This window comes from Chelmon rostratus, chromosome 8 (assembly GCF_017976325.1).
Source record: "Chelmon rostratus isolate fCheRos1 chromosome 8, fCheRos1.pri, whole genome shotgun sequence".
Lineage (NCBI taxonomy): Eukaryota > Metazoa > Chordata > Actinopteri > Chaetodontiformes > Chaetodontidae > Chelmon > Chelmon rostratus.
This window is the reverse complement of record NC_055665.1, coordinates 15,724,503-16,223,734: the sequence shown is the minus strand read 5'-3', so window position 1 is coordinate 16,223,734 and position 499,232 is coordinate 15,724,503. Positions and strand designations below refer to the sequence as shown.

The 499,232-nt window shown below is 42.5% G+C and overlaps 23 protein-coding genes and 1 pseudogene across 32 annotated transcripts; 6 read left to right on the top strand and 18 right to left on the bottom strand.

Moving 5' to 3' along the window:
• Positions 1 to 4,093: 4,093 nt before the first annotated feature.
• Positions 4,094 to 6,905, top strand: stmn1b (stathmin 1b). Its single transcript, XM_041943306.1, has 5 exons — positions 4,094 to 4,182; positions 5,191 to 5,233; positions 5,917 to 6,089; positions 6,219 to 6,410; positions 6,497 to 6,905. Exons 2-5 carry the CDS (start codon positions 5,218 to 5,220, stop codon positions 6,554 to 6,556), a joined length of 441 nt encoding a protein of 146 aa, XP_041799240.1. The 5' UTR covers positions 4,094 to 4,182; positions 5,191 to 5,217; the 3' UTR covers positions 6,557 to 6,905.
• A 3,370-nt stretch (positions 6,906 to 10,275) lies between these two features.
• On the top strand, positions 10,276 to 16,634 carry paqr7b (progestin and adipoQ receptor family member VII, b). Its single transcript, XM_041943304.1, has 2 exons — positions 10,276 to 10,405; positions 12,723 to 16,634. Exon 2 carries the CDS (start codon positions 12,729 to 12,731, stop codon positions 13,785 to 13,787), a length of 1,059 nt encoding a protein of 352 aa, XP_041799238.1. The 5' UTR covers positions 10,276 to 10,405; positions 12,723 to 12,728; the 3' UTR covers positions 13,788 to 16,634.
• A 136,556-nt stretch (positions 16,635 to 153,190) lies between these two features.
• ptprub (protein tyrosine phosphatase receptor type Ub) lies at positions 153,191 to 305,063 on the bottom strand. 2 transcript variants are annotated; one of them, XM_041943280.1, is made up of 30 exons: positions 304,891 to 305,063; positions 259,691 to 259,822; positions 225,386 to 225,657; positions 216,772 to 216,853; positions 214,152 to 214,267; positions 210,779 to 210,953; positions 207,599 to 207,892; positions 200,964 to 201,281; positions 198,827 to 198,936; positions 194,942 to 195,143; positions 193,292 to 193,394; positions 192,930 to 193,203; positions 187,320 to 187,356; positions 183,779 to 183,917; positions 182,791 to 182,814; positions 182,357 to 182,511; positions 181,509 to 181,696; positions 175,490 to 175,562; positions 175,312 to 175,388; positions 171,646 to 171,682; positions 170,649 to 170,746; positions 167,671 to 167,787; positions 166,650 to 166,804; positions 166,032 to 166,167; positions 165,170 to 165,319; positions 163,147 to 163,461; positions 159,998 to 160,123; positions 157,932 to 158,089; positions 156,034 to 156,169; positions 153,191 to 155,919 (listed from the first exon to the last, which is right to left on the bottom strand). In XM_041943280.1, the coding sequence occupies exons 1-30, from the start codon at positions 304,958 to 304,960 to the stop codon at positions 155,857 to 155,859; spliced, it is 4,332 nt and encodes a 1,443-aa protein (XP_041799214.1). In that variant the 5' UTR covers positions 304,961 to 305,063; the 3' UTR covers positions 153,191 to 155,856. The 2 variants fall into 2 exon arrangements, with proteins under 2 accessions (XP_041799214.1, XP_041799215.1); XM_041943281.1 differs by lacking the exon at positions 182,791 to 182,814.
• Positions 305,064 to 307,489: 2,426 nt separating this feature from the next.
• Positions 307,490 to 316,495, bottom strand: LOC121610959 (glucocorticoid modulatory element-binding protein 1-like). The gene is made up of 10 exons (XM_041943307.1): positions 316,405 to 316,495; positions 315,134 to 315,275; positions 314,708 to 314,766; positions 313,706 to 313,827; positions 313,470 to 313,573; positions 312,699 to 312,883; positions 312,204 to 312,353; positions 309,536 to 309,673; positions 309,231 to 309,347; positions 307,490 to 309,146 (listed from the first exon to the last, which is right to left on the bottom strand). The coding sequence occupies exons 2-10, from the start codon at positions 315,256 to 315,258 to the stop codon at positions 308,614 to 308,616; spliced, it is 1,533 nt and encodes a 510-aa protein (XP_041799241.1). The 5' UTR covers positions 315,259 to 315,275; positions 316,405 to 316,495; the 3' UTR covers positions 307,490 to 308,613.
• Positions 316,496 to 317,245: 750 nt separating this feature from the next.
• On the top strand, positions 317,246 to 329,379 carry si:dkey-34d22.1 (discoidin, CUB and LCCL domain-containing protein 1). Of its 2 annotated transcripts, none has more exons than XM_041943291.1 (15): positions 317,246 to 317,399; positions 320,767 to 320,988; positions 321,668 to 321,805; positions 322,913 to 322,964; positions 323,054 to 323,126; positions 323,238 to 323,371; positions 323,498 to 323,535; positions 323,868 to 324,059; positions 324,196 to 324,308; positions 324,434 to 324,608; positions 324,699 to 324,791; positions 324,996 to 325,089; positions 325,596 to 325,633; positions 325,720 to 325,827; positions 327,476 to 329,379. In XM_041943291.1, exons 1-15 carry the CDS (start codon positions 317,297 to 317,299, stop codon positions 327,877 to 327,879), a joined length of 1,977 nt encoding a protein of 658 aa, XP_041799225.1. In that variant the 5' UTR covers positions 317,246 to 317,296; the 3' UTR covers positions 327,880 to 329,379. The 2 variants fall into 2 exon arrangements, with proteins under 2 accessions (XP_041799225.1, XP_041799224.1); XM_041943290.1 differs by having other exon boundaries at positions 325,717 to 325,827.
• si:ch211-79k12.2 (uncharacterized protein LOC568844 homolog) lies at positions 328,215 to 331,895 on the bottom strand. 2 transcript variants are annotated; one of them, XM_041943293.1, is made up of 3 exons: positions 331,706 to 331,895; positions 331,308 to 331,594; positions 328,215 to 331,222 (listed from the first exon to the last, which is right to left on the bottom strand). In XM_041943293.1, the coding sequence occupies exons 2-3, from the start codon at positions 331,552 to 331,554 to the stop codon at positions 329,682 to 329,684; spliced, it is 1,788 nt and encodes a 595-aa protein (XP_041799227.1). In that variant the 5' UTR covers positions 331,555 to 331,594; positions 331,706 to 331,895; the 3' UTR covers positions 328,215 to 329,681. The 2 variants fall into 2 exon arrangements, with proteins under 2 accessions (XP_041799227.1, XP_041799226.1); XM_041943292.1 differs by having other exon boundaries at positions 331,308 to 331,572.
• A 1,219-nt stretch (positions 331,896 to 333,114) lies between these two features.
• Positions 333,115 to 338,065, bottom strand: wu:fe05a04 (zinc finger protein 689). 2 transcript variants are annotated; one of them, XM_041942919.1, is made up of 4 exons: positions 337,836 to 338,065; positions 337,122 to 337,750; positions 335,899 to 336,860; positions 333,115 to 334,871 (listed from the first exon to the last, which is right to left on the bottom strand). In XM_041942919.1, exons 2-4 carry the CDS (start codon positions 337,699 to 337,701, stop codon positions 334,101 to 334,103), a joined length of 2,313 nt encoding a protein of 770 aa, XP_041798853.1. In that variant the 5' UTR covers positions 337,702 to 337,750; positions 337,836 to 338,065; the 3' UTR covers positions 333,115 to 334,100. The 2 variants fall into 2 exon arrangements, with proteins under 2 accessions (XP_041798853.1, XP_041798852.1); XM_041942918.1 differs by having other exon boundaries at positions 337,122 to 337,710.
• A 3,397-nt stretch (positions 338,066 to 341,462) lies between these two features.
• Positions 341,463 to 346,092, bottom strand: znf576.2 (zinc finger protein 576, tandem duplicate 2). 2 transcript variants are annotated; one of them, XM_041942963.1, is made up of 5 exons: positions 346,045 to 346,092; positions 344,698 to 344,886; positions 344,479 to 344,594; positions 343,387 to 343,530; positions 341,463 to 343,274 (listed from the first exon to the last, which is right to left on the bottom strand). In XM_041942963.1, exons 2-5 carry the CDS (start codon positions 344,840 to 344,842, stop codon positions 342,429 to 342,431), a joined length of 1,251 nt encoding a protein of 416 aa, XP_041798897.1. In that variant the 5' UTR covers positions 344,843 to 344,886; positions 346,045 to 346,092; the 3' UTR covers positions 341,463 to 342,428. The 2 variants fall into 2 exon arrangements, with proteins under 2 accessions (XP_041798897.1, XP_041798896.1); XM_041942962.1 differs by lacking the exon at positions 346,045 to 346,092 and adding an exon at positions 345,632 to 345,702.
• Positions 346,093 to 346,557: 465 nt separating this feature from the next.
• Positions 346,558 to 357,963, bottom strand: LOC121611073. The gene is made up of 10 exons (XM_041943457.1): positions 357,855 to 357,963; positions 356,826 to 357,354; positions 355,222 to 355,734; positions 350,384 to 354,015; positions 350,025 to 350,295; positions 349,318 to 349,515; positions 349,137 to 349,229; positions 348,835 to 349,018; positions 348,386 to 348,593; positions 346,558 to 348,285 (listed from the first exon to the last, which is right to left on the bottom strand). Exons 2-10 carry the CDS (start codon positions 357,307 to 357,309, stop codon positions 347,002 to 347,004), a joined length of 6,867 nt encoding a protein of 2,288 aa, XP_041799391.1. The 5' UTR covers positions 357,310 to 357,354; positions 357,855 to 357,963; the 3' UTR covers positions 346,558 to 347,001.
• Positions 357,927 to 369,698, bottom strand: si:ch211-261d7.6 (zinc finger protein 30). The gene is made up of 6 exons (XM_041942360.1): positions 369,341 to 369,698; positions 365,551 to 367,119; positions 364,826 to 364,895; positions 363,298 to 363,473; positions 360,410 to 360,601; positions 357,927 to 358,102 (listed from the first exon to the last, which is right to left on the bottom strand). The coding sequence occupies exons 1-6, from the start codon at positions 369,453 to 369,455 to the stop codon at positions 357,927 to 357,929; spliced, it is 2,298 nt and encodes a 765-aa protein (XP_041798294.1). The 5' UTR covers positions 369,456 to 369,698.
• A 527-nt stretch (positions 369,699 to 370,225) lies between these two features.
• Positions 370,226 to 373,334, bottom strand: LOC121611059. The gene is made up of 2 exons (XM_041943438.1): positions 372,129 to 373,334; positions 370,226 to 371,963 (listed from the first exon to the last, which is right to left on the bottom strand). Exons 1-2 carry the CDS (start codon positions 373,317 to 373,319, stop codon positions 371,763 to 371,765), a joined length of 1,392 nt encoding a protein of 463 aa, XP_041799372.1. The 5' UTR covers positions 373,320 to 373,334; the 3' UTR covers positions 370,226 to 371,762.
• Positions 373,331 to 376,076, bottom strand: zgc:66448 (uncharacterized protein LOC327401 homolog). The gene is made up of 3 exons (XM_041942359.1): positions 375,648 to 376,076; positions 373,385 to 375,343; positions 373,331 to 373,338 (listed from the first exon to the last, which is right to left on the bottom strand). The coding sequence occupies exons 1-3, from the start codon at positions 376,036 to 376,038 to the stop codon at positions 373,331 to 373,333; spliced, it is 2,358 nt and encodes a 785-aa protein (XP_041798293.1). The 5' UTR covers positions 376,039 to 376,076.
• A 274-nt stretch (positions 376,077 to 376,350) lies between these two features.
• On the bottom strand, positions 376,351 to 380,248 carry si:ch211-261d7.3 (zinc finger protein 853). 2 transcript variants are annotated; one of them, XM_041942990.1, is made up of 4 exons: positions 380,180 to 380,247; positions 379,150 to 379,897; positions 378,296 to 378,721; positions 376,351 to 378,207 (listed from the first exon to the last, which is right to left on the bottom strand). In XM_041942990.1, the coding sequence occupies exons 2-4, from the start codon at positions 379,403 to 379,405 to the stop codon at positions 377,264 to 377,266; spliced, it is 1,626 nt and encodes a 541-aa protein (XP_041798924.1). In that variant the 5' UTR covers positions 379,406 to 379,897; positions 380,180 to 380,247; the 3' UTR covers positions 376,351 to 377,263. The 2 variants fall into 2 exon arrangements, with proteins under 2 accessions (XP_041798924.1, XP_041798923.1); XM_041942989.1 differs by having other exon boundaries at positions 379,150 to 380,248.
• An 883-nt stretch (positions 380,249 to 381,131) lies between these two features.
• On the top strand, positions 381,132 to 382,348 carry LOC121610322 (trypsin-3-like). The gene is given in 5 exon segments (XM_041942358.1): positions 381,132 to 381,144; positions 381,847 to 381,876; positions 381,965 to 382,098; positions 382,198 to 382,275; positions 382,277 to 382,348. Coding segments are annotated over 5 exon segments (327 nt in total).
• Positions 382,349 to 382,718: 370 nt separating this feature from the next.
• si:dkeyp-84f3.9 (zinc finger protein 184) lies at positions 382,719 to 389,971 on the bottom strand. Of its 2 annotated transcripts, none has more exons than XM_041942611.1 (2): positions 389,721 to 389,971; positions 382,719 to 387,616 (listed from the first exon to the last, which is right to left on the bottom strand). In XM_041942611.1, the coding sequence occupies exon 2, from the start codon at positions 387,557 to 387,559 to the stop codon at positions 384,074 to 384,076; it is 3,486 nt and encodes a 1,161-aa protein (XP_041798545.1). In that variant the 5' UTR covers positions 387,560 to 387,616; positions 389,721 to 389,971; the 3' UTR covers positions 382,719 to 384,073. The 2 variants fall into 2 exon arrangements, with proteins under 2 accessions (XP_041798545.1, XP_041798544.1); XM_041942610.1 differs by lacking the exon at positions 389,721 to 389,971 and adding an exon at positions 388,284 to 388,405.
• Positions 389,972 to 391,164: 1,193 nt separating this feature from the next.
• On the bottom strand, positions 391,165 to 394,005 carry LOC121610859. 2 transcript variants are annotated; one of them, XM_041943163.1, is made up of 2 exons: positions 393,849 to 394,005; positions 391,165 to 393,331 (listed from the first exon to the last, which is right to left on the bottom strand). In XM_041943163.1, exon 2 carries the CDS (start codon positions 393,268 to 393,270, stop codon positions 391,669 to 391,671), a length of 1,602 nt encoding a protein of 533 aa, XP_041799097.1. In that variant the 5' UTR covers positions 393,271 to 393,331; positions 393,849 to 394,005; the 3' UTR covers positions 391,165 to 391,668. The 2 variants fall into 2 exon arrangements, with proteins under 2 accessions (XP_041799097.1, XP_041799099.1); XM_041943165.1 differs by having other exon boundaries at positions 391,165 to 393,328.
• A 1,610-nt stretch (positions 394,006 to 395,615) lies between these two features.
• Positions 395,616 to 405,340, bottom strand: im:7147486 (zinc finger protein 865). The gene is made up of 2 exons (XM_041942810.1): positions 405,144 to 405,340; positions 395,616 to 399,679 (listed from the first exon to the last, which is right to left on the bottom strand). Exon 2 carries the CDS (start codon positions 399,624 to 399,626, stop codon positions 396,648 to 396,650), a length of 2,979 nt encoding a protein of 992 aa, XP_041798744.1. The 5' UTR covers positions 399,627 to 399,679; positions 405,144 to 405,340; the 3' UTR covers positions 395,616 to 396,647.
• A 3,692-nt stretch (positions 405,341 to 409,032) lies between these two features.
• Positions 409,033 to 440,243, bottom strand: znf1035 (zinc finger protein 1035). 2 transcript variants are annotated; one of them, XM_041942491.1, is made up of 4 exons: positions 439,721 to 440,243; positions 425,879 to 425,934; positions 418,100 to 418,163; positions 409,033 to 418,002 (listed from the first exon to the last, which is right to left on the bottom strand). In XM_041942491.1, exon 4 carries the CDS (start codon positions 417,957 to 417,959, stop codon positions 409,572 to 409,574), a length of 8,388 nt encoding a protein of 2,795 aa, XP_041798425.1. In that variant the 5' UTR covers positions 417,960 to 418,002; positions 418,100 to 418,163; positions 425,879 to 425,934; positions 439,721 to 440,243; the 3' UTR covers positions 409,033 to 409,571. The 2 variants fall into 2 exon arrangements, with proteins under 2 accessions (XP_041798425.1, XP_041798426.1); XM_041942492.1 differs by lacking the exon at positions 425,879 to 425,934.
• Positions 440,244 to 451,043: 10,800 nt separating this feature from the next.
• Positions 451,044 to 459,835, bottom strand: si:dkeyp-84f3.5 (uncharacterized protein LOC334144 homolog). The gene is made up of 2 exons (XM_041943065.1): positions 459,703 to 459,835; positions 451,044 to 453,707 (listed from the first exon to the last, which is right to left on the bottom strand). The coding sequence occupies exon 2, from the start codon at positions 453,537 to 453,539 to the stop codon at positions 451,611 to 451,613; it is 1,929 nt and encodes a 642-aa protein (XP_041798999.1). The 5' UTR covers positions 453,540 to 453,707; positions 459,703 to 459,835; the 3' UTR covers positions 451,044 to 451,610.
• Positions 459,836 to 465,082: 5,247 nt separating this feature from the next.
• On the bottom strand, positions 465,083 to 468,658 carry LOC121610746 (chemokine-like receptor 1). Its single transcript, XM_041943000.1, has 2 exons — positions 468,602 to 468,658; positions 465,083 to 467,402 (listed from the first exon to the last, which is right to left on the bottom strand). Exon 2 carries the CDS (start codon positions 467,386 to 467,388, stop codon positions 466,273 to 466,275), a length of 1,116 nt encoding a protein of 371 aa, XP_041798934.1. The 5' UTR covers positions 467,389 to 467,402; positions 468,602 to 468,658; the 3' UTR covers positions 465,083 to 466,272.
• Positions 468,659 to 477,644: 8,986 nt separating this feature from the next.
• Positions 477,645 to 480,505, bottom strand: LOC121610861 (chemokine-like receptor 1). Its single transcript, XM_041943166.1, has 2 exons — positions 480,483 to 480,505; positions 477,645 to 479,119 (listed from the first exon to the last, which is right to left on the bottom strand). Exon 2 carries the CDS (start codon positions 479,103 to 479,105, stop codon positions 477,996 to 477,998), a length of 1,110 nt encoding a protein of 369 aa, XP_041799100.1. The 5' UTR covers positions 479,106 to 479,119; positions 480,483 to 480,505; the 3' UTR covers positions 477,645 to 477,995.
• Positions 480,506 to 482,083: 1,578 nt separating this feature from the next.
• On the bottom strand, positions 482,084 to 485,521 carry fpr1 (formyl peptide receptor 1). Its single transcript, XM_041942558.1, has 2 exons — positions 485,346 to 485,521; positions 482,084 to 484,718 (listed from the first exon to the last, which is right to left on the bottom strand). Exon 2 carries the CDS (start codon positions 484,705 to 484,707, stop codon positions 483,565 to 483,567), a length of 1,143 nt encoding a protein of 380 aa, XP_041798492.1. The 5' UTR covers positions 484,708 to 484,718; positions 485,346 to 485,521; the 3' UTR covers positions 482,084 to 483,564.
• Positions 485,522 to 491,339: 5,818 nt separating this feature from the next.
• Positions 491,340 to 492,571, top strand: LOC121610321 (annotated as a pseudogene).
• Positions 492,572 to 496,514: 3,943 nt separating this feature from the next.
• Positions 496,515 to 498,591, top strand: has1 (hyaluronan synthase 1). Its single transcript, XM_041942930.1, has 4 exons — positions 496,515 to 497,210; positions 497,323 to 497,548; positions 497,696 to 497,828; positions 497,916 to 498,591. The coding sequence occupies exons 1-4, from the start codon at positions 496,515 to 496,517 to the stop codon at positions 498,589 to 498,591; spliced, it is 1,731 nt and encodes a 576-aa protein (XP_041798864.1).
• Positions 498,592 to 499,232: the final 641 nt, after the last annotated feature.

Genomic DNA, 499,232 nt, shown 5'->3' with positions numbered 1-499,232 from the left:
GGTGGAGCAGCTGCACAGCAGGGGGCCGACAGAGATTGGGTAATTAATAGCCCCATTAATATCTAACCCGGAACAAGGCACATTTCAATGCCAAATGCTCAATTAATTCTCTAATAAGCAGGAGAATTCAGAACTAGTAGGGTAACTAAAATGAATCAGCTTGGACATTTCTCAATTAACAGAGCACTGTAACAGAAATAATGCTAACATTTTACTGAGTTTATAGCTGACATTAAACCCACAAGGCATATGGCCATGAAACACAAAGTGGCCACTGCAACATGAGTGGATTTTGCAATTCATTAATATATGCAATGCACGATGTAGGCTACACAGGAATCATATTGCTTTGCACAGATCCCATCTGTTGCAATGAGGATAACTGGTACATGGTATTTGTCCAGGAAATCCATGCTACACACAGCTGAACAGTTCTGGAAAGGAAAAGTATAACAAAACTCTTCAAAAATCTTTTTACTGCAACCAAAGTCCAACTTTGAATCAGTGGTTATGCAGAAACCTAAGTTTTATAATGCACTGCCATTAAAATGACCAAAAGGCTTTATGGAATCTATAACTTTGTCATCCACATTGGTCACTATGTGTGTGGCTTGTCATTTTTAGACTTTTAGATAGTTAGTTGCTACATGTTCTGTGGATTACAGTTATATAGTAGTTATAGTGAATTTTGAATTTTTGTCAGGTTGATTCCTCAATCTAACACTAGGTAGCAGCATTTGACCACCATTATAGATTACTGCCACTGTTATGAGCAACTATAAACCATATGTCATATTTCAACAGCTTAACAGACAATAATAATTCTACAGTGAAAGACAGACCTTGGGGTGATTTAGAGCAAAGTTTAGAGCATTTACCCCCATAAACTATTCACTACATGTGCCTGCACAGGAGACTGATGGGTATCTAACAGGCAATATCGAACTGTAGATACAGGCAACATTTTGAAATCCCTTATAGAGTCAACCCATTCGTGCCATTCTTAACTATTTGTTTAGGTTGAATGACAACAAGCGGGCTGTTTGCAGGGCTGATATTAATGTAGAAAGAATGTCAATGAATGCATCCATTGCTTTTTTGTTGAAATCTCTACAAAGATCTAGGCCTGTGCTGAGGCAGGTGTGTGTATTCGGCTCCTTTCAAGCTGCTGACATCTGCATTCGGGTCAGAGATAGCCAAAAAAAACATGACGGGAATGAAACATAAGCACCGGCTGACGACGGCTGTGGCTCTTGTAGCTCTAAATGACTAGTCTGCATCGCAGCCTGCATCTGATATCCTAAAGTTCTATGAAAAAAATTTAAAAATAGGATATATTTCATGTATCACTTCTACACAACACATGCAGCCAAATATTCTCTTTATACTTGCACTAAAAAACAGGGACAGGGTACATGTTTGGAGGCTCAGGATGACATTAGAAATTTTGAAGTGTAATTCAAACTAGGGACCTTCTGGTAGTAAGGAAAGACCACATACTGTAATTATCCTGATATTGGGTAGAACTCCAGGATATAAGTTTTAATATTAAGACATGGTGTATATTTCTGATTACAGTCTGATTACCTCAAGAAGAAAATTGTTTTTCAGCTGTTTAGATCTCGCTGCAATAAAAACCTTCCTGATTTGGGATCAGCTATGGGAAACACAATGCAACAATGCAACTTATTGATTGATCTGGTACTGTAGTCTAAGGTAGCAAGGGAAAAAAATGACTAATTTGTAAGCAATTCATGAATCTAATTATGTATATCATCCCTTTACACCAAGTCTGCATAAGCTTGGGTAAAATGAAAACTTAATATGGATGCTTGCTACGGGACAGGTACCAATATGATGCTGAACCTGAAGGGCTGCACTCTCTCAGAAAATACTCCTTATCAGCATCTTTTAATTCCGTATTAAATGTAAATAAGTTTGCATGCTCTGTGGACAGCAGCATCATGAAAAAACATAAAAATCACAAGCACCCTCAGTTCCTCAGTTGATGATACAAGGGATGCTTATAAATGTACAGTGCGTTTTTAGCCACTCACCCCTGTGAGTCTCCTACAATCACCTCTTTCTTCTGGCACTGACGGGCTCACTTGGCTGACAGCCGATGTTTGCTTCTCTATTTTATGTGGATGCAGCAGCCAGGATTGTAATTTCACTCTCAACCATCACCACTCTTTCATCACTCACTCCAAGGACGTTCTTGTAGTTTTCCCTTGAAGAAAGAGCTGCAAAGAAAGAAAAATATCACAAAGAAAAAATATTCTTGTTTGGCTTTTTGAGGACATTTCTGTTGGATGGTGGAAAGGTGAAATGCAAATACATGCCACAGTAAATCTAGAGAACTCTTTGCATCTAGGCTGGAAAAAGTGATTTAAATCAAGTGATTAATCTACTATAGTCTATCTTAAATTCACCTCATATAGGGCACAATATGAAGGACATTAAGGGAGATAATAGTTTGTTGGCAGGCTCAGAGGGTGTCTGAAAAGCTGGTTGCAGATAGGTATATTTCATACATTTTTTCATCCCAGTTTAATGACTCATGAACTTTAATATACTTTTGGGCAGTGATAAAAATTTCAGCTACCAATCGCAGAAAATAGGTGTCAGTGTCAGGCAAAAATTTGAATGGACCACAACCCGTTATTCCATAATGAACTACAACATTTGATTTCACGGTATTGCATCCCTGAGGCAGAGGTATTGACCAGGTTTTGGTTTTGTGAGTAATGAAAGCGATAAGGAAGGAGGAACACAGTGATGCAGAGTGCGTTACAGAAACTCCATACATCATCTGGCCTTCTTTAATGGCTCAGAAAATATAGTCAATACTGTTTTATCGCCTTGATATTTCATGACTAAGGGAAATAGATCTCTGCAGTTTACTCACCCCAACATAAGTAATGCCACTAAGTAATATATGTATAATAGTGTGCATTCTTTGTCTGTGAATGACTCACACACTTATACACTTTTGAATAGTTATGCACAAGTGCAATAATGTGCCTTGTTTTATGTATTCTGTGTTTTTACTTATTTGTCATATCTTCTTATCTTTTTTTTTAACCGATGCTTCTTACTATTGCATTATCCCCTTTGCTGCTATTACACTGGGAATTTCCCTGCTGTGGCATTAATGAAGGACCTTATTTTATCTTGTATAGGAGATGTATAGGAGAAATACAGACACTGTACATAAATACAGCAGCGCTAGTCCACACTGTCTAATGCATTTGGCCACAAGTTCTCATTTACATCGCACATTATATCCTCTCTACACTGGGAAAATAATCTTTTCACACGTCCAATCCATCCCTAGTAATCTTCTGCAAAAATGTGCAGACATCCAGCATTCACTGTGGCCAAGAGGGCATCGGATCATGTGGCTTGTGCACACCTCTATGAGAAAAAGAATTCCTCTATGGGGGTTATGATGGAGTCTGGACTCCGTAGTTGGCTCCGTCCATGTTTACTGAGAAAAATTCTTCCAAAGATTTGCCCTTTTACAGTATATATGGCATAAAAGTGCTAAGCATAATCACATGGGAAGGTGTCCTGCAGTCACATTGTCGTATGTTATGGTATATTATACATTTAGCAGTTTTTACAACAGTATAGAAGTGCAAACGAGAGTGTGAGTACAGCACAGAGTGAGAAAACAGCTCATGAAATTTGAAAGTTGTGGTCATTGAATGCATTTTGTGTGAAAGCGATGAAGAGTGACAGTGAATGCAGCCCACACTGACATCTGTTGTGCTGTGTTTAGAGATTCTGGAAAAGTGACGTTAGTACTGGAGAGTTGCGAGTGTTACCAGCTGCAAAGAAAACTTTAATCATGTGCTATCGGAGCACATATCCATAAACACATATGCGGATGATTTAATGGACAGTTACACAACGCTTGGTAGACGCAGTCAGACTTGTTTTGCCTCACGTCCCTCAGGCTGTGCCAGCTCCATGTCTGTTACTTATCCCGCTGGCGCTTCTACCTTCGATACTTCCTGTGATTGGTTGGGTTTGGGCCAATGACTGCTAACAACACTGCTGACGTTTCCATCAATACACGTTGGCGCGAAGCTGCAGACGTTGGCGGTCGGAGAGGAGAGAAGAAGAAGAAGAAGAAGAAGAGGAGGAGGTCTGCTTTTTAGGCTGAAGCTCTTGACGGTGAGAACAATGGGTTTATGCAAATGTTTAACCAGGCTTTCAGACTCAAAACTACTGCTGATAGAGTTCAAGGTCGATTGTGGCACTTTTTTTGCAGGTTGAAGAAGTCTGTTCAGCATCACTGGAGTCAAGTGCAGTTAGTAGTTAACGGACTTTATCGTTACGTTATGGCCGCTGCTCTTTTAGCGGTACTTACAAAAATTTTACAAATCAAAAAGCTTTTTAAAATCCATTCAAAAACTAACGTTGTCACAGGAATACTTTTTCCTGACATCTTACCATGTACTATAAGTCAATAAATTAAATTAATTTCCACGAAATTTGGCCGACTGTGCTTTGTTTTGAGTCGATATTATGTAACTTAATCATGAGCATGAAAATGCACCATAGTAAGTTTAATGAGCTAACTTTTATGGTCGAGTCTAACTAAGTGTAACGTTTTGTGTGCAGCGGGCACTCAGTAACATCACCATTTACCTAACTGGTTACTAACTCATGTTGTACACACCCTATCACTGTGTGGTTGTTATTAACGATGTAGCCTGCCTGACATGTGCTGACATGTTGCAGCTGGTAACCGATTGTGTAACCATGTAAATTTCTAACAGTATAATGTGCAATTATACAGCCCCCACTGCTGTGTTATTTATGTTGAGAAGATGAATTATTGCATCCACATGAGAGACCAGTTACAACATTAAACAACATAAGCACACATATTTAGTTAATGCAGGGATAAGGCTATCCGCTCATCTTAATGTGCCCAAAACAGTGTGTGTTTTTAACCTACATGCCAAAACAGGAGGGAAAATGAGAAAACTGTTTTTGAAAAGGCGTGCTCGCATGCATGACCGATATGCTATCAAAACATGAGCTGTCACTGTGGACTTGCTGCAAAAACAGCACTGCATTCTTTCATATGTGGACAGTTCATTTGAAGCTTATCCACTTTGTACAATTAGAAATGTATTGCTCGATTATGATTAGTTTTTTCTTGTTTTCTTCTAGAATCAGAAAGGCAACATTTCTGTTGAAATGGAAGGCTGTGGAGGTAGGTGTAAACTATGCAAATAGTTGTGTGCATGAGTGGTCTTGGCATGCAATAGTACATTTTAGAAAAAGTTAAATTAAAACCTGATGCAATGCATTTAAAATTCTAATGTAAAGCTTCAGAGTGAAACAAACACAAAGAAATTAGCGTGTATAACAACTAAGCCATGACCGCCTCTCGCTAGTGTGAAGCAAAGTTGATGTGTCCTGAATACCTCTGAAACAGTATGACCCGAACGTGTTATTTAGCTGTGTCCTTTGATGTGGTTGGTACAGCAAGTTGCAAAAGTGATCTGTGAAGCAGTACTCCTGCCCAAACTTTCTTTTTGTTTTGTCCTATCTTGTCTTCACGTCCTCTTCATTGCTTCAGTCAAATGCTGCTACACAGCAGGGATTATTGATCTCTTCTGACCTCTCTGACAAAGCAGTGACCCCTAAAGGTTAGCAGGAGGCCAGCTCAACCCCCTTTAATTATCCTCAGTCAGACGAGTCTCAATGGAATCATTTATTAACAGTTTTGATTATCAGTTCATTGTTTGTCATTCATCAAGTAAAACTGGCTGATATTGAGTTAAAATATTGCAGCATTGTGACTTTTACCTCTGACCTCACACCATCACACACCATGCCACAACTCGGCCATCACACTTACCAGCCAGTGCTAATAAATGTCCTGTTTTACAGATATCCAGGTGAGGGAGCTGAACAAGCGTGCCTCAGGTCAATCATTTGAGGTCATCCTGAGCCCCTCAACCTCAGATGGCAAGGGCAACTTTGTGTTGTCCCCTCTGAGGAAAAAGGAAACATCACTGGACGACATTCAGAAGAAACAGAAAGCTGCAGAAGAGAGACGCAAGGTATTGTTGGAAATAACAAAACTGCCATCAGATATGATCAATTTTATTGCTTCAATTAGGCTAGCACATGGGTTTAGGATTCAGATTCTGTTAAGTTACTGCAAAAGTTCTCTCTTGACATTTTGCCAGAGCCAGGGGGCTGAAGTGCTGAAACACTTTGCTGAGAAACGGGAGCACGAGAAGGAGGTCATCCAGAAGGCCATAGAGGAGAGCTGCAACTTTATCAAGATGACACAAGAGAAAATCAATCAAAAGATGGAGGCAAACAAAGAGAACCGCACTGCAAGGATGACAGCTTTCAAAGAGAAACTGAAGGAGAAGGTAAGCTCCTAATGAAATGGTCACCCATCTTCATGTATAATGTTGACATAATAAAAAACTGCACTCTTGTGATTAAACACTTCCAGGACAAGAAGATTAAAGAAGTGAAGAAGAACAAGGAGGCAAATAAAGAAAGGGAGATTTAATTTGTTTATGGTCTGGAAACAGTCTTCACATCTCCAAAGAGAAGCTTTACTTTTTTAGCTGACACTTCCATGGTATTGTTTGTTGTGTTAGTTCTGTTTATGCTATTAAATGAAAGGGGACTATTCATTGTTAGATTGGGTGTATATAGTCTGATTAAGTTTGATATTGGCAGCTGATTACACTGAAGTTTTGTGGTAAGAGCTATATTTTTCCATTAAGTGGCATTGTAGTGAATTGGTCTTTATACTTCATACTGTTGAAATGCATCATATAATAGTGTTTGATACTGTTTTAAGTTTGAATATACTGTAAGATACCAAGGTTTGACCATTAAAGTCTGTATCCACAATTTAATCTTTGTCTGTATTGATATATTTACGCCTCATGAATGTTGAAGATGAAGTAATTGTAGTTCTGCACCATGCGATGAAGATTGCCATAACTGAAACTGAAGGCAGCATACTGAGTACTCCTGGCGTATACTACCATATGCTAATACTTTGACACCGCTGACATCTAGTGGCAGTTAGGTCATATTAGTGATTTTAATAGTTTTGTAATTCTTAAAAGTAGTGACTCCCAAGGGGGACCAAGATAAATCTCAGGGGTCACCAAATTAAGGAGAGAGGGTGGAAAAAAATCTGTTACAGAAAATGTTTATTTCTAACTCGTCCTTTTTTGGTCTTGTGAAATTAAACTTGTACCTCTTCAGGCCAGATGTGAGAAGGAAAAATTTACCAAACACATACAACAGCTTTTTCACTACTTTGCTTACCTTCCATGTCGATCCTCGTTTAAGGAAGTAGTTTTGAAGTGATGAGGGTATTAAAGATGCAGAAGAGAGGGCAGAGAGCAGGAAAAAGGTGAGGCCTAATACATCATTCATGGATTAATATCTTTCCTCAGCATGTATCCATCAGTTCATTGTTTACACCTGCTTATTCCTATTGTTTCTGTGTCAAATACGCTATTTTCCCAACAAGGTTTGGTTGAAAAGCAAGGAAATGCCAAGCTATTACTGTGGTAACACATTTACACCTATGGCCAATTTACAGTGTCAGATTCAACTGATCAGCATGTCTTTGGACTGCAGGGACACAAATATGCTCTAATGAGCCCAGGGAAGTGTTAGTGGACTGGCTGTGGATCTCATACTCGCGAACAGTGATATCATGCAAGCTAAATGGGCCCAGCACTGACTGTTACAAGTTGTCAGAATTATTATGTTGTCGCATATTCTTGTAGTAAGCATGGGTTTGGAGAGACATTCAAAATCACCACACTTGGAGATACACGGTTTTCACTGGACAGGAGGGGCATGAGAAATTGTAATCTGAAAAGAAACAAGTAACTAAAGCTGTGAGAAAATTGTAATGGAGTAAAAAGTGCAATATTTGCACTTACAGTGCAGTTTGTAGTACAAGTACTCCTAATATATACTGAAGTACAGTACTTGAGTAAATGTTAGTTACACTCCACTACTGTCTTTCAGACAGACCTACATGCAACATGATCGGCACAGTTTTGTGTAGTGAGAAATCTCGTCAGCATTTTGGGTTTGTTTAGGTCGCCTGGATCCTGCAGAGGCTTGCAGGCAGCGTCAAGTGTCACCCATGCTGGAAATGTCACTCAGTGCCAAGTGTCATCTGTTCATTGTGGAGTTCAGAGCAGCTGTGTGTATCTACTCAACCTGAGAGCATGCAGCTGTGGGACTGCGGGGGAGCCCTTATGTGTATGCGCTTGCTGATGTTAGTATACGTTGATTGTTTTTTCGTCAGCTGGATTGTTCATTACTAGTATCTATTCATGTGTTTATTTTTTTGTTTTGTCAGTTAATTTCCATGTTTTTGTGCCTGAGGAAAATGAGGTGGTTCATCTCAAGGAGTTTTTCCTCAAATTAAAATTATAAATAAATAAATGTAGAGTTTAAAGTATGTATTTGTGACTCGTGACATTTAACATATTTTTTGTTTTTATTCTCTAAATCGGATATCAGGGAATTTTAGATTGCATCATGACAAAAACACTGATAATTGAAGTAAGGCTCATGAAGTGCAGTGTAAAATTCTAGAGAATATTTGCACATGAATACGAAGTGACACAGCTGCATTCACGGATTAACTGTTTTGTTCAGCTTGAATAAGAATTCTTGCTTAAATCCAACAAATGACAACAACAGAAATGCTGTTTTGAGACATCGCACCTAAAACATACCCATGCTATACATCATAATCCCCCTCACTCATGTTTAGATTGTTTCTTGGTGATTTAACACTTTGCACTCACAGAAACGAAGTCAAGTGTAACTTGTAGAAATGTACACATAGCTGGTTGTGTTTGGGGTGACTCTTTATTGCTATGCACAAACACATACAAAGACACACAGTGCTGCACAATCCCATCTTTGTCATGTGCTGGGAGGAAAATGCTGGATTCATCAGCCCAGAAAGCTGCTTGTCCCACAGCACAGTGTTGCTCGACTGGCAGCACAGGGCACAAAGGCTGGCTCCACTCCAGCACCCCTTTCTCAGCCCGTTCTGGAGTTTTGCAACCTTGCTCATGATCGTGACTTTTCCTGGCTTAACACAGTATTATCAGCATCAATTTCATCTGCTACTAATCCGTACTGTGAATCACATTCTGAGCTTCTGTTGACATTTTTCGCTCATGTTCTTGGAAGTCGACCTTATTTTAAGACACAGATCATTCTAGAGAGGATAAACAGGAGGCTAAAACATATTCAGTGTTCTTGTAGAAACACCCTGAATCCATCTCTGCTGGGAACATACACTATAAGACGGTTTGAATCAGGACACAATACAGATCTGTCAGAAACACTGAGTCCAACAAAGGGAACTTTGTAACTGAATGAGAGGCACAGACCATAAAATGAATTTCATCACACTAGTCAAGCAGAGAAATTGCTTGTTTTGATAACCAAATGAGATCCAGTCTGGCTATCGCTGTAATTTGGAAGCCACATGCTGACAAAGGAATGGCGTCCACTTTAGGACCGTATCATCATTCTTCAAATACTAGCACGGCTACAAAAGCATGGAGTACAATCTCGCCCTTATTTGAGTGCAGGACCTTGAAATTTGCATGACTCAGCGTCCATTTCATGGGACAGGGTTTACATCCCAGTTAGCCCTCATGGACGAAGGGAACATGATCCATGTTAAAGACGTTTGTGAAATGCACAGTAATTTTTTTTTCTTAACGTTTTCATGCAGTCTAACGGACACACCTGTGGAATGCAGTATTCTAACTAAATAAATAAATATGCAATGTATAAATATTTATTCTATACTTATTATTCAAGAAAAAGCAGTATATAAAGTAAACTCCTATGAGTTAAAGATAGGCTTGTCATTAATATAGTTGTGTGTGACAAAATAACACATGATTTCTGAATTTTTTTTAATGAGGCGACGACTAGCAAGACGTTAAGACACAGGCAAAGCAGTTTGATAAGCAGGAGGTCAGCCAACAGGTCCTTATCAGAGAGAAATGCCTCATGTGAGCTATACAGTCATGACAGTGGAAGAATTTCCGTGGAGAGTGGGTGGGCTGATCGACCAGCCGGCAGCTGTCATTGGTCAAAACATTCTCTGCGGGCGCACGCACGAGCAGTGCCGTGTTTTCTGATTGGCCAGAACACCCGCCTGTCAAACTGCCGCGCATCCTCCCGGCAGCTGCGCTGTGAGAGCCGCCGCCAAGCGCTGATCCCGTCACGGCCATCCTTTCTCCGTTCACCCCTTCAAACAATGTTATCTATATTCTGCGCGGCTCTAAATCACTCATCTACCGCTAAACGTAAGGCTTTGGATTGATTCTACCATCTACAGGTATGTCCATTTTTATTAATTTCTTCTCGAAAATTCCTGCTGTTTTTTTTGTTTTTTTTCGCGGTATAACGTTATAGCGGCAGAGCGTGAAATGCGTTCGGATGCGGCTCGAACGCGAAAGTCCTGTCATTTTTTATGAATGTGCAGCGGTATTTCCTGTAATGGAGCAGCAAACAGCGCACAGCACAGGTCTGGGATGCGCTCGGAGAGCTGAAGCGAGCCTCGAGGCTCGGTGAAAGGGCGCATGCAAATTGATTTCGGACACCGGATCTCAAATTTTAAACGTGCCGATCAGGTGCAGGTTTGCTTGTGGGAATTCACCGCAACAGGCCCCGCGCAGGCCCGTGTTTGATATATACACTTTGAAAAAGCACTCTTGGTTATAGCAGAGCGTTTTTCCTCTGCTTATTAATATTTTAGAGGCTTGTAACCCTCGCTGGAAGCTGAGGGTGTGGACGTCGGATGGGGTTATGTTACGTAATCCCTTCCCATTCATCACTCCACGCCTTTCCTCCTGAACCTCGGCCTGCGTTCATCCCACACAGCCTGGCCACTGTGAAGCCGCTGTCTCTGCTCTCTGCCTTCCCCACACCTCTGGCAAGGAAAAGCGCACGAACCCACAAAGATCTGGAGTGGGAACATAAAATCAATGATGGGTTTAACTGATTTCAACCCTGGTCTAAGTATTTGTAGAGGGCGCTCATATTAGATCCAGCCCAGAAGACAGAATCAGTACAGCGGGTCTAGTTCAGCTTGCTGTGTTTCAATTTAAGTCCAGTTCTTACTGTTGCAACGAACAGAAAACACAGCTTGCTGCAAAGCAAAGAAGTGTCTTATTATTTATATTTATTTAAATGTAAGTCCAAGAACTAGTTTTGCTGGATTTGATGAGGGAGAGCCAATCAAGCAGAGTATCTTCTTCCTATCAAACATGCAGAGAGCAGGCCAAATGACAAGCAAATGTTCAATTTGTTTATTTATTTATTCCCAGCATTTGTCTGATGCTAATTCTGAGCCCTGTTGGAGACGTGTAGTGCGACACACAGTGCGTGTGACATGCTTTCGAAGCGAAAGTCTGGCCTTTTGTCATGTGTCTTCTACCATTTATATTTTGACACCTGTACCTGTAAGATCTCTGGGGGTATTAGACAAATGTCCGATTATTTTAGCATTTAGAATTTCTTTTCTTTTTTTTTCTTTTTTTGGTAGTATTACCTTGTTGTCGAAACAGCTTCCACTATCTTTTGTTTTAAAAACCATGTCATCCCACCAAGCCACCTCTTCAACAGACACTGTGGGAAATATTGATTCTGCGTCGAGTTCGACACTTTTCAGGATGTAATTTCCTGTTGAGAACAAGTGCCTCATTGGCAGAATTTATGACTTTAAGGACAGCTGAGGTCAGAGCCATAATGCACCTGAGGTCTTGCGGTTTGCGGCAGTCCTTCAAAGTGATGCATCGCGTTGTAGAGCAGATTAAAGGCTTGGGAATGCATTCAGAGACGCCAGTCAGGTGGTCTGCTCTCATCAACCTCCATTCAAGCTGCATCAGGCAACTGTTTTCAGCAATAAACCCACTGAACACTAGGTTTTTCTTAGGAGTCGGAGGAGACCAAAACCGAGCTAAAAGGAGAGTTACATTTATCAGGTGGCCAAAAACACGACTCCTGGTGAATGTTATTTTTCTCTGTGTTTGCTGAATATATATACTAAACTACTTGCCCCCAAGTAACCAATAAACAAACAAATAAATTAATTAATTAATTATTGCAGCTTTAAGGAAAAATGTTAATGAAAATGTCATTGATCATTTTTCCCATGTGTTATTTTTCATTTGCCAAATGTTTCAATTTACCTTGATTGAGCATTGCAGCTAATTATGATATTAATGATAATGATTATTTGCATGATCAGTTAATTACTTTTGGATCAATCAGTTGGTCTAGAAATGACAACAATGACAATCCCTTTTTTTGTAATCCCTGGGTGACATCATCAAATTGCCTGTTTTGTTTTAACAACTTTACAAGACAAAATGTATTCAATTTACAAACCTTTTTGCTTGATCAGTAACTTGAATGACCCATTGATTTTCCACGTTGATTATTTTCCTGTTCATTAACCAAACGATACTACTTCTTCATTGTGTGGTAGTATTGCAGGAACACACACACACACACAGTACAATCTATACATGTATTTATGCACGCACAGATGCACACACACAGACCTGGAGACGACAGTAGCTCAAAGCCAGACAGATATTGACTAACTGTCTGTTGGTCTCATTCTCTCTGCCCTCCTTTCTGGCCTCCAGTTTGCCATGGCGACGGTGGTGATGGAGCAGATCGGTCGCCTGTTCATCAACGCGCAGCAGCTGCGTCAGATCCCTCAGCTCCTGGAGTCGGCCTTCCCCACGCTGCCTTGCACCGTGAAGGTGTCTGATGTTCCCTGGGTGTTCCGCGAGCGCCACATCCTCACCGGCTACAGACAGCCGGACCAAAGCTGGCGCTACTACTTCCTCACCCTCTTCCAAAGGCACAATGAGACCCTCAATGTGTGGACTCATCTGCTGGCTGCCTTCATCATCTTGGTGAAGTGGCAGGAGATCTCAGAGACGGTGGATTTTTTGCGAGACCCTCATGCCCAGCCCCTCTTCATCGTCCTCCTGGCAGCCTTCACCTACCTCTCCTTCAGCGCTCTCGCTCACCTCCTCTCTGCCAAGTCCGAGCTCTCCTACTACACCTTCTACTTCCTCGACTACGTGGGGGTCGCCGTCTACCAGTATGGCAGCGCCCTGGCCCACTACTACTACGCCATAGAGAAAGAGTGGCACACGAAAGTGCAAGGGCTCTTCCTCCCCGCTGCAGCATTCTTGGCCTGGCTTACTTGCTTCGGCTGCTGCTATGGCAAATATGCGAGTCCCGAGCTGCCCAAGTTAGCCCACAAGCTCTTCCAAGTGGTGCCCTCAGCCTTGGCTTACTGTTTAGACATAAGCCCCGTGGTTCACCGCATCTACAGCTGCTACCAGGAAGGCTGCTCCGACCCTGTTGTGGCGTACCACTTCTACCACGTGCTCTTTTTCTTAATCGGCGCCTATTTCTTCTGCTGCCCTCACCCAGAGAGTTTGTTCCCTGGGAAGTGTGACTTCATCGGGCAGGGCCACCAGCTCTTTCACGTGTTCGTGGTGGTGTGCACCCTGACGCAGGTGGAAGCGCTGCGAACAGACTTCACGGAGCGCCGGCCCTTCTACGAGCGTCTCCACGGCGACCTTGCACACGACGCCGTTGCACTCTTCATCTTCACTGCCTGCTGCAGCGCCCTCACCGCTTTTTATGTGCGCCAGCGTGTACGTGCCTCTCTACACGAGAAGGAGGAGTAAGATTTGAAACGAGTAAAAAAAAAAAGAAAAAGAGACGAGTGTAATTTATTTTCCACTGTAGTGACCATTAATTATATTAAAGTCATTGTTTTTTCTCATTGAACATTATTCGTTTGTGACGGTGACTTATGGTTATTTCTTCTATATGTGATCTGCCAAACTACAGTGGGCAAAAAAAAAGAAAAAGCGATGAAGGGTTTTTATGACTTACAATGAGGAAGGGGAATTTTATGACTGATCTGTAGCAGTACAGGTAGTATTTAAACACTGAAACAAGTCCTTGCATCTTTGTTCCGCTCTTTTATTTGTCTGCAAGGTTGTTTTTAGTCATAGTTTGAAGAAATGTGGTTTTACTTTCACCGTGCAAAAATATACTGTCTGTCAAGGTGTGCAGAAGAGTTACGAGACAAGTTTCTTAAGATGCCTTTTAGTCAATTGTGTTTAGAATAATCTGACTGTATAATCAAATTGTAGCATTTCAAATCAAGCAAGCATTTATTTTTACAATTTATGCTCCCATAACACTTTGTGCATCGCAGTCAGATACCAATTCCAGCCCAATTGGATTTGGATTGGCTTTCCGACACTTCATGTTTTTTTCCTTTGGATTCTGCCCCTCTCGTCAGGGATCAAAGCAGAGACTTATTTCTCAATTTATCAAAGCGCTGACACTGTGCCACACAAATGTTTGAGCATATTCTGCGAAAGTTGGGAACCCAATTTAAAAACCAAATATTGTGCCTCCTTTTCTTTTTACAAAAAAGGAGATTTTTTTCTTTGGGTGATGCCATTCTGTCGGATTATGTTAAAAATGAGGCTGGCACTCAGTATTGGTTAAAGGATAGATGGAAGATTACTGATGTCTCTTTGTTGTCGTGACAATGTTAGCTGTTTTTTATTCAAAGGGCTGGAACTTCAGCTTTGCCTTCTCACATCCCATGATGTCAGTGCTTTTGCGCGCATTGTTTTCATTGTCGACTGATCAGACTGGAATCACAAAAGCCGTGTCAGACTGGTGTTCTGCTTTTGGTATGTTTCTGTTTTTGTATGATGAATATGTATGTGCCTCTACGCATGTCTTTTGGTATATACTGTGGATATTAAGTGTGTGAATGTCTATGAAAGCTTAGCCTTGCACTCCTTTCTTACCCTGTAAATAAGCCGTATTTCTCTAGAGAGTCATTTGCATCCCATTTTCTCTCCCCCCAGTAGTGCTCAGAACTGAATGCATCTTTTTTTCTGGTGGAATACAGCTCGTTCCTATTTTGCTGCATCCTTTCCGATTGCGTATTGCGTTCAGTGTCCTCCTGCCTATCAGACTTTAATGGCCATGAATACATCATTTCACACTGCTGCACTCTTACACTGAAGAGTCCCTTTGTTTCGTTTTTTCTCTTTTGTCTGATGACTTTTGTTATAAAAAATATCTCACAGATATGGCTCACTGATAATGTTGCTTAGATTTTTATCTCACGAAATCTTAAATGTCAGAAATGATATTCATTAGAGCACTCTCTGTTCATGATGGTGTTTAATGTGCCAATGAATCTGTTATTGCTTCAGCGATGGTACTAATGAAAGATGAGTTCAGAGACCGAGTGTCAGAACTGACAAGTTGATTTTAAATGTCTTGACCTGACTGCAAACATGTGACTGGTGAGATTTTATCCCCTAAATATGAACCTTCTGACTGTTGACTTTGGCATTACTGACCTGGTCTCATCGTGCACTGCCTGAATCAACACTGTATATACTGTAGCTGACAACACTGGCTATGTTTACATGCATGGAGATATCTGCTGTTAATGTGGTTATTCTGGTTTTGTGTTGACTCTTGGAAATGTCATAATTCTGAAAAACATGGGGGAAACCTGTACTCTGTCTCGGAGAAACCTGTGCAAGACACCTCCCGTGCTGTGTACGATTATACACCAATCAGCCGCAACATTAAACCCGCCTGCCTAATGTTGTGTGGCTCTCCCTCGAGCCGCCAAGGCAGCTCTGACCCATCGAGGCATGGACACTGGGTCTCTGGGGGTGTCCTGTGGTGTGTGTGATGCCAGGACGTTGGCGGTGGGTTCTTTGGGTCCTCTGCATAGTGGGTTGGGGCCTCCGTTGGACGTGTTCTGGCTCATCCCAACAGATCAGATCAAGATCTGGTGATGCAATCGGGGAAGGCTGTTGACATGAGAGGGTGTAATCAGGCAGCGTTTTGGTGGGTTATGGGTGTCAAAGTAACATCCACGTGAATGCCAGACATTGTAATGAGATGATCAATGTTATTCCCTTCCCCTGTCAGTGGTTTTTATGTTGTGGCTGATTAGTGTAAATTGGTTGGCAACAAGGTTGAGGCTCTCATGCCCAAGACTAGTTTTGTACATGTAGTGTAACAAAAAGGCTTCACTCTAGGCTAATGATATCCATTTGGCAAGTGAAGCCTACAGTGTAAGCCTCTCACCAGCCCTGCCTGTGACATGAGTTTATTGTCCTGACCATCAAAAAGGACCCAAACTGTTCCTACTGGGATTATAATTTCTTCCCCATGTGATAGAGGTAGCCCAGCTCTTAGTTCAAACAGGGAGGGAGCAGCTGGAAAGTGACCACAAATGAAGATGTTGCAACATCGACACTAAAGACATGCAACCTGAATAAGATCTTTACTGGAATATAGCCAGCACTCTTTACTGCATAGGTGAATCTGTGTGTAAACGTAGCCTCTGATGCCACCCAAGGTTTCCCTTTATCCCTTTATGAAGCAGGGTGAGAGGGACCAGAATGTCTCCTGCCTCTGAAAAAATATGTGTGACTGACTGTACTAATATTCTGTGGTATTTAAGAAAATAAAGTGTTACAGTAACTCCAACTTCTCCTGTTTATTGTTCACAGGTCAGGGAGCACAGAGGAGCACAGGAGGGTCATAATGATTTGAATGTTATGAGCAACTCAAAACCTAATGTGAAATTTAACCAGTGCTGCATGTTGAAGTTGAATTCATCAGCACAGCGTGGAAACCATCTCTCCGAGTTCATGTGGTTTGAATTCGCCACTTTGAAATTTCCGAAAAAACACATTTAAGTCTTTTCTACGTGGCGATTTTTGGATCAAGAAAAAGAACGAGCACACAACTTGAACATTCAGTCTCCTGAAAATAGGAAAGTGAGCCTGAGTGGAATCGATCGGACCTCTGCCCTGTGTGGTTGTGTTCGTGTCAGTCATACGGTCCAAGAAAGAGAAAATCAGATGAACAACTAGAAACTCTGAGCTGTAAATCTCCCTCTATAAGAAGTAAAAAACATTATTTAATTGCAAAAGCTGAAATGAAATTTGACAGAGGTGAATTCAAACCACAGGAATTCAGATCAGGTGCACAAATAAAATATTCCAGTGCTATAAAGTCAGATCTTTACCTCCATAGAACACATTAATGTAAATGTTTCAAATCAATCATTTTGACTACATTTATTAATTTAGGTCTGTACAACACTGGCAAATTAAGTAAAATGAATTTAAAATATTAGTAACCTTGGTGTTAAGTGCATGCCATTGTAAATGTAAAAGTTTTATTTGCAGACAAAGGGAGTATGACTAGATACGAGACTGGCTTATGTCTAAGTGGAGACTGGCCCTTCTATACTTTACAGACAGTAAAACTGTTCTGAATGCAGATATTTGTTAAACCACCACCTCATCAGTATTGTTATAAGGGAAATATGCAAAAGGCAATTAATTTTATTCTCAAACCTGACTCAGTGCAGAGGAATGGCCCTGCGCAGCAGGTTATGAGGTGGTAAATGTAAATAATAAACAATAAAGACATGCCCACTCTAAAATCTAGCTCCTTCTCAGACCAGCCTCAATTATATCATCAGTTAATGCTGCAGCGCCACCAGAGGGCAGCCTTGCTGTTTGGTTGGCCAGTAAAGTTTGATAGTAATAGTGAAGCTACAGCATATTAGGAGGATTGACTCATTTTAGGAAAAACTCAGCCTGAAGAGGTGCTTTGAGGTAAAAGGGCAACTAATCATGGCAGTGTTGTTAATCACAATAACCCTCAATAATGAAGGTTGAATGAATCGCGTATAGACAAAGACTCTTCTGGTAAAAGCATGGCCTCCTGATGTTCATAATAGAACAGTTTATAATATCCTGTAACTAAAAGGACTTCAGATGGCTGCTAAGTTCAACAATGCCTTGTTCCTTGTAATGAGTATAAATCAGTAATTGAATTACAGTGGATAAGCAAATACTAATGCTAAATTTGATGGCTCAAACGCTTCAAAGGTTTATCAAAAAGACTGTGATGCTGTTGGCCTGTTTACTGCTGCAAGTTGATAAATGTGCCATTTTGTTCTTCCCACTCTTGGGTCACAAAGGCAAAAATGCGAAACAGATGGCTTCTCTCCTCTGTACCGTACACATGAGTCAAATGCAGATAAGCACGCAATTATTTTCTTCTTGGACAAATAACTCTAAAAGGTACTAAGCAAGGAAAAAAAAGGTTCGTCATTTGGAGTCCTTCTCTCAAAGACTCTAAGATTTACTTCATCCCCCAAAGCCCATGTTTACAAGAACTAATCTTTTCTATCCATTAGGGGGCACAAACGATCTGCATATCTCCCCCAATATATGTTGCGTTATTGATCTATCACAGCACTTTAAAATGAACTTGCGGGTCAATCAAGGCAGTTTGTTTAGAAGTGCATTTTATTGATAGCGATACCCCGCTGCTGTAACTTATCAGAATATTCATTATAAGCCATCTGCAGCCTCGATTGCTAAACAACATACTGTGTGCCGTTTCCTTTGTTGAATTAAAGCGCCATTGAAAATGAACAAAAGTTAAGAATTGCTGTAAACATTTGCTTAATAGACGAAGGACAATATTACATGATTAAATATAATGTTATTCATGCAGCTGCTCCTCTGGGAGCAGCCGTCGCGGCGGCATTTTGCCAAGCTGCAGCCTTGTGGGTGGCACATATGGTTAATGTATGCACATGTATGCTTGTTCTGTATGCGTTGATGGGGGGGCTCGGGTGTTAAGACTTGTTTTTGTTTACTCGTGTCTTGTTTTTATTCCCCCTTCCTACATCAGTCTAAATAGGTGGAAGTTTGTGTGGGTTTGCATAGCATCGTGCCTTTTGTTGATAGTTGTCAGGAGCTTTGCTTATGATGATTAAGCTGGCTCGTACACTGTGCATTCATATAAGGTAACTGTCTCATCAAGCTAAGCCTTCTGTCTCTCACCTACCTACCTACCTACACACACAAACACATACATATCATTTAGAGCCTGAGTGGAAATTCATACGCTGCGCTAATTAGAACATCTTTAAAGTACATTTTCCTGTGATGGAGGAGAATAATTGAAATTTAAGGCAGAAATGGGCTCCTGATGTATCTACCGTGGATGTGATTAATTCGCAGTGTTACACACTCAGACGGTCTTAAATCAAACGGCAGAGATAGTGATAATTGCCTTACAGCCTGCTTCCTGTCCTCTAACTATCAATTGCTTCCCCAGACTCCATCAATTTTCATATGTCTGTTTCTGGAGCAGCTCACCGTCCCTCTCCTCCCGGCTTCACTCGTCTCCTCTCCCTATGTCTTGATTCCTCTCTCCGCCAGTTGCTCCAATGCCACTGCTCCTCTCCATCCCATTTTAAACGCTTCATTTGCTTTGTATGATTTGTATCAAGGTTGCCGAGGTAATATTGGGTGGCCTTGGTCTCCTATCGTGTTTTGTAATTAAAGGTTTGACTTGCTAGAGGGAACGGCTTTGTTCAGAGTTATTAAACCACCTTCTCTTTTTGCCAGGTGACAGACAGCCAACTTCTTTTTCCATCTCTCTTTTTTGATGAACCTCTTCTGTGCTGCCAGGTATTTTGTTCCCACATCCTTTGTTATTGTGGCATTTTCATATGGTCTCTGGCTTTTCGTTATTATGCGATGAAAAGCTGTGGGAAAATCACTGTTTTATGAGGGATGCAATCATATGAGGAACTGAACAAAGCATTATCAGACTGGAAATTAGAAATTAATCAAAATGGAAAAAGGAATATTTGTCCTGCTGTCCCTGTAATGTACTCATAACCAATAACGGTACATATTCAATGCATGTTAAAGTAGAACAGCAGGACAGTCCAATTTTTCTTCCTCATTTGCAAGTGTGTTGAAAAGAGTTTGAAATGTTAATTTGCTCCTTTAGGTCTAAAATGTTGAATTGGTACACAGCTCATTTGCTTCCTTCAAAGAGTTTGATGAGAAGGTCGATACCGCTGTCATATCTGTTCATTACATAAGCAGCCCAGTATCACAAAGCCAATCCCGAAGCATGTAATAGACCCGCTGATCCACTAGAGGATAGCATGCTAGTTCCTAGGCGTGAAAAGTGCACGTATGAATAAAGGTGCAGTTCCAGCAGGGGGCGATAATGATATAAAGAGCGACAAACTCCTTGTGTGGCGGAGGACATGGTGGATGGATGAGTCAAACACAGGACTTTCACCCAACTGGCACTCATGTCCTGCATGGAACCAAAAGTCAGTGTTCACTTTTTGGTCTTACTTAATGTACTTAGTTTATATCACATACGTAACGCCACATACATATGAAACATGTTAACTTATATATCTGAATTGTTTTATCCCAAACTATCTTACATCTTATTTTCAGGACAAGGTGAGTCAAAATGTGACACTGACACACAAGGCCGGCAGCTGTATTGCACACTTTTTTGTGATACTAATTTGAAATATGAAGCTGAAGCCAGATGGTTAGTTTAGCTTAGCTTATCTTAGCATAAAGACTGGAAATAGAGGAAACAGCTTGCCTGGTCCTTCCACCAACCACCACCTCACAAAATAACACATTATATATTGTTTGTTTGATCTAAAAGTGAGCCGTAAAAATAATAACCTGTAAGAAATCACTGTCTGTGGCAAAGAGCTAGCTTAGCAACATAACCCTGTGTAAAACCACAACATGTCATACTTAAACATAACATGGAGTGCTTGTAGGTGGATTTTTAAACCTTTGGACTGAGCTAGTTTAGCTGTTTGCCCCTGTCTCCACTCTTTGTGCTAAGCTAAGCTAACCCTTTCCCAGCTCCAGTTTTATTTTTAACAGTACGAGCTTGGTATTGATCTTCTCATCTAACTCTCAGCAAGAAAGCAAATGAGAGCATTTCCCAAAAAGTCAAACTATTCCTTGTAATCTACACAAGAACAACAAGAGATTTTTCAGAACCCTCGTGGCTCCAGCGTCACTGCAGCATCTTCACAGATTTGCACTTCTAAGAAATGAAACAAAACTTTGATCGTGCCGAGTTTTTCAATGTCAATACTTGAGTTCAAATTGGAAAATTAGGCCCATTGTGCACACTTTGTTCAACTAACACACAACACTTTACATGTTATGTTCCATGCCATTGTTTTCCAGAGGCTCATTTAGCAACTCAAATGGGTATTGTATTTCGTACTTCACACAAATCCCACAGTCGCAGTGTTTCTCATCAGTCATTATACTGTGTGTTGTTGCGCAGACTGCAGCAGACACATGAATGCCTGAAGAAATAGAAGCATAAAATATAGATAATGTGGTGGATTAAGAAGACTGTTGAGGCATCTTAATTTTGGGCCCCTGGCCGATCAATGGTTGTCTTAGAATTAATATGATCCTTGTGAAGTTACGCAGTTAGTGTGTCACTGGCTTTGTACAGACAATAATGAGCCTAATGTTAATGCAGCTCATAAAGTTGCATGAGAGAGCGTCTTCATAATCTCCCAAACATTGCATTGTCCTCGCTGGCATTGATATATACTGTAGCGCTTGTTCTACGGCACTGTCAGAATTTACCACAAACCTAATAGATTCAGTCTGTTCTAAAAGAGACACTTCTTGCCTCCTCTTCATCTTCGCAGGTGCCTCAATGCTACTTGCTTCACCAATCAGCTCGCCCACTGATCGGGCCTATTCATCATGAGCTGGTTGAGGAGATACTGGAGGCTGGCGGAGGTGAGGAGGAAGCACGTATGCCCTATCTGAAGGTCTCTCTCTCTCTTGCCAAAGCTCACGTTAGCTGGAGCCGCTCAAGGATAATGAATTCCCTCCTCGTGCCCCTTAACCTCCCTGTATACATCAGGGTTACAGACTCCCAACACATTATTCACAGATAACCAGAAAGTGGGAAACTTTAAGAAGCCTGGACATTGTGTTTTTCTCACAGCAGGCTTACGCCAGTGCAGCTTAGGGGGGCAGATAGACTTGTTTTGTGGGTGTATTGTTTGAATGACCTTTTGCTCACTTGCAGTTGAGACATGACAGCCAATACTCCATGCTTCTGCGGCACAATTTCTTCACTGTGACCTAAACCTTTGGATTTCTTTGTAATCTGATTTTGGCTATAGTGCTAACGGTGCAGTACTTTTGCTGTGCACTAAGTCTCGAGTTTAGTGTGTTCATCCAGGAAAAGTAACCAAACAGAGTATACTAGCTCCATTTTTGAGTGTGTCAGTGTAGCTATTCTCCCACAATGCAATGCGCAAAGGAAGTAGAGGAGCTGCTCTCAACAGGAATGTGAGATTCTCAGAAATATTTGCCTTCTTACAGAGTTGAATGAGATTGATAAGATTGATAACACGCTCATGTCTGTATGGCAAATATGCAATGAGTTAGCTTATCTTAGCATAAAGGCTGGAAACAGTCAAGTCCGCCTCTGTCCAAAGATGACAAAATCCAACTACCAGCAACTCTAAAATGCACGAATTAACACTAGTGTAAAATAGTCGGGCACATATACACCCGCAAAACCACAATTTGTTGTTTTTACACTACACACTGTGTTACCTTTCCAGAGAGTCCAGCGAGCTCTTTCCCCCTGCTTCCAGTCATTATGCTAAGATAATCCTAGTGTCATATTTACTGCACAGACGTGAGAGTGGTATTAATCTTCTCACCTAACTCAGCAGGGGATGCGTATTTCCCAAAATATGAAACTATTCCTTTATAGCTGATTGTAACTTTTTAAACTCTTGGTAAAACATTTTGGTTTCTTCTTGCAAAGGTTTCTGGGAGCAAAATGCAAAAGTTGTGGTCTCGCTGAATGGTGTATTGTATCATTTCCTGTTAGTATAAAACAGTGAGAAACACTGATTTCTTGCATCCTAACTAACAGTGTATAGGCTACTATGAAGATGATATTGCACACACTGTGTGCATCTTGTAAGTAGTATGGAACTGGGACGGAGGATTTGCATTATCTATATGGCTCATTTAAAGTTTGAATAAATTATAGTATTGATGGTTATGTGCTTGTCAAAAATGTCAAGGCCCTGATCCTCTTAGCCCGTGTGTCTTTTCCTTCATTCTCTTTGTGCCTCACAGGAGAATCTTTATGTTCCAATTCTGAAAATCCATCACCTGGTGAAGAGTCCCCTCCTCCTCCTCTGCCACAGTATGAGTTTTCTCAAAAGACTCCAGATGGCTCGGATCCTTTTGTCGAGGCGTATATATATGCTTCCTCTGCTCATCTCGTGTTCGTTGATACACACCATTCAATTACCCATGCACCTGCAGCCCTTGCTTCAGTTTTCTGACGGATGCGTTTGAACAAGCTTTTCATGCTTGTTGCTATAGGAAATGAGTTTCTTTACGATCAGTTTCTTTACAATATTCTATATTGGAAAGAGTTGTTTTATGGTGGAGTGGTTAAAATGACTTCCTTCTCCGAGTGAATGATGAAAGTCTTGAGCAAGACTGAACAATGCTTGTACTGTAGATACTCTGAGTTATCTATTTGTGTTGTAACTCTGAATGTAATTCTTGGATTAGGCAATTGGATGGGCTCAATTATTGTTGCGACTTTTTCAGGGATTACATCCACACTAAGGATTAGTAGAGAAATTGTTAAATTGAATTTTGGGGAGGTACAGGGATGATAGAGGGAAATGGTGCAATATGGTATATTGGCTCAGCGTTGCTGAATAGACTTGCTCTTCTTCAAAGAGCAGAAGACCTGAGAGCCTCTTGAAACTGGCAACCCTCTCTGATCCCTTTTCTACAGTCTAAACCGGCTTATTCAGCAACAGTTGAGCATCCGGTGGGGTGCTGATTTTGTGTGAGACGCCGCAGCAATATAGTGCATAGTGGATGCACCAAGTAAAGCGAATAAAACTAATCGCCATTTCTTCAACAATAAATAGTGAGATTTCTTAAAGAAATGATCGTACTCTAATCCTTTAACACACCACACATCCGCTCCTCTACTGGAGTCACCCACGTAATTAAAACACACGGGCTGTTTTTGATTTCATTGAATGAATCCGTAAAGTTTTGAGGATATATTGCTTTGTTGGACCACCAGATTGCTTTAAAGGTCGTTGCAGCTGCACTCATCAATAGCTTTATAATAATAATGGATAAAATTAGGTGAAATGTACAATATTGAAGCGGCTTCAAACTGCTACTATATCTATGGATGTGCACTGTCATTAAAAGAAATTGATGCTTATATTTACTTCCCTTTATTTAGGTTTCTTTTGTATGCTCCACTGTATATCTTGCTGTTATTTACAGTCGGTGGAAACTCTACATATGCTGGCAACCCGCAGGCGGATCAGTGGGTGGTTGGAGGTTAATTTACAAACACTTCGGTGTGATTACCTATCACTGAACTGTGCTTGTTTATTTCTGTAAAATTTCAATCACTGTGATATAAAGCCATTACTTGTGTCAAGATCTTAAGCTACGGAAGCCCTGAGAGGCAAATGAGAAAAAAAAGATTCTGGTCTTTAGAGCATGTGACCAGTCGCAAACATGGGCAAGTTTACTGGCAGCAGAACGGCATATTTTACAAACGAAGAGCAAACTGTGATATTAGACAAATACGAAGAAGTTCAAAACCTAATCCAGGCTTAATGCAGCACAGTTGCAGCTGCCAAATGCAGGAAGGACAGCTGGCAAAAAAGCACAGACTGTGTGAATGCATATGTTAATGGGCTTATAATATCATCGCCCCATCATTAGGCCAGCAAGAGATCTGACTATAATTACTTTTGTGTATTTCATAAATGAATGTGTTGCTTAGATGTTCTCGAATGGCGTGCATGACAATTTCACAAACTCCGGTGGTGTCAGTCTGACTTGGGAGCAAATGAAAAATCAATATGAAGACATAATTCAAAGATGTAAGTGAGATTACTTTTTAAAACAAGTTCAAGGCTTTAGCGCTTCAATCAGTCTCTGTTATAGGATGATACAAAAGCCATACCTCTCATATGTAAAATCATCAGGGAGAGGGCTTTGCCGGCAACTGAATGACGCCATTTTCCGAGAGAACTGATCGGTCAGTAGGTGGTGCTTCTATACGTGTCGATCTGTTATCTTGAACATAACCTGCTCTGAACGTAAGAAGTGAACCACCGTCATAACCCTGAAAACCCGGGGTTAAACCTGAAGTGACCTCGTTAACCCCAAATCCTTTTTTTCGAAGTCGAAGTACAGGCCTCGATCGGGAAAAACACACGCTCAGTCAACTGTGGCTCACTAGGCAGTGTATGTGTTGAAGTAGCCTTGGGCAAGACATCGTGCCATCGGATTGAGTATGTGATGAATCATCATATCAGTGTATGTGTGTGAATGGGTGAATGCAGACTTGTAAAAGCGTTTTGAGCAGCTATCAGACTAGAAAAGTATATAAATACAGTCCATTTACCGCTTTGAACAAGGGCTGGTGCACTTCAGCCTCTCGTGGCTGAAATATTACAACATTATTTAGAAAAATTGCACTGACCTTTTTTTTTTTTAACCTTCGCACAGGAGAGAAAGCTATTTAGATCAGATTCCTTTTTCTCACTTGCCTGTCAGGGCTTCTGTATTAATCAGTATCAGAGAGCAAAACGTTGTCTCCCTGAAATAAACATGAACAGTCACTGATGGGGAAACGTCGGAGCCACAGGTTGTGTTGTGGACCGATCCATATTGGTCTCTTAATCAGAGCATTGTAATGGCTGAAAAAAACAAAACAAAACAACAAAACCCGTCTTTGTTAACTGGCCCACAATTATGGAAACCTCCAAAGCCCCTGTGTACATGTAAGACATCCTTTTCGTCTGGGTTGGGAGCATTAACGAAAGGACTGTGACGATGTTTGAAAAAGAAGAGAACCCTCATGCCCATCACTCTGAAACAATACTTATAATGTGATGAGTGTATCTTGACAAAATCTAAATAGAAGTGTCTGAGGGAAAACAAGGAATGGGTGGAGGCAGTCGCTGCGGTTTGGAGCTCCCGGCTCTGTGAATCGACACAGGCTGATAGATGGTGCTCGGGCTGACAGCGCCGGCACAGTAACTAAATCACAGAGAGGAGGGGCAGGGCTGATAAAAACTCTGGGACTGTCACACTGTTTCTGATTAAGGTTCTTTTTCTGCTTCTCCATTGTGAGAGAGCAGTACTTTTTGGTTTGAGAGCGTTTTTAGAGATGCTGCAGGGAGGCGAAGAACTTCCTTCTCATCCCAATTAACCTGCGCACAGTTCTGTAGGAGCAGGGCAGAGGCAGGCATGATGTGCATTTAATGTGTTTCCCATACATCTGCGTGAGCCTTGATTTTGTGCTTAGTGTTTGAGCCTGAATTTGCATAGATATAAAGAAACATTAATGGTTTTGGGTAGTTATTATTTTCTACAGACATGACCACCTACTCGTGAGCTTGTCCTGCTGAGGGGCTAATTACCAATTAGACATGTTAAAATATGCCAAAAATATGCATTTATATGTCTTTTTGGGGCTGTGAAAAACAAAATATTGTATAATTGCTGATGCATAAGCATAATAAGGTCTGGCTGCATTCCATGCATTCTTGCTGTCAATTTGAAGATTAGTTATGGTGCTATTTAGAATTTATTTCAGCACTTTCACGTCCAAATAAATCAGGCTTTACATTTTATGAAAGATTGATGATATGCTCACTTCAAATAAATGCCTGCTATGAAGATAACAGTCGTTTGCATTTTGGTGGAAACTCAAGAACCCTCTAAAGGACGATGCCCTTGAAAGGGACCACAATGTGTTTCAAGCTGTGTGAAGAGCAGCTCTTTGTGGTTTAACGAAGCGCACACCCACACGCGCTCGTGAATCATCTCCCTCTGATACTGTTGACAGCTGGCTCAACAACTTATATGGAGCAGCAAATAAGTAAACTCACGGCCGTGAAAGCAGACTTGACAGCAACATATTTTAGTTAACGTAGCTGTTTTTTTTTAATATCTTCAAATTTTGTTTTCACAACTCTTTAGTTATAGTTAAGGACAGCTCACAGGTTTATTTAGGTGTATTCTTAGGCGTGCAATCAAATGTAATGTGATAAATCCTAAATGTACAAAACAAAGTAAAAGTTGTTGCAGAATTTTCTTGAGGAAAAGTGAAACAAAAAGCATTTTTGATGATCCATATGGTACACTGGGAGACAATCTTCAGTGAAATGATATTCCAATTTCATTTCATTTGCAGCAAATAAAAAATGTACTCCTATCCTCCTGTGAAATAACACGACAAACCTGAAACTGAGCAACAAAGATGCCAGTTCTGAATGCTCTTATGTTAAATTCACAGCCGGTGGTGCACACTGTGCATCACGATGAAGCTTCTTCAGGCAGTTTCCTACAAAACTGAAGCGCCCCAGAATCAAAGAACAACTTCAGAGTGACTTAACCAATCAGGCCTCTCTTTCTGAAGCCAGCTTGTCATCCATGCAGTCTGAGTCTGTGCTCGCATAACAAACCACATTATAGAGGTACATGAAAACTGCACTGGGGTTATAGGATGACTTTGACAGAGACCAAACACTGTAACTGCAACTCATCTTTTATGGTTCAATTTTCTTTAAAGGGGCAAACTACTGGTTTTGCATGTCGAGATCAGTTTCCTCGTCAGTCCTGCTCGGCCTGTGAAAACAGCTGTGAAATCTCTACTGTGCCTCTGAAGGGGTCTTTTTCATCTGGCGATTGACAAAACCTGGATGATGTCATGGCGGTGTCATCACAGTTATGTCAGCTTGGATTTACAGCTAACAACGACTAACAAAAAGCCCGTGTCACAATCCGGAGGTTTCTATCAAGTTGCATAATGGCAAGTTTGTGATGCAGTGCCTTTGGGGCTTGACCCGAGCTGAAATTCAGGATGAGTCAATATCTGACAGTCTGTTGTTTTGGCTTGTTTGGCTTGTTTCTTGTGATTGAAAGTGCAAAGCTCATAACATAAACAACGGTCTTTGTCAATAGTACATCTGTGGATGAAACGTGGACATTGCAAAATATTTCTAATTTGGTGTAGTTCAGCTCATACTGTGCCCATCACACCGATGGCCACTGCCCAAAAAACTCAAGCGATAAAACACATCGGCACAGATGGGAGTGCAGTTGGAAGACGTATACAGAGTGAATATAAACATATTAAAGCCAAGTGAATGAGAGGAAGAACAGATGCTGTATTAATTTACTCGCTGTTAATCCAATGCTCAGCGGCATGCCACACACTTCTTCCCCTCGGCGTGAAGGTCTGCTGACATAGAATTGGTATTCTTCTGCAGGCACAACTTTCTGGGGTAAATATTTATAGAGGGTACTGGCATGAGGTGATAAGGAGTGGGGGTCCATTCATGATAACACAGGGGAATTTAAACAGAATATTTAATCAAGCAGTAGTTGGTATCTCTGGGACAATAACATTTCAAAGCTGTTAAAGGCCTACCTTAAAGCATTTTGGCAAAGGTCAAGGAGGATTTCTACAAGCTTTTATCCGCCCTGGAGCAGTGTGCTATTTAGTGGTTGTTTTCACAGGGCTGTAATAATCATAGACAAAACATGGCGTATTTGTTGTCCCAGAATACAGTGCAGTGTGGGCTGCCAGCTGAATAAAAAAGCTATCTGAATGCACACAACGTGCAAAATAAAATCCAAACTTGCAGCTGCATATTCCGATACGGATATATGACAGACAGGGCTGTAAATTAGGTTTACTGTAACCTCTGAATGGCCGCTTCCTTTTTGCTTTAAAACAACAAACACTTGCTTTTTTTAACCCTACGTGACAACCACTGCGAGGATAAACATCACGATCAGCATCGATCTATACTGCAGTGGTTTCAACACGGCAGCATATAATCCATCCTCCACTAACCGCTCAACATGGAAATCGCTGTTCGCTGCCATGTCAGTACAGTTTTCATTTTACATCTGTCAAGTCTGTGCAAGGTGTGACAGAAAACACAGAGCTGAGGTGTGAAGGTGCAACAGGAATCAATATGCAAATGAGATAACAAACCCCCAAACATTCAAGATTGAATTAGCCTGGAATTAACAGTATCGCTTCTACCGTAAGAGTGAAGTGTGAAACTGATTTAAAGGTATCGTAACCTCCCAGAGTCACTGAATTCCACTTCTGTCAAATGCTAAGATGGCAGCTACTGAGATCCAAGATCATTACATGAGCAAAGGTATTGATCTTGGTTTTTAGCTTCATTTTGTATTTCACTCACTTGCGCTCTTCGCATCCTTTGGGACATGAGGTGTCAATACTGTTCCTCCACCTATTGCGGTTTTGGTTTAAAGTAACTTCCTGCTTAAAACAATCAACACTGACTATTGGCTTCACACGGGAATCAAACCCTGCCCTCCGGTGTGAAAGTTCTCATCCTTTACACCGTCATTACGGCCCGCTGCCGGTGCTCCGCCTTCATACACCTGTACTTTTCCCTCCTTGGTGACACAAAAACTTGACACTGACATGCCATCCCGTTGTGGTTTGTCAGTCACATGCTTTGGTGTAACACTGGGCTGGAAAACCCAGCGCTGTCAAATCTGTCGCCTGTTAGAATGACTGTGAATGCGAAGAAATGTGTGGACTTTATTGTTAGGATCTACAAAAGCGGTGGAGCTGATTGAGGACAACAAGAAAGAGTTTAATTAACCAGGAAAATGTTGAGTGTGAGACAGTATGAGCTTTAAAATCTTTTCAAAGGAGATGCTTGGCAGCAACGACCCGACTGTGACAGATGGCTGAGGGAGGTAAGGGAACAGAGGAGAGCAACAGATCAGACCTGACTTGGGATTGAAGGATTGGAGGAAGAGAGTTTCTGGAACTCAGGATGAAAAATGGGCGATAAGAGGAGGGATTGCAGGATTGACTCCAAACATGAATCATATAACTTTAATGACAGTTTGGAGCGTCGTGACACGCGCAAGTCTTTCTAGTGGTTTCAGCGAGTCTCCACAAGCATGAGTCATTTCATTAAGATGCTCTTAGTGAAGTACATTGTTATGCATTTAGTTCTCATGTTGAGCCTTGTGATGAGCAGAGTTTGTTGCTTCAAATCTTGAACCCAGGTCATTCTTATTTGCATGCAATTAATAATTGCTCGAGTTGTGCAAAGAACATGGCTGCTTGATGTTGCGTAGGTTTACAGAGAGCTCACCACAAATATGATGGGTAGACCCGGCAACGCAGAGCCTTTTCACCAACTTAATTAACCCTGATCATGCTTGTTTTGTGTTCTGCTCTGTATAAATGGCATTGCTTGGGAGATTTCTGCAAGTACAAATGAATTTGTGAAAGCGTCATGATGTGTGGAGGCATAGTAATGCATAGTTATTAGTGTGAAGGCCAAAATGCTGCAGAGGTAGACGAAAAATGTAAAAGCATTCCACTTTGACAGTCACGCTTGCATAGATAGAAGAACCTCGATGGTGTTTTTTATCATCAAAGTGCGGAATGATACTTTGTTGACTGCGAGGTTTGAAACGTGTTGTAACAGCATGAAGTTCTGTGATTTAAAATGATTCTCCCCCCACTGATTTCCAAGTCTGGGGGAGCGTTCTCTCTCGTTCTTGGCATGGTGCTCTTGACCCACAAGCCAGGCTTAATGAGTTTACTGGTTCATCTGTTTTTCAACATTCCACACTTAACACCATCTGTTGTGCTCAAGTACAACCCACCCGCAAGTCCAAGCCTCGCCACCTGATTCCTGAGCCGTGCCACTCTGCTCCACCATCCTCTTATCCGCTCTCTCCTCCTGAGGGAGTCTGTGTTTTTAGACTCCAGGTTGGGGGAGAGGAGGTGTCCAATCTCTCTGGTGCGTTGGGTATTCAATCTTGTCTTTTTTTTCCCTCTGCCTCTCTGATGATCTCTGCAGCTTCCCCGAGCTTTATCTTTCAGATAGGAGCAACTATCTGCATCATCTTCCTCCCTCTGTAAATTGTTTTTTCCACACCTCCGCTGACTTGCTGTAAGCCATCAGTATGATTTAGTGAGTGATGCCTCGGTGATCTCTGTAGTGAATCAAAAGGAGGCTAACAAGGAGGGCAGCAATCTGAATACGTTGTTTTCTTGACTAAAATATGAGGTGCTGTTCTAGTTTTGAGACAAAATAAGGAAGAAAAGACAAAAGGAAGCAGGAAAGGTGCTGTTTACTTCCAGCAAGTTCGAAAATGCACACTATCAAAGAGCATAAGCATAAGCATGTAATATGAAAATCACAAGTATATTTATACATCAGTAAAGACTTGACAGTTAAACTGGACCATATGATGCAGTCTTGATGCACAACATCAAAGAATTTCTAATGGCTTGTAAATTACGGAGCCATTTACTGTATAGTTGTTGCTTTGGTTTATTCTTGTCATTTTAATCATATTATGAACTACCTTTTCATGTCCTGCAGAGCACAGGGCATGTCTAAACTCATTCATCTGAATGAGAGTGCAGTATTTCTTTTTTCTTTTCCTTCATTCACAGCTCTGTTTGCCACTCTCTCTAGTAATTACTGAAAATGATTTGATGAATGTGCATTCAAGAGGATGGTTTAGTTGTTTGTGCCTGCATGGATGCATTACGAGGTGAAAAACACAGCCTGCGCTAACCTCCCCTCACCTCTGCTCCGCAACAGGGCAGCTCTGCACCTGCGGTCCACTCCAATTTAAGTCCAACTGTATAAAAGTCTGCTTTGGTGCGAGCTGAAATAGGCGGCGCAGAGGAGAGATCTTTGAGGATGCACTGGCTTTGATGTGCATGCAGATATTTTTGTTTGAACACCTCCTACAGCTCATGAAATGTAGGAAGGCGGCAATATCAACATAGGAGTTCTGTTATTTGATTAATGCAATAACATGCTGTCCAAGCTAAAGTTATCATATGAATTTATCATGAGACAAGTGCCAGAGGTTGAAAAATTAATACTGGATCTCTTAAAGACACAATCCACATGCAAACAAAAGTATAGCCTCAGCACCATCATTCAAAACAGAGACAAAGACAAAGACAGACAAAGACTGGAACCTGCTATCACTCACTCAGTGATTGACAGGTCTTTGTTACAGGAACTAGACAACATCGAAATCTATTATTAATGCTAGAGAGAGATTACAGGCCCAGAGAGGTTTTGGGTGGGATTGGGTTGCTTTTTTGGGGGGAGGTCAGGAGTTGTGGTTTGTGGTTTTACTGTAAATGAAATGTCCGAAAAAATTGTGCAACAGATTTCAATGAAATCTGGTGCACACATTTATGTACGTCGCAGAATGAATTGTAATAAGGTTGTTGATCTTCTGAGGTCAGGTCAAATTTTTAATTTATTCCATAACTGATGACGGTGCCATCACCCTCAGCTGTGCTTTGTGCTTGGTGCAAATTAGTAAATGCCAGCATGCTAACATGCTAAGCTAAGATGGGGAACATGGTAAACATTATTACCTGCTAAACATGAGCCTGCTGGCATTACAGCAGCATTACTTGCACTGCATTGAGTTGTTTCACAGTGCAATTCAGATGTTCCACAGAACTAAAGGTGTGACTTGTTTTTCTATTCACATTTACCTCATGCTGGAGTGCGGTCACGTACACCTGCCTTTGAATAGTTCAGAACAGCGTGGTGTCCGCTCTTTCCTGTTAAATGCCACTGATGTTACACTGAGACTAACTTTGCTTCTCCCTGTTTTTATACTTCTCTTTCAAGGCCCTCATTTTGTTCTGTAATTACTCCTGAAACCAACTGGCACACATTAGCATAATTTCCTTGCAAAGCATTTATGTGTCTCTTGTTAGCATCGTGCAGCACTGCCGTAGCAATGCAGAGGTCATCTCTTTCTCTCAAGTGGTCTGTGTCTCCTATAGTCTGAGCTAGACTCAAGTCTGCGTTGTTTCAAGGTCCACTTCATTTTGACGATTTCAAGAATAAGTCTGGTTCTGTTTTATTAGTTAGACTTAAAGTTCCAGTATCCTTTAGTCCTTCTTGCAGCCAATAAATTCAGTTTCATTCCATCTAAGATTTAAGACAAAGAGTAGCACAATGGAGATCTGGACATTGACTGTACCTTTGCCACTTTTGCACAGTTGCAAAGTAAATATAACCTCTGACGTATTATTTTTGAAAACCAGTTCTGCGTGATTGTCTTAAATAATTCCTACTTGTAAAAAACCTTTCTGTACGACTTGCTGCCAATAGAGGATTCTCCTTCTTCAGCTTCAGACTGAAATGGGAATATAACGTGGTGCAACTCTTTGTCATGACATATGGTAGGAAGGGCTTCAACAGAAACACACAACCTCTGAACACACTGTTTAATGCAAGTCAAAATACTACACAGACGCCACTATTCTAAAGTAAAACTGCACAAAATCTGTCCGGCTGTTTCTCCCATATGTCATCGATGCCCGTTCTCAGAAGCCATAGTTTTTTCATGTGTGCTAAAATCCAGCCCCTATGGTCTGGTGTTTTTGATATTGCCTTTAAAGTCATTACCTCTAATCCAGAACCAGATTCTTTATTTATCATGCTGGGCTCATTTTAAATGAATGGTGAACGATTTCTTTCCTATTCCCTCATTAGAGCTAAACACCCCTCTCCAACAGCTCACGTATTGGAGGATGACTGCTGGGCCAACACTAAAATGTGACTGGAAGATTTAATTAACAGTTTGCATTTAGAGAAAATGCTTTTAAAAAAATAGATTTGATAGAATTTGGCAACTTCTCATGAAGGACCTTGCAGCTTGAAATTACAGCTTGAACATCTGCATTTTAAACTTTTGTAATATTTCACAGAATCATACAAAGACTGTTGGTGGGTGAAGGCATGCAGGGACTGTGGGTGAATGGAGGTGGCAGGGTGGGATTATCTTGTTGTTGTAGTTATTTTTACTGTTTTTCACTAACTAGCTGAATGTCCTTTGGCCTCGTAATGGTCAAACCGAGCAACATCTGAACCATTATTATCGCTATAAGATGAACGAAACTGCTCAATGATAAAATGTTATAAAAAGTAATAATGGGAGTAAATGAGCTGGAAGTGTTTCTTAAACCACATTGCATCATGTGCCTCAGTTCGTTTAGCTGATCTCAATATTTTACTACAGAAGAAGTAGTAATTACATGAGAAGAGGATGTGAACCAGTTTTGGTTCAAATAGGGTGGCCCATTATATGCAAATCTGTCCACATGACTTCTGGAATGAGGACAATGGAAACTTGCTGGCTTAGAAGCATATGGGACACATTGTGACCGACTTATTGAGTCTGTCTCAGGCCAAAAGGGGGAAAAATAGAAAAGAAGCCGAAGCAAACAAGAAAGAGAGATATTTGTGATTGACAGGAACTCAAAGGCTGAAGCCGTGCCTGTCAAGCCTGGTCTCAAGGCCGCTCCAGTTTCTTTATGCCACTTGTGAACACTTTTATCACAAAATTTGAGTGCAGTTACCTTGAGCTAATGTGGTTATTTCAACAATACTGAAATCATTTTGAAATCTTTCCAGCTCTATCAGCATCTCTGAGTTCCACAGATTTCACTTCATAAAAGCCAGCTGGTATGTCGGTTCAAAATGCTATTAAATGTTGACAAATGCTCCCGATAACAGGCGGCAAAGGTTTCGTTTCTTTTTAATATAAACCAGGAGTGGAGTCAGGTGGCGGGTCAGACACAAATCACTGTAGCACTACTTATTACAGACAGTGAGGAAAGCAATTTCAGCTCAGGTGGTGAGAGAAGAAGGACTGAGTGACTTAAAAAAGATGAGGGACGGGGAAGAAGGCCGTGTGTTGAGGAAACTGGGGCGAAAATGGAAGGCAGCGAAACCTGCGAGGCAGATTCAGAGAAATGTTGAGAGATGGTTTGATACGTCATAGAAACAGAAGCAAAGTGGCATGGCGCCAAGTATAATGTACATTGATAATGTCATAAGTAGTGGATTGAGCCAGCGTGAAGTCACCCAGTGGTTTGTGGACTACTGTTTTGAAGCCTGGAGTTTGGCATTATGACCATCGGCATCTTGGTTTTATGAAGTCAGAAGAGACCATATCTGGACATGAGGGTGGAGCAGAGGAGGACACACATTGCTACACCTCTGTCCTGACTGAATCTGACTGAGAACCCGAGGACACGCTGTGGTAGCGGCTTGTCAATCACAAGGCAGCGCCGCTCTAAAACATACCCTGCTTCATCATCTATTTTGCTCTAAAAAGGACCATCATTTCCCAAATGAACATCATGACTTGAAACCAGCGACTGAGACCAGAAACTCAAGACCCGAGGTCTTCATCCACTGTTTATACTGTCTGTGGTGGTTGGGGACATCATCTTTTTACTGGACGAGTGTGAGTATGAGACAGGCGGGCTTGGTTTACAACTCCATGATGGCAGGTATCCATCTGACTGAAGCGTCCGAATCACCAAAACCCTGCCAGCTCCAGGAAGGCTGTTTTTTAGCCAACGTCATTGTAGGGGGAAGGAAAGTGGGGAAATGATTTTTTCCTCTGTAGAGTATCAAACAAAATTGCCACTTATTTTCCAATTTTCAGTAATTTCCTGTGTGGCAGGATGCTCGGTTAAAATAATTAAGCTATTCACATTGTGTTCAAGAAAAAGTTTCATTTCCAAGGAGTGGGCACAGATGCAGAGCCAGCTGGCAGGGACTAAATGTGCACAGACTCTACTGAAGGTAGAAAAACCAAAGAGGAGCTGAAAAAAAAAAAAACTTTCCACAGTACACCGTACTCCAGACTAACAGCAGTCACTCACACCTCAGTGACTCACTGAAAAAACACAACACAGTCCAGGGCACATACACCTCCATTAGCAGGTGTTTACTTTTATAAAACCATATGTGAGATTCGTCTTAAGTGGTTAAGCTTTCTTTGAGCCATAATGGCAGTGCATCGGCTGATGGAATGCTAAGACGTCTTTGTATGTGGCATTTGAACAGATTAAAAGCCAAAACAAATGCGACCTTTTGAGAGTGCTTTTAAGTATTAGAGTCAAACAAGTTGAAGTCTGCCAGGCCTTTTTTCACACTTAGCTCTCTGGTTCTTACGCTGTCACCGAGGGCTCGTCTTGTTTACTGCGTTTGATGAATCCTACTTGTGGCACTGTCCTCCAGGGCCATGCAAATTCAGACTGTGCTTTTCACACATCAGGCGCACTTAATAAACGCGGTCAAGTTCTTAGGTTTCCATTGAACCATATTTTCAGTAACAGCCTAGGCTGTTGGCCTGCTCTCCTGGTTGCACACATATCTATAACTATTTAAATGGATTGCCATGAAATCTTCTTGACATTCACGGTTCCCAGAGGATGACTCCTGCTAAGCTTTGTGATCCAAACTTTTCCTCCATCACCACCACGTGGATCCCTTTGTATGTGTTTTTGCAAAATCTCCAAAACTATGATGGATTGCCATGAAAGTTTGTGCAAACATTCATGGGATGAACTGCACTTTGGTAAACCATTGACTTTCATTATTCTGGTCAACCAATGCGTTCAAATACCTTTGAAATTAGTTAAACTTCCATCAGCATTCAAACGGCATGCCAACAAGCTACAGTGGTAAATATTAGGTAAACGTCAGCATGTTAGCATTTAGCTCAAAGCTATGCGAAAGCACAGCCGCTATACTTACCTCTATAATTTGCTGTGAAACTTTATACAAGACATTTATAAAGTTGTCTTTGTATTGTGGAGAAGACAAAGGGTTGAGTACAGTCCCCATTCAACTCTCTGTTCTCATCAGAAAGCTCTCATTATGACGATGGGGTTGCAGTGCAGAAGAGGATACTTTCTTGTAAATTACTGTGGAAAGGAAGTTGACATTAACTCATACTGCGCTCTCTGTTGCATCATTCAGCCGCTAAAAGCTGACTGTTCTTGCCAGCATTTATCTTGTTAGACGTGGCTTCAGCATAGTGGTGCTTTGAAGGAGACAGAGTGGTATGAAATGTTCCATTTAAGGGCGGCTGTCCCTTTCCTCCTCAAAAGTCTAATTACCTCAAAATAAACAGCTTCCCGTTCCACAGGTCCCTGTTGCTGGGGTGAGCTCGGTAAATAGCATTTTGTTGAGCACTCCAACTCCTGGAATCCACTGTGTTTGGTCATAAAAAAGACACAAGGTTAACGTTTTGTATTTTCAAAACACGCTTGTTTGGATGAAAAGTAGCCAGAGGAAAATGAAATATTGTCATCTATTCATAGAGGTAAAAAGACTTTTTCTTTGTTTAATCAGGGTGTCAGTCTTTGCAAAAACACAGACTATATGTCAAGACTTCTAAAGAGTCTCAGGAAAGATAATGCAAAGCAAATCACTTTTTACATTTGTGACAGCTAGTACCAGACAGCAGATGCAGGGTATTAAAAGGATAATTTTACGCTCCAGATGGTCTTTGCTAAATCTTTCACTAAATGTTTTTAAACCTGCTACCTCCACTTGCACCATCCACACATCAAAGTTGTTAATTTATGTTGACAGTGTAACAAAACATTAGTTCCTCGATTAAGTTTGCATTTGGACTTATCACGATCGTGTGTGTGAACGGTAACCCAACAAGATCCGTCAAGTGTTTTCTGGCACGCACCACAGCAATGATAGAAAATTACATTAGCCATGACTTAATTTTGGCTCAAAAGAACGTGCGGTGTTTTGATTTTTTTAACACACACATCAGCACACACACGTGCATGTGACCCAGCACTAGCTGATGAAGCAGAGACGATATTTGCATGTCTAAGATGAATGTAGATTTAAAAGAATTGCGTGCGCTGCAGAATCTGTATCCGATCCAGCTGTTGAGTGCAGGTAATCCAATAATACCTGCACACATTCCTTCTCAACGAGTCCTATTTCATGTGGAAAACCTCAACTCCGCAGATTGTACATCAGCAAACTTCCACACGAACATTTTTATAAGTCTGGGGTCTGACTCTGGTCTGCATTTGCATAATGAAATCCTTTGTTTGTTATAAACTTGCACGCACATCTCACCAAGGACCATTAAACAAGCACAAAGTAGTTAAAAATATGTGGACGCTATGGTGCGGAATATAAATTAAAAAAATGCAAATGTGGCTCAATCCTGAGATCTGGTCCTCGACGGAACAATATGACACCAGCCGACAGGTAGCGTGCGCTTGAGCTATGTGGCACCTCTCCACAGCGCCGGGAGGGGAGCAGAGGACCCAGAGGAACAGAGCCAAGCAAGATGCGGATGATGACACTTGATTTCCTTTCGTGAACGACACTCAGGTGGATGTTGAAGAGTGTGTGTTGGGAGGCGTGGGAGATGCGGGGAGGAGGGGGCAGCGTTAACGCGTGGCACATCGGATCAGCGCCACAGCGCCATCAGGAGCTTCCTGCGCGGCGCTTTCTGAGCAGCCACTTGTGAACTTGTTGTGAACACGGACAAACAGGCGAAATTAAAGGTCAGGTCAGTGAGGACTTGCCTGTTCACTCACCATACATATTTATGTGTGTGTTCATGCACTTCCACACGCAGACCAGGATTTAGTTTATCCTCTTCCTCACCGTTTGCGATGCGCGTGTCACCTCCCTGCTCTGCCCAGTTATTGTGAACCAGAAGTATGGCGCCATAAATCAGTAACTGTATTTGCTATCAGAAGAGTCTTATAGAGGGCGATAAGCCTGAATTTGTGGTAGAATTATCTTTCCCCAGCTACACGGTGATGTACTGTTGTTTCTAGGCAAGTTGCCAAGACAACGTGACGGGAGTTGAAGTGTGAGGCCAGCTTACATAACCGCAAATCTGTGTCTGAGCTGTGTCAATACCATGTTGTAACCCCAGCAGCAAGACATGAGCCAAAAAATTAACTAACGTTCATTTCATCTCTCCCCTGCACCGTTATGGCTGTCTCACTTCAGAGTGATGAGTTTTACTGAAGAGACTTGACTGAATTTCTACAGAGGAAGACCAAAATGCTGCAGGTTTGACTCGCTACATGTTGTGAAATGTACAAGTTTTATTGTTCATTGTTTGCCTACTGCAGGAAATAAACAACTGGGTTAAAAAGTGAGCCTGTTTTGGCTGATCTGTTTGAAATCTCCTAGAAATCCTGTTTACATACAACTAATTAGGAACAGCACATAGCTTTGGAAGGAAACTTAATGCTGACCTTAATTTTGTATTAGCATAATGAGGAAATGCTGTCACCTGGCATGATTAAACTTGGTTACATTCAGGCACTGACAACACTTGGTTTAATGTTAGGGAAAGATCGCGGTCTGTTTCAATACAGAAGAAGTCAGCAGTCTCTCCCTGACATTCACCAAAGGGCTTTTGTTGCCTGAGCCTAACCACAGTCTGGATGCAAACCAGTCACAGTCCTGCACTTTCCCTGCGACTCCAGCACAGAACCCACAATAGAGTTTCATTCACTCAAACAAACGTTGACTGTGAACATAATCCAGGCAGCGATCTCGTTTGTCAGCACAATGTAATTATGAATGCAAATTAGTTGTATATAAATGTGGTTTTCTGTTTTCTTGTTTTATCATTTGGGCTTCCAGGACAGTATAGTTGATCCAGCTCCTTGTGTGGTATTGCATAGGTCTGTCACTTATCATGATAACAGCTCATTGTTAGTGGAAACTGCGAATTTATATGTTTTGGTGTCGATATTTTCATATTGTTAGCTTATGTGTAGAGACTTCGTCAGATTTGTCTTGGTTACTGTGCATGTGCAGATAATTAGATAACTCATAAGATGAAAAGAGAAAAAATGAACTTTTTCGACAGTGCACTACAACTTTGGTTCAAAATCTTCAAATATTCTTTGCTGAAAGGATCTCAGGGAATTCACACTTCTGGATGAAAACTGAATGAATGAATTTGGACAATCTTCATATGCTGTCATACCCAGATGACTTGATGACTTGCCTTTCTTTGGACTTCTGAATTGTCAACAACTAGAAACCCACTTAGTTGAATTTACCAGTCAGGTAGAAGGCAGAGGGTCATTTAGATTTTGGAGATAGAATCCTGCAGTTTCTCTTTCTCTGCCGGCACAGAGAGCAGCTGAGCACCATGAATTCAGTTGCAGTGAAGGATGGGTTGAAATCGTATGTTGCTTGTGGGTCGTGTGTGTAGATCGTGTTTCATACACAATCTAGGAACTTGGGTGATCTCAGACAGACATATTTATTGATCTTATTGATCAGTGTATGATGATTATTCATAATAGATTTTGAGGGCCGTGGAGGTTATGGGAACCTGGGGCAAATAGCAAAACAGGAGGGAGATGGCCTTGAAATACAGGAGAGACCCAGAAAAAAGAAAGTGTTGGCCGTTATGCTAACAGGTTAAATCAGTGTGAATCCATTCGGGCAGGGCGGTCAGATTATCTCTGTACTCTTAGTAGCCGACAGCCTGAACAACACTAATAGTCTGCACAGCCATGCTAATGTATGTGAGGCTGTGCTTAGGCACAGCGGTGCTTGGAGCTAAATGCTAATGTCATCATGCTCACAGGCTCAGAATGACATGACAACAGTTTTACAGGCCCTAAACCCAAATACAGTATTGGGCAAATTAAAATTTTGACCTGATGATAGCGCTGGATCCAGAGGGGGACACAAACGTTTTTACCAGATTTCAATGCTTCCAATCGATGTTGAGGTAGTTCACTCAAAAACAGCCTCATGGCAGCGCTAGAGGAAAAGTCAATGGAAATCCATCACATGCTTGTAGAGATCATTTGAGTGTGTCTGACCAACATTAGCACAGAGGCCGGCAGTGAGCACGTGATGTCCTGACCCCTCTTTTCCCCATGTTGTCAGTCCACACCTCCTCGGTCCAGCTCATGTCCAGTTTCTCATCCTGTAAATGAATGAACACAGCTGAGTCTGGACCCGATGTGGTCTGCCATGCTGTGCCACGCGTTTGTGAAGGCTTGTACGTTTTTTCCAACAGCTCTATGCACTCCTCACTGCACTTCACTGCATCTGTTGCTCTGCTGATGTTCAGGTATGTGGTCCGCTGGGTGAACTAAGCGTTGCCTTAGTGTGTTGCCAAGTTCGTAAAATACCAGAATGTTGTGGTTTGCACAAATCCTCTGGTACTTTTCAAAGACAGCAGCCACATAAGGGATGTTTGGGTTTCAACAAAGGCCCGCTCAGGGTAACCACAGGTTCTCAAAGCCTGTTGGAAGTGCGGCTGTTCCCTGGTGTTAGCCTCAGTGTTTGTTGATATTTCCTATGCTCGGTTGTGCAAGGTTCAAACTCCGGCCAGAATCAAACAGGACAAACTGGTTTGTGTTGATGGGCTTTTTGCACACCTCACTTCAAGGCTCCCTCCTTCTTGAGGAGAGATGGCGCAGTCCATGAATGCCAATTTTTTATTAAGGAAATCCACCTTTGTGAAAATGCTGTTATCGCCCACTGTGTTGAAATGTTTTGTGAACGCCACCAGCTTGCAGGTTTTGAATTTTTAGACCCAGGTACTAGCCACGTAACTGGACCAGTGGCATCCCCCACCTCAGTGGATCCAGTGCCTTTCACTGCACATCACATCACAGGCCGATACAGCTGTCTCGTCTGTATTTGTTTCAAATGTCACAGCCTCCACTGTTTTGTCTGAAGGCACAACTCCTTCATCTCATCTGCCACCACTTTAATTATATGGACATGGTGGACAAAATCACAGAACTGTCGATGTGGTTTCAGCTGGAGGTGATACGTGTAGCTGAATGAATGAATGGCACTGACAGTGTGTTGGAGCAGAGACTGTACACTTTTTGGAAATATGATGTCTGCTGTCTGTCGGAACTCACAGGAATTATCATCAGAGTTTTTAAATGTGTTATTGTCAGGAAAATTACTGCTCACCTCTCTATCGGTGGTCTCTTCCCTTGTCTACTATCAAGCTGGTAGTTTGAGCTGGTTTATATCTCTGTTTTGGAGTTGTTTGGCCTCTGTGTCAGCGTGGTTGTTAAAGGGAGGTTGTTAATGTTGTATTTTACTTGATTTTATGGGTTATATATGTTTTATTTTTTTAACTTTCTTTTATTATTCATCTAATGTTATACATTCTCTGTATTCTATTTTCAGCCTCATTTTTTAAGTTTTACTATTATTATCAATGATTTGATTCTCCTGTCTTATTTTACGTCAATTCTGATATTCTGTTTTTATGCATCTTTATCAAATTTTTTATCTTATTTTGCATTTATTTTCCACACGTTTTTATGTTCATTCTGCACACTACTATTATACTATTCTACACCTTTTTATGTGAAGGACTTGATGTATGTAATTTCTTTGTTTTAAAGCAAATAAAGCTAATTATCATTATTATTATTACTGTCTGACTCCTGCGGCTGTGATCAGTTCCTTTTCAGTAGTAACTTATTAAAGGTGCTTAAACCACAGGGATTTCTCATTTCAGACCTTCCACACTGTACAGGACATCCAGACAAACATTCATTTCCTCTATGAGCACTGACCTGTGACAGTGACAACATGCTCAATCAAGGGCAAAGAGCAGGAGAAAATTCAGAGTCTGCTATAATTCTGCTAAAACTCATCTCATCTGGGGAAAATCCTCAAGGTAAAGTACTTTTAGTTCACATTTGGATCATTTCTACAATACAAAACACACATGTTGTGTTTAATATGATAACACCGATTCTCCACAGCAAGGCTCATGTGTGGTAAAGCCAGAAGATCAGAGGAGGAATTCAAATTTTATTTCCAAAGGGATTTTCACTGTGCAAATGCAACTCCTTCAACATCCCCCCTTCACATTGTCATCTCCCCTCAAGCCCGACGAATCTGTTTCAAAATCCTCCCAAACATTGGACTCACAGTCCCCGGCACCGTTGCCATGGAGGCCACCTCAATATCAAGTTTCCCTCCTTCTAATATGGTTACAGGCCTTATGAACAGTGCATTTCATTATGGCCCCCAAACCAGATTAAAGCTGTTTTGCCCGGGAACAACTGAGGGGCTAAACCAGCTGTCAGAGTTTATTAGAGGGCGGGGCTGGTGGAAGAGATTTGGCTTTGGATGTTCTGAGATGAAACTATTCTTTATTGGACATCATGTCTATCCAGTGTTTGCGAGCAGGGCCACATATATTTTCATGAAATTACGCTGGCTGGTGTCCCTTCGCTGCTGAATATTAGCGCTTTATTTTTAGTTCGGCCCTGCCTGTGCTCCTGCTTCATATGAGCCAGCAACATCATGTTTCTTTCAGTAAAAGTGGAATAACAGCAGATTTATAACCAGCAACCTCTAACATTTATTGGCTATTATCACCAGCGTGAACCATGGCGAACCCTCTCTCCTGTCTTGCCCTCGTCAGGCTCCGCGTCCTCCCCTTGCTCCTGCTCCTTGTCTCTGTGGAGCTGTGCCTTCGCTAACGCTAACAAACATAAAGCTCACAGAAACAAAAGCTTAACTGTCAAACACTGCCAAAACGAGCTCCCACACACCAAACAATGTCTGAGGACTGTGTGTGCTGCACACTGCTGTATGGCCAAATATGCTATGCGAAGGGCTGGCATTCCAGTGGGCGGGTGGAGTACAATTTACCAGTAGGCGGCTCTTATGGAATTCAAATGCTTCATACCTCGAAGATTAAAGAGGGAGCTGATAATTCCAGTTTAGAGAGAGACGTTCAGATTAAGCCTCTCTCTCTGTCTCTCCCCCTGTGGCTCTTTGCATTTTAGTGGGCGCTGGAGCCTGCAGAAAAACACAGGGTGAAGGGAACTCAGCTGCAGCTAACAGGACGAGGTGTGAAATTCACAGTGGAAGACTTCTTGCATGTGAAAAAAACCCAAAACTTAATCATCACCCTCTGTTGCTCTTACTTTTCGGTTTGTAACACCTCGGCTGAAGGAGTCTGGGACAGGTTCTGCCTCTTTGCCGTAGTGGTTCTCATTTGATATTCCTTAGTCTGCAGAGAATTGCTAATCAATAAGCCTATCAAGCCGCTCATCTTTCAAGGTCGTGGGCAAGTAAGACAGACTGTGTTTCATACATTTCGTCCTACATTTTTCATCACTGTGATTTTAACATTCTTAAATTTTCAGAAGGTGAAGTTCGCTGGGCGCACTGTGCCATAGATAATCTGTATTCCTGCAGCACCGCGGACTGCCTGTGTAGATAGTTATCAAACATTTTGATACTTGTGAGTGAGACACTAAAACCCGACAAATGAACCAGGGTCATCTATATTTTATTCAGATTTTAATGACTCGTGAGCTGAGGGATCCTCCTCTGAACGTTTTGATGAATATTCCATGTCAGCGGATACATAATTTTTTCCCCAGAAATGACTTTACCGTTGCTCCACACGAGGGGAAAAAAAAAACGTATATCTCGCTGTTCTCCAAATTGTGGCTGAGCAATATCACCTGCTGAGATAGCTTGCACACCAGGGGGATTTTTGGTGAGAAATAGATTGATGTGAAGAGGTGTGGAGTTGCAAAGCACATGCAAAAGCCTTGCTGTTTTGAGTTCCCTCTTTTATCAAGCAGCAGGGGGAGCTAGTAGGCCAGAAACTGAGCTGGGAAGTTGGTTTCCTGTGAACTCGGAGCAGCGGCTGAGGGTTTTCTCCTCAGATGTGGTGCATGAGCTCTCAGCAACTCAAACACAGCTCTCCTTTTCTGCTGCTAAGTGTGCACAGTGCGCATTAAATACTTAAATTCCACCACATTCTCTCTTTTGCTCTGACAGGAAGGTGCGAGCAGGAGCGACTTGCCAGTGTGCCCACCTCTCTGTACACTCACCAAAATCTGTGTCACACTTTTAAATACTGCTTGCTCTCCATTGCATAAGGAATAACCCAAATAATAGGCCACTGTTCTGCCGTTTCTGTCACAGAGCTGGGAATTCAGCAGCTGCACTATGTAGCTGAACAGTCCATTTCAGAGCGATCTCAAAAATAAGCCACCATCTGGAAGTATGAAAAACATTCGACACTTTGCCAGAAAAGATAAACACCTGACTCAAAAATAGGTGCTTTGCATAATCTATTGTTGTGCTTGTCTTTCAACAGGTTAGTGCTGTACCTCTCATTAAATGCTGTAAAAGTGCCACAGTACTAATGCACCTCTTTTGACAAGGTTTGATTCTCCTCCTTTTTTTGCCATCTTCCTTTCACAGTTTTGTCTAGATCTCAGGTGCAAAGAGATGTGTTGCTGAAACTTTGCTGTCGGTCTCTGGATGTATTTCACGCTGTTCTTCGCACGTTCAAGTGTCTGACTTTATCGTTCTTTTGTCTCTCTCAAAGAGCTTTTCTTGGGAACTTGACTGACTATAAATTATGTGTAACCTAATGTGTTTTTAATGTTTAGGGCAATCTGAGCCTTTTAAAAAATATTCTAAAGGAGTCTTCAGGGGAGCTTTGTATGCCGTTATTGAAAGTTGATCAAATGTGGCGAGTTCAGTGAAAGGTTTTGGTTTACAGAGTGCCTCTTCTTATGTTAATTGGTCCCTGTGAAGGTATCCTTTTAAAGAAACATTGGATCAATGTCAAATAGTTAGTAAAGAACAGCTAATGCATTGTAAATTTTATAGCCCATTACCACTGATGGACGCTGCACAGAAGGCCTGAAACTCAAATATCAGGAATCATTAAAAAGGAACAGTTTGGGTTGTAAATTTGAACTACAGAGACCACCGATTAATACTTTATACCAGGCAGTGGAAGAGGTATTTAGTTGCTTTACTTAAGTAAAAGGAGCTATGTCACAGTACAGCAAATGCTCTACTGTTTTTACAGGTGCTGTTACAAAGGAAAGTGCCACATTTAAAGGAAGTAAGGGTATGATTTGTCGACCGCGGCTCATAAACACGATATTTAAAGTTGGCTGCTCCTCTTGTGATGCTCGTGATCTGGCACCTGGTTGCTACGTGTTTATAGAGTCCCACCCTCAGACCCTGTGCACTGTTATTGGCTGGGGGCTACACACCCACTGTTCAAAGAGTAATGCTTAGAAACTTCCTGCGCACAGCAAAATAAGAAAATACAGGCGGAGGGCAGGGTTCCTGCAGATACAGACACCGCCACACATCTGGGTCATAAATGATGCTTGAGAGGGCTCACATATGAATGACTCTATACATTTTTTTTTAAGGAAAATACTATCCATTATGTCATTTATATATCACAGAGTAAACAAGTATTATGAAAAAATGTGTAACATGGAAATCCTTAAATGAGGTATACATAAATCAGAATTGCACTTAATTACATACTTGAGTAAATGTACTTAATTACGTTCCACTTCGGTTTATACCTGTAGCCCAGTGACATTTGATATCAGAGAATATCTTGAAGGGGTTCAATTAAACTTAAACATTTGCACTACTATGCAGTTCGAGGACTCACAAAAGGGTTTTTAGTCTCTAAAAGCTCCAGAAAGGTTGGCTTGTGCGTTTCCCATAATGCAACGCAAAAGTATTACTCATTAGCCCCCCTGCCTCCTAAATGTTTACTTTTTTAGAGTCACCTACTTGCCTTACCATAGAAGTCACAGGCAAAGACTCGTGATGATGCACAGTGTAAAGAAGCCCATAAATCAGCATAAAGGTTTAACGAAAGGAAGCATGAACTTATGATCCGGTCACTTTTTTCAGTGTGTGGTTGGGTGTATAGTATTATCATCAGTTTGTTTTTGTTGTGACGTTTGAAATCACATTGTGTGAATGCACTCTGTGTTTTGGCCATCTGGATCCTAAGCACCACCATGCTCCTTAGTGGCTTTGGTTTCCTTAGCTGAACTATCCCTGAACAGCTATCGACACCCGAGAATGGCAGCTTTATGAGCCAGGAAGTTTGTTCCTTTCTTCTCATGGAGGTAAAGAGAAAAGAATAGATATCATTATGAGATGTGCTTCATTAAAAAGAGGGCTAATGGCTGCTCTTTAACGCAGAGCCCAGGCTGCCTCTGCAGACATCAGTGCTCTACACTGATTGCCACTGCAGCCCCTGCATCACTTAACTTCACATTAAATCTTTGCATGCTATCATCTCTCCCTCTCTCTCTCTGTCCCTCTTTCTGTCCCTCTCTCTTTCTGTCCCTCTCTCTCTCTCTCTCTGCCCCTCTCCCTCTGCCCCTTTCTCTCTGTCCCTCTCTCCATCTGTCCCTCTTTCTCTGTCCCTCTCTCTCTGTCCCTCTCCCTCTGTCCCTCTCTCTCTCTCTCTCTCTCTCTCTGCCCCTCTCCCTCTGCCCCTCTCTCTCTCTGTCCCTCTCTCTCTCTCTCTGTCCCTCTCTCTCTGTCTCTGCATTTGTCTTTCTCTCCTTTCGGCGTCAATGCTCTGCTGCCTCTTCTGTGTTGCCCTGTCCTCCTTCCAGGTCTCCACGGTTGAGGGGAGGTCACGTGGCTCATCTCCTATCTGGCGACACCTGCAGCTGCTCAAAGTCCACCGGGATCCATTCTCTTCACTTCTGTTTTCTAATCTCTGAATATCTGCATTTTTGAAAACGTATATTTGTTGAGATTACTTGCTGATCTTCTTTGTGTGGCCTGTCCCCTTCCACGTCTTCATGGTGGTGCTCAGTTGTCCTCCTGGAGCCACGTTCTTCCCATATCTTATAATATCTATGTATAGCAGAAATTTTATCATTGTAATCTTAAGATTTATAACATCTATTGCATGTCTGTCCATCCTGATAGAGGCATCTCTCCTCTGTGACTCCTCCTGAGGTTTCTTCCATAATCTTCCCCTTTTTAAAAGGATTTAATGGGGGTTGAGGTTTTCCTTACCCAAATCAAGGGTCTGAGGACAGAGGGTGTCATGTGCTGTACAGACTGTAAAGCCCCTGAGGCAAGTTGTGATTTGTGATTTTGGGTTACAGAAAAACATTTGACTGGACCTCACTTGGAAATTGGCCTGTGCTCTGTCTGCTTTGAGCAAAGGCAGGAAGGAAAAGCCAGTCAGCAGATTAACGATGGCAAAAGGACCTGTTCTCTTCTCCTTCCTTGGTGAGAAAGACATTTTAACGTCTGGAGGATGGAGGGTGAGCTCACGGAAGCTTTTGTGGAGGGAATGGAGAAGGCAAAAGGGAAGGAATTACTTTAATCTGGAAACCTCATGACTTCATGATTTCTGCAGGTTGCTCTTTCTCTCCTTGCCATTACAGTCGAACATTCCTATATATATCAGTAAGAATCACCTACATTATGTCATTAAATTAGGTTTTATACCGATATTTATGTGACAAATTCCTATCTCCCCCCATAAATAGTACTACTGAGTGCAACAGCATATGTCACTGTAGATTGCATACATAAAACTTCCATTTTGAGGCAACAGGCTCGTAAAATGCTAATATGCCCCGAATTTTAACTCCAGCTCAGGCTCAAATCAAACTTCTTAACTGAGGGCAACAAAATGAGAAATGAGCCTTGGAATCAATTTAAAGACTTCTCAGCCACAATGAAGTTAATGCATAACTTATTCTTTGAAAAGATGGCAATATTTATTCTGGGAAATTCTCCACAGGGCCCGGCCGTTATTCATGCACCGACAGAACAAAGGGAAAGGAATAGCGAGTCAGTTTTCTCAGCCATGATTATTTTCTCACACACCTTGGGGAAGATTTGACAGGAATGGAGCTCGCTCGATGATGGCACCTAAATCCTTCCAGACACTATTGTCTGTCTCATTCACTCAGATAGTCATGGTCTCAATATTGCTTAGTGTTTTTCAGTTTTTATCAGGCGCTGGAACGCTGCTCTGTTCACTGTGTATGTCATATTGGTTCCAGCACCAAACACATGTATTTCAGTTAAGTCAAAAATGAGGAGATATGAGACTGCATTTTCCTGATCAAATCTCTTACGAGGAAGGAATTGGGTTTTGAAAAATGAACAACCAAGTCTAGAAATTCATGGCCGCAAGCGCATACTGCGAACAGATCTCAGGACGTACTTTCTTTCTGAGGGTTAACATTCTGCTTAAAGCGGACCCAGCGATCTGTCTGAATGCCCTTGAGCATGACAGCAGGCATAACAAACCCCTCTATCACACAGTGGTGTTTGGTTTATGCCCAATGTAAAAGACAGAGGAGTTATTGCCGCGCACACCCCCTGTATTGACTTGTGGCCTCCCACTGGGAGATGCTGGGGAACCAGTGTTCAGCCACTTGTCCGGTGAATATAAATGTCAAAGACGTCACTGAAACAAGGCCAGACAGCAAACGTTTGGAAATGGGAAAGAAAGGAGGAAGAAGAGCTGCAACATATTAATCAAGTGTCATTGTGACGAATCTCCAGCCTGTCCTCACCAGAAAAATGGCCTTGTTGTATGTTGTTGTGGGAGTCTCGACCTATTCACTCATTTAGGTATGAGGACCTGTTGCCTACTTCTTAAAAGCAGGTGGAGAACGTAATTATGTTGAACTTGTCACCAGCAGCTTGGGAGATCATCACCATTGCTTGTTCCTGCTTCACCTAGCTTCCCTGCTGTTCACCTCCCCAACCCTCTTTCTTACCAGCAAATGAAGCTGAAGCTAAGTGGTTCATAAAAAGCCAAACTGTGCTGCACTCTTTGCGTATCTGTCCAAGTGTTTTGATATTGATGATCATAATTTTTTATTATTTTATTTTATTTTTTTAATTTAATTTATAATTATAATTAATTTTTCATAAGTTGTTTTTAATTCGTATTGATGGTTTTGTTTACAGTCTCTAGACAGTTGATATAGGTGTCCCACATGGATCAACATTAGGCCTGCTGCTCTTTGACCTATACATAAATCATTTTTCTTTCAATTGAACATTTTTATACTGATGGTAACATCTAGCATGCCATCAACTCTTCCACCAGATTACTGTCTGCGTTTGACAACCTCCAGGCATCTTTAATTAATACAAAGTGTTTTTTTAAACTCCAACAAATGTGTGCATGTGTTCATGTGTGACGACTGCTTAATAAGACTTGACATAATGTGTCTTGTTGGGATATTCTACTGTATGCAGTCTATGTATTTTTTTTTTCTCTTGTAAAAGAGATCTTGATCTCAATGGAACTTTTGATTAAATTAAGCTAAAAATGACAACTCATATATTTAAAATCCATCTTAATGATATTAATAACTTCAATTCAAATTTCAATTTTAAAATTAATAATATTAATAATATTTGATACAAAATGTTACCAAAAAAGTTTCCTTTAAAGGTTCTCAAGGTGGCAGCAGCAGAATAAAAAAAAACTGTCCACTTTGTCTATCACCTGTTGTTGAAATTTGTCTGCCATGGCTCACAGAGAATGAGACACAGAATGCAAACTAAAATACACACATTTTGTTAAGATATATACTCAGAGATTTTGGTTCGTGTTACAACGATGAAGGTGGCAGCATGAGGGTGAAATAGCTCAAATGCAACACTGTGATACATCACTGCCAAAGTGTCGTGAACATAGGAGGCCAGAGAGTGAACGAGGTCTGTATCCAGGGTGACAGTGCAGTAATGAGCTTTACTGCCCACTGTAGGATGTAACACTTGCTAAAGCCCAGGTCACTGTGTGATTTCAGCATCAAGAAAAAGCTCAGCTGTCATAGGATTTGTGGAGCCTGAGTTGCTTTCATGTAGTCCACAATGATGTTGACATAAGGAAACACATGCAGACACCCACACAGCTGTGGGTACACGAGCGATATGAAACTGTCTGCGACCGTATATAAACACACAGAGAGGCAAAGAGAGAGAGGAACAGAAAAGAGGAATGGGCAGAGATGCTGGGGAGAGAGAGTGAGGAAGATATGGAGGGGCACTGCCTGTGGCCATCCCTTTTTCTGTTTGCAGTGCAGCTGAACAGTCTATCCATGCAATTCTTTTCACATTATTCCACCAATTGTTATCAAGCATGTCCTTGGGCAACACACTGGGTTGGTTAACTACCCAATATAGGGCACAGTATATACACGGACAGTACAATGCTTTTGCTTTAACAATGCTGCAACAATGAATATGCTAACAGCTCCCTTTCTGGAAACAACAAAAAAAACCCTTGTTCAACTGAAAAAGCAATTCCTCAGGATGTCTCTCGTGTGAACGGCCTGGTCTTTGCTATTATCTGCCCTCTGGCAGAAAAAGCATTTATTTCTAACCTGCTTCTCCAGCTAACATGTCCACAGTTTCTGCACCTCCTGACCTTACTGTACCAACAGGAACGTTAATATCACTTTGTGTCACTTCATTACAATATGCCATTATTTAACATCAGGACTGCAAATTCTTTGTGTTCCTTCTGCTTCGGGCTGAAGATTAAAGCGCTAATGACCACTCCCCGCTCTCATTAGAAAGCTCGTCCAGATACACTTTTCATGTGAGCCTGTCACACACTCAGACTCGCCTGTCAGCCAAATGAAGATAGAGGGACCCTGAGAAAGGCTGAGCTGTTTTGCTCCAGTGTTTGGGTTGTTTTCTTGCATATGCACACTGTTGTGATTTTCTCCATCATTCATTTCATTCCTCACAAATCTGAGCATGTGTGATTGTGTGCGTGTGTGTGTGTGTGTGTGTGTGTGTGTGTGTGTGTGTGTGTGTGTGTCTGCTGGCAAGTGTGTGAATTGGTGCATTTCTCTTGGATAATCAGCTGCACTGAGAGGCCACGTTGCAAATAATTGGTGACTTGACCTTTTAACAGCTATATCCTCTTGGCCAGGATTTATAAAAATAAGCTCACACTTTTCATTTTAATAGGGAAATGGTTACAGTATATGGCAATGAAGCCACTACAGTATTTGTATGATCTGTGTCTGTACTCAGCGCTGCTAATGATAAATAAGAACAGACAAAACTGCAAAAGTACAGTCACATTAAATATGTGGACACTGCAGTTTTGTTGCAAAAATTCTTTCCTTTTCTTCGGTTTTGATGGCTTTAGCCTCCAATCAGGCTGCCCTGCAGCGCTAAGCACCACAAACTCTAAAACAAACATCCCTCAGAGGCGTCAGCTGTGCAGGTTTTCAGATCAGAGCTTTACAGCTGGTGACTCTGCAAGTGCTGAGTTACGCTGTCCAACTGTATTCTCTTCTTGTGTTTGTGCATACAAAGGAAAACATGTGTATTTATGGCATCTCCTCTGACACGGTTTTTAATAATTCATTGATTGCCATATGAAAATTATTCCGTGGAAACCGCTCTTCTCAACAGGAGGAACGATTTGAAAGATGAAGCTGCTACAGGCATTTTAAGACGAACAACAATTTCAGTGCAAGAACAATATGCAGAGGTGTTAAAATATTCAGCATAGCCCGCAAACAGTTTTTGGCTCTCCCTGGGTTATTGTGCACTGAAATATGCAGCTGATATTGGCAAAGGGGCAACTGCACAATGCTAACTCTAAGTACTTGGATGTAATGTTGTTGCATGACAACCACTACTGTGCATTGATATATTTTTTATAGAACATTTATAGATGGGGGACAGAGAGTATATCACATATTCCCACAAACTTTCCAACACAAGAGGGTGTTTCAGTTCTCTATTTTTCTTTGCTCGGTTTTGTAATGAATCACAATTCAGAGACCTCTGCCTTGAATCAATACAAAGCGCCACGCCAGCACTATCTCTACCTTATTACAATATGGTTAAAGTCATTGGAAATGAGTTCGCAGCAAGCGTCCCACTAGTTCTTTAAAAATGCATAGGCTTAAGAGGGAATGGTGTGCTGCAGTATCAATCAAGCTCAACCAAGTGAGTAAAAGGACAGAGAGGATAGGAAAATTTGACGCTTGACAGTTTCCACAGACGGTGCTTTCTGAATACTCTGTGCCTCGCTTTCTTTCTTAGATGTAGACCCACTGTCACTTCTGTATGGGGGTAGATTGGTGGTAATGGTCGGTGGTTGGCAAGGTCATTATTTAATGCTATCAGACCAGCGTATTCTGTCTCAGTTCGACCGAGTGCGAGCTGAAATGTACTTCAGCATATGTTGAAATGGAAATTAATGCTTCTGACTCGATTAAGGGCATTGAGAAGTTACAGCAGGGTAGGTGTTCTCCTTTTCCTTCATGTATGAAAGGAATTCAAATTCAGCTATATCTGTTTGCGAGGGAAAAAAAGGTTGTGGGCTTTTCAACACAGGTTTCAGGGGTTTTTTTTCACGCTGTCAGTACACTTTACTTGGCCAGTGGCTGAGACAGCACAGCTACTCATGATGAAAGCAAAATCCCTGGTGGATTCATGTCAGTGATGTGAAAACACTCAAATGTGCATCCTGTGTTATCTGCGTTACCAGCTGACACCAAAATATGGTCATGTATCCCTTCAGAATCAGGCTTTGAATCTGAGAAAAAAACTGAAATCAAAATGCTTATACGCATCTACACCTCTTGAGACTCGGAGACTACAAACATGTGGATGACTTGAATGAATTCAGAGCCTTTCAGGACAGAGCAACAGATGAAAATATTCACGTTTGATCGTTTGATCCAGTTGGGTTATTTCAAGAGTGCACCCAGTAGGTTTGCACATAATCACTAGTGGAGTTGAAACAGCATGATGATAGTAGGAAGTAGCTCTGAGAATAGTAAAGCAAAAGAGAACTGAAATGATACTCAAAAGTTGGTTTATTGTGCAATAAACCCTTTCGGTTCAAATTTCCATTCACAAAGTGAATGTGTCTGCAGTGATGTACGCTGTGCACGTGTTTTTCAAAATGTTTTATTCAGCAAACTGTTGTTTGTCTTCTCTGAAACATAAAAACCCACAGGGAGGTCTAGAAGTACAAGGTTCATTCATAGCCTTGTCGGCCAGTCCAGACTGATACATCTCAACGATGACGGGATGGATTTCCATTAAATGTTATACAGACACTTGTGTTCCTCAGAGGAATCCTAATGAAGACCAGCAGGTTGACAGTTTTGGGTTTGAGTGAACTGTTTCACCTACTATTGAAAAGACTGACATGAGATTGACATGAAGAGACGTTCATGTTCCCCTCAGGATGAATCATAATAACTTTGATGAGCCCTTCACTTTTCGCTCAGCACCAATGACTTTGCTCTATGACCAAACACCTGCAAAACTAATGACATTCCCATCAACCTCAGCTATACTTTGTGTTTAGTGCTTTAGTGTTGTTAGCTGTGTAAACACAGAAACAGAATGTAATCATTTGCAAATGAACTTTACTGACAACAGTTTTCTGACATGTTCCTGAGTCCATGTAGTAACATCCTGTATACAATTATGTGTTCACAAAGTGGCCCACCCATTACTGCAGTTTTTATTCAACTTCCAGGTATAAGGCCGGAGAAATCTGTCTCACTTACTGATTAATTCAGCTTGGATTCGCACTCTGAATAATCTTGACATTTTCCTAAAGGTTAGAGCAGTGAAGCCCTAACCGGGCGTTAAAGACTTTCTGCCCACTAACGTCCATCTGCCCTGCAAAAGACATCCAGGAATATGACCAAAATAAAAAAAATAAATAAATAAAAGAAAAGAAAAAAAAATAAAAAGGTCTCACAGAAAAGAAAGGCCCATTAGAAATTCATTTTTATTCACCCTTCCTCCTCAGCTTCCCCTCTCTTCTGCAACCACAGCATATATTCAGGGTAGATGTATTTTGATATGCAAAGCTACACAGCTAATGTCACATGTAAAGACAGAATTTAATATAACAATGAATAATGACTTGGTGATTTAATGACTGAGGTGGGAGACAGATTGTAATCGGAATCGCTCGAAGCAAGAACATGCTTATATCGCCACCTGGATGGCGGGATCTTGAGCAAGATAACTGGTAACGAGCATAACACCTGTCAGCACCTCGCTGAATCACTTATGCAGATGTTGCAAAATCCATACACTTGCAGTCATTTCTCTGACATTTGTTGTATAATTTTTACAGCGTGTGGATGATGTCAGTATGTTGGGCAACGCTTGACCGTAATCATCTGTAAAAGGTTGACTGCGCTCATATTTCTCCCTCTTTTCCAGCGATATCATGCTTCTTGCCTCCACTTTGACTCCACACAGCCGTGCAGTGCAGCCGCGCTCATCCTCGCCGAGGCCACTCATACTGAGTCACTTAACATTCATCGAGCTAATGGCGTATGCACAGAGAGAGAGCGCCTCGGTATGAATGCCGTGGTATCTGGCTGGACAGTGATTTCAACTTCAAGCACCACATTAACACAATGACTGTTAAGCAGAGAACAAGACTTGTTTTTCTCTACTTGTTTTTTCTACTATCTGTTTTGGATTATGAGGATGTTACACGTGGAAAAGCTGCTGCTGTTGCTCCACATTCCTTTAATCAGAAGTCAGTGAGGTGCTTACAGTGCAGGAAAAACCTGCAAAAGGCCTTGAACATTTACTCTGCTGTCACCACAGCTGTTCAAAGGCCTTATTTCAGATCCTGTTTTAACTGGCTGTAAATGTTTTAACTATAGTATTTTATCTTTTTATTAATCTTTTTTATGTATTTGTTTTATTTTACTTCATACTTTAGTGTATCTATTTTATTATTTACTCCATGACATTTTAACTTTTAGCTTTCATTCATTATTGCTTTTATTGTTAGTTTTTTTTTTTTTTTTTAACATGTATTGCTTTACATCTGGACACCATTGTAAATAAGGATACCTCCTTAATGCTCTTTTGGGGTAAAATAAAGACTGATAGATCCATCCTTGGCCCTGAACTTGACACAATTTCCCAGGCACGAGAGTCAGGACTCAAAATGTACGACACAGACAGGATCGGAGTAAGAGGCTTCAGGCCGGTTTAATAACAAAAGATACTTTGTACAAAAGGAAGAACAAAAGGCGCACGGCTCAAAAAATACAAATAATGACGCTAAGGATTTTAAGGTTCTCAAAAAGGCAAGGCAAAACAAAACTCTCTCAAGGATAACACACTGGCAATGACTAGACACTGGACTGACATGAGACACAAGGCACACAACAATCTGGCACAGGACAAGGGGAGACGCCAACTATATATACACATGAGGTAACAAGGAACAGGTGGAGACAATCAGGGCGGGGCAGATAATCAGACAGGCGGGAAAAAACACCAAGAAGTCAGGGTCTGAAACGAGAGGCGAGTTAGGGTTTCACAATAAAACAGAAAGTGCAAGACCAGACTAGACGCTAGTGAAACAAACAGCTTAACAGACACGACATAAGATATGAAGAAGGTGTTCAGGGGCACCTGGATAGGCAAGATAGAGTGTTACTGGTTCAGTATCCAAACATAATATCTGGTTGTTTTGGGGATGTATTTTGGCAATAATTGTGCATCAGAATAAATTCAAGTATTTTCAGTTTGCATGTGTTTGATGTTATGATTACAGGCATCAGACTTAAAGACATGAACGCCCATGTCAATAGGGGCCAGAACAAAAAGTGCAACATCTGATAAGTACAGATAATAACAAAATAAAAAGGCATTATCGATGTAACAAAGTTACAAAGAGCCCCATAATCAAGAGAAACAAAAGATGACTTTAATCAGCACAGCAGAAGAACAATGGCTCAGTACAGTCACAATGAATGCTGAAATCACAAATTAAGTAGAAGAAAAATAAATGGGTTAAACAGATGGACTGATTAACAAATTATACTGATGGAATAAAAACAGAGACGAGGATGAACTCAATGAAATATCTACGAAAGAAGAGGAAAAGACTAAAATAAATAGGCCAGACTGATAACTGGGTATGTGTTAAATATATGCCGAATAAATATTTATAGCTACTCCATTCTATTTTTTTCTCTGTGTCAAACTTTGATTCAAGAGCCCTTTTCCCAGAAACTCAGAATGAGAAGGCAAAACAACACAAACCCAAAATAAATGCAAGTTCCACCCTCTAACAGGGAAATCACATTGTGAACTATTCCTCTGAGCAGACAAACTGAGGTGGTTTGATAAGTCTGACATGATAGCTCTTCTATATAGTTCTGAGCTGAAAGGAAGGGTTTGAAACATAGACGAGCAACAATCTAAACTACAGTAATATAATACATTCAGAAACCTGCCTTTCATTTCTTATCAGCACAACTCTACCAACCAAAACAGCCTTTCAGTTTCCCCCCACTATTCCTACTCTCAGGTTATATTGAATTTCCTCTAAAGTGCAAGCGGCAATTCATGTTCTCTAGGAGTGAATAGTAGTAACGGAAATAGCTGTATTGAGAAATGTTCTCTTTCGCAAAGTAGGTTTCGTTTTGTGAAGCAAAGTTCGGCTCATATTTAGGATTCAGTTCTCTGTGCCCCAGTGAGACGACTAAGTATTGTTCCAAATCACTTTTATTTGTCAGTTTCAGGTGTGTGTGAGTGAGGCAGGCACCTCGAAACTTCACTTTCATTCACCTGAAACCCATTTGATGACTGCTGTGCAGCCAAGCAGCCTATTCATAGTTCCCTCTGCACTGGCCTCTAGTGGTGGGATCAGACAACTTGCTGCTTGCGTGTTCACACACACACATGCACACACACAGGATAACTTGTGGTGTGTGTTTCTGCTTAACAACCATGAGAAACAGCTCACAGGTAGAGACAAGCTGTGACTCCTAATGCACCGAGCAAAGTTAAAACTCTTGAATAATTTGGCAGTTGAGCGTCACTAACATCTGTCTGGCTCGTTTAAGGAAGCAGCAGGAAAAGAAGGGAGGACTTTATGTCAGAAGCTCTCCCAAAACAGTAAAAATAATGTCAAATGTGGGAATTGTGACAAACAAATACTCATCATCATGAGAGTAATTTGTCCAGTGTGTAGGATTAAGCGGGATCTATTAGCAGAAATGGAATATAACATTCATAATTATGCTTTCATAATACAGAGGGAGCGGGTCCTCTTCCTCAGAGTCCGCCATGTTGCACTGCCATGGCTCTACAGATGCCCAGAACAGACAAACCAAATGGCTCTTGGCAGCACCTTTCATGTTTTCAGTGCCCACCATAGACTCTCTGTGTTTTGTATTGTTTTTATTTTCAGCTTTGAATATCTCAGAGCAGAAAGAATGACTATTATCAGTGCATTTTTGGGAATGAATGCTCACAGAAGGAACTATCATTTTATATAGTTATAGTTTGCACATTATATAGTTTTTGGACAATATTGGCTGAACTGTTATTTGAAATGGCATCATCTGCTTTGATTTTGAAACCTCACATAGACCACGCATGTGACTGACAACATGCTTTTCAACATGCTGATGCACTGCCAGTCTTCCATGCCTCCCAGTGTAAAACACTGTCATTGGATAACAGGGCCTTGATACTTACATCATAAAACCATTAGTTTTCAGCACATTCCTGTAATCATATGTGACACATAACTGTCTGTGGGGCCTGTTTACTTGCAGGCTGCATGCTGCCAACAGGAAATATTCACACTGTTATGGTGCCTTGAGATAGAGAGGAGTGTGTGCATGTGTGTGTGTGTGCGTGTGTGTGTGTGTGTGTGTGTGTGTGTGTGTGTGATAGAGGGAGAGAGAGAGAGGGTGACAGGAGAGCATGAATGGCTATGAGGAATATATTGACAGTGAGTGCTAAAGACAGTGGTCCATCTGTATCACTCTGGCACAGCAATCCTCCATGCTAGTATGGTACAGAACTTGACCTCCATTGAGTCTGTGTGATTGGGCTTTTAATTCAGCCGCCCACCGGCGGTCAGACCGAACAGTAACAGGAACAAATGACCAACCACAAAATGAAACCTCATCTCCTTGCTACACTTAGACAGTGTCTGCTTTTACACTCCACTGTGGTGGACAGTCTGTCTTCCATAAAGAGACGTGCAGGGTGAGATGTACATGAAGGGTTGCATTAATACTCTAGTTCCATGTTAGGTTTATTTTATAATAAATGTCATGTTAACATTTGAAGACAATTTTATTTAAGATATCTAAACATTTATACAGTGTATCAGAGAGCATAGTCTTAAGCAACATCTGTGACATATCAGCTCATTACTCTCATTGCACCTGAACTAATCATCGCAACAGGTATAAAATGGGAAATACGCTTATTTGCCTTCTTAGATGAGTAGTTAATACAACCCTTTTGTCTTTACAGTAAATATGAAGCTGGAACCAGGAGACTGTTCGCTTGGTACAGCATAAAGACTGGAGGCAAGAGGAAGCAGTGAGCCTGGCTTTGTCAAAGGGTTAAACCTCTTACCCTTCCTGTAAAATTAGCCTAAAATGCCAACCCAAGGCATAACCAAAGTAAACTGAAAGCTTTTCCTCCCATTTGGACTACATACATGGTTTTGGTCTCTTTTGAAAGGTGGGCCTTATAAGATTGAAAACACAATGGGACCACAGCATGAATGCTAACAATATCACAGAAAATTGTTTTTCTAACGTTATGTCCAGGCGTTCTCCAAAAAAAAGGCCATTTATTATATTTATTTATATTTAGGCTATTTATATTTAAGCCATCTACATTCAAACTGTCAGTATATCCACTCCTATCTAGGCGATATATGTTTACACTGAGGTCATTTACTACGTTTATCATTTCAAACTTGTGTAATATCCCTAATTGCACCGATTTCCTTGATTTGGCTGTAGATGACCCACTGAAAGGGCAGATCCTCGTTTTTGTAATTTCATTGGCTAAAGGAAAGGGCAGTCATCTGCACAACCAGTCCTAGCTGGCTAAAGAACAAGGCCCTTCCTTGAGATGTCAATCAGAAGGTCAGAATGTGGCAGCCATCTTGAGACATGTCATCTTCGCATGCATGCTTGCTGGAGTTATAACAGAGAATATTATGAATATTGGCACGTCTGCCAGCTAATTTGACATGATGAAACAGCTGTCTATGGATTACTATGATGTATAGGACTAAATATTTTACTGGACTGGATCATCTGGACCATATGTGATCGGCTGTCGGATTACTATGAGACTCCATTGGTGAGTTGCCTCAACTTTACAATCGGTTGCTTGTTGTTGGTGTTGATTGTACCTGCTGTTGTGCATCTTGAAAAGGTTTGCATCAACTGAACCACAAGAATCTTAGCTTTACAATGATATAAGGCATGAGTACAAACTTCAGCGTGGTGTTTGTGTCAACAGATGGGCAGACCACCAAACAAGACGAGCTGTAGAGTGTTACAAATCTGCCCAGCACCTCTAAAACTCTGTTTCTTCTTGGGCTATTTCTTCACCTGGACTGATCACAGTGACGTTCTGGAGTCTCTTAGATGGACCCAGACAAGCCATGTCCCCACACCTGGTTGAGCTTGCCGGCTGCTAGCACAGAGCCATGACAGTGGTAGTGACCTTCTAATCTAACTGTCTGAGAAAGTATATAGAAGTATTTCCCAAAATGTTGAACTATTCTTTTAATACACATTTTAAGATGTCTTAAAATGTGCACAGTGCTGTACAGAATGAGAAAATCTGCAGCCTACAACACAGGCAACAAAAGTCAAGCTTCCTCTATCACAGGAACCAAACGACTGAGTATTCAGCGCTGACAGAGAACGACAGCTGACAGACAGATACAACATGTGCTACTTATAGTGTGTACATTTGCCATATGGATTGTGCTAACTTGGCATGTACACTGTGTATTTTTCTTTCTCCATGGCAGGTGGTTGCATTGGCAGAAGCAGAGCAGTAATGCCAACGCCATATTCATAAAATGCTACATTTCTCACCTTCCCTTCATTAGCACATTGCTGTAGTTGCAGACCCAAAAAGCACATTTATCCTTCATGTTGACAGCCAACCAAACTGCTAGATATTCGATAACAGTAATTATTACACCCCGAATGTCAGCGAGGAAAATTCATGCGGCTTTGGATGAATAAATAGCATAATCGTCGGGTTTTAAAACAGCTTGGAGTCTATAGTAAAAGCTGGAGACATATCCTTGACAGGGGACATATTATAGGTCTACACATCCATAATCTCCTTTCATATTTTTGTGCAGCTCCTCCCTTCTCTTACCTGAAACCAACAAATTAGCTGATAAGTGTAGCGACACTGTGGAGCTACGGATTCTGGCAGAATGACAGCATTAGCAGCTGTCGTTATCTTCAAGTTCAATAAAGCATTGACAAGAGGTTGTCCATGAGTTATCTAGGGAGAGGCAGCAGAGCACAACAGGGGACATCGAGGATGACAATGTTCATCCCAGGTTTTCATTAAGATCTCTGCAGAAAAGCTACGCTTTGCATGGAATATAAGCTGCCTCCCTCTTGTCCTATCATGTACTGAAGCGTAAACCTCCCACTGCTTTTAAATTAACTTTGTATTCCCTCTTTCACTGTTGAAGCAAGGCTTTCATATCATCCCACCTGGCATGCCGTTAACTCCTTCAGCTGATAAATGCAATTCACAGCTTCCAGTCCTCCTAATTCAGCAATGCTGCGCGAGCTACGCCAAGTGAATAAATTAGATTCAGTTTCACAAAGTAGCGCAGAGGAAGAGAAACTTGAGAGCAAAGGGTTGTGAAACAGACTTCCATCAGCGCTCATCTCATCATTTCTAAAAGATCCGAGTAGCACAGAAATTTCCATTATCGGGCTGTCTTTGTTTTTTAAATGGCTGTTGTGACAGGTAGACTTTCTAACAGACCTCTTGATGATACAAAGCTATTGTTTTATCTGCGTGACTCATACGTCGGTGCTCGTCTCGTCTGCTGTACTCAGAAGGAATCCCGACACGATTTAAGAAATAACTAAGCTTGGATAACAACGAAGGCTGGAACAAATCATCGCATCATATGAATGAGTACAAATCAAAGAGATAAGAAACCCTTTACATCAAGCAATCAAAGACGTAGAATGCAATTGCTTTAAATTAGATGCCATGTTTAATGTCCAACAATGTCAATCTCCTGAGCACAGTACGGATAGAAAAATGAATCCTTGTGATCCTGAGAAGGCATCTGAAGGTGTGAGCTTCTTTTACTGCCTGCCATCGGTCTGCATCCCCGGGACTCGCTGGCTCATTCAATGCTGATCTGTATGACACCGCAGTAATGGAAGATATTCATCTACAGTGTGTGATTCTCTATTAAATGTCATTTTCAATTAAAAGTGTGCCACTGACTATCACGACTCCCTCTTCTCATTTATGTTCTCATCCTTCTGCGTTTTCATCACTTCAAGGCAGAGGATGATTTCTGTCTATTAACACTTAACGTGCAAACTATTAGGAGGCTTTTATATTAAAGCCTCCTGCTTATTGAGGTGAAGGAGGGATGGCTCTTTATGCTCCGTCATTTGTTCAGCTGGGAAAGTCCTCTGTCACTGATAATTAGGCCTCAGAGAGCCGTATAAAGACCTGCAAAAGGGGATGATGGAGCAGATTGGCAGGTCCTCTCAAAGTGTTTGTGTGACACCAGAGGGATACGTGTGTGTGTGTGTGCGCGCACGTCAGATGCAGACAGACAGACTGGCAGACAGGAAAAGCGGGATGAGAGGAAGCCATTATCCAATATGATTCTCCATTTTTCTTCCGCCAGCCTTCTGTCCGTATTCCACTCCAGTGAATATCCCACTGATAAAACAATTAGACTGAGAGACAAAACACTGGTTTCGAAGGCATTACTCATGCTTGGCAGTAACATATTTGCCACTGTTCCACTGCATATTTCATATAGACAAAGTCTTTAATTATGTACTTACACAGTTCGCATGAAGCATTTATATAAAGTTGCACAGAACTGAGCTGATAGTACTGTATCTACACATAATGACAGTGGCTGAAACGTCGGCAGAAGTAAGTTATGTGAGGAATTCAATGTAAACCTCTCTCTCTCAGCGTGATTGCTCTGGTCAGTGGAAACCTATCAGTCTTGCAGAGCTGCGCATTCGGGCCCATTTCCTCCAAATGACAGCAGCTAGAGGCTCCTCCATGCAGACCGGCCCCTCATGACACAGGATGTGATGCGAGACTCTTGTTGCATTAGTGGACAGGTCTTATTTGTCTTGGAAAAGGGCATCAGAAATGGCCGAGCCAGTGATACGTCCAGACTCATTTTCCCCGCTGGATGTCCTCTCACTTGTCAGCTGGAGATATGGCAAGCATCGGATCGCCATGAGCATTATACCTACAGCTGCTGTTGTCTAAAGATGCCTACTGTAAAATACAAGAACATTAAGATTCAAACCAAAGCTACATCTAAGTGGCTTAATAATATTTGAATGGTTAAAGGCATAATTTGAGAAAGCAGTAATACTCTCTTCATATTTTGAAGAGCTCAAACTGTAATTATGAACCGTTTTATGATCCAGACAAACACTCTCCTGTAAAAAAAAAAAGCAATTATCTCACTGCATAACTGCCATATATTAACATATAAGGAGGGAAATGAAAGGAAGCGCTATGCAGGGGAAAACCAGTGTGAGGCCAATAGTTTACGATCTTCATCACAACAGCTCTGAAGTGCATGTAAACAGGCTGCTGTGGGAGCACAATAGGAAACGATGGAAAAGTAATTTTCATCTTCTGTCCCTTCCACCAGGAGTGCCACCGCAGCTCTGAGTGCCCCCTGGCGCATCGATTCAAAGATGAAGGGGAGCCTCAGCAGCAGCGTGATCCTAAACGAGATGACACAGGACTCTGTGGCTGATTCTTTGGACAGGTGCATGCTGGGTGATTTATGTGTGCGTCCTCTCGCAGGTCCCCAGGAGCAAATATTGACTGTTTATTTCTCCAAGCTCAAGGCAACAGGGAGGCAGCAATTTCTTTATTTTTGGACCTTAGATAAATTGAACCCCGCAAGATGCAAACGCACCTGACAGGCGGCAATTTTTTTTAACCTACCCACCCCCCACCTCTGAAAATGGAGAGGAAAAAACAGCAACTTAATAGCGAGCATTATTGATTTGTCATTCCTCTTCCCAGGCAACTATACACAACAGGGACATTTCAATTACATAGAGGCTTTCCGATTGCTTCTCCATTCAAGCCCCCACCAGAACAGGCTACCTGCTGGGGATCAATAATGGACACCCGCCAATATTCCTGTATGTCATAGTGCACGTTCATGTTCCACCTATAGGTTAGGTGACACAGAAGTAAGGGATCCAACCACCCCAGTTCAATATTTTTCTGAATATTAGTGACGTACATGTGCATTAAATTCAAGTTCTGTGTGGCAACAAGTTTGACACAAGGTCACGATGAAGGTTAAGACAAGACGACATTTTTGCCATCAGCGCTGTAATAGAAGAGACGTGTAAAATGACACTTAATTGAAAATATATCCTTAAACTGTATATATATATATATATATATATATATATATATATTTATGTATATACTCAAGAATGCAGCATGCTGAGTGCACCATGTTCAATCCGGAGGGTCCTGTTTTTCCCTCTTTAATTTGCCCTTTACTGGGAAATGGACTGCACAGGTTTTTCTCAGTAAACTCCGCTCCTGGGGGAAATTGTGTTTAGCGTTATCGGTGGGAGATACACGGGCTCAGTCAGCCAGAACAAACAATTATTGCACAGAGGGCACAGCCAGGGTGTCCTGATGGAACCGGCCAACATGCTTATATTACTGAATCCAAAAGTAATAGAATGAGGATTATACGTTATTGAATAATGAGGATCACAGAGAGCTGCTCCTCATTCGATATTGTGCATTCATATTTCATTCTTTCGTTCTCTTTCTCGCCCGTGTGTGTGTGTGTGTGTGTGTGTGTGCGCCATCTTTTCTTTGTGCTCCAACATCTATTACCTCCCAGTGGCAGAAACACTGTACGGTAAGTAAAGAGAAGTGAAATCCTCCACCTCCTCTGGCTCTGAGAACATGTGCATCTTACCTGCTGCACTGAGGTGAATGAGATAGACACAAACTGTGGAGGCATTGAAAAAGAAAAGCAGTGTGCATTGTTTATTCAGTGGTCTGATAGCCTTTGATTTAGCAAATAGCCACATTATGTTATTTTGTTACTCATCTGCTCGGGAACAAGAGGCTCACAAGCATGATGGAGGAAAATGCGTCAAATTACACTTGTCAGTTTTTCTTTTCTCAATAAAACTGTTTTCTTGGCAACAAAGCTTGATTTTTTTTCTTCTATGCAGCTTTTTTTTTTAGTCAACACTCCTCTTGTTAATCAACAGAGAAGCAATAGACTAAATTATGCTTTTGATTACGAATATTCTTTGGTCTAGTCCATGTAGACAAGGCAGTGTGCTGAAACACTGCATCCACTCTGGTGTTTTTGTTGTTTCATAATTAACCAGGAGTGCTCATTAGAAAGCAGGGGGTCCTCAGGGGACTGACATGGGTCCTCTCTCAAGGCCAAACAGGTAAAACTTGATGTGTTAGCCTTGATGTATCGTGACAAAAAAAACATGACGTGTCAAATTCTATTTTCTGTGCTTTAAAGCCCTGGAAAGCTGTTGTCTGTGCTGAAATAATCATTGTCAGCCTCCATGAGGACAGTAGTCAGTGTGTTTTTAGTGAGGAAGTGCAGATTACAGAGGATTTGTGTGACATGTTGATGCCTGAGTATATTTTTACTGGAGTGAGTCACTCTATGAATTAAAGTTTGGATGTCCTCCTTTACAAATTACATTTATATGCTGCTAATTTGCTTTGGTGGCTCAGTTATTTTTGATAAAAACCTGAATTTTGCTCATCATATAAGAAGTGGCTCCTCAGTCACAACTGCAGGACTGAGTTTTATGGACATCATTACAATGATTTGGATTTTTCTATCATCGCAAATAATTAGTTACTTCATTTAATTTAGGTTAAGAAGGTTTCACTTTCTCATAGCAACTGCTGTAGTGGATGCTGATTTGTCTTTGAATATGAAAAATAAAGCCCAGAACAAGGTGACATCGTGGCTTCACGACTGTCGCTCGCTGTCAGGAAGCACCTTAACACCTCCTCCTGTGTAGCGTGGCCTTCATTAGCGAATGGAGAACATGGGCAAGTATGTTTGAATAAAAAAACTTTTGCATATTCATACAAAATGTTTTTATGTTATTATTACAACCTTTTTATATTAACTGTTGGTCTTACACCTGCTTACATCTGCATTGTTCTGTGTATAATGTGTCATAAGCCATTCATTCACATGCACAAATAGCACAACAACTGTACGTCTTCAGCTGCTCCAGCTTGTAGCATTGTGGCTACTGGCACTCACTAAAAGCTTTTTGTGCATTTTACGCTCCATCGTAGAATCCAGTTGAGTATATTTCAACTATTAAAAGCCTTTAATGGTAACTTGCTAATATAACACTCCCATTTAACCCCATCCTCAGCACTGACACTTACCAAGAGACATTAAATGTTCAGCAGCCTTGTTTACGTCCTGCTTTTATTGAGCAATTTTATTCTTTATTGTATTTTATTGTATTTTGTTGTGTGTATGTGTTGTATGTTCTGTAACTGTGATTTTAAGTGCTCCATAAATAAAGTCTACCCTCTGACTTGCTTCTGATTTTATATTTAACTTTAAATTCACTTTCATGCCAGAACAGCGACACCAAAGACAACACATCAACAGAGTGTTTGGAAAGCTTTCTATTTTCCAGGAAACAGGCCTATTTGAAGGAGGAGGATGCTGACTTAACAGATACGTGCAGCCAACCACTGCGGGGAGATCACTCACAGAAATACAAGAAAGTGACAGATACCATCTGGCCTGCAGAGAACTGTGCACAGACACAACGTCCAGCAGAGTGTTTACCTGCTTTCTGTCCTCGTCTTCCTCCTCATCCCGTCCTATCAACTTCAACCGCCTGAGGAGGCTACATCAAGAACCTGCATGAATCCTGAGACTACGTCTAGTGTTCAGCCAATGTTAGAAGGGCACAGACATACAAATACACACACACAGAGACACACAGAGCACCTGTGAGTGACAACATCCCTCTTGACTGTCTCTCATCCACCTGACACTTGCTGAATTGTTGCCTTTTCTCTTATTTCTGTTGGTGAATCTTCAGTCCTTAATTGAGTCTGACTGTGCTTTCAGTTTGATCAACCTGAGACAAACATTGATTCACTGATGCAACACCAGCCAATACACTACAATGACAGCATGAGGTTTCTAACTGAAATCATGGCATCCCAGGAATGTATCACTCGTGTTGTTTTGGTGGTTCGAGTCATTTTTCTTGGCCTTTCAGATATAACTTGTGAAGTGCAGAGAATAAAAGATTTTCATTTAAATAAATGTTTGCTAAGTCACTACCTGTCGCCAAATGAGCATGGTGTTGATTAATCCTACGGCACACTGACTTGCAGTATTTATATATTTTGCAGTTTGACAAACTGGATGTTGACCTCAACATTTCCAGAAAAACTGCTGAAGTTACTGCTAATGCAAACCGAACATTTCATTTCATTTAAGTGGCAAAATACAAGTTGGCTTTTATTATGAAGTCACAGGAAATGCAGTGTGTTGGTCAGTAAGCTTTGCACTGAGGGCTATCGTTCATCAAAAATGCTACAAAACAACACAATGGTCATTTTCTGCTTTTTTTTTGTTGACAGTGAATCAGTTTGAAATATTGCAGGCAGTAATGGAACAAGAAGGAGCTGTTAGATGACGAGCTGCAGGCTGCACACCCCCAACTTCTCAGAGAGGTAACAAACCCCAGCAGCCTGGACTGCAGTTGTGACAACTGCAGGTATTTTTTAGCAGGGAAAAAGGACCAGATTTTAGTGGAACAAGACCAAACACTGATCATTTCCAGTATTCAGCTGCCATAAGGCAGTGGCCTCCAACCTGTGGGTCAGCACACCTGAAAAAGGTCACAAAATATACCTCAGGGGTCCTGAGATGATTAATGGGATGCCAAATTTTGTTTGTATTCTGGTAGACCAAATAATATTCCTTTCCATGCTTTTCTAATGTCTGCTATATTTTGAGAAATACTGAGCAGGTTTGGAAAAAGTGAAAAGCTCTGAGGAAGGAAAATCACTGATAGATTAATGCAAACTGTATTTAATGTACAAAAAGGTTCACAAGCAGGCATTTCTTTCTGTTAAGGGGACACAAGTGAAAAAAGTTCATCAAACATCTAAATTTCAAAATACATTTGCATCATACAAAGTATAAATGCAGCTTAGTGGAAGTTCAGTCAGGAAGACTAGCTCCTTGTACATGCACTCCAAGTCACCCTGCACAGTTTCCCGCTATCTCTAAGCTCCACCAACTCATTCATGTCCTCGTCCAATCAGTCAGTCCAAGCGACAAGATCACCTCTCGCCAATCATCTGTAAGCAGAAGCACCAAATCCGTAGGAGCGCTTCCTATGAAAATCTGCTTCCTGCCAGTGTCTAAGCGCCAAGGTCTAATTCCTATGCTCACAATAAATCTCAACACATCCCAATCTCGAACACAAACCACCACCCGTGACTTTTTATGCATTTTGTTTATTGTTTAAGAAGTAATAAAGTAGCTTTAGCATTCCCATGAAATTGTCTTACAAATGCTTTCCTGCCTGTAATGGCACCAAACTGAATATCCAAACATTTTACCAACCTTGACAAAGTTTGTTTTTTCACAGTGTTCTGTTTTCTAAATCCCACATGCGCACTTACAACTCATCACAAGGACAAGCCTTGGCTCGATCACCGCTCCTCAAAACTATGAGGACAGTTTCCGTGCCGTCAGAGTAAATAATACAGCAAGGTTATTTCGCAAGACACAGCGTTGTCCCATCGAATTAGAAGATGAAAAATAGAGAATTTTAGTAGCAAGAGGAGACAACCACCACAACAGGTGAAGCGCTGTAGTCATGGTCAAACTTCGGGGTTCATGTTTTTTAAAGTATTTAAAGTTTTTGTCTCCTGGTGGCTTCCTCTGAGTCAAGGGGAGCTGAAGTAGATAAGCCTAATGACTCCCGCACTTCAAAGCAGGCCCATTTAAATATTAAATTAATACCACATCATTAATTTTAAAAAGTGAGAAACTGAATGGGCAGAGTTTTCAGCAGCAGATGTTATAGATGACAGTGAATGCAATGCCACAGACAGAGAGGCACAAACACAGAAAGAGAGGGAAAGAGGGAGAGAGAGAGAGGGAGAGGGTAGGAAAAACATAAACACGATAAACACTAATTAGCTACTCTAATTGAAGTGCACTCTTAAAGTAATTACTAGGCAGAGGAAGCAGTATTTACATTCATAAATAATCCTGACAGCATGGGGAGCCACTGCAGGGGAGAGTCCCTCGTCTTTCCTTTGGGCCTGGGGAAGGTGGGCTTCACACTCTATAAATCTGTCAGTCATCAACAATATCAGAGTTTACTGCTAATGGCTCTGAACAACAGTTTATTTGTACGCATTAAATCAGTGATCAGCTGCCTCGAAAAAAGCGAATGCAGTGGGTCTTTAAAAGAAGCTTCATCCTGCAGTACACAAGCAGTTATCGGAAAATGGATCAATAGTCTCGAACGCATCCTCGGAGAAAATCATATCCTTGTGGAAAAATCTCTTCATCACAGAGTAACTGGAACCGCATCCTCGTGTGAGTCTCAGGGCGAAAAGGCCGCGGTCAGCATCAGAGGCTGCTTCCCACTCTGGCTTCTTGCTTGTGTCTTATTACTTTTTAATAAAATAAACCTCTGTGGTCACAGTTCAGTGGCCCAACAGGCGGGGGAAATGTGTTCAACACATGTTCCTGTCTCCTTCTAATGAGCCCGCTCACTGACACAGCATAATAACAACAGCCCCAAAGAAGAAGAAAGGAGAAAGGTAAGGACTTTTTTTTTTTTTAGTGTTTTGTCCTCTGCAGACTATTTGTCTTTAATGGCACACATGTAAAGACAAAGCAAGATTGAACAAGCAAAGGCTAAATCAGATATCAGCCATGCAGAGGTGGAGGAGTTAACATTCCTGTCTGGTACTGCACACAATGACAGCACCTCGCAACACAGGCAGACAGGGTGGTACACACACACGCACACACATACACGCACACACACACACACACTACTACAGCAAACATGATTTCACATATGCAATGTCCAGTTTGGATGGAACTGATTACTGCTGATTGCTGGAAAAGCCAGCGATGACACATCAGTCAACTGGCAGCACAGAGTCTTCGTCTCACACATCTTCCTGTCAGTTAGTCGGCCCACCAGGACCCCGTGGATCTCACAATGCTCCCGGCCTAAAGGAATATCACTTCATGTGCCACACACAGCGGAGAGATGGATTCTTTGACTTTAGCATTGTTATTTATTAAGGTGACAGGTGGCAGAGGGGACCTGGATAGATCTGGCCACTGGCTGACACACAGTATCAAGAAATATGGCTGTGTTGTTGGTGGTGACCTTTTCAGGGTTGTTTACTATTTGTTCACAAAGAGAATCAAATTAGGAAGATTTATTCCACAGTTTTTTTTTTCAGAAGAGGAACTGCTTCAGCTGTGTTTTGCTACTGTAACCTGAAACACACAAACACTGTCCTTTCATAACAGTATGACAAATCAGATGCAGTATCGTGACTTATTCAGTTGAATAGAGTCCCGTATTTTGTTTATGCCACTAGCAGATATACAGCAAGTTGTGAAAAATGCTAAGAGTCATGCTAGCAGCTCTTTGAGGCCGCACTTAGTTACAGCAGTGCTTTGAGCTAAATGCCAATGTCAGCATCATGACTGTTACATGAGCACAATGACAATGCTAACATGTTGAAGTTTAGCAGGTGTAATGTTAACTTGCTCACCACTGATGAAGAAAATTACATTTTTCAAAATTTGTAAATGTTTTTGAGCATTTTTCAAGTCAACTGAGCAGCCACAGTCCTTCTCTGACGTACTGTTGGCTCCTGGCACACATGAAAATAATGAAATAATTCACTCACATGGCTCTTTTTACACTTTTCAAAGTTTATCAAAGAGCAATTTCAGCTTATACATTGTGTACAGGAAAAAGTCTTTCTACAGTAACGAGTGTGGCAACTATGTCAAACTCACTTGCTTAGTTTAGTGTGTCAGCTACCCTTTACTAATTAGCACTAGCTCAGGTAAGGCTGATGGGAGAGTCATTAGTTTTGCAGGTATTTGCTCATAAGCCAATGAAAGAAACAGGAGTGTCTGTACCAGATTTAATGGCAGTTCCTCCAGAAGTTGCTGAGATATTTCAGTGTGTACCAAAGCCTTGAACCGACAGTCCAAAATCAACATGCATGCAGTTCATGTCGTGTCGACTTCAGTAAAACCCTGAAGAAAGCGATGAAAAAGCTTCACTGTGCCTCTTCCAAAGCACTGCTTGTACTTTTCCCCCCTTCTCCCCTACTTCTTTTAGGTTTCATTGTCTCCATGTTAATTGGCACTTTAGTGGCATGATCTTCATAATTTCTTAAGAGACTGTGGATGCACTGACATACATATTAATGAACTGGTTCTCAGGTTGAAAAAAAGTTGCAGATTATTTATTTAACCGATTCACAAACTGTGGCTGTCGGCCCCTCTCAGTTAATTTGTGTCTGTGCCCTGTCCCTTATACGTATGACCAAATTAAATTGTCTAATTTGAATTGTTCTCGTGGCTCCGGCTAACAGCACATTGTCTCCTCTGTGGGGTTGGCCTACAGGAAATAGCCCTCTATTAAGCTGTCACTTATCAGCCAGTAAGAACTGCAGGGGGTGGAAAGTTTTTTAATCAAAAAAAAAAAAAAAAAGAAATAAAAAAAGCATGCTCACACAGAGCACAAGCACATAGAAGACGTGCTATTAAACATCCCGGCTGTTCTCATGCTGAGAATTGTAAAACAACAGTTGATTTATAGATTTTCTCAGTCCCCTTCAGTCATTGAGAAAAGACAAGCTGTGGATGACCTCAACGAAAAAACAGAACATTTTTAGTGTAAAGTTGCTTTAATTTTGAAGTGAACATCAGTCAACAAACTGAAGAGGTAGCATTTTCCTTTAATTTTCAAAGAAGCCACTGCAGGCTTCTCACCGATCTGGGTTCATATTTAACAAATTACTTAAGTCTTCAAATGGTTTTAATTAGCTCCTTCAGACTGAATAGCCAAACAAAAGGCAGCAATACAAAAAGAATCAAGTGCAAAGGATGTCTAAGCCCTGTAAGGATGAGCTGAGATAATGATCGCAGTATTAAGGGATTCTTCAGATGTCTGAGGAGGGAATGAATCTGACTCAGTGACAACTTGAAATCTAAAGCTATGCTTTGGTGTGTAGAAAACCCCCATGGGAGTGAAAAGAGTATTAACCTGCAGTCAGGTACTGACAGATTGAGACCTATATGCACATTATATCTATATACTGAGGCTTCGTTAAGCACAGAGGAAAGAGGGAGCAATTCTCAGGCTACTAACAGTGATTTGGGTGCTCATACTAAAAGTTTTATGAAGCATGAATTTCATTTTCTAATCTATTTGATTTATTACCCCCTGTGGATCTCTGTGAATATGTGCACTGTGTGCTAGTGTTTGTTTTTACCACACCGGCTATTTTAGGTTTTTAGGTTGATTAAGAGGATCCTCTTTTCCTTCCAGGGAGCCATTGGTTTCGCTTCATTTCAACAGGAGACTGTAATCAAGCTGGACCTTGTTTGAGACAGAGCCTCCCTGTGCTTTACGAGCGTCACACTGATGTGATGGACGTATTGTTCTGTGTTCACACAAGCTCTGGCTCAAAGTTCAGTTCACACAGATCAAGTTCACAGTTAACGTTCATTTCTTCTGTTATTTTGTTTGTTTTTAAATGAGCTGCAATGGATGCAGATCTCCCACAATGTAGCCTAGTAAAACTCTCTACTTGTTGGGGAACAACCGGTCCTTTACAGATGCTCTCGGTCTGAGTTGGGTGGAGGAACTTTGCTGCTCTTAGCTCAGTCTTACTCTTTGTTAATGATTTCTTGTGATCATCATTCACTCGCAGACATTTCCCAAGACTGCTCGGATGCTCCAGCTTGATGTGTCGTTTCAGATTCGTTGCAGATGTGGCTGCCGTTGTGACTTGTTTGTAAGACCCGGCTGGCTTAGATATTTTCCAATGGAATCTGTACTGGTTTGTTCATAAAACTCCAATTGCATTGGCCTTGCCAAACACAGTGCCTAGGAGTTCATTAGTTGCAAAAGGATGCTTTCAATTCAGGGTTCACCAAAAACATGAGCATATTCAATGAAGGTTTGGTGGTTTAGTTGTGATGACAGGAGAAGTGACTGTTCGTCCAAACACTACAATGGCGGCTCCTAAAGACGTTAACGTCGATGCTTTGGCATCAGTTATATCAGAGCTGGAGACAAGTAAAGAACAGCACTGAGGCCTGAGGCCGATAGAAAAGATGTTTTTGCTCTTCCTCTGACCGCCTTCGGCAGGAGTCTCACTACAACATGATATGGTTTGTTTGGTTTGATTGGTCGAAGATAGTCTGTGAAGGGCTGTGAAGACAGATGGTTCATCCAATCACCTGCCAAGTATTTTTTGAAAGTGCCTTCCCTTTTCCGAAGTTTCCATGCACAACTACGCAGATGGTTCTGTGTAACAAGCACATCTGGCACAGTAAATGTGTTTCAGTAAATGTGTCAAAAGGACATATGCTGACGTGACAAAAGCCTCTAGTGACCATAGTAATCATAACAGGAGCAGAGAAGGAAGTCAGGAGTGGTTATGGAGTGGATAGGTAAACACTGGACTTTCAGAGGACTGCTGTCTTCTGTCGTCGGTCTCCCAACTGTACCAAAGTACTCATTTTAACCCAAACCACAATCTTTCCCTAAACCTAACCAAGTCGTTTTGTGCCTAAACCTGACCAAACCTTAATCATAGCGTTGGAACATCAGAAACACCACAGTGGTTTGAAACACTTTTGGACGGACAGATGAATGATGTCGTCCTGTCGACCGGGCGTAAGATCAGAAAACGCTTCTCTGTGTCGTAGAGGCCGTGGACAAACGTCACATTTTGAAGTTTAGCTTGGAGGACTGCTGTTGACCGTGTAAAGGCAGTCACACTGCCATTCCATTGCAGGAATATTCTTATGTCTATCACTCACTTCTACTGAAGCGCACATGATGGGGATGAATTCATGCTGTGTTCAATCGGATGCGATGAATTAATTTTGATACATACACACATACATACATACATTCTGATTCAGCAAAACCTTTGTCCAGGATTCAATAAGACAGTCTGTACAGACAGACTGCTACACAGGAGATCTTTTATATTTTCTTTCTTGTGGATGTGTCATACACAGCTAATCAAAACAAATAAAGGAGAAAATAGAATAATAGTGAGAACACAATATTTTCTGCCATCATGCAGCCTCTAATGAGGCACTCGTTTATAGATCTCAACATCTGACAACTTAAATATAACAAAGGACAGAAATGATACAGGTCTTCCAGTGAGAAAAATTCTTTTTTCTTTTCATTTTAATGCAATTTGCTGTCCCAATCAGAGGAAGCACACTCAAAACAAAAGTGAATACTTCACTCAGAGGAGAAAAGAAAAAGCAGATTTGAATCAATGTGCTCCCCTGACGAGACAGCAGCTCTGAGTGACTGTGTTTCATTACAAAAATTCTCTTTCTCATACTTTTGGCCGTCATTCCTCAGTCAGTTAACATTTTATTCACCAGCCTCATTGCTGATTTATGGGGATGGAGCAACTCCCCAGCCTCTCACCAGGAGGAGCAGAAACATGAGAGATCAGTCAGAATTGAAAACTAAGGGAGTGCATTGAATTTACAACTCAAACTGTCCATTTCGAACCGCCGTTTGCCATTTTTAGAGCGACATGTATTTGCTTGTTCGCCGATGACTGATGCTGTGCTGCAGTTCAGTCAGAAGACACGAGAAATGATTTATGAAGTGAATACCGAATATGCAGAGTTGATATTTGGCATTTAGTCTCTGACCTCATCACTCACCCCCAAATCCACTAGAATCAGCACTGAGGAGATTTGAAACTAAGAATAATGAAACTTATTCTTCTATACAGACAACAGGTAAGCAGGATTTTCTGACAACAAGGTACCTCCAACCACTGCAGGGACTGTAAATGTATGACTCAAAACCCAGCATGCACCTGGTTTGCAACAATGGGCTTACATATGGAGCAGATAAATATTTGACTTAATCATATTTTGCACAGCTTGGAACAATAATACAATATCGTCTTCTGAAATATGTGTAGATAAGCAGCAGTTGACCATCACGACATAGATTCACTCTAAGTTTAACGTTGAGGGCAGCAGCATAAACCATAGAAGGGGAGCACATTAGTTTAAGTGTAGTTAATACAAAGAAAAGTAATACAAGCAGACTCATAAACACAAAGTTATGTAGAGAAAAAGCCAAGTTGAGTCTTTATTGAGGTCTGGTACTCCTGCAGTTTAAGTGGAGAAGGTGGATTCGGCCAAAATCAGAGCAACAGAGGCAGATATACCCGAAGTGTGAATGAAGGAAAACCCTCAAGCCTATACTTCCCATAATGTCTTTCTTTAGATTAACCCTGTCTGATAAATGGCCACGTCTTTCAAACCCTACGCCACCACCTTGTAATGTAGCATCTGAGCAGTTTTTGGCACAAACTGAATTATTCCATAATGTCCCGGAAATTCGAAATCAATCATCTCGTTCATAATACTCAAACATGAGAGTTCATGTGTGACAAAGACAGTCAAAGTCCACTTTCAGCCGCATCTGCTCATGAGAGCTAATCAATGTGTTAAACTGAGATTAAAACATACATTTCGTATTGATATTTCACAACAATGTAAATCAATACCAGTTTAATCAGAATTACTGCCTTGCGGCTGTAGACCTCCATCAAGCATTCAAGTTGCATTTACATCTACATCTGTTCAGACTCAATTAATATATGTATTGAAGACTTTGAAGGATTTTAATCAAAAGTATTAGTACATTTTTTGTAGTGAAACCGCAGTTATGAGTACATTAACACGTATGATCTCAGTGAATAATAAGTCCAGACAGAAACATGTTGTCTTCACCACCATGTTTACAGGAGCACAGAGGACTGACAGAGACCTTCATCACATGGTGCAACGACAACCACCAAAAGCTCATCATCAGCCACCGCCAGTGAGCTTGTGGTGGACTACAGTGATGGTGACACGGTGACCTTTATCATAAAGGTTTCTACTTAAGTAGAGTAACGAAGTATTTGTACTTCGTTACTTGACACCTCTGCCTTTATGCGACCAAATTTTAATGAATCAAAATCTTCATCCTGGAGTGAATGTTTGTGCAAAATGTGAAGAAATTTCCTCAAGCCACCGCTGAGATACTGCCTTTACGAGAATGGGACAGACGGACTGGACAGACGGACGGACTGGACGGACAGCCTGACAACGCCTCTGGCCATGGCTGTCGCTGGAGGGGAGGCTTGAAAATGGGGCGTAAAAAAAAAAAGTCGACCATTACAAAAAAGTCATTCATAAGCCAAAACATCACCCACGAGCAGATCTGTGGGAGAAAAACAAAACAGCCTGCAGCTTCAGCAGCCTTATACTGTACACACAGAGCGGTCCCAGCAAAGGGAGCCAACCCTCACTGACGGGATGCGCTGCATATATCACACAGGGATACTGTGTATTGTACGGGGCCATTGCTTTATTAAATATCTCATTACTTTACTGGATTCTAGACTGATTTGAAGTTTTTGGCCCTACTAAAGCTGCTTCTGTGCCTATTTATGTTATTGTGAGCCGTTCTGTGCCTTTGGTGCCTTATTGTAACGTGTCATCATTAGGATTTGATCACTTTGTGAAGCTGCAGCTCAGTTTCTGCATAACACACCACCTTGTAATCACTCATTTAGGTTCATTTCAATTCAAATAAAGAATTAAAAGAAATTTACACAGGAGCAGTGAGTCATTGTTTAGCGGCAAACACAGACAATTAACTGAACAAGTTGTGATACTCTGAGTGTGTTTCTGCATGTAATAAAAACTTGTGAAAGCACAGACACTTTTAATTAATTTGGCAACAAGCAATCAAATGACGGGAAATGAAATTAAAGGTAACAATCCTTTATATGAGAGGCAGGTGGGCTCGCCATAAACACACTTGCAGTTATATTATAAAAATAGGTGATTTCTTGTACAATGGCCACGAGAGAAGGAAGAGTATATGACTGCAAGACTCAAAAAAGGTTAGGGGCTCAGAAGAACATGCAAACATACAGCAATGAAAGACTCAAAAGAAACAATTCCATAAATTAATAAGAGCAGGTGTGCAAACCAGTGTTAAGAAATATTCGACACTGTGGCAACTTGTGACTTTGAAAATGTAATATTTTTGATGACAGTTACTCCAGTTACTGCCTTTGTGCCTTGTGAAATACAAACTCAAATGTGCAGAAAATGTTACATCTGGAAATGTCAAATGTCAAAATGTGAAAAATGCTGTGAAAGAAATAACAAAAACTCTCGCAGCTCGATAACTCTGGATTTCTTCTGAGCGGTTTATGATCGCAGAGGTACTTCCTCGCTTGTCACTGTCAAACATGGCCAGATTTATTCATCAATGCAAATAACTGAAGCTCGAAACTGAACTGTTCCCTCTGCACACACCGAGCTGGGAAATACAGCTTAATCTTCTCCAAGGCTGTAGTGTATCCCACCAGTCATCTTAGCCCCCATGCAGGGCATGTGATTGAACTCTCCTGGGCGCATGTGAGGTGCAAGAAGCATGGAGCGCCAAGGTCCAGAAGCCACCCTGCGGCCTCCAGACAGGCAGGGCGCAGGTTAATGAAAACATCAAACAACTCCCCGTGGAGCCCAGATGAATAGAAAGCTGTCACGACGATCGCGGCCCCCTCAGGACCAGGCCTAAGAAATGATCCAAACAAACAGTAATCTGCTAGGCTGTTCAAGTAAACACAAACAGCACATTTGTAGAGGACATACAGTACAACACACTTCATCTTCTTTATGCTCTCACACGTAATGGAGATCTGCCTAATGAAATTATTCCCCACCAAGCTTTGAAAGATAAAAGGTTACTTTCTCCCATAGAGGCAGAAATGTTTGGTGGGCTTTTCAGCAAATGTTCAAAAAATAAATATCTTCTTATTCTGACTTTTCAGGCCATTATTTTCAGTCTCTTTTTCAAGTGACTGCATTTCTATAAAAGCTCCAATAGCCAAAATGAAAGAAACTATATCTGCATTTTTTTCCTTTGCTTTAATATTGATACAGAATGTCATACATGCCGTTAGAGTATATTGCATAACATATTTTAGCAAGTGTAATCCCATGAATAAAACCTATTTAATGTCCTCCCACCATATCTGTCCTACTTAATGTAAGTGTATTGTTAAAGCACGCAGCCACAGTCATTCGCACTGTTTGTACAGTGCATGTGCAGAAATGAACATTATGTAAAGTGCTGTATACAGTATGCTTCATGATGAGGAGTGCTGTGTGTGAAGTAGTTTTACAGTCTGATAACCTCACAGCACAACTACTTCTTGATAAGTCAACTCACGAATAAAAGGAAAATTAAAAAACAGCCGGCCTTTCACTCCAAGCATTACTTTTTTAAATTTAAAACCACGTTGCAATTAGAAAAAAGTTTAAATTCCAAAATTTCTTTAGCACAAACATTGCACTTTTTTTTCTTGCTCTGTATGTAAAACATGTGATGCTTCCTATGTTGTATTTGATTTAATAATCCTCCACCAGAGCAACACAAAAGCTTGTTTTTATGGTGATCATGCAATCATGTGAGCAGGGGCGGCACTTCTTGGAACGACCAGTTATACAGGATGCAATGGACTTGATCTCTAAAACCGCAGTACAGTACATACTGTGCATTTCATCATAAAACCACTCAGAACAGCGACAGATTATGTGCAGCATGTTCTACCTACCGAGTTCAAGGACATGAGGCCTGTAATCGAAGCAGCATTTAAAGCATTTTTCAAAGATCGCCTTGCTGACACATCCCTACCATATAAAACATTCAACGCAACATCACATTTTGACATATAACAGCAGGAAAATCACAGGTGTAAATAATAAAGTTAATGGTGGCTGCATTCCACTTAGCTGCTTTGTCTCAGGGTCCTGGTGTTGTGCATGGGGGCTCACTGCCATGAATAGAACAGAGCCATCATTAATGGTGTTAGATTCAAGATTCAAGATTCAAGATTCAAGAGTCTTTATTGTCATTGCACATGTCAATGAAATTTTCATTGCAACCCCCATGTTAGATGGTAAGAAAGATAAGGCTAGAAAGAGTGAATAAAATTAAGATAACTACAATAAAATAAAATAAACCAACATGCAATAAAAAAAATATTCGTGAAGCAATTAAAAATATAACAGAATGAAAATATACTTAGGCAATAAAATATACTAAACAATAAACAATAAAATATGGAAGTGAAATGTGCAAACAGAATAAAATATACAAGCAGAATAAAATATAAAATATACACAGTGAAATGTTCCGACAGAATAAAATATGCCAATGAAACTGAAATGTGCTGATATACTAAAATGTATATAATTATAGTATATGTGTGTACATAAAAGTCAAGTACACAGAAGGTGCAGGTGGAGGTAGAGGTGTAGGTGTAGGTGTAAAGTGCGGTGTGCAGTGTTCACAGTTCACACAGTCTCTCACTGCAGTGAGGGGCTGCCGGGGGTGACAGCTCTAACAGCTCTGGGGAAGAAGCTGTCCCTCAGTCTGTTAGTGGTGGTGCGGATGTTCCTGTACCGCTTTCCTGATGGAAGCGGTACAAACAGTCTGTGGCCCGGGTGGCTGGGGTCCGTGGCGATGGATCTCGCCCTCTTTCTGACCCGACCTTCATATATAGAGTCTAGGTCAGGGAGGGGGCAGCCCACGATGCCCTGTGCAGTTTTAACCACCCGTGCCAGTTGTTTCCTCTCCTGTGCCGTGCAGCTGCCATACCACACTGTCACACTGAGGCAGAGGATGCTTTCAATTGTGGCCCTGTAGAAGTTAACGGGCAACCGAGAGGAGAGTCCAGCCCGTTTCAGCTTCCTGAGGAAGAAGAGCCTTTGTTGTGCCTTCTTCACCAGGCGGGAGGTGTTCATGGACCAGGAGAGGTCAGATGTGATGTGGAGGCCCAGGAACCTGATGTTGTCCACACGCTCCACCACTTCTCCGTCCATGAGGAGGGGGGCGTGATCCGTCTTCCTGGACCTCCTGAAATCCACAATGACCTCCTTGGTTTTTCCTGTGTTCAGCACCAGGTTGTTGGCTGAACACCACTGGGTGAGCTGGTGTATCTCCTCTCTGTAGTGGGTCTCGTTGTTATCTGAGATGAGACCCACTACTGTAGTGTTGTCCGCAAACTTCACGACTGTGTTGGTGGGGTGGATGGCAGCACAGTCGTGAGTAAACAGGGTGAAGAGGGCTGGGCTGAGCACACAACCCTGTGGCGTGCCCGTGCTGAGGACCAGAGGGGATGATGTGATGTTCCCTATTCTCACCACCTGAGGCCTGTTGGTGAGAAAGTCTCTGATCCAGTGGCACAGAGACGCAGGCAGACCCACCGTGTGTAGCTTCAGCGCCAGCTTGTCTGGGATGACGGTGTTAAAAGCTGAGCTAAAGTCTACAAATAGCATCCTGACGTAGGTGTTGGGCTGCTGCAGGTGGGTCAGGGCTGTGTGCAGGGTGATGGAGACAGCATCCTCTGTGGACCGATTCCCTCTGTAAGCAAACTGAAGGCTGTCTAGGTCCGAGGGGATGAAGTCTCTGATGTACCTGAGAATAATCCGCTCAAAGCACTTCATGATTACCGGGGTCAGTGCAACAGGCCGGTAGTCATTCAGGCAGGTGATGGATGTCTTCTTCGGTACCGGAATGATGGTGGAGGACTTGAGGCACTCAGGAACCGTGGACAGCTGCAGGGACAGGTTGAAAATGTCCAGGAACACTCCTGCTAGCTGGTCAGCGCATGTCCTCAAAGTCTTGCCTGACACCTTATCCGGTCCTGCAGCTCTGCGGGTGTTGATCCTCCTCAGGGTGGATGACACCTGGTGCTGCTGCAGGACGAGGGGCTGGTGCTGCTCCTCCAGCCGGGGTAGGTGTGTGACTTCTCTGCTGCCTGATGTGTCGAAGCGGGCAAAGAAGCTGTTCAAGGTGTCAGGCAGGGCGGGGTCGTGGCTGGTGAGCTGTGTGTTCGGCTTGTAGTCCGTTATGGTTCTGATGCCTCTCCACATGCTCTGTGGGTTGTTGTTCTTGAAGTGATCTTCAATTTTGTTTTTGTACTGGAGCTTGGCCTGCTTGATTCCTTTCTTCAGCTCTGCTCGAGCCCTGCTATAAGCCAGCCTGTCTCCAGATCTGTAGGCAGTATCCCGGGCTTTCAGCAGGGACCGCACTGTGTTGTCCAGCCATGGTTTCTGGTTGGGAAACACTGTGATGGTCTTAACAGGGAGGACAGCATCAGTGCAGAACTGAACATAAGACAATACAGATGATGTGTACTCCTCAAGGTCTGCCTCTTCTCTGAACACAGTCCAGTCTGTCAGTTCGAAGCAGTCCTGAAGTGCAGAGGAGGCCTCCTCAGTCCATATCTGTACTGTCCTGGTGGTCGGCTTTGTTCTGCAGGCCAGAGGCTTGTAGGCAGGAATGAGTTTCACGGAGATGTGGTCTGACATGCCCAGGTGAGGAGCTGCTACAGCCTTGTAAGCAGCAGGGATGTTGCAGTAAACTTGATCCAAAATGTTACTGTCTCTGGTAGGAAACTTTATGTACTTATGAAATTTGGGAAACACCGCCTTCAGTTCAACGTGATTAAAGTCCCCCGCCAACACTGTCTGAAAAAAGCTAACTTCCTGATCCATCTTTGTAGGTTTTTCTTTTTTCTTTTTTCTTTCCTTTTTCTTTGGTTTTGGTTTTACCACATAATGTAACTCTAAAAAGGAGTTCACATAATTTTTTCCCTCTTACTCTTTTTTTTACCGTCCTGCACTGTTTGAGGGAGACAAGGTCACTTTGCAAGATGTGACAGATTCTGTAGAAGCACAGAAACAGCCATCATTGCAGTGGGCAGACATTATTAAAGCATGGATTATCACTTTCACCTTGTGGCTGTACCTTGGGGGCAATTTCCCACTGCCCTTTGTGGTTACTGGTCACTCTAGATTGTATCATTTCATTCAACTAAGTGGAAGTCAATCTGGTACGCTCACTTCAGAGCGTACCAGATTGACACAGCCTCACTTCAGACCCCTTAGCTGCAGAGGAATGGGGAGTTACGTGAGCACAGACATCAGTCTGTAACGCATAAATCAACCCCGCAACACTCTCGCAAGACACCTTGCTTTTTCTTAATTATTCCCATTAGCAGCTGAATCGTCTGAAGCATGTATCACTGTCCTCAGAATCGACTCAGCAGATTGACCAGGATGTGAGGAGTGACTGCTAATAGCAGGTGGAGAGTGCTATCGGCCTTATTGCAGAGGAGAAAAACAAATGGGCTAATATTTATCCATGTCTAACAAGGACCTGAGCATTAAGTCTGTAATTCTTGAAATTAACAGTAGAATAAAGCATAAAAGGGTTATCAATAAACTTGTTGACACCTTCTAGAGACCTCCTCTACTTGCGAACAGAGAGCGTTAGTGAATACAAACAAACCAGACACATCAGAATTTGTTTTATGGAGAGGACAAGAGGTGCATGACATCTCTTTCTCCCTCCACTGGTCAATGATCTTACTCATGTGGAGCACAGCGATCAATAGGAACACACAAGCCTCAGTTTCCAGTGGTGCAAAACTGACTGTGAGATTTATTAGGTTAATTAGCTGGAAGAACAACAACGACAAAAAAAAACAACAACAATAAAAGATGCAATCCCTCTATCCTCATCCTCCTTCTCCCTTTCACATCCTCTCTTCATTACATCAAAGGCTTAATAATTGCCTGCAAGCTTTCTGTGTGGAGAATACAAATAAACGTTGGATAATGACGATAGGAGATAGGAAAGCATGGCCAGAGTCTACCTCCTTAAGAACAGACAAAAGGCCTCATTTTGGTTGTTTATTTAATAGAATGATTATGATAAAAATCAAGTGTTTATAGCACCAGTAACTTCATTGTGCTGATAGCAGCGTTGGCCTGCGAATAGAGATGACTGGAGCAGTTTTTGTGACTGGCCAATTAGATAACGCTTATTACTTACAGTGTACAGATCAAGTGCTGAACTGATTCACTTGGAATTATATTCTGTCCTGGATTCAAAGACTCATTGAATCCTCATCAACTCATCAAACTGAGCAAACTCCACCTTAACGTTAATGAAGGCTGTAAGATGAGGTTAAAGCTCTGGAAAGTAAGTGGACCTTGGCGTAAAAATCTTTTTTAGTGTGTCGCGTGATCTACCAACCAGCTCGCTCATAGTTTGCCACAGCTAAGAGCTCTTTATAGTATTCTGTCGCGTTACGGAGCAATGTTTGTACGTGAGCCATGTTTTGTTTGTATCGTGCATGCATGACGTATGTGCAAGTGCACAAAGCTGCCAATGGTTTAAGCATTTCAACATGCTTATCAGAGCATTTTGAATCATTCTTGAAATCTCATGTGCACAGAGATATTTTGTTGAACAAAGGCTCTCTCTCTCTCTCTCTCTCTCTCTCTGTGTGTGTGTGTGTGTGTGTGTGTGTGTGTGTGTGAAATGTTTTTCAGGGAAAAATATCAGTTTTAAAAAATATCTGTATAGATGTAGACAAGTCACAGTTTACATTCTGTCTCTGTCCAACAAGAAACATTAGTTTCTTTTCCACCCAGACCTGAAAAACCTCATGTTGGTCAATATTGAGGGAAAAACTGTTACATTTGGAGGACTTGTTGCACTCAGCATACAAATTAAAGCTTGTTCAATCAATCAACCTTAGCAACGCTCGCATTTAAACTGAATTTGTCTGATGGTGTTTGTTTAGTTCCTTGGTAAACAGGAGCTTCACAGCCAGTATTCCAGGCTGGTTTTGATCAGCCTGACTGCAGTGGCACACATCTCTACGCCATGACAGGCCTCTCTAGAGGAGTGTTTGCATCTCTTATAGCACCAAGGTGACTCCTGCTGTGTGCTGCTATGCTGAATGCAACCCTGTGATAAGATAAGAGAGGGGCATAGAGTTACTGCCCCAGAGATGCAAGCTAAAGAGGCAGGAGCTTAGTAAGCAGTGCTCTTAGGTCCTATCTAATGCCTGTGTGAGAACTTACAGTGGTGTCAGTGTAGTCATAGATTTGAGATCGTTTGCTCTGGTTTATCTGACAATTACATTGAAAACAGCTGCACACTGTAATGTCAATCAACACTGTAGGTTTGCTTGGAAAACCTACATTTTAGAGTTTTTACAGCTTTCTGTACAGAAATGCGCTCAAAAAATGTTAAATGAATTAACATGTGGAGATATTTGTTATATATACTGTACACTCACTGATTTGATTCAAGGTTATTGTAGACAACAACATGATTTTCAAAGCTGTCTGTGGTGGGGGTTTATTTATTGCTAAGTGCTGCTGGGTTATAAATTGCACATACGAGGAATACATTTGAGACACATGTCTAATTCTTTTCATTGTCAAGCTGAAGGACAGTAAGGGACTGTATGAAAATGACTTCCTCTGGAACCTCCCTGAGCATTAAAGAATATAGCTATTTCAATATTCTTTCAACCATTACCCATTCATGTGTTGCAGCAGTAGGTACTAAGTGTTCTGTTATATTGTCTGTCTATATTGTTGTCTGTGCTGGAAGTCACTTTGACATCTGCTCCTTGTAAGACTTCCACCCAACAGCTGACTATTCGACACTGTGCATCATTGTAGAACGAATAGAAAACTGTCCATTCTGCATAATGTAGTATAAAATGCAATAGTATGTAGGGAAACTGTAAAGTGGGCACAAGAACTGGACACATGCAGGCACAGAAATAAAATATGTGGGGTGAGGGAAAAAAAATACTCTCTCCAAAACCCTTCAGCCAAAAGAGAAATTGCAATCCCCTCCCTGTATTCTGACCCTTACTCCCACAGTAATAATTTTCCTGCAGTCCCTTTACGTGCCTGGCAAAGTGCTAACAAACAAGTGCAAGAAGTAGTTCTGTTGTGTAATCAACTATATTTGTGTCCAAGTACATCAACTATTGCTTTTGTTTTGCAAAGTGCAACTCAGTAATTCAATAAACTCTTTTCACACATTGTATTTGGGACAGGGATGGTGTGGTTTTCTGAGGCTTGGTGTGATACTGGTGATGTAACACACAAAGACTGAGGAGATGTTCTGTATTAAAGATGGCTTGTTGCTCACTAATTTGGTACATTACGAGGAAATCACTGCTTCAAACCACAAATCTGAGAGAGGCAATAACCCAGTTTAATCCATGAACATTACATCAAGAGCGCAGGAAGGTTTAATGTTTCATCTTCTCTCTTCACCTCCCACTGTTTTGACTTTTCTCCTGCTAAATTTACAAGAGGAGGTTGAAAGGCCAAAAGCGAGAGGGAGTGTGCTGTTGCCATTCCTTTACAGAAGCATGCTAATGCTCAGAAAACAGAGCTTGTTTCATCTACAGGTCCCCCCAGATGCCCCTGAAATCAAAGCTCACTCAGACCGCTGTCACCGCACTGAAGGGCAGCACTTCTCACTGGAAAGCTGATTTCGTGGCTGCTGTGTCTGGAAGTCATTTATAGCAGCACGGCAGGAGGTGATTGGTGCAATGGCTGCTCTCGGACAGAACACGTTAGCCTTTGCCAGACAGCGAGAGCGTTGCTCAAAATTGCCAGCAGCATAGCAGAACTGTGTCAGAGGGTATGGTGCAGTCAATAAGCCATCAGTCTTACCAGAACATCCTTTTTAGGATGAAACATTCTGTTCTCGTCGTGCAAATTGCGTTTGAGGCGCACAATTTGTACAAGTTGGCGTCAAGGGTTGGGTTGGTCTGTGTAAGGGTAGATTTGTATTAGCATAACAGACTGCTCTGACAGCCTGTTATTAATTAAATTAATTAATTGAAAAGCAGGGCACCCAGGTGCTTCAGTGTAATTTGATCATGTTTGAACAGTTTGTTGAAACCTGCCATTTAACCCTGAGGATTGCGTGGCCAGTGTGCAGCCGCTCTTTTAACCATTTACTCTCCCAACAAAACAGCTGAAATAAAAGGGCACCAGCAAAAACATGTGTAATCTTGCAGCTGTTTGTCAGTCAAGCTTATGTCTCTCACTGTAAGTCAAATTACTGCGTTGTAATGCTCAAAACAAGCTGCCTCTTTTGTCATAGGGTGTAAAACGTGGTGCTGTAATAAGAAGTAGGAGTTATCCCAGACATCTCAGATGCAGTTTTAAGATACCGTGGGAGTACGATACATCTCCCCACTGCATTCTGCCGGCTTCAACGTTGAAATGACAAGCCCATGTAAGCCGCTTTTACAGGTATAAGCAAGGTGACATATTTGTTAGTGTTAGCTCCAGAGGGGCTCTGCATCAGTCACGAGGGATGACATGTTTACTTTTTCCTTCGTCATTCTGGCAGAGGAGTGTTTTGAAAGCAAAGCGACCTGGAGAGGAAACTGTGCTGACAAGCTTTATTTAAGGTCAACTCATAGTCTGACATCTTTTTATATCAGTCTCACAGTGTTCCCACCTGTTCAGACTTTAGCATCGAGTTGGATGGCAATCTACTTTTTCGGCATCACTCATCAGACGTTTTTGGGTGGCTGGCTTGCGGCACAAATTACTGTGCTCCCAATTTGTGGCGTCTGTTCCTTATTGCCAGAAAATGTAGAGCGCACGTCACTTGACAGATATACAAGATGCACTCATGCAAAGCACTAATAATCCCAGTGTCAGAAAGCAGCACTTGCAGCATGGTTAGGTGGTGCTGATTACATAAACAAATAGATTCAATGGGACTTCAAACATAAGCAACACAAAGTCAACATTCACCCTACATAATGAAAGATTACGCAGTTCGTGCTTCAGAAAAATACTTGAATGTTTCATAATGACAAGCCTTTTGAGCTGTTATTGGATTTTATGTAGAAGGTTCACCGTGTCAAAAAAAAAAGCTACCTATGTTTATCTCCTCTCGGTGAACAAGCACCATGAAAGAAAACTTTCCAACCTCTTGATGTCGAGATTCTGTTTATGTAATGCGGTGGGTGAATAATTCCTACAGTCATAAACCTTTTATTTACACAAACAAGTCAGACTCAGATAGCTGCACAGCTGCAAAGCCTGTGCAAATCAGCCTGTTGAATATTGGAACATTACATTTTCTTCTGCCTCATAGCTGACTTTTTGCACAGTTGCTGCTACAAAATGACGCCGTTGTGCACCAAGAATTAAATGAGCTGTTCTTACCTGCTTTATCTGTGTTAGATATTTCTCATGTGCACAGTTAGAGGAACTCTGTGCATTCACAAGACACAAGGGTCAGCAGCACATGGCACATTCTCTTTGAGCAGCATAAACGACGCTTCAGCAGCTTGTTAAAGCTCACATACGTGCACGCCACCGTGCCACAAGCACAGAAACACACAGCCACTCGGCTCAAATTCATCTTCGACTCGATCGAATGTTACAACACAAGTTTCAAATCAGAGATCAAAACAAGTCTGTCACTGACTTCATTCACATGAAGGGTTGTGTTAATGCATTATATAGCCCGGTGCTTCAATCTACCGTGCTTTTAGTGATTCTTCTCAGTTTCTCTCGTTAATTATTGATCTGAGCAGTGTTTGGAGGCGTGAATAATTAACACGCCTGTGTTGTGGCTGTCAGAAGGCCAGCGATCACAGCAAAATGTCAAAACAATATTGAGGGAAGTCGTGAATTATGCAGCGTTGCAATCACACTCATTTCGGTGTCGTCTGACCAGTTCCTGCTGTATGAGTAAAGAGCTGCAGGCAAATGCGTCACACAACACATCACAGGACATGCAGTCACATCACATAATATAACACAACACGACAATAGACTTATAGTATTATTATGCATGATAAGTAACATATCAAAACAAACTTCAGTTTGTCTTATATGATTTGAAAAAGGGTGGAATAAAAGTAAAATGATTCACTGTTTCAAACTCGCTCTCACTGCTGCTGTATGTGACACAGCCCCTCTGTGATATGTACGTATATGTGCTTTCTCTATGCAAGTCTGCTCAGACACAGAAAAAATATGAAATATACAAGATATTTGTCATTTTATCACAATGCACTTGCCAACAAGAGAAATTCGCCCCATGTATTGACAAGCAGGTCTCAGTTTGACCACATTCCCATCAGCCTAACAGAGTTTATCCTGGACAAATGCTGCTAATACATTATTAGACTCAGTTAGGATAATAATGATCCACGACACAATCATGGTCTCAGACATTAAGCAGGTTTTATACTTAAGAACTTGAATACTGAGTCCGGCCTGGTCAAATGAAGTTTACTTAGGCTGCATTCTTGCGGATTACAATATCAGCAAGAGCTCTGTATCTTTGCTCATTAGTGCGCTGATCCAGATTTACATAAATAAGAATATTTCAAACCAAACAGCTTGAATGGGATGGCTGTCAGACACTTTGTGAGTGTCTGTCATTGCTATTCGCTAACTTTGCTGAAATCTCTTAATTTGAAATATGTTCTTGTTCTGCACAGTTTGCTTCAAGACATGTTTCAAAATAATTTGCTGTGTGCAGACTTTAAGAAAGCTCAAGGCATTACTAACTGATCTGAGTACAGAGGGAAACAATATTCCACATGCTGCCGTGTAATTAATGGATTTTCTTATAGCAGCATAAGTAGGTAAATGAAGTAGAGTGGCAGTGTCTTTGTAACAGCATGAAGGAAAGTTCATTTTTATCAATATGTCCTGACTGGAGCTGATTTAAGGAGCTAAACAGAAAGTGAATGTGTCTAAATGTGTAAATCTGATTTTTTATATGAACACATCAGCGTCTCTGTGCCTACTGACTGCAGCCAGCAGCACTGACAGAGCGCCTTCATCTCACAGACAACATTTCATTTGTTTTAGTTTAGTTTTAATCTCATTCTAAAAATAAATAAACTGACACTAGTTTGACTGACATTCCCTTTAGCTATTCTATTGAAATGACCCACCTGTTCGACTGACAGTTTGACTGTCAGTCAACCTCATACCAGCACCCCATCAGTCAAACACCAGTTTGACTGATTTAGTGCACAAAAAAAAAAAAAAAAACACGATTTAGGAAAATAAATTGAAATTGAGATATCTGTTTTTGCAAATGAACCCTTGTTCCACTTTCATAGTCCTAGATTAAAAAGTGTGTTTGTTTATTACCATTCATTGTGATTGAACGTCTAACTAAAACTTTGTTACTTTGTCTTGTTTGTCTCTCGGTAAAGAATAAATGAGTTTGGGAGCCTAAAATCAGTTTATCTGTAATCTAAACTGTGCACCAGCTCTTCCAGCATTGGTTGATGCATCATGAGTAATCCTTGTTGCCTACACCAAATCAAGTAAACAGACCTACAGTTTGCGTAACTGGTGTGTTAGAGGGCACTTCTTGGCATTTACTTTTTCCCACAACCTCCGTCCTGTGCTGTGCGTGCCTGTCTTCTGCAGGACTCCTGAGTAGGCCGTGCACAGAAGTACGCTAACAATGCTGTATGTCAGATCAGATGTCTTTCTTAGATTTCTGTAAGAAGCCTAACAGCACCAACATTAGGCTACGTGGTCTTTTGGGACTGTTATTGCAGCAATGTTGTTCTTCATGTGGGAGGAATAGATGATTTTTACTTCATATTGCATGAATCACTAGTTGTGTCCTCACACTCAGAGAAATTAGTTTTCCCAGAATGTGTTAAATGGGTTAATTGACAGTTTCCCTCCTCCTGTAATAATCATTGCTACACCTGTCGTGCTGTCTGTTCAGGTACGGCACAGAGTAAACGGTTGATAAGGATAATGATGGCAGATTGACAGGCTTTTGTTTTGTCATTCGCTGCAATAGCTGTTACTGGTGGATTTTATCGGCTAGTTAATTAAGCTAAAATTAGCTCCATGAGTTGGTTGAAACTGTCTCCAGTGGTGGACTTTTTAATGTTTGAAGCTCTCGTAACAGGGGCTTATTATGTCCTCGATGGACACATGACATAACATCATACTTTAAGACAGTAGCCAAAGCTGCAAACCGTTTTTAGCAAACTAACCACCATCTGAAATAATGTTAGCTGGGGTTGCTCCCCTAAATCCAGCAAACAGCAGAATAGAGCTGCTAGCGTTAGCATAACAGCATCAAGGACACACTGCTAGCTAATGCTCCTTGGCCTTGAAAGAAACACTCGGTTACCACTGTAGGCGGTTAGCTAGTTAGCCACACAAGCTAACATTTAGCTAGCATTAGAGTAGCGAAAAGTTTGTGCCCTTGCATTTGTGATTGGACTGTCGCAGTTCTGGGGAGGGTTGCCTTAGTGACTAGTTAGACTGCTGAATTTTATATACAGCAGGCTAATGCTGTAAATGTGTTTCTATTATTACTTTGTTTATGAGCTACCATGTCTTTTCTGTATTTGAATGCCAGTTTTCTCTCAGGAGAAGCTGCTTGAGGAAAAAAAGAGCGAGAGGAGCTTTATGTCCAGCATGTAAACGGCATTGCCCATGGATGTATAGGAAGAGGAATGAACACATGGTTCCCAGCAGTTTGCCAGTGTGAGGCCTGCCGGTCGTTGGCTACACAGATGTCTGAGCGAGGGGAGGGGGAACGAGGCAAAGAGCCCATCAGCCCAACCACCTAACTTGACACATTGACATATGGACTGCCTGTCAATTGCAATTATTAATTTGATATTTCCCAGCCACGGGAGCGTGGCACAACATGCTGCCCAGAGTCAGTATAATCAAATTACCGGAGCATAAGTAATGGCTGGCCATACACCACTGCTTCCCCTGACTCAACTTTTAATTCTGCCATGCTGGCTCTGTGGGAAAAATACGGATATATTTGAATTGATAACTGCAGACTGTCCTCCAGAAGGGTGTATTTGCTTGCTCAGTGGGGTGGACACGCACAGTGTTTCGGGTGCAGTAAGCATTGCTTTAGGGATGGATTCTGCAGTTGAGTCAAGTTTAGGGTAAGAATGAGCTCCCTAAATGGGTCCACTTAATTTTCTGGCCTTCTAATATCCAGGTATAACTTATATGTGCTTTTCTATGACACCCTGCACAACCTAAAGTGAAGAACGAGGAACATAATTGTAGCAGCATGTTCAAAACACATTTAGAGGATTTTTTTTTTTACCAATTATTAATGATGGATACTTGAAATTAAAAAAAGAATGGCTACAGAAGAATGAAACAGGCCAATAGACTGAAAATACACAAAACAAGTATTAAACTGGTCTGTTGACCTTCACCTGCCTCACCCATTATCACTAGAAATTGCTTCAATACTGGACAATTCAGTGCAGGAAGCAGTGTGGCAAAGCGTGAGGATGTGGAGGTTTTGCCGGTGGACGGGCATGTAGCACATCCAGCTTTCATGCAGGAGACTGGAGTTTGCATCCTGTTATAGACTAACGTTGCCATATTTAATGTTAATTACATTCTGTTTTCTTATTGACTGTAGCCACAGTCTTCCCGCGCCTGTAACCAAGTGTTCTGGTTGCCTAATTCTAATGCAAGACATTAAAGTGTTGATTTTAGTAGCCTTCCAGGGCAATGGGTTACCATCGTATCGTCCTGTAATTACTCAGACAACCTGAATTAATTGCTGTTCCAAATCAAAAACAATCCTCTCCAACCCCTTTCGGTAAATACAGACAAGGTGTTCACCGCACTTATTGATCAGCATCCCATTGCTGGAATTTGGACGGTGATCATTACGTAAACGAGTCAGTGCAGGTGTTTCAGAAATCTCTTCACGGGACATCACCTTAGCTCTCACATGTGAGACTTGTTCCGCTAGATTAATCCCAATCAATATTAATTAATGCTAATCGATGCAGTGCAATCTTTTTTGCCCTCGGAGGAGTGGACCAAACTAATGAAATTAATGAAGTGCAGTGTTTGAGACTTTGGCCGTCAGCCTCCGGTGTTGTGCAACATCTGCTTACAGTACAGCACTAACAGTACAGTACACAGCTGTGCCTTGGGGTGGCTTCTTTGTTCTGATTTATGGTTGTGCTTCCCCTTCGAGGGTACATTCTCCTGACTAGAGGACAAATATTTATTGTATTACATTATGCCATATGCTTTTTGATGGTATTCAAATAAAGCTCAACAAGAAAGAACAGCAATCAGGGCCAACAGATTAGCAGGGGACTACACCAAACACGCTATGCAGCTTTGCGAGCTGCTAATGCACATTTGACTGCCAAGGACATTACATGCAGTCTGTCCTCAAGGGAAAACTCCCCCTTAAAAGTCTTGCCTGCCTAGAATTTCATTTTCCTGCAATAAGGTTTATCAATAATTTGTTCAAGCATGCCTTGCTCTGCAAATGGAGTGATGATTACTTGTGCAGACTTCTAATTGCCTTGTAAATGAAAGCAGAATTACCAATACATCAAGCCGGAGCCAATGAACTGTTTGTTTGCTCAAAACCACTGAGTCAGACAGCCCAAATAGTGAGAACTGTTCTGGAAAGGTCTAACTGCAAGGTTGTGTCAAAGAAATCATATTTGGCAGAGGCAGTGACTGGATCAAAACAGTTCAATATCAGTTCTTGTCTTTTCTTGTCAGCGCAGTTTCTTTAGATCAGGAAAAGATCAGTGTCGGCTTGAGATATTTTCATCAGTGGCTCACAGCACATGAAGCCGGTTACATTATTTCTAACATATTGTTTGCCTGTGAGTGTGAATCGCACCCTGACAAGGTGCTAGACCCTCTTCACAGCTCGCTCCGGTTCATAGCGCTTGACAGTAGCATCTGTTGCCATGTGTGGTGCAGTATCCTATACATCCACCCTCTCTGTGAGCAGATTCTTCTCTTCTCTTACAATATATGTTAAAACTATCACTTGAAACTACCTCTTCCTATTCCTGCTATTATCAGTACAGGAATATATAGACAGGTAGATAGATAGATAGAGCTGATAAGGATGTTTGCATGTAAAATGAAAGTAATCACAGATTTTAAGTTAGGATACATAGAGCGTTTTCAACAAGTAAGACGACTTTAACAATTTTAAGAGATACAGGCAATCTGTGTAGTGTCACAAATAATAGGGTGATCTCTTCTTTTAGTCAAATTCTAACAGACTCATAGTTCAGGCAGGTGTCGGCCCTTTGGCATCACTCCGAGTCAGGGAACTTTGTTTTTGAAGTGGTGACATGAAATATTTTTTATTTGTTTTCCATTGTGTGCTTTTACTATATTTCTCTTTCATTTGAATGTTCTACATTTACACAATGCAATAGCAAAGTTCAAGAAAGTATTCAACAAATTTCAGATTTTCCATGAAACTGTGTAATATAAATATAGTCAGACTTTTAATGTAGAGTAACTGGTAGCTAAGCTCACTACATTTTCCAAGTAGCTTGCCCAATACCGGTAAACTGGGTTGTCTGATTGAGAATATGAGCTCTTTATATATGGTACTAATCACAAAACAAGTTGTTCACACAGCCACCACAGTTGTGACACCTGAAAAGTTGAAAATCAGGCATGTCATGTATCGTTACCAAACTTCTTCATTTTGCCCCAGAAACACACAGATTCACACACAAAGCATACAGTCCGAATGTAAACAACAACATCAAATGAAGTGTTGTTAAGTAGTTTTAATTGTACAGCGTGCCTGCAATGTTATGAAGAGTAAGAACAATAAATGAGATATTAAAAATTCATTGTTTATCTTCATGCTTCTCATGGACCAAGTAGCAACGATGATATGACTATTATGCAAAAACAGCACTGACCCTCATCTCTTTCTACAGCTGGTGAACGAGTGAATGAGCGGCAGAGCGAGTGCAGAACAACAGTCTCCTCCGTCTGGTTTTGGAAATCCCTGCACAATCAGTGGAGGCAAGTAGGATTCAAGCTTTCATCCGAACAGCTATGAAGACAACACTGCCTCCCAGGTTCCTGGCAAGCCCAAATCCATGTGACATTTTACCGCATTTCAACGCCTCCCACTCAAAATAAACAATAAGAATAAACAGGAATGTAAGCTCCCTTAACATATTCTGTATGAACTGGAGTCAGTTTGTATAGACAGTCTTGAACAAATAGCTTTGCTCCAGCTGGACGGCTTTCTTAAATTTTACTGAAGTCATTCCTGTTCCTTTCTTTTATCAGTAGGATTTGTAGTGTTACGTGTGAAATATCCATGCAGAACGCTGCAGATAAGGGAAGTAATGTGCTCAAGTGTATCTGCAATTCATTATCCTGCTTTGATTCATCCATCTTAGTCAGAGAAACCCCAATTTCCTGTCTCACAAGCACCTGGTAAGGGGGTGTCTCTTTAATGGAGGTGACATTCGTCGTGAGCTGCTGTGATTGATTAAACTGACGAGCTCCTCATCGAACTGCGTTCCTGACCCACGCGGGCTTCAGTCTGGGTGTGGTTTCTTCCTCCTCTGCTTCCGAGAGGTGAAATGCTGCACCTGCACCATCTGCTGCGCCGAGTCAGGTCCTCCGCACATGTGTAAGGGTTGAATTATTGAGATGGGGACACGCTGTTCTCTAGACGCTGGTGCCTGATGATAGTGTGCGGCGTTAGCTCGGGTTGTTTACAACCAAATCAACAAGGCCCGGACACAAATAAAATGTGCAGCGCTGCTGTTTTTCGATCATGCTCTTGCGTTTAAAATGCAGCTTTACAGCACTTCATAATAGCTTTTATAGATAGATGTTGAAATAAAAAGTGTATATTTTCCATCTGATATCTGAAGTATCGATAGCATAAATGTCTTTTTTAACTGTAAAAGGCTTCACTTCTAAGACTTAGAGTTTCCCTTTGGAGTCCCTGTGAACCTTTTCTCATATAATTAAGTAATCTCCTTGTTCCTGCTGATTTCATTCAACCATTTACACCGTTTGAACAACAGGGATGCTGTTTCACGTGGATGTTTGGGCCCAGGGGGGCCGACAGGAACAGGAGAGTGGAGGACTCTGTACTGCGACAGTTAAACACCTTTGGGAAATTTTGTCAGACAAGGGGACAGCAAAAAAGGTCACGATTCCTGTAATTGTTTGTACCAGCTACTTCAAACAGTGAGTGGTTGCAGGCAGTGCCTCCGCGGCGAGCGTTATCATAGCATCTGCTGCCGGGAAAGCAGAGTTTTGGAGAGATGCGTTCGCTCTTCTCCTTTCTGATTCCATGAATTGAATGTCAGTATTCGTTTTCATTCGGCTTTGATACAGGCTTTGGAGCAATTACTGAGACTGGTTAGAAAAAATAAATAAATCTGAGGAGGAACACATACCGCTGAACTTCAAACAGAGCTATATCAACAACTTGATGATTTAACTCCAGGGAGAAAATTGGCAGTATAGCAGAGTGTATGTGGCACTATGGGCAGTACAGTATATTTTTCTACAGTATCTGCTGCAACCCACATCTTTACTGTGCTTACTGTGACATATGGTAATTCTAGCTTGTGATTTGTCTCTGTTGGCAGGAACTGCGTTAGGAGCGCAACTTGCATTGTGTGTGACAAGCTTCTATATATAGAGGAAGATAATAGATAGCTCTGGAGTGGCTCAGATGAGATCAGTGAAGTAGGAACTCAGCGAAAAAAAAATCCTTGTTTCGCTCAGTATGTAAAATGGGTGGTAAATGGACTGAACTTACATGGTGCTTTTCTACCTTAATGTACAAAAGCGCTTTACAATGTGCCTCCCCTTCATCCATTCACTGTCACACACCAGGCGATAGAGCTGCTTCAGCCACAGCCGCCTGGTGCACTGTGTGTACCTGCAGGAGGGGCATGTTTGATTCATCAAGCCTGCAAAATCAATGGTAACCTGCTAGAGTTGCCGCTCATCACATCAATGCAATAAAAGCACTGAACCTCATCAGACTCAGACATGAACAACATAAATGTAAGGAAGATAGAATGGTAGGAATGGAGGAACACAAGGGAAAACTATTACAGTATAAATATCACAAAATAAAAAAAACTGATTATTGCACCAAGAAAATCTTCTACATAAAATATTATAACTTCTGCTGATCTTCCAGGGCTTAAGCACATTGCATATGTATAGGCTGGGCTGATCAATTGCACATGCCTGGACAAAAGCACTGCGCAGTATATCACTCTGCACAAACTGAGTAACTTTGCTTCTTTGAGCGACGCACTCCACAGGCATGATGACTTATACAAGAAGGGTTGAGTGTCTTCAGAGCATTTATCGCTCAAAAAAAGAAAAGCTCCACTAACGAGGTGCTTCTTGTCATTGTTTTGATTCAGTCCGAGTGAAAGAACAGTGAAAATCGAGACGAAATCTGATCATGTCTTTCTACAGCTCTCTATTGTGGTTATTACCATTGTTTGTTGCTGCGCAGAGACAGGCCGTAGAAGAAAAACCAGTTATCCCAGCTAAAGGGGAATGATGAGGCGAAGATAATCACCATCCATTGATTTTACTGACACGATCCAGTGCAACTAAGCCAGGGTAGAAAGGAAAATCAATGCAAAAAACCTGTCATACATGTGGTAAAAGTTTTCTACTTTGCAGTCGATCATAGCTGAGAGGGAAAGCTTAAAAGTGAATTAAAATATTGTGTCTGTTTTGTGCGTTAATAAACATCGATTGAACGAACAGTAGAATTACATTTCTCCAATAATACACAAGTAGCCCCAAAGCAAGCAATGTTTTCCAGTTACTGCTGTGCTGTGTGTGTTTCCCTTTTGAAAACCAAGTGCCTTTGTATCCTCCCAGCTCGGTAGACTGCGCAGATCGTCTCCGGGAGTGGAGGCAAAGGGCAACGCGTGAAGATGAATCACTGTTGAAAGAGCAGGCCGTCGCTGACGTCAAAGAGACGCCAGCTGCTGCACAAAGTTGTCAGTTCCAAACCAGTAGAGCTGTGGGGTCCAGCCCAGTGTTTGTGCCACACAACTCCTTTGAATGCAGGGGATCCTGCTCTGCTTTTATCTTAACTCCACATGCCTGATGAGCTCAAGTTAATTGTTGCCATAGAAACAGTGATAAGATGAAAAGGCTACTCTTAAAAAGTGTTTCTAATTATTTTTTATATCAGTCTGTCTCTTCTTTGCAAAGTTTTTAACATAACAATGTGCAAATATGTGTGACGGGATATAATTTAAGTTTTTTTTTTCTAATTCTTTTAATTTTCTAATTAGTGTGAGATTCAATGTTTGGGCATAAATCCTTCCCACCACTCAGTAGGACGAGGTAAACTCCGGGCTTTCATTCTTCTCTCCGCGCAGCTGCTGGAAGAGCTTGATCAAACAAGAAAAGATATTTTAAACACTTAAAGTCTTACTGTGGCATTTTCAAATATCCCAGCAAATTACCCTAAGATGATGCTTAATGGCGGATGATCCTTTGAAGTGGAACAAAAGATGAGCCACTGATCCATGTCAGAGCCACAGCCACAAAAACACAGGAGTGTAGAAATGCTTTCTTTTTGTTTGGATATTGCTACTGGCAGTTTAATGGCATTCCCTTCAAAATTACATTTGTTGTCAGATGACAGTCTTAAAAACATTGTAACCACCATAGGAAGCAACAAGGTTTATGTGGTTTTTGTGGCCTACTAATCTAATCTCTAGGCAAGTAAGACAAGGATAGAGCAAACATTACGCAGTGAACTCTGCTGCTCTCATCCTTTCACAGCTTCTTACCCTTGCTGGTTATTTGTGTTCACCCAATTCTTCCTTAATTCCAATAAATGCACACTGCAGTAATGAGGCAAAGTCAGAGCTCCCCTGTTTCCTTTCATTTGCTGAGAGATCACAAAGCCAAAGCATCACACAGGGGTTTCCAGTGCCCTCCCAGCTGACCATGGCTAAATGGTGTTTTTGCTCTGCTGAACACTAATCCTTCTGTCAGATAAGGCCCATTATAGCAGGGGTGTAGCCAGCCCGGTTCAGTTTGAACAGACATTGAACCCATCTGTAGCAGGCGGCACAGTCCTGCAGGGGGGACGGCGGCTCAATGGCGCTGTCGCGCTTCTGCGTTTCTAATAACGCAGCATGTCTTTGTTGCAGCACAGTGGCTCCTTCTCGCACTCAATATTCAAAGGCAAGGATGTACTCATTAAGGAACCTCACTGTCAGAACAAAAACTGCTCAAAAAGTAGCTCTCGAGCAGCTGCTGTTGCTCCACTCCTGTCTGATAGGATATGCGAGGCAGAATCAGATTCAGTCACTCTTTATTATTTGACTCAGAGCGATGTGAAGCTGCTCATATTTCACGATGGACAGACAGAAATCAGGAGATGGAGTTTGTAATGCATCAGCCGTGTTAGGCTGCTCCGACAGCGCACGGGCCATTATATGAGCTGTTATCCTCTACATCTGTACATTAGATTTTATTGCAAAATGAAGCTTGCTCTCATGAAACTCATTTGAAAGTCGGCAGATCTATCATCAGCTCTCCCAGACCCAGACAGCTGCATGGAAATGAGGAGCCAAACAGATGCACTTTATGTTGCGCGAGAGCACGCGGGCATTGTTATTTTTCTCCCTCCAAAAATGAGGAGCCGCGGCTGGACGCTCGCAGCCTCGGGGGATGGAAATTTCACTTAGAAATGGCTCATATATTGAAGCCCACAATAATTGGTATTCTTTGTTGCGTATTTTAACGACATACATCAGCCATTTCAGCGTCACGGTCGGCAATAGAGCGTGTGCGCTGCCGTTAGATGGATATTTTGTTAATAAAACCTCCCAACCCCTAAATCCTCAGAAAGAAAACAACAAATTTGACTGTTTTTATTGCATTGTACTTAATGGAAAAGCAACTTGCTCCTTGTGAGTTTGTTTCTTTGTGTGTGAAAAGGTTGTAGACTCATCCATTAGTGGCTGTTTACCATTTGTTCCCCTGCAACGCCTACATTTCACCCAGTAGCACACTGACCACCTGGGGCGGTGTGGGGGCACGAGCATCAGCAGAGAATGTGGATTTCCTTTCCTCCTGCTGCCATTGTGTCTCCTCCGCAGCTGCAGAGGCCCTATTAATGTCATCAAGGGTCTATTCTGTTGATCTTTCAAAGAGGCAACATCTTTCACATAAAGCGTGGGGGAATCTTGAGAGTATAATCTCAAGGGAGTAGGGTGGGAGATTGCAGCGAGCTCTCGGGATGACTCCTCTGCCTGCTTCCTCTCAACATCACACAAATGCTCATGCAGCTCCTCTGCCCCTCCTATCGCCTGCATGCCAGCACTTCTATTTTGGTATGTTTGTGCTCCGTACTGTCTGATGTGGATGTCACTATGCGAAGCAAACGCTCATGCTAATGAGGTTTTGACGAGGTAAATGTAAATCTATTAATCAGTCTATTTCTTTACATAGGAGGAGAAAAGTGAAGGCAGAGCCATTTTATTTACATTCTGTGCATTATAGACTGGAGTAGCTGGAGATACGGCTGTCTTTTGTTATGCTTCGAGGGTTGTCTAGGATACCTTCTATACCTTGTCTGCTTTTGAAGAGAGTTTTTATTTGAGTGTCTGCTTTTACGATTCAATTTCCTAGTTTTTAGTTCCCACTTTCCTTTCTTTGGTCAGGCTGTCTCCATCTTGATAAAAGATGGTAGACTGTGAAAACACCAGGGACAAAGACAGAGAGAAGTCTGGAACAGCAGCTATTCTTCTACCCCGATGAAGTCTGACATGTTGTACATTCTTGGGATATTATAAAATATTAACCAAACCAACTGGTTTATCACTTATTTCTGCAGGAAATTATTATTTATTCATCTTAACTGACATTTTCATGATAGAATCTAATAATAGAAAATATTTTAGCAAATAATATTGAGACAGGTATGTCTGTAAATGCAGAACATCTGTAAGCAGCTGTTAGCAGCTGACATGTCTGCAATGGTGGAATGTAATTAAGCCAGCAGTATATAAAGCAGATCAAATTAGCTCAACCTTCTACAACAGTAAAATGCAACACACACATGAATGCAGCAGTAATTTTTAACTCAAAAACATCATATCTAACAGTAAAACTCTGAGATGAAGCATTTTACTGCAGGATGAGTACACTTACTTTTGATACTTTGCTTACATACATTTGGAATGCAGGCCTTTTACTTGTAGTGGAGTATTTTACTTACATAAGTAAAGCATCTGAATGCTTCCTCCAACACTGCCTGCTGCTGCTTACATATTTGGGCAGTTTCACTTTTAACAAAGACGAGGCTTTCAGGGTCAGGACTTAAGCGTTTGGATCAGCACCTTGCCTCCCCTTCTGTTTCTGTCTCCTTTCCCCTGTGTGTGTTGTCTGTCTCTCCCTGTCTGTGTGTCACGCAGGTCATACCGACAGGTTTGGCTTCACCTGCCCTGCTTACCTGCCTGCCTGACTCTTGTGCTTTCCGCCTGCTTCAGGTTCTGTTCAAACAAGGATAAAAAAGAAAGAAATAACTATATATCAATCTCACTGTGATCACTTTAGCACAGCTATGCAGAGAAATGCAAAACAGACAAACCTGCCATGCCTTCTTAGAATTGCTGAGTTATGATTGGATAGTCTCTGGTCGAGAGGCGGGCTTCGTGAGCGGTTAGTTGAGCTCTTCATTTGGTGCAGCTTGTTTTTTTTTTCACTGTGTTTGACCTTTAATGAGAAGATTTACATTAATAGTCATTTCTGCAACCAAAGAAACCATGTGCCCGGGGTGAATATTTTAATAAACATGTCCTTTTTAAATGTCGACAGATACAGATACAATCAAAGAATCAAAGGCGCTTTCATTTAACTTTATCTGCTGCCCCCCTACAAGCAGCTTTCTCCTTGGCAAAGAACAGGATGTCAACTTTGGATAATCCATTCAAGTTATCTCTCCTCCTTTTGGGAAAAAAAGGCAACAGCTTAATCTTTTTTCACTGAGTTATAGAGTTTAAGTTACGAGAACATGTTTAATAAGTTACCTAAAATTATACCAACCGATAGCATCTGCTTAAGTTCTGAGCTCAGTTTCAAAAGATGATTCCACCAGGATCATATTTATTGACTCTCTTGTCTATTAACAAGCAAAATACAGAGAGCAGCGACACACACATTCATCATCAGGATCATTTTCAGGCTACAGTATTAACCAATTACCAAGATTACTACAAATTGAGTGTTAACTGTTCTTTACAGGCAATTAAATTCTGAATTGCACTGATTGATGTGTATTAAAGCTAAAGAGTTATATTTATACAAAAGTCGCTGAATTGTAGGCATCAATCAAGTGCTGCACAGTGTAGAAAGTAGAAATGAAACATCAATGAAATTTTGTGATTCATGAGGAATTAGAAAAGAAAAAAATTGCGAATTATCAGCCTTCTACAGCACATCCTCGTAGTTTTTGAGGTTTGATTTTAAACCATTTGGAGGCCGTAGTGCTGAAGTCTGATGCAGATTTGTGCAGTTCACATCAGGGCTTTGACAGAGACATAAAAACATGAGGCAGCCTGAATATTTAAAGAAACAGAAAGCATGCTCATTACTTCAATTGATTTTGTTGAAAATGTTCCTCTCACTTGATAAGAATTTAAAGCACAATTAGCATCAATCATTGTGTCAAGCTGGGACCGTCCACACCGTGCACAAGCAGAGTACAGCTGCAAATTTATATTTTACTCTCGTTATCTTCAAATCATGATTGAAGTATCTCATTATCTCCACGGCAAATATTTTCGCTCATGATCGTGGTTTAAGGGTCTCATTTATGTGATCACATTAAACGGTTTTCGTAGGATCACGGCTTAATTAGGCGACTGATTGAGGTTGCATTTTCTGTCCATGTCATACATGTCTTCAATAAAATCTGATGTGTCATGGTATCTCCTGCAGACTGTGTGTACACCATGAGGGTTAACATGGGTGGCCCAGAAGGTCTGGGATCCCAGTCCTTCTGCAGTTTGCATGCTCTGACCGTGTCTGCATGGTTTCATCCAGTGTGAGCTGGAATAGGCTTCAGCCCCCTTTGACCCCATCATTTATTGATTTTCCAAGCAAATAATAGATAATACATGACAAGCTATAAATCACATTTTAAATAAGAAACAAGAAACAAAACAGAGTGAAACAAAAACATCATCAATGAAATTAAAAAGCTGTACAGTTATGTATGGCAAATACACTTACATTATGCAGTGTCTGCAGCTATAAACATCCATACACATAGATTACACAGTAATAAAAGACAAAGGAAACAATTAACTTAAGGAACTAAACATACAGAATATATAATTGGAGTTTGTTAAGCGTAAAACCGGCAGATGACCCTTTAGTGGAGATCCATTTTCTTCCAATCATACTGGGTGGAGCAGGAGATTTCCATCTGACAAGGACCAATCGTCTGGCTAAAAGAGTTTCAAAAGCTATCAAGCTGTTCACATTATTATTCATCCTGGTATGAGGATGACTCAGAATAAAGCAGTAATTGCAGATGGTTTGACAGATACTTCCAACCACCGCTTGTGTAATGAGAGAATTGATTTGTGACACTGTTGAACACGATGAGTCACTATTTCACAGCAGGAAGTGTGACGTGATGGCAACAAGTGATGGTTGGGCTCAGATTGTCTGCATAATCACAATGTCGCGTGGAGGATCTTTAGCTGCTACATCTTAACGAGGGAATTCAAATAAATCATGATTACAAAACAAAGCTTGATGAATGTGAAAAAGATGCATTTGTTAGTTTTGATCTCAATAAACAGGTGAGAAATTAAGCTAATTTTTAAACTTAATTGTTTTCATCAGGGGTTCAGTTGGAATATGAACAACTCTGATACAACACAATACTTACATTCACTATCATGGGTCAAGGGTCCCTGTCCAGCTCTGAAATTCAGGTTTCATCATATTACCTTTTCTCACTGTGGCAAAAAGATATGCAGGCAGTAATATTTCACCCTTATTTCATACAAAAAATACACTGTGGAAGAGAAGAAGACCTCATATGATACAGTTCATTGCCTTTTGTAGTTCAATATATACACTGTATATGCCTCACAGACTCTCAGAATGTTTCCCCCCTTCAAATATTGCATATTGCCTATTAGTCGACGATATTTGAAATTGAGTTGGGTATAAAGGATTATTCTAACTTCGGAGACGCAACGCTCTGTGATATTTTGGGTAACCTGTTTCGCTGAATATAATCTCTTATCTGTGATTGTGAAATTATTCAGCGGAAGGGGATTATGAAGTTTAATCTAAACAGGGATTTTCATGTGAAATAAATTATTTTTCCGCTTTAGTTCATCAATATAAAATCATCTGAGAGAGGATTTTGCCACCTCTGAGCGAGACAGGTATGAATGTTGATCTTCAGCATCCCTTCACAACACAACAGAGAGCCATCACGTCTGTTTCTCTGCTGGTATTACTGTGATTATTTCCTGCTCTGTTGCTTTCGTCAGCTGCGCGCTAAGCTTAATCAGTCAAAGTGAAGAGGAATCCATTTCTGTGAAAGCTACACACAAGCGCTCATTTGGTTTATTATGTGGTAAGACTGAAGCTTTCATTGGACTGGTTTTTTTTTTTTATGTCTTCCTCGACAATGAGTGAACGACATATTCATAACACAGTCTCTATTATGTTGCTTGATAACTAATAGCAGAAATTATGCACACTTCATCCAGGAATGAAATTATGTGTCCATCATGTGAATGTGTAATGGTGTTAAATAATTTAGAGGCAGTAATAGCAGAATGTGAAATGTTCCGAAGATGATTGATCTGTTTTATAGCCTTTAACAGCACATGTAACAACACATCACCTCTATTTTTTTTTAGATAAGAGTGAACTTTTATAAAGCCTATACAGCCCATAATACTCATGCTACTCTGAAGATAAATAATTTGGACGTCCTGTCAAGCGAAAGTGTTTGGTTTAATGTTTTAATCACTGAATAAATTTGCTTTACTGCAACCTAGAACCAATAACAAGAGTTTATGAAACTTTTATATCAGAAATTATTATCTGAATTTCTGATTTAGCTGCACATGTTATACCACAATGCCGGAGGTCAAAATCAATGTCGTCCTCTATTATTCCATCACTGTTATATTTTTCTCAGTACTGAGAAACAATCTATCCAGTCCTCGATCCACCGTCCCAGCGCGTCATAAATCATGAATGTATCGTGAGTTGTTGATGCTGTTAAACTCCTGCTGGTCAAATACTCATCAGAGCTGCATGGCTGCTGTTCATATCTACAGCTGACAGCCACAGGTTTGTTTCCAGATCTGGCTGAGTTTGAAACCATGTCTTCCATGGGGAACAGTGAGGTTTCCCCACAGCTGTGTACACCATGTCCCCCGAGGAGCATCACAGTGGATCTTTATGATGCTGAAAGATAACCTTCGTGTATCTGGGTGGTACGCGAGAGGACTACGCTTCAGACTGTCCTGGGCTGTATCTCCCGATCATGGCTTCCAGTATCAGATAACCGGGCTGCTCAAAACTCCCAGCAGAGACAGATTTTTGCTAAAGTCACCTGGTCTGGACTTATCTGAGATGGGCCTGAGAATTTCTGGCCTTAATCTAAAGCTCGAATCAGCACGGCTGCATAATCTCAGAGCCATTCTCAACGCAGAGTCAAAGAAACGTTTCTAAAGAGGCCCTGGAGGAGACTCAGCAGGTGAAAATCCTGCTCCTGAGAGGAGGGCGTGGAATCTGATTCAGCAGTGTAAGACTGAAAGATACGTGCTGCATATTGAACTCTTCCAAGAATGGTAGATATTGAGAGGCAAGAGAAAGGCAAGAGAAGGGGTGTAATTTGACCGAGATGAGAAAGGGGCTGAGTTTTAGACCAAACTCTTTTTGAAGTAGACATCCTGTGATCTCTATCCGGATTTTCTCTATAATCCTGTCTTTCAATTTAGTGCCTCAATCCCGTGTTCGGTGAGGTAAACAACCTGGACAGCCACAATTTCCTCTCTGTGGCTTGTTACAACCTCCCATCACACAGACGGACGCAGGGGAAACTTGATATGATCTGCATAGAAATGTCACCAAACGCAGTCAATGCTGGAAACTACCTATATGAAACTACGTCCAGCAGCTGGTTAGCTCAGCTCGGCACAAAGCCTGCAAACAGTGAGCGACAGCCAGCCCAGCTCTGTCCAACAGGAACAAAATCAGCCTACCAGCACCTCTAAAGCTCACTAATCTACATTTTATATCTCATTTAATCTGTACAAAAACATCTTAAAGCAACGCATTGTGTTTTTATGCAGGTTTATGTGACAGACTATACCTGAAGTTTTGTTGCTGTTGTTGTGGGGTTGCCTGACAACCAGCAGAGCAAACCCTAATTTGCACTGATGAACAAGATGTAACATCTCCATTAGTGAGCTTCAGAGGCAAGAAAGCAAAATAAGCTAATTTCCCAACTCCCAAACTCTTCCATTAATACAGAAAATGTCAGCAGTGACTTGAATTGTGACACAGGACACGTTTACTGTACTGCAATCTTTTCCTATCCAAAGATCCAAAGAACATACACGAGACTCAGGATGCAAAAGCAGTCTGCCACAACAATACGCCTCAACCTAGTACATGCGGTATAAAAACGTATCACTTTGTGCACTAAAACCTTGTACACGTTGTTCTTTGTGCCACATTCGTCCGTCGCCCCCTGCTGGTACTGCAGAACTCTGTGAGACAAAATGTGACACTTACACAAGATCCTCTAGTGGATCGGCGGGTCTGTTACCTGTTTTGGCGTCATACTGGGCTGGAATAACAGTCGCATTAATTACATTTCCTTTAACCCTGGACTGTGTTGACACTGGCATTACTTCCTTATTGTTTTCAGGTCCCACAGGCCCCTCTGCTGTGTGTGTCAAAATAATAACAGTAATTGTTAAATCAACCAATCTTTTTTTTTTTAAACATGTTTTTCTGTTCTCCTTACTTTATTAAAATCACAGAGAGCCCCCTGTGGTTGAGTACAATATTTGGTTAAATACATATGTGGACTTCTGAAACATGTGTGTGTGTGTGTGTGTGTGTGTGTGTGTGTGTGTGTGTGTGTGTGTGTGTGTGTGTGTGCTAAGGTGATCCAGGTCTGCACACTCACTTTCTAACTTGTGTGCACGCTGGAAGAGCTAAGCACTGTGGGAAAGGCTCGGCGAGCAGGAGGACACTGAGTTTTCTGTCAGTATGAATTACAGCCAAAGTGGTTGTAACGTACAGAAGCCCAGCTCATTGTGGACACCCACCTCAGTATGTGGGTTTCTTCACAGCCTCAGAAATGGACGTCTCGTGCCAGCCTGTTTACCGCTGATAATTAATTACAAATAATCTCTTTAGCAATAGCACGTGAATTAAATAGCGCTGGGATGCCTGAGGGTCCGCCGGCGTTACGACAGCAACACGTTACTGATGAGAAGGGGAACATGAGGACAGCAGCATCAAAGCAGCCTGTCACATTCATCAGCCTCCGCTGTTTGCCTTCTTCTAAAGTGTTGTAAAGTCGTATTGGCTTTCAGTAACAACCTCCCCAACTGCAGGCTGGTCTCTCTAAAGAGACCTCAGATGATCCTCCTGGAACTGTGGCTTGGCAACACCTTTGTAATGAAAAATAACAGGGGATTCAAATCACTCACATCTATTCAGCTTTAGCTGCAACCATCTTTCTTTCTTTCTTTCTTTCTTTCTTTCTTTTTTTTTTTTTTTGCTCTCCTCATGCCATTTCCTCTGGAGTGAATGAAAGCTTTGCGGGTTTCAGCCAGGCATTCAGACTGAAGTAAATTGCAGGTGATGGTGGTTTTCTGCAGAAGAGGACTGTATTAAATGCATCAGGATTTGGCACTTGGAGTATGTGCCATTCCATTTCTTGATTTTTAACCAACGGTTACCTTGATATGTGAGCTTTTTCCCATGTTATTTTAGCAAAGTTTTTGTAGATATCTTTTGTCTGCAGTATTATTCAAACACTTACATATAAGTATATGTGCATTCCTACCATATGATTTGTTACTACAGCTGAATAAAGACCCATGACGCCTAACCATAATAGGTAACCATAATGCAACTCTCATTGTTTAGTGTGGTATCAGATTTAACAAAGCTCTGAGAGTAAACTTCTGGATTTTTTTTGTGATTTTTTTTTTTTTAAGCTGAGGCAGAGATGAAGCAGAGGTCATTATGGCCCTTTGTACTATTGTTGAAGTAAAAATGGAAAAGGACTAAACATTAGAGAAGACATATAATTACATAAAAAGAAATTCTGCCATATTCATTACTGTTGTTCAAAGAGAATATGGCTCACCAGTCTAAACATTTCTTTCCTTTTCAATCTATTAAGCTTTTGTTTTGTTCATTTACCTGATTTGTTAAATGTTGCATGAAGGTGATTGACCAGGGGGACGTTTTTATGTATGTGAACTTCACCTTCAGTTCAGATGCCCACATTTGGTCGAGATTGACTGTGAAGCGATTAAAAGTGAGTGGCGGAAACGACAAAAGGGAGAGGAACACAGGTGAGTTTTGTTCCAGGTCGACGATTAATAGTGAATGAGAAAAAGAAAATTGATGACAGGCCACGGAGAGATTGCTGAAATGGACAGGAACTTATAAAGAAAGAGGGGAAGCTACAAATTACACTGGAAGAAATGAGACAGGTTTTATTAAATTAATTTGGACGGGAATAGTATGCGGAGGTTCTGTGACAGCTGATGAGCCTGCTGCTATAGATAGCGGCTGGGTGTGAATCTGGTCTGCAGCGAAGCAGCAGTCCTCCATCTCTCTCTCTCTCTCTCTTTCTCCTCCACAGGCAGACCTTAACACTGGCATTAAGCTGCTGTCAGCTCACACTCACACATATCAGGAACATTCTCAGAGGTCAAACACCAGGCTGTATTGCCTGTCAGATACCGAGGGACCATCACTGTGACAGGAGGAGGGAGAAGAGCAGGTTATCTGCAGAGGGATCTGACAACTAAATACCATACGACAAAGTCAAGAACAATCAATCCATGTATGAGGATATATTTTGTTCTTTCATTATCTGTGGATGTTTGAAGAAGAATGCATGACTGGTTCTGAATCTGTCCATCAGAAGATGATTATATCTGTACATTTTTGGAGAATAATAATATTTTGCACATTGCAAGCTATCTGCTGATCGAGTGGCATGCTGAAAATCTCCAGCTGACAAAGCCACATTTACCTGTATGCATTTAGCCCATTATAATTGACGTGTCAGTCAAATAACTGCAATTTGATTATTCCTTTTATCTCGACATGTGCTGCTGTGTGATAAAGGGCATCGAGCCAACACTTATGATGCGCTTTTTATTTTTTATTTTTATCTAATCTTACAGCAGGACTCAATCATGTTCCATGTGCTGAGAATATCACCGCACAAAAGGGAACAGCCACCTCCAACCGTGACAAAAAAGGTAAAGGTTAAAGTGTTAGCCCTCCATCCAGCCTGCCAGAGTATCTTGTTTATTCCCTGCTGGTATTCGCAGAGAATTCAAAGCCTCTGGTGTATCAGATAATTTGCCCTTTCTGTTCTCCTGCCATTTGGCCCCATCATTCTTGGCTGTCTTATCTTCGACGGCAAGGACCAGTCCTCTCCCTCCATCGTACACCCTCCATCTTATATCAGCTCAAAGGCACAAAGTATAGGTACATAATTATAGAGTTTCTCAACAGAACAGTGGACAATGTGTTCTGACTTATAGATATAAGCAGGTTGAAATATATTCTTGGCTTTTAGTTTTTATCTAGAGCTGCAATTGGTCAAGTTTGAGGGAATAAATGTGTCAATCAATAATCAAAAAGTCCCATTGTGGCAAGTATGGGTGGCTATTTAGACAACGGCTACATTTGCAAAGTATTACAAATACTTAAAGTAGATAAAATAATGATGCATTAAAAAAGGAATTATAGGTATGATTGTCATTCATAATAAACTGAGTAAGAATCAGCACTATTAAAACTACAAGCAGAACACAAAGTGTGAAATTATCCATTTACACTTTTTGCTTATGCAAACACACAGCTGCACTGAGATCAGCAGAAATCTCAAGCTAAATCTAAACATCAATTAAAGTTAATAATAATTGTGACTATTTTATGGATAAAAAAAAGACTCAGAAGTGACATTCCCATGTATGGTAATGCAATCGTGCTAATTTGCTCACAATGACAAAGTTTGCATGGTGAGGTTTATTAAGCATAATGTTCACCGTGTTCACCATTATAGTTTCTTTCGTTAGCATGCTAATTCTGCTAATTACAACCAAACACAAAGTGCAGCTTGAGATGGAAAACTGTATTCTGGTCAACCTTGACTTTAATGAATAGAGCGATAAACTCAATGAGCCCCAGTTGTTCTTATATAAGTTTAATACAACACAGATTTGCTAACAGAGAAGATGTTGGCAGAGAATACACACAGTATTATAATCAGCTGGAAGGGGGGCAACCAAATGTGGTTGGATTCACCCATAGGTTCCCGTATACCTCTGGACACCCTGCAGTAGCCCTTCATAGAACATGGCAAATGTGAAGGACACAGAGGCCTCTGCAGGTCAACAACATGCCAAGGACAAAATTAATCATTCCTTTACATCCATAAATTTCTTCCCAGAAAGCTGAGGTTGCAGGTTTTAGCCAAAAACAATTTTGACCAGATGATAGACTTGAGACGAAAAGTCGGGGGATGACCAAAGTTCTTAAAATCCTCCTTGAGGGGGGGCAATGTTTGTACCACATTTCATCCCAATCCATCCAAACATTTCACTTAAAACCAAAAGTGTCCACCTCCCGGGGGCACCAGAGGAGAAGTCAAGAGAACAGCAATGTTGTTAAGGTTCATCCTCAAGGGATCACGAAAGTCTGCATCAAATTTCATGACCATCCATTGTGGAGCAAACCATCGACCAACCGATAACGCCATCCCCAGAGCCACGCCACAAGGGAAAAAATATATAAATTTCATGCTTCACTCACAGAGTCCCTAAAATCAAGCAACAGATAAAAGCTAAAAGTGAATTTAGGAGAGAGAGATTGACAGCAGTCAGAACCACTGCATGTTATCAGAAGTCTTGAAAGTGCAAACACTATTTTATCGCCTTACCTTCTCAGAGAGTTCAGGAGGCACAGAGATTTGGATATATTTGAATAATACAAGGTGATGAAATCAGGTCAGGTCAGGTGAGGCTTTTTTCAGGCTCAATCGAGTCGGAGTTTGAGGTCACATCTTTAATGGGATCAGCAGTGACATCCTGCTGTCACACTACACCGGGCAGAGAGAAAACACCTCAGGGTAGCAGGAGTGCTCAGCTTTTACTGAGGCCACAGCAATAGTCAGACCTGCTACCCGCCATTAACTGTGGCATATACGGAGCCACTGTGCAGTAACAGCATGTGCACTGAGAGGATACAGGCTCACACATTCGACTGCAGCTCAGACTCGGTTAAAATCTTCAACATTCATTGATTTAAAAACAAGTATGGAGTAAAACAGATGAATGCAGACATGCCACTCTTACCAACACTGAACTTTCTGTTGGAACATAACCTTCAGGAGTGAAAAGCTTTGTTTGAATGAATCACTAGGATATTGTGTTACTGCACTGCGGTGATATCACCATTGCACAGCAAGTCTTTTTCAACAGTATCCTCCTGTCAGTGTGACAAAGAACTCATGATGTCCGAACAAAAAGAGAGAGGATGATTCACTGTTGCACGTACAGCATGAGGCAGCCAGTCCAATGGTGAACTGAATTTGTGTGATTCTGAACATATTGTGCGTATTTCCTGCATCGCTACAGCTTCTTGGCGTTGAATCACACTTTCCTCAAAACCCTAACTGTATAAAGCAGCAGTACATCTCATTAGAAGGTACTTGGGTGCAATAGCTATGTGGCATTTGGTACATATTCATTTGTCCCCTAAAAACTCTCCATTAAGTGCAAATATTTGATTGCGTACCTTTCCATTCTTTTGCCATTAAGCAATCATGCATTGCTTTAAACAAACAAATCAGTTTGGTAATGAATCCATTAGTGTGCAACAATGAAGCTGGTAACACCTCGGGCCATGTGTGTGTTAGGAAGGGTGATTAGTACCTTGTCTGATTTTGTACTGTACCAGAGACGGGGCTGCACCAGCAGTGCTCTGCCTTCAATATAATTAAGGGATAATGGTACAACAGCAATGCCTTACAAGCCAATAATGGAAGCCTTCAGTCGATAAGAATTGATCTGGGAGTCACCTCATTAATGACTGAGACTAAACCTAATGGTGGTTTTGTCTTAGAGAGTCAAGGCAGTAAACTGTTAGAATGAAAACCATGAGAACACACTTTAGGTTGTCTGAGTGTCCGACTGTACAGTAACTGGACAGCATTAGGCTTACAGATGTTTGACTGGGGCAAAGTGACAGTTTCAAGGCATATCTCCAAATGTTCAGAAATACGCTTTTTTAGAGAGCGTTAGATTGATACCATTTTAATATTTGTGCAGTAAATATGAAGTTACTAAGAGCAACCAGTTAGCTTATCTTAGCTTAAAGGGGAAGCTGCTAGCCTGGTTCTATCCAGTTGTAACTAAATGTTCCTACCAGCACCTCTGAAGCCACTAATTAATACATTATCATTTGTTAGCCAAGAAATAGTCTGGCACATAATCCTCTGTGAAATGGCAAATTTACCCTTCACTTTTTGCACAAATTAAACGTAAATGTGTTAAGCTCTAGAGGTGCTACTATTCATTTACACCTCCCAACACTCAATGAAAGAGCCCACAGGAAGTATATCACTCACACAGAAGTAAGCTACACTGTCTGAAACTTTTTAGCTCACTCTGTATACATTAGTAAACAGGTATCTTATTTGGATTGTTTGCATTAGCCATGTACAATTTTTGAGGACTATTAATGTGTGGGTACACAATCTTACCACCTCCCAGTGAAACAAATGTAAATTCTTGCAACATGATATCAAATATAACCATTCAACCACAGATGACAATTATACCAGAAGCAGGACCGCAACTTGCATTTGCATACAAATGCACCATGTGATTTTTAGCAGAGGCAACCAAGAGGAACCATCATTTAATGATTGCAGTTTGACATATTGTGTGTTTCTGCGCAACTCACTAATCCTCAGCATTGTAATTGATGGAGGCACACAGGGTTGCCAGAGCATGGAAAGGCCCTGATTAGCTCGCACCTTACACCAGTCAGACATTTCACAGCACTTTTAGTATTGCCTTCTCATTAGTTACACAAGAGACCCGAGGTGCTATCCCTCCATTTAAGCTGGTTATTTAACTCCAGGGACTTCTCTCCTTCAGCACAACGCCATGACTGCTCTCAGAAGTAAACTAAGATCTGTTGAACTTAACAAGGCGGACCAATTTCGCCGCACAGGTTGAAGTAAACACTTCCACAGAAAGAACAGTAATTGCCTCATTTTGAACTAAACAGTTTTAAGGATAGGTAAAATTATTCGCTGACAGCTCACTTATATTAAACCTTTGGTTGAATGTAAGAAAATTTCAATGGGGAGTCACAAAATAGTGGTCGGAAAATAATGTGTCAACCCTCTACTTCAGCTTTTCACAGCTAACGGCACAGCTAATTCTCCATGTGGATTACTTTCAGTGATCTAAACATGATCATTATGACTCTTTACTTCTAAGTGTTGCCAAGGAAGTAGTGATATCAAGAGCGTATAAACCTTTTAATTCTGTAAAGTCAGGATTGTTTTGAGCTTTCGACGCCATCACATGAGCATCATCAGCAGATCAGAGTTTGCTCACCCACTTTGGCTGAAAAGATGAACGTCTACAATAACATCTGCATTTCCGTGACAGTGAGCAAACACCATCTGAGGATAAAGATGATGTAATATGATCAAAAGCTCCAGAACCTACTGGAAGGACGTTGTGGTGAGATGGTTTTCTCAACAAGAATTGTCTTTCCCGTGAGGCATTTATATGACATCCATCCTGGAAAAAGGAGAATGCAGGATAAAGAGCAGATAAAAGTTTGCTGCATGAGTTTTCCAGGAAGTCCGCCCGTTTGACCTATTTGTTTGTATGCACAGTTTGATATCGCCGCATAGTGTCAAGAGCGTAAGTCTATAAATAAATGTTGATGATTACAAATGAGTGTTGGATTCATTGGACCAGTTCCAGCAGGTAGCAGCAGCCCCTCAGTGGCTTAGGTTCGTTTTTGTTGTTTTTTGTTAAGAACAAGTCACTACGGTCAGAATTGATCATTTAAATTGCTGTAGGACTAAAAACGTGACTGCCGACCTTTCTAACTTGTCGGCAGTACTGCAAAGGTCTTTCCTGACTCGACTCACGATCATCTGTAGTGTGAGCCTCATCCACGATGAGTGTGGGACTGCTACCGACCCGCCACTGCCTGTCAGCCTAAATGGTCAGGAAATATAAGGCGGCTGATAGAGGCCTGAGAGTGTTTCCTCTGAATGGTCACATTAATGCAATGAATCCTCAGACGCATATTAGAGGCGGCAGTGGAACGGCATCGCATCCTCTGCAGTTATTGGTGAAAGGGCAGCCATCTCTGTCTTCTCAATGTCTTTATCCATGAAATAATAATGTCGCCGCAGCGGCGCGAAGAATAGAAATATCCAGAGGGTGCAGACAGTTGTCACATGGCTAAGCAACTCTAACTATGCTACTCACAACACAGAACAACAGGGAGAAGAGATTAAGCCAGACCGCTGACTGCTTTCAGTGTATAGATTAACAACAAGATGTAAATTTCTTGAAAACAATTCTGCAGTGTGTGTGTGTGTGTGTGTGTTTATTGTCTTTTGAAGCAGGGACAGGCTTTAAATCATACAACTGAAAGAATCTTGGTGTCAGCGATTTCCAGCCATTAGAAGGCCTTTGACTGTTCAATAATAGATAAGGCTTAATGGCTTCTTTGCTGCTGCTTCTGGCTGTGTTTGACATGTAGTGAGATAATGAATGTAAAAGAGTGCCGGGGACATGGGTCACATGGTTAACAACCTATTTTGGTGCTGAAGATTTCCCCTTGTTTCCTCGTATCCTTTGACTACCACCTGCATGCGTGTTTCCAACATGTGTCACACATTTCTGAAGAGCTCTATGAAATATTCAATAAAACCAATCAATGCTTTCTCATCTAAAGCCATGGCGACCACTTACAGATAGTCAGTCATATCTACCAAATTTCACAATTGAGAGGCGGTGAGTGCTCATGCATTTTTTTCAAGCATTAAGAGCAGCAGCTTGCATTTCTGCAATTCGTTGTATCGAAAAAAAAATGCATTTGTCATCGTATGAAACAGTGGCTTGTCTGTACTCCTGAGAAAGCTCTAAGATACCACGACAACAGGAAGGTCTCCTTTAAGCTTGAAGCTCATTTCATCCTCCAGATAAAGCAGTAAGACTTTGAAGCCGGAATACATCACTTCTTAAAGTGTTATCACTACAGCCCGCTCCCTGACTGTCAGTGGCACGTTCGGGCCATGTTGAAAGGAGTGTAGAACGCTGGGCACAGACTCAGATAAGACCCTGATGTACCGCTCATACCTCAGTCAGGCATAGACAAACAATATGGTGACAGCTTTGCTTAAATGCTGAATGACGGCTGATTCCTGTTACACTACCGTGTCATCAAATCCAGCTGGGCAGACAGCAAGCCGTCAGTATCTGACATATGGATTTAAAACAATACCAGCATGCATAACAACAGGACAAACTGAGGTGGCCGTGGGGGGATGGTGGGCGTGCAAACCTCAGGACTGTGTGTGGTTATGTTTAAACAACATGAACACCTTTGTGAAGCTCGGGGAAAGACTGTGGGCTCAGGTACATATTAATAAAGTGCCTCTACAGACAATATCTGACCATGACCAGAGTCTTTTTCTGACCTTAACAAAGAGCTGTAAGTGCCTAAACATAACCACAAGAGGAGTATTCATGCTTTTGTTGCTCTTAGTGGTGATGAAATACATTGCCATCTGCCAGATATGCCTATTCACAACATTTCCACATTATGTTGATAAAAATGTGATCCGAAGAGCTTTTAATTTCCTTCAAAACATACTTGCCAAGGCAAATGAGTCGAACAGAAATGGAGTTTCTAGGCGACAGGGTTGCCCCCATGATCCTTGTGACTGCATCAATGTACAATTTGTGTTTATAATTGTAGCCTTTCCACAAAATATGGACAATATTGACAAGTTTATCCGTATGGACATGTCGCACTATGCAAAGTACATCGATAGGGTTGTAAATCAGCGAGGAAGTTATTCAACAGATCACTAAATTTTGCACAAGGGTAGTTTTGGTTCTGTTGCGGGAATAGATGAAATATTCACACAGTTCACGCAAGGTCGTATCGCATTTCAAGTTACAGTGTTTTCTAATTGTCTTATTTCCAATTTTCTGCAGCAACTGACACAAGTTCTGTGCTTGATTGATTTCACTGCCGGTGCCTTCTGTCTGTGTGCACATACGATAAGGCAGGTAGTTGTTAAACATGGCTGACATTAGTCAGGAGGTATTCGCTGAGATTGAGGTGAGGCAGTATAAACAGATCTCTGTTAATGGGTCCGTCCCTCTGGGTCCGCCGTGCACTGAGGCAGAGAGATAGCCACGGACCCTCCCATCCTCCTGGAACACGGCTCCAAGAATTATTATCCAGATTATTGATGAGCAGCTCTCCTGACTGTCTGCTCATTCAGTGTGACCACAGGCACAGTTTTTCATTCCTTCACAAGGATCATTAAGATTCCACAATATCTAGTTTGTTCTAGTGTACGTTATCATCGGCTGGAATATATATAGTCAAGATCTGCCAGAGGCGGCAACACAAGAGCACTTTATAACCAAAACATGTCGAATAAAACAGGATATAAAGCCCCCCTTTCACTAAACTGGGATTAAAATTGTCTAGCTTTATCGTTCAGAAGGTATTAAGACAGCAAACATCACAAACCTAATTACTTTAGCACTGATTTGAAAAAATGTGAAAATCCAAGATATATGTTAAAGCATAAATCCAGCTATTTTGAACCAGAACTTCATTTTCACAGTTTTCTTTCCATCATAATAATTAGATGTGTTCAAACCTTCCTCAGCGTTTCGTAGCTTTTAAACACAACGACACAAGACAACACAAGGTTGTGTGACAACCTTCCACAATCTGAACCGTCTGTGGCATAAAGAGACATCAGAGCCTGGAGGAAATGTGACAGTGCTACTTGTGATTATCACTTGCAAGTTGACGCTGAAGTGTGAAGTGTTTTTTCCCAGTTCGCAGCATGTGTGAGAACATCTGATATGGCATGAACACAACATCAGTGCACGGCCGCCGGATCAAAGCCTCCAACATCCGCAGTATATTCTGAGCTGGACAGTAAATACTGTGTTTTATGCAACTCATGATCAAAAAGAGGACGTTTGGCAAAGTGTGTTTCACTGCAACGTGTTTTAATCATTTTTCGGTTCTGTCCTCAGAGATTGATGAGCCTGTGTGTGTTTCAAAGAGTCGTTACTTAAAGCTCTGCAGTGACGAGAAAGGTTTTTGATCAATATCAAAATCCAGGATTGTGAGTTCCGGGCTAAAAACAACCACCTGAGACTCTGAGCTGTTTTTAGCAGTTTGTCAGTCCACCACTTTGGTCCAGACTGAAATATCTGAAATAACTACTAGGATGGATTGTTATGAAAAAATGTGCGCAGACATTGCTGAGCTCCAGAAAATAAAGCTGACTGACTTCAGTGATCCAGCTGCTATCCCTCTAGCGCCACCAGCAGGTCAAATTTTCCCTGAAATATCAAATATCATCTGCATGATGGATTGGCACAACATTTTACACACACATGATTAATCCCAGAGGATGAATCCGAATGACTCTGATGATCCCCTGACTCTCCGGGAAGGATTGCCCTGCATGTTAGCATGCTGATGCTAGCATTTAGCTCAAAGCACAACCATACCCAGGTACAGCCTCACACTGCCAATAGCATGACTGCAGATTATAATTATTGCTTTCTTTACTTCTCTTTAGTCTTCATTACACTGACCTTTTCCTGCTGAACAGGTTGCTGTAGAAATGTATGGAAGATATATTAGTCAAAAGAATACATGTCATAATTACTGCTAAACATGAAACAACAACGTAAACATGTTATTACAATCCATGCAATACTATGGTGTGTGTGTGTGTGTGTGGTCTCTGTCATTACAGGTTTTCTGATTACCTGTAATTACTGACTGCTTACTTACTGGCAAGGCCCTACAACAAACTCCCTCATCCACGTTACACACACACACGTTCAATTATCATGTCTCATCTGCAGTGTGTCACCTATACTTAAGTATGGTAGCAAACACAACCTCTGATAGGGGAAGTTATCCCCAGAAGCAGATATAGAAAGAAGTAGTTGCATTGAAAATCCATAGATCTTCATGTCGTTAGCGATTATTTTAAGCACAGGTCACCTGTGCAAAGGTGGGAGGAAGCGTGGGGGGAAATTGCTGGAGTGGAAAGATATTTTAAAAATTGGAAAGTATGGAAAATTAAAAGCTTCGACCATTGCCAAGTAGCCCGGTACACTGACAGTCTCTGTGGACGCTCCAGCGACAGCTGAACACGTCTGATAAGAAGTGAGCCAATTAAGGAGCAGCAGCAGAAAGAGAGGTACCAAGACTTTAAGAGAGATGAGAGAGAAAGAAAGAAAGAGGGGGAAGTCTATCGAGCTTGATGCTGCTTATTTGACAGAACGCAATTTGATTCAATATTAGCTTGAATAAGCACTCACTCTATGAACAAACAGAAGAATAACACAATATTGTTCACTTTATGCTCAGAGGAAACATTTACATTAGAAAGAGTGAAAAATTATTTGGAGATGTCCTCTGAGTTTAATTAACTTACAACCCTGATTCCAAACAAGTTGGGCGCCCCAACTTGTGTAAAACATGAATAAAAACAGTCTGAAATCAAATGATCTGTTTTCTGACAGTGGTTTTATGAAGTGTTCCCAAAGCCATGTATCATTTATCCAATCATGTGTTCACAAAGTGAACCTTTTATACTCAATCATGATACTGTCAAAAGATACTGTGGAATGTTCCAAACAGGTGTTTCTGGAGCGTTCCACTACTTTCCCAGTCTTGTTGTTGCTCCTGTCCCAACTGGTTTGGCACATGTTGCTGCATCACATTCAGAATAAGCAGATATTTACAAAAATCAATGAAGCTGATATATTGACTTTGTACTGTTTTCCATTGAGCATAAGTCAAAAAGAATGAGCAATTATCATATTCTGTTTTACATACATTACATGCATTTTTTTTGGGGGGGGGGGATCTGGGTTGTATTAAAAGGAAAATATGTTCTCTGGGTTGGCTTTAAAAAGCAGAGTGCTTCATGGAGATCACAATATTTAAAATATTATTTTCCATTTGCAATTTTTAGTATATACATAGTGTATAGTTCTGGTATAACCGTGTCTATTCTTAGCATAAATGGCTCAAATGGTGGTCAAATTTCAGTTTATTCAGTAAGTGCCTGTGCTCATTAAAGCATATAGTCCCTCTACTTGTGCTTATATCGAATTCAGCCATCAGGGTGTTAAGAGACATTGCATTAATCCACTCCTGGCTTCCCTGGTGACCTGTTGGCAACAGAACTCATTTAAAGATTTAAAAATTAAATTGTTATCGTGAAAATCATAGCAATGATTATACTGACATAGTAGCTGTACCATTATTATTGTTATTATGTCTAAAATAATTACCTTTACTATAGAGGATAACAGAACTCTATGCATGTGCATTTGTGGTTCACAAAACAAAATGTTGTTGTAGTTTTATTCTGCAGGGTCTGACAGAAGTCAGGAAATAAACAACATCCACAAAGCTGGCCCACAGGCCTTCAGCGTGGCTGTGGAGATTAGAATGCAAATTAATTAGAAAGGTTTTTATGTTCAACTCCCAATCTTCACTTGAAAAACTGAGGTTTGTAGAGGTCTCCTGCATCCCCCGCCCGATTCCCAGCAAACAAGAGAGTTTCCGTTTTAATTGACGAGTAAGTGTATTGTTAAATTCAGCACATAGCACCTTGTGGGTCTGTGAATCTGAATATTTTCAATTGGAGCTCCATGGAAGTGTTTGTGAGCATACAGTAGGTGGCCTGCATTATCAGGCTGAGCATCTAGCCAACACTCCCTTGCGGGTTCTCGCAGCGGGCAGCCGCTTTAAATAACAACTTCAGCAGTGTGATAATCAAGAGCAGAAAGAATGTATTTGGACCACGTGCTCACATCTGTGACAGAGTAGATGATGTTGCTCCTGATAGCGTTTACATCTGACTGAGGGTGTCTTGACGCTCATTTTTTCTGACCTGCTTTGTTTTCATTAACCGTTTCCCTGTGCGAGCTGTTTCCACAGCTGCTCTGTTTCTTCCCGTCTCCTCTGTTCTCCTGCCTCACCGTGGCTGGCCGACACGGAAGAATGAGCGGTCTCGGAGAAATTGCCGCAGATTGGCTCCATGCAAAGAAAAACACACTTTAAAAGCGAGTTTTTGTGTCTGAGAACAAAAGGTGGCCTCACAATTCATTTCGCACTGGATATCATCATCGTCCTTACTCGCTCAAACAGAGTGAAAGAGGCTGTTCTGCTGTTTAATGACACCTTTTCTCTTTCTCTTTCTGTTGCGCAGTGGGCCTTAGTGAGTGTTAATGAAGGCTAATTTTCACCTGTTTCCAAACAGCAGCTGATTTGATCATCTCCACGGCCCGGGTTATCTCGCAATCTTTTTGTGTGCCTGCCAATATGCTGTCTCCTGGTGCCACTGTAAACTTTGCAAAGTGCCCTGTACACACTCAGCAATCTATGCTCATCAACCCTGTCCACTTTATTCCTTTAATCTATTGTGCACCTAAATAAACTCTGTCTCTTCTGACAACAGGGCTTGTCAATAGGAACAGCAGGGTGGTGCAGGACTATTTCTGTGGTATAGACCAGGTCTCACAAGGCCACAAATAGATTGAAAGTTGGATCCATTTTTGTTCCACCTTGGGCCCATATATGTCAGCACAACCTAGAGGAGAGCAACTCAGCAATATTACAGTCCGTTAACATCATTTTTCTTACTCAGGGTCATGATCTCATCACAAAGCTTACAAGACTTTTGCAAGGGAGAACTGTTATTCGTTGTTTGCTGTACAGTCTGTGGACAAAAACAAGTGAAACAACAGTGTGTGAATATCAAGCAGCTTTAAATCCTTTAACAATGACGTGGCTGTGTATCTGCAGTTTCCAATGAATGCTCTGCTTTGACTGTGCAGCTTGTTCACATTTGGATCATGCTGTAATTTAATTTTTCAGACTGTCACCCTTCCCATCGTGAATTCTTTTAAGGCACTTTCCATACGGTGCAGTATGGAAATTGATTGCTTTGCTTGTTTTGAGCACTTTCAGCGAGATTTGTGCAGAAAAGTGCAGCATGTAAAGCTAGATTTTCTTTTACAGCTTAAAAGAATAGTTTGACATTTTCTTGAGTGGAGAGTTAAATGAAATCATCAAAACCATTCATGTCAATACAATTATATATAAATTGTAGCCCTTTAACTTAGCTTAGCATAGAGACTGGAAACAACTAGATCTGTCATCCCAATTAAAATGTAGAATTCCAAATTTTATATTTCACAAATCATAATTTGACAGGGCTTGCTGTCTTTCTTCTGCTGTCATGCTGCCAGGGACCTCAACTGTCCTTTACGAAATCCAGAGGAGTAATAATTTTGTTGAGGAAATAGAGAGAGAGAAAGAGAATATTATATAATTATTATTATTCTTATTAAAAATCTTGGCTGAAGTTCCAAGTTAAAATGTTAAAATGTGAAATAAAGCTGTGTGTTCTGATGTCGATTTGTGTGGGGTTGGACTGTAAATCCTTGATCCTCCTGAGTCTCTTATTTTGTTTTGCCCTTGTATGTGACATTTATTTGCCTTCCACAAAATGAAATCAAGAGGGAACATTAATCAGGCAGTGTTCATGATACCATCAAACATGATGTCTCAGGTGCGAGAGTATTTCAGGCCCCACAGGTCTGATTTGATGAAATTTGGCCAGATGATTCATTCTGGCACTGCTGTGTAGATTGAAATATTACACAAACTGGCTGAATGGGGATATTAAAATGTGTTATTCTGACAGGGCCTAGGTCTTCCACTACACTTGACATAGAATATTAATGCTACATATCCAGTCACAAAAGATTACATTTAAACTGACTGGCCTAATTAAGTTGTATGCTGCAGTCTTTCGATCAGTTATGATGATATGTGTAGATATCCATCAGTCAGTTTTCTTTAGTTTATTCCTATATTGAGCTAGGGCGGACAGTATCCCACAATGCTTTGAACAACATGCAAAGAAACACCTTTTATCTCTATATAGCTATTATAGAAACTATAATTAAAGGTTATGTTGATAAAACCTGAAGGTCACTCAGTAAGTAAAGTTGAAACTGTATAAAAACATGGATGTTTTCTGAGGACACTGCGTTGTTTGAATCAACAGACATGACAGCAAGTACGGCGTTTGCCTTCACAACTGCCACAATATGAGGAGAAGAGCTGTTAAAACGATGAATAATAAAAGGATTAATTATTTCTCACCCATACCACCAAGGGAGAATCCCCATATGGAGTTTTCACTCATTGAATTAAACTCACAGATGTTTCAGCATCTGGTTGATCTTTCCGGCATTTGCCAAGGCAGGATACATCACCGAGGGGCACCAAACATGCTCTTTCCCCTGTTTCTGTGTTCACAATTAAGGGCTTCAAAGGTTTGCCACTTAGTCGACTCGTAAGCAAAATAAGCGCCCGAGGAGCCCTCCTTCAGCTCACTGTTAGCCTGAATTTATGGTGCACTTTTCTAGTTTTTAATCACATGATTTAATTTCATGGCACGGTCCCAGGCAGGCCAATGAGTGAGCTCGGACAGAGCAGTGGACCAATGGAAAAGCAGGAATCAGACAACCTGTAAGCTCGACAGGGTTGTGCCCAGGAAAGCACTGTATTTGGTTATATTTTGACAAAAATATGGGTGTAGTAAGAGCACAGATGGGCAGGGGGGAGTTTTTATGAATGTTTTTATACTTCATCTCCACCATGAAAACTTGTCCCTATTGGAATCCATTGCAGCTGCTGTGAAGTCGATACAGCCTCTTCATGAAGGAGCAAACTCCAAACTTTTTTTTCATACCCTGTGAAGTCTACAGGGGGTAAGTGTCTCATACTCTAAAGATAGAGTTTGGGTGAGGTATCACTTTAATGTAAAATAACAGAACACACACGCACACACACACACATGCACACACACAAAAACAGATTCATATACAAGTTGTGTATTTCAGAGTACTTCACATGCACGAATATGTCTGAGAAGGTTCAAAGTTACTCTCACAAGCCTCTCCATCTTATTGACTTTAACAAAACACAGTCAGAGAGAGAGACTGTGTCAGAAGCGGGGAAGTAAAACTTCAACAAGATGGAACATGTCAAATTTTAGGATTCAGCGCATGACTGCTCAGTTTTACGGTGGATTCGAGAATTCCGACATGCCAAGTAGAACTGACAGATGAAGGTACAAAAGAGAAGAATGGCACAATATGACGCTTTAAAGCAACACAAATTGTTTCCTTTCTTGTCTCGCTTTGGCTACTACACACCTGACAGTGACAACAACACTGAGTGCAGTGGAAGAACAGCACAGGCAGCAGCAGGATTTAGCTGAAGTCCTCCACGTGGTCATTTTTAACATGAAAGCAAACTGTCTGCGTCACATTTGAGCTCATCGTTTATTATGAATGTGCTTTGTTTTGTCTCTGCTGCATTTTTTATAATGTGTAAATTTATGCATGGTTGTGTACAGACAGACTACACCACTGCAGATACTGTGTGGAACACCAACAGAGGGAAAGAAGAGCTGAATGACTGCATGATGAAACACAGAAGCTTACGTGTTGTAAATAGCCCAGAATACACTATTCCCCCTGAACATTTATCATAATCTGTAGTGGAGTGAAATTTCTGAGATTTTTGATGAACCGTAGCTACAGAACCCAGCCTGGATTAGAAAGAGATCCCTCTCCCATCACATCGTTTAGACTTAATCTGAAACCATTTTCTCACATTATACACACATCGTGGGCTCAGCAGACCATGACTTCCCTTAGCTTTTGCAAATGAATTCCTCCATCACTTCAAAGGCGGTCTGCCACAGCAAGAGCAGCACTTTGCAACAGTTGTAGCCTGCCAGCATCAACAAGTTGGCTTAGAGGCTTACTCACACCCCGTGGTGATTCTCTGAAGAAAGTTATGAGCATTTTGAACTGTTTTGCTCTCAATGGCTCTTAAATACAAGACCGTTAAAGTGACTGGAAAGAAGCCCGGTAATGTCCATCTCCTTCTCTTTGTGCCAACAGAAAGATATTTGCATACTTACTGCACACGCTTATGTTAACACATCCATACCAAAGACTTTACAGGAAACAGTATTACGGATAAATAAACCTTCTATTGTTTCTATTGCTTGTTTTGAGCCTCTTAGTATTTCTTCAACGGACTGTTCGTACATCTGAAATTGGGATTCAATGAGGAGTTCTAATTACATAGAATAGCTTTTCTGTGATTTCATTCTGTTTAGTCAATATTTGTCATAATCAATAAACTTCTTTTGAAGCCAGTACTAGACAGTAAGATAACCCTGAACCCTGCCACAGTTAACAGGGATGATTTTTCTCTGCATCTCTACTTTGTTCGGTTGTCTGACATTACAGAAATGGCATATACTTTCCCTTTCCCTCCGCTGGTCTTAACCTCTAAACCAGGTCCTCTCACAGTCAGGACCTAACGGCAAGTCAGTCAGGACCAAGCCTGTATTGTCAGCTGGCGCCCTGCGGGTCACATCTTGCCTGCCACGTTCCCATCCAGCCTGCAGAATACTAATGAATTCAGAAAATGTGCACATCTAATGTTACTCACCACTGGAAAAGTCCGTCCCCAGAGTGACGGTTGATCAGCTTGCCAACCCCTGGCAACGAGCCAAAAGGTCTGTAAGTCAGTGTTCAGCTGCTCTACGGAGAGCCACAGAGAATCACAAAGGTTGTCTATTAGATGCAAGAGGCATGGCTTCGGTTTATTTTCTGCTGTTTTGTTGTAATATGTTGTGCTGAGTCTAAAACTGAGTATTTTTGTTTGCTTCCTGGGATCCAGAAGACGAGTTTTTGATGAGATAAGGATTCATTCATGGGTAGCTGGACTGTTGGTTTTTGTATTGACTGCCTGTCAGTATCTAGTTATCGTTGTGGATTTTACATTTTTTTAGGGAGTCTCTTCACACTGATACAGGCTCATAAAATTACATAAACTCTATAAGAAAGTGAAGTTATGAAACAATAATAGGCTAATTAGACCTTATTTTTTATGTTTGCCCCCACAAAACAATTCCGGCCCTGGACAAATGTAGCTGAGGACCCCTGCCACCTTGCGTTATGAACAGGCCACAATACATAATGAAGTGTGATATTTTTTTTAATTTTGGTTCTTTTGGTCAATAAATTATTAGTGATGCTGAAAATACAAAGTAGTTGGAGATCATTTACTGTGATCATGTACCCAGATGAAAGTCCATTGTCATGGTGACGTGAACTGCTGGAGACATTGTTCTGTGTTGTTGCTGCTGAGTTCACACATTAACATTAAAGAGAGAAATTGCAGAGGGAACAGAATGAGTCTTGTCTCTAGGACACAGTTTATACAACTAGTGTAAATGTAGCTGAAAGAATATGTCTGCGTCAGAAATAAGTAGAATAATAGAAGACTATGTGAGCCTTGTCTGCCTTGGTTTGGTTTTAGAACAATTACAAGAGATGTGACATGAATTTATTGATTAAATATTATTTTGTTATCTTATTGTTCCGGATCTCTGACCTTTAATAAAAAATCAGATGCAGCCCTTTGAATAATTCCTTTAAACCGCTGCTCTAAACTGTGATCATGACAATTTATTCTTATGTCCACTGAGAGGTTTGTGAAAAGAAGCAGAAGACAAAATCCCTGACCAGAGAGAAGTGCGGCTTTCCTCTGCAGCCCCGCTCTGATGTATGTGGAGGTTCATCTGTTCACCTCAGTGTTTGGCATTGAGAGATGTTGTTCTTTATGAGATATTCTTCATTGTGAGGAACAAGGGATACTTTGTTTTTATCTTCACAAAGCGGACCATTTGTCCAAAACACCAACTTCTCTTTTTATCTGCTCTGACCTCCCACCATAATTGACCATTCACTAAGCTCAGCACAGCTTAGTAAGAGGTAGAGTGTATATTCTGAGGGTCCTGTGCCGCCTGGTTCAATATTCTGTTAACACACATTAACCCTCCGACTGTATATTGTGCAAAGTTAGTAAAAAACAAACAAAAAAAAGAAATACATAAATATCATTTTTATCTTCAGTCTGAAACTCTCATACCTACACATACACACTCATGGAAGAGGCGGGTCCACTATTTACTTTCTCAGCTGTGTAACTGGGAGAGTGCCATGGTGTAGCTGACGGCTGTAAATACAGTGTGCTCGAAGAACAACAGAACAGACATTAGCCAACACTAACTCGCTCTACTTGCACTGCTGAGACATGATAAGCCCCTGCTGAATGTTGGTCCTCCATGTATAATTCAGATCTGTATATGGACACCTACTTTGCTTTACAGGAAAATTGGAGCTGGAAGTATTTGGCATTATATATTTGGCATATATATATGTATATATATATCCTGCAAATTCTGATCTGATACTTCCCCCTACATCTTGTGAAACTCTTATTTCTCATGTCATTCCAACATAGCATCAGAGTAAGGTGTGCATTTTATTTTTCAATACAAGAGGATCCAGTATCATAGTGGACGGGTGGCAATCCTGCTGTGTCCCTGCTAAATTGTGCTGTGTAAGAATGGAAAGCTTGAGAGGGGGTCATTTCCATTTTCATGTTCCCTGTATCATATGTTCCCATCATGTGCCACATAAATGTGGGGAACAAAGGACATGGGGAACATAGAAAATGACCCCCTCTCAAGCTTTCCATACTTACACATCACGATTCACCACTCAAAATGTTGGGTTATTGTTTAAAAAATTGGGTCCCTGCTTTCAGACAGAGATCGACTTAAGCAGACCTCCTGTTTCTAGGCAGCAACCATCAATTTTACTGGCCGAAATGGCACCTGTCACTATTTTAACAGTAGCTATAACAGTAGCTAGATAGCTAATTAAGCTAATGTTAGCTCCATGAGTTGGTTTAAAAAGCTGTCTCCAGCTGACATTTTAATGTTTTCCACCTCATTTGTTTTAAAGCAGGAACCCTGTTAAGAGGTCTTAAATAGTCACCTGATGGATTTGATACTGTGCCAAACGACTGAAGCTAAAGTTAGATGTTACATGTCCAGTGTAGATAGTCCTTTAGATTTGTAAATAAATTTAAAATGTTCATACGTTTTAGAGCTATATATTTCTAACATCATCTTTTTTTGTCAACTACGTAACTATGTTAGCTTCAACAAACTAACATAGTTACGTAGATAATTATTGCCTTGCAAATAATGCTCCGTTATCACTGTGGTTAGTTAGCTAGTTGGCAAGGAATGCCAATGATTATAGCTACAGCAGACAAACTGTTTCATGCAATCTTACACTTTTGCTGATGTGTTTTTGGTTTTGGAAAAATTAAAAGAAGACCACCCTTCAAACTAAAAAAGTGCTGAGGATCGTTATACCCCCATGAAGCATGTTGAGAAATATAAAGCTTGGTTGGCCACGGAGCCTTGTTACAGTTGCCGTATAGACCGTATAGGTATGACGTATGACGTATAGGTTCAGTAGTCAATTAGCTGACCAAAACACGCCAGCGTCACATTCATGATTTACACCTAATTACATTGTTATTATTTAGTTCGGATAGTCCTGTCAGGATTACATTGCCTTTATCTTGATACATAGCAATAGCATACCCCTATTACATGCAGTAATTAAGTAGCGCTCATTGTGTAGCCGGTAAATATCGAGTTAGTGGCAGAATAGAGACATTTGCTATTTGGTTAACAGCATGTGTATCATTGATTATCTTTGTCACTGTATAATTAAACTGAAGCCAGACAAAATGAAAATGAAGCCAAAACAAAATGTAATTTTGAGTGTCTGCTCTTTTGTTGTTAAAAAAAGGGTTTATGTTTTATTGAGTCCAAATGAACAAACATATAAAATAAGCCTGAGCAGACAAATTACATGGTTTCCATCAAAACTGCTTCCCCTCAGGCATCAGTAAAATCTGTGAGGGAAACCTGGAGTTGTGCAGTGTAATTTAATAGCCACAATTATGTTGTGTTCTGTTGAGTTTTTGGTCTGTTCAGTGAAATTGCTTCACCCAGCCATCTGCTTGTTCTTTGTCTGTTTTTCTCTCTTTCCTACTCTATGTCAACAAGAGTGGCTAATCACAAAGCCAAATTATGGACTGAAAAAAATGCATAACATACAATTTAACAAAATATCAGTTCTGGATAGAGAAGAGGATTCTGTTTTTGAATGTGAAATGCCCTCTGACATCCCTTTTTGTTTTTGTCTTTTCTTTTTTTCTGATCTTCAGGAAGATTAACTGAGTAGGGGGTTGTGGCCAGCAAGAAGCGGGTGAAGGTGAGTACAAGTTGTTCTTAAAGGTAAAACAACTTTAAAGTACATTGTATCCTCACATTGAGCTGTAAAAGGTGAGTTCTGAAATCAGCTGCAAAAGAGTCAAACAACATGAAGCCTATTGTTTTGAATATCAGTCAATTATGATTAGAAAAGCTCAGTCCTCCTGTCATTGTTTCCTCATGTTATGAACCAAAAGCAAAAAAACATCAACAAACAAACACATGCACTCACACACAAGTGTTTTGTCACTTAATAGGACATTGTATTGGCTTACATAAATTCCGTGGACCCCTAAACTTAAAGCAGCTACTACACAGTGCAGTCTTTTCTTTTTCTTTTTTCTTTTTATGTTTATGTTCAACAATGTATCAAAAGACAATGTTCAGTGTGAGAGGAGTTGTGTTCATAACTTTTTTCTGCCGCCATCAAGTGAACAAAAATCAGTTATTGCAGATTTAAGCATACTAGCATATACAGTAGTTAGTCACATGTTGTAACTCTAGATTTTGTGAGAATAAGCATCGCTGTTGGGTTTATTGGGTTTGGTTTTCTTTCCTGCCACTGTGATCTATACAATTGCTTCTCTCAGGTCTTCATATACAGTGGATAACACTGTTAAGGCCTGAGCTCTGCTCCCAAAAGCCAGTATGAGTCTTAGAGGGCTATACCTGTACTCTTAGAATCTAGAGTCACAACACGTAACCAATGTTGTATTTCACTTAGGCATCACTGGCTTAAAGGCGAAGCTGATGCAGTCAATGCCCACTATGACACTAAGGTCCACAAGCAGATAACATACACCAGTTCACAACCTTGTAAACACAAAGCGTAGTAAGACATGGAGGCACTGGCTGTGCCATAAACAACACCATGTCAGCCCTGTGTGGAAAAAAGCTGCTCTGTCTGCCTGATGTTTGCTGTGCTGAAACATACTGACACAAACAGCGCACTGTCCAGACTGTGTGAGACGCTTCTTCTGCCTCATCTTCTGGAGGGGAAATCATCCCTTTAAGTAAATAATTCTGGACCCAGAGGAGTTTGTTAGGACTTGGCTGTTCTCCTGTCCTGCCTAATAGAGAGGCAGGATGATGAGACCAAAACCACACATAAGTTACTCACTGTCTTAGCCGATGGCAGGACTAGGAAGAGCACTGTTTTAATGGTCAACATCTTGAGAGAGATTTAGATATAGCCTTGAAAGGGGGACCCCAAGAACACGCAGCACCACGGTAAATCCTACTGTTGTGCTAGAGAGCACAAGACAGGTTTCTGTCATCTGATTCCCTTTAAAAAGCTCTTCACCAAAGGATGTACATCCCTCTCCATAGCCTTCATGGCAGGATTAAATGGCGATGCTTTAATTGTAAATGCAGATAAACAATCTGAGCCTCTCTCTATACACCACCACTGAAAAGCCCACCATCTACCAGCGTAACACGTTGAGCAGAAAGGGCTGCATAGCCTTGGGTAGTGTGCACCAATGTGCTCCTTTCCAAGCGCTCCCCTTCAGCAGGCAGGCCTACAGCTGTCTATCCAATAATGACTGTGAGTCCCTGCGCCCGGGGAACTGCCATGGTTTCACCACCTGCTGCTGCACCTTGGTTGGAAATCAAGGTGCAGCAGCAGGTGCCACCAGTCATGCAGTGTATTCAGTGCTGCTTTTTGCCAAAACTGCATGCTAAATTTTGCAGTAGAATAGAGGAGAGCCTGACATGGAGGCAGTCAAGCCATCTGACTCGTGCCCGCGGTCTGGGTCCCTTTCTGGAATGTTTGCCGATGAAGATTAGCTTGTCTGTTTAATAACCTTGGGGGACTCTACCGCGGTCAGCCCAGCTTCCATCACTGCCACCCTCTACCCGGAGCGCCATGAAGGCATCCGCTCGCCTCTGGAGCTCCTCCACAGGCAAGCATGTACAGTACTGAAGGATGCTCAGCACTGAGGCAAGCCTCACAGCAGGGGTGAAGGTCTGCCAGCAGAATGTAGCTGGTTTGACGAGCAGGGCACAAGTTGACAGCTGAAGAGTGGCTGAACCTCTTCATCTGCACTTCTGTTCTTGACCTTTTCACTGCTTGACGCTGAGGAAAAATTGGGAGCAGAACTCAGGTATAGAAAATAAAAGCTTAATTTCAATTTTTGAGCAAAACTCAACTCTTATCTCTAGAATTTGTTGGTTAAGCTTGTGTAAACAAGTCTCTTGTCTCCCAATGATCGGTGAGTTCTAATTAATAGCTATAAGTACACACACATGCTCACACATATCTTTTAAAGCAAGACAATGTAACCACCAATGTGACCACAAGCAGCAGACGCAGCATCATGTAACACTGAATTCCCATCATTTCAAATTCTCTAGAGTTATTGACCTGTTTTATTTCAGTTAATAAAACCATCGAAACATGACCTGTGACATTTTAAGACAGTGTTACGGTAACACAACTAGAGAAAAGTCATTAATCTGCAAGCGTTACACAACAGTATTTAAAGTTTGCAAACATAAGCCACTTGTAGCTTCTAGTCATCAAATAAGGCTAAGCAGCAAAACCCTTGAGTGTACTTATTATAAAAAGGAACATAACATCTTTTCTTTTCATTAGTTCATTTCATTTTTGCATGTAACAGACATTTTATTTAAAATCAAGTATTGATTGTCAGTATTGAATTTCATCATCGCACTCCAGCTCCTTGTCTGTGCAAGAAGAACAGTTATCTTCTTATTTTAGAGAGGATCTACAAATGCTCAGATCCAGTGATCCCAATTTCATGAACCAATCTCTTTTTTCTGTCTGCATGATGGACTGTCTTTGTCCAGCACATGGGAGGTGGCCTGCTGAGGCGGACTGTGACATGAGACAGGACCAGTAATCCTCTTCAGGGTCAATCGCAGGCCAGTGGAGTCACTGGAATCATTATAGATGACGGGAGAATGAGCCGCAAAGCAGCTGCAAAGTGTTGTGGAGTTAATCTGTAACATCATCCTCTTCATATTGTCAGAGAAACTCCACAGTGCAGCAGCTTTCAAGTCACACCCAAAACCTTTTGTTTCAGCATCAAACATTCACACCTGCAGTCTTACAGGAGGCTGCAATCCACCTCTGATGTATCTGACACTAATGACTTACACCTCTAAAGCCGACTGATGGTGAAAGTTTGACACTCAAACGAGACATTTGGAGGCCTTTCAAGAGACGTAGTTGTGTATGCAATTAGGATCTGCTTTACATTGAAATACAGTCATTAGAATGCGTCTGAAACAATGATTATATGGAACCTAGTGGTTTAAAATACTTTTGCTTTCCAACCAAATTTAGCCCAATCTGGAAGTCTTTTGACCTGCACATAACCGATTTAATGAGCTGTAACTAACAATATCAAAACAAATAATAAAACAAACAGAAGGTAAATTCAGTGGACGGATAGGTTTTGACAGTAAAGAAGTATCTTAGGAGTATACAGTGTATGTTTTATTTAACACATTTTAAAACCCCTACACACTGTTCACATTCTGTACCTTCACAGTATGGTGCAGATCAATTTTGACACAGCCCAAGAATCCTTTCATAATAAGTGTTTATACCTGACTTTTTTTTTAACCACAGATCTATATAGAATGTATAAATAGACTATATGCCCTTAAGAAATGCATGCTGAATCCTTAATAAGTGTTTCAGAAAGCAGGGAGGGCATTTTTGAGGTTTTACACAAAAACATCTACTATCACACAATATCATGTCCTGCCTATTTTACCCAAGACATAAAAAACTTAACAGCCATAATGATTTGAACAGATTTTATAAAACTGAAAATGGGAAGAACGTTTTGGGAGCTGTGGGTTTTATTATACAACCATTTACAATATTACAGAAATCAAACACTGTCCTCACTGCTATATCATGAAAAAATTATGGTTTCATCGTTTCAAGATTCCCTAAAACCACCATTTTCCTTGATGGTGGATCTAAAATCTGTTATATATCTGTCAGTAGATTCATCTTCAATGTACAATAATTTGTGGCACCTTTACAAAAGTATAATGTTTTTAAATATTTAGATTTTTGTGAATTTCGGGTTACATTAGGAAAAGTCATGACATTTCAGGCTGAAAGAGTGACATTTTGGGTGTTTTTACTGCTGTCAAATGACAAAAGGGTTCAAATTTAACTAAGGGTTAATTGACTGAGAGTGTATTTTACTGCGTATGAATATGACTTGTCTTAAGGGAGGATTGTGTCATTTTGTCTTTCAAAACTTACATGCAAGTTTGAACAACAACTGAACCAGAAGGGACCCTGGGCCAGTAGAGTTTTTGAGTTTGTCCTCTTATCTGCTCTCCTCCACATAAGTCTCCATAATTTTGGCATTCTCCAATTTCTATTTTCTTTTTATTTTTGTGTTAATCAAGTCCAATAGCTGAATTTAAATTCTAAAATCCACCAGAGGAATCATTAAAGAATATTACCTTGTGTTGAAAACTGCCCTGCACAGAAATAGTTTCAGATCTTTTCAATAACTTGACCTTTGTTGCCACCTTGGGTGGAAGGTAGTAAATTAATATGCCTCAGATATCTCAGCCTAACCCTGTGGAAAATGCTCCTATTTTTGTCAGTTGCTTATTTCTTTCACATATATACTGTAGTGTGTGTGGTCTACTCTATGTGTGTGCTCACACAATTGTGTTTGTGTGTGTGCACATAATTACTGTACTTGTACAGGTCTGTGTGTACATGCATCCTGCCTGAAAACTGTGTGTGTATTTACTGATCATTCACAGTGTGCGCTGTAGAAATATAATGATTGCATGGGCATGAGAGATAATATTATCTGGGATGTCCAAAAGACCAGGCAATGTCACTTGGTGGGATAAGTGTGAGCCAGCAATTGAATAGAGGTCCATTATTGCCAGCAGAGGATTTCTGATGATGTTTGTGAAAGCTATTATAACGCAGAAATTGAAAGAGCTGAGAGCTCAATTCAGAGTGCTCTCCACCAGCTCCGGCTGTTTATGTAAAGCACTCCCACAAGGATAGAAAGCAAGCCACTCTGCAGAGGGGAGGACAGACAGAACGGGAGCGAAGGAGGAAAGAAGAGAAAGGGACGTGCTTCAGTTTGTAAAGTAAGATTTCAATAAATGCAGCATCCTCCAACCTGGCTTCACACCATTGTACTAAAACACTCCAGTCAAAGTGAGACATGACCTGTTACCGACTGCTGACAGCTGTCACCTCTTTCTTCTCAACTGAAGTGGAGCCTTTCTTTCCAGTGGCCATGACTCTCCAAAAATCTTCCTCCTGTGTTCTGTTCTCTGCTAGTTTTGTTCATATTCATACCACTAGAAAAAAAAAACATCTGGTTTTGGCTCTTCAGGTTTGCTGCTAAAAAATCCCGGGCCCTCTGAGCAGCTCACCTAAAACAGTAAACCTCTATAATCCTGCCATGTTCCACGGTCTAGCTCAAACATAAATTTGGCTGTGGGACAAGTGACATGAATAATTCAGAAGGAATTGCTACATTTCCAATGCTATTATAAAGCTAAATGACACAGAAATAAGCAGAAAAAACTATGGATGTGTATGGCCTCCTCTGATGTATGTTTGAATAAAAATATTGAAACATTTTGAGAGAAGTTTTCATCGCTATCTCTAAAGAATGGGATAAGGCCTTCCTCTGGGATTTCTGCAACTGCTGGGGATTTGTAGGTAGCTGATAAAAGCTACTGAGGACCATGTGGCTGTTTGGTTTCATCTCAAGTCTCTGCAGATTCAGTTCTCATTTTGCTATTCATTCCTTTGTACAGGAACACCTGTTTTTCTGCAGAGTGGAGTATTTATGCTTGATGTCCTGCACCCACTCTAGTACATGTACATATAATGTATATATCAGCTGCATCTGTATGTATATAAATAGAGTATTCTTATACTTGTGTATTTCACTCTCAAAAAAAGGTGGAATTGAACATTTTGGGCTAAAGGCGCTCAGGGGGCTGGGGCAGTAACCTATATAAGTACATCGCTGCATCTACAGCACAAGGACACGATCCCTCAACAGCTTAACATACCAGTTTTATTCAATGGGGCCAAACACTGCTGGCGGGCACTGAACCCAGGCTTTTGTAGTGCTTTTTCCCCCTGCACCACCCAGGCTCCTCCATCGCGCTACCTTCACTGATTTTAGTGACTCTGCCTCAGGTTGAATGAGTTGTATTGAAGGCACATTTGTAACTTCTCCTTGCACCAGAGAAAAACTGCTTCATACTTTTACAGTGTATCACACCTATTGCGGTACATTTGTGCAAGGTATGCACTCTGTTCATTGAAAAGATCTCATACTCATGCATATCCCTACAAGCTCATAGGCTATTAGTCACTGGGACACTGAGAGGCATGAATAAATACAGCTATGGGTGAGTGGCTCCGAGGCCACAGAGACAGACTGGCTAAATACAGCCGACAGCCTGACATCTCTTTCACCCGGGTCAGGTGTGGCACCTTTTAGTGTGAAGGATATTGAAATCTGTATGGGTTTTTTTTTTTATCTTAACCTCCACTGCTTTGAGGGATTAAGTTTCCCAGCATCGCCATGCTGCTGTCAGTAGGAATGATATGAACCTGTATGTCTAAGTTGAAAGTCAACAAGAGCGTGTGGCTTGGCCAGACTGAAAGGATAGCAGAAGAAGAAGTCCATTTCAAAAGAGGCTCTGTGCGCGTTGCTACTTTTCAGCCTGTATCCGCCAATTTATCTCTAAAAATGTATCATTTCACCCTTGAAACAGCGTCCCACGAAAGCCGAAATGGGAGGCACTCAGGCTTGAAGGAGGCGCACATGCACAGAATGCATACACACGCGTGTAGAGGAACACACACACACACAGAGATAACCACGCATGCTCACTCAAGTTTCACCATTGACACAGTACTTGTACAGGCACAATGCAGAGTAAAGGTCCCGTTTATGCTCATTGTGTAGTTTTAAGGCCATGGGTCATTGTCTCTGGGAATGTCATTTGCCAGAACATTTTATGGCACTGTCGGTCGACCCCATAAGCCCCAGGGATGAGAGTGAGAGGAAGAACTCATCTTTGTATTAAAGCTATAAATAAAATCATTGGACTTGTGATATTGTTTCAAACCTCCGGGCTGCTTACTCATCCTGCTGCTGTGAAGGACAATTTTCTGGTTGTGACAGGTGTTAGAGGATTGTTGTGTACCCTCTGGCAGTCTCGGAGAAGCTCTTTGGACATGGGCTGCAGACCAACAGGATGCTGTCGCTGAGACACTGGCCCCCGATCAGGTTTGTCATCTCATCTGATAGAGCAGAGAGTCCGCTGTACTAACATTCACGGCCGAGCAGCCCCGCAGCGCTGAGCCACGAGCACGTATCGCAGTGATAAAATACAGTAACTGGGCAGAGTTCCTTCCTGATACGGCAGCGCTGCTTCAGGTCAAGCAGCTGCTCTCTCGCTCTTAAGCATTTAGCTTTGTCACCACGTCCACCGATTTTCCTTCAGTTCGAGCACGAGTTGAAATGGAAGGTTCAAGAATGTCAAGTAAGAAACTACGTTGTTTATGACTATGTGTACGCTTATTCAAAACTGAACAAACAGATATAACATCTCAGTCAGTGGGCTTTAGAGGTGTGGGCAGGTGGATTTTGTTAGTATTTTAGACCTAAACTAGCTGTTTCTCATCTTTGTTCTAAGTTAAGATAACCAGATGCTGATGGTAGCTCCACACTCGTCAAGGGAATAAGCTCACATCCCAAAAATAATTTCTACAATAACCCACAATATTATATGAGCATAATTAAAATGTAACATGCTTCTTGGCAGTCAGTCATGGATATGAGGGTGTGCTGGATGGAGCCTGCTGTGAGGTACCATCACTCGCTTCCACGCTGGGCAAGATTACAGTCTGTGACACACACTTCTCATCAGACCTCTCTCCCATTTCCAGAACTGGTCTTCTCAGAAGACTGTCATTTAGACAAGCTGTGCTTGAGAGAGCGGTTGAGCCTCCAGTACCTCCATTCTCCATCAGCTACATTTGCAGTTGAGCCTGACTGGTGTCACAAAGTAAAAAAAAAAGGCCTTTTTACTTTTGTTTTAATAGCACAGTTTTACAACAACACATTGAGGAGTAGAGAGAGCATATGCTTTGGGAATCAAGGTGTTTCAAAATGTATGTAATCCATATTTGGAGCCACTTATCCTTTCAAAAGTACTGGGGACACCCGGGTACTCAATCCCAGAATAGACCAGACTGCGTGAGGACGAGGAAACTCAGGTCCAACAGACGGGCCGCCTCTCTTCCCACAGCATTCAAAGCAGATGGTGCAGCAACATCAACTCAAGGACTTCAACTTCAGCTCAGGTGGGAAACTAAAGGGGCTGTGATTACCTTTTTTCTCAGAAAGTTTCTCTGGCTGTTTGTCTGTTTAAAACTCGCTCTCATTTCATAACCATGCTTTGATATTAAGAGATTTGCTTCAATCATTATTTTTATTTTTGTGACGCCTCAGCCAGAATACTAATGGCTTGAGTCCACAGGGTACCAGAGAACAGCCAGCTGCGAGTGATAAAACAGGAAGATCAATGGATTTTAACATTTATGCTGCTCCTGTTAATTATACCTCGATCTTGATGGAGATTTTGTTGGCACGGTCATAACGAGAGTTGTTTATGTCTTTGGTGAAGGGTCATTATAGAAGCCCTGGTTGGAGATCTATCCCTTTTTAATTATCTCTCCATTTGCAAAGTCCTGGTCACATAACCACTGCATCATGCTGTCAGCCGCGCTGTTGAACTCTATGAGGATGGAGCAAGGTTAATTATATTGTTATTGCAAGGTTGTAATATACTGACTTAAATCTTGCGTGGTGGTAAAATAAAACAAAAGCCCTGAATCACTTTATCCTCGAGATGAACTGAAACTCCTAAAAACACACACTGAAAATTGGCAGAAATAAACTTCAATAAACTGAAATGCCCGTAAGACTGTTTATGTTTTCATGCAAAATTATAGTGACTGGCCCTTTTGATATTACAGCATAATTGACGCCATCCATTCTGTTTTATACTGTCAATGTTTGAATCAATGCACATATTCAAGGCACAATAATTTCATATTGCTGATGCACAAACCCTTTCCTGGTTTTGTCAGTAGGCTGTGTGGTTAGATATGCTGCTTCTGGAGCAGGTCTACAGTGTGTGCTTTTCCAGACAAACTGACAGTTGACAATTAGTGTCTCCCTCTCTGCAATCTAATAAAACCACTGAGGTTGAGTGGGATTGTTCTATTTTAACAGATGAACGATGTGTTTGATAGACATGTTGTAGCTGACCATTGCCTTTTAGGAATTCTTAGTGGGATTAGATTTGGAGGCCTGAACAACCAAAACCCAAACCCACACTATTCTCGCAAGAATGAATAGTCAGATGAATAGCCACTTAAATCTCTGTGATCAACATACTAAATTATCTTGCTAGTTGGGCTGAAATGAAAGCATTAATGTTGATTTCCTTTTAGATGTCTGAAAAAAAAACATACAAAAGAGCATTTTCCAGTCACGCTGAGAGACGATGCTTGAGTAAAGCTAAGAGCTCCCCTGTCAGTAGCATGTAGCGCCGTGTGGTGCTAAGTGCGTCTAACCGAGCCCATTAAAACCATTTCAGTCTTTAATCATCAGCACAAAAAAAACAAAGTGCGTTGAATCAGTCAAAACTCATTATACAGATGGATTGTATTACTTTGCTTTGACGATGGTGTATCTATTATGTATCGTGGTGATAAATGACAACTAAAACTCACACTTTTTTTTCACAGACACATGTCACACATTTACACATTTTTCCATGTCAGAGCAGGAAATGCACTGGTGTATTAATACCGTTAAGTAATGGTAGTGCACATGTTGGCTCTCTGTCATGGCTGACTGAAACACCTGAATGCAACAGCCATCATTAATTAACGTTATTAGTTTTCATAGCATGACGAATACTACCATTACTCTGGATGGATAGAAGTTCATGTCTTTAGCAGTTGATAGCCATGTGGGCTGGTGAAAGGTGGCAATAACGGAGAAAATATCTGGTTGTAATCACTCAAATCCACCCTTTTTTTACATTGGTAACATTGGTAAATCACATTTTAGCCCACCATCAGCCTTGTTACAGAAATGAACTGTTCAATTATGGAAGATAGAAGCTAAAAGTGACCAAACCTTGTTCTAAAACCAGCAATGCTTGTTAAACTAGCGTGATTACAGCAGATTGCATCATGCAGCAACCTCCTAACTAGACCGTCCAGTTGGATCTGTAATTTTATCAGCTGCCTCTTGGCTCCATTATCAAACTGTGACTTTGTTATTTGTGGCAGTTACGAGCCATCAGCTCTTCCAGTGACCTGTGGGTGTGGTTGCATTTCTTGCAATGATACAATTTCATATGTCTCTCAGCGTGGTGTTGCCGTGTCATCCTAATTACATTAAAGCACATCTATATTTTAAATAGCAGACCTCACTCATTTGCTTTTGCTTGCAACAGAATCGTTGTGCTACACTGGGAAGCCTTGTTGTGCCTTTGAAAGGTTACATGCTGCAATTTTCTTTGGAGGGCACAATGGACACCTTCGCTTGCCACTCTTCTGTCATGTCTAGTCTGAAATTACAAACAAGGTAGTAATAATAGCTAGAGTTTCCTGTTTTTTGTCCTTCTCCCCTGGGGATAACAGTGTAACTGTGTGGCAACATACTATGCCAGGACTCTTTAATGTCTCTCTGTGATGGCGTGTGGAGGCACTGCTTTTCTGCAGCGCAGATTGAGTTCAAGCCCTCAGACTACAAGCAACGACCCAGCCATCTCTTTATATTTTTCTCCCAAATGAGGAGTGTACATGATTGACAGGGTGTTAATAGTAAATGGATCAAACCAGAAATGTTGTCTGTTCAGAGTAAAAAGGAACCATCCGCTGTACCTGTATATATCCCGACCGGCGGAAAAATCACACCCACTCTTTGCCCTTCAACATAAGCTCATAATTCAAGCTGCTGTGGCAGCGCTCCTCATCTGGTGCAGGTACAGAGTGGCAGAGATCAAGCTTTTTAATGATAGTTATATGCAGAGGTGAGCAGCAACACTTACTACATTTTCTATGTGGCTCTTTTCAGTGATTCTAATAGAGCATTGAATGTCAGTAGCAATCTGCAGACTATCATTCTGAAAGTCTTTCTGCTAAAGGTGGGAAAGTAGCCTCCTATTTATACACCCACGTCACTTCTCTGCTGTATAATTCTATATCTGAAGACTAGACACCAAAATCTGATTCATTATTATTGATTTGAACTGTTTCCATAAAATTATTGATTAACAAAAGTGCACCTCAGTCCTTATGTTCAGCGCACAACACTGTATGTATTTATTTAGACCATTTTAACACCATCACTATGGTTACCAGCTAGTGAGCAGTCACTTATAAAATAATTATAACGTTGGAAAACAGTTGTTACACACTGAAAGATATGTGCAGAGGACCCTTTAAGAGTCATAAATATACTGGGCCTGTTTTAAACCTGAATCATACAGTGGAAACTGACAATTACTGAAATGTAGCTGTGTTGACTTTGACTTTTAATATATGCAGTATTTCTTAATGGGGAAAAACAGGATCAGCAACAGTCCAATTTGTAATAATTTGAGGGTAGTTTGTTTTTTCACATTATCGCCAAACGAACTGAAATGGGTTTCTTAATACATTATGTGTCAGTAGTTTTCTTGAATTGCAGTGATCACAATTTAGAAATAGTTTAAGGGACAGAGGGGTCAAATTAAATCTGATTTTCTATTGTCAATATGCATGTTCGGAAAAGGTCAATGTCAGTGACTAACATCTTTCTTGCTTTTTTCACCAACAAGGTCGACATTTAAGGACTTTAATGAACACTTTCCACGTGCATTTAATTCTATGAATACTGTTGCAGTTGCACACCCAAATTGTCAGTGCCGCACAGTAAGCATAAGTCTGCATTGCCCAGTCCTGCAAGCCAGACGCCAAGTCTGAGCATGACTGTGCAAGCGAACGCTCATGTCACGTGACACCAAACACACAGCAGACCTAATGAATGACTGACAAAAGCCGGATAAATTAACCTGGCAATGTTTCAGAATCCTGGTCTGAAAGCGGCTTAACAATCTCAGAGTCTTAACAGTCTCCAAAAACACCATCAGTGCTGTGAAGAATTGTGCCCACCAGTACTTCACCCAGAGGAGACACTGGTGCTGTCACGCCTCACAGCAAGATTTATCGACAGCTCTGTGAGCGGGTGTATGATTCCCTCACACCTCTCTCCTGACTCAGGGGTCATTGACAGTGACTTATGCGAGAGGAGACAGAAGTGTCAGAAGGAAAATATGTGTGTCAGCTCGCATCAGTTCTGTTCTGGTCCCCTGGAACCTGATCACATCTGAAACAGTAAGAAATCCCTGGCTATGATGCTATGAAACCTTTAGAACCTGCAGGGCGACTGCAAAAAACATATTTTTAAGGGTATGTATGGCCACAACAAAGGAAAATATCATGTATATTATGTCCTGTCTATACAGCGCATTTGTTGTTGATCATTTAAAAAAATACAGAAGTGGACTATAAGAATATCAAAGACATGCCTCAAACTGAAGCATGGTTTGGTTCGTTTCTAGTGTGACAACCTTTTTTTGGGATGCTTTGGACTTTCTGACCAATTACAGGAAGTTCTGGCAGGCCATCATCAGAGCCATAAAGAGGAAAAACAAAGCAACAAAGGAAAATGAGCAGCAATAGCACACTGGCAAAGGAGGAGAGCAGATGCTTAATTGACGTCAAGTCCTTCGACTTCGATGGTTGGAAAAGTTCACAAGCAGATGTGAAAGAGAGAGCGTCAGCTCAAGGAGGTGATGAGGACAAGACGCAGGCATGTCAAGTGTAGTCCGTTAATGCGCTTGCATAATTGCAATGTGAAAGCAAAACTAACTGGATCAAAGGTATATGATGTAACAAAAATGCAAACCTTGGTTTAGACCTTGGTTCAGGCTTCCAGGTGAGGTGTGAAAAGCCCCTGAAATGTCTAGGCAGTCAGTATATACAACAAAGTAATGTGTTAAAAAGCTGTCTGTGACGCCTCTGACGGATTTTTGCATTATTTCAGGCATTCCTTAACAGCTCTGACCTTAGAAGCATGTGTTAGTGTGTAATCATCATCAGTTGACCATTCGCTAGGCCCCCTCCCTCAGTTACTGCTGCTACACCTGTCAGACTTCCCATTCTTGCACAGCACACAATGTGGCTTACAGCCCTAACAGCAGCACTCACTGCTGCTGTGGTTTACAACACTTGTCTGTAACAGGTCATGACAGGATATCAGTGCTGCATACAGTCATATACTGTGTATATATACATGTTAGTATTGCAGTATTTCTCACCATGTAGCATTGACCACTGGTTTTCCATTCCTGCAAAAGCTTTTGTACAGTGTGCACAGTGTGAAAACCTGCTTGTGTTGACAAAGGGAAATGGTGGGCTACAAGTGTCCACAGTGAACATAGCTTACATCAGGAGGGGGTAGGTTAACTGACATCTGAGGCTGACCTGGGGTCAGCTTCTGCTGTCATGCTTTAGTGAAAAAAGGAAAAATGACCTTAACATGAGTTGAGTGAATTTTATATGTTCATGTATTGATGTCATCTTTGAGATTCTCTGTTTGTTTTTGTACTTGTACAATGTGTACTACACAGTATGTGAAACCCATCATTGTAGTCTCCTATAAACGCATCCAGCGCAAGAGAGCTACCCAGACACCAGGCCAGAGATAAATCCTACTCATTTCCTGTGTTGACAGTCTGAGGCTGCTTCCTTGACTCGGTAAAATTAACGGTGCAGAACGTTATTTTCCCATCCAATATGCTGCTATCAATCATTCTGTGTGCCTTCATCACTTTCAAAAATTATGTGTCACTGTTTTCTAGAAAGGCAAAGCAACAAATTTAGTCACAAGGCAAAGTAGTGATGATAAAATGGCAAATTTGTAGGATAAAATGAGCTGGAAGTAAAACTGGATGACAAGTTTGAATTTCTGCCCGTAAAGGAACGAAGATGTCGTGCACAGCGGTCGGCTCTGGGCAGTTCCAATACCTTAATGAGACCGCAAACAAACTTCAGGCACTAACTAAGTGTGAGAGGACACATCGACAGGATGGTGACATCCATCGGACCAATGACAGCTCCAGCTGATGGCCTACTTGCTTACAATCGTTCTCATGTTGCAGCTAAGCAGCACCCTAAAACATGTCTCTGAAAACATTTGAGGCGAGAAAGAGCCGACAGAATCTTGATTTACATTTTATCAGCGCTACCTACTCTGACAGTGTCCTCCTTCGTTCAGACGTGTCGCTTGACAACACTTGACAACAACTTGGCAACAGCGCTTTTTTGATAATCATGAGTCCCCCTGCGGCGCTCGTTGGATCGTCCACTTTTTCAGCTGCTGTTTCATGTGTCGATGGCAGACGCGAACAGTCAACTGAACTCGATGGCGAGAGATTCAAAGGTCTGGAGCCCAGAAAATCAATGACATGAACAACGGAAAGCAAAGTGCAATGACTGCAGCTCAGAACGTTCCGTGACTCGCAAACTCACCAAGAAAAGATCTAAATGCTGACCTCAGAAAACTGATTAAGTCCTTGTAAAGAGAGTGCTATTCATGCATCATCTGTTATATAAAGTGTCACAGGCAAAATATTAATAGTTTGGAAGAACAGAATCTTGGCAAAAGACCCCAAAAGCTGTTCATCTCTCAAAATACAGGCATAAATCTCTAATTTTATTTTGGTTAATTTCCGTTGTGATTTTCAGACAACACATATAAATGGTTTGTATGTGAATATTAGCCAGGGCTGCACTTCCTATAGAACAAATCTGCAGTCTGAGGCAATAGGTGGCTTGATTTGTGCATTTATCACATAATAACAACTAGTCTCATGTAGATTGGTAGACAGAGGAGAAGGTATATTTTAATGTAAGTGTGACTACTCCTGCGTGAAGTATGGAGTTTCATTGCAGAGCGAGAAATTGCAAGTGCCAGGGAACAGAAGTGAATGACATCAAGGAGGATGGTATGGTAAGAGAGCATGTAAAGCGCATCCTCATTTCACTTCTAGGCTGATGCTCTTTCACTCCCTGATCACAAAACAGCAAGGGCTGATGGGAGAGCGGCTGGGTGGGGGAATGTGATTTGAGGGCATCAAGAAGCGGAACTGACAAAGACGGATTCACTGTGGCCCAAGCATGGAATTGCTTTTCCTTTCCCCTGGAACTGAGCTGGAAGTGCCTGCGGCTGCAAACAATCTCTAAGCAGCAGCTTTCACAAAGCCCAAGAGCCAGAACCATGAAGGCTCAGAGGCAGGTGAGAAAACACTGAACTATTTAGAACAAGCAAAAACAGGTGGTGAGGAATAACTAAAAGTCAGCCCAGGTCCTCAAAAACTGGTACATCAACAGAAAATCTTAATTTGAACATATTGTATGTCTCTTCTGATACTATATTAGGTGTCTTGGAGTCTGTGTGCACACCAACCACCGTGTTTATGTGCGTGTGTGACAGCCACAGAAGGCTTGTGTGCTGTTGTCAAGTTGCACAGCTAATTATGCAGGTGCTACAGGCCTCAAGGATGGAAAATTAGGAAGGCTAAGGGAGTGTTTCGCTCTCTCAGCTTGACACAAGGATAAAGGCGCCCTTTTCAATTTACACCCTAACCTGAGAGACGGTCCTCGTGGAGTTCTGCCGAGATCAAAATCAGGCAAACTCAACCGAAATAAAATTCAAGGTTCACAACCATTTGTGTTTGGTGTAATGGATGGATCGTGTCTGAGCCGCAGCCACTGCCATGAGGATCATTATAAAGATAGCGAATTAAACATTCCATCAGTGCGCTCCACGGTACAACGAGCCACGAGAGAGATGTTACAATAAAAAACATCATTAGAACCTTTATGTATTAGCTGAAAAAATACAGATTAATCTCATTTGAATTCAATGTGACAAAAAGCTTCTCCTAATGGCCCAAACTCTTGGAGTTAACATTTGTTCTCAGGAGATCAGACGAGAGCCCCTGTTGTTTCACCTCTAATGGTGCATGTCTTCGAGGAGATGAGGCATTGTCAGACTGAGATCCTCGTCCTCACACAACCCACTGTTCATACTCAACTTTATTCCCCCCCCCCCCCCCTTTCTTTTCACCACTCAGTCTCTCCACACACTGAAAACGTACAATCTCTCCCATCCAGTCCGTGTTGTCAACATCTCTGACGAGGTAAAAGCAGGTTGGGGTAACCAGTCGGCATATTAAGCCCCGGCCAGCATAAACCACTGCACATGTCAGAGACTTTCACCCTGTCGACCGACAGGAGCTCCACAGTGGGGCTGTGGACGGGCACTCATGTGCGAGAGAGGCACACAGAGAGCGTTATCCTGTGCCTGGCGAGTCGATGTGTTTGTGCAGAGCGAGCCCTCCTCATTTGCCTGTGCGCATTTAATCTGCATCTGAAGCAGCCCCATCGGTGAGGGCTATTACAGCCAGCTGACAACAGCAGAATTAAGTCAGTTAAGTAGTAAATAAATTCGCAGACATGGACTGCCTCTTGTGTGTTGCTTGGACCGCACAAGATACGCACAGCAGACGTCCTCCTCCCACTGACCTAAAGACATGGCATTTTCGTTATGAGTAAATCTACTGTGAGGGGACAAGAGAGGAAGAATAGCTGCCATCCGGGAGCGGTGATAAGAGGATCACGTAAGTAGCTATTCTTCCATCCATAATGCAAGCATGCATTCGGTCATTCACGGTAATTACGATCCATTGTTGCCACTTTAGAGACACATGTCAAGCTCAATGCAATATACAACACGGTTCAATGTTTTCCTATTTTTCTACTCATTCCAGCAGATTAACATCAAACAAGCCGCTAGGGATGCCAGAGTGCATCACTGGACTCTTTAAGTAACAAGCACAGAGTCGAAGTCCAGTTATTGTTCACACCTAGAAGAGTGTGACATTCCTTTTCTGTGAGCGCAATCTGATGTTTTTCCCTCTCTGCCGCTTCTCTGTCTTCAAACCAGCTGCAATCACAGCTAAAAGTGAAGCAGCAGCTCTTCAAACAAAAGTGACAACGCAAAACAAACATCTAATACGCTGCCAATATGACTGATTCGTGCCACATCGCCGATGCTAAGCCGTCGAGTTCTGCGACGCTGTTAAAGCCTAATGTGATGCGGCGACAGGTGCAGAGGAGGCCGGCTGCAACAGTGCGGGGAGTGAAAGGCGGCCTCCACAGAGGATGGCGTCCTCTCCGCTGTGAGTGACACAACAACATCAAAAACATGTCTCCGCAAAGCATGTCATGACCCCGTCACCCCGGCCACACGGTAGAGCAGACAGCTGACGGGAGGGCAGGCGAGATCTCCACTTCGCAGACGCTCCAGCAGCTGTCAGAGACTCCCACCTCCACCAGCCTTCTCACCCGACACAGAACAGGTGAAACGCAGTGAGAGGAAAGGACAAAAGGGCTAAAAAGGGAAGAGGGAGCTGGGGTGATAAAGAGGATGTTTACAAAAGGGGAAACAGATACAGATGGTGAGAGAAAAATGTGAGGAGACCAAAAAATAGAAGGGAAATTGCAAGAGCAGGAGTGAATTTGATAAAAGGCTGCAAAGAAAAAAGCAGCAAGACAGTCAAATGTAGGGAAAACAGAGCCATGAATTATTCTGTTGTTATGCTGTCTGACAGCAGTCTCCAAAGACTTTTTTTTTTTTTGCAAAAAGGTATTCTTCGGATACAGACCAACAGCCCGACCTGTGGAATGAAATATTAAAGAGTTCATATCTGCATGCGTGTAGATCCGAGGGTTTGGCCTACATGACATGACAGCATAATCCCCAGTGCTCTGTGGTCCAAGCACAGTATTAAATGGGAAAGCCATGGAGAGACATGAGGAGAAATAGCTCTTTCCTCTCTCTAATTAGGTTTGAAGGTTGTGAAAGACCAGAACATGACACTGACAGTTGCTCTCTCTGGGCAAGAGACAAGACTCTTAAACCCACAGACCATTTTGTAACCGAGTCAGTCCGTCTCGCTGTCTCGCTGACCTAAAGGATCACGGGTGAAAGTAAAACCAGTATGTCTTGCAGGTGTTGGGGCCATCAGGTATCAGTTTGCAAAAGTGAGCAGATGCTAAATTCTAAATGCAATCAAATGAGCATTAAATGCAAAATGCTCCCAGTGTCACTACCGAACTAGGACTTGAACCCAAATGCACGACTCAGGAGACAAAGTGCAAAACAAACAATCTTTAATGACAAAGTAACAAAAAAAATCGCTCTTTACAGAGGAAGACACAAACTATTCTAATAACTAAAGATCGCTCTCAAGGAGGAAAACAAAAATCACTCTTACGAGGAAAATGACTGTGACAGGAAAAGGCAAGGCAAAGTATCAAAATAAAGCAAGGCAAGACTATGGTATTTAACTGGACAAAGTAACAAAGAAATACAAAACCTGGTAACAAGACGTGGCATGGAATGGCGTAGGTTCAGACTGCACAAGACGAACTGGCACGAGACAAAGGGAAACGCAGACTATATATACACATGAGGTAATGGGGAACAGGTGGAAACAATCAGGGCGGGGTAGACAATCAGACAGGCGGGAAGGACACCAGGAAGTCAAGGGCCTGAAATGAGAGGAGAGTTAGGTTTCACAATAAAACAGGAAGTCACAAGACAACATGGACACAGGACAAAAACATAACTTAACACAATTTCTTGGATATGACACCCAGGAAGCGATGTGGAATAAAGTACTGAGGGTAAAACAATACAAAGACATTTTGGGAAATATGCTGATTGGCTTTCTAGCTGAGGGTTCAAAACCACTCTTGTTTCTGTCAGTACATTGAATTCAAATGAGATTAATCTGTATTTTTTCAGCTAATACATATAAAAAATATAACTTAACACAATTTCTTGGATATGACACCCAGGAAGCGATGTGGAATAAAGTACTGAGGGTAAAACAATACAAAGACATTTTGGGAAATATGCTGATTGGCTTTCTAGCTGAGGGTTCAAAACCACTCTTGTTTCTGTCAGTGTTAAGCTACAGGCAGCATTAGCTTAGCTTAGCTTAGCTTAGCATAAGACTTAAAAACCATCTGTGTGGCAGGGACTTCCTTGAGGCTTGTCGTCAGCGTGAGGGTGCCAGGCATCCTGTGGAGACTCCAGGAAGTCACTGCTCCTAACGCCGCAATGTGTGCTCTTAAGCCAAACCAGATATAAAGAGCTAATTTGTGAGCCTTCGAGGTGCAGGTAGGTGGAGCCAGCCAAGCTAGCTGTCTCTGTTTCCTATCTTTATGCTAAGCTAAGCTAAGTGGCTGCTGGCTCCAGCACCTTAAGCACCACAGTTCAGTGCTTTAACTCTTTTTGGAAAAAGGCAAAAACCACCTCAAATTAGTGTAAAAGCGTTTTGTTTTGAAGTTTTTCTTCAAATTTTGCTTTTCTAATGCAATTCTTTAAAATGCCCCTGCTGCCTATAATACCTAAATTTCCCTGGCTGGGGATTAATAAAGTCTATCTTATCTTATCTTATCTTATAAAAACGCATTGATGGAAACACAGTTATTGACGGCACATGAAACGTATCACTTTATAAAGTTTTTATGGTTAATGTTAATCTTCTTGGCAAACAGTCTGTTTACACATCCAGCTGATAAAACCACATTAGCATTCATTTGGAGTCATCATTGCTGCCACCTGACAAATTTAAGTTCAATATTGACTTTCCTTTTAGCTCTGTTTGGACTCCACTCTCTCCTGGGGGAAATATTTGGCCCTTTAGTTGCTGCATGCTCCACTACGTTCATCAGCTCTAGTCTGTAACCTTGTGCCGTTCGGTGATGGGCAGGTAGCGTACAGTGGGTTTTTAGGGTTTTGGCTTTTTTGCTGAGAACAGCTGCCTGCTGCTAGAAACAGGTTGATGAGAGCAGTGAGACTGAACCAAAACAGTGAAGTCGTGAGCTGGAAAACCAATGCTGAGCGACACTGAAACGCTCCGCAGAGCTGTGGGCAACTGCAGGCTTGTGTGACAGTTCTTTGTCGGTTTGTTATTATGAGCAACCCCTTTCACATTCTGCACGAGTACATATGTAACTGAATGATGTTATAATTTATTTCTTATTTTTTCTATTCCATAGGAGCTCCTCTCCCTCCCTGGGTGCAACGCAAAACTAATCAAATAAATTCCCCTCTCAAAAAAACAAACAAGAGCGATTGAAGGCATATTAGTGGTGTGTATTCTCCACAGAGTGGGGCGCTAAATGAAACAAGGGCATTGTAAATGACACAACATAGGTGTGAAAGACGAAGTGAGGAGAAAGCGTAGCGTCGTGGGCCACATTTTCATTGAGGATGCAGAGAACTGTTTTCTCGACTAGCGTAACATTACTCAGCCGTGGCAGAGGCAAGATAGGCTGCAGCTACGATGCTGCATGAACAGCGGGGCTCCAGGGATGTCAGGGGGAGGACCGGGGTTGTAGCATCCTGCACTCGCGGGTGTCTGGTGTGGAAGAGAGATGAGGGAGTAGAGGACGACTGTTGTTCTCCCCGAGGTTAATGTAGTGCTATCGGTTGCACAACTGTCCTTTCGCGGCTGCATCTATTTCAACAAGTGCTGGAGGAGAAATGGGGGGGGGGGGGGGAGGTGCATGAGGGAGAAGAGAGGGGTGAACAGAGACTTAAGCCACGTGTCCACCGACAAAGTGTCTGGTGGAAACGTGGCTTCAGAGAGAAAATGAATCATGAGAATGAACACTGTCAGGAGTTAGACAGGAAGTCTTTGCTTTGTCGCCTTGAAAGTTGATAGCAGGAGTCCTGTCTTCAAATTAAGGGTTTAAAAAGCACACGTTGTGTAATCAGCTGCCACAAAAGCAAGCAGAAATCAACCCTAAACAGACTCAGGGACATGTAATTATCCCTTGACACAAGTGCTCACAGCTAAAAAAGAAACCTGTCTCTGTCGTTACTTCTGGATCCAAATCTAGCTGTTTGAGTTCTTGGCTGTGACCGCTTGTCTGGGGAAAAATCTTTCGTTTTTAAAGGCTTTAACGTTCACCCCGTGCACCTGCAGACACGGTAGATGATTTGTTTGATTTGATATCAAACTGTGATGGATCAGAACTTTTTATCCTGGATAATATGAACATTAACTCGTCTGATCATTTTAAAAATGTCTGCATTGAATTCAATCTCACGCAGCTCCCCCCACTCAAACTGATCCAAAATCTAGAGGTGGTGTTTTTCCTTGGGACTTCAGTGACCACTGTTACAGAGATCCAAACCATGTACTTTTCTGAACAAGCATTTTACTTTAGTTCTGGAAAGAAATTGCAGATGTTGCGTGAAAGGGATGCTGTCTGGTGCAAAGTGCATGTAACGAAATGACCTGCTGATTGTCAACATTTCCATCAACAGCGTAGTCGATGTCTTGCTGTTATTCAAAATGCCAAGTCATCACTTCGTGTCTCGGGCACTAGCGGAAAATAAAGGAAACCCAGATAAGTGTTGGGAAACATTTAAATCATTATCACATAATTTACTTCATCCTTAACTAGCTCTGATCACACTGCACCATGCTGGAGAATTAACAAACTTGGCACTCAGATCTTATGTTTTCAATTTAGTTTATTTATCATTCTCATAGTCACTGATTAAGATGTATGTGCAGTTGCTGCTGCGGACCTGATAGCTATGACAAGTTTATTGTTTTCAAACCGGCGCAGGCAAGTGTTGCACTTGATTGACTGCGGTATATTCCCTGTCATTGTTCACTACCCTTAAAGGAAATCAAAAAGACTTCTGTTCCCGCTAAAGTTTGTCAAGGATCACAATGAAGTATGATTGATGTCGGCTGTCGCTCGTGGCCCCATTTTTCTGCTCTAAATAAACCGAAGGATAAATCCAGTTGCTAAGCCAGTCCCTCAAAGGGCTGACCTTTTGATAAGCCCATCTCTCAAATTTATGGCAGCTTGGAGATGCTTTATTGCCACAACCTAGAAATGGCTCATGTTGACATAAGATCATTTACAAGCTTCTGCCCAGAACTCTCAAGGCTCAACATCTCTGTATGTGTACCAACAACGAGAAATTATCCTTGGAGCAAAATAACTTCAGCCTCTGCTCCACCTGAGATTGTGTTATTATCGAGAGCAGGGTGGCAGAGACAGATCTTGTGTGTTAAACCTTGATATTTCAGCACTATAACTTCCTAAACTTTATTCTTTGCTTTCATAGCTCCCCTCTGCCCTGTTTTATTTTATGGTGGCCATTACATGCCAACCATTTTGCTTCCCTCCACTGGCTTAATTCAGCTGTTGAATTCAAGGCCACAAACCGATGCGGGTCAAGGCATCCTAATTTAAAGGTGGCTGGCGTCCGCAGGTGGAAGCATACTGCAGGGTCTGGGAGCAGCAAAAGGTAAGTGTGATAAAGAGGAAAGGGACGGCTAGGTCACTCATGTGTCCTCTGATTGTGGTTATCTGTTTCAGGCTCCTTGTTTGCCTGAGTGATCTGGGCTGGAACCATCAGGAGCTCCCTCTCTTCGTTCATGTGAGCCATGACTTTCACTGAACTGAGAGCACGCTGCTGAGATAAGGGGCTGCGGTCAGGCCGACTGTGGCAATGGAACCGGTGAGAAAACATGGTGGACAAAGCCATCTGGCCAGCTCCTCTCTGTCCTCGCTCTGCTGAGCACAAAGCTGGAGCCACCTGTCTCGTCTGCTGCAGTATCCAGCAGAAGTTGAAGACCACCAGGATGGCGAGACAAGATAATGTGTGTGTGTGTTCAGACAGAGAAGACTTTCTCCTCAGAGAATTTACAGGCGCGCACTGCTCCGAAGAAATTATATAATACATTCATCCCGATATGTCTCCCCTTCTCTAAAAGCCTCTAACACTGTTTCCGTGCCATGTTAGAGGATATGCATCTTCTGTTTCTATTTATCGACTGAGGCTTAGGCAAGGTCACTCGCAAAAGCTTTTGTGACAATATTCTCCCAGAGAATATTGGATTTTATCTGCAGCTATTAGCAAAGCATTTGGCATGAAAGAATAAACATTTAACATTTAGTAAGATACACCACTGTGCTTTGAAGCACTCTGCCAAAGCTGAAACCATCCAGAAGCTTTTCAGCCTTCATCCTGCGTCTGTTTATATTTGGCAACAAATGAGCACACTTTTTAGAGCAATGATTCCCATCCTGGAGCACTCATGTCCCAGGGGTTACGTCTGCAGGTGCATTTACGACAATTTAGGAAAAATATATCCAAATACTTGTGTTAAGGGAGAAAACAACTTTTCTTTCAGTTTAAAGGGAAGCTTTGCCATTGTTCTTTTGTTATTGTGTCTCGCAAGTCTCGCTCAAGGAGAATCTCGTTCTGAAGTCTCACGAGAGTTGAGTTGTTGCAGGAATACGTCGCTGAAGGGCGAGCACAGCAGCATTACCTAAAAGATTTCTCATGTCATGGCTGAGTATTTAGGTGACTTTGATAAACAAGTAAGCAAGAAGTCACCTCTCGCGAGATTTCAGTATGAGACTTCATTAGACAAGAGCGGATCAAGCGAAAGGTAAAGAGAAAATGTTTCATTTCTGTGCAGGAAGCCTTTCCATAATTTTGTCACACATTTAGAATAACAATCTGAGCTCGTCAGTAGCGATAACAGGAACTTTTAGTGGGCGGACATTGACGGCACTCAATTGCCCACAAGCATTACATTGCAGGCCATTTCGCGGCTGCTGGCTGCTGCGCTCTCGCTCAATACTGGAGCAATTTTGAAAATTGTTGTCCCCATTAGTCACTCGAAAAGCGGGGTCCAGGTTTAAAAATGGCAAAGTTTCCCTTTAACAAAGTTAAAACACCTTAAAACATTGCCTGTGCAAGTGCATGAAAATCTAATTAGAAGCTAGCAGAGGAGTGGAAGTTAGCTGAACGTGGTGGATAAGTGGCTTGCCGACAGAGGACATGACATTTGAAATCATTAGCCAAATGTAATGGATAATTAGTTCAAGTAATTACCTATAACAGGTAAAATAGTTAAAAGCAAGGGATGATGGATTGAAACAGTTACACAGGAAGTATTATTTTAGAGCAGTTCAGCTGTATCTCGCTCTCCTTCCTCCTCCTTATATCAGCTGACACTGGTAGGTCCTCACTGCCGCTTTACAAAAAATACACAAGACTGTATCTAACACGAGACTCACCAGGGAGATCCGGGAGAGGCCGACATCCATCGAGCCTGTCAGCGGAGGAGTATAAGACAGGAGGCCCAGGGAGAAAAGACAAAACCCAGTTGGATCGCGGCCTATGTGATAAGTTACCTTGCACACGGCAGTCATTACACCACCAGAATTAAATGATAAGATTCCAATTACCTGCTAATTTAAACCAGTGGTCGAATATGAGAAGTAAAGGATGATGGAGGCTGCCACTAAGGATTTCATGTTGTAATAGCTTTCTGCAGGTGAAAAAGTAAATTGAGAAGACATTGAATATAGTAGTGTAAATGACCTGCCTCCATAAAAAGCTCCTTATTTATGACATGTTAAATCTATAATGTATTCTTGCTCCTTCTCACTGACACAACCAATGAAAAATCTCATCAAAAGAACACTTGCATTTACCAACCCTCTCCTCTGTCGCACCTGAAAGGTTGTTTTTAAGGCTTCTCAATCACCAAACAACCCATATCGCTGACATTGTCCTCAACCCAACAGTAGGGGGTCTTGTCCTCTAATTAATCTGGCTTGTCCCTCTGCTAAACACTGGATCCGTTTGCAGGACTGATGCATTATTCAACATAGCCGTGGGTGAGAGAGGAAGTCTGTGGTCTGGAGTCACCTTACTCTGGGCAGAGCGGCAAAGCGAGAGGGATGGAGAAGGATGAGAGGGAGAAATGAAAGTGATGGAAGAGGAGGTGAGGACGGGGGAGAGGAGGAGACAGAAAGACGTGGTGGTGGTGGTGGGGGGGAGTGATGAAAAGAGGAAAGGGAAAGAAATAAAGTGCAAGATTAAAAAGAGGGGAGAGATCAAATGGCCGATGTGATTCAAGGCGAAGGGAACTGCTGCAAGAACACATCCATATGAGAAACCGCAGGAGGGTCAGAGGCTTATAGACAGGAAGTCCATGTCCAGCTGTCAGTTCTCTGCTTCTGCTGACAAACCAATTATAAATATTCTCGCTGTGTATGCATTTTTGACAGAACATCCAATGACACGTTGACACCACATCTTTTTTTCTCCCCTTGTTCTTTTATTGTTGATTGTTGTTATTCTTCAGAACAAACCCCTTCCTGACCCCAAAATACATCCGTCGTCCCCGCCTCTCATTAAATACACACCTAGCCCCCACAAATACAATGGTCAAAAACACAGTAGTCATGTACCATCGGTTCATACAGACACACACGCGGGTGAAATCAGCGGTGCTCTCGGGGCAGTCGGCGCCACGCGGAGAGCAGTCGCAGTAAAAAGCTTTGGAATGGTAAAAGTACAATGCACTCACGCAGTCGCGGCTGCTGGCGAAACACAGCGGTTGAAATAAATGATGTGGATCAGGATATTTTGAAATGAACTAAATGAAATGCGAAGCGGACAATGGATTCACACATGCTCTGACAGATCTGTTACTCGGAGTGCCGGAATGAACACTCGGGGAGACTCGGTGCATACTCGGTTGTTAAAAGTTCTGGCAATAAACTCACAAAATGATCATTTACAGCACATTCACCTTCGTGGTTATGTAGTGGTTACTAACTGTACGTCTTTACTCTCGGCAAACATATAGTATATTATTCACATATATTCACATAACATAATATACACCTGTATGTACACAATCCTTTCACCCTCGAGAAAAAGTGTCCAGGCACTTCCTCCAGCGGTGCTGCATCACACCACTGACACCACTGTAGCTACTTCATTATTTCATCCTCATTAAAAACAAGCTGCTCTATCAGTGAACCTGTGGGAGGTTGGCGATGTTGGTATGCTGTTGGATTCCTCGCATATTCTCGTGCTCCCACCTGAACCAGACTGTGAGCTGCAAACTAGCAGCAGTAGAGTTCGCCTATAGCTGCCATTTCTCAGTTTCTGCGGTCTTCAAGGTGTCTCTCCTTCTTTATCAGGGCAGTTCCAGGACTGATGCCTTTACCGCCCTCCATGAAAACCTGCACTTAAAGGAGTTTCAGGAGGTATGGTGGAGCATAACATATTTTCAATGGAGTGTAGAATAGCTATTTTCTTGGTTCTGGAACAAATAAGGGGAAAAAAATAGAGAACTGCTACCTGTCTGTGTGTTCGGGTCTTTTCAGGGAATGTTTCAAAGCAGACTCAGATCAATTATGTGTAACACACATGCCAGCCTGCCTGAGTTTCTTCCAGTGATTCAGGCGTTAACAGTTCCAGTGCTCTCCAGGCTTTGGCCAGTAGATGAAAAAACTATGAATTTTGTTAGTGATAGCTAAACAGTTGGGCTTATGGGTAACTGCTTCTTAGTATTCCTCCTGTTTAAAATGCTGTATTTATTTGTAAGACACTAAAAATGCCCACCAATGCTCCGGTTTCTCCTGCCACAAAAATCACTGGCGTAGAGCTGGCGTTGGTTTCCGGACGCGGGGATCAATAAAGGGCAACTTAACGTGAAAACACAAAGTAGCATTTTATCCCTCTGCTCAATGTTAATGCCCCTTTTTATTTATATATATTTACTTTATTTATTTTACACCACTAGGAACAACAACTAATATTCATGTCAAAATTGTCAAAATGAACCCCCTACCCGAAAGGTTTATGATAAATTTGAAACTGGTTTCGCTTGCTTCGACAGTTTACAGTACAACCAAATGCCTCAGACAACAAAGGAGTAAAAGGGGTTCACAGATTCACACCTGTAACGCAGCACTGGTTTCGACACCACAGCATTAATGAAACATCACTTTTCACACCACCACTATGGCATGTCAGTACATTTCTAACAGTCCCCCCTCCCCCGCTCCGTTTTCTGTCCTGCTGGGTTTAAAATACAAACATCACTTTGGAGCGAGGGCATTAGCTGCTGCAGTACATACTGTATGTTTGTAGGCATATATCAAGATGAAGCCGTAGAACAAAGTAAAGAGAGGATTCAAGTCAGTTAATGGGATTGGCACTGTGACAGTAATGAGACAGGAATCTCCCGTGGTGGCACCAGGCCCAGTTCTGTGGTCCCTGGAAACGCCCACCAATAGCACACATGGTAATCCAGCACAAACATTATGGCAAAATACAACACATTGCACTACTGTACAGTTTCTGCATCAATACTGTGGAGCACAGGGCTGGGCTATCCTAATGCTTTAGGTCTCTTGTTAAAATCTCTTGTTGCGGTTTGTACACCAGTATGACAGCCTTCCAGATTTATTCAGACCTATCATCAGAGAATAAGGCAGTTTATGGTATGGTAGATAAGTCATGCCACAACCACAGTGGACTGCTGTCGTATGTAGCTCTTAAGAGAGAAGAAGAGATAATTCTGCTGTAACTCTGGAATCTCATCCAGGCCCCTCGCTGTTTGAATGCAACGACGAAACACAGCCAAGGTGACCTTTCCTCAGAATAGACAGGTCCATTTTGTAGCTCAGAATATTGTTTTGCTGCTACAGAAACCCTCAGCACAAAAGAGCTTTAGTCCAGAGGCAAAGAGGACCGAGAAAAGCACAAAAAATATCAAAAGAGATAAACATCACCAACAAGGAGGAAATCACAGCTGTACATTAAAGGTTAAAAGTTAGAACCATGACCATGTTTTTTTCCTCTCCTTCCTTTGCAGTCCTTTCTATGCCAAGTCCGCAGGTCCAAACATTAAAGTAGAGGGGCCACTGAGTGGCCTTAAAATCTAATCTCCAGCTCATTGGATACCGCCGCTGTGGTAAACATTTAGTTGCTATCTACCATCAAAGCAGTCCAAGTACTCCAGGACAAGGTCATAGCAGAATCGATACTGGTCCTGAGGAAAAATACAATATTCTTAAATTAAAAAGTGAAAACAGGGGAGAATAATTACAAAAATATTGCTGCCACTTCAGAATACATACTTCTATTTATCTACAGACTCTCTTACCAGGGACTCCACCATGTTGGGTTTGCAGTTGCGTAGAGTTTTGACAGCGTAGAAGATGTCCACCATGTTCTGGTACTGGATCATCTCGAGGAGAATGTTGCAGGCACAGAAGGTCCCACTGCGACCACCACCGTTACTGCACAGGAAGAAAAAACATCTTGAGTAGGTGTCAAATCTTTTTCATTCCACTTTGTCACTGCTGCCATTGCTTTCACCTTGCGAGTCTGTGTGTTAGTCTGTGCGTGTGTGTGGTTCCTGGAGACAACAATTGTATCAGGAACTAAATTTTTGAATACTTTGCCAGTTATTTATATGTTTTTAATAGATTCTCTCACCACTGTAGCATCCCAACTGTGCAGTCACAAAACTTTACAGATGTGTAGTTCAGATGAAAATGAAGGCAGAGTTGGAAGATGGGAATGGTCCGACCCCAAGTACTGCATACTCAGGTAATAACAGGTAATAGCAAGAATTACTGAGGACTCACGGATTGGAATGACGGACATTGCAGCTGTTGTGATTGCATCGCAAGAAGGTCTCTACTGTACAATTAGCTTTTATCCTTTAATGCTGTATTTTAGCCGTGCTAGCAGTATGGCTCTAGGGATGTCAATGTCAGCCCACCACTTCAGCCTCACATAGCCGCTAGCATTTTCGATTGTAACTTGTGCTCTTTAAAAGGCTTCGTGTTTATATTAATAAGCTCGCCCTGTCAGAGCTGCTTCAGGTTTAGACCTTGACTGCGCTGAATGATGCCACCCTGATCCTCTCATATTGCATGAACAGCAGAGAAGACAGTAAATTTCAATATATACAAATATATCTCCGTCTCCAGTGGGTATAAGCCTCCTAATATGTTTAACATGGTTCTGGAAACCAATAATACAGTGTAAGCGGGGCAGAATAGGTGTAATATGATAACCCTTTTTCTGCATTCATGCTACCTCATGAAAAACAGGCATTTGATACAGTTCATACAGCGTGCACACACAATATCAAGATACAAGAACAGCTACATGAGAAAAGCTGTAAGGGAGAGAAAATTGAGAAATAACAGCACGGTGTGGCATTTCTTCGGAAATATTGTCCTGGTCATCATAAATGAAAGGCAATATCAATAAACTAGTGGAGGACAATCCACTTCCTCTCTCCTGAGACAAATGCAGTGAAGGTGGGCACGGGTGCCTCCGCAGCGTATACAACCAATATTAAGGTAATCAATCGTCGTCAGTGCTTTGGCAGTCCTGGATTTACTGTAGTGAGAACCATCGCATTCTGTATTAAGCCATAATTGATTTGATCTCCATAATCTCTTTCCTGGTTGTCGTGGGTAACACTGTGTGACAGCGCTGAGTGATGTGCTTTTGGATGGGGGCGGTGGGGATGAACGTGTGATGGGTTGGCAATGAGCTGGACGGGCCCATTCATATTCATCAGCGGGTGTGCGCTCCGGGGGCTTAGGACAACAGAGGAGCATATACACACAGACACACAGACACACACACACACATACACATACACACAGACTGCACTGCACTGCACTACACCACAGCACAGCACAGCACATCACACCCCAATTTGATTTTCTACATTACAAAATACGACCATGGAAAAATAGTTTGCGCCGCATCTCATTGCACCAAACCACACAAAACACCAAGAGACACGCCAAAGTCTCTTGTCATCAAACACATTTGGTCATGATTTACCATCTTTTACCAGTCATTTTTTGTGATACTCTGCTCTGTGAACAAGCTTTTGGTTTAACCGCTCTTCTAAATGTCACTCTTCTAGAGCACTAATTCACTGTCTGAGACCTTTTCAGAGAGAGACTGAATGTATTTCTGCCTCGTCTCCTTTTAATCAATTTACCGCAAACAATGTAACAAATTACTCACAGGCAGTGGACAACTGTGCGTCCTTCTCCACACTCCCTCTGCCACTTGTGCACTTGAGCCAGCAGGTTGAGGAAAGCCTTCTTGGAGTCGGGAACATCGCGATACGCCGACCAGCGCAGGAACTGGAACTGACACACCACCAGCTGGCCCTCTTGGATCTTCAGATGCGAGAGAAAAACATTAAGCACATGCAAGCTGAGTCTACTGTACTGTGTGGGTGTGCATGTGTGTGCTCTCATGTGTCTGTTTTGTATTACATTCTCTGGTTGTTTCAGTATCTCTGCATGTGCCAGTTAACACCCGTGTTTGAGTGCTCCCCAGGCTGCGTGCAGCCACTCTCGGCTGTGCTCGCTCAGCAGACTGACTTTGAGATATATGGGTTTGCAGGTGTAAGTGGAGCCCGAGCTGCGTGTGAGAGAGGTCCCTGTGTGTTCATAACCTTGTGCTGTAGAATCTCACCTAATACTTAAGGACCAGTGGAGATGTGTAAGTCATGCAAATTGGGCTGGCAAAGACACCAACGATGCATGGAGGAATTGCCTCAGCAGAGGTGGGATTTACACAATGTACTTTTTCTGTACTGCTCTCATTCCCACACATACATATGCTTACAATGCACTTCCCTTGACTTTTACTCCCTACCCTTGTATATCATTGTCATGCATAGGAAACATACACACTAAAGCACTGAGAGAGGGCCACGGAGCGGGAAGAGGTGTGTGTTATTTCTGTGTGATTTGATTCTTCTCATGCTGGGTTAAGTTGCCCTCTCCTTGACAGTGGTTGCACCAAGTAGAAAAAAGGTGCCACAGGTAGAGAGGGGGATGACAAGGGCAGCCGACAGAGGGGGTGAGGATGCCAATCAAGAAAGGAAGTTCTGAGCACTGCCTGTCGTGCTGCTTCTAATGGCAGCGGGGAAACGTCTCGCATGCAGATTTCTCCAATAATTGGTCGACAGCAATCCTGAGCAGAATGCACGCATGTGCTTATGCAAATTCCTGGGCTTAAACCATACCTGCACACACACACACAATCAACACAATGAAGTGTGTGAAGTCAAACTGACTGATTCATACATATGCACACATCTGTAGAAAGTTGAGAAATGACCACACGCACATACCCTGTGCTCCCTCTACCACGATGGACCTGTCAGTGCCTTTATTTATCCTGCTTCGTGTGATCTTCCTAATTGTCCACACACCGGATACTTTTTTTTAACTGTGTGACATGGTTTATGGACAAATCAAAAGAGAGTCTGAAGAGAGAGAGCTGAAAAGAGTATCCCGCCACTGAAAATGTGGCATGCGGTATAATGATGAAAGAGAGAGGACCCCTGTTATTATGCCAACAGGTACCTCAGAGTGGGAAGACACCCATCTAGGTAATGACTTGAAGAAACTGACTGTTATTGCATGCATGTCAGTGGGCTTCTCTGTCATGTTTTCCATAGAAAGTTCTTACAATATATATGACTCTCCTGGGAACATCTTATGGAAACAGTGGTGGCTCTGGTTCAATTTTCCAGACAGCTGAATATCAAAACAATGTCCTTTGTTGTATGTATGATAGTTTTTATTTTTTTTTACTGATCTGCTTTTGTGCTCTGTTCAAATCTCCAGGCTATATTTTTGAGTGTATTTATTTAAGAGTGCATTATTTGACAACCTCCTCTGACCCATGAGTCATACACTAGAGAAATCTCATTGTGTATGCTTATGAAAGCCATATGGACACATAACAATGCAGAGGCACACACTGCGTAGAAATCCAGCATCAAGAGACGGTTTCAGCCTTTGAGTTTGCACACAAACAAAAAGTTGTATAGAAACATTACATCACATTCAAGTCTGTACTACTTTGACTTTGGGGACTTGTGTAGGGCTTTAAGATGCACATTGCAGCTGGCAGCTCTAAATGTACTGTAGGTAAAATGTCACATCTGAATTACCAGTGAGGACCACAGCTAATGCATTTCTAATGAGGTTCAAGTTATCGTTTGTGAAATACCACTGAGTGGAGTGACATGTTGTGTGCAGGCTTTTTTTGGAACCGCAATGACTCACCCTTGTTACGTTCTTGACCCGAAACAGGCGAGTAATGACATCCTCGTCTGCTGACATGGACAGAAACTCCACTTCCATGGGTCCGTACTGCTGTAGACCAGGCTCCGGCCAGTACTGCACACACGGCTACAGGTAGAGATGAGAGAGAGGTGGTGGTGGAGGGGGGATGATTAAATGTGGGCACATACAGTACTTGTACTCATGCATTCTTCAGTAGGTGTAGCCAAAAAACTGTCTTTGCTCTTGCTTTGGATTATCAAAGGAACGAGAATTTTAACAAGTTCAAATGATGAAATGAAGCAAATATGTGTGTTTAAGTGTGTGTGTATGTGTGCAGCGGGGGGTCTGCAGTTATAAAAGAACAGAGTGCAGGTGCAGAGACACACAAGTATAATAATGTAACAGCAATGACAAAAGTGGTGTTGGCGAGCGCTCACATAGAACAGGAGGCGTTATGGCGCCACACTGGTGTTAATAAGGGGAGAGAAGCAGCGTAGGGAGGGAGAGATGTAATGTGTTTTGAGAGATTGCAACAAGAGGGAGACAGAGTGCTCCAGTGCCACGAATGAACTCTATAACTGAGTTCATAACAAGATCTTGCAATGAACAACTTAAAGTGGCGATAACTCAATTTTCAGGCGAGACCCTGAAGGAACGGCATTGCACTGGAAGAAATGGGATGAAAAGCATTTAAAGGGGAGTGGATGAAAAGTGGGATTGAACAGAGTACCTAGAATTTCCTTTTTTTCTTTTTTATTACACTGGCTGTTATAAAACAGCATGGAGAAAAGCCAGCACAGAAATCTCTAACTTTCATGAGGACATTTAAACTCAACTTTTCAACATTAAGATAATTCATTGACATTGTTCCTCAGCTACAAACCCTGCCAAGGCCCTTAAAGGTCAAGTCAGTGGTTTACTGATTTTGACAGCAAACATTTATTGGCAGGACACTCAATGAATTATTGAGAAAACTGTCTGCAGTGAACATTGATGCAGGAGGTGCATTAAACCGGACGAATAATAAAAGCTTTTAGGCTAAAATAAGTTAATCAGTAGGTATCTCAGGAACAGCCCTCGATTTCTCAGTTCTGTTTGTCAAAAGAGCATTTTTCTAGTCGATTGATGATTTATACGGTGACTTCAAGAAGTTGGCCACACTACATAGGTTTTAAAAGTAAATGTCCTTTTATAAATTATCTTCTTATATTTCTAGACAGCTTAGTAGACAAAATAATGGACCCTATGGAGGCAGTGGTGTCACTGCTACTACTCAGATTTAGAAAAAAAATATATCTCCAACAGAGGAACAGGAAACACTGTAACAATGTGAAGAACTGATTTTACAAAAACCTAAAGAAGATCTTGCACAAAAAAATATTCAGAATTTCGGGAAAGCACCTGCCCTCCAAGGCTGTGATACAATGTAATACATATTTCACATGGTTAATATTTAAAGTTTGACTCGGCAAAGCCTGTAAATCTTGCATTTATGCCCAAGAAACAAAATCCAGCTTCTGTTTAAGTCATTATCTCCAGTGTCTTTGGCCTGGTGATTCACTAGTTTTTTATAAACATATTTAATTATATAGATTTAAATACAAGGTAATATGAGATTATGAATAAGTACTTCATACTGCCCTTGTAGGAGTTGTTAATGATAATGAAAGCTGATGTTACATAATGCCCCCAGTGCTGGAAAGTCTGATCTCTGTGCAGCATTTGACAGAATGAATTAAAATATTCAAGATATCTCCAGGACTGTCCTTGATTTTTAAATTTCTTTTCGCCTACCAGACATTTTCTTGTGTCAGTCAGTGGTCTTTCCTCCTCGCAGATAGTGTGTGGTGTACCACAAGGATCCATTTTCGGACTAACCCTTTTCTCCATTCTCCATATTGTCCTCAGGCTATATTATTAGACAGCACAACATTTCTCATTTCTCTCCATTATTATGCTGATGATATCGAGTCATATCTGTCCCAACACTGTTGAATTACGCAAAGCATTGTTAACTCTGCACAACTGTTTATCTGCCATTAAGGAGCGGATGTCTGCCAAACTCCTCAGCTTAAGTCCAACAAAACGAAGATCTTAATTATTGGCTGAACATGTCTGTCGTCAAGTTGTGCCAGATTTTGGCTCTTAAACGGAGACCGTTGTTCCCTCTGCGAAGAATCTGGAAGTTATGTTTGATCAGAGCCTTTGTGCAGAGCCCCACATTACGACTATAGGCTTAGTAAGTTCAGTTTTTTCCACCTGAGGAAAATCTTGAGAATTAAATCATTCCTTTCTTTGAATGACTATTTTACAGGCAATTCCATTCACGCTTGATTATGTAATGATCCATTCATCTGTCTTAATCAGAAAAACCTCAGGAAAGCTCTATTTGCTGCCAGACTCCTGAAAAAAAATATTCGATTTTCATGCGTATTCTTTCGGATCTATTGCTGCCTTTTAAAGCTTTGTTCAGTGCGGCACGTGATTGTGTGGTAGAGCTCTTAAGTTCTTATTTACCAGCTCAGTCATTGCCATTAGAGCTCCAACTACATGAAGTAGCTTACCATCTGGGTTCAGAACGGAAAAGGCTTTAACTACTTTAGAATCTCCTTTAATCGCCAGTCCTTTTAGTTATTTGTTCTTACTGCTTCATTGTAGTTTTAAGTGAATCTTGAATCTTGTGCTATGTTGCCACTCTTTATTATAGCTATTATTACAAGAAAGAACAGGGAATATTGCAGTACAGAGAAAGACATATGCTCATGAGAAAAAGTGGGACGCCAACAAAAAGAACCCTGAGATGTGGCTGGAGGGTAATGCAAGCCTATTCTCCAGAGATGTAACTTGAGGAGGGAAGGAAAAACTGGGGCGGGTGTTATCTAGTCATGCCTTGAGATCAATGTGGTCAGGGATCAAAGCCCAGCAAAATGGCATGAAGGAACTAATCCCAAGCACAGTAAGATACAGAAACAGGGAAGGCAGGGTAAAGTCTTGAGCATAAAGTTCAGATAACCTCGAGACTGAAAGTAAAAACTAGTACAGCAAACAGCTCTTGTTTGAGTGAACTCAAACTTTTCGCTGCGTCTCTTTTTCCTCACAGTGTCGACAAATCAATGGCAATAAAACAGTTTATAACACTTTGACCTTACCCAGGCAGAGTTGGACTGGTTGAGTTGGTTGAGCATGACCACTGCTGTGCAGCCGTAGTCAAAGACCAGCCTCCAAAAGTCCGCCGTCGTGCCCGGCAGAGGGTGAGGGGTCACAATGAAAGTAGCCTGCCGGTGGAAACTGTCTGCGAGTGCAGCGTTGACGTAATTGTTGCTCTCCCCTTCTGTCGTAACCAGGAAGGCCAGAGCGCGATCGGGCGGCAGAACGTCCATGCTGCGGTTCTTCTCTCGGTTTCTGGGCAACAGAGCAATGCTGCACTCTTCGACATCCAGGTGGGGGGTCACAGAGTTGAGTGTCTGCAAACGAGAATGTTAAAGAGGTGAGATGAGAGTGAGGGGAGGATGAAGTGAAGTTGAAGAGAGCGTTAAAAGATGTAAGACGTGAGAAGTGGTGAGACACAGCAGAGGAGTCAAAGATGTTAGGGAGGAGGAGGAGGAGGAGGAGGCTGAAAAAGAAGTGAATCAGACAGAAGGAGGGAGGACTGGGACACAGAGGATGCCGAGAATCTAATAAGTTGAAAGAATCTTTAATTCTCCGAACATTACGTTGACAAACTGATTTAGATGAATAAAGGATAAATTAGGCCAACTGCATAATAAAACAGAATTGAGTTTAAATAGAAACTCAAAATGAAATACTGCCTACCAATTTCCTTTGATGAACTCTCTGTTCATTTAGCCGTAATTACTTTAGACAACATGTAAAAATATTTGGATCATTAATACAGAGCATCAATAATAGATCTGTGTCTTGCTGATCTCGGTACTACCGGTTGGCTGTTTGCCGTGTGCAGGATGGCAGAGTAAAAGGCAAACCGAGAGCTCACTGTGTGGTGGAAAACCTTTCAACGACAATGTCAGACGGGTAAGTTTACAAGATCAAAGTGAGGCATGTAATATTTTCCTTTATGAAGAACTAACAGTTTGTAATCAGAGTGGCGCACCACCTACAATTCCCTCATTGTAAGAGATACATCTATCAGAATTCCTATGCGGAGTATGAGGATAAAACAGTAAAAAAAAAATTAAAGGGGGGCCATGAGCCTTTTCCAGTGTTACTTTGAAATGCTAAACCTGGAATCAATGCGACTGCTGCAGCAGAGGGAGGTGGACGAGGCAGGTAAAGCATGTGGGAGCACAGCTGGCTCTCCTCTCTCCTAATCACCATCTAATAAAATGTTCTGAGACCGCATTCCAACAAACCAGGCGGAGGATTTAAGTGACAGTCACACAGAATCAAAAGCGAAAGGAAACCAACATCATCCTGCGCGAATACACGCACACACATTCATAGATGAAAACATGACACACGGACATGCACACACACAACCACACACACAGAAGTCCATTAATCTATTCCTTTCTACACTCTCTGTTGATGTCTGCGCTGTGAAGCACATCATTTCCACAACAGAGGAGACATAGCCGTGCTGTATTATTTATGGTACTGTCTGCACACCACACTGTTTTAACTTGACTGATCAATCGACAGCATGCAACAGAATACATGCAATACAAATATGCAAATAGATTACTCGTGGAATTGTATATGGGACTGTATCACCTTTCAATGCGAATCATCGGCTTTAAAAAAATCCAACATCCATTAACACTACGGCATTATTATTATTGGTAGCAGTAGGAATTAGTAGTGGTACTGGTACTAGTAGTGATACAAGTAAATGCAGGCAGGGAGACACTACATCTGTGCTGTTTATTGGTTTTATTACTGTGGTAGTAGTAGGAGTGGTATTATTGGTATTACAGTATACTATTTTAAGTAGAAGTAACTGTAGCAGTGGCAGTGCTGGAAGGTAAGGTAAGGTAAATGAAAGAATTTTGATACTGAATAAATTGCATTATAAATGCAAATGACAGTGTGTGGGTTGTGTAATTTAGAAGTGTTTGCATGTTCCAGGTTTTAATAGTTGCATATTTTAACTAAATAAGACTGCGCTTAGAAATTGATGGAGGCCATGATGCTGCCCTCCAGCTAAACACTGACCTGAAACTCCTCCCGTAGCTGAGAGGAATTACTCTGCGAATCCACCCGCAGCATCTCTTTGTAAGTGACCGCAAACTCGTTCACCAAGATGGCCGTCTCTCCACAAAGACAGGCCTCCAGAATGGCATCATGGATAAAGATATACTGCTCCTGAAGGGACAACAGGTGACATAATTACATTCTGTGTGCGCGCACATGTGTGGGCATTATGTGCTCGAGCGGGCTTCAGAAAACAAGTGACAGTGTGTTAACAGCTAAACAGACATTTTAAAGCAGGCAGGTTCAGATACAAGCGGGTTAAGAGCATATGGAGCTGCAAATAAACAATGTGAAGAATGGCAGAGATTTATCATAACCTGTCTCGCTCTGAATGCAACATGTGCCATAATGTTGGTGGTGTATCAAAGCTGCTGGAGAACAAATAAATATTTCTAAGTAAACAGACGCATGTGGTGTGCATTTAATTAGAGCACCCCTGCAAATAACTACAAATGTAATAAACAGCCAAGTCAATGTCAGATTTACATAATAAGGGGTGAATATGTAAATTATCTTCACATCTAAAGAACAGCGCGTGCCTATGCAGCACACCGAGAGACAATGTGAGTCTTTTCTCTAAAAGTATTGCATTGACCTTTACATGAGTCCCCGAGGGGGAGCATGATAATACACCCCTCTCACTCTTTGAATTTCCTAACAACAGGAGGGAAAAACAAATGTTTAAAAAGCTGACTCTCCTGAAGTTTTCCAGCGGAGAGAGGTTACCATATTGTGACCAGTGATGTAACCTCCTGAATATTTGCAACGTAAACGTGAGACGTTTGAATGTGAAGTGGTTTCCTGGCGGTGCAGTTGACCTGACCTCCGTCTGGATCATGTTGATGCGGCGGGAGCAGAGGGTTTTGACACAGTTGTAGATATCCACCACACCTTCGCACTCGGCCATGTCCAACATGACATCCAGCACGATGTAGCAGCCGGTGCGGCCCGCCCCCACGCTGCCACACAAAGGACATCTTTAGTAAGGAATCGTGCACGTTAAATCATCATTGTCAGGATGCTGAGGTGCACAAGCTATTAGCGCTTCATGATTTGAAAGAGAATGGGAGATTCTTGAAGGACCGCGACAACGTACAAGGCAAGGCTCATTCTACCAGCTAGCATTAGCAAGCAAAGAAGCAAGCCAGCTATGCTTGATGCCAGTGCTCCAAGTATTATTACACTATCATCCTATAAGCTATGCATCACATTATGGCAAGAAATTCTTGGAAATATTGCTTGTTCATTCTGCTGCACTTCAATGTTTTAGCCACCAAGGCTAATGAAAAGTACCCTGCTAATGGCTGCCACCATCAATCACTTGACCTTCACTTTGCATATCGTGGCAGCCCTCAGTCTCCCAAAAGAGACTACTATCTGTTACTAATTGTTTTGGTTTTACAAAGCTACAGGTTGCAACAGTTGCTAAACATCACATTACCTGCAGTGGACCACCACAGGGCCAGCGTCAGGAGGCGTAGAGGCTTTCACTCTTCTTATAAAGGCCAACAGTCCAGTGGCGTGATAGGGCACCCCGTGCTCAGGCCAGGATGTGAAGTGGAACTGACGCACCTCGTGCTTGGTTGAGTATCCTCTCTGTCAATAGAAATGCAGTACACATTAGTATTACATGTAAAGCACCACACTTACATGGCTTGCATCCTAACCACAGTTGCCTACGGGCCCTTTTTCATCCAAGACGTGCTCCCATCCGTTCAGAGGCATCCCCCTCCGTGATAGATGTGACATATTTTTCGGTTCAGTGTGAGGACAACCAGGACATTATTTACGTGGGGTGTTAGGTCTTCTAGGACAGTTAGGCCTCCGGGCATCACATGCTAGCAGCAGCTGCAGTGTGACAGACACGCGGAAAGGAATTACTGAGGCTCTCGGAGCTCAGGGAGGGCTGGGAGGTTTCTCCCCTCTAGTGGGAGGCTGCTGCAGTCACACAGCAATTTCTTCTTCTGTACGGAGATGACAAAGTAAAGCGAAGCAAAGCAAAGATTTGTTGAAGACAGAAATCCAAAAAAAGAAAGGAAAAGAGCTATGAAAAACAAGCTGTCACCAGCTCCTAAATTCGTGCCGATTTGAATAAGCAGCAGCGTGTGCCCATGGAGAGCGAATGTGACAGTGTGATGATAATGCTGTGTTTGTGCCACTGTCACCGCTGCGTTACTTTGAGCCCTTCCAATGAGAGATCCCCTGGGAGATTGACAGGATGGAGACCATCAGGGGCACAACAGTGCAACAGCTATGTTGGAAAGACAGCAGGGGCATTCAGATAGCTACTGGTGTTAATTCCTCTCAATTTAACATGTGGCCCTCATACCCATCAGCAGTAAATCCTGTCAAATATCTAATCCCCTCTATTAGTGTTCTACTTCTATTTTCAAGAACATTACAGCAAGCATAACCAATGCAAGAAAGAGGGTAGGCAAAATGCAAATATTCAATAAACTCACCCTCTCCAAGGCAAAGGTGCGAACTGTGTATTCAGCCAGTGTTTCCGTCTTCAGCAGAGTGATTTTGATGTCACCGTACATCTCGCTGTCATCGGGCCAGTATTTACAGCATTTCACCTGTTTAAAAATAGTGCAGCAACAGAGATAAACCTCACGTTCACACTCCTGTGAAATGTAGGCGTAACACAATCTGTTTTCATTATTCAAAACACAGTTCACTGACATCTCATGATATTAAGGATAACTGGTTTTATTAATTTTAGTATGTCATACTTTATTTTATTTATTGAAATATTTTCTTTTTATTAAACGTATGTTATATTTAACTCTTTTTATGTTCAGAACATTGAGCTGCATTTGATGTATGACTTGTGCTGTATAAATGAAGTTTACCTGATGGATCGAGCCCAAACTAAAAAAAAAAAAAGGTCAATACGGTTGACGTTAAAATGTCCACCCTGCAACAAAATGTCAAAAGAAATTCTGCTCTTTGAGAGACAACATGATCCAGTGAACTCGCTTCAACCTTAGTTCCTCATTCCAAACCTCTCAGCCTTAAAGTGCCCCATCTAGTCAGCCACAACATGCCCCGCTTAAGGAACATTTTCTCTGAATCTCCCCTCTCTTCGACAGGGACTCCTTACAAATGTCTTTATATCTAAGGGACCAGTTGGATTACTTCCATGAAATGTGCTGCAAGTCCATTCATTGCTATTGAACAATGCCATTGGGGTGTTGTAGGTCACTACATGGTCAACTTAAAGAGGCCATATAATGCTTTTTGTTTGCCCTTTCCTTTAGTGTGTTACATAACTTTTTTGTGCATGCAAAATATATGTTATTCTCTCCCACAGAAAACGCTGCTCCTTAAACACCTTGTTACTATTAGAAATTGTTATTGTGGTGATATTCACGGTAGAAGTGTTGCAAGCTTAAACATCAGCAGAGCTGACAGGAAACACACCGAGTCTTGCCTGCTCAGGCTTTTGTGAACTGACCAATCAGAGCAGACTGGACTTTTTGGGAGTTGGGCATTAAGGAGGACAAAAGCTAAAATGGAGTGTTTCAGACAGAGAGAAAAGCCGCGCTGCAGCAATGGATAGTGAGAGAAATTGTGTGTTTTTTGAACATTAAAGCATGTAAAACTAAAAAAAAACGCATAATATGGCCTCTTTATTAAGCAAACTGCCAATTACATGGCAAAACTGTTGAACAAATGTCACTAGATCATCTTTGCTTGTGAATGTGCAGAGTAACACAGTGCAGGATTAAGTGTCACTTTACACCTTTCCGTTGGCCCATTTTGGGATTTCTAGGGTTGCTGTTCCATTATATTTGAACTGTATGCAATATTTTCAAAGCAAATACATAATAAGATATTGTAATGATTAATTTATATCATATGACATCACAGGAAGAGGTAAAAGATTACCTGTGTCATTTTAATTAATAATTAAGTGATTATAATAAAACTGTTAAGTACCTCCTGTGGTGGTTTAACTAGAACAGGGGAATATCGATGGTTGTGTGAAATGTAATGAGTTGAAAACATACAGAGGTTATGCTTCAAATGCTGTGGAGGAGCAAAAACGAGGTGTTCCTCTGCAGACATTTCATCTCGGAGGGCAAAGAAAAGAAAAGCACAACGATCACATAATGGTGGGAAGCATAATGAACAGGAGGGAAGCAATCTTTTTCACCAACACCAGGCACAAAAGAGGTAATTTTTTTATTTAATGGAGGTGTTATTTGGATTCAGCCACACAGACCAGTCCTCATTTGTTGACTGTTCCCAAAATTGTTAGGATGGAGAACTAAATTGGATGTAGGGCTACTGCTAGAAAAATGGTGTCATTTGAACCATCCACTGAGGTAATACATTTTCTAGACTAAAAGATGGGGTGCTTAGAGCAGAATTCATATACAACAGGTATTTATGTGAGATGGAAAATAACATATAGCCATGAAACCCTTGTAGTCATGCAGTGCACATACAAGGTGGCATAGATATGTGGCTTAAAAGACACTTTATGCCTCACAGGCATTTTATTGCACATTTTATGGATTCTATAATGATCACAGTTATGATACATTCATTTCCTTAAAACACCATCGCAATTTCAAAACAGACAAATAAGATAATGAGAGAGATAATGCATGTAATGCATGTTAAAATACATGTGTTCAATGAATAGTGCAAAGAAACTTTATGTGGACGTCCTTAAGATAAGGTTTTGATGCTTTCTGATATTCGGTTGCCACCAGAAGAATACTGAGCTGAGAGTTAAAGGAAAAGTTTCTCACTCTTTTGGAAAATGTGCCTATTCCCTTTCGTGCAGAGAGTTAGACAAGAAGATTGATACCACTCTCATGTCTGTACGTTAAGTTTGAAGCTACAACAGCTGGTTAGCTAAGCTTAGCAAAGACTGGAAACAGAGGAAGCCAGCTAGCCTGACTCTGTCCATAGGTTATAGCAATTATGTCAGGGTGGCCATGGCCTCCCCTGGCCCACGCTCGACAGCACCCCTGCCTAGCAGGACCTCTAACACTCACTAACTAAAATGGTCTCTCTCATGTGTTCAATCTGTTCAAAAAGGTTGCTGGTAGGTGGATGTTATTACTGTACCTTTGCAAAGAGCTAGCACTTTCCAGTCTCTGTGCTAAGCTACCTGACTGCACCCTGTGGATTCATTGCGATCAGACATGAGGGTGGTATCCATCTTCTAATATAACTTTCATCAAAGAACAAGATGTTGAAGTATTCTTTTAAAAGTTTGGGAAAAGCAGCTTGTGATTTGTGGTTTCACATAAATGCAGGACAGCTGCATCAAAATGAGCAGCTGCCGTTCATATGCACAGCAAGGCCCTGTGAGATCTATGCTTATCGAACACATACAAGCCTTTCATATAGACACCGAAATGATCCCTTATGGTGAATGTGGGGTGTTTCTGAGCACTGGGTGGTGCACATCACTTACCCTGCCAACCTCCACCAGTTTAGTGATCATGACAATGCTGAAACAATTTTCCTGCCACACCATCCTCCAAAAATCATAGAGAGTCTCCTGCTTGGGTCCTAGTGGGAAGCCGGAAGAAATAACAGAGAAAGAGACCAAAAAAGGCAGCATCAAAGTCTGTCCTCTCAAAAAGGGAGTTCTTGCTGTTGTAAAATCTCATATTATTGTGACCTAAGTGTCCTTCCTCTGACGGCACGGTACTGATCTCTCAAGATTGTGCCGTCAATAAACTTAATGCGAATTCCAGGCAGAAGGGACGGGGTGATGGGTGACAAAACAACAGCAGTAGCTGATGATGAAAGCCCGCAGAACCATCAGTCACTCATTGTCATCTGAGGAGATGTTTAGGAGGCGAGATACAACTTTAAAACGAGAATCACGTAGGAAAGGAACGAGACAAAAACACTGCTGACGTCTTTTTTTCTTTCTTGCAAGTTTTGTCTCTCTGTCCCTCTTACGGGGGGGGTTGGGGCGGAGGTGCTGGTGCAAGATAAGCAGATAAGCAGACCTTGAGTGACTTTGTGATGGGAGCTCCCTAGAAACTGACATTCCTCTGGGCTTAGAGGCAGCGGAGGGAAATTTTGAACACGTGGAGTCCCATGTCCATCAGACGGCGACTTTGTATTTGAGCGACAGAGGGTGAACTACAGGTTCCCTCTCCAACAATGAGCACACCGCTGCACATGTCACAGAGATTGAGAAGCTATAATTAGTGTGCTTAATTATTCACCTCTTCTAATGATTAATTCAGTGACATCACTGGCACAGCGTTCACGGGTTCGTAGTCACACAATTGCCTTTGGATTTGCCAGAGAGATGGTTTTGGCAAGGGACAGTGCATGAGTAGGCTCATTGGCTGGATCATCTTCAATTTATTACACCGAGACAAAGGGTGTTCATCGCCCTGCACCATACACACACACACACATAAACACTATAGCCTTGCTGGGATACTCACCCTGAGTGGCGATGAAGTGGTTGGATCGATGGTAGCCCTGAAAGAGAAAAGAGCGATGACATGCTGAGTAAGCCATCTGTGCCTCAGGCACAGCTGCATGGAGGGTGTCTCTCTGTGTCACCCTTTTCCTTCCCTTCGTCTCTGTTTTCTGCTCTCCTACTGACCCACTCTCTGCAATGGTGAATTGTATTTCCTATATAATTTTCCAGCGCTATCTGGCCTATTGCTGACTCCAGACCACCTCTTTGCCCTCTGAGACTCCACAGAGAGTTTGGAGCAGTTGAGGCAACACATGGTAAACGCTGCTGTCTCCACAAACTGCTGATGAATCTCTCGAAAAAGTGATTCCGACAGTGCTGACTGAACAATGACTGAATCCCTATGGCAGTTTGACAGGATGCTGTCCCATTCAGACGAATCCATTTTCATTGAAGATGCACTATGTACTATATCTTGAGATGATGAATTCACAAACCAAAACCAAGTTTTGTTTCTCCAGAAAACGTCATCCTTGAATTCTTCCGCTCAAGTCAAATGAGTAAAATAATATCTTTGACAGATTTCACATAAATGCATGATATCATCACCAACATAAACAGCTTCCAAGGCAAAATCTGACATGAACTGCAAAGCATTCTGAGATCCTTTCTATCAAAGGGGGTGGCAGCCTTTGATATAGATGACAGACATTTTCATATGGTGAGTATGAGGTGAATATGAATGCACGATGAAATGTCACCTCTTAAGCCTCTAAGGGGATAAACACCACAAAGACCACCTGAGGGACGTTTAAGCATGAACACATTAAGGATGAGCAGACTGTTCACAGGAAGTCCTCCTGAAAATAAGTACTGCTTCTCTAACCTTTCAAGGTAAAGGAGACACCTATCTCCAAAACACAGCCCTATGAACAAAGCCATGGATGTTGTGGTTCATGTTGTTTTGTCATTTTGAGAGGAGCAGCTGGAAGGATAATTGACGCCCCAATTACCCTACATGACTCTGTGGAGTGGAGAAGGCAGGTCCGGAACAATCTGAATAAACCCCCGAGCTCACCGTCTCTCATCAAATCAGTATGATGAAGCAATCCATGTTGAACACTTTTTATCTCTTTGCAGAGGGCATCTTCCAAATATGTCAAGTCTGTCCACGTTGCTAAACTGAATTGCATCCAGTCAGATAAACGGGTACATGTTTGAAATGGAGATGGATGACCAGTGCTGTGCGGCCTGCTATCCACAATTCCTCTGGCTCTCGGCAAACACTTAAGCATTGCTGATACCACTCCTCCACTTAAGACGGTCGGCATAGCAACTAAACTTCCTGAGTCTTGGCCACTTATGAAAACTAACAAAGACAGCGGGGTCCTCTGTCCGGAGAGGACACATCTCCTTGTGTTCATTTAAAATCTTCAGATAAAAGGGCACGTTTTTGTCTTCTTTTTTGTCAAATGTGCACAAACCTGAAACACACTGACCTTTGAGCATTTGTGGATAGAGGAGAGTGAAAAGAGAAGAGGGAAGTGGGGAGAGAAGAGGGGGAAAAGAGCAAAAACAGAGCGATGGCAGGCAGAAGAACGAGCAGTGAAGTACTTACTTCCCTGTTAATCCGAATCTACAGAGTCCAAGCAAGGTCGAGGAAGTGGGGAGGGGAGTAGAAAAAGAAGACATATAGGCTAGTTAATGAGAGAAGCTTTTGGTAAGTAGGAGTTATGGTTGCAGACAGGTCGGAAGAAGAGTGCGTGTGTGTGTGTTCGTGTGTGTGTGTGTACAGCAGGACTCGGCTTTACGTGTTAGATCATTAATTTCTCATGGGAAATTATGACCCAAGGCCGTCATTTTTTCATGTACTCTAATCTATAGGTTACTGTTGCAGAAAAAAAGACGAATCCTGCTGTGTCTCACACATACATTATGTTGCTAATTGGGAAACAAGGCTGGCTCACTGTTTTTAAAATGTGGCTGTAGTCGTTGCATTTCATCGCACGTTACATTGCAACAGCGTTGGAAGCACTTTGTGACCAGGCTACCAAATGTGTCTTTGACAAACATATTTTAAAAAAGGAGTGAGTGTGTGTGTGTCTGTGTCCATGGATGCGTGTGTTTACTGTGTTACTCTTGAGAAGCACTTGAAATGGACTGTACGTTTGCAACAGGTGCAAAAAGCTGTCAAACACGTGTGAAGCTCTGGACCTCCTGAAGCAGCACACACCACAGTCAAGGAAAGACTCTGGCAACAAGTGCCAGAGGAAGAGGACACAGAGCTTGCACTTTCTCACCTCTGTTTTGAAAGTGCAGTAATGTTTCAGAGGGAGGAAAAACTTCTGCATTTAACCTGTGGTGAAGTAATCACAGGCTGGCCAAAATATGCTACGCTGTGGCGAGGAAGTTACTACTCAGCTGTCTGGGTCAGCCTCGTCAGGAAGTAACATCACGGACTCTGACACTGTAGTGGCTGCTGAGTGGTGTTTTCCCTCTAATGCCTGCACCCCGGTGCCCTAAATGCTAATGGAGACCCTCACAGTAACTACAGTCCTAACAGCAGGCCACGTTTTTAATGCCCTCACATTGTAATGAACTCTCTAAAAGCATCTCACCGCTGCTCATTCTCTACAGAGAAATAAAAGAGAGGAAAAACGGCCCTGCAGTGTTAACCATTTTGATGACACAGTTTGGGCAAAAGGAGGAATTCATCCAAAAACAAGTCCACTTATACACCCAGCAATTACCTCTATCTGAAAAAAAGATCAGTTATTACTCAGATATATTCCTTACAAAGATTTAGACAGAGACAGGATCTTTCAACCTCTTATCAGCCTCAAACAGGAGTAGGAGTACATCAGCCTCCCTCAACTTCTCACAGAGTCCCATATTTACTTTATAGTAGTCGCAATGAGAGACGTGCAAAATAAATCTTGTGAGATAAAGAAATCCGATCAGATTGCCACACTTCCCTTGACATAACTCAAATGAATAGCAACAACTGAGAACCGTGACAGAAAATTCATGGGGGAACCAAAATACAACGTTCTATCTGCAGTATATCTGGTAGTAGAATTGTATTTTCTTTTTTCAAAATCTGTGTTGATTTCTTTCATTAATAAGTTCACTGCTGCCACTTCTGCTCTCTGAATAAACATACAGCCTCCTCTAGTTTTTATGAATGGGAACACGTATGAATGAGACTGTGTGAGACACGTTAGCAACATATACATGTATTTCATATGATCAGTGAGAATGCTGTTGTGGCGCTGCATGTGCGGCAGACAGTCCAGGTGAACAGTGGAAAGGATCATCTCCTCCCAGCCCATCCAGAGATTGGATAACATCAATCACGTCTATTTAATTTTGGGGGATTTGTGGCATCTTACAGAAAGATTCATCTCCTCTGCAAGGCATTAAATGCATTTATTCCACTCTGTTTTAATAAAAGTGATAGCAGAGTAAGTCTGGGTCAGGGATTCGGTGCAGCAATTGACAACCGTGGCATCTGGCAAAACACCAATAGGAAGAGTGTTTGATTGGATGAAAGCCTCCAGGTGAAAGTGGGCCAGCAGACTGGTGAGCTTACAGGCATGAGAGAGATGGACTGTGGCTTTGCAGGGTGTGAGATAGAGTTATTTGTGTCCCGTGTTGAGCAAAGGCAGAAAAACAGGATTAGACTTACATCAATGTAGTTAGCGTTAATGTAGTCTGAGTTGGGGTCTCCCAGAAGAGGGTGGAGCTTGACTCTGTGGCGGTCATCTGAGACAGAAAGGAACAAAAGAGCAGAGGGATGTTGCAACACATCACTTTCCAAAACATTTTCATTTTTACACAAGACAAAATGAGTTTTGATGACTTACATCCCAACAAGGTGTCATGCCTCCCTTTGGTCTTGTCCTTCTTCTTTGTGCAATCCCAGCCATCAAAGAAACTCTGCACAGATAGAGACAATTGTTGCGGATTTGAGTGACAGGGCCTCTCTATATTAAAAATTCAGCTATCTCAGATAAACACTAATCAAAGCTTTAACACATCATTGCTTTTGTTTTACATGTTTATGTGTGTGTTTCATTGTTCCACGATAAAAGCCTATCAGCACATCTCTCATCACAGCTAAGGAAATTAAGAGCCATCATACAGTCTATGCCTGATCCCAGAGCCCTGGTGAGTCCACCAGTTGCACCTACTCTTGTGCCATACAGCCAAGATTTTGACCCAGTGGCTACATTCCTGCTGGGTTAAAATTCTGTGCACGCCATCAGTGAGTATCAAGAGATATGTAAATCCATCGACATAATCTGCGAATTAAATGTAATCATAGCAGGGGCTCATGGAGGTAATGGCTGTTACATAACTCACAAATTGACCAAACAGTGATTATTTAATCGTAGCTCAGCAATCGTACCTTGGCATGTGGAGAACTGTGGAGTTCTCCACATGCTGAAGTGTTATACATGGAGCTGAAGTCATTATTAGTTAGAATTAGTTAACAAAGAGTTTGGTGGTCCTTTCCAAAACCAAAAACACAAGAGCAAAACGTGAGAAATGCATTAAACACTGCGTCAAGGCTAATAGCTCGGTGTCTATGGGATTTCAGCGTATGCCGAACTCACCTGGCCATCTTGAACGACTTTCCTCTTGTACCGTTAAAAGTGAAAACACTCTTTGAATATTCACATTATGTGAATACCCTTATTGTACTTACAATAGTAGGATGACCTCGCAGGCTACAGCAATACAAGAACAATGTTGTTTCTTTGTCTTCTTCATCTTCAAGTGGTCGGGATGCTAACTTTTTGTCTGGGACATGCAGCTTTAGCCTCAGTCTCTTAGCACAATACATCCATCAGCATATCTAAGACTCCTCTCACAGGGTTTTCACTTCAAAAGGAGTCCACTGGAAACATTAAAAAGTCAGCTTGAGACTGTTTTTTTAACCAACTCCTGGGGCTGATGTTAGCTTAATTAGCCAGCTACCCATAGTTGATCAAATCTGTCAACGCCTTAAAGGTCACTTGCTAAAAATGAGATGCTTGCCTTTGTCTATTTTGTGTAAAATCAGGGACTAACCGTTTAAATTTACAAGAATTTCTAGTCGTTAAACTGCTATCAAAGCTGTGTATGAGTTGTGTGAGAACAAAAAAGAAAAACCCACACGCTTGCCTCTGATTTGAGATATAAATTGCTTCAAAATGAGACGAAATAATGTTGTTACATACTATAGCACACTAACTACTGTATGGTGAGGTGCCTGGCAATTAGAGTGAAGGCAGTGGAGCTGTCTACCACCTTCCTGGTGGATGGTTGCTCAGCCGTATTATAACACATCACACTCAGCAAAGCTTCTCCTCGCTCCATATGATCCACCTGCCTGCATGGATGCACTGGAGAGCGCTTACTCTCACACGTCGTCATAAGCTACTTTTAGGCGTCCACTGCAGGGCCAAATTAAGCCTGCAAACAGCTCCTTCCGATCCGTGGACAAAAACACACTCACACACATCCACACCAGTCTACCCCCTGTGGTTTTCAGCCACTAGGGGAATTTGGTGAAACTCTGCCCAAGTCTCCACGCTGAGCAGGGGATTACAACGCAGTTCTCCCCACAGACAGCCAAGAACCAGCCAAATCCTGCCTAGGATTACACCCTCCTTCTCAATTTTTCCTCCCCTTTCCATGCACTCTCTCTGGGTCTGACTCTCTCTCTGAATCTCTCTTTCTCTTTACCTTCTTCTACCTCTCTTCATAGCTTTTCTCCCTGTCCACCTCTTCCTTCTTGTTCGCCCTGCATCCTTTATATTTTTGACACTAGACCTATGAGCTCTCAGGCCTCTAGAGAGGAGAGGCAAGCAGACAGAGGAAAAACGCAGGAAGAAAAACTGCGAGAGAATGGCCGTATACTGAAGGGGAGGGAAGGGAAACAACGCAGACCCGTGGAAGATTGATAAGGGATCCTCACTGACAGGGATCAGTGGGGTGGGTTGGTCAAGAGGATCATATAAAATGAGCTAAATGAGATGAAGGTAATAATGACACAGTCAACTACAGTCCTGAACTATTAACGTTATTACACTTTTTTAATTTCAACATCTTCATGTGCTTTCAACATCCAACTAGATTTCACTATGTGTGCTATTTGTTTCCCCTAAATAACAAGGCAATGGTGGTGTCCTACGCAATATCCCCTTCAGGATCACCAAGTAACTGTGATGAGACCTTGTGTTGCTGTGTAATCTCTAAAATGCAGAAAACAGTGACACCACCACCTTCACAGTCAAAGTCCAATCAGAGATGCCTTGGATGTGAAACTTGAAATAAAATTAAATTGAAAACAATATTCTAGTCATATAATATAATACATAAAAAGCCTGATTCATGCTACCAAAAAGGTAGCTGGTGCTTTTTTCAAGTTTGTTAATTCAGCAGCCTGCAACTAAACTTTAAATCAAGGAGTCCATCATCTGTGCTAACCTCAGCCTCAAGGTGCAAAGCAGCACAATGAAAGTTTTGAGTCCTCCAGTAAAGCTCTGCTGTTGTTTACTCGTAGGTTTCTGCAGTGGAAATATGACTGTAGTGACAGCATCTGCCACACATACAAGCCCCTTTACAACTCACTGTAAATTCTTGATCAGTGTTTTCACAGAACACACGTATTCTTCAGGGAAATAAAAACCTATACCTGCCAGGGGAGTGTAATATGATACTCCTCATCATTTTCCTTCATAATGGAGAGAGACACTCCATCAAAACACATACTCTAGCACAGAGAGAAAAAAAATAACAAAGAGGTGTATTGATCTTTTGAGTGGAGTGTGTTTTGCCCGTGAGGGACAGTTTAATGAGTCTACAAGCAGAGTTCCAGAGGGGAAAACCATGAACCAGAGACAAAAGATGTTTTCTCGTTTTCATTAATGCCATAGGCCGAGGGTGACCAGGATGGACTTCTCCACAGGGTGTGATCTCAACTCTCAGATAAAATCATTCCACTGCGGAGAGCTATTCAGTGATCTGGGTCCTTCCTCTATGTGACCTGAAACATACGACCAGAGATACCAGCCGCTGCAACAGCAGGACGGGGATAAGCAATGTTGTGGAAACAAACATGTCTGTACATACAGTTCAAATCAGGACTTAAACCCTGCGATGCATTGGTGCAAAAACAAATTAACCAAGCAGCAATCTGCCAACATTTCAGATCTGAAGATCAGCAGGATCATTATGGATCATCATCAGACCTCTGCTGTGTGAGGATCCAAACTCCTGAACACATCTGGGATGCCTCCCTAAACAACATCAAGCGGTCCCCAAGGTTAAGAGAATCCTAAGCATCACGGTCTGATGGTTACCTTCGTGAATTATAGAGCATTTACGTTGCACCATATATTGTGGAGCAAGGTAAATACTAACATTGCAACTGGCAGGAGGTTATTTGGAGGTTATAGGGCATCAGAGCCAAGAGCTCTCTTTTCTCAGATTTCTCCCTCTGTAACCTGTCATCTCTCTTCCCTTCAAACTCAGTCCTTCCAAACTCCTCTTTCCTTTCTTTGCTACCCTACAATCTCTTAGCAGTGGATAGGGGACTAGCTTGAGCACCTCTACCGACATTTAACCTCATCAGGCCTGCCGCCATGACAGAGGTCTTCTGTGGGCCCAAATCAGGATGATTTATTCATATGCGCAGCAACAGTGTGATCCAGATGCCTTTTAAACCCCACTAATTAATTTCAGTGGGTGGTGTGGAGGGTGCATGGCTGATGTCAGAGGAGGATTGATGGCCTCCCACACCACTCTCATGAGACCCATTCGAGCTAACATGGCCTCTCTAAGCTGGAAGTTATACACAACATGTAGTAATTGCACACAATCCTTCTTATAACTCACTAAGAGCCAACAAAAACACCCAAATTATTCAATTTTCAGGCACTTCACCCCAGTCTTATCGGACAGGACAAGTCACAGTGGCCTCAAAATTGGAGATACTAACTCCAAACCCCCTGGTTGTGTCTTTACATGTGTCCAATCATATCACAAACTGGTGAGATAAGAAGACATATCCTTGTCAGAATCCAATGCCCACATTGAAGAATCTCAATTCACAGCCATGAGTTTGAGTGTATAGGCTTGCAGCATCCCACACTCGCTCTGCGGGCTGTCACCAGCATTGACGGTCTGCCATGTCTGGACTATGTCTGTGACTTGTTTTTATTGTGTCTGCGCTTTTCCATTCTGTGCATATACAGCAAATCAGTTTTCTTTGGGAATAATAAACTTGTTCAAAATAATCTGGAAGTCATTTTTTCTAAAAATGATTAGCACTTGTCAGTTTTATGTCAATTATTTATGACAGGTTTAAAGGTGATCCACATTTCGGTGGTCAGCGGGACAGAATCTGTCATTTTTCTTGCAGCGCCTGACGTCGGTTTCTTCCACCATAGACACCTCTCACTAAAGTATCTTCCTCTACTGAGCATATAAACTGAAACACTCCCAGAATGTCTGAGCACAGCCTGCAGCAAAGAGGGTTTGTCAAAAAGGTTTAGAAGTTCCTCAAAATAGTCCTTCCGCCTCCTCACAATGTTGCCAATTAAGGTCAACCGCTCCTGTTGAGGAAAGCCTGGGTACTGACCTTTCTTCCTCCCTGGGGCACCAAGCACTGTTGCTTAATCAAAAACAATGCTTTCACTTCTTTAAGTACAACACCAGCAGCCTTTTTAAATAGCCAGCTTTCTCCACTGTGTGAGGACTGCCCAGATTAACCAGGCATGGAGGTCCATCAGTGTAGCCATAGCTCGGCACCTTATGGTAAAGAGGGAGCTAAGCCACAAATCACAGCTTTGTCTTCTGTCTTCAACCTCCCCCTATGGCAACAATCTCGAAAGAAATGAAAGAATGAGATCATGCATACAAGAGGTTTTCCACATGGTGACTAGCCTCAATAGGGCAAGAAGCTCAACAAACTTGGAGGAACCTGGTGTTGTGCCGCTGCTCCTCCACACTGAGAGGGAAGCTCTTGGCAACTGGCAAAGAAGACCCCAGGTCACAGCTTTACAGGCATGCTGGCAAACTGGTTTGAGAGGATACCTCAGGATAGAACGAGGACATGTTGGAGAGACAATACCTTCCAGCTGCCAGGAAAGCACCTACAAAACCCTCAGAAGAAGAAGCTTTCGGCTGTGACTTTAACCCAGTTAAGCTGATATAAAACAGTTGGATGGATGGATGAACTGCAGGCTTTCAGATTAATCATTGATTTAAGGATTAGGCAAGGTAACCACTGTATAACTATCAATAAACACCAACTTTACATGAAAAGCTGTTTTAGATGAAGACAGTGACCATCTGCTGCAACAGTTTCTGCATGACTCTTGTGTTTCCACAGATGCTGCACAGGACAGTATAGAAAGCCCTCCTCACTGAAAGTGTGAGACACCACCACCACAACATCACTGACAACCTTTGTACAAAAACAAAAAAAACGTTGAATAAGTTATATAAACATGAAGGTCACAAGACCACTTTCCCATTTAAAGCATGAAAAAGAAGGTAAGGGTGAAAAAGCCTCCAACTGTGGCATTGGATTATGTATATTATTGCAGTTTGAGTGTTGCTGCCTTTAGTTCTCGCACTCACTGTATGTTGCAGCAGGAACGAATGGGCCAATTATCAAGATGTTGAAATTACAGTAATGGTTGGCCATTTAAGAATACAACCTCAGTGTGAATGCTGACGTTTTATATAACACTGTTCTTTAGAATGATACAGCTCTAAAATCTCTCTTTAATAGCCGTCCACCGTACTTGACACTGGTGCACCAGCAGCATTACTTTGTTGCTCCATGTTGTCAGAGTGTCAGAAAGGAGTGTAACAGAGGCCTTTCACCTCATATTCCTGTTTAAAGCCGTAGCCCTCGGCAGTCTTCATCTGGTTGATGTGCTGGAGAAGGTCAGCCACTCGGACGGCAGGGTGGAGCTGGCCTGTGTGGTAGGGGGAGCCTTTGCGTCCACACTGGTGCCTCGGGGAGCCTCCCAGCAGGCTGCTGGCCTCATTCACTGAACTGCGAGCGTCACCTGCACCAGACACAGACACATTCTCAACTTCAGCGCGACTCTAGCTGAAAATTTGATGTACAGGACCGGTTAGGACATAAAACATTCAACAAGTTTTTTGCATGTTTAGTTTGGGATGACACAGAGCGGTGTTACAAAATACTGACATATACAGTAGAGTAGATGTTACAGGCATGTGACTTTGATAAGGTTTGTCTGGACAGAGATGTCTTCACAATAGATCTTATGTAGATGTGACAGCAGGTTTGTCTCGGATGTCGAGTGAAGCGGACAAAGATCTGTACCAACTCCACAGTAAACACATCTGTCTTTTCCTCTCTGTGAGAACGACAATTTTGATCTCGATGAGAAGCACTGACAAGAATCACAAATCATTTCGTTCAAATACGTTTCTTCACTTGTGCAATTTTGTGAGATCCTTTGTGTATCGGTTCCAGGCAGTGAATAGCAGAGGGTAAGTCAAAGAATACTTTCCACACAGGATGATAACTATCTCTCAGACTGGTTCAGACGCTTACGGTGTGAATGAGTGACAAACAACAAGATTACAAAGTGACGGATGATGTGCGTCAAGTTTGGAATTGCATTGTGCAGTTGTGGTGCGCTGGTAGGTTTGTGTACTCTGCACTGTATGTGTCAGTCTGAGTGCATTTGTCTTACTGCGTGTGCCGCAGGTGTGTGCATCCATGAAGGAAAGGGCCATTCTTTCATCCTCCTGTAGGGTGCTCTGGTCTGTGAAACTGCGCTCCATGGAGCCCATATGGCTCTTCTCCTGCCGGTAGGTAATAGGTGTCTTATTCATGTTCACTGGTTTCCTATTAATGCATAAAGAAGAAGAAGGAGGGGGAATTGTAATACAAGAGAGATTGTAATAGACAGAGAAAGAGAGAGGGAGAAAAAGAAAATGTGTTTAGTAAGGAATAACATGGCAAAGAAAAAAAAGAAAAAAGTGCAGAAATAGTGAGAAAGGAGGTGAAGACACAGACCAGCTGCTTTACTGTTTTCGCTCTACAATTTGTGACTGACAGCCAAGCACAAGCATGTATATGATGGGTCACAAAACGATGGAAAAGCAAAGCGGTGGAGTCACTTACGGATAGTAAGAGTAGTAGTCCCTTCTGGAAAGAAAGCAGGAGAAGGAGAGAAAAAAATCAAGAGAAAGAGGAGATGTAAGATGAAAGCAATGTCAGCTGAGGGCAGAATGTATTGATCACCGTGAAAATGAGAACCATCCTGTCATGAGCTCGGCCATATGACGCATGCGAACATACCAAGCAGGCGCTGACAGACCAAAACAAAGCAAGGCAGAAAAACGCATGTTTCTTCCTATCGAATACGTCTCAGTGTTACACTTCAAGGACCAGACCACAAGGTTCACTGTCACAGCAAATTTAGCAATCAATTCTCGAAGAGCGAACTTCATGGTGGCTTAGCAGAGGAACCCGGGCTAATGTGACTTTCAAAATCAACATTATTCAATATTAGCCTGGACGCTGTGTCAGCCACTTAATAATGATTGCTGGAGCCCTGAGTAACTTCCCATTTGACATGGCGGGCTCTTCAGATTTCAATAAATCTTATTTAAGTAAGGCAGGTTAAGCCTTATTTGGGACTTAAACTGAGGCTGGCCTAGAGCTGCTGCTAAATAAATGCAGAAAGAGAGGTGCAGATGATCTGCTGCAGACCTGTGGGATCATTGGCTAATAATCTCTAAAAGCACACCTTTTCCCTCCCAATTACCATCTCATTTAAGGGTCAGGCCTCTGCTTGGGGTGTGTAATTAAGTGGCTAATTGAATTGCATCCGCCTCTAATTAAATACTTCACACTCAGATAGGCTCTGCAGATGAGAGTTCTGTGGTCCCTCTGGTGCACCATAAGGGAACGAAAACAATGCAGCTCGGGCTGTTGGTCCACCATCTTCCCTAAACAAGCTTGACCTTTATGAAAGTTCAGCAAGTATAAAACTGATTACTGAACTGTTCCAAAACAAAACATGAAAGGAAAAACAATGCGGGAGATGTGGTGTGATTGTGCATAATGAGGCATGTTTTGTGCTTAACACTTATCAGCAGACGTTTACCCTTTCTTAATGATGATGATGACGGCACCCAGAAGAAGGATGAGGACTACCAGACCTCCGGCACACACCCCGAGAATCAGACCCATCTCCTCAGAGTGCTGGGATACCTCGAGAGCCTTGCGGTGATCTTTGCAGGCCGCTAGAAGCAGAAACACAGAGATACGCATTAAACAGGCACAATGCAAATATAGAACAGAGAGTAAATGAGGAAAGAGTAAAGAGAAGAGTGTAGAAAACGGAATGGAAAATTGAAAATTCACAGCTTTGAGGAAGGCATCATTCATGCGCGCAGAACTTTCCTCCTCACAAACGCAGACTTCTCACATGACAATACAGACGCTCACGCTGCTTATCCTGAATACTGCGAGGACGTACACTGAATTATAATGGTCTTCTTAATGCCAACGCCACATTTCCATAACAGTGGTATTTTCAAGAGGTGCTTTCAAATAGCTGGCAAAAATGAATGAGACACGTGAATAAAAAAGTGGTGCCTTAAGCAAGGCAGACAGCGACCGTCCATGCTGTCCAACACAACAAACCTGCAGTCCTCAGAGATACATAATGACAACTTGTGCTGTGACAAGCAAAATGATTGGCTGGCAGGCAGAATTGAAATTAAGTTGTCAGAAAGGTTTCCAACCAGCTATTTCAACTGTTCAAGATTTATACTGATGTTTACATAAAACGAATGGAGATGGGAAAATAAACAGATGTCTATGAAGCAACACAACAGTTGCAGATATGCCAGCCTAAGACACGAAACTTACTTTCTAAAACCCAGTAGTCATGTGCAAAAAGGCTTGCGGCACCCGGTTCTTCAATGCTTTGATAATCATTGCAACAATAAACTGACACCTTGTGATAGTGCAGTTGCACATTTGTATGCGATGGTACATGCACTAGACCTTGGAGGTGCATTTCTATTCAACGCTGAATTAAATATAATATTTTCCCCAGTCACAAGTCATCCACGCAGCCCTACAGTATAATCTCAAGGTGCCCCAGTGTCTGTGAGCTACTGGAAAGGTCGTTATCATAATAGCAGGTTATTCATTTCTCTGGCATAAAGCTTCATACTTATGTAAATGGTGCTGAGCAGTGGGCCTTTCTTTGTCTCGTTCTAGGGGCCCACTGATCTAGTTTTCCAAGTGTGTGTCAGCCTGTCCTCCAGGCCTTGACAGGCCTGGAACTAGCCCTTCTCAGCCTATTGGAACAGCACAACCTATCTGCAGAGCGGCAGAAAGTCAGAGCAGGCCTGGGGATAGAGCTCTATCTTGCAGCCTGCTGGGGAAGAATCAGATCTGGGGCAGGGAAAATGAAAGCGGAGCCATGTTTTAGCCCAACTATCTGCAGCCGTGGGCACTTTTATGGATGCTTTAGAGCCCTCATCCCAAAGAATGAGGAAAGTGGGACAATATGATTTCATAATTTGGCAGGATGTTTTAATCAATGATGGTGGAGTTTGGCATATCTGAATGGAGAAAATTCGTCGCTAGCTTGATGTTAGAAAGGAACTGCTCCGTCTAAAACAGCTCAGAACATGGCTTTTTGAATTGCTCCCTCTACGTTGTTCTAAAAATGTGACATTTCTGGGTGTAGTATAGACACCACATCTGACAGGTATACTTTACTTTGCAGGAGTGGTAGGAGAGGGTTTGTCAGACTGAATGAAAGATGATTTTTTTTTGTGTGGCTTCTATTCACTCTCACACACACACACACACACACACACACACACACACACACACACACACACACACACACACACACACACTATCATCCAAACATGCCTTTCTGAGTGGGAGCTATTGTAACCAAAAACAACATTTTTTGAACATCTCGAGGAGCTCCATTCAAACAGCAGCACTTGCTGTTTCTTCTGTGCTGTGACCTCGTTTAAAATCACACGTACATGAAACACAGGGGTAACATTGGCTAAAAATGCAAACGAAGAGGTGAAAAATCAATTTCATTTTTCCGGCATTTTAGACAGATAAGACGGTTTTTGCCACATTTAGCCTTGAAATTTCTATTAAGCCAAACACAAGGATGAAATAGATTTCCACATGAATCCATGCACCTGCCAGCTGCCCGATGGTGGAAATTGGCACTTAGAGGAGAAATGGAAGTCTATTGTTGTGTTGAGCCTGCCAGAGGATCCTTAATTAAACTGTCACCTGGAAGTTGAAATGTAATCTCCAGCTTTGTTATCCAAGCCAGAATCATTTGCCTCCACTTTGCTTGTGATGGGCTGCTTGATAATAGCAGCTTAGGACCCGATGATGCAGAGGCTATGTTAATGGTAGAGGGAGCACGGAGATCACAAACAGCGACAAAAAACCTCTGACCTGTCACACCTTGAAATTGGAAATCACCCCGAGAATTTTTTTTTACTATCAATTTGCCTTCCAGGGTTTTTGTCCCGTTACATCATCCTGCATGTGGATGATGTAATACCGGCAATTTTTCAAATCATTACATTCCATTGTGTATTTTTCTCTGCTCTTTCATTCGTCTTATCTTCCCTTCTGTTCTCTCTCTAGTTTGATTGTATTATCACTATCTTGCCTTTTTACTTATTAAAATTAAATCATTTTGACTGCTGGAGCTCCATTGTGCACTTCTTTCTTTCTTGGATTGCTTACTGTCAAAGAAAAGAGGCGAGCACAGCGTAAAGCCCGTTGCTGTGAGAAAGGATAATTAATCAATGCCCGACCAGGTGTCAGTGAGGGGCAGATGGAGTGAGACACTCAGCCTCGCCTTTTGGCTGCATGCTTGAGGAGAGCCTCATCACTTTCGTTTTTTCTCTCACAAAAAGAGGTCTTCGCCAAAAAAAGACACCCCGCCAAGACAATTTACTTGCAAGGCTCTGCTTACTGTTGCGGTGCTATGATAACTATAAATACATGACTTTTATTCACCATGATCTGACAGTGTACTATAGCAGAGGGGCTCTCCTGCCATCAGGACTTAGAGTCAATTTCCCTGCCCTTTTCATGTCCCTTTGAATCCAAAAGATGAGGTGCAGAAAGGGGGGTGGGGGGTTTGGGGGTGGGGGGCATGGCTTTCTCATACTGATAGGCCAAGGTAGCTCCATCTGGAAGTTTTGATCTGGAGGACCCTTCTGGACTGCGCTGAGGTCAAAGCCCTCAGATGTAGCCATCTAGTGGGCTGCTGATGAGAACAAAGAGACTGCCTTTGATACAGTGTGTCCCAGCGTCTGCCCCCAAACAAACAGGATGAAAGCCTGACCTCTAATCCCTCCCTGCGTGTTGCCCTTTTCTCAGAGGCCCACTGCTAAACAACCAGGACCGTCAGAGAAAATCTGCCAGATATCCCCACCTTTGTACTTGAGAGAGAGGTGAAAAACCGTGCAATATCGACTAAACTTAACAATACTGTTACCATTTAATTTTTAATTTCTCATCTCAGAACAATGTGAAAGTAGACAATTTTGCAAAGCACTCAGACGCAATGCAGAAAAAATTCTTTCACGCTCACTGTGTTTGTGGGAGGAGGAATATTCATGCCGAATTACCTTTGCGAGCGATGCGGATGCAGTTTATTCTGGATTCCTGAAAGAGAAGGAAGACACAGACATCAGAGGGGAGGGTGTCACTTTGCATTTTGCACAAAAGAGGTGCGATAAAAGAAAAGAGGAACGACATGAGGCACTGAGCGGAGACACACACATACATCACACTGGAAATATGACCACAGCAGATAACCACAGCACAGTCTGCATGAACGTTAAAACAGGATGTTTACTCCCCTAACACAGAGGACACACACGAGGCAACTCTGGACCACATCTGGAACCGCAGTGCTGTCTACCATCTCTGCTGTTTCTACCCTCTGATTCAATATTCCAATTACTAAACACTATTCTTCTCTCAAAACGGCTAATTTACTTTATGAGAGAATAACACAGATAAACTACAGGAAAAACTATTCAGACTAAACAGACAAATTACCTCTGAGTTAAGAGTCTTATTGACGACATGAGATTACAAAACATCTCAAATCTGAGAGCTGTGGTGAAGTGTTTGAGAAGGAGATTCTCACTGAAGGAGAAAAGATGAGAGTTGAAAGGGAGCGAGCATAATTAAAAGGAGGGTTTCAGACCAGTGCACCACCATGAAAAGGAATTAATTTTATTCAAATTTCAGCTGATGACATCTCAGTGTTATGAAAAGGACCTTTGTCAAACATCACTAATGAGATCCAAGACTGTAATCCAATTCCATCCTGCCACCTCTTGGAGGAGATGCATTATCAAATTAAGATTTACAGATGCTAATTCAGGCATTATGGGACAATTATGCAAATTTGCCCATTCGGAAATGAGCAAAAAGCGTTTTCCTCAATCTCTAGTTAAATTGCTTTTTTAAAAATTGAAAATCCATTTCAAGCTGACAGACACTTTAACAAGCTCTTAACCCAGTGGTTTGATCTGAAAGAACAGACCCAAACTGTAGACAAACATGTTGTCTGTCAGACAGACTGTCATTTCATTTCCACAGAGCAGCCGCTCAGATTCACAGAATGACAGAACCTATGTTTACCATTTGTGAATGTTATTTAACCATTTCAGTCCTGCTTCCATTTATCAGCCTCTCAAAGCCTCCCACTCGCTCTGAATAAGGATGTATTGCACATTTTCCTTTTCAGAATAACAAAGTACAACCCTGATTCCAAAAAAGTTGGGACGCTGTGTCATACATACAACAGAATGTGATCACTTGCTCATCCTTTCTGACATCAACTGAAAGGAGTACAAATACAGTATATTTAATCATATAATCATCAGCTTCATTCATTTTTGTAAATATCTGCTCATTCTGAATTGGATGCACAATGCGTTTTAAACAAGTTGGGACAGGAGCAACAAAAGACTGAGAAAGTTAAGATATATAAAAAAAAAAGTTGTGGAACGCTCCAAAAATACCTGTTTGGATCATTCCACAGGTAAACAGGTTGATTGGTAACAGGTGATAGTATCACGATTGGGTATGAAAGGAGCATCCTGGAAAGGCTCAGTCGCTCACAAGCAAGGACAGAGCGAGGTTCACTACTTTGTGGCTTACAACACCAGCTCAGCAACACTTAATTAAACTGTTGGTAAACACAGTTTGCAAATGATTACACTGTTTTTATTCACATTTTACACAACGTTCCAGCTTTTTTGGAATCAGGTTGCATTTAATAATGAAGATTTATTTGTTGTAAATTGTGCATTCGAGATCTGTGATGGATTATACTTGTTTACACCCCAAGAATTTAGATACGCCTGGAAAACAACGTCACAAAATGTTTCATATAAGAATTCTGATGCTCACATGTTATAGCTCATTACACAAAAGCAACATAACTAATCAGTGACATCTGTGATCTGCGATAGCAACCATGAGCCTGCAACAGAATCATAGCCAATACATAAACAGCAGGTGAGAAATATTAAAGTAAAACAGAAACTACAGGCTGTTACTGATTCACCCCTCACTCGTTCCTCATGGCTACGCAGAATTTTTTGACTGTACTGTAAAGTGTTAAAATGTTGGGATTTATCACAGGACAATGAGACAAACAGCAAACAACAGCTCTGTGAGACTGTTCTGTGCTAACGACAGCATGCTAACATGTTCACTATGACAATGCTAATGCTTAGCAGGTATAAGGTGTACCATATTCAGTATAATAGAATTTAATGCAAAGGCTACTGATTGGTGTTGTTTTGATCAATAATCACTAATCAAATTGTTTAAAAGTGGATCCCTTGTTCATTTCCTCTCTGTGTGTGAGTGTCTCCAGAAACGCTGACTGGGGATATTTTTTTAGGAAATATTTTCCATCAAAAAAAAAAAAAAAAGCAGATTTATCTGAACCAGCCTCCTTCATGGGGACAGCGCTGGAAATCTCACTGTACATCCACTCATTACTATAGCTTTGGCAAATTAAGACAGAGTGCATTTGCATCTATTTACTGTAGATGATAAAAAAAAATAGACCGTCGTGATGGATTGAAGCACATTCTGTAACAAGCACATCTGAGTGATTGTGTGCCGCCTCAGCACAAGAGTTAATTGGCAAGCTTTAGATTGCGGGACACACATCACACGTGTGGCCGTGGTGTGCCAGTTGAGCCAGAGGGGCTGGTGCTTCCTGGCAGCAATAAATACAAAACACAAATGCCAGCATGCGACACGGGGCCCCACAACACACACTCAGGGTTGTACAGTGTGTATGCATGTGTCTGTGTGTGTGTGTGTGTGTGAAAGAGATGCAAGACGGGATGTTATAAATGACTATGCTGTGGCCTGCGAAGCTACAGTCTGTATCCACAGTCTTTCAAGTGCCTCTTTAGATGAATTCAATCAAAACAATTACAGAGGCTTGACAGCTACTCTGCAGATAATTAGCATGGGTAAATGCCAAATATTATTGGTCCCACACTGTTCAAATTATTCCCATTGCTGCCACTGTTGTAGAGGATGAGGTGCAGCGTTGTCCCTCCACAAAGACACTGAAGCAAACACAGATTTAAACGGACTACACAGACCCCAATTTAATGCGCTGTCAAAAAAAATTATAAAAGAAGCAGGCTGACAATTTAGTTTATGTTTCAAAAAGATGCTCAGGGTGCAAATACCTTGAATGATTGCCAAACATGCCTACCTTAGTGCTACTTCCATTAGCAGAAAACCTTATCAGCATTCATTTAATCCAAGTAAATATGTGACTGTTTTCTGGTGTTTCATTCTTAGGCGAGAAGTGCTTTCAGTGCCAGCTACCCTTTTAGTTCAAGAGCAGGTACAGTTTTTTTTTCTCCGACATTGAGTGGGCATGAGGTAATTATGTTTCCCTCTTCTGTACACTATCCAAAATCTACTATAAATATATCCCACAGTACATGCATATGCTGAATGCATTTATGATCCTGTACAAAATCTAATTTAGAATGCAAAAATTCTGTTTTTTGGCCTACATTTTTGTGACAGTGAGCTCACTGCTAGAATGTAAAAGCCCTGAAATGCATAATTGCGCATGGAGGATAAGCAGTAAGGCGAAATACAAAGGAAAATACAAAATAGCACAAAACGCATTTAGCAATTGTAGTCCATACAACCTGCACGAGCCAAACCTTGACATCTGTGTTGTGGTTTTAATGGACACTCACTCATACTTAGATGCAACTGCTGTCAAAAGGTTTGAGTGAAGTGAAAAATAATGACGCTGTACTATTAATAATATCATGAACAGGCAAAGAAGGCATCAGTGTCACAACGTATTATTTTTGTTCTGTTAGCTCTGAAATGGTTGCTAAAATTGTTCTTTAATTTTGTCTTGTTTTATGTAATTAGCACTTTTTCTGCCACATGCCCTCATTGTCAGTTCATGTTGTCATAGCCCTGCTGTGATATCTCCTCTCTGCCCTGCTGCTGGCTGGTTAGATGCCCAGAACTGATTGAATTGAGCTAAATCACAAGTTTTTCAGATGGCATTCAGAGTAAAAAAAAGAAAGATAAAAAGACTTCTTGTGCATAAAGGAGGAAACATCGCACCCACATAAAACACTTTGCATTGGCAAAGTTCTGATGTCTGAAACATTGACACTAGAATAAAGCTAAGAGAATAATTACATGTTTGCAAGGGTAAGTTTTATGTTTTTTTTTTTTGTTTGTTTTTTTTACCAAAACTCCTTTTGTAGCCATTAAAAACAAGTTCCTGCATTCCCAGCACACTGTTGCTCCTTCAAGAGGAATTATTTCAGTCCTGTAGCACCAACACAGGACTGATGCCCAGATTTAGCCAGTGACTGCTACTGTAGGCGAAGGCAGCAGTGTTTGAAAGACTGGGGACAGTGCTGGCTGTGTGATTTGGCTTTACTCATTGTGGGTCATGGGTGCTGGCCCCCTGCCAGGCAAAACAAAACCTAATCCCATCCGCCGGTAAAGCCAGGCCTCCCCTATCTAATCCCATGCTTAGTAGCCTAGTTGTGTGAAGTGCTCACACTGCAGTCCCTCCGTGTATTTCTCCACTGGGTTGGAAAAAGATGCTACTGGTAGGGATGAGCCATCCAGCTCTCTTCATGGGACTTCATAATACACACACGGCCAATGCTTAAAAAAAAAAGTGATGTGATCACAAAATAACCAATGACAGGACTCAGATAGTCAAACAGACCAGTAACCCAGCTTGCATGTATTTACTCTCAGCTGATGATCACAGAAGGCTGCGTTACCTGCGGCAACATTTCTCAGCTTCATTGCCACAGTCTGTGAATATTAAAGCAGCAGCTTTCTACCTCTGATCATCTGCACCTGTGCCCAATTATCCTTAAGTAATTGCCTCACCCAGGTAGCAGCTCTTCCTGTAATGGAATTTGGAAAGGTAATGTGGCGTCCTCTGGGTATGACTGGAGACTGGAGGGCTTCATGTGCGCGGCGAAACACAACAGTGTGATATAGGGTGCGACTTCTCAACTCACAATGCCTACAATCAAGATTCACTAGAGTGTTCAATGTGGAAACAAATGCAGAAATGTAAAAGCTTTAAGCCTGGTTGTGTCTTACCTCAGTCTCCACTCACTGGCTATTTTCAAAGATTATCAGATGATTAGGTGCATGAAGAAAGGGATGATTAGATAAGGACAATACTGAAAGGACCACTGAATGAGGGACATGAGGTCACAGGACAAAAAAGAAAGGAATAGGAGAGAATAGGAAAAGCACTAAAAGTAAAAGACAAACGTAGTGAAGCACGTTGTTGACTCTGAGTAATTCTAGCTAATCACAGCTTTGCTAGCTGTAAGTAATGCATGCAAGTAATTCTCTGTTTCAGACATGCTTTGTTTGCAAAGAATCAAAGCGGTTTGATATAAACACATATCATTTCCAAGTAGGTACACTGCCAGCTCAACGTGTTTTCATCCAGCAACCCCTTTTGTTGCACAAATACTCTTTCAAGGGCTGTGAGCCCAGACAATGCCAACTGTCCTACACCGTCAACCATAGCATTAGTAAATACAGATACTCATTAACACCACTCACTGCAGGCTCAGAATTATTCTGAACACTTATGTCTACAGCTAGTCGGCAAAGTGTTGCCAGATCGGCTGCACCGCTGGTGGGAGCTTACAATCACTCACCCCTCTGAAGTTGCTCATAGCCTGGAAGTAGACAAGGTAGCTTTTGCGTGGGTCCAAAGGGCTGTTCCAGTAGCCGTTGTAAGTGTGATTGTCGCCCACAGTGAAGGGACTGGCCTCCGGGAGGCTGCTGGGTGGCAGCTCAGCTGTGTAGTAGTGTGGCGTGCCCCGGGCCTGAGCCTCACCATGGGACATGGGCAGTGGGAAACAGTCCTGAAGCCCCAGCTCCCTCTTTACTTTCTTCCCTGTCTCCTCTTCAACCACCACCTGGTACGTACTGGACACAGGGTGAATGTGCACCTTTAATAAGCAATGTTTGGTAACAAAATGAGATGCAATATATACATTTGAGATGACTTCCTCACCTGACAGGTGCCCCTCTGCCTTGGGCGGGGCGCAGCAGGACAGTAATTGTGCTCTCTGTCTCACTAAGGGGGGACGGCATGTCTCCGTAATCAAAAGTGGGAGCTGAGGACACATGAAAAAACACCTACAGTACATCTCAAAAATAATTGAGGCACATGCACACACACCATCACACACATTGCCTTACCCAGTTCTCATTTAGGCCACTTAAACACAGCCCCTTGATGTCTCATGAAACTGGCAAACCTAACATCCATCTCTTTCTCTGCATAAAGTGCTAAAATACCCAATACCTCATGTCCTCATTTTCAGCACACTGTATGAATTCCCCGTATAGTTGTCTTGGATACAAGTCCAATTAAAAGTCATGGGAGTGAGGCCAAATTGAATGGGCTTTTCATTTGAAAGGATTTGGCTAAAGTCGTGCTCCTCCCTGGTGATGTGCCAGCACATTTCTCTTTAATATTAGTTGTCAATTAGTGAGGGGAAGGAGAGCAAACTATTCACAAGGAATCAATGATTATCATATTAAAAAGCTGGTTTTCCAATGCCGCAGCAGAAAGGAGCTGGCATCATTACGGAAAACTGAATGTGCATTTGTTGACATTAAAGATCTGTTGTGGTTTATAGGACTAAAAGAGGGTTTGACGCCTGCTGTCAGACAGAGTCTGTTTGACGGATGATCGTGCACCAGCCACGTCGGCACATACGTCTGAATGTATGTGCATGTGTGTGTGTGCGTGCGAATGAGGAGACGTGTGTAGCTGGATAGTCTGTGGTGGGTATTGCTTAAAGATGCTGACAGTAGTAGCTGCTGAAGGTGTTCAGTGTTTGCTAGCTGTCAGTGCAGATTTGAGAGACGCTCAGTGTAAGTGAATGTTCTGCACCGTGGGCCAGTGGAGGAGGTTGAGGATGATCTGCAAAGACTTTTGGACTCCATCTGCGGTCTGGCTTTGTGCCAGCGTTCTGCCTGACATACAGCCAGTAAGCAGTGATTGTGCACTAAATCTATAATTAAACAAACCTGGCCTCTCAGTGAAGAGATAGGGGCAGAAGGAATGAGTAAATGTGCGAGCCAGACAGGGTGGGAGTGGCTGCGTTGTGCGTTCCTAAGAGGTGTAATCCCATCCCTTAACAAGCACAAATGCATCATTAAAAGGAAATAGAAACACTGAGGCTGGTTTTCTATCACCAGTAATAAGCTCTGAGACTCTCGGAGGTGACATTCTGGTCCCAAGAATGTGCTGCATCTTTCTTTATACATAACACACAGCAGTGTCCTCTCTGTGGTGTTTCTCTGCTTCCTACGAGTTAATTTATGTCTTGAGGACTGCGAGATGACAGTGTGTCACTGGTTTGGAGAGGCAATGGAAAATAGCTCTTACACTCTGGGATCAGTAGTTTTGCCTCGGTGAGAGAAGAAAGATGCTGAGGTCAAAAGACAGAAAATCCAGATCCTTATTATAGCACACAGTGGGTGAAGTCTAGTATTGTACCTGCACGTTGCCTCAGTGATAGGCAGTGATGGCACAGGCAGCATCCTCGGCATGGAGACGTTGCCTGTTTGCATTTCTATTTTACAGTTTTTCACGGTAGCTTTCACACTCCCTCCCAAGCACGGATCCCCAGTGAGTCAGTGGTGCTAATACCTGAGATGTTAGTGGTGATTTCAGTGAGGGCGGTCTGGCCAAAGCCCTTAGCTGTGCGGGCTCGAACGGAGATTAGGTAAGTCGTTCCAGGATGGAGGTTGGAGAACATGTGGTAGGTCTCGTTCTTCAGTTTGGACACAGTTCTTCGAGGTCCTGGGACATTGATGCCTGGATCGGATGATTCAATGCTCTGGTAACTAATCTGTTGAAAAAAACAAAAAACAAGATGGTCTCAGGGTAACATAAAAGTGGAGTCACCTTAGCACTGATTTTATGCATATGTTATTGTAGCTGCTAACAAACTTCAACTTCTAATTCATTTCAGAGTTTCATACTGATCAGCAGAGGTCATTAGCTGAGTAATGGCTCTGTCATAAGGAGTAATTGTAACATTTGATTGATACGATTCACTTAACTCAGAGATGAATTTGCTTCTCTAGATCAATGTACTAATTGCTCTTGTGGGTTTATAGTTTTAGATGAGAATGGCTTGATTGGCGCTGGAGCTATTCAGTCATTCAAGCAGCCTGGAGTTTGCTTCTTTTTTTCACAAGTATTGTGAGCTGTAAATGACTTTCTCTGTAAGTAATGCATTTTTCCTAAGGCCATGGACTGAGGACACCACAAGGTAAAAAGTGTACAAACGAGCTTAAATCAATAGCACTAAGTGTTTATGAGTTCAATTGACTCTGATCAACACTCAAAAGTTGCTGTGCATAAGTGTCCTTTAAAAGTGAAATCTTTCATAAAGTTTTTCCTCAAGAGGTGATTTGCTTCGCCTGCATGGTGCTCTCACGATAATTTCCACTTACACTCTTTGAAATAGTGGAGAGCGAAATGAGATGACCTTACTGCAATCAGACAAGGGTGAGCATAGTAGGATGCACATCGTAGGTGGAAGGGATCCACTCCACTGAAGGACTGAACACACGCTCACTACGTACTGTATATGCTCATATGCGTGCATGCCACACACACTGAAGATGCCACTCAAGGGCTTTGCTGGTCATCATAACAGCTTAATTCCTGCACATGTGTCCTTAGCAGTCAGTGATTTACTAATTTTTAACAGAGGGCAAGTAAGTATATCATCAGTACAGTATAGACTTAAGTATTATTGTAGATCCAAGACGAAAGTGACAGAAAGGACTCAGAGAAGAAGGTGTTATTACAAATTGTTACTTCAGCACCAGGGACAGCGCCATAGATTTATCAATACACAGCACAGTTAGGCTACTGAGATTTCAGAGCCATGGGCTGTGTTTGCGTGGGAAAGTTCCTAACGGAGTGCTTTGACCCGGAAGTATCTAAGTGGCAGCCATGATAAGACTTGTTTGAATTTTCTAAATGCTGAGGAAAGGTGCTTCATTGCTTCCTTTCTTATCTCCTTAAGCACAGGATACACAGGACCATCCTTTACTAAAGGAGATAATGCAGGCCCACAATCCCTTGCAGCCTGGATGTGGGTGAGAGATTTGATCCATGACCGGTTCATCATAGTTTATAATAAATAATGCAGGGCAGTGAGGATACAGATGTTTCATAGAGGAGACGGGCAAAGTTGGATCTATTGATCTGTTTGTCACTGTTAACAGAGACTTCAGCCTGCAATGCACTTCATAAGCTACACTGATAAACCACAGTACTGTTGAGGAAGTTTTTAGATCATGTCAACATGTCTGTCCATATTCTCACGCTCCCTCTCTCTCCCATGTCCATGTAAGCTCGCACTCACTCTCTCTCTCTCTCTCTCTCTCTCTCTCTCTCTGTCCATACCCTACATGGAATGCACAGACAGCCCAACATTAACAATATCTGCTGTTACATAATGACGTTGCCAAGTGAAAATGCAGTTCGATTCTCTGAGCACAGCGTTTGTCTTTTCCTAAGTGCTTATGAATTCTCCTGCACATGGTTCCTTGACCTCGATGGAAAACATCACGAGGTCAAGGAAAGATGTGCAGGAGAATTCATATGGACTTTGGCAAAGACACGTGACCTAATTTTTTTGAGTATTCTGTGGTCGGGGCTGAGATTATAACTTGCACAAACCTCATTCAGATAAAGGATCAGTCAGTCAGGCAGACTACACAAACATATTCAAATAGACAACCCCTCTGCCTCTGCACTCTCTGCTACCAGGGGATGGAAAGGGGGGATGGGAGGTTAACAAGGGGGATGCATTTTGGTGATTTTGCTAACAAGGGGGATGGCATCCCCCCTCAATAGACTCTTGTTTCTTACTGTGATGAAGATATAATTATGAGCCATCCAGTGACTAAACATGGACAGACCTCTGTGTTTCCTCTACAAAGACAGACATTAAAGATCGCTAATGGTGCACAGATCAACGAGGAGGGCTTGCAGGACAGGATGGTGGTCGATGGGCTCAGGCAGAGTTGTCAATGGTTTAATCTCAGAAAAATGAAGAGGATTTCTTCAGCTCTGTGTACAGCTTTCTCTGCCGACCAAGGGAGATCAACACACTACAGTGTAAAAAATCCTGTGCAGCCTCCACTTTATATGTCAAACCCACAAATCCTATTTTATAATATCCTTGAGGCGACACTGTAAGAGAGGCCAAGGAACGAAGGCTAGAGGATAGGTAGGCAGCCCTACTGATGGCTTAACACAGATTTAGGGTATACAGTAAGTCCAAAATCATTATCCTGCTGGATGGGAGGCATACAGCACTACAGATGCATGTGACTTATCCATTCATGACGCAGAGCTCTATGGCACAAGACCAGCGTTATGTGCTAGGCTATGTGCACAAGGTCAGGAGAGCGAATCCACTGCTATTTTTGTTCTGACAGGCACAGCAACCCATGTACTAAAGGGCTGGGTGAAGAAGAAAATAATTTGGAGCAGAGTAGTTTGGTGATTAAGCACATATCTGTACTGTGCCAATTGCAGAGGCTTTTGAAGAAGACAGCTTACCAAATAGAGAGGAAAGTATTTTTGCACTCAGCATAAAAACACCAAAGGAGTAGGCAAATTTCAGTTTGAAGAAAAAGCTAAGATTTTTGCATTGTTGTTTAGATATCACCTTTTGTGCAGCCATGAATATCATAAGTGTTACTGGATGTCATGAATTCATACAGTATGTGCTGCAGAGTATTAAAATTAGTGACACAAAGTGATAAAATCAGCGCACTGTTCCTACAGCTGCTGAAAACCTAAAGTACTGACCACAAGAACCGTTTAGTAGCTGTTCTCGAGCTACCTGTCATAGCACACATCTTCCTCAGCAGATGGCGTTTGCCCAGTTGTCATGGAAGTGCAGATGTTTTAATTTCAACTTTTCTGTCCACTTAATGGACTGAAAAATAGAAATAGAGGCACGTCAGGCCTCTCACGTTCTGAATTTCTGCACATTTGAAGCAGTGTGCATGGGCAAGTCTGCATCTGTGTCTTTACAGCCTTTTCAAACACAAAACACAAAAGTCTAAAACGGTGTGTAAAAGGTGTGTTTATCTGCTCTAACCTAAGCTGGAAAGCTAGTGCTAGTGCATGTCTGGCTAGCCTACTATCAACAACAGTACCTTAACCCAGCATTTCTCCCAAGCATGGGAACTAAAGGGAAATGGTAGCATTAGCTCGCTTAAAAAGAAGAAGGTCATGACAGCACACTTCCAAGGCCAGTCCTGGGTGCTCCTGGATGCTAGAGTTTAGGCTAACAGCTGTACTAATGGATATGTGGAAATTCACACTCCAGTAACTCCAGCCAAAATCCTTATTCAAGACAGGGCTAGCGGTTAGTGCTCATCCTAAAAGCCTTCTCTTTTACAACATAAGCGAAATCTGCTGTTTAAAGCACAAATGTAAAAGTAAAAGTGTGCAAGCTAAGCTAACAATTACGCTAACAGTGCTAGCTGGGCTCACCTCATATTGTGTAATAAGGCCATTGGGCTCAACGGGCTCCTCCCACTTCAGGAAGATCATGTCATCCAGCGGGGTGAAGGTGAGTGACTCTGGTGCTATGCCTCCGGGAACTGTAAGAAATTGTCAGAACAAACATTTGTCGGGGAAATTGAAGCACTAATCATACAGTGAGCCTCTCCTGTCAATATCACAGAAATGAATGTCACAGTGGCTCAGAAGTCTGCACCACACGAGACAGCCAGACAGCATCAGATAAGGACACAGTTCATCTATGAACTTCATCAATTATGTAACCACAACACAGTCCAGAGAAAAAATATAAGAACGATATTATAATTTCATATGAATCTTCAGTCAAAGTTGAAGTGTATTGATGAATATGTCAGAGCGTTGCTGCTAAGCTTGTTTCTGAATGGTAGTGAGTGGACTGAACATTCAATATTAGACTGTGTTAACAGTTTTTTGGACCATTTGGTTGCAGCCCAAGTCCCCATGGTCTGTGTGAGCGCTGTACAGAGAAAAACTGTTATGTGAGATTCAGGCCTGAGGCTAAAGCAAGAACCAAACAGCTGAGTCGACTGTTATTTTTGAATTGAGTTAGTCTGGAGGACAGAGTTGCTTATTAAGGCTTTTGGAAAAAGCATTCATAATTGACGTGTACTGTATGGATATATGCATATATTTATCTTCTAACACTTCAGGAAAAAAAGCCCTTTCTCTTGCTTTCTGACTCTCTCTTGATCTCTTTTTATCGTTCTCTATGCATATATCTTTCTGAAAAATGGTGTTTGTTTTGATGTTTTCACGGCAGAACTGATTTCTCCCTCAGCCGCCATGCAGACGATATGCTACAGCACAAAAGAATAATAGGAGATAAGAAATAAGCACAAAATCCTATCTAGAGTTCCCAGAGTCTCAGATATATTGTTTTCTCTTTTATGTTATTTTCATCTGAAAATGAAAAGGATCTTTTGTAATGCTGATTCAGCACGGGTCAGATGGTCACCCACTCTGTATTAATGTGGTAGGGGAAAACAGAGGAGCTGTATAAGTGTTAGAAGTGTTAATGTTGAAATATCAAGCAAATTCACCACATTTGGACCAAAACTTACTGACACATGGATTTGTACATGTGGTGTGCATGAATACCTAAAAACCTCAAAAACTGCAGAGCATCAGTTAAATTTTACAGTGAAGTTCTGGTTCCGGGTAGTCTCAGGTCTGGATAGTCTCCCCATTTGAGATATTCTGGTACATTTTAGATGCTACACTCCTCATAAACAGCCATCTATAGCGAGCCATGTGATCATAATTTAAGATATGACAGTGATATTCTCGGGTCTCTCTGAATAAGAAATGCAATGCATATGAAGCTGGATGTCACTTTGTCTTTTCAAACAATAAAACTTGTTCTGCCAGCAGTTCGTACATACACCACACTCTAGACACACATTGTAAAATACTAGATAATTTAGTTAATTCGACGAACAGTAAAATTATTTTCCAAAAACAAGACAAAAGGCAACAGCAAATAGCAATCAGTAAGTCGTAAAGATGGTGTGTAAGCGCCCTCAGTTACTAGTTTATTAGGTACACCCTGCTCACATTAATGCAGTCTAATCTGACAGTCCTGCAATAAATTCTCCCTTCATCAAGGCTATAACATTCAGTTTTTATTGAAACTGTTTCAGAAAGGTGACAATTAAAATTTATGGCCAATTTGGAGGATGCAGTTCTTTTGATGCTGTTAAATTGTATTCGACTGCGTTATGTGTTTCTGTTATTTTGTCCACCACATTCATATCAATGAATGTATGCTAATCGACAGAAACACCTCTCTGTATAATACAATACAGTTCAACAGCACCACAGACTGCATCCCACACAGGTTTAATCAACACCTCTCGGAAACGATTTCAACAAAGACTGAACATCTTTATTGTTCACACCTTTAATGACGGTAAAATTCATTAATGTGTTAGACTGCATTTGGTCGGTGCACTGAACAAAGTGGCAAATGTATCTTAATATTCAGGTGGTGATCTATCTCAAAATGCATACCATTTTGAGATGGCACTTTTCAGCTTTTCTGTCCTGTTTCCATGCTATCTTTTCTTAACCTCCTCTCGAGACTTACTGTCCTCCTCGGTCTGGAAGGTGACCTCTCTGCCCTCTTTCTTCCCCTCTGGGTTGGCCAGTGACAGACGGACATGGATGCCGTGGTAGGGTGGCAGATCACGCAGCGTGAAGCGTGAGGCGTTGTGTTCCACTGCCAGGCACTCGCGCACAGTGGTGTTGTGGCCGCCGCCGCCTCCCGCCGTGGTGTAGCGGTAGCAGAGGGACACTGAATAGGTGTGGCAGCGTGTCAGGTTGAACGCCAGATTCTCCCACTGCAGGGACAACTGCCTGGACTGGATATCTGTGGCTGTGAGGCCCCGCAGTGCACGCATGGGCTCTGGGAGGGAGGAAGAAAGATTGAAGGAGAAAATTGAGGAATAAAGAAAGCAAAGATGCGATGAAAACAAAGAGCAATGTCACTAGAGATGTCCCGAAGGCACAATACTGATTTTCAGAAAATGAACACACAGGTAACTTAGTTTCATTGTGAAATATTTGATTTCAGACAGAGCAACCAGCAAATGACGGTGATGTCCCGGGACTACCGGCAGCAGCAGTGGAAAGCAATGAAGTACATTTACTCAAGCACTATACTAAAGTACAATTTTGACATACTTTTACTTTACTTGAGTATTTCAATTGTATGTTACTTTATACTCCATTACATTACAGAGGTAAATACTGTACTTTTTATTCAACTGCATTTATTTCACACACTTAATTACTTGTGAAAAAACTACACATCCAGGATGCTGTGCTATACCACATGGAAGTCAATTTTAGATGCTTTGTATAACTGGCTCCACAACATTAACATGATCGTACATATTTATGCATTTGCTAGTGAGAAAAAGAGAATAATATAATATGCTGTAATAACACTATGAAAGTAGCCATTCTGCATAGCAAGGACTTTTACTTTTGATATTTCAAGTACATTTTGCTGATAATACTTTTGTACTTTTACTTAAAAAAAAGATATGAGTACTTCCTCCACCACTGCCTGGCAGTTTTTCCATTTCTTCCCCTCCTACATGCCGCCATATTGCCCCACTGCAACATGGAGGTCAACATTTTGCTGCCAGCACAACACACCCACATCCCCCATGGCAGAGCGGGAACTCATGCCAATTGCGCTAATTAATCGGACAGGCTGCGGGTTGCTGTCGCAGTCCCACCAGTCCCCGCCTCCGTGTCGCAGAGCAAATTGACTATCCAGTACTTATACTTCTATGCCCTGAGGTTTAATCCACACACAAAAATATCAGTGCCACACAAGGGCATTCACTTCCGCTGGTCACTTTTACTGCTGGGTCATCGCGATGGCCTGTCACATATTTTTAGAAGGCACCAAGTTAGTTCTGGTCACTGCCGGGTTAACCCTGACTTTCTCTGACTCAGACTAAAAGAACAACAGCTCTGTCTTTGATATCCTCCTCAAGTGTAATGGCTGGCTGAGAGATACAGAGAGCCTCTATGCACAGAGGCACAGACCAGCCAGTGTTCAGGAGGACCTCCGAAACCGAAGACGGGCCGAGTTAAACCAAGGACATCCTCACTATCAATGGAGGCATTTATCTGTGGCCATTATTAACACAATCAATGCCTTTTTATCAAGCAATATGCTTCATAATGTATTGTATTGCAATATCCTTTTTAATAGGGCATGTTGAGTAATGGGCCGGGGAGGCAGGGAATGACAGCAGAGATATGGGGTACAGGGAGAGATCAGTGGAGTTTGAGGTTACCGGCCAAGGTCTTCATTCCTTCGCTGACTCGTATACTCAGAGGGATTCTCACTGCAGCACAGATTAGTGTGGGGAACTTAAATAAGGCGACTAATGCATCACTGAGCAAGAGCTAATGCACTAAAACAAGAATTATCTAAGAAAATGGATTTGAAAGGTGCTCTGTAGCTGTACAAGGACACGCAGCTACGCACACATTCGCTGTATAATTATTTCGCCCTATGTCTTTATCTCTCTCTCTTTTTGATCTATTCCTCTCTCCCTCCTTCCTTCTCTCTCCATCTACTATGCGTGGGTGCATGGTCAAACACACATAAACTAATATGCTAACATTATCAGATACAATAGCCCTATGCCCAATTATTCTTACTCACTTACTACTGCCTGTGGTCGAGCAATTCTTTTAAAGTGAAATTTCATGACACTTCCAATCTATACTGAAGGCCTCCGCAGTCACCGGCTTTCTCTTTTAATTTGCTGCCTGGCATCTCGTACGAGATGGAAATATGACCAGAGCATTGATCTGAACCTCATCCAGACTAATGTGGCGGCAGATAAATGGGTAGCCACGGTAATCGCAAAGTAGTAGACTGCACCCAGCAAGAAATGTTAATGTTCCATTGTTCAGTGTGACTGAAGATTGTCTTAATGGTGCAATTGATAGTCTGCACAGTCTGAGAGCTAAATAAAGAGAGGCATTTAACTGCTGAGTTGATGAAAGTGCCGCCAAAGTGGCCACAGTGTGCTCATTGTGGGTTTTCTCAAAGTGGACATTTGTGCCAGCCCCTTCCCCTTGCTTCGTCTTATTTATCTGAATGCCACGGGCACCCGTTCTCTGGCACCCTGTGGCGTGAAAACTGCAGCCGCCCCAACATGGCCGAAAGCCCAGGGCACCACGTTGATCCTCGGAGATTGGAAGTTAGAGTGGATGTGACAGGTTCTGGTTTATTATCTCCCCGAAAGCTGTGGCATGGGACAGCAGCAGGACAGAGCAGAGCTGCCTTTGATCGCATGCGTCCGTGGAGGGGATCTGGGTTGACTGTGTCAGCCGGGAAAACCCAAATCTGCGCAGACATGCGGGACTATACCCGTGTGCAAGCAAAAACACAAGCACGCATAAATTCAAGCACCCCAAAAGCGAGCATATAGGGAATTCTGGCTCAGAATGGAAGTAATGATGAACGATATGCCAAGAAAGGCAAAGCACTTGTGTGCCTACTGTGCATAATTTTAGTCAGACTCGAGCATTGGCTCCCTTTAACATACCAAGAGCATCACGGGCAGGGGCTTTCCAGAAGGATCAGTGACCCAGCAGCAGGTGGAAGCCCATTAACGTAGTTTGGGGACCACCTGCAGTACAAATGCTCGCCTCTCCTCTGTGATTTACTTGAGGGGCTTCAAGCTGTGCTAATGCACCATGCTGATAATCACAGCAATGGCTCATCAAGCACACCTGGATGGCCATCAGAGCCAGGCGGAGACCATGTTCACATTCACGGCCATTAGTTTTACAGCACCCACACGAGGACAGCTCGCCTCCGCGGCGATGTGAATGTGTACGGTGAAGCCAGCTAGCCGAACATGTTCGGGAAGGAGGGAAATATTCAGCATGACCATGGAAGAGTGAGATTAGTCACGGTGGCAAGACATAGCTTCTGGAGGGGAAATTCACTTTCCTCCTAAATGCAGGGAGGGTCCAAATATCCCTTCTGTTCACTGAATGGTTACCACCTCCCTGAAATCACCACAACAACCGCACCATCCATTTCCCCGTGCTAAACCTAATCAGGCCAACAGTAAAAGGGGGATGATCAGGATTCAGTGGTGGAATGTGGGGTCAGGAGAGGTGGTGTAGACCAGATGGTTTGGAGGTCGGGCCAGGGGAGCTCTGGGAACCAGGTGGTGATTAGAGTTACCTGCAGGGTCAAGAAGGTGAAAAACAGCAGGTGGAGAAGGTTTCGATTGTTGCAGCTTACTGTAAAGTGTGTACCACATGAACACCGCCCAGGTAAGAACTGTGAACACTGGTCAAGCCACGCAGGAGTCAATCAGATGCAGCTGCACTACAACAAAACCAATTCAACCATCAGTCACTCACAGCTCTGCAGCTACCTGAGGACTAAACACAACAGACTGGCAAAATTAATTTCACCTATACTTCCTCTGTATCGAACTAGCACTGCATCTAAATGCCCTGTTTAACAGCTCAGCAAACACAGCAGTATTACTTATCCCACACATGGTTGAACAAGCTAATGTCACAGTGGTTGAAATGTAAATACATCATTAAAGGCTGAGTTTAGTGACTTTCACAAACACCGATACCAGCAACTGTGAAAGCAATTTCCGTACACTGTGGATCCCCTCTCGCTTCACCTCTCGCACATTCACTCTCCTCATTTTTACTGTTTCACTCTCTCACGTTGAAAAACTACCGTCTCTCCCACACACATACCACCACCTTCCCTCAACTCTTCCCTCTCTTCGCTATCAGCTTTTCTATTTTTTCTTCTTCTTTTTATTTTGCTTTTTATTGTGAATTTTCCTCGTCTCCTGAGTTGGGGCTGGGTGTGTGGGGACTTGGGAGCGAGGGCTGTGAGCTCACTCATGGTGCCTGATGAATGAGGGGTGTCTTTGGCTGTTGGGAGAGGAGAGTAGCTTTAATATGTCATTGGAGAGGGGGCCAGGGTGGCTCTACTGGAGCAGGAGAGGGAGATATGTGAGGGATGGTGTGTGGCAGGAAGAGACCGTTGGGCATAGAAAAGAGTGATGACCATGGAAGACACAAATCCACAGACCGCCTTTGGGTAACACAAAGCTCTCCACACCGTGTGCCTTCGAGTGCTGCGCACACATTGCAGATGCAGGCATCAGTAATGAATGGCAACATCTCTGCGGGTGCATGTGCATTAACACAGTAGTCTTTGTGCTATATATGTTTACACATATTTAAAAGAAAGCATGGGTGTGGCTTGCTGGTCTCCTGCTCATCCTCCTGGGTGTTCTGCACAGTGACAGATGACAGAGGTGCACAGATGAAAACCTTCCCCTGAATGACAGATGAGAATGAATAATAATTCACGGTTATTTCTGCATTTTACTGAAACGTTAGCACTTACTGTAGTTTAAGGCGAAGGGAAGCTTTTGCTGAATGAGCAGAAACGACCAACAAAGAGGGGGCAAACAGAGCCGAAATGTCATATTAAATGAGCTGAGTGATGGGGTATCAAGTAAAAACTATTTTAATAATCTACTGATATTTTCTGTCTATTTTCAAGCAAAAATCTGCATCAAAAACATCTGCTCACTCCATGTTGTAAGATGTGAGAATATGTTGCTATTCTTTGTCATAAAACTGATTTTTTTCTAGTTTTGGACTGTTGTTTGCATAAAACTAGCAATTTGAAGACACTGCATTGGCTCTTGGAATTGTGTATTTGCTATTTATAGACAAAACTATGAATTGACAACATAATCTGCAGATCAATGTAAAAAATCATTGTTTGCCCTGCAAACCAGCAGGGTGCCTACCATGTCCCCACACCCCTGAGTGACTGCTATGTCTCCGCCACTGTCACCTAAGATTTGTCCCCATTTATTTGTCACTTGCCAAATATAAATTCTCTCCTCCTCAGTAGATACTAAAGAAGGCTGCTTTTAGCCTAGCCACTGCAGTCAGCCAGCTGTTATCTTTTAAATAACCGTCAAACCAATATTGCAACGCTGGCAGCATGAAAGTCTCCCTTTCAGTCTCCTCAGCTCCAGAGTTCACAGAACGCCAGTGATAGAAAATTTTCCTTTTTGTTCATGAGATAAGTATATGCAGCGACTGAGTTAGAACTTGTCTATCAGCTCCTCTTTGATTGAATTTTTGGAGATTACCATGACAGATGCAGCCCCATAGTGTAAGACTCTTTGAAGTTATGGTGTGCAGCTGTCAGGCTTCAGGAGGACACATCAATAGGTATTATCTTAATCGAGATATATGCTTATCCAATATTGAAAATCACAAAGCAGCGTCCTGGTAGAGGGTGCACTAAAGACCCTGCTGCTCTGTGCTTGTGCCAGCTGCTCCACACACTGTATTCCTTTCTTCTGGGCTCTGGGGCACTGCATCACCTAAACAGTGCACGCTGTAATTCCCCTAATCACTACATGTTGCCTAATGGATCCTTTCAGAGGACCGTCTCTGCTCAATAATAAAAAAAGGAGGCAAACAGGAATTGAGTGAATAGACCGTTGTGGCCCGTTGCCTCTACAAACATGACACCATACTACATGATTCAGATATAGCAACACATTCCTGCCATGGAAATGATGTAAGTGATAAAGTAAACAATGCTGCTTAATGCAGCTAAAAACACATAACATATGGATAGAAGCCAGGTGGTGGGTGGCGTGTTTCCAATGCAGCAGCAGCGACTGGCCAGTAAATAGCAGCTTGCAGTAGCATTAGCACTTAAAATGTGCTAAACTAGTGTGCTATATGAATGAGTGTGTAGTTGATGATTACAGTTATAGTAGTGCTCATCTGAATCTACACTCAGTGCTCTATGATCTAACATAGCCTGAAAACAAATGAAGCTATTAGACCTAAAAACAACACTGTAATACATTAGTTGTCACTCAGTAATTAGAGAAATATGAAGGAAAAAGACACATTTCTGATAATACAATAATACAAAAATTAGGTTTATATGTTTCTTTTTTTCTAGTGAAAGAATTTGTATTTTCATTTCTTTCAGGCCTCTAAAAAGACTTAGAATCAAAACATGTTGGAAAATGCCTCTTTAGTCAAACTAATTGCAACTCATTAGTACACTTAATGATAATCAGCTGCCGCAATGCTTCAAGGGTCACAAGCCAAAAAGGCTGGGAACCACTGTATTAGGTGTCCAAAGCTCACCTGCACACTTGGTCCTGCTCACAAGAGGCGGTCCAGGCGGGCCAGTCCCCCCCTCTCCTGGCCGAGTCAGCAGCACACTGATGTGGTACTCTGTGTCTGGATCCAGGTGCCACAGCTTATACGTGACCATGTTGACTCCGTGCACCTCTGACCACGGAGACTGGCTGGCGCGGTACTCAATCTCCTTCCTGATAATGGGGCCATCTCCCAGGATGGAGTTGGTGTTGAGCTGGATGATCAGGTAAGTGGAGCCGGCACGCAGCAGCTGGGGTGGCGCGATGGGGGATGGAGGCACTGTGAGAGGAAATAAAAAGCGGCGTTTTGTGTTTTTCCCTGCTCAAATACATGCATTGGTCAAAGCATGTGCTGGCGGGCCCAAAGCGCTGCTGCACAGTCTCGGGAGGTACAGTTGTGCTATTCATTTTAATAACCAGTTGTATCCAAGCAGATTCCTCATTATGCTTAAGCCCACTGAGTCTTAAATGAGTCCCCAGAGACTGCAGGATGTGAGCAGGTCAAATAGCAGATTAGTCATAGCTATCAACGAGGCATTCACAGCCTTGCATATTCGAGCAAAGCAGTGAGTGAAAAACCAGCTGTGGATACACTGGACGTGTAGGAATTTTGTAACTGAAGGATTAAGCGCGGTACATCTTTTTCTCTAACGGAGTGTTCTGTCCTCACAGCCGGTCACCACGATGAAAGAGGAGACTTCGCATCACTGTCGGTAAAGACTGACGAACCGAGCATTAATTCCAGAGCCCACCGGTCAAATGTCACTTACTGGCAGATCCAAGAGGCCGAACAATTACACGGACAACGGTGTGAGGGAGGAGAGGGAATGCAAAAGAAATGAGGACAAAGCATGAGAAAAGATCAGAGTTAGATCTGTGGCTGTGACTAATCCTTCATTCCCACGGAGGCACATCGATCTTTTATGGCCCTCCTCTCTGTGGGCTTTCAACATTACCAGCACCTCACCTCTACTCTGTGCTGCTTCCCTTTGCCTCGACTTAGCCTGCAGCAGCTCATCTTTGGGCTGCCAAGGACTGCATCCATAATGAAAGGCAAAATTTAAGCCACAGGCAAGCAGCCAGTGGGGCCACATTTAAAACAAGTCACTCATTTCTTTCACAGTTCACAGTTCTAGAGATTTTCTCCACTTACTTTGTTGATTTTACAGTTTCTTTTTTTTCTCAGTATATTAGCTTTCTTTGCCATTGTTTCCCTCTGTGTACAGAGCTATTTTCAAACTCAACACTGCTCTCAGCGCTACTTTTTGTTTAATTACGGATTTTTCGGTTCGATTCATGTTTTAAGGGGCTGCAAATCCCTGAAAACACATTTTTTAAATGTGCTCGGGATCAAAATATAACAACTCTGAAGCCACAACAAAAGTCGGAGAAACACGGTACCTTAAGGTGGAGGACGAGAATGTTTTATTCATTGTGTGGACACGTTGCTGTCCTCTATGGGGCAATAAGAGAGCTTCATCATGATTCCTGCACGAAATCTAGAGTCTTGAAATGAGTGGATCCACATCATTAAGGGGATGATTAGGCTCTTCTTGGCAGAGCAGTGGGGGAAAAGGGGATTTATGAAAGTCTCGTTAAGGAGTCATCTCAGCTCCTGTGAAATAAATTATACAGTTGCAGCCAGATGACTTACACTTACAGCTGACCATCACATCGACTGTTCCCAAAAAAACACCTTTGTAAGGAAAGGAACAACCACATGAATACAACAATACTTATTTGCTGAGAGTGTGGGCACACTAAATGGGATTTCATGGCCTTCTCTGAGCACATTCACTGACTCCTCATTTGCTGGCAGCTGCTGGTGTGAGGGTTTAGTAACATTTTGGCATTTTGTCTCCATTTTGTACTGTGGCAATCGGCCTGAATCACAATACTAAACCGAATCCACGCTTCCATGTCAATCAATGGGATTTATTTCATGCTTTAACAAAACAAGAGTCAGGAAGTGCAGCCACACTAGCAGCTCTGTGAGGTTGTCATAAAACCTCCTTGCTAACATCAGCAAGCTTATTTTAGCATGCTAGCATGCTAACCTTTACTAATCAACAGTACACTCACAGTAATGTCATTTGTTTTGCAGGTATTTATGCACAAACCAAAGTATTGGACAAACTGAATTTTAGTTCAGTTCATCCTCAGGGGAACATGAACATCTGTGCCAAATTTCATGGCAATCCATCCAAAAGGTGTTAAGAGATTTGACAAATAACCACAAATGTCAACCTGCTAGTGATGCTAAAGGGATGTCAAGGGACCAGAGTCATTAGGATATATCATCAGGCGACCATGAATGTTTGTACAAAATTTCACAGAAGCCCATCCAACAGTTACAGAGTCACTACAGTGATGGACAGACAGATGTCGCCATCCATAGAGCCACGCTGCTAGCATTGCTACAACACTCCTTGCTACAGCACCCTCTCTAACACTCTTGCATCATTCAGTTTTATAAATCGTAATAACGGCAGCGGCCTACAGAGGAGGACGAGGAGCTTGGGAATCTTTCACATCCTTTTCTCCTCTTATCATCTTCCTTTTGCTGAAGGCTGGAGTTTGTTATGCCATCAAACCATCCCACAGCCATGTCATTACTATGCTGTCAAAGTGGTTTCAGGCTGCGGGGTTTGTAGTGAGTAATGGGAGTGAGGTCACCATCTGTGGTACATGATATGACAGGGGCTGCAGGAGTCCAAGTCAAGTGAGCAGCTTTTTGACACCGAGCTGAAGAGCTGAGTATGGCAGCCTATTTGACAACTCCAGCTCAGAAAACAACACATGTCAGGGAGATTGTATTTGCTATCCAAAGAGCCTTCATGTGTGTCGAGCACCGTGCAATTTGTGAGGAAGGAGTTTTGTGGAAATCAATTTGAAATAGGTGTCTATGATTTCCACCATCGTGCACAAATGATGTCCTATGGGTAATTTGAAATGTGTTCACACTAGTGGCTATCACTGCTTGTTACAATCAATTTCACTTTCAATCCTCATTTGAGTCACACGCAGTAATCTGCTACGACCAAGACGAGCAGAAAATCCCGCTGCGATAAAAACAGCAGGAAAAGTGATGGTCGGGATGAAGGGAGCAGAAGAGGGAGAAGGACCAAAGGATAACAATAAGAGACAAAGAAAAGAGCGCCTTTACCTTTGACGACGAGTTCGGCAAAGTTTGAGACACCGGAGCCCCTGGGGGACTGAGTGACACAGCGGTAAAGGTCTTGGTCTGTTCGCTGGACGCTGTCTAGCTGGAAGGATACCACAAAGCGCCGGTGACTCAAGTGCTTGACAGAAGCCGCTGTTAAAATGTCCCCATTGTGTCTCTGGAAAGCAGGAAAAGGACAGGGTCAGAGAAAACAAGACGGGTCATCATGTCCCCCTCTGTCTCGCACACACGCAAACACAAACAGGTACATCTCATCTCATACAGTGTCATGTGCACTCGCTACACAGACAGACAGGCTGCGTAGACACATGCACAATTATAGAAGAAGAGTGGCTGGAGTAGAAGCAGCACAAGACATACTGAGTATGAGGCAAGCTCTCAAACCCTACATTTCCCATAATGCAACTCCATATGTCCTCGTTAGACCCCTCTGCCTGGTAAAGAACTCCCACAGCTTGTTAACACCTCTACAGCTATCGAAGACATAATGCAACTGTTTTTCCCTGCTGAGTGGCACTCAGCATGTCTAGTAAACTAACCTTTACTACATGTTTGAAATTAGCTGAGTGCTCCTTTAAATCATGGAAGCCGTGTTTTATGTTAGTGAATATCTGTCTATAATCAGTTAAGGCGCAAGTGTATGTTGTTTTATTTATTTCCTTTTCTTCCTTTTCTTAATTTCTTGCTTTCTTGTTTTTATACTGTGTCTCAGGTTAGTTGCAGTACATTACCCTTATTTAAGAAGCAATTTTGTATGTTGCATATATATTGATGTATTTTTTTATTAAAAACATCCAAGTGCACACACCATCCAACCCCTCCCTTGACACACACACAGGCACATAAACACTCATTACCCATTACCTACTGTGGACCTTGCATGCAGTTACTGCCCAGTGAACTCCCGGGACTCTCAGTTAATAATGTAACAAAACACACTTAAAATGTTGCTATCTGGGTCAGTTCTTATGTGATTAAAAGGTCCAGATCGTCCAGTTGTGTGCAATTTAATTATAATGGCAGGACCATCTCTCTGATTTAATCACACAATATGACAACCAGACGTGCTTTAATACAAACAAATGAAATCTTGTTAAAATAATAGTGATTATGGGGGTAATACATGTCATGAGTGTCGTCCCTTAATGGAGCCCATCTACAACCTCAGTCGTCCTCAGTGTGCGATGTTACTGAACCAAAACATTTAACTGCTCAGCAGTTAGATCTGCGAGGCAGATGGGCTTTAATGCATTGAGGTTTAATCAGTTTGGTAAATAGGCTAAAGGATGAATAGCAGCATGTACACTTAGTGTTTTGGTTTTAAACTAAGAAAAAAGGAAGTGGTAGAAATGGCTGTGAGACACCTGCTCGTTTTATCATAAAGGTGAGAATCTCAGAGCACAAACAGAACATAAACAAAAGTGAGCTGGGACAGAAAGTGAGAAACGGAGAGAAACAGCGATGGAGAAAAAGAGAGAGAGAGAGATTCACATGAATGTTGTACGATGCACCATGCTGCTGCACCGTGAGAGACACTTCTCACATTGTTCCACACCATTAAAACCACTAGCATCCGTCGAGCCCGCGTAGCCTCAGCAAAACACATCGAGTCTGACATTTTTTCTCGTGTTCTCGGGGCACTCTCTTCGTGTGAAATGGTGGACATGAATCCTGATACTTTCGATCTGCCAGTTTTAACAGAGTCCAAAGCAGGAGAGCATGCCAGGATTAACAAGGAGACCTTCGGGTTACACTCGGCCATCTTGGCTTCTGTTGTACTTCTGATTAAGGCCTTCGAAAACCCACAGACCACACAAACCTCGGGCTGAGCCTTAGCAAACAAACACACAAACACACACCCGCTGATTGGGGTTAAGCAGGCAACAAATCTTGTGACCGCCATGAAAGAAAAAAAATCGCCCACTGCTGCATCATCCCTGTATCTTCCATATCGCCCTTTCACCAGCCGGTGGATTACAGAGAGGAGGCAGGAGAAATCAGGAGAAATCAAATAAGCGCGAGATCACTTCATGTTACGTAAACAATCTGGCTGCGGCTAATTGGCAAGGAAACGACTAAGCGATCTGTTAATCTGGCAGGCGTGTGCAGCCGAGACTGTGCCGCAGCTGGTACGGCAGACACGGCGAACACAAAAGGGCACAACAACAGAAAACAACAGTGATGCGAGTTCATGGGAAGAAAACAGCTCAGACAGACGCGTGTGAAGCAGACAGAGGAGGCAGAGCGATGTGGAGAGGACGGGAAAAGGTAGAGGACGGGCAGTGGAAGAGCATTCCAGCGGCCTGTAGATCTCATTACAGCAGGCGTCTGTATGGTTCGTGCCAGCTAATTACCCAAAGCATTTGTCTTCATCTTTGTGTTGTGACCAAATGGGTGGTTTGATAAAGCGTTCAGAGACGTGGGAATGAGGAGGCTTCAGTTACATAAATCACACATTTCCCGGCGTCAAACAATACAGGCGGTTTGTCTGAGGTCACACATGATTAACATTGACTGTGGGGGAGTTGGCAAAAGCAGTGTGTCTGTGCGCTAACTGCACTGTAAGATGAAAAAAATGGAGCGTTACAGCACAATGACGTTTGGTACTTCAATCAGGGCTACATAGAGAGGAGGGTTTTAAGACCACAGAGTTATTCCCACTAGAGGTAAAGACTGTATGGCCCGCCCGACCTTCACAGAGCAAGCCATTCTAGATGAAAAGACAGATATCTAAAGCACAGCACATGATCGGAATAAAAACAGGAGGCAGTGAAGAAAGCAGAGAACACTATGATCCTTTAAGCAATGTAACTTTTCAAAGGCGGCGAAGTGAGGAAGCGCCAAGGCCTTCACGGCCTTCACAGCATTAGAGCTGTGTCTACAATCTTTATTTAAACGCAAACACATCTGGGACACAAAGTGATTTTAAAAAAAAGAGAGAGAGAGTCAACCTGGCTGTGATGGTTATTTAGGGTAACACTTTAAAAGCAGCTATAGATATAGATAGTTCAGTTGCACATTGCGACTTGGAATGAAGTGTTCTACTTAATGATTTACCTGAAGCATCAGGGACCACTCAGCAAAAAACTACAAAGAGATGTAAAAGGACTACAAAGAGGTTTGAGGGGGCTTCTGCATGTCTACACCCAGGAGGCCATTGTCTCCTGATCTGCCCATGGCCTGAAATATCTCTAAAATACAGAGGATTCACTCACTTAAGTATGAAATGTACCAAACCAGTTTTCCTTTTGCACTGTCGACCGTTCTGGAGGTTAAAAATACAACAAACTCACACAGCATCCAAGTCAGACACACAAGCTCCTTTAGCTTTAAACTCCACCATTAAACCACTGACCTCCAGCAGGAACTTCTCAGCCTCCGCTGCCCTTCCAGCAGCAACACACTGGAAAGTAGCATTTTGGCCAGCATTGACCTCCTCATCTCCCAGCCTGGAGAAGTGCGGCGCCTTATCTGAGGAGGCAGACGGAGAGAGAAACACAGTGAGATCAAAAGACTCCATTACCTCTCCACCATTCACAATGTCACTCAAGGCACATTTTTATCAAGGCTTTTTGTATTTGTCTTTGTCAAATACATAAACAGGAGTTTCCGGCATTTCTGCATCAGAGAACAACTAGTTTTGTTCGTTTTATTGTTCGTAATTAACTCAACATAACAAACTTTCGCCAAAAACATAACATGACAGATTTTCTCAGCTGAAAGTTCGAAGCAGCATTAAACTTGAGTCCTTTTTTGTATTCAATGCATTGTGCTTTGTTTGTGCCTCAGTTGTGTTTGATTCTTTTAGCAGTTTTATTTTGCATGTGTGTGTATTTGTGTCTGTGAGAACAGAAGTCGTTGCATACTTGCAATGCTTCAACTGGACATGTACTAAGTCCACCACAGCATCGAGATAAAATTAAGTGAAAATACACCATTATAATAAGACAAAAAGTGTGTATTAGTGTTTAAATATATGTGTCGAGAGGGTCACTCAGTGGCCATTACCATATAACCTGACAACAAACAGATTAGATGCAATCTATAGATGAGCAGAATGTGGGAGTGAGTCTGCGGAAGAAAAGCCACAGAGTAAGCATCAGTCGTCCACATTTTGACTAATAATGTCCCAGCATGCTGTGCGAAGCTGCCAATGAGTCAGTGTGTGGGAGTAGCCCTCTCACCCAACTCCGTGATTAACAATAGAGCAGTGAAAACCAGACCCCTGCAGAGTCAAATCACTGGGTAACCGCCGGCAGCACTGCCTGCCATCTCTGAGAAATGGGCTAGGACAAGCCGACGTGTCACTCCGGATGACTGACAGGACGAGACGGCAGAGCTACAGTGAAGCTGAAACATCAGGGAGACGCAAATGTTTGGGTCTCACACATCTCCTGCTTGGTTTTGTCCTTCTCTGTGTTGCTATCTGGCAGAGGGGGGCGATGACAATTTGCTGATCTTGTTTGTGTACAGTATGTAGTAAGGGGAGAACGCTCCCATCTGTACCCCACAGGTGGCCATGTTTCCTTTGAGTGACTCTGCCTCCTCAGGTTAATTCATAATTCATGCCCGAGAGCCGAACATAAACAAACACTGAAATGAGTGCAAAAGGGGAAAAAAAAAACCCAACCACCCTACACTTGGCAAGAGCTGTGGTGTTATACAGCTAAATGTGTCAGATCTTATCCTCAGGACTGTTTGGCGTGATAAATCTTTCATTGGAGTGCAACACTGGTTTCAGAGTCAAAGACTAAGGCTCAGGAGAATAAAACAGAAATGTCAACCACGCTTTACCCAGAATTCACAAGAAGGAACTTGTTGAGCTTTTATGTTATTTCATTTTCTTACTACGCCACACTTCCGTGCGTTCGGTTTTTCACTCTTCCTTCCTCGCACTGTTCGCTGCCAAGTAATGCAGGCTGGCCATGTGCCACATCATAAGGCATGCTCAGGTCTTGATGAGAGTCTTAATTATTTAATGGCCACAGTGGGAGCATTGAGAAGATGCCATCTGCCGTCTCGGGGAGAAACGGGGTGACTGACTGGGTGGTATGCACACAGTCGTGGTACCAACCAATCTCACAGCCGGTGTTTGTTTAATAAAATCATTGGTATGGCATGGCCTTCATGAAAAGCGCATCTCCAAACACCATCGTGTTAACAATAGGAGATGGATAAATATTAACGGGGACATAACACTGAATCCCTGTGAGAGAAAAATGTCCTTCAGGCTTGAGTCGGTTATATAAGTCACTTAAAGCAGTGTGGACCGTGAGTGCTAAACGGGCTATGAGTCCTTGTGTTCAGTAGTGGGCTGTAAAGGGAGTGTGCAAGTGACGCTGAGAGACTTTGTCCAGGTATGAAGCTCCGGGGGCTTAGTGAGTATGTTTTACATGAGGTCCTCGGGGGCTGACAATACTCTGAACCACTACCCTCACTTTTCCACCGCTGACAGAAAAAGCCCTCCACTGCAGGGAGCCATAAGTTAGAAAAAACCCGCCCTGAACAGAGGGCATTTTCAGAAAGCTTTCAAATGCAGCGCTTGATGGGGGAAAAACCCCTTTGTACGAAGCGACTTATGACAAAAAGCTACAGCGCACTTCCCGTCAGGCCAGAGTAGATGAAAGTGCAGAAGTCTTCAGAGGGAGAATTCAGGATTTCACTGATTAACAAATACATTTGGCTGTCAAACAAGGCCGGAGGCAGAACAGGAGGTGTGTTTTCAGGTGGAAGGGAGCGTCGGCATGTGGGTGTCACAGTGTTTTAATAGCACTGCTGCTGCTGCTGCTGCAGGAAGCCTCAGGACAACCTGCAGTAACTTATATAAAAGGTCGATCAACCATTACTCTTCCCTTCATCCTATTTATGCTTCCTGCTGCTTTGAAAAATACCCCCCCCCCCACCGAACCACTAAACCAGTTTTTTTCCTCCAGCATACTCTGTAATTGCAATTCATTGTCAGGAGTGGCACTTACAGCAGGGATAGTTAAGCACCATGATGTCATCTATGGCAATATAGCCTCGCCGCTCCCTGGAAACCGTTGCCTCAATCAGTACCTGCAAAAGAGAAGTGAACATGAATATATGATGAACAGATTTCATTCATGACCAAAGCAGCGAAAGCGTACACTTGACTAACTTCATGCTCTCAAAGCTGAAGCGTCGGAGCAATTTTATACGAAGGAGCGTTCGGGGGCCGTGTGAATTCTGCTGCTCGCGTCCGGTTTTAGTGACGGAAGCATTAATTACAAACAACCCCATCACCACATCACTGCACATCTGCTGACCCGAAAAAGAAAGCGAGAGAGAGAGACAGAGAGAGAAATAAGGGACAGAAGCATAAAAATAGAGACGGCTAAGTTCTTCCTCAGTCCGCAGGGCCAAGCGAAATAATAGCTTTATCAGGAAGCACACAATGTGGCGCCTGAATCATGAGCTCCATTCCACATTCAGGACGCAGGCTGCTGTGAAGCCATAACAGCAGATAATACAGCTTGCACAGGGCCACGAGACTCGAGGGAGGGCGAAGCTCTATACCGTCCCATGGAACAATAAGCTGGATGAGCAGTGGGCTCTCATGAAACCTAATCAATATCAAATCACCATCCTCAGTAAGAGCGAGAGAGTTATGAGACACAGGGGTGATGTTTGTTTTTGCAGCACCAAGGACAGTCTTCCATCCACACGTTTGATCGAAGGCCAGCTTTGAGTTATTGTTTCTCATAATCCTCCGACCAAATCATTACAACATGGTTCCTATCACTGGCTCTTGATTTTTACTGAGGCCGCCCCCCCCCCCCCCCCCCCCCCCCCCCCCCCCCCCCCCCCCCCCACACACACACACACACACACACACACACACACACACACACACCCACAATCTACCATATATCCTCCAAGCTACTTTAAACGTGTGTCTGGTGTCTGTGTTTACACGCAGGCGTCGCTGAAGCAGGTTATGCTAGATTGGAGCTCATTCGTCTAAAAGTCGGATAGCTGAATTAAGAAAGGTTAAAGCAGTTTTTTATTCTGTTTACAGACTCCCCCAAGGAAAGACTCGTGATGCATGAAGATCCTGAAAAAGCCAGTAAGTGGATGCTGACTTTACTTTTTTGATGGCTCACTTTGAGAAATATTAAATGGAGTTTCGCCAAAATCCTTCTCAAATGCATTAATCATACAACTAAATTACATCGAGATCAGTTAAAGTACCTTCTTACCGTTCATTTTCTGTGTTGTATGTTGTCATGTGATGATAATGAGGCTGAAAGCTCTGGAAAAGTACTATTTTGGGAGGTTTTAAGCACATCTAAAGGTCTTCCTGAGCAGAGGAGTTTGAAACACAATAAAAAAAAACTCCATCAGCTGAGGAAGACCTTTAGCTAGGAAAAAGGTAGACAGTGAACCTTGAGGTCAGACTTTTTTTGTCAGGATACTTTTTTCACAACCTCACTTAAATAAATGGAGTATTTTTACAAAATAAGCCAAACTTCTCAAATGCATCATGCCATTAACATTTTAACCAACGATTTTCTGTCTTGTACAGCTGCAGTGTGACATGAGGGTATTGATTGCGATTTTTGATGCAAGATGCCAGTGTCTGATTTTCTGTGCTGAGCCCTAAATGATACTTCATGAAACCTCACATTGAGTTTTTTCTCCAGAAAATGTCTCAAAAGCATCAGCGTTTAATTTTATTTTTACACAAAACAGCCATTCAAGAACCCCTAGAAAATAATCTACATGTAGCAGCATTACGATTCAACTCATGAAACGACTCATCAAAAGTGAACTTTGATTTTCAAACTGTTTTTGAAGCACGTTGCTAAAGTCTTATTTGAAGTCCACACCGAGACCAGTAGAGCGCCGAGATTATCTTCACTGCCACAATCCGCTTGTGTTTGCACACCAAATTTAAAAGTCACAACAACTTCTCCAGGACCTCTGGCCCAAATTCCAGCCTTCCACAGTCAGCAGGACAGTGATAGTCCACCTCCCCGGACTTGAAAAGCAAGACGTGTGATTACAGCAACAATTGGTGTGACAACAGGCCTGGCCATGCGCGACCCCTAAAGGCACCTTTGCTGACACGTCGTGATGGGATGTGAGGAGATTGGGGTCAGCTAAAAAACTCCTGACAGAATGAGACACAGAAAGCCAGGTGTGCGGAAAGAGGGGAGGGGAGAGGCTGGAGGAGAGGCGGGGAGGGAAGGAGAGGTGAGGGGGGAGGGCAGGAGGAGAGGTCCTGGCTGCTGGGTCTCAGTATTGGAGAGTGACCCTGCTCAGTCTATAGCTGGCTGCTCTCCTCAGGCTCAGGGAGGAACACCGAGGCTAATCTCCTTCTGTCAGAGTCAATTTTCCTGTTTGTTTCCCAGACGCCGCTGGAACCTGAGCTGGAAGATGGCACCACTTTTAAAAGGGGATATTAACATTTCCTGTTTTCATCATTTCCACTTCGCCCCCGATTTCAGGTCGTCCATTTTCTTGGAAGCCTGTGCAGGATCCTCTCGTCTCATTTCACTCCTTCTTTCTCTCAGTTTGTCATTGTCTTCATTTCTTTTCTCGCTGCCTTCCCTCCCTCCTTCTGTGCACCCGGATAAACAAGCACTATTTACAGCGACAACACCCTTCGATATATGACCTGAATTAGCTGTGTAAGCACACTGTCATGTTGTTAGGCTAACATCAAAATCAGCCACAAACACTGATTAGGCTTAATGGTATACAAGGAAGAGAAAAAATGTCTAATTGAAGGTGTTATTTCTCTCCGCTGAGCTAAAGCACTCAATAAGAGATTGATTTCTGGTTAATCCTCAGTCTTCTTAGCCATTAGGATAGGAGGTTATTAAGAAGGAGACATTCCAAGCATTTGTTTCAATAAACAACCTTCCCGGATTTTTATTGAGAGCCACTTTCCCAATGAAACTTTCCATAAGCCTAAACTTTATTGTAATGAATGGCTACTTAACTTCCAAAAGCTAAAAACGCAGGAATCATCTTGTGAGGGAAAAAATAAAAGTGTGACAGTCGGTGATTTATGACTGATATAAAATGCACATCAGGAGAACATATTACATTACCATGCAATATTGGCTTTTAGAAGCAATTGTAATGTATACAAACCAAGAGGCGATTTATTTGGCCCCATAAAGCAGCTTTTACCTTTTCCGTTCCAGTCAGGAGGCGCCATTAGACACAGAGGGCTTTCACTCGCCATTAGACGCAGTCATAGATAAATAACTCCTTAAATATTCACAGACAAAAGGTCACATGCTGAGGTAAATCTGTTCAGGTGGAAAATGTCAAAGGAAAACAGTCTGTGTCTGAGAATGTGGAGTTAGGGATCTCAATTCGCTCTCTACAGTGTTTCACAAAACCCTTTTCGTAGCCAAAGGCTCAGCTTGCAGGACTGAGATGTTATCAGACAAAGCTGAGATGTGAGGATTGTTGTTCACGTACCTCCCTCTCTCTTTTCCTTGTTGAATAAGTAAACAAGATGGCGTCATGGGAAAAGTGATGTGTGGTTTGAGAGGTCGAGCCAAACAGGCCAGATGTGAACAGAGTGCGACAATCAAATCTGAACATCTACAACGTTTCATTTCAGCTTGTCTTTAAGAAATTCATTACTTTTGGGAAATATGCTTATTCCAAAGACTGAGATGAGACGATGTCGTGTTGTGCATTAAGTTCAGAGGTGTGTAGCACTTCTAGCTTAGCATAAAGACTAGAAACAGCTAGCATTGCTCTGTCCAAAGGTAGAAACCTTTCTTCTTCCTGAAGACTTGTCACCGCTGTGAGGCTACCAGGACGGATTAAACCAAAACATTCATGCGTGAACTTCTGAGATGCTGGTAGGCTGATGTTTTTACCTTATGGCAGATACAGGCTAGCCCCTTCCCCTTGTTCCCCGTCTTTACGGTACGGGAAGCTAACCGTCTCCTGGCTCAAGCTTCAAGCAAAGCGTGAGGACTTCTGGTTTATTTGAAACAGGAAAGCAAAAACAGCACTTGGTTTTAGCGGAGGTTAGAGATAAATAAATAAGTTAATCTTTCTGCCCCTCCCTGGATCAACACGACTGCTGCACCCACCTGTTTTTTTGCTAAAAAGTAGTTTCAGGCGGGTTTCCACTTGCCTCTACTGTTTAGGCTAAGCTAGGCTAACCACGTCCTGACTCCAGCTCCAGGCTTAAAGCACAGACATTGATTGATATTGATCTTCTAATCTCACTTCTGGAGAGACAGCGAATACACATATTTCCCAAAATGTTCATTATACCTGTAATACCACACTCATACGTCACATGGCCATCGAGGGAGTTTGGTTGCTGTAATCACCCCTCCTGTTAGAAATGGGGGAGACGAAAATCCTTGTTCTTTCCAAGGTTCAGTTGAAGCTAATATGAGGCTTCAACATTGTGAGCTTGCCAAGCGCCAGTGGGTATTTTCCAAAGTTTTATTTTTCGTTGACTGATTTGATTTTTTTCACTGTTATTTTGGAAGCCAGAATTGAGTCTTGAAATTCACTCCTATTGTCTTCCTGCATGACCTCCCTAAACCCTGGCAGACGGATACATCCTGGTAGTCAATAGGTTTGTGGCAAAATGTAGGTTTGCACACAACTATCAGGCCAAAGATACCCACTCAGTTTGATTAACATTTTGCCAATATCAGCATGCAGAGAAAGTGACACGAGACGGAAGAAACACAAGTCTGAAAAAGATTCTGACTTTTGGAAGGAGACGAAGCGGAGGAAGGAAAGTGAGCGAGGATAAAGAGCGGAGGGGGACATGTCTCCGGCTCTACTTGGCAGTCTTGGAGGGCTGGATAACATCTTTAATATTTGATAACAAGATTCTCCAGGTATTGCAAACACTTCTACCAATAAGAGGCAGAGAGAAATATGGCAATGTACACCAGACACGCACGACATCTTCAATCGAGACATCTCAAGGTGATCTGACTCTCTCAGATTTCCACCCCAAAAACCATTGAGCACCACAGCCCAATTTCACAGCTGTGATGGGAGGCTGGATGTGTGTCACACAGCGTTACGCACACACTGTGTGTCACGCTGGCCAACCTGATGTCAGTATAAAGGGCAACCTGATCAGAGCACATTTCTGAACTCATGATTTGCAACACAATAAACGGCAACATGGACACGAAGTCCTGCATGAATGATAACATCTTAAAAAGTACTGAAGCTGTAGGTTTAGTTTCCTCCACAATAATTCTCTTAGTGGTGATTATCGGAGAATTACTTCACTGTTTTTAATTATATTTCACTATGACATCTTCAAGACATAAACAGCAACTGTGTGTGTTGTAAACACGGTATTTCATTACACCCTAAATCGTAAAATGAGCAACCTTGATAGTAATGTCACATCTGTACCTGTGCAGTGCAAAAGGCTACGCTGACATTTTGTATCCCTGTGCTGTCGGCAAGGTACTGGGAGCTCTAATATGACCCGAAATCTAATAAGGCGGAAAAACCTGCGGATTTGAAAAACCTCCTCCAAAACGATGTGCGTTCCCCTGGGACTTATTTTACTCAAAGACAATGATAAGAAGTGCCTATTCTCCACCTCTGCTTCAAAAGAGTGCTTTGCTAGCTTAATGACAGGGTAAAGCTGCCTGCCTATCACTTAAAATCCAAAGCGATTGTATTAGACCTGCTACGGAGCTGACATAACCCAAACCCTTTAGTGTTTAAAGGCACACAAGCTGCAGCTAACGTGCTTTAGAGCTAAAAGTCTCTTGTGGGGAAGCGAACCGGGCTGCAGCAGGCCCCGGTCGCTCTCCTCGTTTGCATTTTCCATCACACAGAGGACGGCTAGCATCAAAGCTCTATTAAAGCAGACAGCCTTACACCTCCCCGTTTACCCTTTTCTGTTTTGTCTGCGTTGCAGAGAGCAGCGACGTGTTGCAAGGCAAGACCCTGTGTCATTCCACAGTGATGAGGTTTTTGGCTGCTGAGGGATTAGCAGTGTAAGCCGTGGTATACGTGACTTTGAGGGGGCAGTTTGCTTTGCTCTCTTTAGACTAACAAGAAGCACAAGCTCGGCTGAGTTAAAGTAAAAATGAGAGAGGAAGCAAAGAGACGCCTTTAATTCCTTACATGTTGCAATTAGATACATTTTCTCTAATGGTGCCGATACACGGTGACCAAAATTAATCCAATAAATTTGATCACCGTGTTTCCCCCCATGAGATAAAAGCTACGGGCCATTAGCGGTTTAAGCCGTTCTATTAAAAGGCTGTACTGTCAATACTAATTTAAGTGCTAGGCCCATCTCCTTCCCCTGTACTGTTCGTCCTGTCTTCAGAGCCATCTACTCCTCCTCATAAGCCCATTATAAACCTCCTTCTCATGAAGGGAGCTTCTCATTGGAAGCCGCAGCACAGCTCTGACTCACCTATGAGCCATCGCTGTTTGCTGGGATATTTACAGGACCGTGAGACAAGAAAGCGCACAGCTCCGCTGGGGGAGAGGAAGGGTGGATGAGGAGAGTACACTGGCAGAAAGGGAAGGCAAGAAAACACGTTATTATGGCATTCATGACTTAGCATGCCCGATATGTGATGATGGGCCAGAGCAGTGGTCGGGGTCTGTATTATTACGCAGAGATCACAGCTCCGCTCTCGCTGCATCCATCTGCACTGAAGCGCTCCTTAGGAAGACACTCGACCGCTTACAGCTCACTCATTGTTAAACATCCAGCGCAAGAGCAACTGCGATCGAACACATGCATTTAAGCATCTAATAAGGGCATTGTAAAAGTAATGATTCAAACTGAGGATGCCATGAATTATTTGATTTAAATCTGAGCCGATGAACAGTTTTGCTGGCAGGGGGGCTTTGCCAGCCTGGTGAGGGGCCGGACTGGCTAGTAGAGCTTGCAGTCCTCTTGGATACTGATTTGTAGGGACTGAGAAGACACCCAAAAATGCAGTACAAAAAGAGCCACTAGCATGTGTAGCTTAGCAAAGGGGTTTCTAAAAAGCTGTCATTTTAAAGATATATCAACAAAAAAAAAACATTTTAACAAGCTAATAGGATGATTATTTTGTCACCATTGCAAGGAAAATGTCTACATTTTGGGAAATACAGTTATTCACTTTCTTGGCAAGAATTAGAAGACAAGACCAATACCACTCTCAAGGTGTATATGTAAAGCGGAGACAGGAGGTGATTATCTTAGCTTAGCATCAGGACTACAAACTGAGGATCCTCTTTCCACTTCTAAAGCTCACTAATTAACATGTTTTATCTAGTTTGTTTGATACACGCAAAAAATGGCTGCCTGGCAACTTCACAGTGACAACAAGACTCCAGGAAGTCCCTGTGCAAAGACAGGAAGTAGTCCAGCACATAACCCTTCTATAAAACCACAACTTGTTTTAGCTTTTGTACAGATTAAACAAATTAAATAGAACAAATGAATGATGTTTGGATTGTTGGAGTAGGCAGATTTTCTATCTCTGGACAGACCCAGGCTAGCTGTTTCCCCCTGTTCCTAGTCTTTATACTAAGCTAAGCTAAGGTTTCCTCACGCTAGCTTCATATTTAGTGTGCAAGTACAAGAGTGGTATTAATCTTCTCTTCTAACTCCACGCAAGAAAGTGAACAAGTCTTTTTCCCAAAATGTCTTCATTTTCATTTTTCTTCATTTTTCATTTGGCTTGAATCAAACAAATATTCATCATCCAGAGAGTATAGATACACTGTCACCATAATATTTATCTCTATTGAGAATAAAGCTTGTAATATTACAGTGTGTCCTGGACCACAGCAACTAAACTTTCTCTAACATGTTTATGTGTAAGTGTCCATGTAAGTATAGTGTTTATCTGATGCTGGTAGAACAGTGTCACCCTACATCTACATCTAGCCCCCTGTTTGCTCTTATTTACATAGTGAAGGTCAGATCTTGCAGGGCCGAACAGAATTTAATTAAGTCGGGGGAATTGACAGTTCTTGATAAAATTCACACTCCTCAACTTAATTGCTTTTTGACAGCTCCGCAGCGTTTGCAGAAAAAAGAAATTGGATTAATAGATGATATCCCTCGTGCTCACCTGACTGTGCCATCTACAAACCACAGCACATCAGGCCCCCACTTGATGCCAGTCAATATCCATCTCCTGTAAGTAGGCAACGCACCATGCAAATTGTAGGAGTCAGCCAAACACACAAAACACAGGCCTCAGTGGGTCCCTACCAGACGTGCACACAAGAGGACTAGTTGGGGCCCTTGAGCACTAACATTAGCTACATTCACAAGGGAATCAATTCTAATTAAATTGCAAAAGCAAGTAATTAACATCAGATTCACCTCGAGGCTAAAATGAGTGGTAATCAGCAGAGCTTTACTGTGTGACATTTTTCAGCTGAACAAGATGTCGGTCAATGGGTCGGCAGAGGGTCTCCTCTCCTGGCTGTTCACCTCTTCAGTGTTGCAGTGAGCATCTGGTTTCAGTAACACATTGTGAAATCCAAGCCATAACAACACAAGCCGGATGGCAAAAAAGACACACTGGTCACATCATCGCATGTAAGCGATCTCTCAGACGTCAAAGTTTGTACCTGGTATTCATTAGGCCAGAAGGTGCTGACAGCCAGCTCAACCTGGTGCCACTGCTTGGCGTGAGACCCCGACGTGTTCCACACCGGACTGCCGAGCGGGCCGCCGTTGACTCGCACATACGCCCGCAGGGCCCCTGGACTGTGGCCGTCCCGACTGTAGAGGAAGTAGCTGAACTGGACGCAGTGTGTGTCGTTTTCGCTCAGCGTCTGCAGCAGCAGCTGAGCACGATGGCCCACGGCGTGCTGGGAGGAGTTCACCAGCATATATGATCCTGGATGGAGCAGAGGAAATGCATCAGTTATTCACAGTGTTCCTTTATGGGCCACCACAGCTGTTTATCACTTCCAGCTAGCATTTTCACACATATTCCTAAGGTAAGCTTCGGAGAACAACTCGTGACGTGAATGACAAACGTGAAAAGTTTTAAAAGTCGGTTTTGAAGTCATCATGTGAATATCAGCCATTTAAAGCCTAAAAACATCTTTAAATCTTTGTGTTCCCTCTGCCCCAGCTGTCACATACGGTCAGAGATGCATCCACAACTTGTGGCAGTGAAGCATGCATTTTCAAAAAGTTCACAAGCCGCTTAAATGCCTGCAGTGCTGAATCATTTTAAATAATTGGAAATTGAAAGCAGCCAAACAGACACTTGTGTTCTCTGCGCGGTCTGTCTCCAGAGGCACTTATAACACCTAACGTTGTGGTCAGCGTTCTTTTATTCATGTGTTTTATATTAATGGATATTCATGGTATTTTACAATTTGTTTGCTGTGTTGCTTTCTTTAAAAAGGAGAGCAAATTAAGGGAAACTGAAGTAATGCACCACAAGTGTGCGTATAAATACTGTGACCATCTCTAATAGCACAGTCTCAGCTACTACTAGATGTATCAAACTTGTTTAACTGGTTTGTACATGAGCCCCTGAGAGATGTGCGTTAGAGCGAGGCTCACATGAACCAAGGCAAACATGTCACAAAGGAACAAATCTGCTTTTAACTACTTTAAGCAGGATAAAACCACAAGAAGAAAAATCTAAGTATTCTCCTGCTACTCGCTCTTATGTGCGTAGGCGGTTGATAACAGGAGAAGAAATGCGCCCTGCTGAATAAAAAGACACAGTTGGTGCTGGCTAAAGCACTAATTCTTGTGAATACTGGAGAGAGACGCAGGGAACGAGAGATGGAAGAAAACGGCGACAGGACGAGCTAGACAACAACCGATGGCAGTTTTCCCTCTGCAAGGTGATGCCGAGGTAGGAGACGAGATTTGCAAAGCCCCCCAAAGCCTCCTCTAATCAGGATAACATAACCCCATTGCCCTTTGCCTAGCATCTGTCCTGCCTTGAGTCTGTGCCCGCTAACGTGATTAGCACAACAATGTTGGGAGACCTTCCTGTGTACTGACATAATCAAGCCTGTTGTCTTTGTACTCCAAGGTCTTTCTGTTCTCAGTCAGAAATGAGCCACAGAGACCAGACAGTCACAGCCTTGGCGCCAGGTGTCCTGAAGACATTTATTCTCCACTCAGATGTTGGAGCATGTGGATGCTGAATTGCCAGACAAAGGAAGAAATCTTTGCATCCCGCACAGACTGCACCTCTAAATTGGTAAGTGTCCCAGACAAAAGAATGCACGCTAATGTTTTACCCTCCAAACAACTCACCATTCAAACATAAGTGCTATGAGTTATGAATACAGAACTCGTATTTGTTCTCCCGGCTCGTCTTTCTCTCCGTTGTGCAAAACAAGACATCTGACGGAGTTGTCTGATTCCTCACCGGCGAGTTAAAAAACGCTAATTAGCTCTTTAAGTGCAAATAAGACAAACCGCCTAAATTCACAGGCGATTGTTGTCCATAATGAGATTGAGATTCCCAACCTTTAACCTCGAGCTATAAAGAAAGTTAAACTGAGGACCAGAGAGAACTAGGGACGGTCATTATCTGGAGGCTACAGTGCAGCCTTTACTGCAAAGCCCCATTGCCCTGCAGCCCACTGTCAACAGCCCCTGATTTGTGTCTCGTCCCGGGCTCGGGATCTCGCCACTCTCATTTCGCTTTGCTTAATTAGATCTTTCAGAATCCGTCTCCGCTCCTGCACCCTCCAGGCCCACAAGGGACTCATAAAATAATAGCAAACGGCTGAACTGCTGCCGCAGTTCTGTCCTCACTGCTGGTTATATCCTGGATGTGTGGCCCTCGTTTTATATATAGACATTATTAACACCTTTCTGTTGACTTTGCAAGTTACTATAATGTCACATGGGGACGCAGGAACCAGAGAGTCTGCTGCCCTCTAACCTCCTCTGAGATTCAGATGGAAGATAGGTGAAGTCATAAATTTAATAAGACACTGCTCGGGAGTGAATATGATGTATGAAAATGAAAATGTCCATGAATTAAACATTGTGACAAATTAAATTAAGGTCCTGGACACATTCTGTGCAGTAATCCTGATATACTGTGAGATAATCAATGGCAGCCCATTCAATATGGACATTATGCATAATTTTAATTCAGGTAATTTGGCAAAGTCTTGCCTCTGGAGCCAACAACGAGGTTCTTAAGACAATGTTTGTGTCGGAAAGGTGAAAAGGGTGATAAGTACACACATAAAAAATTAAATACAATTTATAATTTACCAAATGTTTTTTCTGTTTATATCAAACTGTATTTACTAAAATGACAGAAAAAGTCAAAAATGCCCAAATTCCCGGAGTTCAATGTAGGGATGCACTGATCTACTTTTTTTCAGGATCACATTCAGATACCTGAATCTGGATATCCGCTGATACTGAGAACCAGTCCAATACCAGTGTTTAATTAACAGGCTGTGTGCATCACTGTGTGGAACAGACTGGGATCATTCTTTTATGCTTGACTTCAACACTGCCTTCCTAACTTTGCAAAACAAAATGTAATAAAATTCAATAAATATATAAACATATTTTTACTGAATTGTTGTTTTTTTTATTAAATAGTAATCTTGCAAAAGCGACTTGGTAAAAAAATCACCAGGAACTACAAGTGTCATCCTTTTAAATGCAGAAACAAATTGGTCAGGAATCAAAATTCCAGTACAAAACAACACAACTGCATCAAAATAAAGATAAATAAAATCACAATCCACAAAGGGACTGTAAAGTATAACCTGGTAAAAACAAAACATTCAAAGTAAACAGGAATCAGATTTTTTATTTTTTTTGTGAACATTTAGTGCAAAAAGGCACGTTGAAGAAAACATAGAACCGAACTGCATAGATCAGCCCAAAAATCTGCATCATTATTAAAGATGCCTGATCAACTATTTGAGTCTGCATTGGACCAGAATTGGATATCGCTATGGTATCTGTGCATCCCTAGTCAAAGATTACATCTTCGTATCGCTTGTGTTGTCTGACAATCAGTCTACAATCCGCACAGCTTTCGTTATTTCAATGATAGAAGACAGATACAAACTGAAAATCTTCACACTTGACAGACTGGAAATGGCAAATGTAGAACTTTTTGATTAAATATAGGGCGAGGTCGTTGGCTTTTTCTTGTGAAGGCTGTACTTATAGTGTGGGGACGGACTCGTAAACATTAAAGTTAAGGCTGCTCTTTACCTTTACCTTGAGATCAGGACACTCTGAACAGCACAATCAGAAGAAGCTGGGGAGAAGAAGAACTTGTTCCCTTCCACCAAGACATTATCAGGAAGTACAGAAGAGGTCGGCGTCGCCAAGGCTGCCGTGCCCACACAAAGCAGTGACGTCATTCTGCCACTCACAGAAATCCTTGAACTTATCTGAAAAGTCCGCCTGAACTTTAAATTTTCAGCCTATATTATCATTAACTCTGTAATAGTACATTTTGAGTGTAACCCTCAATTTGTCATTAGCTCTTTGCACCTTCATGAGTTTGTCTAGCAGGAGAGTTCTGGCAGTCGCATTGTTCTTCTACCTGAAGCCATTTCAGCTGTCAGTTCAGTGGCCCTAGAGCTTGTTATTATGTTCAATTATCCACCTATATAGAGTTCAACGTAATGCATTGGCCATGGGAATAACATTGTACTGTATAGCTTTAATGACAAATTTATTACTTTTCCCAGGTAACAAAGTAATATATCAAGTCACTAACAAGAACTTGGTATTATCATTAAAATTAACCACCAGCTATTTAGTGTTCAGCGCCTGGAAATGAAGTCTTGAATAATATTTTATTCAAAATCGCCATTGCTTGCTAAAGTACAGCTGCCTCAATAATGGCAAAAACTATAAACCAGCACAATAACAGTTACCTACATGAGCCACCATGTTCTGAACACACACATTATAAACACAACTGTACAAACACTCATGTCACAAACCAACATTTGCATTTTGGACTACAAACCAGCAAACAAACCAGCACACCTCCACCAGCTCCACCCAGGTTGCGAAAGGCAGATTGATTTATTCACCTGGTGCCTTTTTATTGGGCTTCAGCCTTCTGATTATGCGCATACTGTCGAAGAAACAGACTTGTGTAAATAAATGCTTGGGGTCGCGGTTATCCCTGCGAGACGCGGCTGAGGAGCACACGGAGCTGCACGGATTGAAATGGGAGCATCTGGAAAAACATGTCTGATAAAGCCTGTCAGCTCCTGTCTATGCCAAGGTTATGGTGGGATCGCCTTATTATTACAAACAACAATAGAAAACAGTGGTCGTATATTTAACACAGTCATGAACATTAAGGAGTCTTCACAGTGTTTATGACTGTTCAATGTAATTTTTAATGCAGATGAGATGTCTTTGTTCTGACATTAATCTAGACAACATAAGCTGTCATAAACCTGCCACAGCAGGTCTAAATACCACACCTAAAGACACTGTTTAGCTTTATGTGTTGCATTAAACTGTCATATGTGGTTGTTGGCCGTCATGATACCATCATAAAGACGTCATGAATATTCTTCTTGACCTCAACCACAGTGGTACAATTTGAATTTGTCATTAAGACGTCATTAAAAGTTGCAAAACCAGTCACAACAGGGAACACATATGTACTTAACATACATACTTGTTGCTAAAGTAAGCTAACTCAAGCTGCCATTAGCTAGTTAGCTCAGTTAGCCGTGCAGATAGCGCTCCTATTAATGTTAGCTGGCTCAGGCCAGGCACGCCAGGAGCCAAACCCAACACCTCTACTGTACTCCCTGTCACCAAGCTGGCCTCTGTCTGTCTCGAAGGCTGGTTCATGCGTAAATTTGCGCCCTGGAGCTAGAGAAGAGTTATCTGAATCCATGTATTTCCACAAAAAACATGCTGAATCAAACAGCTCTCTGGTATTTAAGCACTTACGTGAAGGAAAAAAAAGGAAAACTTAAAAAAAAAAAAAATTCAAGAAAACGTGACCCCCTTCTTGTCTCCTATCTGCCTGTATATTAAAATTGACTTTAATATTTGACATATCTCTTCTAACACTTGACATGGTCAAACTCCCGGATGATACAGGTGTAGAACTAACCTAATTTTTCTAAGTCACTTTCATCATATGGTCCTCCTGCTTTTATCAGGTCACCTTTTATATGCACAGATCACATCGATCACTGTGTACCTCGCTTTGGTTTTAAGGTTTAACTGTCTTCCCTTGTTATCTGACATTTTCATTGTTTTACTCGGCTTCCTCTTCTTTTTTTCCTTGAAACTTCTCATGTTTACGCTTTCATTAAAAAGTAAATGCTGGAAAATAAATGAAAACTAATCTGATCAAACTCTGTTTAGCGCTCCCACGCATGCCTCACACGCACACACACACACACACACACAAGACAGCACCTTTCATGAATTATACGCCAAAGCACTGTGACATCTGATAAAGTTCCATCCATCCATTGATGCCCCTCCCAAGGGCAAAAGAACATCCATAACAAGATTAGGACTGATCCAGCACATCATAATTCATACGGAGCACTGCTGGACTACAGCCTGGTCACAGGCTGTAGGTGACAGTATCTGTGGCAAGCCAGAGCAGACAAAGAGGGGCGACGAGGACGGAGGGTGATGCATTAGGTAAGGTCACGAACGAGGAGTCAGGAACACACAAACGAGGAAAGTTCAAATAAGATGCAGAATTGTTAACATGGGAGACGGCAAAAAAATGTTTCCCTCCTGCATCAAATGTACCGAGCCTTTCTCTGCACGGCCTATTCAGCAGAACTCTGTTCCCTGACATCCAAGACCAGAGTCCAAGTAATCTCAAATACACAAGAAACTGGAGGGACCAGAGGTCTGAATATAATGGGATCAATGGCTGTGTTGGGGTTAAGGAGGCATCCTTGATGCTGCCTGCTGCATTATTGTTGTTAGTCAGCCCGCCCTCAGCACGTCAGCCTCGACGCTCATCTTTGCAGCAGGTTGCTTCGTTCTGCCCTGTACTCTGTCCTGTGAAGGTTATGGAGGATTTCAGACTCAATCTCTGAGGGTCCGACGTCCCCCAACTGTCTTTTCATTTGCTGCTGTCCGCTATAACCTTCAGCACAAATAAATAAGCAAATAAAAAAATAAAACACTGAACCAGAGAAAGAGTAGAGCTCTGGCCATTGGCCAGAAAGGCACATTAGTGCTGATGTTTCCCTGATGTTCGGTCTCACTCTGAGAAAACCGGAGCACAAATGCAAAACTGTCTCATCATGTGGTGAAATTGTTCACGGAACAAAAAGAGCTTTCAGTAGAGGACACTGCCATCACTGACATAAATGCCTTGTCACAAACACCAGATGTTAATGTGTTTATGACCCATTATTGTGCAAAGCAAATGGCAAATAAAGTTGTTCTTTGATTCTTTGGTGTTTCTTTGCTTGTCTGACCTTAAGTAGAATTCAAGGCGAGCCTGGAGTTATGAAAAAAAACACAGATGGAGGCTTTGATAAAAGGACACCTGTTGAGAGGATGGACAAGTTCCCTTCCTAATGGAAGATCTCATAAAGGCACAGACCAATAACAAGACATCACACACACTAAAATGACAACAACGAGCCATGACAGCGTTCACGACCAGGAGGCTGAGCTCGCACTCAGAAAGAAAAGCACCAGAACAGTTTCCTCTAAACGTGCAGCAGGAATTTCACCATACTCATACTCATATCAGCACTGTTCATATGTCACACATATCCAATACGTCTTTAACTTAAATTTTCATACTTGAATTGAATATCTTGCTTAACTGTGTTCGACATATTTTTATTCTTTCACTCGAACATCCTTTTTTATTTTGCAGCCGGCTGTTTGCTGAGCCCTCATAGTTTCTACAGATGTCGCAACATCTGTCGGGCCTGCACATACGCAGCTTATAATAATACAACAGCAGTGGGTTGACCACTTGAAATGAGTAGTAATTCATGAAACAATAGGTCCTTGATTTTACACAGAGGAAGACAAAAGCAGCTTCACACGGGGCCCGTCAACTGCACCTAGCTAGTTAATGAAGCTACAATTAACGCTCCATGAGACACTGTGGCTGGTTTGGAGAGCTTAAAAAGACAACACCCTGCAAACTATTACAATGCAGAGTATCACTCTTAGACCAGGCAGTGGAGCACTGCTTCAACATGCGGAGAATGACAAAACTTCACAGACCTGCTGTGCATAGGTGTGGTTACGCAACTAAATATGTTATAAATAAATATAAATGTCGCCCTGTCTCAGAAAAAAAACAGCCTTACAGGTCATCTTTGCAAGTAGCTTATTATGACCCGTATTTACGTTTATTGTTAGGTGGCGACCTCTTGTGGCCACAGTAATCATGATGGGAGTGAAGGAGGAAGTCGTAGCATACTTATGTTAACTATGTAGCAGTAACGTACTTATTTAAACCCTTTACCTTTCCCTAAACCTAGCCAGGCATTTTTGGTGCCTAAACTTAAACAAACTGTGACAGTTTCACAAGGATGATGATGTGAAGATAGAGGTCTAGTGCGATGAAGGTCTAACTTCATCACACCAGCCTGTCACTGGTAATTGTCCAATGGCGATAGGGAGTCATAATCAACCTATGTCGTTATGGTTTGAGGACATGTTGTAAATGGCAAATTTCAATTTTGTGGATTAAAATTTGACATTTACCTCAACGGATCACGTGTTAGCTCAAACACACACACACACACACACACACACCAAAATGTTAGACAAGTGAAAGCATCGCTGTTGGCTGCATAGGAGCCGTCTCCATTGCAGCCGGATCAATAGAGCAGCCTACCAGCTTTGCATCAGTGCATGAAGAACTGACAGGTTTTCCATTCCCAAGGCTGACACACCACCTGGAGTGTGGAACCTAATCTCATTTTCACCCCCCACTCGTTCTACCATTCACAGCTCCACCTCTGTCATACTCATTCCCTCCCATTCATATCATTTTTCATTATCGCCGCCGTCATCCATCAAGCAGCTTCTCTCTCCCACAACTTTAAAAATATTCAAAGCAGTGTACGGCAGGTATTGACATTCTCTGTTCTTTGAGGCTACCCACTCCTCCGGCTGTGGTATTTCTCAGTGACCAAAGATCAATTTGGAATGACATCCGCTCTGTCATTTACTTTTAAATGTTAATAATGGAGCAGTATTCGCTTCATCAACTCCTGGTTTTTCATCTGTGCACCATCTATCCTATCTGGGCTTCAAAGCATTTTGAGTCATCTGTACTGCATGTCCTTATTTTTGACTTTGCTGTTCTCCAAAGCTCTAATTTAAAATGCAAAAACAGACCAAAAGGTGACAGAACGGAAAGTATTGAATTAGTCTGTACGGCGCCACAGGGCACTCTTAACCTTTTTTTCCTGTGCTTTCCCTTTGTCTGCACTCTGAGCAGCTCCTTCTCGATTTCTGCTCTTAACTTTGTCTTATCCTCTCATTTTAAGCAAGAGCTGTGACTGGTTTCTCTGCAGGTCTTTATCGCCTTAAGTCGACGGCCAATAGACTGTTACACGCACCTCTGGGGACAGCCCGGTGTACATGGGGTACAAATGGAGAGCGAGAGAGTAGGGGGCCAGCTGAGGACTGATGTCCGAGCAGAAAATAAATGAAATCAAGCGGTGCTGCTGTCGAAGTAGCCTGTGCCTCCAGCGGCTGAGAAAGATAAGGCCACGTCAGCAAGTGTTGTTGTCTTCTTTCCAAGGAGGGATGGGGAGCGAGGAAAGGTACATTTTCTCAAGAGTCTGCTTGCGCTGACCTTTTGAATTGTCCTCCAGGCAGTTTAGGATCAACTGCCAGATTTGCCCAGGAGAGAGGCGGACGAGTGGACACATGAGAAAAGAGAGGAAGGAAGGAAGATGTACAATTTTTGTGAGCCTTAGTCCGTTTGTCTTAATGCATTATAACTTCAAAGAGGCTCCAGTTCTCAGTAGTTACCCAAACAGAAGGAAGAACAAACAACAGGTGTGCACACTGGTGTAGATGATGATCGCCAATCATCTAAGAAAACTTCAGCAAAAACATATTATTTTGGCCCTCACTATTCACCAGTACTCAGTAGTCAGTAGTTTACTTTAGAGTGACCAGAAAATCACATTCACTCAGTCATTTTGTGTCTGACTGACGGGTGCTATGTCGCACAACTATAATTAGCATTACATGTATGTACAAAGTAGCGGAAAGTAGTGGACACACTTCAATCAAAAAATTACTTTCAGGATGCCCTGCTGGCCTCGGGTTTAAGGCACTGACCGTGAGCCTCATGTTGTTTTTTTTAAATTTCATAACAAGTGTGCATTCCCTCTGAGTCATTATATTGCAGGAGCAAGAAGTATTTCTGATATTTTAGCACCAAAAGCACTCAAATTCTTAGTAAGTCATAATTTTGACTCCTAAGTTGAAACTTCCGACGAGCACTTGAAGGCAACGGGCCTTCCACATGGCGCAGCAACTGACTTCACTGATTACCTCCTCCTCGATGCTTGAAAGAGTGCTAATCAGTCAAATCCCCCACTGTGGTCCTGCATACTCTCAGCACTGCATGGTGCAGGGCTGCCCATCCGTGCTGTAGACTAAACCATATGCCTAATGAGGACAAAGGATTTTGGAAATAATAGCAGAAATTCTTATTTTGAAGTTCAAGCCAAATCAACACAGGAATCACTCAGGATTAGCAAAAATGCTTCCTGTGCAGGCATGGGCGACTGTCGCACCTGCTGTCCATCCGAACCACAGACAGACAGACAGACAGACAGACAGACAGACAGACAGAGGTGGTGTCTGCTGCAGTCCGGAAAACCACAAGAAAATCCTTCACATACTTTCCCAGATCTTGTCCATATGACTGAAATTAGTAACTCATTAAAAGAGATTAGTTCAGCTTTAACTGCCAGAAATGCAAATGAACAGAATAATTGCTAATTTCTCTTTAAATGTATTCTGGACTGTTGAAATTCATAAGATCCCCTCAAAAGCGAGCAGTCAGACACTGATGAACTGGAAGGGCAGTTTTGCTGTTTGGTCCAGGAAGTGATTTGTCTGGAAGGTTCTGCAGGAAAGATACTCCACCTAACACAGCAACACTGTGCAGCAATGGGTGCAGTACACTTCCAATATATGGTTAAATTGAGCAAAATATAACATGTTTTTTATTTGTCATAGTTTGATTTGGTGTGATGCAAAAACTCGTACTCGATTTCCATCTCCTTGCTCCAGTTTACAGGAGCTTGGCGACCTGCAGTGTCCACTTACACGTTGATCAGTGTGTGCGCACATGACATCGAGGGTAAAATCAGCCCTGGGGCTCTGAAGGTTGGTCAGGGATGTAATCAACCATGTGGTCAGGCTGCAACCTCTATCACAGACAGACAAACTAGATAACCAAGAAGCCCTGATTAATTTTGTCTCTATTCAGTGTGCAAAAAAAAAAAGTTGCTCACCAATGAGCCATGCATCACCATTAGCAGTCTGGTCAAAGTGCAAGCCACACACTGCTGCTCTGCAGAATGAATATGTCATGGGGCTTCCAGGCCAGCAAGAAACTGCATTAAGCTGATTGAGACTGGGCTCATAAATTAACCGCATGATAATCAAAAGGGAAGTGTTTATAATTGAGATGTGGATAGACTGTAAAGACAGAACTTATTGCTCCAGTGGTGCACTGCAGGAAAGCAATCACCGGCAAACACCTTTCATGTTCGCATCTGTGCAACGCGAAAAGGGACGCATCATGGTTCACATTTGGGAGTGTGCAGCTGATGGACGGCTGTGGTATGCCAGACTGGTTCACTGCCTCCGTCTGGAACATACTGCAGGCCAGGAAAACTGAGAAAATTGTACACAGTCTGAACATGAGGAGGAAGAGGCCGGGACCTTGTTGTCATCCTGCTCAGCTGTGGCTCCAGGGTGTTACAGAAATCCATAAACCTTGCCCTTTAGCACTTAGCAGTACTTTATCAGCCAGTCATCACCCTCCTAGAAGGCATCACACGGCCCTCAAAGACATGCTTTCTCCCTATAGCACAATTAGCCAACAGCTTCCCTCACAGCAAATACAATACTGATAAGTGCTGTGCTTCACTATGGGTTCATAGGTCTTTTTACATCATCATCCATCATGATCAATAGATCGGAGATTTCCGCCATTAGGCAGATGAAATATTATATGTATCAGCAAGGCTGCTCACACATAAAAGATAGTGATACTGAGTCTTTTTAGGCCTTAAATTGCATGCATGCGCAGTTCTGTAACTTCTCATTCTGCATAAAAAACACATTTTCTTAAAGGCTCTCTGCCATTACAGATTCACAGAATTAAACATGACACACATTCACGTAAAAACAGAAAGAGCATGAATGCTGAAATGGTTGAGGACAAATTCAGAAATTTACATAACATATCATTTAAAGCACGTTATATCAACTGCTGAGCATATGTTCAAATGTAACTCAGGTGCTTCCTCGCTGTCCTACATTTAACGCCTACAGGGCATTCACGCATTCCTCTGTAAAGCCTGCCCATTTATTTCACTGCAGCCTCCAGGCCTTGAGGGCTTCATCCCAGTTAGCAGTTCCCCTGAGCGATCCTGCCATGGACAGAGATGAGAAAACACATTGTCCCCGATCATGACAGTGCAACTATATGCGAAACTGAATTTCCTGTATCTCCTCATCTGTTGAACGAGCATAGGTTTAACGCTCCGTGCACGGATCCATCTGACCTTCTCTGCTGGGATGCTTAAATTATCGTGGCCTTAGCCTTGACCTACTCTTTGTCCTGCCTCTGAATACCCCGGGAGGAAGAAGACAAAATAGAACGAATTAATGGGGCTCCATCAATTCATTTCTTGTATGCCTCTTTTCACTGCAAAGCTAAATTTAACATTGCTGCAGCGGAAAGACAACGTGTTCAAAGTGCTTTCCTCGTTTTTTCCTGATTTAGTCTGGGGTCATTTGTAGGCCCTGAGGTACCACAAATGACTGAATAGGTAGTAAACATGAATAAGTGAATAAATAAAGAAGTTAACATTACATTTTTCCAGGATGACACTGCACATCATACCGACTAATGAGACCTGAGACGGAAGTTTTTTCTCAGAGGCAGAGCAGCTTTGTGTCGGTGACATTCAGAGAAGGAGAAGACAATCCAACGACAGGCCAGTTTTCTGATTAGATTTTCATTAGCTCCTTGTTATCAATGACTGATCCCATTAACATGTCAGCATGGCAACATGCCCTTGTGGTAAACTGAGAGGCTTCCGGCGATGGAGGGCGCACCCGCCTAATAACGCACACCACGGTTTGGTCGTCTGTCTTGACACGAAGCTAATGAGCTAGCCACGAGTGGGAATGAATGACAGCTGGCAAAATCGACATGCTTGGAAGTCCAAAGTACTTCCTGAGGATTATTTATAAAGGAAAAAAACACACACACAATTGTCACACTATATGTACTTGAATGATATCTGTAGCTTCTAAAGCTCCACTCAAAGTCAACATGGTAGTGATTTAATTGTATGGCTCCAGGCACACTGTATCCCAGGATATTAGAGTCAACAGTGATAAATCAGCATAATAAGCCATTCAAGCAAAACAGGCCTATATACAATCTGCTTGTTTTCTCCCTCCACCATCACGCATACAGAGTCTGCTTGCACACACATACACGCAATCTTGAAATTCATGTCACAGCGGTGTCAACAGATGCAGCTTAAATGGCCTTCATCACGCTTTTTAGTAATTAGTTGTTTAAAAGAGCCTCCGCCAGCGCCATCAGCAAAGTTTTCCACCCACACTACCCCTCTCAGAACACTAAAGTCCCAATAAACTCTGCCAGCTTTCTCCCTGGTGGATGTAAACACAGTTACACTGCTCCAACAATGACAAAGCATCTCTCTGGCTCTGCAGATTTGTATTGTAGACGCACATCGCCGCGTCTGCAAATGTTGTGTAGCATTTATTTAGTTGTACCCGCCGACTGCACGGCGCGAACAATAGCATTGCCATGTGGCACTGTATATAGAGAGATTGTGTCCACTGCGTCACAGGAGGACTTTGGAGGCTGATGGATGGACAGGTGCCAAACTCAGCCCAAGACGAGGCCACAGTCTAGTGCCAGAAAGATAAATCTGAGGCCGACACTGATAGGCCGCAGAGTCATCATAATGACAGGCAGGCTGGAGCCAAAGGCAGGAGGCTGCACTTCCGCCCATCCCAGAGGTGTAATGTGCTTGTGATTAACTGTCAATCCCCCCCTGTTTGGTGGGCAGACGTTATATCTCAGTAAGAACCACTCATCATTGTGGCAGCTACTGTAGCCCTGACCTTGGCCTCTACTAAGAGCGATGCAGGCATTTTCTTAGGAATTCCCAGAGGTGTTTACAATAATTACAGATTCCTTACAAAAACGAAATTGGTTTGTATGTTTTCAAGATGAGATGTTTTTTTTTGTTTTTTTTTTTGTCTGACAGGATTTATTTTCTTACCAGGAAGTTTTTATGTTAGAACATTTCACTTGTTCCTTAATCATCTTAATAAGATATTGCAACTTCTCATTGAGAGTTTATTATTGGGTCTGAGTTTGCTGTGTTTATCTGAGATACATATACCAGTCAGCTGCAGCAGCACCCTGGAGGACGAAGGACTGTGCTGTATATTGCCTTTTTTATTGAAGACATTTTGACAAGTCACAGCAGAAAAAGCACAGGTGTAAATACTAAAATTAATGATGGCTGAATTCCATTTAGCAGCTTCAGTTTAAGAGTCCTGGGGCTGGTTTTACAAGGACTTTGACTACGGCTTAGTTCTAACTAACAAACCTGAGACAGACAGCTAAATTTATCTGTTGCACAACGTTGTCTAGTTCTTTACTATCCTAAGCAGAACAAATTTGCTATGAATTCTGGGTAAATTAAAACTCTTTCTTTAACCTAAAAACACAGCTGGGCGTCAAACCGCTCAACTCCTTCCACTCCAGCAGAAGATGCTGGCGAATGATTTAACAGCTACAGAATATTTTGCTGGGAAAATTCAGCAGAGTGCAACAAAACAAAACGAAAAAAAACTCGCAGCAGCACAGAATCCTTCGGCAGGGCTGGCTTATTAATGTGGCAGTAATCAGACTCGTTATTCAGACTCAGGACAGTTTCCCTGGACAAATGAAAACAAGTGATGGTGTCCTCACTGCTGAATATTTCCAGGGGTTTACTGCACTCTCTAAAAAGCTCTTTCCCTTCTCTTTACACACTGTTAGCAAACCACAAATTATGAGCCACGTTTTACCTGTTTCAAGAATTCAAAGAAAACCCATACTTGTATAAATTTATCAAGAAGAGATGAATTGTGACATCTGGATGAAGCCTGACTATTAATTAGACCGAAGTCACAGTCAAAGTCAGTTTTTGTGAAGCCAGCCGCTGGTATTGTGCATGCAGGCTCACGGCTTACTGGGACACTCAAGCAGAACGAAGTCATTTTTAATGTAATAGCAACACCAATGTCTGCAGTGAAAAAGGTCCGAGCTAACGGACACTTCACTGGCTCATCTAAATGGAAGCCAGCCATGATAGTAATTAATCACAACTGTGTTTTTCCTGTCATGACAAGTCAAATGTCTGCTTCACTGACCCTCAAAAGGAAATCTGTCCAACGCATTTGAGTCATCCCACAAAAACCCGCAAACACAGCGAGTGAAAACGTCTGAACTCCACGCAGAAAAGGCTAAATGTTGATGTCTTATTGTGAGCAGACAGCATTAACCAGTGAGGCCACGGCGCTGCCAGTCAACGCCAGCCAATGAGAGCCAGCTGGAAAAAATGCCCCTCCGTATGCAAATAGCGGAGGAGAGGAATTCAATATTCATGCTGGAGTATTCTCCAGATATTTGATGCAAATGAACAAATGCAGCACAGCGCCATAAGCGCCGCTTGGTGACTGTGGTCGTCGCTTGATGAGAAACGCCTGTTGTTTGAAAACAAACACCTGCTGTGTGTGTCGATGGCTCTGTGGCAACGTAACGGAGTACTATGTAAACTGCGACGCTGAGTTAAACCACCATGTTTAAAACAATAGATGCTACTCTTGCTCAGAAAAGCAGTGCCAGCTGAGGCTTTTTTTTTCCCTCGCCATGAAAGTGGTTTCTGTCTTCCACAGCTCGGCAGAAAGTGTGCCTTTCTTCCTCTGTTTTTGTTTAACGTCCCATCGATTACTACCTCTGCTGGCTGAGAGCAGAGTGGATTTTTTTTTCTCCCCTCGCTCTCTTTGTGGTGCCTGTCTGTGGTGTGACATCCTTGTCCTGACAACGAGACGGTGAGAGAGGAAGAAAAACCTTCAGAAAAAAAAGGAGAGAGAGACAGAAATGCAGCAAGGCAGCAAAGCAGCACAGCCAGGAACTCAGCGAGTCTTTGTCTTCAACACAGTGCCTTAGGTACGCAACTATGCACACTAAATACAATGGAGAGTCATTAAAACAGACACAGGGAAAACAAACTTGGACTCGATATTCCTCATGATTCTCTTGCTTTCTCCTCCCTTTGCTGCATGTAATCTGTTTCCTCTCCCTTCCATTTTTCTTTTTTTTAATATTCCTCTCCCAAGATTAAATTCCGTTTTTCGGTCTTATTCACTATTTTTTTTTTTCTGTCTGTGTACCTCGAGGGAATTAATTAGCGCTGGTCACGGATGATGGGCTAGGCAGGGTCCAGTACTGGGATGTCTGTCCTCCAGCACGGTGCTAGCCTCTCGGTCTGGATATCACTGCACTGTGAAACAAGCAGCTATTTAGTCAACGGATCAGTGTGGAAGATTTAGGGGGATCTATTGGCAGAATGTGGCAGGAATGGAAAATAATGTTCATAAGTATGTTTTTATTAGTGAATAATCGCCTGAACGTGAGAATAGTTGCACTGCCATGAACAGACAAACCAAACACCGGCTCCAGAGAACGCATTTCCTTTTTCTGCGAGTTTTGCGGCTGCTGTAGGTTCTCCAACACACTTGGGAGGGGAGCAGTGAAGCAAGAGGTGTTTAGCTGGCTGCAATCTGCAACCCCACCACTAGATGTCACTAACTTCTACACCCTGGTGTACACCCTGGTCCTTAAACCTGCTTTTTAAAGATACAGTGTGTCCTTGTAAATGGTCCGTTCAGACATCGGGAAACATCTGAACATGAGTACGGTGTATCCCATTCCTCTTGTGTTGTCAGTATTCTGAGGATCTGTTGTCAGCAAGCCACGGGGGAATTCCATGAAAGCAAACTTCGCAAAGTGATAAATTTGCAGAACGTCGGTGTAGCCATCTCCAGCATTTCTGGAAAGGCCCTGCAGTTTTTACAAAGCTCACTTTAGAATAATCAATAAATCACAGCACACAAAACCTTTTTCCCCCAAAACTCTCCTAGTTTTTAAGTCTCTCCGGACAACTCAGACTCTACTTCTCGTTGTCTGCCAGGGCTTTATCTCTTGCTTAAAAAGGATCAGAAACTGTCAACTGCCAAACTCTGAAGAGCAGCAGCATGGCCATTAGGCAACCGTGGAGACTGCTGTGCTCGCTTTCAGAGGGTTTGTGAGAGAGCAGCTCTGAAAAGCCCTGCCAAGACCCAGCCTAAGGGAGCTCCTGCGAGCTCTGGGCCCTATTTCTGCCTCTACATCCAAGCTGTGCTCATCAGCCAGTCTGTCTGCAATCAACAATAGAGCCAGATGGACGGAGACCGAAGGATCCACCGGCTGACTCTACAGTATATGCGGCCAGCATAGTGCTCAGAATTACTTTGTTAAGCCATGAAGACCTCAGTTTCGCAGGTCTGAACAGGTGCACGGGGCAGAGATCTACCTTGTGCTCAAACAGTTTGTTTTTAACCTCTTTTTATCCAGAGGAGGTTTGCTGAGCATCCATGAGCTTTTTAAACTACATGTTCAAACACATGTGCTTCTTTCCTTCCACACCGCGACCCTTACGCACACCTGCGCAGTACAAGCACAGTCCACAGTGGATCAAAGAGTTCGACTTCCTGTTCAGGTTTACTCAGCCTGTCTGGAGACTTCCTTTCTCACCACAAGGACTCTCCAGGACGCTGATCGAACTATCTACGACACTGCTTCACGCAGTGCATCCATGCTGAGTGCATGTATCAAAGGCTCAAAATACATCATTTCACCATCATCGTTTGGAAATATGTGTACGACTCTGCAAATGTCATGTAGACGTTTATTGTTTTAAGATGTTTTTGTGAACGTAACTCCAAGCTCCAGACTTTCTAGCTGTGCAAGAAAAAGACGAAATGAAAATGTAAAATGTCATGTGAGAACAGCAGCGCTGAACTGTTTATTCAAAATGTATAATTAATTCACTCCTTGCGTGCCTCTCAGTGACGGAGAGTCAAACGCTAAAGGAGTATTCCTATTTAGAAAAACGATGAGGGAGAATGATTCTGCATGGCTCAATCTGATACAAGTCTATTTTGCGACTAACATACCTGACAGGGACAGAACTGAGGATGTGCCCACTTATGTCATGTAGACACAAGTTTTCTGAAAGCTTTATGTGTGTGTGTTTTGTGTGGAGCGAGGCAGGGAGTTGGCACACACGCCTGTGATTTGCCCGTCAACTTTTGTGGGTCATAACGACAGCAGATTCATATTTCCTCAAGGGTTTAGCACCATATGCTCAGGTATCACTTTACCTCCGCTCAGTGCATAATAAGCTATGACTATACCACAACACACCCTGACAAGTATCCCTCAGTTTAACGTCTCTCTGCCGTGACTCGGCCACATGTTCTGTCTGATTTTTAGCCCAATCTTTCACCAAACAGCGATCCTTGCGCTGAATTGTGCTATAGCTTTTTTTTTTCAACTCGGCAATAAAAAATAGCACCAGTCCCAAAGTAGATGGCTTACTAATGACCAAAACAAAGCTTCTCAGCCATCTGCTTGTTGGTGTGTGTTGCGTTTATAGAGCCGGAGGTCTTATGAAACCAAATGCCAAGCGTGCCCAGAACAAAGAGGGCAGACTGTACATTTCTGTGTGGTGCTGCGACCTGCCAAGCCTCCCAGGGTGCGAGGTCTCCATGAGATGAGGCTGAGCAGAGCCGCAGGGGAAGGGGGGGTGGGGGGGTTGGGGGGGAGCCCCAAAGCCAGCAGCATTAGAGACGAGCCTTTGAACTGGGAGTGGGCTAAACCTTCACGCTTAAGACGTCAGAGGGGGGATTTACAGCTGCACTCTGCCACTGTAAACAACGGGCGTGTGTCCATCCATATAAACATATATACACTAATAATATCTCCTGCAGGGTATTATTCTAACACACACTGTAAATACACACACTCGCACACGCAAACACAGGCGCTAGACACAGTAATCATACTGTACCAACACACACTCTTATATGCGGGTGCTGATTTAAGCCTTTCCTTATTTGCCTCGTCTTTGAAGTGTTCCTCTGCTCCTCTTGGTAGCGTAAGGATGTTCGACCCGCTAAAGCCCGTGGAAACAAGATTAGTCTAGCCCCGCTTCCTAATTAATTGTCGGGATGTTTGGCTAATAAATCTTGGTTATCTGGCCCTCTAATCGTAGCAGGAAATAGCACAACTCTGACCCAGCCTCTGGAATTTTTAACAGTCTGCGCTCTCTGTAATCAAGCTCCCAGAGATGTGGAGGGAATATCTGCTTTGTTTTGCTCCTCTCCTAATTCAATTAAAAAAGATAGGCCAGTGCATTGCGGAAATTGTTGTGCATCGTTAGATTAGTCTCTAATTGGCTGCATTCTGCAGCGAGTTTGGCTTTGTGTTTTTTGAGGAACTTTTTCTGACAGGGTAAGAGAGGACAGAATTATGAGAACAGACAGTAACTTCAAGTAAAGTGAGGGACTGTCTGGCTGCAGAGGGCCTGAAGTTCAACTGAGCAGGCACACGTTGCCTTGAGACTGACATTTGAGTAAATAAAAAATGGCACCCTTGCACCCAGAGGCGAACACGCCTGCAGCGATGAACGCAGGCTGGGATAACAGTAGCTGCCGTTCGGCTGCTCCCAGCCCGCCGCAGACAGCTTCCTCCTCTGGAGAATTGCAGCCGAGATCGTAGTCTAGCACTTGAGGTCTGTTGCAGCGTGTCTGTGCCAGTAGGCATTTACAATGCACCAACCAGAGCTCAGGAACAGAACTACCATGTCATCGCATTCTCAGTATCACGCCACAGCGAGGTGTGAAATAAAACTCAAAGAGTTAGGCAGGGATGGAATATGTTGAAGAAAAAAAAGGGAGCAGGGAGTGAGCAAATGAGCGAGAGATAAGCTGTGGAATGGCAGAGATGCAGGTGAAAATGTGGTGCTGAGTACAGCCTGAGACTCGATGAAATGGAAAACGCGTGCGAGTCCGTGTGTGTGCGTACGTGTGTGTGTGTGTGTAAAAATAGGTGCATGTGATCCTGGGCAGGGACGACTCCTCTGCTCCCAAAGAGGCCTCCAATAAATTAGGTTAAGCGATGTGCAAATCCTGCAGCTGTTTGCGGGAGCGTTTTGCAGCCGCGTAGGGGGCATCCAGCTGAGTACCGCAGACTGTCCCTGCCACCTCAAAGAGAACACATCAGAAGATGAGAGGAGCAGCCTCGCCTCGCCGCAGGAATCATGTTCGCGAGAAACACTTTGAAACGTTACGCTTCCCACAAGTCGGATTCTGGAATTCCCTGTTTTCTCGCCGATGAAAAACATTACAAGCAAAGCGTATAAAAGAATATGAGTTTCCACTGAAGTTATGATTATGGCTTTTTCTATCGCTCCCTTTAGAGAGCATGGCCCTTAGCAAGGTGACAAGGAAGCAGCCCACATAGCAGTGGGAGCTGGAACTTCATAATTGTACTGTCACAATAAAACTGATGCAGAGCTTCCAGTTTTCACTTTATGGCAATTCACAATTATTTGCGCCGACACAGAGGCGAAGCGGCTGACGGTCAAAGCGCGGCGGCCTCACATGTCCTTACACAAATCAATTACTGTATATGCAAAACATAAGTCAGCACACTGTGTGAGTGCATTATGGTGTGCATCCGAGGGCCCGTGCCAAGTTTATTCACGCATGTGTTGCATTTGTGGAGCGCGAATTTACAGCGCGTGCCCCTGCTCCCATCATCTGATATTAATATCTGAGCAAACGCTGTCAGACAGCTCCTCGTGGAGAAACCCCAGCAGTCATTAGCTGTAACAACCTGGGAGTGTTCCTCAGAGGGGAACGCTCTTCCCTGCGATTACAAACAGCAGAGAGAAAGCGGAGGGACTGCGAAGCCACGACTGAGCTGCTGCCTCGCCTGCGTCTCTGATGCTTTTTTTTGTTGTGCTACAAATTTTCTGACTTTCTTTTATTTATTTTTTTTCCAGATCAATTGCGAGGCTTCAAGCTGTGGCCGGCGCAGGCATCTGCAGCCACATTTTGATCATGATCGCAGAAGACGGTCGCCGTTTCATTCCATTCACGCTCCATAATTGCAGTCAATATTTCTGAAGGTAGGAGGCACTGAAAAGATTTGATGGAGGCAGTAAAAACAGTAATGACTGAGAGTCTGAAAGAGGAATCGAATGTAGTAATCCTACAGATGCCATAAAAGAACACGAGGCACTCCACAAAACGAATATCTCTCATTTTAGACGCTGCTGAATCATCCGTTGGAACACTTATGACTTAAGAGTGATGATGTTGCGAATAAAAAGATCTATCTCAATTTTAAAAAAGTCCAAGTCTTCGCTGCAGCTAATTCATCTTTGTTTTCATCCCTTCTTCATGCGAGCCTTTCATAAAGCAATGACTTTCCGCCTCTCATGTGCGTTAATGGAGAATAATAAAGTTTGGTGAAGCTTGAGGAGCTAATTGTCGGCAGTCTGGTTAAAAGCACAGAGATGGACAGCATGCTAAACAGACTGCCACATGAGATACCTGACAGACATTTTGTCACCCATTTTCAAAAACCTCTGTTGTAGTAATGCCAAATGCATCTCACATCTCAGAGCATGTTTCATTTAGTCTCGCTTGTGCCGCCTATCTCCACACATTTCTAGCGCTCTCCTCCTCACATATCGAGACCAGTAAAGAGAATGAGGATAGAAGGAAGATAAAGAAGGAGATGCCAGATGTGATACAGACTATTTATACACAGGCAGCCGGGCCGATCCCAGCAAAAGACAGCCTGCAAATGCAGACTGCAGTCAGCAGTGCGCCCCTGAGACCTGATATAATATATTACTTATTGTGTATAATTCAAATAGCCATCCATCTCCAGTTAGTCATTCTGCTTGCATCAGGCCTTTCACATTCATTATCATATCAGTTAACACGATTTAATGCAAATGGCTCCACCCAGAAGCAGTGCCTACATATCAATTACTGACAGAGTGTTGTGCACGACAAGAGTTATTATGGTAACAGTGCTGAATTAAATTGCACCTGAGAGGAAGCTCGTGAATGAGAATGGCAGGAGCGGATGAGAGATTAAGGGAGAATGTGAAGAAGGAGAATAGAACGTTTCGTCCCCACTCTTTATTCCCTGAAGGACCCTCGTGGTACTTCATGAGTGTCCAACCAGATGCCAGCTGAAGAGGATCTATACATCTCAAATCAATGTTATTCCAACAAATGGAGATGAAAAAAAAACCCTACGCTCAGAAGCCCCCCTGGCGACTGGATTGCCACCCACTACGTCTGCACAGAAAATGCACTGAAATCATTAAGCCTAGCAGCAGAGGATCAATGACTGCACACAAATTCCGCTCATGCCATTCGCAGGGACGTTTATCTTCGCCATTATCCACCTCTTTTCACCCCGATTATGGCGGGACACTTAAAGCACACACTGCAGTTTCAATCCTGAATGATGCATCCATCACCTTCTCAGCCCCAGTGACAGCTGATAGAAACATGGAACAGACAGCTTCTATTTAGAGGACTTAAAAACCAAAATGATGCGTTTTAAAACCAAATCCAATAAATATTTTTAGACACCTGACAGAATTGCTATCAGGTGCTTTTACGGTTGTGACATTTAGAAGGTGAGTTCGTGGTTATATGCATGCTTTGTAAGAGCTGTTGCACAGCTGAAGCCATTTTGTGGATCCTTCAAAGCACAACCAGCTTTCCCAGTGGGACCTCAGAAGCATGAATTAGGGTCCCTGAGGGACTCAGGGCGCTGCATTTATAAGCAGATGTTGGTTACTTCACACTCCCACAGGAGAACTCTACAACATTGTATTTCCCTTTAGAAAAGCACTCAACCTAACAATGGAAATATGGCATATGCTGGAGAATATGCCATTCAATGAGAGAGTCGGCAAGTTGGCACTAATAAGTGCAACGCTCTGATCCCATCGAGAAATGAGTTTAGTGTTATAAGGGCCAGGCTCTGACTAGAATTTTAATAAAATCAAGTTTTAACTCACATTTTTATTATTAAAAAGCTACAGCACCTTGACACAGGTGACATTAACTGAGCGGCCCACCATATCTGCTAATAAAGCTTCCACATGGGCGGGTACCGCCTCACCACTCCTGCAGCTGACAAGCTCTGCTCTGTCTCACACGCCCTTAAACGCCTTCTTCCGCTTTCTTTCTGCACCATATGGGTGATTCCACTTAATTGTGTGTGTGTTAATTGTGCCATGTCATCGCTGTCAGCTAAGTCAGGTTATGGGCACTAAACCAGCGCTGAAGCAGCCGATTCTTAATTGGCAACACGGGCTATTCCGGAAAATCTTGAATGATGTTCAATAAAACTGTATTTATGTATTGGTTTTAAGGAAACAGTTATAGTTTATGACTCATTATGCAAATAAAACCACTTGTTCACGGTAAGAGACAGATCATACACATGGCTTAATATAAAAAGAGGTCAACATTATTTTTGGATGCAAACTGTGCACAGCAGACTCATCCAGTATGAATGTAATTCCTAGGACTGCACAGAACGACAGCAGTTGTCTATTCTGCTGGGCATGTTAACTTATTAGTTGGTACAATTTGGCCATTTTTATTTATTAAACACTGGTTTATTTACTGGTGAGCACCCTGTGGCTAATCCTTAATTGCACAGCTGCATGCAAAAAGTGTTCTTTTTTATGCTTAAAAGTTAGCATTTATCTGTGTGCCACAATCTCATACAAAATCATTTCAAAAAGTGCTGTACAGAGTGACCAAACTTAAGAAAATAACACACTTAAGAAGCAGAACGCAACACATTACATTGAGCAACAACAGTAACACTATCGTAAATCTAACCAAGATTTGATTACCCTGCTTGGTCGTGTTGAGTCCAATAAACCCACAGATGACCATGAAGAAAGTCCACATACCACCTTCTAAGTCCAGTATTTGTTATATTGTTCGCCTGAAAACTGCTTATCGACAATGTAGTTCACTTCCTAGGCATGAAGCACCAAGCATATAAAGGAGATGAGATACCTCACGGTCAAGGATTGCTGATGTTTAGAGGAAAACTGTTTTCAAGATGAAGCAGTGATCAATCAATGCACATTTTTATTCTCACTTGTTTGGTTCATGATAAACTGCAAAAGAAGCCGATAGCGTTAAAAGAAAGAAGGCCGGGGCTGCCATCCTAAACTGTTCTGCTTTGAGCAAAAATGAGCCATGAGAGCTGTCAAAAATCGGAACATTTTTTTAAAATTAATGAAACGTTATCAAAGTAACAAATCTGCATACATCTTGTTCTGACATCTCATCTGTCTGTGTTCAAGCGCTCACAAAAGATCAGAGACGCTTTTCCCTCCACCAAAACCAACGTAGCCCAGAATAGCTCATGAATGAGTCGATGCGGATATGAATGCAGAACTTTTACTTTTCTGCACATTTTCTCCACCATTTCTAATTCGCTCGCATTGAGAGAGCTAAATGCAGGCATATACACAAACAGAATTTTAAGAAACACTTGGAATCTATCTGTTCTGGTTTCGCACAGCTTGCCAAGGCCCACAGGCCTGTGATCTGTGGAAATTCAGAGAGTGCAGGCGCAGAGGAGTAGCGGAGTGCTCAGAGGTTGAAATATACAAGTACACATACTTAAGTATCCGCACCGGGCACGCATACAAAGCACATCCCGATCTCACCATCACGAAAGAGGGAATGTGTGATTAGCAGCAAGGAGGAGGACACCAGAGGAAGACAGAAAACTTCAAATATTTGAGGAACACGCCAGCAGGCAGGAGTGGAGATGTCTTTAAACTCGATTCAAGTGTTCAAATTTGATTCACAAGGATGCTTTAACTCCGCTAATCTTTTGCACACTAAGAAATAACGGTGAGACTAAATTGGATTAAGCAAAGAGTCTGGACGGTCTCGTGAGCATCCCTGTGACCAAAACTGTGCAGATTAGCAGATCAATGTTAGCTCCACACACATTAGAAGAACATACTGAGACTCCATGGATGGCAGCGTTGGTCTCTCTGTTGTTTGGGCCACCCTCTTTGTCCAAACTGAAATATCCCAACAACTACTGATGGACTGGCACAAAATTTGGCCCAGATATTTATTTTCTGGTTTTTAGTTTAATGTAGCAACAACTCCTGGATGGCGTGCCAAGAAGCCAGCATTCATGGTGCCCAGAGGATGACGCTTGATTATTCTGGTGATCCTCTGACGTTTCTAGTGCCGAACCAACGGCAGGGCAAACTTTTTCACTAATCTGTTGATCTTTCTAAACAACATCTACTAGATGGATTTGCACAAACCTTTATTTCATAGTCCTGGTTCCCAGACAATAAATCCTTTTGACTTTGTTGATTCTCTGACTTTTCGCTGCCATGGCACCCACACAACCCTCAACAACTGTTTGGATGCATAAATTTGATTGATTGATTCATTCATTCATTCATTCCATCATTCACTCATGCATGTCACCCTCAGGATGAACTGCGATGACTTTGGTGATCCCCGACCTTTCATCTAGCACCACCATCAGGTCAAAATTTGTTCATGACCAAATCCATGCACACCTAATTACAATCAGTCTAAGCTGTACTTAGTGGTTCGTACTAATTAGCCAATATTAGCATGCTGACGCGCTAAAAGAGTTATACCTGATAAACACCAGCATGCTAGCATCATCAGTGTGAGCATGTTAGCATGCTGACATTAGTATTTAGCTCAAAGCGGTAAACCTACTAGAGCCACTAGCAAGACTGAAAGATTGAATTAACAGTGGAATGTGAAGTTGTCTAATCTACAGGAACATTAGCGTAACTGTTCAAACTGTTTTCTCCAAGAGAAAATCTGAGAAAAGCCACACTACTCGCACACTAATGTTATAAACCTCCACTACAGCCTGCTCCACCATTCATTCCCTCACAAACGGTGCTTACATTGTTTAAAGAGCAAGAAAAACAATAAATCTCTGGCTGCGAGTGAATGTCAAATAGAGCCAATTATGTGTGAGCAAAGTCAGAAATTTCCAATTTATGCAGCAGAGATGCTCCAGCGTAATTACAGCCGTCACCCACATGGCCTTTTTCATGAGCTGAACCATTACGCTTCAAGTGACCGGCCACTTCATCTCACCTGAGTTAAGGTGATTCACCTAGTAAGCCTATTTGGCTACAGTCCCGAGTGTGCTTCCTGAGCCTCAATTATGTTGTTAAACTGGCAACCGTACATATAAAAGCCCTCTAGCTGTCCCTCTAAAGCGACACTAATTAGACAGAAACTACAGCCAAAAGGGGGCTGAATTACCATGCCCACCTATCACCTGAGTGTCTGTGTGTGGGTGAGCACAACACGGAGAACAAAAGAACTGGTCGCAGAGAATACGACAGTTGCACTGCGGGCTTCATTGTCTGCTTTGGAAGCCATTCCCAAACGTGTCTACCATTCACATTAATGATTCCTCTTTACCTTGTTGAGAAGGCATAAAGGGAGCTGATACCGTGTCCCTGAATAACAATCCAATCTATCTGTTTGCATAGTGACGGGCATTTCTGAGATGCTTTAAAAAAAGAGCTTGAGCTTGAGCTTTCAGACATTTATATAACACATTGGTGATCAATAAACATGATCTCCTTTGCCTTGAAGTAATGAGATGTGCGCAATTACCCCTGCGAGCCGCTGGTGTCCGGCTCCCAGCCACAGAGGCTTCAGGTTTTCATTCCCACCAAATACAACAGCGGCTGATTTCGCTAATTAGTCCCTCTCTCTGTGGCTGAAGGTGTGTTAATTAGTGAAATCAGCTGGTGGAACGTTTGGCTGGAACAAAACCCCGCAGACTCATCAGCAGCTCATGACTGGACGCAGCTCTCTTCGAGGGAACAACTGTGTCCTGCGTAACCCAAGCTACCTGATAAATAAACCCATCCGGCAAGAAGATGTTCAAAGGCTCCTCCTCTCCTCCTGAACCAGATGCAATACCATCCCTGAAAATAAACAACCGACCATTCATCATCGCACGGTTTCAGCCTTGAAGTCAAGCCTGCCCGCAAAAAGCTGATACACTGCTTAAGCCGTTACAGGACTTTTTATTAAGATTTACTCAACCGTGACTTCAAGCTCTATATATCTGCTCGTCCTTTCAGCTCCTCAATCTTTTTTTCTTTTCTTTCTTTTTTTTTTTGTCAGAACATGAACAACAGAAATATTCTTCATCACTTTGCAGAGAAAGTGTTCTTTTTTTCCAAGCAGCTGAGGACGGCTCGGGCTTTCTGGAAAATACATCCAGCATCTTTAAAATCTACAAGAGTTGTGCAATTTTAATTATAACGCACATAATTAATGCTGTTAAGCAAGTGAAGCTTTCCACTGGTGCCAACTGTTGGCAATAGATTCACTCAGCTGTGGCTAATTAGCATTAATGCTGTGAGTTGTTGAAGCAACTGTCTTCTGCCTGGTGGATACGTTTCTGCCCTGTGTGGTCAAACGTCTTCGATTGAGAAGCTTTTCATACCAGTGATTGTGCTGATCACCTCACTTCGTAGCTAGCAGCTAGCTCGACAGCTGGTGGTGAGTGGCTGGAATATTTAACATATATATATATATATATATGACTATAATTTGTCAGATAAAATTGCAATTAGATACTGTCCTCAAATAATTCGCAGAGGCTCCAACTATTAAAATCTGATGTATACCAACAGACGGATATCTATAACACATGACACTGCCACCAGTTTTGCAAGTCAATTTATGTTGTTAAATGCAATACAAAAAGATTTGCCTTCTCCGAAAATAAAATAAAGTATCTGGAGAATATCTATAAGAATCATTTTTTCCCCCGCAAGTCAAGCAGCACATTTACAAGCTATTAAGTATAATATCTGGCTAAAAATGCAGTTATAAGAGCAGAACTAACTGAATCTTGAATGTATAATAAATGAAGACCTTTTAAATGGGATGATATATAATATAAATATATGGTGAACGTAGACGGCCAGCGGGGAAAGGTGGAGGAGGGCAGTGTAATGGGGTATTAAACCAGTGAGGACGGCTGGTCAGCTCTGATAACAACACGTCTCCTGCAGCAGATGTATCTGCCTCCTCGCACCGCCTCGTCCTTTCACGGACGGGGATGAATCTCGGGTCGCTGCCAATGACACACGTGCACTCGTGTGGAGCTTGTCTGCGGCGCGCGCCTGAGGCCAGGCAGGGGTGAGAGGTGACGGATAGGAAAGGCCAGGAGATGTGACATCGTGCTGCATCTCCGACTGGTGCTGGAGATACAGATGGAGGACTGTCTGTGTCTTACTGTATGAATTAGCTCTGTTAAGGTCATTGCATTGAGTCTGCTGCTACAGTATGTGCCAATTGACCAGGCAGTCACCTCAAAACAACGCTCAGAGCCATGCTTCATGTAAGTCTTAACCTTCCTTAGACGTGAGTCCATTCAGAATGGCCATTCACTGAGGGATCTATTGTGCTAGTAGCTAATAAAACATCCAATCAATTGACTTTGTAGGTTGTTGCAATGTGATGTGCAAATACACAGGTGGAGCCGGATTCTAGCCCGCAGCAGAGCCTATTTTTAAAAGTTACCTTCACTGTTTGTGTGCCACCGGACAGCACAGGAGACATTCACACAAAAAGAGGGGGAGAGCGGGGAATTTGCAAGATTAGCATGCCACACGTGGGGAGGGAAGAAAGCAGGAGCATATTTCAACACTCTATTTCAGTACTGTCAAAGACTTTCTGTGCGACTCAGCTGGAAACTAAAGGCCCAATCTCTGCACATCCAACAGACACTGTTTGTATGGCTGCTGAGGTGGTCAGCTGAGCGAGTTTTGCACGCTCAATAGCACTTCAACAAGAACAACCATCTTGCACTGAGGGTTTCAGCAGCCCTTACATATACCAATCACTGCAAGCAAGGAAAGCGTGCCGATTTTACACATAAAAGTGGCTTTGCAGGACTTTGGGGGGTTTTTTGCATATGTGAAAAAAGTCGTGTGAAGCCTTTTGTGGTTCGGGAGGCAGCTGTGCAAAGCCTCCAGTGATGTCACCCGATGATGTCAGTTGGGGCTGAAGACAACAAGTTTGAGAATGAAGGAATTCTGGGGTGTGGCGTTCAAAAGAAGTGAGCTTTCCAAACCTCTGTTGCCCACTTCTCATCTCTGCTTGAGGCTACAGCGGCTGCTACTAGTGGCTACACCCAAATCACTGACTGAACCATCTGTAGTCAAGTTGCTTTGTGGGTAATGTAGTTTGCTGCTGTTTTTTAAAAACTGTACATTGTGAGTCTCAATATCATCTCATCTCGTTTAGATTATTCGGTAGAGATATTTAAGGAGTTAATGAATTGAGGTTTTGTAGTTCATAAGCGTATCCGCTTTGGTCAATTAGCTACACTACAGGTGGTGTTCTGTTATACTTCTAATAGCACCTTTCCACCACAGGAACTTGTGGCCAAGGAACCATTTTAAGTACTCGGGAACCATAGCTGCATTTTCAACAGGAAGAAGAGTCTAAAAATAGTTCTTCAGCCGTAGCTCCTAGGCCCAGAACAGGCTCAAGGTAGCACTGATTCCTCAGCAGATTGTCACTGCTTTGTAGACAGGTGCTCTGCAGTTGTCAATCTCTGTTTCCACCGCTGCACGTCTCCTTCAGATCCATTCAAACATTGGAGTTGCACAAGAGCAAGCTCTATGTTGTTGTTCTTTGTGCGTGAAAACTGAATGAATCTAACACACTGCCTTCATTTTTTAATGTGTGATGAGAATAATTTGCCTAATCTTCATTGTCCTTCAGATACATTGAAAACGCAAAGAATGAAGGTGTCACTTGGAAAACTGGTTTGCAGTGTGGATGATACAAAAACACACAAAACACCTTAACAATGATGGACAACAACAAACAACAGGACATACTGGACAGAGTGATGTAATAGGAGTTTGTTCAGTGTCAAGGTCAATGTGCAACATGCATCTGTGCATGGGTCATCATCACAGAGACATTAGAATAACACATTTTCCTCAAGATAGAAAGATGTTGCATCTTTGTTGTTGTGGAAGCAGCAGAGATTCCACCAGGATAAAAAAGTCATTGATCACAGGCCCATGATTTGCAAATCTGATCATGTTTCTGTTTGGTTGCTGTGACGGTGGTTAGTGTACAAGGTTGGTGGAGAGAGATGGAGAGACGGCGGCTTTGAGGAGAGCCGGTGGAAGAGTGCGGCTGATTGGAAGAAGAGCCGCTCTCCCTCCCACACTGGGACCTATCAGTCCAACAGTCCAGTATAGATCCCCGTCTGCTCCTGCCGGATATCTGGCCATTACCGCCAGCTTTCGCCTGCAGCCAAGTGTAAACCCAAGAGATTTGTGTCGGGTCCTGTGGGACCCGCAGGATCCGAAACCCAATGCAGCGTCCAGTCCAGTCCAGTCCAGCCCACCAGATTAAAATCCAGTTTAAACAATTAGCCTTTCTGCTAATAGATGTAGTTGGATGGTATTAAAATCTTATGTTAGCAAGCTTTTGTCCCCTCTGATTGTAGTGAAAATTTAATGACGTGATAGAAGCATCCCCCACACCTCTGCCAGACCTGTATGTAAAATGCAGTGTATCAAGGGACGTCTCGACTGCTGCTGATGTGAGGCGCCACCTGTAGGTACTGCTGGCAGGGGGAGGAGGGGCTGCCGTCTCAGCCACAAGCTAAATTCACAAGAATTTGCTAAATATCAAGATACGTGTCAAACTAAGCTAAACAGCTGGGCTCCATACACACAGCTGTGGTCGTGTAAAACATACCAGCGGCGCATGAGAGACTGCAGGCGGTAGATTAAGGCGTCGCTTTCTGCACTTTATCTGTTTTGATGAAAGACTCTGACTGAGTTTTTACTCCTGAAGGTTTTACTGCACCAACAGTAACGAGCATAGCTCAACTCAAGTAAAATCGTATCTTTTGAGCCACCTGACGCTCACCGTGTCGACCTCACTGCTCTGCCGCCCAGTGAAGTCACGGCCCGCACTACTCTGCGTCTGATTGGCTAGTAGGATGGGTTATTCCTTCGCCATCCTAAAAAAAAGGGGCGGTGAAGTAGATTCACGACACAACAGAAAATCTGTCGTGCCTACTCGCAGATGGCTTGGATGAGACGCAGGCCGCCCGTCACATGGACGACCTATTTTGAGGTAAAAATGGCGAATTTCTCCTAAAGGTGACGAGTTTGCATCTCTGGCTGAATGGAAAGCATAAAAATAAAATGAAAGATACTGCACTGATACTGCTCAACAGTCATCAGCCAACAGTCTCATTTTAATCCTGGCAGGGTGACGTTCCTTCTGCCTTTATCGTTAGGCCCAGTCACAGATTTCATCGTGTTCCAGACTTCCCTTGAGTTTTCACTTCCAAGCTAAGCTTCAGTTTCATCTCTGCACCTGAGTTTAGTCTTTTTCTGACCTGTTCTCCTTTTTTTAACTTCAGTAACACTACCCTCATTAAAACATTTTTTCCTGTTCTGTTACAAATGAGACCTTCCATGGTTTGTTGTCAGGGAAAAAGAGGAAATCACATTGTCCGAGTTTTCTGTAAACACAGACGACTCTGTGCAGTCTTCTACAACATCCTGCAACCACATCATATGGTTTGCCGATCTGATTGATGATAGACGGTGATAGGCAGATGGTTCATCCAGTCACCTGCCAAGTATCTTTTGAAAGTGTCTGCCCTTCTCCAAGCAGTTCCCAAGCATGGCTTCCCAGATGGTTCAGTGTAACAAACCAGCTGGCCCGTGAGGTTGATTCCATTGTAGACTCGAGAGAAACTTGTACGTGTACTTGCTTGTCTGGGAGTGTCGGTGACTCCGGGCAAAGTTTGTGCATATCACAAAAAGCAAGTGATGTAAAGTCTCTGAACCGACTCATAAACAGCATTTAGGACTTAAACACACAGGATCTAATCTAACAAATCAAACAGTAAAAAACATAAACCCTCTCCGGCATGAATTTCTGCTGCCGGTTGCCACACGAGGATCTCTCCTTAGCACGAGGTGCAAGCGGCATTACACTGAGTTTGGATATTTAAGGGAGCTCTCAGTGCTGTATGCATGTGGGCAGGGAAAGACAGCAGCACATTAGTCCATTTTTTCCAGTCAGTACAGTGCGCCTGCACTATTGAAACTGCTGTCACTGTTGTTATTGCTGCCTCTTTCAATCATTGAGTCTTTAAAGATCCCTTATTCTATCTGTTGATGTCTGAGACATGACGCAGCTCTGCTGTAAAGCTTCATTGTGGTTACTCTGGAAACTGTTCTTTATGAAAATTAAAACTACAACACATAACAAGGTGAACAAAGAAAGTAAGATGCATTGTCATAAGATGCTTTTAAGCTTATTCAAGACTTTGATTGATTTCTTTCCTTAAGGGCGCCATAACCCATACACTATAACGGATATTGCAGCAGACACATAACTTTTCACGCTGATGAATTGCCTTTCAGAAAATGAGCTACACTTGTCATGCAGACACATTCTTCTTTACAAGGTCATCATCCTGCAAGCCTGACTTGTTCATTAAAACAGCAGGAGAACTCAAGATTATCAATAGCGACCAGACATCTCCGATCTAATTCATAATAAAGGAGACTGTGATAAAAATGGGCCATTCTTATTAAGATCTCCCCGTATTCTATCTCCTTTTTTTTCCAAGACTATTTTCTCTTTCATGGGAACGGTAGTCTCTAATTTCTCCTGGGAGCCACAAGCTGCTGCTATCTCAGCTGTGTTTACTAATCTTCCCTCGACACCAGTTTCTCAGGCCCACAAAGTTAATACTGGTCCAATGTAAATAGCCTTATCTCATAAAGTCTTGTTATCCAGCCACCTTGGCTGCCCGATGTGATACATGGTTAGAAGTCAAGGTGGGAGATTAAGTCAGAGAAAAGGGGGGGGGGGGGGGGACATTTCCTGTAACAGTATTTGCAGTAAGGTTAACCACCTGAAATAACACGCTGAAAATGTCACGCTGTAACTAACGAAGGGACGCCGCTGCCACTGTGAGATGACACCAATCAGACGGAGAACATGAGTTACACACTGCTTCTGGCTGAAGGACGAGCAGATAATGAATTAAGCTGAATTTGTCTCCTGGTTCTCAGAGCTGATCGATAGCGAGTTGATTCTCGGAGCTTCTCGCGCCGTCTTGTCGTGCGCAGATTACAGTACCTGCCTCCACCTGTGCAAGTCTGTTCCACTGAAGGCTCACTTTAAATGCCATGGCAGTAGGTTTTAATTAAACCCAAAGGGAAAAGTATTAATTATCCCATTGCCTGCCGTGAATTGGCTGGTGACTGCAGGCAGATTCTCACTCGAATGCTGATGATGTGGGGGTGAACGAGGTGGGGTTTAGGATAAAATTTGGGATTTATCGAGTTCAGGACTCTATCTGGATAGATGCCTGCGGACAGGAAGGAATTTTAATCCTATAAATAAAAATCACAACTATGCAGCTTTTAAAAATGGCACCATTTATCCCTGCAGGAAGGTTTTGACCAGCGACTACTCCAGTCAACTTTTTCCAAAACGATGGAGTATTCCCTGAGGCCTGCAATGATTTATTTTGAAATGAGCTACAGGATCTGCTTGTATCCTATCTTGTCATCTTTACATATGTTCCTCTTGGCTAATCTATCTTTATATCTGCCACATTAACTGCCTCTTCTGCTCTGAAACGATGTCAAACCTTTCTTCAGAGTTTGTAAAAATGCTGTCGCCATTTAACTTGCAAGTTCTTTCTCCCCCTCTCTGGTACAGCGAACAATGAAACACATGTTTTTGTCACGGGTTGGTCGAATTCTCATTAACATATGATGGACTGATTGGTTATACCCAAGGGAGGTCTGTTCCTTAATCATGCTGCAAGTTTCCACAGTAGAAGTACTTCAGCAGAGAGCCAACTGCTGCCACTGATATTTCTGCTGAGAAGCTGAAACAGCACTCTTCTCTTTGTCAGATCCCTGTAGGTATTTGTTAATGCAGAGATGGAGGGAGCGCCTTATAAACTATGCATGCCATCTCCCTCTGGCAGCCACCAGTAGAGAGGATGATGGCAGGAAAATGCTGGTTTCCATTAGTCCTGTGAGGCTGGTTAACATAAAATTATCCTTGGGGTTAGCGGGAAGCAGACAAAACTGGGGTGAGTGCTTCATTAAAGCTGATGCATAATGGACACTGGACATTTATAAAGGCTGATCTGCACATAGTCGCGCTTTACTGATGTGTCGGCCACAGCGGTACGAGCAAAAGTCAATTTATTTTTCAGACTTAAAGACAATAAAAAAAAAACAGAGGCACAAAACAACTGCTGGCACATCTCAAAAATAGCTTCTGGTCTCGTATCTCCTGAACTCTTATTTGCTGTGTAAGATTAACACAGAACTACAGTAGAGAACAGCAGGAGAGGCGGAACCACTCACCCTGCAGGAGGTCTGAGCTGGCGTAAGGTGAACTGTGCGTCCGAAACAGCAGCCAATCGAAGTCATCCTCCTCCCCCTGGGTGAAGTCACACAGATTGGGGTCTGAATCCTCTTCGAACGTGCAGCCTGCCGCTGAAAAAAAGGAAAAATGAACGGCCATCACTGAAAGAAACATTACGGTTTAACAGTTCATTTTTAAAGAGGTAATTTACCTCACAGACAACTGAGAGAAGAAGGAAAAGGCACCCAGCTAGGCCTGCAACTGACAATTATTTTCAGCACTGATTGATCTATCAATTAATTTCTTATTTCTATTCAACCTGCTCACTTTGTCTGCACAAAAAACCAAAAGATATTCACAAGTAAAATAGCAAATATTCCCATCTGAGAAGCTGGAAACAGAGAATGCTAGAATTTATGGAGTAATAAAAATGAATCGATTACTGCTGCACTCAATATTTCTTGAACATAACAGAGCTTTTGTGGTGATTTTTAGTCTATCAAAACTTTATGTGGCCTGAATTTTATATTTCCTCTGAAACTCTTCCTCTTATGTAAAGAGTTCTTCATCGTGCACTGCATGTGCACTTGAACCGATCTTAGCAGCCAGCCACAAAGAAATGAGCGCCGCACCACACCAACCGCCTCTTTCTACCCCTTCAGACCAAAGTAACAACCAATGTTAACTGTTGATGTGAATGTGTCACTACAACCTACCCAAGCAGGCTTCGCAAGCAGCGACAAGCAGGGTTTCACAAAGATCTGAAGCTGCGGGGGGTTACTGTGAAACTGTAAATATTATTAAGTAATACACATTAATGAAGTGAACCTGCAGCAGTCTCCAATGGCAACTTGTGGCCCTCTTTGACAAATATTCCACTCTTTGCAAATGTGAAGATATTTTAAGATTAATGAGTTTCAGGTGAACAGATTTTCTGCAGCAAAAGCTGAATCTCCAGTCCAAAAATAGAATTGTAAACTCATCATGATCAGCACATAGGAACTATAAAAGGTGTTTTAAAAGTGTCAGCAATCACCAGGTATTAACCTGTAGCCACCAGCCTGATTTCAATGGTCAAAATCAGCCTGAAGACGAGTTCACTATCATCCCAGGCGACACACAGGGGTGTGTGCGTTTACATCATGCTAAATGAAATGTGTTCACGTGCACAAACCCTCTCAAATGCACAACAAATCAAGCAATGAGCTACAATTACTTCAGACTCGCACAAAAGAACACAAGCCCTGGCAAAAGCAATAACTGCCCCTGCACCTGAGGAGAATTACCCCTCCCATAAAGCCTTCACAAACAAGACTACATATCCCGAAACCCATTCACGAAGGCATACAAATAGTAATAACATTTGGGGAAAGCAGGCACCCTGGGGATTGTAGTGATTATCATAATACCTCACAACCTGCTATTCCATGCGCCAAAAAGCTAATTTTTTCAAATTATATTTAATAGCTATGGCTTTAATGGCCCTTGGGTCCTGAATAATGCGTTTCATTCGTTGCTCTCCGCATCTGTTGCCATATTTCACATTAGTCCATCAATGTGAGAATTACAGTGTAACAGTGGGCAGTTTGAGCAGCCCAGTCATAAGACCGCGGCCTGTGTCAGTGATAATTGGAGCCGGACAGCACGAGATGCGACATGCTAATGATAGGAATAACCATGAGCAGGTCCTGAAGGTGACCCCCGTGGTCTGCAGCTTTATCACTGCTCATTCTTTTCTCTAATCTGCCATTAAACAAATGGTCTCAATATGACAGGCTGCTAACAAAAACGCAGTCAGCCTCGCTGCGGTGAGGATTCATTATTCTCTTTTTTACTACTGATGCATGAGATAGCCGCAGCTTCCAGTCATTAACAGGTTATTGCCATTGTTGGACTGGTTTGGCATGGTACAGGCCAAATGAAATGGAGGACAATAGAAAGACTGCGACGGAGCTGGGTGCTGCTGGAGATTTTACAATGCCAACACTCTGTCTGGGTTGTTGGCAGCAATACCAAAATATATTGGTACAAAGTTTGCAAAATATAAAGACATCTTTCTGTAAAACTCAAAAAAATGCAACAAAATATGCCGTATTTGTCAATGCATCACCGTCTGAGGCTGTCCTTTAAAAAGCATAAATGAAAATTCATAAAATATTGATTCAAATTTTCCCATTTCCTGATTTGGATGAGAAAATACCTGATTAAAGAATTGGACTGGAGACCAAGCATTGAATGCCAGCTTCAGGTTTTTGACCGTACTCTTTACTCAGAAAGCATCAACCCAGCTCTCCTTTTTTGCCAGTTTCTCTTCAAGCTCCGGAGAGCTTATTTTAATTGCACTGTGCTGCATCAAGCCATGAATACATGCATTTCAACCGCAGGGGAGGACTGCACTGACCCGCCCCATAGCGCTCCTGCATCGCACCAGCGCGGACTGAGACCGAGCAGTGATAGCTTCCTTCCCCAAGCCGAGCTGTGTCTAGTATTGAACTTATTAGCTCTGTGCGGTTGTGTTGACTGCTAGAGAGAACGCTCTCATTACTTTGAAGCTTGTAACTGAATCTCTGTGGTTTGGAGCTTGCTTTTCCCTCCTACATCCCAGCATTATTTTACTTCTTATCTATCACTTTCCTATATTGGAGCTGTGTTAAGTTACTGTTGATGCAAACTGAACGTGTCCTGCTGCTGCTTCATATTAGTTTTCCAGCACTGAACCAGTCGGAGGCTTTTATAGTGAATGCAATATAATTTTCACAGAAGCGTCTGAACTCCATTAGCTGTGCTACTATTCAACAGCCAGAATTACTGACTCGCAGATGTATGCCTCTACCAACCAGTCAAGTTTCATTTATTATCCATGTCTGTCCAGACACATGCAGTATAATGTATGTAGAGAAGAAGAGCTTTAACAAAAAGCTGGAGTTGCTAACAGTTCCCAGGGGGTGTGCGTGGGTACACACGCAGGTATGCAGGTATGCAGGTAGACAGGCAGGTTGGTAACTTATTAAAGGCCTGCGATAGCCACAGTTGATTTTATCTTTTTTTCCCAGAAAATTAAATGTATTAGTTGCTGTCGGGACATTTATTGAAATTGAAAACTGTTTCCAAAAGGCCTTTCCTACCCTGATAGGAGTGTATTTTTTGGTAGTTATGACAACATTGACATGTTTGATTCCGGTGAATAATTTCCAATGAGAAACATGCCGTCTTCACTTAGGGACTATTCTTCCAGAGGAGCACAGAGGACTGATAGACAGCTTCATCACACGGTGCAACAACAATCAACTAAAGCTCAATACCAGCAGGACCACTGAGCTGGTGCTGGCCTGCTACACCTCTTCCTGACGTTTCTTCCATTTTGCACATTAATAGGAGTTGATCCACATCTGAGTGGAGGGTGTAGGGATACAGGATGTTGTTTACAGATTGTTAAACCCCTTGAGGCAAATTTCTGATTTGTGATGCAGGGATATATAAATAAAACTGACTTGATTTGATTTTGGTGGGTAGAATGAGCAGCATTTTCCAAAAAACATGTGTATTATGAAAAAATAATCTTTCCCGATCATCACTTAGGACCCACTAGAAGTTTGCAGTGGTTGCTATATCTAAAGAGACCCTCTGCCTGTATTGTTTCTGGGCATCAACCTGCAGTGGGTGTGTAGCCCCCAGCCAATAACAGCGTGCAGGGTGTGAGAGCGGGACTCTACTGAACCGTAGCGAGCAGGTGCCAGGCCGTAAGCAGCCTGTAGCCGTAGTTGGGGATTCTGCCTTTAAGCTTTGTTTTTCAGCTGTATGCTTGTTGGTGTGTTCATTAAGAGAAAAAAAAGATGCAGATACAATCTCCCCTTCTGTTCCTGAGTTACGATGTTGAATAATGGCCAGAAAAGTGTTTTTACAGGACATCATGACGTCAAAGTGAAGTGAAGAGACACTTGTGTGAAATTTTGTCATAATTAGCGTGTGAATGCTTGAGCTGTGGCCAAATGGGTGTTTGTGAAGTGAGCAGAAAGCAGCATGAGATAACAAAGCAACAAAGTTACTGCTCTTTGGTTTGAGATGGTCCAGTTGGCCCGTGGTGTCGAGCTTTCTGCATTTGGAGCGTTCACTGCAGCACAAACACACTGATGGTGCCCATGCCCGCAGCCAACCTACTGCATCACCTCCAGCGATTATACGATAACACCGGAGCATAGCATCTACCATCAAGTAAGCTCAGCCCATTGGATGATAGTATGAGCCAGCCAGCAGGGGAGGGAGTGTGGGTTTCTCCCTCTAGGTTTGATTTATTGTCCCGTGCTGGGATGTTACTGCACAGATCTGCTGCTGAGGCCAGGGGTTAATTGTCCCGCACTGGGGTCTATTTCTAATAGAACAGCCAGAGATATGGGACCTGACACATCCAAATGCTGGCACTATATTATTCCCTGCTGCTTCGGTAAATGAAGCCTGCAGACTCCTCCCTACAAAAGTCTCATCATCCAGAAGAAGGAAGCGAGATGCGAGGGCAGCGCTGCCCGGGAATGTCATATCCTCACAACGCACCGGGGGGAGATCCAGCTCATCTATCATGACAAACACACTCCCTCCTCACCTCCCTCTGGAGGACCAATGGGTGTGCGGGGTGTCAGTGGCCATTTTTTACCTGAATAATTACAGCATAATTGAGTGCAATGACCAGTGCAAAGTCAGACACTGCCAAGATTCTGTGGCTGAGGTTAAAACATGTTTCACCGTCTAGTCTGATACCTACACTTTAAACATATCTTTGCAGAGTTTCTTTGATAACAATCTTTATTTTATGATAAAAATGGTTACACAATTTCTGGGGGAACAAATGAAAGCAAATCATGGAGCCCATATCATTAAAATGCTTGTGCGGCTGCTGAGGCTTTCTGTTCTCACCACAATCTATTACAATGCATGAATGTATGAGGCAGGCCAACAGAAAGAACATCCCAGGTCTCTTCTTGGGAGCAAAATGGAAGAACAGATTAATCAAATCTTCACAAACAAGGCGGGAAGCGCTCGCTTCAAGGATGCAACACTAGTAGAAACACTCGCACTTGCAGAACTGCAGCTATGTTGGGAAGAACGGCTAAGGGGCATGACGAGAGGGGCCTGGAGACGATGACGAGGGGTGATTTACAGACTTGCGCGTGAGAGATCTTTGTCACTTTGTTTAAACGCTAATCGCAGCGTTCACGATGAGGAGCGCCAGCACAGATCGCTCTGTGAAGACATTAATGCAGAACCTCTCAGACTCCACAGCAATTCAAAGAAACTTCAGATTTACACAGCGGAAGTGATGAGCCAAGCTCTGTCGGAGGACTGATGGAGGAGCTCCTCTTTGATTTCATAAGAACATAAAAGGAGGTGCCAACTTGTTTACCAGACACCCCAATTTGCCACCACGGTCGTGGGGATACGTAAAAATGTTCCTGAGTTTAATATGTGCAGTTAATCAAGGCGGTGGGTCTCTCTCTGCTCATATCAGCTGTTAGTGTCACATGTAGCCCTTCCTGTTAGATTTGGTATCTCTTCCTCTGTTTACTTGTATAATCCCCTGCCTTGCTATCTAATTAGAGTGTCAGCTATGCCAAGTGAATAAAGTCAAAGTCTCTGCTTATCCCCTTTATTTGCATATGTTTTAAGCATAAGGATACTGGCCTAAGCTTATTTAAGGTGCTATTACTCTGACAACTTTCCACTTGAATAAATCAAACACAACAAACTAGAGAGAGGGTGAGCTCAAGTGGCTGAGCCCCTACCAAACAGTACCAACAACAGTTAAGGTGCTGTTTTAAATGATGGAGCCACAGTTTCGACCACCAAGTCCAATTTCAAACTGTGAACTTTTTCTTTTCTAACATTTCAAAGAAAAAGAATGATGTGTCATTACATACAGAAAGCAATCATTTGATCTGAAACACTGCACTTCATCTTTTCACTGGCTTCTGAGAGATTCAGTGCAGTGAGTGAGGAGAATAAAGTGGCCAACACCACAGGGTAGTACTTGTACAGCTTGTAAATTAGCAGTAGTTATTTGAGCACCAAATTGTCATATAAGCCACTAACAGAGATCGTAAAAAGCTGTGTGTGAGAATACTGGTGTAAATTTGCTCAAGTGATAATACTGGAAGAGGGTACAGCGTCTGGAAATTCTGGGCCCCTTGACAACAGCTCAATGGGGCCATAAAAGAAAAAATATCTTTAGTCTGTGGTAGTACAAGAATATAGATTATATGCAAACTGGGATCTGCAACATGGATGAAATCAACTACAGCCCTGATTCCAAACAAGGCTGGGACGCTGTGTCAACCATCAGCCTTTTCTATAATCTGATCTGTTAGAGCCGAGATATTACAGCAAAAACCCTCCATGATGAATCTCTGACAGTGAACACATTGTTGTAGTCTCACACTGTATACCATCGTATCACATGCAGTATTAATATATGTGCCGTAATCTGTTTTGTGTCCACTTAAAAAGTCTACAAATTACTGAAATGTCTCACAGATTGACTATTGTCAGCAGAGTCCTTCACGGTACCTTCGGATAAAGCAGCATGATCAGTAAAGCGCTTATATTTAGTCTAAATGGGGCAATCAATGATTGCACTGATGTTTCTGCACATAAAGGTGTCGGCATATAAAGGACCTCTCCGGCTGTTTTGATTTGTTCGCTTCAAGTGGGTCTTCTCCATTATATTTCAAGGACAAGTATGACAGTGGTATCAATCTCTCGCAGAACTCTCGGCAAAAACAGTGAATAAAGTGAATAAATTTGTTTGACACGGTACAACTTTGTGATGGATTTGAAAATGAGGATGTGGTTTCGGAAAAAACTGTAATTATCCTTTATCTTATTTTCCTTGAAATTCCTGGGCTACCAGAATGTATTTGCCATTGGACAGGGGAGGTTCACATCCAGTCTGAGTGGGAAAAAAAAAAAATCAGACAAAGTGCTGCAGCAAGAGTGATGAACACACACAGCGCTGTACTCACGAGGCATTGGAAATAAAACTGTTGACTGTCACTGATATTCTGAGAACAACTGAAAAAGAAGCCAATTTCCAGACACGGACCAAAACACTCAAAAACCCAGCCTTCTCATTTCTTACAAAAAACTGCAAACGCTGATGTGTGTGGTTAGAGAAACCATTCACAACCTTTGCTTTAATGTCAACTCCTGCCTCTGCCCTTAATTATCTGGCAGTCAGGATGGGTAATGAACACCAGGAGCTGTGAAGTCACCTGGGAAATGCAGCGTGGTGATGAGGCACGGGTGCTTGTCATATCATCATCAACAAACGCAGGGACCGAAGCATGCTGGGAAGACAGCCCGTATCTGAGAGCTCTCCCGCTCTGCGCAGGAAGCCTCATCTGGGTCTGGGGTGACTGAGTGTCTGGCTGCTGGGGATCCAGGTGGGAACGGGTGAGTAATACTGGAGGCAGTTAGAGGGAGGAGTGCGGCTGATTTGCATTGCAGTGAGTGTGGCCCGATGCATCAGCAGGAGACAGGTATATTTATTCTCTACAGAGGCTCTCCTCCCCAGCACTCCCCTGGCTGCCTCTGAAAGCCATCCATCCCCACACCTGAATACCCAATGAAATCATCTCTCTGCCTCCCCGGGCATTAATAACTCAACCCCGGTGGCTGGATGGGCCCGGTCACACAGAGAGGGCCAGCAAACAGATTGAGAAGAGAAAGGGCTGGAGATGGTGAACTGGGACAGGGGAGGCGCCGAGCTTCAGGGTAAACTGAACTCAAATACGCTGTAACAGAGCATCTGGAGGAGGAGAAAATAAGGGATTGAGCAAAAATTGCTGGGGTGAGGAGGGAGGGCTGAACTTGTATGTTTAGGCCTGGGTGACAAAGCCATCTCCATGGGGGATAAAATTTACGTCAATAATGATGATAAGCCTCACTCCATATGGATGGATCAAACAGCCAATCACACGGCAGAAATCAACACAACAACAGCCGCTCAGCGAGCACTTTTTGGCTCGCACATCAAAGCACATGCCCATTTCCGACCGTACAGCCTTGTTTGAGCTACCGGTGAAAAAAGCAGATGTGAACACGTGTGGAACATAAGTGCTGTCTGCGTGGTCGCCTGTTTGTGCGAGGGCATGGAGTCGGCGACCACAATGCTCATTATCCACGAGCGAACGCAAGGGAACGGCGGTCACTCTCAGGACGGACAGGGCTAATCTTTCGCTGGCGAGTAACGAAATAATGTATGTATGTTTGTATGTATGCATTGTGTCACTGAAAAAGCAAAGGGCCCTGTTCTCCCTTAAGCAAAAGAAAAGAACACATAACCGTTTTTTGACCCTCCCCCACTCCCTGATGATATTCATACAGTAATTCAAACGAAGTGAAGTCACACGGGACATTTCACTTTTCATCTTCTGAGGGTGAACAACAACACAAAGGCTCCCTGCAGCTGCATTCACACCAAATTCTAAGAAACCAGTCAACTCCAATTCATCTTGAAATTAATTTTTCCTTCACTTTAAAGGACCGGTGCAATATTTCACCCTTGATGGTGGGCTGCTGATAAAAGCATCTCAGATGTCAGCAGAATAAGAGTCAAAAATATTATTCTTCCAATTTGAGCCCCCTTCTGTGCTATTCTGAGGGCAACACAAAGGGAAAACAAGGACGCTAAGACAAAAGCAATCTGAGCTTGTTGTCTCCTGTTTCTCCTTCTCCGAGAAAAAAAAGGAAGCATCAATTATTCCACTTCCCGGTTCCTGTGGGTTTAGGGTAGGGGGTAGAATAACTCTCAGTTCACTGCTGATAAGGAGTTCATTTTAATTATCATACTTATTTTTATTTTTTCAAACTGTTGGGTCTTTTGTGTTCTGTTTTCTCAGGTAGGACTGGGTTGCCGTGCCTGCGTAACATTCAGCTCCACTTTGCATTTTCTCTTCACCTCCACAGAAAATAAGATGTGGGACACAAGTGGATCGTGAAAGAGGAGCAAATTTAAATGTCCATATAACAAATCAGTTTCATTAGCAGGAGGAAATCTCGTCTGTCTCGTTGCTCCATTTTCAACAGGCTCTTTCAGATCTGACATATACAGGAACTCATTTGCTTAAGTTCAAAGCTGAGGAATAGAAACGACAGCGTGCCTGCAAAGTGCAACGCAGGTCCTTGACATCGTGAAGGACTATAAGACATACGTCTCCTGGTTGGAACATTAACTTCAGTGAGGGGCTGAGACAACTGCAGCACTGGGGCTCTTATGAAATATTGTGAACATGTAATGAGATTTGAAATTCAGCATTTGGCCGAATACTCTGAACAACGCTTAAGCGATCAGTGGATTAACTGATTACTTGATCAACTGAAAATTAATTCAATTAGTTAGATAGCTTATATGTAAAAGCAGAAAATTCACTGCTTTCAACCTCTAAAATATGAGGATTTGCTGCTTCTTTCTGGTTTATATGTTCCTTTGGGTTTTAGGCTTGAGCTGAAATGATTAGTCCATTAATTGATCTGCAGAAATGTATTCAGCAGCTGTTTTGATAATGGATTAAACAGAAATGTCAAATATTCTCTCATTTTTGCTCCTCAAATGTGAGAATTTTCTGCTTGTCTTTGTCATACAGGAAGTGTAAACTGAATATCAAGGATTTTGAAAAGGCCAACTTGAGCTGTGGGAACTTGTGATGGACATTTTTTTTTTCAATTTTCTGACATTTTATTCAAGAAAAAAGAAGCAGATTAATCTAAAATTACAACTAGAGGAGTGCACTCAGGAGGCAGCGGATCTCCGCCAGGGCTATAGTCGAGATGGCAGCAAAGATGACAAAAACAGGGATTTATTCACCTCACGCGGCGCCTAATTACAGTCGATCATAACATATCGGGTATGGAATCAATCTGCAGATGCTCTGGTTCAAGATGAGAACAAACATTTCAAATCTTATCCTATCTTGTCAATACTTATTTGAATTCAGAATACAACCGGCTCTAAAGAGAACGAAACTTTGCAAAGACTGATCTTGGATAAACATGTATTGGACGAAAATGATGCATAGATTCAAACCATCTACTTTTGTGCATTTTGTCCCTGACAAAGTTTGAGCACCGTCAATGTTTTTGCCTCTGACAGGCTCAGATTGTTATAATAAGTGTCTGACAATATAATGGAAAGGATCCCTACAAAGCCCCTTCTTGTTAAAGAGTAAGATCAGCTAGGTTTAACCAGAAACAGCCACCAGACTCCATTTCCAGAAACAGTCACTTTATCATCTTGAAACACGACTCATTGAAACAGGACAGAAACAATATAAAACTCGCCAAAACCTTTTTAGTTATCTCTCACTGTTTCAACAATCACAACAGTTTGGTTGGAACAAACTCTTAATACACTGAATCAGGAGAGCAGCGAGAGAGAGAGGGCGGGCTGCAGGCTCCTACCGGCCATGTGCACAAAACATAGGTTGATGGGTCCAGTGCTATGAGAGATTAGCTGCAGACAGATGCACACACACATGGACACACACGACCAAACACACGATCCCCTCCAGACTCACGCCTGCCGGAGATAATGATTGTTAGTTACAGTCCTTTTCTGGACTGTTGGTTGGAGAAAACAAGCAATATGAAGATGTCGCCTTGGGATCTGGGAAATTGTGATGGCTGTTTTACACCATTTTTAACTGGTTTATAGTCTTAGGTTTAAATAATTAATCAAAAAGAAAAATTGATAAATTTATGAAATTCAGTTGGTAGCAGCCCTACTAATAAAAACATGCATAAGCTGAAGGAAAGCCGCAATAGGATAGAATACACACCTGATCAGTACTGTACAAGGTGAAACAAGTTGAATTAAACTGAATTAACATACAGCCAAATGTCTTTTTCCACTTGCATCTCTGTTCTGGATGATTTATTTTTTACTGGAGCATCATTTGCAAACAGCTCATTTTCCAATTGGATTTTTGTGACATGCCGCCGTTATTTTTTACCCCAACTGCTGATGCAGCTGCAACATATTTTGGAGCGGGACGAGTCCCTGCCATCAGTGTCAGCTATCGTGCACGTTCTGTCGAAAAATGGCATTTTAAACCTGTTGAGTAAATCCTCAGCTGAAAAAAACAGGCCTATAATAGAGCTTGATGGAGCCTGATCCAAAATGTTGCCTCTCAACAACATGATGTCATCCAACAGCTTTTAGCTCTGTGACACACCTCATTTCTGAAATAATTGATGCCTTTAATTTTGATACTAATACATTATGACCTAATCATAATGATTCATAATCTATTTCCGTGTTATGAAACATTTCATTATTACATTCTCTACACTACGATGTAATTCAAATGTGCTTAAGAGGTGATTATCAAACAAAACACATAATTCATCGCAAATCTGTGACTTGAAGCTCACGAGCCCCTCGCAGTCCTTGGCTGAAGGGTTGCAGTGAAACGCAGGAGAGAGTTAAACTAAGTTGACTTGAAGATTTCCACCTGTTAACACTCCTATATGCTGTTGTAACAACTGAGCAGCTTGAGTAAATATTTAATTCATGGACTGGCTTTGCAGCGACGGTTAGAAAACCACTTCCTGGTTCTTGTGTAATTCCTATCAAGCCGCCACCGGTGCGAATGTGCCCCGTGATCACCATCAGGAGCAAAGCGATGACCTGAGGGTTCATTTAAAGGTCACGGGTGCAACGGCCGCAATTGATGTGCACAATTATTTCTGCTAAACAAACAACCTCCCACACAGACATGAAGAGCCGAGTCTTGTTTCCCGCCCCGACTGACCTTGGCCAACTGCGTGCAACTCCTGGCCAGCTGAGGCGCCTCCATTTGACTGTGCATCCTAATCAAACAGCCTGCAGCCGCCCGCCCCGCCGAGGGGAAAAAAAACAACAGAACTGGTGTCTATCAACTCTGCTGAACCACACACCCTGTAGCAGCTTCACCGCTCTGCTGCCTGTCAATTCCACTAACACAAAGGCAGCCAATTGCTGTCTCCGAAACCTGCAGCCTTTCAATTCCACTAACCCACGTAAAGGATCACACGAGGGGAGGGGAGTGGGAGAGTTGACTGCGCCTTTCTCTTTCTCCCTCAAAACCCATTGTTCCTGTTGTGCATGCAGCAGGAGACGTGCGCTCTTTCTTGCTCCCCTTTCTACATTTGGCATCAACGAGAGCAAGACAAAGGGCAGATAATTTTACCCTTTTTAAAGTGTTTTTTCTGGTTAATTAATCCCTGATCTGGAACCAGTTTGCAGAGTTTACTCAACTGAGAAGCGTAACCCTTGTTCACCGCTTTTCAACATGTTGCTGCGAGCCCTGAAGAGGGATAGCATCACGCCAGCAGCACCACCACAGACACACGTGGTTGACTCCGAGTGTTAGTGCTGTGGAATATACTTCTGCTGCTTAACGCAAAAAATCCTACAAGCTGTGCACTCGGAAAACGATGCAAGCACTGAAAATTAGGAAGCGTTCACAACAAGTGTTTCTTCTAAACCAGCTGGGATTTGAATTGTTTAATTACCAGCTTACAGTGAGTATGAAGTGTAGCATTGTGTCTGCTAAGCAGTGCATCTTCTGACTATATTTTAAAGCCCCTTTGTTCAAGTATTTCTCTATAACATTGAATATTCATGTCAACATACACAGCAATCAAAGTTTAAGTAGGGGAAAAAATTGAGAGTTATTTATCAAGAGCTTTTTCACACCTGTGGTCTGTTTGCATGTGGACAGTGCATGTTGGACTCTGGCAGGGCTGCCCTTTGTCACCATTTTTATGGACAGAATTTCTAGGCGCAGCCAAGGGTCGGAGGGAGTCTGGTCTGGGGACCACAGGATCTCATCTCTGCTTTTTGTGGATGATGTTGTCCTGTGGGCTTCTTCGAACCAGGACTTCCAGCATGTGTTGGGGCGGTTTGCAGCAGAGTGCGATGTGGCTGGGATGAGAATCAGCACCTCCAAGTCCGAGGCCATGGTTCTCTACCGGAAAAGGGTGGCTTGTTCCCTCTGGGTTGGAGGAGAGCTCCTGCCTCAGGTGGAGGAGTTCAAGTTCAAAAAAGTTCACAATCGGATGCCTACTGAACGCCTTCCTGGGAGGGTGTTCCAGGTATGCCCCACCAGGAAGAGGCCCCGGGGAAGACCCAGGACACACTGGAGGGACTATATCGCTCGGCTGACCTGGGAACGCCTCGGGGTCCCCCCAAAAGAGCTGGAGTAAGTGTCTGGGGAAAGGGAAGTCTGGGCATCCCTGCTTAGACTGCTGTCCCCAGCCCCAGATAAGCGAATGAAAATGGATGGATGAATGGTCTGTTTGCTGTAGTCCAAATCAGTTGAGTGTGTTAACTAGCATTTTTCCCCTTGATTCGTTGTTTTTCCACTCAGAGAGAAATCCAAGTGCACCAAAAAAAACCCATAAGTGCAGTCACTCCACTCAGGAGCAAGAAAGTAGAAACAGGAAGAAGCTCCTGTGTTCTGGACGAGTGGATATTTCCAGGCAAAACTCTACCTGCAAAATATTTTACCACTTCACTCTTTGCAAAGGAGACGTGCTGTCATCCTGTGGTCATTCCTGCCCAAACGAATGGTACTGAGTGGGAAAATGAACCAGAGTCCGATTTAAATGGACTGAAAAACGTGCATGTGAGACCACCCTGACCAGACACCCAAGCTCATCCGCTTCACCCAGACAGGGAGGGTCTGTTTTGAGCGCTTTTGACTGACAGGAGCACATATGATTGGGGCAGAGAATCACATGACATCACCTTTTTCTAAAGGAGCAAACTTCAAAACGGTGAGAAAAGTAAAAAGAAAAACACAAACCTCTCTGTTACGTGAGACTGCTGGCAGAAACATTTGTGTTCATTTAAGAAGCTGATTGAGGATATAGATTTTCAGGGCCCTTAAGAGAGGAATCGCATTAAAATTGGCATTCGGGTGCATAACCGGGGAAAGGTTTAACTGGACCTGTTCTAAACCACAGCTCAGTTTGTCTAATGCTAACTGACAGAGCAACCACCCCTGTAAATCTATATCAACGAAGGGAAGAAACCTGCAAGACAGCGAATGTCACAAGCATCGAGCATTGACTGTTTCAGTCAAAAACATGCAGCTAATTATTTTGACTGCACAATAGTCTTGTCACGGGCTGAAAAGTATTGAAATACGTCTAGTGATTCCACAGCTAAGCAGACAGGAGGATTCCTCCCATTTAGGCACGTCACTTTAAGGGATTATCAGCGAAGAAAGGCAGTGTACCGTGTGCTCCTGCTGCACAGAGAAATTATTAGAATCTACTAGAAAAAGAGAAGCTAAGTGTGGCCAGTGTTTGTGCAGGGATTGGGTCATGATCAACGAGCCGGGCAACCGATTAGCAGAGTGATACACTGAAACCAGCCATGAGAAAGGTGCTCCAACGTGGTCTCCAGATAAGAGACGCGCTGCCGCGTTACAACATCTTCCCTGCCATTTTACAATCAGGGCATGAAGTGAACAAAAACAGGGTTTGGACCTTAGTACTTCTGATTACTAAGGTTAATTGATAAGTTTGTACGACTTAGCATAACTATCATGGTTATGTCACCTTTATAGCAGTTTGTAACTTTTGTAGTCTGTTTTTTTTTACTTTTTTAAGTATTTCATCCTTCTTTCTAATCATGTGATCAATAAAGTTTTTTCTGAATCTGACCCTGACTTTGAGCAGAGTCCCTCCTTATTTATATACAGCACAATACCTTCATCATTTTAAGTAAATATCTGAATTCAGATTATGACATCCATGCACTCTCTAATAATTCATGATGATACATTTACTTTATTTTCTGTCAGCAAACTCACAATGCAATGTGTTGCATTTTATAGATGTGAGAATGACCATTGTGTGTGACAGTGATGATGGAAAATGGCAATTCAAAAGTGTACAAAAACCCCATATTAACTGCTCACTATAGAGTCTGCTACAAAGTGTCTATTAAGTAGTGAATGAGTCAACAAGAGAGTGGTTTCAGAAAGTAGCTGTGAAAGGAAAGGAAAGGAAAGGAAAGGAAAGGAAAGGAAAGGAAAGGAAAGGCAAACACCCCTTTCTGTTTATGTGAGAAGTGACACTGGTGGACCCGCTTCAGTTCCTGTAAAAGCAGACAACCTGGTACTCCAGATGGCTCTGTGCACTCAGTAACTTTCCTATGGGGCGACTTCTGAACAACAATGCTAATTTGACTGACAACAATGTCAACAAGCACAGCTCTCAAAAAACCAACACAGTGAAGCTGAGCAATTAAATGCGTCGGTGGGCAAAAAGTCAAACTCAACTAAAGAGACACGCTTATTCACCTTTTACCAGTTTCCTCCTCTCCCTCCAGCTTCCACCTGCTCTGCCACCCTTTCTGGGCTGCCACCCAGCCAGCCGTCAACGTCCACCTGACCATCTAGTATCCGGACAGCTCCTATGAGCATGTGGTCCTTTGGCCTGCTGTGGACCTACTTCCTGGTGCAGCTGCCACCTGCCCAGTCCTGTGGTGTTTTGCATCAATCTCCCTGTGGCTGGAGCCAAGTGGCCGCTCCAGTGTGTGCTCATATATGCAGGCCTGAGTGTCTGCATGTGTGCGTCAGTCTGTAAGCATTCATTTATGCGTGCGTGAGAAACGCTGCCGCTGCAGAGACGCGGTGCAGAGGGCCGTCACTCAAACAAAGATGGACGTGCGGGCAAATGGGAATAGACGTGCGGCCGTCGCACATGAGGACGTGCTTTCACACTCGATCCGAAGAGAGATGGCCACAGAGACACCAAATAAACCCAAATCCTGACTGTCCCGACTGTCACGGCACATAAACGCCCCTGCCTGTCTGTTAATTCTTATTCCTTCCTGCATTCTTGAGAGGTGAAGCCAGGAAGTGATTAAACTGACTCCGAGTCTAAGAGGGTTCTGTTAAATGTCACTGCTTGCATAAGAGGATTTTCAACTGTTATTGGTTTAGTGTTTGGCCACCTAACCTGCTCTGAACTGGTCCTCCTGCGCTGCACACTGACGCCTGACAGATCCAGGCTGAAAGACTAGACTTTGTTAGTTCAGCTGATCTGTGGAGCAGATGTGGAATGCCTCAAAATGAAAGCTAAGTCCAGTGCTGGCCACCTAGCAGCCCACTGACACTCCACAACAATCTGCGGTTTGAGCCTTTATTTTAGTCATGACAAGCTCCAGACACATGATGAGAAAACCACCGGCATTATGTAGAAGCCGGGCTGATTTTGGGTCACGTTGAGCATTTTCAAACATAATAAAGAAGCGTGCACTAGCATCTCCACTGGTCTCTGGGGGCCTAATCAGTGAGAGTCTGACAGAGTGTCTGCTGTCATATGAAGAGAGGAAGGAGAGGACAGAGGGAGGGTGCAGAGGGCTGGCTGGGCGCGCCTGCGACAAGAGGAGACGAGTTGAGGACAAAACCGTGTTCCATCCATGTAAGGCCAAGTGAAGACAGCAGGAACAAAAAGCCTTGTTTAAAGTGATTAGCCATGCCTCAGTCACAGCACTTTGAAGACAGACTCAAAGCTCTCTGGGTGGAAAATACCATTTTGAACAAATCTACATTTCCATTCTGTCCCCGCCGCGTGGAGTCACACACGTCAGACGTTATCAAAACCCCATGAATATCCAATTCACACCTGGAGAAATTGCACGGACCAGGAAAATACTTGAACCTTATCATGCAGAAATTCTACATATATATCAAATGTCATTGATACTAAGGAGATAACATGTGTAAATTACTCTCAAAATATGTCTATCGAAATTTAAATGCATATTTCAATGCAGTGCTGTAAATAAAAACAGAGTGTGCTTGCTACAGAGAGTGAAAGACAGACAGATCACAGGGATTGGGACTGTCTACTGGACCTCAGCCAACCAGTAGGGGACAGTGTTTGAGGTGAGAAGTCCTGGGGGGAACAGAGAGGCGGAGGAGTGCCAAGGCTTGCTGTTAGAAAGCTAATTAAACTATTGGCCCATTGTGAGGGAGGTGAGGGTTGAAGAATGGGCTCCAGCTCGCTGCAGGAAGCACCTCAGCAGCTTCAGAGCGGCCGCGCACACCCGGGCGAATTTTCCACTGAGTCATACGAACAGGCCGGCGACGGCCTTTTTCGACCGCTCGGTTCTGTCTCTCCGTCGATCGCCGTCCTCCGTCTGCGCTGCTGGTCTTCGCCGAAGAAAAAGCAATTCCAGGAATCCCTCTGCAGCTTCAATCACTGTGCCCTGTGTGAGCTGTGATGAGTTCCTCATGTGTGCGGAAGCCGTTAAAAAGGAAAACACAATGCGCCGCCACACAATAAATTCTGCACGAAATCGACGGCCGTGCTTTCAGTGCGTTGACAAACAGCAGTGTCCGCCTGCAGCAGGCAGACAGCACCGCTGCGTCGTTGTACTCCGCTTTATTGGACTATGAAAGCGGGAGCCGTCGTCTGGCTCTGACTGACGGCAGCAGCTGTCTCGCTTTGAAGAAGTGACGAAAGAAGTCGAGAGGCTGGAGACGAACAGATCTGATGACTCTGCCGCTTCTTTTATTCATTTTGCAACATGACATTGAAATCTACAGCATGGGCATGGAGTTTCTGCTACGTCCAAACTTTAAATATTCACAAAGAAAATTCTACAGGTGGGAGCTGAGCACATTTGTCACACATTTCTGCACAACATCAGATTCAACATGAGAACACTCCAAAAAATACAGAGAACGGCCCCTTTGGGCTCAGCACAGCACTGGTCCCTTTTACTTTATTTCTTGGAGGACTCCTGTAATTCTGCTGCTGAAGACAACTTAGTAGATCCAAGAAAAATTCTAAGAAATGTGCAGAATAAGGACGTTCTGCTGGCAGAGGTACAGGGCCGCCGCTGGAGGACGGTGAGCAAAGGGTTCATTTGTTATCTATGGCTGCCGGCCAGAAGAAAAACAGCCGTGCACATTCACATGGACTCGAAACATTTCTCTTCTTTGACTGACTGTTACAGTTGAAGTGGTCCAACACTGTTCGTGACTCCTGAATGTAAAGGAAAGACATAACTTACAGCTCATTATCAACTGTTATTTACTCTGTTTCTTTTTTAATGTAATGCAGTTCTAATTAATTAAAACAAGGTTTATGCTCCAGACTACATAAGCCTCTGTTGGTAAAACATGAGCCTGAAACCATGTGTGAGTTCCCTGATGAGTATTAGCAATGCAGCAACAAACATTTCTTAGATACTCCATGCCAGCGGCAAACTCTCTGATCAGCTGCGTTAATGCAGGGTGTAACCCCGACACATCTGCACCCCGCTGGGCCTTAGTTGCAGTTCTGCCCCAGTTGGTCAGCCTCACTGATGGAAGACCCTGCAGGCTCCTTCCATCTCCTCCTCACATATTCGGCCACAGCGGTGGGATCCATGCGGAGGGTTATGCAGTCGCAGATGGCCATGAGCTCAAACTCGCTGAGAATCGAGTGGAGAGATTGGGAGAGCTACAGCTGCAGAGCAATTTGACTGCTACGCCGAGACAAGACTTGGTGTTTTATCAGCGCCGGAGTTGCCTCGTTTTCAGCTGGTTTCCACTTAACATGCCATGACAAAGCTGCGCATACGAGACGTGTCTCTACTACCAGTTTATCTGTATGCATCTGTTTTTCATTTCACATCTTAAACTCATTTGTTCCTGTAATAAGAGATTTGCAGCTGAGCAAATAAAGCCATTTTGTTCCCAAAAAAAGTTGGGACGCTGCATAAAACATGAAAGAGAACCTGGTTTTACAAAGTGTTCCATCTTGTAACATCCTTGATACAATCATGTGTTCACAGAGTGGTGAACCTCGCTCCATTGTGAACGACTGAGTGCAGTCATCTATCACCTGTAACCAATGAAGCTGTTTACCTGTGGAATGTACAAAACAGGTGTTTTTGGAGCGTTCCACAACTTTCCCAGTGTTTTGTTGCCCCTGTCCCAACATGTCTGAAACATGTTGCTGCATCAAATTCAGAATAAGCAGATATTTACAACAATTAATAAAGCTGACGAGGTAAAGCATTATATATAATGACTTTGTACTGCTTTCAAATGAGTATATGATCACATTCTGTTTTTTTCTATATTTATACAGCGACCCAACTTTTTGGGAAACAAGGTTTTATGTTTCAAAAGCTAACAGCGTTTTTTTTTTTTTTACAGAGTTTTTTTCATGGCAGCACGTTCCGAAAAGGTTTTAGTTGCTTTCAAAGACCAATGTGACTTAACAAAAGGTCAGAAAATAATCCAACCCTTTCATGAGGTGTCTACTTTGCAGGTTTTTCTACCCTTTTATAAGTACTGCACTTTTGTGTAATAATATCTCCCATGAAGGTGCAAACTTGCCTCTGTAAAGGTCTTGAAAGTGAAGGGAATTGTCGAGAGCAAGGAAACACTGTCACTCTGATCCTCTGTAGGCTCTGTAAGATTTAATTTGCATTTAAGTACAGTCGTGCAATTTGCAGAACTCTGCACAATCAAAATCTAAAAATGAGTTTTAGACCATTTTTCAAACACAACTTCATACTTACATTTGCCACGGAGCAGCAGTCTTCATATTAAGACTTCTACGGCTTCATTATACAACCAAAGCAAAATGAGTTAAGGGTTTTATCAGGGATCAAGTAGTTTTAGACCTCTCACTGAGAAGATTAAAGGTGTAAATACCAGGAGACACCTGGCATTAGACTGGAGTGGGGGGCTGAGGCTTCATTCTCTAATATCATCCTTCCACCATCCGATTGTCTTGTGTATAGATGGAGTGTCTCTGCTGGAATACTTCACATTTTCCTCAGCATGCGTCTGTCTATCTTATGTTCGGGAAGATGTGCAGAAAGATCCATTTGTTTCCTAATTATAAAATCTAATTATGTTGAAATTGGACTTCTATTGTTATGTCTGGCGGGTTCCATGAATTTGCAATTTAACTCTGAATGCAGGTGTTGATGGAATTTGTAGCTTAAATAAAGGCAGGAATCCTTCATCCTGTTCGTGTAAATTATCGACGTCCTGTGTGCACATGCATCCCTATCCTCTGTTGTTCCAAATTAGGTGTGCAGGCTGGTGACATAATTAGATGCCATTAATGTCACATCAATACACATCATTCAACCATCAAATTGCAATTTCATTCAGCTGTTGAAGAAGCAATGAACAAGCAAACTTTGACCACAAACTGATAAATATCTTCGTGGTCTAATTATCAGAACCAACACTGGGAAAGAGAAGTAACGCCCAATCGCTTCCCAAGGGTTATCTCTAAAGGTTAATTGCTCTGGGGACTCTGGGAGCATGTTTTGTAGACCATGTCTTAACACCACCTTCATTTGCTTCAACATATGCACACAAGGCTTGAGGATGAACCTAAAGATGAATTCTGGCTCAGTAGTGGAAGAATTCAAAGGACTAACAGCATATCACTAAAAATACCTTAGCTGATGTAGCCATGACAGCGAAAGGACTTCCTGTCAGAATCTGTCTAACAAGCTTTTTTTTTTTTTTTAGGAGACAACTGCTCAGATTAGTGAAAACAAGCACCCATTGGATCTCTCCAGCTGCCATCGTGGACAACGTGAGCCTCCATTTTATTAACGCTGCACACAGAAGGATGTGGAGTGATGGGGCCCCCATGTGATGTCTTGGGACTGAGATGTTTCCATCATGATGTCCTCTGACAACATAATTATGCATTGTATCTCACTTTGCATGGCTTGCCAAACCAAATCAGCTGCAGCTCAGAGTCCAGCATCCCAGCAGCAGCAGTGGAGCTGAGGGAGGGAGCGGAGGGAGGGGGGGGCTCGGAGCCTGAAGCTAAGCAAATGGAATGCAGAGGCAGTAGATTGGAGACCAGACACAGAGGGGGCTGGATAGGGATGTCGGAGGAGCGCCAGTGGTCTTTCACTCTGCATCAACGTCAGATTAAGGGCACTGGCAAGAAGAGCAGGAGCTAAGGCACCGAGGGGCAAGGGTGGCAAAAGAGTGCGGGGAGCGAGAGAGGAGAGTGTTAATCCTGAAGCCAGCGCTGCCACTGCACATAACTGGAAGGCTGTTTTAGGGACTGGAGGCATGATGAAAGATGATGAAGAGAAATCTGCCTCCACAAGAGAGGATTTAAGCCTGTGCTGAGAACCACTCTTATGTATGCAATGACAAACAGTAATATATGTATGTTTGACAAGGCAATGCATGTTTGAGCAGAGGTCATATATCCAGTAACGCTGCATTGGAAATCCATGTGCTTTAAACATATTTAAAAAGAAGCGGATATGTGGAAGCTTGAGTTGTGCTTTTGCAATTACTGCAAAGTACAGTAGTTTAAGATCTTTTCATTTCATGCATAGGAGCTACACATCCACTCCGAAGAGAACAAGAGGAGGTTGTGAAGCCAGTGTGACCCACAGTGCACGCTGCTGCTGCTGAATGCAGCAATTATCCCGTAATCGCACTGCTGGCTACAGCGGCCGCTGTAAAGCAGAAGTTAGTCTTGCTTTAGCAGAGGCTATGCATCATTTGTCATATATCTAAATGTTTTGTGATCTGATGCCCCAGTTGGCATAGGTTTGAACGTACACGTGTATTGTTGTTTCTGGAACGGCTGATGCTGTCGTTTTTCTCGGGAGGATCAGAGTCTCAAAAGGTTTGAATAAAGGGACGAGGCTGCGTAAAAGTACGTGCAAAAGCCAGTCAAATTAGTCAAGTTCACAGGTTTGGGAAATCCAATGCTACAAATTAGAATAACAATTCAGAAAAAATGAACAATCAAAAGACATCTGAGCAGTCAAAATGCAGCTAAATGCTCTGCAGCCACCACCTACAAGAGTGTCAAATATTTCACTGTTCACAAATGTGTTTCATTATGTTCTTTCACGCTGCAATTTTGTCAAGAAAATTGATGGAAACTTATTTCAGACAGGCAATTCAATGAAACTTTCAGCCTTCATTTCAGAGTGTGAGAGTGTAGAGAATGAGGCTCTCTCCCACTGTACTCAACTATGTGTCTTCAGTTGTGTCCCTCTGGATTTTCTGACACTTTGCCTTAAAGAAAGAAGAAAACAGAACCACAGACAAATGTAAGTAGACTCTATAAAGCCAAATGAAACATAATATCCTGGCAATCTTGAAAAATGGTACATCACTTTCGTTGCTGTATCCTGCCCAGGTGAGACAGCTGGGTTTTGCCACACCGAAGAGGGAATTATCCCCTATGATCCATTTGGCCACTTCTCCGAGGTCATCGTTGTGGAAGCGCAGGTGGCCCGTCAGTCCTGCCGCAGCCAATAGGGGATGCTGGGTAAAAGGGGTGGGGGCTCAAAAGTGGCTCCTTAAATCTCCACCTCCATTAATCACACTTTGCACGCCTGCGGCCCACCGAGCAGTGTGACAGTGACAGCACTGAGAATGATTAATACTTAATGCAGCGTTTAAGAGAATGATTTATGCCATCTGTTAGTGGATGACATGCTGCAGAAGTTGGCTTCGCCACTCACACACACTTGTCAGCAAGGATTAGGAGAATGATACATAACTTAATCTCAGGAGCAGCAGGTCACCTCCAAAATTAGGCTGAGTTTAGACCATGAACACAAAGGGGAGAAGTGGGTGTGAGGGGAGGATATACGGGGTTGGATGTGCATAACCTCAGCATCAAATTAATTGGAGCTGGTCAGGAATCCATCCATTTTCTGCCACTTATCCGGTTGGGGAGCATGGTGTTGGGGGTGTGGTTGTCCATGCCCTCCAGCTCTTCCTGGGGGATCCAACGGTGCTCCCAGAACCAGATGGGATACGTAATCCCTGCAGCGTGCTCTGGGTCGCACCCAGGGTCTCCAGATGTACGTGCCTTGAAAACCTCTGCATCCTCAACCACGGCGACCACATCTGACGCCTTTCAGTAAGAACAAGAGCGGTTCTAGTCCGAGCTCCTTCAGAATGTCCAGATTCGACAATTCAACCTTAAGGAAAGTCATTTCAGCCTCTTCTATCCCTGATCTAAAGCTGACGACTTACACCTGACGAGAAAGGTTAACAGCAGTCATGCTATGAATACCTACCGTGTGGGTCTTGATACCAAAACAGCTATCAGATTAATTTCATGATATTTCTTTGATTATACCTCCCTCAGTAGCTGTGTGTGGAATCTTTTCTACTATTTACTCGTAATGGAGAAAAACTGTGGGAAACACATGACCCTTATCGAGACGCCGGATCTGTTATTCACTGTGAAAGACATCTGTGATCACAGGGAGCAGAGGGTTTTCAGAGGAGGTGGCAGAAGGGAAGGAGAAGTGCCAGTGCTTTCTTCAATGATCTAATGTTGTTTTTGCCATCAGAAGATCTCCACCAGCGTGGAGGAGAACACATAAGAAGCCCAAATTGACAAGATACAGTCTCCACGTGGTGTCTTATTTTTGAGGAGCTGCATGTCAGCTGCAGTGTCGTCTATGGCAGCCACATGCCTATAGTCACCATAGCTACAAGCAGAACGAGAAATTCAGCGTCATTCTTTCTGCAATTTCCCAAAGGTCACGACCAGAGAGGTGAAGTTCGGAACACAGATCGAGTTACTTGAAAGCTTTCGCCTTCAGTCCAGTACAACGCCAACATGACTGCACTGTCTGTGGGTCTCAAACCATCAGAGGTTTGTTTTACATTTTAGCGGAGATCCCAAAAGGTTCCAAAGATACCAAACATGGAAGGCTGAAATTGGGCGGAAATGTGTGCAAAATTAAGAACAAGACATCTAGAATATTCCCTTTTGATGAAATGATATCTTGGATTTGAATATTTCATTCAATGTAAACATCATACAGCTTCAATTAGGCATTAGAAGAGGCTGATAGAGAACACACATGATACTGACAAACCAACCATTTTTCCCAAATTAAAGCTACCAAAGGGGAATAAAAGAAAACGGTGGATGTTAAGAGGTTATTTAAAGGCTATGAGCTCTAAACTCCACAGCACTGTTTCCAACAAGTATCATCTAATCTCAAGACTTGATTGCAAATGAGCAGCGTTATCTCTGCCTGCCTTCCCTCACTCCCTTCCCTCTGTAATATTTACATATTCAAACTGTCAAAGCCCAAAAACAAACAATTTGTTATCCGCAAGAGTTTGCATGGTTAAAAATACTCTGCATCTAATCTGCATAAAAAGTATCAGGCTTTCGTCAGACATCACTGGCTTTCCCTCCTCTCCTTCTGTGTTCCTCACACAGCTATCAGATGACAAGGTGAACACAAGGGTAATCAGTTCGGTCACTGCTTTGAATCTTTCCATTCTGGAAGGTTGCACTCTTGTTTCCCATTTGATGTTCCTGCTGCGAGTTAATCGGCAAAATCAGTCCTTCAGCAACACTCCGATCTCGACTCTCGACACCCAATAAACAGCCTGTCCAAAACTTCACTTCAGATTAACACTAACATCGTGCTTTCATAACAACAACAACAAAAAAAAATCAGTGTCTGTTTCATAATCAAGATCAAAAAGAACACCCATCGCTGTATTCAAATGAGGAGGAAATGTGTCCTTGGGTATTACTATTCAACCAGAGCCCTTAAGGGACCAGAGGGAGGATGTTTGTCAGTCACGGGCGAGCTCAGGCTCGCCTATCAGAGCAGCCACTCAACTGCAGTGGTTTCCAAGAGAGTGGGAGCTTGATGCTTTGATAAAAATTCACAAAACAACCCGACATGAAGCAAAAAAGATGAAACAAAACTTCACCTTTTTTACATATTTATCATTGGAAGCTGTTGCTTTTACAATACTTCAACAAATTGCTAATTCAGTTTTTTTTTAGAGATTTACAAAATGCAAATTGAGGTGTTTAATAAGCCAAAAAACAGTCTGTGATTTATTGGAACAAGATACTTTATCCAATTAATTTAGACAGTCTTGAAATTGCTACCCTCTGCACCTAAGGTTGTTTGTCAGAACGTGGAGCCGTCTGAATTTAAATATATTACGACTATTTATAAGTGTAAAAGACTTATTTTCCCTTGACCTATTTAACTTTGCCTTCGCTTGCACCTATGCTCTTGCCGGTGCGAGTGCTTCCTCTAAAATAGAAGAGAACATGGAAAAAGAAAAACAAGAAAACACGAGCTGCTTAAAGCAGTGAGTCGAAAGATTTTTATGAGAGGAAATCACACCACAGAAATGAACAGCAGGATTCATTTTACGCAAGCAGAGAGATGTCAAACAATAGTAACCTCAGATGTCTCATTTTCACAATCAAAAGCGATAGTCATATCTCATCAGCACCCAATCACAGGCGAGAGTTTTTACTTTCCGGTAGCTGAAGGAGTCCACTGACGCATCATGAAGGTATATATTTGCAGGCAGAGCGGTAAAGCAGCCGCTCCAACTTCGGCACGTGTGCCATGTCTTCTTATGTGAACTCTAATGATGTGAGCGCTGTAAAACGATGAAGCGCAGCAGTCAGAGGCAAGCTCCCTTGCACACTTATGATTGATTGATTGATACACAGTGGTAAATCAAAGAGCAGGGTGCCTTTTCAATCACAGCCAAAGTCTTTGAACATAAATAACAGCTACCATCTTGCCTGTGGCAGCTTCAGCTCACTATAAACACAAACCCTTGGCAGTCTGCTTGAGGGGGAGACAGAATTCTTCACGAATGTAAATTTATGTACACCCATTTGACACTTTCCACTCTTGATTGGTTTGTATTTCGCCTCCTTCTCCTTCCTTCCCATTATCAGGGATGATTAGCATTATTTCCAGGCCCAGTCGAGCAATGAGGAAGACTACTGGCTGGAACGGGGCCTTGTGAGCGCCACTAACCCTGACTAGTACCCTGCCAGCTACAGATAGCCAGCGAGCAATCCCTGTCTACAACAAAGAGCCGTTCACCTGAGACCTGAGCCCATCACAGGCCTGCAGAGGTGCAGTAATGACAACTCAGCTAACTGCACATTTAAGAGGGAGAGCTTTCTCCAGAGGCAATTAGTACTGAAGAGCTTGTCTGTTCTTTTCTTGTCTGTAATTTTAGGAATAGCTATCAAAATTACAGAGCCCCGAAAAAATTACTGCAAAACTTAACAGCAATTTAGTCACGCTGCTGGATGTGAAAAAAATAATAAATAACAGCCACATTTACAGCATTATTTCTGATGTTTGTCCCTACATTAAGCTCTGTTCTACTTTGAGTAATATTACTCATAGAGCAAAAGCTCACCATTTAAGAAAATGACAGTTTGCCAATTTGGCCATTAATGGACCCATCAGTTCTCAAAACACAGCCAGAAAATCACTTCCAAACAGTTCCAAAAACTCTGGATCGTTGTTTATTTTTATATATATTGACAATGCTTTTTAGGAGTTTTGCCAGTCCTCTAAGCATGAAAGAGAACATTCTTTTAAAAGGAGGCATCCAAGCACAAGTTGCACAGACAAATATACACAGACACTGTACCTATCAACTGGAGACAGGGACAGACAGCATGATGATTCATGCTGTCTGTGGGAGTGACACCTCTACCGACTGCTAATGAGCTGAAATATACAAAAATAATTAATGGCCAACAGTTTTGTACTATTATTTGCACACTAAATGATCCATTACCATGTCAAAAGAGGTCCAGATTCCCTCTAAATGTTGGAATCTTTTATGTATCACCATTTGCATATTTCTTTGCTTCCCATAAAACTGATTCACAGTTTGCACTGACTCAGTTATCACTTGGTTGCCTCAAACTGGGTCATCATATCTCCAGGCACAATTACAGCCAAAACCTCAGCGAGACAAATTTGCTGTCAGTCGCCGTGCCACTTTTATGTATGAACAGTGAGCTGTCAGCGGGACAGGCGGAGATAAAAAACCGAGAGAGGGCGGAGAGGAAGTGTTGTGGATCATGCGGCAGGCCTAACAGGTCGATGGGAGACAAACGTATGTCTAATAAGCCGATGATGAACCCGGAGTGGTCCCTCTTGTGGGGGCCAGGCCTGCTCCTAACAAATGCGTTATTGACTTGGCGCATGCAGCCAGTCATAGAAATACACTCTGTATCTGAGAGGGAGGAAGAGTGCGAGAGATGAGACGTGAGAGGCTGCTGCAGCGGGTTAAAGTATCGATCGTACAATCCCGTTTATACCCTCCAGCTAATGACGAGCGCGACATAATTGACACACAGCAGCATGACAGCTTGAGCACTGGAGGAAACATTAGAGCAATTCAACCTACAGAGCGCGTGGATGTGCTTCAGACATCTGTACGAGGGAAGACCCTAATAACCGACAACACAATTAGAAACGGTCCAGTGTTTCACACAAAGCAAAATCAGTTGACAAAACAGGCGATTTGAGCCTCTCTTTCATGTGCTTGCCTTTGCTGAATGCAGGATGCTGCCACTTTTCAACAAACGCACCTACCAATGTTGTGCCTACTGCAGTTTCTTGGCGCTCAAGGTCACGTCTTCAAATGTCGTGTTTTGTCCGAGCAAACGCTTCCAAAGCCCAAATTAATTTTCTGTCCGTCGACTGATTGATTCAGCTCTACACGGACCATCCTGGTGACTGAAATAACTCCTCGAATTCAGATGAACTGATTCAATGTGTGCTGTTGTAGTTCATAAACATATACTTAAACGAGTTATAGATAAAGAAAAAATGGCAAATTTGCTTCCAGGTGGATTATTAACGTGTCGGCTGCAAATAGAATTGTGCAGCACATTATCCTGTGCGGTGCCGCTGAGAGAGTCATCACGAACCACCAACAATAAGTCAGAAGCACATTAAAGTCATTTCATCCGCAGTTATTCATCAAAATGATTCAGTAATATTAACTACCCAGACGCGGTTGCTTTCCGTGCATTATGGATGTGACTTACGGAGCTCTGAGGCTGAATTACAGTCACATGCCACCGGTGAGTCACGCTGCAATGGGCCTCGCTGCACTTCACCTATGTGTTTGCATGATGTCATGTTGGTCTAAGTAAACAGTCCAGCTTGTCCTCCATCTTCGTCATTAATTTCTTCCCTCCTAAAAAATATACTAGTATCCCCATACTTCAGTCCAACATCACTGCCTTAAATCTGTGCTGAAGTCTCTTCACAGAAATAAATAAGTAAGTGCTGTGTCTGCATAGACTGGATAATGAGATTAATTTACAGCACTGCTTGGTAAACACTCTTGGCCTTGTGCTCGCTTTATTCAAATTTTATTAGCAAGTAAAAGAGTGACACAAGTACAAGCACAGTGCCCATTAGGCTTATGGACTATAGGGGAAGCTGCAGTTTCAATTAAAGCTGCAGTAATCAATATCTTTATATAAAAACCGCACCAGCTGACATGGGCCGCGGAAACAAGCTGTAAACACGACACTAACATATTACCAGCGTCTGGAGTTGATGGTGAACTTGTCGGCAAAGAGCTGCTTGTTTACACACCCTGCAGACGAGCGTTAGCATCATCGTGTGGAGTCATGTTTCTGTCTACCTGATGATAGTCGCTCTCTTTTAGCATCGTTTAAGGCCTCCTGGGGAAAGATTCTGCCTCTTTAGCTGCTAAATACGCCACAATGTTCCCCCGCTAGTTGCTAACTTTGTCTGCCTCCGCTTGTGAGCATGTTTTTACTCGTACTTTTGGGGGTGTTTTTTGGCAGCGTCACTGCTGTGCCTCGCTCACTTTTCAGCTGAAAGGATCTAAAAGCTGACAGTGCACTATCTGCACAATAAAGCATTTGGCAGCTAGAGTCTTGGAAGAGACCAAAACGGAGCTAAAAGAAGAGTGAACATTTTGAATGTTCTGTGTCTGCTGGAGGCATAGGCTCACAATATACGTAAACTTCACACATCAGTGTTGTGTTTACAGCTCGTTGGTCAAAAGAACATCTATAAATGTAGGTTTAAGACAACAGCTTAGATGCAGATGCTCAGATTTTCTCTGCATGTCTCATTATGGAAATCTGTGCATATTTGTGTGGTTAGCGTAGATGAAACAAGCCACAGCGGGAACACTGCTCACGTGTTTGGCCGTTATTTTCTATTCACACATGCACGTATGCGCTGTCTGTATATCTGCCTTCCTTTCTGTGTTTACATACATGTATGGAGATGTGAGCTTGCTCCCGTGCTGTGGGCGGTTGCAGGATTTCGGTGGGGTTTTTGATGAATGTCCTGTTTGGTGCTGACGGAGCAGGTCGTGGAAAGCTATAGGGTCCCAGGGGCAGGAGGCTAATCACAGCGGTTTCTCTGGAGCCTTCCTACCTCTGAATGACAATCAACTGTAACCCCCACTCAGGAGAAACACACACACATGCGCACACACTCATAACAGTGATTTAATTTCTACTGTCCCAAATGTTAATGATCGAGTTAAGTCACATCAAATTTGTCTGCAAAGCCCTTTAACAATCAGGTTTATCACAAAGCAGGGGGAGAACGAAAGGAACAGACAACAAACTCAAGTAATAAAACTGGTCCTTTGATTATTCGGTGCAGTCACGACGCATCCTTACAGTTAGCAATAAACAGACGCTGGGATTCAAAAGCATCTGAATAGCTCTCAGAAAAAGTAATGAGTGTTTTCAGCTTTTCATTACCTGGAATTTAATTACCTACAACCACCAGAGTAATTAATGTATATGGAAGCTTTGTTTAGCTCATTGGGAAGCATTTTGAGAGTTTTCCACACTTATCCTCGTGACAATATTTGCATTTGTGATCAGAGCTGATACTGTGTGTAGACACAGTTCTGTTTAACAAAGCATTAATTATGTAAACTCAACAAAAGCGAAGCCGGTTCCCCTGGCCTCTGTTTTCATCTCTCCCTCTCTCTCTCTCTCTCTCTCATTCCTTTTCTCTACAACCATCCCTCCATCCCGCAAATCACAAACACACGCGCTCAGGCACACACAAAGTGCAGTGAAGCAGAACGCATCTGGCTACACAGCCCGTCAATCTCACGCTGCTGTGTGGCTTTGCTGCGGGACGACACAGGCTCTGCCCGGTCTTGCTGCTGGTGTTGATTTGAGGCTTCACACAGGACAGCATGAGATCCCACAGAGCGGGGGCTGGAAATATATGAAATAGAGGGCGAGAGAGAGGGAAACAGAAAGGGAAGGAGGAGGAAAGACAGCAGGAGAGGAGAGGAGTGATGGGAAACAAAAAAAAACCTTTGGCGAGACGGAGCGGGACGAGAGAGGGATCTGGAGGACACGCTCGTGCCCACCGAGCACCTCTTTTTCAGCTCCAGCAGCACTTAACACATGCATATGAAAAGCGCCGGTTGTGGCTGCTGCGAGACCCCTGAAAACTTGTGTGAAGCGTGGCGCTGTTTTGTAGAGAAAAATGAAACGTTTTCAACTCCTGGCGCTCTGTGCCGTGGGCGCTGAAGACATGCAAAGTTCTCGCCGCTGCCAAGAACAAGCCATAGCACATCTGAAAATAATGTAAAAAATGGAAGCGGCCGTGTAAATAGAGGCCCCCTGTGAATATGCAGCCTGAGGGCGTGGAGGGGTGGAATGGTGTCAAACGAACGGATCAGGTCGACCGAGATGTGAATGGAGCGCTGCCTGAAAAGAGAGTATGACAAACGGAGCCAAAGCCTGACGAGTCATTAATAGCATTACCACCTCTTCTAACCCCCCGCGCTCTAGGTAATAATGACTTTTGCTGAGCATGCGAGGAGTTAAAAGATGCTACGAGGCCAACTGGAGAAGGCACGGTGCAAATGGGAAACCTCTGGCAGATACTAAAGGAGCTCTCCACGATGTCTTCATGTTAATCCTGCTCCTTCAGGCACAAACTGAGCGCACCACCCCGCTCCAGCACAAACCACTTGTGAGAAAGCAGCTTTCTTTCTACCAACAATGTGTGTGTAAAAGGCTGGTATGAAAAGAGTGTGTATGTATGTGTTTACGCCTACGTATATATGTTCCTGTGGTCATAATGGAGATCTTATGGCAGCTGGCCATATGGATGAGATTCTCTATCACTACACATGTAACTGTATATTACAAGTGGGGTAAACAGTGTTATGGTATAGTACATCTTCTGAATCAAGATACGTCATCACATCGATGCAACTCTGCAAATCCAGTATTTTCATAAAGCAGTCCTGTTCATAGATTGGCTGAAGTACTTGCAATGTGCAAGACAGCTAGAGATAACAAAGAAGTAATGTGGCTACCTCAGTAGAAACAGTAGGACATCTCACAGTAAACCGTCACATCGCCCAACTCTGATATCCCATCCCTGCCAGAGATGTGGCACGACGAGCCAAGAGGCCATTTGTTCAGTCTGCTGCAGACACCCTGTCTGTACGCCTGCCCCGCTCTGCTCATATGACCCTGTTTTCAGGCAGGGGAAAGAGCCAGTCCCGATCACGTGACCATTCCCAGTAATTTGTCATGATGCAGATAATGTTATCAGAGGCCATGGAGAGAGGGCAGTGTTTCTCCACGCAGGGAGTCGATCCCCAGCCCTGAAAAGGTGGCATGGAAAACTGGACCGTGTCAGGAAGGCCTCCACCCTGCGTGCTGCTAGAGGCCAAAACAATGTGAGTACAGTGGCTGCTGAGATAATAACATACCATGGTGTGTTGCGAGCTTTCATGTTGATATAACCACTAATGATCTACCTTTGTCTGGGTTTGTTGGTGCCTAGTGGCTCTACTGTAAACCCGTGCCACACACAGTGGCATGATAATGGAGATGACTGGAGGAATTCGAAGGCTGTAATTTTCCCGAAATTATAATCTGCACTTGTAAACATGTCCGCGTCCGTGTGCTCATTTACCCTGCAGCGTCAAAATCTGTTACTCCCATCCTGGCTGAGCAGTGACTGGGGAAGAAAAATGAGCCCCAAAGCACTCTCCCAGCAATCATCGGCAGGACGACTTCATTTTCATGAGCGGCGTGCTTTAAAGCCAGGGGTTGCAGTCGGCTCAGTTTCCCTCATTTCCTGCAAACATTTTATCAAAGCGGCGGCTCGGCAGAATCCAACGGAATCTGGCCTGTCAGCTTCAGAGTGACAACAAGAGGGCGGCTGTCGGCGGGACGTGAGAGGCTGCGTTTGCTATTCCTCGTTCCCTCCTCTCATCTCCATGTGTCTGCATTTCTCCGGCTTCACCTGCCCGCCCCCGCAATTCTTCACCTTGACCAGGATACATGACTGGGGAGCTGACAAGCCCCAGTGTGTGTGTGTGTGTGTTTTCTGAAGCATTTGTAGGTCAGAAAAAAAAAATAGCCTCACTGGGAGTCTGACAGAGGGCTTAGGAATACTTTTTAGTCTGGACTGGCACTAAAGCCTCACCTGTGAATGTAATATTATAGCAGTGTGTGTGTGAGGAATACAAAATTTGAAGAATATACACAGAATCACAGAGAAAAAAAATGTTCTGTTTCAACAGGTGAGCGCAGACAGAAAGCTATAACAATGCATTACAGGATAAGAGGCAAGACTATTCATGAAAGTGGCCTTCACGACAACTCCCTCCAGAGATTTAAAGTGTTTAATCTGAAGCACGCAGCTTCATGTGGAAGGCTTAGACAGTTCTAATCTAACAGGCCTGAGGAAAGTAAATTCCTCTATTTTCTGGTCAATAAAGTCTTAGAGAAGGAAAGGAGCAGGACTGCAAAAATGGCCATGAAGATATGGCGAGCGGTTGTTTCAATGAACTGCTTCCTGTGAACGATACAAACTGATCTTGTTAATTCTACTGCCCAAGGCAACACCTCGAGGGCACGCGGAGTACTAACATATCTGCAAACCCCACGCCAATCCCATCACCTAATGTGGACAGCGAAGTCAAGAGGTGCTGCGGATCAATTTAGGTTAAAAGAGGTTAACACCATTTGCCCTCGGCGTAAAGAAAGGGCAAGTGTGCGACTATGCATGGCTACAAATCTTTGTGCATATTGCGTGCAAAAGATATGCTGACAGACTTTGTGTCTTTGTGTGAGTGTGCAGGCAGCGTGTGCACGTACAGGCATGCATTAAAGCAGGAGTGTGACTTCCATCAACCAAATGATAGAAAAGGAGCTTCAAGACCAGTACCTGCTCATTACCTGAAGATGAGTCACTTTGCAAATTACAGTGCAGCCAAATGTCCCAGGTGTGTCATTTGACCCTCTTTCACTCCCTCCCTTCATTGCACACACCCACCTACATGTAACCACACACACACACACACACACACACACACACACACACAAACACAGATGCACACGCCACAACTTCCAAAAAAAGAAAAAAAGATGCACAGATTTTCATTCCAGGTGTGACATTTGTTCTCGGCACCGCTGTCGCCATCGAGACTTGGTTAGTATAATCAAGTTAATCTGTACAGCGGGAACTGGCTAATGAAGTTACCTTCTCCCATCGCCCCAGGCTGGGAAATTATGTCTCTGTCGGGGGCCTTTTAACCTCCGCATGCGCGCATGTTTCCCCTCACAGCCTCCGGAAACACACACCTTCACACACCCGCCTAATGAGCGCCTGGGGAGGCAGGCAGACGCACATACTCGTAGACAGGTCTGCTTTGAGCTCGTGTGCGCCCTGCCTAGAATACTGAACCCTTCCCAGAAACGCTGAGCGTACTGTAGATCCCCGAGAAGCCTTAAGGCTGAGAGGACAAGGACAAAGATGGAGAGGAAACACGGAGCACGGTGAAACCCAGCAAAGGGAATGATGGAGCAGTGAAGACAGGGAAATGAAGAACTGAAAAGCCCCTTGGCACAGGGCAGGGTGTGAAAGGCGTGTCTTTTACAAAGCTCAGTGGGGTCTAGTCTTACTTCATGTCCAGTTTCTGACAAGAATCACAGGACCAGCTCAACATGGGGGATTGTTAGAGTATATGTCATGGCTATTTTAAAATGTCTGACAACTTTCCAAAATAGCGTAAAATGAATATGGCCTTCTGCACATGTGAGACGCCATGTGAGAGAGCTTAAGTAGAATTTGAAAAATTTGTCTTGTCTCATGTGGATCAACAGGATCAAGGCTGAAGCCAATCAAGACAGTTTACCACAATCAAGTGTACATAAAGCCCAGTACTACATTTTATGATCAAGGCATCTATAAAAAAGAAAGTGGAGCACAACAAATCTCAATGAATTAGACTTAGAGCAGCAGACAACAGCTGTGAAAAGCAGGTGCTCTCCATTTTTGTCTTCTGATAGTTCAGACTCAACGCTTTCTGCAGCTGCTTCGCAATGAAAGCCTTCAAGAAAAACAAACAGATGGCGACTGATCACCGCGAGGCTACTGCATCAAGTGTCGCGTTACACTCGCTAAAATTATCTTAACCAATGGGCTACATTTACCTTGGAACCGTTTTTAGCCCTGGCTGCTTTCAGTTTTAGCTGCGAAACCTCGTCAAGACACGACACTTTAGTGAAAAACCTCGAGCAGAGGTTCTCATCATCCTCCTCCAGCTGCATCGTTCCTTTAGCTTTGTAGCTCTTAAATTCATCAGGAATCCCGCTCTAATGGACTGTTTGACCTCTGACCTTCTGGAGGCTACTAACAGCTTATTAAAATTAAAAACTCTTTAGCAGTGTCGTACTAAGATTTGTGGCTGCAGACAGGATAAATAGCCAAAGGGATTTTCCACAACTTGGACGCCCAAATGTTTCAGGTATTAATGGTTTATAACTGGTCTATAAAGCATCAGTAAATGGTTAATTAACCATTAAAAAGCTACTAGTTACAACTTATGAATACTTTATATCACAAAGTGGTACCAACATTTCTAAACCTATTTTACACTGTAGTTAAGTTACAGCACACAATCACCACTTATGAAAAAGTACATTTTCTTCTCAATAACTCCTCTGAACTTTCACTCCACCCACAGTTTGCATTATTAATTTCAGCTAGAATGAATCTATCACAGACCCAGACACAAGCATTTATTGGAAAGGAAAATCTTTCTTCTCAATCTCTGGAGAAAAAACAGCCAGACGGACGGGCCGATCTTAAATCCTTCAGCAGGAGTTTGTGGCGCCACAGGGACTCACTGGACTGGGATAAATCCTCAGTTCCATGGCCTTAGCACTGAATGGGGCTGTTTCCCCAGGAGCACATGTGCCTAACCAAGCCAAGAGACGACCAGTGAAGCGAGGAACCCTCCTCCGAGAGGTAAAACCTAGTTAATTCATCTGCCATAATGACAGCCGGAGCCACCGCTGCATCTACCCCAGCCGCTACTGAATCCCAATCAAAAGTTGCCTCCTGCTTTCACAAACACACAGAGGCTCACGCAATCAAACACTCGCACCTCATCCTGGCTCGAAGAGAGGAATTAAGAAGTCAAGTCGTCTGGGAGGAGCGTTCCTCCGTTGCTTTTCCAGTCAGGAGTGAATAAAGCCAAGTTAGCCAGACAAACACATTCCTGTCTGCCTCTTGTTCTGGCAGCGCTACCTCAGACGGGACTGAGTTAGCCCTCCATGCTGTGCAGTCCCTCTGATGGGATTAGCTCTTTAAAGACTGTGGAAAACAATTCCCTGCTCCTTCTCAGCAAGGTCAAAACAAAGCATTGCTGTGTCACGTCACGCACTGATAATTCTGCCAGTGATCCACCTGCAGGAATGTTTTCACATACACCAGAGCTGATGCCAGGAATGAACGCACGGGTTCAATGTAAATAAGAGTAATGCGACGAATTAAGTGGACCATTTGATGTAACCTTTCTGTGTTTGGATAAACCCTCTCCCTGCATTGTTATTATTCACACTGGCCTGGTTCCACATCCTTTCTAAAGGGCAACAAATGGCTTCGCTCGTGGTGCACAGGCTACAAGCATCGGGTTACCTCTGCATGTGGATCACAATAAAAGGCAGGGCTAACAAGAAAGTAGCAATAGCACTCTCTGTTTCACATGGTTTCAGCGACCATGTTTCCTGAAGTAGAGGAGGGCAAAGACCCGAGGGTATCAGGCTTTTCGTTCTGCCTTACAGCCCGTTCACTCGGTTAATGAGAACATTAATTACATTCCGCAAAAATATCTCAAAAACAGCAAGAGCGTGTGTGTGTGTGCGTGTGTGTGTGTGTGCATTCACAAGAGAGATGAACAATCACGCATGTTTCATTTCAAAGGTGCTGGTGTAAGGCAAATACGTCTGAACAGTGCTAAAATGCCTCAGGGAGGTGTACAGCAAAATATTACCATTTTTCTAATTAGGCTGAGACAAATTATAAAAAGTTTGGATGTGTGAGGAAGGAAGATAAAGCAGGAAGGTGGAGAGCACACTGTGGGTAAACAAAGCTATCTGCAGTAAAGCCTATTAGTGCAGAGCGAGGGATCTCAGCATCAACAGGTTCCCATTGTCAGTTGTCTTATTGTCACATGATACCACTGCTAAGCAGAGTAATACCCATATTAACCACCATTCTCCTAATGCCTTTTCTCCTGTCCCCTGTGATCAGCCTACTTCCAGCCATAATCCCAGCCTAAGCTGATTCTTAATTACCCTGGTTGTCCAGACAGACAAAGGCCAGGGCCGACCTGCTCCGAGGTCCCTGACACGCTGTGCACTCCAGCGACTCTCTAAACACAGAATGGCTCCAAAGCCTGTTTCTATGGCAAACCCCGGCTTCTTGATCTTCGCGGCGCGATGTATATATCATCAAAAGAATATGTCCTCAGCACAGTATGCTAATTCTTTCATTAGCATTTCCACACCATGGAGGAATAAAGCAAACAAAAGCTCCATAATAATCCACACGGCTGTGATTTATGGAAGTTCAAAATGGCTAACGGAGTTCAGCAAATATTTACATATAATCAGGTGGGAACAATCACCAATCTGGCCCTTCCGCATATACAAAACACACACCTGGGCACTCGCCAGCATGCATACAAACACCCACTCGAACACACACACACACACACACTCACACAGAGAGAGAGAGAGAGAGAGAGAGAGAGAGAGAGAGAGAGAAAGGGGCCAAGCAATTATTATAATCTTCTGTTTGTGGTTTTGAATTAAGCTCTTTGTTAACGACACCCCGTGGGCTCCCTGGACATTCCTGCATATTTCTGGTTCTGACACACAAACGGTGCACTGCCTTTGGCTGCAGAAGGTCCACGCTGTTTGAAAATGGCATGAAAGCTTTCTGTCCACATTAGTCTTTCCAAGTCGTCCTCAAAAAGTTTGCCATTCGTATCAAAACAGCAACAACAATAGCAAAGAGCTAAAATCTCCTCCGCTGGGCACACACAGCCCCCTTGAGCAAGCAGCTTTACAGTAGATCACATCACAATGGTTGTGTCAGCATTTCTGAAAAGCTCCCATTTTCCCTGTTCACATGACAATGTGAGACCAGTGTTTTTTAGAGTCATCCATGGGAAGCGTTTTCAAAAAGGTCAGTTTTCAGTGCCAGCTTACAACGGGTGGCACGCCAACATCAAAAAACACGTTTTCAAGCATATCCCCGTTAGTGCTGACATGCGCATCCCCTGACTGGAGAAGAAAACTTGAAAGGCTCCTCAAACAAGGCCATGTTGGTATCTACTTCAATCCACCCACGAGCCCCTCATCTCTTGGGGCAATCACCTCCCCGTTCCCCTCTTGGCTGAAGGGCCGAGTCGGTCGGCCAGCACAGGAACAGACAAAGGTCTTTCAAACTGTTTGACGAGCTGTCTCTCAAGAACACCAAGCAGCTTCACAATCATCAGTCCAGGAGGACCCTGGAGGGCTGCGAAGTGCCCCGAAGGAAGGTTTGTCAACGCTACTCCACCTGAACGGAAGAAGAAGATCACCTTTCTGGGTGTGTACAGACCTAAACATCAAAGTACATATTCAGACACGATGAGGAATTGTGTGTTATGCCTGTTTCTGAGCAACACAACAATGGCACAGTGATCTGGAGATAAAGGGCACATATTTTCTTGGTCAGGAGCCATCTCTCTTCATTAGTGTCCCCGCAGAACTGACTCACACCGTCTAAATGCACTGGGCAGCAAGTAGAGATTCATCTCTTTGCCCTCAGGCAATAATGCCACCTTGTCAAAAGAAATGAATAATAGACGCTGTTTTCAGTGAATCAGCTGTTAATGAGTGACTTGGACTGTGCATGTTGAATACTGTGACATGAGGGAAATGGTAACGAGGGGCAAACCCTGAACCGCTTGCCCCTGAAACGTCTCCCGATGAAACAAAGTGCAGCAGCCAAGGGGAAAGGGACGGGGGTGGGGGGTGGGGTTGTTATGGAAAGGGCCCTCACAATCCCCTGAGCAACTGCTGAGACAGTGCCATGTCAAAGTGAGGAGGATTGTGATGGGAGGTCATGTAGGATCGAAAGGAGAGTTTCAGGAGGAAGAAGACAATAAGCTGACTGTGACAGGCTGTGTTTGAGAAATCAATAGGCTCTGCTTTTGTTCTGTCTCACTTCAACACCTGAATCCGAACAAAGCGTCCAAGCCTGGCCGAGTTCTCCAACTCTCTGTACTAACATCGCTTGACAAAAGCTTTTCAACCCAACCGGCGGTCAGCAGCCAGTGTGCTGCTAGCATATCATAGCATGCTCCCATACTCTGCATATCCACTGTTTCTATTTACATTTAAATGAGATGCCGATTCAATCCCCCTGCAGTCCACGGTAGAATAAGGATTACACGCGTTCTGCAATAAAAACATTTTTTTTTTTTTTTTTTACAAATACTGAGCCTGCTGTGGATTTTTCCCTGAACAGAGCTGTGATGAAACTGTATGCAACTTTCACGTCAGTTTCAGTGGGTCTGATGTTTTCACTTCAGCTCAAGATTTCATGGACTTCATGAACTTGAAACCGCAGTAATGCCACCCAGCCCAAAATGAGCTTAGTCAACATCACATTCTCATTAATAAGACAGTAAATCAAGTTCTTTGTACGTGTTGTATATGCTCAACAGGTTGGGAACCAGTCTCTTGACTGATTTACCGCCAGCTGGCACCTGCGCCACCACAGCTGCCATGACCTACCCATAACCCACCAGCGGCAGCAGCAGCTGTCGCTGCTGAGTGTCACCACTGTGCCACGCGACTGCGCCACGCAGAAAGGGGGACAAAATGCCTTTAATTCAACAGCAAACAGGGGCGAGCAATGCAACGCAGAGGCGATTTAACTGAAAGACTAAAAGACTTCAGTGTTAGTTTGATTTCATGCTGTGAATACTACACCCGTTTAAATCAGCACCCTAGACATTATCTATGCTCTGCTTCACTCTGATGCTCTTCAATTTCCACTGTCGTAATAAAGTTTATGTGGAAGACTGTCAATCTAATAAGTGTGAGATACATCAGTGGTAAGTGTTCGGGTTCATGGTCGGGTCTCTCAGAGGATATTTCTTTGCCTAAAGGGACTGGTCAAACCAGAAATACCACTTCCCCTTAGAGAGCAGGCATCATGGCTCAAAGACAACTAAAGCCTGCATCCATTACACCGGTGGGGAGAAAAATGTCCTGAAGAGAGTGTTTTGACTTTTAGAGGAGTGTCAGCGGTTCAGATTTCACTGGGGGTTTCAAAATGCGGAGGACTACAGGCAGCTCAACAACAGGTCAGATCTCGACACCGCAATCCTGGCCTTATCCTGAACCCTGACTCCAGTGACCTGAGCATTCGTTTCATGCTGCATAAACCAAACAACAGAGGGCCTGAAGAATCTGGCTGCAACTTTGTTGACACAGGAGAAAGGTAAAGAGCTGAAACAGGCCAGTGGGCTAAATATAAACTGCTCGGGAGGCTTTCTTTCCTCTGGGTAGGGGATAAGGAGCAGCACTCGCAGCATCAGTCTTGCAGACCCACTTTTTGCAGTCTGGAGCTCACTACCCCGGGGGAAGAAAACACAGAGACTGAAACGGCTGCAGCTCACAGCCCTGCTTATTTCTGCGTTGGATAATTACACATCTCTGTGTGTGTGAGAGAGAGCGAGAGCGTGTGTGTGTGTGTGTGTGTGTGTGTGTGTGTGTGTGCTCGAGCTCCGCAGTCTCTCCTTCATATCCAGGCTATAAACACCGGCCCATCTGTGTTGAATGATAAATTTCTGTGTCCATTATTCAAGTAAAACATATGCTTTTAAGTGATAATGAGCATAATAGTCCTGTCATTTTAGACCAGGACATCAACAGGATATTCTGGAGCTTATTTGTAATATATACGGCCTTCTCATGGAAATGAGGCTCACTCTTTTGATGTCTGAGAGGATTTCTACTTTTTCCTGTCCTTTGGTCTGTACAATGCTGCTAACATTCCTCCGCTGCACACCCAGCTCCTTGTATGCGCTTACATCATGCAAGTCCTGGCTGGCTGGCTAATTCCCACTCCTACATCAAACTTGCAGGCCACAGACAGGACGCCACTTTGATCAAATTTAAGTAAAATGGACTTGCCGGAGTTTGAAAGATCAATACGGCATTAATAACACCTGGCCGGGGGAGCTGAGTGGCCTGCACCCCGGCTGTTGCTGCGGAGTGAGAAAGGACGAGGCAGGCCAAGGCAGGCCACTGACTGTAAATCTCTCAGTCTTGGCATCTCTACCAAGGCGCTGGAAGGTCTCGCAGTAACCCTGAAGAGCTGACGGTGGCGGCGGCTCCGGCCCCCGCTAGCATCAGTGTCGGGTGGAGTCACTCCGCGCTGTGGGATCTTCCCGCATGGCAAGACCCGAGTGCCTGATTTCCAGCTCTTGCAGGCACAAGACACTAACAAACCACGATGCTGAGTGGCACAATGCGTGCACACACAAAAATGCAGAAGCAATGCACACACTGTGTTTTCATCAATATGCTAAAACATTCATAGCATATGCCACAGAGGGTCAGTTTCAAATTAATAATAATAACAATTCCCTCAGAGCGGGGCCTATCATAGCTCTTTGTTGGCCTGCAGAATTGGCCAGTGAGGCTCAATGGCAGAGGAGGCTCACACACACACACACACAGCAGGAACAATTGTGCTTTTGGGCATTGCCCTCTTCTCAAGGCAACAACCTGCTCTTTCTCTACCTCAGAAACATGACTCCCAACCTGTACTTGACCTTTTCTGAAGAGCAAACAATCCTCCGCCTGAATAGGCCACAACTCACGGCGCAAAAAAAGAGAAAGGTGGGGCTGATTTAGGAACAGTAACATGTGATAATTAAAACAAGAACAGCAAAATGCTTAGCAGGATTAATTAGACATAAGAACCACAAGATGTGTGCGAGCAGCAGTCTGGCATAAAGAAACACTCAGCACAGCAGAAGCTAAGGTGAGATACAACACAAGGAACTGAGAAATGAGAGCAGCTCAAGACCGAGGAGGCCCCTGATTGGACACGTGCTTCCAGTGATGAGGAGTACCAATCATGGCACTTGGCATTAAGCAGAATTCTTTGAACATGTACAATAGATGGATATGTTTCATCTTCCAGTCTTGTGAGATGAGTAAGCCAATCGCGCGCTGGCTCTCCTCCACATAGCCCCACATTACAATAGATCAGAGACAGAAACTGGAGGAGACTCGCTGCAGAGCAGAGGACTCCTCTCATAAGTACCCCGTTTAATCACTCACACAAGTGCTGAAGGCAGAATGGCCGGCACACGCGAGCCCAGCAATAGTCCTGCTGTGCCCTCAGCTGAAAACAAAACATCCTGACCATCCATCTGAATAAATCCCTCTGTCATTCTCAGCTACCCTCTCTGAACACTGCCTTTGTCTTTGTTCCCTCCTCATTGCAAAGTTTTCCATCTGCTCTGCGAATTACTGCCCGTGATCCCGCAAAGATGGAAATCAACCAGCAATTCCAGGAGTCTGATTTAGGCCCAATCTCTGCCGCCCCTCACCCTCTATCCACAGATGGTGGCCTGGCTCCTGCAGGGAACACTTCCACTTTGTGGATTCGCTGCAACTCGGTGGTGCAAGGCAACATTTTTTACCAGCAGTTACATTTTTTTTTTTCCAACAATAATTCACAAATGCAGGCACTGTATTTTCCACCGTTCAGTTAGACGTCTGTTATAACGGACACATCTAATGGACTCTCAAGAACCAATATAACAGCTACAAATATGCGCCCTGAAATAAACCCTTTGCAATAAAAACAACATTTAAATCGGCACAGCAAGCACATGTAAACAGTATCAGGATGATTCTTTTGAAGAAATATGTTTCATGTTAAGAATTTTGGTCATGTGGTAAATAGATTATTCTTCTTTTAAGAGGAGCCTTCTCTACGTCCTGTTTAATCCCTTTAGCGTCGTCCTGTCTGTTTGCTGCTGTGAGTCCGTTCACCTGTTCATACCTGTGCGTCTGGGCAGCTTTAGTCAACAGAATGTCAGAAAAATACCCCCAAAGATATTCATGTGGCTATCATGTAGGCCAACGAAAGGTCTAGAAAGGAGGAACCTGCAAATGTTTGGAGTTTTTGCTTTAAACAAATGTACTAAGACGATTATTTGATGATCAAAATAACACGCTGTGCCCCATGCTCTATGCAATGTTCCCCAGCACGGCTGCTGATGTTTATGCAGTGTAGACTTGAAGCCCTAAAGTATTATTCATTCCATGCCATGCTTTAACTAGACAGTTTGAGCTTCACAGTTCTTTTCATCTTGATCCAAGTGCTATCTTATTCACTGAAATAAGCAAAAAGAATATTCTGCCTTAACTTTAGATCAAACTGGGAAATGAGTCATGAGACACAGGATAATTACACCAATCAGTTGACAACATTTACTGCTAATAGAGGAGACAGATGGCAATGAACAACCATTCAAATCCCATAAGAGTCAACAGAGGAGTGAAAGTGTCATATCTGGCTTTACACGATAAAAAAAAAAAACCCACACAGACATACAGTGCACCCTGGAAACGGGCTTTCATGTTCATAACCTCTTTGCGTCCAAGAAAATATGATACGAATGTGATATTTTTCTCCTCTTATCAACATCACTACAGTCGGTCCAGTGCAGCAGAGAGCCTCCATATTTCATAGCTTCTAATAATTTCACCTCCTCTGAACTGACAGCTTGGACTGACCGCGGCATAAGCACAAAAGAGTTATGGAAAATATGGATTCGATCGGGTGAGAAAGGCAAGAAAAGCCCAAAGGACTGCAGAGATTTTACTGCTATTAAGCACTCAAGGTTAAGGTGTGGTCTTCACACAATCACAGCAATAAAGGCAGACTGTGAATCAAAGGGGAGACTCTGAAGGCTGTGGGAGTCAAGGCTGCATTTATGCTCCTCAATTTTCCTCCTATAGGATGCAGGCAGGCGGCATGAAGGGAGTCAGGCCAAGGGGATGAGTCACATAGAGCAGAAGCCACAAAAACTAGCAGCGTTAACTATCAGCAGCTAACGGCAAAGGTAAACGTGCAGACGCCGAGGCTTGCAACACTCCAGTTAACAAACTAAAACAGCGACACCGTGTAGATATTTGTTGACAGGCACTCTCACACAGCCGTAGTGAAGCGTCACTGTTCCATTCAGCTCTTTTAATTGCCTGAGTGTGATTTAATCCTTCATATGTCTCAGCCTGTTCCTCCTAATGATTTGCTCCATTCAGCTCTTGACAATACACATTCTGCTTGCACGGTTTGTTGTTGAGTTGTACATACAAGCGTTGCACCAAGCACGACTAGGTTCTCCCCATTTCTCATGACACAGAAGCAATCGCCAGCGAGAGGTACAAATGGTGGCCGCATTTCTACCAAAAAATAACGAGTCAAATCTCATTATGATGTCAACATAATTAAGCCTTTTTACAACATGCATGTGACAAACACTGTGCGGCGTTGTTACAGTTTTGAAGCAGCCTGCAGTGTAAATGATATTAATATTACCGCCTTATTATTACCATGGTTTTATGTTCTACAGGGGTAAATTCATGCATATGCATGTGTGTGTGTGTGTGTGTGTGTGTGTGTGTGTGTGTGTGTGTGTGACAAAGAGACTCAAACAGGCCCAAGCCATTTCAGCCTTTAGAAGAAAGAAAAAATCCGAAATACACGGTGTAATTGCATTGCATGAATGACTAACAGAATTCAGAGAAAAAAAGCTGATTTTGAAAACACGAATGCAATGAATGTGAAAAGGTCTGTGTCAGATTCCCAGAAAAGTCATTTATTTCTGCAACTCGGTCTGCCTCTTTCCATTTCTGATAATATGTGGCCGATTGTCAAATTTGGAGAGATTTATTTATCCCACTGGAGCACTGCTGCGAAAAAGGAATGAGAAAAAGTCGGAGTATATTTCCAGGAAACATTTCAAGAAAATTGCATGATTTTGAGCATTTTATCTGACAGGCACATTCTCACCATGTTGGGGCTTGTTTGCACACTTACCAGAAAAGAGGACTTTTCAGAAGTAAGAGCCTTCTCTCCCAACCATTTAACAAGTGAACTTGGACAAATATGAGCATGAAACGTGTTTCTACAGTGAGACAAGCCAAAAGACCAGAGACAGCTCATCCAGCAGCTTTGAGAATGAAGCCGACTATTTCCCCTCAGTGGATGCTGGTGTGTTATTATGAGAATTTGGTTTCAAAAATCAATAAGCACTACAAATGCCTCCAACCTCATTAAGATGCAAACTTTTAAGGAGTCACTCTGTCTACAAATATGCAACCCAACGCCAGTATGGAGCAAGTCCAGGTTTTGGTCTCTGGATGTCATCACAGATCGGTTCAGGCTGTTGGGATTGGTGAGATTCATGCTCACAAATGTTGACTAATTTGCCTTCAGGTCGTGGGAGCGAGGTCCACTCCGTTATAAGGGAAAACTGTCGCTCTGAATGAACCCATATCTAACTTTGGATCACAATGTAAAACACCTTTAAGGCTACCTGGCGCCTTTAAATACGCTTGAGTAACAAGAAAAAAGCAGACGCAGCGCAGCAGAGGATTGTGTTCTTTTGGGAAATGGGAGCTTCCCCCAGAACAGCCAGACGCCTCTTAAATAAGCAACATTTTAGCAGGAGTCTGGCAGACAGAAAACTCAATACATCAGTTTCCAAAGTTATTAAAGTATTGGTTTTTTATTTTCTGCTGGGGAGGTCTGACATTGTCCCACTCGTAAGTCACGGGAGGCTGCAATAACCCGCAGACAAACGCTGTTAGGAAAAGGGGGCACAAAGTTGGCATCTTCACCAGACTCGCTCTGCTTTTGCTTTGAGCGGAGTTTCATCCACATGTTCAAACTTCCCAACTGCGTTTAGGAGGTCGAGATGAATACGCGCCTTACCTGTTGGCCCCTCGATGCCATCGGCGTAGATCTGGACAGCCAAAATCAACAGAAAGGCGCAGGTGTTCATCGTGTCGCTGTTTTAGTCCACTTTAAATGAGCAGGAGAAATCATTTCATTCACTCCGTGAGGTCCGGGCGCGCGAGCGGCAGAGCTGAGCCCATCTACTCCCCCAGTTCTCACTGAGCGGAGTTTCACAGACACTGAGGGAGACAGGGCAGAGCTAGTTCTGCAAACTGACGTCAGGGTAAACAGTTCAGGGAAGAGATTTCTTTCTCGAGCCCACTTTCCTTCCCAGCCTCCACTTCTCCGCGGTCGCAGAGTGAGGGCCGGGCGCCTCCAAGTGGCCGAGAGCGGCAATGGCACCGTGGTACTCAAACGGCGGCCAAGCAAAACCCCCAGACGGTGTGCGTGTGGGCTCACATACTTGTATCTTTGTGGGGACTGTTTTGTTTTTGTGGACATGTTTGCCTGTCCTCACATGTCTAAAGGGTTGTTTGGCTGGATTTTAGTGTAAAGATTTGAACTAGGCAGGTTATAAGGTAAGGGTTAGGGGGTTATATCCAATTAGGGAATACGAGTTGGTGTGTGTGTGTGTGTGTGTGTGTGTGCGTGTGGTGTGTGTAGCCATGTATTATGCATGTTTCTGGGACATAAATCTTACATAAGTCTATGTAATGTCTCCAAAAAGGGTGGAAACACGGCAGTGTGCACTTGTATTAATTACAAAGGGACAACAAATCTGTTCACACAGTCACATTTTCATCCCCACATACCTTTCAGGGTTAAGATTTGGTTTTCTTTAGGGTTAGAGTGGGTAAGAGTTGGGGGTTGGGCATGTGGCGGTTATGGTTAATGGTTACAGTAAATCCACAGAGAATAAATGCAAGTCAGTATAATGTCCTTCTAAGTGACAAAAACAAGTGTGTGTTGGTGTGTATCTGCAGAGATAGGGACTAGGTGCTGATGTCTTTCTCTGCTTTTTTTTTTTTTTATCCATTTGGCTTAATTTTAATGAGACGTCCCTTAATCGTCTTAGCAGCTGTCAACATGCACCCAGCAGGAAACAGCCGCAGGATTATCAGTGTGACAACAGGTTAAGAAAATACTCATTATTTAAGCCAGCTATACATGTAAGCTTGTGTTTTCATTTCTCCACCCAACAATGATCATTCTCGTGTTTTAAAATCACTTCAGCCAGCTGAGGTCATCTATACATAACCCTTGCTGAAAAAGAAGAATGTTTTTCATATATTCGCAGCTGTTTTACAGCTCAGGTTAGTCATATATTCACACACAGCAGACAGGTAAGCATGCCTTCACATGTCCTTGTGTCAGGTGCAGAGCATGTATCTCCATAAATTACATTGTGCCTGCTGAGTATACATTTTCTTCTCTCCTCACATCTGGGCATGTCTGTTGGAGAGTAAATCATTCTTGATTTTAATATGTGAACTTAAATGTAAACATCTCCGCGTTAAAAGACTTGAAAAGCCACAGTGACTTTGACACATATGAATACATAGTCGCTATAAGCATGCTGCAAAGTGTCCTCTCATATATCATTACAACATTACCTGCTCTCTCAGATTCACTTTTAGAAATTAAACATCTTGTACGAGTTGCTGATGCTGCAGCCGCCGCTCTGCATGCAGCAAGCTGGTGTTAAAACATGGCTGGGCTGGCACGTTCAGCTGTGGCTCCGGGAATCCCAGTTGGATCGAGATGCCATTATGCACACTATTCATCACTCATTTTGTTGTTCGCGTGTGAACATTAAAGCTGTGGATTAAATTAAAGGGGGCCAACAGACGCATCTAAGGCTTCCAACATGAGTGCACATCTCAGGCTCTAATGTTGTTAGCCTTGGATGACAGATGAACGATGGATTGCTCAGCAAATTACTTAATTTAACCAAAGGAGCACAGCGTATGTCAAGCTAACACCTGTAATTACACCTGCTTGATGCATGGCAGCCATTTTGCACCCTGACATTCGAGGCACAGAGTAGCAATTTATTTAAACTAGGGAGTGTTTTGGCCTGAATCTGTTCAACTGCATGATAGTTTAATTTGCAGTCGACCGAACAGGATGTTGTTGTAAAATACTGTTCAGATCCAACAACAGCACGGATGCTCACAGCTGCACTATGATGAAAGTCATTTTATCAGCTGCCAATCAGGACCCTCAAAAACAGCTACATCTGCACACAGTGTTGTGCATGAATTTATAATAACATACCATTACACTTCTGACGGAAGTCGTCAAAGGCTGGCTATCAAACTATCACACGGGCTTCACATGCAAAACGGTGCTTCACTTCAATCACCTGTCAAATAGTAAATGTGTGTCCACAAGTCTGACATGCACCCTGTGTGATTTAATGTTCTGCATTAGCTTCTGCTTTTAACATTATTATTGTTAATTTTTCGAGTTCAGTTGAAAAAGAGGAAGACACATTAAAAAAATTAAATATATTGGCATCCTGCAGTGAGATCCTTTCTATCTGTGCCATCACAAAGTCAGTGAATAACAGCGTTTTACAATTCTCATCAACAATGCAGAAGACAGCTCTTGAACACACGCTTCTGTTAAAATATCAAACATGAAGGTTTTTATTTAAAATAGTTTCATTGTCTTAAATGGTCCTTTTCATCATATTCTCATGTGCATAACATATTTTTCCCTTTATATTTTGTCTATGATAAAGAGAAGGGGGGAAGTAAATGAACAAGACTATGTATTTAAAGCACGTTAACTAACATGTTTAAACCCTGTTTAAAGCAACAAGCACATCAACAGTCACAATACTTACTTTATATAGTTTTTACTGTCAGAAATTCAGAATACTCTGTTCTTCAGAACGTCTGGTGCATAGATCTTAGACAGGTCTTACAAGCCTGAGTGAGAAGTACTTCACAAAATCAAAATTCTATAAAATCCAACACATTGTAACTCACAAAATACTTATTTTCAATTACAAATAGTACTAGAAATTAATTATAAAAGTCTGAGGAAATGTCACAAGTACCAGAAAATGTTGCCTACTACTTTAGATAAGGTCGATATTATATTTACATACATCTGAAAGGCATCTTTAAAATTTAGAAATACTTGCTTGCTTACTATACACAACAGGCAGGAGAGGAGTCTGTGGTTTTCATTATCAGTTAAACTGCTGATTAATTTCTGAATTAATCACTTCTGGTCTATAAAAATCTGAAAATATATACATATATATTTGTAAATGTCCATTGCAATTTTAAAGTGATGCATTTTGTTCAACCAACTGTCCCAAACACAAACATTCAGAAAGTATTCACATTTGAGAAGATGGCACTAGTGAATTTATGGTATTTTTGTTTATAAAATGACTTAGACAATTAATCAATTATCAAAACTGTTGCCAATTAATTTTCTCTCGGTCCACTAGTCAGTGAATCGACTAATTGTTTCAGCTCTATTGTGTTTTAAGTTTAGAAAATATTAGAAAAACATGTCCTGACTTGAACGTGTCGCTGACGACGTCAATGCAAGAACAAGTCCGTGCTTGTAACACCGCTGCAGCAACACCAGCTGAAGTAACTACAACGTATATACAAGAATGCAAGAAAAAAAGTAGTTTGACAAAATAATGTTGTTTTTTCTCTTTTTCCTTTTAGTCTTGTGTCAGGCACATTCCCTCACTCAGTCCAGCGTCCCCTTTGGGATTGTCTCTCACCCTCACTTACGTTTATGTTTCTTTGATGCCTTTCTTCCCATGACCACCTTTTCAATGTCATGCAAACCCTCGGTCTCCTCCACTTCCTGACTCCTAAGGTGGGGGTCATCTTCAAACTCAACTGTTCTCTGTCGGTGGACCCCTGAGGCGTCCTCTGTCTCTACACCCTCCTGTCTGAGCCTGAGGAGCTTCTCCCGGTTCCCAACCTCACTGGCCTCATGCTGCCTCTCCGGCGAGGGACTATGGCTGTCCCTGTCCGTCCTGCCAGCTCCAGCATGGCGATGCTGTCCAGTGGAGGAAGAGACATGCGTGAAGAGCTGAGGGTTGAGGGCGAGCTGAGCGTAAGTTGTGGCAGATAAACCGATAGCAGAGAGCGGCTGGATCACCCGGCTTGTTTTGATGGGGGACAGCAAGTTGTGGGTTTGGCTGTTTGAAAGGTTATGATGTTGAGGTCGTAGGTGTTTCAAGGATTTTATTTTGTAGGAGTTTTGAATACAGCTCTGTTTCCTCCGGTCCTCTAAAATTTCATCCAACACTAAGAAAAAACAGAATATTAGTTCGTACAATCTACTGGGATATCACTGTATGTACTGCTCCTTGCCTTCAGCAGTTTTCTCACCATAAGCATTGTTTTGGATTTTGATCTCTTCATCCTGGCTGCGCTTCAGGTCCAGAGCTTGCTTCACTGGGTCTAAAAGCCCAAACATCTTACACAGGGAATTAAGTATGACAGCATCTGACAAAACACAGACAGAAAAAAGTCAGCTTCAAAATCAATGTCCATTAATTTCCTTCTCAAACCAGATTGTTACATTATTCTTCATATTATTTTTTTAAAGATTTAATTTTTTTTTTAACTTGACAGACATTTGACCAAATTTAAAGCACTTCAGTGGCTTGCCAGGTCCCACTGTAGGCACTCACCTGTCTCCTGCAGGCTGGCCTTCTCACTGCGAACCTCCACTCCTTTCAGAGTGGCTAATAATTCAGTCTGCAGAGTGGACAGGACCTCCCCCATCAGCCCAGAGTCTGCCACGCCCTTCCACAGGCTCAATACTCCATCTAGAGAAATAGGTGGGACATCATTATGATATGTGGGGAACTCTGTGTATGGTCTTATCTTTGCATAAATAATATGCATTACATAATAACCAGGCCTGTGTGGACCTTTTCATTGATTTATCTAAGGCTCTCATTACTGTTGATGATTGAATTGGATGGATTCTCTTGGATTTCATGAGAAATAGTGTAATTGGTTTCCAAATTATCTCAGTGGCATAAGCTGTTGTGGCCGATGTCCATCAGTCCAGTTTTATGTCATGTTTGTGTTAACAAAGGTGTGCCACAGGGTTCTATTCTAGGACCACTTTTATTCATATTTTAAAGAACTGAGCTGAAATGAACTAGATGAAAAAATTAGAGACAATACTATTCATCTGCATATGGATGACACTATTCTATATACAATAATGCCTTCTGTTGCCCAGGCAGTTCAGTATTTGCATTTTGATTTCCATACAGCATAGCAAACTTTAATCTTACTTTCTATTAAAACCAGATGAACCAAAATGAATGTTACTAGTCTTAATGGGACTCCAACTGAAAGAATAATCTATTTTAAATACCTTGGTTTCTGGCTAAATGTCAAGTTGTGCTTTAAAAATCTTCTTATCTTCACGTCCTCTTAACTATAAATCATGCTGCCACTGCACTTGGTCCCATGACCTTGCCCACCATGTCAATAATGAGACTGGGAAACTGGAAACTCTGAAATGACTGTGCACGACACAAATGGAACAACCTGCAGAAACTCGACAAGCTGATCCTATTAAATCATTTTAAATCTCTTTTGACAGCGCCTTCAGCGCTGTGAAGGTAGGTGTTTTACTGGAATTGATGCTATCTCTCATGTTGCCCCTGGTCTGTTTGTGGTGAAACTTGTTGATATAAGTTTCATGTACCTCTATTGCTTCATATGTTTTGTAAATTTTATATGTATTGCTATCGGGCGTCATTGCAAAAGAGAGCTTGTTCTCAATGGCCTTCCCTGTTTAAATAAATAAACATTAAATGAGTATGCAGGCAGGGAAACGTCGGGAGGTGAGATCTGAGGAGAGTTCAAAGTATTGAGGAGGGGAAACACAGGAAGAAGGGTTGAAGAAACAATGAATAAAGATAACATGGGATAGGGAAATTGCGAGAGGTGCAGCACTTGTAGATAGGATGTTAAATGGGTGATAGAGCTAGAGGGTAAAGAGAGGGTTAGAAAAGAGGCGCTAAAAGAGGTGAGAAAGGAGGCAGGGCAGATTGGAGGGAGGCTGAAAAATTACTTGGGATCTGTACAAAACTGAGCAAAATATTAGTTGAGTATATGAGACTGATAAAATGTCAGAAGTGCTTGATATCTTATCTTGCAAGAAATGCATCCACTCTCACATTTCCTTAAACGTCTGTCAAGATAAATGCAATATGCACACAGAAAATATTCCAAATCCCATTTCCAGGTAACTGAAGCTAAATTCATCTATCTCTCCATGTCAGGAATGTACGCTAATGGAAAGAAACATCTCTGGAGATAGCTATGGGCTGAGTACTTTTACTGAGAGCTGTCAATTTGTTTTAAGCTCTGTGACAAGCAATATCGCTTGTGCAGTGAGGCACTGCGATTTGTCATTCACACCAAAGATCACTTGAGGCTTTGTTACCGACTGTGGTCCAGCTGGAACAATGCCTAATGAGGTCCCCTTTAAAAGCCCTTAAATCAGCTTTAAGGGCAAGCTTAGGCCCCTGCAAGAAAAAAGAAACACTTAGAAATGCCAGATGCCGTCGATGGTAATATAAGAGGACATGACTCTGCCTGCCAGAGGTCAGCAACTTTTTAAGGCTAGTCTGCAGGAATGGCAGAACATCCCACAACTGCAGATTCAGAGGTTCATTGGCTCAATGTATCACAGGTGTCAAGTAGCAGTGGCTGCAAGAGGTGTGACACGAGGGGCTGACGGGCCTGCCGGCAGACTGATGTTCATTTTCGCAGTAACCTTTTTCTCTCGTTTTTTAATTTACTGCTCATGCAATGATGGTTGAAATCTGAACGTTGTTATTCTTCTCCTTATCCATTAACATTCATGTCAATCAGTGATGCAGTGTTTTCGAATGCATGGCCTGTGGAGGACTGAAGGTCAGTGGGTTGAATCTGTGCCTCCTCCCGTAAGAAAAAGCTCACTTTCCAAATTTACCTCCAGGACATTGCCCTCACTCAGCTTACAAGGTGCTTAATACCAGTAGAAAATGCTACTTGCCAGAGTTTAAAGTGGAGGTTATCACATATCACTTGATCGACATTTGGCGGATTACTGGATTACAAAGCTTTTAAACAGAACATATACCCATGTAGAATTTCCTGTAAAAGCCACGATGGAACACTGGTTTCCCGCTGTGTTGGATCGTGAATAGAATAGTGATAGAAAGCCAATGAAGCCTCTCTTAAGCCTCCATAGTCGGTATATTTGCTCTATCACCCAACCCATCTCCACTTTTCTTCATCCTGTTCAGGCTGTTTAACAAGCACCTGTAAATCCTTTCTTATATTTACCAGGTGTGTCAGCCCTCTTTCTCTTTGCAGTGTGTCCATTGGCTGTTGTGGGATGCGCAGGCCGGGCTGGAGCGGGGCTCCACTCTGCCGCTGTGTTGACCTTCTCCTCGAAAGGCTCCTCTACTTCTGCTGCATCACGTGCAACCTCTCCTGAAATGACCACAAAAGGACATACTGCAAATAGAGTGCACTGACATCTCATATTACCAGACTGCAAAGTAAACTGTTTTTTCCTAGATTTTTCCTAGATCCTACATATTCCTGTCTGTGCAGTGATGGCTCAGTTAGGAAGGTGGTGCATTATTAAAGGTATATGACTGCTCTTATTGTCCTTGAGCTCCAGCAGCATGTGTTTGAAATTACTATTCTTGTTTTATTATTGCCGATACACTAAATTATATCCAGGTGGCTCACCTCAGTGTTTTAATGCAAAACAGCAGCTGAAGCATATGTGGGGGAAAAAGCATCAAACTGTAAATGCCAACTGGAATCTACCTGTCAGGGGAGGCACCTGTCCTCCAAGAGGGTCGAGAGCCAGACATGACGGGCTCGGCTGCACTAAGGCCCCTGGAGGAAGCCGCGTGCTGTTGATCAGCACATCAAATTTAGTGCTGCGGCAGGTGTTGCTGCACACGGTGTCGTGCTGGTAGAAGTCTATCTGGCCGGAGTCCATCATTTTCCTGCGTGGGGAGAAGCAGGTTAATAGAAGATTGCAGAATAGCCAAGACAATATTTTTGTTCCACAGCTGCAGAGGGGTGTTAAAGGATGGAATTTGTCGAGCAATCCCAATAACTTCCCAGAGGTTTGCTTGACACAAAGCCCATTGGTCTGACCTCTGGAGGAATAAAGATGAAATGAGCAGATATTGCCTATTGAGTTGGTATATTGACTCACTGTAACACCAAGAACAAGTGCAAACACGATAAAGAGGTGAGAAGTATCACTCAGCAGCTTGCTTGCGTGTTATTTGATCCTGGTATCATAATAATGCTGCTTACAGACTACCTCTGGAATGTGCTGGCAAACCCCAAGACAGACAGAAAAGTGCAAATTATATGAATGAGATACACTGTTGACTGCATTAGATTAAAGTGTTTTAAGACTGACACTTTAACCCCAATGCAACAAAGTCATGTGAAGGACTTCTCATTTACAGTTAGCATGCATGTGTGTCCCTAGCATTAAGGAGGAAGCTGACAGATACATATACATATATATGTATATGTATATATGTATGTGTGTATTTATATATTTTCTAAGTCTACCTGAGCATTACTCCTCCCAGCCTGATGGCCCTTTTCCAGTCCTTCAGAGTGGCTTTCCCAGCCAGGTGCACAAACTGCTTAGGACTGATGAGCTGGTCGTTGAACTGCAAGAGAAGAGACAACACAGTGTCCATGAAAGTACATGGAGACTAAGAATAAGGCAAATGTGACAATCAAGATATAAAGATAGGTCTGGTTGAGTGAGATTATTTATGAATTAATCAGCAGCAGCTTACTTTCACACATCTGACATTGATTCCAGGGCACACAAACTTCTTAAAAAGCAGAACCGCTCTGCTGTCTCCACAGGTGATGGGGTAGCCATACTCGATCTCCTCTCCTTCTGCTTTACTGTCTTCTGAAGTTTACAAGTCAAAATCATAACCACTGGCAGCAACAGTGTGGAATCTTACGATACACAACAACAAGTGAATTAATACAAGCACAGGCCTGATTCTGAAGAAGTTTGGATGCTGTTGAAAGCACAAATAAAACAGAATGTAAAAATTTGCTAATCCTTTTTAAAATATACTCAACTGAAAACAGTACAAAGACAATATATTGAATGTCTGACCTCATCAACTTCATTGATTTTTGTAAATATCTGCTTATTCTGAATCTGATGCCAGCAACAAGTTTTAAACGAGTTGGGACAGGAGCAAAATAAGACTGGGAAAGTGGCGGAACGGTCCAAAAACACCTGTTTGGAACATTCAACAGGTAAACAGGTTGATTGGTGACAGGTGATAGTATCATGATTGGGTATGAAAGGAGCATCCTGGAAAGGCTCAGTCGTTCACAAGCAAGGATGGAGCGAGGTTCACTACTTTGTGAACACATGACTGTATAAAGGATGTTACTACATGGGCTCAGGAACACATTTTAAAACTGCTGCCAGTAAACACAATTCCTTTGCAAATTATTGCATTCTGTTTTTATTTACATTTTACTAAGAGTCCAAAGCTTTTTGGAATCAGGGGTTGTATGATCAATTCTACTGTATTCACGAGAAGACCTTCCTGAGTGCTTATGGTCTCAAAAAGTCCATCATCACACAGCAGGAGGTTTGTGTATATTCTTCATGTTTGTTAAATGACAGTGCAGCTTTAAGTACACTGTAATGGATTTATTAATGCACATAATACATTAATTGCATTAAATAAGTTACTGATTTATATGTCTTTGTGTCTGAGTGGTTTAATGTCAGCAGTGAAGGGAAATGTCTCTGTGTCACGTACCATGATGTGTCTCTATGGCCAAGACTGTCGTGCCCGTGTCAGCAATGTCATCATTCACCCTGCAGAGGGCGACAGATTCTCATATTCAACAGAATAATCATTTCGTGCTATCATAGAGTTAAATGGTTTGGAATTTAACAGCAAAATATTTGAATAGCTTCTGCATGTCTAACCTTTTTAAAATCTAAGAGCTTTCCTTTTTCTCCGCACAGCTTACTGTTGTATTTTTAGACTCATGCCTGCATAAAACTGATTATGAACAGCATGAATGATGTCAGAAAATTTACCTAATATGGAAAATATATCATGCTGAAATTCTGTCTATACATTTATACAAATCAGTCTATACATATACATTTGCCTCCCTATTTTGTCACACAGCAAATGCAAAACATATTGGCACTTAAACAATGTAAGCCATGTTACCCATGCAGGATGGGCTGCAGGTGCAGGATGACTTGAGTCTTATGGTTGTTGCCACTGGACTCCCCTTCCTCTTCTTTCACCGTCATGAGATCCCCTGAAGACACAATGACCTCAGCACCCGCCATCACCCCTCCCCACAGAGCTGCACGCAGAGAGGGCCGAGCACGCATGTTAACATCCAGATCACACACACGCATGCAGTGATGCTATTTAATGCAAACACAAGTCAATGAAAGCCTCCCCCCCACAGACTTTTCTAGCATGCAACTGTCATAGAAATGAATGCGTGCTGGGTTTAAAATTACATAATCCTCACATAGGCAGGCTTTGCTTTCTATTGCCATTGAGAGTGCTCATGGACATCCTGATGGGACAAAAGCTTACATTTTCCAAAGTGGACTGAACAGGTGAAATGTTCTGTTACAAATTATCTTTTAATCTATTTAAACTCTAAAATTAAATCATTTAAGCACTGTGTTATGTGTTGCGTTTAGGTCACCACCTTTGCCACAAATATGTTACCAATTCAAGACCTGTTGTTACCAAGTCATAAGAAGCAAATTCAAATTCCAGTTGATATCTGTCTGTCTCCAGACACAGTTATCTATTGTGTAGTCAATCCTATACACCTTTTATGAAAAGGTTACAGTTACATGATGAAGTATAAGGTGAGTGCATGCCTATTATTACTGGCAATATAGGTGTTGAGAAATGTAGAACATTTTAGAGGGGTTAAACGTAAATAAACTGTCCACTGGACTATCAATCTTTTGAACTGGTGAGGGGAGAAATGAAAATTCCCTCCTCGGTATACAGTTACTGAAGTAATAAATAAATGCTCAGAACATTAATTCTAGCCCATAATATGCTATCCTACATAAGCAGCAGAGGTAACAATATAAAAAGCACAGGGAGAAACGGAGGAGAAATTAATTTGCAGACTGTCTGTTGGGATTATTCCCTGGTAGAAAAAAACAGAACAACCTTCCCATGTAGTGAAGAGCAGCCCACAGTGAACTGAGCAACATATTCCACACAGTATCAAGTATTGGTGGACCAACAACTCCTTCACGGACGGTTCCGTGCCTTTCTCACCCTCCTTCACCCACTCAAGCTGACGTCTGTTGGCGCGGCAGCACGCACACCCCGGCCAACAACGGTGCGACGGCGCGCGCTCCTGCTCCACAGAGGGTGCACAAAAGACCACCGGGTCCACACCAAAACTCTGAAAACACACTAGCCGCTACTTTAAAGAACATAGTTTTACCTACCGTATTACAGCAGGGGATAATTCATCCTCCGCTTGCCGGAGAGGCACGAGAGCATGCGCCGTGCTGCTTCGCTACACTTCCTGCAGTGAAGGCAGCATTTGCCTGAGAAGCATCTGTCCCGCTGTCACGAGAAGCGGTTAGTTCGCACGCGATGTGTAAATCGGTCAAACTGCTCTCATGTGCGAGCGCACGGCTTTGTCTGAGCGCCTCTGAGCCACGGCCCTGCATATGGTGAAAGATTTCAAGCTTCAGAAACACGGTTTCCACCCCATAGGAAGTCGAGAAAATGCTTTTAATGGACGGTTTCATCGTGATAGGTTCAAGAGCAAGCGACCTTACATTCTTTCAGTTGCCACTTGTGTGGCCTAATTTTGCTGGTTTGTTATGCAATAAATTCTCTGACCAGTTGCCTGTTGTATTTTTGTTGTTGCCTATGCTCCACCAGAGGGTGGCAGGGTTTGCTCTTAGTTTGAGGAAAGTAAATGCAGGTGTGTCGATAAATCCCACCGACAAGCTATTTCAAACTTTTGGGTAACCATATTGATTTTTGAACGCATCATTTCAGTGTATAGAACCCCTCCATAGAAGAACACAGCAGTCTAAGATGCGGGTTCAGTGTTGTCATCTGAGTAAACGAGAGTAAATCATTAGCATTCCTGCCAGCGGCTGGTCTCAGATCAGCACACACCTACAAATCAGCCCACCCCCTATTTGGGAATGGAATGCCTGGGATTGTTTGATCGACACTCACCGAGAACCAATGAGAAGTCGAGTTTGCGTCTCGTGGCCAATAGTAAATATTCAGCACTTTGTACTATAACTTTTCACTTGAGCCAGAACCTCGAGCCATAGGGGCTTGCACCTTACTTTTTCACGGCGAGCTTTGGAAATCATGCTTGCAAAATGCGAAAACATCCGGGATGCTGTGAAGTCTCTTATTACCGGTTTCTGGATCACTTTTAGCGTCTGTTCCGTAGGGGTTCACGGCCAGGAGGGTAAGAAAAACAGCACTTTATTGACGCTTTTGATAAGATAAAGAATGTGACGCGAGAACTTATTTCAAACATCTTGCTAGCCTAATGCTACTACGACGACTCCTGGTCTCGAGCAGCTAAAAACAGATCGATTGGCAGTTTATTTTCCGTTTGTTTTTGCATGTAGTGACATGGCTTTAAGGCACTGGCAGAAGTGCGACAAGCACCAGTGAGCGACAGGCCATCCTTCGCATCCTGCTTAAGCTAACGTTTGTCAGTTGTCGTCGAGCCTATCGTCCTCCTGCCGGTCACTACACTTTACCATCAGTTATTATTAACTGATTTCACCTTTACATAGGCCTGTACTCTGTAATACACATGTCCTGACAGTTTTGACTGTTCTACTGTCAGTTCTACTGAACAATAGTAGTGTAACTCTACTGCTTTTGTTCAGGTTAATGGCAAAAACACAGTATTTGATATAGAAGTAGGTGCAAAGGTCGACTATGCGGTGTCATGGTAGCATTCTTTACATACTCGTCCCTTGAGCATGTTTGCCAACTGATCCCAGCTTTCAGCGTACCTTTCCCACAGGTTTTCTTTCTCAAAACAGCTGCCAAGTCCATGTGCAGTGTGAATCACAGTGACCATACAAATACACAGACAAACAGAAGACCAACGCACTGCCCTGCAGACTCTGACTGTAACACTCAGCCATACCACAAATCTTTTTAGTTGTTTCTGTCTGTCTCTGTGGCTTTGGTTTCCTCACATCGGAAGATGATTAAGTCCAGGGTCAATTACTTGTTCTGAATCACATTGTGCTTGTTGGCAAGTATGCAGCAAGCTTTAGTGGGGCCAGGGTTTGGGGGAAACGTTTCAGCCTCACTGTTGTGTGGTTGTGATTGACACATAAGACATGATAAGGCAATGTAGTGACAGGTAGCACAGGTGAGCATCCTGTCTGCTAGTGTGGACCTGTAAGGGCCTGCCAGGAAAGCCTCAAGTGGAAAACAATGTCGCTGGGCTGCTTTTGATTGACTGTCTGCTATCCTGCCACCCAGTTTGACTCCAGTTTTTCACCTTAAAATTTTCTAAACGGACTCAGAACACGTATCCCTCTCTGTATGAAGCTGGAAACAGACTGGCCTGGAGACAGACTGTGGGTGAAAGGGTTCAGTGAGCAGGGGAAGATTACCAGCCACCCAGAACTTCCCCAGCATTGCAGCCTCTGCGGCCTCCCAGCGGAAGGTGGCAGATCCACGCTCTGTTGCCCTCGGTTACAATATGTCGCTTTGGCATTTCCAGGGAATCCTTTGGGGGCTTGAGGAGGGGCAATAACATCCAAAGGTTTATGGTATGAGGAGCTGTCAGGAAGCCGGGGAATGGCTGGTGTGATGCAGGATGTGTGTGACAGAGGGTGAGTGGAAGGTTATCCTCCTGTTTCCCCTCAAACAACTCTCCAGGAGCCTTATATGGAAGACAAGGACAGGGATGATGTGTGGGCTCAGATGGACCCTGGTGCCTTTTTCAAGTTTTGACCATTCTTGGAACACGTCACCTCTTGACATTTTGGTTGTAGGTTTTGAGCCTGCCGCCCCCACAGCACTTATCTCTGTGTAACCACTGTGGGAATTGACTCATTTATTTTCTGTGGTCCACAGGGATGTTAGAGGATCTAAATATTTGTGTTTTCTGTTCCAGTTGAAGTGTTAGTCACAGTCACCGCAGGTCAGAGGAAGTAATGAATCAACATTCAAGAAAATATTATTCATACGGAAAGCAATGCATAAATAAAAAAAAACATTTGATCCATTTTCTTGCCCTTTCCTTCACGTCCTGTCTCTCTTTATGTACACAAAAAGCCCTGATTTTGTATTTAATCTTAGAAGAGTATCTTCTGTAGTATATGCGGTGTACAGGTACAACTCGTCTCCAGCAGTTGGGTCATCTCACAGTTATGATCGAAGAGTATAAACATGCCCGCATGTTTAGAAGAGATTTATTACTCATCTGTCCTGAAATGCTGTCTTGAAAGCCTTTAATCTTCTGTGGATTTAATTAAGAGAATTAACGATGACACCGTCTGCAGTTATGTGATTTTGCCTTTATTTCAGCTTGAGGTGCTCAGCTGATAATTCTTGTCCTGTCCAAAGACGTTTTAGAAGTGAAACTTATGTACTCCATATTCACCAGCTGTGTGAGATGTTCATATTTCTTGGTAATAAGTACCTGTAAACAGGATTAACCTACTGATATGGTTAGGCAATTAATCAAGTGGTCGACCAACAGATTATTAACAGGTAGAGGTGGGTAGGATATTTTAGGTTATGTCTGCGATAACAATATTCTTGACAATATGACAAAATACTGGAAAACGTTTTTGTTTAGAGCTCACAATAGCTGCTGAGTTCTGCTCAGGGATTTTTTGCTCCCCTCGTACTTAACTGGGTGCTTCTGGTGTTGGTGAATGAGTTTGTTATATTGCCCCCTTTTGTTTCTTCAGTCGTCTTTCACTTTTTTCATATCGCCATGGCTTGTTGTACATCTGATCTTTTGTAACAAAACCACTTCCACACTACTGCAGTCTGCAGCTGGTAGCAGTTTACTTTGGGTGTTGTTATGTGCGTAACAGTATGTATCATTGTGTCAACAAGTCAGAATATCAACATTATCTCAATGTGATTTTTAAAATCATATTTAAAATTATATTATCGTGAACTGTATGATATGATAACACACCCCTGTTAATAGGCAAACATTTTGATATTCGGTGAATGTATTTTTTTTTTTATATCCAGCTCATAAAAATGAGACGATGTCAATAATTCACTAGCTCCAGCTTGTCAAATCTAAGTATTTGCTAGTTTTCAACTTATAATCTTTGGATTTAGAATTGTTCTGGTCAGATGAAACAAGAAAGAGAGTACACCAGCTTGGAACCTGCGATGGCCGTTTTTCACTACTTCAAATGATTAATTTAGGAAATAATCAGCAAGATTAATCCATCAAAAATATAATTAATAGACACATTGCTTGTATGCTGTAAGGAATTAATTTAACCATCAAAACTTGTTTGTGCTTTACAAGAATTTTCTATGACATTTATGATTTAATTTAAAAATACTAATAACTTTGAACTTTTGCTACTGTCAAATTTTCAGCTAGTGCTGACAAAGTGCAAATGGTTCAGTCCTGAAAAAGACAGCTTTTTTGTGACATAGTTACGAAGTGGCACATGAGGAAACATGGAAAAATTGCAGTGGTCATTGTTGGCATGATTGGTCGGCATCTGATTTTGGATTGAAACTGTCCCAGTGATCGATTTATCAACATTTGTCAGCTCTCTCTCCATCACAGCCTCCATGCTGTACTTGTATGATTTCAGGTAATGGCTGTGGACATACAGTACTGGGCACAGAGTCTGGCACGCTGGCCTCTCAGAGCTATCCGGGCACCTACCCCAGCAACACCTGGTGCAAGTGGAGGCTTCGTGTTCCAGAGGGGCGCACGCTGCGACTCCTGTTTGGGGATTTTGACGTTGAGAGCAGTCCAGGCTGCAGCAACGGCTCTCTTGTGATCACAGACAAGAACGGCGACCTCAGTCTGGGTAAGTTTACTCACCACTGATGGAGTGAGTGATTTTTTTTTAATCCATATCAAGTTGAAACAGAAGTGCTCTCATAGCTGTTGATTCTTTTCTGAAATACCTGCTGACAGACTTTTTATGCTCTGTGTCATTACTGATGTTCTCCAAGCCATGATTGTGGAACACACACCGGATGCCATTCCATTGACACAGGGCAAACCCAGTTTCGCAACACAGACATCTTCCAACCAGGTGTATGAAGTCAAGTCTCGAGGGCATAAAAATTTGACAACACACCAAAATGAGGCTTGAGAGATTCAGGAGATAGAAATACTCTGTTAGACTGCTTATTGTGTTAATTATCGGATTCCACAGGACCAGGCTCATGATTATTTTTTTTATTGTGTCTGATGGGAGGTGTTCTTACATGTAGCTCTTCCCTGTGACTGTCCACATGGCTCTGCTCATTATTATACAACTGTAGATAGTATTGGATACACGTGACAGGAAAGCACTAGTAGGGTTAGACTGACTTAAATCATCTAAATCTGTTGATATGTGCTGACAAAAGGACTGGAAATATCCACTGCTCTGGAATGTAGTTTGCGGTCTATGCAGGCATCCGAATACATTTGGAAAGAACAACATGTATTTGCATTTGTGTGCTTTTGCAACTGTTTGAGGGTCTGTGTGTTCACAGGTCCAGTGTGTGGGAAGCTTGATGCATCCCAGAAGAATGTGACACTGAACAGCAATGAAGTGACAATAAGCTTCAAGTCTGGCCCGCACCGCTCTGGACGAGGGTTTCTACTGTCCTATGCCACGGACCAGTATCCAGGTATGATATTTGTCTCTGGTTGATTGCTGTTTGTGAGGTGTTTACAAGGTTATAATAAGTATATGAACGTTGTCTGTGGTCACATTGCTGTTCAGTTATTACAGTTGAGTTGATGTCGTAGCTGCTGAGCTGGCAGAGCATGTAGCTCATCTTCACAAGTGCCTGATTTTTAGTTCGTTTAGTTTACAAGCTTACACTGGTGTAATGTTAACAGCAATGTCTGTGTGGAATTTGTCCTTGTGTGCGTATGTGCACGCGTGTGTTGATGTGTACGTGTGGTTGTGAGTGCATGAGTCACTTCTTATTGGCATTCAACCTCCATCGCTATCTTTGCTCTGGCGTGTTTGCTCAGAAAACAGGAGTCTTCTGTCGGGCTGAATAGAGTGAGGCCTCAGGCTTCAGTCTGCCTTTTGGAGTGGCGGGATTTCTTTCTCACTCCCCCTCCTCTTCATCAGCCCGTTAACCACTGCAGGCCCACTACCATCCTGTGTTTGTTACAATCCCAGAGACTCTTGGTTCAACAAGACCACATATTTTAACTCTCTCATAACGTGTACTTTTATACGGATGGAAAATCCAAATTTAATGTTTCTCCATTACAAAATGACACAAAGGTCATTTTAATAACCATGTGGACTTGTTTAGTCTGAATGCGGGTCTATACTTAGAGATAGTTTCCTTTTCTCTGGATGAAGTCATAAATACGACACAGTATGTATCACAGTTTCCTGTTTTTTACTGAGTTGTTTATGAAATCCGGCAGTGTCTGCAGCTAAGCCCATGTTCAGACATACAAACCACTGTCTGTTAGCTGCGATCACACGAGGACCATTCGCCGTACTCGTGAACTGTGACAGAGTCACAGCAACAAAGGGCTTAGTCAATCAACAGTGGTGACCGCTCATCCCCTAATATAGCACACTTAGGACATGTCTCACACAGGATCTGTTTGTGTGTGGCTGAGAGAATGGCGGGAGGTATTATGTAAGCCTGAGATACTGGATCCCGCACCATAATATTCAAGGCCACCAATGATACCATTCAAGAAAGTTTGAATTCATTCTCTGGCGTGTCTTTTTTTAATATCTGTCTGTTTTGCTGTGACAGATCTCATTTCTTGTTTACAACGAGGATCTCATTTTAGCTCAGAGCAGTTGAGGTAAGTGGTTGACCTCAGCATTCCCCATAATAGAATCAGTTTCAGTCCAAGAGTGACTGTTTCTCACGTGTTATCCTGCTGTTTCTCAGTGTGTACTGTCCTGCTGGATGTCAGAATGTCACAGGGGATGTTTGGGGAAACTCTGAACTGGGTTACAGAGATGTAAGTAAACCACGTTTCATTTCACAAAGCTCTATAAGACTTTTGTGGACTCATGGTTTGTAAGTTATGAATTCACATCTAAAAGTGCTCCATATGTCCCCTCTGCCACAGACCTCAGTCCTTTGCAAGTCTGCAGTCCACGCTGGAGCTGCGTCTAATAGTTTGGGAGGTCGTGTCACTGTGAAACGTGGGAGAAGTCTCACACTCTATGAATCCACCTTTGCCAATGGGATCCTTTCAAAAATGTGTGTCTCATCTTATTATACTTAATGATTCAATAGAGTTGGTGAGATGGAAACAAGGTAATATTTGATTTTGTGATAACGTGATGTAGATTATGCACTGACCTAGAAACTGTCCTCTTTTGGCAGGGGATCATTATCTGAAAAGAAGCTGCTCTTCAGCAAAGGTATGCAGGATATGACATTTATCACTGCACGTCAAAATTTTTCAAAGGGCATACCTAATGTTTGTGCATGTTTTCACCCATTTACCACATATTATTTACATTCCTGTTTTTTCATTTCTCAAGACACATTGACATCCATAAGCTTCCATTCCTTTCACTGTGGTATAAAGATAGCTACTTCTTTATTTATGCAATTCATCACAGTTAACATGAGTGTGCAGAAATGGATGGCAGTAAAATCCATTTGATTTGCTGTATGTAAAATCACACTGGTTACATAATGAACCACTTTTATTGGTCTATCCTTTGTCCTTTCTTCTAACCCTGAACAGAATGCGACAACTTCCTGAGTGTTTCGGGTTTAAATGCCTCATCTTTCTGGGATAAAAACAGTCAAGAGCATGCAATGTTCTGGTCCTCCAGAAACATGGGTTCCAGCCACGAGTTCCTACCCTGGGCAGCAGGCGGTAATGATCCGACCCCGTGGGTGGAGCTGGAGCTGAGTGATAGAAGCACTATCACAGGTAAAAATGTTCAAATGCTAAATGCTGAAGTGTATCCGTCTGTTTTTTAATTTCCTCTAATTTAATTGCCACTTCCATTACATCTTAAATCTTAAATTCTTAATGTTTTTTTATGTCGTATTTGGTTTTTTTCCAGGGATAATAACAACGGGAACAAATGAGTACTACATAGAATCCTACATTCTTTTTATCAGTAAGGACAGAAAAAATTGGAAGCTTTCCAAAGATGCTCTCACCAAAGAAAAAAAGGTATGAATTGTTCTGTACTCACTGACGTTCATTTGATGGCCAACAGAGCTGATGTGGCGACTGAGTTTACACTGTAGTCTTCCGGGTGTCTCTGTGAATAAGTAACTTGGTTGTTATGGTTGCAGGTGTTTCAGGCCTATACAGATGGCCACCCCAGGGTTCTCAACAGCTTTTTCCCCCCTGTGGTGGCTCGGTTTGTGCGGCTACAGCCACTGAGCTGGCATGGCAGAGCCTCCGCCCAGGTCCGAGTCCTGGGCTGTCCTGTTGCAAAGCTAACACCAAGGTTACGCTCAGCTGCTGGTGGGTATTCTCACTACTCATCAGGAATAAACTTTATCCGTTGACAGTGTGGATTAATGTCTAATGTCTGATATGATCATGTTCCCACAGAAACTCCCACCATCAAAGTTAACACGCGTACCACAAGCCCCAGCCCCACTCCCACCCCCACAGAGGGCCCTGTGTTAGTGGAAACAAGACTGAGTATGTAACTGTGTCATCTAATTACAAATGAGTACTTTGAGAGAATTAATGCCAGTCTATTGTAGGAAGAATACAAGTCAAACTAGTAAAATCAGTGTACTATATCCTTCTCTCACGTTCATCATTGTGTACCTTGCAATAAACTGCATTCCTTCTTCACACCTGTACAAGTGTTTACTTACTCAGACACTTGCTGTCCTGTAGGTTCCAGTCAGCCAGTGATAGTGGCAGTGGGAGTGGTCCTGGCACTGCTAATGTGTGGCAGTTGTTTGTTGGCTGGAGTCTGGTGGAAGCGAAGGTACTGTATTTTCATACTGTTGAGCTTTTCAGATTTAATTTATTTTCTGAGAAGAGTAAAAGGGGCATCGAATAGCAAGAGCACTAATAACAATTAAATATGTGAAATAAGAAGAACTAAAACAATGAAATATGTAAGAGATATTCAAAGAAAGAATAATAATATGATGTAAAAGATAAGAATGAAACAAAAGAAGAGTGACAGTTAAAGGAAAGAAGATACTGAGGGTGATGATAATATTTCAGGCTGCAACTAGTGATAATATTCATTACTGATGCATCTGTTTATTATTTTTCCCTTGGTTGAATTTTTGGCCATTTTTTAAACATTTTTGCAGAGAAAACAAGTGAAACAATGAATCCATTCTGAAATAAATGCCTAATATTTTTCTGTCAACAGACTAATTAACTGATCGCTCTAATGATGATGCTCCAGTGGTCATCGCTCAGTTAAGAAACAGTGTGTAGAATACTTTAATGCTTCATGTCCATCTCCTGTCCATACAGGAAAAAAGATTCACAGATGAAGTACTCCTTACCCACAAGTAAGTCAAGTGCTCTTTGACCGTTTTTCAGTATTCTTCGATTTCCTGTTAAACAGCCTCTGACTGTGTGTTTGTGTGTCAAGTAGGCTGTCAGAGTTTCCAGGCGAAGAGTCTCTCCTGCCCACAATCAGAGCTTATCTCCTACCCTCTGGAGCGAAATGTCCACGATGCTCTACCCAGCCCTCCTCTTAATGGTGAGAATTCATGAAAAATATCCTCTGACATTTTTAACAGAACACTGCTGCACCTCAGTTTTACAACTGTTACTATCAGCTGCTGCCTTTCATTCTGGCCTTTTCATCGCCCATTTAGAGTTTGCTGGTGATCGCAAGTTGTGTGCTCTGTTTTCCCTCCTCCATGTTTCCTTCTCTAACAGCCTCTGGCCTCCGTGGTCAGTTTGAGGAGCTCATGCCAGGCCTGACAGGCAAACAGCTCTCTCCACGGGCTGTCCATTCTTTGCCCTGGCTCAGCCCATCACCCAGTCGCAGTATAAACATTCCTTTCTTTGGTTCATGGAGCCTCTCTGAAAGAGACCCTTTAATTGGAGCTCGATAAAGGGCGCTCAGCCTACCCGCCCCCCCCACCAGCAGTCCCCCTCCCAGCCTCCTCCATCCCCTCCCCCAGCGAGGAGGCCCTTTACTGAGAGGTCCAGTGATAAACAGGACACAGGGTCAAAGCTACAAGACAATCAAAACCCTCACTAAAACCTGCCTAATTAAAATAACTCTGGCTCTGAAGCTCCCTGTGCGCTCTTCACTAAGGTCTAGGCCTCCCACACGACAGCCTCCTCACAGGAGTAGGAGGTCCTGTTGGATCTGAGTGCTACACTGTCAGCCCCCGTTCCCGTCATTACAGGAAACATTGTTGGTGGCCAAGCAGCTCATGCAGGGGCTCAACATTGGCCTGGTATGAGACCGCTATTGAGTCGAAAAGAAGCATTTCCCAGAAACTGTGAGATGCAAATAAGTAATTGATCCTAAAACAGTTTTTCCCGTTAGTAAAAGGATGCTGCTATAAGGTACAGTTGAAGTTTTCATATCCATTTAATGACATTTCATCACAGCAACTGTGTATTAGTTGGGATCCACTGTTGTTTTAAAGCTCATAAAATGCCACATACTTCCTTGCCTTATTGACTGGTCCTGATGCTAATGTGTATTTAACCAAAGCAAATTCTTGTATGTGAAAAGCTATTCGGCAGGAAACCTGATTCAATTCAGATTTTGTAGGTTTTGAAGTCTTGAAAACATAGAATTAAAATCAGTTAAGCTTTTCTGACATGCCTGTGTGAAAAGTATGCCAGAAACGACTGATGATAAGGACAAAGATATCAGTTAAAACAGTCACATTCAGCTGGTTATGTCTCAGTGATTGAGGCAAATTGTGAGAAACTTGTAAACTGCAAGAGTATGAAAACTCCAGCAGAATTTTTAAATGACTTAAATGTGAAGGTTGATACCACTGTCATAGCTGGCTGTTCTATATAAGGCTGCAGCCAATAGCTTAGCTTAGCACAAAGACTGGCAGCTAGCCTGGCTCTGACCAAGAGTAACCAGCACCTCCAAAGCTCTCCAATTTACTCACTATTTCTTGCTTGTTCAAGTTGTAATAAAGCTGGAGTGTGAAAACGACTATTTGCCACTTAATGAGAGGTCATGTGCTGCACTGTTTCTTGGCTGGGACCAGTAACTTCCTGGAGTCTCCACTGGTAGCCTAGCAACTGCTCAGAGCTGACAGTACCTACAGAAATTTAGCTGATACCCATACCAATGTTTGTTACATCTCAAATGAGTAGAAATAGAACCTCATACTGATTTTGACTCATTTTTCAATGTTTTCTAGACTATGCTGAGCCTGGTATTGGAACTATTGGACAGAAGGTTGGGTCAACATTTAGACCCTCCTCAGATGAGGGCTACACCACCCCCTTCACCTTCAACCATTATGACACTCCTGGCAACCTGCCAGAGTACGCCGAGCCTCTTCCCCCTGAGCCTGAGTATGCCACCCCATTCAGTGAGCAGCCTTCTGAGCCACACGGACCTCCTGTACCAGCACCTAATAGTGGTACCAGCAAAGCATCCAGCCACGCTCAGTATGACTGCCCCTCACACAGGATGCTCTCCAACGGCTACTGCACTCCTGCTCTACATGCCAGTGGCCCACGACCTGTCAGTGTGGTCTACGCTGAGCCCAAGTCATGTGACTTATTACTACAGAAGCACACATATGAGGAGCCGTTGTGAGCACAGCAAGCTCGGACATGGAGAATAAAAAGACTCCCCTGAGCTAAAATATGTGTTGGGACCAGAGATCCACTTGGGTTGATCTCCAGTGGACAGCAAGCTGGACAGTGCTGTCCAGACTGTACTAATGCTGACAGAGCTGAACGTCCAGTGAGTGATGTGCCTGAAGTTGAGAAGTCACTTTGGACCACTATGCATATATATGAGGACACACCACTCAGAGTACACAATGATCTGAGAGCCATATGGATGCAAAGATCTCCTCCCAGGAAGTATGTAGTTGTACATTACAAATATCCTGTGATGCACAAAGAAAATGCAAGTTCAGTCCTGCCTCAGAGATACTGTTTATTGATGAAATGTTTAATCACAAGCTGCACTTTCAGAAAACACATACAGTGATGTATGTCTATTTAACAGGTTAATGAAAAAAAACAAAGTGGGTTGAATGTTACTTGTCCTGACAAAACATTGTATTCACAATGTATAATTTCAAAATGTTAAACAACATTTAAGAAGCACTATAAATGGTACACTGTAACAAAGTGGTTAAGATTGTCGCTATGATTATGTATAACCACTAGGTGGCTCTCTTGAGCTTTAAACATCTAACAACAATGTACAGTAACAGTTTGTCTGCTGGTTTCCTCACAGAATTATCAATTTTTAACACATAGTAAAGTAACAAACATTGGTTTAAAGCATATGCTTGAATTATAGTGTAACACAGAAAGGCACGCCAGGTAAGGTGATGTCATGATTAGGCTGGAGGACCCTGTGATTCAACTCACTGCAGTGTCCTTGAGAAAGACACACATACCTCAACTAAACTCCAGAGCAAGATTAATCTTGCTGCCAACGAGTCTGGAAAAGAGAGTTCTTTCTTTCTGATGGGTTAAGAACATCACAAAACCATAACATTAAAAAACAATCCCATTATGTGGTCTTACTGTAATACTTACTGTGAACTTTCCCACAAGTAAGAAACACTTAGTAAAGTTAACTCTGTATTCCATACTTACTTACTTATTTACTGCAAAGTCCATTGGATTGTCCTTATTTTTGTATGGAAAATATAGGTCTTAAACAGATTAAATAATTGAAATAAACTGATATGACATTGCCGCTGTTCAGACTGATCATATTAAAGGAAAAAATACAAAAAGATGAAGAAAATAGATAGAAAACTGTACTTTGTCCTGTTACAGGGGTCAGATGGCAGTGGTGGTCCTTCATAATATCTGAAAACGTTACTAAAAGACCATCAAACGTCATTTTCCGGGAATACTTCTGTGGTGTCACATTTAGTGATGAGTTTGCTAACCTCCTCCTCTGCTGAATAAGGCACAATAAAACAAGTGTATTAAGAAAAATACTTCAGGAGTTGGCCTGGTGTGTGATTGCAGCAGCAAGGTTTTTAAGGTTATTCTATGGTTAAGGTTATTTTATTATGCAATGAATCTGCAGCAAACTAACTAGGAAACCTCAGTAATAGAAAAATGTAAGCCGATCAGAACTTCTATCAAATCAGAAATAAAAAAAAAACAGGCATTTTTCTGAATAAAGGATACAGAATCTTTCGTTGAAATCCTTTGAGGTGTTACAAATTTGTAATTGAAAAGCTTAATTTAAGTCTATAAAATAGCTCGAAAACGAAGTGGTTCAATATCAAAGACTTTTCAAATTGAAAAGAGTAATAATACTTGACAACAAAATGTATTTCATACAATTGTATTTTTCTTACTCTTATTTGCTCTGGTGTTTCAATGTTGATGTTCAGCCTGTGCACCAACACCATTCATTTACTCTCCAATGTTATCATGAACCCTCATGTTTGTGCTTAACTCTTTCCTCTGCCCCTCCTCTTCCTCCTCCCTCCCCTCAGAGGAGTAGTGCATCAGAGTCTGGTGTCTGTTCCTGGACGGGGCATCCTTAAAACGCAGGCCACAGTCTTCACAAGCGTACAGAAGCCCCTCTCTGCTACTGCCTGGGTTTGCGCCCTGTGACTGAGATTTGCTCCCGTTGCTGCCAAGCGCAGCCGCGCTGGGATGAGCTGCGTTCGACACGGGAAGATCTCTGGAGTTTAGAGATGTATGTGAGTTGCTATCTGGGCTGCTGGGTGTATTTAGCCCAACGCCGGCTGGAGGAAAAGTTCTGGGACGCCCAGATGGATATCCACGGCCTGCTGGTCCCCGAGATGCGGCCCCAGCTCCAGCTTCTCCGGCATGTTCGGGGGCCAGTCCGTGGACTGTGCGGTAGTGGAAGCGGATCCCGGAGCGGTTGGAGAAGCCTTTCCCACAGATGCTGCAGATAAAGGGCCTCTCTCCAGTGTGGATGCGGGTGTGGATCTTAAGCGCTCCTGACTGGGTAAAACATTTCCCACACTGGCTACAGCGGTAGGGCTTCTCCCCTGTGTGGGTCCTCTGATGGGCCCGGACCCCTGCCAGATGGGGAAAACCCCTGCCGCAAAATCCACAGGAATACGGCCTTTCACCTGTATGAATGCGCCTGTGGATCTTCAGGGCCCCCGACTGGCTAAAACTCTTCCCACAGTCGGAGCAGGTGTAGGGCCGGGCACCAGTGTGCACGTTGAGGTGGATGCGGAGGTTGCTGTGCGAGTTGAAGGCTCTGCCGCACTCTGTGCAGAGGAAGCCGGATGGTTTGTGAGCATGCTCAGAGCGCTGGTGCTGCAGCAACTGGGACGGTCTGGAAAAAGAGGCAGAGCAGTGCATGCAGGGATGCAGCGACATGTTTATAGCCGCCCTGCCTCTTTCCTCTTGGTGCTGAGCGTGTGTGTGTTTGTGCTGGTGGTGGCACTCCTGAGTACAGCTGGGAAGGGAGTGCTGGCAAGACAGGCAGGGAAAAGGGCCAGAGAGCTGTGGAGCATGAGAGCGGGCGAGCTGAGGGCAGGGTAAACAAGAGGTTAAAGGACAGTGGTGGTGGTGAAAGTGATGGTGCGCGTGGGTGTGAGAAAAAGGGGAGTCTGTGTCTTCCGGGTGGCCCAGTATCTGAGTGCAGGTTTGGAGGCTGCGATGGCAACACAAGCAGGGAAACATGGAGAGGTGGGATAAGGAACCTGAGGACGCCCTGGAGGGAGGAGAGCCTGAGCTCTGGTCTGGGCTCTGAGTCCTTCTGCCTGCCTCCTCCCTCTGCGGTCGGCTGGGCGTCCTGGTCTCCAGCTCAGACGTGGCAGTGGTGCTGTTCGGCTCGGTGTCCGGTAAGTGGTGACGTACTGCATCCGAGCGTGGCAGCAAGGACAAAGATTGTCTGGGTTTTAAAATCTCAAGGGAAGGTGGAGATGTGGAGTAAGGGCAGCCGGGGCAGGTGCAGGCATAATGCACATCTAGACACACAAGAAACATGAATTACATAATTACTAAGATATTTTCAAGAAAATGGTTAGAACAATCCTTGTTTTGGGCTCTAACCTTCTCTCCTGCCTCTGGCCTCTCCCTTCCTCTGTGATGCCCCGGGCTGGCCCTGCCGGCCTGGCTCTGCCTCTGACTTGTCCCGGGCAGGTCCGGGTTGTGGTAGAGGTTCCAGTGAAGCACCTTTGAAGGCCAGGGCCTCACCGGCAGCGGCGGTAGCCACGCCCCACGCGTTTAGAACATCTGGCTGCTCCTTCGAGGTGCTTCCAGACGTGATGAAGTCGCCGATGAACTGATGCATCTCCATCCAGGAGCACTGAGCATGCTGCAAGAAGCACAGGGCACAGCTGCAGGGTGTGAGTGCAGAAGCCAAAGCGCCTCACTGAAAGTACTGAAAACAAGCTGATTCCTCTCAGAATCGACTGATTGAAATAACGGGGTCACCTGACGTTACTTACAATGTCGCCACACTTGTCTTTGTCCATGAATATAAACAGACGCTGCTGCCGTCGCCAGACCGACGGCTTAGCTTTAACTTCTATCAGCGAGTCCAATAGTCAGCGAGTCCAATGAGGCAGCAAAAACTATTAGAATTACACGTGTTCTTTATTACATGGCTACATGTCCACTGTAGCCCACTCCCGTTAAAACATCCGTCAGCTAGCAGACATTGTATTTCCGGGTTCTTTGATCATGTGACAGGAGCAGTAGTCTTCAATTTTTTTGCCCCTCTTTTCACTTAAAAAAACGATAATATTCACCTGAAAATATATATTTTAAATATGTAAATTAAATATAAAAAGATTTAACATGAAATTGATTTTTTTTTTTTTATGAAGGCATTACAGAGACGTTTTCTAGCAGCTTTTCTTCCCAGCAGAGAGAAATGTAAAGTTTGAATTTCTTAAAGAAAACGGAAAAGCGCGGTTTAGATCCAGATCCAGCATGTCGTGGTAATAAAGAGAGAAATCGCTACGGTCACTATTAAAAATACATCTAGAAACATCTCAACAAAAGTTTGTCATGAGGAAAATCAGGCGACACAGTGTTTCTCAGCGCGCTGAAGTCTTTTATTCCCTGTTCCTGACTTGGTTCTGATGTGTCCAATTAAAACATTTCCCAAACTGAATCTTACAATTAAGTAAGTAACATAATCATCAAACTTGGTTTAACGAGGCCCGTTAATGAAATGTAACAAGTGCTATACAGTAGATCCTCATGAGAACAACAGGCTGCCAAATCTAATGCAGAGAAAGCAGGATGTTAGACGAGTTTTTATTGTATTGTAGAGCTGCAATGATTAATCAAGTAGTTGACTGGAAAAAATGAATTGCCTACCATTCTAATAATTGATTATTTATCAAGCAAAAATGTCAAACATTTCCTGGTTCGAGCCTCTTAAATGTGAGAATTTGCTGCTTTTCTTTGTCTTTTGTGTGAGGGTTTTGGACAGTTGGTTGGACAAAAGGAGTCATTTAAAGACTGATTTGCATTTTTAGCAACTATTTATACATTTATTGGGCTAAACAATTGATCAGTTAATTGTTAGTGAAAGTATTCTTTATTTACAGCCCCACTGTGCAGGCTAAAGTATGTCTATCTAGCTTGAAAAAGTCAAGATTTAACTTTCCAGCTCAATATTTTGATCTAGTTTTCAGTAAAGTAACTGACTGTTTTCCTAATATGAACTATATCCCTACACATGCATGGTGCATTGAAGTACTATTTAAATGGAGTTACTTTTACTTCATACAGTCACTCTCAACAGAGAAGGACCTTAACAGTAAGGTCTTTCACATCCACACACACACAAACACACAAGGCAATCAATTACAAATAAAATAAATTGATGTCAACAGATATAAGCTGTATCAAGAACAAATGTTTATTTGAATTTAAAGATTCAGCAAATGTAAATCACAATGTGACAGAATGTCAAATTATTGATCAGTACCATGATGTAACTGCATTACTGCATTATGTACAAAAAGTCAAGTCATTATAACCAAAATGCACATATTTTAAGTTTTCCCTCAATACCAGGAAATCCAGTGTTTTTTTCAACTTAATAACATATTAATAACCCTACAAATTCTGTTTCCCCACACAAAAACCAGTGCATAAATGTAGAAATCTGGAACAGGTTTTAAAGATGTGACAAATCCTGCACAATATTGCATAGGCATCATGACTATTGCAGTACCACTTTGCTCCGGTGGCCCAAGCCACGAGCTCCAACCCAAATACAAGTAAGACAAATGTCATAAGCAGCAAGAGCTTGGAATGTTTGGCCCGCCAGATGTGTCTAGCAGGGGAAAGAAACTTATAATTAAAAATGTATAATAGAAATCACTGTTTGTGCTGTTTTATTTCTGTCAGGTACAATGCTCTTTAAACATGTAGGATCCCTGATTATAAATTATTTTCATCATGTGAGCATGGCAGCCAGAATTAAGCCAATCAATTAAAGGGGGATCCCAAGACCATTTTGCAACTTAATACAATAGCTATTTGTATTTGACCTGTGGCCCATCAGGATGTTTCAGTTTTGGTAGTAAGTAGAAAAGTAGAAAAAATGCTTTGTCTTATACTATGGGTATGATGATAGATGTAATGATTGGACAGAAATATTACATACGACACAGAATAGTATATCATTCTGGCTGTGGAATAACACCTCCATATTTGGTTTACATCTTTACATGTACAGCAAAACAGAAGGTGTGTGCTTTGCAGGATTTAGACACATCCTTCATTGGGAATGTGACCACGGATGGAATATTATTATCTTTTTTTATTTTGCCCTCATTGAAAATGTCACGTTCACTTCTCTGTATCGTCATGAGCAGAGCTTCAAACGTCAACGTCCATCTTGATGTCTTTGCTGGATGAATCAAAATCAAGACCAGGAGAGTGAGGCTCATTCTTGATGTCTATCATTCCAGAGGATGGTGTATTAACATTAAGAGGGGAGAGATCCATGGGATCCATTTTACACCTCTTCACTTCAGCATATGTATCTGTCTCTCCAGGGTTTGGTTTAACAATCGCTTTGCTGTCACCGTTTTTAAATTCTTGTCTTTCGGTGCTATCAGCCTCTCCTGAGATTTCAAATTCTTCGGGCTCACTTTTAATAGGAACAGGAAGAACGTCGTGCTGAGCAGACTTAGATGAGTCACGCTTCAGAGACAAATCCAGAGGCGTCACACATTCTGGATCCTGTTTAATCCTGGTAACCAAATCCAGGGGGGTATTTAGCAGCGCTGCATGAGCAGCATTCATTCCAAGGTGTTGAGACTGGACCTGCGTAGCAGGACCCAGTAGTGTTGGAGAGACCACAGATGGGAGGGTCAGGTTGTTGCTTTGAGTTGGACTGATGGGAAGAAACAAGACAAGATTAGCACCTACAGGTGGCTCTTTGTCGAGGGTTAGCTTCCATGATCCATCTGGTGGACCAGAGCCATCAGACACACCCACTGTCACAGGTTCTGGACTACTGGAATCATTCACTGGTGTGGGTGGAGCAGTGTCTGTCTTTGTTGGTTCTGATGAGTCAGGTTTTGCATTGAGCTTTTTCATCTCGGAGGAAGATCTCTTTGAGGCCTGCCGTTTTTTGGGAGCACTCTAAAATGAGAAACACAACAAAAACAATCCACTCAATGAGTTGTACAAAACACAAGTGTAATATGTCAGCAGAATAAAGGTGGAGAGACCTATAACTTAACCTTGAGGTAGGTTTCAGTCACAGTTAAACTTCAAACATCATGGCACAGTGTATTTTCTAACAGAAGCCGTTTTGTGATCTTTGTTGAGTTTGGTAGTTCTGGTAGTTTAACTCCATCTAAAGCCTCCTCCACTCAAAAATGTGTTTTGTATCCTGTTGTTATGCTTGGCTGTTTGACTGTCTCTGTGCAGAGTGATGTGCAGGATGACAGTAAAAAGGCTTTTTTCACATTCACCTACTGGGGGGAAACAATCTTCTGTGCTCACCTTAACCCAGAGGTCAGATGGTCAGCGAACAATGAGTATGAATTCAGACATTTATCAGATCAAAACGTTGCAGTCCAGAAGCGAACTCTCAAATTCTGGGTACAGCTCTCATCTTCAATATTGGATGACAATCATTTAACGCATAACAAATTCAGCTGCGGACATGCACAGCGAATGATTACCTAACTCAAGCAATTTTCATTTCTCTAGAATTTTATTTTCATATGAACTGAATGATTCAAAGTTGATTTTTATCATGCTGAACTGAAACCAACAGCTGCCCGGAAGGCAGGACATCGCTTTAAAAATGTGTTGTTTAAAGAGTATCTTAACACCTTGAAAATCTTGTTTTCTTGCTAAACTCCAGTAGTTTAACTTGTCACCTTGCTGCAGAGATGCACAGCTGTACTCCAGCCAACAGTGATACTGCTGTGGTTACAGGTACAACGAAGCGCGCTTCTGATCACACCTCACCACACCCTTCATGCTGCGTGTTGTCGCAGGCGAAAAGGATTTGACACCAGACTGGGAAGTGAAATACTGCTTCTCAGTCTGGCATTAAGTGACTCTTTAAGAAAATGGCTGCCAGTAGTGTATTCATATTCAGCGGGCAGACGAAAATATTGCTTCTTTAAAAGTTAGACGCATGCCCCACACTCACCGCAGGCTGGGGTGTTTGTCCACAGGTCTTAAGGTGGCTGTCATAGTTCTGCTGGTGGGGAAAGCCCAGTCCACAGCTCTGACAAAGGCAGGGCGAATTGCCGGCATGACCGCCCATGTGGGACATTAACAGCAAGGCCGAGCGGAACCCCTTTCCACACTCAGCACATTTCAGCACCCGCTGGTGAGCCCCGAAATGTTTCTTCAGCTCCTCCACAGTGTCAAATCTCTGTCCACACTCCAAACATCTGATCTCGCCCCCTTTGGGCTCCTGGTTTCCCCAGCAGCCTGTGTCCTTTTTGTGCTGCTGGAAGTCGTCCTGACTGAGAAACTCTCTCAGACACGCCACGCAGTGAATGCGCTCGGGTTCACACTTGTGTTTGCGGTACAGCTTTGCCAGGCGGAAGTGGCAACGGCATCGTATACAGGTGTAAGGCAACAAACCGAGATGGGAGAAGCTGTGTTTCAGGAGAGCATTCTTCTTAGTAAAGGTCTTTGTGCAGTCTGTGCATTTAAAGTTGCAATAGCACATCCTCTTGCGGTGGCGCGCGAGGGATCTCGGAGAAGAGAAACTGCGGCCACATGCTTCACACACAACATTCAGCATGCATTTGTGTGACTGCACGTGATGCTCACACGCCTGCAGAGACGTAAACACACGTTTGCACAGGTCACACTCGTAAAACTCTTTCTCAAAATGAGTTCTTGACAAGTGGTGGTCCAGATCTTCCTGTGACGGGAAGTCCATCAGGCAGACACGGCACAGGAGACGAGCCGCTTTGCTCTGGGCGTGCGTGCGCAGGTGGACTCGGTAGCTTTTAATCTGGCAGAAGCGCTTTCCACATTCGGCACAGCAGTATGGGCGTGCTCCGGTGTGCAGATTCATGTGGTCCTGGAGCTTGAATTTGGAGGGTAGCTGGAGATCACAGACACTGCAGCGGTAGTCGCCTGAATTACTCGACTCTGGGAAAGAGAGGGAAATTAAACCACCGGAGGAAAGTTAGATCATGACTGAAGATGTACACTCAGCAGGATGGAGGAAAACTGAAAGAATCAACCTTTTAATAAGAAAATGCTGTCCATAAAGGAAAACATATTAATACTTATCAATTAAAAAAAAATACTGTCTGTGTCAGACAGATTGTATAACAATCTGTCTGACACAGACACAGACTAACCCTACACTACTGCATGCTTATGACAGGTGAAGTGAATGAGTCATACCCTCTTCTTCCTCATCCACGTCATCCTCCTCCTCATCGATCTCTTCTTCCTCGAACATCTCTGACACCTCGCTGTCATCGGAGTCATCCTCCACACCCTGCTGCACCTCTGTTGAATCCTCTGGTGCAGCGCCTCCATCACCAACATCTTTCTTTGTACTGTCATCCCATTCAATTACAAGCGGCCGAGGGTCAGCTGGATTGTTCCCTGCGGGCCCTGACGGTTCAACAAGTGCTGTGCCTTTGTAAGCTTGCTCATATCGAAGACTTTGCGCAGGATTTAAGGGTTTACAACGAGGTATTGTCTCTGACAGAAGTGACGTAGAAACTACTGTGGTTTGTTCAACATTTGAGGTCTGCTTTGCTGTATCTGCATGCTTAGCATCGGCGGACTGCTGGCCTCGGAGCAGCAGCCTTCGCTTGCCTGTGGTTGGAAGTGAAGTGACAGGGTTACTGGGTGGGAATAAGTCGTCAGATGTAGAGCCACAGGGTGCTTCTCTAACAGGGGTCCCCCGCGGGTGCAGGATGTCCGTAAATCCCAACTCTGTTAGCTGGACATCAATGGTGTATTCAATGGACATGACTGCTGGCTGAGGAGGCAGCAGAGAGGAGCAGGTGTTCAATGAGCATCTGATGTTGAAATTAACATGAACAAATGTATGATTATTAATAAACTAGACTGATAGTACTGTCACAGATATCTGTTTTGCCTTACCTGTGGAGCTACTACATCTGCGGCTTTTGTTCTTGGTCTTCGCTGTCTTCTTTCTTTTGTTTTTATTGAACGTGGCGAACAACTTTTCCATGGAAATTCATTTCTGAAACACCTTCATGTTCATGGAACTGATGATGGCAAAGCGTGACTTCACAACAATTAGACAGCAAGCTTTAACTTCGCTGTTTGCTTTTTTATGCCAAAACGAATGAGAAGCGTAATTTGTACGAGAATTTAAAAAAAAAACAGATTCACCTCTGCAACGTGAAAGTAGAGCGAACAATTAGCCGTTAAGCTAGCTACAAACTAACAAAGCTCGAAAATAAAGGGAGTTGTTGTTCTTCTTCTTCGTCTTTTCTTCCTCGTCGTCTTCTTCTTCGCCTTCTTCTTCGAGCTTTTACGGCAGGCGATGTTGCATTGCTGCCACCCTCAGGTTTTACCCTCCATCTTCAGCCATTTTAATGGGCGATACTACGTATATCATCCCCCTAGAGCCGCCTGTCCAGTCGTCCTCAGAAAGCAAAATATATATGTCCTCCCTTGCACATTGTCCCCACAGTCTAATCTACTTTTAACGTTTGCCTCCACCCGCCCTATTTTCCGTAGCAGTCTCATCATGTCTGTCATGTATACATTTAGTGCATGATGTAAGAATATGCTTAAGTGTCTCAGCCTCATGACACTGACTGCAAAGGCCTGTTGGATTCCCAGCTGCTCAATATGACTTCCTCTTTCCTCTTGACACCTCAACCACTTAATATTCCAACTCTGTTTTGGATTAAATGTCCCATTGTTGAGTCGTTTTTCTCCACACTATGCTTTTCCCCTCCAATTTTGATCATTTACTATTCAACCATTCCTTTGACTGCTTCCTTTGCTAGTTTGTCTGCTCTCTAATTTCCCAGGACACCTGAACGTGCTCGGACCGACAGGAATGTCACATGGCTAACTAAAAATCTGAAAGCCGTCTTGATATTTATGGTCCCTGTAACTGTTGTATTCCATGGCTAAATCGGCATTCTTGTTCCTGTGCTTAATTCTGAGCAATTATAGATCAACACAGTAATAACCAGACAGGTCTACCTGGCCACAATACAGATTAAGGTTAAAACAGGGAAACAAATGAGGCAACACAAGCAGAGGAAGCCCATGTGTGCGCTCGAGCACATCTAGTGTCTTGGAGAGGTATTACATGATCGCCAATCGGAAGCACATGTCAGCAAGTGGACCAGTTTATCAGCAAATAAGCACATTTACACCAGCACCGTATTTTAAAGTTCATTTTCATGTACCAGTGAAGCCTTTCTGCTGGCTTCTTCCTCGTCTGGAACAAAGGAACGTGTACACGGATACACAGCACGAGTCAATTTGTGTCAGCAAAACCTGATGCAGAGATAAGGGAGCATATTTGTGCTCAGTATTCTTGTTAGAAGTGGTCGAGTCTTCGAGGAAAGAAAATAAGCATTTGGAATGCTTGCATTGTTCACCTTCATGGTTCACCTTCATGTGTTGACTTGCAGACCAGAAAATAGCAGTGAGGTGCTGTTTAATCATTTTGTGATGCATTTGTGAAGATGATCTATCATGTCGTGCTTTACAAAAGTAGCACATTTACATGCATAAAAAATGAAAATGCCATAATGTTTTCCTTCATTGTTCCTTGTATACAGTGTGTGGTAGTAGATCACTTTGGATCACTGTTGGGTGTTATTAGTATTTCCATTCTTCTTCTTCTTCTTCTTCTTCTTCTTCTTATTATTATTATTATTATTATTATTATTATTATTTTTATTATTATTATTATTATTAACATTATTACTCATATTCTCTCAACCAAACCAGTCAAGGCAGATTGCCTACCCAGAACTAGAATCTTTGGGTCTAGAGCACACTTTTATATTATATTGCATATATTGTATTGTATCACATATTTTTAAATTAAATTATTAACACTGTGAATGTTCTGTTGTTAGTTGTGCAATATTTGCCAGGAGGGATGGCAGATGTAATCCTGTATGATGGAAAACTTAACAAAATTCATGCCCCTTTTAAATGAAGCTTCAAACAAATGATACTTCAACCTGCAGGCTTAGAATAGGAGGTGCCAGATTTATAGATTTACCAATAGTGGATAACGTCAGTGTTATTTAGTTGTTTTGGTGTGGTTCAACAATGCAAAGATACCTGTTCATGTGTTAAGATCATGAAATAACAACAAAGGTGGTATAACAGCATAAAATGGAAATACAGTAGCAAGACTCTTGTTGTGACAGTCAGGAAGTTTAAACAACTGTACAACACTTCTATCAGCTCCAGACGTCAGCTCCACAGCACAGCCTGCCAAATTAACCAGTTTAACTGATTTAAGTCCATCAACATAGCAAAAACGGACTCCAGTAGGAATGTAAAATCAGAAAACAACATTGTTTGAGAATTGTAAATGGTAATGTTACTGGAATGCAGGTGTGGTCTGATACAAAGCTCCATTCAGAGATATTTTCAAAGATTACTTTGAAAATATATTTGGATGGTAAACATCTTTCATATTCCCCTTCTGACACAAGTTTGTCCTGATGTTTTTGTCTTGACGTTCAGTTGGAAACTTTCCCTCAGTACTCGATCAGACTTTAAACTGACTTTTGTCATCAAACCACTAACTTTGTTTTGAGTGACAGGTGTAAAGCACTTCTCACTTGTTTGTTTTCTTTCTGGAGAAAAATCATCTCATATGTACTGTTACTGTAGACCTGCAGTAATGAGTCAAGTCCAACAGTGAGTAGACAAATCCTGGCAGGAAACCTTTAGTGCAGCACTTCTCACACAATGAAATAACACCAACATGTGCTAAAGTGGTCACCTGTGACTGGTCACATGACCCTCTTAGCAAAAACGTGGCCTATACTGTACTACAAAGTGGATTCCTTTTCCCTGTAATTTATAGTTGATGGAAATGTAGTAATGCCAGAGCCTCAAATGAATTGAACTTTGTTTAAAATTAGATTAAGGCAAAGTACAAAAGTAATAACATTAAATGACACTAAAAGTACCAAAAATAAAAGTTCACATTTTGCAGAATTGCCCATTTCAGATTCCTATATATTATTGGACTATGATTAGTGACAAATTGTGTCCATCACATTAATGTTGCAGCTGGTTACGGTGAAGCTCATTTTAATGGCATTACTGTATATACTTCTTGGAAGATTAATGTTTAACAATGGGTCACAGTGTATTAGTTGATTTATATTTTATACTATTAGAAACTTAAGTTATCAAATAACTGTAGTGGAGTAAAGTACAATATCAGGCAGACATTAAGTAGACGTACCTCACTATTGTAGATGTGCTGAACTATTCCATATGAAACTCCATTAAATTTAAATGTTGCTTACATTTTAGGGCCTAAGTATAAAGAAATAAAATCATAAACTCATATATTTCCCACCATAGAAAATTTGAATAGATACTTCAGTATTTTTTTTAAACTTTTATACTGATATTATCAAACAATTATATACCCTTATGTTCTAAGAATAAAAATCAAGGGTTTGTCTCACACAAAATACAAAACCACATTTCAGGTTCCTGCATTAGAAGTGAGAACAAAGACAAAAAGCAGGGAATTTCTTCTTCAGCAGCCTCCCTTGGGATAGCATGTTTTATTACATTTTTGCAGTGTCCAGACACATTGCAGTGGGGAGAGAAACAATCCAATCAGTGAATAACACATGATATACACAGTTCTTTATGGGACCCTAAGGCATTAAAGAGCCATGAGTTCCATTTAAGAAATGTCTAAGACATGAAACAATATTCTAATAAGTGGGAGAAAAAAAATAAAGGAGTAAATTTTACCGCAGGACATCAGGATTATAGTGGACCATTTCTGCCCACATGCCAAGCACTCCACACTGAGGAGGAGCACTTAGCCCAAATACATTTTTAGCAGAACTTAATTATGTTTTTTAAGATTCTTCTTCAATGAAATTTAAATTAGCAAGGAACATAATCAAAATATTAAGAGTAAAAAATGCAAAAATATGAACCAGAAGCTGTACATTACACATTACTTTTGACAAACTGTCTAAACATTCAAACATAGTATCTCTATCTGGCATCTAATATGTACTTACCCAATCTGTTTAAAAAATAAAAAATAAAAACAAGAGGAGAAAACATTTTTTTTTTTTTTTACCACAAAGTGGGTCGAACAACTCAGAACACAGAGTAATAAATTCACACCACGCGCATTTCAAGCTTAAAAAACTCAAACAAATCATTTAAAAAGTTAATCAAAACAGTTTATGTTTTTACAAATGAACTATGTTTGTGACAAAGGGTGTAATAAATGGATTTAACAACATTTGGTTAGTCAATTTAGGAGAAGTGTCTGTTTGTCCAAAATTTCAACAGCTCATGATCACAACTCAGCTTTAAATCCAAAACTTGCTAAAACGTCATTCTCAAAACCATTCCAGGCTCATCTGAAACCGTCACCTGGAGCGTCAGAGCTCCAATGTTAAAAGAAAAAGGACAATTCCTAACTAAAATCTTCAAAAACCATACACTTTCCACAAGGTCCCCATGTTTCAATTATCTCTTTGCACTTGGGTTGTCAGGCTTCTCCTCCGGGTGGCTTTTCTCGTGAGCTTTCAACGTGCGCTCGCGACCGAAGCTCTTCCCGCAGGTTGGACAGGCAAAGCGGCCGACAGCGTGAGCCCGTGACATGTGGGCGTCCAGCTGCTCTGGACGGGCAAAGCTCTCTTCACATTCTTCGCAGGGATGGGCTTTCCGCGGGGTGTGTTTCTCCTTCTTGTGAGCGCGGAGCTGAATCAGGCCAGGGAATGTAAGGTCACATTCGGGACAGGGGTGCTGACGAGAAGTGGCAGGATCGACTTTAGGTTTCTTCTCCTTTGCTGGAGCTTGACCGTCGTCCTCGGGACTCTTTTTCTCTTCTGTTTCTGATTTAGCTGCTGCTTTAGAAGGACGGCCCCGCTTTGCTCCACCTGCTTTTCCTTTTTCCTCTGCTGGAGGTGCCGCCACTGACTCTGGTGTGCTGCTGGCCTTCACTGCCTCCTCCGGTGCTTCTGCCTCATCCTTCTTTTTCCGCTTTCCTTTTTTCTCAGCAGCTGCCAGGTCTTCAGTTTTGGAAGGCCTTCCACGTTTCTTGACGGATGAAGCACTGCCGTTGCACTGCTGACCTTCAGGGTACTTCTCCTGGTGTGCTACCAGCTCTGATTCTGTTTCAAAGCCCTGACCACACTTCTTACAACGGTGGGTTTTTGTAGGGTCCTCTGGCTGTTCTGCAATCTCTACATCTGGGCGGGGATGTTGGGTCAGGCGATGAGTACGCAGCAGTCCAGCACTCCGGAAGGTTTCATTGCAATCTTTACATACCAACTGTCTCTCTGGACACACCTGTCTTCTATGGGCCGTGAGCTGCGAAGGTGAGAAGTAACAGATTTATTTAGCATGACCTAGAATGTGCTTAATATTTTCATTTTGGAATTCATCGTGTTAGTTTTAATACCGTCAGTGACTCATTACTCACTTCAGAGAATGTTTTAAAGCTCTCTTTGCAGTGGACGCATTTGAAGGGCTTGTCGTCTTTGCTGTGTGTTGGCTGGTGCTGTGTCAGTTCCTCAGATGACAGAAATGTGCGGTCACACACATAGCACGTGAACAGAGTGTTTCCCTGGGCAGACATAAAAAAAGAGGGTTCAAAGTTAAAACAATTTAAGACCAACAACTAACATCTTATAGTTTAGCAGAATGATTTTATCAGTGAAGGATAAGTGATGTGCAGGAGTTTGTCTTGGGTTATTGAGGGTTATCAACAACTAACACAGTAAATATGTCTAAAAATGTACAACCCCGATTCCAAAACAGTTGGGACGCTGTGTAAACGTAAATAAAAACAGAACGCAATCATTTGGAAATGAACTGTGTTTACTGGCAACAGTTTTACAAAGTGTTCCTAACGTCATGTAGTAGTGCTGAACTTCGCTCGTGAACGACTGAGCCTTTCCAGGATGCTCCTTTCATTCCCAATCATGATACTATCACCTGTTACAAATCAACTTGTTTACCTGTGGAATGTTCCAAACGGGTGTTTTTGGAGGATCCCACAACTTTCCCAGACTTTAGTCGCTCCTGTCTCAACTAAAACATTAAATAATTTGTCTTTGTCACCTTTTGTTTTCCCTATTTTTTTACACCACCTCCAAACTTTTTTTGGAATCAGGGTTCCACATACAGTGTGCATCCTCTTAAATACAGTCAAGCAACATCAGACTAAATACATATTTTGTATAATATATATAAGAAAACCCGCTTCATTAAACTATTTGAGCATGTTCACAGAAAATTAGACAGGGGAAAAGAAATAGGCACTTCAACGAAAGAAGGATCATGCAACTCACTGTCAACATGTAGGGCTGAAGACAGATTGTGCTTACGAAAACCTGCCTTAAACAGCAATTAAAAGCATACCTGTATGTGTGTATATATATATATATATATATATATATATATATATATATATATATATATATATATATATAAGAGCAATTTGTCTTGCACACAAATTGTGACTGACAAACCATTTCAAGTGAAATGAATGAACTGACATTGTGAAGCTTACCTGCTGAAGCTGTTGCTTGTACTCTTCCCGGTGGCTCTTCTTCATATGCCTTTCCTTGGCTTTGGCACTGCAGAAGGTGATGAAGCACTGGAAACACTGCAGATTTTCATGCTGGTCTGGAAGGGCAGGGGGAGATTACAGAGGTCATGCAAAAACAGAATTCATCTTTAAATTGCTCTCAGCAAACTGAGTTCAAGTTGTGAGCACTGTAACACTTACAGGGTTGAACAGGGGGTGCAGGAGGTCCGTTCAAAGTGATGGGTTTGTATGGTTCTGTTGGCTTTTCAGGGGGAACTTCCGGAGATGGATCTGGTAATCCCCGTCCCATCACTATCTCCTCTATGTTCAAAATCTCTGAGTCCATCCTGGTATAATGGGTGGTCTCAACAGGCACTCACAACAACCTTTCTGGATTCAATTAAAGAAAAACACAGAAACAAAGACAACACGAAAGTATGGTTTCATATTAGATGGAAATAACAGCAGTTTGGTCATCATCGGGAACATAACGTAACGTTAATCCCATAGACATCGTAAAATACGTTAAGAACCTATTAAATTCAACAGATGACACCATATAAATGACTTCCCCTGCTAGTCAGGCTGAGGTAACGCAAACTGTTCAACATTTTTGCTTACAGAAACCACAACGTACATAGCCTGAGGGTTGTTTCACTGTTAGTCCAGTTTCCCCAGAGGAATCACTCAAGTTTCAGCTCATCTTGGTTAACGTTACGTTCCTGCATTTAAGGCCGCTAGCTAAGCTAACTAGCGCCACGATAGCCTACGAGCATCCGGCCTTCAGTTCTTTTGATTAAAATGCTTTAACGGGTCTAGCTGGTGAACTGGAACGGTTAACAGAATGGGTCACCGATTTGGTTTAATGTCTGTGCACGTAGCTAACGTTAATCATTAAATACCAGTCTGCCGAGCGGGCTATCGCTAGCTAACTTGCTACTGGTTAGCGCTAACAACACTGGCTGCCATTCAAAGAGGATCGAAGACTTTTCATGCCTTTTCACACACCAAGTTTTAACTCATTGTTTAGCGCTTGCATGCATCTGCTACGTATCAATGTGGTGTACGACAATCTCTATACATACAGCAAACGATTTAATTAACAAATGTAAAACTGAGTAGACGTTTTCGTTACCTCTGACCGCTCTTTGAAGGTAGTTTGACTGGGAGAGTTGACCCTAGAGAAGTACAACTGATAGATCGGACACTTCCTGGTGTATGGTTGTGATAGCCGTTGGTACAACTAAGATGGCTGCCGGGGAGTCTTCGACAAAATGCTATTATTCCTAATATTTAGCAAAATACCCAAATCTAAAATAAAGCACAGCCTTGACGTTCCTATCTGATAGAGTACAACACTTTACATCTTAGTGAGTGCAGGAAAAAAACACAAATCTCTAATGGAAACGACACAAACGACTTAAAAAGTCTACAGTTTAACGGTACTATAATAAAAGATTCTGGTTCAAAATGTGACCACACCTGTTAATATACCGTAATAACCAATAAAATAAGCGAAAACACACACACACAACAGGACAACCATACCTTTATGAACGTGGATTTGAACTCGGCTCCTTTTCTATTCAGTTTGAATCTATGGTTGATCTCCGTCACGTGACCCAAACAACTTCGTCAAACTACTTGAATTTCATTCCCTGTACTGTAATTGTTATATTTACCTCCAACCCCACACTGTTCCACACACCCCATTATATTTGATCACCCTTGTATTTCATATTTAGCCACGCACAAGCTTGCCTGAAAGCTCTGTAGACCATTTCTAACTTAAATGGACTCCACGCTACTTCTGTGTAAAATATTCTCTGTATCTGTAGTATTTGTTAGCTGATATCCCTGTATTATAAAGTACCTCAGTATAGGAGGATGCATATATATTCAATTTACAGTTATTTCTATTGTAACATTATCTTTGTGACTTGCACTACTTCTACAGGATACATACGATCGATCAAATACTGTTTATCAAATGTCTGCTGTCAAACATTTCCACAGTCTTCAAAAAAAGCCAGCAACGTTGTCTTTCCTTCATCTGCTTTTTATTGTTTCCTGAAACAATTTTGTTTTCAAATAAATAACGTTCAAATTTATGGAGCCAAAAACAAGCTCATTATAGAATTAAGGTCAGGTTAAAATAAGTAGTAAAAAACATCATGGTAACTCAAAATCATATCTTCTTATTTTGCAGCACAAAATGTATGGCTATGAGGATTTTTTTACATTTCCTTCTGAAGGGAAATTCATTTTTACACTTGCTCAATAACATTACAAGCCACACCACCAAGCATGTCTTTTTAAAATGCAGCACAATAAGCCTACAAAATAATGACACTGCCAGCGGAAGGCATCATGGAACGGTTGTAAGGACGGAAGTGATATTTTCATTTTTTTTGATTAGCTGGGTTTACATACGTCAAAAACACAGATACATTCTAAACTAGAATGTAAAATTGTGAAAACAAAGGGTAAAGTCTGCAGTGGACACTACTCTTTTCCCAAACTCCCTTGATTATGGAAATTCAAAAAGCAGTTGTGGTTGCGTGAGATACAAAGAAAGACACAGCACTTAAGGCATAGCACTCGAGATGTTCTCTGACAGTCCCCGAAACGACACCGTCCCCCTTCTCCCTCCCCAAGCTGCTCTGGCCAGTGACCTGAGCCATCGTACCGTGTGGCTGCATCTGGAAGAGGACTTTCCTCCACCAGGCTGGGATTGGGGGTTTCATTTGTTGCATGAGTCTTCTCCATGGGGGGTTGAGGGGGGACTGAGTCCTGGGTGTCAGAACCACTGGAGAGGATCAAAGCCTTGGACACCTCCAATCTGAAGGCCATGAGAGTCAAAGGTGCAGACGCTGCCCTGTGATCCTGTCTGTATAGGAGCCAGGAATTTACTAAAGCCAGATCTGTTAGGTACCAGAGCACCGCTTGAGGCCAGCAGGTTGGGGCCGAGGCAGTGAGAGGGATCGAGTAAAGATTTAGCAGATCTCTGTTGAGATGAGCCGACATTTGAGCCTTCTCAAAGTTTTCAATGAGTGAGGCCATGCTCCTCTGGCCGTTTCCAGCAGTAGAAAGTATGAAGCCACAGTGTGATCTGCGCAACATCAACTTCCCATCCGAACTTACAAACTCGTCTCCGATCTGTCCTCGGGCTCCTCCCACCCTGCCTGCGCCGTGAACCCCGGCGACCAACAGACGCTCAAGCATAGCAGGGGTGGAAAGCTCCTGTTTGCAAAGAAACACCATGCTACCTTTGGGAACCATTTTTTCTACAGCATCTTCTTTGCCAGACAGACCCAATTTAAGATCGACATGTAAGAGCAAACCGCCAAATCCAATTAACGTAGTACAGTGGAGAGACATTTTCTTATTGTGCACCTTCCCAGTTAAAGGAAGTGGATATTGGTCGACTGCATAGTCACTGTCTCGTCTCAGTGACTGGCACCCTGCTTTGAAACGGCACAATAAGGGCTGAGCCTTCCACAAGGGATCGGTCTGTGAACTGTTCAGGTTATTTGACGTGTCCTCTTGCCTCTGCCTGTTGCTTTGCTGAGAAATTTCACTCCGACTGCTTGAGAGATTTTTACCTTGCTGTGCATTGAGAAAGTCACTCTCATGTCTTCCTCCCTTAAAATTACTGTTGACTGGATCCTTCGTGGGAGAAGCAAGCTTCAACATGCGAGACAGCTTGAGGAAGCGGGAAAGTGGCATGGCTTCAGAAATTAAGGGCACCTTAGTCAAGTCCTCCCAGTAGAGCCTTGGACTGGGAAACTGAAAAATAGCAAAAGACCAAATAAACTTTTAGTGGTCTTGTGTCTAACTAACAGAGTCAAATAAACATTCAAGAAAAGGGTCTTAACAGAGAACGAACCTTCAAAGTTCCCATTGCAATGTGGATCCCAACAAACTGTGCAACCTCTCTGGCTGTGACAGGGTTGGAAATGATGGGCATTTTATTCGTGCAATTGGCAATTTCTACCCAAGTATCCCAACCAAAATATTTGGAGAAATAATCAATGGGCTCTCTCGTCCTGTTTTCCTCTCTTGGTGTTTGGAGCAGGCTCGCTGAAGATGGTAAACTAAGGGAGATAAAGAAAAAAAGGATCATGAGCACGATACCAGTGAACCACTTACAAGAGCAAAACAATTACCAAGATCGTTTTAACATATTAATCTCCAAAACCACGAGTTCTCACTCAATTTACCAATTTAAGATCATTTTAATTTACAATAAAAATGCGAAATATCGCAATATCATAAAGTTTTACATTTTTTAGCAGTGTCCTGAGAAGGTTTGAAGACAAAAAAAAAATACTGTACTTTTGTGACATTTCTTCTGGCTGTGCACCATTTGTTTGGTTCTTGTAGAAATAGGCCATTACTTCTGCTTCTGTGTCAAGCTGAGGATCAGACAGTTCAAAACCACCCATGTCCTCTTCATCAGAACTCTGGAGGAGAAAGTCCCGGAGGTCTGGTGGATGCTGCCACTCAGCATCTGCCTCAACTGAAAGATCAATTATTATATACAGATGTGTTTTTTTTTAACTCTGAAGACCATTCTAATATAAAGCTTAAGGATGTTAATCAAATAGCTACATGAACTTGTCATTTTAAAAACAAACCTTGTTCTTCTGCAAAGTCACTGACAGCTGATTCTGATAATAGTCCTCTCACTCTCCTTTCCTGGTAGTCTGGTGCAGAATGGCTGCCTTCATCTGTTGTTGACAGATTTAACATTAAAATAGATGTCTTGCTATAATCTTTCGGAATAGGGGAGTAACATTGGAAAAGGCAATGACTCACTCAAATTACTTTCTGTTGCTTGATGTTCCGTCTGCAGGGCGTCAGTTGATATCCCTGTGGTTAAATTCCCACTGTTGGCCTGAGCAGCTCCCAGCAAAAACTCCCTCTCCTCCTCCTTTACTGGATAGAAGATACACTGTCTGGTGTTGAACTCAGGGCTGACGCGACAGTCCCTTGTTGTCTCCCCACTCTCCATGACTGAAAGCAAAGATTCACAAACATCCATGTCTGAAAAAATGTCTGAAAAAAACAAGGCCCTCAAAGGCTTACAGACTGTTAATGCAATGCACAAAGTGGATTTACCACTACTAGTGGTGCAAGCTTCAGTATTCAATCATCATCTTTCAAAACTTGAGCACGGAGGTGATTAGCTTAGCTTAGCACAAAGGTGAGGCAGCAGTTTAAAACAACACAGATCAACACCTCTCAAGCTCTGTAATTCACATGTCACTTTATGGTGTCAAAAGGCAGTTGCATTGTGTTACAAAAGTTTGTCCATCTGCCCAGTACTTGTTTGCGGTATGTTCGCTGTTAACCAGGCAACCTTACTGTGGCTAAGATAAGATAATCACTGACTCTCTACAGCTCCATATATAATGCACATGTGAATGGTATTAATCTTCTTATCGTCTTTTAACTCTCAGAATCATGTTTCCAAAAATACTGAACTAGTACTTTAAATGTACCTACATTGGCCTAACACTTACAGGGACTGGAGGTGTTGTCAGTGTTGACTGACTCCACGTTCCATCGGATGTGTCTGCTGCCCTGTGTGGCCTGAACCTCATTCAGCATGAGGCTGGTCTCCTCCTTCACCAGAACAGTCCTTATATCACGATGATGCTGTGGCTGCACAATTGCACTCTGTCTATTTTGACAGGCAGCTGCAACAAGCGGTGCATCTGAGATATTCTCTTCAACCTTGATCTCCTGGCTTTCAAGGACTTGAACTTCACTCTCAGCAATGCTGTCAAAACCCTGGAATGAAAGCAAATGTTGTGAGTTTGCAATGTTGAATTCATCATTCGTTTATGTGTTGTATTTGTTGGTACAATTAGCATCTTACTTGTCTTTGATTGTTCCTTGCTGTCACCAGGCACAGCTCCTTGTCAGCAGTCGCTCTTTCTCTTGATGTGAGGAACTTCTCAAGAATAATGCCTGGAGACTGATCCCTGTCATGTTCCTCTCCTCCCTGCAGTCCTCTTTCATTAATTACCTCCTCAACACTAGTGGTAACTGACTCCAGCTCAAAAACGACTTGCTCTTCAGGAGATTCCTCTAATGTAGAGGGCATAGAAGACAAAGCTGCAGCAGGAGCAGTTGATACGTCTGCCTCAAATTCAGGAATGGTCTCTGACTTTGTGCCAGCCTCACCTTCATCATTAATTTCTGAATCAGTGGTGAAAGGATGTTTTTCATAAATAACCTGACATTCTTCCTGTTCTCTCTCTGATTCCACTCCTTTGACAGTATCTCCAACTGAAACTCTTTTTGACATCGCATTCCTTTTTAGACATCCTGTTCCTCTTCTCCTACCCCTTGTCGCATTCCTCTCAGCAGCTCCTTTCCCTCCTTCTTTTTTCTTCTGGACTAAGATTTCTTCCTCTTCTTCTTTGATCTCCACTTGACGAGTGGAGCATGACACAGTCTGCGAAGTCAGACTTTTTTCAGTTTCATTACGAACTTGCCCAGTGCTTCCACCATCTGAATTGTAGGCTCCATTTGATTCATTTTGGGCAACAGTGTCTCCATGACAACTTGGATCATCTCTTTGATTAAGCTCCCCGACAGTGACTAAATCTACCTCGAAAAGTAAATCCTCCTTAATGTCTTCTTCTGTGGTCCCCTGAATTTCAGCTTCTGAGCTTGGATCCTTTAGGGTACCTTCTTCTCGCTTCCCTCCATCTAAAGTCAAAGGCTCACCTGTCTCTGAACTCTTTGTCTGACTAGTGGTATTTAAAGGGGATTCAGAAGTGAATCTGCTCTCACTGTCTTTTATTTGAGCAGATGGTGAGTGCACTTCTGGAGAGGGATGAGAATGATCATCCGCTCCTGTTTTACTTCCACCCTTTTCTTCATGGGCACTCATTTCAACATCTGAAGGTGGAACAGGCAAAGATGGGGAAGGAATCAAAGCTGGAAAAGAGACACTTCGTTCTCTGTCTTCTAATGCCATCTCAGGCTCAGTATCCCAGTCTGTAGCAGCATTCATCACCCCAACAACCTTATCATGCTGCTTTGGAAGCTGGTAAAGATCCAGCCTGGAGACACCTTCAAAGACGTTCCCATTGGTGTAAGTGAGACCAGGACTTTCTACAATATGCACCATTGCCTTGTGCTTCTGAAGGGATGAGACTTCACTAAATCTCTCACCACAGTCCTTACACTCTAAGGCACGCTTGGATTGAGAAGTTATCACTCCTTCAATCTCCACTTTCAAGGAGGCTTTACGTTTCCTGGTTGTCTTTGGCTTAGTGGGCAGTTTCTCAGGTGGTTGATGGGAAACCTGTAGTGAGGACAACAATGAAAGAGCTTTCTGGTTCTTTTTGGGTCTTCCTCCTTTTTTCTTACCATCTGCTGTGAGATTATTTGTAGACTCACTTGTTGGATGGTTGAGTCTGTTGTCTTTACTCTGTTGGGAAATGATTTGGGACTCATGAGGTGAAGTCTCTTGTGTCTGGCCTGATGCCTTCGAAGCATCTAACTTGTAAACTTTCAGCTGGGGTTGTTTATGACCTTTCAGCAAAAGTAGAGCGTCTTGTGTTATGTGTGGACCAGGTGTGTCTGCTGAAGCTGTGCTCTCCTTTTCTTTTCCCTCTCTTGCCAGGTTTTTCTTTTGCTTCCCATCCTTTGCATTCTTGGGCTGATCTTTTCGCATTATTTTTGCTTGTTTTTTCTTTTTAAATACAGACGAGGCAACTGTTTTGTGGTCACTTATATGTGTAACACCTTGTGTGGTGACTACTTTTTGCTTTTTCATTTTATTTTTTCTTGCATCATCTTTGATTTGTTGCACTTGCAGGTCCTGGGTTGATGTAGGTGGTTTTATTTCAGCTGTAGATACCAAATGTCCTGCTTTCTGGTCCCTTTTCCCCTTTCTTCCCTTCTTCTGTGATGGTACTTTTTTGTCTGAGAGATTTGTTGTTGGAGTTTTACCTCTTATCACATTTTCCTGCACTGGCTGACGCTGCTGTGATGGCTTCTTCTGCTTCTTGTTTTTCTTCTCTTTGTTTTGTGGGCCAAACTTGACAACAAGATGAGACTTTTGTCTTCTTTGGCGTTTGGCAGGCTGAGCATCAATTTGTAAATCATCCCTGTATATGGATCCGACCAGTTCTTGCATATATCCTTGAAAGATAAATGCCCTGGCTGGCTTTCTTTTCCGTACTTTCACCAGCTCCTGAGCTGACATAACATTCATGGGTAATTCTGAGATCTGTGGTACCTGCTTTGTCTCTAATTGTGATGGGACCTCATCTTTAGTCGATGGGACCTCAACTTCAGTCAGGTTCTCCACCTGCTCCTGACCCTCCTTGCTATCTACTAGCAATTTCTCAGATGGTTCTTGTTCATCCTTTTCCTGTGTCTCTAGTGGTGTCGCTCCATCCATCACAGGGTGAACCTGATCTGTGCTTACTGTTTGCATCTGTGAATCAACCTCGTTTTTGGGGTTACTTTCAGATTCACTTGGAGTTTCCGTAAGTGTGTCTGCTGGAACAAAGGGGCAGGTATGAAGGTCTTGTTCTTTTTGTAAAGGTGTCATCTCCAACTCAACTGTATGCAAAAGTGGTGGGACTGACAGGCTGGTATCCTGCTCATGTATTACAGTCTGTTCTGGGGTGTGATCAGGTGTCTTTTCTAGTTCAGTGGTTGGTACCAGAGAGGAGGATGGGATTTCATTTTGTGGCATAGTTTGGGATTCTTCTAGCACCACAGTTGGTATCAAGGCGGGAGTAAGTTCTAATATGACTGTTTGCTCCAGGTTTTCTTTGAGAACTATCTCATTCTGAACTATTTGTTCGATAGGATCCGACTGAATTGCAGTACTATTGTGCTGTTGAAAGATCTGATGCATTACTTCTCCCTCAGGTCTCTCTTGTTCAGGCTGAACAAGTGTTAGCTCTATATTTTCACCTGTTGCTATATGGCAACCCAGTTCAGAGAAAGAGGGGTTTTCCAACTGTCCATCTGGCGTAATAGGTTCCAGTATAATTGTTTGTTCCATTGAATCACATGGGTTGTTTGAAGGATCCATTTCAACTATCTTAGAATGTGTCTGTTTCAGTCCCATAAAATCTATTTGTGGTGGATTGAGATTCAAATTCACTGGTTCTGCCAGTTCTGATATCTGTTGCACTTCCAGTGGTGGGGCATGAGGTGGCACCTGCCCCAATATCACAACTTGATTCACTTTCTGCACATTTCCCAAAGATTCAATAAGTCTGCGAATCTGCTCTGTGTCAATATTAGCATCAACCTTTTGAAGAGGTCCATTGGGCTCCAACTGTAGTAGTGCTGGCTGGCAAATAGATATTGGAGTTATGATGGGTGTACTTTGTTTCACTTGTGGCCCAGCTGTGAGGGCATTACTGGCTGCAGCAGGCAACACATTGTGCTTAGTTTTAATGTGATATAGCCGTGTCTTGGTAGTCTTGAATGTGGCCTTGCATACAGAACAAGGATACTTCTTAGAAGCACCTAAAGATAGTAAAAGAAGACAGATGTGATGCATAGTGGTACTTTTCATGCAACCTGACAGACATTTTTGTCCAGATTTTTAATATTTTATATAAATGCACCAATATGAAATGTATAAGTATAATAATATCTATTTTGACAATTATCTGTTTATTGTGGCCCCAATACCAATATAATAACTAATAATATTGAAGTTACAATGGCAGAAATGTGAATAGGACAGTGTTTTCCATTGTGATATGAGCCAAACAAACAAGTGGAAAAGTCAGTATTTTGTCCTCCTTGACTCAAAACTTAATCAGGAGTCTTATCTGTGTGTGTGAGATCCACGTGTGGATCTCAGCTCTGCCATCTGGCAAAAAGGCAACAACACGGAGAGCACAAGGGAAAGGGAAAATGCAGCGAGGCAAAAGTCACCATTCAAAACCAGGTTTTAAGTGGTGTTCCGTTCTCAGTCATGCCCCATATAATTGGCTGAAATTCCATTATTGGAACATTAACAATACTTTAATTGTCATACTTACTGGACAATAACAAATTGTCCCCTGACATATCGTGCATCCCAACAATTTTCTAATTTTGGATCATAAAGTGGGACTGAAACCAAGACTCTACAGCCATGCCAGTAGCTCTGAGAGGCTGCACTAAGGCACAGTTGTGCTTTAAAATAAATGCTAGAGTCCGCAGGTATACTTTCAACCATGTTCATGTCTTACTTTAGTGTGTTAGTATTCTCATTTACTAATTAGTACTAAACACAGCAAGTCCTGCTGAGGCTAATGGCAATGTTATTAAAGCACTTGACAAATATAAATTCTGACCTGATGATGGTGCTACGTGACGAGGGATCAACAATGCGACAACAATTCATCCTGAGAGGGACTTGAATGACTAAGGTTCATGGCAATCCATCTAGACATTTCTCTCAGAACCAGAAATGTGAACCTCATGAAGGTGAAAGAGGATATGTCAGAGGATCGACAAAATCATTCGAATTCATCCTTTGGGAGCCATGAATGTCTCTTCAAACTTTCACTGATCCATCCATCCTATAGTTGCTGTGTTATTTTAGTCTGCAGTGAAGTGGTGGACTGACCGACAAACACTGTCATACTTACAGACATGCATGCTAGTGCTGCTAACAAGCATGTTACCATTTTAATGCCTACAATAATAAGACAGCCATAGCATGGACATTTTTCTTACCTTCATCTTTCTTCCGAAGTGCTTTAGCTGTAGTGTCTCCACCATCTCCTTCAGCTCCCTCTGGCAAGTGTGACACCATATGTTTCTGCAGAGCTTTGGACATGGTGAACCTCTTTCCACACTCCTTGCAAACATATGGCCTCTCCCCTGTGTGTGTGCGGCGGTGATACTTGAGCAATGTCATGGTTTTGCAAGGTTTGCCACAGTCAGTGCAGGCATAACCATCCAGGCCAAAATGAATTTTTTTATGACGGGTGAGCTCTGATGACTTGTTGAAGGCCTGGCCACAGATTGGACACTTGAATGGTTTCTTCTCTATGTGGGCTTTCTGGTGGGCCATGAGCTCCGTGGAGTTTGTGAAGTGGCGATCACAAACATAACAAGCGAAAAGGGCATTTCTCAGTATGCATTGTTCATATTCTGCTGGGTGGCTCAACTTCAGATGACGCTCTTTGCTCTTGTGATCACTGAAGATGATGTGGCACTCGATGCACTGCAGGGAGAGCTGGGATGCTGGAAGGAAACAGGGCAGGAGTGAAGCCAATTATGTGTAACATAATTGAAGGACAACTTCATGTAGTAAACACATAGAACATTTCATGAAAGGAGACCACACATCTACTTTACCTTTCCCTTACCAGCAAGATAATGCTGCATTCATTTATTGTCACACATGAAAAGTCAAGACTGGAAAACACATCGCTATTGTCCTCGCGCGTTGGAGTTACAAAAGTAGGAAGAACATGGACACCTGCAGTATAGCACGATACTGGACTTTAGAGGTAGATACCAATATAAATATATGACAGTTTAAAAAATATGAAGATTTATCAGCCAACTGATTTCTATATGCATAACACAAATGTAATTTTTGATGAGGGTCCTTTAAATTTGTTTATTTTTCGGAATTAAAACCTCAGTATGTACTCAGCAGAATACTGCTCTCTGGTGGACCAAGACATGTCTGTGCATACCAATAAATATGCAATCAGCTAACACAGGTCGGTATATCAGACCAGACAAAATATTAGTCCAGCTCTAATCTGCAGCATTTTGTTTGTCTGCTACTGAACACTGGAAACTATTAACCGCTACATGTTTAACCAAACCTGATACTGTTTCAGTATGGTAAAACAAAACTGAGAGGTATTTTTTAAAAGCACACTTATCTTGCAAAAGTACACTGTACAAATGAATTCTACAATGGTGTTTGTGCACAGTTAACTACTGAAGATATTCTTTTACAGCAGAATGTTGTGTGTTTAACCTAAAACAACAGTAATCGACATGCCACTGTAGAAATAACAGTAATCATCAAACCTCTGCCGAAAAGTACAGTAGATTTCTTATGGTGCAGCATCTGCTTAGTGTGCGGACAGCTGTGCCCACATGCAATCACATTGTAAACTGGGATGTGAGGAAACATCCGAACCTCCCAACAAGGAAATGTGACTTAGAGTGGTGTTGTTATTTTAATTTTCATGGCTTGGAGTGTATAGTCCTAAACTCCAATTAATGATCAAATACCAAACAGGTCTCTCAACCCTTGCCTCGTTCAGAGAGGTCTAACATAGAACGACACATATGCAAGGTAAACTACTCACAGGTGAGAGGCACGACCAGTGGTTTGGACATGTCCATCTTCAGAGGATCTACCATCGCCTTCTTGGAGGGAACATATTTCCTACCGTCACGTGCACCTTTGTCCTCTTTCTTTGCCTTTTGTCCATCACACCCAGGATTTGAATTTGTATCAGGTACCGGCTCAATGGGGGCACTTGGCTTTGAAGCAGAGTCCACCTCCATCCCACCGGTGTTATCTGCGGGCTCAGTCAGTGGCTGAGCAGCAGCAGGCTCATTCTCCACTGCTTGTGTGACTGCCATACTTGCAGGTGTTCCTGCCTGTGTCCCATTTTCCTGTGACGTGACTGGTGTTTGAGCCACCAGATCAGCCGATTTATTCTCTTCTTCTTGTGCATCTGGTTCACTTTGTGCTGGCTGAGCCTCGGTCTCCGTGTCCAGTGGTTTCTCTGTGGTTGCTGTGGTCACAGGGTTTGGCCCGCTGTTTGACTGGGTCGGACTCTGCATGGCTCCCTGCCTCTTGGCTCCTCAGATGCACTTGTTTATATGTTTCTATGAAATCAGGACCCACACAGACTGTTAATTACACAGATAAACCAATACATGCACGAAAACTCACAGAAAATACCGACCAAACAATGTCGTGTCTGTCATTCAGACTTATTGAACTACTTTAGAAAAACGGAGTCTTTGCACAAACTGATTTTCTTATAAGCAGTGAACAACATCTTTTGTTATCTACACGGCGACGGCTGGGAGACCACAGAATGAATGGGTTTACAACATTTGTATTACAAAAGGACACCGACGGACATGGAGGGAAGCCGTTGGAGGCTGTAATATGACCCAAATTCAACACTTGAATTCGCATGAATACAGTGCTGTAACGTGTGGGCAATTCTCTCCATCAATCCCTTCACAATTACCACAGATACACGGATAACGATAGCCCAGTTAGCTTGAATTCACTGATTTGCGGTAAAAATCGGGGTTGCAAATGTTATAGCATTTCCGACGCGTTACTTCTCCAAAGATGCTAAATATCAACTCACTTTCTACGTCCCCTCCCTCTTTCGCAGACACTCGTAGAGCTCGTATGAACGCAGGAGGATGTAGATTTAAGGTTACCTCGGCTCACTCGTCCGCCCAAACATCTTTGCGTCGCTTCGCACAAAGCCAACACGGAGGAGCTGCAGACACCGTGACGTCACGTCGGACAGGGGGCGCAAGGAGTCTTGGGAAATGTAGTCGTTCCGAGTGAGTCCTCCGCTCAGTAGCAGTGCTGTCCACTCTGCTAAAACTACACAGTTCAACATCAGAAAGTTACTTTTGTCACCATTCAGCATAGGATGCAGCATGTCCAGGAACAGCAATGCAGTTAATGATAACAATCAAAGTCTCAAATGAAATAACGTCCTCATAGAAAAAGTGAATTGTGGGAAAATCATCCCTGAGACACAACAGAGTAAGGCTGAATAAAGCACACAGGACTGTCTTGAAGTCTCCTGGCTAAAGTAAAACAGAACAGCCAGTTGGTGGTGCTGTAGCAGCATTTGATGTGGTGTCTTTTCCGCAGGGATGCACCCACTGTAATATCCCATTAGAGTTCCCAAAACCTCCACAAAATAATACTAATAAAAAGTCTGTGAGCACGCTATAGTGCACCATTACAAAGTTTTTTTTTTAATTAACATTCAAATATTCAATGAGCAACTGTACTGCCTAAATATATTTATGTCGTACATCCATTATTGTAGAAAGTACATTAGAATTAGAAACTGCTTATTATGGCGAGATGATCAACCATGCATAATCTCATAATCTCATTCTCAATATTAATTCAGACAATTAGCTCAGAATTATTCCTATCACAAAGATTTGTCTGCCAAACAGTCCCACAGTCATTCAAACAGTCTGAGTCAAACAGTCTATAATACATCCTTTCCCATCTGGACATAAAGATAAACACTAAAAACATTTTGATTGTATTTAATTTTATTGGGTTTCAAAAGTAGAGGTAGGAAGCTTTATTTCAGATTTTTCTTTTCTCTTTTCTTTCGTTTTGGTTCATGTTACAATGTTTAGATCGAAAACACACACCAAAAACCTTTAGTTCAATCTCATAGCATCAGTACATGAGCTGTTGAGGCATATTCAGCTGTAGATACTATTAGATATTATCAATCTCCCCAAGGACATCTGTCCATCATGTAGTGTAGCAAAAACAGGACCAGTTAGTCAAAGTTCTAAGCACACTCAATACAAATTCATCAGCAAAAATTGCGTTTTGTTATCCCCAAACAGCTCGTCTTTAACAATAAGAAAAAATGACAGGATAAAAGCTCGTAACTGCCCTGATTTGTATCAACTGAGGCATTATTATAAGAGAGGCATTATTGAGGTCACGAAAGGCATCAGTATGAGACAATAAATGCTTCTGCGAGCCTTCAACCCTCAATATCATCCTGTGGTATAGGCAGCTCCCCAGTAGCATGTTTTATATAATGCAAATGCAGCTTTGCCATTTCGTCAAAGCCCATATCACATTCACAACACTCCCATTCCCAATACTTATGCTCTCTATGCCTGCGTGTTTCCTGTGACTCGCTCTCCTCCAGCTCCTGTAACGCTTGCGGCTTTATAGTTTCCGATTTCGACTCATCGGGTGGATCAGATCCAGCTGAGCCAGGTGTTTTTGAAGGCTTGATGTGATGCATAGGCTCTCCGCAATCCGACTCTTCGGAGTTTGCATAATCCCCAAACTCTGCATCCTCACATGGTTTTTGAGGTTCACTTTTCTCCATGCGTTCTTCGTTTCCTGGCAGCTCTTCCATGTTTGTATCTGTTTCTGGCTCCTCTTTAACTCTAGTGAGAATAAGTCTCTTCTTCTTAAGAGCTCTCCTCTTTGCAATAATCGCAGAACGCTTGATCCCATGAGACCTCCTGCTGGACCCAAAATAAACTCTCAGATGCTTTTTTCGGTGTGAATTTAGATTTCCAGGTAAAGAAAAGCTCTTCCCACAAATTGTGCACTGGTGAGGTTTTGCTCCAGTGTGGATGTTGTAGTGATTCTTAAGCTGTGTGGACATGTGGAAGCTCTTATGGCAAATATTGCACTCGTGCTGCTTCGTATTGTGATTTTGAAGGTGTTTATCTAGTGCCCCTTCATCTGTAAAGCCTTTGGCACAGCTTAAGCACCAAAACGGTTTCTGTTTATGGAGATCAAGGTGAGCCATCCACGACTTTGGAGAACTGAAGTCCCTGTTACACTGATCACATCTGGGAGGTTTTGATTTCAATGGTTCACGTGACCTATGAACTCTCAGGTGACCAAGTAACCGTGCTCGCCTGATAAATGACATTCCACACTCTGGGCACTCATATTTATGCAAATCCTGGACACTCTGACATTTTGTTATAGATCGATCGTTTTCGTGCAGCTGTTGGTGTTTTCTGAATGAAACCAGGTACGTATAAACCTTCCCGCAGATCAAGCAAGGATAAACCTTCCGAAGTTTCCCATTCACTGAGGCAATTCCAACACCTTCTCTTGACCTTGAGGGTTTTGTTTGCGATGAATTGCTCATGTCACACCCATCTTTATCACCATGCATGTCTTCATCTCCGTTTTCTTGACTGCATCCTCTCTCAGAGCCCAGTTCTGCTGCAGGATTCAAGCCATCTTCCTCCTCCTCCTCTTCCTCTTCCTCTTCCAGGGCATGCTGGTGCAGGTGAGTCTTGAAGACCTCCAGGTGTGTAAACTCCAGTCCACAATCCTTACATGCAAGGCTGAACTTCACTACAAAAAGAAGAAAAAGGACCAATTTAGATATTTTGTCAGTAAAGAGTCAGTACATGTACTATATTTTCTTCAACAAATTACTATGAGCAGTAGGAGTCTAGTAACGAGTAGTGTAAGTCTGGTCATTACTGGTGAACTTATCGATGTTTAAATGCAGCAGATAAAACTTACAAGATTGATCTGTGCTCTTTTCTTCATTCACAGATGTGGAGGGCAATTACAAGTGTGTCAAGTCTTTGCGGTTCTTCATACGATTATTTCAATCTCAGAGAACTCCACATTAAAACATTTCTTTTTTTGCCCTGTTGATTATGTCTGTAAAGCAAGTAAATTATCTGTGGAGCCAGGAGTGTACCGCTATTGCTCTGTGGGGTGGACTTGTTAGATGACATACTTTGTATATATTTTTAAATTATGAAACAATGTCTTTCAATTAAAGAAATCACAAAATGAAAATTTTAAATATTTCAGGAAACAGATGAATTCTGAGATGATTTCAGATCAAAAGACTCATTAGTAAATGGAGTAATAATTCATTTTTCCTCCTAATTCTACAACTCTATTTTTGAATTATTAATTAATTTAAAGACAGAACAAGTAGATATTATTAATTGCCAAATTAAATGTCTATTCAATGCATTAGTTAACATCAACTTTAATTTGATTCAAGTTTAATACATAAAAGTCTAGAAATATTCTGGTCACACAGGCTCCATATCCATAATGTTCTGTGTATAAACAGATAAAACCATTTCCATAAAAGGCTGCTGTCTGTAGTGATTAATTAACAAAACAAACACTCCATAAAGCTATTTTTTTGGTCTAGAAATGACATCTGTGTCACTTAATTGTTAAATGTAATGCTGCTATAGTGAATATGTCCTGATAATGACCAAATACATGCCTAGTACTAATAAGTCAGAAGAGGAGTGCCAATCAGGAAACTAAAATATTGACGACTGGTGAGTCCACAAACATACAGATCAACTAAACTGAGGCTGAATTAATCACACAACCAAATAATTCACGCAAAAGTGATCCATTTATTCTTAACTCTTTAGAGAATCTTTTCTTCATTGTTTTGGAAACAGCAAGTAAAACAAGTAGTCAAATGGTATATTGGTCATCTAGAGGAAAAACAAAACTATTTCATAAATTAATAACGCAAAGTAACTTCTCTTGTACAATACGAAAACTTTTTCCCACTGCACAAGTGGTACAATAAACTAGCAACTATGTTACATAAATGCTATTTCAGCTAAAGCAATGAATAATCTTCCCAAAACATAGACATATAACACTGAAAAGGAAAGAATGTGGGAGCTTATACATCAATTAATGCAAAAAGTATTGTACGCAACTTACAATTACTTGAATGTGAAATTTGTTTTATGGTAGTAAAAGTTGTAAATTTCAACATGAGAACATTTTTCAGATAAATAGCGAGCATTATTGAACTTTATATATTTTATCTTCTCTGCAAATATGCACATAGGTCCTTGTTCAGCCAAACTTGTGGTATTTAAAATAACACCAGTAAAATTAGTTTATATTTGTTGTGCAGTTCTTACGCTCTGCAATAAGTAGTGTGTCAACAGAACTTCTCATTTTCAGAGAACATTTAAATGCATGAGGACAAATACGTATGTGCATAAATGTTTCTCATTTTTTTTTTTTTTTGAAATATCTAGATACGAACTACCATTCTGCAGCCAGTGATCCTCAAAGTATATTAACAGGGTCCCATAGACAGGCCTATTCAAAACGAGGACAAATCAAACAGTAGCTCAAAACTATGCATTTGTGAAATCTAACGGGGTTATTCTGTAACATTTGTACATTTTCTAATCCAGTGTAAAGGACAGCCTGAGAATAGGAATATAAACAAAGTAAGTGTTTGTTTCTTTTTTAATATAAAAAGGATCTCAAATAATATAGAAACAATTGGAAAATCATGTCCCTACTTAGCCTAAACAAAGGTCTAGCGAGGAATTTTGCAGCTTAACACATTTAAGTAGTTTGGCAACCTCCAAAGAACAAAAACAAAACATCCACAATTTACAGTGTCTTCATTTCAATCCTTTTTAGGTTTAGTCTAATACACTCCGTGGGCATGCTCAATATAGTGCTGGTGCAAATCAGCTTCTTGACAAAAGTAGTTCCACATTCAAGGCAAGTAAGGCCATTGACGAGACAGCAGCAGGGGCATTACTCTGTATATTTGAAATCACCAATACATTCCTGGTGATGATCGATAAGGTCCTGTATTTCACTGTAGGTCCGGAGGCAAATAGAGCAATGATACGAGTCATTATTACAGTGCTGACTTTCATGTTTCTGTAATGCTGTTGGTGAAAGAAAGGCTTTGCCACAATGTTGGCACTTATGGCTACTTTGTGACTGGCTGTCTGGGTTAAGTGTGGGTTGGTCCAACGTAGAGGATGGAAATGACTTTCCTCTGCTGTCAGCAGAGGGGATGTTGGGTTTTAGAGGCTTTGAGGTCATAGCAGCGCTAAGCCTATAGCGAACTTCATTCGGGAGACGACAGCGGACTTCATCATGCCAGGCGAGATGCTGCTGCAGCTGATTCTCTGTCCAAAAGCCATGGCAGCACAGGGCGCAACAATAAGGCCGACTCCTTGCCTTGGTCTTATGGGTTGCTAATTGTTCCTCTGTTTGAAAAGCTTTCCCACATTTATCACACTTGAAGAGGCATTTGGCCGTATGCTCCGACAGACGGCTAAGAGGTTGGGAAACCTCAGCCATGGTGTCAGGAGTTTGGATCTCCCATTTAGACCCATGCTTTACCTCCATGCATACTTTCTTACGGTCTAAGAGGGTGCCTGTAGAACTGCACTGCTCGCCACCACTATCAACGCACGAGACAGATTTCACAGGTGAGGGGTCTGGTCTGATTTTCTTCTTTCCTGTGTCAACGTGGCTATTTTTCACTGTCACTGCAGTTCCGTCTATAGCTGAATCTCCTGTCTTTTTGACATCACAGCTTGAGGCAACTGACTCTTTTGAAGTCAAATTAACCTTATTTTTGACTTTTGTCCTCTTTGAGTGTGCCTGCCATTTGTGAGCATGCAGACCTCTTGCTTTGGCAAAGGTCATAGTGCAGAGGGGACACTGATGAGCTTTTGGCTTCAGTGTCTTTGACACTGATTCTGTCCTATTGAAGTTGACATCAACCTGTTCTGGGACCTGGTCAACCAAGGTGAGCGCGTCTCCTTGGTGATCGCCAGCTTCAAATGGGTCACTGTGGGCAGCTGGAAGCGAACCTTGCAGAAATGTTTTGTTAGATTCTGGACATGACAACTCAAAATTCTGCGAATTCAGTGTGCTGTTGCTCGCCACACTGCTGTTTGAATAAGGCTCTGGCTCAGTTTTGGTTTGACACAGAGGATTGAACATCTGATGTCGCTGGAGAACACAATGGTTAAAAAACTGTTTGCCACATTTGTGGCACTGAAAAGGTCCACCGTCTGTCTTGTAGCCAACAGGTTTCGAATCATCATCTTTTAGCAAGGACCGTGAAAACTTCTTTTCTCTGTGCCATCTTTTATGGGAGCCGAGAGCTGAGTTGGACATAAATCGCCTCCCACATTCTGAGCAGTGGAATAGTCCTTTACTTGGCTCTTCCTGTTTAGTTTTCTTCAGCACTGCCGACATGGACAATTTTACTTTTGCTACAGATTTGTAACCTTCAGCATGGATTCTTTTATGAAAATTCAAAGCTCCCACCACTGAAAAGCTTCTGTCACACTTTTTGCATTTGTATTTCAAATAATTTGTACTCGGGTTTTCTAAGTTGCCAACACCAGTGTCAATTTCCACCTTTAGCTCCCCACTGTGCATTTCATTTACTTTAGCTTTAACTGTTTTTCGCCCAGTGTTTTCCTGTGCGCTGACATCATCACTATCCTTGTGCAGTTTTAGGGAGTCATTATTTTCTGAGGATTCTATCGTACAATCCACTGCTCGACTATCTCTTTTGATGCAAAGTTTTTGATGAGCCCTCAAAGAGGCCTTGTTGCTGAAATGTGAGAGGCATGTTGGACATTGGAGGTCCTCGAGTGTGACAGCAGATCTTGGTGATGATGGCGAGTGCCCAGTCTCGTACCCGTGGCTTTTCATGTGAAACTGAAGTGCTTTGGCACGTGAAAACAGCTTGCCGCAGTCAGGACAGCTGTATGTGTTCTTCTTCAACTGCTCTACCTGATGCTGAAAAGACTTAATAGGCGGTGGGAGCAACTGGTCATTATGCACAACCTGGTGTCTGAGGAGGCTGGAAAAAAGACGGAACGATCTGTTGCAGAGTTCACATTTATGATTTCCATTTTCATGTTTTCGCATATGCAAAGCCATAATGCCCTTGTGACGGAACTTTCTACCACACACTGGACATGCAACTTTAACACTGGAGCGTTGGTGTCCATTAACAGAGTGCAAAGATCCTGAAACGCCCTTTCTTAGCCTCAAATCTGCACATTGAGTCGGACTTTGCTTGTGGTGAGAATAAGCTCCTAGAGACCAAAATCCCTTCCCGCACTGTTCACAATGATACATTTTTGGGCCCAGAAGGGTTTTCTTTGGATTGTATTCTTTCTTAGTGGCAGAAATATTCTCTTTCTTTTGTGTGGAGCAGTTTTTCATATGGTTAAACAAGCTAGCTGCATGCGAATACGACATCATGCAATCTGGGCATTGGAATTGTTTTCTTTTGGGATGATGCAACTGATGAGAGACTAAAGCAGACAAACGTGAGAAGCATTTACCACACTCATTGCATGTCAAATTGTTCTTCTCTAATCCCTCTGCCAGGTGAAAGATATCACTGCCTGTGTTTTCATTCTTGTGTTGCTGTATGTGGCTGTAATGTGCTGCATAGCTACTGGCTTTGTGGCCACATGTGTCACATGTGTAAACTGCCACTGACTGACCTTGAGTCTGTTGTCTTCTCTTACGAATGCCATGCCACATTCTGTGAACGCGCAGAGATGAAGCACTAGAAAACCAGCGGTAACACTCTGGACAATCAAATCTTTCCTCTGTCGTTTTATCCTCGGCTTCCCTCGCTATCGGTGCACACTGCACGTCAGCTTGCTCAAAGTCAATTTGTACAATTTTCAAGTCCATTTCTGGTTTTGAGACAGTGCTACTGGGGGAAACTTCAGTGTCGTCATCTCTTACTTCCTGATCTGATTCACACAGCAGCTCAAGATCAGGATTCAGGTCTTGGACGGGCTCGTCCTCAGATTCACTTGCACTGATCACCTGTACATTGAAGTCCCCAGGTTCATAACTCTGCACATCTTCATCAGTCTCATTTACATGCAAGTACTCTTCAGCCGTACTGGATGGAAGCAGATTCTCAGATGCCACTTGTTCCTGCTCAGCCTCCTTTGTTTCACTTTCCAAATTTTTTTGTTGAGGTAGCAGAGAGGGGTGCATCTGGACTTCCTTCTCCGTTTCTCTGAAAACATCTGTGTGATGAAGCTGATGGGAGTGGAGCGCCGAAGCCCTGGAAAACTTGAGCCCACAATCTTTACATTCAAACGCCTTCTTCTGGAGTTGACACACTTGATGAAGAAAAGACTTTGCTGGGGCTTCATCACTGTGCACCATGCGTTGGTGCCTGTAGTAGAACGTTAGAGTCATAAATACTTTTCCACATTCCTCACACGGGAATCTTTTCGCTGAATCATTTGAGTGATTAACATGCCATCGCTGATGGTTGAAGAGGGCGATATGGCCACTGAAAGCTTTTTTACACTCACTACAGTAAAACTCATTGCAGCTTTTCTTTGGTTTTTCTTTCATTTCTTCTGGAGAGCACTGACTGTTGCGGCTAAATCGCTGATGTGTTTTAAGGCGCATCAGAGCAGTAAAGGCTTTACCACATGAACACTTAAAAGGTTTTTCAGGAGTATCATCTATCTGTTTTTCACTGGGCTTGGCTTCAACTACTGATTCCTCAGTGGGGCAAGCCTCTCCTGAACCCCTGTTTCGTGATTTTACTAATTTTTCTTCATGACAACGACGGTGTGCATCAAGAGCTGAAGCACGAGAATAATTCCGTCCACAAGACTCACACTGGAATGACTTCTTTTTCAAATGTTCAAGGTCATGAAAAACTGATTTGGAGGCTTGTCTGTGTGAGCGCTGATGGTTGAGAAAGTGTCCAATCACACCATAACATTTCCCACAGTCTGGACATTCATAGGTGTGCTGCTTTGTTATCCCAGAATTTATCTGAAAACTTGTCTCCTTTTGGGAGGTCTGACCATGGTTCATCTCCATGTGCGAGTGGAACTCACTTGGTTCAACAAATGAGAGTGAACATATAGTACACAAAATAGCTGTTTCACTGTCCTTTACTGCATTATCTAAACCATCCAACTGGTTGTCTAAATACATGCTTTCTTGCAGGTGTTGATGGCGATGCTCCAAGTAGGCTGCCTCCTCTCTGAAGGCTTCTCCACAATCCCGACAGCAGAAAACCCCAACCCCTAAAAATAGAAAGGGGAAAATAGGAGGTCAAAGCCACCTCTGTTTCCAGAGAAAGAAAGAAAGAGAAAAAACCAAACAAAACAAAACATAAAATCACAAAAACACAGTTGCGCATCATGTCTTTATTTTAAAGGCAATTATAGTTTACAGTATAATCACAAAAGTCTGGTTCAGGAAATACAACATTGTCCATAAAGAAAACAAACCATGCATTTCATTTCATTACATGGGGCGAATACAATGCTTTAGTCAACTTTAGTTCAATCATTTGATTATTTGATAGAACAGAATATGCTGCATTTTAAAATAGGCAAATGTTATCAATAGACTGTGGATTTGCACCACAGGGTTTTGAAAGAAATAACACAGATTTTCTAATCTAAATCTGATGCTACTTCCACAATCAAATCAAATGGCCTAAACCATCCCAAATTCAAAAAGGGTACAGAATTATTTGATGATGGATTGATGATTCGCATAAGAATGAGATGGATTATTACATCCATTTTTACCACTGAATCAGAGAATTATTAAAAGCCCCTTTGCTGATCAAAGCTGAAGCTGCACTAAACTGCTTTTGAAACATCTGGATTAAACAGCCATAAATATGGCCATGAAAGCTGTTATTATTGGCAGGTGATACCTGCACATCTAGAAAGGTTGAACTTTTAGTATAATATCACACCTACAAGTAGAAGGCAAAGTGAGAGAGAACAAGCAGTTAAGGTAGTGACAACATTGTTGTCTGACGCTCGACAACAAAAACAGATGCCACAAAACCCTTATTGTTTGCTTTTCAATAATAGTGACTGCTGTTTCGTTGCTGCATTGCCATGCAAAGGGAAAACAAATGTAACTCCCTCCCACTGGTTCCATCATTGTTAAGGTCAGCGTACTTCGAATATTTCAGCTTACACTATGTTTATTAATGAAGTTGTAAAACATCTGTGGGCTGTCCATGTGCACTATTCACACAGAGAGTCTACACAATTAACAACACCATTTGATTGTGACCGATCAAAAGTGAAGTCTACCCTATTTACTCACACCAAGAGATCATATAAAGGCAACAGGACAATAACAATACTGTCCTGCCAGCAGTTATACAACCATGTCATGTTTTTTAAAAGTACTAACATATGCTAAAATTGCCATTATACATCATATCCTTATAAAAGGTTAGTCGAACACTGTCATTGGTTATGGAGTTTATTTGAAATCATTTGTACCATCCATTCAAAATGTAAGTGGGGGGTGGGGAGCAGTGGCATTCTCATGCAGCATTGTGTGTTCATTATGAACACACAAGAACTGCATGGATACAGCCACATTATCGAGAATTTGCATGAAGGAAACAAAACAGAAGCCACATTATCGAGAATTTTTGAGTTTGTTTCTGTGTCAGTGTCTGGATCAGGAATACTGTTATTCTAAGTAGCTACACTGATGTGAAAGCGATAACATGAGAAAGCATAACACGAGTAAGTCCGACTTGGACAAGCTGTAAATTAAACCTGCAGCCTCATACATGCAAAGCATATACTCTGCCATTGAACTGCATCTTTACAAATGCTACTAAATATATAATAAAAACCACAATGCAGTGCTTCAGCAGGACATTTAGCTCTGTAATAGAGAATCAGACTGTGCTTGAACTCATCAGAGTTCAAGTAACTACAAATGGAATAAGACAATACTCCGTTTGTTAAATGTTTTGTGGCTCATAAAATATCATTCATCGCTTCTCAGCTTGGCCTGGCCACATAATAATCATTGTTCGAGACGACTACAGTAATATCTTTTTTTTTTTTTTTTGCGTCACCACATTGGATAACGTCACGCTGCAAGTAATTGATTTGTTATAACATTCTTGAATGCAAACATTATTGACAAAACCCGTTATATATACTACCAAACACTTTTTCAATCAATTTCCACATGGTTGTGTGTCAGCTTTGTCTAGAACTACTGCTGCGTTTGATCGAAAAACAGCACTGACTATCCATGAATGAAATAGTCAAAAGACTAGGCGTGGATATACAACGGTGAAAGCTAAGGCCACTTCATGATAACTGTTACGCATTTGTCGCAAAATTGCTATTTTGCCATAACTGTTTCATTCTTCCTGCACTGAAGTTGGTGTAGGTCAAAACGCCTGAACATCCTGCTTGCGTATTGGCAGCTCCGTTAACGTTTGAATGACGGCTACTGGATACTTACCATCACCGGGGTCGTCAGCCGATGAACCGACGTTGTTTTCAGATGCTGTATCTCCATGGAGGGGTCTTTTTCCAGCGCCGTCATCTGTGATCGCCGCGGCAGAAGCTTCGTCCATCTTGGCGTGGCTGTTTGGTAGTGCTAGCTAACTCTAGCTAGTGTTCGTTAGCTTAACAGCGCCACCGTTGTTTTTATTTCCCTTAACCGGAGTCACTCAGCGCAGAGCCGGAGTTAAACACAATGACAAAATGAGGATGCTGATCTAATCCGTTACCACATAACAAGGGAGCATTTTGTAACGTTTTTTGCAAACGCGGGCGGTAACAGCGCAGCTAGCTGTCTCGCACACACACCTGCGCTATATGGCTATGTGTCTCTCAACGGAAGTGGATTCTTCTTCTTCTGTTTTCTTTCCTTCATGCAAAGACGGTTGACCTGCAGTCAGTTCACAACAGTGTAAATATAAAGTGTATCTTTCTCAACGGGATCTACTCATTGGATCACAGACTGAGCAGCTTCCAGCTGGCTCCAAGCAAATCTATCAAGTTTGATTTTTTTTCTTTCCTTTTCAGATGTGGTTCATTCAGACGCATTTATACTGAGTGTTTAAGGATAATTTAGTAATGCTATCAATATGTAGCATTTCGAATGGGGAATTTTAGTCCCAAGTAACCAAATTAATGAAAGTGACTCTTAAAGGAGCATTTGTGTTCTTCCTCCAGGTAGGCAGAATTTCATTCCAAAAATACCTAATTTATAATTACAATTTTGCCTTCATCTACATTGATGGATACTTACTTTCTATACTTTTTAATTTCCACAGTCAAATTCAAAACACTGAATTAGATTTACCTAACAAGTACAGTGCAACACATCATTATAATCAAAGGCAAGTTTTATTTAATCCAATATGTAGACATCATGGGAAATTTCTATTTCTCTCCATGCTAAAACAGTGGATAGAGGTAGAAGGGCACATGTGTTTCTGAATGTTAAGACGCTGAATGTTAAGACGCACAGGGACTTTTTTTTTTTGAACAAATGGACCGTGTGTTTATTTTACAGTAGTAATGAAGATTTTTAGTCACTTATATTGGGCCACCAAAGCTACCCAAATTCCCATTATCATAACAGAGGAGATGGGATTCTGTACTCAGCTAAATCTACAGTTATGGAATTAAGTATTCACAAAAAAGACATTGAATTGTACTTAAAAGTGGACTTAATTTTATAAATATTGGTACATTTCAATCTTAAAGTCATTCTGGTGTGAAATACACGTTACATGGCACTCATCAGTTTACAGTGGGTGCTGAGTACTTTCATCCACAATCAGTTTAAATCTAATTAAATTAAAACATTAATCTCATTATCAAGTATATCAGTCATGACTTTGTCAGAAATTTGCTGAATTTGACTGGACATGAATGGTCCATTTGATCTCATCAGTTTCATGTTTGTCTTGCCATTGTACAAACTATTAATGACAAAACATCTCATATATCAGTAAGTTTTATTACAAAATTCATTAGTTGACAACAGTGTCATCAATAATTGTGGAGTGACGCTACTTTCTCCCTGTTCCCAATGATCACTCAAGAGTTACATTTACAGAAAACTCTCACTGTGAAATGACATTTCACTGTCACATTTTCTTTAGATACTTTTGCTTTTTGCTTTGCCAAATTATGATGTGGATTTTGCTTATGGGATATTTGGACCCAGCCAGTGGCCCTGTGAATACGAACACTTCCTAACAGGGTTATACTGTATGTAGTCAGCTTTCCATTGTATGTTCTGACACATGTAATCGGTGAGCCCAACAACCCGTCCCTCCCCTCCTCAAAAGCAAAAACCTTCATTTCTTTACAGTATCTTAGAAAGAGTTGCTGTGTTTTGGGAGTGAGGTCACATTGTTGAGTCTACCTTAAGCACAAACTAGGCCTAGAATATCAAGACAGCAGACATGCAGACTGTACTCATAAAAGGCACACAGTATACTGTACATGAAGTAACACAGTTCAAATGGTTGAGGACATATGAACAGAACTATAAAAGTACTAATATTATCTAAATCTAAAGGTCATTGGCAAGAAATGAAATGTAGACCAAAGAGCCTCAATAATCTGGACCCCTCAGAGGTTGTTTAAACAAGTCAAAATGCATTTAAAAAGATGGTGAACGTAATTTAATGGCACATGTATGCACCCTCTATTACAAACCACACATTGTGCAGTCTAATTTGTAAATGAAAGACTTTAAATCAAACGTGCTGACTAAATCAAGTTTCACTTTCATCTTTTTGTTTCTAATGCCCATCCACTCAACTGGTCAAACTGCACAACTGAGGGTCAAATAAGCGAGGCTCCACTGAAAGAAAAACTATTAAAAAACATAACTAAGTCTTGTTGCTATTGTAGAAATGTCAAATCTCTCCTTGTGCATGTTGCAAGTAATGCATTTGTAGATCTAGCTCCCGAGGGAGGGAGCATCCGCATATCATGCACTGGAGAAGTCGTTCTGGAGCAAAAGGCAAACGGGATCCAAGTTTATGAGGTTCTGTCCGTGGGGCGAGCTGAGGTAGGGGCAGGGTCTGTGGCATGTGTGGCCTCTCGCTCATGACTGCCTGTGGTGTGAAAAAAATATTTGGGTGTGGAGGTCTTGAGAGTGCACCAACTGCGACAGAGTGAAGAGGGTGAGGGCCTGGCAAAGCAAGAGGAGGAGGGAGCGGAGCAAGTGGAGGTGAGAAAAAAGGAGAAGGCTGATTTATTATTATTTGAGTGCCTGTTACCATTGGTTGTTGCTGCAGCTCCTGTCCATTCCCTGGTTTGAGTTGCCCAGTGAGCAGCGTTTGAGGACCCACTGGATTACTTTGGAAGCCCCATACTGGTGTTCCCATCCCCTGGCCAAAACGATGAGGCTCGTATTGAATGGAAATGGGAACCTTCTGTGTACCTGCCTGACTCTGTACATTTGCCCAGCCAGATGACACCTGCTTTTGCTGCAGCTGAAAATCTTGACTATTTACTAATTTCTCAGGGGAGGTTATAGTCTTTGGAATACCTGGCGGTGTTTGTATGTCCCACAAGGTGCTACCTACCCCGTGAGAAACAGAATTTGAAATTGGCATAGCACTGCTTTGGTCTATTTGAGCTGAGGTGGATGCACCTGCTAAGCCTGAAGCCCACTGCTTTTGCAGCTCACAGCCGTTCCATGGCTTCTCTGGCTGGCTAACAGTCGATGGTATAACTTGAGGATTGCTGATGTCCCACATTCTAGTGTCCTCTTTTTTAGGAGGAGTGGATGGCTCCTTTTGTGTTGACACTGGGGCACCTGGCCATCTTGGCAGCTGTAGCTCCTGACCGAGCTTATTGGGAGAGCCCTGTGAATTCGCTAGCGGAGCAGGTCTGACGCTCCACAGAGCTGCCCCATCTATGTAGGACGGAACAGAAAAATCATGTTGCAAAGAGCTTGTGGAAGCGAGCACTGTGGATGTGGGTGTGCTAGTCCAAGTAGCAGGCTTGTGCTGCCTGAGCTGCTCCATCTCACTCACCACTGACGGGCTGGATTTTTTTGGCACAGCTGCCAGGAGGGAGCTGACAACAGAAGCTGCACTCTCTTTCATGTGTGATGACTCTGAATTCTGAGCAGATGCGGGGCCTGACTGAGTTATTGAAGGGCTATCTGGCCAGCCCGGACTTCTCAGATGGAGGAGCTGCTGGCCTGGCTGTGCTGGGCTGTCAAACTGCGTGTGACCTGCATGTTGCTGTTGTGACAACGGGACAGGCATTACCTCGCCACCATCCACCTTCCACTGCACCGGTTGTGGGTGTAGCTCGGACAGCCACGGCTCCTTCTGCTGCCTGCCTTGTAAATCCATGCGAGATGAGAGCATGGAAGACTGTGGCTGGACTGCCCTTCTGTGCAACTCAGCATCTCTCATTGCAGAAACTGGGTAAGGAGATGGCTGAGAGCTAACCATCCCTGAGCCTGCTAACGGTCTAGCCCAGCCCCACACTAGCCTCCCCCCTCTCCTCCCCCGGCTACCCCTGCCTCTCACCCTAGCACCCATCGGGAAAGAATTACACTGACTGAAACCCTGCCGCTTGCGAGCATGGATCTTCTGGTGTACTAGCAGGCTGCTAAACCAGGAGAAGGTTTTGTGACACTCATCACAGCGATGAGGTCTCTCTCCTGTGTGTGTGTTCATGTGATCGCGGAGCAGGTAGGCTAATCCAAAGCTCTTGTCACACAGGTCACACTTATGAGGTTTGTCACCATTGTGTGATAACATATGGTGCTGCAACTGGGTCTCATCGCTATACCCTTTGCGGCAGCTGGTGCAGCGGAACGGTTTTTCCTGATGCAGCTTCTGATGTGTTTTCATGTTCTGCAGGAAGGCAAAGTCCTTCCCACAGTCGGGACATTTGTATGGCTTCTTGCCTGTGTGGATGATGAGATGCTGCTGTAAGTAGCTACTGAATCTAAAGCCCTTGCCGCACACTTTGCACTGGTAAGGCTTGTCCTTGGAATGTATGCGCATATGCAGCTCTAACACTGAGCGGTGGCGGAAAGTTTTTCCACACTCAGAACACTTGTATGACTTCACACTTACGCCATCGCTTCTCCATTTCCCCTGCATATTATCACTGTTTAATGGAGTAAATTGTTTTTTAGGTGGTGTTGCCACCGTTCCTAAATATTGTGCTACAGGTTTGTGGACACTTAACAGATGTACATTTAAACTGGATTCGTCACGATAAACACACGGGCAGTGGGGACAGGTGAGTCCTTTGTCCCAGTACTTGTTAATCTCACTGGGGGGTCTGGGTGTTCGCTCCAGTGTCTCATACTCGGCCTCATGAATAAGCATGTGGGCCCTCAGGTTAGCTGGCGCCCAGTAGGTCTGGGGACAAAGGGGGCAGTTGAACACACGTTTGGGCTCCTCACTCTGGTGTGTGTTCTCTTTCCCCGGGCCCCTGACCGCCTCCTGTACGGACACAGGGGCCTGCTTACTGGGCTGCTCAGCAGAGGAGTTGGTTTCGCACAGTCTATGCTGGCGGCAGTGTGCCTTCATGTTCTGCGCAAAAGCAAATTTTTTACCGCACTCAGGGCAGCGGAAGGGCTTCTGGCCCGTGTGCAGATACTGATGCTGATGGAGGAGGCTGCTATACTTGAAGGTCTTACCGCAGATGTTGCACAGGTGAGAGCGTGTGTTGTCCATGTGCTTGCGACGGTGGTCTTCCATGACAGAATAGTGTTTGAAAACCATGCCGCACTCTGGGCATTTATATGGTTTCAGGGCGGTGTGACATCGCTGGTGGTAGCGCAGGGCCATGGTGTTTGGGAAAGTCTGACTGCACTCTTGGCATGTGAAGATGCTCTCCTGGGAGTGGGTCATCATGTGCTTTGTGACAGACACCTTAAACTGGAACTCTTGGCGGCACAGGGGGCAGTGGTAAGGCTTTTCTGCTGTATTGCAGCAGTTGTGGTCCCTCAGCTTATCCACTGTGGAGAAGATCCTCTCACATTCTGCACATTCAAAACTACCCTCCTCCATTGTCTGCACCTCAGTCTTTGGAGTCACAAGTTGCTCCTCCTTCTCTTTATGTTCATTCCTGTGTTTAATGAGGCTGCTGCGGTGCTGAAAGGTAAGGCCGCACTCTTTACAGGTGAGGGGCGTGAGCTCATCCTCGTGTGCGTGAAAGTGGCGGTGAAGGTTGAACGTCTCGCGCCGGTTGAACATCTTCCCGCACTCCTTGCACACCAAACGGCACTTTTTTGGCTTGGCTGTCAGATCAGCGTCCTGCCCCTCGTCACATTCGACCACGTCCTCTGTACCGTCGACTTCTCCCACCAGCTCCTTCGCCGGTTCCTTCTCCGTGCTCTTCTCATCAGAATGTGAGTTTCCCGCCTCCTGAATCTCCTCTGCAGCAGCTGTGATGTTATCATCAACATGTGCATCCTGCTGCACCTCTCCAGCACTCTTTGTAACATTGTCGTGGTCTGAAAGAGAAAAGCACATTATAATATTAACTTAGCAAACAAAAATAAACACAAAAACAATCAATTACAAATAAACAAACAACCCATCACTTGTTAATCCAACAAACTGTACGCAACTACCACAGCTATCCATCTTAAGTGCGGACCACAATCAAAGTTAGAGCGCAGGATGCTAGCTTGATTTTGTTATGGTAATTAACGGTAGCAGAGTTGATAGTGTGTACAACCGGTAGTGAGAGCTACAGCTTAGATTAGCCTGGAGGCTAAAGCTAACAGTAAAAATACATCAACAACGTTAGCATACCACACTTATCATTTTCCTGCTTGTGTGTTTTCGCCTCTTCGTCGTCGTCTTCAGTTTCGGACCAGTCGAAAGCCCGCTGCTCGCTGCCAGGAGGCTCGGTCATATTTTTAGCCGTTGTTAGGTCGTCCGGTGAATTGCACGTCGTTTTGACGGTTCCAGCACCGGACTCGACACTAACCTCGGAATGGCTGGCAATACAACCGCCGTCGTTGCCAGCACTGGGTCTCTGCTCACCATCGGGGCTCTCCTTGCTGTTACTGTGTGTCGTTTCATCTTTCTGATTTGAGCTGCATCCCGACCCCACCGCCTCGCTCTTCTCCCCAGATGTTTCCACCTCCTCCGCAGGGGATTCCTGTCGTTTTGGAGACTCCGATGGGTCTACGGCGGCCATGTTTCCCCCATGCACCCCCTTGTCCAGAACACACAAGGATCATGCTAGCCAGCCTGAGCAAGGAATGCCATTTCCGGTGGAAACTTTCAAAATAAAACTGTCGCTACTGACAAGCCACTGTAGTTCATAATTTCTGAAAATACAATCCCTGTCTACTACTGCTGTGATTTTGTTGTGTTATACACCAAACAATGTCTTCACAACTGAAATAATAAAGCTTAGATACACTTTTCAACAAAACCATTGTTGTTACATTAACTTTTTTATGCCATGTGACAAATCAACAAGTGATCATCTGTATTTATTTGCAGTCCATATCTGACTTTTATTAAACTTTAGTTACATATCAACAGAACAGTAGTTATCTACAAAATATACGTTGTGCAAAACTACGTAGATGATGGCCATATGCTGTTTCTTTGCAACTATCTACAAACACATCCATCATACTGCATGCACGATTAGAATAAATAGCCCCTACATACTCATGTATGCTTTTAAGTTCCACCAGAAACATATGAGTTAAAGTCTGAAGCCTACTGTGATGTAAAATGTCAGTTCTTTAAAATGTCATATTTTTGTCTCAAAACACACTGAACAGAACACATTCTAACTTTATTGTCCAACCAAAGCTGGGAAATGATGTACCATGAGACTGTTAAAAAAGCACAAGCAAATATTAGCAGGTAATTACTATAGCTGTATAACTACAATATATGGTAACAACTGCAGATAACAAGTACTTTATGAGAATGCAGTTAGTGTATCAGGAGAATTGAGACGGTACTGAACTCGTGAGAGCATTGTGAGCTTCGCAGTTCTTCTGCAAAGCATGTACAGTGACATGCATATTCAACATCAGCACCTACGGTATGTTGTTGTCTGGGTATTGAAAGTCTCATGAGTGGAGTTGTCACTCCACAGAGCAACTGTTTTCAAGAAAGTCTTTTAACACAATAATGTGTTTGTATGTCTGAAGAATTAAGCTAAGGTTAAGGCCACCCTATGATCTTGTGTGTCTAAAATTCTTATCCACGTCAGTCCTCTCTGAAGACAAAGTAAAGTGCAGGATGGATTACTGGTACGGAGCGTGACGTAAAACTCCAACAACTCAGTTTATTTTTACAGAAACACTGTTGATAGAAAAAGAGCGCAATTTCTTGTCACATTTTGAAACATCAAATATTTGCATGACGTGCACATGGAGTTTCAAAACACTTTCTCCTCAGCGCCGTCTTCTGCGCCTGTGATCAGCAGCTCTTCCTCGCCGTGGCCTCTGCACACTTCCATTTGTGTCTGTGGGTGGACTGGTGGGGAAAGTGCCATGTACGTCAGGGGACGATGGTGCAGGCACCACCGCTACAGCTGGCTGATTATTTGAATGCTGGGTGACCAGCGGCTGCTGTTGCTGTATTTGTGTCTGGTGCTGTTGTGACTGTTGTTGTACTACATGTGGCTGCTGCTGATGTTGTAGTTGTGTTTGCAGAGGTGCTTCAATCCGCTGTTGTTGTTTTTGCTGCTGCTGTGGTTCTATGTGTTGCAGCTGCTGCTGCTGCTGCTGCTGCTGCTGCTGCTGCTGCTGCTGCTGCTGCTGCTGCTGAGCTGGCTGTGGCTGTAAGTGCTGTTGAGAAGTTTGTGATTGGTGTGCTTGTTGTACACGATGTTGCTGTGGCTGTGGTTGCTGCTGGGCTTCAAGCACACCTAACAGCCTTTGCAAGAGGACGTTGTTTTGTTGCAGACTGACTGCTAATGTCTCTTGTGAAGCAACAAGTGTTCGCATGTCCTGCCTGAAACCTTCACTAAACTCCCGCAGACTCTTCTCTATCCGATTTCCCAGCTGAATTGCCGCCTCCCCTAACCCTCGGAGCTCATCTTCAAGCCAGGAGCTGCGCAGAGGGGCTTCAAGGGGACCCTGCTGTGCTCCCAGTGATGGCTGAGGGCTGCTGGGCTGAGGGCTGCCATTAAGGAAAGGAGCACTATAGAGTGGGGAAGGAGGCAGCCATCGTTCTGACGGAGGCGGTGGTCCTATGCCCAGACCCAGTCCTAATCCCAATTTGTCCTCCATGCTGTTCTCTGGTTCACACTCAGGTTCTCCCATGTCTCTGTCACGCTCGGGATTGTCCTCATCTTTCTCCAAACCATCTCTCTCGGATCCTTCCACTCCTACAACTGCAAAGAAGTATCGAAATAGAATATTAGTTGCATCTATAGAATCTACAAATAAAAGCAGTCGAGTGATTAGGCAACTAATTTTCACCTGCATCAGAGTCAGGGAAGCATGGGAAGCTGGGCTTTGGTCTGGCGCTTTGCTTTTGCCTGGCGTGTTGAAGTCTGGGGCTTGTCTGAGAAGGACGCCCGAGCATCGAGGCCCCTCTGCTGGATGGCAGGTAACAGCTGCGGTGGCGAGCATCTGCTAGCCTGCCTCCGTTGCGTCTCTTTAAGTCGTCCCAGCGCTTCTTCACTTCTCGAAGGGTACGTGGGACTCTGGACACAGCGTTGACTCTCTCTAGGATTCCTGCCCAAATGCGCTCTCTCTCTCGACGCCGGAGCCTCCCCGCAGGACCGAAGAGCTCTCCTTCACACCGCGTGACTTCTGACACCAACACCTCCAGCTCTGCTCCACTGAAGCGACTCTTTCTCTTTCCTGCACCACCAGCAGCAAGTGCAGCTGACATAGCTCTGTCTGTGGAGAGAGAGGTGAGAGGTCAGCCCATAAGGAAAAGAAAAAATATCAAGGGAAGCTAAATATACACTAACTGTGCCATCTTATTTTCATTTGCATTATTTGCAAAATATATTCCATTATAACTACTTTTGGCCAGGCATAGAGCATTAAAAAGCAAAATTTAGCTCAATTTAACTACAGCCTTCCTCGAGAGGATTATACTGGAGTAAACTGTTCTCTCAGTGAAACAAAATGCAGCAGGACTTTGGATAAATAAATTGTATTGATGCACATTGTGACTGTGACTTTGCACATTGCCTTTAAAATGTTTGAATTAAATGTTCCATAAGTGCACATGTTTTATACACTGTTCCCATTAGGAGCCACATGCTCTGCAGAAATGTACAAATAAACAGAGAAATGCATGTAATTTCAATCAGGCTTACTTTGTTCAATGGACAAAAGGTCGTCTGAGGACATGCCCGGTGCCATGATGTTGGGATGCACCACTACCACATTGAAAGGAAGCCCCCCAGGTAATCCACTGTTCTGGTCACAGCTGCCCTCCGAGTCCTCATCCTCCCTGGGGAAGCCGTTTTCTGAGGCTCCCCCTCCAAAGGGTCCCTCCGGAGACTCCACTTTGATGTGCATGGGAGGTGATTGCTCGTACAGCAGCCCCCCCTCCTCGTAGTACTCAGTCATGGGTCAGACCTGATTTACAGCAGAACTGACTGGCGGGCCAATTCTGATACTGGCAGCTGCTGCCCCATTAAGTTCAAGGTACAACTGAACTTACTGCTGAAGTCATTACAACTCTTCAGTATATTGTCTCAGATAATTATGAACCTGCTCTGGGCACAGCTGCCACACAGAGCATGAGGTGATTTCAAATCAAATAGAAGAAGTATCCTACAATATTGTTTTTTTAACACTGGTCTTCAAATGAATCAAGTCATCGCTGCAGCTTGATGAAAGATGCAATCATCCCGTCTGATTGGAGCATGCACTCCAGAGACTTTTACAGCCAGCTGCAGCCACTTAAATCCATGTCTAAAATGTTCATTTACACTGACATGTAACTGCAAACATACACACACTGTGTAAAAACACCTGGCGCAGGCTTAAGAGCCACATCTACACGTCCAGCTGTTGTAAAGTGAGATGCAGCATCCAGGCAGAGAATCGCCTTCAGAGCTGAAATATAACAACAACATATAACACTGCTTACAACTGTGTAGCATTTTAAAACAGCTTCGCTGGTTTTGCTCAGTGGTGAAGACTTCTGTGTTCTGTCGCATCGATGCGCATTTTTTTCTGCACCACATCCGCAATGGTTGCGCATTCCGCATACATTAGGTGCTGATCTTGCAATGGAGCTAGCCGTAAGCTAACAGGCTACCACAGTTTCAGGCAAAACAGCGGCCAGCGACAGCTGAGCAGACATGATCAGAAAGCTGACGCTGTTGTATGTCTTACCTCATGATAAGCGCACATGGGAGGCAAAACAAAACCATAACACGATTGGTGCAGCTGTTAGCTCAGCAGCCGATACACAAACCGAGGACGGTCGCTTTCTAATGACGTCACTGAGGGGGGTACGTTCAGGACCAATCAAAGTTTGCAAATGTTGAGCAAATGTATCTCGGTCCTGTAGTTTTCTGACAAGCTGAGGTGTAAACAGTGAATTCGTCTGGACCCTGAGGCCATATGAGTCATTGCGTCCGGAGACAAACGGCTGCACCTCAAGTTAATGAATCCCAATTAAAACCTGGAATAAGCCGGACAAAATAAATGACATGTGTCTGTAGGCAATTCCATATGCAAATAATTAAGTCTTTCATAATTAATTGATGTTTGATTGGTTTTACATGAAGCAGTTCTTTCCATGAAATTCCTCTGGTAATCAACTTAATACAGAGACAAATCAGAGAACAGTCTCAGTATTTTGTCTCCATCTCTCATATAATCCATAATAGTTTACATAGAGGGTTTCAGACAATGTTCAAGGAAGTTACTTGAAATTTATCCAACATAAAGACAGTAAAACATTTAAGTTTATAGATTTGCTGGTCCCCCGAGAAATCAGGGGGACTGAGTGAGAGGCTCAGTAGCGCGGATGGAGCGTGGTTCACCACTTTGTGAACACATGATTGTATGATGGATGTTACTACATCGGCTCAGGAACACTTTGTAAATCTGTTGTTAGGAAACAGACAAAAGATTGCACTCTGTTTTTATTCACATTTTACACTGTTGTTGTAAAGTACAGTATTTATTTCATCACACGTTGGATAATTACAACAAAGAATTACCCAGCTAGTAAAATGTTCTGGGAACATTATTTTTGGTGTGGGAACATTTATTGAATGTTCCTACACAAAGTCTTCTTTGGATGTCAAAACACCAATGTTACTGTTATGTTCTCAGGATGCTCTGGGAAGGTGAGTTGAATGTTTCCCCTTAACGTTCTCTCAATGTTAAAAGAGTTTTTTTTTTCGATGTATAGAACAAGCATGAGGCTGCATCCTCATTTTTTCCTGTTTGTTCTATGTTGGAAAACTCTCCTTTCATCATCTAGACAAGCACAGTATGTTTTTACCTTGTAGTGCAGCACAATTTCCTTTAAAACCATCTTTTCAAACACAAATGTGCTCCTAGTTTACACCAACTCAGTGTACGTGACCAGTGGTGGGACTGAAGCTCATGTCATTCGTATGTTGGTTCACAGCTTCCAGATGTGTTTTCACACACGTTGTTCAGCAGTGGAAAGGTGACAGTGGACAGTGTCCTTGGCCTGTCAGATAGCAGAGGGGCGCAGTGCAGCTGAGCTGACACTGAGGCTCAGATCAGACCCACCATGAAGACGTTCATCCTTCTGGCTCTGTTCGCGGTGGCATGTGTGTATGAACGTTACTTTTTACCTTTTGGGTCAAGGTAGGAGTGACATGTTATTTACTTGAAGATTTCTCTGAACATTACTGTCATAAGATAAATGAAGGTAGACAGTCTTACCCGTCAGATGCCGCTCCCATTGAGGATGACAAGATTGTTGTCAAACAGGCCGGCTCTGATATATTTGATCAAAATTCATAGTGAAACCACATTTTTTCCCAAAACACATGACTTACACACACTAATCTGAGATGCCTGGGGCAACACCAGCAGCTCTGGAAGTCAATAAAGACTGTGAATATACCTAGAGAAATATTTTTGGTACATGATGGGGTTTGAAGACTGACACATTGTCTTTGTCTTCTCTAGGCAACTACCCTGATCGTCTCAGGTGCCTGGATGCCATCCTGAGCGACCGCAGCTGCAGGTCCTCCTACCCTGGACAGGTCACCTCCAACATGTTCTGTGCTGGATTCCTCGAGGGAGGCAAGGACTCCTGCCAGGTACCTACTAAAGTCGCCATCACTGCTTCTTACCATGGACGCAGCAAACTTCAGAGCACCTCTGCTCACATGTTGTCCTTTCTGTCTGTGTCCTATCAGGGAGACTCAGGTGGTCCTGTGGTGTGCAATGGTCAGCTGCAGGGTGTGGTGTCCTGGGGTTACGGCTGCGCCCAAAAGGAACAAGCCTGGAGTCTACACCAAGGTCTGCAACTACAACTCCTGGATCCGCACCACCATGTCCTCCAACTAAAGTCACCTTTCTGTCACATGTTGTTGCAAAGATAGTTGCATATCACTTTAATAAACAGAAAAAACAAAGATACCTCATCTGTCTGACTTTTTGGCAACATGCTGTACTCAATCTTGTCACTTTTGACTATTACTGTCAAGTAAACAAACCCCAAACAGATTTTCAGAGTACATAATAAATGTGTCTTACTGTATTTGCCAGGACTCCTTATGTTTACACACACATTACTTGTGAATCCAAATTAAAAGGATCAGCGCACCTACACCTCCAGCATCACAAGAAATATTTCTAGATTTTAATGTAATGTCAGGGGGTTTATCTACAGAGTGTGCACATACTTTGACATTAAAATGACAGACGGGATCACAAATCCATACAAAAGTGACCTTTATTGGTTTTAAGACAAACTATAGCATAAGATCATACACAACAGAGCAGGGTATCCAGGTGGGAAACACCTTTCCAAATGTTATTTTTTCATGATTCCACCAAAATCAAGCGTAACGCTGAAGCGTGAAAATGTAGTATTTTTCCCAAAACAGGAAGTGGTAACGGATGTTCAACAACACTCCTGCTGCACTTAGCATCTCAGGTGTGGAATGTGCGTTTGTCAGCATATTTCATTTATTCCTTTTTTTTTTTTTTTTTAATACTTTCAGCCATCATATTTCAAGTCCACAAAAAGAGCAAACTCTCTGACAAACATGTGAATGAGAAAACCCGACGTTCACTTTAAAATTTTAAATACAAAAAGCTGATACATGCCTTTGTTGGAGAGAAGAACAAAACAAATTAGAAGTCAGTGGAAGCTTCCTCTGAAACATCTTGAGTGAAAGATTCACGTTCACATGTATGAGTCAAGAAACAACCTGCGTGATTTGAAACACATATTTCATATAAAATTCACAGTGGTCGATGCATGTACCAAGATGAGGTGACAATGTCTAAAATTTGTAAAACTACACACTGTTCAATTAATTGGTCGCACTATTCACTGAAAAGACATGTAATGAAATCTGAGTGAAAAATCTGCACCAACAAGTTCTGTCAGTTCTGCCAAATTCACAGCAATAAGGAGTGAATCCACCCAACCCTCGGATCAGTCGGTGATTTTGTCCCATTCTCAAAGTGCAGTGGACTTTGTCAAGTTAAAACATACATGGAGATGCCAGCAGGTTGCAGGGCAACGAGGACGAAGGAGAGCTCAAAATGTTTCAGTGGTTATTTCACTTGCATAATTTTTTTTTGGATCAAACTCTTATTTTCCATAATTGGTCATTTACATAGAGTATCATTTCTGTTTCAATGCTTATGTTGTTGAAAAGCTGATTACATCGTCCCAGGGCTGCTTCTGGCTCTGCATTAATACGCTGAATGTACATAACACTTTGGGCATCTTTCTGACAGAGTTGCAGCCCCCTGTGGCACAATCCACCGGTCTCAAATTTCAAAATTTCTCTCTATCCACATCTCCTCTGCCTTTTCTCATGGACAGAAATTTAACTTTAAACCAAAGAAATGTTAGTGGCTTCTACTTAAAGTTGCCTTCTCAGCTTCAACAGACTGTCTCTATTATTTTGTACATTCAGTGTGACTGTAAAGAAATCTTTTAAATCCTTTTCGATGCATTTCTGCTCCAACTTTTCCTGCAGTTCAACAGCTTCTTCATTTTCCTCCCCGTGTTTAAGAATGTAAAAAAAAGTCGATGTACATATAGAAAGGTTATTACACCTGGCCTCTTGCATGCTGCAAATAGTGGTGATAAAGGTCTGAAATGGCAGGATATGCATTACCACACACAGCACACTTAACACCGTCTGAAGACCCTTCATTTGATATGCTAGCATTCTGGGTGACATGTTTGACAGTTCTCAAAGGAGTAAAGAGTTTTGCAAGTACATTTTCATCTGTTCTATAATGACTGGTTTCTCTGTCTTCGATCGAATCTGTGCTGTCTGAAAGATAAGAAGTTTTACCCAAATCAAGACCCTGATCCTGGACAAAAGAAATCCCAGGCGCTGGAGGCGACTCTTGAGGGACTGGGTCTGGATATCTGGATAAGGGACTCAGAGAAGAGCTGTTTTCCTCAGGTTCTGGATGTAGTGTCGCCATATGTTTATTTGTGGGAGGGCTGAACATCTTCTTGTTAGACTGTGTCGTGTGATCATCTATGGATAAATCGAAATCAGAGTCCTTGTGCACATCTTGCATTGAGGAATGGCAAAGCTGGTGACTAAACAGCAAATCTAGAGTCCTAAATCTGCATCTGCACTGCTCACACTGATAAGGGAGAAAGACTTTCTTGGGCCTGACTTGAATCCACTGGAACTCTGGGTGCTCGCTCATGTGTTTCTTGTATGGCTCCACAAAACGAAAACCTTGGCCACACTGAGGACATGTGAAGCGGCCGCGTCTCTGTCGATGGATTCTCTGATGATGCCACAGTTTCTTCCAGTTTTCTAGAGTCTTACCACAACAGGCACAGGTGTAACTCTGACCGGGGGCATGAGTGAGCATGTGGGCTCGGAGTCTGCCCATGTGCCTGAACAGTCGCCCACACCTGGGACACAAATATTTCCTGGGATCTGAACGGTTATCTAGGTCGTTTAACTTTGACACGAGGTGCGAGAGAGGGTGAGCCGGTATGACGGTTGACTGGAACGGCTTCTTTAAGTTGGCAACGCGCTTCTTGCGGCTGCTCTGTGATGGCTTTTTCTGTGTTTCACAATTTGCAGCTGTGAGAGGAGTAGCTGAATTCTGCCTTGACGAACACCGGAGTGCAGGCACGGTGTACTGTATCAACGACATTGTCTCTTCCTCCTTTATCGCAGAGCCGGAGGCGTTTCGCTCTCCTCTGCATTGACTGCGATGGGAGTTAAATTCAGACAGCACACCAAACAGCTTGTCACAATACAAGCAGCGATAAAGCTTTGCACCGGTGTGGGCTCTCATGTGGCTGTTAAACTCCTGCAGATGGTCGAAAACGTTCTTGCAGATGTGGCACGTGTACGTCAGTGAGGGCTTTACGCGTCTGTTGGGTTGTAACTCATCACCGCTTCCCGAAGGTCTGCAAGTGTGATTCTTTGCATTGCTATAATGAGTAAATGACTTTTCACAACGTGTGCAGTTGTAACGCTTCACAGACCAGTGTGTCAGCTCATGAACTCGGAGGAAGTAGGCCTGACCGAAAGCTTTGCCACATATATCGCATTTATAAGGCTTCTCTCCGGTGTGGACACGTACGTGTCTTATGAGGGCAGACTGAAACCGAAATGTTTTACCACAGTACTGGCACTCTTTCCTTTCTCTCTTTTCTGGGGAAACTGATCTATGACGTCCAGGACTGTTTTCATGCTCGTTCTCTCTGCTGCATTTCTCAGGTTGGTGGTCAGAGTCCTGGTCCAGCACATGTTCATGCATCTTCATATGAGAGGCATACTCAGAGCATGAGAATTTGATCTTGCAAAATGGGCATTTTTTGTACATGTTGCTCTTTCTGTGTGTCTTGAGATGAAGGTTTAAGTTGGAGTTTTTGCTAAAACCTTTGCCACATTCTGGGCATTTAAAAGGTCTTTCTCCGGTATGAATGCGCTGATGGATGATGAACTGAGACAAAAATTTAAATGTGTGACCGCAGTAACCACATTTTAACAGAGTTTTACCCCCTTTTTTAGTGTAGACAACATTTGCATTGTCATTTGAGTTGTCCTCCACCACCTCACCATCACAGTCTGTTGTTTGTTGAGCGCCATCGCTGCCTTCATGGCCCACTACATGATGCGGTCTCTGTAACAAAACATTACTAACTCTCCTCCTTCTCTTGCCACCTCTCTTGCGCCTGAAAACTATTTGTTGAATGTTTGAACCCTCAGATCTAACTGTGGTGTTGGCATTACATTGAACAGATTTAAGAGTATTTCGCTCTGACACCGGATTCGTGTCTATCTCTACCTCTACATTCTCAGCTTTCACAGCAGGAAGGACCCCAACAGGTTTGGGTGGTTGTTCAGAGGATGTTACAATATCTGTGCCAGAGGGCTCTGTATTCTGCAAATCTGTGTTCTTTGGAGATTCAAGGCTGTTTGTGAATTGTGACTCCTTGCTGCCATTCATGTCACCTGACTGTTTTATTTTGGCGTCATCACTCTGAGTTGGGCTCACCAAGTTTAGACTGTTCAAACTCCCTGAAGGAGTGACTTCAGACTCAGTCTCTGGCTGGGAATGCAGTTTTCTTTGTGGTAATGCATCTTCCTTTAGTCCTGTCTGCTGCTCCTGCACCTCTTCAGACTGCAGGGAGAACTGATCGCCCTTCCCTTCGGTATCAGTCTCTTGTTTGTCAGTGTTTAGTTCTGCCTGCTTATCCATCTCCACTCTCTCCTCACAGCCCGTGTCATTGCTGAACAGCGACGTGGCCTCCTGGGAATCATCCAGTCTGGATACTTTAGCTGGAACTTGCTGATCAGCAGGTTTAGCCCTTCTTCTTCTTTTAATACCTGGAAAGTTCAATGCATTACTACTTGCTGTAGGAGTCATTTCAGTTTGCTTGGGTTCTACTTTGCTATCAGATACAGCGTTCCCATCTTGTGTTGAAGGCTGTTGTTCCCCTCTACTCCTCAGTCTCCGTGCAGGACCGCTTACATTATTAGCATTAGCAGAACGTGTACTAGCAGCAGCAGACTTAGCAACCATAGTTTTAAAGGCTGCAATTTCAGTTTTTCTTGGTCTTCCTCTTTTTCTCTTTGGCAGCACAGGGACGCCATCTCCAGCTTTACCATCAGAGACAGTATGAGGACCAGACACATCATTATGAGGTGAATTATTGATTAAGGGACCGTTAGGTACATCATCACTGTTGTGGTTCTCTAAGCATGTTGGCAAAGGTATTGTTGTGCTGATCTCCTTATGCTGAACTGCACCAAGACCAGCAGACTCTGGATCTTTTTTGTTTTCAGTCACCAGCGGTTTTATTTTACGAGGACGCCCACGTTTCCTGCGGACCTCCACAGGCTGTCCATGACTGTCTGTCGTAGAGCTGCACACGCTTGCAGATGTCATTTGAGACTTTGCCTCCATGCCTACCTGCGGCGATGTGCGCTCACTGTCTTGACAATTTGTTCCGCCTACTTTTTCAGAATTAACAAGGCCGCCAGACTCCGTGTGCCCTGATGAGTGAGATTCAGGCGCAGGCTGAGTCAGTTCTTTTGCCTTCATTTCCTCTCCCCACCTGGAGTCCAGGTCTTCCTCATTGCATCTCTTGTCTTCAGGTATCTGTTGAGGGGAAAAAAAAACAACACACATACACACCAAATGTCACAAATGTAAGTAATGGTACTGCTGCACAAGTCGCAGTGAATAAATAAATTCACACATAAAGACATAGGCAAACAAAAAAGGGGGAATCATAGCATTTAATGCATTTATAGTTTGTTCTATGGTATTGGTATGGTATTGGTATGGTATGTCTGTATCTAGACTGTATGCAGTTAAATCCTTCAATCGTCATATGTACAGTAGGAAACCACACACGAATAAAACTGCATGCTAAGTTACATATCATGGCCAATAAATATATCTCAATATATCTGATTCAATAGAATCAAACTTTATTCTAAGTTTATTTCCAACCTTTAGGGATGGTCCTCCCGTCATTTGGATACCATAGAACAAATATAGACACAGTGATTTACCGCAGTGTCACTGCACACTTTAATAGTCAAGATGTAATATACTCTACATGCTCAAAAATATTACACAAAACCAAACAAAAAAAACAATGCAACGAAAGTCCACAAATAAGCCCTCAGGTAGAAAGGTTTTTACACTGAAAATGCATCCATGCATTCCATTAGCAAGTTACTCCAGAAATTGTGCTGTGTGCTGTCACAGACAGCATAACTTTTGGGGTAGTGTGACCGTTTTCTTTCTCACTGTCTACCTGCTTGCAGTCCAAAGGGGCATGAATGGAACTGCGAGGATGCGACGCCACAGAAGTTAACTCAGAGACTGTATTTTGGTCACTGCTTCCCCTGCTGAAGGACATTTTACTCCCCATGTCAAGAGTCTGTGGATTAAACAGTGACAAGGAGGTCGGAACTCAAAACTTCAAAGTGTAATCTTACAGCAAATGTATGCTAGTTCAACATGCGTTGCTTTGCCAGAGTTCAAAGTTTCTCACATAAAAGGAGAAAACTGCAATTTCCTCATCAACACATGTCCAGAAAAGCAGCCATGCACCTCAGTCTGAGATTGATTTTATAGGAAACTGTTGAGTTCAAAGAGTCCTTTAGCAGTGGAAAGGAACTCAGAACATTTACTCAAGAACTCTACTTTGATTAATCCCACTTCAGATTACCTAATCCTTCACTACATCTCAGAGAGAGCTACTGTACTTTTCACTCCACTACAGTAACACAAGTTACAGTAAGTAGTTAACTTAAAAGCACGACCATCTCATAAATGATGACGCATCAATAGGAAATAATCTGCACAACTGTCATCAAAATGCTGCGTACATGTGAAAGCATCAGTAATAATACAATATAATGTATAACAACAGTTAGAATATACAGTATTTGAGTAAAAAAGCAAAAGACTTGAGGAAGGGACTATTCTGCATAATGAATACTTCTAGTTCTGGTGAACTTGGCTTCAGTAAAAATTTTCATGCAGGAGTTAAACTCGTAATGGAGCAGTTTCACACTGTAATATGTTTCTCTTACTCAACAGAAGCATTTCAAGACATTTTCCCCCAAATCTCTGTTCATCACAGATCACACATAGACACAGAGGCTGGTATACCATTTCTGAACCTGGACAACAAACTCGACACCAAGACTCAAAGTATAGTAGCATCGCATGTTGTGATGGACTAGATGTATGTATCTGATGTACTATACACCAGGTAATTAAAAACATCTGTACTCGTTTGTCTAGATACACGGTGGTTACTAATGTCAGCTCGCCTTTCGTCTCCCCAACAGACACATTTCAACTGATGGGGAGTCTTTCTGATGCACACAGGAGCAAATGGCTTTTGATTGTCATTACTTAAGATCACACAACGACACATAAACGCGTCCTAAATGGCCATTTAATGCGTATTTCAAACACCTATGAGCGACCCCGTAGCTGCAGCATTCGGCTATCAGTTATTATTAAAAGCTACCAACAGCGTGACTAACAATGTAGGCGTTATCTTTCGGTAGGCCAGATTGCTAGCTCTGGTTCGTTAACGTTACAGGCCACAGTAACCGAACAGTTAGCGCCACTGTCAGCTCATATACCTTTATGTATAGTTAATAACACTTCTGGATATCATTTCTCAACACCGGTTACCAAATGTGATGTGTAGTAGTAAACACAAACTGCTTGCCTGCGTGGGAGAGAGTCAAGACTGGTCTCTGCGTAGCCATGCACTGACCGCTGCTCAACTAGCTAGTCGAGACTAGCTTAAAGCTAACATATGCTCTGTCGTTGCGTGGCTGCTTAGCACTTTGTACAAGCATGCGCCGGCCTGGGAGCTGAGCTGATAATGAGGACCTTGCTTTCTCTTCTTTTCAGAGCAGTTTGCAGCCGTGAGCCACTCGATATCCAGGCACAAAGCGACCCGAGAAAGTGTCAGTCTCGCCGAGCGCACACAGCGGATACTTCAGGTGCTGTGGGAAGTTTGGGAAGCATAACTTGTTTTGTAGGAGTGACTTCAAATGTGGCGCTCACCCTAGTTTTACTTCTTCTACCACACGGTCCTTGGTTTTCGATGGTCACACAAGATTTCAATCCATGTGTAGCAGATATGGGGAAGCACACTGAGCTGGGATCCAGACAGCGGGCAGTTCACAGACAAAGCTCTTTGTCCTACTTAATATAAAACAATACTCATGAACAACTCAGCCAAAATAACGAAATCTACGCTCGCTTCCCCAGCACACAACTGCGAAAAGCAACTCTGTATCCTTGCGAGAAAAAACGGATGAAAACAAATGAAATCATTCGCGTATCTTACCTTCCAAAGCGTCCACAAGTTTTTAACCGATCATGTGCTTTTCAAAGGTGCGTCTGTTAATTGAGTCCCTTCTGCAACAGGTTAATGGAACTGTTGATGGAAATAGATATGATATGCATAACCACAAGCTTGGAACAGTTCACAAATAATTAAATGTGGAATAACGGTTCACCTACTCAAGCATACAAACAGTCCTGAACGCCGCATCCACGTTTGGTTATTAGCCATGGACGTCTACCTCATCATAAGTGGACGCACAACAGCGCCTTGTTTTTACTTTGAAACGGCTCCCTCTGCTGGAGATGCACACAATTTCTTTCCACAATAGAACACAATACATAAATGCGTAAAAGCTGCTCTGATTATAACAAACTGAGGATAAAGACACAAGCAAGACTACGAAACACGGCACCTGATCCAGACAATGATTATTCGTGCAGGATTTTCAAGAATAAAATAAAAAAACAAAAACCAAAAAAATACAGAAAGGTGAAAAAAACACTGTAGAGAAACTTCAGTTTCTATAATGTATTTGTGGAAATGTACAAATAAAAAAGGTGATGATTCATGTTTTATTTTCCCACCACCATAACAGTATGTCAGTAAGGCCACATCTGCTTTTTCATGTTAACTAAATGTATTTGTTTTTTAATTGATGTCTGTGTGTTAGGTGCCACTGATTTACATAGTTACACTGATCTCAGGTTAAAGGCACCATACCTTTAGCCTATTTATCACGTGAATAATCTTGTTGATAATATGATGTGCTGCATTTTTGCATAAACACACACAGTGAGTTTGAAAATATAGTTTAATACAACATATACTGTATTCTTAAAGTCTGACAAAGCTGGAAAGAACACAAAAGATATTGTGGTCATTTCCCACAGCCTCACAACACATTCTGATCATACTAACATGTTTTAAAAAACGACAACAACAAAAAAAAACCTATAATACAGTACCTGGTTATCCCACTCAACATGGGTAGACCATGCACATACATTTCATTAATAAATTTAATTGATTTACATGATCTATAACCATTGCAGGGAAACCAAATTTAGACTCTCAGGAAGTCAACATTGGACTGTTTACTGAGAAGAAATGCAGCATAAGTAAGAGTGTTTGTTCTCATTATTCATCTCACTTATTTATATTTGACCACAGTCTGAAGAGAGCCAAGAAGCATTACATTCCTGTGCAATGAACCTAAACAAGTAGATGTTGTTCAACCAGGAGACTGCTGTCTTTAAGCACTTGGTCCATATTCAAGATAAAATGTGACATGCAAACTGGATGCGCCTCTGTAGAGTTGTCAAGTCTTAATAGGCACAGATGAGGTTACTTGGTAAATCATCTCAGCAGGTTTGTCTGGTCCGCTTTCAACAATGTAACAGTCTTTGTCCACATCCACTCCTGTTTTCCCATTCAAAGGAACTGCCGCTTGCCCTTTAGTCAGATCCACAGCCATGACTTGGCTTTTCTTGAAGTTAACAGAAGATGGAACCCCAAGTCTTCTTTCACCATTCATCTGAGCGGGATTTGGGCCTGCCACTGGTGTCATCTTTTTTAGTTTGTAATGCTGTTTGCCACCTCGCACATGCTGTGCCATAAACTCCTGTGCTTTGATGCACTTGTGCCTCTGAAGCAGCTGAGCGGTTTCAAAAGGAATATGACAGACTCGGCACGTGAACCCTGCTGATGCAGAGGATGTCTTTGTTGGTATGCTCAATACACCTGATGCAGATTTTATGGGTGTCTTCAACTGGTTGGAGGGAGTGACAGGAAACCTGCGACTGCTTTTGTTAGCATTAGGATTTGGACTCTGGCTCTTCATCGGAAGGGGGACAGTGACATAGGGATTGGATGCACTGGGATTTTGACTCTTCAACAGCAGGGACGGAGTGACATGAAGCCCCTGATTGCTTTGGTTGTATGTTCTGATATTCAAATTTTTCAGCTGCGGGGTCGTAGTGATGCGAGGTGCCTGAATGCATTTAGTGGCTGGACTGAGATTCTGACTTTTCAACCGTTGAAAGGAAGTGGCCTGGCGCCCTCCAGCTAGTGAATCCCAATTCCTGCCTGTACCGGCTTGATTTGGCTTCAGCGGTCTTGCAGTGATGAGCTTGAATTTAGTGGGATTATTGGTTGAGTTACAAACATGGTAGCGGGGCACTAACTTCTTGCTGGAGAGCAGCAACCCGCATCCTATACAGCCAGAAATTTTATCTGTGACATGAGAGCTGTGGTGGAATATGAGAGAGGTCTTTGTCATAAAACACTGCCCACATTTACCACAAATGTAAGTTTTTTTTTTGTTAAATTTGCGCACAGTTTGCAACAACACAACTGGCTGGTAAAGTGTCCATAGATCCACTGTAGGTGCACCTACACCTGCAAAAATATTCTTCATGTCTATTGTAGAGGAAACAGGATTTGGGAGAAAAGATGCTTGTGACACAGGGGGGTACAACTGAGGCACTTGTGAAAACTGTGCAGACTGCATGGGAACTTGTGGCATGCGAGCAGCTGTAATGGGTACTTGCAGCATGTGCTTTGCTGGCAAAGAAATTGATGACACACTGTCCGATTTAGGTGTCTTCCAGACAACCTCACCTGTCTGTAGTCTTTTCAGCTGCTTTTCCTCTTCTATGCGCTTCTCAATTCTGCGCTTCCTTATCGTTTCATGGTCAAGCACTTGGTGTCCCGGTTCATGTGTAGTGCTGTGCTCCAGCATGTCTCTGTATTCAGCAAACTCAGTTCCACAGGAGCAAATGAAACTTGCAGCAGAACACACATGTTCCTCCAGGCAGCGTCGATTTGCAAATATCTGCTCACAGCTGAAGCAAAACCGACCAGCATTCATCAAGTCTCTGCCAAAGCCATCCGCCATAGCATTCTGCCTCTTTGCCTCCATGGTCAGGCTGGGTATGGCTGTGTTCACTGATGATGTGGAGCCCTGCAGAGCATATTTCCTGCTGGAGACAGGTGTTAGAATCAATGCAATCATACACATAACACAAGTGAAATGGGCAAACATTCAAAGGAGTTTTACCTCCTTGTTGAACGGCGAATGATACTGGCTCAGGGGAGCTAGCTATGCTAACAGCTACATACAGAAATGCATACTGAGGTGCAGAGATGTCATTTTTCAAAAACCCTTTTTAAACTTCGCTTGCGTTTTAAATGTTATTTCCCCATTATTGAGAGCAAATCCAATCTTTTCAGGCATGCTAATGAAGTATTTACCTGATTATTTCTCACCATACACCCAATAGGTTGTGAACATACTGTAGAGTGGTCCATCCTAATACTAAACTGGCGTATTTATTACCATTACAATATTTCTTTAATAAAACCTCATGTTTGGAAAAATACGTCGGCTTACGTTTTACTATGTTTAACATTATTTTGACGAAGACGCGCTTGTCTTGATACAAGCCTACCATGCTAACGTTAGCTTCAGCTAGCTCCTGGACAATAACGTTGGCTTACCTTCACATGCAAATCAAAGTAGAACGGGGCAATGTCCTGGTATATCCTTACAACACACTGCAAACAGCTTGCTGATTGTCGTTATGTGAGACATTCAGAATCGGACTAACTTGCCGGTGTTTTGCACGACGGGTAGGTGATGTTAGCAGTTAGGCCATTAGCTACACCAAAAAAATAAAAAAATAACTGGAGGAAAGACCCTCCACCCTCTTCTTCTACGGATGGCGATGGCGCGCTTCGAAACACTAACATCCAGGTTCTCCGTCGTTATACTGACACCTATCGACTGGAGTTCCTGATTTAACTGTTGATGTCGTTACTGCAGCGTGTGGACTGGTTGAATATTAGCCTCCGTTACACAAACGCAAATAAGTAACATTAGCATGAGCTTAGTAAATGGCAGTTGACAGAACAATCTCAACCCAAGGTCCACTTCCTCACTTGTTCTGGAGCAGTCCCTAGCACAGTCAGTTTCGATGGAAATACAAATATGTGAATCCGAGCATTTCAAGGACTCAGCCAGGTTGACTTTCAAGTTGAGATCATTCAGTCTTGACCTCGAAAAACAAAACAGTGTGAACTTAGTCCGCTGATGAGGGCTGTGTGTTGCAAGCGAAAACTTCTGAACAAACGACGAAGTGGACCTTAACCACTCTACGCCCTCAGGTATAGCAAAACGTTTTGGAACAGTTTGCATCTTGACCTTGAGAGAGCAAAGGGGACTATTATTGTTCAACCAGTCAGCAATGTGCACGTCTACACCACCATCACTGAGTCGATACTCACCTCCTGCATCACCATCTGGTAAACTGCTGCCACTGCCAAGGACAAGGGCAGACTGCAGCGCATCATTCGCTCTGCTGAGAGGGTGATTGACTGCAATCTGCCACCCCTCCACGACGTGAATGCCTCCAAGACCCCGTGGGGAGCAGGAAAGATTATAGCCGCCCACCACACTCCCTTGAAACACTTCCCTCCAGCATGAAGCTGTTGTCCATCAGGACTAAAACATCACATCACAAGAACAGTTTCTTTCCGACTGCAGCTGGCCTCATCAACAAAGCACGGGACCCCCACTAACACTATCCTGTTCCATGGACACTGCATGTTACATTTACATAAAATCTCCACATCTGACTAGGTTGCAATGAATTAATGTATATTTTTGAATTATTCTTTGCACATATTCTTTATACTATACATTTGCACACTCCTTGGTTGGTATTTTGTACATTCTATCTTTTTGAAAAGAGAAATCATTCAATAATACAACAGAAATATATATGCAACATATAAATACTATCAATAAACTGAGTAAATGTTTTTCTCTTATGTTGTTATGCACCAAAATACCAAGATTCGGTTTACCTGTCAATGTAAAAAAAAAAAAAAATCTAATTCACACTGGTATGTAATTTTATTGTATTTCTCATAGGCCTACTAAGTGAACTGTAAAGAACTACAACTTTTCTAGGTCACACGGTTACATCTGAATCAAAGTTCCCTTAGGGTATAGGTAAATCAGCCAATAAATCCATCTGTATCCTCCAGTCACTGACTTTCCTACCAGTGTTTTTTTCTAAATTCTAAACTCTTGTTTGTAAGCATTTACAACACCATCTCCAAGGTTAAAAAACCTAAATCTTTATCTAATCTAAAATTTAATCTAAATCTAATTTATAAAAACAATAATAATCAGGCCTGTTATTATTGACATTTACTGTTGATTTGGTTTCAACTTACAATCCATGACTGACTGAAAATCACTTAATGATGTATTTGTTTAACAAAGGTACAAACTACGAATTTTAATCCAAAAGGATCCATTTTAAAGCCATATCAGTTGACGCTATGCTTTAATTGAATACTCCACAACATTCATAGACAAGCACAAACCAGGTGAGATGAATGAACTGGAACTCCCCAATGGGTCATCTAATGGAAGGACAAATAGCCTGGAGTTATTGATTTTTACATTCATATCATAAAAAAGCCCAACAATGATTAACTTCTTAGATGCTTGATTGCCCAGCCCTTTCAGTTTGGACTTGTGTCTAACACGTTTTCCATATTATCTTTACTATTTTCCTGTCTCTCATGACAGTGGATGAGACATCTATTAAATGAAAAAGCCTGTCTCACAAACCAGGGTTATTGGTTATCTGGATAGTTTTGGTGAGAAAAAGCCAGAACATGACACATGGATAGCTGTAGAAAGAGCTATTCCAGGCCTTAACTGCAGTTATCCACTTACATTTGAGAAAGATAACCCTGGGTCAATTGTGACTCCACTGTTATTATGGTCATCTTAAAACAAGCTCTTTACACAAAGTTTAAAATAACATCGACTTGTGTTAATCCTGCACTTTTTGCCTTAAAGCCTTGAAGATATTAGATCCCATATCACACAGAATGATGTAATGTACATGTTTCACATACCGGTATGTTTATTGACAACAGAAACAACAAGCTACATCACAACAACCTCTGTGATAAAAGTTTGATTACCAAATACTCAGGAACATTTACAGGCTAATGAGGCTTTGCAATAAAGGGATTAACTTGATAAAACTGAAATGTACAGGATATCGAAGCTGTATTTTTTAAAACAGTGATGAGCTACTCTAACACTCTCTCAGAGTTGCTTTAAAAAAACAAAACAAAAAACCCCTCCTTGAAAGGCTGTACAATGTCAAAATAACTCAACAAGTCAATTACAACTGGCAAATACAGAAATTTGCTTGGCTATTAAATGCACCACTTCTATGTTAGATATTTTTAAGAAAAACTTAAGTGTCATTACGACGTCAGCTGTTCTTGTGTTTTTGGCTGAGTGTCTCCAGCCATGATGCGATGAATCCTCCTGCGGTGGTTTTTGAGTGATTTAAGGTTTGGGTATGTACCTTGACAGACATCACAGCGATATGATTCAGACTGTTTGTGAGTAAGCAGGTGTTTCTGTAAACCGTCTACAGTGCCAAACCAGCGAAGACAAACAGGGCAACGCACGGGCTTAATGGCGGGCTTGCAAGCCCCACTCCTCTGGTGAAATAAAAGACTGATTGTGTTTGGGAAGTCAGAGTTGCAATGTGAACAGTGATAGGTTCTGGGTGGGTTCGTAGGTGGATTTATAGCCCGTCCGCCTTTGCAGCGATTCCACAATATGTGCCTTCGAAGCGAACACCGAGTGGCAAAAGTGTTGCCACATCGTATGCATACAATCCGTTGCTGCTTTTTTGTTGAATTTTGAGGCTGGTCTGCTTTGACACTTTGCTTTTGTGGATGCTGATGCACTGACTGAGATGGCTGCTGCTGAGGTCGCTGTTGCTGAAATCGAAGTAGTAGAGGTTGTGATCGTTGTGGTTGTAGTCCGGTCAACAGCTGGTGATGAGGATGCATATGGATCTGCAGATGAACTTCGTAGTCTGCCCAGGAATTAACAGTCTCTCCACAAGTCGGACATGTGTAGGATTCCTGTGCGTGCTTCTGCAGATGCTCTAGGAGAAGCCTTGGAGATGTAAATCCAACCCCACACTCGCATGTCACCCTCCTTGGAAGTACGGAAGGCAATGACATGATGCCCCAGTTGCCTCCATCATCCTCCTGGGTTTGACAGTCTGCTGCATTGCCTGACATACCCTGTTGTACAGTCACCCTGTTCACATCTGCCACAGTTTGTTGCAACTGACACTTCTTTCTGTGAGCCATCATGTTATCTTTGCGGTTAAAGGTCTTCCCACAGCCAGGGCAAGGAAACATTGGTTTCATATTGTTGGCATTTAGTGTAGTGGCACCCTGACTACCACTTTGTGCTACAGTCCCAGGTCCACGAGGCCTAAACCCACATAGCCGCAGATGGCGCCTCAAAGTAGATGGCCGACTGTATGTTTTCTGACACCTGTTACAAGGGTAACGTTTTACACCATCTCGGACAAAATAACGCAGGCTAGGGGGTGCTGTCTCTGCATGTTCACCTGAAACAGATTCCTTCAGCTCTCTTCCATCACCAGCTTTCCCTAGAGAGCTAAGCACCTCCATATCATCATCCAAGGGCATTGTCCACTGCCCTTCATTACTGTCTTCATTATCATCAACTACTGATGAATCCCAGCTACTCTTTTCTTCTCCTTGCTGGAGCGAAATCCCACAGAGGGAGGAATCCTTGTGCTTCTCCATTGTGGAAGTTTTTGGGTAGAAAGGTGGGAAGGTTTTTGCTGGATGAGACCAGGCCAACTGAGAAGCTGCAGATTGCTCTGAATTTGAAGAGGTCACCTCTACCTTGATACAGCCAGTCACTTCAGTACCCACTGCAACACTCTTGGAGATTTGAGATCCAGCTTTAACCTCTGCATCTGTTTCGGCTTTACTGTTTGATCTTAGTACTAGCATTTTCTGAATGGAGGGATTGGCCTGCTGAGGGACGGTTGACCCTCTGCCCTGGCACTTATGCGTTTTGAGGTTCCACCTCCGTGCGTAGCTGTGTTTGCACAACGGACAAAAGAAAACTTTTCTTGTATTGCTTAGACTATGGAATGGCACTAGTTTTGGGGCAAATGGCAACTTGTTTTTTAAAGGCCTTGATAGCTGTATGGTCTTGTTTCCAAACTGAGGGCACACGTGATTGTCAGGTAAAGGCAGGCGCCCAATGATAAGCTGTTTACAGCGACGGCAACATTTAATCCTCTCTTTTTTGTGCAAGAAATGATGCTCTGTCAGTTTATCCAAGTTTTCAAAGACCCTACGACAGCGGCCACACTGATATCTACCATATGTGCCTATACTGCTAGAATCCTTGAGTTTCTGACGGGTTTCAAGGACCACAACAGGTGAGAAAGTCTTAGTCAGAGAGACAACCCTTTTCTTACTGGACTCAAGAACTCTGCTGATGGATGGAGCTTTTGTCTTTATACCAGGTGTCGCAAGCAGCCGCCTCAACTGTGCAATAGAGAGATCATTGATTGGAGACACCACATTTTTTGCTTCTGGTGTTATGTCAACAGGAACGGCTTCTTGTTTGGGGGTAACTCCGTCATTGCTCTGATTCTGAGACTGAGGAGTTGGAAAGCGCTTCATATATGCTGATGCCAGCAACTTCATTAAATCAGTTTGTCTGGGTAAATTTGCACCATTTTCACTGCAGAGAACAGAATTAGCTTTGTCTTGGAAATGTATATCCTCTACACTCTTTGATATTTGCTCTGCTGCGGCTGACGTGTTCTCAAGTTGTTCACCCCCTTCATCTTGAGGGGGTGAACAGTGGCCTTGAGGAGTGGTTACTATGGCAATGCCATCCTCCAGGCCTGTATCCGCTTTATGGTCTGGTAATGTGGGTATTTCGACAGCTGGGGACCTTGAGGTAGAGGGGCAACTAAGGACCAAACCTGGCTGTGTGGGAAAAGCTTCGTCTGTCCTACAGAGAACACTATTATTATCCAGAGGTTGCAGTAGCTGTAGCTGAGAAACATGTGACCGCTTATGCTCCAGCATAAGACTGAAGTCCTGAAATTCCTCTCCACAATCGCATATGTAAAAAGATGGTGAAGGGCTCTCAGGCAAGACTGTCGGTGCACTGGGGTGTTCACTGGATGCGTCCATGCTTGCAAACAGTGTGTCGTGTGGGCTGATGTTAGGCTGTGGAGCAGCAGAGACCTTAGAGAGTGCACTAGCATGGGTTGCCTGATGTACCAGCAAGGAGGCCAATCCAGTGAAGGTGGCTGAACATGCCACACAACGATACACTTTGGAGGACGACGCACTTCCCTGAAACCCAAGCATCATGGCAGCCACTTGCACAGGACAATCCAGGTGTTGTGGTCATGCAAGAACGTTCCCTGTAAATCACACACAACAAACACAAAATTATGTCACCAAGTGAAAATGGACAGTTACAAGCACATTGTTGAAAAATACATTTTTCAACCTTAAATCTTCAGGGGAAAAAAAAAAAATTACATGCACCAAGTGAGTGCTTTACATAGGCAGTCTGGATATCAAAACAGACAAAAAAAAATAGAGAATAAAACCCACTTGATTATGATAGTAAGGATGAAAATAAAAATACAGACAATGCATAAATCCACAGAATACAATAATAAAATTGTAGGTAAAACTAGAGTAGAATAAAGATGAAAACAGAAATAAGGACAAAGCATCAAATCACAGCGTAAAATAAAACAATATAGGTAAAAATAGATTGCACAGAAAGCATAAAATCAAGAAAAATACAACATTTCAAAAGAAGTGCAGCTGTGCATAAGCGCAAGACAAAGCACAAAAGTTTCAGACCTGTATCATGAAGCAACAGCGAATTACTTAAAGGCTTAAGTGAAGAGATACGTTTTTAGGTTTAGATTGTCAGTGTTTAACCCTGTTGTTATTACCTAGTCCAGAATGTTACCATGCTGATGAGCGGCTTCAGTTAGATGTTATGTAAGTTCAAAGCACCCCATTTCCACTGGCTTTGTATGGCATGCTTTAGCCTTGCCAATATCATGTGCATTTCCACTTTATCCTCACAGCAGGGAAAAATCAGACAGACTGTGATACAGTGATCTGGGCAGGGCCAAACCATTACCCCTTTAACTAAACTGTGTTGTTGAGCAAAACCAATTGGCTACTGTTTTAAATCATTATGATGGACCCAATTAAGGATTTTTATATCACTTTCCTACTTACTCTGCCTAAAGGACAATGCACGTAGGAAGTGGGGTTTTTTTTAAGCATTTTTGCCATCTGTCACTTGTCCAACTTGTGGAACAAATATACTTCCATTTGATGAAATGTTTAACATCAGGGTGGGAAATCAGCACCAGCCACCAGCCGAATGCTTGTAAAACATGAGTGGCTGGTCAATTTCAGACACAGAATAATGATTTACTTTTGAATGGTTGGGGAATTTGAACATGTATCTGTTAGTGGTTGGTAAATGCTCACATTTTAAAAAGTTGATTTCCCGCCCTGATTAATATCAATATCAATATATATCAATATTCTAAAGTCAAATTTCTATCCAAATTGTTTGTTTGCTGCTTCTCTGACATCCGCCCTCCCTTTCTCTATTAAACTAAGTCTGTCAGTGGCAAAAACACTTTTAGTGGACATACACTGACAGTACGCAAACACCCAGAGGGATTCAATTGCTGGCTGCTGCACACTCCTTCAATATTGAAGAAAACTTCTAAAATTATTGTCTCCATCATCCAGTCACTCGGACACAAAAAACATGGCAAAATAGGGCCCATAATCAGATAATATGTGACTGGAATTCCCTCAGTTTGTCCAGGACAGTGAAGTCTTCCAGGATGCGTGGACCTGCTCAACTACACACACAACTTCACTTTCATTGATTGAAAATGGAAATCTAGGTCAAGCTGAAACTAGCACATAATTCAACAACATGGTAGAGGACGTTATCTTCTTTGTTTATTTTGTGATGTGTAGGTACTAGGTCTTTTAAAAGACGTTTTTGCTAAAACAAGTCGTATGTCTCTTGTTTTAATCTCCTTTTAACAGATAATTCCAGTCTCTGAGTCCCTCTCCTTTGCCCATCAAAACATTATAGCTATTTTAAGACCTAAGTAATGCCACTTCACATTAAAAGTCAGCAGCTGGTAAGGCAATGGAAGACTTTTATTGTGAAACAGCCACCGGAAGGGTAACCTCTTTTGGTCCTAAACCAAACCCTGGAGGACAGCTTTTCAGCTAACAACCTTTTGAGAGTGTGGAGAAAACTGCAGGACACTACCAACCACAGGAGACCATCCCCCCACACAGCTAAGAACCATCAACTGGCCGATGACCTGAATACATTTATTCTGTGGGTTTAATAGGCACGCATCAACATCATCACCCACCACAACTCGGACATCAAACAACCATTTACACCCCCTGCACGACTCTACCCTTTCCCCACAGACCCCCCAGCAGCACTCAGGATCTGTGATAAGGATGTGTGTAGCCTCTACAACCCTCTAGAACCAGGCGGCATGTCCCCTCATGTCTGTGGTGACCAACTAACACCCATCTTCATACAGATTTACAACAAATCACTGGTACTGTGTGAAGTGTCCTCATGCTTCAAACAACCTTAACATACCCGCAATCATCAAGAAGGTGCAACAGAGGGTGTATTTCCTGCATCAGCTCAGGAAGTTCAACCTGCCTCAACAGCGGATCCAATTCTACACAGGAATAATGCAGTCTGTTCTATGCACATCCATCATTGTGTCAGGTCTGGGTCTGCCACCAAACAGGAGAAGAGCAGACTGCAATGGACATACAGACTGCTGAGAAATCACTGGGGCCAACCTGCCCTCTATGCAGGACTTACACACATCCAGACTGAGGAAAGCAGGAAGCATCACTGCAGACCCCTCACAACGTGTTCCAACTTCTCCCCTCTGGTAGTTCATGACTGAACGCCAAAACAACCAGACACAAAAACTGTTTCTCCAAACAAGCCATCACGCTGATGAACAGTTAGCAGTCATACAGTGTCAATAACCCTCTGGCACCAAAAAAAAAAACAAAAAAACAAAACACTGAATGGCCATTATCATCTATTAATGCAGTTTTTAACATCTACATTCATTACTCATGTCACAGTCAACATAACTGCCTACACATTGTAAATTTCACTGTAGATATTGTTTATTGCCATCTCATTCATTGTATATATTGTTTTTATTTATATTTTTGCACTACTTATCTTATTGTTCAGTCTTTTGTATTTTTATCCTCACTGAGATGCATGTCTTTTTTTTCAAGCACATTGAGCGCAATGCCCTACTTGTACAGTAGAGCAAAAAAGTATTTAGTCTGCCACCAATTGTGCAAGTTCTCCCACTAGAAAGATGAGAGAGGCCTGTAATTTTCATTATAGGTACACTTCAACTATGAGAGACAGAAATTGGGGAAAGAATCCAGGAAATCATATTGTAGGATTTTTAATGAATTAATTGGTAAAAATCCTCGGTAAAATGAGTATTTGGTCACCTACAAATGAAGATTTCTGGCTCTCACAGACCTGTAACTCCACTCGTTACCTGTATTAATGGCACCTGTTTGAACTCGATATCAAGATCAAGCAAGATCTCACCGCGTGGGGTCAAAATGATCACAAGAACGGTGGGGAAAAATCCCAGAACCACATGGGGGGACCTAGTGAATGACCTGCAGAGAGCTGGGACCAAAGTAACAAAGGCTACCATCAGTAACACACTATGCCGCCAGGGACTGAAATCCTGCAGTGCCAGATGTTCCCCCCTGCTTAAGCTAGTACATGTCCAGGCCCGTCCAAAGTTTGCTAGAGAGCATTTGGATGATCCAGAAGAGGATTGGGAGAATGTCATATGGTTCAGATGAAACCAAAATAGAACTTTTTGGTAAAAACTCAACTTGTGTTTGGAGGAGAAAGAATGCTGAGTTGCATCCAAAGAACACCATACGTACTGTGAAGCATGGGGGTGGAAACATCATGCTTTGGGGCTGTTTTTCTGCAAAGAGACCAGGACGACTGATCCATGCAAAGGGAAGAATGAATGGGGCCATGTATCGTGAGATTTTGAGTGAAAACCTCCTACCATCAGCAAGGGCATTGAAGATGAAACGTGGCTGGGTCTTTCAGCATGACAGTGATCCCAAACACACCGCCTGGGCAACGAAGGACTGGCTTCGTAAGAAGCATTTCAAGGTCCTGGAGTGGCCTAGCCGGTCTCCAGATCTCAACCCCATAGAAAATCTCTGGAGGGAATTGAAAGTCTGTTGCCTAGCGACAGCCCCAAAACATCACTGCTCTAGAGGAGATCTGCATGGAGGAATGGGCCAAAATACCAGCAACAGTGTGTGAAAACCTTGTGAAGACTTACAGAAAATGTTTGAGCTCTGTCATTGCCAACAAAGTGTATATAACAAAGTATTGAGATGAACTTTTGTTTTTGACCAAATACTTATTTTCCACCATAATTTGCAAATAAATTCTTTAAAAATCAGACCTGGATTTTTCTGAAATTTTTTTTCTTCTCATTTTGTCTCTCCTGGTTTAAGGTATACATATGATGAAAATTACAGGCCTCATCTTTTTAAGCGGGAGAACTTGCACAATTGGTGTCTGACTACATACTTTTTTGCCTCACTGTATGGACTGCGTTAAAGTCCCAGCATACAAATCCAAGATCTAAAGATGCAAAAAATCCAAGTAATATACAAACTCTGCGTATCAGTGAAAATTGGATTAATGGTTTCATTGGAGCTGTGATGTCCAGCCAAACAGGAAGGACAAACTCTTCAATTTCAGTATTCACTTGTTTTGTTTTGGTAGTAAGCTCAGTCCTCCTGTGCCCGATGTTTGTGTCACTTAAAGATGATTAACACTAGTTTAAGGAGGAATGTCAATGATCTGTTGCATAGATGTATCATGTACCACGATGGATAAATGGTTAATGTTTAAATGTGGTTATCAAATTATGGCAGATTTTAGGTTACGATTACACATACTTCATTAATAGTTAAGTAACATTTACACTCTTAACATTAACCGTTTGGTGATCCTCTTCCACATGTACCACAAATACAAGACGGTCTGACTAAATTTCTGCCCATCTTGAAGATGTCAGCCATAATGGGGGATGTTTGGACTCTTCGCTTCACTATTCAGGGCACTCTAAACTTGTTGCTTGACTAATTAAAAACAAGACCACAACATAAACTCAAACCTGATTTGAACTTAAGTACACATGAATGGGGAGGAAAGCTATATTTACAGTTTCACTATGTGACTAAGCAAATAACAACGAACTCAACCGCAAGTAGAGCACCGAACATTAGGAAAACATAAACAAAAACAACGCACAATAACGGAATCCATGCTAAGAAAGAAAAAAGGTGAATATCGGGAGTCTCATGCTACGTTCGCTTGCTAATGCTGGCCACAGTGCTAACTGACACAGGGATGTTGTTTTAATACTAATACAGACAGTATCGGTTTGACGAGCTATATCTTAGGCTGACTATCTTTTCACATGAACACTGATAATCTAACACGCTTGCTATCTTGGCACATGACCCTATAGCTATAGCTAACGCTACGTGTGTTTTCCTATGATCCGACCCAGCCATTGCTAGCTTGTTCATATATCTCAGAGGGGTTGGTAGTGAGAGCTCACCAGGGGGAGGTGGCCACCACGTTCCTGGAGAAGGCCATCGAAAGGAAGAACGTTAGCAACCTAGCCACCATGACCTACGGAGCAGTTTCTGCACAATAACCAACGGTTTTTATATTCACGTAGCGCTACTCACCAGCTACGGGAATGTTCTTATTAGCCCTCAAAATAAAGCCACAATGGCTGAGCGGGAGGAGAGGAGACGGCTCGGCAGACATCTGCTCATGTACAGACCACGGACTCTCCAGGGAAACACGGCTCTGCTCTGTCCTATGGTGAACAAATGTGATGCTGTGCCAGGAGGAAGAGCAGAGGGTTCAGAGTTGCAGCTGCAGCAGGCGCGGAGCGGAAACGCACATTACTTGGCGCATGCGCAGTTAAGCCCTCTAGGAAACGCGCTGGGCTGTGCGCCCTGGCTGCGCGGTAACGTGTTCCTGCGGCTTCATTTTTCTTCCCACCCGCATTTCCTGAAGACCCGCCCTACTCTGCCTCTGATTGGCTAGTGTTCGTTTCTCGGTTAAGGTTAGATGTTTTTTTTAGATGGTCCAGTCTTGATAACATTTTCCGCTCTGAACGCGCAGTTCATTTGAGTCAAAAAGTTCAACTTTCATATTTGGCACATGGTTTTTATAATGCTCCCAGTTAGTCTCAGTTATTTTGCAGTTTGTAGCTCCTGACTTGCAGTCATTGCTTATTTATAGCCAATTTTTTCTTAGTATGCTTAATGTTATGAACCAAATTCCTTGTATGTGAATTTGGCAGTAAACCTGATTCTAATTGGCTGGCTGTTGAAATCTCAGTGAAACACCTGCCTGAAGTGGAGGAGTTTAGGTATCTCAAGATCTTCATTACTGAGGGTTGATTTTTAAAGATTAACCACCATTCAGCTGGCGGTTCAGTAGCTGCAGCTGTATCATTTCCTGTGGTGATGAGGAGAGACCAGATTCATCAAGCTCTTGATTTACTGGTTGATTGCACCGTTCTTCACCTGTGGGCAGATGATCTGGGTACTAACTGAAAGACACAAACTGCACATAGCTGATACAAGATTTGTTATCAGCTTGGAGGGCTGACCATATGCATGACAGGGTGAGGAGCAACAAGGTAGGAACCCAGTGCTGTTGATCTTTATGTGGACGGACCACGCAAAATTGTAGGGGCAGCCTCTGGGGCATACTGTGGTGTAGACCCAACTGCGAGTAAACCCTGAAGCAGATTCAGCTCACAATGCAAGGATGATGTCTTGAGAAAAATCCTGAAAGTTACTAAAAAGTCACAATATATGCTTTTTTGATAAACCGCAAAAAAAAAAAATCATGTACATCAATAATAGGGTAAACCAATGTATTTTTGAAGCTTAGTGTATACATCACTGTAATCATTCTCACTTTGTCAGGATGACTGTCAGATTTTTTCATCTGTCAGTTCTTGAATGCTGCAAATTATGAGGGGATGTATCTGTTGCTTACCTGTGCAATGGTCTCTTTTAAGAAATTTCCCGCTGGCAGCCACACAGCAGTAATTGTAATTTGATTTAAGTTCTATAATTACCTTTTTGATCAGTTGCTCTTTCTCTTCATATGAAAACATAACATTCGCATAGTATTGCAATGACTTATATAATTGTGCTTAATTACAAAATGGGAGCATGATACACATATATGAAATCATAAATTGATAGTTCCTTGAGATAGTAAGTATGAAATACATATGACAATTAAACAAAAACAGATATTGTCAAACTACCCTCTCCAGGCGTGGAAAGGAGATGTGGCTGCAAGACTTGCATCTTTCCCTGGAACCCCATGAATAAAAGCCATCTTCTGGTTGATTGGAGTGCTATGGAGTGGTTGGGATATAGTTCATGATTATTAAAAGCCCATAGCCTGACCTTCACCTTGAAAGGCAGTGCAGGCAAATACAGACAGGTAGAAGCTGTGAGGAAAGGTTCTACACGAAGGACTTGAGCCTTTACTATGTGTATCTATGGATCTGCCTACTAACCTCACTGGGGTGAAGAAAATTAATGAATAGGGACAGAATTCCACATGTCGACTATAAGGCTGTCCAAGAAGAGAAGGAACTATTACAGTTTCTGTATACAGTGTTGCAGTGTCAATGATTGCTTGACCAGTTAATAATGTTCAGCACTCCCAACTACATTCCTAGAGCTACATCAGACTGGGAAAGTAACTACAGCCTGCGGAATCAGAGTTCCTCTGATTAAAATTCAGGCTTCAGGCTTTGAGTTGGTAGATTGGTAACCACATAGATCAGGCACAAATGCATTGCTTGGCTGGAAAGCACTTGACCACTGACTGGTCAGGTGTCATCTGAAGTCCAGGCAGATTCTTAAAACCTGGTGGGGAGTGAGGTACAGTAAGTCCACTGACATCCAGTGACCGCATTATCCCCTGCAGCTGAACCTCTGCAGCATGGGGAACCATACAAATGTGGTTCCTACTCTGCAGACAGGGCCCACACAGCTTCACATTGCATTGCTGCCTTCCTAAACCTCTAGGATAAAGCAGGTGCTTCTGAGGTGAAATAAGACTGGAATATGTGCTCTGATAACGGGAATAGGACTTTTCTGACTAATGCCACCACAGCCAGGCTGAGTAAGTTTATGAACTGCACTATATCTACGTTTTCAGGATATGGAGATGATATACATGCTGTTAACTTTCCTATTCCAATCCAATATCTCATGTAGCCCCTCCAGGGGTCCTCTGATCCCATAGGTTTTAAGATGTTTATTGTTTCAAGTTCTTTTCAGAGTTAGACACTTACACACTCTTGATGGTGTGAGATGTTCATGGAGGTGGAACCTAAAAATCTGTAACTAAGAGAAAGCCGGATACAACATCCGAGGCAAATCTTTGACACAGTTAATATGGAATTTGTAGCTTACTTGTCTTAGCTCTACTGGACAGTGTACATCTGTTTGAATGTACTCAAAGAAGCATGAATGACAGGTCACTATTTCCTTGCCGGGTACATGATCAATCCTCATATCCCCAACCAACTTCTTCTATGGTTCCATGCAGGAACATTTTGCGAAGAAGTTAATTCTCAATCAGCAACTGTTCACTGAGGTCTATGTTTCCTATTCTAGTCCAGTACATCAGGGCTGTCAGAAAGAACTGGGCCCACATCACCTGGACTAATTCACAATATCCTTCATGCAATGGATTACAATTATGGTTATGCAGCATCTATGAAACTGCACACTAGCTGAGCGGAAGTCAGTTAACTGGATACTTCATATGGAAATACAGGTACATTTCTGAATTTTTTGTGCACTAGCAAGATCCATAGAAATGCCACTTTTACAGAAACCATTGATTACTGTACGTGTTAGAACAATTAATGTTCTGAAACAGACCTTCTTTGCCAACCTTTGTGGGGCTGAGCCAGTTCTTCAGTCAGGATTATCTGTCAAGAGTGAGGCAGTTCTTTCATTGTTGCACTACAACCATAAGGTTTGTTTTTTTAATGAGAAAATGATCATCATTTGATATGGTTAGGATTACCTCCTTATATAAGGCTCGGGGTAATGTCAGTATGAATATTTGCAAAGCACTTTAGTGACTAGATTTTTGTTCTAGCACATCACACAGCTGCTCTGCAACATTAAACAATTTACAATTTGTTTGTGGAGGTACTATTGACTTTTTTAAAAACAGATTTTTCATTCCTCATACTAAGAAGCTGATTTTCTCCACCCAGCTCCACCTGTTGTCTCTACTCGCCAGGTTTCTATCATGTTTGCGCTAACTTCTGTTGGTGGACTTGAAATCAACTATTTTGATCAAATGAAATGAGGCTTTTCAGAACCAGTGAATATTTTCTTTGCTTAATTTCTGTTAGCTTCACCCAAAGTACACAGAAATGCATCAACTCAAATTTCTTATGAAAGTAACATCCTTGGGTTGTGAAAGGAATATTCAATTAGAACATCTTTGGAATGTCTGTACAAGATGCTCATCAATATCAAAAATGCAGCAATGATAAACACGTGGGACTGTTAAACTGAAAATTACAAATTTATCTATAGTACATCAAAAGTTATAGAAAATACCAATAGATTAAAATGACCAGTTTGAATCTCTTTATTGTAAACAAAACTGACAAATCTATTTCAAAATAAATGTCAAACACAAAACATGTCCATGTTTGATCAAAGCTTTCAGCCTTTATCCAACACATTTTAAGATCATTTCATCCAATCATGCTTTGTCTGTGTTCATCAAACAGAATATTAACTATCTTTACAAAATGTTATCATAGATTTACAAGCACTGTCAAGAAACTATGTGGCTAATTTATGGTATACAAATTCCAGTAATAGAAGAAATATATACAATGTAAATAACAACTCAGAACAAGATACCCTGTCATACTGACATGAGCCAATAACTTTATAAGTATGTAACAAGGGCAATAATACAAACTGGACCTAAACTGGGATTAAAAGTGGAGGTACACAGTCAGATGTAAGGCATGAAAGGAATTTCAAGTTACTTTAGTTACAGTAAATCAAAGGGAAGAAGGGTAACAACCATTACTTAGAGGAACCAGCATGAGTCTGTTGATGTTCCTCCAGTAGGTGAGGAAAAGCAAAGGCTTTGTCACATTCGGTGCATTCATATACAACTTCGCCAACATGACTTTCTTGGTGCTGCTTAAGGAGAGACCACTGGCTGAATGACTTGTAGCACATATCACAGCGGTACTCTCCAACTTCTTTTTCAGCATGCAATCTCATATGCAAAGACAGCTCTTGTGCTGAATTGAATTGGGTGTGGCAATGAGTACATTTGAGCTTGTTTTCTGTCAACTGAGCTGTGTCTTGAGCCACAGATTTTTGACGATGCCTTCGTTCGTGTTCTTTAAGGTACCGCTTCAGGGCAAACGTTTTTCCACAAAGCTTACATTTGAATGGCTTCTCATTTGGGTGCTGTTTATTTTGATGCTCCAAGAGACAACTTTTTGAGGAGAACTGCATTGAGCAAACAGGGCAATAGTACAAATCATCTCCTGTAACATCAATCTCCTCCTCCTCTCCTGGTGCTTGATGGTAAGTAGGAGTGGGTGTCTTAGCTGATGGATTTGAGTATTCATTCTCCAGTATTTTGTGGGAACAATGGTGCTGGTGGAAGGCATCGCTTCCCAAAAAGCTCTTGCCACACTCTGTGCATTTTAATTCAGTAGCTGATGTAAGATGACAGCGCTCATGTTCTTCAAGCTTACCTCCAGAGGGAAATGTCATTTTACAAATTTTGCATTCAAATGTACTGTCAGGATGAGTGGGAAAATGACCAATCAATTCTGTGGCAGTAGTAAAACACTGATGGCAAACTGGACATATGAAACCATGTGAAGGACCACCATCTTTATCTTCAGTTTCACATTTAATTCCTGCTGCAGTGTCAACATGGCTCTTCAGATGGCTGAGGAAGTGCTGAGATGAGGAAAAGCTATTGTTGCACTGATTACATGGATATTCAATGTTAGACCATGATAGATGATGGGTGGTCCTGTGCTTTTTCAGGTGAGATGCATGCAGAAAATGCTTATTGCAGTCTGAACAGGAGTATGGTCGCTCTTTGGCTGCCATGCAACCATGCTCTGAGAGCTTCTCTGGGTCTCCGAAACGCTCACTGCAAACACCACAGCGATATTTAAGTTCTTTGTTGACTAATGATGAGCTTTCAGAGAGTGCAGCAGACTTTTTATGTTTTTCCCTTGAAACTGAAGGTTGGTTATAGTCACCTGACCTAGAGTGGCTTTTCCGATGCTCAGCTCTACTACTCTTGGAGAGAAAAACACGATTGCATATGTCACATGGGAAGTTCTCCTCACGGTGGGTAGACATATGTTCTGCTAACTGTGTGGGTCCTGTGAAACTGAGGTGACACTTGGCACAACGGTATGGACGGCTCTTTCCGTGAGTATGCTTATGTTTACGAAGTGCAAATAGAGAGACAAAACCCCTGCCGCATGCCTGACACTGAAATTCAGACTTGTGCATTCGTTGATGCTGCTGCAACTGGGATGCCTGGAAAAAACATCTGCCACATTCGGCACATTCATGTGGTTTTTCACCCAGGTGACACCGCTGATGATCCTCAAGACTTTCTGATGTTGGGAATGTCTTGCCGCACACATGACATGGGAAGTATGGTGCAGAGTCTGAGTCACTGTCCTCACTGCTGTTATTTTCATCTTCATCACTTTCACCAGTTGTACTGACTTGACTGCTGGATGGTTGTTCAGCGCTGCTCTTTTCCTGTACAGTGGTCACATGGTCCTTTTGCTCTTTTTTATGCCATTTTCTATAGTGTCTTGCCAGTGATTTTTTGACTGAATAGGACTTGTTACAGAAAAGACAAGTAAATACATCATCTGGATGGTCTTCACCATAATGATTACATAAGGATGGTCTTGTCCAAAACCTTTTGTTACATAGTTTGCAAGCATAAGGTCTACTTGGGTCATGACATGTTCTGTGGTTTTCAAGATCAGATAATGTTTCAAGGACCTTGGAGCAGTCAGGGCAAGAATATTTCTTATTACTTTCATGCATCCTCATGTGTTTTTCAAGATTTCCTGGACTAGCACACACCCGGCCACACTTAGGACATGTATTGCGCTTTTTCTCTTGTTCCTGTCTTCCATGGTCTTCAAGGTGGCTAATGAGCATCAACCCATCTGTGAAGCTCTTGTCACATTCTGAACATTGGTACTGAACAACTTTTTTCTCTTTGCTCCGGCTGTCTTGCACCTCATTTCCTTCTGAATTTTGTGGGGATTCATCCATGGAGTCCTCTTTACAGGAGAAGTTGGTCTGCAAAACCCCAGTGCCAGTTGTTTTGGAGCCTTCTTTGAACACTAGAACAGAGTCCTTCAATGCAAAATCAATCTCTGCTTTCAAAGGGACTTCCAGCTCTTCAGTTGTATTCCTCTCTGAAACATGTCCAAATCTACATTTCCTGTAGTGATTACGCAGAAGACTTTTGTTCCAGAAGCCTTTCTGACATGTTTTGCAATTAAAAGGAAGCTCCATTGTGTGTGTGCGCAGATGAGCAGTTACTCCAGCTTTACTTAAAAAGGACATATCGCACTCTGAGCAGGTAAATGGTTTGGGGACCTCCCCATCAAGAGCTGTATCCAGTTTACAGATTAAATTAGCATCATCACTAAGACGTTTGTCACAACTCTCATCCAAAGGCTCTTCTTTGATGTTTGGTATATTCAACAGATGGTGTTGTAGGGGAGCAGTAGACACTGGTGGAACCATTGTTTCCATCTTGTGTGCATTTAAAAAATGCTCTTGGAGCTGTGAAAAAAGCAAAAAACGGGAACTACAATATGCACAAGAAAAGCCTTTTGGTGGGCTTTGAGATGCTGACTTTTGGCTTGGGCAAACTGATGACTTTGAGAAGCTCGGTGTTGAAATGCACCTTGCTTTGTGATTCTCAAGACTGGCTTGTGGGAAAAATCCTCCACATCCGTCACAGAGCACTTTATTTTGCTGTGATTTCTTGGTGCACTTTGGGAAGTGACGTTGCAAATAATCCTTCCTAATAAATCTCTGACCACAATACTCACAAGCATATGGCCTCTCTCCTGTGTGCAGGCGGGTGTGCACTCCTAACTGATAGCGGTTTCCAAAAACACGGGGGCAATAACTACAAACATATTTGTACTTTCTGTTAAAATGTGGCTGGATCCTCTCAAGAATTCGATTTCTGACGTCATCAACAGATTTTGTCACATTTTCTGTTGATGGATTAGTTCCCAGTGGTAAAGAAGCATTTGCTTCTTTGGAGACCTTTCTGCACCTTTTGATCTTCTTATGCTTTTTCAGAGATTTTTCATGAGCAAATGACGTGCCACAGCCTGTGCACTTGAATAATTTTGCAATATGAAACATTGTGTTGTGACGGGAAAGTTTAGACTGAGTTGGGAAGCTCCTAGAACAAACTTCACACTCAAATGACTCCCGCTTTTCAGCAGGTTCAAGGCCAAATTTATTTTGCCAACCCTTGCCAACATCATCTAAACTGATTTTCGGAATGCAGACTTCCAGTCGTGATCTTTTCCCTTTACAACGAGTCTGGTGTACTTTCAGATGATCATATCTTGAAAAGCAGCTGTCACAGGCTTTGCAGCGATATGGTTTCACTTCGTTGTGTGTCAAAATGTGACGTCTCAGGTTTCGTGATTTCATGAAAGTCTTGGTGCAGAATTTACACTTGTACTCAGCTTCACCCTCTGCTTGGGGCTTTTGTGCTGCCACTCTGAGAGTAGGCATGTTTGACAATTGTTTTGCCACATGACTTTTGACTTTTGAATGCCCCTCTTTGTAAACACCATCACAGAAAGCTTCGTGCTGCAAACACATTGTCTGACTTCCATATCTGTGGCCACAGTGTACACATGCATAAGGTTGCACACCAGTATGCGAAACAACATGTCTCAAGAGTAACGATCTATACCTGAACCTCTGCGTACAGTGAGGGCATTTAAAGTGAAGCTTGTCTGTTGCATTGGATTGTAAATCCATTTTATGGACATTCTGGCTTGTTTGAGAAGTGCTTTTGCTGAAATCACCATTAGGAGATGATAAGCCAGTGTTGGGCTTTGTTCCGATGCAGTTCTTTTGATGCTGGCTTAATTTTGTAAATCCATAGTACTGTCCACAGCTTGAACATAGAAGCAGAGAGTTCACCTTGTGGCCACGGTGATGATTTTTCAGGCGCATTTTCTTTGAAAACACCCGTGGACAATAGACACACTGATGTAACCCCTTTGTCTTAGTGTCAGACTCCATTACAAAATGTCTGGTTGGAGCAGGCAAGCATTTCTCAATGTGAAGTTTAAGGTACAATTTCCGGTAAAACTGTTTTCCACAGTTTGTGCAGGAAAAGGGTTTGTCTCCTGTATGTTTGATCATGTGGCGCAACAAATAGCGGCGACTACGGAAATCAAGTTTGCAAAATGGACATTGGTTTGACGAGGACCCAGATATATGTGTAAGACAATGTTTTCTGAGTACTTGGGCATCATCAAACACCTCTTTGCATAAGGAACATTGCAGCTGTTTTGGTCCACTCTGCTCTTTCACAGATTCCAAGGACTGTTGGGGTTTTAATTGTGGTTTCTCTTCTTGCTGAAATGCCTTGTTTTCTCTATTTCTGTGGCCATCTAGATGCCTGAGGAGATGTGCAGGATACTGGAACTGCAGATGGCAGTCCGGGCATTGAAGCATTCCCCTTTTAAGATGTGAGCTTCTGTGCTGAATCAGTTCTCCAATAGTTGGAAGAATCTTTCTGCAAACAGTGCACTGAATCCTCCTCTGGTGAACGATTTTATGACCAATCAGGTAGGCACGTTTCTTGAATCCTTTTCCACATTCCAGACAGCTGTATGGTCTTTCACCTTTGTGATTGCGCTCATGTTTCTTCAGGGACTGTGATGTGCCAAAACATTTTCCACAAAAATGGCAGCTCAGGGCAAGACTGCTATTTCCTTCAGCTGATTCTAAGTCATCCTTACTCTCTTCAGTCTCTGCACTGTTATAAGTTGCTGGTTTAGACATGGTAGAGAAAATTGAATTCCTGTACCTGAACATTTTACCAGTGAGTTTAAACAACTCATGTTTCTTCATATGCCTGTACTTTCCAGAAGCATGACAAAAAACTGCTGGACAAAACTTGCATTTGTAACGTGGTACAGGCTTGGGGGCAGTTGGAGCTGCAGGGACTTTTTTCTGTTCATTTTCCTTTGACAGAGTTTGTTCATTTCCTTTTGTTTTGTTCCCTTCAGTGTCTTGTCCTGAATTTTTCTTTTCTTTTGCAAGCCGATTAACACACTCTCTGAGGCAAGATGTGTTAATATGTCTATATCTGTTGGATGCTAAAGTGAATGTAGCGTGACACAAGGGACATCGATATTTACCAGCAACTTTTTCTTTACCACCACATACTGAATCTTTGACACAGTAACGCAAATGTCGAGCCCTATTGTATGAGTACTTGAAAAGCCGTGGACAAAGAGGACATTTATATCTTCCTCCTGTCTCATTCTCTACTTCTTGACTTTTCTCACCACTAAGTTTTGTGGTAGACTGACTTGGTGAAGCTGCCAAATTCTTTTCCTTGTGTATCTTGAAGGAGTGCTTTTTGGCCTTCTCTGCAGTTGGGCAGCTTTTACTGCACTTTACACTCCACAGATTTGTTTTAGAGATGTCAACAAGCTTTACGAAACATTTGGGCAAATTTGCATATGGTTTGTTCTGTACCATGTCCTTTAGTGGTGGTGTTTTGGTTTCGCTGGTAACAGCATCAGAATTTGTAACTGGAACTTTTGGCTGCTTGCATCTACCAGGTATACGCTTGTGTCTTTGCAGGGTACCACCCTGTGCAAAATACAGTCCACATCCATTGCACTTGAAGGGTGTTTTGCCAGTGTGAATTCGCATATGCCTGATATACTGAAACATTTTTGAAAATATGAGTCCGCACCTAATGCACTTGTGGCGGCCATGGCGTTTTTTTTCCTTCTGTAGGCTCGAAGAAGAAGGGAGCAGAGGGCTTTCTTTGGTTACACCACAAATATGTTTTTCAGCTTGTTCTTTCCTCATCAGGTACAGATTACAATTTTTGCAAAAATGGAAATTGCACACTGAATGGCAATGATGGTGGTGTTCAATTAGATGCTCTACACTGTGGGTTGTGTGTTGACAACTTGCGCAATGATATGAGCTACTCATTCCATTTATTGGCGCTAAGGTTTTCATTATTACAACAGGCTGCAGACTTTTTCTCATTTGTATAGAGGATGTCAGTTGAAGTGCTTGTCCTTTTGAATGATTCAGGCTGTTACCATGAGGTCTGGCGAAAGAAGGGTCTTTATATTTATGTGTGTCAAGTTTTGTTTCATCACTGTCACACGAGGAGTCTTCTCTTGACAGAGGTTCACCATAAAGCACGCCAAGCACGTATGGTTCCTCTGTAGATGAGCCGGGCTCTTCAGATGACTCTTTTGCATTTTCAGCAACATCCCCACTAAGGCTTCCTGGTTCTAGGGCCACTGGGCTTGGATGTAGTAACTGTTGCTGATCTGGAGAGGAGGTTGTATTTTTCTTCTCTGCTGGACTTGTCCACTGTTTTCCAAGACAGGGATTTATATCTGTGCTTGAGGTGTTTGAATGTAAGCACATTTTTAAACTATTATAAACATTTTGTTCTTGGGTGTCACTAGTCAAGAGGCCACTACAATCTGGACCTGTAGGAGAGGTTGTCGTTTTTTTCACTGGTGGACTTGTTGTTTCCTTTTTTGGACAGGACTTCATATCTGTGCTGGAGCTATCTGGCTGTGAGCAGGATTCTACATGGGTAGCAATATCTTGCTTCTTGTCACTAGTATCAATAGAAAGACTGTCACTAGTGACGCCAGAATGATTATAACATGGATCTGTGTTGGAGTTATTTGGCTCTAAGGAAGACTCTGAATGACCTGGAACACTTTGTTTCTTCTTGTCACTGGCTTTACTGAAAAGACCCTCACTCATTAAAACAGGGCTATCACAAATATTGTCCTGAGCTACACATTTGTAAGACTGATGCTGAGAGAAATGCAAACAGGATTCAACATTATGACTGTTGCTTTTCAAGGTACGTGTGCATTCCCTCTGTTCATGAGCATCGTCTTTGCAATCGGCCACCTTGACACCTGGTGAATCTGAAGATTGAGAGGTGAATGACTGAATGTCTTTCTTCTGACAGTTGGTTTCCATATTTTCATCTTGACCATCAGAGCAATAGGGATTTGGGTCTTTCTGCTTATCTAATGAACCTGATTCTTTCCTTTCTCCTTTTAGGATTTCACTTGTGTCCTGCACCTCACCCTCTTTTTCATCTAAGTGATCTTGCTCTTTGTCAAATGCAGTCATGGTGTTTGGAGCAGTTGCAGTGATCTGCTCCTCTTCATTGCCATCTGGGTCCTTCTCTCTTCCATGACCAGTTAAATTTCCTTGGCCGCTTTCTGAGTTGTTGGAATATTTTCCTTGAGCGAGACCTCTCTCCACATACTCCATTTGTTTCTGATCTTCACAACCATCATTTTCATTTCTATCCTCTACAGTGTCACTCCCTGTACTTGTCACCGTGTTAGTAGAAGTAATAGAGGACTGATTGTGTCCTGTGTAACATTTGACAGTGTTTTCTGGACTTTTCATTTTGTCTTGTGCACATTCAATAACGTTTACTGCCTTCACATTTGACAGACTTGGCAAAATTACTTTAGTCTGTGACACATTAGGGCATGGACTCTCAGTTGGAAATGGCATATTTCCAGTATCAGCAAAAAGCCATTCCGATGAGCTGTGTTTTATGGTAACATCAGTTGTAGGTGTTGGAACTGAATTACTTGCCATGAATTTACAAGAGGTTCTTCTTGTTTCACTGACATCTGCATCTGAGCAGCTACTGACATCTGAGTAGTCCTCAAGAAATGATGTAGCAAGCATTCCACAGTCTTGCTTAAGTCCTTGTAAATCTGCTTCTAAAGATGAAGGAAAAGATTCTGATGTTGATAATCCATCTGTGGCAAAATCTATATCACCATTTCCACATCTTGGCAAGTAATCTTTCTCCATTTGTTCTCCATCAGCTTGCCATGTTGTTTCCTTGTAGTATTTTTGATATACACAGTCTGAGCTGGAATTTTCAATACTGGGATTTGTGTAATAGTCCGTGTTGAAGTTTGGGTTTGTTTCAGGGGATTCATGTGAAGCCACTGTGCCAGGGAAGTCATGATGTCCAATGAAGTTCTCTATATGCTGGGAAAGACTTCCGTCTGACTCTGATGTCCTTCTCAAAGTGCTTGGATCCGACGATAGAGGTGGAAGGTTATGGAAGTATGAATCCCATCCATGAGCCATTCTCTGCAAGGACTGGAAACCAAGCTCAATGTTTTACCCACTCCTGAAAATAAAAAGAAGCATTATAAAGAAAAAGAATTATAAAACACAAACTACAACCATAATCATATAAAATATTGACAGAATAATTAGAATCTGACCTTTCCTTGGTCAAATGAGGACTAGGACTATCCAGGACCATGTGGGTTACATCTGAATGGAAACCTGGAAAAAATTGATTATTATCATTACTATGAACATTTCAAAAGCCACTACAACTCTGACCCTGGGGAAGAATTTACAGGAGGAATCGCAACCTTATTGTAGTGGAGGAGTCTGTTTGTCCCTGTAAATCTCCGAGTCCGGTGCAACATGCCATGTGGACTCATCATTCAAAAACAGAGGCACAAGGGTTTAATACACTGCAAGCCAGGAAGTGGGTTAAAGCAAAAGGCCTTGTGCATTGACACCTAGCTATGGGGACTGATTTTTGATGCGTGAAATGTAAGGAAGGGAGCTGGAAAAGGTAGAACAACAATGAGATGTAGGTTTGCTCATCTTGATGCACATTTTGATCTTAATACCCGCTTACCCATCTTGCTCCCATGGGCGAATTGGTCACAGCCATGGTCATCCCATTTGAACTTGCAGTACACCCTTGGGCAGACCCAGAACATTCTGGAATGTTTACACACCCTGACAGGCCTGCAAAGTCAGTGGGAAGAGCTACAAAAATTAGCTAGGGATAGTCACCTCTGACCTACTTTGCATAGCATGCTACCACCATGACCATAACTTAGATAAGTAGTAGGCTGAGACTTAGATAAGTCTCAGCCTACTGTGGAGGGGTAAAAGTTGGAGAACTCATTGAAAACTGTGCCCATTTCCCTCTCTCTAGTGATTGTAGGTTGGACCACCACATTCATTCGACTCTAATATGACACTTTAACAGTGTGAGTTTACCAGTGTGAGTGGGTATCTTTCAAAGTTACAGCTGAGTAAGAAAGAACAGTCCAGGGAAACACAAATAGACACAAAAACTCTGAACTATTGAAAATATCCACTTGATTAAGCTAACACAGGCTGCTGAAGTTGGCTTCTACTAAATCTCCCATCAGTATTGACTGCTCATAATTACAATGAGTTAAAAAAATCCATTGGTGTCTTAAAATGCTTTTTGGTGAGAAATTGTAGCTTCTCTGGGTTCACACACTGCATTAACTAACTAAAACAACAACAAACCCCAATTTTCCAGCTAATCTCAAGCAGCTTTGTAAGGCAAAGAGGAGGCCTACAAAAGTGGGGATGATCAGGCCAGAAAGAAAGAGAAGCTATACTGAAAAGTTGGAAAACAGGTTTCCAACCAACAACCCTGTGGCAGTGTGGGGAGGCATGCAGTACATCACCAGCCACAGTTTATCATCCCCACGCACTGTAAGAATCATCCCCTGCTCTCATATCGACATTACAAAACCGATTTCACCTCATGCAATCCTCTCACCCCTGACCCCCTTAGATGTACTCTGCATCTGTTAAGCGAAGATCCAAGAGGGTACAACGAACAGAAGGTATGCCACCCTCCTGTCTGAAAGCTTCTATCTTCAGGCAGATTGTGTTGTGTGAAGTGTTAAGTCCCCGCCTACTTTTTTATGAATACGATTAACCGTGCCTCGCTCCCACTATGAGACCCGAATGGCCTGCAGTGAATGCTCTGTTCAAGTGATGTTGGCATAATCAGAAAAACTCTTTCTCAATTGGAAAAATCAAGAATACACCCTCATGCCAGAAAACAACTCGTTAACTCGGTCATAATTTTGTTAGTTGCTGACTTGAATTAATATTCGCAGTATTTTTCCACGTTACAGACAAAAAATAGAAACATGAACTTAAATAGGCCTAAAGAACTTCTAGCAACCAAGGGAACAGGGAATGTATGTTACACCTTGAATGCAGCATGCGGCACAGTGTGCTTACGAAAACAGAGTTCACACTTCTTCAAAGTTTCCAAAGAAGACAGTTCGCTGGTTATTCGTAACAAATGTTCCAAGCGAGTTTCATGAGGAGGGAGATATAGCACAAGCTTTAATACTTCAAACCTGATCAGCCACCTGAAACATAACCACCGCTTTGACGGAGTTTGGAAAGCGTATGAGGACGCCCGGACTGCTAAAGACGCTAACGTTAGCAAGCCAGCCGCAAAGAAGCCACCGGGACTTACATCGGCGAGGCATTTGAAAGATCCAAGAAATTTGCAGAGGATGACCCAGGGGCTAAGGTTATTAAAGATTTAATCATTGATGTGATGGCGCTTGACTTACTATGGACAGCCCTTTTTCAGTTTGTTTACATCAACAAGTCTAACTTGTGTCAGTAAAATATGCACTGCGCATTATTTTTTATTTTCATTGAGAATTGCACTTTTTCAGTTTGTTTACATAGATAAGTCTAAGTAAGGGATAATGTATCTTTCTACAGGATGAATAGAAGCCTGACGCGAAGCGTCCCGTCGGGGTTTATTTCTGTGATAGATGGTGAGAAAATCCCAACAATTAGGGAGAAATCAGTCAAGAGTCTAGGACGGTGGTATAATGTGGACCTGAATTATGTTGAACAGGTTGTGCAATTTAGAAAGGATGTTGCAGAAGGGCTGGAGAGAATAGATAAATCAGGGCTCCCAGAAAAACTGAGATTGTGGTGCTTGCAATTTGGCTTGTATCCTAGGTTAATGTGGCCAATGTCAGTATATGAAGTCCCATTATCTGCAGCAGAGAGAATGGAAAGGCGAGTTATCTCTTATATTAGAAAATGGTTGGGTGCTCCCAGGTGCTTAAGCAATGTAGCTTTGTATGGGAAAGGAATGCTTCAGCTGCCAGTATCCAGTCTAACAGAGGAGTTCAAATGCACTAAGGTTAGGACAGAACTTTTGTTATCTGGGAGTAAGGACATGTTAGTTAGCAATGTGGTTCCGAACCCTTCTGGGGGGAGGAAATGGAACCCAAGGGCAGCAGTGCAGGAGGCAGAGGCAACTCTTAGGTATGCAGATATAGTAGGAAATGTTCAATTTGGCCGGGGAGGCTTGGGGCTTGGCCCAGGCAAACCAGTGTGGAATAAAGTAGGTCTAAAGGAGAAAAGAAAGCTTGTAGTGGAACAGGTGCGTAGGCAGGAGGAGTTGTTAAGGGGGCAAAAGCAGTTGGTCAGGCCAAACAGGGACAATGGTTGAATTGGGAAGGTGTTGAGAAGAGGAAACTTAGTTGGAGGGACCTGTGGAATATGGAGGAAGGCCGTATTAAATTTCTGATAGGGGCGACATACGATGTGTTGCCAACCCCGCAGAACCTAAGACTCTGGGTACAGGGCGATCAATCGTGCCCACTCTGCTCAGGTACAGCAAGTTTAAAGCACATTTTGTCAGGTTGTAGAATTATCTTATCACAAGGCCGGTATACATGGCGGCATAATCAGGTGCTGAGAAGCTTAGCCGCAGGCACTGAAGAAAGAAGGAAGCAGGTGAATTTTGGAAGTTCTAGAAAGGAGAGGTTAGTTGTGCAGTTTGTTCGAGAGGGGGAGAAAAATAGAGCTGCTAAGTCATGGAGAAGGCAGGTAGGGGCTAATGCAGGTCGACTTGGGAGGAAAGCTAGTTGTGCTCCAGGAAATAGTTTATAGTAATCTGAGGCCGGACATTGTCTTATGGTCCATGAGTAAAAAGACTGTATTTTATTGAGTTAACAGTCTCTTGGGAAAATTCAGTGGAGGCAGCTTATGAAAGGAAGAAGACGAGGTATGCAGATTTAAAGACAGAATCTGAGCAGAGGGGATGGAAGACCAGGGTTTGTCCGGTTGAAGTGGGGTGTAGAGGTTTTGTTTCAGGGTCAGCTGTTTCACTGTTGAGGGAGCTGGGAGCGCAGGGGCAAAATTTAAAGAAGACAGTGAGGGAGATGTCAGATGAGGCTGCTAGGTCTAGTCAGTGGATATGGATTAGGAGAAATAATAGTAGTTGGGGGGTGAAATAGGGACAGTGAGGGGGTAGGGGGAGGCAGAGGACATGCATGCCTAAGCCGGCAGGAGAAGAGGTTAAAGTCTGAACAAGACACCTCTGCTCTGCTTTCCCCGCCCCATCTTCTTGCTCTCCCAATAGGAAGAGATCCAGGAAGAGGAAGTGTAGATAAGGTGGGGGTGTGGCCAGCTAGAGTCTCTCTTTGGGACCATGTGGCCTGTTCAGGTGAGTTTGTGTGTAAGATACAGAGTTGGCTTGTTTGTTCTTTTTTGGTTGTTTTCCTGTTTTGTTTGCTTCTTGAAGGAAATGTTAGAAGAGGCTGTTAAATCTAGTCTGTCGATTAGGCCTCGACCTTCAGCACCCTCTAAACCAGGGGTCACCAACCTTTTTGAAACTAAGAGCTACTTCAGGGGCACTGAGTAATGCAAAGGGCTACCACTTTGATAATACACATCTGAAATAACAAAGTTACACAGTGTACCTTTAATTTTATATTATTAGTGTCTCTCCACGTTGTGCCGCTTAGCCGTCGCCACAGTCGCACCGCAAATGAGACACACACAGTTTTCTTTCACGTTAGTGAAAAAGAACTCTTCCCATTCACTGTGAAAATGATACATTTTCTTCCTTTTTTCTGCCATGTTTTTGTGGGTAGAAAACGCGTTCGTCTCCTCATCTTTAGGGGCGAGCTCACAAGCTCATCTCAGCAAAGCTGGTTTGTCATGCGCACTAGACTGACCGACCCATACTACACCCATACATACTTACATCACTGTAAATGTAATTCAAAAAGAATAGCAACACAATTAAATAAAATTTTAGACAGAGCTAATTCGTGTGCTATTTTTAGAACTGGCTTACGGGCGACTGATGTGGATGCTGCGGGCGACCTGGTGCCCGCGGGCACCGGGTTGGTGACCCCTGCTCTAAACTTTCTACCCCCTACCCGAACAAGGGTTTGTATCCAATCTCTACTTTCATCTTTAACTCTACCTCTTTACTTTCTCTCCCCCTACCCGAACCAGGGTTTATATTCCCATCCCGCTTTTATTGGTGCAGTTGGTGAGAGGCAGGGGTAGCTGATGGTAGTGCGGCAACTGGCAGTTACATGTGGCATCGAGGCCTGTGCTAGCATTGTAGCAGCTAACAATAGCTAAAGCGGTGGTAGTATGATAGTATCTTAGCAGTTAGTATTGGCATCTAGCAGTTAACATTAACAGTATAGGTGAATCTAGCTGTATTGTCTTCTTCTGTTCCTCTTAGCAGGTAGCGGTTAGCATTTAGCATTAGCATTGGCATTAGCTAAATGGTTGCATCAGAACTGTATTGTCTTCTTTTGTTCTTCTTAGGGGTTAGCATTAGCATTAGCCTTAGCTAAATGGTAGCATCGGTACTGGTCACTACCTGGAGCATCTCCTAAACAGGCCTGGGTCAGTTGAACGTGGCAGTGCTGTTTGGATTGTGTAGGAGCAGTGTGAACTGGCACTAGGGGGGGTGACTCTGGGACGCCGGAGTTCACCGCCTAGCCTCCTGGAGGTGTAGTGGGACTAAGTAGGCGAAACACCGTTGAAGGGAGGTTTCCACCTGATGACCCCCAGAGACGTGCTAGGAATCACTGCTCTTTGGCATGTATAGAGGCAGATTAGGGGTCCAAGGTTCTTCACTGAGAATGAATCCTCTTTTTGAGCACAAGTATCTTGTGTTTAAATTAACTCCATAGGAACCTGCTCACTATACATTATCCCGCTTAGAACACGGCTTACAACTAAAGCATTCAATAATGTGACACAAAATAGTGATTAAAACATATTCTATGGATTTAAAATGAGCCTACTCTCGTCTGTCACCACTCTCACTGCACAGTGGCTCTGAAAGTAAACACGTATGTTGCCTAGCAACCGCCCCTCACTGTGCACAGGCCGGCAGGCAGGAAAACTGATTTCTTTACAGTTATTCAGAGAAATTGTGTCAAATGTGGAGAACTGACAGGATATCCCAGACCTGAGAGAGAAGTAGCTGGCAACAGAGTTTGATTTACCGCTATTATTTTGTATTGAGGGATAAAAGTCCCGCATCAGTGTCGTCATTAAAATCTGTCTCCAATTTTGTCTCCACTAAGCAGTCTTTTAGCACGTTGATCGCTCATGCTGTGTTTTTCTTAGTGTTTTTTTTCGTGTCTGTCTGCTTCAGTCTGGTCAATCTCTGTGTCCTCAAGTCGCTTGTGCCTTAATATCGCTTCTCCTGTCAGTCCAGCATCTTCTTTTCTTTTCTCGTCTTTTTTGCTGGGGACATTTCATTCTCCAGCCAAGTGTTTGGTTCTCTCCAAACAAATTAAAAGTAATGTCCGGAAAATACTCCATATTTTGCCGCTCAGATCAGCTGGCGATTTGTTATTGAGCTTGGTACATTCAGGGATTGCCCCTTTAGTCTATGACTGTTAGGAATTCCTGAGCAGGCGGTCGTCTATCGAGAAATAAACACAGCTGAATTTTGTTGTTGAATCAGAATTGAGTATTTAACCATGTTCTAACTTGTGTCAGTGCATTATGCACTGCACATTATTTTTTATTGCCATTGAGGAATGCACTTTGCAGTTTGTTTACATGGAAATGTTTGAATGTAACTTGTGTCAGTGCATTCATTTTCTATGTATATTTATTTTTTGGAAACTTCTGGAATGCACTTTTTCAGTTTGTAATCCTTATTCATGTATTTGCATCAGTTCAAGGGGCCTTTATTTTTTTATCAGTAGGTAATGCACCTTATTTAAATTGATGTGAGATATCAAATAGGTTTGTTTGATAGCTTTAAAAAAATGTTTGAGAGGCTTGCCAATAGCTTTTCATTGGAAAAACATCTCTTCATTTAAAGAGTCAAAACTGTTTTTGGTTTTGTTCATAGTATTGATGTCATGATGTTACTTATATGTGTGTGTTATCGGTTATCGGTATCGGCCTTTAGAAGCTAAAAGTTATCGGTTATCGTGTCGGTTTTAAAAAACTGTTATCGTGCATCCCTACCTAATAGCCTGAACAACAGAAACACAAATAGTAGCCTACAATTTTATCTACTGACAAATCGAGAATGAACTTAATATACTTGAATGTACAGTTCAAAGTTAGAAGCGAGTTTACAGGGTTTATTAGCTGCCACTTACTCTAATCAGTTTATACTAAGTGGAGTCTTTTTTGGAGTTATGTTATGGTCCACTGTATGTTAACGATCCAGCACTGTGTTTGAAGAGACAAACAGACTACCAAAGAAAAAGTACTGCTAGCTCGTGCTTACTAAGTTGGGCGCCCATTCATCATCTTGACCCTGGCTTCCCACTCATTATTTTCCACCTCACACAACAATGCCCCAGCACAAATTTGAAATCATTGCCCAGCCAGAGGAGAATCACAAACATTAAACCTCTGCAGGCCAAACAAGGGACCAAACATGTCAACTTTAAAAACAGAACCAAATATGCTAGACATTATTCATCAGTTTAAAACAAGCTAAGAAGAAAACAATGTTAATCTACAGATCAACAACACAGTTACCAGCCAGCAATGACTAATATTTACATTTGAAGGATAATGTAACTGTTATAAGGTCATCCAACCTGCATGTGTAACCATGAGACATGACTTGGGTTTGTGAGGAGTACCTCTACTGCAGATGCTAAATTGCCAGCTGCCCGGAGGACAAAAACTTTGAGTAATTTATTAACAATGTACCTTTTTTTTTTTTTAACTTTTACTTGAGTAAGCTTCTCTAATGGGAATTCTCATTTTAGTCTTTATGGGAGTAATTGTACTTTAACTTGAACATAGATTTTCAGCACTCTACTCACCACTGCATATATGTATTTTCCTCTTAAACAAGCATTCCTCAAAGCCAAAAAAAAAATAAAAAAATAAAAAAATACAATAATAAATTTAATTTTAAAATTCTTTTGTACCTGGTGTTACAATGTCTGAGGGCATCTAAATCTTGAAAGTCATCAATCCTGGTGGCCTGCAAAAGGGAAAGAAATCCAATTATTATTATTACTGTTACTGCATCTAGTTTTTGCTAAATAAAAAAGGCATCAGTGGCTATTGCTCTCAACAAGCCAGAATTCAAGGCTTGTGTTCGCAAAATATTAAAGGCTGTTATCCATACGTTTCACATGCAAGCTTAGTTTACAGATCTTGACAATCTACTCAAAACCTCACCTAAGAATAAACATGGATGGTAAGAATCTCTTTTTTTCAAATCTTTGATTAACACAGTTAACTATTAGCCTCTGTCTCATGCAAACAGGTTGGCTGTGAATGACTTATTGTGCAGCTAGTTATGCCAGGACTAAAGGAAAGCGATGCATTTAATTTGTGTATTTATTGTGAAGAAATTACAGTTATGCCTATACATTTACATAACCCTGTCAAAATTGTCAATTTTTTTATATTTTTGGAAAATATGTCTGATCATGTAGAAAACTTTATTTAGGGACAGTGGTCATATGAAGCAATTTATCATTAAACAATTGTGTGTGCCCTTTTTAAATCATAATGAAAACTGAAATTAACCAAATGGCCCTGATCAAAAGTTTACATACCCTTGAATAATATACACAGTTTACACACACAGGTTTAAACTGCTATTAAGGGCAAGTATCCACATTATAGTCGAAGAGTTTCTTAGTTCTTGAGGGACCCCTACACATTCCATTCAGGCTTCACTGACTTTGCTGTATACTGAGCCATGGGGAAAGCAAAAGAACTGCCAAAGGATCTGCGAGAAAAGCTCATTGAACTTCATAAATCATGAAAAGGATATAAAAAGATATCCAGAGATTTGAAAATGCCAATGAGTAGTGTTCAAACTGGTTTAAAATTAGGGGTTCTATTGATAGCAAGACACAGGCAGGTAGACTAACAAAGGATTTAGCCACAACTGCTAGGAAAATTGGTTGGGATGCAAAGAAAAACTGAAATACAGCTGAAATACAGGTTGCTGTGCAAAAAAATGTTGCCGCTGCTTCTAGATGCACAATAAGGAGGCACTTTAACAAAAATGGGCAGTATGGTTGAGTTGCCAGAAAAAATCCATTCCTGCAGCAACACCACAAAACAGCCTGCTTACAATATGCCAAACGGCACCTGGACAAGCCTCAAAACTTCTGAAATAAAGTCATTTAGAGTGATGAGACAAAAAATAAACTTTATGGTCACAACCATAAACACCATGTTTGGAGGGGAGTGAATAAGGCCTATGATGAAAAGTGCACCATCCACAAGATCACAAAATTGATGGAAAGATGAATGTAGCATGTTATCAGAATATACTGGAGGACAATTTGCATTCATTAGCCCAGAAGCTGCACATGGAATGCAGTTGGAGTTTCTAACATGACAATGATCCAAAACACAAAGCCAAGTCACCTTCAGTTGCGACAGCAGAAAAAAGTGAAGGTTGATCAAATATGGTAATAAATGCGCCTGTGCATGTATTGTGTCATATACGGTAATCGAGGGAGTTATACAGTAAGACACACGAGATGTGGGGGCATTCGAGGATAGTGTACCTACTGTGCTGTTGAGTTCACGGGTTGTCATTAAAAAGCCTAAAAAGACAAAACCTCTTGAGTGATCTTTACATGGTGTCAAAAGTGCAAGACGGAGAGTCATGGCAAAATTCAACCCCCCGGCGAACTTCTCATTTGATAAACCTGCAGAGTGGCCCAACTGGAAGCAACGTTTTGTAAGATTCAAAACTCCTACCAAACTTAGCAATGAAGATGGCGTGGTGCAGGTGAGCAGCTTGATCTACGCTATGGGAAGCGAGGCTGAGAATGTGTTTCGTTCGTTCACGTTTGGGGAAAATGAAGATGAAAACGACTTTGATGTTGTGCTAGCCAAGTTTGACGAGTACTTTGTGCCGTGCAGAAATGTGATTACGAGCTGGCATGCTTCCATCAACGCATTCAAAGACCCGGGGAAAAAGCAGAGAATTATATTAGGGCTTTGTATGAACTGTTGGAACATTGTGAAGAGAACATTCACGACCGAATTGTAGTTGGAATACTAGACAAAGACGTCTCACGAAAGCTTCAGCTAATGAAGGACCTTACCCAAGCACTGACAATCGAAACTGTCAGGCAGTCAGAGAGGGTCGCTTCACAAGTTAACATGCAAGGAGAGGCAACTGGGGTCGTGCATGAAGTGAGTCATAAATTCAACAAAAATGCAAAATTCCAAAGAAAGCCAAAAGGGGGGGGGGGGGGGGTTTGCTGACATAATGGAGGTGGCAAAAGTAGAAAGCGCGGGAAAACGCGTCACAGCAGAGATGAGATCTGCCCACATGCAACTTGTGCAACAAAGTGGGGCATTGGAGCAGAGTGTCTAAGAGCAAGAGGGTGAGCGAGGTCATGGAGCAGCAGCAGCAACCATCATATTTCCTTGGGGCAGTGAGCAAAGCAGTCGAGGGGTCATCAGCGCAATGGACAGTCAAACTGCAGGTAGGCTCCACTGCAGTGGAGTTCAAGATCGACACAGGGGCCGACGTAAATGTCATCTGCAAGGAAACCTACCACTCACTCAGACTCTCACCGCAGACATCCCATTGGATAGCCCAGGTGGTGAGTTGCAGTGCATATGACAGTTCCAGAGCACTGTGGCTTACAGGAAATAGACACCCGATCACAGCATACGTCGTTCGTGCCAATCCCCATTCTACAAAAGGTCAGAGAGGAACTCGAGCGGATGGAGAGGAACGGCATCATAGAGAGGGTGACACAGCCTACCGGCTGGTGTGTGTCTATGGTGCCAGTCTTAAAGAAAAACACAGGTAAAGCGCACATCTGTGTAGACCTCAAAAGACTGAATGAAGCTGTTAAGAGAGAACAGTACATCTTACCTACCACAGACGAAATAATAACAAAGCTGAGCGGTGCCACTGTCTTCTCGACGCTCGATGCAGCCAGTGGGTTCTTCCAAATCCCATTGCACCGAAACAGCTGCAAGCTCACGACCTTCATCACCCTGTTTGGCAGATTCCACTTCAAGAGGCTGCCATTCGGGATAACCAGCGCTCCTGAGATTTTTCAGAGGAAGATGATGGAGACGATGGAGGGGCTAGAGGGAGTGGAGATCTTCATGGACGACGTGCTTGTCTACGGGGCCAAAGTGAGTGAACACAACCAGTGTCTGGAGAAGGTCATGCAGTGCATCGTGACAGCTGGGTTGAAGCTCAACCACGACAAGTGCTCCATCAGACAACACCAGCTGTGCTTTCTAGGGCATCACCATCGATAAGGATGGACACAGACACAGACAAAATCGAGGCTATACAACAGCTGCCACCGCCAACGAATGTGCCAGAACTAAAGAGGATCCTGGGCATGGTGAATTATCTCGGAAGGTACATCTCCATCCTGTCCACAGTGGCCCAGCCGCTGTATGAGCTCCTGAAAAACAAAAGTGCATGGACATGGGGTCACGCACAACAAACAGCTTTCGAACACACTGAACAGCTACTGACGACAGCGCCAGTCCTTGCCTACTACGATGTCAGCAAGCCCATGGCCGTGTCAGCCGACGCCAGCAGCTATGGAGGTGTGCTCCTTCAGCTCCACGGGCATGTTGCTAGTGTAGTGGGGGCAATCCCTGCTAGCCAGAGCAAAATGGATGAGATCAGCCGATGCCGAACTGCAGTCATTCATCAATTTCATACGGATGGGATGGCCGGAACACAGCTGCAAAGTGCCTGTGAGTATAAGACACCACATGCAGGTCAAAGCAGAACTGCACAATGGCCTGGTCCTCAGGGGATGCAGAATCATGGTTCTGCAGCTGATGAGAAAAGAGATTCTCCGGAAAATCCATGAAGGGCACCAAGGACTGGCTAAATGTAGGGAAAGAGCCTGCTCATCAGTGTAGTGGCCCGGTCTCGCTACACAGATAAGCAGCCTAGTGTCATCATGCCAGGTGTGCCTCGAACAGAAGAGAACACAACAAAAGGAACCACTCACCTCTACACCACTTCCAGATCGTCCGTGGAAGAGAATCGCAATGGATTTATGTGAGTACAATCACCAGAACTACCTGGTTATCTCAGACTATTACTCCAGATTCATAGAAATACTGCACATGCCATCAGCATTTTGACTTCAGACAGTGCACGTCCAGCCCACATCACCCACAGGGCAATAGACATGTAGAGAGGGCCGTGCAAACAGCCAAGAAAATCCTCAAACAAGCAGATCCAGTGATGGCCCTGATGATCTACAGGTCGACCCCATGCTCCTCAACTGGCTACAGCACTGCAGAGCTGTTCATGGGGAGAGAGATCAGAACAACGCTCCCTATCCTGGAGAAGAATCTTCAACCAAAGTGGCCGAGCACAGATGCATTGAAGGAGAAGGATGACCAAGAGAAGGCCAGGCAGGCCGCCACGGACCCCGACCCTTACCTTTCCTGCAGCCAGGTGATGCGGTGAAGTCCAAGTTGGACATGAGAAATCATGGTCACGGCCAGCGGTGGTTTTGGGAGAAAGCACCACTCCGAGATCCTTCATCATCAAGACGCAGCACGGAGCTGAGCATCTGCGGAACTGCCGCCATCTTCAACCTGAGCCGGTTTCCCAGTCTTCCTGACCAGCAACCAGCAAGAACACAGGGACAGACACACACTCTGATATGACAGAGACAGTCCCCACCAGTCAGAGTGTGGCTACACCTGCAAGCCTCATGCCCGGTCAGACTGTGACAAGATCTGGACGGGTGTGCAAACCAGTCAACAGACTTGACCTGTAGACTCAACCTGTGGCCTTTGGGGGGGGGGGGGGGTTTAACAAAAAAAAGGGGGTGGGAGTGAGAAGTGAAAAAAACAGAATGTGAAATGTGAAAAAAAAAAGTTGTATTGAAATGGTGTTATTGTTGTGAATGTCGATCCAAGTTCTTGCTGAGTTGTGTTTGTTACAGAATTTATATAAATGGGTTAAAACTGTTTTAAAATGATAGTAAATGTAAGGGGATTTGTTCTAGCAACGGGTGTTTGTCTTAAGGGGAATAATCCATTTTGAAGGGGGGGATGTCCTATATGGCAATAGATGCGCTTGCACAAGTATTGTGTCATATACGGTAATCAAGGGAGTTATACAGTAAGACACGCAAGATGTGGGGGCATTCGAGGATAGTGTACCCACTGTGCTGTTGAGTTCACGAGTTGTCATTAAAGAACCTCAAAGACAAAACCACCTCTGGAGCAATCTTTACAAAGGTTATAGTCGTCAGGCCTCAAAATCACTGATTCACTTTAGGGAATCTCAAATGTGGAGTTCACAATGATAACCCAAGAATATGGACTGTAAGTTATAATCAGTGCTAAAACGGGCAATACACAAGAGTTTGCATACTCTTTTCTATGTTTTGTTTACTGATTGTGCTATTCTGTGAAGCCTTGTAGTTTAATTTGAATCCCATTAAATATGTGTCTTTATGGACACAAGGGTCACGGCTTGTTGTGAATCCCACCTGACTACTGTTGCCATGATGGAGCAAACTGCAAACTTTTCAAAGCCACCTTTCAAGCCAACACAGTGTTTGATAAACAGAACACAGATTTGAGGTTTGGTTTTCCCCTCAAGTCCAAAGGACACTAAGTGTACAATGTGCAACATCTGTGCTTCTGTTTTTACTCTATTAACACACAGCACCTGACTTCCCCCACGCGTTATTTCAAGAACAACAAGCAGGAGGGTATCAGGAGTTTCTATGACTGAGCCAACTTATATCCCAGAATCTCTGTGCAGGATTTGCTCCTTTCATGGTGCCAGCCATTATTTATAGTTACTACCAACAGCAGAAAAGCAATGGGGGGAGAATACTATGTATGCTCTGAGGTAGCAGGCATGTACCTGCACACCAAGCCACCTGCCAAGACAAGTATTGCAGACTCCCTGACACAACCCAATGCTTGCCAATTTGGCCACAGGGCCAGGTTTGTGAATGCATTTTTACCAGTAACAAGTACCATTTAAGCTTGGGCTAAACTACAAGCATTTTACCCCTTAAGCAGTGCTGATACCCATCATGTTTTAATGACAAGCCTATGAAACAGTAGATTGACAGGTTTCTTTTTTTTCTGCTCACTTAACCAGCAGATGATCAATCAATTTAATTGTGAAATTACCTCTCAAAGGCGTTGGGTGAAGTACTCTTAAGAAACAGATGTGGTAGAAGTAGTTTACTTTCAATTGTCCTTCATAAAATTACCTTTGCTTCTAGATGACTGCCTCATGAATTCTGATCTTAATATGAGGTCAAGCCAACCCAGACAAAGATTATCTGACAACATCAATGAAGCGTCCAAAGAGAATGGATGGGGCTAACCCTGGAGGCCTTTCTCGCAGAAGGAATTTCACAGCTGCATTTCTTTTAAATGTTCCCGGACCCAAGTATTGGTTAGTGAACCGAACTGTTTTTGCAGTCTACACTCCTCTTCTTCCTTTTCTAATCCCTGTACTGGACACCTCCCGCCATCTCCACAGCAACGCACCTGTTCACTATATGCATGCTAGCAGCACGACCACAACTCTGATAGATACTAGTTTGGGTTTTTAGATGAAGTCGGGGAATAATCAATCAACTGCTCAACATTGACAAAAGACATGCTAGGATTTCAAAGAGACGTTTCTGGCTCACTGAAGTCATAAGTCATGTGAAAGGCATGGGATGTCTTGGCAAGGTAAGACATGCAAAATGCCTGGGTAATCTCCCAGATATTCTGGTTAGACTCTGCTTGCAGAATCAGCAGCTACAGGCACCATGCACCCCACAGCTAAGACACAAATGAGTGAGATGGTACTTTCTTAAATACTGTAACGGTGTGAATATTTTTTGTGGCACACTTTTATACCCAATCAATGCATAGATGCACCAGGCAATGCAACTGTCTTGTGTTGTAGATGATTTCTGATGAACGACAGTGGCGCAAACCTTACTGACAAACACAATAGAAGCCAACTCATGTGTTAGCAGTTAAATGCTTTTAATGTGAATCTGCAGCTGTGGGTATTGTTCGGTTTGCATTTGCATAATTAAAATCCAGCAGTGTGGCACCTTCCCACAGGGTTTTGTGGAGGTGTGAGTGTGTATATTTGTGCTTTAAACACAGGCATAGACAAACGCCATAGACATAAACGCCATAGACATAGATGACACACAAGGTTACACTGTCAGTGAACCGTGTGGGCTTTTTGCTTGGAGTCCTCAGCAATACACCCACAAAGTGTAAGTATGTAAGTAGGTAAAGTTTTATTTATGTAGATCTTTTTACAGGATACAGTTCCAAAGATTCTGCAAATCTGATAGATTAGGGAAGATGATTCCAGAGGGTTGGGGCTAAAACAGCAATAAATCATCTTTTGTTTTGTAGTTCGACCGGGGAATATATCTGTTGTTGGTATATTTTATTGTTTTAGTATATTTTTATTATTGTCTTACTATATTTTTATTTCTGGTATATTTTATTGCATTTACGCATATTTTTACTGCATGTTAGTTTATTTTATTCTATTATCTTTATTTTATAATCTTTCTTATCTTGTTTCTAACATGGGGGTTGCAATGCAAATTTCGTTGACATGCTCAATGACAATAGAGGCAATCTTGAATAATATATATGAATAAAAAGGCAGAGATCAATGGATCGGGGTGGTGGGGGGTGATATTTGTAATATTTCTTAGCTGAAGAAAACAGGACTAAACAAGCTTAGTAACATGATGGTCATGATGTACTGATCAAAGATGATACCAAGATTCTTAGCAGCAGATTTTGATTTTAGAATGAAATGGACCAATAAACTGATGAACTGCTGAGGAAAAGTGGTCAGGATCAATTAAAACTGATTCAGGTTACTGGGTTTAGCACAGGAATAGATGTGTGTCTCATTGGCATGAATGTGCTAAAAACACATCCTAAAAGTGCCTAAACAAATTACCCACAGGAAGCATGTACAATAGAAAAAAGGTTTGGTCCAAGGAGTGACCCCTGAGGGACACCACACAGCAGGGGAGAGAAGGAGTACACATGATTGTCGATACAGACATTAAAATAAAAAGGAATGTCAAAAAGGAATGGCACCATTTTAAAGCTGTACCCGAAACGCCAACATTGTAATGAAACCTACCAAGTAAAATGGCATAATCAATGGTGTCAAAAACTGCAATCAAATCTAGTAGGATGAGAATGGAGTTTTCACCTTCCTCTCCATGTATAAGAATATTATTGGTTATTCTCAGTAAGAAGTCACAGTACTATGTTTGTGACACCAGATTGAAAATTGTCAAAGATTTTGAGTTTTTTTTTTTTTTTTTTTTTTGGATAAAAAGGGTAGCTTGGAGATTGTAACTCTCTAACTGGGCTGGGTTTAGAGAGAGTTTTTTAATATGTGGCTTAACACTGGCAATTTTAAAATAGTGAAAGTGGTTGAAAATAGAGAGCAAGCTGGGGCCTTAAACAGGAAAGATGGATTGCAGGATTTTTTTCAGGAATTCTATTACATGGACTAGAGCAAATTCAGACAGTAAAATAGGACAACTGAAATGTGTGAAAGGTGAAACAGTGGAAAATTGGACCTCAGACCATCAATCTTGCCTACAAAAAAAGATAAGTTATTTTAACTGTCAACAGAAGACGAGACAAGACTGACAGAAGAAGGAGGATTTGCAAGCTGGTTAACAGTGCAAAACAGAAATATTGGGCTATGTTTATTAATATTAATTAATAAACCCAACCCAATCGACTGAAGCCAATCATATGAATGGACATCCTCACTAGGTCATTGAAACCATTGTTTGTTTGTTTGTTTGTTTCAAGACAACAGCATTTTCATGTTAAAAACTCTCTGCTTAGCTGATCAAATTACTGCTTTTTTAACAAGAAATCTCACAATATTGTCTAATTGTGCACACAGCCCTTGACATGGTCCTGGATCTGTCTGCTGCTGATTAATTGAAAAGCATAGAAAAATGCTTGGTAAAAATATACACAAGGTGATAGCAAACAATCGCTTACAGCTTGTATCAAAGACTATTAAGCTCTCCAGAGGCATAAATCCAAAGGTGTAGTGAATTGTGCCATTTTACTGGTATATATTGAGGTAGGCAGTAGCACCTTTGGTGTCATCGAGAAAAAAATTCCATAACGACCTTTCAGCCTATTGCAATTCAGGTGGTCCGAGATAAAACTAGATGTCTGCACCTCCTCTTGGCTGTTTTCAGGCTTTAGAAAATCTAGCCCATGATGGGAGACTTCAGCCAATTACAGGTAATTTCAGACTAAGGTTGTCTCTATTAGCTGCTATATAAATGCAGATGCACATGCACAACACTTCAGATGGTGAAAGTCTAATTCAGTGGCGGAAAGTCCTACAGAAAATCCTGCAACTTGTCCAGTACCTCCTATACCTTTAGAGCAAATCATGTGTATGAACACATCCCGGTTCCAAACAGAGCTTTGGGCACAATACGTTCCATTACTTGGTGCTTGTATTAAAAAGTGACAAAGAGGCATGATGACAAACCGTGGTGAGTCATTTTTGTTGTTTGTTTTTGGGGGTGGGGGTTGGGCAGTTGGTGGTGCCTGATGGCCGGGGAAAGTGAAGCTCTGGAGGAGTGTCTTTGAGAAGACAGTGAGAGGGACCAGGGTGTTGGCGAGTCTCACACCATGGAGAGCAGGTCCTATGAGAGTTTACAGGACAAATGACTACCTATCCACTGCTGCCATTCTAACTCGAGGGTTTGGTGGGAAAGCCTTAGTGGAGTGATACGAGGCAGCACAGACAGAGGCATGGGTTTGCACAGGTTTTACGTACTGCAGCTTTCAGCATACAGGAAATTGTAGGGGTAGTTTCTCTCCAGCGGGGCACTTTCCCCCTCTTTAACTGCATACAAAGTTTTCAATACTCAGGATTCGTGCTTGGTCTCAATAGGCTTGATATGGAATACGTGTCTTAGAATAGCAAGTGATGGCACAACCTGCATGACTGGACAACAACCCAAGAGATGAGGAATATTCTGTACACATGAAACAAATGCAAAATGGAATCACTGCTTTTTGCACAGAGTCCTTAGAGGACAAGGACATGGTGCCAGTGCAACATGAAACTCTTAAAGATGTTGTTACAATGTTGAGTTACATTAAAACTGAGACCCAAGAGAGACCTGATGGGAACCATCTGAGGAAGTATGTGAGATCCTGGGTGCTTCCTAAACATTTGTGAGTACCATGACATTCTTTAGCACCACAGGCTACATGAGGAATTAGCAGTCTGAATCACACAATTCAAGAGGGTACCTTCCAAAGTTACAGTCCTTTCAGTACAAAATTTCCTAACCGTTTCCACAGACACTATTCCATGTTAACCATGTGATGGGCAGTAACACACCACCATACCATCACAGATGCTGGCTTTTGAACTTTGAGCTGGTAACAATCTGGATGGTCCTTTCATCTTTAAGATGGAAGTCATGACATCCATGATTTCCAAAAGCAATCTGAAATGTGGACTCAGACAGACAAAATTTTCAAGGTACAGAAATTGTTATGTACATCCAATTAGAAAATGGTTTAAAATATGCAGCATACCATAGCATACTTAATCCCATTTCACTATCTTCTGGGTGGTTCTTTCATCTTTAGCTTGGAGGACACAATGTCCATGATTTCCAAAAACAATTTGAAATATGGACTCGTCAGACCACTGCACACTTTTCCACTTTGCATCAGTCCATATCAGATGAGCTTGGGCTCAAACTGTTGATATATGGATTTTGCTTTGCATGGTAGAGTCTTAACTTGCATTTACAGATGCAGCAATGAACTGGGTCTATCAACAACAGTTTTGCGAAGTGTTCCCAAGCCCATGTAGAACTGTCCTTTGTACAATCATGTCAGTTCTTAATTCAGTACTGCCTGAGGGATCAAAGGTCATGGGCATTCAATGTTAGTTTTCGGCCTTGCCCCTTAGGTGACCAAATATTTCTGGAGTCTTTTGATGATATTGCGGATTGTAAATGGTGAAATTCCTAAAGTTCTTGCACTTGTGTGTTAACAAATGTTCTTTAAACTGCTGGACTATCTGTACATGCAGCTTTTTACCAAGTGGTGAACCTTACCCCATCTTTGCCAATCATGATACTATCATCTGTTAACATTAACCTGTTAACCTTCATTGTTAGAATTCTACTAATAATGGACGGACTTGCTTAGGGAGGGGCTGCAGAGAATGTGTAAGGGCGAGGGCTGAAACAAACTGATGCAAAACCATGAAAACAGTATTTTGAACAACAACAACAAAACTATCAAGTTTTGCACAACTGTTAAACAGAATGAACTCTGTGTCCAAAGGCCTAGAATGTATGAAAATATCTTGATCGCTGACTTACCCTAATGACTATGGCAATGTTAAAAGCACTGGAAATATCCATATGAGAAAAAATAGACAGGATTTACCAGCTCACAAAAGAACTCTAGTAATGCCACAATACCAAGTTGTTAAAATCAGTAATGACCAGCAACCAAAACAATAGTCATCCAGGGTTCATTACACAGCTATAGCAACATGTACAACACTTTTTGTTGCATCTATCAAGCTGTAATGAATTAGGAAGCCTTTAAACTGAGCATATACCCAAGTGATAGGGGTAAAAATGCAAAATACAACCTACAACAATAAAAGACCCAGGACAACACAGTTTGATAAAGACATGTTTGTTATACATTTTGCCCTAAACAAATAGAGCCGAAACCTTTTCTTATCACTCAGAAAAGCAAAAATGTAATACTGAATATGACTTTGTTAGCATTTATCAACTCGGCTCAATGGCCCCTTTGTACAGCTGTAAAATCTAAAATGCAATCCAAAACAACAACTCAACCATAAATTCTACTTTTACAAAGATAATAAATGTTCAGTTTTGACTGACACTGTCAGAGACGTATTAAGTTAAAGTATTTCACTGCTGGAGAGATCAATTGGGCTGTCTGTGCCATAGCAAATTATTTTTGGAAATGGTGTTTCGTGACCAGAGAAAAAGGGCTGTGGCATTCGTTTTTACTCAAAAGGTAAAAAACCTCCAATCAGGATGCACTGTGCCACACATGACCACTAAACACTCCAGCTGTTGGGTGATGTACTGTGATTTGGCCGGTGCTTGGCTTCGACTCATTCACTTTCAAGGAGGGATGAAGTGCCAGCCTTGTCACAAACTTTCACAATAACAGTACAGCTAAACCGTACACTAACATATGTTTCTGAAATAATCAGAGGCGAGAAATAGGCAATGCAGTGAAAGAATCTTGATACATACTTAATCAGCACCGCCTAGTTTGATCTGAGTTTAGTGAGAATCTGTTTTCAAACAGGCCCAAAATGGCAGCAAGGTCACTTGCCCTTCTCTTAGTCCAACTGTCCGTGGATGCAGGCATATAAAAAATGTGTAAGTTCAATATAGTTTGAACTACAGCCTTAATATTAAGATTCTCATTCATCCAGGTCATGGTACCTTTAAGTGCTTTACAAAGGCAACTGGACCCCAAGCTGTCTTTGTAAAGCACTTAGAAACAGTCTTAATACAACCCAACACAACAACTAAGTACAACCCCAGTAATAAACATGTAGCTAAATTAACACTTCAAAAACCTAAATCAAGAAATACAATTGGTTATAAGCATAGGTATAATATGTGGCAGAGGTGTTAGACTGGATTCCATTAGATTGTACAGGTGCAACTAATAAAGTGGCCAGAGAGCATTATAATATATAGTTTGACAGAGCTTCTCTTTCCAAGGGATCATGGGACATGTTAAAATTATAAGTTCTCTGCTGACATCTTAAAAGGAAGTGCAGTAGTAGACACGTTTATCTCAATAAATGGACAGCAAATCCTTTACCTTGTTTCACCTTTTGACGAACAGATGAAAGAGCCACTATGACAAAATTCAATGTCAGGCTGAGGCCACTGGAAGGATTGTACAAAAGTGGGCATGTGGGACTTTTGCATCCTATTCCAACATGTCTGTCTCTAGCCACTGGGCTACCTGGAATGTGGAACTCTGACAAAGGTGGACATGGTAGGTCAAGTCACATGAATGGTCCCCCATGCAACAGCACTGTCAGACTTTTTTTACCAGGAGACTATGGGCCAGTTAATTAATAACAGAGGTGCATTATCCAAAGATAACAGAACTGAGACTGTAGGGGAAATCACGGGATTTAATGAACTAGAGGGTGACAAGAGGTGCGTCCTCTAAAGCAAGCGACCCATCAACAGAGCTGCCACAAGCCAGGTATGATCACCATAAGTTATATATAACAACATTACCAAACTTTCTCTTGAAAACTTGTGCTTTGTTCTCTGTGATAATTTCGACAGAGATGAGCATTTGAAATCATTCCATGTGATCGTTTTAATGGGAAACGACGATGTATGACCACCTGGAGGCTGTATTGCTACAATCTTGATTGTGTTATTGTTAAGATGCTGTACTCTTAGCCAGCCTGGATGGAGGTCAGCTGACAAACGGAGACGGTAAGATGCAATCATCTCAACAAGACCACATAACCCTAACATCCACAGCAGCGGTGCAGTAAGCGGTGCTCTAGTCACGTGTTAAATAATGTTAAACTGACGCTAGTTGGTGTTCTGCGTGAAGCTAGCTTGCTAGCTACCTCAGTGACCAGCACAATGCAAGCTAGCACTGATAAGCAACAGCTAATGGCTTCTCAGCAACTCGTCTTTAGCAGGACCCCTTACCAGATCAGTGCTCCGTGTTCCCCTTGCGTGCTTCGCCGCCAGATTTCCTTCGTGGCCGATCTACTACATTGTCCGTGTTGTACTAATCACTTTGCGGACTTCGCTGAAAGGCATTACATCTCGGATTTCTTTGTCAGTATACGGAGAAAGCGGCTGTCCTCCTTGCCGATGGCTTCCGTCTTCCAGGGAAATATGGTCGTGAGACCTTTTTTTCTTTGAGGACAGTGAGTCGGTGAGGGTCGTTCAGTCCAAGAACGCCGAGTTTTTCCCCGTACGACGTGGGCTACAAGGCTTGTCGTGCTACGGATGGCGGCGCTAGATCCAGATCCGCCTCCATTATCTCTATTTGCGCATTTTCAGACAATGTGCCCGATAATGTGCGTACGTTATACAACTGTCGCATTACAACCAATAACAAGGTTCGGAGAATCCGAGAGAGCCCGCCCCTCCATGTTCTATGGCTGTTACTGCCAGAGCCTGGCGGGCGGTAGCACGACTCCTTCCGGGCGACTGCACCGCGGTTGCCTCCTTGCTGCTGCAGCTGCTCCTGTAGTTCCTACGTGTTATGGCAGACAGGCAGAACTACTTGTCTTGGCAGCGGATTGGGCTGTTCATTGAAGTCGTCAGTGGGGCTTCAGTGCTCCCAGGTGCAGTTTCAGTCCCCCTCTGCTGATGCTGCATGTATATGATCAAAGTTACTGGAAAACTCAATCAGGCATGCTTACTTGTCTGCTGGACTAGATGTGCTTGGTCTTAAAAGGGTTAATAAGGTGCACACAGCCATTTTGTGGGTAAGACTTGTTTCAAAATGGCACCACCTCTTCATGTGCTGGTCTACTCCAATTACCCTCTGTCGGAAGAGGCACATAAAAACCAGTTCACATGAAAAAAAACACATTGTTGTAGAGAAGAAGAAAAAAAAACCAAAACCTATAACCATTTAACATAATGGATGAACATGATCTGGACCGACAGTTACTTTCTTGATCTAACTGGTGCACACACTTTTTTTTTCTTATCTCAGAATGTGCAGGCCAATTTGATTCTGATATCCTAGGTCACTGACTTCATTTGTGCATACAACAAAATTGTGCAAATGAATGTGAAACTGATATCTAACCAAGCCAGACCATATAAGCCTCTCACATTGTGAATCTGCTGTTCAGAGTAGCAAAAATAGTCTGCTGATATAAAAGATAACCTGTTGCAGTTTGCAGTAAAGCACAGGTCTGGATCATCTGACACTCTCAGCCTGTATCCTTAATATCAGCAGAGTTCGTATGATCATGAGGAACCTGTCAAAATCATGGAATTTGAAAAGAGCAAATTCCAGGCCTGGAGAAGTTTTGGAAAATTAAATAAACCCAGAAAGTTTTGGAAAACTCGTGGGAATTTGCTTCACAAATGCCTGTTCAATGGAGTATATGTTGTTCAGTTGAGATAGTCTGAAAAAAGTCTTTATCGGTTAAATAGTACTTTAATGTTCGGGCAGCTCGAACAAGTCACTTGACGCTATGTTGTTCTCTGTGTGGGGTAACATCAGACTCCGACCTGACTTGCAGCTTGTACTTTGAGAAGATGTAAATTCGCACAATGTCTCGATTATCACTTGGACAAGTATATGGCATGGCTTGGGAAAGACCAGGATCCGGGACGTGCAGAATGTGGACTGTACAGTAAAACGTTTGACTTGTCAAACAAGACAGCACTAGCTAGCCATGCTAAAGGAACTAAGAACCGGGGTGCTGCAAGCAAATCAACTCTCCATCCCATCACTGGTATTTTCACCCAGGTGACAAACGTGACACTCACTGCCAGCTGCAATGCTTCCCTGTTGTCCATCATCAAACAAGGAACCATTTTGTGTCCAGAAAGGAGGCCCCAGCTGCAGAGGCAGCTTGGCTTCTAAATGTGGCTAATTCTCCCTGCTCCGACAAATCATGTGAAGACGCAAGACAGCCTATTCAAATCATGTTCCCCGACACCCAGATAGCTGCCAGATTTGCATCAATGAACGCAAATGCTCATATACTTTTGGACTGACTCCTTATTTTAAGAACTTGACTTTGTCAGAAATATCAAAGCAAAGGTTTGACAGTTAGACATGTATGTCAAGCTATGGGATGGGCCCAAGGGGAGGTTCAAATACATCGGCTCAAGATTTCACTCAGAAAATTAAGGATTTGCTTTCAGAGGTTGGAATTCCGAATCTCACCCAAACCTCAATGGACAGGCAGATTGTTAATTGGAGGGTGTTTGAAATACTCTACAAGCCATTGCAAAAAGATGCCGGGAAGTCGCTAATCAACACCAGTTTGTGCGGGTTGCACATAGTGAACAATATGTTCAAAGTTGGAAGTAATTCCACCAGATGGGTTGAAGTTGAAAATGGACTCAACTGGCTTTTCCATGATTGCCCTGCCCATCACAAGGACTTTATGACAGCAACTGACGGTAGGACATCCACACTTAAGTTTTGCAAGCACCAGTGGATTGAGAATCTCGGTCAGAAAGCGGGATTGCTGCTCTGGCTGCAAGTCAAACACTACATCAAGATGGTAGGGAAAGGTGAACGACCTGCTCCAAAAGTGAAGTCCTTTTAAGAAGTGATGATCTGCTGTGCTGGTCCTCTCTTCACAGTAAAAGTGGGGATATTTAACAGCATTTCAAGAGAAAACAACCCCTTCCCCACCATGTATCAAGCAGACCAAACCATGCTGGCCTTCTTCTCTGAGCACATGCACAAACTGATTAAAGGTAAGGATAACCTTAGTGACTGTGTATTTGCTATGTTTTATACATTGCAGTCTGTTAGGAACACACACAAATATAAAGTGTTGCTATTTTTCACCGGTTTTCCATTGTACAGCTTCTAATCCAGAGCAAACTATTGTTTAAGTGTAATAGGTTAATAAAACATCATAAAGCTGCCACGAGAGGGTTCATAAGCAGTCACAGGTAATTTAACAGCATTGTTGTCCATCAGATAGTTTCACTTGTACATAATTTCTGGAAGAGCAATTGGTACCATTTTTTTGTTGTCTTGATCGATACAATACAACAATAAACACTGGCAAAACAAAGATACCACAGCAACAATGTGGAAGTTTCCAATTTCCCCCCTCCACAAGGAATACATAATACTCATTATAGTGTGGGGGGCATGTGGTATCTTATATATGGCATTATGTAATTATTTTCAAATGACTTAAATTAAATATATGATAATTTAATGTGCATAATAAACCCAGTGTACAGCACTGTAGTTTGTGTCGCCAAATGCATAATATTAATTCATTTGGGTTTCTTTTAACTCAAATAGAAGAGAAGATTTTTGTCACATACAATCATACTCAGTACAACATCTGTTCTCTGCATTTACTAACTCATGCCTTAGGAGCAGTGGGAGGCCACTGTGCAGCACCTGGGGATCAACTCCACCTTTAAGATGGTGCCGTGGTCAAGGGCACGGCGAGGAGACTGTCAAGGTCACTAACAGGGGATTGGTTGTCAAGGTTACGGCAAGGAGACTGGTTGTCAAGGGCACTGACAGGAGACTGGTTGTCAAGGGCAGTGACAATTGAGTCCCAGAGGAAACCCATCCAAGCACGCGGAGAACATACAAGCTCCACACAACTCCAACTCTCAGTTGAACCCAGTACCTTCTAGCCCTGAAGCCATAGTACCAACCACTGAGCGTGCTCATACAGAGCTGCTAGATACAGTTGACCTATACAGTAGTTTGTACATATGGAAATTAAAAGTGATCAAACAGAAACATTAAATCCCTTAATTTTAATTGTCTGCAGAGGTCATGGGACGATTTCTGAAACAAAAGTACATGCAAGAGGCCACATCGACACGGAAGCTCCTCCATGTCCCTTTTCAAGACAGCAGTCTGCACAAGGACAGTTGTCAGATTGATTTTGTGTTTGCAGCAGGAGCAATCCTGAACCAAATGAGGTCTTCCAAAAACATTTCAGTGAGGCCTGATGATTAAGATGGACTGCAAGACACTCTTGATAACACCCAAGAGAGAGTGAGAATTTGCTGAATAAGGCTCCTGCACTTCACAAATTAGTGAGAAGCATGCAATGCCTACCCCCAAGATGCATGGCTGAATCTGAGGAGCTGTGCGGAATTCAAATGAAAAGAATGTTGCACATACTTGTTGAAGCTAAAAACATAGATGAGGCAATGTGTGATGATCGCAGAGAGTTTAGGGAGTTTTGTGATTTGGCTGCTATTCAGGCTGAATTCATGGAATTTGACTCTAGAGCAGATTGAGTGGACAGCCTCCTGTGTGAGACAGTGGGGACAAACCATTATTTTCCAGAGTGTGGGATGTGAATATTGTACTTGTCTCATAGGCCTGCCACTGTGGAGAGAGGATTTTTTCATTAACAAAGAATTGACTGTGGAGAATCAGATGGAGTGGTCTCTGGTGGCTCAGAGGCTCACTGCTGATCATGTCAGGTCTGGTGGGGGCATATCCAAGGAACACAAAAGAGCAGCTCCTTTCAGCTGCAGACGCCAGGTAGATGTACCATGGCTGGATGAAGAGAAGAGAAAGAAAGAGCAGCAAACCTTTGACTTTCTGAGAGATGAGCTAGATGATTTGAAAAAGGCTAGGATGGAGGGTGCCCTTGGGAAATTCAGCAATTTCCACTGAACTTTAAAAGACAAGAAAGCATCTATGCAGAAAATTAAAAAGCATATTGATGAGAAGTTTGCAGAAATGAAAAACTAAACTGTGTGAATTGTTTTTGGGGCATTCAAAGAGGCACAGTTATTCTCTGTACTTCCAAAATACTGTATTCCAAAAGACAGGTTCTTTCTGACACTGCTGCCTTCTGAAGGTAATGTCAGTGTTAGAGGACACCTATTTACTTCTTAATTTTTCAAACATTGTTGCCTTGCCTCCCAGTTTATGTTTATTAGGGCAACACAATGGAGTGCTCACAGTTTGAAACATTCTGTTCTGTATACATTTTACTGGAGTGTCATTGTTACTTAAATGTTTATTTTGTATCAAACCACAAAACTGAATGCATGTCAAACACTACATCAAATTTGCCTCAAAGGCATGGAAAAGTCATGGAAATGTATTGGTAAAAATGCGTGTGAATTGTGTATCTATTCCTCTGTTGTCTAAAACAAGGTTACAGGGTTGGATCCCCAGACTAGCTGTAGAATGAGGAGTTGGGATAAAGAAGAAACACACTTTTCTTCTAATGACCCTTGCTCACACAATGCACTACTGCCCCTGCAGTTTCCAAATTTTACCAGCAGTACTTGAGAAAAGTGGTCTGTGCGAGGCCAAATGCTGAAACCTGGGTAGTGCTTACAGCTGCTCTGAACAGCCAACCTTGCAGGCAAGACAAAAATCCTACGGGCAAGATGCTATAATTTTTTAAATGGAGATAACAGCATGCACTATCAGACTCTCCTGGTGTTTTTTTTTTTTTTTCTTTTTTTTGACTAGAACTAGAATTTTGGTGTGGTGGCCCTACTTGCTATTGCATCACACGATTCACACTGTTTTTTTAAGACTTTTTTCCATACACAATCATTGAAAGAGGACTCTTTATATTACTATAGTTTGATCCATCAGGTCCAATAAAATTTGGAAACTGTGCAGGAGTCATTATCTGTTATCATTAAACTACTTTATACCATTCATGTGTGCAGGGACCCAACCAGAAGTTAGCTGCCTTGGCCAGAGGAAGTTTCAACCGCAAATGCTTTCAAACTGCCTGGTGGGAGAAGGATAATAGTGCGCATGCTCCGAGGCGCTGGAGACTTTTTCAGTGTATGCGCCCAACAATCAACTTTTAAAAATGAATGGTGCACCATCTTGAAACATGGTATACAGACTTTCTTAATAAATCCATGCACTCAACCTACTTTGTATTATAATGTCACTGTTTATCCTGCCATGGTGCTGTAAGTAGATTATGTAATCGTGACCCAAATTGAGTGCTTCTTATTATTCAGCCCAGTACATTCTTGACAGTGGATGTTGAGTCCAAGGAGTATATTTGCCCATAGCAGAGCCATGTATTAAACCGAATCAGAAATGACTGGCCCCAGATGGCCCCTTATCTTGCCTTTTGCTTTTGTAGTATTACCTTCTTTCATTCTCAGTTATATTGGCAGGTATCAAAATCTACCAGTAGCCAAAAGTAAACTGCACCTTTGGGTTGATCCCACTGCAGCAGAAATGCAGGTTCAACAGATGTCCTGGTGGTTTGGTGACGAAAACCCACTGGTTGATCCAGAAAAACGACTCACTGGTTTTCTTCTAAATGCACACCACACATATTCTCACGCTCAGCTACCTCACATGATCTGCATGTCTGTTCATGTTGCACTTTACTTTTGTTTTAAATCTTGCTTGCCTGCTAGCTAACAGCATAAATACATGGGTGTCATTAACTACTCACAATAAAAATGTAGTGATCCTCAACTTTTCTGTCTACTTGGCTTGCTCCTTTGGGTCACAAGAGTTATGTAAACCACAACATTGACATGTGTAGATCAAGTCGTTTCATGAGCAAGAGGGCCGTTGTTATGGTAGAAACATAGTGGGAAATGTGCATACACAGAAATGTGCAAGTGCAGAAGGGATGCCCTATGCCGTCACATGAACGTCTCATATTTGCAACACACATTCAATGGTGGAAAGCTGGTAAGGGGTCATGTAGTGGTTGCAGCATTACAAACCTTTATGAAATGGGCAGGCTGACCTTTCAGAGTTAATATTTTGAGATAGTCGTAGAGGGGTTTTGGAAAGTTTTTATCATCCAGTAGTAACAAATGCATTAGAGGAGGTACTGTAGTTAGCAGTCGACCAATGTTGCTGATTTGGACAAGGACCCTTGAATTGGTTTCTGAATCCTAGTAGATAAGTGTGCCATTTTGCAGACCATCCTTTGTCAAAGCAAATAAGAAGTACGTTTTTTTGTTTGAGGGAATTGCTGACAAGGGTGGAATATTTTCTGATAATATGAACATTAATCTCCCCCTGAAATTCCTCCACATGTCAATTAGACATGGTCCCCACTACAATTCTGAAGGAGGCACTTATCAACTGCTCATTGCCTACTAGCTCTGTCCCATCCAATTTTAAAAATGCAATTGTTCCACCTCTCCTGAAGAAGCTATACTGAACTATACCGAAACAGCTCTTAACAAATGATATACTCGCCGCTGATTCTGGGGCTTGTTCACTTAATTTTAAGAGATTTGCATTTGATACAGTCAACTTTGATATCCTTTTAAATTGGTCATTTAACTGCATTGGTATTAAGGACACTGCCTAGTATCTCTCTGTCAGATCTTCTCTGCTGTGACAGGAGAATTCTCATCCCCCACCCCTCTCTCATGTGGTGTTCCCCAGGGGTCAATTCTTGGTCCAGCACTCTTTTCTCTTAATTTTTTCCTCTAGGCCAGATGATCCTTAGGTATAATATTAACGTTACTGATATGCAGATGACACAAACTTTATGATCCAGTGACTGGTAGTGACACAGACAAGTTTCTGGCTCAATAAATCCAAAATGTAAGTCCTTGAAAAAGAATCTTGGGAACCTGTCCTCCACGTCAAGTGTTCATCAATTTGGGTATGATCTTTAACTCTGAGCTTTGTTTTGACATACAAATTACCAAGGTAGTACAATTTTCCTATATCAAATGGACCTTGAGAAAGACATCCATCCTTTCATTTCGTCAAATAAGGATTACTGTAATTCCCCGAATTTGAGGTTCAGCCACAAGGCCATTTCTTGTCTCCAGCTTGTTCAACTCAGGTATCAGACTTTCAACAAATTCTAACAGCTTTATTCTGCCAAGCATGTCTGCAACGTGGCTGCCAGAGCGGATTGCAGCCACTCTGGACAATGCATGTGATCCCACCAAACACACCACATCATGTTTCAGAAGCATACCAGAAGCAGCTCCCTGCTAAAATGCATGCTAAGTCTATTTTGAAGGATGCCACACCAAGCTGCACAGAGCAGATTGAGTCTGACTGGAAGTCAGACACAGGGATGGCAGAGGAATCCGGAAAATTTTCAAAAGAAAACACCCTGTCCAGACCCCCTATCTTAAGCACAACAAAAAAGAGAAACCATTTAACTTCTTATCCATTGCAGAAGTATAAAAATCAAGGAAAAATGACCAAATAAATAAAATTTGAGCAAGTCAATAAAATTGGATGAGGAAAATGCTCTGCTTTTCAAACACTACCAGAGGTTATGAAGCCATGCAGAGGATGGGACAAAACCGCATCACAGACGCATCGTCATAGGGCTGTGCTCGGTGGAATCGAGGCACAAGAGAGAAGACCATATCGCTCCCATCCTTGCAACGCCAAGTGATTAGTTAAGTTTCTCTAATTACTTTAACACGGCCATGCTCCTACCTACATCACAGATTTACACTGGCCCTTTGAGCTTCTCCTGCCTGTGTTCCTCAGGACCCTCCTCAGCCACAATTGGATGTCTTACTAGTCTGTGTGCAGCCCAAAGGTTTTCAAATTTATTTCATACCACACGCGCTGTATGTTTCATCATGCCTGCCTGTGCAGACGTGGCAGCATGCAGAGCTGCCTTCATGTCGACTGTATCTGTTTTGGAATATATCAAAACCTTTAAATTCATTTATTTACATTAACTTTTGCCTGAGGATTCCACACATACAATTTTAATGATGAAACTGCCATCAGCCCATCTTGTGTGTATTTTTCAGGACCATGGTGTGATGCATGTTTAATGAACACTATTGTCAAATTTTAGGAGGCATAATCTGTCCATAGAATGCTGTGAACTCTGACCTGAATACTTTGCAAGGGGCAGGATACAGCAACATCTGGCTTGTCGACCTGACTATTCTTCTGAGCAGGACAAGAAAACATGCGGTCACTTACCTGCAACTTCCCGGTCAATTAATTCTAGTCTGTCCTCTGAAAAAAACGTTTCTTAGCCTTGTTCAGAATGAACTCTCACCAACCATCTTCACAGTGGTTTTACTCCCTGTAACCAATGAGAGGATTATATGTGTGATATCTCTGTTCAAGATCTTCATCTCAATCAAATCCACACTACCTCTATAGATCTTGGTTTACTCACCTTATCAGCCATCCACGAATGTTGCCAACCAATCATATAATCTATGTGTGCGCTCACAGTCAATTGGCCAGTGTTGACCATGCTGTCCAAGACACACGTTAAGACCATGAAGAGGGATACAGACATCCACTATGTGAGTCATGCTTATGAACCTGTCATATGAAGGAGGCAATATAAAGGTTAGTCAGTCTGTTTTTTTTTGTTGTTTTTTTTTGGCTTGTTAAGACAGATAAGTTAAACCAGTTAAATTAAAAAATTAAACCCAGGGCCATTAAACCAGAGCTGGTGGCTGGCCATGTAAAAAAGGGGTGTTGGCTTGTTTTTCTGACTATCAGATGTCTGAAATCCTTCCTTGTTTCTGGCTCTGCAACAGTTAATAACACTGACATTTAAGCAGGTCGGACCAGACAGTAAACGGACAGGGAAGCTGAACAAAACCATACTTGCTTGCCCCCTGGAGGAAAAATGTCCCCTGGGAAGTAATAGCTGGTAAACACAATAAAGAGCAGACAGAAAGGCACAGGAGACAATTCTAATGCATCTTATCAGTAAAGGGAGACCCATTTGGCCACACATTGCCATAGGGATCAGATGGTTGTGCCAAAGAACAGAAAAAGGATTTATAACATGATCTAATGTTGTCTTTTAATGTCTTTGATTAAAACTGTATTCTCTGTTGTCCTAGCTGGAATATTAAATGTATCAGGGCAGGTGCTGTAATTTCAAGCTTTTCAGCCAGGAACAGAAGGCTGTGGTCTTTGCCGCTGATATGCAATTGCATAGGGACTCCAGTTGTTCTAAGGCAGGCATGCCAAAACTATTCCATGAAGGGCAGTGTGGCTGCAGGTGTTTGTCCCAACCAGTCAAGGGATCAACTAATTATCAACTGAAGACTGAGATCAGGTGATTAAATGAGTCCAGCCTGGTGTGCTCCTCCTTGGTTGGAATGAAAACCTGCAGCCATGTGGCCCTTTATACAATAGTTTGATGTATGATTTTCAAAATTACTTGCAAATAAAAATCAGAAAAAAATGATAGAGAACATAACCACACAAACAGCATCATGAAGACCAAGGGGCACATCAAACAGGTCAGGGATAACTCAGTTGTGAAGTACAAAGCAGAGTTAGATTGTTAAAAAAAAGTATCCCAAGCTTTGAATATCCACCTGAACTGATGGACTGGACCGGCAGAGCAAGTACCAGAGAGGCAACCAAGAGGCCAATGGTAACTGGAGGAGATGGTCATGCACTCCACAAATCTGGCCTGTATGGAAGAGTGGTTTTAGAAAGAAAGCCTAAGAGATCCTGTTTGCCACAAGCCATGTGGGAGACACAGCAAACATTAGAAAGGAGGTACTCTGGTCAGATGAGTCCAAAATTGAGCTTTTTGGCCAGGTTGAAAAATGCTATGTGTGGAAACCCAACACTTCACATCACCCTGAGAACACCATCCCCATGGTGAAACACGGTGTTAGCAGCATCATTCTGTCTACATGCTGTTCATCAGCACATACTGGAAAAATGGGTCAGGATTGAGGGCAAGATGGATGGAGGCAAATACAGAGCAAATCCTGAAGAAAACCTGTTGTTTACCTTTTAGCAGAACAAGGACTTGACACGTCGTTTTTTTTAGTTGATTGTGTTGCAACAAGAAGTATTTTGCACCTTCAAAGCATGATGCATGTTGTGTTAGTCAAATGGAAAAGAGCTCAATACACTGTAAACACACGTATGTATGTCTACATAAAGGTAGGTTCAAGAAATGATAAAGCAATGCGCTCACTCTGTAATGGAGAAAATCAAACACTGCATATGCCTTCTCTTTCCTGTTGGCATCAATGTTGTGTGGCCCACAACACACACATTTTGTTGTCTCTATTTCATCAGTCAAAAAAATTCAAAAAGGTTTTTGGACACAGATTATTGCGGTCATGTGGTTGGCCACAAGGACGAACTGACAGCAAAACTTTTTGATGCTATAACTAGGAATCGCCAAAAGACACTTTCAATAGCGGCTGCAAACACCAATATCAAACCAATGGCAATGGTACCAAAATTGTGTTCACTCGTTTGACAACTCAATATCCAGTATTTGTGTGTCTATATATATGAATAAAGGAAGAAACATATATAAATAATTGGATTAGTAAAAAGGAAGTCGAAGCAAAACTGATAGCACATAAATTAATATCTGTACAATTTTAATGGCACAATTAAAAAGCTATTCAGTGACAATGCTATCCGAAAAGAAGAGACACACATACCACATATTAAAGAAATTGTAAAAATCACATATTTGCATGTAAAACATAAAAAAATGCAGCAGGTAAGATTGACAATGACAGCATGTTTAGCCACAAAGAATACAATGCTAGCTAGTCAACACTTGGTGGTACATCAAGTTAACTACATCTGTAGCCCATAGGAATACTTGGTTTAAACTTGCATTTTATGCATGTCAGCCATATGTTGAAGTTATGTCCATTTAATTTATTGTTTTTAATTTAATTCAAAGCTATTTTGGCATGCTCCTTACCCAAAACCTTACTTCCTGCTTCCAACTGGTTTCTGAACTTCCTCAATAGACTGATTTTATTTCCTCATGCCAAAGAAAAGTCTAAAAAGACATTTATGCAAAATAACCATGCTAAGATTTACAGCAATCTATACAGTTATTCAGTATTTGCATTCAAAAGAGTCAAAAACACTACACTCCTGAGAGCTTGATTGTTGGCATTAATGGGTCTGACATGACAGTTACCCATTGTTTTCTGAGCCATGAGAAGTCTGGTGCTGAAGAAATGTCTCCAAGCATAAGAATGTCTCAGTGCACTCAGTGCATTCATAAAGAACCTCTGAAGAATTTCCTTTCTTATTTGGAGTATGGTCCATATAGTCATCCTCTATGTCCTCTGCATTACCCTTTCCTAGGGCAGTATCCCCAATGGAACCAGTGCCATGACACATTTGCCCAACATCACCTGCTTCTCCAGTGCTTGGGTGATTTTGAAGGTGAAGTTCAAGGGATGAAGAGTTCTTGAATTGAGCAGGACATCTGGGGCACTTACTAGGTTCCTTTTTGTGATAGCGCAGGTGCCGTTGGTACACACATAACAGGCCAAATCTCTTTCCACATTCCTGACACTTGTAGTTAACTCGGCCCGCTTTACCAGACTGTTTGCCCTTTGGATGCTCCTCTGGTGATGCTGTTAGTTCATCAGAGGAGCTCTTTGTTTTCTCATCAGGAGAGAATGTGTTTTTCTCCCCATTAAGAGAATTGGGGGCAGGTCCATTTTGTGGAGTTGTGTACAAGTGTTTCAAGCCTGGTTTCTTTTCTAATTCAGCTTTGTGGTACATGACTATATGCCTTCTCAAATCACAACGCTGTGGAAAATGTCTACCACAAAATACACATGTGTGCATAGTACCCTTATGGTATCTCATGTGTCGAGACAGACTACTAGAATGATTAAAGACACGGTGACAGTGCTTGCAAGGATGCAGCTTGCCATTTGGATTACCCCCTCTTCTACGTCTGCCTTTAGGCGGCATTCTTCGCTTGAAAGTTCTTTGTGATTCTTGATTCAGCTGATCTATTTCCTCCTGAGTCTGATGTGTGAGATGATGCTCCTTCAGAGATGTTAACTTTTGGAAACGATCCCCACATAAACCACATCTGTATGGCGTGAAAGAGTATTCAGTATCAATCTCACCACTAGTATCCCTAAAGCCTTTCATATCGCCATTCTTAACATCAATAGACATGCCATTACTGAAGCAGTTTTGAAGTGGTGTGACCTCTATGTTCTTGGAGTTCACTTCAGTTTCAATTTCAGGTGCAAAAATAGCATCAGGCTCTTTTCCTTTGCAATGGTGCAGTGAGTGTGCCTGAAAATCTGACATCCAGAAAAAATTCAACTTGCACTTCCTACAGGGATACGTTTTCTCAACCTTTTTTTCCTGCCTATTTTCATATTTACCCAATGCTGTAGCCTTGGGGGAGAGGTGGTTTTCTTTTTGATGAGCATTCAGTGCATCCACTTTAAGAAATCGCTTACCACAATTGCCACAGATGTGAAACCTTTCACTTGCGTGGTCTTGGAGATGTTTTTTAAGGTCCTGACTACCTTCAAAGATCTTGCAGCACAAAGTACACTTGTAACCCCGCTCTGTGTTTCGATACTGTTGGTGGCGATGTAAACTCTGCAGGCTGTTAAATGATCTGCTACATATTTCACAACGGTAATGGCCCTGGCGAGACCTGTCCAAGTTCAAGTCTGATGGCCTTGGCCTGAACACATCTCTATAAGAAGACAGCTGTGGGCCTGCAGTTGGAGAAACTGGTTTGATAGGGGATGGGAAATGTGATGGCAGGACTCCAGGAGATACTGACTTTATAGACGAATGTGACTGCAGCAAGCCATTCACAACAGTCAGTGTACCGTTTTCTTGTAGGACATATTCACGAGGGACTTCAAATCCATTGGATGAGCCATCAAAGGAGAATGATTCCAAAGGTCCATGAATGGCCATATGTGCCAACACATTAGAGTACTGGCTGAACCCATCACCACACTCAGTGCAGATGAAAGTACTTGGTTCTCCACCCAGCTGCGTTGAAGCAACAGTATTCACCGATTTCTGCCTTTCCATGGTGAAATTATTTTGTCCATGAGCTGATGGCATCACTTTTCAATCCACAAGTATGATTAAAAAATCTGTCCAGACGATCATAAAGTTGGTTTCCATGGGGGAATCAGTATGTCCAATCTCTCAAGAGACTGGTCCTAAAGAGACATCCTCATGAGCCAAATGTTCACCCCTCTGCTAAGGTTTTCCCTGTTGCATCTGCACCTGGGGGGATAAAACAAAGAATTATCAAATGACTGAAGCCCAAGTTTGCTGAACAAATTTTTAAAATTCTGATAACATAACATTTAAAAGTCTTAAGAAAGGAAGCATTGCCTTCTACTATGAGCATGCAAGCCTTTTCCTCTTTTAATTCCAGTACATAAATGTCCCTTCAACCACGTATTCAGTTGAGGACAGCTGAGAAGATGAATGTCGTCCTTTCCAGATTTTGAACATTTGAGAGGTTGTCTGAGTTTCCCCACAGTCTTTTAGGTATTCACAGATCTTGAAGAATTCTGCAGGCCAAATTCCAGTCACCCTCATGTTGGATCACAAAGCTTTGATTGACCACTAGGAGGACACCAATCTTATATGCCAAACTGGCATTGGCACAAACAAAAGGATCAGCCCGAACAGCCAGGGTTAAGCCACCCTTAATGCAGTACATCCAAATAAGCACACTTCAAACATGTCATCAAGGTAACCAATTTCTTTAACTTTGCAAGGCTATGCTATGGAAAATCAATTATGCCATGCCACCGAGTCTAGAATGTTTACAGTTTCACCTGTCTTAGAGTAACTAACCTCAACTGCTATTGCAGAAGGCATAATTCTGTCCACTAGACCTAAAAAGGGTCAAGCTAAAATAGTCAAATTTATCACTGAGTACTCTACTACCCACATAAAATATTAGCAGTAAGAGGTGCCTGAGAATAGTCCTCTTCATTAGCAGAATCATATATGCCCAAGTCTCTCATGGCCCTTTCAAACAAATAAAGTGACCCAAGTCTGCAGTCAGTCTAAACGGGCTGACCATCATTATCCAACCTGCATAACCAAAAGCTGGGTTGAATGCAAGGCTGGAACCTACCTGCGTTTGGTAAATAGGCATTTCTGTTTGAGACACTCCTGACGTTTTAAATATTTATGTAACCAATACTCAAATCATACTCATGTTACAACCCTGATTCCAAAAAAAGTTGGGGCACTGGGTAAAACGTATAAAACAGAATGCGATAAGTTGCTAATGCTTTTTGACATATATTTATTTGAGAATGTTGCACAGACAACATGTTGAGTGTTTTACCTTAACTTCATTGTTCTTTGTAAACATATGCTTGTGGGATGCTCCAAAAACACCTATTTGGAACATTCCACAGGTAAACAGGTTCATTGGTAACAGGCGATAGTATCAGGATTGCGTATGAAAGGGGCATCATCGAAAGGCTCAGTCATTCACAAGCAAGGATGGGGTGAGGTTCACCACTTTGCAAAAAACTACATCCACAAAGTCATAAAACAACATTTCTCAACAAAGTATTGCAAAGCATTTAGGGACTTCACCATCTACAATCCAAAATATCATCAAAAGATTCAGAGAATCTGGAGAAATCTTTTTACGTAAGGGGCAAGGCCGAAAATCAACATCAACGACCCAATGTATAAAGATATTACTAAATGACAATTTAGAAAAATATTGTTGGCAAACACAAGTCATTGCGCATCTATAAATACAAGTTAAGACTCTACCATGCAAAGCAAAATCCATATAGTAACAGCATCCAGAAACGCTGCCAACTTCTCTGGGCCCCGAGGTCATCTGAGAGGGACTGACACAAAGTGGAAAAGTGTGCTGTGGTCTGACAAGTCCACATTTCTAATTGTTTTTGGAAATCATGGCCATTGTGTCCTCCAAGTTAAAGAGGAAAACAACCATGCAGATTGTTACCAGATTCAAGGTCAAAAGCCAGCATTTGTGATGCTATAGTGGTATGTTAGTGCTCCTAGCATGGGTAACTTACAGAATCTGTTGGGACACTATTAATGCTGAAAAGCACATACACGTTGTGGAGCAACATATGCCATCTTTCAGTCTTTTTCAGGGACCACACACTCGCATTATGGCCTTGAGATGCATACATAATTACTTTGTGTTTCATATACAGGCAGTTAGGGTTGGCCCTACATGAAAATTTTCAAACCAGTTTGATATTATGCCAAATACCAGACTGTACAGGTAATGAATGAATGAATGAATGGATTGATGAATTTTACCCATGAATGATGGTGTAGTGGCCACCATCAGGAGACAACTGAGTGGCACGTTGTGTTTTTACTACTCACAACCACCATCAAACTTAACTCTTGTGGTTAACCACCCCACCCCCAGAAAGAAACAAAATATTTTATTTATGTTACGTTCAGAGACATTTATGTTCAGAGACCTTTGTTGTGAAATTTTATTTTTAGAAATTACAGTACTTATCTGCCTCCTTTTTCTGCTCATTCTCTCTGCCATTGTTAACAGTGCAGAAACAGAGGTTTTCTGTTTAAGTTACCTAACTTATAGGCATATGTTTGACTTCAGATCAGTATGAGAACCAACTGTTAGCATGCTAAACTGAATGAGTTGCAAGGATAAATGTGTTTAGATAAAGCTAATGCTCTTTAATAGAATTTGGGTCCCCAACAAGCAGCTTTTACAAGACTGCATTCTGACAGACAATGTTATGCAGGCAAGATTTGTGGTGAAAGAGCTAATTGCAAAGAAGCTGCAACCTCATTCAGAGGGAGAATTTGTAAAGGAGTGCCTTGTTGCCAGTGCAGCGATACTGGACAGAAAAAATGTTCGAAAAGGGTCAGAAGATAAAGGGAAAGCCTGTGGCGGAACTCAGTGATAGCAAGTATCTGTGTGCTCAAGGCCAAATACAACAACATCCCGCTGCTCTAGTTCTATGAATTATATGTACGTCCTGAGGATTTTGTTCCCCATTTCCATCATTACTACCAGCTGACACCAGATGCCTCTCCAAATTGCAAATGTCAGTGCGATGTGTTAATTAGTTATGGCAATGAAAGAATCTTAGAAAAATTGGCCCTTGGTAGGAAAAAGGTTCCCCACACCTGACCGAGGGCCCAAGAAATCAGTTTGACTTTTTTCCAGACTCCAATTCATTATTTTCCAAATTCTGTGTTTTCTGTTTTATTTTTTCAGAATTCTGCGTTCTAAGATTAAAGGAAGAGTGTCTAATCACATGGTGGATGAACAAATTTTCAACAATCAAATAAGACAATATTCAATATGTGTTAAACATTGATGGATTTGATGTCACACACAATCCATATGCAGCCCAAACACACCAGGTAAGTGAGTCTAAGATACTTGTACATTTGGGTAACACTAAAAAAAAAAAAAAGCTAAATCTATTTCTGGTCATTTTTTCCAACTTAATATCTGAATCTGCACTCACATCCACAATGTGGTTGCACTTCTGAGAGTTTGTTGAAGCGATGAGCTCTCTCCCTCTTCCTCTCTCTCTCGGCTGTGTGCGTGCATGCGTGTCCTCCAGACATAGCATTATAGGTTTTTTTTCTTCATGCGGTTTAAGCACTCGGAGAAAACACTTCTAGGGAAAATCCTGATTTTTATAAATTACATCTGCAGTTTCACAATTGCTGTGATATTTTGCGTTTTACAGCTGATTCTGCTTTTATCATCAAATTCCATGACTCCGCCCATGTTTTCTGTATTGTGGAAGAGACACAATGTCACAATGGCCCACATTCACAAAATGCACACCCAGTGCTGGACTGACTAGTTTATCAAGTTTGCTGTTTTACAATGCAAATGTAATTTTTTGTTAGTGTTTGTAATGTGTCTTTTAAGAACGGGCCTACAAAACAGAAAACTGACCAAACCTTACAGGCTGTGATTTTGCTGCTGTACATGTGAATCAGTAAGACAACATTACATGATTTCACTCAGGAACAATGGCAGGGAAAATACAGTACACTTGGGATGTCAAAACTCCAGTAACACTTGAAAAAACAAACTTCATTGGGAGACTGATGCATTTTGGCTTGTAGCCTTCATCTGGGTGAAGTTATGAATACAAATTGCAACAAGATGCATATTTACACATTCATCAGTTAGGGAGCAACATTATCATTCATTTATAGTCGTGTTTTCTGGCCCCCTGGTGAATGTAAGTCCAATATTGACCCTACTGTAGCTCCATTTTTTGTCTCTACCAACTCCTGAGAGAAATATCTGTCTCTTTAGCTGCTAAGTGCTCCACTATGTTCAGCAGACACACTTAGACACTCACAAACTGTGCAGCTTGTTGCTGAGCTGGCAGAGGACAGCATCTTTTTTTATAAAAGCTTAAACAGCTTTCTGCTGTGGCTGGACATGATTCTGTGACGACAGTGAAAGTGAACCAAAAAGGTAAAGTTGTTCTTCTAAATATATGGATAAAAGCAGCTTTAAGGAAATACAGCTGAAAACACTTCATATAACTGTGTATATTGCATATAGAAGTGTTTCTCAGCATTTTGGCGGCAGGCCTGCCCAACCAAATTCACAATCTAAGTACAAGCTGTTTGTGGAAAAGTTTTGTGATGCCATTTCTGGCTGCTGTAAGTGTATCAGATTAAGGGGGAAGAAGCAAGCAACAAACAGTATTTAAACTGTTGTCTACACATCAACATTACATTTCCATCTCTAAAATGATTTTTTTCTCCAAATATTCAATTAATTTGCATGTTACCCTTTTGGCACCACACTTTTTTTAAAAATATACTTCTTACTTATTGAGAAACCATCTTCTCTTCCTTTGCTTAGCTCCTGCTCAGCCAGTGCTCACTTCAAACTGAGTAACTGAATACCAGCCAACTCGTATTTGTTGATAATGCTGACGTGAGTACATGACTAGGGGGCTTTCAGACTGACAGTGGATTAGACATGGAGAATAAAACAGACATTCTTCCATGTATTTCAAAGAGCTGCATTTTTTTCTAGAGCCAAATTATTGGATATAATAAGGCACAACAAAAGCAATGCAGCATGCTTAATAAAACCAAACAACTTCTCCCTAATCACAAAGCAGCATCATGTGTCAACACAAGAGCAAGATACACTATCACAGATTATGTTATGAACAGTCTGGGTCAAGTTTTCTTCTTTTCTTTTTGCCAGTATTTTATGTCTACTTTGCAGGTAAAGAGCAATCCTGGAGTGCTGCTGCTTGAAAACAACTTCCAACCAAGCGATTTAGTGATGAACAAAAACTGTCTAAAACCTGCCCAATCTTGCAACAATAGAGCCAGCCTGATGCTTCTCTCTACAGATCATACAAAACAGAATAGCATGACTGCACAAACACTGCTGGTTTCCCATCAGATAAATAGCTTTGATGCAGGTTACATTTTCTTAATCCAGAGCGTTTCAGCTGTCAGACTCATCATTACTGTTGCTTTACTAATTTCAGTGTAGGCTTATTGTAGTCAAGATATGCACTGTACACTGCTTTGTGAATTAACTAATATAGATTTTTTTTTAGCAGCCACAAATAACGCAATTAAAAAACGTTTATCAAATCAACAACAAAATCAAAGTAAATTAGTGAGCATGTAATGGCTGTTTGAAATAGAGCGCACCCGTTTTGCGGAGAGTCATTAACGTTATCAAATTCAAAATATTTACAAAGCTATGCGCATAACAGGTGAAAATGTCTCCTCTGTTCTGTAGCTATTTTCAGTCTAATAAGCTCTGAAGAGATTTCCCCTCCGTCCATGAACATTACGTACAAAGACACATATCTATGTACAGGATTTCACAATTATCACGAACAACCGAGTTTGTTTTCACAACAGACGCATGCAGCCAGGGGGCGACGGAAGCTTTCCTTAACAAACATCTATCGTAGCTAGGAAGCTCGTAAACGTTACCCCACTTTACAAGCTAATGTTGAAAACAATACGCACTGGCAAAGGCTCATTGAAAGGCACAAAACTACAGACAGGCATTAAGTGAGGGCAATCACAAACGGTTTCAACTTAATGTGAAGCTATGGGCTAGTGTTGTGGACAGATGATAGCTAGCTACTGCTAGCTAACACTACTTAGCAAGGAGAGAAAAGCCCTGTGATTTATATATGTAACCAGACATTTACGGGTCAGACATTTATCTCCAACAGCCAATTTAGACACGACTTACCACACAATTTGGTACATCCAAAAATACATTGACTTTAACATGCAGGGTCCTGTTGGTACCTCTCTACAGCAAGTGGCTAGTAATTGCAGCGGGCCTCCCGACGCCGCTTAAGATGGTAACGGGTACGACGTCATCACGTCTTCTTCTGATGATGAATTTGCGGCAGACTAGGCGCAGCGAAGGTGTCTTGCTGCCCTCCACGGGGTCATTTGTAATGCGCAATTGAATCAATTAATACAATTCTCCACAGATTTCCCATCCGGGTGCTTACCACTAATTGCCAGCCGATGATTCCATGCACAGTGATCTCGTCTCAGCCAAGTTATTACTGCATTGTTCCTCTTGCCCATTCTTGTATTTGACATATCTTGTATTTTGGCTTTTTTTTTTTTAACTTGCCCATGCACCATGGACACTAAACGTGTTGAGTTTGCCTTGGTTTTTGCAATGTTGATAATCACATCCGGTGATCCCAAGCAGCCATGGCCCCATTGTTTGCACCAGGGAGCTGATAGTGCTCTGCAACTCACCTGTGGTGGCTGAGGAGGCTCCCATTCCCCCCGAGTTGTGGAGGAAGAGATTGGGAAGCAGTGCCAGGCATGAGTGCCACAATTGGAGGAGATGTCACAAACAGGTCCTTCAAGGTCAGGACCAAGGAGACTAGTAGGAAGAAGGGAAGGGGGCTCAGTATTTGTATTTGTATTTGTATGGTGTAACTCTCGACACACACATCACTATTAAAAAAACAATCCTGCAGTAAGGACATTGAACTGTTATCCATTAGCATGAGGCCATACTATCCAAGGGAATTCTCACATGTCATCGCAGTAATGGTGTATATTCCCCCCTCTGCAAACACTGACATGGCCTCATCCACTCAGTTAGGAACCTTTTTATTTCTGGTGACTTTAATCATGTTTCTCCATCCTTCACTCTGCCCACATTTACTGAATATGTTTCTGCAGACAAGATGCAGATGACCCCCACCTCCTTCTGGGATATTCACCCTTACCCTTAACTCAACACCTTCTTTGGCCCCTCACCCTCTCCTTCCCCCATGCGGCATAGTAGGCGAAGGGTTGAGGCTGCGCTCTGCGTGGGAGCTGCAGCCCTCTCCCCGGGTGGCTGCACCCCCCCCAACTTCCTTCCCCCACCCACATGTGCAAGTGTTGCACACTGTGCCCCCCCCCCCAACGGGTGCACAGTCTGGGATTAGCTTTCTTTCCCCCCTCTCCCTTCCCTTCTGTTTTCATTTGTTTTTCATCTAAGTAAGCAAGGCGCTGCCCTGCTGGCTGCGTCGTGGTCCTCCTGTCCCTGTCTTCCCATGCCAATTATTTGTACTCTCTTTTGTGTCTTTGGTGTCCTCTGGGAAGGGTTGTAACCGAATGAATTTCTCCACTGTGAGATCAATAAAGTATTTAATCAATCAATCATGCATTCATGCAAGATGCATTCAACTCATCACCTCTCCTCCCACCTATGCACAGACCATTCAAACACAGGTAGCCAGCTGTCACTGCAACAGTGAAAAGGATGGTCCAGTGAGACTGATGACACTTTGAAGGACTGTTATGAGAACTGTGTGGGAAGTACTTTGGGATGATCATGGGGAGGACACTGACAGTCTCACACACTGCATTATGGACTATATCAACTTCTGTGTGGAGAATGCCGCACCCACCGGAACTATACAGTGTTTTTCCAGCAACAAAACCCTGATTTAATTCCTGCCATAAAGGGTCTCCTCATCGGAAAAAAACACTGTCTTTATATCAGGAAACAAAGAGGAGCTAAAGAAAGTGCAGAGGGAGCTGAGGAGGAAGATCAGAGAGGGAAAAACAGCTCCAGGAGGTCCAATACAGCCCAGCCCACGCTTCTGAGGCACAAGTTGGAGTGCACAGGGTTGGACCACCACCTCATAGGATGGATCATGGATTACCTCACCAACCACCACAGTATGTGAGGATCATGGTTCATTATGGTTGTCTGCAACGTGGAGCCCCCTCAGGGAACAGTCCTGGCTCCACCATCTACACTGCAAACTTCACGCACTGCCTCCTTCAAAAGTTCTCCAACGACTCTGCAATCGTCAACCTCATCACAGATGGGGATGACAGGGAGAACAGAGAGCTGACCCAGGGATTTGTGGATTTTTTCTGCTGTGACCCTGCAAAGTTCCCTGGTGTGGGATTGATAAAGGGCTATCTTATCACCTTCTTCATTCCACTGTCCTCCTACATGTGCTGGGACCCATAAAAATACCACTGATGTTCCCCAGCTAAGATGCGTGATTTAACGCAGTCAAAATTACTAGATCTGGACTGACCCTACATTTCCTACCCTTTACTGCCATCAGTGCTGCAGTGGAATCTGATCATAATTTTCTTTGCAGGTTTCACATCCTCAACCCATCCATGTGCCCACAAATTCTGCAGTGAAGACTGACACATCATTTGATATTTGCTTTCCATGTTGTGTCTGCACTTGTGGAATTCTTATTCCTATTGCTCCATTGTGGGCTGATCCATCCAACCACCCTAACCCCTCCATAGGTGGACTGTCCTTGTTCTTTATGTCATTTGGTGCACTGGGAGTGAGAACAGGCTGTCTATAGGAGTCTATCAGACTACCCTGCAAGTTGAAAAGTGATGCAAAATAGTCACCCAGTACATTAAAAAGTGAAGCCAAGGGGTCCTGACCAAGTCCATATGTGGGGTGAGAACGGGTCGGCAGAAAGCTATGAAGGGACAGGTGGTGAGCACGCTGCTGGGCCCATCGACAAATCTGTCATTCCCATTCCCAGTGCTCTCTCACCCGTGGAATTTGCTCATCTCCCCTCCTTACTTTTCCACTCCTTCCCTGAATTTCCCAGTGCTCCCCCAATAAATACATTGCAGGTATTAAGAACCTATAACTCTGTAGCTCTTTGGCTTAGATGTTTCTCCCATTTCAATTGAAAGAACACTGAAAGGCCTCGTTCTAAAAGCGTGTCACATATTCTTAGTGCTTTACCCTGCACCACATCCAGTTTCTGAGAACAGAGGAAGCTGCTGACACATATGTCATGCACCCATAATCAATTTCATATCTTATGACTGGCCTGCATATCATCAGTAAAGTTCCTCTGTCTGCTCCACAGTCAGTTCATACCGGATATTGCATGACATTAATGACTTTCTCAAACTTTGCAACTGTCTTCTTTACATGTATCCTCCATGTTATTCTCTCCTCAGTTGTAAGGGCAACTGGACAGTAGAGGATAGGTTCATTTCCTGTTTTACCAGGTTTCTGTAAAGGGACAATATTTGAGTGTTTCCATTCTTTTGGCAAATGTCAATGTTCCCATATTCTATTGATTTCCAGAACCAGATCATCCAGATGTAGAAATATCTGGTAGCCTAACCTGTCCCCTCCAAGTGCTCTGTCTCTCCCTTTCTGAGTCAGTCTCTTCTGATAAAATTATAATGACAAGATTTAAACATAATCACAAATTACTGAGAAGGTTCCTGCACCGGATTGGAGTATTTCTAAATATGTAAAACAGTTTACGCAACTGGTCCAGTAAAATAAAGAAAAACTCTAATAATAAACCAATACCACCAATAGGAATACATTAAAAACAACAAAGGAGGACAAAAAAATCAACTAAATCGAGTAACATTTACTGGGCTTAGTTGCTATTTTATACAATACATAATAAGCTTATAGTAACTACCACATGTATTTATTTGATGAATGATTGTGATTACAAGTATCGCTGCTAATTTAGCTTTCATTTCCATGTGCTGTTGTTAATTTCATTCTTGAACGTTTGTGTTGTTAGTAACACACACTGATCTGCAAAACCATCATACTGCTTTGCTGTTCGTTACTTCATTGTTAAACAAAGCCTGAGCAGAAGCAGAACACACTCCTTTGCCACCATCAGGCTCTGCTTCCTATTTTATTCAACTTTCAGTGAAATCTTTGTCGCCCTCTGGTGTTGTGTTTGCTCCTGCTGATAGTTGGCAACCTTTTCCTGTGATGACTGCTGTCTGGCTTTGTCCAAGAGGAGTGCCAGGTGGCTGCAGTATAGCCTGCTCACTCCCTCTGCATTTGGCAGGTGCTGGGAGGTTGTGCAGTGGTGGCTTGCTTGCTATCCTTGCCAAGCAGGACCAGGTCAGCTTCAGACCTACAGTTACTAGACTGGAGCACAGGCTGATTTTCAGTTGTAATTTATACTTTGATTAGAAACCCTCCACACAGAATGGTGTGGCTACAATCCTCGGGCGAGGTGGAGAAATACCATGCCATACCAGGTGCATCCTCCTTTATAATTCTATCCATCATCCACAGTGACAAAGTGAGCTTATCACACACGGGGCCAATTTTTTTGGGGTCCCAAGAAGTCAGAACCCACCAATATTGGATCTAGCTAGTTTCTGAATCATCACATTACAAAATGGCCCTTTTTGCATTCATACAGTAAACATCTGCAATGTCTCTGATGCAATAGCACAGAATCTGACACTGACAGACTCACATTTCCATATTCTTATGCTGTTGTTCCACAGGAAATACCCAAAGATTGCCTTGGGTTGTGCCACCTCTACTTTGACTATTCTCTGGCCTGCGCGTGTTTTCCAAGTGTGTGGAAACAGTGCTGAATACTCTGAGGAAGACACAGAAGTGTGAATGCTGACCTACATCAACAAATAGCTGATTCTCAGATTCTCAGTGCCTCTGCTGCGTGGAGATAGAAGCTGTGGTCACGGCAGAGGAGGTCATGGTTTCTGATCAGACTCATGTCAGCCCTCAATTGGTGGTCTGCCTGGGGCAGTTTAACATGAGGAATCAACAGCGTTGTTTGGCCCAACTGGAATCGCACCTGAACCACAACAAATGATGTTAGGCTCACATACCTGGTCTGGCCCTGAGCAATGTGGCCTTTGCCAAGAGTGGGTTAGAGGACATGTGGTCTGGGAGTCATCTCACCACATCAACGTTTTGAAGCTTATTGCAGTACACAAGGTTGAAACTGCTTTTTAGTTTGAGCAAGCACAAGACTTTCCTCCACACACTACTGGCAAAAACAAAAACTTTCCCTGATATGGATCATAAACCGAGGGCACTTCTCCAATGACTCAGCAGCTAGCTCATTGGTTATTGGATGCTACTGCACGATTCTACATCTATCTTATCTCTATAATTTCCTTCCTCTCAGCAGATGGAGGATTGCAAGAACATCCATATCAGCATGTTCAATAACCTGAAATTTAGAAACTCCTACGTGTGTTCTTGAGAAACTGCTGTCTGGTTTCAGAAGGTACAAAATTGCCTCCAAACACAACTGGCAGTACTTTATTATGAAACAAATCAAATAAATGCACGAATAAATGTCTACTCTTTATAATTTATTAGTGACAAAGGATTAAATTAAATACTTTTCAGACAGAAAAATACACTGTGAAATTATACAGAAGTGTCTAAATGTTTTCATGAGATTTTTTTTTTAGGCCAGACTTAGTTTCCAGTTTTGGAAAGGCTAGTAGCATGTTTTCATCATCCTATGTGACTCACGGCTTCACCACCCCCTTAAAATATGATAATGTCAAGTCCAATTGCCAGACTAGTCCCATTTCCCATCTTTATTCTCCATGTATCGATAAAATATGTTATATATGTCTTATATCTTACATATCTTATATATGACACGATTCAAGAGAACATATTCAACGCACAATCTTTTGTGAAATTATATAATACCCAGTGTGCATAATGGGTGGAGAATAGTCAAGTCCAAATAATATTTTGTGATGGAAAATAATGATGGAAAAAAACTAAAAAAACTGCAATAACAATCATAATGATAATCATCATATCATCATCATTACTATTTAGACTTGAAATAAAAATCAAATCAAAGAAGCTTTTGCAGACAGGCACATATAACATGTGACAATATTCATGCCCACAGTCTTACATAGATATGTGTGTGACATTTCAATCAAAAGTATTCATATTTATCAAACCAGCAGTCAAAATTCAGGTGGATCATGGTGTCACCACAAAGCAGCAATGCACAACAAGAAATATATTTCAGTGTGATATATGCAGTGAAAATGACCATACAGCTCAGGCCTGTTCCATACATTCATTTACACTATTCGCTATTCTTATTCTTTCCCAAAATGCACCAAGCTCCTCTCGCCTCCTCTCCCGCTCTATCTGTACAAATACTTATCCCATAACTGCATGTTACTCACTCGACATCTTCTCTCTCCTGTAGTTTTGTGCTTTCTCATCTCTCTCCTTTCTCCACCTGTTGCCTTATCTTACCTCTGGAGCTGTAGCGACACGTTACATCTCTGTGTGGAACTTGCTTTGTGCTACTGTATGTTCTCACTCAAGCCAACCGCTCGAGGCAGATGCCCACCCACCCAGGGCCTGGTTCTGCTCAAGGTTTTAAAAGGGAGTTTTTCCTTGCCACCTTGATATTCCTTAATATTAATTAAAATAGTCATCAAATCATTATTTCTAAGCCACATCATTAAATCACAACATTATGGTGGTAGAGGGGCTCACAGCTTCTTACACCTCAGTACTAAGCACTGACTTGTCTTTGCTGTGACTGGTGTCCACTGACTTTGCATCAGTGTGAGAGCCAGAAACCTCTTCCTGGAAGACAGTCTCCAGTGCATTCAGGATGGATTTGCGGACTTTATCTTTGAAATCTTGGCCCATGCAAACATACAGCAGTGGGTTCAAGCAACTGTTGATAAAGGCCAGGCTGGTGGTTATAGGGATCCCGGCAATGATGACATGGTCTAAAGCTAGACTTGGACTGGTTGCAGTGAAATTTACCATTTCAATTACAACCAAGATGTGGTAAGGGGCCCAGCACAGGAAAAAAGCAGTGATAACAGCAGCAATAATCTTAGAGGTCCGACTTAACTGGCTGGCCAGGGTGCGGTTTCTTCTGAGATGATGGATTATCACAGCATAACAGGAGACAATGACAGTGAAGGGGACAACAAATCCCAGGAGGAAGCGGGTGATGGTCATGGCCTGGAAACGAAAATTTTGCAGCTCGATCACAGACGGTGTTTCATAATCATCAGAAAGGGCAAAGTTGTTGAAGCAGACAATGATGTCATCTTTGATAAATGACGGCCCTGTGTCCCTGAAGACGAAGTATGGAGCGCTGAGAATCAGAGCCAGTACCCAAACACCCAGACTCACACCGGACGCCTTGCGTACACTTCGGTGGTTCTGGGCCCAGACGGGCCACACCACAGACACACATCTGTCCACACTGATCACCACCAGAATGTAGACGCTGGAGAACATGTTGAGGGAGCTTAACGTGCTGTTCAGTTTGCACATGAACTTGCCGAAAGGCCAGTGGAAATCCATAGCCAGGTATGTCACATTCAGGGGCAGGAACGCCGTGAAGAGGAAGTCGGCCACGGCAAGGTTGAGAAACCAAACTGTGTTAACGGTTTTCTTCATCTTGAACCCGGTCATCCAGATAACAACTCCATTCCCCAGCACGCCAAAAAAGAAGGCCAGGCTGTACACGATGAGCGACATGGTGTGAAGAGACTTTCTCAGCTCAGCATACTGATCAAAATAGTCATACTCAGTGTCATTGTTTCCATATTCATGTGTTGTGTTGATGTGATCAGATGAGGTGTTCACTTCCATAATTGCCTTGAGACCTGCAATGGCAACATGAAGAAATAATAAGAGCTTTGTTTTTCTGTTTTAGCTATTTACCTACAGTACCAAATAGATGTCAATAGCAATAATGATAAAATGATGCAAGAGACTACTAGAATGTCAATATAAAACAAAACACTACTCTCAAGATTCAAAGACACAGATTACAATAATATGTGCAAATGAGCACATCACAGAACACAAATATCTTCTCATTTGGCTGGATGACAAATGCACATTTAAATATTATGTGGAAACTCTTCTCGACACACAGCAGCTGAAGCTTGGCTTGCAGCAGCTTCCCTCTCAGTTGAAGTAAGATGTTTGTTGGAACAGTTTTTCTCTCAGTTCTGGTCCGTGGGGATGTCAGATATTGACATGTAAAATAAATATAAAAGCAAAAAGGTATGAAAACAGCTATAATACCAACAGCATCTATAATAAATTTAGGTTTAAGTGACTCTGTGATCAGAGCTTACCTGTCCTGTCCTACAACCATAACAAAAAACAGTAGGATACTAGCGACACCCTTTTCCCATTTAGGAGTCTGTGTAATCAATATGGTCATACCGAGACAGAAGGGCGTTAAATTAGATAACTTCCTGGGTTTGGTGACCCATCCACAGACAAGCTGAGCAGTGGCATGAGCAACAACATTTCGACTCTCAATTGCAATGCATTTGGTTTGGGCTATGTTCAGGACTAATGGTTTCTGTGGCCCCAGTGACTGGTTGATGCTGCTGCAGGTCTGGCGAATTCTGTCTTTGCTCACGGAATAATCTGCGTTGTCGCCTAAAAATCCAAACACTTTCGCTTCACAACCATCTGTCTGTTTTCTCTCATCCACTGACTTGCTATTTTTGTTTCTTCATTTTTCTACAAAATAAAAAAAAAAAAAGAAAATTAACGGCCGCCGACTGAAACTCACATCACACGCGGGGCGCGCATGAAACAGAAAGCAATCTGTGGACCAAAAGTTTGAGCAAAGTCAACAACTTGACAGCAGCCAGTTTTTCAGCTTCTAAGATCAACATTAGCCCAGAAATGTAGCAAGCTCTCTGAAGTAAACCAGCTTATCTAATTTAATTAATTTTAATTCTTATCCAACTCTTTGTTGAGATCTCTCCAATCAGACTGTTTTGTCATATTTCTTTAAAGGACTAATCTAAGATGATGATTATCAGTCATTACAACGTACCTCTCTCAAAGATCTCCTGTCGGTTGAGGATGAAGCCGCATTATAAAAGGATGCCAGATTTTTATGGACTAACGTGAGGGTGGTAATGATGTCACCTCCCACGTGGAGGAGGAGCCGCACGCACGCACAACGCAAATCAAAACAAAACAAAACAATGTTTTGATTGACAGATGAAGCTACATGATACATGAAGTCTAGTATTCACTGGAAGAGCCCCTTTCTGCTGCTGAATTAGCATCTGGACATGAACTCCAACTCTCTGAAGCAAGAATATATCTTTTCCTGACATCTAATGTGAATCAGTCTGAGTGTAAGGATAATTGCAGAAGTCTAGGCTGTCTACAGTTTGTTCCTTCCTGTCAGCATCCTGTTTTGTCATCTTTATCAGGATATTTCTTTCAGAAATTTGGAAAGACAGCTGTAATAAATGAAGCAATAAGTCTGAGCAAACCCAAAACTTTCCACAAGCAGTGCTGGCATCAGTTTATGACTCAAGCACAGCAAAAAACACCACACAGTCCCTGTACACCTACTGTTGAGCATTTTATTTTGTGATGCCCCATGGAGGAAGAGCATACACATTAGATTTTTAACAAAACAATTAACAACAATGAGGCAGAGCACTAAAAAGTGTCATTAAATAGCTGAATCTAGTTTAATTCTTTGCTTTTGACTGAAACATTCCCACAGTGCACTCACAGCTGTACCTGACTACTCTTTTTACTTTTAGCAGCATAGCTTTGGTCCACAGATGTCTGTGTTTGAAGATCATGTCAAACAACAACTACTGTGCATACACCATTAAAATGATGTTGTGAAAGAGTAGAGAGAGATCTAAATGTTTCCATGTGTATTTTCTTCACGTATAGAGTGTGAACATAAATTTGCATTCATGTCAAGACTATTTAAAGAATAAAATGAACAAATTCATCATAAATTCTACCCATTTGAGTTCAATGTTGAGAAAGCTTATGGTGCTGTTCAGTTTGCACATGAACTTGCCGAAAGGCCAGTGGAAATCCATAGCTGTATACATCACGCTCACGGGCAGGAACGCCGTGAAGAGGAAGCTGGCCATGGCAAGGTTGAGTAACCAAACTGTCTTGAACCCGGTCATCCAGATAACAACTCCATTCCCCAGCACGCCAAGAATGAAGGCCAGGCAGTACACGATGAGAGACAGGTCCAGTAAAATAAAGAAAAACTATAATAATAAACCAATACCACCAATAACAATACATTAAAAACAGCAAAGGAGGACAAAAAAAAATCAACTAAATCGAGTAACATTTACTGGGCTTAGTTGCTATTTTACATAATACATAATAAGCTTATAGTAACTACCACATGTATTTATTTGATGAATGATTGTGATTACAAGTATCGCTGCTAATTTAGCTTTCATTTCCATGTGCTGTTGTTAATTTCATTCTAATTTCATTTGTGTTGTTAGTAACACACACTGATCTGCAAAACCATCATACTGCTTTGCTGTTCGTTACTTCATTGTTAAACAAAGCCTGAGCAGAAGCAGAACACACTCCTTTGCCACCATCGAGCTCTGCTTCCTATTTTATTCAACTTTCAGTGAAATCTTTGTCGCCCTCTGGTGTTGTGTTTGCTCCTGCTGATAGTTGGCAACCTTTTCCTGTGATGACTGCTGTCTGGCTTTGTCCAAGAGGAGTGCCAGGTGGCTGCAGTATAGCCTGCTCACTCCCTCTGCATTTGGCAGGTGCTGGGAGGTTGTGCAGTGGTGGCTTGCTTGCTATCCTTGCCAAGCAGGACCAGGTCAGCTTCAGACCTACAGTTACTAGACTGGAGCACAGGCTGATTTTCAGTTGTAATTTATACTTTGATTAGAAACCCTCCACACAGAATGGTGTGGCTACAATCCTCGGGCGAGGTGGAGAAATACCATGCCATACCAGGTGCATCCTCCTTTATAATTCTATCCATCATCCACAGTGACATAGTGAGTTTATCACACACAGGCCCATTTTTTTTTGAGAAGAAGTCAGAACCCACCAATATTGGATCTAGCTAGTTTCTGAATCATCACATTACAAAATGGCCCTTTTTGCATTCATACAGTAAACATCTGCAATGTCTCTGATGCAATAGCACAGAATCTGACACTGACAGACTCACATTTCCATATTCTTATGCTGTTGTTCCACAGGAAATACCCAAAGATTGCCTTGGGTTGTGCCACCTCTACTTTGACTATTCTCTGGCCTGCGCATGTTTTCCAAGTGTGTGGAAACAGTGCTGAATACTCTGAGGAAGACACAGAAGTGTGAATGCTGACCTACATCAACAAATAGCTGATTCTCAGATTCTCAGTGCCTCTGCTGCGTGGAGATAGAAGCTGTGGTCACGGCAGAGGAGGTCATGGTTTCTGATCAGACTCATGTCAGCCCTCAATTGGTGGTCTGCCTGGGGCAGTTTAACATGAGGAATCAACAGCGTTGTTTGGCCCAACTGGAATCGTACCTGAACCACAACAAATGATGTTAGGCTCACATACCTGGTCTAGCCCTGAGCAATGTGGCCTTTGCCAAGAGTGAGTTAGAGGACATGTGGTCTGGGAGTCATCTCACCACATCAACGTTTTGAAGCTTATTGCAGTACACAAGGTTGAAACTGCTTTTTAGTTTGAGCAAGCACAAGACTTTCCTCCACACACTACTGGCAAAAACAAAAACTTTCCCTGATATGGATCATAAACCGAGGGCACTTCTCCAATGACTCAGCAGCTAGCTCATTGGTTATTGGATGCTACTGCACGATTCTAAGTCTATCTATTGGAGATATTGAGAAACTGTGACTTGTTTCACTGGAACCACTTTATCCACCACGGCAAATCCGGTCAGAGAGTAGACACAGACACAGTTCAGGTTCTTTTTATAGAATTGAATGGCTGCAGCATTACAGGCAAATCTTCAGTCTACTGAACTGACTTTTAGGATAAACGTAGGATGTGGAATGGTTTTTTCTTCATGAACGCACTCTGTGGGGAATGAGAAGCAGCCTCAGTGCAGCATGTGCTCGTTAACTCCACACACACACACGGGGTGGATCTCATTTCTCAAAATTGTCGTTTCCTCGCTCCTCGATCCTCGCTCGAACCGGAAGTACTTCTGGTCCGCCATATTGCCGGCCGTCCCAAAGCGAAAATTGCGGCTCTGAGGAGCGAGGATCGAGGAGCGATGAGGGCCCTCGGAGGAGCTATGAGCGAGGCTACATCAGTGCATCCTACCCGGAAGTCTGTCAACTGAATGGTATGAAGACTCCGCCCCCACAGCTGTCACGTTTGAACGAGGTGGAGGAGAAAGTGCGCTAGTGTAAATATCCTGCAGTGAATGGCTGTAATTCAGATGAGCCAAACAACGCTACGTTCTCCAAAGAACATGAGGATCCGTCATGTTTCAATCACGTAAGAGATGATGTATAGTAAGCAGGGTCGATAGGAACCTGCTCACTATTATCCCGCTTTGAACTCTGCTCACTACTAAAGCATTCAATATAAAGTGACACAAAATAGTGACTAAAACATATTTATTGATTTAAAATGAGTCTACTCTCGTCTGTCACCACTCTCACTGCGAAGCGGCTCTGGTTGAGTAGCAACTGCCTCTCAATGTGCGCAGGCCGGCAGGCAGGAAAACTTATTTCTTTACAGATATTCAGAGAAATCATGTCAAATGTGGAGAAGTGACGGGATATCCCAGACCTGAGAGAGACGTAGCTGGAGACAGAGTTTGGTTTACCGCTGTTATTTCTACTGATGGATAAAAGTCCCGCAGCAGCTGATTTCTGCGTTCAGCGTCAGACATTGTCTTCAGTTTTGTCTCCACTAAGCAGTCTTATCTACAACCTGTTCTTACACTAACACATCGGCCTCTCGTCACTTGTTCTGCGTGTTATCTGAGTGAAATAATGTGTTTCATGGTTTGTCGGTTTGCCTTCATTGGTCTGAAATGTGTCTCATTGAACAGGACAGAAGACACAGCGAGGCTGATAGAGTTCAGGTCAGAAAATGACCACCTGTTCACCTGGAAGAGACTGCAGCAGGTCCAGCTGTGTCGCGTCATCAGAAACAGACGTCGCTTCACGTGACGCTTCAGAGGAAAGGATGTCTCAATTCTCATAAAACATATTTCCTCATTTCTTCTCTCCTTGCGTGGTTTCCTTGAGTCCTCTCATGCATCCCTGGTGGGAGGGACTAAGGCGCAAGGAAAAGACGCAAGTGAGGGAAACGAGGATGCAATTTTGAGAAATGGGATCCACCCAGGGCAAACATTATGAGGACCCTACAGCACACCTGAGCTGTCCATGAAGGTGCCTCACTAAAATAAACAATATAACACCCTGGTTTATTTAAATAACAAGGAATTTACAAGAGCCGCACCCTGAATAGCATGGCTATTCTGCAACAAAGTAAATTCCCTAAGGGCCTACAGTAGTCCCTGGATCAGGTGTCCCTGAACCGACATCCTCGTCTGGAACAGCCGGCAACTGGACAAGGCAAGCTAGGTAAGTCTTGTCCCCAACTTGGACCCTAGCTGACCGAATGCATCCATCGGCACTGGCATTCAACTGGACCACCTTCCCGATGGGCCAATGGGCACGTGGCAGCTGAGGACTTGGTAAGAGATGGTAAGTAGTTTCTTAGGAATTGCCCCCAGAAGTGGTCCACTATCATTTGACAATAACGCCACCGCATCCTGGTGAGTGGGTCCGGAGTGTAGGATACCTGTGGCAGGGAAGCATCCCGCCGCCCCATCAACAACATGTTTGGCGTCACAGGATCCAAGTCAGCAACATCTGAAGACACATATCCTAGGGGTTTCGCATTAAGAATGCCTTCCACCTCAACCAGGACTGTAAGCAGTCAGCAGTAAGCACTTCTTCCTGGAGAGACTGAGAGCCGATAACAACCTGCAGAGCTTTCTTGACAGATTGTATTTCCCATGCACCCGCAAAGTGGGGCCGGTGGGTTGAACTTAAACGTGATGCGCTGCTTGGCAAGTGCTTCCTGTACCTGTGTCCCCAAGTGCTGTGTGAATGGCTGCTGGACCACCTCTGGTGCCGAACCTGACGGGCTCTTTGGCTGTGATCAGGTGGGTGCAATCTGCACCGATTAGCAGTAATGGCTGCACCTTACTGAAGTTCTGTAGCTGGAGGCCCCTCAGATGGTGATAACGGCTGCCGTCACGGGGTAGGATTGCTCTGACCTTGCTAGTCTACTGGCTGTAAAGGCACCCTTCACCAGGTGTTGTTCTGAGGGTTTTATGAGTGAAGCCACATGGAAGTCAACTGATGCACCAGTAAGGTGTCTCGTATCCTGGTGGATTGTCTGCAGAGTGAGGGACTCAGCATTGCCTGTTAGTTCCAAGTGTCGAGCAGCAGCTGGCAGTACTCTTGTGCGCTCTGCCCCATCATACAGGATCGCGTAGGTTTCTAGGGACTTGTTCCCATGGCTGATAATAACTGGCACCACCTTGAGATATACTTTTCCTCCTTGCTTAGAGTTGGCGAGTGAGGCACGATCTTTTGGCGTGATGAGATAGACACGAGGGCCTGGCTTGGCAAGAGCACGGAGGACTCTGAGGTGAATCCCCTGGCATTCACTGCATGGTTTCTTCAAGGTGCAGGCCTGCTGTTCATGGTTGGTGCGACCACAATTCCGACAACACTTGCCATCTGTTATCCACTTCTCTACCTCTTTTGGTGAGTGCTGGACGATGTCTGGACATTGTGACAGGTAGTGTTCAGCACTCTTACAAAAGAGGCACATCCGTTTGGACTTCTGCTGCTTGACCTCTGAGTGTCCCTGGAGGCTGGCCGTTTTCAGGTTTTGGCTTGTCGGAGCTGTGATAAATTGATACGGGTTGGTTACGTGGCCTGGCTGCGGGAACCTGTCTATCCCTCTTGGGGGATTGTGCTCCTTCAGTACGATGGCGCTGCGCCATTTTAGCAGACAATCTTTGAGCTTCTGCCTTTACCTTGAGCCAGTCAGAGAGGTCCCGAAGGTTGTATGGGTTTAGACTGTTGATGCTGAGGCGGCCATGAGCCTGTAGGTGTTCCACAAAGCCATCCCTTAATTGTTTGGGGAGCTTGCTAAGGAGCCAATCAACGTGCCCAGTTGACATCACTTCCATCCCGTTAGGGCCTTCCAGTGATGTCAGCATTCCCACTAGCAGGTTGACACTAAGGGCAAAGCTCTGGAAGGCTTTGGAGTCCCCTGCTTTGAGGTCAGGAGTGTTGAGGATTGCTGCAATCTCACTTTGTGCAAGTTGGTGTGGCTGCCCATATTGCCTGCATCGCGGCAGTGTAGGGTTGTGCATAATGCCTGCAGGACTGGGCTATGAGCCGAGCTTCATCCAGGACCAACTGCTCCATAAGAACACGGTACTTGTAATGTTCAGAAAGTTCAGTGTGGGGACTAAGTAGGTAGTCTCGTGCCATCTTCAGGTCGGCAAATTCCCTCTCGCTGTCATGGACCAGCTTAGGCACTTAGGCAGGTACTGGAATTGGTTGCCTGGGAGCCTGGAGTGTGTATGGTACCTGTGGTATACTGAGGCTGAAGGGCATACTGGACCTGCGTGGGGGGCACAGGCTGATACAGCGCTGGACCAGGTGTTGGAGGCACTAGGTGACAGGCTGACTGGGTTGGTGGAGCAGGCTGGGGCTGGAACACCGGTTGTGGATGATGGGTCAGCTGGTAACATGGCAGCTGGTATGCTGGCTGTGTGGAGATGACAGGAGGAGATTGATATATTGTCTGCTGGGGCACAGCAGGAGTGTTTGGTGGTTGATAGTTAGACTGCCAAGGTGTGCCTGCTGGGTGTTGGCTCACTGGCTGGATAGCAGCTGCAGTGGATAGCTGGTGTGCAGAATATGGGGTTGTTATAGCCTGTGTTTGAGATGCAGGCTGTGCAGATGTATACAGACATGTAGAGTATGCGGGTGTCATTGGCAGGGATTGATACTGGGCCTGTCCAGCTAATTACATGCTGCCATGTTGGATCTCTACAGGCGATGACACAACTTGGTTTGGCTGGTAGGCTGGCTGGTACCCTGATGCTGTTGACATTTGTTGACCCATGTGACCTACCGCCTGCATGGCCGGGACATTAGATGGCACCAAGGTTATACCCATCACTGTTGAGGGTGGTGGCCTGGAAACTGCTCCGAACCGTGGTGCGGAGGTTAATGTGAGATGCTACGTCCCATTGAGTTGCCTCATCAACTGCTGCTGGTGGGGAGAGACGGGGAGGGTGCCTGAACGCAGTGTATGGCTGGTTACCTGTAGCGGCAGAGTCGGTCTGCAGGCTAAGTGACCGCAGCTGCTGTGCGCTGGTGCTCTCACTGTCATCATTTAAGAGGGCAGCATGAGGCATGAGGGACTGTGGTAGACTAACCTTATAGCCTTGCAGATATGCTGTAAGCTGTCGTGGTCTTGCTCCTCCCTGTGCTCCACATTCACCTGCTGCAGTTCTCTGTGTGTCCATGGCACCGACGTGGGTGAAGTGCTCGACATTATGAGGACCCTACAGCACACCTGAGCTGTCCAAGAAGGTGCCTCACTAAAATAAACAATATAACACCCTGGTTTATTTAAATAACAAGGAATTTACAACACTATCTTATCTCTATAATTTCCTTCCTCTCAGCAGATGGAGGATTTCAAGAACATCCGTATCAGCATGTTCAAATTTCACCTGAAATTTAGAAACTCCTATGCGTGTTCTTGAGAAACTGCTGTCTGGTTTCAGGAAGTACAAAACTGCCTCCAAACACAACTGGCAGTGCTTTATTATCAAACAAATCAAATAAATGCACAAATAAATGTCTACTCTTTATAATTTATCAGTGACAAAGGATTAAATAAAATACTTATATATATATATATATATATATATAATTATATATATATATATATATATATCTTACATATCTCATAAATGACACGATTCAAGAGAACATATTCAACACACAAACTTTTGTGAAATTATATAATACCCAGTGTGCATAATGGGTGGAGAATAGTCAAGGCCAAATAATATTTTGTGATGGAAAATAATGATGGAAAAAAACTAAAAAAACTGCAATAACAATCATAATGATAATCATCATATCATCATCATTACTATTTAGACTTGAAATAAAAATCAAATCAAAGAAGCTTTTGCAGACAGGCACATATAACATGTGACAATATTCATGCCCACAGTCTTACATAGATATGTGTGTGACATTTCAATCAAAAGTATTCATATTTATCAAACCAGCAGTCAAAATTCAGGTGGATCATGGTGTCACCACAAAGCAGCAATGCACAACAAGAAATATATTTCAGTGTGATTTATGCAGTGAAAATGACCATACAGCTCAGGCCTGTTCCATACATTCATTTACACTTTTTGCTATTCTTATTCTTTCCCAAAATGCACCAAGCTCCTCTCGCCTCCTCTCCCTCTCTATCTGTACAAATACTTATCCCATAACTGCATGTTACTCACTCGACATCTTCTCTCTCCTGTAATTTTGTGCTTTCTCATCTCTCTCCTTTCTCCACCTGTTGCCTTATCTTACCTCTTGAGCTGTAGAGACACGTTACATCTCTGTGTGGAACTTGCTTTGTGCTACTGTATGTTCTCACTCAAGCCAACCGGTCGAGGCAGATGCCCACCCGCCCAGGGCCTGGTTCTGCTCAAGGTTTTAAAAGGGAGTTTTTCCTTGCCACTGTCGCCATATGTTTGTTCATGGTGGGAGATGTTGGGTCTCTGTAACTGATATTTTAAAGAGTACGGCCAAGACTTGCTCTGTATGAAAAACACCCTGAGATAACGTCTGTAATGACTTGGCACTATACTACTACCTCGTTCAACAAAGCTTTAAGGTTAAAAAACAAGTAAAATATTACCATCAGTTCCTTCCATCACAGTGTAAATACTGTGGCTGTAGTTGAAAGGCGGCACTCTTCGGTTAGCCAACCATGAGTAAAACTCACATAAATCATCTATTAGGTTGGGATGATGTTTACAGCTTGATTTGAGGGCTCTTGTACAAAGACAACCAAAGCAAAAAAAAAGTAATCTGATACATACATTTGGATTTGTGTCACAATGCTTTGCTATGCGTAGTAGGGCTGGGCGATGTCCACAGTGAAATATCATGATGGACGATGATATTGTTGCTGATTAGGGAAGGGGTTGTCAGTCTTATTGACTGCTCTTATAAGGGGACTATAATTTTTAATAAACACTCCTTTAAGATTTTTATATATATGTATGTTGGATATTAATTAAAATTGATATTCACCATTTCTAAGCCACCTTAAATCATTAAATCACAACATTATGGTGGTAGAGGGGCTCACAACTTCTTACACCTCAGTACTAAGCACTGACTTGTCTTTGCTGTGACTGGTGTCCACTGACTTTGCATCAGTGTGAGAGCGAGAAACCTCGTCCTGGAAGGCAGTCTCCAGTGCATTCAGGATGGATTTGCGGACTTTATCTTTGAAATCTTGGCCCATGAACACATACAGCAGTGGATTCAAGCAACTGTTGATAAAGGCCAGGCTGGTTGCTATAGGAACTCCGATAGTGGTGACATGGTCCAATGTTGCATGAGTAGCCATCTCATTTACCAGCTCAATTAGAGCCATGATGTGATAAGGAGCCCAGCACAGGAAAAAACTGGTGATAACAGCAGCAATAATCTTAGAGGTCCGTCCTAACTGGCTGGCCAGGGTGCGGTTTCTTCTGAGACGATGGATTATCACAGCATAACAGGAGACAATGACAGTGAAGGGGACAACAAATCCCAGGAGGAAGCGGGTGATGGTCATGGCCTGGAGACGAAAATTTCGCAGCTCGATCACAGACGGTGTTGTATAATCATCAGAAAATGCGAAGTTATTGAAGCAGACAATGATGTCGTCGTTGTTATATGACGGCCCCGTGTCCCTAAAGATGAAGTATGGAGCGCTGAGAATCAGAGCCAGTACCCAAACACCCAGACTCACACCGGACGCCTTGCGTACACTTCGGTGGTTCTGGGCCCAGACGGGCCACACCACAGACACACATCTGTCCACACTGATCACCACCAGAATGTAGACGCTGGAGAACATGTTGAGAAAGCTTATGGTGCTGTTCAGTTTGCACATGAACTTGCCGAAAGGCCAGTGGAAATCCATAGCTGTGTACGTCACGCTCAGGGGCAGGAACGCTGTGAAGAGGAAGTCGGCCACGGCAAGGTTGAGGAACCAAACTGTGTTAACAGTTTTCTTCATCTTGAACCCGGTCATCCAGATAACAACTCCATTCCCCAGCACGCCAAAAACGAAGGCCAGGCTGTACACGATGAGCGACATGGTGTGAAGAGGCTTTCTCAGCTCAGCATACTGATCAAAATAGTCATACTCAGTGTCATTGTTTCCATATTCATGTGTTGTGTTGATGTGATCAGAAGTGGTGTTCACTTCCATAATTGCCTTGAGACCTGCAATGGCAACATGAAGAAACAATATGAGCTTTGTTTTCCTGTTTTAGCTATTTACCTACAGTACCAAATAGATGTCAATAGCAATAACGATAAAATGATGCAAGAGACTACTAGAATGTCAATATAAAACGAAACGCTACTCAAAGACACAGATTACAATAATATGTGCAAATGAGCACATCACAGAACACAAATATCTTCTCATTTGGCTGGATGACAAATGCACATTTAAATATTATGTGGAAACTCTTCTCGACACACAGCAGCTGAAGCTTGGCTTGCAGCAGCTTCCCTCTCAGTTGAAGTAAGATGTTTGTTGGAACAGTTTTTCTCTCAGTTCTGGTCCGTGGGGATGTCAGATATTGACATGTAAAATAAATATAATGAAATATATGAAAACAGCTATAATACCAACAGCATCTATAATAAATTTAGGTTTAAGTGACTCTGTGACCAGAGCTCACCTGTCCTGTCTTACAGCCATAACAAAAAAGATACTGTAGGGTACTTTTATACCACATGACACTCTGCATGGAAGATTTCAATTTCGCCAGGACAGTCGTTCATCCATCTCACACACATTAGTGCAGAGAGAGGAGTGACTGAGGCAGCTCTGCTCTGTGCAACCTGAAGGTTCTTTAAAACACCTTTTTCTGCAGCATGTGAGCAACATGACAACATCAGTCATGACACAACATGTGCAGAACTTTTCCATGAAATAGCGACGCCCTTTTCCCATTTTGGAGTCTGTGTTATCAATATGGTCATACCGAGACAGAAGGGCGTTAAATCACAGATAAGTTGAGCAGTGGCATGAGCAACAACATTTCGACTCTCAAATGCAATGCATTTGGTTTGGGATATGTGTAGGACTAATGGTTTCTGTGGCCCCAGTGACTGGTTGATGCTGCAGGAGCAGGTCTGGCGAATTCTGTCTTTGCTCACAGAATAATCTGCGTTGTCGCCTAAAAATCAGAACAGTTCCGCTTCACAACCAGCTGTCTGTTTTCTCTCATCCACTGACTTGTTATTTTTGTTTCTTCATTTTTCTACAAAAAACCCCCCCAAAAAACTGAAACACATCACATGCGGTGCACGCATGAAACAGAAAGCAATCTGTGGACCAAAAGTTTGAGCAAAGTCAACAACTTGACAGCAGCCAGTTTTTCAGCTTCTAAGATCAACATTAGCCCTGAAATGCAGCAAGCTCTCTGAAGTAAACCAGCTTATCTTATTTAATTAGTTCTAATTAACTGCTTTCTTATCCAACTCTGTGTTGAGATCTCTCAAATCAGACTGTTTTGTCATATTTCTTTAAAGGACTAATCTAAGATGATGATTATCAGTCATTACAACGTACCGCTCTCAAAGATCTCCAGTCGGTTGAGGATGAAGCCGCATTATAACAGGATGCCAGATTTTTATAGACTAACGTGAGGGTGGTAATGACGTCACCTCCCACGTGGAGGAGGAGCCGCACGCACGCACAACGCAAAACAAAACAAAACAAAACAAAGTGTCTTGATTGACAGATGAAGCTACATGATACATGAAGTCTAGTATTCACTGGAAGAGCCCCTTTCTGCTGCTGAATTAGCATCTGGACATGAACTCCAACTCTCTGAAGCAAGAATATATCTTTTCCTGACATCTAATGTGAATCAGTCTTAGTGTAAGGATAATTGCAGAAGTCTAGGCTGTAGAGAGCGATCTAAATGTTGCCATGTTTTTTTCACGTATAGAATGTGAACATAAATTTACATTAATGTCAAGACTATTTAAAGAATAAAATTAACAAATTCATCATAAATTCTACCCATTTGAGTTCATTACAATAGGACTTTATGTAAAAGCTGCTGATAATAACTGACTTGGGCACATACTCATAATATTTACACATAATAACAAATGGCTGATGATTTTCCCACTTCCTGGTTTGACTGGAATGCACTTAAAAGGGCTGGAACGTGGCGATTGATTTGCAGCCATTAATAGCGTGAACAGATTTGCAGCACCGTTTGCACTATTAAAGGCTACAAATCAGTCAGTGTGCTCTGGTGGTTTTTCCCTCTGTCCTTGATCTGAGGAGCAGAGGAGGGGTTTCTGGCACAACTTCACCTACCTCCAAGGTGCACGGAGAAGAGAAAGAGCCTGAGGAGGTCTGAATAACACTTGCAGTATGAAGAACAATTTTATTGTAGGAGCGACATGTTTTGCCTTGTGGCCTTGTGGCCTCGGGGTCATCATTAAAAACATGACAAATAATATTTAACTCTTTGATCTGAGAAGCATGATGATGTGTAAAACAGCTCTCTCTACTGGCAAAGATCAGTAATGATAATAACATTGGAAAGTAATTACACAAAGTACATCCTGTGATTATCTCCTTGTTATTTACGATAAATTATCATCACGCGTCAAATTACAGGAGCCGTCTATGTGATACACATATCTCTCCTTCTGTTTATATACTAGATAAAGAGAGATGTTATGTGGAAGAACAGTCATGTCTGAATAAAGGTTTAGTAATAGAAACAATGGTAACAACAACAAAAAGACAATAAGTCTTCATCATCATCATCATCATCATCATCATAATCATTTATGGACTCTTAGTAGAGTTTGCCATTAGGGATAAAAAAAAGAAAACAACTACACCAAAATAAACCAAATTATCATTTATTTTGTTAAAATTAAAATAAAGCTTTTATAGAGAGGTTATACCAGAGCCATAGCGTACATAGAATAAGTGTGCATATCAAGTTTTACAATTGGATTAGTCAACAGGTAATTAATCATAAAAAAATTGTAAAGTTTTGATCTTTTAAGTTATTTTTTGGGTTTAAAATATCAAAAATTAGCTGGTTCTTGCGTCTAAAATGTAAATATTCTGTGCTTTTTCTTTGTCCTTTTTGATAGTAAACTGGATATTATTGGGATATAAAAAAAATGGCAGCTCAATCAATAGGAAAATAATCTTTAATTATAGCTTTGAAATAAACAGAAAAAACAGGGAGGAAATGATACATTGAAATTCTCAGATTATGGCACAACATGCATTTACTTAGGGTGCTATCAGACATACCCCCCATTAAAAAACCAAAACAAACCACGACAAACCACAACTAACAACGCTCAAAAAAATCAAACAAAGGCAAGTATACAATGCAGCCACTAATTTATGCATAATAATCTCATAGTCAGTATCATATATAGGCTTACATTAGCCTGTCCTTGTGCTGAATAACAAATGGCAATAACATGTAGCATGCAGTAGACATGTAGCAGTCATCTGAATCAGTTTTTATCTGTGCTGGACAGCAGGCGGCATAAGAAATGACACAGTGAATAACTTAATGAAAATGACTGCACAGACAAAATGAAGTATACTGAACCTGGCAGTGTAACTGACCACTTTCACTTCACACGTACCCAAAGATGGCCTCTGTGGTCACTGTCATGTAGCCACTTCTGTCATAGTCATGACACGTGACAGGATAAGCAGCTGCGTGGAGTCACGTGTGAAGGGGAAGTTGAGAAATGAACTTGCGATGAGCCTGTTTGTGAAGTGGTTCAGCAACATTATTTCACACTACAGATTATTTATTCAGTTATTTCTCTTCCCTTTGATTTTTTTTTAAAAGCTACATTCTGTGAAAAGAACGAAGTGATGCTCTTTGTCAAACTACCCTCAATACTATGTTATTTAGGCGAGGTTCCAGTCTTTCTTGTTATTAATATAGTCTACAGTTATAGTCCATAAACAACTGGGACTTGTTTAGCTGCTTGCTTTCTTGCTGACACATACAGGCGTGGACGTATACTAAACAACATCTGGAGTGTAAGTGATAGATGAAAAGCACAAAATTCCAAATCTTATGTGGCACAAATTCAACCACAAACTAATGTGAAAGCTATTTTGAAATTCTGACTGATTTCACTTGTCAAAAAGATGGCGCATTACATATCCACATGGTCTATTGTGGTACGGACTGTAAGTGCAGCCAACAACAGCACTGCATGGAGAGGAAGCATGATTGTTACTCAAAAGATAAACGTAGCCACACACGTTTTCTTTCTAACCTCTGGTTTTGACAGTGCCTGTATAAATTTCAATTTTCCATCATTTCAAAATGCTTTACCCCTCAAATGCGCCACAGATGGATCCACGTCTTATTGTACAGTATTACCACCAGTCTGTTCTACCATACTGAAAGTACTGTAGGTGAAGTTCAGAGGCACAGCTCTTTTCTGGACCTGATCAGTTAGCCAATCATAAAACTCATATCAGTCAAACTGCAACAGGTGAAATCTTTCAATCTGAGATGATGTTTGCCGATTAGCCTGAGGGTCCTCGTATAAAATAACCCACCAAAGCTAACAGCAACAAAAGCTTACATTTTCTATGTACACTTTCTGTATTTGCTTATTCTTGGAACACTTTATACCTCGGCATCAGAAACAGACTTTTCTTTGCTCCGACTGGTGACCATTGAGTTTGTGTAGGTGTAAGAGCGAGAAACCTCCTCCTGGAAGGCAGTCTCCAGTACATTCAGGATGGATTTGCGGACCTTGTCCTTGAAATCTTGGCCCATGAACACATACAGCAGTGGGTTTAGGCAACTGTTGAGAAAGGCCAGGCTGGTTGCTATAGGAACTCCGATAGTGGTGACATGGTCCAATGTTTCACTTGCATGAGTAGCCATGTGATTTACCAGCTCAATTAGTGCCATGATGTGATAAGGAGCCCAGCACAGGAAAAAAGTGGTGATAACAGCAGCGATGATCTTAAAGGGGCGACTGGACTGGCTGGCCAGGGTGCGGTTTCTTCTGAGACGATGGATTATCACAGCATAACAGGAGACAATGACAGTGAAGGGGACAACAAATCCCAGGAGGAAGCGGGTGATGGTCATGGCCTGATGACGAAACTGTCGCAGCTGGTTCACAGACGGCGTTTCATAATCATCAGAAAATGCAAAGTTATTGAAGCAGTTAATGATGTCGTCGTTGTTATATGACGGCCCCGTGTCCCTAAAGATGAAGTATGGAGCGCTGAGAATCAGAGCCAGTACCCAAACACCCAGACTCACACCGGACGCCTTGCGTACACTTCGGTGGTTCTGGGCCCAGACGGGCCACACCACAGACACACATCTGTCCACACTGATCACCACCAGAATGTAGACGCTGGAGAACATGTTGAGAAAGCTTATGGTGCTGTTCAGTTTGCACATGAACTTGCCGAAAGGCCAGTGGAAATCCATAGCTGTGTACGTCACGCTCAGGGGCAGGAACGCCGTGAAGAGGAAGTCGGCCACGGCAAGGTTGAGGAACCAAACTGTGTTAACGGTTTTCTTCATCTTGAACCCGGTCACCCAGATAACAACTCCATTCCCCAGCACACCAAGAATGAAGGCCAGGCAGTACACGATGAGAGACATGGTGTTGAGGGACTGTCTCAGCTCAGCATGCTCATCCTTATAGTCATACTCGTCCTCGTCATCATACAAAGAGCCATTTCTTCCAGTTCCATCTGTTGTGTTGGGGTGATAGAAAGGGGTAGCGGTCAATAGCTCCATCATTGTCCTGAGACCTGGAATAAAAACAAGAAATAAATATTAACCTTTTTAAAAAAAAAAAAAATCTGACCTAGAGTCCAACAACAGTCAATAATGTTTTACCTTAATGCTTTTTCTTAAAAGTTAGGATATTCCATGTACTCTTCACGTGGACCTTCACGTTTATTTGGTTTGAACGGTGGGACAGCACAGTACACATTAACACAAATCCTAATTAGAAATTTCCCCAACTTTCTATCATTGTTAGTGGCTTAATAGAAAGACTTGAAAAATGAACACATTTAAAACTCCACTTTAAGTCTTGCACAACATTTTCCTACTGAATGAAACGCGAACGGAATTTGATGAGCAAAGGTTTTTGCTGAGTTGTGATCAGAGTCGAACCACAGCAGCTAAATAAAACCTTTGGAGCACATGAAAGAAAAGCTCTGATTAAGGTTTTTACTGTCTGCGCTGTTAATTGCTCATGAAAACCTTACGTCTCCCTCAAAAACTCCCTGAAACCGAGCGGCTCAGATTCCAGACTTAGATGTTTTCCACAGCTTGCTGGAGCCTTCATCAGACGTTTCCACTGACTGTTTCTTCTTCACAGTCTGGTGTGATACACTGCGTTCAGGTGTATAAGAGCTGAGGCACAGTACCTTTCTCAAAGCGCCGGCCAGATGAGGATGCGTTCGCTGCAAAGGCGACACCGGTCCAGTCTGACTGGTCTGCGGGAATTGCGGAGTTCAAATCCCGGACTTCTTAAATATATGACGTCATCGCTCACATCGAGGCGGGACTTCAGGAGACTCGCATCCCCCTCTTTTGAAGACCACTTATCTTCTTCTACTACATTCTGTGGCTGTTTATGCTCTGCTGCTCATGAACAACATTTGTACATCCTTTAAACGTTTTAGCTTGATTGATAGATGAGTCACGTGAATGCATACAGTCTGAAGATGCAGTGCATGTGTGTATAACTCACATTGGTCCCTGCACTGACACAGTGATACATGCTGCTGTCTCAGTACTAGCCCTTATGTGTGTAAGTGTGCTGCTCTGCTGCTAATCTGGATTCTGACACAAAAATCCTGCCAAGACATGTCTCCTTCAAACGCTGCGTGATGGAGCCTTTGTCCTTCGGGGAACTCCACAAGTGAAAACACTGAGACACCAAACAACTAAATGCATAAATTGTGGGTTGTTGTGGATGACTACCTGAGAAAGAGTCGAGCTGTGACTTCTCATGTACACCAGTGATCCTGCTGCGTAATGTGTTTTTCTCCATGTGGGTTGAGCTCATGTTTGCTTGAGGTTAAGTGTAATGGCTCTGTGTTGACTGTGTGAATCGACATCTGGACATGTAGGTTACATATTTTTAATGTCCCGTCTCTTCACCCTGCGCTGCGAAAGTCACTGCAGCATCTGTTAATTTAGGGTTGCCTTGCAGTTTCATAAAATAGCAGGCTACTCCCTCTGTCCGCTGGAAGATGGACACATGACTGTGGTGCCTCTGTAGAATCAAACCTGCAAACAAAATAGAATAAGAATCCATCTTTTTGTATAACATTAGTGGAATTTGCATCAGTTTGGGAGAATAAACTTTCTGCAGTATATTCCTAATTGTCTGCATCATCTTTTGCACTTTTAACCACATCTGTTTTTAAAATTTTAAAACATGTCTGAAGTACTGCTATTGCTATATATGATATGTTAGAGAAGTATACTTGAAAAAAAATGAAACAAGCTGGACATTTGAGCGAACAAATACACAACTACGAAGTACCCAAACAGTACAACATGGTTTTGTATTTGCAGCTTAGTCATTTTCTACAGTTTATTGAAACAAAATTTTGCTTGCGCACCAAAGTTAAAAAAAGGAACTTCTTGGGATAAGGATGCAATGTTTTTGGTCACTGAGGAACACTCATTACACTGAACCATGCATGCATTCCTGAAACATTTGACATTTACAGTGTATGCCAAAAGGTGCATAAGTGTAGGAATCACTACAGAACTGGGAAACAACCGCAGACCTGACTGCAAACTTTAAACAAAAGAGAGTTCTTTTACACACCCTCAAGCAAATCTAAGCTGTAATTCCAAGCAATTTCATCTTTTAAACAAGCCTGGCACATTCCTGCTGCTGTTGTACTTCAAATATATCTCAGTCAAGTTCTCAGAGCCTCAAAAAGATGGAACTGAAATCTATTCCAAGACCTTGCAATAACATGGACCAACAGATTAGCTGAACAAAAACATTATTTTGAACAAATAAAAAAGCACATGATTTAATGAAATGCCCTGACATGCTGTGATTTCATGTAGTGAACTGTTTTTTGATGTTTAAATGATCACATGTGGTAGTAGAAAATGAACAAAAGAGAAAAAGATAAAAACCGTGAAAATACAATAATAAGAGCAAGATGGAGGCATGAACGTGGGGGAGTGTTGGCTGGAGACACTGAAAATCATTCTCATCTCCCCAGAGTGTGTAGCCCTACCTTTCATTGGGGAAAAACATTTCATCTGAGTTTGACTTCATGGTCATATTTCCTCCCACATGGTTCCTCTTTACTCTTGGTGTTGCTGCCCCACTACCCACACATTTGTCCATCTGTATGACATGGTTGTTAATTCTTTTTTTTGGCCAAAATTTTCTGTGGAAATTACATTTCTTTGCATTTGATGTGTAAAACCTTACACTTAAAGCAACCATACCAGTGGGCAAGATAAATGTCACTTAACAGCCTTGAGCAGCACTTTGTAAAATCTTTCACAAAGTTTGAAAACAGCTGGTTTGTTACATTTAATAATCTGTAGTTGGGAATAATCATTTCAATATCAGAGACAGAACTTGTTGAGTTTAAGTGCTTTTGACACTTAGACCTACAGTGCAAAAATAATCAAAAGTGGCTAAAAACTGGCATAACTGTATATTTCTGTATAATAACAAATAAATACCACTATACCACTGCACCACAATAAATAAGAGGTAAAACAATTTTAAATATCTACTTCTAAAGGACATGATATTAATCAGTCAAAGAATCAGACAATGAAGGATCTTTGACGATGATGATGATGGTGGCTTTGAGGATCTAAACCGCATTCACACAGTGAAACACAACAAGGCTTGAAACTTGAACTGATTCTCACAGTCTGAGCTGCTAGAACCTGCCCAACCTTAAAACTGAATCCCCTGCTAATGTACACACACCACACAGGAACTGTGTCCTGCCAATAGTCCAGATGTGAGGGGGAGGAAGTAAGCAAAGAGAGAGGCGAAGAGAGAGAGTGAAAGAGTGAGAGACACTATAAGTCCATGTATGTGTCTGAGTCTCTGCGTGAGATCAGAGCAACTCCCTTACTCAAGTGTGTAGGAGGACTCATGTGTTATCATTGCCTTTTTGCTGGATACATACATATTCAGCGTTTGAATCCCCACTGACACCATATTTTGCACCAGGTCCAAAAACAATTCATTCTAAGTGCAGGAAACAGTTTAAAATAAGCTGACCCATTTAGCTTCATCACTCGCTTCAAAACTACAGTGAACGGCTCCATTTGTCTCCACTCTAAATGACTTTACTGTTTTAGCTGAAGTCTAGACAGCATGACTGCTTTGTTGAATTTGGTTGCGATCCCGTTGGGCAGTACATCCTCCACTTTTCACTTCTTTGCTAAAATGTGTGTGTTTTTAATTTATTTTGCTGTATAGTTTTGCAACAGAACTTAAAGGCAGAGCATTTAGCTGCTGTCTGTAGGGGATATTAATAGCTATCCCAAGGCTATAGTTTGAGGGAAGCCTTCAGAGCCCAAGGCTTGCCAGAGTTCTTGATTTACCAACCAAACGTGCAATTATGTGTGTGCTGCACAAATACCAATTTGGGTGTGTAAAACAACTAGTGGAGGTTTAAAGGGAATTTAGTTTTAGCAAAGGGTGATATATGCAGATGGAGTTTGGGGGTTTATTATTTACTAAAACAGCTGGGAGGGTGGGGGAGCAACTTGAAAGACACAACTGATGTATTGTATGTGTGTCTGCGTGTGGGACAGTGGAGCACTAATGACATACTCCATCTCCCAGCGTCACTGTTGTACACCCAGTATTTTTCGTCGCTGCTGAGTGCAAAACACCGTGAGCTCACAACATTTCCAAATCCTTTGTGAAACGGTGGTACACTAACTGTCGTGTTGAAACTTCTGGGCTCCAGTAACGCTGTCACAAAGACACAAATAGTGGGAATCTGCTGTGTCCTGAAACCTCAAAGGTTTGTTGATCTTGTTGCGGTGCTGACTGGAAATCAAACCCTTGTCTCACGGGTGTGGAGAGGGCAGGAATTTTGTTTTTCAAGTCAAAACCGGTGCCAGTGTCTCTCGCTCCTATGGCTCAGTGACAGTTTTTTTCCATGAAATACACCACACACAGGGGAAAAAAAAAACCTGAACCTCAATAACCTAAACCACTTCCTTACATTCGTCCCTGCTTTCAACCACAACGCCTGGTCCCCCTCAGCAGACCTAAGGGATATGAATAATCAGCCTGGGCTCTGTCAGACAGCAAACAAGCCTGGCAGCGCACAAGTCATGCAGTTCTTTGACACAGTGCTCTCTCTGTCTGTCCGAGGGTATTTTGAGGCACAGTGGAATGGGATTAGGGGAACCGGAACTTGTTAAATCAGTGGAAGGTTTGATCCTTTCCATATATTGCAACTAAGGGTTAGGGTGGCAAATACTGGAATTGTTGTGGTGCTGGTCGTTGTTTGAAGGTCAGTGGCAGTTTTAGATTGCAGAGACGGCAGCAAAGTATTTATCTCGTTTCTCAGTTCGTCCAGCTGATCACATCCTGGATGAAATTGTGCAGATGTGCAACCAAACAGCCATCTGGGTGTCATATGTGAGCCTATCAAAGACTTTTCTGAGCAGTTAGCTCAGGGACTCTTTGCATTTGCTGCACATTTTAATGAGCTTGACAATTTAACTTTCTCTAATAAATGCCACTGTAATGTCCTGTAGCCTGTTTACTGTTGAAAACTTAATGAAAATGTATCACTATGGTATACTGGTGGTCTAGTGAAACCTGGACACGACAAGTGAACAAACACAAGATCACAAGAGTGAACACATTTGCAACCTGAGACGTTTTTATCTTTTCAAAGACTGAGTTTCTCAGCAGAACGTCCCAAGATGTTGCACTTGTTTACAATCAAAGCTTACAAGCAATGATATGCAGGTTGCCCAAGGAATGAAGCAGACAGCGTGTGTGCCACACGGTAATGGGGGTAGAACTTGCCTGTGCTGGATGGGAATGCGTTATATTTTAGACTTAAGTGTATAATCACAGGGTTTGGTTAAATGTACCCTCACATTTAAATGTTTCCCTGTCTGGTGCTGATAAACACCTATGCTCATACATGAGTAACAGAGCCTAGTACCTCTGAGTACGTCTCTGCTCTGAAACATTGACTCAGCAATGACTTTTGCAATGTTGAAACAGTAAGAGTGCCGTAAGTATGTCCCTGACATAGAGGAAAAAGATACATTGGTTTTCCAAACTGCTGTCCAGCTTGAACGAAACAGGACTGTACAATGAAGCTGTCATACAAAGATATTCATAGATATTGTCTGTCATATTATGCTTTTATTCTCTCTGTTGTTGTATTCTTTTATCTTGTGAAGCACTTTGTGTTGCATTTTAAATGGATGAAAAGTGCTATATAAATAAAGTTTGATTGATTGATTGATTAATATGTATAAATTCTTTGTTAGTTTCCATTAACTAAAATGACTGAAGAAAAACTGACACTTCACTGGCAACATACAGGAAGCCGAAAATGCTCCGAGCATGTCATTTTATCTCAAGATTCGAGCTATGCAAAATAAGAAAGTACACTTTCATATCATGTATTGCAACACAGAACATGTACAGCATTTTTCCAGAGATCGGCTTGCTGATTAGCACGTAGCCTGATGAGAAGCCTGAGCAGAACATTAAAATACTGTTACGCAATTTCTTCTTTTTTTTTTTAATCGCTACCCAGAATGTTGTAAAACAACACACTTGCAACAGCACAATTTTACTCAATTTCACTCCACATACCAAGTCTTACTCAACACCCACCAGGTATAGAATGTGGTTCACTGGAAGGCAGTACACATCACTTCCTGTATGTGACTGTAAACCCTAAAACAGAATGTGATCATTTGCTAATCCTTTTTGACATATACTCTATTGAAAACAGCAAAAAAAAAAAAAAAACCCAACACATTTAATGTTTGACCTCATCAGCTTCATCAACTATCTGCTTATTCTTCTTTCAAAGAAGTTGGGACAGGAGCAACAAAAGACTGGGAAAGTTGACTAATGCTCCAAAAACACCTGGTTGGACCATTCCACAGGCAAACAGGTTGATTGGCAACCGGTGATAGCATCATGATTGGGTATGAAAGGAGCATCCTGAAAAGGATCACAAGATGGAGCGTCACAGCTTTTTTGGAATCAGGTTTGTTTGACCTGTTGTACCAAATCGTACTGACTGCACAGAGAGATTAAATTTGCGATCTTAAATGTTGAGATGAATTACTCAAAATCATACATAACAACATAAAGAAGCAAAAACATAAAGTGTGTGCTGACTGAACGCGTACTGATGAAGGGGAGCTCCAAATGTCAGTATTTGCAATTCAGATTGTTCCCTCGTAGAAGCTGTTGGAGTTATTTTCACAGTTTCGACTTGAAGTGTTTTTTCTGTCGTTTATTGTTTACTACACACTAAACCGTGTGTTCTGGGTAAATGTAACACATATTTAGTGTTTGACGTGCGCATACCTCTGACGATAAAGGGTTTCTTGAGTAACAGAAGATAAGAGGAAAACATCTGATAAGGGGCCATCAAATGTTGCAACTGAATTGCAAAGTGCAATTACACAATCAGTGCAAATACGCTGATAACATGATATTCTCTGTCACTTCTTTATTCTTGCTTTTTAACATCTGCAGTTGCCCTGAAAGAAGATGACAAGATTGTTGGAGGTCATGACTGCGCCCCACCAAGTGTCTCTCTTCACTGGGTACAGCTTCTGTGGTGGGACTCTTCCGTCTGATGTGTGGGTGCTCTCTGCTGCACACTGCAAACCAAAGTAGGCGAGACGAGTGTTAACCTCCAGCCGCTGCACTGACGGATTTATATTGTGTTTGGAAGCAAAAAATCAGGCTTTTTCATGGCTAGTTCTCAGGGGGGTGAAAGCAGCAGGAGTGCAGGGAGAGCACCAAGTTTATCCACCACCCTGACTACAACTCCCTCAGAAAGGACAGTGATATCATGATCAAAATCAGTCGACCTCCCACTCTGAAGGGCTTTGTACGCCCTCAAAGCGTGCCCGTGACGGGACAGTGTGCCAGATCTCTGGATGGAGGAGTCTTCGCTCCAGCGATGAGGGCTCAGAGTTACCTGCTGTCAAGTCTTTGTAATCAGAGAAACTGTGTCAGAATGCTCTGACGTAAAACCATTGATGCGCACTCTCTTTTCCAGCGAGGTACCATGATATGTTGCAGTGCATGGATGCCCCTCTCCTGAGCGATGACACATGCTTTAATGCATATCCTCTCCAGATCACTGAAAGCGTGATCTGTGTTGGCTGACTGGAGGGAGGAGGGGACTCCTGTCAGGTCATATATGTCCATGGGTGGTGATTCTTCCTCCTGACATAGGGTGCACCAGTGAAGAAAACCTTATCTCTTTTCTCTTCAGGTTCACTCTGGGGGTCCCTTGATGTGTGATGGAGTTGTGGGCGTGGCTGAGCTCTGAGAAACAAGCCCAGCGAGTACGAAGAAGTTTGCAATTACATCTCTGGGATCAAGGACACCATGATGTCTGGCTGAGCAGCAAAGATATTAAAGCCAATATATGATGTGCTGTGTGTATAGTGTGGTTTATACAGGTCTGTTAGAAAGAGATTGTATCTAAGAAGAAAGTAGGAAGTAAGTAAGAAGCAAGTATCTAAGAATATAACTTTTTAACGTGTGTAGAGAAACACATCTGAACTTCTCCTCACACACACATTCACACAGATGTAACGGCTTCAGCTCTCACCCAGACTTCACGTTACAGTAAAATGACAGACAGGTGTTTTACTTCGCGGGTGTCTAAAATTAGTAAGTGTGTTGTATGTGTGTTTGAGAAGGCACTTGTGCTCAGTACCATAATTCATAGCTTCAGTTAGCGTGACTGTAAATCAAAATGTAAAGCATCAAAGAGTGTAACACAGTGTGTAACAGATCTAGCTGCCTCCCGTGCTGTCACGGTGTTTGGCTCTACGCGCTCTGACTCAGAATGACTTTACAGTGAATGTGCAGACATGTTTCTTGCTCAAAGATTCCTCAGTAGAACACAGAACATTTGAGGAGTGAACCTGACATTTACAGTCAGCCAGCAGTAAATCACCACGGCAAAAAGAAAAACAAAAAAATGCTGCTACACTGCTCTCTGTGGGCTGAAACTATAAAACATGCTGCACACTCTGGCCACGCTCCATGATCACTGATTATGGAGCTCTGCTACATATGTGGCACTTAGACAGTCGACTATCTAGTAACTTTTTTAGCTGTTGCTCATCAAAACTATACAAGATTACCGCTGGAGTTCCACGATGTGCCAGTTGGGCCTGAACTTTAACGCCGGCGCAGTCTGCGTTTGAGTGAAAATAGAAATGCAGGTGGACATCATCAAGCAGCGTTTTGAGCTCCTAACGGAGCAACAAATGCCCTGCCAGTGACACCACTCTGTAACCTCATTGTGGAGCAGCATCAGGTGCACACATGAGAATACTGGATCACAAAATCCCCAAATGATTTAAGTGGATTTTGGTTGCCTGGGTGTGGCAGAGAGCGGAGGAGTGAGTCACCAGGCATTTGCTTGACCGCCGAATAAAGACTTAACGAGGTTTCTGAGGACTCAAACGCTATGTACAATAAATAGCTCTCCACACTATGAAGCACGCTGGATGCTGCACTTTTTTTCCTTTTCTTTTTTTTTTTTAAAACATGGTTTTGGATAGGATGTTGATCCTGGCAATGCAGATGTCCGTGTTTTCAAGCCTACAAAATTTCACAAACCATATTTATGAGCTCCTTCGAAGTTATGGCAGCTCAGTAAAAGAGTCTCTCTCCTTCTGCAGTGTCCTTTGCAGTACACGTAACTGATGTGGCCACACACTAATGTAGCTTATCCCAAAGCAATGATTAGGGACATGTTGGACTAAACCAGCAGTTAAGACTTGACTTTTTCATAAAATGTGAGCTTTTATGAATAATTTAATAATATAGTATGTGAAAAGATTCAATAAAATACTCCACACGGACATATATAGAATATTTAATAGAAGAAAGAGAACATATTGGAAATGATGACTTAAATGTGATGAAACAATAGCAAGGAAGCATATCATTAGTATCTACTGAATGAACTTTCCATATATAGAGTCAGATATGACAAGCTGGAACAGTTTGTACAGCACAGTTGCTGTATTACGTTACAATACTGCAGTAGACTGTCTCATGAACCAGCATGAGAAACGTGAGGATGCATCTGCAAAACAAAGATTATCTACAGCTGCAGAGCACATTAATGGAAACATACAAATCACATGGAGAATCCCCACATATAACAACACATCCAGTAAGCCAAGCCCGTTCCCCGTCCCCTGCACACACCGGCTGGCACAGCCCCATACGTGACATCAGCCGCTTGGTGGCTTCTATTTGGGTCTGACATGAAGCGTGTTGACGGCTCAGGCCAGCTCCTGTGGCTAAGGGTGTGGACCCTCATGAGCGGTCAACAGATTTCCCTGTAAAGAAACTCTCCAGGGATGTAATCATGGTTAAGTCGGGACAGTGGCAGCAACTCAGTGAACCAGAGGAGAGGGGGCAGCTTCAGTCCTCTGAAGTCAGACATTAGTAGTATAGAACAGAGACAGGACTTCCTTTTACTCTGTGACCCCAGCTTTGATTCCACTCCTACGACACTTCGCTCGACTAAGAAGACTTACAGCCCTTCCTCCCTCCTTCCTGCCTCCTTCCTCCCACTGTCCTACCACTATGATTTTTGAACTTTTGCAGTTTCAGATAAGAGCCAGCAGAGGGCAACGTCCAACTTGTGAAGACGCTTGATTGCAGCTGGTGGAGTTACTTTCCACTTTTTCTTTTCTCTGTGATGTGCTTGAGTCCTTTCACATTGTGTTCAATGGACGCACAGTTTCTAGCAAAACGGAACAGAACAGATCTTCACTGTCCCACATAACAATGTTACCGCACAGATACCTGTACACCTGAACGCTGCAGCTGATTGGGTAATAAATAAAACAAACCATGGTAATAATAAAAAATAATAATGATAATAAAATGAACTAAAATGGCGTTTCTGAAATGGGTTTAGGTTGAGGCGAGGTTGGTCTAGGTTGGCTGTAAGAGGAAAGTTGTGGCCAAAGAACCCCAGAAGTCCTCATACAGGTTCCCAGCAGAAATGAGGATGACATAATTTATCACACGTTAAAACAGAGAGAAAATGTACAAAAACGTGGTCAAACATTTATCTCAGTTGCGTCGGTTTGAGGCTCCTAAATTTGGGAACCTCTTTCTTTTTTTCAAACAGTTTCTATGGCAAAAAGGAAAAACAAAGCAGCCATGCGCACCCCGCACACTCAGCTCCTCAGCCAGCGGGACCACCGCCTTGATCCTGACGCACGGCTGAGTCAGCGGGGGCGCGCGTAATTGATAATTCCCAAGACATAAAAAGCGCGCACATGGCTCCATCCCCATCCCTTCTTCAACCTGGAAGCCTATAAAGCCAACAAGCTTCACGCCAAGCCGCCAGACAAGAGAAACACCGAGTGGATGTCTCGCAAATTTAAAGCCAGGGGAACTTGACATCAGGTAGGGTTAGAATTAAGCAACTTTGTCATGTGTTTAGTTTTTATACACGATTTGCTGAAGAATGTATTTGTAAAGTCATAAATACAATGTTCCTGAATTTGAATTGTTATAGTTCTAGAAAAATAATAATAATGATAATTTCTATGGAGTCACGGCAATTCAAAGTAAAGCAAAACACCTGAGAACAGATGCCAGATTTCTGCCAGCAATAAGATGCCTGATGCTTTTTACCTGTTACATTCATATCCACTCTTCTACTTACTCATTATTTAATAGTTAATCTAGTCAATTGATTATCCAGGTGTTACTTTTTGCTTTATATAGCGACTTTTTTGGCCAACTAAGATGAATCAGAATGAGATATTGTGCTTGTTTCTTAGTGCATGTGGTGATTAAGTAGGCCCAAAACGTTCAGTATCTTACATTTGTACATTTGTGAAAGATTATTTTATATTCTTAAATGTTAATATAATTTAAATAAGTTAAACAATAGGTGAAAAAATGATCAATAATGTTTTTTGCACTCACTGTAGTCTGTATGTTATTACTGCTAAATCACCTGGATTGTTGCATGTGTTTGTTTACAATAGGGCACAGCAGTCAGTGATATACATTCTTGGATAAACAGTCTTGCTGCCCAGATTTTTAAACCATAGACTGCAGCTGAAAGGTTTTTTTTTATGCCTGGTAGCTGTACTATTTTCCGACATATAAAAGCTTAGTAGCATGTCTTACAACACTCCCCATAAAACAACTAATTCATTTAATACACCCTTTTCCAAACCACAGTGAGTGTCTGTGCACAGTTTTAGCATGTAGGAATCCTCCTCCTTAATGCATGCACAGGCCATAACTAACATGTGGTGTCTGCCTGTCTCTTAGGTAAAGAAACACAATGGAGCTGAAACCTTTATTGAAGAAGCTGGGCTCAATAATTCGTGCCGTCCTCACTTTCGTCTTTGCTCTGCTGGTTCTGGGCGTGATGGTGTGGGCCTATGTGAAGGGTTTCCAGCTGGTCACCTCCATGTATGGAATCATCTCCTTTGGCTTTTATGGACTGCTACTCTCCCTCCACCTGCTGGTCCAGGGCTTCTTTGCCTTCGTTGAGCACCGGCGAATGAAAGCTCGCACAAATCCGTGCACCTTGACCAAAACTATTGGCTTCACGATATCAGCTTACCAGGAGGACCCTGTCTATCTGAGAGAGTGCCTCAACTCCATCAGGGCCCTCAAGTACCCCCCTGAGCTGCTGCGCATCATCATGGTGATAGACGGGAACTTAGATGATGACCAATACATGATGGACATGTTCAGAGAGGTGTTTGCTGACCAGGACCCTGGCTGTTACGTGTGGAGAAACAACTACCATACATGGGACCCCACCCAAGCCCAGAAGGATGTGGAAATGGCTACAGAAATGAACCCTGGAGGGGATGCTGATTATATTATAGGAGAGGATCCACAGAGAAAAGATGTAGAGCACTTGATCCAGAACAAGAGGTGTGTGTGCATCATGCAGAAGTGGGGCGGCAAGCGGGAGGTGATGTACACAGCGTTTAAAGCACTCGGGTCGTCAGTTGACTATATACAGGTGCCTATTTTTCTTTCAGAATTCATTTTCCTGGAGATACGATGATTTTATGAAAAGAAAATTACAGTGTTGCACATCTTTTGACGACGTGACTTGCTTTCTCCTTCCCCAGGTGTGTGACTCAGACACAAAGCTGGACCCTCTGGCCACCGTGGAGCTGTGTAAAGTGTTGGAGAGCAACCCCAAGTACGGTGCTGTGGGAGGAGATGTGATGATCCTGAACCTGAAGGACTCTTACATCAGCTTCATGAGCAGTCTTAGGTACTGGATGGCTTTCAACATCGAGAGGTCCTGCCAGTCCTTCTTCGACTGTGTGTCCTGCATAAGTGGTCCTTTGGGTGAGGAACTATGTTTTTCCCGTGAGGTTGATCATAGTAATGATTCCCTATGTCTGGCAGTTGTAGCCATGGCTTTAATGCACTGTTGTAACTCATTGTAAAAAATATGTCTTTTGTGTTTGTGGTGCCTTGAATTGCTCCGTGAAGGTCTGTACAGGAACGATGTCCTTCAGCAGTTTCTGGAGTCCTGGTACAATCAGAAGTTTCTGGGAACCCACTGCACATTTGGTGATGACAGACATCTTACCAACCGTATGCTGAGCATGGGTTATGCTACAAAGTAAGAGCCATATCAATATTGTGCACACACATGACATCAAACACAGTTATCTTGATGAGTCTGACAGATCTAATTTTTGCCATTCAGGTACACAGCCCGCTCCAAATGCTACACGGAGACACCTGCTCAGTTTCTGCGCTGGCTCAACCAGCAGACTCGCTGGACAAAATCCTACTTCCGCGAATGGCTCTACAATGCAATGTGGTGGCACAAGCACCACCTCTGGATGACCTACGAGTCCATCGTCTCAGGTATTTTCCCCTTCTTTGTCACTGCCACCATCATCCAGCTGTTTTGGACAGGCACGCTGTGGGACCTGCTCTGGATCCTGTGCTGCATCCAGCTGATCGGGCTGGTGAAAGCGGCGTACGCCTGCATCCTGCGCAGAGACATGGTGATGGTGTTCATGTCCCTCTACTCGGTTCTGTACATGACCAGCTTGCTGCCTGCTAAGTACTTTGCCATTCTCACCATGAACAAAAGCAGCTGGGGAACATCAGGCAGGCGTAAAATTGTGGGCAACTACATGCCCCTCCTGCCTCTGTCAGTATGGGCGGCCATCTTATTAGGTGGGCTCGGTTACACAATCTACAAGGAGAGTAAACTGGACTGGTTAACTCCAGCCAAGGTTCTGGAGACCAGGTTTCTTGTTTTTGGCTGTGTGGCCTACATATGCTACTGGCTGCTCATGATGCTCCTTTACTGGGTGTGGTTCCGCAGGTTATGTAGGAAACGTGCCCAGAGTTACAAAGTCAGTGTGTAGGCCCGAAGTGAAGAACTACGAGAAGGAAGATAATTTATTTGAACTCAACCACTGACCTTATTTTTGTTCAGTTGATTTTATTTATTTATTTTGCCTCACATTTCAGTAAGGGATGGACAGGAGCTTTTCATGCAGCTGCTAAACCAACAAACCAAAAAAAATAAAATAAAATAAATATTAGCAATATCGATTAAATGGATAACTTCCATTTTAAATAGAGTATAAAAAAAATATAAGTAATATATAGAAGGACAAAAGTTTGATTCATATAGAGATGCTGTTGCACATTTAAGTGAAATTGTACTGAGGGCTTTTGGCTCTTGTACTTCTCAGGATTCCCTTTGTCAGATTATGATGGCAGAGATGGTTTTCCCTCACATATTTATTCATGATATATGAAGATTGGAAATGTGCTCTTTAAATCACAGTTTTTGTATTTAAGGGTGTGGGTAATGGATCTTGGGTTATGTGTATGTAGATTACTTTAACAACACAAAGAACTCCACTTACGGATGCTGGACTGCGTCAGTTTAGTGACCATTACTTCACCACTGTTGTTGTTATTGCACTGGATCCTGGATGGCACTTACTGCAGTGTTGCAGACCTACTTGAAAATACAGAAAATGGCAGTTATAGTATT

Bases quoted from the DNA above. Each gene is read 5' to 3' on its own strand.
- has1 (XM_041942930.1), top strand. From the start codon at position 496,515: ATGGAGCTGAAACCTTTATTGAAGAAGCTGGGCTCAATAATTCGTGCC. The intron at 497,549-497,695 runs GTGAGGAACTAT...TGCTCCGTGAAG, and splicing joins CTGCATAAGTGGTCCTTTGG to GTCTGTACAGGAACGATGTC. The intron at 497,829-497,915 runs GTAAGAGCCATA...TTTGCCATTCAG, and splicing joins AGCATGGGTTATGCTACAAA to GTACACAGCCCGCTCCAAAT.
- LOC121610861 (XM_041943166.1), bottom strand. From the start codon at position 479,105: ATGGAAGTGAACACCACTTCTGATCACATCAACACAACACATGAATAT.
- LOC121610959 (XM_041943307.1), bottom strand. From the start codon at position 315,258: ATGGCGGGTGCTGAGGTCATTGTGTCTTCAGGGGATCTCATGACGGTG. The intron at 313,828-314,707 runs GTACGTGACACA...TGTAAACTTCAG, and splicing joins GGCCATAGAGACACATCATG to AAGACAGTAAAGCAGAAGGA. The intron at 309,674-312,203 runs GTAAATATAAGA...CTATTTCTCTAG, and splicing joins AAAGAGGGCTGACACACCTG to ATGGAGTATTGAGCCTGTGG.
- LOC121610746 (XM_041943000.1), bottom strand. From the start codon at position 467,388: ATGGAAGTGAACACCTCATCTGATCACATCAACACAACACATGAATAT.
- si:dkey-34d22.1 (XM_041943290.1), top strand. From the start codon at position 317,297: ATGCTTGCAAAATGCGAAAACATCCGGGATGCTGTGAAGTCTCTTATT. The intron at 320,989-321,667 runs GTAAGTTTACTC...GTGTGTTCACAG, and splicing joins GAACGGCGACCTCAGTCTGG to GTCCAGTGTGTGGGAAGCTT. The intron at 324,792-324,995 runs GTATGTAACTGT...GCTGTCCTGTAG, and splicing joins GTTAGTGGAAACAAGACTGA to GTTCCAGTCAGCCAGTGATA.
- znf1035 (XM_041942491.1), bottom strand. From the start codon at position 417,959: ATGGCTCATGGATGGGATTCATACTTCCATAACCTTCCACCTCTATCG.
- si:ch211-261d7.6 (XM_041942360.1), bottom strand. From the start codon at position 369,455: ATGGACGAAGCTTCTGCCGCGGCGATCACAGATGACGGCGCTGGAAAA. The intron at 364,896-365,550 runs GTCAGTCAGTGG...TCTTTTTTCCAG, and splicing joins GAGAAGACAACAGACTCAAG to CCTCCTCAGACACCAGGTTG. The intron at 360,602-363,297 runs GTGGGAAAGCTT...TTCTTTTTGTAG, and splicing joins CCTCTTCAAGTGTGATAAAT to TGAAGTTCAGCCTTGCATGT.
- im:7147486 (XM_041942810.1), bottom strand. From the start codon at position 399,626: ATGATGCTTGGGTTTCAGGGAAGTGCGTCGTCCTCCAAAGTGTATCGT.
- zgc:66448 (XM_041942359.1), bottom strand. From the start codon at position 376,038: ATGGCCGCCGTAGACCCATCGGAGTCTCCAAAACGACAGGAATCCCCT. The intron at 375,344-375,647 runs GTATGCTAACGT...TTTCTCTTTCAG, and splicing joins GCAGGAAAATGATAAGTGTG to ACCACGACAATGTTACAAAG.
- paqr7b (XM_041943304.1), top strand. From the start codon at position 12,729: ATGGCGACGGTGGTGATGGAGCAGATCGGTCGCCTGTTCATCAACGCG.
- LOC121611073 (XM_041943457.1), bottom strand. From the start codon at position 357,309: ATGCAGAGTCCGACCCAGTCAAACAGCGGGCCAAACCCTGTGACCACA. The intron at 350,296-350,383 runs GTAAGATGCTAA...CTTTCATTCCAG, and splicing joins CAAGGAACAATCAAAGACAA to GGTTTTGACAGCATTGCTGA. The intron at 349,516-350,024 runs GTAAGTGTTAGG...CTTTGCTTTCAG, and splicing joins TGACAACACCTCCAGTCCCT to TCATGGAGAGTGGGGAGACA.
- fpr1 (XM_041942558.1), bottom strand. From the start codon at position 484,707: ATGATGGAGCTATTGACCGCTACCCCTTTCTATCACCCCAACACAACA.
- stmn1b (XM_041943306.1), top strand. The intron at 6,090-6,218 runs GTATTGTTGGAA...ACATTTTGCCAG, and splicing joins CTGCAGAAGAGAGACGCAAG to AGCCAGGGGGCTGAAGTGCT. The intron at 6,411-6,496 runs GTAAGCTCCTAA...AAACACTTCCAG, and splicing joins AAGAGAAACTGAAGGAGAAG to GACAAGAAGATTAAAGAAGT.
- LOC121610859 (XM_041943163.1), bottom strand. From the start codon at position 393,270: ATGGAGGCAAAGAGGCAGAATGCTATGGCGGATGGCTTTGGCAGAGAC.
- si:ch211-79k12.2 (XM_041943292.1), bottom strand. From the start codon at position 331,732: ATGGACAAAGACAAGTGTGGCGACATT. The intron at 331,573-331,705 runs GTAAGTAACGTC...TGCTTCTTGCAG, and splicing joins AAGACAAGTGTGGCGACATT to CATGCTCAGTGCTCCTGGAT. The intron at 331,223-331,307 runs GTTAGAGCCCAA...TTGTGTGTCTAG, and splicing joins GGCCAGAGGCAGGAGAGAAG to ATGTGCATTATGCCTGCACC.
- LOC121611059 (XM_041943438.1), bottom strand. From the start codon at position 373,319: ATGGTTAGCTCTCAGCCATCTCCTTACCCAGTTTCTGCAATGAGAGAT. The intron at 371,964-372,128 runs GTAACAGGCACT...TTCACACCACAG, and splicing joins AGCTGCAGCAACAACCAATG to GCAGTCATGAGCGAGAGGCC.
- si:dkeyp-84f3.5 (XM_041943065.1), bottom strand. From the start codon at position 453,539: ATGCCATCAGCTCATGGACAAAATAATTTCACCATGGAAAGGCAGAAA.
- wu:fe05a04 (XM_041942919.1), bottom strand. From the start codon at position 337,701: ATGTCCATTGAATACACCATTGATGTCCAGCTAACAGAGTTGGGATTT. The intron at 336,861-337,121 runs GTATGACTCATT...TCTCTTTCCCAG, and splicing joins CGTGGATGAGGAAGAAGAGG to AGTCGAGTAATTCAGGCGAC. The intron at 334,872-335,898 runs GTGAGTGTGGGG...TTCTCATTTTAG, and splicing joins GACAAACACCCCAGCCTGCG to AGTGCTCCCAAAAAACGGCA.
- ptprub (XM_041943280.1), bottom strand. From the start codon at position 304,960: ATGAACACCTGCGCCTTTCTGTTGATTTTGGCTGTCCAGATCTACGCC. The intron at 198,937-200,963 runs GTAAGTCTCGAG...AATTTCTTACAG, and splicing joins CTTCCAGACCGAGGAGGACA to TTCCCGGAGGCATAGCACCA. The intron at 156,170-157,931 runs GTGAGTAATTTG...CTTCCTGTGCAG, and splicing joins CGCACAGTTGTCCACTGCCT to TAACGGTGGTGGTCGCAGTG.
- znf576.2 (XM_041942963.1), bottom strand. From the start codon at position 344,842: ATGGACTCAGAGATTTTGAACATAGAGGAGATAGTGATGGGACGGGGA. The intron at 344,595-344,697 runs GTAAGTGTTACA...CTGCCCTTCCAG, and splicing joins TGCACCCCCTGTTCAACCCT to ACCAGCATGAAAATCTGCAG. The intron at 343,531-344,478 runs GTAAGCTTCACA...ATGTCTGCCCAG, and splicing joins ACAAGCAACAGCTTCAGCAG to GGAAACACTCTGTTCACGTG.
- si:dkeyp-84f3.9 (XM_041942610.1), bottom strand. From the start codon at position 388,400: ATGGGGAGTAAAATGTCCTTCAGCAGGGGAAGCAGTGACCAAAATACA. The intron at 387,617-388,283 runs GTAGACAGTGAG...TCCCCTCAACAG, and splicing joins CCCCTTTGGACTGCAAGCAG to ATACCTGAAGACAAGAGATG.
- si:ch211-261d7.3 (XM_041942989.1), bottom strand. From the start codon at position 379,405: ATGACTGAGTACTACGAGGAGGGGGGGCTGCTGTACGAGCAATCACCT. The intron at 378,722-379,149 runs GTAAGCCTGATT...CTCTCTCCACAG, and splicing joins CCTTTTGTCCATTGAACAAA to ACAGAGCTATGTCAGCTGCA. The intron at 378,208-378,295 runs GTGAAAATTAGT...ACTTCTTTGCAG, and splicing joins CTTCCCTGACTCTGATGCAG to TTGTAGGAGTGGAAGGATCC.